This window comes from Schistocerca americana, chromosome 7 (genome assembly GCF_021461395.2).
Source record: "Schistocerca americana isolate TAMUIC-IGC-003095 chromosome 7, iqSchAmer2.1, whole genome shotgun sequence".
NCBI lineage: Eukaryota > Metazoa > Arthropoda > Insecta > Orthoptera > Acrididae > Schistocerca > Schistocerca americana.
In genome coordinates, this window is record NC_060125.1 from 519,364,322 (window position 1) to 519,898,413 (window position 534,092).

The 534,092-nt window shown below is 42.6% G+C and overlaps 2 protein-coding genes across 2 annotated transcripts; both read right to left on the bottom strand.

Moving 5' to 3' along the window:
- Positions 1-711: 711 nt before the first annotated feature.
- On the bottom strand, positions 712-29,269 carry LOC124622247. Its single transcript, XM_047147903.1, has 4 exons — positions 29,080-29,269; positions 21,680-21,832; positions 15,073-15,226; positions 712-4,221 (listed from the first exon to the last, which is right to left on the bottom strand). The coding sequence occupies exons 1-4, from the start codon at positions 29,129-29,131 to the stop codon at positions 4,092-4,094; spliced, it is 489 nt and encodes a 162-aa protein (XP_047003859.1). The 5' UTR covers positions 29,132-29,269; the 3' UTR covers positions 712-4,091.
- A 60,040-nt stretch (positions 29,270-89,309) lies between these two features.
- LOC124623057 (myosin light chain kinase, smooth muscle-like) lies at positions 89,310-451,988 on the bottom strand. Its single transcript, XM_047148850.1, has 9 exons — positions 451,891-451,988; positions 309,225-309,282; positions 195,640-195,730; positions 124,301-124,504; positions 121,623-121,764; positions 121,337-121,536; positions 109,528-109,680; positions 92,892-93,522; positions 89,310-92,850 (listed from the first exon to the last, which is right to left on the bottom strand). The coding sequence occupies exons 2-9, from the start codon at positions 309,256-309,258 to the stop codon at positions 92,320-92,322; spliced, it is 1,986 nt and encodes a 661-aa protein (XP_047004806.1). The 5' UTR covers positions 309,259-309,282; positions 451,891-451,988; the 3' UTR covers positions 89,310-92,319.
- Between the last annotated feature and the right edge of the window lie 82,104 nt (positions 451,989-534,092).

A 534,092-nucleotide genomic window follows, 5' to 3' on the forward strand; every position in this document is an offset into this window, starting at 1 on the left:
GACATCATTGACAAGGCTGAAGGCCCAAATTTCCAGAATCAGGCCACAGAAGAAGATGCATTTCCACTTGCAGCTCAATAATGCAAAACCTCACAATAGTTTTGTGACCATGGGATTCACTGCCAAATTTGGCTGGAATGTCTTTATCACATATAATGCTGATTTAGCACCATCACAAATCTCCTAGGACCTATGAGACACGGATTATGTTGCCAACATTTTCCAGACTCTGATAATGTTATAAAAGTGGAAAGACAGTAACTAGCCTTAGCTGGTTCAGGTTTTTGTAAGTGTGGTTTACAGACTCTTGTTCATTGCTGGCACAATGGCATAAGTGCATAATGAATGGTGGTGACTATCTGGAAAAAAATGATAGCATGTAGCTGAAATATTGCTCCATTTACCATGTCACTATGCTGTCTCATGAAAATAAATAGAACTTATTAATTTTGAATGACCCTTGTAGAGGGAACATACCACTTATCATTTAACATTCATTTCACTGAAAGCTCTATATTTTGTATTTACAATCAATCAGTTATTATCAAATATTGCACAAAAGTATGATATGGAATTTGTAACAACCTTGTACCAAAATGTGAAACTATAGGCTCACTGAATTTAGTCTGAAGTGCAGTAAATACTTACAACCATATAAAGACAAGAAAAACTTACATACAAGTAAGAGCAAAACAAATAAAAACAAAAGAATGTTGAAAACATAAGTTTTATTATTCGCAAAATGCCCAAAATGTGGACCAAAAGTTAATTTTTATGGACAGTGTTCCAGATAAGGCACTTCATTCCACAAGCAGAACATACATTTGCCTAATCACCAGGTACATATCTTGTAAAAATAATAAAAAAAATACTACAAAAGGTATTTCTACATATACCTGAGTAATCTGTAAACACAAATAATCTGGCTGTGAAAAACAAGTTACTAGTCACCAAGAATATATTTCTCCATACCTGTCTATTGTGAGACTGACTTCTGTGATGGATGTGATTACAAAATATGTAATTTGATAGTTCAAAATTTGACAGCTGCTTCAGTTTGTTAGCCTGTCACCTTACGTAATGATGACTTCTTTTTACTTCACACTTTTAAGTATAATTAAAAACTGTTTTGTTGACATGGTGCAAATATTTTACTTCAGCAGATTTTTTTTTTCAATAGATAATAATGTAATGTGGTAAATGTAATAAAAATAATAATAAACAAATAAATACAAGGAACAGGAGCCAAGGTGATCCCTAGTAGTCCACGGATTCTGCAATGAAAAAACAAATTTACAGCAGATGGCTGAAATAAGGGGTTGTGTGCAGGGAAAAAAACCAACCTCTTGGAAAGGAAACTTATCAAACAGCATTTCAATTAGGAGTTTCTAAACTGTTCATTTATTCAAAAGTGGCACAATGTGCAGGTGTTAAAAGTTATGTGCTTTGACAATACACAGAAGGAGGAACTATTAGACAGAAAAGATAAGAGAGAAAAGAAACAATATACCATTAGTATAAGGGAGGCTTTCACAACTGCATTACATGCCCTTTTTCTTGATGCATTCACTCTCTAGGTTTCAATTGATGGAAGACTCTTGGGCACCTAATCTTTACTACAATTCTGTAGAGCAGTAGTAACCACTAATCAATCATGTGTTTAGTTACTCTGTATTGCAACTGTTTGTGTTGTCAAATGAGTGCCTTTTTGTCACTTTCACCTTTGTAATAAGGTACCCTTTTATCTCACAACTACACTGCATGGGCTGAAGTTATTTCTTCACACAACTTCCAATGGAAGTTTGCATGTGGTGTGAAGCTTTCTCCTTCAGTTCTTCACAGTAGACTTTAAAATGGACCTAAAACTGTGTGTGCATTGCAGTCAGTTTTGATGGTCAGAATATTTCAAAGGTCAAAGAGCAAAAGCCAAAAAGGATTTTTGTATGTAACAAAGGCTACTGGTGGCACTATATGTAAAAGGCATGCAATGATTAATACTTGAGAGGAAGAAATGGAAGATAACATCATGAGTTGAAGGGCAATAGCAAAAAAATAAAAAAAGACAGCACGTAAAATCGAAGATAGTTCTAATAAATAAGCTTTTCTCAAAAATAATTTAGTGGTAGCCTACTATGAGAATTTGTGATGACTGTTCCAGTAACTGGTTTGTGAGTGGTGATTTTCACAGCCAGAAAAATACAAAACTAAATAATCAATTCTGTAAGTAAAATTTAAGACAACTGCATGGTCATACAAATTTCAAAAATGACAATACAAATAAATTATCAGTTCATTCACGTAGTAATTTCAACAGTTACTTTCTAACATGTTATCTGTATATTAATCACTACAGCACTCTACAAATTTTGTAATAGGCAAGTAACAACCTTTAATAACACAAAAAGTTTGCTACCTGGAGGATTACATACAATGTAATGATAACAAAATATAGAAGTATGCAAGTAGTCAGTTCATAAAATTTGTATTTATATATAATGGACGGAGACAAGTATAAAGTAGGGATCTAAATGCAAAGTCATACATTTTCAAAGTGTAGTTTAACATTAACAATGCCTGCAATTGTTCCCTTCATTGCACTATTTTTCTGAATGTACACAGCAACAACTTGATTTGACTTCAATTGCTGGAGGCCATTACACTAAAATGTCAACTTTGCAAACAATGTTTCACAGTTTCAACTATATGGTCAAAGGGAGTATCAAAAGCTGATATCAAATCCATTGTTCATAAAAAACCATGTCTCTGTAAAAATGGTAGTAATATTTTTACAATATGATGAAAAACACTAAAATCTTTGTAACAATAAAAATGATAACTTTTGTATAGAATCAAAATATGGCGATTAAGAACAAAGTCCTTAAAATTCAAATAAATTCAATTTTTTACATGTATATGCACATCATAATTTTACAACTCTGTTTGATTTCAACAAAATTTATAAATAAAACATGGAAACATGTTCCACAATAAACAATACTGATAACTCTGATCTTTAGCAGAAAAACACAAAAGAGACCACAAACTTGCAAACTGATATTCCACATCAAGGAGGACACTTATTTACTGAGAAAGAACTGATGTAAATTTAATTCTACTCTACTCTAAACTTTTAAAAACTGGCTACACTCCCTCTTATAATTTTGCCTGTCTTGGAGGACTGAACTATTTTAGAAGCTAAATAACTTGTATTTTCTTCTCAATAACACTGCTAACATTATTGTCAGTTGAATGTGATCCCTTCTGTTCACTAAATTTATCTCTATTCTAAGATAGAGAACCCTTTTTCCTTTCAAACTGTGCAAATATGTGATGCAAATTCAGTTACACTACCTATGCAGGCTGCAGTGCACTATGACAATATACTAAATCTGCCTCTGTTTCATGACAGTATATCAACTCTTACCTTTATTTTTTGCAATTTTTTATAGAGTACAAAACACTGCCCATACATCCATACATGTACATCATCATCTTATAAAAGGACAATAAATACGACCTGATTTGTATTATACAGAATTAAAAATGGACGGATACATACGCAATATTAATAATAATGTACATTATTCATTATCTAACTGTAATAAACATTTATGATGTACCACTTTTCTTACAAATACCTTAACCATTCATACTGGTCTCCTGAGCATTCATTTTCAGGCACAATATGCACTGATGCAACAAAGACTACACCTTCAACAATCGCATGTAATTCTTTTACATGTTTACTTCAGAATGTTATGTTTTGCAGTAATGTTGCAATATACTTTAATATTTTATTTCACTTCTCCATGTGGAAGGTACACATTGCAAATTCTGAGATTCTTTAATACCATATTTCACAATATCTTAACATTAGCCACTAAGAATACTTAGGGCGTTATCTTAGTTCTAAAAGCAATACAGAATGGTTTGTTATATTTCTAAAAATTATGTCTTTTCTTGAATATCTGATATTCATTTCTTCACACAATGCAGAACAATGCCAGATACATAATACTCTTAGGTATAGGAGCATGTACAATAAAAAATGTATAAAAGATGCTTTCAGAAAAGCATTAGAATTTATTGTGTCAGTGAAGCAGCCAAAAGATGAAAGCGCTGAGAAACAGGATTGTAGTGCACGAAGATGTAGCTGCTGGGGCCCCATTGCATCTGTTGTCAAAGTAACAGAAGCACCAAGTTGTCTCATCATAATAGTTCCTGTAAAACAACAAGATTCACAAATTCTTGCCCCATAAAATTGTATAACGTGTGCTGCAATCATACCAGACAATTTTTATTTCATCTACAAAGTGCTGTACTGTGTAAAAAGCACTATATTCCTAACGCCACATGTAAATGTGCAAGAGGAACCAGTATCCACACTAGCTTTCGAGCACTTACCATTTCTCTAGTAGAAAAGTACGCACATTCACATAAAACCACACAGACACCCAAATCTAACACCTAAGGCTGCAGCAAGACTGATTATCGATTATCAATTATCAAGAGTAGTTGCCTGAGCAGATGGAGGTAGGGAGGGGACTGGGAATGATGAGGGGCAAGGAAGGCATAGCAGGATAGTGTAAGGCAGGTTTTTCGACAGGTGACTCAATGTCTGCACAACAAGATTAGGAGACAGAGCATATAAGATACAGAGAGAGTGAGGAGGAGAGATCAAGGGGGAAGGAAAGGAGAAGAAGGCAGAAATGAAGGGGTAGATAGGGAAGGAAGAGAGAGAGGGAGTGGGGTGGGAAAGGGGAGGGAGGGCAGTGAGGAAAGGAGGAGGGGGAGGAAGGAAGAGACTGCCCATGTGAACTCGGGGAAGAAGAGTGGTAGGCAATGGTAGTTCATGATCTTCATGGGAAGGAGTGGTGTGGACATAAGAGGGAATGGAAAAGATCAGGGCAAGGCAGTGGGCAACAGGTTAGCAGAGGTTTAGGCCTGGAAGATTGCCGTAAGATATGCTTGAGAGATGATTGCCACCTGTGTAGCTCAGAGAAACTAGAGCTCAAAGGAAGAATCCAAATAGCTAGCATAGTGAAGCAGCTGTTGAAGTCATTTGTATTGTGGTGTGCGGCTTGTTTGGCGACTACATGGACAAGTTTTCGATTTGACACACTCCGGAAGCAGTTTTGCCTACCATAAGCATGAATGTTTGCATGTGTACTCCTACTACAAGAAGAGCAAGAGCTCGAAAGTTAGTGTTAGATGTTTCTATTACATGTTTCTGTGTGTCACACACCAATTCTCTATAGGCAAGTGGTTGTGCTCCCTTATTTTACATATTTTTCCCACCAGAAATATTATGATACATAACATGGTTAGGTTCACACATGGCCCTGCCTTTTATAGGGTGGGAAATGCCTGCAACTGGTCTGCTGTAGGAGGTGGTGGATGAATGTATGGGACAGGTCTTACATCTGTGTCAGCCACAAGGGAATAGCCCATGGGGTGTAGGATCGGAATAGTAATGGCCACGGATATTCTGTAGACTGGGTGGGCGGGAAATACTACTTTCGTTGATGTTCCATTACCACCAGATTCTTTGTTGGGCACTATGGCTGCGAAGCGCTTATGCACCAACATCTCTCATACCCATGGCCTTGTGGTCACGGCATGCTACCTTTCCCAACATCCTTCTGAGACCAAACCCATCACCTCTTTCCAGATCATCCTAGAGGACCACATTCTGACTGACAATTAACTTTTGAAGGCCAAATCTATAAACAAATATGTGGTACTGCTATGGGTATTCACATGACATCATTCTATGCTAACTTATTTATGGGCCATCTGGAGGAATCCTTCCTATCCAGTCAACACCTAGAACCCCTTGGCCGGGTCAGATTCATTGACAACACATCTACATCCACACAGATCCTCCAAAGGTCACTGTACAGTGCATGGCAGAGGGTACCCTGTACCACTACTTGTCATTTCATTTCCTGTTCCATTCACAAATAAAGCAAGGGAAAAAGACTGTCTGTATGTCTCCGTATGAGCCCTAATTTCTCGCACCTTATCTTTGTGGTCCTTACGTGCAACGTATGTTGGCGGAATTAGAATCATCTGGCAGTCAGCTTCAAATGCTGGTTTCCCAAATTTTCTTAATACTGTTTCTCAAAAAGAACTTCACATCCCCTCCACGGATTCCCATTTGAGTTCCCAAAGAATCTCCATAACACTTACGTGTTAATCAAACATACCGGTAACAAATCTAGCAGCCTGCCTCTAAATTGCTTCGATATCTTCCTACAGTCTGATCTGGTTTGGATCCCAAACACTCAAGCAATAATCAAGAAAAGGTTGCACCAGTGCCCTACATGCGATCACCTTCACAGGTGAATCACTCTTTCCTAAAATTCTCCCAATAAACTGAAGTCGACCCTTCACCTTCCCTACCACAGTTCTCACATGCTCGTTTCACATCATATCGCTTTGCAACGTCAAGCCCAGATCATTCGATTAACTTACATTTTTCCACATTTAGCGGTAGCTACTATTCATCACACCAACTGGAAATTTTGTCTATCTCATCTTGTATCTTCCTACAGTCACTCAATGTTGCCACCTTACCGCACACCAAGGCATCATCCATAAACAACTGCAGATTGCTGCTCACCCTGTCAGCCAAATCATTTATGTAGACAGAGAACAACAGTGGTCCTATCACACTTCCTTGGGGCACTCCTGACAATACCCTTGTCTCTGATGAACACTTGCCATCGTGGACAACATACTGGGTTCTATTAGTTAAGAAGTCTTCCAGCCACTCACATATCTGTAAACTTATTCCATATGTTTGTACCTTCAATAACAACCTGCAATGGGGTACCATGTCAAATACTTTCTGGGAATCGAGAAATATGGAATCTGCCTGTTGACTTTTATCCACAGTTCTCAGTATAAAAGGGTAAGCTGAGTTTCACAGGAGTGACAGTTTCTAAAACCATGCTGATTTCTACACATAAGCTTCTCAGTCTCACGAAAGTGTATTATATTCGAACTCACAATATGTTCAAGGATTCTGCAGCAAACAGAAGTTAGGGATGTTTGTCTGTAATTTTGTGGGGCTGTTCTTTTACTTTCCTTGTATACTGGAGTCACTTGTGCTTTTTTCCAGTTGCTTGGGACTTTGCACTGGGTGAGAGAGTCACAATAAATGCAAGCTAGGTAAGGGGCCAATGCTGTAGAGTACTCTTTGCAAAATCGACGTGGAGCCGGCCGAAGTGGCCGTGCGGTTAAAGGCGCTGCAGTCTGGAACCGCAAGACCGCTACGGTCGCAGGTTCGAATCCTGCCTCGGGCATGGATGTTTGTGATGTCCTTAGGTTAGTTAGGTTTAACTAGTTCTAAGTTCTAGGGGACTAATGGCCTCAGCAGTTGAGTCCCATAGTGCTCAGAGCCATTTGAACCAAAATCGACGTGGGATTCCATCTGGACCTGGTGACTTATTTGCTTTCAAATCCTACACGAGGTACACTTATTACTATGTCGTCCAAATGGGAGGTTGTCCTATGGTCAGATGACGGTATATTTATATGATACTCCTGTGCAAACGAATTCTTGAATGCGAAATTTAAAACTTTGGCTTTTGTTTTGCTATCTTCAACTGCCACACCAAACTGGTCAACGTGGGACTGAATGGAAGCCTTAATCCACTTAGTGATTTTATGTACAACCAGAATTTTCTCAGGTTCTCTGCCAAATCTTTTGCTAAGGTGTGATGGTGGCAGTTGTTGTATGCTTTGCACATAGATCTTTTCACAGATGCACAAAGCTCAATTAACCTTTGCTTGTTATTATTTACGCATTGCCTTTTGAACCGAGGGTGCAACTGCCTCTACTTCCTCAGCATCTGCTGAATTTTGTTATTAAGCCATGGTGCGTCTTTTCCATCCATATCCACTTATTACGCACATACAATTTAAAATCTGCTTAAACTCTGCCCATAATTCCTCTGTTGTTGTTGTTGTGGTCTTCAATCCTCAGACTGGTTTGATGCAGCTCTCCATGCTACTCTATCCTGTGCAAGCTTCTTCATCTCCCAGTACTTATGCAGCCTACATCCTTCTGAATCTGCTTAGTGTATTCATCTCTTGGTCACCCTCTATGATTTTTACCCTCCACGCTGCCCTCCAATACTAAATTGGTGATCCCTCGATGTCTCAGAACATGTCCTACCAACCGCTCCCTTCTTCTCGTCAAGTTGTGCCACAAGCTCCTCTTTTCCACAATTCTATTCAATAGCTCCTCATTAGCTATGTGATCTACCCATCTAATCTTCAGCAATCTTCTGTAGCACCATAGTTTGAAAGCTTCTATTCTCTACATCCATCTAATTGGAACTAAGTGACACCAATTCCTGTTTAAGTGAGATGTTAATAACTGCTTATCTGCTCTATCTAGCAGAAACACTCTCCTAGCCTTATTGATTGCTTTATTACCTTTTGTAAACATAGTTGCTATAATGACACTATTAGTGCTAATCCCCATTTCTATACTGACATTGTCGATAATGTCTGGCCTATTTGTAGCTACAAGGTCAAACATATTTCTATCGTGTGTGGGATGCTGAGCTAGCTGCTCAAGGCAGTTTTCAGAAAACATGTTCCAAGTTATTTCACATGACTGTCTCTGTACCCTATACACCCCCCCCCCCCCCCCCCCGCTGCAATGACTCCATAGACACCCCAGTCTATACATGGCAGGTTAAAGTCGCCTCCTATTAGTATGATCTGGGTATTTATGCACTACTGATCAAAGACTTTCTTTGAATGACTCTAGAACTGCCACAGCTGACTTTGGTGGTCGGTAAAAACATTCAACAATTAACATGGTTTTACCTACACCTGTTATATGTGAGCAGATGACTTCGCTGTCACAATCAACTTCGACCTCAAGAGAGACAATATTTTAGTCAACTGCAATGAATACTCCCCTTTCTATGTCCTCTAATCTGTCTTTTCGATATACGTTCCATGATTCATTAAATATCTCAGCTTTCCAGTTCGGGTATCATCCAGATCTCAGTCCCAAGAATAATCAGAGCGCAAGAACTTTCTTTGAAGGCAGTAAATTCGGTAACTTTTTTATGAATACTTTGAATGTTTAAGACAGACAGTCGAAGTGTCTTCATTCTGAACGATGTTTGACTTACGTTGCTGCACATCAACTGGCGAGTGTTCATCAGAACACTTCAAGCTATTGCCTAGCCTAAAAAACCCTCATGTGCACTCCATAAGTACTCTGCTATCCAAGTAGCTGCTTCCTTTGTGTAGTGCATCCCTGACCTATCAAGTGGAGTCCTTTAAATCCCCACATGATAAGGCAGGTCTATAAATCTGCAGCCAAGACCGTCACAGAGTCGATGAAGCCTTTGGTTGAGACCCTCCACTTAGCTCCAGCAGTCTTCACCACCTCTGTTAGCTGTCTATATGAACTGAGGATCACCTCAAAACCCATGCTACATACATCGCTGGTGCCAATGTGAGCCACAACATGCAGATGACGGCACCCCACATGCTCGATAGCTACAGGCAAGGCTGCTTCCACATCTCTGATGAGGACCCCCAGTAGACATACCGAGTGCATATCGGCTTTCTTTCCAGCCCTGGACGCTATCTGCATATGGGGCTCCATAACAGGCCTAACATTGGAACTCCCAATACTAGTAAACCCCTCACCCCATGTGCCTGCTCCGACCCTGTTGAAGAAGCAGCCAGTCCAGCCTGTCCAGTCACAGGATCTCATGGCAGAGGCAACTTTTGTTCTTTGCTCCATAACCCCAACACTTGCTCTGAAATCTGTTTCATGTGGTGCTTCTCAACACAACATGCCACCTTCCCAGACTTTGATCTCCACCTCTCAGATAGCTCCATAAATATGTTCGTCCATATCAAGTTCACCAACCACTAACAATACCTCCAATTTGACAGCTGTCAACTGTTCCATATCACAAAGTCTTTTCCTTACAGTCTCGTGAATAGGTGACACATCTGCAGCAGAAAGCAGGAGTTGTCAGCTTACCAGAACATTTACTGATAGATAGTATCTTATCCAGCTTATCCATAAACATATCTCCTGTGCCATCTGCTCCTCTTGACACCAGTAAAACTGTTAACCTGCCATCAATGAGCACATCTCCCATCACCCAGTATCACCCTGGCATTGGAACGTCAACCAAATCCTTCACCAGCACTGTGATTACCTATTGACATGGCCTGAGATGAGGGATATCTTATCCAAATACCTACATACAATATGTGATCAAAAGTATCCAGACACCCCCCAAAAAAATATAATTTTCACATTAGGTATGTTGTGCTGCCAGCGACCTCTGTTGCCATTAGACATTGTAAAAGAGCAGAATGGGGTGCTCCGCGAAACTGACAGACTTCAAACATGGTCAGGTGATTTGGTGTCACTTGTGTCATATGTCTGTACATGAGATATCCATACTCCTGAACATCCCTAGGTCCACTGTTCCAATGTGATAGTGAAGTGGAAATGTGAAGGAACACTTACAGAACAAAAGCGTACAGGCCGACCTTGTCTGCTGACTGACAGAGACCGCCGACAGTTGAAGAGACTCATAATGTGTAATTGGTAGACATCTATCCAGATCGTCACGCATGAATTTCAAACTGCATCAGGATTCACTGCAAGTATTATGACAGTTAGACAGGAGGTGAAAAACTTGGATTTCGTGGTTGAGTGGCTCTTCATAAGCCACACATCACGCTGGTAAATGCCAAATGATGCCTCACTTGGTGTACGAAGCATAAACATTGGACGATTGAACAGTGGAAAAATGTTGTGTGGAGTGACGAATCACGGTACACAATGTGGCGATCCGATGGCAGGGTGTGGGTATGGCAAATGCCCAGTCAACGCCATCTGCCAGCGTGTATAGGTCAACAGTAAAATTCGGAGACTTTGGTGTTATGGTATGGTAATGTTTTTCATGGAGGGGACTTGCATCCCTTGTTTTGTGTGGCACTATCACAGCACAGGCCTACATTGATGTTTTAAGCACCTTCTTGCTTCCCATTGTTGAAGAGTAATTCGGAAATGGCGATTGCATCTTTCAACATGATCAAGAACCTGTTCATAAAGCACGGTCTGTGGGGGAGTGGTTACACGCCAATAACATCCTGTAATGGACTGGCCTGTACAGATTTCTCACCTGAATCCTATAGAACACCTCTGGGATGTTTTGGGACGCCAAATTCATGCCAGGCCTCACCGACTGACATTGATACCTCACCTCAGTGCATTACTCCATGAAGAATGAGCTGGCATTCCCCAAGACACCTTCCAGCACCTGACTGAATGTATGCCTGCGAGAGTGGAAGCTGTCATCAAGGCTAAGGGTGAGAGCTGTCATCAAGGCTAAGGGTGGGCCAAACACCACATTGAATTCCAGTATACTGATGGAGGGCGCCACGAACTTGTAAATCATTTTCAGCCAGGTGACCAGATACTTTTGATCACATAGTGTACATCACCCAAAGTAGTGATCTGGGGTTTGCCCAACCTAAAGAATATCCTTGTTCATCACTATTTGAATCCTGCTCCTTGTGGGTCATTTCCTTGTGGTCTTCACTTATCCCGCCATCATGTTCTCCTCTTCAGTCTCCCTCTTTCTCTGTTCTATTTCACTCTCTCATTCCAAGACTCCATGTCACTGTTTGATGCACATATCTCCCCTGCCTGCAGCTAGAATGAGTTCACCAGTGCCATATACACAATCCATACAGCTGCTGCCTCTCCCTCCCTGCCATCAGCAACACCTCCCCAACCTTTCTTTCCACACTTGGTCTTTGTTTTACCTTCATGATACATACCCTCAATTCAATTGAACTGCAGTGCCGGCACTAATCATTCAGCTGGGACAATGTAGTCATAAAAGTGTACACGTGTGTACTCTGTAGCTCTAAGAAGAATTAATCTGAAAGCAGGACATTCTCAGTCTTGTTTAGGATCCTATCAATATCTCGGCATCTCAACTAACTGGTGAGTTGTTACCCCCACTCTTTAAATTATTTACAATGAAACAGCTACCCATACCTGCATAAACATTGAAAGAAAAACAACAGTCTCAGATGTGAACAAATGGCGATGCAGCTGTATACCAAAACTCAAGACAACTGGATGTGAAATGATCAACACTCTTTGAAAATACTTACTTCAAACTAACATTGTGAGTGTATCATCACTGCATCTTATGCAGTATTCAAATATTTGAGTAGCATGCTGGTGCTGGCAATCTGATTGGAGACACTGTTGCTGTAGTTAGTTACTGTCGCCAGCACGGATGCTGGGCAATCAGCTTGGGTCGGGAAAAGTGTGAGCAGTTGGACAGTGCCATAAATCATATTATGCAGAAACAGTTAATGTTTCTACTAATGTCTTATTGCAGTGAGGTTTCAGTATTGTGGAGAACTGATGAAAATATTTTTATAGAAAGTTACTGTATTTGCTAAAAAGTGGAAGTGTTGTTTACTCACAGTACACATAAACATGAATTATTATCAAGATATTTTTGGCTGTATCATTGAGATCCTTCCATAATATTACGAAAATGAGCAGTGCTTCCTGCGCATAAACCTAATTACCAACAATATGATATCAGTACTTACAAACTTTACTGTAGTACTGGGCAGCAAAGATATTCTGAACTTATGTGTGCAATAATGAACAATCAATAATTAATCCTAAACACATATGATTAACAGTTATCAAATGTAAAGTGCAATTGTTTATCTTCACTGAATGATCTACACAACATACCTGAATCACAAACACACACACACACACACACACACACACACACATTTCCTTTCATTAACCATTTTTTACTTTGCATTTATAACACTGGAAACTACAAGTGCTGCCTTCTGTGACGAAAACTCTACAATGGCCATCCAAGTATTAGAATTTTAAGCTGTAATAAAAAATTATAACATTTTCATGAAAGAATTGATGCATTCAATGGAGAGGAATAATGAAGAGTGGAAACTGAGATGGGCATCTTATGGAACAAATGTGGAGTTTATTAAGTTTGCTGTCATTAATCTGTGTGCCTCAATATATTTTTATTTGTAGCAAGATCATATAATCATCAACATGATTCAATAACTAGGAAAAGCTTCTTGTGTGTCACAGAAAGCTTACTGAACCAATGGGCAAGAAACTTAACATTCATCACAAGGTTTTTAAATAGTAATGAAAGAATCACCTAACTTGTCTGACAGCACAGAAAAGCATGGTGACAAGCGAATACGGGAAGCTGGCATGCCTATTGTGTGTTGTAGGTATGTCTTTATTTAATCTCCAATGCTGATTTCATAAGCCACAAATTTAATCACAGCTCTTCAGCAGTAAGATGCAGATAAACTAAGTGATTTTGTTGTGAATGGAGTGTCAAAAGTGCAAGCAGATAACAAATTTGTTTCACAATGTGGGCCTGTTAAGAAAACTACAAGATTTGCTAGATGCTATCGTAGCAACTCATACCATGAAAGGTAGAAAAATTGTAAAGACAGCTAGGTGGTTTGACTTGATTGAAACAACAGACTGTAAAATACTATCTACAATATAAAATGAAACTATTTCTTATATATGTGACACATGTGAAATAAATGAGGTCATAATGCTTGTGCTCAAAAGGTTTTGCACCATCTGCATACCTACAAACATGTGTGGGCTTAGATTATATAGGAGGGAAAATTGAGAAAGTAAACCTAATGGGAAAAAAAGAAAAAAAAGCTAACTAAAACAAAGGTACTCTGTTTAAAACTGTGCACCGTTGCATGTCTATGAAATCATAATCTGGTGGGTAACATTTAATACCATGTTGCTCCACCTTGTGCTCTGTACTGTGCTTGGATCCTTCTTGGCATCTTGCTCATAAGATGACTGAGGCATTGCTGCTTGAATCTGCCGCACTCTTTGATTGAGGCCTTCCTGAGGACATCCAATGTGAGAAGCATTCCTACACTGGCACTTTGCAAGTATCAACTAGTCCCAAGCATTCTTAAATGGGTTCTTGTCAGCAGATACTGAAGGTTATTCCATTTGGTTGATTAATGCCCCCTAGAGGAAGAGGTTCACATATTGAGCACAGTATGCTCAAGCATTATTGATTTGAAAGAGAAACCCACTGCCTAAATGCTGACTGTAGAGTTGGACAACAGGTTGGATGATATCGTCTCAATACTGCACAGCACTCAAATTAGGCTTGAGAGAGATGAGAGGCATCTGCCGACTGTACATAACACTGGCCCCTCTTCCTGGTGAAACCTGTGGAATACCTGAAAAGTGCAATGGTACCTGGTCATCTCCACTCTTTTCTATAACTACGTCCAGGTATCACAGTAATCCTGCACTCATTTGTCAAGTGAAACCTAACACCACTGATCCAAGTTCCATTCCAGGAAATCCCTTACAAACTTTTTTCGTAGATCACACGCTAGGGGGGTTTGGACATTGTACTGTCATTCGTAATGGATACCTAAAGACCAAAGAGGTTTGTTTGGAGATGGTTGGGTAATGTCTGGGTCAACACTTCCTTCCAAAAGACAATATGCAGTTCTCTTTGAGGTACTTCAATCTTTAGTGTCTCATGATGGTGCTTGATGTTCAACTGGTGTCACAGTGACACATGCCAATTCAGCAGACAACTTCCCTCATTGACAACTCTTCATGTCATATAGTGAGTTTGCGTGCATAGTCTAAGTTGCTACGACCTTCAAGACAGACCGAACATTGTGTACAAGCAGTAGTATCCCACTCGCTCGTAATGAGCTCTACTGAAGTTCAGTGAGAACCCATGTTTACTACTGCCTCCACTACACAGGCTGCTGTACATGGCAGCTTCCTGTGGTCAGAAGAGTATTGAGAAATATTTTTTTCTTACCTAAAACACACAAAGTATGCAAGTTATGTTAGTGGTCTAAAACTTTTATGTAAGATGTTTAATGTTTTCTAGTGCAAGAAAAATTAATGTGCCTGACTATTAACAGACAGTACAGTCACAACCAGAATTTGACAATGCAGCTACTTACCGTTTGACATCAAGTTCTTTTATGGAGTTGTTGACATAATTTGCCAAGCGGACATCCACTGTAGCTGGACGGCACCCTTCATAATGATCAGCAGGAATGTCAGTTCGAAAACTTCGCAGTGAGCTAAGACAATCTCTTGTGATTACAGTCTCGACTGTGAAAGCACAGATTTCAAATAAACATTATTGCTATTTTGCATTAAAAATAGAAACACAGATAGAAATGAAAACAGGTAGGGACTACTAACTGACAACATAAAAACATGTCACAATCTAAAGCAACATTGACAAAGCAGTGCCCACATACCAACTACAGACGGCCTGTGAACAACCACAAACTATAGTCACAGTAAGTGGCAAGCAGTGTTAGTAACAAACTTTTCTCTCTAATTTCTGGAGAATGGGAGCTGAGTGTTACAAAGAAAGTAAAAATGGAAGTTAAATTATTTTTTCATACTTAGCACCACTGCTATTTCCTGTCTTACAAGAGGTAGATACCACAATATGGTAAAATCCCACAAGGTGTGAATCTCACATTCACAAGATAGCCACACATACAATCAACTACCTGAGTATTATGGTAAATAAAAATTATTTAATTGAAATTATATCTCAATATGAGTGAGTGCCAGACGCTAGTAATTTCTGCTTATAAGAATAAGGAGTACTGTTCGCTGTACTCACAGCCACAAACTGGAGTTGAAAAATGTGAGCCATCACCACTCTTTATCTGCACTGTGGCTGCAAATCTTGACATTTAACATTTATGATGTTAGACCATATTACTACAATGTGAGATGAGCAGCAATATTGTCTCAGTCTGGGAATGTGGCATGTAGTTAATTATTCAGGGTGTAAAATGCAGTATGTGAAATTTTCAAACAATTAATCACACACACACACACACACACACACACACACACACACACACACACAGAGAGAGAGAGAGAGAGAGAGAGAGAGAGAGAATAATAAGCATGACATGTGGTATAAATTAATCAGAACGTCTGTACAAATAATAGTGCAATAATGTGTACTCCAGTGTTACAGAGTGACAGTGGTCTGTTGCATCCTATTGCTCCTATTGTGGTTAGAGCAATAGAACTCAAGAACGATTATCGCCTGAACTGTAGAAGTGTAAACAAATCGCCACTCAGATAAAAATAAAAAATGCAATTTTATTACTTAAACATAATGATAACAAACACAGCAAGGTAATCAAGCAGAGATTAAAAGAATCAAACTTGTATGGCTTGAAACTGAGGTATGACACATGTACAAGGAAGGTGAACACTGTTCTCACTGTTGAAGCACCCAGTGGGGCAGATAATAACAAGATTCTGGAAAACATTATAGTAAAGAAAATCTTAAAACATAAGCCACTGACAAAGTGCAACCCTTCTTCTTGTTGTCACAGAGGACAGGAGAATTGATAGTGACCTTAGAGGAGTAAAATCTGTTGTGAGCAATCAACAAAGATTAGTTTGAAAGGGAAAAAGACATATCTCCAAAACAAGTCAAAAGCCAAAGCCAACATTACATTACATATTGGAGACAAGCCCCATGAGGAGAATGGTAGTAAACAATAGGAGGGTGTATTAATCAGGAAGTCAAAATGGATTCCTGCAGTGTGAGTGTGAAAAGTGATCTTGAAAAGTGACCAGGGAAAATACTTTTGTGGGATGCTGCAACAAGTTGCTTTTAACATTTTACTGGCAATAAGTACAAAAAAGGTGTTATAGGTGATGGAATGTGCAAACAAATACTGGCAAGCAAAACTTAAAATCAATGGTATGCAAACTACAGAACAAGGAACATGAAATTGACCAATTTTATTATATTTTCATTTTCCTCATCTGTCAGAGTACTCTCCTGCAGTAGCCATCACACACTTTTTGGACTTGTTACATGGCTTTTGAAGCCCTCTAATGCCACAATAGTAAATGCTAGTATCTCAATGACAAATTGAAACTTGCCACAGGATCTAGGTGTTAGTGAATTTGGTGACCACTTCAGTTTTTTTCTGGAAGGAGGTCCTGTCAGCCTTAAGAGGCCAATTGAAAAGCTACTCTAATGTAAAAGCAGTGAAACTGACACACAAGTCTCTGAATTAGCATTGCCGAAAGGTTTGCACCAGGCAAAATGACATTCATTTATTAGCAGCAAAAGCAACAGCTGAGTGGAGTAGGATTCAAGTACCTACCCCAATGCAGAACAAGTAAAATTCACACAATATATATTTCACAGGTGATACAGCTAAATGAATTATTAGAAAGCAATTTCTGTGATACTATGAGCAATACAAAGAAAACAGCTTCTGCAAAAACTTCACCGCTATATTGTTGCACAGAACTGGACTTTACAGGTTAGCAAAGACACTCTGAGAGAAACTGTTCCATTATGATATTTGACTTCTTCTTCTTTAACCCTAATTGAATGACTTATTATATTTGGATGAGAAAACACACATTTTTTTTTTTTTTTACAAAACAATGAAGCATAATAATTAAACTAACCAGTGGTTTATTTATTTTTCATACAGAATGTGCTGTGAATAAATGTTTGCAAAGTGACATGTCTGATGAGTACCGTCAAACAGCAGCACCAGGTAACAATTCCTTGTTGTGAACGCAGAGTTTCGTTTCATGGTCACTTTTCATCTATGACTATAACAGGCAAACTTCAGACTATCATGTAGAAATATCCAAAATAAATAAATAAAACACACAAAGACAAGGAAAGCTGAACTACTGGCATTAATTAATGTGCACCAACCTTCTTCCATAAATCCTACAGTACTGATCTGAAATCATCCAAAGAATAAGATCCGCAGTCTTAATACATCAAGCACCTTACTCTCTAACTTGAAAAAATAAAAGCTGATGCTTTTGCCTTCAATAAATAAAGGTCATGTGTTTCCTTGCCTGGAGCAAGCCATTCAATGTAACATTACTTATGTGACTTGCACATCAATTTTGATATTTTTATTGTCTAGTGGCTTTTCAGTTGGCCTCGCAAGACTGAGTGGACTTCTTTCCACACAACTCCACCAGGAGAGAGAGAGAGAGAGAGAGAGAGAGAGAGAGAGAGAGAGAGAGATGTGGTTGCCTGTAATCAAATGCGGAACATCAGTGTTACGAGAGAGAGAGAGAGAGAGAGAGAGATATGTGGTTGCCTGGAATCAAATGCAGAACATCGGTGTTATTAGACATAAACACTAACCACTATACCAAATGGGCAACTTGATTCTTCAGATATGTTATTAGATTTTAGTACTGTGGCATTAGAAGGTTTTTCAAGCCACCTATTAAGATCAAAAAGCGTTTGAGGACCACTAGAGAAGAGAGACTGTGACGAGTGAGGAAACAGCATAGATTTCAACAAAGAATAAGCATTATCATCTGGTAATGAAACAGCAGGCAACAAATCAACAGTCACTGCTGTAGAAAATAACAACACCAAGGGGAATGGGGAAAGTAGTTTTACGAACACTGCCCGAGAAATATTGTGAACAGCTAATGTACAAAATATTAGCATGTTCTATTTCTGTTCTTGATCTACATGGCCACTTCATTCAGGGGCAGTTAAAAATGTGCAGCATGTCACAGCATTCCACTTACAAGAGCACTAGAGTTTACACTATTGTTATGCCAACACTGTCTGCCATGCACCTCATAGTGGTTTGCAGACTATATATGTAGATGTAGGTATAGAAGTGACATTAATGATGATGAAAGAAGGTGGGTTATCTGTAACCAGTGATGACAATAACTGGGAGGAGAGGACAGAGGGGGGGTTTCAGCAGTGGTAGAGTAGTGAAAATGCTGACTGATTATCATTATGAAATTCAATGGCTATAACACACCATGAAAAACAAGAAAACAATGTATGTAGCTCTACAAGATTTCATGACATAGTAAAAAAAAAAAAAAAAAATCATTCTGTTTGAACTTCTGTAGAAGATCCTGGCAATGGAGTAAAAATGCTGAAGAATAATAATTGGTAAATGATGTAATCTATTGCCATAGAAGATGTTATTTTTAATGATGAAAGAATTTCCTGCATCCACTGTGATGCTGATGAAACTTTTGTAGCTTACCACAAACTTGAAAATAAGTAACAATCAGTGATAAAGATAACAAGCCTTGAAGAAAATTCATATCTTGAATTTCAAACTGAGTAACTGTGGCCACAGTTTATTGGAAGAGAAAGGACCACTCCCTGTTCATCTTTTGTAATGAGGATGCACTATCACAGCTGATGCTTACTGTCAAACAATGTAAAATCTGTGAGCTATTTAAAATACATGGCATATACTGTGCATAGTGCACTGGCATGCCAAAGTTCTTTGGGATATTTTGGCAAATCTATCATATAATCCAGGGCTTGCGATGAGTGATTTACAGTTATAACAAAATTTGAAGATATTACTGGGTGGAAAGACTTTTGCAGGCAATGAATTCAAGAAGCATTCACTCTCAGCAAGCACTACGGGCTACTCCGATGATATTAAAATTAAAGGAACCTACAAGTACTTACGTTATTATTAAGGAAAACTTCATACTCAGACCCATAAATTAGAAAGTTAGTGACAATTATGTAGAAAAGATCCTTAAGTGTAGTCTAAACAGCACATATCTCAAATTAATTCAACAGTAACAGTGTTATAGAAATATGTATGATTAACTTATAAAATAATGGAGCACAGCAATCAGATCTCCTTTCCTTGCAGGCTTTATTAAATAAATCTAGATTCTGGTTAGTGCCTAGCAACTATCAATACACAATTTCATAGTTTCAATACATGTCCTAGTACATCAGTCCCCTGTTGTTTGGGCTTCTGTCACGATTGGTTGGTTGGTTCAATTAAAGGAGGGGGAAAGGGACCAAACTGCGAGGACATCAATCCCTTATCCTGAATAAAACAATGCCACAAGTGTGAGAATAAAACAAATGAGACTGACAACTCAAAATGGAATGAAAGGAAAAATCACAAGAATGATGAAGGGCAACAAACATGTAAATGGACAGAAGAGGACAAGAAAACCACGGAAATGCAAGAAACAGGATGAAGAGATTAAAAAAAAAAAAAACAAAGCAGATTACCACGGCCAGCTGACCACGAGAATAAAAAAGGAGAAGCCAGCCACTCTGCAACACATTAAAACCTCCACCCTACAAGCACTAGGATGGAGGACACAGAGGGACAAAGGACATGAGCTAAAACATAGATCAAATGATAAAACCCACCCTCACGAATAAAATGTAAAACAAAATCAGCCGATGAGGTGTTGTCAGATAAAATTAGTGGGAACGAATCCGGTAACCCAAGATTTCGTCGCTGGCCAGGTAACCCAAGATTTCGTCGCTGGCCAGCCAAAGTGGGACAGTGCACCAGAATATGAGCCCTGTCTACCGGGCGCCGCATCAACATTCAGGCAGGTCTTCACGGAGCAGCAGGTAACCGTGGGTCGCCCATGCGTGGCCAATACGGAGCCAGCAGAGGACAACTGATTCCCTGCAAGAGGCTCGCATGGAAGACTGTCACACATTCGTAGCCTCCTTAATGAAACACAGTTTGTTGTATGTACTGTTATGCCATGCCGTCTCCCAAAGCCAAAAAACCCTATGTCATAAGTCTGAATGCAGTGCAGGTTCAGAGATGTCCATCTCCAGAAGCGGTTTCCGCATAGCCTGTTTGGCCAGCCTGTCAGCAAGTTCATTGCCTGGGATGCCGACACCACTGAATGACGGGACTGGCCCTGGGCATAGGTGGGCTCCTGAATGGACGCTACCAAAGGATGGCGAGGGTAGCACTGGTCAATACCTTGTAGACTGCCCAAGGAGTCAGTACACAGAAGAAATGATTGCCTGGGGCATGAAAGGATATACTGAAGTACACAAGAGATGGCCACCAGCTCTGCAGTGAATACACTGCAACCATCGGGCAAGGAATATTGTTCAAAATGGCCTCTGTGGATGTAGGTGAAGCCAACATGACCATCAGTTATCGAGCCACCAGTGTAAACCACTTCAGAGCCCCCGAACACATAAAGAATTGAGAGGAAGTGACAGTGGAGAGCAGCAGGAGTAACTGAGTTCTTAGGGTCATGCGAAAGGTCCAGACGAATGTGTGGCCTTGGTGTACACCATGGAGGTGTATGCAGACAGACCTGGATGGGAGGTGGTAAAGGGAAGGACTCCAGTTCACACAGAAGGGATCGCACACGAATTGCGATCGTTAGCGCGCGCGCACAGGCGCAAGTTAAGCTTGGGTGAATGTGGTGTGCTTTCTACTTCAGAAGAAGGCCTCTTGGCCAACAGCTAAAATATATAGCACTTTTTTTGTTGTGGTTGTCTGTGACGCTCAACATCTCCTCTAATTGGAGATTAGCAATCCTCCCTTTTCATAATATTGTTGTTATTGCATCCTGGACTTTCAATGTTTAAACATACACAAAAAAATTTTGTGTTCAGATATTTTGAACTTTCCACACAAAAGTGAACCACACTGCAACAAATTTATACCTACGAGGCCATTGTAATGACAAACTACGTTTAAAGTACACTGCACATTACAAAATAAATAAATTATATTAATTACTAACCTCCTTTTCTTTCTATTAGCTTTACACACACATCATTAGGTTCTGGGCAAATTTCACCCCAGTACCATAACCAATTAAATTTGTCCCCACACCCTGGGTGAGTAGAAACACAACGATAACAATAGAGCTTGAAAGGATTCCAACCTCCACTACCTGCAAAAAGAATAAAAAAATCACAATAATTTAACATTATGTGTAATTCTAAATCATATTCAAAATAAAACTATGCAGTATGTAAGTCAGGAAAGAAGTCAGATTAGGCCTTGGTGTCCATCAATGATTAGAGATGGAACACAAGCTTGGATAGGGGAAGGAAATATTTTTTATAGGAACCTCCCCCACATTTGGGAAACCACAAAAAACCTAATGGTCAGATAGGGATTTGCACTGCTGTGCTCTGAATGCAAGTCCAGTATTGCAGTATGCAAACCAATCTCAATCAAGATACTTGATAATGGGATTTGGGACCTTTAAGAAATATGAAAGTGAGTGCACAATGTTGCAAAAGTTGATTGTTCCATCAAATTATGGGGCCCACAACTGCAACACTAACAACAGTAGGACATATGTCATTCCTAAAAAATCCAATTCCTATATGTATGACCAAGAGTGCATGGCTATCTGTCCCATTCCTCTCACTTCAAACAAACTGTGATCCATTTCTTCCAATTCGTTCATTTTAAACCCCATTGGTTTTATACGTAAGATTTTCATTGCGTTTGTTATTTGATCAGCTTCGTGATTTTCTGTTTTTAAATGGTTGAAGAATGTGGATTGATTTCTGTCACTAATTCTTGTGTGTTTTCTGTAGCTAATTTCAAAATTTCTGCCTGTCTTTCCAACTTAGAATTTATCACAGTTTTTATAATTTATTTTATATATGCCTGATTGTGTGTGTAGTGATGGTTTTGCTTTATCAGAATGGATTAATGTGTTGAGATTGTGTCTGGTTTTGTAAGTGAATTTAACTGCTGTCTTCTTTAGTACAGTGTTTAGTTCAGAGGACATGTGTCCTATGTAGCCTAAGTTTGTGGTATGTATTTGAACTTTTTTTGTGGGTATTTCTTTCATTAATTTCATGTTGTTGTGGATCTTAGGGGATTCAGGTTTAAGAATTTTCTCGTATAGTTTTCTCCTACGTTTGGATCAAAGTTATTTTGTTGAGCTACGTAAGTAAGGAAGAAATCAAAATCTATATACACTCATGGACAGTCCCTGATAAAATATTAAACTGTGATCCATTGTCAATGCACTGTATGACCACAAGGAACAAATAGTGAAACCGAATACTGTAGCATCTTACAGATTTAACCATGTAAAACAGTGAGCTTATTAATACCATCACAAGTGAAAATACCAATCTTCTGCCAATGGCCTTGTCAAAGAGGCTGGAGGAATGGAAGGAGGTTACGGGCTTCCTCTCCTCCTTGGAGTGGGAAATTGCATCTAAAAGCAGCAAGAATCACCAATGGTCAATGGCACGATGATGCACAACACATTGGAAACCATTGGATTGAAGAGACACAATGTGTACCCACAGGACATGTGGAATGTAACTGAAAAAAGTCATGATTACCTCTTCACTGGCAAATGATTTCACATAGTCCCCCGTTCCAACCTTGAGATAAAGATTCATTAACCAACAAAAGGGTAATAATATATGAGTCAGCATGTAATGTGGTAGGGAAATTAGAATGTCTGAAAATGGAAACTCAAAAGCCTAATACAGACATAGTGGTGGGTTGGTGAAGTGAAATGGAAAGAAGAGAAGGATTTCTGGTCAGCGAAATATAGGCTAACATCAACCGCAGCAGAAAATACTATAACAGGAGTAGGATTTGTTATGAGTAAAAAAGGCAGGTCAGAGAGAGAGAGAGAGAGAGAGAGAGAGAGAGAGAGAGAGAGAGAGAGAGAGAGTTACGTTGAACAATACTGCGATAGGATTACTCTCATCAGGACCAACAACAATAGTCCAGATACACATGCCAGTGTCACAAACAAAACACAGAGAAACAAAAAGTATATGAGGATACAGAACATATAATTCATTATGTAAAGGGAGGTGTAAATCTAAAAATCTTGGAGGACTGGAATGCTGTTGTAGGGGAAGGACAGGTAGAGATTCCAAAATCAGATATTGTACTGTATGGCATATCCAGGAGTAGACTCAGACTACAAACAGTAATGCTGAAGAGTAGGTTGAAGTTTAAGAGAATCGCTCAGAATAATTAATGTGAAGTACTGAGGGATGATGAGGTGCATTTGAAGTTTAACAAGGCTGTAGATAGTACAGCAAAATGAAATGAAATGTTGTGTAGCTAGGACCCCCTGTCAGGTAGATCGGTCACTAGCTGCAAGTCTTTTTAGTTGATGCCACTTCGGCAGTACTGAAGAAGACAGCAGTTAAATTCACTTACATGTCAATTGGGATGATATGATGATGAAGACAACACAACACCCAGTCCCTGAGTGGAGAAAATCTCCAACCCACCAGGGAATCAAACCCGGGCTCCTTCGTTTGGTGTTGCACCGCACTGATCACTCAGCTATCAAGGCAGACAATAGTAAAATGATGAATACCACAGCAGGTAGTACAGCTGAAGAAGAATGGGCATCTCTAAAACGGGCGATCAGAGAAGTTGGATGGAGCAATATACTTACAAAGAAATTAACAGCAAAGAAATCTTGGGTAACAGGAAAAAAATACTTCAACTGATTAAAAAAGGAAAAGTACAGAAACATTTAGGGAAATATAAGAATACAGCAATAAGTCCCTTAGGAATGAAATAAATAGGAACTGCTGGAAAGCCAAGATGAAATGGCAGCAGGGAAAATGTGAAGAAACTGAAAAATATATGGTTGCCGGAAGGACATGATTCAGCATGTAGGCAAGTCACAACAACCTTTGGTGAAGACAGAAGCAGACATATCAACATTAAAAGTGCAAGAGGAATTTCCATGTTAAATGCAAAGGAGAGAGTTGATAAGTGGAAAGGAATACACTGAAGGCTGCTACATGGTGAAGGAATGATCTAATGATAGAAGAATAAGTGGGAGTTGATATGGATGACATATTGGATGCAATATTAGAGTCAGAATCTGTAGTGTGATTAAATAATACAGAAGGCATAGATAACATTCCTTTGGAATTTCTAAAATAACTGTGGGGAAGAGGCAATCATACAACTGTTCAAGTTGGTTTGTTGAATCTACGAGTCTGGAGATGTATACCACCATGCCTTCAAAAACGTATATTCACAGGATCCTGAAGATAGCAGGGGCAGATAAATGCAATAACTATTATGCAATCTGCCTAGCATCTCATGCATCCAGTTTGCTGTCAAGAATAAAATATATACAGAAGAGTGGAAAAGACAACTGAGGATCTGTTTGACTATTAATTCAGCTTTATGGATAGTAAAAGCTCCAGAGAGGCAGTTCTGGTGTTCCCCTTGATAATGGAAGAAAGATCACAGAATTTGTAACATAGAAAAAGTGTTTTATAAAGTAAAATGGAGTAATATATTCGAAAACCTCTCAAAAATAGGTGTAAACTATAGGGAATGACAGGTTACAAACAACCAAAATGAAAGCTATGTGGAAAGTTATTAAAAAAGAAACTTGTAGTTCAACACCTAAAAAGGAAATCATTTCTCTAACACTTAATGACTCTAAGGTCACAGATCCATACACAGTTGTAAACAAGTTCAATGAATATTTCACCTCACTAGCAGAAGATCTCATTCAGGCAAACTGCAAGGTATCGTTCTTCAATTCCACCAATACCTCAAACAGCACTAATGCTACAATGTTTGTTTATGAAACAAACCCTGATGAAATTATGAACATAATAAAATTGTTACGCAATAAAATCTCTAGTGGCTATGATGAAGTACTTGACCTCATATTAAAGGTGTGTGCTCCCCATATAGTAAAGCCATTATCAACCATCTACAACCAATCATTAAAAACTGGCATTTTTCCAGATGCTCTCAAAATAGCTAAAGTCTCACCATTACTAAAGAAAGGTTCCCCTGATTTAGTATCCAATTATAGACCATTATCCATATTAAGCATCTTTTCAAAAATCCTGGAAAAACTTTTTTATGACAGGCTTATAAATTTCATAAAAAACCACGCACCAATCAGCATTCAACAACATGGTTTTAGTAAATCTTTATCCACCCAGACAGCAATTTTTGAACTGTTCGACCACATACTGAAATCAATTGACCAACATAATATAGCTGCAGGTATCTTCTTAGATCTCTCTAAAGCCTTTGACGTACTAGATCATAAAATACTGCTTGCTAAATTGGAAAGAAGAGGAATAAGAGGTGTGGCTCACAACTGGCTATGCTCTTACCTACAAAACCGCAGACAGAAGGTATCACTTCAATACGATATTAATGTACAGAATAAAATAAATAACACAGTTTTCCTCTCGGAGGAAAGAACAATAAGATATGGTGTTCCCCAGGGTTCTGTTCTAGGGCCATTACTTTTCCTCATTTACATAGATGATCTTGTTGAACGTATGAGCCCACAAAAAACTATCCTGTTTGCTGATGATACAAGCATAGTGTTGACTGGATCTAGCCCTGAATCCCTTCAGACAATATCTGATAACTCTATGGAAAAACTTTGAGTGGTTTAACAAAAATGGCCTAATTGTTAATAGTGGGAAAACTGTATGTATCAACTTCCATCTAATTCCCACATCCAGTCAAAAAACTATCCAAGTAAAGTTAAATAACGATAAAATTGAAAATGGGACACACATATAAACAACTTATCAAAGAAACTCTCATCATTGTGCTATGGACTAAGAATACTAAAATCTACTACAAGTAAATCCACACTAATGCAAGCATACCATGCGCAGTTCCACTCATTGCTCCGCTATGGAATCATCTTTTGGGGAAATTCAACTCACAGCACAAATATATTTAAACTACAAAAAAGAGCACTGAGGATAATCTGTGGCCTCAAAAAGCTGGAATCCTGTAAATGTCAATTTATAAAACTTAATGTTCTAAGCATCCCATCCCTATTCATTCAAGAAACAATCCTATTCACCAGGGAATACCTCTCAAGAACAGGCAAATTAATCCGAAACAATGATATACATGCTCATTATACCAGAGGGCAATCTAATTTCCATCAAACTTTTTCAAGGACATCATCATACCAAAAATATATCTCATCTGGGTGTCGTATTACACAATAAAATTCCAGAACAAATAAAAACTGCTCCAGATCCAATATTTAAAAATAAACTAAAGGCATTTCTGACAAAGCACTGTTTCTATTCAGTACAAGAATTCCTGGAAATGAAAAATTATAAAGTTCCTTTGTAAAATACTGTGATTAGAGTAAAACATTCTGTAGGCAAAATAATAACCTAATTTCTACTATACACAACTATGTTTCAGTTTCACTTCCCAAAATTTTTCAACTCGCTTTTGAATGTACAAGTAAACATTCTATTAGTATTAAAACTTAATTGTTTGTGAAATCTCAATGTTAATTTCAAGTTTAATGTAGTTTTTAAATGACATTGTCCTTCTGTTGTGTTTCCAGTTGACATTTTCACTATTCTGTAATCTCAGTGATTATTTGTGCAAATTTAAAGTAGCACTACATTGCCTACATGTTTCTTAGTTCCCCATGTAAATTGTTTGTATTCTCTGTATGTGAAGTTACTATATTCATCAACGAACAATTTTGTGTACATTTTTTTAAATGGCAGTCCATTGCCTATTTTTTTTCTCCAAACTACATATTTTTTAAGAAAAATGACTTGTCCTATATCATGTGTACTTTGTACAATATGTGATCCATAGGATAAATAAATAAATAAATATGTGTAAGAACCAGGATGGAACAATATGCATTGAAGACAAAGAGCAAAGCTCTTGGGTCAAATATGGTGTACAAAAGGGATGTAGTTTTTTTCCACAAATGTGCCTCAAAGAAGAATGATGGAAATAATTATTTGTTCAGGAGTGGGTTTAAATATAGGGTGAAATAATATCACGATAAGATTTGCTGATGACATTCTTATCCTCAGTGAAAGCAAGGAAGAATTACAGGACATCGCTGAATGGAATGAACAGTCTAATGAGCACATACTATGGATGGGAAAACAAAAGTTATGTGTATCAGAAACAAGAGCAGCAATAAACTCAACATTAAAATTGGTGACCACAAAGTGGAAGCAAAATAACACAATGGACATAGCAAGGAGAATATAAAAAGCAGACATCAGTAAAAGACTGGCCTTAATTTGGGGGAGAAATTCTATGAGAGTGTGTCTGGAGTGAAGCATTGTTTGGAAGTGAAGCATGGACTGTGGGAGAAGCTAAGAAGAAGAGAATCAAAATGCTTGAAATGTGGTGCACTAGAAGGATGCGGACTGATAACATATGAGATAAGGATGTTGTCCACATAAATGGTGCAGAAGGGACAAGTGGAAAATGTTGACAAGAAGCAGTGACAGTAAGAGAGAAATTGTGTTAAGACACCAAGGAATAACTTCCACGATACTTGAGGAAGCTGTAGAGGTTAAAAACTGTATAGGAAGGCAAAGATTGAAATATATTCAACAAATAATCAAGGACATTGGATGCAAGTCCTACTGTGAGATGATGATGCTACAGAAGAGGAATTCGTGGTGGGCCACACCAAACCAGTTAGAAGGCTTGAATGGGGAGGGGGGGGGGGGGGGGGGGGGGAAGAGGCTCGAGAAAAATATTTGCAAATAAGTCTGCCATTATTTGTAAATTATTTCCTACAACCCGATAAGTATAACAAGCAAAACTGCAAATAACTAAATCAGTTAAATGAAGTTGCATACTAAAATGTCATAACAGATAAAAGTCGTAAATGTTGCATTGTACAAAAACTATGACAATACAAAGTGGCCCATAAATTTTCCTGTAATGACTAGAATATGTAATTCTTACAATAAAAGTAAGTACACAGATTAAAGTGAAAAGGGAAAGCAGTAATCTTTTACTGCACAAAATAAATCACCATCTGAGGGTAGCCACATCTGTAACACTTTATGTTCGCAACCATTGAATGACCCTCAAACTTTTATCTGTTTACATTTTCAAATGCTATTATTTGTAAATAATACATAGATGAGATCAGAAATGTCTATGAGATAAGGTATATTTGTTTATCGCTCAGTCTTTTAATATCATAACACACAACTACATGTCATGCCAATAAAACATCGACTCTTTGAAATTTAATCACTCGCTTTATTAACATGTACTATTTTAAAGACTGTCATGCAGATTAACAAGAATACAAACGCTAGCGCCAAATACTACAAACACTTTAGTGACACACCACACCCATATAAAATCTGTTTACTTAACGTAACGCACCAACAGAGAATACTGTAGCCAAAACGGCGTAAAATATGTATAACTTGTGCATTTTTGTTAGTGGAATATCTCGTCAATTCGATCCTTCGAGTGATTATCCACCTAGTCTTTCCCTACCTACAAAACATAAACAAAACACATCTCCACCCTCCCGTTGTGACTCAACGAGACAAGCAACAAGCGTCCTCCAAAGTTATTGTACACGCTGCATCGAAATATTCAAATTATATCGACTTTAATCTGCAACTATCGAAACGGCAAAATCGTAAACCAAGTCGAGAATATCGATGAGAACGGATACAGCAACATTATGTTTTTCACGATGTCTTTATGATACTGTCGCTGATAGCTAAGGAAGTCTCAACCATAACATGGCAAATTGCATGACTAAGGCAAAGCAGTTGTTAAATATGTCGTTAATGCCTGACTTTTATCACTATCTATTTAAAGCCAATTCACACTGGCCTATACGGCACCATCACGTTAGGGTGTATTCACACTATATGTTATTTCAATTCAAGTCACTTAATCTCAACTCGCATGGAGTCCTCAACTGTTTTCAGTATACAAGGTGTTTCAAGCTGATTATGTGTGTTACAAGGCTTTGTAGTATTCCACGCAGTCAATTTACATTATAAATAAGACATCAGATGAAAGAGCAACTCAAACAGTTTTGTTTGTGTACCTCTGTGCAAAGAGGACAGTATGGAACGACGAAGAGCGACTGAAGATCGTGTTGAAGGAGCGGGAGTCTTTCACGTCTAGTAGTAGAAGCTTTATTCATCCGTGGATCTCTTTTTACAAGGATATAGGACATGTCAATATATTTACAAATTTAGATCAATTTAGAATAAGCTAATTCGTATACACGTATATTTACAGACTTCTAGTTAGAGACAATCATTAGATTTACTCCTGGTATACAATACTTTTTTTTACAAATAACTTATATACACACACACACACACACACACACACACACACACACACACACACACAATGGTGACCTCTGGGCCATTTTCTGTACTGCAACTTCGCATTTGCTATCCTGAAAAGCTGAGTCAGCATCCCTCCATAATGAGTGAGATGTTAGTGAGGTGTTAGTAATGTCCTATGTGTAGCTTGGGGGTCAGTATTTCTAGAGAGGAAAAAAAGAAGGAAAAGAACAAAGTGAAGGTGTTATGTGGAATGTTGGATATTTTATAATCATTATTATTATTATTATTATTAATATTATTGTTATTTATTTGTATGACAATTTTATCATACCCCTACTCTGTTTTAGCTAAGTACTTCTTCAATATATAAAATGTATTGCATAACAGATACTTTTTAGCTGCCTTTTTAAATAAGTGTATTTTTGCAATTTCTGTAATCTCTTTTGGTAATTATTGTACAGTTTTATTCCTTGGTAGAAAATGCTGTTTTGACTTTTATGTTTATTTTTTTCTTAGTAAATGTAAGTTGAGTCTATCTCTTGTTGTACGTTCATGGACAGAGCTGTTTGTGCAGTAATGCCAATGTTATTTTTGATGTGAACAACTGACTGTTAAATGTATTCACATGGAACAGTTAGAATCATCAGTGTTCTGAAGAGATCTTTACAATTATCTCGACTAGAATTTTTGGTTATTAGTCTTCTGGTTCTTTTCTGGAGTTTGAAAATTGTGTTCATATTTTGTGCATTTGTTCCCCAAAAAGAATGCCAATGCTAAGAACTGAGTATACGTATGAATAATATGCAACTAAAAGACACTGCATGTTACACACTGACGATAGTATTCTAAGGGCATAACATGCTGTAGATGTTCTGTCTGCAAGTACGTTTGTGTGTTCACACCACTTCAACTGAGAATCAATATTCATTCCTAGAAATTTTGCATTTGCTACACAGTCTATAGAGGTGCCATCTACATTTAATTTACCATTGTCATTTTTCTTCTTCAAATTGAAATTCATGGCATTAGTTTTCTTTATATTCAATGTCACTTTATTACTTATGACCAATCATAAACTTCCTTGAGAGTTTCATTTGCTTTCTCGTCAAGGAGTTCTCTTGTTTTCTCAGTGACTATAATATTGCTGTCATCAGCGAAGAGGATTTTTCCACAATGAGTAACACTACTGGGAGAGTCGTTGATATATGTCAGGAACAGTATTGGTCATAATATGCTACCTTGCGGAACCCCTATATTAATGTATTTTGGTTCTGATAAGTGTTTTACTAAATGTTTGGATATATATGAAGTGTGGGTTGTCTCTACTCTTTGTACCCTATCTATCAGCTATGATCGAAACCAGTAATTAACTACGCCTCTTATTCCTAATGCTTCTAATTTATTTAATAGAATGTTGTGGACGACTGTATCAAGCGTCGTAGAAAGATCCAAAAATATGCCTGTGACACATTCATGTTTATCAAGAGCATCAAGTACAACTTTTATGAATTCTACTATGGCTGACTCCATATTTTTGCCACTTCAGAAACCAAACTGTGATTCGCTTAAAATATTGTATTTATTCAGGTAATTCATTACTCTGTTTTTCATAATTGTTTCTATTATTTTTGAGAATGCTGACAGCAGGGAAATGGGCCGGTAATTTTATATTTCTTCTGTATTACCTTTCTTAAGCAAAGGTACAGCCCTTGCCTGTTTTAACTACTCTGGAAATGCCCCTGATGTGAAGGATTCATGTACTATATCTGTTAAGGGGCCTTGTATAATCCTTATGCATTGTTTCAGTGCACACATTCGTACTTCATCTAAGCATACTGACTTATTTTAAATTTTTTTATTGAATTGCTTTACTGACTTCATTCTCTGTGGTCGGAAGTAACATCATTGTATTTAGTGCAACATTATTTACAAGTGTTATATTTGTTTGGGGGAATTATTGCTGTAACTTCTCTGCAATATCTGAAAAATGCTCGTTTACATAGTTTGCTAAGTGCTGTGGATCATTTATTACTTTATCCACCTCCCTCAGAAGTATGTTATTCTGCATTTATTTGCCTCTCCTCATTTCCTTTTTTATAACATCCCAGACTGATTTGCTTTTATTCTCTGTAATATATATTGTTTTGTCATTAAAAGTCTTTTTTACTGCAATCAGCACCTTCCCATAGATCTTTTTGTATCTATGATATAAATTTAAGAATTCTGTATCATTGCAAATCTTTTTCGTGGAACTGACGTGTTTAAGTGTTTGGGAGGACTTCTTAACACCCGTTGTTATCCATCTGTTTTTGTGAGATGTTCATACATACTTTTGGAAATTCCTTTTCAAAGTTCAATTTAAACAATGTGGAGAATTTAGAGAATTTCATATTCACATTGATTACCTTATACACTTAATCCCAGCTAAGTTTTTCTAGTTCTTTTCAAAAATCTTTTATTTTGATTTCTCATAGATGTCGTTTGTAGGTTTGTAGTTTAGGGAATGATTCGATGCCAGACTTTACTGTTGTTATTTGACAGAGATGGTCTGATAGTCTGAGATCTTTTACAGCTACATCACATTTTTCCCAGTCCATATTTGTGGCCACATGGTCAATTACTGATAAAGTCATTGTGGTAAACCTTGTTGCAAAGTCACAGTGAGAACTGTGACTGACTCCCAAATAACAGGGAATTGATATGAATCGAGATTAGAAAATAGTGCATTGATAATGGCTAGGCTCTAGTCAATATCTGGATTTGCCAAATAAAACTTGCAAACAAAGAACGACTGATTGCTGAACTCTATAATTTATAAATAATATCACAGTCGCTGAGTGCACCAACTTTCCTAATGGAAGGTAACCTGATAAATGCTGTCAGTTTAATACCAATAAAACTGGTAAAAAATAAAATTACGATAAAATTCCTTTGATGAAAAACAGACTAAAACCAAAGCAAGTACTGAAAAAATTGACTTGTTTCACATCATTATTATTTATTGTGGAAATTACTATCTTCTGAGCATCCCTTTTACTGTACACAATAATACGCTATTTTTCATATGCTGATACAGAAAAAAAAATAAAAGCATCTTGTATAACAGTGTATGTGGACATATTTTAAAAACCAAATATATAGACCAAACAAATTAAAGTTTATATGATACAGGAAAGTAATGAAATAAAATAGCGAATTATATATATACATATATATATATATAGAGTCAGTAATGAATAGAAACCATAAATAGTTAATTATTTAATACTCTATACTAGCATTAATTAATTTTTATATGTACATAAAATGAGTAAATTACACTGAACATTTTATCACATCATAGATTCTCCCACTAAGTAATTACTTATTTAATGGACTATATTGGTGGATGAATTCATTTTTTACATGTACTTAAAAATGAGAAAATTACACTGAATACTTTATCACATCATCGACACTGCCTTAAGCAGCACTTGATAATAATATTGATAGTTATGAACAACCAACTTCTGTAGCAACTCAGTGTCTCATCCCAGTCAGTATTCACAGCGACACACACCTACATTGTTTTAAATTGTGAGATAGATGTACTGAAATACAGAAAATGCATGTACTCATTAACACTACAAAAACTTTCACTAATTGTCATTATTAAGCCCATTTTAAAAAAAATGTGCAACTATGTTATCCTTTCAGTTCCTGAGGGAAGAGCATTAATGAAAAATTTGGGATTAGAAATCACACTTTTGTGATGCTGGGCTTTCTTACCTACTTCTCTATGAAAATCATTTTTGTGTCTTGTTGAATAGTCATGGAACTCAGTGCTTAAAAAAAAGAGAACTGGAGATGAGATTTCAAAAAGTGGAAACTTTTGTAGATGTAAACAAATGGAAGAGTTGTAACTTTAAATTCCTTGAAAATTTTCTTACAAGGCCACCTAGGTGCAGCTGGTTTCATTATTATTATTGCTCGTTTTTGAATAGTAAATGGGCCTTTTGCCACTATACAATTACCCCAAAATAAGACACTGTAACACAGTACACTATGCATAATAAGCACACATTACTGTATGCTCACTGCAGCAATTTTTAAACCTTCTAATTAAATAGTAGCAGTTGCTAAACTTATTGAGCACTTCTATATATTGATCCTACTTTAAATGTTTATCCAAGCAAATTGCCAGATAGTTTATATTTGAAGTTTCTATTTTTTTCTATTTGCTTAACTTCACAATTATATTGAGTTTTGCATTATTTGATATGTGATAAAATTCATTCATTATCTTTTTCTCATTTGACTTAAAAATTTATCCATAAACTATTTACCTGGTTCTTCTGTTCTTGTCTCTACATTTTTGTGCAAGCCATCTCATTCTGACCTTTAATAAAAAGCCTTGTATAATTAGCAGACAGTATGGCATAAGCTTGTGTTAAATAACTTGGTAAGTCATTTGTATATATCAAGAACAACAGGGGTCTCAGAACTGAAACTTGGGTGTTCCATAACTAATTTTCTTATCTTCAGAAAAGTGAGAGTACACTCATGAGGTGTTTCTGCTTTCAGCTATCTGTCAGATAAGTATGGTGTAACCCACCTGTGAGCAGTACTTTGGACTCCATAACCCTCCAGCTTTTCGAGCAATAGTCTATGATCAATAATCCTGAAAGCCTCTGGTAAATCTAAAAACACCCCACAGTTTACTTCATTATGGTCCAAGGAATTTAGAACAATTTGTAGGAAATTACATACAGCTGTTTCAGTTGATCTATTTTTTCTAGAAGCATTTTGATCATTGACAAATATTCAACTTCTGTTCAGTAAAGCAGAGATTGTTTTATTTATTACTCTTTCAATAAGTTTTCAGAAACAGGGTAACATTGTAAAAGGTGTAAAGTTTTTTACATAATAAGGATCACCATTTTTATATACTAGTTTTGTTAGTGATAGCTTAAGTTCCTTACAGGAAGTTTTGGAGCTGAAAGAAACAAAAATTATATTTGCAAGCAGAAAAACAGTATATTTTCAGTGTTTAATTACTTCATCTGGAATACCATCAGTACTATATGACAATTAATTTTTGAATTTGGTGTTTGTATTCTCTAACTATTATACTATTAGAGAATAGTTGTAATTAATGTTTGTTTGACTTTGGGTTTTTATGACGCTTTATGCTACCCTTGTGTAATGGCAGTTGAATATATTGGGGATATGAGAAGGATCATTTATAGTTTTGTCGTGTTTTGGATAACAGTATCACTGTTTCTTACTTTACTTTTGTCTAAGTTTGTATTTAACTCTTTAAAAAATTATTTCATTTTCTGTTGCCTTGTTCTACTGACTGATTAACTTTTTTCTGCAGTAATTACTTCCTTGTAAAATTTCCTGTAACAGTTAATATACGGTACTGTTTCAGAGCTGGATTTGATATTTCTTGTTTACTTAACTTTATTAGTCACTCTCCAGATTTTCTCATTCGCTATGTTATCCATGTGTTAGTTCTCCTCTTTTACTTTCGTTTCTTAACGGGTAATGCAATTTCATTCTCATGTTTATAACAAGTTGAAAATGACTCACTCTTCATATCTACATTGTCATGTTTATCCAAATCCCAGTTTAAATTTTTTAGTGAAGAATTGAAACTCCTAATCTCTTCCTCATTAAGATATCTTCTATAAACGTATTTCTCATCTATTCTAGAGTTTATGTTGAGAACATTTTTACACTATGTTTTATTCATCGGTTATCTGAGAACACAGTGTCGGTCCCTTCTACAAAATGACCTAGTTCTTGCAAGTCAAAAAATAATTGATAGATCATCGTGTCAGACATCTTTCCCTGTCTAGTGCATTCATAGACAACTGGCACTAAATGATATTAATATATCAAATTGGTCAGTTTTGATACTTTTAGACAGTTGATTTTAAAGTTGATATTAAAGATCCAAGTACATTAATACTTTAAGTAAAATGACTTAACCAACTAAAAAGTTTTTCAACATTGTCAAAAAATGCCACAAGTTACCTAATGAGGAACAATATCACAATAATTACTTTTGGTTTTACAAGTTTACACACACACAATATTAGAACAGAAACTTCCTGGCAGATTCTGGAATATTAGAACACTTTTTCACTGCTTTTTATTTTATAGAACATGAAATTAACTAATTAGCTAACCACTTCAGGACCTTATATTTAACATGACTAAAAATTATCTCTTTTGGAATGGTACAGTAACAATTTAGGACAGTTGTCAATAAGAGCATTCTAATGCTACTTTGATAGATGCTAGAAGAAAGTCAAATGAAACAGTTGTAATAAGCTGGTGCAAAAAGAGCTATTGAAAATAAGTTCCTGCTTAAAACTATTCAAGAAAAATTGAAAAGCAGACCCTTAAGGGAAGCATAACAAATTGGCTTCTTGGAGAGAGAGGCGACAAGAGTGATGAACTTCAAAAAGATCAATCTTTGTTCTTTCATTACAACTTCTCAGTACTGTTATATGTGGAAATGGTTGAGACAGGGTTCTTATTGTTATGATAAACAAGGAATATGACATCGCAGTATATTAACAATGACCTATCATTGAAGATACGCAGCTTCTACTGTGTGTGTCAAAGCCTTTTTCATAGCCTACTGGTTTTACTCACAAAAATATGACACATAAGCATCTACAAAATTAGGAGAAAGCCTCTCATGAAAGGAATTATTTTTACTACAACTTAATAGTATTCAGCTGTTATTTATGTATTCTAAAATATTGTGAGTATATGGAATTCTGATGAATTATCGAAAGTGTTTTGCACTGTATGAAGAGAATGATTCATAACAAACACATTTTCTGTAGAGTTACCAGATCGGCAAATCCAAACTTAAAATTACAGACAATTTATAAAGAAAGAGGAACTAGTAAAATATGTATTGAAATTTGTTTTGTTTTTGTGGAATTCCTTAATTATTAATTTTGTGTCTCTGAGGTAAGTCAAGAAATTTATACTGCAATAAATATCGATCAAGGATTCACATGGTAATTATTTTATTTATTTTATTCTGATTCTGTACATTTCAGTTCTTTCTACTTTAACTTTTACTATTTATCATGATTGATACTAGAGAGGAAATGTAATGTAAAGTGAATTTCGGCATTTGAGGATCCTAAGTAGCTTTCAGTAATTGGCTTTTGAATTCTATAATTTTTTGATCAATTTTTACACAATAACTACAGCATTTACCTTCACTGTATTGCCTGCAGATTTTATTTGATGGGATAACCAGCTCTGGAGATATCTACCACAAGCTAACACTTTTGTATGGAGGCCTTCTTCTACATCTAAATTATACACAATAAATATTTTGGATGTCACATCAATGTGATGATTCCACTGTAATTTGATGTCTTCCTGGACACTAAAAAATGTGTTCGATGTAGTGTAGCGTGTTTAATAATTGTGTATAAAATGTATAATATTTGTGTGTTATTTATGGTTGTTCAAAGTAGAAATACTTACTATAGGTTAAATGAACATTTTAGAGACATTGACACATTGAACCACAATATTTGGAAGTGGCAGCAGTCGGAAAAGGAAAGCCCACACATGTGTGTCATAGGCCCCTTTCAGCCCAACGAGAGAGTAGTAGGACAAATTGCGTATCACTCCATTTTTCGTGTTGCCTGTGCATCAGGGGCAAGCATAAGGGGCAAACATGTTGCATAACCTAATGTCCGGCACTGTACTCTGGTTCTCTTAACCTAATGTTCGTCCCTTTTTTGGTACTTAACCTTTTGTTCTGTTAAATTGTTTTCCATGTCAGCATCATCCTCGTAAATTATTGTACTGCCTTTGATAGAAAAGTAAGTAGCTAGTTATGTCCTCCCACGATTTTCTGGTACACTTTTAGAATTTCACACCCTTTTGAACGCCATTTCTGGTGCACTCTTCTTTGTCACCCATCCCCTATTGTACCACATTTTGTATAAGAAGTCATGCAAATTAATTATGCAAATTAACCTAGTGTTCTGCACTTAACCTGCTGTTCTGCTCCATGTCACTCTCCCATCCACCCCCTCCCCTTAACTATTGTACCACTGACACCATGTTGCTATAAAAAATATGCAAATTACTTACACAAATTGAAAAAAATGGTAAGAAAAGGACTCAATCTGTGTCCAGCTGCTGGAAAGGAGGGAGTGTACTTTACTTATTTTCAGTGGGAAGTTGGAACAATTTATTTAGGGACGGATTTCACTTAGTTTATTTATTACACTGGTACAAAATACTCGCTCTGGCGTGATTGGGGTCACAGTAAACAGCCTACAGACCTGCACGCTACTCATAAATTACCGATGTACAGACACGAAAACAACTCGTAAATTGTCAAAATAATGCATGTATAATGCTTTGCAAACACGCTCATATAGGTAACAAAAGAGGGTCGTTATGCTTTCCACTACCTAGTTTCAACTGCTTTTGAAGGTCATCCAACCACTCACTTCCACAGCCAAAATATATGCACATAGGAAATGTCTTAGGATTTTTGTTAATTTATTGAATAAGACAAGTAAATATTCTTGTACAAAATATTTATTACCTTTTGCATATACATTTACACACAGAAAACAACTCTTTTCTTTTTTTGTTACGTGTAGTTTTAATAATGTCCAATTTAATTTTTAACTGATAGCTTGAATCCACATCTGATTCATATGTTTCTTTCAGTTGACAACATCCAGCTCGCCACACTTAGATAGAATATAACCGTCCTTTTTAAGCTGATGCAAATGGGAATAGAGCTTAATAAACACTTTTTTTTGGGTGTCCCTTAATGTAGCAAATATTCTCGTCAGGCAGTGCTCCAACACGTAACCAGTTTCCATTGCTGTTTACTGTAAATGCCAGTATTTTGTATTTCCCCTTCATAATCAGATTTTTCCATACAGTGCATTTAAATCCGTATGTAAACCTGGCCGGCACATCCACAATAGCTTCTTCCTTTTCCAATTGCAGCTTATATTCTTCCTTTATGGCAATTGTCTTCTCAATATACTCCAGTTTCCTTTTCTTTACTTCAAGGTCCTCCAATTCCAGTTTTCTTTCCAGCACAATACATACCACCCCTACGTTTGGGGTAGTACCAACACATTAGCTGGAATGTATAGTACAGTGCTGCACGTGTGCGCACTTCTGGATGGTATAGTACAGTGCAATATCCACACAATAGAGTATAGGGCCATACCTGAATTGGGTTTTGGATGGGGTAGTACAGCTCAGTATTTGTATAGTAGAGTATAACAGTGTACCTGGTTACAGTTTCAGTGGGATGGTACAGTGCAAAATCTGGGCATACTAGTGTACCATAGTATCCAAACATGTAGCGAGATTGTGCAGAGTGGGATAGGGTGGTACTCGCATGGGGCATTCACCGTTTCTCCCCCAGACGTCTTGCACTCAATATAGTGCAATTCAGCTAGGAGTTTACAGTTGGATTGCACATATAGTCAAATTTAAATGTCTGACTGGAAGGTCAGTGACCAGAAGTGTCAGGATCGTGGATATTTAGAGTATAAAATGAGGCATAAAGCCGCAACCGATCAGTCTTCCAAGGTAGTTGAAAGAGTCAACATGAATTCCTCCAAAGAGCTTATGGTGCCTGTGTTATTAGGGAGGAGAGCGAGGCCAACCGACAAATGTTTTGGGTTATGGTTACTACTGGAGAACCTGGGCAATCTTGTTTCTGACATTGGGAACATAAACTACACCGAAAATGGTACGCTCCTTAGCAAGAAGAATTTAAATGTGCTTACTACTCTTACACAACTGTTTTGCGATAACACTATGGCAGTTAAAATCTGTGACCAAGGGGACTGTCAGGAGCAATTAGAGAAGGGATGATCTGTAATGTTAAATGAGATGTGTTGCTCATTTAACTACTATCTACGTAGTAAATTCTCCAAGTTTGTCACTGCAAGAAGTGAGTAGTGGAGCAAAGTATGTGTGGCCTCACTCTCCATTGTTGCCAAATTTATTCAAGATGGCGGATCCGAGGTGGCCGATATAGATATGGAAATGTTGCAATGACGTCATGGTGGGAAGTTTAAATTTTGGTGGGGAAATAGGTCAATTGGGCTACCTCCACTAACCTAACCCCCTCTCCTCTCCCCTTCCCTACCCCCAGAAAATGGCGGAAAGTTAAAATTTTGGTAGGGAAAAAATGTGACTTGGGCTACCTCCACCAAGCTAAGAAAATGGTGGGAAAATAGATCACTTGGGCTACCTCCGCTAACCTAAGTCATATGACGGCCACCTCGTCCTAGGAATTGGAGGGAAAAGGACTCAGCCTGTCCTGGAAAAGATGGACGTAAGTATTCATTTTACATGCAGTGTTTATTTAAACAATTTGAGGCAGTAGCTCCATCCAGTGTGTTCACCATGAGGTCTGGAGTCCAACTGACCTGGTACACATTACTGCCACCAGAGGGCGCTGTCTTCCCTCCTGTCACATAATCCAAGATGGCGGTCTGGGGTGAGGAAAATGCCAGGAAAAGGACTCTGCCTGTTCTGGGCAGCTGGAGAGAGGAAGGAGTGTACTTTATTTATTTTTGGAACAGTTTATTTAGGGACGGATTTCATGTAGTTTATTTATTACACTGATACAAAACACTTGCCCTGGTGTGCTTGGGGTCACATTACACAACCTACAGACCTGCGAACTACTCGTAAATTACCCAAATAATGCAGTACACTGATGTGCAGACACGAAAACAACTCATAAATTGTCAAAACAATGCTGTATAACGCTCTGCCAACACGCTCACAACGTTTAAACAGCCGAAAATAATGCAGTGCACAAATACTCATTGCACATAAAAACTGCTTTCGAAGTATCATCAATATCGGCGACTGTCCCCAACAAAGGTTCCAACTAGTGCACTCGGCCGGCGTGAGCCAGCATGGTGTATGTATATGCAAACAACTCGTAAACCACATAAATAATGCATACATAACGCTCTGCCAACACGTTCACAATGCCTAAACAGTCGAAAATAGTGTAGGGCTCACTCATTCAGTGCATATAAAAAAAAAAGCTTTCGAACTATCATCACCCACAATGTATCAGAGACCACCGCCAGATGCAAGCCATCACCGGAGAATGAGCTATTGTTCTTGCGCCACTGCCAACGGCAGCCAGCAGGTGAAAATCATGTCTACAGTTAGAGTTCTTCAAATGTTATACTGGCGACACATGTCTATGTAAACAAGAGCGAAGTCGCCCTCTGGACGCACATGTGTTTACTGTAGCTGGAACGATACCTCTCTACCTGTGGATACTGATGTCACAAGTTGCGCTATAGAAATCTGTTCCAATACTTCCCAGGATAGCACAGGGTGCATTGTTCCTAGCAATCCTAATGGGACATGCAAGCTGCATCTAGCCATGCACTCATGTATACCTGTCCAGCATGACTGACGCATCTCCACAAAATGTTCAAGTGGTGAATCACCATCGCAAGCACATCTGAAAGGTTCTCAGTATTATACTGATGTCACATAGCTATGTAAATAAGAGCCAAGTCGACCTCTCGGAAATTTTATAGTGTCTTGTGAATGAATGGAGCATTATCTTGGCTCATACTAAATTTACCCCCCAAATTACTGATGCCGCCAGTGTAGAAGCACTGTCTGCTTTTTTTTCTTTCTGCAGATGAGAGTTTCAGTGGCAAAAAACTATTTTGTACAGATCGCCATATTGCACTGACAATTAAACCCTGCAAAGTGGCCTACACATTGTCAAATATGGAAAGACTCTTACTCAATGACACTGCTCTGCCACTGAGGATGGAAGGTTGAATATTAGAGCATGATACCGATCTGCAAGACGACAGTATATCACTGCGGACTGTGTCGATGTAGTAAACATAGAATTCGTATCCTGCACCATACAAAATTGCCTCTTTTACATCATGTCTGTAACTATCGACCTCCAGACACTCGTATATATCCCACCAAGACAGAGAGCATAAGCACATGCACCGTAGGTATACTTCTCGCTGCACTAGATATAGTCATCCACTCCCAACACATGACCAGAGCGTCCTCAGCATACGGAAGTCACTCTCAGAACTGTTGTACAAAGCTGGGATCAGCTACCCTCGGCACAAAGACATCACTGTTTCTGGTCTCGACCTGCTTGCTTGCCTTCTTCACCAATCTCCAGACTCTGAGATTACAAGAACACATGTTTTTCACATGTTTTGCCACAATACTATACCATTTACACGATACTTCTCAATATCACACACATAGCAATATCGGTTGCATAGCAGTATCGCTTGCCCAACATAATTCCGAAGATATAGACTGGAAATTATTTCTCTAGATACCCCAAACTTTAGCGAGGTTGAGCATGCTGTAAACCACTGAGTTGTTGTTGTTGTTGTGGTCTTCAGTCCTGAGACTGGTTTGATGCAGCTCTCCATGCTACTCTATCCTGTGCAAGCTTCTTCATCTCCCAGTACCTACTGCAACCTACATCCTTCTGAATCTGCTTAGTGTATTCATCTCTTGGTCTCCCCCTACGATTTTTACCCTCCACGCTGCCCTCCAATACTAAATTGGTGATCCCTTGATGCCTCAGAACATGTCCTACCAACCGATCCCTTCTTCTGGTCAAGTTGTGCCACAAACTTCTCTTCTCCCCAATCCTATTCAATACTTCATCATTAGTTATGTGATCTACCCATCTAATCTTCAGCATTCTTCTGTAGCATCACATTTCAAAAGCTTCTATTCTCTTCTTGTCCAAACTATTTACCGTCCATGTTTCACTTCCATACATGGCTACACTCCATACAAATACTTTCAGAAATAACTTCCTGACACTTAAATCTATACTCGATGTTAACAAATTTCTCTTCTTCAGAAACGCCTTCCTTGCCATTGCCAGTCTACATTTTATATCCTCTCTACTTCGTCCATCATCAGTTATTTTGCTCCCCAAATAGCAAAACTCCTTTACTACTTTAAGTGTCTCATTTCCTAATCTAATACCGTCAGCATCACCCGACTTAACTCGACTACATTCCATTATCCTCGTTTTGCTTTTGTTGATGTTCATCTTACATCCTCCCTTCAAGACACCATCCATTCCGTTCAACTGCTCTTCCAAGTCCTTTGCTGTCTCTGACAGAATTACAATGTCATCGGCGAACCTCAAGTTTTTATTTCTTCTCCATGGATTTTAATACCTACTCCAAATTTTTCTTTTGTTTCCTTTACTGCTTGCTCAATATAGAGATTGAATAACATCGGGGAGAGGCTACAACCCTGTCTTACTCCCTTCCCAACCACTGCTTCCCTTTCATGTCCCTCAACTCTTATAACTGCCATCTGGTTTCTGTACAAGTTGTAAATAGCCTTTCGCTCCCTGTATTTTACCCCTGCCACCTTTAGAATTTGAAAGAGAGTATTCCAGTCAACATTGTCAAAATCTTTCTCTAAGTCTACAAGTGCTAGAAACGTAGGTTTGCCTTTCCTTAATCTTTCTTCTAAGATAAGTCGTAAGGTCAGTATTGCCTCACGTGTTCCAGTATTTCTACGGAATCCAAACTGATCTTCCCGGAGGTCGGCTTCTACTAGTTTTTCCATTCGTCTGTAAAGAATTCGTGTTAGTACTTTGCAGCTGTGGCTTATTAAACTGATGGTTCGGTAATTTTCACATCTGTCAACACCTGCTTTCTTTGGGATTGGAATTATTATATTCTTCTTGAAGTCTGAGGGTATTTCGCCTGTTTCGTACATCTTGCTCACCAGATGGTAGAGTTTTGTAAGGACTGGCTCTCCCAAGGCCGTCAGTAGTTCCAATGGAATTTTGTCTACTCCGGGGGCCTTGTTTCGACTCTCAGTGCTCTGTCAAACTCTTCACGCAGTATCATATCTCCCATTTCATCTTCATCTACATTTGTAAGGACTGGCTCTCCCAAGGCCGTCAGTAGTTCCAATGGAATTTTGTCTACTCCGGGGGCCTTGTTTCGACTCTCAGTGCTCTGTCAAACTCTTCACGCAGTATCATATCTCCCATTTCATCTTCATCTACATCCTCTTCCATTTCCAAAATATTGTCCTCAAGTGCATCGCCCTTGTATAGACCCTCTATATACTCCTTCCACCTTTCTGCTTTTCCTTCTTTGCTTAGAACTGGGTTTCCATCTGAGCTCTTGATGTTCATACATGTGGTTCTCTTATCTCCAAAGGTCTCTTTAATTTTCCTGTAGGCAGTATCTATCTTACCCCTAGTGAGATAAGCCTCTACATCCTTACATTTGTCCTCTAGCCATCCCTGCTTAGCCATTTTGCACTTCCTGTCGATCTCATTTTTGAGACGTTTGTATTCCTTTTTGCCTGCTTCATTTACTGCATTTTTATATTTTCTCTTTTCATCAATTAAATTCAATATTTCTTCTGTTACCCAAGGATTTCTACTAACCCTCTTCTTTTTACGTACTTGATCGTCTGCTGCCTTCACTACTTCATCCCTCAGAGCTACCCATTCTTCTTCTACTGTATTTCCTTCCCCCATTCCTTTCAGTTGTTCCCTTATGCTCTCCCGGAAGCTCTGTACAACCTCTGGTTCTTTCAGTTTATCCAGGTCCCATCTCCTTAAATTCCCACCTTTTTGCAGTTTCTTCAGTTTTAATCTACAGGTCATAACCAACAGATTGTGGTCAGAGTCCACATCTGCCCCTGGAAATGTCTTACAATTTAAAACCTGGTTCCTAAATCTCTGTCTTACCATTATATAATCTATCTGATACCTTTTAGTATCTCCAGGGTTCTTCCATGTATACAACCTTCTATCATGATTCTTAAACCAAGTGTTAGCTATGATTAAGTTGTGCTCTGTGCAAAATTCTATCAGGCGGCTTCCTCTTTCATTTCTTAGCCCCAATCCATATTCACCTACTACGTTTCCTTCTCTCCCTTTTCCTACACTCGAATTCCAGTCACCCATGACTATTAAATTTTCGTCTCACTTCACTATCTGAATAATTTCTTTTATTTCATCATACATTTCTTCAATTTCTTTGTCATCTGCAGAGCTAGTTGGCATATAAACTTGTACTACTGTAGTAGGTGTGGGCTTCGTATCTATCTTGGCCACAATAATGCGTTCACTATGCTGTTTGTAGTAGCTCATGCGCACTCCTATTTTTTTATTCATTATTAAACCTACTCCTGCATTACCCATATTTGACTTTGTGTTTATAACCCTGTAGTCACCTGACCAGAAGTCTTGTTCCTCCTGCCACCGAACTTCACTAATTCCCACTATATCTAACTTTAACCTATCCATTTCCCTTTTTAAATTTTCTAACCTATCTGCCCGATTAAGGGATCTGACATTCCACGCTCCGATCCGTAGAACGCCAGTTTTCTTTCTCCTGATAACGACATCCTCTTGAGTAGTCCCCGCCCGGAGATCCGAATGGGGGACTATTTTACCTCCGGAATATTTTACCCAAGAGGACGCCATCATCATTTAATCATACAGTAAAGCTGCATGCCCTCGGGAAATATTACGGCTGTAGTTTCCCCTTGCTTTCAGCCGTTCGCAGTACCAGCACAGCAAGGCCGTTTTGGTTATTGTTACAAGGCCAGATCAGTCAATCATCCAGACTGTTGCCCTTGCAACTACTGAAAAGGCTGCTGCCCCTCTTCAGGAACCACACGTTTGTCTGGCCTCTCAACAGATACCCCTCCGTTGTGGTTGTACCTACGGTAGGGCTATCTGTATCGCTGAGTAACTAGAAGCATATCCCGTTTTTGGAGACCTCTATGTGGAAACTCGAAAAAAAATAGAGGAAACTTATATTTCCACTCGTGAATACCAATGTCGGTGATGTAACAGATTCCAAATCATCCCTATTATTTACAAAGTCAACTAAGGTGTTTCTCATGTCTAGAGAACCAGCAAACGTGTCTTCCACCTGTCTTTCAACTGCTAGATGCACACACCACAATCGATGTTCCTACAACTATAGTCTGATTTAAAGTAGTTGTCACTTGAGGGCTCCCGTCACCAATAAACCAATGGCAGCCGGCGCTGTCGGCTGCCACTGCGTTGCCACTTCGCTCTGCTGAGCTGACTAAGACATTGTGCCAGCCAGCCAGTCCCCAGCGAGCCGTTGTAGATGTGCGGGTGAGATATTTGAGTGACTTGTATCTTCGCGTGTTTACGATGTCTGATGAAAGCAGTCGCAAGAGAGGGAGGCTGAGGCTGCACAATCCTCGGAAACCTCCAAAAAGTGGCGGACATAGCGTCGTTATACGCAGTCAGGCGTGTGAACACGTGTGTTCCTTAAGGGAGTATTTTGAGAGAGAGAGGGATGCAGGAGGGCCTCTCGTTTCTTTGGATAAGGTGGTGGAGCGAACTGCAGCTGCTCTGCGAGTTAGCAAACGATCAGTAATAAGAATCTGCGAGGAGAAATTCACGAAAGAAGGCTCAAAGTGAATCATCTAAATTGGAGACACCTGGGAAAAAGAGGCGACTAGAGAAGAGGGTCACAAAACTTGACTCTTTTCAGGCAGATGCCATTCGTCGTCAAATATACGCATTTTATTCGAGGAAGGATTATTCAACACTCAAAAAACTACATGCTACTCTCACAGCGGCTGACCTGTTTCAAGGTAGTAAATTGTCTTTGTTACGAGTCGTGAAAATGTTACGATTCCGCTAATCCATCTCTGGCAGAAAGTTACTAATGGAACGCCAAGATATTGCAGCCTGGCGATGCCGCTTTCTTCGAGAATTAGTGGGGACAAATTTTGATGATATCGTTTGGCTTGATGAAACGTGGGTGAATGCAGGACACAGTTTAAAAAAAGGGTGGACAGACGGTACCATCAGCGGTAGTATGGCAGCTCCGATCGGCAGAGGAGAAAGGATAATTGTAGCACATGCCGGAATTTCAAAATGTTTCATTTCAAATTGTTTGCTTCTATTCAGTTCTAATAAGACTTCCGACTACCACGAAGAGATGAACCACAATACTTTTGTGAAATGGTTTGAAGACTGTGTGCTCCATAACTTAAACAAAAAACTCTATCATTGTTATGGATAACGCTCCTTATCACTCAGTAGTACAAGATAAAGCACCCAAAAAGGCAACGAGGAAAAACGACATTGTTAGCTGGTTACAGAAACATAAGGTACAGTTCGACAGTAATTTGACAAGGGCAGAATTATTAGAACTTGTATCGCAACACAAGCCTAAAAACCCGATTTACATTGTGGATGAAGTAGCAAAAAAATACGGCCATAAAGTGCTCAGATTGCCTCCTTACGATTGCCATTTCAACGCAATAGAGCTGATTTGGGTTCAGGTTAAACGGCATATTGCTGCAGAAAATAAATTAACATTAACCGAAGTGGAACGCCTTTTGAAAGAGGCAGTTGAAATTGTGACATCGGAAGACTGGCAGAAGGTAGTGCATCACGTGAAAGAAGTGATACAGGACGCATGGAAAAATGAAGGTATCTTAGAACAAAGTGTCGAAGACTTGATTATATCTATCAATATGAGCAGCGACACGGATAGTTCCACTGTCTCTGACTCTGAATTAAGCGGTGTTTCGCATTGTCTGATTAGTGTGTAGTGTACTTACTGCCATTAAATATTGTGTTTGTGAATTTATTTCAATTGATTCTTATTCTTGTCGTGAGACTAAGAAATACTGTTTGGCCAGCTCTCGTCATCTCCTTACGGTAAGTTAGATTGAGTTTTAATTCTATTTCATTTTGTATATACACCAAGATGTTATTCAGTGTGTGTAATAGTTTTCGAGATTTGCAATCTAAAGAAGAAAACTTTTCTGGACGTGAAAATTTCTCACACTTCAATAGTTAATGTAACAATGGCCCTAATTAAAATTAAGAAAAGATATCTGATATGCTTATAGATACCAATGAGACCGATACTGTACGTAAATTTCAAATTATTTATAGGAGATAGAGATTTTAAACGTCATACTTGTTTCGAGTTCAGTGCTGATAGGGTTGCTTAAAAACGCTGTTTTCGGAAATTTATATACAGGAAACGTAATGCACTACAAAAACTTTTAAGGATTTTTTGCTGAGTGCATTATTTTGGTAATGAATAGAAAAAAAATATTTTGCTGTGACACCAACAGTTTTTCAGTAATGACGTGATAAGCTAGAAGCTGTTTGCGAAATAGTGAATTTAAATGGTTTCAAACAAATTAACGTAACTCTTGTCCTAATTAAAATTAAGAATAGATATTTGACAGATTGAGAGACATTGTAGAGATATACGTCATATGTGGGTTTGAAATTTTTTACTTACTTTTTGTAGAAGATACAGGCTTTAAAACGATTTTCTATCGCCAGGGGTAGCGATGCGCTGAGACGGCTGCCTCCGGCCAGTGCTTGACGGGACAATGTCTCAACTTCGCAGCGCAAACGTCAAGTGACAACTATAAATAAAGATGCGAAATGTACAGAAGCAGTCAACCGGACAATTTACAAGCGAGGGAATAATGCCCAGCGCAAACACACCTCCATACTGAATCTCCTCAAATTTCGACGTGATCACGAAAGCTATCCAACACATACTAAGTGTTAGTTCGCTATTCGGCCGTCTAGAGGACGACACGATTAAGTCTGCTACATTCCTGCATCCCAACAGGCCTCTCCATCGGGACAGCTCCTACAATTAGCTGGAAACGTGAATCTTTCCCGCCACAGGCCACCGCCGTCGCGCCACGTACCCCTAGACAGAATTATCCTAGGAAACCAGTCACAAATATATTTTATCGCTATACTTCAAATTAAATTTTACGATCGTGGTCTCATTTGGACGAGACTCGACAACGAGCGAAGTATCGGAAATACATCCCACTGACGGCTGTGGCTCTGGAAATAGAAATATCTGTACCATTCTTATTACTTTACATACTTTCTCCTTAGCTATCACAGTATTCCACGTCAAATCCATACCTTCCTTACCACTGGATATAGTCATTTCCTTTGCACATGTCAGAACACGCACACATACTTTATAAGGCTGATGCTCAAGGCGAACCTATCATTCACCCCCTACTACTAAGTATAATACTCTGCCAATAACTGATTGCTGGCGATAAGAAATAATACTAAGAGAAAATCAGCGATGGGTGGACATGTCTCATGAGTTTTTCTTGCGAGTGCGACCAGTAGGCCTTAGAAAGATATACGTAATAGTCTTACTGACTGCTGTATGTTAAAAAGCACGACCATATTACTATCACAATCGGTCTTGGTTCTACAGGTGCATACAAGTTTTCATGTTAAAAGCTATACCTGCTTTATAATACGACTTATGGCATTATTTCCGAATGAATTGGTTTTTCCAGATGAATAGCGTGACACTGAATATAGACACTGATTGCTCGAGTGTATGTTATAAGATAAACAGTGCGGTTACACGTAGCCCACGATGGCTCCTCGTGATAAAATCAAGGAATTTTGAAAGTGATTCGGCTAAGGAATGTGGTATGAAACCAGTATTTGCAACTCCTTCATGCTGCCACTAGATATTTCTCCAGTATTTGTAACTTATTCTGTCTCGATGTCATGTCAGAGGTTCCTGAAGGTTGATGAAGAAGAATCACAAACTGTAGATGGTGTGCTGATTGAGGTCATAAGAAATTGACACAGGCTTTTCAGATCTCTAGTGTTACACTCTCCAGTAGAAATGCTGTCTGGGATTAGGAATCAAGTCTTTCCATTCAACCACATACCTGTGTTGGATCCTATGGAGAAGTCTTTTAATGATTACTGTCACTAGTGAATAGTATTTCTGGCTCTCTCACATCAGGAAATCAGTCACCTTTTTCGAACCTATCAGCTAAAGTAAAATTTTAGATAGTTCCTATGCCTCCTACAACTGCTGCCATTTCTGCAGCTTTGTACATTGGCCGCGTAGTGCACGTGCGCTGTCTGAGGTGTCTTGTCACAGTCCGTGCAGCTCCCCCCATCGGAATTTTGAGTCCTCCATCGGGCATGGGTATGTGTGTCGTCCTTAGAGTCAGTTAGTTTAAGTTAGATTAAGTTGTGTGTAAGCTTAGGGGCCGATGACCTCTGCAGTTTGGTCCCATAAGACCTTAAAGATAATTCTACACTCCTGGAAATTGAAATAAGAACACCGTGAATTCATTGTCCCAGGAAGGGGATACTTTATTGACACATTCCTGGGGTCAGATACATCACATGATCACACTGATAGAACCACAGGCACATAGACACAGGCAACAGAGCATGCACAATGTCGGCACTAGTACAGTGTATATCCACCTTTCGCAGCAATGCAGGCTGCTATTCTCCCATGGAGACGATCGTAGAGATGCTGGATGTAGTCCTGTGGAACGGCTTGCCATGCCATTTCCACCTGGCGCCTCAGTTGGACCAGCGTTCGTGCTGGACGTGCAGACCGCGTGAGACGACGCTTCATCCAGTCCCAAACATGCTCAATGGGGGACAGATCCGGAGATCTTGCTGGCCAGGGTAGTTGACTTACACCTTCTAGAGCACGTTGGGTGGCACGGGATACATGCGGACGTGCATTGTCCTGTTGGAACAGCAAGTTCCCTTGCCGGTCTAGGAATGGCAGAACGATGGGTTCGATGACGGTTTGGATGTACCGTGCACTATTCAGTGTCCCCTCGACGATCACCAGTGGTGTACGGCCAGTGTAGGAGATCGCTCCCCACACCATGATGCCGGGTGTTGGCCCTGTGTGCCTCGGTCGTATGCAGTCCTGATTGTGGCGCTCACCTGCACGGCGCCAAACACGCATACGACCATCATTGGCACCAAGGCAGAAGCGACTCTCATCGCTGAAGACGACACGTCTCCATTCGTCCCTCCATTCACGCCTGTCGCGACACCACTGGAGGCGGGCTGCACGATGTTGGGGCGTGAGCGGAAGACGGCCTAACGGTGTGCGGGACCGTAGCCCAGCTTCATGGAGACGGTTGCGAATGGTCCTCGCCGATACCCCAGGAGCAACAGTGTCCCTAATTTGCTGGGAAGTGGCGGTGCGGTCCCCTACGGCACTGCGTAGGATCCTACGGTCTTGGCGTGCATCCGTGCGTCGCTGCGGTCCGGTCCCAGGACGACGGGCACGTGCACCTTCCGCCGACCACTGGCGACAACATCGATGTACTGTGGAGACCTCACGCCCCACGTGTTGAGCAATTCGGTGGTACGTCCACCTGGCCTCCCGCATGCCCACTATACGCCCTCGCTCAAAGTCCGTCAACTGCACATACGGTTCACGTCCACGCTGTCGCGGCATGCTACCAGTGTTAAAGACTGCGATGGAGCTCCGTATGCCACGGCAAACTGGCTGACACTGACGGCGGCGGTGCACAAATGCTGCGCAGCTAGCGCCATTCGACGGCCAACACCGCGGTTCCTGGTGTGTCCGCTGTGCCGTGCGTGTGATCATTGCTTGTACAGCCCTCTCGCAGTGTCCGGAGCAAGTATGGTGGGTCTGACACACCGGTGTCAATGTGTTCTTTTTTCCATTTCCAGGAGTGTATATCCACCACCTTCTGTAACCCTTGTAGAAGCAGAGGGACCTGAGTTAATGCAACAGGTCCATGTTTTGACCATTCGGTGGAAATGGGAACATGTTGTCGTAGCTCCAACAACAATGTACGATGTGTAAGGTCGGCTCCAAATGAAGCCAGCTCCTGCAACACGATTTAGTATAAAAGACAGTTTGAGAAGTAGGAGGGGGGGGGGGGGGGAGGACGAGGATTTTGCTACTGCTTTGTGGTGCACCCCCAAACTACATACTAGTACTGCTGTCCGAAGCAGATACACATCCCTCAGGGTCTATTCACGTCTATCAGCCCAAAATGCTATCTTTGTTATTCTGTACCATCCAACAGAGAAAAATTATGAACTATAAAAGCTCCACTAACTTCATCCGGTAGAGAATTCGATAAGATTTTTATCGTATCTCTCTCCTCCCATTTATCGAAAACAAATACAGTCTGCATGCCAGCAGCGAGTATATGTGACGATACTATTAAACATACAGCTATTGATCCATTGTAAAGTTGCATCGCCTATACTGTAGGAGGATGACCGTATCCCCCAAACTATACCATTAAGTCGAAGAGACCCTCCCTGTGACCCTGTGTTGTTTGAAACATTGTTTTGTTGTTGTTTTTTTTCCTGCTGTAACACGATTTGTACACTGCCATACATTTTGTTTTTCCGCCATGACATCGAGGTCCGTGTCAGATTCTAAACTAACATTAACACCATCTAATACATTGCTTCTCGCACAGTTCAAGTCATGTTGTTACTGCTGCTACTATAACATACCACACACAATGGATGATTTTAAATAAAAGACAGTTACAATACGTATAAATTGAGGGAATATACACCGAAATGTGGGGAAATTGAGGAAGTACTTGCATGTCTTCCGGTTGGCACAGAACAATTTGTACATGGCAACAAGTATGCAACAGCAAGAGGAGTTGGAGAAAACGTCGTCACAGAAGTGAAGGCAACCAAGGAAACAGTCACTTTTTTCCGTTGAGGCAGCATTCAAAGGAATCTCAGTACCTATAGCATACTTAATTTTCCACGTAAAATCCCTCTCATACCTTTATGGCTATCGATGTGCTGAATCTATACTTCCCTCATCATAGGGCACAGAGTCATTTTCTTTGGACATACTGGCACGTAAGCCACAGTAACTTTACACTGCAACATATACACATTTCAGACAAACAGTGCAGTTATTGTTTATACGTGCACAGCACCCTGAAAAAAAATTATGGTATGCCCATGCTCACACCAGCTGTGTGTCATGATTCTCTTCACTTGCAGGAAATTATTTGACGTCTAAGTTTTCCAGTCAGCGCTTCCAGAGGATGCTGCATCCTGCCTAGACTCTCTCAAACAAGTGTTTATAAAGCACAGGCGTCTGGCACTATGTGATAATCAATAACGCTCCCGAGGACGAAAGGGTTCAAAGACATCACCGATGGGGGTTGGTGTACTATGATCAACGTCGGAGTTGATATTGCAAGAAGGCAAACGCGAAGACATGCTTAGGGCTGTCGATGGGGCGACTTTTTGTTACAGCCGTATTGCCGTCCTGTTTGTACACTGTAGCAGGTCCAGTAGAGCCTTTGCATTGCTATGTTGTGCAATTTTCGAAATGAATCTATCACGCCTTACGTTCGAATATACTCATCAATGCATTGAAATCACAATTCGACACGTCAGATCTGACCGTCTATTACGACTAGACATACGTAATTTTTTTGTGAACTGTAGTTTGATTACGTCCCACAAACGTCTGGTGATATGTCGGAACATAAGCCACAGTACCTTTATGTTGAAGCAGCAGCATAACATTTCTGACTATCAGTTATAGATGTATACCTTCACACTCGCACCAGCTGAGTGTCGTTTTCACACTGTAGAAAAGCGTCCCACAATCACATATTTGTCGGTGGATGAAAGTGAATTACAATTTTAAAAAGCCGTGGCGTCTTTTCGGTTTATCGATTTCACACTTCCACGAAACTTTGTCGTATTTTCGATACTTGTAAATCCAGCCAACACACAGTGGCGTCTTTTTTATATTCAGACCGCGAAGTGGGGGCTCGTGTCAGTTCGTTCCAAACATAGCGACCACTGCTCAGATCACACACGTTTCCCATGACTAAGAAATCATTGTGAGTGCAATATATACTAGAGTATGTCCATTCTGAGTTAATTTTCACGGGCCGAGCAATGGGGGCAGAAATCGCAAAACTGTTTTAGTCGAAGCACATTTTTTAGTTCCTCTTGCTAAGCCCCATACCTGTTTAACATTTTGGAGCAGGAAGAGGATTACCACGAGATGGGTCTGTTGTTGCAGCTGGAAAAATTGAATTTGTTACGAAAAACCAAAACAGCCTGTTAGAGCGGCATGCCTTAAAGATATACATGTGCGAGAAACGGTGACTTAATGATAGAGGCCTCTTTAGATCCTATAACATGTGTCTGTGGAAGCTAAATTTTCAAAAAGGAGTACCATGTTATGAAGAAACCTCCTATAGGCTTGAATGAAAAGAATGCTTTTTTCCTAGTGCACAATAGACTTCTGTTTGTCCCATCCAGCGCACCAGTCGTATGTAACTGAATAATCGCTATGAATCCATCGTCAAACAGTTATTCAACAACTGTGTGCAGGATGTCTGTGAATAAGGTAATGCCGTAATTCTGATAGTGAATTTGAGGAGTGGTAGTGGGTGTATTGTGCAAAGTATGGTCATGCTGTCGTTATAGTTATTAAAGGGGGATACTGACTGCACAATTCTATTTATTCATACAGGTAAGAAAAGGGAATCGCTACGCTTTCAACTACCTAGTTTCAGCTACTTTTCAAGGTCATCTTTATTTCGGATGGAGGAAGTGGGTGACTGGAAGTGGTGAAATCGACAAACCGAAAAGACGCTAGGGCTTTTTTTAAAACTTTAATTACACCCTTTATCCATTGACAAGTGTGTATGGTGGGAGGCTTTTCTACTGTGTGAAAAGACACCCAGCTGGTGCGAGTGTGGAGGTATCATAATTTTTTTTATACATCTATAATTGATTGTGAGAAATGTTATGCTGCTGCTTCAACATAAAGGTACTGTGGCTTATGTTCCGACATATCACCAGACGTTTGTGGGATGTAATCAAACTACTGTTTACTTAAAAAAAATTATGTATGTCTAGTCGTAATTGACAGGTGGAACTGACGTGTTGAATTGTGATTTCAAACCATTGAGGAGTATTTCGAACGTAAGGCGTGATAGATTCATTTCGCAAATTGCACAATATAGCAATGCAAAGGCTCTACTGGACCTGTTATAGTGTACAAATAGGTCAGGCAATACGGCTGTAACAAAACGTCGCCCTATCGAGAGCTTTAAGCATATCCTCGCGTTTTCCTTCTTGCAATATCGACTCCAACGTAGATGTCTTTGAACCCTTTCGTCCTCGGGAGCATTGTTGATTATCACATAGTGCGAGACGCCTGTGCTTTATAACACTTGTTTGAGAGAGTCTAGGCAGGATGCAGCATCCTCTGGAAGCGCTGGCTGGAAAACTTAAAAACCAAAGAATTTCCTGGAAGTGAAGAGAATCGTGACAAGTAGCTGGTGTAAGCGTGGGCATACCATACCTTTTTTTTTTTTTTTTTTTTTTTTGCAAGATGCTGAACACGTATAAACAATAACTGCACTGCTTGTCTTAAATGTGTGTATATTCCAGACACAGTTACTGCGGCTTATGTGCCGATATTTCCAGAGATAATGGTGAGGGACGTATATGTTCAGCACATCAATAGCCATAAGGGTATGAGAGAGATTTTAGTAAAAAATTAAGTGTGCTATAGATACTGAGGTTCATTCGAGAACCATGGGCATCAAGAGGAGACATTTCCAGTACATTGATCGGTGTGAGACTGCAGCTGCAACCCTATGTAATTGTTTGCATTGAGTCGCCTTTGGGACTGCATGTGTTGCATGTATACTCTGTGGAAATTTGAGGAGATTCAATACGAGTAGTGTTTGGGCTGGGGGTATTAACAGCATTCGAACTCCTACTACCCAGGTCCTCCTGAGGTGGGAGGTCGTCCAAGGCCGGATGGCCTCACCCTGGCTGACACATCATCCATGGCTGTTGTCATGGGCCATGTTTATGGTGGTAGTTTCCTCCGTTGGTGCTGCACTGTGGCACGGTGAGTATGTGGGATGTATTTGATGATATGTAGACCACTATTGTGGGGTTTAACTGCCAGTGCAATATGGGGATATGTACAAAGTAGTTTTGCCGCTGGAAGTCTCGTGTGCAGAAAAAAAGGCAGGCAGTGCTCCCACACAAAACAGCATCAGTAATTTGGTGGGTACATTAAGTAAGAGTCAATGAGAATGCTCCATTCATTCACAAGACATCCTCTGTGCCAGGACATAGGAGCCTCTACAGACTGGTTCAAACAAGATGGGGGCAAGTTATCTACAGAAAGTTCTGATGTCTTCTTTGTTCAAGTGTTCAAAGACAAGCTGAAGCAGACTATCCATCTCTGGCGAGATGCTGTTACTCATCCGCCATTGTGGCATTATGACATCTCCACAGTGCTTCGACTTCTGTTTACATAATTGTTCTGATTTTTTCATCTGTGCTTAGACAGTGCTCTCTTTCCAAACAACAAGAATGCTTTTATGTTTATGGTGTTTTTGCAAGTGTGCTCATACATTATGAAGGCTTTTAGCAGTGAGAACATTTACCATTTGTGAGACGTATGTTGAAAGCAGGAAGGGTAGCACAGGATGCCTCGTTAGGACCCTCAGGAAGAATGCATTCGGTGTTTCTCTGCTATTTTTGTAAACAGGTCCTGTTAGGGCAAGAATTTCCATGCAGACCACTGAGACATCACGAAAGCTACTACAACAACAAAAATGACTGTTAACTATTTCTGTGACACTTTACGATTCCCTGGAAGGAACTGATATGTAATGAACTGTCTGTCCTGTTAGGATCGCTAGGAAGAATGCATCCTGTGTTATTCTGGGAAAAATTACGAAAGATTTCTATAGAGCATCTAGAGGGATACTTGGCTGTTATTTACATAGACATGAGACATCAGTATAACACTGACAACCTTTTAACTGCACTCGTGGGGGTGAGTCGCTACATAAAGATCTCTCACTCGCCAATTAGGCCTGAACTGGACCCACTATGCATTAGCCACGGTGGCTAGGTAAACACGTGTTTCAACAGGAATTTCTCAGTTGTCAAGTATGAAAGGAATGCCGCCACCTCATACTTGCGGAACCAAAATGGAAACCTGCACGTGGCTCAGCAGCTGACGGTCGCGTCATGGCTTTTCTGTGGCTGCCGGTGAATCGCGACTCCTGGCAGATTGTGCGGTGGTATTCTGTGTGGTCCAGTGAATGACGCATAGTTTAAGATCAAAAGATTTTTACCAGTGTAATTATGTGTGATAGGTGTTATGATGGAATTCCTTTCGCGATCAGAATGAAAAATAGCGATCTACTTAATTGCGTCTTACAAGATCTGCATCCATCCAAACAGCAGAGAATGACGAGCAAGAGAAATGAAAGCCATGCAAACTGATTTTTTTTATAAATAAACAATATACCCTTGAATTTACCTTAGTGAGATCTTTCCTCTCCATCATACAGCCACCAATTTCCAGGTAGAGGACGGGAGGGGGAGGTGAGGGGGGTTTACCAGAGGGGGAGGGGTTAATTAATTGACCAATTTCATTAAATAGTCAATCTAATTGATGAGAGAGAGAGAGGAGGCTATTTGAAAAACTCAGACCTGAAAGTGTACCTGTATCAGCGAGGGGACGGGGTGGGTTGGAGGTTTCTTGAGGGTAGGGAGGGAGGGGGATGGAATAATAGCTTAAGAACCTGTCAATCAATAGGAATGATCCTTTTAGCAGAACACTTGTTTAATAACCTGTCAATCAAAGGAGAACAATAGGTTTAACCCTGAGTGCATGCATGCTCCTGATGCAGGCAGCCTGCACTAACAAAATGTGCTGATGCCCCTGTTGCCCTACTACTCATGAGAAGCATAGATCAACGACCAGTCAGTCGTTGTCCTACAAACTTAGCGACATTGGAAAAAACATCGAATCATCGAATAAATACCTTCGACAAATGGATGTGGAGGATCCTTTGAGGTGGTCCTTTGGAAGGTCCTTCGAGGGGAGAGAGAAGACATGAAGAAACGTCGCCTGGATGGACGGACCGATGGTTAGTCTGTGAACATCATACTTTGCTACAATGACTTAGCTGCTACGCCGCTTGACAGAAGAAGATGTTGGTACCACACCACTAGGTTAACGCAGAAAACGCCGTTCCAGATGTTACCAGAAAGGACTTCGTGTGGTACTTTCCCAGGTGGCACATTAGGACGAAGGGACTCCGATTTCACCAAATGCATCACTTGTGAACCCTGAGCTTGATGAACTCCGCCAAAAGATGCTGAACCTGAGGGTCGCTGGTTTGATTCTGGGATGGAGCATTCTGCACCACCTGGTAGCCCATTGTTAATATCGCACCAAGCGAATTGACTAGGAGAAGGCCTCGCCGCCGCCACAGTAAGTCATGGACACTGTACCGAATGGAAGAATACGCCGTCGGCGTGCCGCTGCAACACGGGCCGTCGCCGCATCTGCTTTCACCAGAATCTGCACGCTACAACTCCGCCGCCCCGCCGCCGAGAGGAATTGAGCGAGTTAAAGCACATTGTATTAGTCTGTATGTTTAAAGAGTCTTATGTCTCAATAAATGACTGTTAGTGGAACCACCAATTTTTCACTCGCACCTCACTCATTGAGCCAAGGAAAGAACCGACTCCTCCGCCCACAATATGTCGTTTCCTTCCCGCCATCCCTGAAAAAATAATGACTTTCGCTCCCCTCTGTCACAGACACTCAATATATAGTCACAAAACCCTGACTCGCTACATTTGGTGTCAGATAATCTTGGCTCTATTTTGAGGTGTATATGGTGGGGAATTTGAGGTATAAGAAATTCATGCGCCATCCCCAGCGATGGCCCGTGAACAACTCACAACCGGCAGAGGACAGCCTGCAACCATCGGACAGTATTTCAGTTCACCGGTGAATGAGAAGTGGTTCCAGATGTTTTCCCTTTTCAAGTAACGCTTTCGCGGTGTAAAAAACAAACGATGTAAAGCTCTCAGTTTCTCAAAGAAAGTTGACACTAGAAAATTTCTCTTTGGATGATGTTAGATGTTCTTGTTATTTTGATCCAAACTGTAATCAGATTACAAATGTTACTTGTTATATAGCTGAGTCTATGTTCTTGTGGCCATAGGAAGTATATTTGTGGGAATAACCATTTGTTAAACAGGAAAGTATTACAATGACAGATAGTAAGAAACAAAGAGTTTCTACCCACGAGGCTATTCATAGCCTGCTTAATCATGTAGCTTATGAGGTCTGACAATAATGAATTGTTGAATCGATTATGAGAGTATAGATCGACGTCTAGTGCAGTCCCTCCCACACTAAATTCATCAGCAACCACTCTTGTGACTCCCTTCTCTGGCAAGCCAAGTGAGGATATGGAAGCATTTTTTGCTGATTTGTTAGCAGCCTCTAAACTTGGTTCCTGGTCAAATGTTGCAAATGACAACATTACTGTTAATCAGGGAAGCTGCGCACATAAAAAAGAGTTTTGCATGAGCCCAGTTCCCAGGTCTCCTGAAGACAGACATTGACTGTGGATATTGTAGAACAGACACAGTCCTTTTACTGTTCAGAGATGTCACTAAACCCACCCAAAGATGTAAACAACTGTGCATGAGCAGCGCCTATTAGACGGAGGAGGTCTGACAGCCAATGAGTTCAAGTCATCCACCAGGAAGGACGTACATGGCTCGTGTTGTCTGTAGTTCAACAATGCCTAGACGATCAATACCTCGGTTCGATCGCATCTGTATTGTTACCTTCTGCCAGGAAGGGCACTCAACAAGGGAGTGTCCAGGTGTCTCAGAGTGAACCAAAGCGATGTTGTTCGGGCATGGAGGAGATACAGAGAGACAGGAACTGTCGATAACATGCCTCGATCAGGCCGCCCAAGGGCTACTACTGCAGTGGATGACCATTACCTACGGATTATGGCTCGGAGGAACCCTGGCACTAACGCGGCCATGTTGAATAATGTTTTTCGTACAGCCACAGGACGTCGTGTTACGACTCAAACTGCGCACAATAGGCTGCATGATGCGCTTCTTCACTCCCGAGGTCCATGGCAAGGTCCATCTTTGCAACCACGACACCATACAGCGCGGTACAGACGGGCCCAACAACATGCCGAATGGACCCCTTAGGATTGGCATCACTTTCTCTTCTCCGATGAGTGTCGCATATGCCTCCAACGAGACGATCTTCGGAGATGTGTTTGGAGGCAACCCAGTCAGACTGAACGCCTTAGACATACCGTCCAGCGAATGCAGCAAGGTGGAGGTTCCCTGCTGTTTTAGGGTGGCATTATGTGGGGATGACGTACGCCGCTGGTGGTCATGGAAGGCGCCGTAACGGTTGTACGATACGTGAACGCCATTCTCCGACCGTTAGTGCAACTATATCGGCGGCACATTGGCGAAGCATTCGTCTTCATGGACAATTCGCTCCCCGATCGTGTACACCTTGTAAATGACGTCCTTCAGGATGACATTGCTAGACTAGAGTGGCCAGCATTTTCTCCAGACATGAACCCTATCGAAAATGCCTGGGATGTATTGAAAAGGACTGTTTATTGACGATGTAACCCACCAACCACTCTGAGGGATCTATGACGAATCCCCCGTTGAGGAGTGGGACAATCTGGATCAACAGTCCCTTGATGGACTTGTGGATAGTATGCCACTACGAATGCAGGCATGCATCAATGCAAGAGGACGTGCTACTGGGTATTAGAGGTACTGGTGTGTACAACAATCTGAAGGTCTCGCTGTATGGCAGTACAACATGCAATGTGTGGTTTTCATGCGCAATAAAAAGGGCGGAAATGATGTTTATGTTGATCTCTATTTCAATTTTCTGTACAGGTTGTAATGGTACTTGAATTACGTAACCATTGTGGTACCTCACCTGAACCTCTCGATACCAGTAATATTCTACTGTATTTCTGTTAACAACATATTTCTGAGACAACATTCAGATTTGATTTCACTTTTGATACATCGATATGTTTATATTGCAATGATATTATTCTTATGTGTATTCTTTCTTTTGTCACTATGATATTTGACGTACTTGTAACTCTGATTTTTGGGCGCGTAAGAGATGATTAGTTAGTTGTTGAGTTGTTAGAGAGTCGGACCTTGAGAAAGTCAAGTCGTGGACGTCATGTTGGAAAGATGCATATTGTAGTTGCCTTATAAAATGTGAGGAAGATGTTTTCAAGTATGTTTTGAATTGTGAAGTGATGTTTTGTGTTTACGTGATATTGCAATTAAAAGGAAGTATAACTTAATTTCGGAGTGTTGATTATATTTTTACATCACCATTGTCCAGCAAAAGTGTAATCTCCAAGAATGGTTTGTGAAGAGTATCTACATAACTTTTGAATATAGCAGAATAAAACCTAGGCCTTTTTGCATCCGAGCTTGGAATCATAACCACCTAGATTTTCAACGATTGAGCCATGATTTTACGGCGAGATCAGCGTGGGAAACACAAAAAGATGAGTGCCTAGTTTTTCCATTATTACATGAAATGACTATTAACTCTGCTCCAATGACACCTGCCACACAATATGACTGTTGTTGCCCGAAAATGCAGTATTTAGCAGCGTGAGCAACACCACAATCGTTATTAAATGCTGACCTTTGTTGTGGTAGGGTTGTTAGAAGGTTGATGAAAAACTTCTTTTCATGTGTGTATATCACGATGAGTTACGAAATGCATTTAACTTTTGACGAATTCAAGCAAGGTTTACTCAAAAGGTTTAAAAAGAAAAACAGGTGCCGTTTTTATAGGGAGCAGTTGACCACCATGTTCCAAAGCCACAACAGAACAATAGAAGGCTTTGTGGATAGAATATGAAAAGTTAATAGTAACACTTACCGGTTGTCATCCAGTGGTGAAGCCAATGAGGATATTCTACAAAAAGTGGAGAATAGGGCCTTAGATATTTTTTTGCGAGGATCGACACCGAAAACATCGCTCCGTGTTAGGGCAGAATTTCCGAAGAATTTAACTGATGCAGTGAACATTGCTACAGCATTCTTGGAAATAGGCGCTGCGACTCGCGTAGAAAGAAAGAAAAAATCAAATTTATATGTAATATATTATATCTTCAGAATCTATAACTGTCTGTTATATGCCACACCATGAAACATTTTAAATATTTCATCTTTTGTGAATGTTACATTATGTCACGATACATTATATAGCCTTCTTACTGTTAACTGAATGATCATACCACATTATGGCTAACTTTGCACTTACTATTGATTTTAAAAAAGAGGTTTGTTGTCACAAATGAAAGGTTAGCAAAGGTTTTATATAGTCAGCATCATTGCACAAGTACCAGTCTCTGGAATCACAGTGCGTAGCAAAAGAATAGAATATGAATTTAATTTTTATGTTTCTGTACATTTCCATTTCTTTTATGTTTTTTCATTTGTGAGATTATACACTAAATGACTTATTATTTGGACTTCATAAACTTAGTCACATCAGACCTTTTGTGGTCTAACTGTCTGCCTGTTTGAAAAACAACTCATGTTTGTCCTTTTTACATTTAGATAGTTATGTTTATCTATCAGCTAATGTCGATATTTCACAAGCGGAACACATGAGTGAGCTAGTACATTACTATTAGACACTTTGTCAATGGAAAATACCTTTTATATACACCTATGTGAAGATTATATAAGAAGTGTGATTACCAGTCTGAACTGTACCTGAGGGATGTAATCCAAACTGCCTTGAAATGCTGGTGTTTGTGGTCTGTTGCCCAATAACTTACTAACCGTTTTTGCTATATACAACTTATTTTATATAACCATTGATGTAGAATGAGTTGCACTAAACTGTTGATCCAGAGGTTTATACAGAGATTGATGAAAGGAGGTAATTGAGACTTGTCTGGATAGCCTAAACTGTAACTGGTTACTGACATTAAATTCACAATCTGCACTGGCAAAATATGACTTCTTATGATTGAGAACATAATTTTTAACAACTTAATATCAACTGATACATAAAAAATTCCACTCCAAAATTTTATCTGTAATTCAAAGCTGTGTTTCCTGTATGTGTACATACACTTTGAGCTCTGTAGAGTAAACAAGACCGAAACAATGCTTTGACTCATACATACTGTATGTTCTATGAATAAAGATTTAACTATTCACATACAATGCAAGTAATATATTATTTCCATGTAGCTAGTTTTCTTTAAGTTTTAATTCAATCTCTTATAGCACATGGCGCATGGACAGATACATGAATAATGGGGAATGTATGTTTTCTAACTTATCAACTCAACTATACCATACATTTGAGGTACTGATGTCCAGACTTATTCAGAAGGTTTTCGACATTATTGCTTGATTCCTACTGGTGCAGTATGTAGTCTCATTTCAATGATGTTGTTATTTAACTAGGACTGTTATGTTGTATGATTGCTGATGAAGATATGTATATCTTTGTTTTGAAAAGGAGGGCCTGGTGGCATATCATTGATTTGGTATTGTACATGTCATTGCACCCAGTATGGCACTATATTTGCACAAGTTACTACATCCAATACGACACTGCATATTATGCATATCATTGCATCCAATATGATACTGAAAATTGTGAGAGAGAAGTGACATGGATGAAAAGATAACTGTATTTTTTCTTGTATGATGCGAATAACTGCTATATACGAGGACTTGAACTTTTACTAAATTTTATCAGGAGAAAAGGGAGAAAGCGATTATGTATTGCAAAGCTAAACAGTGTGTATTCTAATGTAACTAAGTAACTGTCTTTGTCATGCATCACAGTAGTAAGCAGCGATTTGCGGTCTAGTACCACACTTCATTTACAAGTCACAGATCTTACATATAACAAAATAGTTTAGAACATATTAGGTCTTACAAAGAGTATTATACAAATGTCCTGATGACTTCAATTCCAAACCCCCCCTCCCCCCCTCCCCCCTCCCCCCTCTCTGGTCAACCTACAGGGCAGAGACTACCTAACTGGATGTGCTGTCTGCTGTCCTTCTGGTGTGCACAGTATTATAATCTCTCCCCTGTATACATCTTTCTAGTTTCCCTTTCTTCCACATGTGTCTTGATCGTCCATTCTCTTGAATCAAAGCCAGATCAAAAGGTCGGAAGCCAACTTTGTGGAAGCTGCTAAGCTCCATGATATACTCCTTAGTCCATCTCTTCCAAAAGTTGCCTGTTAGTTTTTGCTGTAGTTTAAATTCTTTGATAAGATCGTGCATGATGGTGGGTTCTGGTCCAGTGGCCTCATTCAACAAGCGTTCACCAACCACAACATGTGCTGGTGTCAGAGGTTCTGCATCATCTCCTGGAGGGATTGGCCTTGAGTTCACTGCAGCTTCGATGCTGACCAAGATGGTATAGAGCTGCTCTGCAGTTAGACTGATCGTCCCAACGCCTACTGTAAGCATCGCTTGACAGTGTCCGCCATCCTCTCCCACAATTCCCCTCACCAAGACACCCATGGCGCAATGAAATCCAAGTGATTCCGTTTTTGGCGAGGAAACTATGGGTCTCTGAGGTGGTTAGTGAATTCCATAGTTCCGATAATTCTTGGTTAGCGGCGTGAAAGGTCTTTTCGTTGTCGACGTAGGTGTTGTGCGGCAGTCCACGTCTACTAGCAAATCTCTGTAAAGCCATCAAAAACGTATTGGTATTCATACTGGAGCAGAGCTCTAAAAGTACTGCAAGTGTTGTTGCGCAAGTGAAGAGTGTTATATAGGTCTTTTCCATGGCCATGCCTGTTTTGATGTAAAGAGGGCCAGAAAAGTCTATGCCGGTGACCGTAAAATGCTTAGATGATCTCATTGGATATATGAGTGGGAGAGCTTCAATTTGTTTTCCTCTTAGTCTTCATGATCTTGCGTGGCAAACATGTATGGAGGACTCTTTTAATGGTTTGACGACCTTTAAGGATCCAAAATTCTTGCCAAAAATTTGGACAATACAATTCGGACACGAAGATGATGAAGATCAATATGTGTTTGGAATATGACTAGTTTCGCGAAGTGATGTGAACCATATAGAAGTAATGGATGTCGTTCCTCACTGGTGAGGTCAGCAAACTGCAGTCTGCCTCCCAGACGAATGAATCCGCCTTCAATGACTGGATGAAAGGGTCCAACTTTAGAACCTTGCAGCATCGGTTTAGCGTTCTGGAGTGTGCGAAACTCCCACGTGAAGCACTGACGTTGGGCTGTTTGGATCCAGTAAGTGCCTGCATTTGCAATCTCCATTGCTGTCAGCTCTCCAGCAACTTTATCTTTGTGACGAATCTTACATATGAAGTGAAGGATCCAGCCGGCTGTACAAATTAGTCTCCAGTAGAAACTGAATTAGGAAATGTTTATCACGCTGGGAGGTATAGCAAGTGTCATACATGATTTACATTCCATCTTTCTTCTGGGAGGTCAGGACGTATGTTTGGAGTACCAGATGGCCAACATGCGGTCCTTCCCACCAAACACATGCAAATTGGAGCTGATTGCCAAGAAATCCCCGTATTAGGTGATCCGCTGGTTTGTCATTTCCAGGACAATGTATCCACTGAGTAGGGGACGTATACATATGAATTTCTGTCATTCTATTACAGCTCAAAGTCTTCCATCGATTCGCATCACTGCTTATCCAGCTTAAGATCTCTACAGCGTCCATCCACGACATAACATGAGTAATGTCGTACCCTGTAGCTGTACAGAAATATCTTAGTAATCGTGCTCGCACAAGTGCACCTAGAATTTCTAGACGTGGCAGTGTTATCCTTTTCACAAGTGCAAGTCTCTTCTTGTTATAAGTCAAGTGAGTCATTGCGTTGCTGTGTAAAACACTGTGGATGTACAGAGCTGCGTCATGCGCATTCCAAAGCATCACAAAATACGTGAATAGGGGTAAATTAGACACCCAAGTATTCCACTGTGTTGCCAGATTGTTGGGTAGCAATTCATTCTAGTCAATTCCCCTTTCCCCTATACCAGATTTCTTGTAATAATAGTTTTGCCATGATTGACACAGGAGAGAATAATCCTAGTGGATAGTAAAATTTGACTACAGTCTTTAATAGTTTCCTTTTTGTAGTAAGTTCATCAGATAATTTTTCTGTGACATCATTCGTGCTAATGTAAAAGCTGTCCGTTGCTGTGTTCCAATATGCACCTAAAACTTGAGTAGATGTAGTAATCTCTTGTCCTTCGGTTCTCCATATGTCCTGTATGTGATCTGGAGTTGTGGCCCATTTCACTAATTGAAAATGCAATGGTTTCATAATGGCCGTTAATTGGTAATACATAGCAATACCTTCATTGTCGTCATTTGCACCAAACGCGAAGTCATCCATGAAAACATTGTCAGCTGGTATCTGTGCGGCGCCAGGAAAAGCGGTCTTGTGTCTCGTGTTCTTTCAGGAATGGACTGCATGTCAAGCCGAGTTGAGATGTACTTCTTTCGTCGTATGGTAGATTCCGTGACTGTCTTGAAAAACACTGTGCCGTAAAAATCTTGTCAAGTCCCTGTCGCCTTCGTGTAACATAAGTTGCAGAAATGCTTATAATATCGTTAATAATAGCCTCGGGGTGTATTCAGAATCGTATCAGAACGGCAAGTATTTCTGGTAGAATATTTCCCGATCTAACGCCGTTAGGCATCTTTCCGTTTGGAACTTTAATGAAGGATACCGCTTACGTCACAAAGCCACGTACGCTGGATGACATGAAAGAGGCAATTGTGACTATTTGTGAATACATCCATTGCAATGACAACCATAACACGTGTGTCGATTTGTTCTGCAACGTTGCAGATACTGTATTGCTGGTGATGGAGCACATTTTGAACGTCTTCAATAGCAATCAGTAACGTCGTGACCATCTGTGTGACTAAAAATTCGTAGATTTTTTACGCGTGCTGCGTAACACATGATCGTCACTGAATGACATATTATATGAAGAATAATTCCAGTTGACTCGCTCAAAGGTTTATTGAATCTGTACTACAGGAACTGTAGGTGGCGTTATGCAAGCAAGCAGTTCCAGTTATTTACCGCAGCACGTAAAGGCATTGGGAGCTTGAGTCGCAAACACAGAGGCAGCTACGGCCTGCGTGGTTGTCACCGTAGTACGCCGATCGTTGACCGTCGTCGAGTTACCTGTGCGGACGTTACTGCAGCTCTGTTAAACGTAAGGATGAAAGGGAGTTTTACCATCGCTGAACTATGCGATATTCATTTCATTTATGGCGAGGCAAATTGTGATGCGAGGGCCGCTGTACGAATTTATAGAGAACGCTTCCCACAACGAAGACTTCCTGCACGATCGACATTTGTTACTGTTCACTAAAGGTTTGTATCATCATAATTCTCTTGATAGATACTGACTCTTTACTGCCCTGCGCAAAAGGCAGAGGCTCATAATGCGAAGAACGTACCATGGAAGCTGAGGAACAAATTCTGGACTGCATCCAGGAAAATCCTAGTCAAGAGTACTTAGAAGCGTCGCCCGTAAGCGAGTGCATTGCACACTGTCGTTCATCGTTCTTTGAAAGAGGAGCGTTTGTGACCTCGCCACATTCAACAGGTACAAGCAATGGGGGAGGCGGGCAAGAATTCTCAGATTAGTTTTTGTTACGAAGTGCACATCCAGATTTTGTAAACAAAATACTCGTCACAGATTAAGCCTGTTTCACTCGCGACGGAATAACTAAGTTCCGTAACACACACACGTGGAGTGTACACAATCCGCGCTGAGTAGCAGTAACACATTTTCAGAGCCCTTTTCCGTAAATGTATGGGCGGGTATAATCAATGATTACATTATTGGGCCTTATGTTTTATTTGTACGACTGACTGGTAACTATAACTGAACCTTTGTAGAGGAAACATTGCCACGAATTTATTAGAAGGTATTCCATTAGACATGGATCACAACATGTAGTTCCTCCACAATGGTGCTCCACACACAATTGGTCACAAAGTAGGAAGATTTTCGAACAGACGATTGCCAGGACGATGGATAGGACGTTTTGGCCTTCATCAATGGCCAGCACGCGGTCCTGATTTAAATCCCCTGGATTTTTACTTTTTGGGCCATATGAAGGAACATATGTATGCTCAGCAAGTAAATGACGTGGACGAAAATACACAGAGGATTTTCGGTGCTGCCCATACCATTTAGGCAAATGTGCATTTGTGTGAACGAGTGCGACGAAACTGGGTTCGCCGTAATGAACCAGCGTCGAATCGAATGGTGGGCATTTTGAACTCTTATTGTCATATTGGCCTAGTTGTTCTGGTGTCCAAAATTAAAGCAACAAACGGAAATTTACCAAGGCTGCGTTTATTTTGCTACAAAACCATATAAACAGGCGATAGTAAAGTAGAAACAATGTAAAGAATACAGAACATATACAACTGTAACATGCATAACGGTAGACAAAAAAGTTCTTCATTTTTTCCAAATTGACAGATTTGCACACACATTCAGACAACTGCTCTGTGTGCGCAATATGGGGTATGACCTCATCTGGCAATACGTGTCTAACAACAACGGAATATTCTGTGAGTGATGCCACCAATCTCATGTTGGGGCAATAACGCCTATTCTTCCTGCAGATCCGCTCGCAAGTCTTGGAGAGTGATTGGTGGATGCTGACATGATGCAATCCGTTTCCCTAGTACATCCCAGACGTGCTCTATGAGATTCAAATCGAGAGAGCGAGGAGGCCACGCCGTGTGTGCAATATCTTGCGTTTCCAAGAAAAATCAATCACCCGCGCGTCTATGAGGTCAAGCATTATCGTCCCCTCAATACGAAGCCTGGACGCCTGATGTGGCCGAGCGGTTCTAGGCGCTCCAGTCCGGAACCGCACTGTTGCTACGGTCGCAGGTTCGAATTCTGCCTCGGGCATAGATGTGTGTGATGTCCTTAGGTTAGTTAGGTTTAAGTAGTTCTAAGTCTAGTGGTCTGATGACCTCAGATGTTAAGTCCCATAGTGCTTTGGGCCATTTGAACCATTTGAATACGAAACCTGGACCCACAGCAACTCGCAACAAACGCACATGAGGTCTCAAGATTTCGTCACAATACCTGACAGCAGTTAAATCTTGCTGATTGACCTGTACAATTTCATGAAAGTGTGTTCAAGTGGTCAACATAATCCCTGCCCTCACCATTAGGGAGGGAGCCTCCTCAATATCGGCCTCTTTCCACAATGTTTGGGTAGTGAATTCCTATTCCACTCCAGATGCGAATCCAATCTCCACACCAAATCGGGACCCATCCGTGAAAAGAACATATGCCCACTGTTCGACAGTCCAGGTGGCATGTTGACGACTCCACTCTCAATGCTCCCTTCAGTGAAGACGCGCCAGATGTACACACACAGAGCAGGTCTCCGACACTAAAGACCACTCTGCTGAAGCCTCCAGTACACCGTTTGCCTCGATCAACACGTCCAAGTGATGCTGCGAGGTGAGATGTCAGTTGCCGCGCTGTACTCAGGTGGTATCGTCATGCCCTTACAGCCAAAATAATGGTCCTCACTTTGTGATGTCACACGTGGTCGGCCCTGCCCTGGTCTTCAGGCTACAGCTTCGATCTCTATAAACTGTCGCCATAACCGAGAAACAACAGAACGATTCACATTAAGGCATCGGGCCACATCAATTTGCGACTGTCCTGCTTCCATTCTTCCTATGGTCCGCCGCCGTAGAGAATACGGTAGGCGTCTTCTGTGTGCCATACTGCAAAGCCTGTAACTGTGTACACAGCGACTGTGGATGTGGGGCTACCCGGTAAAGGCCCCCCCCCCTTTTTTTTTTTTGATAGGTGCCCTGACGTCATCGTTGGCTTGGTTGTGCGTTGACCGGAACGCCATTTGCCGTGCGGAGTACGATAGTATGGACATCTGTTGACAACTTGTATGATTATATTATGAGTTAGACACAGGACGGGGAAACAGCGGTTTGTTGCTTTAATTTTGGACACCAGTGTAATGTAGGTTTAATTTTCGTTATGGTACTGCTAAACAAAAGGAAAATAATCTTAATTTTCATTATACCGGTGTTGTAAAAACAGGAAACAGTTAATTGTAATTAATGCACAGCGAATTACATGGTAACTGGTTGATTATGTACTAAGGGAAACACATTTTATTTGATGTCAGCTTTTCTTTACTACCACTAACTTCGTTATGGTAAAGTTGTAAAAGAGAATATGTCTGGTTTTAATTAAGTCATTGTTTGCTAAAGCAAATTACACTTTCTTGACAATCCAGTGACTGTTTACATTGCTCATTCGGGTAGCACCTGATCGCCACGTCACGTCATTGTACACGTTCATTACCTTTCTCTGACCGCTGCGTCGGTTCGGTAATACACAAGCAAGGAGATATACCGTCAGTTGACAATGTAAACAGTTAAACCTACAAATATCTGTCTTTTTTGGAATACAAACACAAAAAGTGATACAACGATATTTCATTACACCTTTTTTGCCAAGAACACCGAGATGTACCATTTATATAATTTTGGCAGCTTATCCCGTTTACACCATGGAGGTGAAACAACAAAGGAGATGACACTGTTGACTTACGCTGTACGTTGTTTTGAAGGCAGAGTGGGCTGGGTCTGCCGCCATCTTAAACAGCCCAAAACATAAATGGACTACTGTTGACAGTTGCATGTTGTTTATTATTTCTACCGTGTGCACACAACAGCTCTTTTAAATACAGTGTTTACATGAATAACATACTGTCAAGAAACAATTTAAAACGTTTGTGTGTTCTTGAAGTATATTTGCTCTAGTAATACGACACATTTGGCCTCATTAATGTAACATGTTTTTTTGCTATATTTCGAATAATCAAGAAGGGAAGGATGTGATGTGAAAAGGATGGTTCCGTAATCCATGTAATTTCATTTTTACTCTATTTGTATCGCTAGCAAAGGCAGCTGGAGTTACGAGACCCGAGCTTGTTTGCTTACTGTTATTGTTCGTTATACAGGGTGTATCAAAAAGAACCATCCGATTTTTAAAAAATCATAACTATTATGTTATTGACACAGGCGCTTGTACAGCATACTGTTGAAAACTCTCGAGTTTTACATGGTTCCCGCGAGGTAGCAGCAGTAGGCGCACACTTCAGTTCTAGTAAAAATGGTGTCGGGACAACAGAAAGCGTTTTATATTTTGCGCAGTGCGGCTGAGTAATAACTGTTCAGCGTGACTTTCTTACTAGGTATAGTGCGGGTACTCCTACAACAAAGAGCATTAGACGATGACATGAACAATTCCGGGAAATAAGATGTTTGTGTAAAGGCCAATCGCCGGGACCTCCCCAAGTGTCTGACAGACGTCAACGAACGCATCCGCTACAGTTTCACAGAGTCCGCAGAAATCCGTTCACCGTGCAGCTCGACAGCTCAACATGTCCCCGATGTCCATCGGGCGTTTGTTGCGTCGACGTTTAAACATGAAGCTATACAAAATTCAGCTACTGCTAGGTCTTTGTGAAGGTGACAAATAATAACGTGTGGAGTCCTGTAATTTCGTTCCTGACAAGGTGGAGGATGACAATTTTCTTCTACGCTTAATGTTTAATGACGAGCCAACATTCCATGTAAATGGAAAGGTGAACCATGGTAATGTGGGAATGAGGGGTACGGAACAACCACATGAATTTTTACAACATGAGAGGGACTCTGGAACATTTAATGTTTTTTGTGCTGCTTCACAAGAAAAAGAAGATTGACCCATGTTTTCTTTGTTAGACGATAAGAAAACCAACAACGAACGTCAACAAACAGAACGATTATTGAAATGTATACCCGTACATAACGCAAACTTGAATTTTTCATGAAACTGCTTCGTCTCCACACAATCAAAGCACCAGATGTTATTTGGGATACGACCACAAAAGTCGTTGGTTATTCCCAACGGTAGAAAACGAGCAATGGGCACGTCAGAAGACGTCACATGGAAGTATCACTGCGGTGAACCATGGAGGTATAAATGCAGTAAACCTACTGTTTTTTTTGGCTACATAATATGGCGGACTCCGTCTTCAAGTCTGTGACGTAATGACAACTCCTTTTATACCGCCGTGGTTTACACCCTGTATTTATCATAGGCGATGTTAGGTTATCGTCTGTAGTCAGTGATCTCACACAACCTGGACGTAGAAGTGTTGTCTCTGAGTATACAGCTGCAGTGTGTCCACAGATTCAAGTGCTTTGCGTCGTCCGCCGTATTGTAGTTGTAACAAACAAATTTCCCTCGGTCTGTACGTGACAAAGAATGGAAGACTGATTTATTGTTTTGAGCTTTATCTTACCATGTGGTGTAATAGGCTGATGTGGGAGCGGAATCGGAAAGTATTTTCGTTTTGTTTTCTAGTGACTCTCCTAGCAGCCATGTTGTAGTTCGCCAACCAACGAAATATGAGCGTCTATGGCTGGCAGAATCAGGTAACTGAAGTTCAACATCCAGGTAGTACAGAGAACACTGTCAATAGTCGTTATGTGTGCTATCTTTAGATTTTGATCCTATATAGTAAATCGTTTTAGAAGGCCAATACAATTTTTCTAGGTAATGTTTGTGGGTAATTTCCAAGAATGATTGCCTACCGAACGTGCGATCGTAAATCGATTATGCGACTCTGGTGGCGGGCGTTGTGATCAGTTATTTGTGATCGTCATTTTTATCTGTTTTCCGTCGTTCCCTTAGTTGTTCTAAATTACATACCTTCGCGAAATGTCTGTGAGTTGCTAGGGAATCCCGGGTCTAGTGCAGCAGGGGATACAACCCGTCGGCTTTGAACAATGACGTCTTTCCTTAGTCATAGATCGTAAAGACTTCACTTCGAGGCATAGATAATAAAGCAGTTCTGTGTTCTAATAAGCACTATCATTAAAATAATTGAATGTAAATCTAGAAGCTTTTGCTGTTATGTTTCAGTTTCGTTTCTTTACTGATTGCTTAATGAAGTAGGATCAGTTTATTCTATCTCGTGAGATTTTTTTTTAAAAAAAGCCAAAAAACTCTTATTAAGTACTGAAGGGAGCTAGAACACTAAGAAGAATCGCTTCTCGGCTTTTGACAAGATATTGCTTAATAAAGTAGGATCAGTTTATTCTATCTCGTGAGATTTTTTTTATAAAGTAAAAAACACTTATGCTTTTGACAAGATCAATGTTTATCTCTCTCGCATTCCTTTGTTTCTCAACATTCTCCTCAGCTCTTTCATCTCTGTAATACATGCTCTCTGGCGACTTGTGACGTCATTGTTCAAAGCCGACGGGTTGTATCCCCTGCTGCACTAGTCCCCCCTTCTTTCCTCGTCCGGCGGTATACCATATTTGCGACAAAAAGTCGAACAATTTTCTACGCTGGATAAACATGGAATTAGATGTTTCCATATGAGAGAATCCACCGAAGAAACGTCAAGAACACCAGACATTCCACTCACTAACGACATAAATCGTCTGGGATTCCGGGTCTAGTGCAGCAGGGGATACAACCCGTCGGCTTTGAACAATGACATCATTCCTTAGTCATAGATCGTAAAGACTTCACTTCGAGGCATAGATAATAAAGCAGTTCTGTGTTCTAATAAGCACTATCATTAAAATAATTGAATGTAAATCTAAAAGCTTTTGCTGTTATGTTTCAGTTTCGTTTCTTTACTGATTGCTTAATGAAGTAGGATCAGTTTATTCTATCTCGTGAGATTTTTTTTTAAAAAAAGCCAAAAAACTCTTATTACGTACTGAAGGGCGCTAGAACACTAAGAAGAATCGCTTCTCGGCACTAAGAAGAATCGCTTCTCGGCTTTTGACAAGATATTGCTTAATAAAGTAGGATCAGTTTATTCTATCTCGTGAGATTTTTTTTTTAAAAAGCCAAAAAACACTTATTAGGTACTGAAGGGAGCTGCTTAATAAAGTAGGATCAGTTTATTCTATCTCGTGAGATTTTTTTTAAAGCCAAAAAACACTTATTAGGTACTGAAGGGAGCTGCTTAATAAAGTAGGATCAGTTTATTCTATCTCGTGAGATTTTTTTTAAAAAGTCAAAAAACACTTATTACGTACTGAAGGGAGCTAGAACAATAAGAACAATCGCTTCTCGGCTTTTGACAAGATATTGCTTAATAAAGTAGGATCAGTTTATTCTATCTCGTGAGATTTTTTTTTTAAAAAGTCAAAAAACACTTATGCTTTTGACAAGATCAATGTTTATCTCTCTCGCATTCCTTTGTTTCTCAACATTCTCCTCAGCTCTTTCATCTCTGTAATACATGCTCTCTGGCGACTTGTGACGTCATTGTTCAAAGCCGACGGGTTGTATCCCCTGCTGCACTAGTCCCCGCGACTTCGACAGGAAATCATTCCTGGAAATTACCTGCTAATTTAACTGTAGCATTGTTTGATGTGGCATTTATTTTATTCGAAATTTTATCCATGTAGATGGCAGGTATGTATTTGGCTATCTGTTTTGTCGGACTTTTTCGCACGAGTGTTCCTTTTTAATTTTTTGATTGTTTTGTCGCCATAAAATTATTGTACTACGTTGAAGTAATTTTTAAATGCTGTGTATTTAAGTGTTGTTAATATACGCGCAAACTAAGCTTACACTCTGTGTGATGGCTGATGGGAGCGACTGTAAATGGGAAATGCCTTTACAGTCGCTCCCATCAGGTATTTCCTATTTAAAGTCGCTCCCATCATCCACCACACCGAGTGTCAACTTTGTCTGCGGGTATAGTAGTTCTTTTTGTGCGACTGTTTGTTCCAATGTTAAATGTATAATTCTGTTTGCTGCGTGGAGTGGCCGCACTGTTAGAGGCACCATGCTACAGTTTGTGTGGCCCCTCCTGCTGGAGGATGGAATCCTCCCCTGGGCAGGTGTGTGTTTTGTTCTTTGCATAAGTTAGTTTAAGTAGTGTGTAAGTCTAGGGACCGATGACCTCAACAGTTTGGTCCCTTACGAATTCACTCACACACATATTTGTTACAATTCTGTTTATCATCGGATGGAAAAAGGCATATTTTTAAGGCTTTGGATGGCTAGAGTCGTAATTTACCATAGTGTCAGATGTCGTTGGCTTTCTATATATTTCGATATGTGCCTGACATTAATGTTGAATGTTTTATGTTCAGGAAAGCAATGGGTTTATTCATTTCCATTTCTGTAGTAAATTGTATGTTTGGGTGTGATGTATTAAGCTTTCAGTGAATTAGTTGGGTGTCTAATTCTGTTCATTTTATCACAGTAACATGTCATCTATAGGTCTCTAATAATAGATGATTTCGTTTAAGAGTGGGTTTTCTGATTTGAAGAATATTTCTTCTGGCTTGTTTAAGAAGGTATCAGCTATTGTTCCAGCTCTTTTGCTGCCCATTGCTACTCCACAGACTTGTTTGTAGGTTTTTTTGGTTACTTAGTTTTGTGTTAATGTAAGTTTAGGAAGCTCTGTTATTTCTTTTATACCTGTAATAGGTAAAGTACTGTATTTTAGGAGATTTTGTTGTGTTATGTATATTGTGTCTTGTAAAGTGGTGGTGGTTTATAAGTTTGTAACGTCAAAGGATAGAAACATTGCATTTTTTGGTAATTTTATGTCCTTTGTGTTATTGCCAGTATTCTAATGAAATGAAATGATCGTATTGGTTTGTTGGCTGGGAGGCCCCATCCAGCGAAGTTCGACTGCTGTGTGCAAGTCTTATTGCAATCGACGTCGCACTAGGCGACTTGTGTGCCGGCGATGAGGATGAAATGATGATGAGGACAACACAACACCCAGTCCACGAGCGGAGAAAATATCCAACCCGGCCGGAATTGAATGTGGGCCTGCTGCATGGGAGACAAGCATGTTAGCACTCAGCTAAGCAGATGGACAGTGTGTTCTAATATTTTTGATTCTTAATTTCATTTCATATTTATTCATGTAGAGTTTTGTTAGCAGTTTGTTAAGTTGTATGGTTAAGTGATACTGTATACTGAGCTGTTTATGCTGCTTTCATTGGAGCATATACGACATAGTGTTGATGAACTTTTGGTTGACCTCTTAATGTTGGTGTCTATGGATTCATAACAATGTTAGATTTCTTTCCATATTCTGTTAATATAGTATGACAATTTTTTATTAATTTTCTGGTTTAAACTGCATATTTATCCATGAAACCCGTTTAAATTTGTGTAATGTTATTTGTTTCAAAGAGTTTACAACTTTATTCATGCAATAATACTTGTAACTATATTATTTCCACTGTTAGTGTTTACTGCTTTTGTGTTATTTTTTACAAGTTTTTGTTGATTTTATTGAGTATGTTATGTTCTAATTTTGCCTGTTGGTTATATGTGTCTCTGTTATGTATTTCTTTTTCTAATATGTTGTCAACTTTCACTGTAAGTTCATTTTGTTGTTTTGGTGTTATTTTTGCTGTATCAATGGCTATTTTTGCTGAGGCACTAATGTGCTTTATAGATTTGCTTTGTAATTTAGGTGGAATATGTAGTTGAGGCCCTTGTCTAGTAATCTGCTTTCTTCATTTGTGAATACTATGAAAGAAAGACTTTTTGTGCATGTGAAGAACTGAAATAGTGAATTTTATTTTTGTGTTTGCCTCACTGTTTGCTTTTGTGTATGTATTAAGTTGTCAATTTTCTTTCTGTGTGGTTCTCTTATTTGTCTACTTGTATGCTATATGTATTTGTCTATAAACTTATCTACATGCTCATATGTTTGAGATATAATACTATTACTCAGGCATCAGTGTGCCACGTACATTTCTTGATAGAGTTCTTTGTGGCGAATTTTGATCTTGATTCTTCTTTCATCCAATGCTGTATCCTGCTTTTACTTGGATTTATATGTATGCCATAGTAATTTTGTCCCTGAGACACTTTCTGTTGTATTGAATATCTTCAACTGTTTCTACCGTTTTTATTTTTGAGTTAACGAATCCCAGTACAGTTCTCTTGGTTTCTTATGACATTAATGTCCGTAATTTACACATCGTAGGGACTGCACCATAATATATGTCACAATATAACATTTAATATAAAGAATAATTCCAGTTAGCTGCTGAATGGCTTATTGATTCAGTACTGTAAGCTTATTTTGGTGTTAGTGCCATTTTCTAGTACAATCTGGAATTAATATGAACAATCTACATATTGTCTACTTTCTGGTTGTTTAAGTAAAATTTGTTTGACAGTTTTACTGGCATCTAGGTTTTCTTGATTTACATACATACTGTATCTTTTTGTTGTCATTGTTTGCTATCTGTATCCATTGTGAAATGTTACTTATTTAATGTAATTTTTACAGTAAGTTTGAAATTTAACAACTATTTAAGATACTTCAAAGATGCTATGTGTTTACATTTATTTGTATTTATTCTAGATAATGATTAGGTTGTCGTCCATAGTAGTTATGTGTGTAGGGTTTGGGTTTTGATTTTATATGGTTTATCGTTTTACAAGGTCAACAAAATTTTAAAATCCCAAAAGGGATCATGATGAATACTGCAGAAGAAACTGAAGTTTACTTTCACATGGAAAATCAACCGCAAAGTATTTTAAACGAACAAAGGACTTTAAACACAAGCAATACCTAGAACATTTTACTGATCTTCTGAAACAATGAACCACGTAGAATCAAAACCCAAAGATTACACACATAACAACTATAGATGAGAACCTAAATATAATGCAATATATAAATTAATATAAATAAATGTAAGCATATAGCATCTTTAAAGTATGTCAAATTGCTGTCAAACTTCAAACCAACTACCAAAATTACGTTTTTAGGTATATCTCATTGTGGTGTCTCAAGTGTATGAAAGGCGATCGTAAGCATAGCACAATGACTATTTATTTCTCTCGAATATCCAGTTTAACAACTTTATAATGGAATCGACACCAGAGAAAGGAAAAAACTAAACTAGCAAAGTATAACTGTACTAAGACTTGGCCAAAGCAAAATCAAAGAAGTTTTTCTAGTCACCATCTGTAGCAGGTGCTTCTCACACGTTAAATAAATAACGTTTACCATTCGTATTAACGGCAGGTTGTACTAGAAAATGGTACTATCTCCGAAATAGGCTTATTGCACAGAATCAATAAGCCCTTCAGCAGCTAACTGATCATTCTTCGTAGTTTTTGTTATTTTTTTGGGTTATTAAAGTTCAAACAGTGTAAACCCCTTTGTGGACGCCCTGTATATGTACTCCAACCTTCAGTCCTGTTTCCAGACATGAGTGTGCTTTTATATCCCAAACACACAGCAGGCATGATTTCGAAACGAAACTCAGCAGTTTTTTGAAGCCTTACACTAACCCTCTCACTTTAAAAAAAAACTGCAGAATTACCACATAAAATATGGCGGCTAATAGTATGTGCGCCACTGCAGGGAGTGCCAAATAACGTGCCACAACTTCTCTGTGTATGCTCTGTCTCTTTGCCAGTATGTTGTGTTCACTCAATTGACAACATGCCCATGTTTACACATGTATTGAGAGATATATTTCGCTTTCTCAAAGACGCTGATATATATCTGTTTCATCATGCTAGCAAACGAATTAAACAGCATTTTATCTTCATGTGGTATATTCATTGCAATTTCGGAAACAATGGCTGCCTTTTCTTTCTTTGAAAGTAAGAACCTACGCACTTCATACTTATGTATTACGAAAAGTACTTAACGAGAAGCTACCCAAATCGTAAATAAGTGTGGTAGTTGCGTGAAGTATGTTTTAATTTGTCCAAAAAAATTACAATTCATTGTGAGAAAAATAAACTTCTCCCTTTGCACTTGAAAGTGACTGAAACAATGAGAAAAAACAACTGCAGGACTATACCTGTACCAGTACCAGAATACGTTTCCTCTGCATGTGTACTTTAATTGAAGATGTTCATGTTTAGAAAAGAAGTCTCCTAAAATAGTTTGTAAACTTTCTGTTATATACTATAGGTGGCTGAGACTAAGTTGCAGTTTTTAAAATATGCCAATATTTTCTATCCTTTTAGAAGCAGTGATCAAAAAGTTTCCATACAAGGGCCGTACACTCCATAATCGGTATGTGAACCAGGCTAAATCGTAGTGAAAAATGAGGCAATTATCCCACCGATGCACCATGTTGAAGATACCCGTGTCCCACTGCGTGAAGAAGTCTATAACTGCCTGCTATACATCCTCGTCTGACAGAAATCGTCAACCCTTCAAGGCCTTTTTTAAGAGACCAAAGACATGATAATTGCATGAGGAGAGATGAGGGCTGTAGGGCAGGTACTCTAGTGTCTTCCACTTGAGCCACTTGAGTTGGCGCACGAAGTTTGCGGTATGGGGAAGTGCATCTTATGACAAATCGCTACCAGCGCGGAACTTTGCGCACCATTCCACAATGGTGCTTTTCGATAGACATACTGCCCCAGACACAACCTTCATTCTCTGATGGATGTCTATCAGCGTTTGCCCATCTGCAGCCAAGAAAAGAATAACAGCTCGTTGGACTTGTTTGGGCGCGTTTGTTAATAACGTCGCAGTACTTTACCTTTTAGCTTTTACTGCAAGCACGTCAGAAAGATACTAATGGCACACAGACCCCTTGCCTACATCGTGGTGCTTGTAAATCCGCATCGGAGGTTCTTTACATTGCGTACAAGCTGCAGCAATGCCCTCTAACAGAAACTATATGATCACCACTTATAATTCCAAATGGTAGTTCGTTTAACCAGATGACCAATTTGCTCTGAATATATACTCGCATTTGTGTGTTTCATGGTTAATTTGTAAATTATTGACAATGACAGCTCACTCCCAAGAGAGCTTTTATATGTACACATAATCAAATATATATTATATTAATGAGAAGGTTCCATAATTCTTTCAGAAACGTAAGGATGAACAAAAAGCGGAGATAGCAGAATGCGAACCAGCTGCTTTACATTTTGTAACTCAACTCCTCCATCCACTACGCCACGGTGAACAAGTGCAACTTGTGACCGTGTCCTTTGTCATACATCTCCCAACGGCTTTAAACGCTGATATGTCATTCAAAGAACGTCTCTGGAAGGAACGTGTATGTGGATAGTGTCGTCTTCACATGGGATGTAAATCTGGATGGAGATGGGGCTGTACAGATTTTGTGACATCGCTTTCTCTTATTTCACGTTGAGGAGGCACTGTAATGGACTAAACACAATTCTGCGATATTTCGTCAATGTGATACATAACACCGAACCAATAAGAGACAAGATTATCTTTAGGGCAGTGGCACGTTGAACTTTCATCAAAAACGCATTGCTCTTGGTATGAGTTGTTGTAATTACATGTCATTTAATAAAGTATCGGTGAAATTGTACCGCAAAAGACGCACTCATATATAGCATAAGTTCAGTATAGTGTAATGGATGGTTGTGCGGAGTTATGAAGTAAGTGCAGCTGTTTCGTGGCTTTCTATATTTTAAAAAAATGTATTCGTTTTCACGTTTTCTAAAAGGTTGTGGGACATTCTTATTAATGTAGTAGAAATGTTTTCTGTAATATCCAGCGTTACGTAAATGTAAGTGCACCCTCTTTCAGGAGTGAGTTTTTTCGGTTCTGTGAACATGCCAAGGAACTCTGACCAACGAATTGCAAGATTGCTGTCTACGTCATTGTTTGATTCGATCGCAAGTCAGTATTTATTCATCCACAGAAAAACATAATAGATTTTGGGATGCATAATTTTTTAATGCATATTATTTATGATTTTGCACACACACACACACACTCACACACACACACACACACACACACACACACACACACACACAAACACACACACACACACACACACACACAATTTTACGTGAAGTACAGAAAATGTAACGGTAATACTGCAATAAATACATGGTTTTTGGGCTTTATCTACAAGAAAGCTTGCACTGCATACAGTAGGATATTTGTATTTGCTTGTTTCACATGTTCGAAATATTCTGCTACTGAATAGAAACAGTGATCAAGTAAGAATGATATTATGGTTTTACTAAAAGGTGAGAATGATGGAATTATTTTTATCTTATGTGGAATCAAATTATATATGTGTATAGCACTACTTTTAATTGAAATTTTGTAAGATGACGGCCTTACTGACTAGACATGAAAGGTTGCTTTTTGTCTTATGGCATGTTCTTCGATACTATTTACACAAGATGTCCCTCACAAGTGTCGTCAGGTACATTTTCTCTGATGTTTCAGCAGATATTTGCAACTGAGTATTTGCATTGTGAAGCTGGAGTCAGCCTAAACAAATACTGCTCATCCCGTTTTTCATGCGACGCCCAGTATCGATGGAAAGCGTCGGTTTGTTTCCCGCCAAGAACGAAACTATTTTTTAAAGTGTAATTTTACGTGTCAGTTCGATAGAGCGGTCTGAGTTTAGTGTGACATCCGTTTTATCAGCAAAACACTAAGAATGACCAGTAATCTAGCAACGACAGCATTGCCCTGGCCCGTGCTACCGCGAAGTGTCCAGCGCTACTGACGAGTGAGATGCTAATGGACTGCTGTTTAATCTTCGCGTTTTACTGTCCCTGTTAATTCATATAGATAAAAGGAATATCGGACTAGAGTAATTTGGGGGCGCTCTATCGAATGGGAACATAAAATTTCTATTTAAAAATAATTTTGTTTGTAATAAGAGACAAGCCGACGCTTTGGGCGTCGCATTAATCCGCAACGATCCATGTTAATGTAGTCAGATTAACTGTCATCATTCCACCATCGTGCGACATTTGCATGGAATGGGGGGTTTAATAATCGGGTGTATGGGTACCGCATGCTCTAAGTCAAAATCACAAAAATCTGTGGGTGCTAACCATTCCTATCCTGTATCATTACGGGTGGCGAAAAATTGTGTCTATATGCTAACATAAGGAAAAGAAAAGAATGGTTGTGTCCGAACAAAGCAGTAAATCTCTTACGCAGACCCGCGCACATCCACAAAACACAGTGTCATGTATCTGGTGGACGGCGACAGTGTGGTATACTACAAATTGCTTCCTCGAGATGTAACAGTCACTACTGATATTTATTGGCAATAACTGAGACGTCTTGCAAACGCAGTCCAAGACCAACAACCAGGAAGACTGCATGAAGTGGTATTACTGAATGATAACGCCCGTCCACATTCTGCTGGACTGAAAAAAAAAAAACACTATTTGGTAGTCACCCATATTATACACCTGGTCTTGTGCCCTCAGATTTTCATCTTTTCCTTTCTCTGTGGAACAGTATTCACGGAACTTTCTTTCTGGATGAAAATGTGCTGCGATATGGCCCCCCGTGTTCTTCGCCTCAAATCCACGAGAGTTGTGTAGTCGCGGAATTGAAAAGTTACCACAGCGTTGGCAGATTGTTGTAAATAGTAAAGAAGAATATATTATTGATAACTAAACCTCCTGTAACGTGCATCCGTTGTGCTTGTTAAATTTATGGAAAAACACTACGAACTTATGCACCAACTCAGTAGTTTGCAAAGGTTTAATAAGTATGTGTAATGCGCTCCCAATATACACATAGACTGGATTATGTTTAAAAGTCAAAAGATTTTTGAACCATGTCAGTGGAGGAAGAACAGCGCAGAGGTTACCGATGTACAGGGTGCATAATAATTAACTGCATAAACGCTGCAGTTGAAGTACACGATTCTAGCGGCAAAAAAAGTCTCGTGAACATAGGTCCACATATGAACCGTTTGCAAGGTAATTGCGACTTTGTGGATACCAGCCACTGCTGACGTGATTTGGCGTGAACACCGCGTGCTGGTCAGTGGCGTAGTCTTTGTTTACATTTTTGAGTTGTGGAGTCGTAAACATAACGGATATGACAGTACAGTACACAATCAGAGCGTCTCTCATGTCAATTGTTTGCAGAGCGTCAGCTTTGTTATACGACTGTTGGTGGTAACATGGAACATTACTGCAATGGAGAGTATGCGGATATTCATTTCATGTGCGGCAGGCATAACGGCAGTGAACGGGAAGCTGCACGCTTGTATCAAGACGCATACCCTGCCTGAAGGCACCCTGAGAGTCCAACGTTTACAATGGTGCATCAACGCCTCCGAGAAACTGGGAGCTTTGGACATGCTGCAGGAGTGGGTAGGCCTGCAAAAATTACAACTGTAGTTGAAGATGTGGCACTGGGAAAGTGGAACGCTCTCCAGGAATCTCGATAAGGAGACAAATTCCTGGAATGGGCCACAGTAGTGTTTGTAGAATACTGCAGTGCAGTGCAGTATACCCCTACCGTTTCCAGTGAGTTCATTGCTCTAGATTGACGTTCTGTCGGTGGGTGCAACAACAAGCTATAGGCAACTCTACAATTGACAGTAACATTTTATTTCCAAATGAAGCACGGTTCATTCGTTATGGTATGTTTAATTATCATAATTCTCACGTTCTGAGCTTTCTAGGCTCCAACCAGAATGCTTTGCACGAGTCTCCACTTCAGCGACGTTTCTCATTGACTGTGTGGTTATGGATACTAGGTGATCGTCTTACATGTTACCAAATACATTCGATGGACGGAATCATCTTCGATTTCTGGGGTAAAGTCTTGCAACATCACTTGAGAATGTTCCGATAGAGCAACGCTAGAGGATGTGGTACACGTGTGATGGAATGCTGGCACATTTTGCTGCTACTGTAAGACGACATCTTTCACGCCTATATGGTCAAAGGTGGATTAGGTGAGGAGGACCTACACCGTGGCCTCCAGAGTCATATGTTCTGAACCCCACGGATTTGTGTGTTTGGGGCTGCTGTACACCACTCCGGTTAACACGGTTGAAGAATTGAAGCAGAGACTTGTCAGCGCTTGTCAAGAATTTCGAAATGATCGAGACGGGTTTGAAAGGGTTCGAATCTCATTGCGGGGAACAGGCCTGCATCCGGCTATAAGGACGACACTTTGAACACCTCCTCTAAGAAAGAGTACAGTCATGTAACTGTTGTCGTATTCATTCAAAGCACCTCCACTCTTACCAAAGTATCTCTAACAACTTTTCTTAATATTGTACAGTATAGTTACATTTTCCTAACTCGGATGATGTTTACACGGAATCAAGTCAGTAGTGGCTGGTAACCACAAGTTATCTCGCAAATGGTTCGTTCGCGGAGCTATATTTGCTGAGAGTTTTTTGCTTCTAATATCATGTATTTTCAACTTTATGCATTTACGTCATTAATTGTGATTCATTCTGTTTACAATCACTGTAAGATTACGTACTTAAGAAGACTGTGGTTTTAACAAAACAGTATTTAAATACTAATGGTTATTTCAAGGAATTGTATTTATTGTTAAAACCATTGAGTGTAGCAGTTGCCATAGACAAGATTTCACAGTTTTTGTTATATGTGTACGGATCTGACCTTTCACCGTGTACAATAATTAAAGTAAAATGTATTGAAGTCGTAAGCAGTCTGATACCGACACTTGTCTCAGTTAAAACAGGTTAAATGGATCATGCTTCATAATGTTATTTCGATACGTGCAAAATCTGACGCTCTTCGTTACATGATGGTATTAAGGATGAACAGAAACAGAACTATGTGTAGTGAGATGTTGGACTACCAGACACTCAAAACGGTTCCACATTTTAAAGTGCATAAGCAAAGAAAGGCTCTATGAGATCAATAATTATTTCGTTACATAAATTGATTGGTTGAAATTAACAGCGTTTGTCACAGGAACAATCAGTAATGATATTGTGGCATTAATATTATTGTTAATGAGCTGAAATTACGCGTGGCTTATAATAGTAAGTTGATCAGTTAAATCGTAGCAAAAGACGCAGACTATATTTACCAGACAAAATGCTATGAACATTAATTTGTCAATGCATAAATCAGACAAAGAAGGCACACAAAATATACAGTGAGGTTTTATATTAATCGTTTGAGTCTATCGTGCTGTGTCCAGGTTAGTTTTAGAATGTACGGGGTGTTTCAAAATGAATATACAGGTTTTAAGGTCTCGTAGCATTTGTTACATTCAACTTACAATTATAAATAATACATCAAATGAAACAGCGACTCAGACAGTTTCGTTTCTACAGCTGTGCGCAAGTGGAACGGTATGGAATGACCAAGAGTGACTGAAGAACGTGTTGAACAAGTGAGAGCATTTTACGCGTAGCCCCAAGAAATCAGTTCGGAAGGCTAGTCGTGAGTTAATCAGTTTCAGTAACGTCTGTGTGGAGACTTAAGGAGACGCTTACAACTAAGTCTTTGTCGTTTACAGTTGTTAAAAGCTCTACTGCCTACAGACTATGGTTTACGTGCCAACTTTGCAAATGAAATGTTGCTGCAAGACGATAAAAATTTTCTCGTATCGTCTTCAGTGATGAATCGGCATTCACCAAAGTTGAAATGTTTACACATATAATGTGAATTGAATGTTTTGAGTCCCAAATACTGGCGGAAAGTTTATGGGCCTTCCCTTTTGGGTGAAGCGACTGTAACTGGTGTTTCTTACCTCCTCAACTGGAAGAAGCTGATTATCAGAATTTTATTTGGTAGCTAAGATGGTGCGCCACCTCCCTCAGTATGCGATTGGTTAAACGACGTTGTGCCCGACTACTGCACTGGCTGTTCACATACGGTCTGACACCATGCAGTTTTTACTTTTAGGGGTTCATAAAGGATCGCATGTATGTGTCTCAGCTACCAGCTGATCTACGCGACTTTAGAAACAGCATGGTTGCAACAATTACTCCAGATACACTGACCAAGGTTTGGGAGGAAATCGCTTACGAACTCGATAGGTGACGAATGTGCTCACAATGAACAGTTCAAGAAAAACTGTTTGAGTTGGTTTTTCATTTGACGTATTATTTAAAACTATAAGTTGAATTTAACAAATGCTACAAGGCCTTAAAACTCGTATATTCATTTTGAAAAATTGTGTCTATATGTGATTATGCCTCATGGACTAATTTTTTTTATCATACAGGATGACCCCCTCCACCGACAAAATTTTCTCAGTAGTTTAATATGACACACCTATGGGTTCCTGTGCAGTGAGTAAGATACTGGACTCGTCTACACATCCAGATTTAGAGATCTGTGCTTAGTATAAAAAGCATCAGGTAGAAACTTCCTAGCCAATCCTCATCTCCTACCTTCCAAACTTGACACAAATTCTACTGCGGAACTTGTGGAAGTAGCAATCTTGGATGAAAAGAGAGCTTATCCTGTAAATAGAAGATAAAGTACTGGCGGAAGTGAATCTGTGAGGATGGATCGTGAGTCGTGCTCCGTAGCCCAGGTAGCAGAGCGAAAGGCAAAGGTCCTGTGTTTTAATCTGCTGGGAAGTTTCATATCAGAACACACTCTGCTGCAGTGTGAAAATTAATTCTGCTTGCTTCAGGGTATTTCAACCCCTTAGCTTATATACAAGGTCCCATATCTTTCCAACCTATAAAGGTGCTCTGTCTGTAATACTTTGGCATTGTTGGGGTTGTTATTTCCTACTCGTCCTTCCTTTTTTTTTACTTGTTGTGTCATGAGTTTTCGAAATATGAGAGTTGAACAAGAAATAAATTCGTGAACAGGCAGCACACAGCCACTTGCCGATCATATGCAGTTTTTGACTCCTGGCGGTCGTCGAAAGGAAACATGTCACGATGTTTTTATTTCTGCAACTCTTCTTGTTGTAAATTCTGTAACATTTGACTGAAGAATAATCACGAGCGATTACTACCATGTTGCTATACTGGGAACAAAGCATGAATAAAAGAAATAAGAACAGGCACAGTTATCATTACAAAGATAAAAATTTAACAAGAAAGCTTACAAATACCAAGTTTCTTTATTGTACATATATTTACAGAAAAGTAAAACTTAAAATAAGAAAACTAAACATGTTATTCCAACGCAAATTATATTGTTCTAAGAAACATCAATATTTTTTTAAAAATAGAGATGCATTTCAATATCACAGAAAAAATATAATTTTTTCCTGCTTAGTAAAATTCTACTGTCTGTGTATGTCTAAGCACTGGAAGAAAAATACTAGGCTAGAATTGCGACTAGAGTTTCATAATGTTCAGATACATACATTATAGAAAAAAGTATTGCTTACATTGTAGCACCCAAAAAAAGATCAAAGTAGTTCAGTAATCATAATTTACAACTGACCATACCACAATCGTAATCATCAGTGGTCACCATTTATTTAATTTAGAGTCACAAACACAGTAGCTGTGTACTTTGAATAAAACCATGACCAGTTTATCGAATACAAAGCTTTATTCTACAGCACATCTATGAAGTTCACAATGAAAGTTATATGCAGAATGTGACTGTATTTATGAAATAATGTTTTGCAAATAGTGTTTTACACCTGTGGTAACTATGAGGTGAGTTGTGCTCATTGTGGGAAGTGAATACACTTACCAATGCGCATGCACACAACCGCTGTGGCTATACAACTGCCACGTGAATGAAACATATGTTACCAGGTAATTACTTATTTACACAAACAGCTTTGTTCTTTAACTTTTGGTCACCATTTTGTTCCAGTATTCGTACTATGGACATAAAGAACACTAAAACTCGACTATTCAGAAAGGAAAATAAGAAATTTAAATATATTTATATTAAACACAACAATATGTATATATACTTTTAAAATTAATAACAACTTTGGTTCTAAAGCTTGAATGAAAGTAATGAGTTAAAATAAATTATATGACTAACTCAAATTATTTAAGAATAAATATCAATATGTGGAATGAAGGGAGCTGATACAATGCCTATTTAGGCCACACAGTAGATGCCGTTTTATAGTTTCATCACATCAACTGCCATGGCATCTGTCACTGGCCTGTTACAATTCTGAACTGATTGTCAGGAATCCGGCGTGTTGCAAAGAAGTATTTCAAAAAGTCTTCAACAGGTTTTTTGCTATAGTTTCAGAGTTCACATTTAGCTATAAGTGAGAGTCTATGAAAAAGGAAAGATGCTCCTTGCTGACATTATTTGGTGTCTTGATTCCCACAATGCGGTGGTGGCGTTCCATCTGTGTTGCCCAAATCTTGACTGTACTGAATCGTGCAGCACTAAAGTATACATGCACAAGAACTGAGGAAAATTAGTTTGCACTTCTTCTTCCAACTCTAGTGTGTTCCTTTCTACCTTAGTCCGATAGACAGCAAAACAAATTAGGACCACTGGTAGCTTTTAATACTGAAGGAAAAACAATGAAACTTTCTACAGGTCGACAATTTGATATATTAATAAAACTCTTTTCGTTGGCGCTGCTCTTTTCATCGAACAAGACTGATGAAAATGAGCAAATGTGGAAACTACTGCACTTTAATAATTCTTATTAGACAAAACCTCCCATAATTTAACGTCAAATACTTCAGAAAGGAAGACTATTATTAAAATAGATATAAATATACATTATCAAGCAGTTTTTTTCAACTAACTAAATCACTGAACCTCATCAACTATGTCCATCGACAAATAAAATTAACAGAGATGACTTTAAATGTAGGTCTTTCTGGTTGCATGATAATCCATTAAATAGACACAACTGACTATCTAAACCGAGCATATGATCCATATAAAGATGTTATTCTCAACAGTACGATAACCCACCATAAAAAACACAGCATGTTTCTTAAAAGACACTCGTGTCATTACTTAATGTAACTGGTGTGTCAAATGGATTGGAGGAAGCTTGTGTACATTTGAAGGAGTGGTCAAGTCGGGGAAAATGCACAGTGCAAATGATGGAGAACACAGTTACGGGCATTAGAGACGGCGCAGTTTTGTGCTGAGTATAATAAAGAAACCAGGGCAGTGGTCATAATTTTCGCAGTTACTTGTGGATGACGCTATAGTTGCTTGTCATTCACATGTTGCCACTTCCAGAAAATCTTTTCTCTGTGTAAAATTTACTTGGGAATTTAAAATGTTTACCAAACTAGGGAACAATGGAAGGATTTTAGAAGATATAGGGGAGTTAAGAAGCATATCTAGGAAAAACAATGAAACATACGTCGCATGCATAGATTTAGAGGATTTTGATACAGTGAAATACAATAAAATGTTTTCCATTACCAGGCAGTGTGATAGCAACTCTGGAGATACAAGGAGAGTCCATCTCTTTATGTGAGGCAAACTGGAGTAGTCATTATTGATGGAATAGTTCAAGAAACGAAAACCAAGGGAGGTATAAGTCTCAGCGTTAGTCATCGTCATTATTGATATTTATTATATATGTTGAAGGGGTAATGAAAAAAATAAACAACTACTTTCATGTGATAGTTGTTTTTCACTGATAGAAAATCAGTATGATTTGGTTCGCTGACGAGATAGCAATGGTCACTGAAACTGAATCTTATTTGATTCGGGAGCGTAATGAAATGGAGTTCGTGCAAGCTCACAAATGGACATGGTGTAAGGCAAAATGTAAGACTTTGACTGAAGACTGATGAAGAAATGGATGAATTTTCCTACCTCGGATGTAAAAAGTAAAAGAAGGAAGAAACGAGAAAACATAGCACAAAGGATTCCACTAGGCAGAAATGAACTTCTGAAAAAAAAGAGCAGATCCTGATGTCTCAAAATATAAACCTTGAGACCAACAGATTGCTGATAAACTGAATTTGGAGCACAGCTACGAGATTATTATTGTTTAAAGATTATCATCCGCCATCTTATATGGTTCCTAAAACTGGATAACATCATTTTGCGTTCTTAATGGCGAGTTCTCACACCTGATTTACTATCATCCAGCAGTCTGGATGATCGTAGACACGTTCGTCCTTAAATTCATTCCACATCGGAAAAGAAATGCTATTTATTTTTCATTTCCGTGTAGTCATCGTGTCTGTAATTGATGAATAACTATTGAAAGTAGTAGTTACAAACATGAAATACCTTCAACAACTATTTATTCTCTTCCTAATCCAATATCCAAACGTGTGTCTTTCGTATCCCAATATAAAGGCTAACGACTTCGAAATTACAAGGATCCATCTTCAGGTATACGAATGCTGAAACAGGTGGAGTGTCATAAGTCCATAAAGATCGCAGTTACATTGGAACACAATAAATATAGTTGTTTGGATACAGAAATAAAAAGAGAATAGGAAGTTTTTATTTTCCGCAATGAAAGCCTTGGTGGCAGACTTATCCATCATTGCCATCACTATGGATGCTAAAAGATCCCGAAATTCAGGCTGAACAGTGATTTTATAATGGTGATGAAGTGAGGAGTGATTTCCCCTCCGTCTTCCACAAGCATGGTACCTACGAAATCCCGAAGATTGGGTTTAACACAGTGTTTACAATTGCAGTGAGACTAAGAGTAACTCCCCACTATCTTCCATCGCTACAGAATCCACAAAATTCTGAAACTGTGGCCTAACACAGCATTCATAAAGATAATGGAATGAGGTTCTCACCATCGTTCAACACTTGAAACTCGAGCTTAATCCACTCTTTGCAAGCTCATTCAAGTGAGGAAAAACTATCCACTGTCAACCATCATTTTGGAACCTACAATTACGGAAATTCACGCTGAAGATTGCTTTACAAGGGTGATGGGATAGGGAGGGTTGCAAGGGTGATGGGATAGGGAGGGACTCCACACCACATTTCATCACTAGGGACCCTACAAAATCCGGAAATTCAGGCTTAATAGCGACTGTACAAATGAAATGGGGTGGAGAGGAACTCCTTGCCATCATTCATTTACAGTGAACGCAGGACTGGAGCTAGTCGTGGAGGGAGCTACTCATGTGATTGACGAGATAGTTTTGAGATTTCACAACAAGCTGGTGTAGGAACTAGTTAACATCGAATCTTTGGAAGGGGATGGGAGAGGGGCTGGAGAGCACCTGCCTTACACTGTCCCTCGCTGGATATACTATTGCCTTCCTACGCTACGGAATCTAGAAATCCGGAAACTGAGGCTTAACACGGGCTTTATAAGGGCGTTTGGTTGAAGAGGGACCTCCACCATTTTCTGTCGATGCGAAAGCTACGAGGGGCTTTCAATTAGCAACGCAACACACTTTCTTCTCGTCCAGTTTCGATTGAAAAAATGCGGAGTTTGTTGTGGGACATCGTGGAATATTCCAGCTTCAGCCCATATAGTTACATGAAGCTCCGACAGGTGGCAGCGCTATACGTACACCTCAAAATAGCTTTTGCAGTGGACGTACATACGAAGCAAAAGCTTTCATGGAGTTTCTTTTGGAGTAAAACCAGAGCATAGCAGATACCGTTAGGCGCATACAGAATGTCTATGGAGACGTGGCAGTGGACAAAGGAAGGTGAGTCGCTGGGCAAGGCGTCTGTCATCATCGCAACAAGGTAGCGCAAACCCATCCGATCTGCCGCATGTCGGCCGGCTGTTGATTTGAAGAAACGACTTCAGCATGTTCACCATCACAAAAATGCAAACGAAATTCTCCTTCTCGATGACAGCGCAAGTTCTCACAAAAGGCTGCACACCTGAAAGGAGTTCACAGCTTCATTGGTCTGTTCTTTCTCATTCTCCCTACAGCCCAGATCTCACAGTTTCCGACTTCCATCTGTTTGGCCCAAAGAAGGATGCACTGCACTGGAATCCGTACACGAATGATGGGGAGATTATTAATGCAGCAATCCGTTGGCTCCGACGTGGACCAGTCGAGTGGTATAACACGGGCATATAGGTCCTCACAGTAAGATAGAAATTTTGGTAAGTCCTATGGGACCGACGGGAGCAGCCGCGCGAACCGTGACAAGGCGGCCCCTAGACCACACGGCTACCCCACGCGGCCGTAAGATAGCACAAGGTCGCCACATCTAATGGAAATTATGTTTAAAAATAAGTTTCTGTAGTCAAAAGAGTGGGAAATATGGTGTTTTGGAAAAAATTAACTTGCTTTTAGAAAAAATGTGTGTTGTATTACTAATTGAGTGCCCTTCGCACAATACTAGAAATTCAAGCTTAACGTAGGCTATATAAAAGCGGTGAGGCAACGAGGGACTGTCTACCATTTTCCATCAGTATAGAAATTTAGGCTAATACCGGTTTAAATGGGCAACATGGTGAGAAATAGCTTCATGATATACTCTATCACTAGAGAATCCACAAGACTGTAGAATTCATGCTTAGCATATGCTTTAAAGGGAGATGAAGTGAGGAGTAACTCCACTGATCTTCCATCACTACAGAAATTACAGGAACGTGAAATTCATGCTTCAGACAAGTGCGACAGAATTAAGAGGAACTTTCCAAAATCTCCCATCACCATGGAAGTTAAAAGATCCTGAAGTTCGGGCTTAACAAAAGGGGTTGAGGTGAGGGCCGGCTTGTGACAGACGCTGCAGCAGTCGGAGTGAATTGCACACTGCTGAGGATGCGGCAGACCGGTCGTCAGGAGCCGAGAAGGCACCCGCTTCACGCGGCTCCGGCATCGTCGGGCTCCAGCTTGGCGCCCATCCTGCGCAGCGCGATGATGGTATTGACGGCCTTGATCCAGCGCTTCTTGATGACGTAGCGCTTGAGTTTAGCCGTGGACAGCTGAGTGACAGCGGCGACTCCCTGCAGCCACTTGTGGCGCAGCGCCTGGGCCGCCGTCATGCGCCTTCTGCGGAACAAGCAACAGCTGGGGCTCACTGGACTGGGAACTGGGGGCGCTGCCGCCTCTGCGTCGCGCAGCTGCCGGTGGTGCTGCTGCCGCTGGTGGTGGTGGTGGTGGTGCCGGCGGTCGAGGACTCGCGGCGCACCACGGTGCGCTCGTCGCTGCGCCACTCGGCCACCACCAGGTGCTGGAGCAGGTCCGGGGGGTTGTGCAGAGGGTCTGGCAGCGCGCGCGGCACGTCGCGGTTGAGGTTGGAGACGCGGTGCTTGCCGGCCTGGCGCCGCCACGCCGGGGGGCTGTCCGCCGGCTGCCGGGGGCCCTGCAGGAACGGGGGCGGCGGGGGCAGCTCGGCCGGAGCGGGCACGTTGTTGTTGGCCACGTCGGCCGCCGGCGGCAGCGTCGACGGCGGCGACAGCAGCGAGGCCATCTCGTACAGCTTGTCCGACAGCTTGCGGATCTCGTCCGCGAGGTTGACCGCCCCGGGCGCGGGCACCTGCGGCAGCTGGGGTCCGGAGTCGCGCCTCGCCGTCACTGCGCAGCCCTCGGAGGCGCGGCGCTCGAACGTCTGCAGGCGCTCCAGATGGTAGCGGCCCTGGCTGGGCACTGCCGGTTCGAAGTGGCGCACCCTGGAAGGAGGAGTGCCCACCACCGTGGGCGCCGACGGCCGGCGCTGCCCCAGCGCCACCTGGTGCTGCTGCTGCTCGAGCACCGAGTCGGGCGAGGACGACAGTGAGGAGGTGTAGGAGGAGTAGGAGGTGAGGGAGCCCGGCGGCGACGGCGACAGCCCCCCCAGCGACGTGTGCGACGCCACCGTCTGCAGCGAGCTGCTCGCCAGCGGCATGATCATCTGGCCGCAGCCGTCGAACAGGTACGGGCTGTTGGGGTGCTCGTTCCAGCGCTCCACGAACACGCGCAAGTTATCTTTGCTCAGGTCTAGCTCCTCTGGCGGTGGAGGAGGGGCGGGAGGCTTTCTCTTGAGCCAGGGGTGCGCTAGGCACTGGGAGGCCGACATGCGCCCCCTATGCAGGCAGACAAAGACCCCATTGTTAGAGGGGAAACACCGCACGGCACATGCACGCTCCGGATCGCCTGTCTCCACAAACAGAAACTCACTTCCTGAATTTTGTTAAGGGCGTGACTAATTTAAGGAAAAAGGAAGGAAAATCAGGCTTTTACATCCCATCAACATTACGGTCATTGAAATGAAATGATCGTTCGTAGTTATTGGCCGGGAGACCGCATCTGGGGGTGTTCGGCTGCCTAGTGTACATTCTTTTATTTGACATCACTTTGATAACTTGCGTGTCGATAATGAAATGGACAACAAAACATCCAGTCCCCGACTGTATAAAGTCTCTATCCTAGCCAAGAATTGAGCTCAGGCCCCCTGAGTGGCATTCAGCTGGCAATGACCTCTGAATTATGGAGGTGAACGTCAACGATGTTGGAGAAAACAGTCTACATCTACATGATTAATCTGATATTTGCCTTCATGTGTTTGGCTGAGGGTTCATTCTACAGGGTGTTGTAATAAGAGCGTAATATTTGGATTGCGCGCCATTTTTGTCTGTCATCATTTGGTAGGTCGATAAGTATGCGAGGTGTGTAGGAGACAGACAGGAGTTAGTAAACATGGAACACTATTTTTCTACACGATGCAACAACGCGCCCTTATTTTAAATATTGCTATCAAGTTGGTGAAAATTTGTTGCTACGATCCATAAAATGCGTCCAGTTTCAGCAAAAATACTGTTCGGTATTCATCAAATGTAAATTTGTGAATGATTTGTATGAAAAATAAGCATTCCCAACATGTCACTATTTTGTGTGCATTGTGCTCTGGAGGAATCATTCGACTATTGTTCTTAGAAGAAAAGGTAGGTATAGTGCTAACGGTATATGCCGAATGTTATCGTAACACGATAATCTAGTTCTTGGTGCCCCAATTGAAAGATACTGCACTTGAAGAAATGTGATATGGCTTCAGCAGAACGGTGTCACTTGCCATACGGCCTATGAACCACTGCTAGTCTTGCACCCGTCTTTAGCTGATCGTGTCATCGCTCGTTTGGTGACCACAATCGAACTCCACGATCTTGCCATTTAACAAATTTTATTCTGTGGGTTTTCTGAAGTCTCAGGCTTACGCCAACAAGCCTACGACCACCCAAGCTTTAAATGCTGAAGTTGATCGCTGTATCAACGAAATACCACGACATTAGCGCAAAATGTCTTATTCAGTACGCAGTTCCCAAAAGTCTACATCATAAATCGATAAATATTACAATATACTGCTACAGACTACCGTGTTTTATTTAAAATACAAATCTAGCGCTCTTATAAAACAACATACACACTTTCTGATCAAAAGTATCAAGAAATCACTGTGTAATGCGTAATTGATCAGTAAATGTCACGACAGACGGACCTGCCAATACCAAATGAAGTAGCAACCATTGTGTTGTCAGAAGAGAAGCAATGTGGAATGGGCTGGTCAGAAGGGCTCAGTAACTTTGAACGTGGAGTAGCCATTCGATTTCACGTGAGTAACAGATCTATTAGGGACATTTCAAATGTCCTAACACTGCCCAAGTCGAACGTTGGTGATGTGATTGTCAACTGGAAATGTGAAGGAACAACCTCAACTAAATGGTTCAAATGGCTCTAAGCACTATGGGACTTAACATCGCCGGGGGACTTAACATCACCGGCCGCTGTGGCCGAGCGGTTCTAGGCGCTTCAGTCCGGAACCGCGCTGCTGCTACAGTCGCAGGTTCGAATCCTGCCTCGGGCATGGATGTGTGTGATGTCCTTAGGTTAGTTAGGTTTAAGTAGTTCTAAGTCTAGGCGACTGATGACCTCAGATGTTAAGTCCCATAGTGGTCAGAGCCATTTGAACCATTTTTTGAACATCACACACATCCATGCCCGAGGCTGGATTCGAACCTGCGACCGTAGCAGCAGCGCGGTTCCGGACTGAAGCACCTAGAACGTCAACTAAACCAAAACCAGACAGACCTCATGTAACGACAGACAGCTATCGTCGAGCATTGCGAAGACGGTTGTAAAAAGTCGCTTTAAATTGGTAACCATCCCTTGAGATGGTGTAAAGAGGGACGATATTGGATAGTGAATGCTTGGAAACGAGTGATCTGGAGTGAGGAATCACGCTACAACCTATGGCAGTCCGATGGAAGGGGTTAGGTTTAGCGAATGCCTGGGGAACGTTATTTGCCATCAAGAGTAATGTCAACATTGAAGTATGGAGGCGGCGGTGCTACAGTACGGAGGTGTTTTTTGTGGCTAGGGTGTGGTTCTCTCATTGCACTTAAGAAAACTCTTAATCCTGAAGAATATGATCACATTTTACAGCGCTGTGTACTGCTTGCTGTAAGGGAACAAATGGAAAAAAATGGAAATGGGCGTTTGACGTCATTGGCCGGTAGGAGCCTTAGGGGACACGTCCGCCTGTCTTGGTGTAGGTCATATTACATTGGACGCCACATTGGGAGACCTTCGGACCGGATGGGGATGAGATGATGATGAAGACAATACAACACCCAGTCCCTGAGCGGAGAAAATCCCCGACGCAGCCGGGAATCGAACCGGGGCCCCTTAGGACGGCTGCCCGTCACGCTGACCATTCAGCTATCGGGTCGGACGGGGGAACAACTTGGAGATGACAAATGTTTGACAATACACTCTGTCATAAACCAGAAGTTGTAAGGCAATGGTTTGTGGACAATAAGATGTCTGAAATGGACGGGCCTGCCAGAGTCCGTGCATGAACGCAGTGACACACCATTGGGATAAGTTAGAACGTTGGCTTCGCTCCAAACATCAGCGTCCAACATCTTTACCCTCTCTGGTTTCGTCTCTTGAGAAAGAATGGGGTGCGATTCCTCCATGGACATTTAGACGTCTCACTGAGTAGAACTCAAGCCGATATAAAGGCGTACGGTGGATGCACGCCATGTTAATGTGGACTAGAAGATATCGAGATTTCTTTATGAGATAGCGTATTTCTGTATTATTCCGCCCTCGCATAGCACGTGGAGAATAGGGACGCTTGAATCTTTCCGTGAGTGCTCTGGTTTCTGTTATTTTATCACAACGGTCTTTTAGCCCTATGTAGACGGAAGTCACCAAAATATTTTGGCATTTAGAGGAGAAAGTTGGTGGCTGAAATTTCGTGATCTCGCTGCAACGAAAACCGACTTCGTTTTAACGTTTTTCACCATAATTCGCGTATACAAAACGAGCTGCCCTTGTATGACGTCCTGCATCGATCTTATATTGTAAGGATCCCACGCCGTGCAGCATTACTCCAGAGTAGGACGGACAAGCATTATCTTTAGTAACATCTGAGCATGTGAATTAAGCACAAGACAAAGAGGTCTTCAAATTACAGCAATTCAACAATGTAAGGTAGCGTAAGAAATGAATGAAGATTATTGCTCTATATCCAGTCAATAATGAAGGCATTGTAGACGGTAGACAATGGTGGTTAGGGGTAGGATAGCAAAGGAAATCGGCCATGTCCTTCCCATAAGAACCATCCCTACATTTGTCGTAAATAAAAAAGCGAGAGGCCTTCAGTATACAGGATTTAGTCAGTGTCAGATAACATAACGAAGGAAGGGAGGCTAAGGTTTAACGTCCCGTCGACGACGAGGTCATTAGAGACGGAGAAGACTCTCACACGGGGAAGAAAGGACGAAGGAAATCAGCCATATTCTTTTCAAAAGAACTATTCCAGAATTCACCTTAACGGATTTAGGGCCAGCATGGAACATTATTTTTGTGTTTTTGGTTTCAAGCCCGGTGTAAAATGGCATGCAGTTCAGTCAGTTTATGGAAAAACCGAAGTTGGGAAGGGGGACCACTCCTTTGTAAAAGCAAAAAATAGTCACTGACTTTTTCCAACTCCTCGAGTCAAGAAGTGCTGCGGTTACTCATCATCAGAAATGCAGATGTGGCCACATAATGATTTGAATCACCAATAGCACAAATGTGAGTTTGCTCTATTAACCACTGTAGAGATACAACAAGAGGCTGTGCGAGTACTAAGCGGTATAACTAGGGACAAAACCACTTGGACCAAACCTACATGTCTCATATCTCCCTAATCCAACATCCATATTTTTAAAGAAACTGGCGAATACATTCAAATTCTACTTAATTGTTGAAATGTGAGGCCTACTGTAAATTTAATTGGTATTCTCCTGAAATGGGAAAAATGTGTGAGAAACGGCTTTTGCGCTCGGGTTCCTTACAGAGCAAAGTTTGGATACAGGGCATGAATTGCGTGTGTGAGTGGGCTCACTCGACCAAAGCTAAGATTTTTTACATTGTTCCTAATTAAACTTCATCTACATACATGTGGAAACAACTGATTGAGAGAATACGCCGATGAAGTCGTAAAAAAAGTACATTGGTGAGAAGCACTCTTTTCAACAATTTCTTTACGGATAACATACAGCCCTCGGGTCACTGTGGTAGGTACCACACATGAAAGGCCAATTCAGGAAAGATCTATTTAGATGTGTCAAATAAATGCATATGTGTAAATATAGTACAACTATCGGAACATTAGCTTTCTCCGTTCGAAAGTGATAACGGTGATGAACAGTAAAATGATTTAATGTTTCATCAGTTTATTGCTTGGGAGCTGTTGCACATTATTTTACAACACCTAATATCATGAATAATGTTCTGTATATGAAGAAGAGCAGGGGGCGCAAATGTTCGTTGACTCCGGACCAAGAAAACTCAGGAATGAATGTTTTAGAAGCATGTTTGAAAAACTGAAGCGTAATCCGAAGATTTCTGATGGCGATATGTGACTGTAGACTGAACGTGTATCTACCATTACAAACTGAAGAATACTTCAGTCACATTAGTGGATCTGCGAACTCGAAAGCGCACAAAAATAGAAAGTAGAAACAATTTTGTCTTTTGGAAAAATGATGACAGATTCTTGGGATTCTAAATCTTGACTGACTGCTTGAAAAAGGGTGAAACACTGTTTAGTGTTGGCAGAAGAGCCAACACTGTTTTTCTAGAGGAGGCCGAAATGCACGCGTTTAATTACACGCTGACTGGTGTGAGGTCTGGAACAGGACAATATCTTGAGAATTGCAAATAAAGTACGTAGTTGATATAATACTTAACTTTAATCCACAATTGTAGAACATCGCTCTTGATGATACATGCTTCACATAATACATATCAATTGAATACGGCGTCTTGCTAGGTCGTAGCAAATGTAGCTGAAGGCTATGCTAACTGTCGTCTCGGCAAATGAGAGCATATTTGTCAGTGAACCATTGCTATGAACGTCGGCTGTACAACTGGGGCGAGTGCTAGTACGTCTCTCTAGACCTGCCGTGTGGTGGCGCTCGGTCTGCGATCACTGACAGTGGCGACACGCGGGTCCGACGTATACTAATGGACCGCGGCCGATTTAAAGGCTACCACCTAGCAAGTGTGGTGTCTGGCGGTGACACCACACACTGACTGCAGCCGTACCGTTGAAATGAGTGGGTTGATACAAACTGCTGTCGTTCGGAATGGTGATCTTGCCACGGTCTACGTACCAACTCATGCATGGTTCGCTGCGGTAGCAAAATGGCACCAATTGGGCTTTGAAAAATCGCCAACCAGCTAATGCTGCAGCTCTTTCCTCATGCTACGTTTTTATTTCCGGACATCAAAAAACAAACCACAGAGAAGAAATTTACCCTTAATGAGGAAGTTATCACTGGCACAAACGATTATTATGCAGTATTCTAACGAGTTCTTTTCTGAACGTATAATAAAATTACAATCTCGCAGAACTGAATGGATCATATGCACTGAGCGCGATGGAGATTATGTTGAAATATACACTGCTGAAAAAAAATGCAACACCTTCGAGGACTGCGTTTAGTGGGAGCAGTGTGCATACTAAGGAGTCGTAGTCTTACTGTCTCATTTGTCACGATCTTCAACATTCAGATGGTACTCAGAAGGCTTTTCTGTGCAGCCTCTGTTTTTTTTCTCTGCAGAATGTAAATGTGCTGAGTTTAGAATTGAACAGTTATTGCACCATTATTTTAGGGTACAACGATGCCTCACCAACGAGCACGTTCTCCTGTTGAACAGCTTGAGCCACGTGAATGGGGAGGCATTGTGAGCCTGCCTCGGACACACTGAGAGATTGCTGCACATGTTGAGCACAATGTATCGGTGATGTGTCGCTGCTTTAATTAGTGGCCTGTGGAACATTCCCATACCTGTAGACTAGGTTGTGAACGTACGCGTAGATCAGACGCTCGTTATGATCGACCACTTGTTCGAGCAGCAGTGGGCAACGTCACCCAGGGAGGAAACGTGGGCACGTGTTGCACCTGCTGCGTCATCAGGGACTGTTGGGAACAGTCTGCCCGCAGCAAGATTAAGACCATATGTGCCCTGGCCAGGCTACCACTGACACCACCAACCATGGCTACTCAGCGATCGTGAAAGAGTTGACTGGACATTGGAATGGTCTTCACTGGTGACACTAGGTTATGTCTTTCTGCGAGTGATGGACGTACACACGTACTGCGTAGACCTGGTGAGCTGCCTATTCCAGAGGGCAGCGCTCACGTCACAAAGGTCCCACCCCATGTCTCATGGTGTGGGGGGCCATCAGCTGCAACTCGCGGTCACGTTTTATGTTGCTGCATGGTGAGGCAACCGGTGCCCGCTCCATTGCACAGGTTGTTATATCTGTGCTGCTGCCATTTCTTCGACAGGGAACTGATTTGCATCTTCAGCAGGGCAATGCACGTCCACATATGGCTACCTCGACGCAGTGTGCTTTCCGTGGTGTACTACTGCCCCTGCCATCGTGAGCACCAACATCTCTCGCCAACTGAATACGTATGGGACACAGTGAAGTGGAAACTTACTCGATCCCCATAGTCTGCAAGAATAATTGCCGAATTGCAACAAAAGCTGTAAGAAGCTTGGAGAAGTCTATCGCAGGATGTCATTCGGCATCTTAATTATCATTAGTACGCAAGAATACACACCTGCGTTGTCGCCAAGAAGGGGGACGGGGGGGGGGGGAGGGGGGGGGGGAGAGGATGTACGCCATGTATTGAAGCGTCTCTTTGGACAGCCTTCACTGCTGTGAGATGAGTATATTATATGATCTAACTCTGTTACCATATACTTCTACAATGATAAAAGATAGTCACATCATTTGCTAACAAAATGACCTTGTCCTTCTGGGTTTTGAAAACGAGGATGACCTGTGCCCTTTCCCAATCAAATGGTTCAAATGGCTCTGAGCACTATGGGACTTAACATCTGAGGTCATCAGTCCCCTAGAACTTATAACTACCTAAACCTAACTAACCTAAGGACATCACACACATCCATGCCCGAGGCAGGATTTGAACCTGTGACCGTAGCGGTCGCGCAGTTCCAGACTGAAGCGCCTAGAACCGCTCGGCCACTTCGGCCGGCCCTTTTCCAATGCTTTGGAACGCTACGCTCTTCTAGAGACCTACGGTACACCGCTGCAAGAAGGGGGGCAAAGTCCTTCGCGTACTCTGTGTAAAATCGAACTGGTATCCCATCAGGTGCAGCGGCCTTTCCTCTTTTGAGCGATTTCAATTGTTTCTCTGTCCCTCTGTTGTCTATTTCGATATCTACCATTTTGTCATCTGTGCGACAATCTAGAGAAGGAACTACAGTGCAGTCTTCCTCTGTGAAACAGCTTCGGAAAAAGACACTTAGTACTTCGGCCTTTAGTCTGTTATCCTCTGTTTCAGTATCATTTTGGTCACAGAGTGCCTGGACATTTTGTTTTGATCGACCTACCGTTTTGACATAAGACCAGAATTTCTTAGGATTTTCTGCCAAGTCAGTTCATAGAACTTTGCTTTCGAATTCATTGAACGCCTCTCGCATAGCCCTCCTCACATTACATTTCGCTTCGCGTAATTTTTGTTTGTCTGCAAGGCTTTGGCTATTTTTATGTTTGCTGTGAAGTTCTCTTTGCTTCCGCAGCAGTTTTCAAACTTCTCAACACTACTGCAAACTTACAAGATAATTCTAGAATAGTTGCAAATCTGAGGTACACATGTCAATAATCAGCGTCTGATTCTGGAACTGCGATCTCAGCCTGCGTTATTGGATAGTGTAAAGTCATCAAGCGCAAGATTAATATGAATATAACGGAGCTTTTTTGGCATTTTAATAGCTGTAGAAATCCAGGTCTGTGCAATCATGACTATAAATTTTACATAGTACAGAGGTCCCGCAAGTTCGATAATTGTGTGCTAGTTAACGCCAGGCACTCAGCACATATCTGTTTACTCTTAGACAGAGCGAAAGTTTAAAATTTAACGTGGAAGTTTCTCGTAAAAGGCTATTAGCTTGGCATTAGAAATTTCATATTAAGTAGGAAATCGCAGTGGCCACAACCTCAAAATTGGATACCAATATTATAATACACCAATACTGTACGGTGACCGTGAATTTAACGTATCTGGCCCAGACATGTGAGGTACATCACGTCACATATCGAATCGGAGAGACATGTTTGATCTGGTACTTAGCTAATATTTTCTGCAATACCACGCCGCCTGAAATGTCACCAATATCAAGACATACTTAAAGAAATACATAACAGCTGCCTGCAAACGGCATACAACATTAAACGTGGCGAATATATCCTTCTCAACGTCTCCAATATTATCGTTTTCAATTTAAAGCCGTACTGGACGATGTTTGACGACGATCGTTTGTTAAGATTGATAAAAAAAAAAAAAAAATTTCAGAGACCGCTATGTCACAATTGTGAGTAGCGGCTGTTTCTGAAAACCTTGTTTATAAACCATAATCGTTACACAACTTAGTGTTGAAGCAACAATCGAAGTATATGTGCAAGGCAAATAATCAAAATAGAAAATGTTCAGTAATGACTAAACGGTAAAAAATAAATCTCAATTTTTAACTACTCTTAAACTGCTACAGCTTTCTATTTAAGGTTAGGGTTCATTACATTAGTTTAGGAATAACAGGTAATGTTCCACTTTTAAAGCAGGGTGTCAGAGAATGAAGAGGGAATATGTATATGCATCATTGTGTAAGTTCACGTATAACACACGTTCAAGGTCCAGAAATGATGTACAGAATACTTTGGCAAAGAAAAAATTTCCGAAGCAAGAAGTATGTGGAAAACCCTCTCCATGAGAAGAGAGAGGGGCAGAGTTGAAAATTTCAAATAGCTATAAGACATAAATTATCCCTCTGCTTGTCCATAGTGTTTTGCAATTTCAGAATAAAAATTCAGTCGAGTTTGAGTTTCTGTTGAGGAATTTAAAGTTTTCCAGGCGATCCATTGCGCTTTTAAGTAAACTGTATTACTTATTGTAAAATTAAACAAACAGGTAAATAATAACACACATATCAAACAAAATCAAACAAGAACAGATAGTGAAACGAAGAAAATAAAGATGAAAGAAAGAAAGAAAAGAATGATTAAAAGTAAGCTACGAGACCCAGTACACAAATAAAAGAAAGGTCATAGTGAGTTATTGTAAACAAAGGTGGAAAAAACAATAATTACAATTACTTCTAATCATTTCTTGCTTTATCAGACTTTTTCGTTTAATATATAGTATTTAAACACCATATTTCGTTTACATTCACATGTAAATCTAAAGTCTCAAATTGTAATATTCATAGCAAATATCAAGAATTCCAGTGGTTGGAAGATTGTTATAGGGATCCAGGATAACTGAACTTATTTTTCCAAATTGCATTAAAAACTAATGAAAAGTCTTTTTTTATCCCTACAGCTTTAACAGTACAAAAAATTCTCACAAACGTCAAACCTAGAACTCAGTGCATGTCGTATTTCCACAGATTATACTTAAAATCAGAAGTCCACAGTAATTAATATTATAAAGATGTTTATATTACCAATGTTAAAATAACCGATTGAGTATAATAGTATTCATTAGAATGCGTTATATTTTGCATTTATAACATAATTTGGCATATTATTTGGAAGAGTAAGAAGACACCGGAGGGTTGCGATTCACGTTCAGTTTCGGCGGATCACAAGACACATTTTGTTACCAGCAAACCACCCCCGAGTATTTAAAAATCGAACTCCCATATATAAAACAGCAAGGAAGGTTTGAAATAAACTAAGTTTATAGTTTCCTGAAAGTCGCTAAGTGCTCTCATTATGAAACAGCGGACGAGTGTTGTAGGAGTTATTTGCGCTTCATCTTAACAAAAGGAAGTTTTTCACGCACCTCAATGTTTACGACATCATATCTCCTAAACCAGGTGTCGTAAAATGATATAATTGTGCTGTTACAGTCAGCTTCCCTTCATTATTTTGTGGGGGATGTCAGCCACAAAAATTGCGAAATTTTACAAATTATGTGCAAAATTTATTGGAAGCCGCTATATGTTCTCATTCCCAAATATTGCACTGTCCAGCCAGATTAATGCGACCACCGCCTATGTTTGACGTCAACACGCAATAAACTGCCAGGTGGCGTTAGCAGTGGTAGATACATAAAGAGTGTCGGGGGGATGTGCGAAACACTGCAGTTGTTGTCATGCGAAAACGGAGCGATTTATTTGCCGTCCAAAAGAGTGCGATCGTTGGTTTTCGGGCCAAGGGTGGAAGCATTTACGAAATGGCTAAGTCTGTTAACCGTTTGCGTACTGCCGTGGTTAAAGTATACCGTGCATGGGAAAATGGCGCTGTCCCAAACCGGTGCCGAGGCAACCGTGATGCACCACGGGCCGTAGATGAAAGCGGTGAACGACGGCTGTGGATATGTGTACCGGCGAATAGATGTACAACTGTAGAGCAACTGATCGTCCAAATGAACCAAGGGACTGCCAACAATATCTCCTCAAAGACCGTTGAGCGAACGTTACTGCGAATGGGACTCCGCAGCAGGCACCTGGTTCGTGCACCCATGCTCACTGCTGTTCACCGGCTACGAAGGGTGGAATTAGCGCGCGACTGGACGTCCAATGAGTGATACCAGGTGGCCTTTTCAGATGAATCACGCTTTACGCTCCATTGGACAGATGACTGTTGGCGTGTGCGGAGTGAAACGTCTTAAAGCAAATACCTTGCAACAATCGTCGGATCGATCCAGGCCGGAGGGCATTCTCTAGCTATTTCGTCACTATGGAAGGCGCAATGGACCAACACAATTATGTTTCTATCCTCGGGGACAATGTCCATTCCTAAACGCAATTTGTGTTCTGTCGGCAGGATGGCATCTACCAGCAGCACAATACAACCATCACGCAGTTCCCAGTGTATGTGCGTGGTGCATCTACATCTGTGTGATTACTCTGCTATTCACAATACAGTGCCTGCAGAGGGTTCTATTAACCACCTTCAAGCTGTCTCTCAACCGTTACACTCTCGGGAAAAACGAGCACTTAAATTTTTCTGTGCGAACCCTGATCTCTCTTATTTTATCGTGATGATCATTTCTCCCTATGTAGATGGGTGCCAACAGAATGTTTTCGCAGTCGGAGGAGAAAACTGGTGATTGAAATTTCGTAAGAAGTTTCCGTCGCAACGAAAAACGCCTTTGTTTCAATGACTGCCACTCCAATCACGTATCATGTCTGTGGCACAATCTTCCCTACTTCGCGATGATACAAAATGAGCTGCCCTTCTTTGAACTTTTTCGATGTCATCCGCCAGTCCCCCTGATGCGATTCCCATATCGTACAGCAATACTCCAGGATAGGGCGGACAAGCATGGTGTAAGCAGTCTCTTTAGTAGACCTTTTACACATTGTAACTGTTCTGCCAATGAATCGCAGTCTTTGGTTTGCTCTACCCACAACTTTATCTATGTGATCATTCCAATTTAGGTTATTTGTAATTGTAATTCCTAAGTATTTAGTTGAATTTGCAGCCTTCAGATTTGTGTGACTTATCGCGTAATCGAAATTTAGCTGATTTCTTTTAGTACTCGTGTGAATAACTTCACAGTTTTCTTTATTCAGGATCAATTGCTATTTTTCGGACCATACAGATATCTTATCTAAATCATTTTGGAATTCTTTTTGGTCATCTGATGACTTTACAAAACGGTAAATGACAGCATGATCTGCAAACAATCTAAGAGGGCTACTCAGATTGTCTCCTATGTCATCAACACAAATCAGGAACAATACAGGGCCTATAACACTTTCTTGGGGAACGACGGATATTTCTTCTATTTTACTGGATGATTTCCCGTCTATTACTTCTAACTGTGACCTTTCTGACAGTAAATCACGAATACAGACGCACAACTGAGGCGATATTCCATAGGCACGCAGTTTCGTTAGAAGACGCTTGTGAGGAGCGGTGTCGAAAGCCTTCTGGAAATCTAAAAACATGGATTCAATTTGACATCCCTGTCGATAGCACTCATTATTTCATGAGTATAAAGAGCTAGTTGCTTTCCGCAAGAATGATATTTTCTGTATCCGTGCTGACTATGTGTCAATAAATCGTTTTCTTCTCGAATACAGTACATGTTCCAAAACACTACTGGAAATCGACGTTAGTGATATGGGCCTGTAATTTAGCGGATTACTTCTACTTTCCTTTTCGGGGGGTGTGACTCAAGCAATTTTCCAGTCTTTAGGTAGGGAAGTTTCTGTGAGCGAGAGGTTGTGTATAATTGCTAAACATGGAGCTATTGTATCAGCATTCTCTGAAAGGAACCTGACTGGTATACAGTCTGGACCGGAGACCTTGCCTGTATTAAGTGATTTAAGCTGCTTTGCTACACCGAGGACATCTACTTCTATGTTTCCCATCTTGTTAGTTGTTCTTGATTGGAATTCAGTAATATTTACTTCGCCTTTTTTGGTGAAGGAGTTTCGGAAAACCGTGTTTAATAACTCTGCTTTAGTGACACCGTCATCAGTGACTTCGCCGTTGTTATCGCGCAGTGAAGGTATTGATTGCGTCTTACCACTGGTGTGCTTAATGTATGACCAGAATCTGTTTTGGTTTTCTGCTAGATTCCGGAACAGAGTTTCGTTGTGGAAATTTCCCATCGAAGAATACAAGCATGAGTTAGGCCACCAAACTCCACGAATTTAAATCGAATCTACAATCTGTCGGACCATCTCATTCGGGCTGTACGCACCACGGCACTGGAGTCGGCATGGCTTCACATCCCTATGGGTATCTTCCAGAAAGTCTCTTCCTGCACATCACGCAGTGGTCCGCACTGCAAAAGGTGGTTATTCAGGCTTTTGACAGGTGGTCTCTTTAAAGTGACTGAACAGTGTAATTAACATCAGGAGTTACAGTACTCAATATTTTAAAGCTGTCTACAGTAGCAGTGGTAAAATAACCTACTTGGTGTTATGGCATTTATTAAAATGCCTTATATGTTCCATTTATGAGATAATTTCCCAAATTATTTGGAAGAGTAAGAAGATGCCAGAAGATTGCTATTTACGTTCAGATTCAGTGGACAACAAGGTATAGATCGTTGCCAGCTCCCCCTCCCCCCCCCCCCCCCATCTCTCCCTCCCCCAGTTCCTTAATTAGATTTCACGTCTATAAAACAGCAAGAAAAAGTTTACAGAAGTTTCGAAGTGTAGTTTAAGGTTTACTGGAAGTCGCATAGTACTCTCACTATTAGACTCTGGAAAATTATAGTCCGGGTAATATGCGCTTTGTCTTAAGGAAAGCTAGTCTTTCACGCATCTCAATGTTTGTTGTTGTTGTTGTGGCCTTCAGTCCTGAGACTGGTTTGATGCAGCTCTGCATGCTACTCTATCCTGTGCAAGCTTCTTCATCTCCCAGTACCTACTGCAACCTACATCCTTCTGAATCTGCTTAGTGTATTCATCTCTTGGTCTCCCTCTACGATTTTTACCCTCCACGCTGCCCTCCAATGCTAAATTTGTGATCCCTTGATGCCTCAAAACATGTCCTACCAACCGATCCCTTCTTCTAGTCAAGTTGTGCCACAAACTTCTCTTCTCCCCAATCCTATTCAATACCTCCTCATTAGTTATGTGATCTACCCACCTTATCTTCAGCATTCTTCTGTAGCAACACATTTCGAAAGCTTCTATTCTCTTCTTGTCCATACTAGTTATCGTCCATGTTTCACTTCCATACATGGCTACACTCCATACACATACTTTCAGAAACGACTTCCTGACACTTAAATCTATACTCGATGTTAACAAATTTCTCTTCTTCAGAAACGATTTCCTTGCCATTGCCACTCTACATTTTATATCCTCTCTACTTCGACCATCATCAGTTATTTTACTCCCTAAATAGCAAAACTCCTTTACTACTTTAAGTGTCTCATTTCCTAATCTAATTCCCTCAGCATCACCCGATTTAATTTGACTACATTCCATTATCCTCGTTTTGCTTTTGTTGATGTTCATCTTATATCCTCCTTTCAAGACACTGTCCATTCCGTTCAACTGCTCTTCCAAGTCCTTTGCTCTCTCTGACAGAATTACAATGTCATCGGCGAACCTCAAAGTTTTTACTTCTTCTCCATGAATTTTAATACCTACTCCGAATTTTTCTTTTGTTTCCTTTACTGCTTGCTCAATATACAGATTGAATAACGTCGGGGAGAGGCTACAACCCTGTCTCACTCCTTTCCCAACCACTGCTTCCCTTTCATGCCCCTCAATGTTTATTATATTACATTTCCTGAACTATTTGCCGTAAAATGATATAATTTTACAGGTACTTTCAATGGTATATTTGAGTATTGTCTGCAAAATGTATTGCGAATTAGAGTCAGTTATAAAGAAGTAATAAATCAAAACATTATGCCTGATGCTGAAATTTTACTGCAAGAACAGCCAAAAATGTAGTAAGCGATAAACTTTTTCCCTTTCATTATTTTGTGGGGGCTGTCACTGAGAGAAAGTGTAGAAGCAGTTTGAAATTATATGTAAAGTTTGTTGGAAGTTGCTATGTGCTCTGACTCTCAAATACTAGGTGAATACAATCTGGGTATTGTGAAGGCCGTGAGTTACGCTCCTTGAAGTTTCAAACGTTTTATACTTGACTTATTGTATTAAAACCTTTCGTGTAAGATTGTACCTCTTAATGAGTAGATTTTGACAGCATTTTAATTTTTTAAAGTTGGTCAGTAGTTATACGAAGTACTGAAAATTAAGTTTTCGCTGCCCTTGGAAGCCTTGGATAGGCAAACTGCAACCTAGCATAGCTCTAACCGCATAGTAATGTAGATTCTATCGTAATGACCTACACCGAACGAGTAAAATACAGTTTTTAAACGTAATTTAAATGAAGTGCTTCTGGTACGTCTTAGTCTCTTATTATTTTGTCTTCATTTTTACAAGTTCTGAAGTTTATAATTTTGTTTGCGAATTTGTCGAAGACAAATAGCAAGAGAAAAATCTTTCACGCAAAAAACGAGGTGTGTGTCGCTTAAAAATCTATGTATGTATCTGTTTCAAGTCCGGGTCGAGGAAATTAGAGGATACGACACAAAAAAGACGTTTCACACACTTATCGGCTGTGAGAAAGCAGGAGGCCTGACAAGCGGGCAAAGCTCATGCAGTTTTATAAGTGTCACGTGCACACGTTTTGGGCCTTTGTCATGCCTTTCATGTTTTCAAACACGGCAAATTACGCCGGTATAAAATATTCTGTAGGCAGCTACTCAAAAAAAGAGAGACGTAGAAAAATCGCCTGGAAATTTCACTAGAAAGCTGTTTTGTAAAAAAAATATTTTCACACAACAAGAAATAGCTCTCAGATTAGCGAACATGTGCAGCCAAGCGGTAGCCTTTGCTATGAGCCAAACGCAGCATTTAAAAAATAACAATCAAATGTAACACAGATACATTCACAGATATTATATGGAAAATGAGATCCGAGACACACGAGAATTCAGAAAAGATGAAACATAGATTGTCACATAAAACATTGTTTGTTAAAGAAGAGAAATCCATGCGTGTTGACTACGTACTCTATGTCCTTAACCAGCAGCTTTTCTATGAAGTCCTTTGCGTCATCGGAGATTTCATTGAAGGCTTCATCGTCGAAGTCATATTTGGCTATGGTCACGTTTGCCATCGTCTCCACGTCAGTGTCCCCCATAAACGGAGATAGGCCAGATAACCTGAAACACAAATTAAAAGTTGCTCAGCCTCCGTTTCTCAACTGGCCTAAAAGTTTTGCAGCACCAGCATATACGCGGATGTATGGGGCCTCAGATTCAACGGAAAAAGGGATGGAAGAATATATCGCACGAAACAAAAAATTAGCATTCATGTGAAATCAAAACAAAACCTAATTGGAAAGCTTTGCACATCTTTTCTTCTTCTACACTTCATTGTGCCTGTTCCAGCTTCACAAATTGTCCGTCCATCTCTTCTTAGGTCTTTCAACGTCTCTTATTTCCGCTGGTTTCTAAGCAAAGCCTCTTTTGGGAAGTTGTTTCCTGTCCATTCTCTCTATCTGTCCGCAACAAGTTTTTGCGGTGTTCGGTTATTCTGCTCTCGGCTCTACTTTTAGTTCTTGTCGCACTGTTTCATTTCATGGGTGGTCTCTTCGTAAGCAGCCTTTTGTTCTTCTTAGAAATTTCATTTCTGCATCTTGTATTGTACCTAGTGTTCTTTTTGTGAGAAACCAAGCATTCACTTCCCTGAAGAAATCAGTCATAGTTTTAGAATTTTTTACCGTCATGTCTTCTCTGGCCTTGTTTTTAAATAAACTGTGAATGCAGATAAAGAGATAAGAATGAGATGAAAAAGAATTCTCAAATTACAGGGATATAAACATTCTACATGCAGCTTATAAAGTATATTCATCTATCATTAAAAGAAAGCTCCAGCCAATAGCAGAAGTATTTTTACGAGAGGAACACTGCAGTATTCTAAAGGCAGGTCCTGCGTAGGCGCAACATTTCATCTAGCCATTCTTTATGGTCTTATTAGACTACGAGAAGGCATACGATATGATAGGTACGATGAAATATGAGAAAACTCACTGACTACTATGTACCCCTAAATTGATTGAATTCTGTTAGTCATAGAACACTAAAGGGGAAAAATGTTACATTGTCACTAAACCAATGGAAAGTTTACTATTCCACATTTTATTCAAAGGAAACAACGAAGATGTGGTCTCCCACCAATCCACTTTGATATACTGTATATGCCAACAAAGTTATAGAAGAATGATAGTATTAAAAACACCAAGAAGATGGATCTAGGAAGAATAAATTTATTAACCCCATTTTATGTGCAGACGACCAAGTATTTCTATCAGACCGTGAAAGTTCTTTACAAGAAATAAAATAAATGTAATGGCAATGGAAGGGAAACACATAAGGAGGGCAAAAATAATGACAGACTATAAAATAATAGAACAGTATAACTGACCTCTATTAATATTTGGCGTTATATTACAACAAAAGGGTAATGAAATCTTTATATTCTTGGGTTACAGCAATGTTTCGTGAGGATCAGTTATAAATTCTTTGTAACTGAGGACATGATTATCTGAGTTGAAATAATATCTTGAATCAAGCACTGAATTCTTAGCAAAGACTGGATCTAGGAAATTCTTTTTAACTCTTATTTTCATTTAATTCTTTTTTTATTGAACTGAATTTTTGCTCAAACCAAAGTTATTGAGTAGCTTCGGCTTGTGTGGTTGCGTTTGAAAAATCTGTTTACTAAAAATTAGTCTAAACTGCATGACTTGATAAGAACATCGACCTTCAAAGCAAGGAACTGCATGGAGGTTCTGATAAACGGTAGATAAAAGAAATTGTTATTAATAATGAAAGTAAGTTAACTGTCTTACGCTATCCACACTAGCTTCCACTAGTACACTCACAGTGGCCGTATATAATGCTTCAGGATAACGAAAAGGTGGACAATTACGTAAAGAACGTTGAATAACTCTTCAGTTAGTACAAGAAACTTACATTTATTAGTACAGGAGTGCTTTCAGATGCAGTCTCTATAGAACAAAGGCAGCAATGACCGTTCCATTGTAGTACACGGTAATATAACATGAAAAATGAAAAAACTAGGAGCGCTGACTCCTTATTGTGTTGTTACTCTTGGACGAACATTGAACTGTACATAAACCATATCACTTTAAGATACCTTAATTTTTATTATATACATGTATACAAGAGAAAGCTTTTGACAAAGTTGACTGGAATACTCCCTTTCAAATTCTAAAGGTGGCAGGGATAAAATACAGGGAGCGAAAGACTATTTACAATTTGTACAGAAACCAGATGGCAGTTATAAGAGTCGAGGGGCATGAAAGGGAAGCAGCGGTTGGGAAGGGAGTGAGGCAGGGTTGTAGCCTGTCCCCGATGTTATTCAATTTGTATATTGAGCAAGCAGTAAAGGAAACAAAAGAAAAATTCGGAGTAGGTATTAAAGTCCATGGAGAAGAAATAAAAACGTTGAGGTTCGTCGATGACATTGTAATTCTGTCAGAGACAGCAAACGACTTGGAAGAGCAGTTGAACGGAATGGACATCGTCTTGAAAGGAGGATATAAGATGAACATCAACAAAAGCAAAACGAGGATAATGGAATGTAGTCGAATTACGTCGGGTGATGCAGAGGGGAATTAGATTAGGAAATGAGACACTTAAAGTAGTAAAGGAGTTTTGCGATTTTGGGAGCAAAATAACTGATGATGGTCGAAGTAGAGAGGATATAAAATGTAGACTGGCAATGGCAAGGAAAGCGTTTCTGAAGAAGAGAAATTTGTTAACATCGAGTATAGATTTAAGTGTGAGGAAGTCGTTTCTGAAAGTATTTGTATGGAGTGTAGCCATGTATGGAAGTGAAACATGGACGATAAATAGTTTGGACAAGAAGAGAATAGAAGCTTTCGAAACGTGGTGCTACAGAAGAATGCTGAAGATTAGATGGGTAGATCACATAACTAATGAGGATGTATTGAATAGAATTGGGGAGGAATTTGTGGCACAACTTGACAAGAAGAAGGGACCGGTTGGTAGAACATGTTCTGAGGCATCAAGGGATCACAAATTTAGCATTGGAGGGCAGCGTAGAGGGTAAAAATCGTAGAGGGAGACCAAAAGATGAATACACTACGCAGATTCAGAAGGATGTAGGTTGCAGTAAGTAAGAAGCTTGCACAGGATAGAGTAGCATGGAGAGCTGCATCAAACCAGTCTCAGGACTGAAGACGACAACAAAAACATCTAAAATTCCTTTTAAAAATTTAAACTCTCTTAAAATACTTGGCGCTTCATAAAGAGGCGCACAACAGGTAAATTCGTGTAAATATCTCGGAACAAGGGTATCGATATACGAAAAAAATTCAGATGTGGTTCAAATATACAGGAACATAAATGGTTGTGTAGGGAGGTATCTTCGTAGAACTATGAGGAAAGAGATAACACTAAGATTACACAACGTGGTAGCTAAGCCTGCTCTTATGTGTGATAGAGAAAACTGAATCATAAAAAATGGGATCAAATGGCTCTGAGCACTATGGGACTCAACATCTTAGGTCATAAGTCCCCTAGAACTTAGAACTACTTAAACCTAACTAACCTAAGGACATCACACACACCCATGCCCGAGGCAGGATTCGAACCTGCGACCGTAGCAGTCCCGCGGTTCCGGACTGCAGCGCCAGAACCGCTAGACCACCGCGGCCGGCAACTGAATCATAAAAAGAGGAGATGAACGAAGAATTGAAGCAACTGGGATGAGCTTTTGAGGTCACTTCTTGGACAAACGCTAAGGGACAGAGTGCGGAGTAATAATAAAAGACAACTACTAGACATAAAAGCAAGAATGATAAAAGTTATTAAATGCTACAAAAATGGTATGACCATATCTTGTATTTTATGTTTTTATCTTTTAATACAACCAAGCATATAAAATGATGCCACCTGAGCACCTGTCATGGCAAGCGTTAAATTTCGATCTAACTGGAAAACAGGACATAGGACGGATGGAGGCATCAGTTTTGTTAAATTCCTTTGGTTCCGGAACGGACCAACGCCCTCCTTGAAGTGGAAGAGGAAAACGTTTGTGCGTGGTGCCAAATATGTTTCCAAATCTGTTTCAAAATCTTTGTACATCTGAAAAATCAAAATATGGTGCAGGGTAACAATGGGTACAATGTTATAGCACGCCATGCGGTGTAACACGTTATTTGTAAAGATCTCTCTTGACCACATAAATTGTACGATTCACAAGTACCAGTTTCGGCCACTACCATCTTCAGATCTGTTATAAATAGAAAAACCATGATATAAAAACCTAATTTATTTAGCTGAAGGAATTTCTACATCAGGCCTAGCGATACACAAGAAAAATAAAAAATACTAACATGATTATCAGCCATGTACGCTGAGGTGACAAGTGATGTTATGGAAATGGAAATGAAGTCCCTCCTAATGGAGGTGATTTGCTGTTGCCTTCCTCCGACCGTAATGGGGATGAGTGATGATGAAGGCGACACTACAACATCCAGTCATCTCGGGGCAGGTGAAAATACGTGATCCCGCCGGGAATCGAACCCGGGATATCGGTCTCGGAAAGCGAGAACGTTACCGCGGGACCACGAGCTGCGGACAAGTGATGTTATAGCGATGTGTAAATACACAGATGGCAGTAGTATCGCGTACACAAGGTATAAAAGGACAGCGCACTGATGGAGCTGCCATGTGTTGTCAGGTGATCCTTGTGAATAGGTTTCCGACGTGATTATGGCCACACTAGGGGAATTAACAGACTTTTGAACGCGGAGTGGTAGTTGGAGCTAGACGCTTGAAATATTCCATTTCGGAAATTGTTAGAGAATTCAATATTCCGAGATCCACAGTGTCAAGAGTGTGCCGAGAATACCAAATTTCTGACATTACCTCTCACCACGGATAACGCAGTGGCCGACGGCCTTCACTTCATGACCGAGACAAGCTGCGTTTGCGTAGAGTTGCCCATGCTAACAGACAGGCAACACTGCGTAAAATAACCGTAGAAATCAAAATAGGACGTACGACGAACGTATCCGTTTGGACAGTGCGGCGAAATCTGGCATTAATGAGCTGTGGCAGCAGACGACCGACGCGAGTGCCATTGCTAACAGGAAGACATCGCCTGCAGCGACTTTCCTGGGCTCGTGACTATATCGGTTGGACGCTAGACGACTGAAAAACCGTGGCCTGGTCAGACGAGTCCTGATTTCAGTTGGAATGAAAGGGTACAGTGCCGCCCGACATTGAAAATAGGTACAACATACTTCATTATTTTTGTCAGAAGAACACATTTTTTTTGTAAAATAACTCAATTTCAATTAATACAGCGAAGCCGGATACCAGTGTGGGAAAGAATGACAATTTATTTATTTAATTGATCATATGTGCACTCCCACAAAATAAATCCCTACATCCAATTTGGTGAGATCTGTGAAATGAATGAATGTATGGTCGTCTGCTAACCGCAGATAGTGAATGTGAATATATGATCATCTTTGAATCGATCCTTTGGCCACCTTTGGTGGGACCAAAGAGATGAAATTTACCAGAGCTTTGAGCGCCTGAAATGTGGCTGACCAATACGATAGCAAGGTGCTTCCCCCACCTCGACAGAGATGGGAGAGAACCTCAGGAACGGCCATGTTTCACCACTCTGCCGCTGGATCTTGTGCTGTTAAGACCTGTTTTAGTTGTGCTTCGTAATGATGAAAGAGTGGAGACATGGTATGCATGTGGAATATTTAAGAGTAGTTTGAAATAATAATTTCTCTATTTCAGGAACTTTTCTGGGGAGAATTAAATGTCAGGCAGGTAATATTAAAGGGATTGTAGTAATCTTCAGAAGTGACCAATGGTCACAATGAAACCACGTGTAGCAATAAGTTGAAATACTTCCGTGTGCTTAAGTTAAGCTGAATTACTAGCGTGTGTACAATAAGTTGAAGTATTTATGAAATAGCGTGTGTACCATAAGTTGAAATATTTAAGAAATGGCGTGTGCAGGACTTGAAATTAGAGACGAGTACTTCCATGTGGTGAGTACTGTGTGAGTCTCAATCTGTGTATGAGACAAAGGATAAAGAGAAGTACTCGTCCATGGTATCAGTTGAGGACTCGCGTGTGTGATGTTCTTAATGTTAAATTGTGTGATGTGATTCCGTGTGACGCTAGATTTAAACTCTGAGAGAGAATCAAGGTGAGTCGGCCGTCTATCCAGCAACGCCACTTGGCTTGCATTGCACAGGAAGACGTGCATATATCTCCAGAGTTCACAGTAGGAAAGTAGAATTACAAAGTGGGGCAGTGTCGTGTGAAACTGGGATAAATATTAATTGAAGTGGGAAAGCTGAAAGTGAAAATGTTGTAACCAATCTTTGTGTAGTATTTCATGTTGTAGTGTGGTGTATGTCATGTAATTTGGGTATGGGTGGTTTGCATGAGAGAGTAGCGAGGTAGTTTCAAAAGATTAGTGGGTTATGCTTGTTCCTTCGGTACCGCTCGGTCTGGAGGAAAGTTTAGTGATGATGATTGTGAGAGTCGAAGTGTGAGGTATAATAAAAGATCCACCATCCTATCCAGAAAGTGCACAGTAGCGTTAAAAGTAATTACGAGACCATAATATAGAGATTCACCATTGTAAAGCCATGCCCACTGGGCGGAATTTCTTATGTGTTATTGTTGTAGGTTGTAGAATTTGTGTGTTTAGGTTAGAGAATTTATCGGAATAAATAAGATAGTGAAAAGAAAAAGATTGGTAGACTATTCCTTCGAATTGTGTGTTGTCATAATGTCCCGAATTTATAATGTGTGCGCCATTCATATTCAGTGCGGTGGCCACGTGCTGACAAAAGCCGTTAAATAAAAGACAAAAAGAAAATGTGGTATTGCCAGTGCGTAGTGTACAGTCAGAGCTCTGTAAATTATTAATAGTCAGATGCATGTTTCCGTTGCGTATTAATCATATAGGAGGATAACTTGTAACTTAAATTGGAGTACGAGAGTTCATGTTACTCGATAAAATTAAGAATGAATCCACTCGCTTGGCAGACCACTCATCTTGCAGGCCTGACTGCTTGATGCCACAGTATGAGCAAGGCATGTGGGTGCCTCTCAGGAAGTGTTCGAATGCGGCGCAGGCCCCACGAAGCCATGGATCCAATCTGTCAAGAAGGCAGTGTGCAAGCTGGTGGTGGCTCCATAATAGTGTGGTCTGCGTTTACATGGAATGGACTGAGTCCTCAGGTCAGACTGACCCGCTCATTGTTGGGAATTGTTATGTTCGGCTACTTGGAGAACATCAGCGATGGAATTTTTATGGACGACAATGCGCCATGTCACTGGGCCACAAATGTTCGCTAATGTTTTGAAGAACATTTTGGACTATTCGAGCCAATGATTTGGCCACTCAGATTGTCCGACGCAATTCCCATCGGACATTTATGGGACATAGTCAAAAGGCTAGTTCGTGCAAAAAATGCTGCACCGGAAACACTTTCGTGATTATGGATGGCTATAGAGGTATCATGGCTCAGTATTTCTGCAGGGAACTTCTAACGACTTGCTGAGTCCATGCCACGTCGACTTGCTGCATTACGCCCAGCAAAAGGTAGTTCGACGCGATATTGGAAGGTATCCCACGACTTTTGTTCTCCTCGGTGTATACTAGCCATACGTGCCATAAAAATATTTTGATATAAGTATCAAAGCCAGTCTATACAGAAAGTGCCGGTAAATACCTGAGTGCATCCTTTATTTACACAAATAAATTATTACTAGGTCTTACTATGTACTTAGATATACAGACTGACGTTGATACTTACATCAGGATATTTTTATAGTATGTATGACTGTTATACATGGCTGGTACTCAAGTTAATATTTTCTTTTTTTTTCTTATGTACGTATCACTGGGTCTGTTGTAGAAATAGCTTCATACAATTAAACATATGTTTTTAGACCACTATTTGTCTCTTTGTAACATATCAGAAGATGGCAAAGGCTGAAACTGGTAACTGTTAATTGTATACTCTATGTGATCAAGAGTCCGCAGCTCGTGGTCGTGCGGTAGCGTTCTCGCTTCTCGCGCCCGGGTTCCCGGGTTCGATTCCCGGCGGGGTCAGGGATTTTCTCTGCCTCGTGATGACTGGGTGTTGTGTGATGTCCTTAGGTTAGTTAGGTTTAAGTAGTTCTAAGTTCTAGGGGACTAATGACCATAGATATTAAGTCCCATAGTGCTCAGAGTCATTTGAACCATTTTTTGTGATCAAGACGGACCTTTACAAATAAAGTGCCTTAATACGATCGCGGACTCATTTTCAGACTTTATGTCTCGAATTGATAAACACTGTGACATGCTTGGATCTTCCTTGGAATTCTGCTCACAAGATGGTCGATACATGGCTGAGAAACCTGTTCCACTTAGTGATCTATCATCCAGTGTATGAAAAGAGTTCCTGCGACGACGAACTGTAAGTTTCAGCTGGTCCCAAACACGCTCAACTAGGTTGATAACAGATACTGGAGTCCACTCCAACAGCCGGCCGCTGTGGCCGAGCGGTTCTGGGCGCTTCGGTCCGGAACCGTGCTGCTGCTACGGTCGCAGGTTCGAATCCTGCCTCGGGCATGGATGTGTGTGATGCCCTTAGGTTAGTTAGGTTTAAGTAGTTCTAAGCCTAGGGGACTGATGACTTCAGATGTTAAGTGCCATAGTGCTCAGAACCATTTGAACCATTTTTTGAGTCCACTCTAAGAGGGAGGTCATCACGAGATGGGTAAGGTCTGCTCGTTCATTATTGCTTTAAATGACGAAACTAACGCCAAAACGTTGATTGTAAGGCTGGTAAATAGGTGGGGGATTCTGCCCCGATACTGCACAGTCCTCAAATTACCCTTGGTAGTGATAAGAGCATCCGACGTCCACACAACACCCTGGCGCAAGAGGTGACTGGCTTAACCTCCTCTTCTGAACCAGTGGGACTTCATACCTGAGACGAGCATTGGTTCCTGGCCGTCTCCGTACTCTTCTACGAGAGTCACTCCAAAAAGAACGAAGAATGTTTTTTTTTAAACATCCAATCTATTTATCATGTCTTTTACATTTTCACAGAATATTGATACGTTCTTGAAAGACAAAAAATGTCATTTTTCCAAATAATCTCCGTCTCTTTCAATTGTCTTACGCCATCATGGAACTAAAGCCTGTATACCTGCACGGCAAGAAGTCAGGATAAGCACTTTTGAGCCCCTGTAGCAGCCTTCCCAACTGAGTCAACTTCGAACCTTCTTCTACGGAGGCATTCCTTCAGTTTGCTGAATCGGTGCCAGATCAGGGGTGTAAGGTTGGTGTTTTAATATTGTTCACCCAAGCTTTGCGGGTCCGGTGGTGGTTTTCTGACCGATATGTGGCTGGATAACAGCAAAACTTCGTGTTTTACCGATGTTGTAGAATGCAGTTATGAAGTTTCTTTAGAGTTACCACATACACATCAGATTTAATAGTGGTTCACTGTGGTCAGATATCCTTAAGCAACAGTTCTTCTGAATCAAAAAACACACTAACTATCACTTTTACCTTTGAAGGCATAATTTTCAATCTCTTCATCTTCGGGTGTGTTTTTGCATGGTGCCATTCCATTAACTGCCATCCGTCTCTGCTACAAAGTCATGCAACTAGGTTTCATCTCTCGTCACAATTCCTGTATGGAAGCCAGCTCCGGAAATCTCGCACTATTCCAAAAGTTAGCTGCACACTGGCTTCCGTGTTTCTTCGTGGACATTCATCAAATTTTCGGAACCCATGTGGCACAAACTTTTTTCGGCTTAAACTGTTAATATTCTGCACACACTCGCTTCTCCTACTCCTACTAGCATTGACAGTCAATTCACTGCTATGCGTTTGCCAACCAAAATCAGGTCGTAAACACTTTGCATTTTGTCAGGAGTCCGTGCAGTGTTCGGTCTCTCGCTGTGTGGGTGGTCCCGGGTACTGGCGTGCCAACTTTCGCCATACATCTTCTTCAGTCTTTTGTGAATGCTTATCACTGCCTCGTTCTCACAACAAAGGAATTCTGTAAGAGGACGATGCTTCAGGCGAAAATTACGTGCAGCACCTACCTTGATGGAGTGCTACGACAGCGCGAACTGCGGATACAAATTAAGTCAAATTGGAATACAAATGGGAAAAATGGCTCTATGACCTCCGTGAATGGGAAAGAAGTAGATCAAAGAGGGATTTTTGAAAAAAAACTTGGCTCCAGAGTCGCAGGACGCAGTTCTGCTCCATTCTTCTACGATCCATGGTTTGTATGCAGCCGCCATCAGCTGCCGTTGCTGACCGCGAAGACTACTACGAAGCAGATCTGTGTCCCACTATAGTGGCCGAATGTTCGAATGACATCGCTGTGATGTACACCGATTCGGCGGCTGACAAACTTTCTTGCTGTAAAATGACAATATACACATGGTCTAAAGAAGATATCCTCTTTGACAAATTTTATCTCTGGGAAAAAGCTTCATTGTCTCGTCCGGGTTCGGAGACATGCGACATTCTACCAAACTGCACTGAGAACCAGGTTTACTTTTACTTCCATCACACAGGCAATGCAGAGATTTCCTGTGTCAAGAGAGTATTGGGAAAGATGATCGATCGATCAACGGTGGTCAGCCAATCACTAACGTGTCTTCGATAAACTTACATACTCGAAGACGTGGAAAAGATCATTGATCCAAAGTAATTCAGCTGTTCCCAAAGATATTTGCAGCAGAGCACAATTTGACTTCGCGTGCCATAAAGTGGCAAAATGTTAGGACAGCCAATGGAGGACTGGCTGTTAGTTGATACTGAGAATTGATTTTGCATGTACCAAAGATTGTTCTGAATCATGTACACTATCTACGAAAGTTGCTGAGAAGTAATAGCACGTTTATTGAGTTTCAATAATATTCCACACGCGAAAGAATGGGCCGAAAGTAGTACAAAAATTTCTTATAGTCTCCATCCATTTCTGGAGCAGATTCTTTGCCACTTTTTCCCTCATGGTGAAACTGGAAGGGGTCTACATAATTTACAGGATGTGTTTGTGCAGCTACAGAGGAGGATGGTTCTTAAAAAAAAAACTTAGAAATACAGGATGTTAAAAATGTATCCCAGTTTTGAGAGGCTATATAATGGACCAAAATAAGACAAAACCGTCCAGTTAACATGAGCCCTAAAATGCATACCTTAAGAGCTACGAGCACTCCATCTTCGCTACTCTCAAACACTGAACAAGTGCTCATAACTCTGAAGGAATGCTTTTGGAGCCCATGTTTGCTTGAAATTTTTTTCTTATTTTGACCCCTGCTACAACCTCGCAGAATATGGAATGTAAAGAATAAGCAGTAGAAGAGATGTGTTTCACAATAGCTAAGATGAACAAATGCTCATAGTTCTTAAGGCATAGATATTGGAGTCCATGTTTACTGGACTTGTTTTCTTATTTCAGTCTGTACTCTACGTCTAAAAATACGGAATAATTCTTTTTAATATATAAGAAGCTAGAGTGCTCAGATAAGTGGTGAACATAAAAAATATGAGAAATAGTTGACGATGCAGAATTGCTGACTGCGCTAAAACAAAAATTATTCTGAAGAAACAGACACGCATCAAACTAAGTTATCTCTTGTTCAAAACAACCTTATTGTACCGCTTTGTACCTCCTAAACACCATTGCCAAATGTTTTTAAGATTCTGTTAATACGTAACTCCTTTTAAACTATAATAGATAAAAATTCTTCTACTTACAGTACGTAGCAAATAACTCCAATCGACCACATGTCAGTGCCGAATCCAATCTGGTCAAAATTCACAACTTCCGGAGCAACAAATTCTGGTGTCCCAAACAGAACTTGCAGTTTCTTGGTTGGGTCGAACTTTCTGGCTAGTCCGAAGTCAATTATTTTTATTCTGTTTCCAGTTTTTGTGAGGCACAATATGTTTTCTGGCTGAAATGTGAAAATAAACAATGAGAAGATAGAGCGTATGTTATGTAAAGTATTCTTGTAGGATAGGAAACTCATGTTTAGCTTACCTTCATGTCTAAATGCAGAATGTGTTTGGAGTGTATGAACTCCATGCCTTCGCATATTTGTCTCATAAAAACGGTGCAGGACTTCTCTGTGAGGATGAAATCATCATCGATGACTCTTTCAAAAAGTTCACCTCCTTCAATACTGCAAATAGAACATAAAATCAGTCATTTAAATCGCTGTCCGTGTCCTTCTGTTCAGCGGTAGGTACTAAGTGTTGTAGAATTTAAATTTCAGCGTAGCTAAGGAACTCTAGTACACAATTTTCGGTATTAGGACTGTTCCCCTTCCTAACCTATGTTAACGACTTTCCAGTGAATTTGAAGGATTGTTTAAAAACTGAGATTATTGCAAATTGATACTAGCATATTCAGCCACACCAGACACAGACGGGCCTACAAATGGTTCACAACAAATAGTTCAAGTCTTGATCTCATACAGGTTCATATTATGCAGTTTCAGGGGAATAAAAAGCACTACTAGTATATGAAACTGAAACTGATTGTCATACTGAATGAAACGTATGTTTAAAATTACTTTGGGTCCGAGTGCTTAACAAGCTAAAATAGGGCCGACATATAGATAATTTACAAGAAGCTTAATTTAGCATATACTGCACTCATAAGTCTGTCTCATTGCGTTAACTTGAAGACCGAGGTTCTGTCGATTTACATACGCTCACTGCCTTTTTTCTGAGGTAATTATGTTTGGGGCATGCCAGCTAAAGCAAACAAAATATTTTTACAGCAAAAGTGAGCTGTAGAAATAGTGTGTAAAGTTGCTATCTAGACATCACGCAGGTGCTTCTTTAAAAATCCTGAAGTTCTTACATTCCTTTCTCAGTACATTTACTCCTCAATTGTATTTGTTGCTACTAATAAAAATAAGTTTCTGTTTATTTCTTACTTTTATCCACAATACAGCAGGAAAAAACGACCACATGGACTTTGCGTCATTGTCTTAGTTCAAAGAATGATTCTGTATTTCAGGGTAAAGTCTTCAAAGATTAACAGTCTGAATCTGACACAGAGCAAGAAATTATTAATCATTACAAGTAAAAAAGAAAATTAAAACCTACTAAACACCGAGTCTACTACAAATTATCTTATTATTTAGGTCCAGGGGTAAAATTTCTGCTGAGTTAATGATAAATAGCTTAGAGAAGCCTATGTACTTACTGCATGTAGATAGCTGTTCCTCTATATATTACATGTTAAATATCAATGTGGTTATGTATACAGGGTGTCCCATGCATTCTGACCACGCAAAATAAAAAGGAAATGCCAAACAAATGTTGTTTAGCTGCCAGTGGACATTAATCAGCATGAGTGCGTTTCTTGTATCTTTGTTTGTTACGAAGATATGAATCCAAGATGTCTTATTTAATTAGCACCCAAACTTGTTATTCGGTAATATATTTCCTCTTCTCAAGACCTGTTCAAAAACGTTCAAGGCTGCACAGGAGATATTGAAGCATTTGATATTTATTTCAGGGTGATTCTTAAAGCGACACATTAGAAAACACGGGTGGTGTATGCAGTGGTTCCCGAAGAGCCCGCTAGGGCACAGCTTACATCGGTTAAGATGGTGGATATGAAATGGCTGACTGCTGAACAAAGAGCCAAGTTAGTGCTTTTACACGCAGAGTATGGTTATTACACAGAGCTGTTTTCGTTAACATTTTAACACACGGTGGACTCTCGCTAAGTAGAAAATCTACAGATTACACCAGAAATTTGAAAATAATAGGATGTGTTTCATATCAGATCACCTGAAAACGTGGAAGCTGTGAGACTGGCAATGCAAAGCACATCTTAAGTCAAAAAGAATAGCTTGGAATATCACGTTACCTGTTCAGCACATTCTTGATTTAGACATTTATTTATTCTCATATAAAATGACAATGCTCCGTACTCATCTGGGTCAGCAGAAAAAGAAGACAGGCGTAACTCTGCTGCTTGGGTAATGCAGAGGGAAGGGGAAGGATTCCTGAATTATCTCTGGTTTTCTGACGAGGCGAACATCCATGTTAATGGTGTGGTCAATAAAGAAATTATGAGCATTTTGGCTACTGAACGTCGAATGAGATTTCGTGAAAGGGGCATTTACAGTCAAAAAGTGTCTTTTTGGGCTGCCATATCAAACCACGGCCAAAGGCCTTGCCGCGGTGGTAACATCGGTTCCTGTCAGATCACCGAAGTTAAGCGCTGTCGAGCTGGGCTGGCGCTTGGATGGGTGACCATCCGGTCTGCCGACCGCTGTTGGCAAGCGGGATGCACTCAGCCCTTGTGAGGCAAATTGAGGAGCTACTTCATTGAGAAGTAGCTCCTCAATTCTCGTAAACTGACCTACGGCTGGGAGAGCGGTGTGCTGACCACATCCTCCTCCATATCCCCATCCAGTGACGCCTGTGGGCTCAGGATGACACGGCGGCCGTCGGTGTGCCGTTGGGCCTTCCAAGGCCTGTTCGGGCGGAGTTTAGTTTTTTAATGTCTTGTTTCCAAATTTTTGCCCATCCCCTGTAGCAGAGGGAGATTAAGCCTTGAGTGTTGAAATGTAGTGTTCAGGAGTTCTGCAGAGATTAGGAGACTTACACTGATAGCGTCGAGAGCTGCATCAGACCAGTCAGTGGTTAGGGTGTAAATGTGAGTGCAGAGGAAGAACAGAAGTGGATACTAACAGCTCTAGAACGACGCACATGGTCTTGCCGTTGTCGAAGGCGTCGTAGAGCTGTATGAGCCTGGGGTGCTGCAGCACGCGCATCACGTCCACCTCTCGCTCCACATTGCGGCGGTCTTCGCGCTTGGGTGTGGACACCATTTTGGCCGCCAGCCGGAGACCAGTACTTTTCTCGCGGCAGCGGTACACCGTGCCGAACTTACCCCTGAAAAAGAGAGCAAAGTTATTGGCTCACATTGCTGCGCTGAACCATAAGGGATCCATTGATCGTGACCGGGCCAAATGTCTCACGAAATAAGCGTCAAACGAAAAAACTACAAAGAACGAGACTTGTCTAGCTTGAAGGGGGAAACCAGATGGCGCTATGGCTGGCCCGCTAGATGGCGCTGCCATAGGTCAAACGGATATCAACTGCGTTTTTTGAAATAGGAACCCCCATTTTTTATTACATATTCGTGTAGTACGTAAAGAAATACGAATGTTTCAGTTGGACCACTTTTTTCGCTTTGTGATAGATAGCACTGTAATAGTCACAAACATATGGCTCACAATTTTAGACGAACAGTTGCTAACACCTAGGTTTTTTAAATTAAAATCCAGAAAGTAGGTACGTTTGAACATTTTATTTTGGTTGTTCCAATGTGATACATGTACCTTTGTGAACTTATAATTTCTGAGAACGCATGCTGTTACAGCGTGATTACCTGTAAATACCACATTAATGCAATAAATGCTCAAAACGGTGTCCGCCAACCTCAATGCATTTGGCAATACGTGTAACGACATTCCTCTCAAGAGCGAGTAGTTCGCCTTCCGTAATGTTCGCACATGCATTGACAATGCGCTGTCGCACGTTGTCAGGCGTTGTCGATGGATCACGATAGCAAATATCCTTCAACTTTCCCCACAGAAAGGAATCCGAAGACGTCAGATCCGGTGAACGTGCTTCAACGACCAATCCACGTGTCATGAAATATGTTATTCAATACCGCTTCAACCGCACGCGAGCTATGTGCCGGACATCCATCATGTTGGAAGTACATCGCCATTCTGTCATGCAGTGAAACATCTTGTAGTAACATCGGTAGAACATTACGTAGGAAATCAGCATACATTGCACCATTTAGATTGCCATCGATAAAATGGGGGCCAATTATCCTTCCTCCCATAACGCCGCACCACACATTAACCCGCCAAGGTCGCTGATGCTCCACTTGTCGCAGTCATCGTGGATTTTCAGTTGCCCAATAGTGCATATTATTTACGTTACCGCTGTTGGTGAATGACGCTTAGTCGCTAAGTAGAACGCGTGCAAAAAATCTGTCATCGTCCCGTAATTTCTCTTGTGCCCAGTGGGAGAACTGTAGACGACGTTCAAAGTCGTCGCCATGCAATTCTTGGTGCATAGAAATATGGTACGGGTGCAATCGATGTTGATGTAGCATTCTCAGCACCGACGTTTTTGAGATTCCCGATTCTCGCGCAATTTGTCTGACACTGATGTGCGGATTAGCCGCGACAGCAGCTAAAACACCTACTTCTGCATCATCATTTGTTGCCGGCCGTGGTTGACGTATCACATGTGGCTGAATACTACCTGTTTCCTTAAATAACGTAACTATCCGGCGAACGGTCCGGACACTTGCATGATGTCGTCCAGGATACCGAGCAGCATACATAGCACACGCCCGTTGGGCATTTTGGTCATAATAGCCATACATCAACACGATATCGACCTTTTCCGCAATTGGTAAACGGTCCATTTTAACACGAGTAATGTATCACGAAGCAAATACCGTCCGCACTGGCGGAATGTTACATGATTCCGCGTACTTATACGTTTGTGACTATTACAGCGCCATCTATCACAAAGCGAAAAAAGTGGTCCAACTAAAACATTCGTATTTCTTTACGTACTACAGGAATATGTAATAAAAATGGGGGTTCCTATTCAAAAAAACACAGTTGATATCCGTTTGACCTATGGCAGCGCCATCTAGCGGGCCAACCATAACGCCATCTGGTTTCTCTCTTCAAGCTAGACGAGTTTCGTTCCTTGTAGTTTTTTCGTTTGATGCTTGTTTCGTGAGATATTTGGCCCGGTCACTATCAATGGATCACCCTGTATACAGGATGTCACCTAACGCTACCGCTGGATATATTTCGTAAACCACATCAAATACTGGCGAACCGATTCCACAGACCGAACGTGAGGAGAGGGGCTAGTGTAATTGTTTAATACAAACCATACAAAAATGCACGGAAGTATGTTTTTTAACACAAACCTATGTTTTTGAAATGGAACCACGTCAGTTTTGTTAGCACATCTGAACATACAAACAAATACGTAATCAGTGCCGTTTGTTGCATTGTAAAATGTTAATTACATCCGGAGATATTGTAACCTAAAGCTGACGCTTGAGTACCACTCCTCCGCTGTTCGATCGTGTGTATCGGAGAGCACTGCAACATACATCGCGTTTCTACAGAATGATCTGCCAACGTTGCTCGAAAATGTCCCACTGGAAACGTGTAGACGTATGTGGTATCAGCATGATGGTGCACCTGCACATTCCGCAATTAACACTAGGCTGACCCTTGACAGGATGTTCGACGGGCGTTTCATAGGACGTGGAGGACGCATAAATTGGCCAGCCCGTTCTCCTTATCTTACACCTCTGGACTTCTTTCTGTGGTGTACGTTAAAGGAGAATGTGTACCGTGATGTGCCTACAACCCCAGAGGATATGAAACAACGTATTGTGGCAGCCTGCGGCGACATTACACCAGATGTACTGCGGCGTGTACGACATTCATTACGCCAGAGATTGCAATTGTGTGCAGCAAATGATGGCCACCACATTGAACATCTATTGGCCTGACATGTCGGGACACACTCTATTCCACTCCGCAATTGAAAATGGAAACCACGTGTGTACGTGTACCTCACCTCTCATGGTAATGTACATGTGCGCCAGTGAAAAAGACCAATAAAATGGTGTTAGCATGTGGACGTAATGTGCTGTTCCAGTATCTTCTGTACCTAAGGTCCATCACCGTTCCCTTTGAATCCCTACGTAATTCGGTGCTCTCCGATACACACGATCGAACAGCGGAGGAGTGGTACTCAAGCGTCAACTTTAGGTTACAATATCTCCGGATGTAATTAACATTTTACAATGCAACAAACGGCACTGATTACGTATTTGTTTATATGTTCAGATGTGCTAACAAAGCTAACGTGGTTCCATTTAAAAAACGTAGGTTTGTGTCAAAAAACATACTTCCGTGCATTTTTGTATGGTTTGTATTAAACAATTACACTAGCCCCTCTCCTCACGTTCGGTCTGTGGAATCGGTTCGCCAGTATTTGATGTGGTTTACGAAATATATCCAGCGGTAACGTTAGGTGACTCACCCTATATATATATATATATATATATATATATATATATATATATATATATATATATATGCCAGGTTCGCATAGGACTCGTGGACTAAAGGTTGCAGACAAACTTAACCCTTTCAGTGCTACAGACGTGTTCTTTGCATTCCGCTCTGGGACGGATTTTATTATGTCTGTACTGCTCGCCAAATGCTAGCGTTTGTGCTGAGAGACGGCGTTACGGCCGATATTAAATACTTATCATCCGATTTCTCAAAAAAGTGCTAGGTGCAATAATAGGATTTTTGCACATCTTACAGTCTTATACGAGGCGTATTCCGGAAGTAAGGTCCGATCGGTAGCGAAATAGAAACCACAGCGAAAATCAATAATATGTTATTTGCAATAGTTAGCCACACCTTTCAGCAACGTCTCTGCATAGTCGCCGCTCCGTCTGAGACATTTGTCGTAACGTTGAGAGGCCGGAGTGGCCGAGCGGTTCTAGACGCTACAGTCTGGAACCGCGCGACCGCTAAGTCGCAGGTTCGAATCCTGCCTCGGGCATGGATGTGTCTGATGTCCTTAGGTTAGTTAGGTTTAAGTAGTTCTAAGTTCTAGGGGACTGATGACCACAGAAGTTAAGTCCCGTAGTGCTCAGAGCCATTTGAACCATTTTTTTTTTCGTAGCGTTGTACCAACTTTCCAATACCCTCATCGTAGAAGGCAGCCGCCTACACTTTTCGCCGATTCTCTACGCTGACCTGCACTTCGTTGTCTGTGCCAAAACGTTGACTTCATAGTCAGCGGTTCATGTCAGCAGAGATGAAAATCGGAGTAAGCAGATTCCGGGCTGTATGGAGGGCGATCAAACACCTCCCATCGAAAACGCTGCAGGGGCTTCCTCATTGCCCCTGCAGAGTGCGGCCGAGAACTGTCATGAAGAAGGAAATGCTTGACAATTATGTCGTGTGGGCTGCATGAAATCAGGAGAAATTTCTCACGAGCTCTCATACTTGGCAGGAGACACCGTTCGCTAGGCACCTTTACGTACTCACTGTGCGCTCAGAACTGAAAAGACAGACTTGACGCGATCAATGAGCATAATAGAGACACTATCGAACATACCTATGCAAAGCTTTATCGTATTTTCATTGTGGTTTCCATTTCGCGACCGATCGGACCTTACTTTCGGAATACGCCTCGTATCTTCACTCGATGAAGAACTGAATTTCTTTTCATTTTCCATCATATTTACTACACTGCATCAAATTAAGTAAAATATTACACGAAATTTTAAAGAATCTGCTGAGATAAAAATGCATTGCATAAACTTTCCATATGCTTGATTTTAGCTCATGCATTGCAGGGAATGAAACGTAGATAAGCTATCAAAATTTTATTTTAAAATTCACATTAGAGCTATATCTCGTTCTAGAGATATTCATTTATAAATACGACTTGACTAGAAGAAGGGATCTGTTGGTAGGACATGTTCTGAGACATCGAGGGATCACCAATTTAGTATTGGAGGGCAGCGTGGAGGGTAAAAATCGTAGAGGGAGACCAAGAGATGAATACATTAAGCAGATTCAGAAGGATGTAGGCTGCAGTAGGTACTGGGAGATGAAGAAGCTTGCACAGGATAGAGTAGCATGGAGAGCTGCATCAAACCAGTCTCAGGACTGAAGACCCAACAACAACAACATGTCATAACAATCGTGATATCTCGTAAACGATTCAAGATATCCAAACGAGGTTTTTACAAATGATAATACGCAACGAGGAACGTATATTGTATGATAAATACTCGAAATTTTTTTATTCACCGAGGTATGGAAGTAACTCGGCGGCAGTAATGAGAGATCAGTGGTTCAGGGTGCGTATAGACGTCCATAGTACTGTAGGGAAACCCAAGTGAGGCGCGTACGTGTCCACAGCCCTTGGGGAACGCCGTGGCAGGACGCATACACACGTCGACAGCAGCGAGAGAGTTAATTATTTATACTGACAATTCATCCATTCTGGGAATCGAGAATCTTGACCCTTTTTGCTCGTTATCGACATTGAAACTGACAAGATCTCGGTCCCAGGGATTCCAAGATTTTAGAGGATGTCTTTATTTCAATAATATAAATGCGACACGAAGTCATTCAGGAGGCAGGCGACCATTACTATAATAATCACTAGATCTCCATTCAGGCTGACTGTGTAGCAGTGGCAAAACTCAGCTACACGTCATTTGTTTTAGACTTTTGTATATTATCTGGTTTATCGTTTTATTCTTACTTTACATTTCCTGTAGCCGGCCGGTGTGGCCGTGCGGTTCTAGGCGCTTCAGTCTGGAACCGCGTGACCGCTACGGTCGCAGGTTCGAATCCTGCCTCGGGCATGGATGTGTGTGATGTCCTTAGGTTAGTTAGGTTTAAGTAGTTCTAAGTTCTAGGGGACTGATGACCACAGATGTTAAGTCCCATAGTGCTCAGAGCCATTTGAACCATTTCCTGTATCGGGATTTCCAGCGTTCTACTTTTCCCACGTCTTTCTTTTAGCTAGGTGGGCTATTCTATAATAAGCATCTTATCTTCACTTGATCTTCGTCGCCTATCATATACTCATGCAACATCTGCTTTATGTGATTTATTTTACCTTGCCAGATTGAACGTCACTTTCACCACCTACACATATAATTTGTTTTATCTTTTATATCTCTCCGGTTTAACAATTTATTCTTATTCTATATTCGCTATATCTGGATGATGTTCCCCGTATTCTGCTCTGTTTTAAATCTGACCACCGATCGCTTGACTGTTGAACATTTTTATCACAATTGGATAAAGAATGTTTCATCCACTGGTTATAGTTTGAAATAAATTCTGAAATTAATGTGAGAAAATAATTTTTCCTATTAGCTTCGTGTATAAATCAACTACATTTTAACCGAAACAGGATCTTTATTTGTTTTACTGTCGTTTACATACAGACGCATCCCTGAAGATGTGGCTCTAACGCTGCGAAACTAGTTGGGTCTGGTCCCCCTAACCGCAATGTCCCTTACGTCACTCTACGTGTCAGAGTAACTGCCAGTCTTATTTATATACATCCAATCTTAAAGCTAGACACGTCATCAGGAGTGCACTAAAGAGCTGAAAAAATGACATACAACACTTGACAATACATTAAGCAGTTCGACCACAGATCTAATTTGAATAATTACATGTTTCAATTGCAGTGATCAATTTTCTGATTTCGTTCACTGCGCCTTGAAGAAGTACACACATGTTTCGCATGTCTGTCTTCATGGAAGTGTCCGGCTCTTTTCGCAGCTGCAATCTTAAATCACACTTGAACTGTGGGTGAAACCACGCAAAATTCTGAATAAATAATTAAAATTTTTAGTTAAACATATAAAACTTATGATGCAAAAGTTATATGTGACTGCCAACATATACTGCTATAATGACAGTATCTGTTTTAGTTTGTTAATGAAGCTGACTTTAATTAAGTGTCTGTTTGGATTGCTTTTCACAGTTTGGTTCAAAACGTGATCAAGCATGTAGATATCTCAGACAATGCGTATCGATGACCGCTTTATTCTGATGGGTCGATTTCTTTTGTGGATACATAATCAGCATTGGTATCAATTATTTAGTGAAAATTCGTTACAGAAACGTTATTGGTCCTACAACTAATTACTTCTACATATGCATGACTACTCTGCAGTTCACTTAAGTACCGGGCAGACGGTTCATCGAATCAGTTTTTCACATTATTTCTCTACCGTTCCGCTCTCTGTCAGCGCGCAGGAAAAACGAGCCCATCAATCTTTTTGGACGAGCTGTAATTTTTTCGACTTTATTATAATGATCATTTATCCCTACAAAGGTTGACGTCAGCAAAATATTTTGGCATTCAGAAGAGAAAGTTCGAGATTAAAACTTCGTGAAAAGATCTCGACGCAATGAAAAACGCCTTTGTTTTTATGATTGCCACCTCAAGTTGTGTATAAATATACGTGACATTCTCCCCCCTTATTTGGCGATAATACAACACGAGCTGCCCATCTCTGAACTTTTTCGTTGTCCTCTACTAATCCTATCTGGTAAGGATTTCTTATTGTACAGTGATACTCTAGCAGAGGACGGGCAAGCGTAGTGTACCCAGTCTATTTAATGGATTTTTTGCATCTTCTAAGTGCTCTGCCAATAAAACACAGTCCTTGATTTGCCTTCCTCACAACACTGCCATCATTTCAATTTAAGTTGTTCGCAGTTGTAATTTCTAGGTATTTGGTTTAATTAGCAACCTCCACATTTGTGTGATTTATCGTGTAGCCGAAATTTAATGCATTCCTCTTAGTTCTCATGTGGATGACTTCACACTTTTCATTATTTAGGGTCAATTGCCACTTTTTGAACCGTACATATATCTTACCTAAATCGTTTTGCAATTGGTCTTGATCTTCTGATGACTTTACCAGTCGGTGAATGAAAGCATCATCTGCAAACCAACTATGATGGAAGCTAAGATCGTCACCTAAATCATATATACAGTGTGTAGCGCATATAGGTGCAGATATTTTTATATCTGGTACCTTAATATGCACTCACACCAGTGTGCTGGTTCTTTCTTGTCTGTGTCAAATGGTCTTCCCACGAAGACATCACCTAATTTACTACCTGATGTTTTCTGAACAGTCGTAACTGCACCACTAACAAGTGGATGACGCCTGCAGTATAGGTTAACCGTTTTGCGTCCATGCGTCCACACTTCAACGCCTGATGCGCTGCCCAGGGGAAAATAAGCGTTAATGGCCCCTCCCGCCCGAGGTTCGAGTCCTCCATCGGGCATGGGTGTGTGTGTTGTTCTTAGCATAAGTTAGTTTAAGTAGTGTGTAAGTCTAGGGACCGATGACCTAAGCAGTTTGGTCCCTTAGGAATTCATATACATTTGAACTTTTTTTTTTTTTTTTGCTTGCTCTTGCTGCAGGTACTAACCAACCTAAAAACACACTACTCCTATTAGCTATGATTATTAGTCTGAAAGTGGAGTAAATGCTGATGTAATGTCTTTCAGCACATTGTCTTTAGTGACCCAATAAAAATAACTGCACTTACAGCCATTATACTTTGTATATACTAGAAGCAGAAGAGGGTGTACAAGTAAAATACTTCCTTGGAGACTTGAGTACGCCATGTACACTACTGGCCATTAAAATTGCTGCACCACGAAAATGACGTGCTACAGACGAGAAATTAAACCGACAGGAAGAAGATGCTGTGATATGCAAATGAATAGCTTTTCAGAGCATTCACACAAGGTTGGCGCCGGTGGCGACACATACAACGTGCTGACATGAGGAAAGTTTCCAACCGATTTCTCATACACAAACAGCAGTTAACCGGCGTTGCCTGGTGAAACGTTGTTGTGATGCCTCGTGTAACGAGGAAAAATGCCTACCATCACGTTTCTGGCTTTGATAAAGGTCGGATTGTAGCCTATCGAGATTGCGGTTCATCGTATCGCGACACTGCTGCTCGTGTTGGTCGAGATCCAATGACTGTTAGCAGAATATGGAATCGGTGGGTTCAGGAGGGTAATACGGAACGCCGTGCTGGATCCCAACGGCCTCGTATCACTAGCAGTCGAGATGACAGGCATCTTATCCGCATGGCTGTAACGGATCGTGCAGCCACGTCTCGATCCCTGAGTCAACATATGGGGACGTTTGCAAGACAACATTCTGCACGAACAGTTCGACGACGTTTGCAGTAGCAAGGAATATCAGCTCGGGGACCATGGCTGCGGTTACCCCCGACGCTGCATCACAGACAGGAGCGCCTACGATGGTGTACTCAACGACGAACCTGGGTGCACGAATGGCAAAACGTAATTTTTTCGGATGAACCAGGTTCTGTTTACAGCATCATGATGGTCGCATCCGTGTTTGGCGACATCGAGGTGAACCCACGTTGAAGCGTGTATTCGTCATCACCATACTGGCGTATCAACCGACGTGATGGTATGGGGTGCCGTTGCTTACACGTCTCGGTGACCTCTTGTTCGCATTGACGTCACTTTGAACAGTGGACGTTACATTTCAGATGTGCTACGACCCGTGGCTCTACCCTTCATTCAGTCCCTGCGAAATCCTTCATTTCAGCAGGATAATACACGACCGGATGTTGCAGTTCCTGTACGGGCCTTTCTGGATACAGAAAATGTTCGACTGCTGCCCTGGCCAGCACATTCTCCAGATCTCTCACCAACTGAAAACGTCTGGTCAATGGTGGCCGAGCAACTGGCTCGTCACAGCACGCTAGTCACTACTCTTGATGAACTGTGGTATCGTGTTGAAGCAGCATGGGCAGCTGTACCTATATACGCCATCCACGCTCTGTTTGACTCAATGCCCAGGTGTATCAAGGCCGTTATTACGGTCAGAGGTGGTTGTTCTGGGTACTGATTTCTCAGGATCTATGCACCCAAATTGCGTGAAAATGTAATCACATGTCAGTTCTAGTATAATATATTTCTCCAATAAATACCCATTTATCATGTGCATTTCTTCTTGGTGTAGCAATTTTAATGGCCAACAGTGTATCACTTCGGTTTTACTCGATGCCTTTCCGTCAGTTGCTATGAACACATCTACTGTATATACCAGCTGAATCGTTTCTCTCTCTTCTTTAAAATGGTGCATCGCGCTTCGATGTAAGTACTACGGTTTGCACTGCACGTGCACAAATGTAGATAAATCTATATAGTCCTTTGTGCGCGCTGCCAGGGCGGACATGACGTCACGTCCGGGCCCGTGCGAATATAGACAGATCCACAAGCTCTCCGTGCCTCGTGTTAGGGGGCCGCCGTGCCTTCCTGCGACCTGCCACTGTCCAGCCGGCTGGACTCCGCACTATGGCAAGCGTAAACCGAACGCCTTGCCCAATTAAAGCCAGACACCTCTAATCTCTTTATAGTAGGTCGTGTCATAATACAGAAGAATAACACTGATGTTCGAGTAACTTGGATGGGAATCTTTGGAAGAAAGGCACTGAAGATCTCGCGGAACCCTGTTGGCTAAATTTAGAGAACCTGTAATGTAGCAAGAGTGTGCGACTATTCTAACACCGACGTCGAATTTCTCATTTAGGGATCGTGGGATAAGATACGAGAGACTAAAGCACATACAGAGGTATACGTACGGGAAGTCATCGAGTAAAACAGAACTAATATCCGGCGTTCCCCAAGGAAGTGTTATAGGCCTTCTATTGTTCCTGATCTATATTAACAGCATAAGAGACAATCTGAGTAGCCGTCTTAGATTGTTTGCAGATGATGTTGTCATTTACCGTCTTGTAAAGTCATCAGATGATCAAAACAACTTGCAAAATGATTTAGATAAGGTATCTGTATGGTGCGAAAAGTAGCAATGGACCCTGAATAAACAAATGTGTAAAGTTATTCGCATGAGTACTAAAAGAAATCCGCTATATTTGGATAAGTCACAGAAATCTGAAGGCTTTAAATTCAGCTGAATACTTAGGGATTACAATTACAAGTTACCTAAATTGGAACGATCACATAGATAATATTGTGGGTAGAGCAAACCAAAGACTGCGATTCATTTGCAGAACACTTGAAGGTGCAACAGGTGTACTAAAGAGACTGCTTTCACCACGCTTGTCCGCCCTATTCTGGAGTATTGCTATGCGGTGTGGGATCCGCATCAGGTGGGAGTAACGGATGACATCGAAAAAGTACAAAGAAGGGCAGCTCATTTTGTATTATCGCGAAATAGGGGAGATAGTGTCACAGACATGATACGTGAATTGGAGTGGCAATCATTAAAACAAATGCGTTTTTCGTTGCGAAGGGATCTTCTCATGAAATTTCAATCACCAGTTTTCTCATCCGATTGCGAAAACATTCTGTTGGCACCCACCTACATAGGGAGAAATGATCATCACGATAAAATAAGAGAAATCAGGACTCGCACAGAAAAATTTAAGTGCTCGTTTCTCCCGCGCGCCGTTCGAGAGTGGAACGGTAGAGAAACTGCTTGAAGGTGGTTCATTGAACCCTCTGTTATTGAGAATAACAGAGTAATCAGGTACATGTAGATACGGGTAGTATTTTTCCCTTTTCAATACATGAACTGAATAGGACAGAATATCGATGATATTGGTACGAAATTCCCTCTGACATACCTTGTAAAGTAGTTTGGAAAGTAAACGGAGTGTTTCAGGAGGAATAGGAAATATTTTAGTAGTTTGTAGAGTATTCTAAATAGAAATACAAGTGTCCGGTTATTATTGGATACTGAGATACGCCTATTCGAATTTAAACCAATCAAATACTCAAAGAAGGTGTTAAGCAAAGAGAAATGACGTATATCTCTTCTGTGGTCGTCTTGGCAGTCATTTATGAGGGCATCACAATTCATAACCCTAACGATCAATTCATCTCTTGTGTTTACATTGAAAGTTGGCTGTTAAATTTACCCTTTCAATGTTTAGTTTTACCTTCTCTGTACTTTCTTTACTTCGGGAAATAGTTATCGCAGCACGGATGCAAAGATGATTCCGTACTAGTATCGATTACAGACTTCTGAAGCTTTTTCTTTATGAGGGTCTGCAGCTCGTGGTCTCGCGTCCCGAGCACGGGGTCCCGTGTTCGATTCCCGGCGGGGTCAGGAATTTTCACCTGCGTCGAAGTGACTGGGTGTTTGTGTGTCCTCATCATTTCATCATCATTCATGAAAGTGGCGAGATTGGAGTGAGCAAAGGTTGGGAATTTGTACGCGCAGTTGAGCGCCCCACAAACCAATCATCATCATCATCATCATCTTCGTGAGGATTCCACAAGCACGATCACACACGCTTGCGGGAGGTCCGTGCCAACGAGCACGTAGCCCACAACGCAAGCTTGCTGTTACGTAGCTTTGCAAACACTTCCTGCTTGTTCTCAGCGGCGCATGACTGACTGGTGTTGAATGCGGCTGTCGCTCGATTGCTGTTTGGAGAGACGGTTTTATTTATTGGGGTTATCCGAAGGCACTGCTTATCCGCAAACTTATTTCGTTAATCCAGGTCACGAAAACTGGCAACGGCCGGGAGAGCTGTGTGCTGATCCCACGCCCCTCCACACTGCATCTACCGACGGCATTGGCAGAGGACGACACAGCGGCCGGTCGTACCGATGGGCATGCCACGACCTGTGGACGGAGTTAACATTTACATTTTATTTAGTTAATCATTCGTGAGGTACTTGTCTTTCAAGGTCCAGTATCAGACTTTAGTCAATTACTTCGAATATTTATACTATCAATTCAATCACTCTTACCTTTTGTTTAACGTTTTAATACTCTGTATCGTGTAACGTTGTCAACTTAATCAGTGCGTATCTGTACTTTATCTACGTAGTACCTACGTGTTGTTGATGTGCACCAAGGAAGCATATATTTTATTCTCTTCAGTTGACTTACAAGTAAATTACATGACGTTATTCTCTTCAACTGATTTAACAAAGATTTTACGTAGGCTGCCGGCCGGAGTGGCCGTGCGGTTCTAGGCGCTAAATTCTGGAGCCGAGCGACCGCTACAGTCGCAGGTTCGAATCCTGCCTCGGGCATGGATGTGTGTGATGTCCTTAGGTTAGTTAGGTTTAATTAGTTCTAAGTTCTAGGTGACTGATGACCTCAGAAGTTAAGTTGCATAGTGCTCAGTCATTTTTACGTAGACTTCTAATGATTTGACAAACAAATTACTTGACGTATTATTCAAACATTATTTCTTACTGCGAATCCTTGGTGACTTATTTACTGTTTAACTGCATTAATTTAACTTATATTATGCACCCATTCTCTAACAGCACAATGCAATATGTATACTTGACTGTGTAAACTGATTCATTCTAATACATTCAGATGACTCTACATATCAAGATTAGGTCTAAATATTCTGAAAATTACGTATCCCGTTCTGTGCACAAACTTTTAGAGTAAAAAAAAGATAAACTCTGATACGACTTTGCAGAGACAGTATTTGATTCTATAGGAGAGTATATGTTCTGTGTTATACATTTGACTGTGATATTTACAAGTCGCGGTTTATGAGTACATACCTTTGTACCACGACCAACCACAAACTGAGTTGCTGAACCACATTCACTACTGCTGAAATCTTAGAAATAATTTGTGATGTTCATTTCATATTGCTATGGCCACTATTTACTGTTGCGCTGTTGGGATAAGTGTGAGCTGCTCAAGCAACTTTCATTTTGTGCTGCAGTCAAATTGCATTCGTTATTTAATTACAAGGGTCATAACTGTATAATTGAAACGATATTCCATAACCACGCAATTTGACTACAAGCCGCTTGTGAGGTACAGTGTCAAAAGCCTTCTGGAAATCTAGAAATACGGAATCAATTTGAAATCCCTTGTCAGTAGCACTCATCACTTCATGTGAGTAAAGAAATAGTTGTGTTTCACAAGAATGATGTTTTCTAAATCCTTGTTGACTGTGTGTCAATAGGCACGCGGTGTGGCCGCGTGATTTGAGACGCCGTGTCACGGTTCGCGCCCCCCCCCCCCCCCCCCCTCCTCCGCTCCGGAGTCCTCCCTCGGGGGCATGGGTGAGTGTGTTGTTCTTATCATAAGGTAGTTTAAGTAATGTGTAAGTCTAGGGACCGATGACCCCAGTAGTTTGGTCCCTTAGGAATTTACACACATTTGAACATTTTTGTATGTCAATAGACTATTCTCTTCGAGGTAACTGATAATGTTAGAACAATATATGTTCTAAAACCGTGCTGTCGCAACATATTCATTAACGGGTGTAATCTTACGTTAAAGGTTTGACACAATAAGACGAGCATTACAAACTGTGTACGCAGGGTGTCCCTAGGAGGAGTGGTCAGTATTCAAGGATATGACAAGAACGACCATTCGAAGCAAAAAAGTCTAGTAAACATCTGGTTTAAAATGCAAGGGCGCTGGTAACCTCGGCGTTGAGCGCAGGTAAGCTCCAAATACACACACACACACACACACACAAACACATACATACTCTCTCTCTCTCTATCTCTCTCTAAAATACATGCCTTAAGAGCTATGAGTACTTGACCAGTAGAAGACATATGTTTAACAGTAGCGAAGATGGACAAGTGTTCATAGCTCTTAAGGTATGTATTTTAGAGTACATGTTTACTTGATGTTTTGCTTCGAATGATCGTTCCTCTTATCTGCCAGAATATTGACCGTTCCTCGTCAGACGTCCAGTGCGCCTTGAGACAGACTAACTGACGGCACGCAAATCACCTAGACTGTATTCATCCAATGTTTGAAAACGTGAGCGCTTAGCGACTTACAACAAATTTTATATACAGTTTCATAACTTTCCGAAACTTTTTCCTGCTGACACCATCCACAAAATGAAGAAAGGAACAATGTATTTCTTTTACTACTTTCTGTTGTTCATGTAGTAAAACTTCAGCATCAGACATAATGTTTTAATTTATTACTCCTTTACTTCTAACTCTATAAGCAAATTGTTCCAGATGTAATAGGTGTAATCCACTAAATTACAGGCCCATATTGTTAACGTCGGCATGCAGCAGGATTTTGGAACATATATTGTGTTCAAACATTATGTATTACTTAGAAGAAAACTGTCCATTGAAACACAGTCAACACGGGTTTAGATGTCATCGTTCCTGTGAAACACAACTAGCTCTTTATTCATATGAAGTGTTGAGTGCTATTGACAATGCATTTCAGATCGATTCCGTATTTCTGGATTTCCGGAAGGCTTTCGACACTGTACCACACAAGCAGCTTGTAGTGAAATTGCGTGCTTATGGAATATCGTCTCAGTTATGTGACTGGATTTGTGGTTTCCTGTCAGAGAGGTCACAGTTCGTAGTAATTGACGGAAAGTCATCGAGTAAAACAGAAGTGATTTCTGACGTTCCCTACGGTAGTGTTATAGGCCCGTTGCTGTTCTTTATGTATATAAAAGATTTGGAAGACAATTTGAGCAGCCGTCTTAGGTTGTTTGCAGATGACGCTGTCGTTTATCGAATAATAAAGTCATCAGAAGATTAAAACAAATTGCAAAACGATTTAGAAAAGATATATGAATGGTGCGAAAGTTGGTAGTTGACCCTAAATAACGAAAAGTGTGAGGTCATCCACATGAGTGCTAAAAGGAATTCGTTAAACTTTGGTTACGCGATAAATCAGTCAAATTTAAAAGCCGTAAATTCAACTAAATACCTAGGTATTACAATTACGAAAAACTTAAATTGGAAGGAACACATAGAAAATGTTGTGGGGAAGGCTAACCAAAGACTGCGTTTTATTGGCAGGACACTAAGGAGACTGCCTACACGACGCTTGTCCGTCCTCTTTTAGAATACTGCTGTGCGGTGTGGGACCCTTACTAGATAGGACTGACGTACATCGCAAAAGTTCAAAGAAGGACAGCACGTTTTTTATTATTGCGAAATATGGGAGAGAGTGTCACAGAAATTAAACAGGATTTGAGCTGGACATCATTAAAGGAAGGAGTTTTTCATTGCGATGGATTCTTCTCACGAAATTCCAATCAACCACTTTCTCCTCAGAATGCGAAAATATTTTGTTGACACCGACCTACATAGGGAGAAACGATCACCACGATAAAGTAAGAGAATACAGAGCTCGTACGCAAAGATATAGGTGTTCGTTCTCTCCGCGCGCTATACGAGATTGGAATAATAGAGAATTGTTAAGGTGGTTCGATGAACCCTCTGCCAGGCACTTAAATATAATTTGCAGAGTATCGATGTAGATGTAGATACCACTGAATATCTCCTTAAAATTCTATCAATTTAAAATACATAGTTCACAAAATATGACGCCATAAACGTTGAGATCTGAGAAAAACTACTTTTTCCTAAAAAGGAGCGCAGGTTACTCAGACTTTACTCATTCAGCATTTGATAGTTAGTGAACTTAGCGACTTCCAACAAACTTTAAACATAATTTCAAAGATTTTAAACTGTTTCAGTAGCCTAGGGGTGAACAATGCTAATCTACTACACCAAAATCTTTAAGGTTTTACTTTTTCAACAATTGAAGAATTAAATCCTAACGTCAAATATTTCATGCATAGACGTTTGAATCAGTTTTATCTATGGGAGTTCGACAGTCTAAAGAATCTGCGGGCGGGGTTACTGGTTATTTCTGTACAATATTCAGTCTGCAATCGTAGAGTCGATGATATACTAATCGATTCCGAAACGGAATGCATTCTTCAGCGATTACAGCAGACGCTATTAAGAGTCGCGTTTCTGTGACAAAAGCTCTTATTCTGTCTGTGCGAATCGAGCGTGCCCGCTTTCTGGCAGCAGAACGTAAACGGAGAACGCGCCAGACCAGCTGCTTGGCTCCAAGAGTTGATCTTCCTCCGCAATAAACGAGGCAAGCTGTCGGCTACTGGGGCAGTTCGGCACACACACAACACAGTTAGCGAGCCGAGGCAGCGTCACTTATCGCTCTCGTTTATTATCTCTAGCTCTGACAGGCAGCTACGAGCGCACCGGAATAGCTCGCACCGAGTTTCTGCATAGCCTATTTCAGATTTTCGTCAGCAAAATGAAAACAGATATGGTCCAAAACATGAGGTTTTTCACAGTTTTTTTTAAAGGTTTCAGTTTTCAGCTGCTTGCATATTGCCCTCCATGTTGTGCAAATATTTTCATTTTTACGTAACTATTGTAAGCAACGTGTCCATTATAATTATCCGGGCTGTTATGCCGTGGTCGGTTGATGAATTTTGTCTCAATTCCCAACGTTTCGTCTCCGACTGCGGGAGACATCTTCAAGGGGGTCCATAGGTCGATGGAAGGTCCAACACACCCACTGGCTCGTTACTGACTGCCGCTAAATTCCGTGTCCGCACGCTCCCGCGGTGTGACGTCACGTGTTTTTAAAACGTCAGTGCAATTGGCCGCTGTCCGTCGCCGCCGATCGCCGTTGTCATCACCCAGCAGTGGACGGGTGGTACACATCTTCTTTAACACCGGTATCCATATACCGTTTAATTTCACGCCCTCCTCCTTTCGGTTGAAATTATTTGGGGGTTTAGCGATTTCGATTGCCTCCCTGTAGAGCCTTTCGTAGTATCCGGTTGTGGCCGCTAGTACTTGCGTCTCCTCGAAACGAATATTGTGGTTCCCTGGCTGAAAAGCATGCTCCGCAACAGCTGATCGTTCCGTTTCTCCTCTTCTACAATTTCCCTTGTGCTCTTCCAAACGTTTAGAAACAGTTCTTTTAGTAGTACCCACATACACATCACCACAGCTGCATGGGATCCTATACACTCCAGCTTTTTCCAAAGGTTTGCGAGCGTCCTTGGCAGGCTTAAGGTATTCCTGTATCTTCCTGGTGGGCTTGTAAATTACGGTAATATTCCGCTTCGTCAAGATCCTCCCTATTCTTTCCGTTACATTTTTAACAAACGGCAGGAAAACCTTAGATTTTGCAGTAGCCTGTACGTCAGTATGATTTCTGCGTGGCTGCCTCAACGCACGTTTTTTTGTAAGCAACACCCTCCATAGTCGGCTTTGCATATTCTAGCCTTTCATGTACCCACTACACACATCAAAAAAGCTTCGCATCACCTCGGTTTCTAGAGTTCCGGAACCTGTCCAGAAAATTTGAATAGAGATCAACATAAACATCATTTCCGCCCTTTTTATTGCTCATGAAAACCACACACTGCGTATTGTACAACCACACAGTGAGACTTTCAGACGTGGTGGTCCAGATTGCTGTACACACCGGTACCTCTAATACCCAGTAGCTCATCCTCTTGTATTGATGCATGCCTGCATTTGTCGTGGCATACTATCCGCAAGTTCATCAAGGTACTGTTGGTCCAGATTGTCCCACTCCTCAACGGCGATTCGGCGTAGATCCATCAGTGATTGGTGGGTCACATTGTCCATAAACAGCCCTTTTCAGTCCATCCCAGGCATGTTGGATAGGATTCATGTCTGGAGAACATGCTGGCCACTCTAGTCGAGCGATGTCGTTATCCTGAAGGAAGTCATTCACAAGATGTGCACGATGGGGGTGCCAATTGTCGCCCATGAAGACGATCGCCTCGCCAATATACTACCGATATGGTTGCACTATCGGTCGGAGTATTGCATTCACGAATCGTACAGCCGTTACGGCGCCTTCCATGACCACCAGGGGCCCCACATAATGCCACCTCAAAACAGCAGGGAACCTCCACCTTACTGCAGTCGCTGGACAGTGCGCCTAAGACGTTTAGCCTGACCGGGTTGCCTCCAAACGCGTCTCCGACGATTGTCTGTTTGAAGGCATATGCGACACTCATCGGTCAAGAGAACGTGATGCCAATCCTGAGCGGTCCATTCGGCATGCTGTTGGGCCCATCTGTACCGCGCTGCATGGTATCGTGGTTGCAAAGATGGACCTCGCCATGGACGTCGGGAGTGATGTTGCGCTTCATGCAGCCTATTGCGCACAGTTTGAGTCGTAACACGACGTCCTGTGGCTGCACGAAAAGCATTATTCAACATGGTGGCGTTGCTGTCAGGCTTCCTCCGAGCCATAATCCGTAGGTAGCGGTCATGCACTGCAGTAGTAGCCCTTGGGCGGCCTGAGCGAGGCATGTCATCGACATTCCTGTCTCTCTGTATCTCCCCCATGTCCAAACAATATCGCTTTGGTTCACTGCGAGACGCCTGGACACTTCCCTTGTTGAGAGCCATACCTGGCAGAAAGTCACAATGCGGACGTGATCGAACCGCGGTACTGACCGCCTAGGCATGGTTGAACTACAGACAACACGAGCCATGTACCTCCTTCCTGGTGAAATGACTGGAACTGATCGGCTGTCAGACCCCTCCGTCTAATAGGTGCTGCTCATGCATGGTTGTTTACATCTTTGGGCGGGCTTAGTTACATCTCTGAACGGTCAAAGGGACTGTGTCTGTGATTCAATACCCCCAGTCAACGTCTCTCTTCAAGAGTTCTGGGAAACGGGGTGATGCAAAACTTTTGTTGATGTGTGTATTTTTCTTCCTCTCTACTTCTTATTTCAGAGTCAGGTTAACTAGTACTGGAAGATGTACACTGATAAGCCAAAACATTATGACCATTGCCCACCGCGACGCTGGATGCCATCTTGTGGCGCTGGAGGCACGTGACGCAGTAACAACAGTATGTAAGCGGAGCACACACGGACAGGGGATCGCCCTAGCGAAGATAATTGGCTGCAAATGGGGAAACCTATTGAGATAAGTGACTCTGAGAAAGGGAAGATTATTCAGATTATTATTACTCAGAGCCTGTGAACGGGTATCCCGAAAACCGTGAAGGTGGTCGAATGTTCACGTGCTACTGTCGTGAGCATCTACGGAAAGAAGTAGGACAGTGGAACTACCACTAGGCGCTAAATGGTTGGACGTCCACGATTCTTCCCATGACGTGCAGTTCGAAGACTTGTCTGCTCCTTAAAGTAGGATAAATGATGATCTGTGGCATCTCTTCTGAAAGAGCACAATGCTGGCGCACGCACTGCGCACCGTTCGTCGTACATTGCTGAACACGGAGCTCCGCAGCAGACCACCCCTACGTGATCACATGTTGATCCATCGACATCGTCAATTACCATAGCAGTGAGCACGGGTCCATCGCGATTCGACCGTCGACCAATGGAAACGTGTCGGCTCTTCTTCTGAAACGTATTTTCATTACACTAGGTCGATGGTCGTCTCCACAAACCCGTCAGAAAGGTGAACGGCGGCTCAGAACATGCAGCGCACCACGGATTCAGGCTGATGGGAGCAGTGTTATGCCAAAGGAACATTCTACTGCGCTTGCATGGGACCTGTGGCGTTTATCGAAGGGACTCTGACAGCTGCGAACCACCTCCACCCCTTTATGCTTGATGTCTTCCCCAATGGCGATGTCATCTTTCAACAGTATAATCGTCTGTGTCTCGCAGCCAGATCCGCGCTAAGTGGTTTGAGGAGCATTGTAGTGGGCTCACGTTGATGTCTTGACGAACACAATCACCTGGTGTAAATCCCATGGAGCCCATCTGTGTCGCTATCGGGCGCCTTCACCGCGTATGTCTCCCCACACTCTTAAACGTACTTTAGAGATTATATTTGAAAACATTGTTTTAGGAAATCAGTGGTCAAAATCTGATATATGCAACTAATTATAAAAGAGTGTAGGTCGCAAGGCACATTTATGAAAACGTGACAGGTTTTGATCGTTATATGATCATCTTCAGACTTTCAACCATGTTGATGGACGATGGGTGTGCATGGAGCAGGAACCGCTGAATGACAATAGTCAATTGATCGAAACCGGTCACCTTTTAATAAACGTGCCTTGCGTTCTAGACTGTTTTACAACTAATTTCAAACACAATAGACAGGCGAGTTTGCGATGTTAATGGTGATATTGGAAGTAAGTTGGAAGACAACATAAGTGACTGTTCAGCAATGAGTCTGATTCTGGACGAGTCTATAGATATGCATGATAGATCTTAGTTTGCATATCAGTAAGATGTGTATCAAATGGCTTGGAGTTCTTAGACCTTGTTACAGTGAAGGATACTACCTGAGGTTGTAACATTAAAGGACCTGCATGGCGATTAGTGAAATACTGACTGCCTAGAAGTAGGACTGTCAGCATGCTACCGATAGTGCTCCGTCTGTGATAGGTAGAAACCAAGACCTTGTGGGGTTTTTATATGCTGACTCTTCGTGCTGTCCGCTGTATTATTATTCAAAGAGAATATTGAGCATCTAAGTATTCTCAATGTCCACATGTTATGCAGATGGTCCTAAAAATTATGAGCTGCATTAGCTGAAATGTATAACACGTGGACAGTTCAAAACCATCACAGAAGAAATCAACGACGACGACCTTGCTGAAGATTTGTCTTGGTGCTGATCCGTGAGGTGGCTATCAGTAGGTAGTGTTGGAGGCAGATTTTTCCTATTACTGAATCAAATCAAGTAACTTCTGCAAGAAAATGGAAAATTCTTTCTTCAGTTTGATGAGGCACAGTGGCCGTTAGATACGGTATTTTTTACTGACGTCATTCAGAATTTACAAACACTAAACTCATCTTTACAAGGAAGAGAGAAACTTATTTCTGCTGTGGCGCAGCCTATGTTCAGATGTCGTGTCAAATTAAGATTCTTCCGGAATGACCTTGAGACTAAACCATTTGCTCATTTCATATACCTGAAGAAAATTTTTGAAAGGCTCCCTTTAATTCAAATGCAAATACAAGATTATTTAAATAGCATATCTTCCCTGGCTGAACAAATAAATGTCAGATTTAGTCGGGAAAGCTTCATCTCCATTCCTGGAAAATCCTTTCCTCGTCGACGATGTGGCGATGGCTGTCCCACTTCTAAGTCCCATAGTGCTCAGAGCCAGCCAGCTGTCCCACTTCACCATCAGTTATTATGGACCACCTGAGAAACTCGGCATTGCCCAGGTATTCATTTTGCCAGATTTCTACTAGAAACGAAAACAAAAAATAAACTGTGCTTGTAATACTGAAAAAATTTCATTGCGTTATATTCGTGAAAAACATGTCTGAAATTATGAAACATTCGTACAAAGGGATATGCATAATGTATGTAAAAAAGTATTCAAACTAAGAAACGTAGCATGCAAAACAAAAATTCTGTGTAATGTCGATTTAACTCAGTGTTTATGATGTCATGTCTCTTGAACTATATGTCGCACAATGAGATATTTCTGTAAGTACATTCAGCGGCATATGTGGACATTGTCTGCGAAATATGTTGTGAAAAGAGTTAGTAGCAAAGAAGTAATAAATCAAAACGTCAATCATGATGCGACAATTTTTCATGCATCTCGTTGTTTATGGCGTCATATCTCCTTAACTCCACAGTGATTGTTACCGGATAGCAAGGGACATGTGTACCAAGTTTGGCTGAATTCGGTCCAGTGGTTTAGGAGTAGCGTGGTACGTGGAACATACACACATACACATTTTTGTAGTGTTTATGGATTCATCAGCTGTAGAGTTGGAGCTACTGGAACTTTAAGGGGACTAAGGGGCTGAAGCGTACTACTGATTTTTGGAAGAAGGTACCAGAAGAAAACTATCCACTAAAAAAGAGTGTGTGCCAAGAGACTGATTTCCATTTTTGAGACCATTTATATGTATGAATCACTGTACTCACCAGTCAAGTTTATCAAATCTAAATATCGGTCTATACTATGTGATGAACATTTTTGCGAAGTGCGCTCACCAATCATCAGCCAGAATTCAAACAGCTTATAGCAAAAGTAAATACTTGAAAAAGCCAGTCACAAACGTAATCTCCAGTTTCTTGTTGTATAATTAAATAATTAAATAATATTATTTTCAAAGAAGTGCTCCTTCATTGATATTAAGTATTAGTCTCAAAAAGTGTGGCCCACTTCGAAACAGCTGCATAAGTCTGTGGTAAGGTGAAGTAAGTAGCCACATCTGCAGTAAAATAATCTGCCTCAGCTTTGATGGGATGGAAGATACGGGAGTCAGTGGTCTTATTGGCATTTACGTAGAAAGGATCGTATCTTTTCGTTCCAAACTTAGTCTGGAAACTTTGTGACAATACAGTGGCATGATGCTAAGCTATGTTTACCTTTTTTGTTGTTCATAATTGATTATGTTTGAGGAACGAAAAAGGCTGGCTAGGTGTGGAGGAAGGTTTCATTTTGCTTTGGTGGAAAGCGAGTGGGCTGAGTGGCCGTGTAGTGGTTCCTGCGTGACCACAGGAGGTCTGTCAGGAAGGCTCTGGTGGTAGGAGGCTGGACTAATGGGATGCAGCTTTTCGCAGAGGCGTATCTTAGCCGTCCACTTAGGCTATGAGTGCGGTTTTCTCCTTTGAATATAGTTGCAATCTAGCGCCCACAGAGTTGCCCAGTATGACGATTTCACATTCCGGAACACTCAAGCAGACGAGAACGATGTGGTACCGCTAGTCGACCTTGGGAAAACTCGTTGCCTTCACTCCAAAATCTGGTTATCCAGTCATGTAAATCTTATCTCACGCCGCGCTTTGGAGCGGAGTACTCGACAAATGTATGTAACCTGGTTAGGAGTCAATATAAACCTTCTGCATGCTACACTGAAGAGGCTAAGAAACTGGTACGCCTGCCTAATATCGTGTAGAACCCCGGCGAGCACGCAGAATTCCCGCAACACGACATGGCATGGACTCCACTAATGTCTGAAGTAGTGCTGGAGGGAACTGACACCATGAATCCGGAAGGACTGTCCATAAATCCGTAAGAGTATGAGGGGCTGGAGATTTCTTCTGAACAGCACGTAGCAAGGCATCCCAGACATGCTGAGTAATGTTCATGTCTGGGGAGTTTAGTCGCCAGCGGAAGTGTTTAAACTCTGAAGAGTGTTCCTGGAGCCACTCTGTAGCAATTATGGACGGGTGGAGTGTCGCATTGTCCTGCTGGAATTGCCCAAGTCCGTCGAAATGAACAATGGACATGAATGAATGCAGGCGATCAGATAGGATGCTTACGTGTCACCTGTCAGAGTCGTATCTAGACGCATCAGAGGTCCCATATCACTTCAACTTCACACGCCCCACACCATTACGGAGCCTCCACCAACTTGAACAGTCCCCTGCTGACATGCAGGGTCCATGGATTCATGAGGTTGTCTCCATACCCGTATACGTCCATGCGCTCGACATAATTTGAAACGAGACTCGTCCGATCAGGCAACATGTTTAAAATCATCAACCGTCCAATATCAGTGTTGACGGGACCAGGTGAGGCGTAAAGCTTTGTGTCGTGCATTCATCAACGGCATACGAGTGGACCTTCGGCTCCGAAAGCCCATGTAGATGATGCTTCGTCGAATGGTTAGCACGCTGGTACTTATCGATGGCCCAACACTAAAATCTACAGCAGTTTGTGGAAGCGTTGCACTTCTGTCACGCTGAACGCTTCTCTTCAGACGTCGTTGGTCCCGTTCTTGCAGGATCTTTTTCCGGCCGCAGCGATGTCGGAGGTGTAATGTTTTACCGGATTCCTGATATTCACGGTATACTCGTGAAATGGTCGTACGGGTAAATCCCCATCTCAACGCTACCTCGGAGATGCTGTGTCCCATCTCTCGAGCGCTGACTATAACACCACGTCCACACTCACTTAAATCTTGATAATCTGCCACTATAGCGACAGTAACCGATCTAAGTACTGCGCCAGACACTTGTCTTGTATAGGCGTTGCCGACCGCAGCGCAATATTCTCCATGTTTACATATTTCTGTATTTGAATACGCATGCATATACCAGTTTCTTTGGCGCTTCACTGTAAAATGCCTTCAGTGAGCTGAGAATGGTAAATCCGTGCAGGGTTCCGCTGTGTTCTGTAGAAGAAAGCGAAATTCTCGCTGGTCACTGTGGCAATGCCTGGAGATCATCCAAATTGAATTTTTCGATAGGTACAGAGATGGGAGGAGACGATTTCGTTCCGCACCTGCGGTGAAGAGGACGTTTGGACCTGTCCCGACGTTCGTGGCAGCTATTTTCTGCCGCCACCTCAGCTTTTTCTATTCGGTGCTGACTTGTACGTTGGGTACATGTTCATTGGGTCCTAAGTAAGTTTCGCATTTCGCATTTAGTGCTGTCCGTTATCTGAGCAGCTCACAAAAATGGCTCTGAGCACAATGGGACTTAACAGCTGTGGTCATCAGTCCCCTAGAACTTAGAACTACTTAAACCTAACTAACCTAAGGACATCACACACATCCATGCCCGAGGCAGGATTCGAACCTGCGACCGTACCAGTCGCGCGGTTCCGGACTGCGCGCCTAGAACCGCGAGACTACCGCGGCCGGCAGCAGGATTTTCAGTGCAACTAAGGTTGCTTGATTGCTTGTCTCATTTCGCGAGTATTGAACTGGATAACTTTGCATTTGCGAGAAGTGCAGGTTAATAAAGTTTGCTGCGTTTCCCAAGCAGTCTTCCAGTTGGATTTGACGTATCCGCCAATGTGTTAGGGGTACAATAAAATACAAATAAGCTTCTAGTGAGCTACTGTTTGCCGTTAATTTCAGAGAAATGATTATCTCTTGATGGTAACTGCTTACTAATCATTTTCTTTGGCTTAGGTAGAACTTTGTTTACAATAAACCTACATTGTTCAGCGCATTCTTGCTTTTGAGTTATAAAACCGACTGTCCTGCAACTAAATCTAGCTAGGTGGCCAGGAAATAATAAACTTAGTTAGTTATAATAATGTACAGCGAGCATTGCACTCGGTCGTCTAGCATATCGATGTTGAAGTCGTAAGTGTGGTAGGCAGGCAGGACCCGCAACTAATGAGCCCTAGCACAATTTCGACATAACGTCTCATTGGGACGCGAACAGTTTAACACTGTAAAAAAGTTAAACTTCAACTTTCATGCTCTTCAACAAAGATAATCAAAAGGAATACATTTGAATGGTATGCCTTCCGTGGTTTCAAACCTGAACAACGTACGCTGTAACGAATGATAGTGACGGTGACGCATGTCCTCCGCGCTACATGTTCAGATGATTTGTTAACCTTGTACTGCTTTCGCGCGGATTCCCCAGAGGCAGCCGCCTTGGACGGACGGAGGGGACTGAAATAGCGGCCCACGTCAGTGCCATTGAAAAGCCCCCGGCTGTCGCCTGGCATCGACGACCGGAGGTGGACCAGGTATTTTGGCAACAGCCCCGCGCGAGGCGCGTGGCCCGAGGTAAAAACAAGATCTGGAGGACAAACACTAAAGTTATCACATCTACACCTACATCTCGCTCTGCAGGCAATAGTGCGCTGCATGGCAGAAGGGTACACATTGCACCTACGACACTTTCACCCCTATTTCACCCCTAGAGCTTCTGTCTGCAAATACACTGCCGGGCAATAATGTAACGTACTCGATGACTGTGTTAAGTGTCACCTGTGTGAAATACACTACTGACCATTAAAAGTGCTACACCACGACGATGACGTGCTACAGACGCGAAATTTAACCGACAGGAAGAAGATGCTGAGATATGCAAATAATTAGCTTTTCAGAGCATTCACACAAGGTTGGCGCCGGTGGCGACACCTACAACGTGCTGACATGAGGAAAGTTTCCAACCGATTACTCATACACAAAGAGCAGTTGACCGGCGTTGCCTGGTGAAACGTTGTTGTGATGCCTCGTCTAAGGAGGAGAAATGCGTACCATCACGTTTCCGACTTTGATAAAGGTCGGATTGTAACCTATCGCGATTGCGGTTTATCGTATCGCGACATTGCTGCTCGCACTGATCGAGATCCAATGACTGTTAGCAGAAAATGGAATCGGTGGGTTGAGGAGGGTAATACGGAACGCCGTGCTGGATCCCAACGGCCTCGTATCACTAGCAGTCGAGATGACAGGCATCTTATCCGCATGGCTGTAACGGATCGTGCAGCCACGTCTCGATACCTGAGTCAACAGATGGGGACTTTTCCAAGAGAACAACCATCTGTACGAACAGTTTTCGACGACGTTTGCAGCAGCATGGAGCGCCTGTGATGGTGTACTCAACGACGAACCTGGGAGCACGAATGACAAAACATCATTTTTTTCGGATGAATCCAGGTTCTGTTTACAGCATCATGATGGTCGCATCCGTGTTTGGCGACATCGCGGTGAACGCACATTGGAAGCGTGTATTCGTCATCGCCATACTGGCGTAACACCCGGCGTGATGGTATGGGGTGCCATTGGTTACACGTCTCGGTCACCTCTGTTCGCATTGACGGAACTTTGAACAGTGGACGTTACATTTCAGATGTGTTACGACCAGTGGCTCTACTCTTCATTCGATCCCTGCAAAACCCTACATTTCAGCAGGATAATGCACGACCGTATGTTGCAGATCCTGTACGGGCCTTTCTGGATACAGAAAATGTTCGTCTGCTGCCCTGGCCAGCACATTCTCCAGATCTATCACCAATTGAAAACATCTGGTCAATGGTGGCCGAGCAACTGGCTCGTCACAATACGCCAGTCACTACTCTTGGTGAACTGTGGTATCGTGTTGAAGCTGCATGGGTTAGCTGTACCTGAACACGCCATCCAAGCTCTGTTTGACTCAATGCCCAGGCGTGTCAAGGCCGTTGTTACGGCCGGAGATCGTTTTGTGGGTACTGATTTCTCGGGATCTATGCACCCAATTTGCGTGAAAATGTAATCACATGTCAGTTCTAATATAATATATTTGTCCAATGAATACACGTTTATCACTGCATTTCTTCTTGGTGTAGCAATTTTAATGGCCAGGAGTGTATGTGCATACTGAGGAGCTGTGGCGTAGCGACCTTTGACACAGTCATCGGCTATCAGATGGCGCTCAGGAGGCCTGTCTGCTCACCCTCTGTTTTAACTCTTTAGGCAATAGTTGTGCCGAGTTTACAGGTGAACAGTGTTTGTACTCCTGCTGAATAGCTGCAGCCAAGTGAACGGGTCGTATTGCGAGCCTACGGGAAGCTGGATGGACGCATCGATGGACTGCTGCACTCCATGGGCATAGCGCATGGGTGGCGTGTCGCTGCTTTTAACTGTGGTCTGTCGAACATTCCCACATCTGCAGAATAGGTTCTGGACGCCCGCGTAGTACTGATGTCCTCCAAGATTGACGCATTGTGCGCGCGGGGGTCGCTGACTGAACATCCTCCGGGGGCGAAATCTGGGGACATATTACACTTTATGTGTCATGAGGGGCCATTGGGAAGCGTCTGCTTGCAGCAAGATTACGATGACGTGTGCCTCTGGCCAGGCTACCACTGAGATCTACATCTACATCCACATGGATACCCTGCAAATCACATTAAATGCCTGGCAGAAGGTTCATCGAACCACCTTCACAATTATCTATTATTCCAATCTCGTATAGCGCGCGGAAAGAACGAACACCTATATCTTTCCCTTATTTTATCGTGCTGATCGTTTCGCCCTATGTAGGTCGGTGTCAACAAAATATTTCGCATTGGGAATAGAAAGTTGGTGATTAGAATTTCGCGAGAAGATTCCATCGCAACGAAAAACGCCTTTGTTTTAATGATGTCCGGCCCAAACCCTGTATCATTTCTGTGACACTCTCTCCCATATTTCGCGATAATACAAAACGTGCTGCTTTTCTTTGAAGTTTTTCGATGTACTCCGTCAGTCCTATCTGGTAAGGATCCCACACCGCTCAGCAGTATTCTAAAAGAGGACGGACAAGTGTAGTGTAGACAGTTTCCTTAGTAGTCTGTTACATTTTCTAAGTGTCCTGCCAATAAAACGCAGTCTTTGGTTAGCCTTCCCCACAACATTTTCTATGTGTTCCTTCCAATTTAAGTTGTTCGTAATTGTAATACGTAGGTATTTAGATGAATTTACGGCTTTTAAATTTGACCGATTTATCGTGTAACCGAGGTTTAACGAATTCCTTTTGGCACTCATGTGGATGACCTCACACTTTTCGTTATTTAGGGTCAACTGCCAATTTTGGCACCATTTAGATATCTTTTCTAAATCGTTTTGCAATTTTTTTTATCTTGTGATGACTTTATTAGTCTATAAACGATAGCGTCATCTGCAAACAACCGAAGACGGCTGCTCAGATTGTCGCGCAAATCGTTTATATAGAACAGCAAAGGGCCTATAACACTACCTTGGGGAACGCCAGAAATCACTTCTGGTGTACTCGATGATTTTCTGGCAATTACTACGAACTGTGACCTCTCTGACAGGAAGTCTCTAATGCAGTCACATAACTGAGACGATATTCCATAAGCAAGCAATTTCACTACGAGCCGCTTGTGTGGTACAGTGTCAAAAGGTTTACGGAAATCCAGAAATACGGAATCGATATGAAATCTCTTGTCAATAGCGCTCAGCACTTCATGTGAATAAAGAGCTAGTTGTGTTTCACGGGAACGATGTTTTCTAAACCCATGTTGACTTTTTTCAATACACAATTTTCTTCGAGGTAATTCATAATGTTTGAACACAATGTATGATCCAAAATCGTGCTGCATATCGACGTTAACGATATGGCCTTGTAACTTAGTTGATTACTCCTACTACCTTTCTTGAATAGTGGTGTGACCTGTGCAACTTTCCAGTCAAGATTGGGGACTCTGATGTCGTGAAACAGTTGACTGGAGAGTGGAATGGCGCTCTTTTGTCTTCAGTGGTGAGAGTAGGTTCTGTTTGTATTCAAGTGACGGTCGTGCACGTATAGGGCGTAGACATGGTGAGCTTACTATTTCGGAGTGCATTCCTCCCCACACAAAGACTTCACCCCAGACTTATGGTGTGGGTGACCATCAGTCACAGCTCGCGGTCGCATTCGGTACATTGCAAGGGCTGTTATCCCTGTGTTACAGTTATTTCTTTGACATGAAGGCGATATTCTTTTTCAGCAGGATAATGCACGTCCACATACAATAGCTGCGACGCAATCTGCTTTGCCGGCCGGTGTGGCCATGCGGTTCTAGGCGCTACAGTCTGGAACCGCGGGACCGCTACGGTCGTAGGTTCGAATCCTGCCTCGGGCATGGATATGTGTGGTGTCCTTAGGTTAGTTAGGTTTAAGTAGTTCTAAGTTTTAGGGGACTGATGACCTCAGAAGTTAAGTCCCATAGTGCTCAGAGCCATTTGAACCATTTTTGCAACCTGCTTTTCGTAGTGTACAACTACTGCAGTGTCCAGCAAGATCGCCAGATCTCTCACCATTTGGACAAGTATTGTGCATAATTATGTGGGCACTTACTTGTTCTCTATGCCCTCAAGAACCATTGCCAAATTGCTAACAAAAGGTGCAAGATCCTTGGGTTTGGCACGTTTATGATCTTTTGCGTGTGATAATACACGTTTGCGTTTCCACTGCAGGGGAACACTGTGTACTGCTGTGACTGCTTGGGAACACTATACTGTGGCATGAAGAATTTCATTTGGTCCGAATTTGGTATCCTATATTCCTACAATGAAGAATCACCTGTCACCTCACTTGTCAATAAAATGACCTCGTCCTTTACGGTGTTGCATTTTTGTATCCGGCTGTGCAATAAGCGAACTGAAGGACTCTCGATACGGCTTTTTATGAGCCTGAAATCCTCTTATTTTATCCTTGTAGTTATTATGTGAGATGTACGTGCGTAAATGTGAAGCTATCATCAACCCGAACGTTGGTTTGAGCACCACAGTGCTTTGCTGGACAAGGTCCTTTTAGAGGTGGTATGTCGTTGCCTTCCTCCAACTTTTGAACTGACTTACCAGCCAGTTATAGGAAGACCCGCCACTTCACATGGCTCCTCCCCACGGTGAAACTCGAAATTTTTCACATTGGATGAGGTTACCAGAGGTGAAATAAGTGTAAAATGCATATGTGTCGGAGTAAGGAATACGATTCTTGATTGGTATTAGTATGTGAGTTCCCAGAATTTTGGGAGTAAGACCGTCTTCGATACTCAGCACCTTTCTTGGAGAGTCTCCCACTGATATTCCTGTGACGAACTGAATGAAATGGACTGAAATGAAATGACTGGATAGATGAAGTCTATGAAGACGATCATTCAGAAATCCATTGTAATGAACATTATGTCAGCTCATACTTTGTCTTGTCATTCATAGCTATTACATTATATTTTCTCTTTGAGTTTTTCTCTTTACTAAATTATTAGTAACGCAGTGGAATAACTGTGAAATGTATGTGACTCTACTATAAATAAGATTCCAAACCTTTTTTGTTCAAATGGTTCTAATGCCTCTGAACACTATGGGACTCAACATCTGAGGTCATCAGTCCCCTAGAACTTAGAACTACTTAAACCTAACTAACCTAAGGACATCACACACATCAATGCCCGAGGCTGGATTCGAACCTGCGACCGTAGTGGTCGCGCGGTGCCAGCCTGTAGCGCCTAGAACCGCTCGGCCACAACTGCCGGCACCTTTTTTGTCTTTCAATAAGCATTGCTTAAGGATGGACTATCAGCTGATGCTTCTACCAGACGAAGAAGGCGCACTCTTTGAACCTTGCTATGAAACAGACTGTAGTCGATGATTATAAAAATCGAAAACAGAAACAGCCATGGAAAGCGGACCTTTTAAACAAAGAAAAGAAAACTGAAATGACTTTCACAGAGCAATGCAAGGCACAAAGTTTTAAGATAAAAAACTCAGTCTTGAGTGATGACGTTTTATTTTTAAATTTCAATGACGTCTTTCGCCTGCGGTAGGCATCTTCAGATTACAGAATTCGTCGCGGCGCACGCCGTCCATAAAAATGATTAAACGATGCGAATACATCGGTAAAATCCGATTATGATATCAAAAAGTTGAGAATGCCCAATTCCCGTCAAGTGGGGACTTTTTGATATCCTACTCGCATTTTGCCGACGTATTCGCATCGTGTATGTAATCATTTTTATGGACGGCTTTTTTTTCTTTATTGTATTTCGAATCCCCCTCCCCCGAGAGGGGACGGGTTGGCAGCAGCGTAATACGCCGCGCTGCAGCCAAGAGAGAAAGCTAAAAACCATAATGAGGAGACATAACAATAAAAAGAGGCGGTAAAACGGTGACTGTTTAAAACTGGTACATGGCGAAAAAGTTGTGGAGAAAACATAAAAAAACAGAGGTCAGTGATGCTGATTAAAAATGCTTAGGAAATAGACAGGCACAATTAAAAAACATGGCGACGGTCTGGTTTCTGTTTGCAGCACCTTAAAAAGGGGACACACAACACTGAACACTCACAGAAAACACTGCACTATAGAGAACGAAGGCATATGGATGTGGTGGGGGGGGGGGGAGGACCTGGAAGATGAGGGGGGTGGGGAAAAGGGGGAGCTGATGGAGGGAGAGGGCACAGAAAAAGGGGGGAACAGGGCAGACATGAGAAAGGACTGGGGAAGACCGTGGAGGGGAAAGAAAAAGGACTTGGGGCAGGGGGGATAAGGGAGTCAAGGAGTGGGTAGGTGGAGAAAAAACTGGATGGAAGGGGGAGGGAGGAGAGGGAGCCTGGGAAAAGGACAGAGAGAGGGAGGGAGGGAGATGTGAGGATCATAGTTGATAGGAGGGATAAATGGGGAGAGAAAGGGCATCACCGGAGAGGGAGTTGGTGGAAGCCACCTCAGGAAAGGAGATGAAGGGTGTAGAGATGGAGGGGCAGATGGGGGAAAGGAATCAAGTCATAGAGGATCTGTGTGGGGGATGGGTGGAGTATATGGAAGCCAAAGAGGAGTGCATGGCGCTCGAGGACCTGGAGGGACTTGTAGAATTGGGCGGGGAGGGGGGAGGGGAGTGGCATAACAGAGGATGGGACAGATTAAGGATTTGTAAGTCTGGAGGATGGTAGATGGACGGCTTGCGCCGTGACCAGTTTCTATAATCTGAAGATACCTACCACAGGCGAAACACGTCACTGAAATTTGAAAATAAAAACCTCCGCAACAAAGATTGTATTTTTATTTCAACTCTTACACCGGTTCCTGTATCAGTCGCTACAATGGAACAGAAGAAAGTTGTATATAAAAAAGATATAAATATGTATTAGTTAAAAAATAATCTTTCTTTGTTTGCCAAGCAAGAAGCGCACAACAAATACTGTGAGAGGCCTCCACCACACATGAACAACCACTCGCCTGGAGCGCCTCTGTTCCATGCAGCAGCCACAAGATGGAGCTCACAAATGTGGACTTCTTCCAGAATCTGCGCCACTTCCTCCAGCACATGGTGCAGGTCCACCAACAGCGTGGACACCAACAGGGAACGCTGTCAACTGCGGACTACTTTGCTTCCGTCTCATACTGGTGGACATTAGAATTCCTTCCACCAGCAGGCAGCCAAAACATGACGTGCCACAATAACTCAGTCACGAACCAGTAATCAGACAGTATCGACCAGTACGTGCAGTCGGCTCAGTCAGTATTTACAGAGCCCTACAAATAGTAACAGAGTGTCTGCAGACATTACTACCACTGATACAATATAATAGACTGCTAAGAGACAGCAAAGGCAGCTAGCTATCGTTGTATTAGGTTTAGGACATCAAGTGATGTTTGTTATTTCATATATAGTGGTGCTAATTTGTTACGATCTCTGCCACTGTTTTGACGAATGTTAACGTCTGTTGCTGGATAGATGTGATGAATACAGGTCACAGCAATGTGTTGTTAAATACATCATAGTGTGTCATCATGGTTATTCACTGTGCACAATATTACGTATCTCCTTTATGTACTCAAGTCCTATAATGCGACATCTGGTTTATAAAACCTGAAATGTTCGAAGATGACATATCACATTGACACATCAGATATATTGTAGCGTGTTTGTAATGATTTCAAATACGTTATGACTTCTTGTTCCTACGCCCTGCATTGAACGATATGTGCGCTTTATTAATATTCAGTTCTACGTGCACTTGTGTATGGTTATTAAGTCGAAACCCGACTGTGTGAAATAAATGAACAGTAATTTACAGTCAAATGGTGAAAATTTCTTTCAAAAAGTTCTCCCTGACTGTGTTCAAAAATAATTTCTTCTTGTGCCACTTTATTATATAAATGTGTATTCCGAATTAAGGAACCATAGTAGGAAAACAGTTTTATGATACCATGGATTTTTAGGCGGAATTAATTGTAGCACTCAGTTAGTATATGCGCAACACTTTCGAGTGTAAATTCAGAATGAGAAAAACTGTCACTGGTAACATTCGGTAAAAGAAAGTATTCTAGGTTTATCTTATTAATGCACAGTGAATCGCTTAAAAGTGATATTCCTACATCTACATCTACGTGATTCCTCTCCAGTTCATAATTAAGTGCCTGCCAGAGGCACACTATTTCTCCAACGTTCCATTCTCGGACAGCGTGCGGGAAAGACGAACACCTAAATCTCTTCTTGCGACCTCTGATTTCTCTTCTTTGGCTATGATGATAATTTCTCTCTATGTAGGTGAGCACCAACAAAATATTTTCACACTCTGAGGAGGAAGTCGGTTATTGAAATACTGTGAGAACATCCTGAAGCAACGAAAACGTCTTTGTTTTAATGATTGACACCCAAATTCACATATCGTATCTGTGGCACTCTCTCCCCTATTTAGCGATAATACGTAACGAGCTGTGTTTTCTCCAAGTTTTTCGATATCCTTCGTCAAGAGAGCGGACGAGTGCAGTGTAAGCTGTCTCTTTAGTAGACCTGTTGTATTTTCTAAGTGTTCTGCCAATAAACCGCAGGCTTTGGTTTGCTTTCCCCACAGCATTATCTATATCATCTTTCCCATTTAAGCTACTCGTAATTGTAATCTCTCAGCGTTTAGCTGGATTTACAACCTTTAGATTTCTAGTGTATATTAACATTCAATGATATGTGAATTTAATTTTTAATACAGGTCGATATAGCAATCAACATGTCAAGTAAACGTAAGTATTTCATACATTTCTCCTTCACCAATGGATTTTCAACACTAGGAATCTGGTAAATAATTGTAATGCTGGTCTACTAACAGCCAGATACAGTAAATACATTTGGGCTGTGATAGAAAATAATGAGTAGCCACTAGTGAGGCTGTGATTCCCTTACATCGTCTTTGCACTCAGAGACAATGTTGACTGAGAGCTACAATTAACTGCGACAGGGAGATTTGAGAAACCCGCTGAAAAGTGTCTACAGACAGTTCCAACACCGTTTTTCCCTAGCGACCACAGACAGGCTCGCTAAGTAACGACAAGAAATATTAATAATTTATCACATTAATAGGAACAGTTTTGCTCTTTAGGTTACCTGAGCATGCTTCCATACTTGACTCAAACTTTCTTTCACTGATTTTTACACCTACAATTTCCAAGCATTGCGGCCAGAGATCCTTCCACGGAGGTAACAATACCACCGGAATAACGGAATTAACAGCAGACTAAACACATTCGCTGATGAGCCAAAGCATTGTCACCACCTCCTTAATAGCGTGTTGGACCACCTTCGCAATCCATTTCCGTAGCGACTCTGCGCGGCATGATTCCTCAAGCTCTGAGCACTATGCGACTTAACATCTGAGGTCATCAGTCCCCTAAAACTTAGAACTACTTCAACCTAACTAACCTAAGGATATCACACACCTCCATGCCCGAGGCAGGATTCGAACCTGCGACCGTAGCGGTCGCGTGGTTCCAGACTGAAGCGCCTAGAACCGTTCGGCCACACCGGCCGGCGAGATTCCTCAAGCCATCGTAGGTTTCCGGAGGCACGTGGAACCAGATGTCTATGTGGCGCCAGATGTTTCCTTCCTATCTCTTTCTCATATAGTTTCCTTTCCATTCCTTTCAGCCCAATTATTCATTACCATCGACCTGTCATGGCAGGAAACGCGCTTCATCAGACCAGATGACACGTTTTCATTTATTCACAGTCCAGTCTCGTCGCACTCGTGCGCCATGTAATCGTAATTGATGTCGATGGGTCAACATAAGAAAACATAAGGTTGTACGCTGCGTAGCCCCATATCCAACAATGTTCTCAGAACAATGCGCCTGCACCAGCATTCCACTCCGTCGTCAGATCTTCCGAAGATCACTGCCTATCAACATTTGCAGAGCGGGCAAGCGTCTGCTCTCCAGGTTCCTCCACCACTTTCCATAGATGGCCTCGACAGTAGCACGTGAACAACCGATCCACTTCTCTGTTTCCGGGACGCACGTTAACATGCTCTCAGCTGTTAACAATCTGCCCTTTGTCAGAGTCAGTGGGTTTCCCTATTCGCAGCTCTTATAGAAGCTACAATGATTCCTCATTTTTAATTTTTTTTATTTCATTCCTTCATACGGGCCTGGCTGACAGCAACGACGTAATAGCTCTCTAGTCTGTCACCGAAGGTTGATGAAAGTTAATGAAAGACTGGTTTCGGGCTTCAAATCGAGGCCATTTTCAAGTGGATCTGAAACCAATATTGAAAATGCATAATATAATCTTTGTAAGTAAAGCTGCAGAGCAAGCAGTGAATTCTTCATAATCAATGAGAACGAAGAGCCAACTACAATTAGATTGTATTTGGGATTACCATGGTGTGCTACTAACAGATTATGCTCATAAGGAGCATACCGTCACATGAGCATGGTACTCAAATCTTCTGAAAAGGTTCTTGAACACATTCTGTGTTCAAATGTAATAAATTTCCTTGAGAGGGAAAAGCATCTTTGCAGAAATCAGCACGGATTTAGAAAGCATCGCTAACGCGGAACTCACGAAAAAAAAACTTGTTTTTAAGTGTAGCTGCATGAGCAGTAATTAAATGATAATTCTTTTGTTAATATTTACGGTAATCATGTATACATATCCTGTAAACTGACTCGTTCCGCATCATTTCGATAAAAAAATCGTTCAAATTGTCTATGGAACATGTAATTAACTAACTAGCTGTCTGATTCCTGGAAAGTGGTTGACACTGTGCACCATTGCAGACTTTTAATGAAGGTATAGGCTCCCAGATATATGCGTTTCTGGAAGACTTTTTATGTAACAGAAACCGCTACATTGTCCACGACGGATAGTGTTCATCACAGACAAGGGTACCGTCAGGAATGCTCCAGGTAACTGTGATAGTATCGTTCTTGTTCTCTGTGTACGTAAAATGACCTAACGGATAGGGTGAACAGCAATATGCGGCTGTTTGCTGGTGGCACTGTGGTGTACGGAAAGATGCCGTCTTTTTTGTAACTGTAAGAGGATACACGATGATTTAGATAACATCTGTAATTGGTGTGCTGATAGGAAGCCTGCTCTAAATGCGGAAAAAGTAAGTTATTGCAGATGAATACAAAATAAAATACCGTAATACAGCATTGTTACGGTGCTGTTTGACACGATCACATCGATTAAATATCAAGGCGTAACGTTGTAAATCGGTTTGAAATGGAACGATCACGTAAGGACAGTAATAGGGAAGGCGAATGATCGACTTTCGTTTACTGGGAGAAGTTTAGCAAAGTGTAGGTCATCCATAAAGGAGACCACTTGCAGAACAATCGTGTGACCTATTCTTGAGTGCTGCTCCAGTGTTTGGGATCCCCAACAAGTCGGATTAAATGAAGATATCGAAGCAATTCAGAGACGGGCTGCTAGATTTGTTACCGAACAGTACACAAGTGTTACGGAGATGCTTCGGGAACTCAAATGGGAATCCATGGTGGGAAGATGACGTTCTTTTTGCGGAACACTACTGAGAAATTGTGGAGAATCGGCATCTGAAGTTAACTGCAGAACAATGTTACTGCCGCCAACGAACATTTGCTTGAGGACCACGAAGATAAGAGAAAACAGGATTCGTATGGACGCGTACAGACAGTCGTTTTTCCTTCTCTTCATTTATGAGTGGAACAGGAAAGGAAATGACTGGCGGTGGTAGAAGATACCTATAATTTTAATTAATATTGTGTTTATACTGGTTGCTGGTGAGGAGGAAAGTTAATTATTAGAATTTTATTAATGATCTCATTCATAAACAGCCATATCACAGTCATCACAGTCGCTCAAGAAAGTTATAATTAAGCTCTACTTGTTTAATCAGAATCGGACGATGACTCTCCTTGTCCGCAGTCTCGATGATTCGAAGCGATCTGCAATCCTGTGTAAATGAAATGTCTTGGTTTTATTGCGTTGCGTAGTCAGTCGGGAAACCTCAGATCAAGCGGAAAGTTTGCTTTGATAGAGTTTAATTATCCGATGAAATAATGGAGCTCTTGGATCTAATAATTGCAGGTTCTTTTCCAATTCATCGGAAGTTCCCTTTTGATTACCAACGAAACGACACCTCCGTGCAAATTTCCAATTAGAGAATACATATATAATGAAATTCCTTACACACCTTTGATGTAAATGCTCAGTATAAATTTTATTGAGTAGCATACAATATATTTTCAATCTCTTTCTTCCAGTAACCTCGATAGCAAAATTACAATTATTCAATGCAACTATTCGGCACGGAGAAGATCCTAGAAGTCCCCTCAACACACCAGAGAGAATATTACAAAAAGTAATTATGCGCTCATGGAATAGTAATAGTAGTGTACTACTTTGCGCATCGATTCTGCGAGTATATAGATGGTCAAGTAGGAAACGTAATTCACTAATAGAATTGTGCAGGGATGATTAGTAGAATGTAAAGAGATGTTACATACCATCTGCCATGCACTATACAGTGACTTGTGGAGTATGCGTGTACATGCAGGTGTAGATGTTACGGGAAGGTATCTAGGCGATGCGTCTTGGGAAGGCGTCCAAGGTAGTGTTTTTGCTCCTCGACAACGTCCCATCTAATGCAACACAGCATACACACAAACGATTCTTTGAGGTATCAATTTTTGCCCTGCTCCCGCCTCCTGACACTGCAGCCAGTGATTTCTTACACTTTCCTCGGATGAAGAAACCATTGCGTGGCTGCCATATCCAGAACGACGGTGAGGTGATTCTCAAGGTTCAGTGTTTCCTGAACAGCCAAAATGCAGACTTATACAGCCAAGAGCTAGGTCACATCATCCGTAACTGGTAAAACTGCATCTTTGAAGGATGAACGTTTACAGAAGACTGATACCATCAACCAATTTCACAGCCGCTTCTTTATTTTTCTGAGGTGACAGTTAAAACTGGATGACTACTCCTCGTAAAAAATTACAACATTCAGATCTAGGCTGCGAGCAAGAGTCAGAGTTGACTTCTCATTTTCAACGATCGTCGCTGCTTGACACCGTCGGTTTTACTGAGGAGTGGCTCCGCCGACAGTTAGGGGCCAACAGTACGAGGTTCGCGTGTTGAAACGTGGGGTCCCGTGCCAAGGCGATTGCGCAGTGCGTGCTCTGGTAATTGGGCGTGCACGCCGAAGTACAATAAGGGCACTTCATGTAAAGACTGAGAGAACAAGTTGCACAGCACACGAGATAAATTCACAGCAAGGCTCTTACTAGGGAACATCGTCAACTACACCTCATATTTTAATGAGAAAGAAACACTCACAAGTTATCAGCCTGAACAATTGATCCCGCGTGAAAATTTGTGCCATAATTCTGACCAGCGGAACAATTCTCTTATCGGAGCACGAAAAAGGCGACTGTGCTCCTGTTTATTTAAAGATTCTCACTTTAATGTGGGGTACCAGCTGCCTTATTGCGCCTACCACAGCATCTTTCAAAATTATCTCAAAAATTTTGGCGTGCGAACATATTCGTGCTCTTTTTAACATGCAACTCATCTCTCACTCCCACAAACTTCCCTAACTGTAGCTCGCTCACACTCACTGGTCCATCGCTGTAACTCGCTCATTCCCATCCACTCCTACTTGCCCATTCTCACTCACTCATTCAGCCCAACTCATTATCGTTATCCCTTTGCGTCTCTGCGTCACTCTCCTTCGTTCTGCCATACTCTCTCACTGTCACTGCTTCCCTCTTGCTCTCTCCTGCTTCTACTATTCTATTTATTCCTTCCCACTGCTGCTATATCTTCTCACTGTCACTACCTTTCTATTTCTCGTTCTCATTGTCACAGACTCTTTTCTTCACTGTCGCTGGCTCTCTTCCGCTTCCACTTTCTGCTTCTCTTTATCCACTCCCACTGGGACTGTCTCTCTCTTCCTAGCTCTGTTCTGTCACTGTCAACTACGTTCCATTGCCAATGTGTCCCTCTTTTTCTTCACACTACCACTGTCTCCTTCTCTCTTTCTATGCTACAACCACTGTCTAATATCTACCAGAATTTATTACTTTTCCGTCTCTTTCCCACTGCCATTGTCTCCTTCTCAGCATAAAAAAAGCGTGAATACGTTCGCATGCCAAAATTTCTGGGGGATTTTTTTAAAGGTGCTGAGGGAAGTAGAATGAGTCAGCTGGTACCCCACTTTTTCCTCAGAGTCTTTTAATAAACAGGAGCATATTCGCCTTTTTTGTCCTTCGATGCAAGCATTTTTCCCTGTTTTTTTTCTTTTCTTTTTGCTACAGCAGGGCATATCACTTATATACGAGGGTTGTCCAGAAAGTAAGTTCCGATCGGTAGCGAAATGGAAACCACTGGGAAAATCCGGTAAAGCTTTGCACAGATGTGTTGGGCAGTGTCTCTAGTATGCCCGACGATCGTTTCGCGTCGCTCTTTTCAGTTTTGAGCGAACATTGAGCCTGTAAAGATGCGTAGGGAATAGCGTCTACCGCCAAGTATGAGGGCTTGGTTTGATATTTCACCTGTGTCACGTAGTCCACGTAACACAACTGTCAAGCAATTCCTTCTTCATGCCAATTCTCGGCCGCACACTACAGAGGCAATGAAGACGCTCCTGCAGCGTTTCCGATGAGAAGTGTTTGATCACCCACAATACAGTCCGCAGTTGGCTTCCCATGAGTCTCGTCTCTGCTCACAAGAACCGCTAGCTATGAAGACAAAATTTTTCCACAGAAAAAGAGCTGCAGACCAGTGCAGATAACTGGCCAACAGGCCAACAGGCCAACAGGCGGCTACTTTCTATGACGAGGATATTGGAAAGTTGCTACAATACTACGACAAAACTCGAAGTTGGAGCGGCGACTATGTAGAGAAGTAGGTGGAAGGTGTACCTAACTGTTGCAAATAAAACGTTTCCGGTTTTCACTGTAGTTTTCATTTCGCGACTGATCGAAACTTACTTTATGGCAATCCTCATAAAAATAACTTTATGGGCCAGTAAAATTTTCGTACTGTACTTATACGAAATTGAAATAACGTAGTACTATATAATTTTACACCTAAGACAAGATTTTAGGTGCACAAAAATTTTGCGTGTACTACAGTACTACAACGTGCTGTTTCCAGAACCGTTCTGATTTATAACGGAGCCACCTTACAGTGTATTTCTCCCTGCTACGTCACATTACAAACTACTTTTTCGCCTCACATCGGATTTTATGTACTTATTTTACGTGCACAACTACAGTAACCATGAAATTCTGTATCTCGGGAAAGGATAAGGATATCAAGGAAAAGTTCAAAGTTGTTCGATATCGGGATCCTAGAAATGTATTGTAAACATTTTAACCATTTGCTGTGCATAGCCGTCTTGGAATCCGCTGCTCGATTTTGATACCCTTTTGATAAGGAACCCATGCAAAAAAAACCTCTGGAAATAAAATTTCCAGTTCCACAGTACCCATACAAACTGAGCAGAGGGCGACATCAATACTCCCTGTGGTAATTTTGACATCATGTTCCGTTTTATTTCGAGCAAAACAAAGGTTGCACGAAATTAGTGCTTTCACATCTAGGAGGGCTGACTGGTGCTCCACAGACGCGCCGCACTTTCGACGTTGAAGAGTACGTCCTTCGTCATGTAGACGAGAACCCGACGTCGAGTAGTCGGGACATTTCCCGTGTCAAGGGATCATGTACAGCGCATTGGTGAGAGCCCCCTGTCTCCGCAGTGTGCGATCTTCAACTTATTTTACATCTAAACTACTAGTACACATTTACGGTGCGGGTTCTTTATCAAATCTTTATCAGCTAACAACAGGTCCTCTCTACAATGCCTAGATGCCTCTAATAACTCTTGTGAAGCACCCTATGTACTATACTGATGGCCAAAACATTCTGACCACCTCCCACAGTGAGACTGGATGCTCCCGGAGGCGCGGTAAGGAAAATAATATGCGGAGCAGGGATCAATGGGGAATCATTTATAAAAACGATAAGACCCAGAAACAGGAAACTACACCGGCAGAAGCGACATTTACATAGGGCAGATAAGTAAGGCCCAGCACAAAGGAACGAGCATCCAGGAAGTGAAAGGTGGAGCTGGTCGGCCGTTCACATGCTACTGTCGTGAGCATCCATGGAGAATATTGAAAGACGGCGAAAGCACGAGTAGGCGACAAGTTTTTGGGCGGTCACACTCTGTCAAGAGTGCAGGCAGCGATGTGTGACAGAGTACAATACCGGACATTCAAAAACGTTTCACTGTACATAATTGAATATGGAGCAAGTGACCCTTATGCGTACCCATGTTGACCCCACTACATCGTCAGTTACGATTACGGTGGGCATAGGGTCCATCGAAATTGGATCGAGCCTCAGTGGAAACGTGTCCCCTGATCGAATTAGCCACATTTCTTGTTGCACCCGGTCGATGGTCATGTCCAGACACGCCATCATCCAGGCGAATAACTGCTCGAAACATGCACTGCGCTATGGACTCAGGCTGGTGTGTGCAGTATTATCTTATGGGAGACACTCACCAGGGATTCCGCGGAACCTGTCTTATAAATCGAAGACACCATGATAGCTGTAGATTACGTAAACATTACCGCGGACCACCTGAATGCCTTCACACTTGAAGTTTTCCCCGACTTCTAAAGCATCTTCCGGTAGGATATCTATCGATGTTACAAGGCCAAAATCGCGGTACAGCGGACTGACCAACTTGGCAGTAAATACATGTTGATCGTTGGCTACTAAATTCGCCTGGACTCGATGGGACACACCTGGTACGCTATCGGGCTCCAGTTCTGCGCCCAGAAATCACCGCCACACAATTTAAGAAAATTACGTAACCTATGCGTAGCCATTTGGTGCTACATACCTCCGGAAACCTACCAAGGACTATAGAATCCATTCCACCCAGAATCACTGCTGTATAGTGTTAACCAACAAGCTGTTAAGAAAGAGGTCCAAGTCTTCATGAGACTCTTGTCCAAAATTAATATTTTAAGTTTTGCTTTGCTTCTCTCAGTCTCTTCGGACAGCTGCTAGAGTGGTTCCATTGGGAAGGACTGGGACGATTTTCTTCATCATCGTAATCTGTTCCGAGCTCGTTCTCCGTCTCTAATCATACTGTCATCGACGGAGTGTGAATCCGCGATCCTCCTCTATTACTTCTGGAGTTACAACCAAATATCCATTGTACTAGGTCTACAACTTTGCTTCCGCAGTTTTTTCTCGATGTTCGGTGTTTTATTGTGAAAAACTTACGAAAACATAATGATTCATGGTATTGGCCATCGCTGGCCACTACATTCTCCCATCTTTCGGATAGCATACGCATCCCGTGGAGGAGATCCCTAAATCGATTCAATTTTGCACTTGTTCATATGAGCGGAAGTGCTGATCAGCCAGACTGCATGCCATTGATCGAAAAAGGTGGTAGTCAGAGAGAGCAACGTATGGAGAATACGGCGGGAGGGATAGGATTTCTCATTTCAACGATTCCATGTATATTTTGACGGGTTTTGCGACATGGGTCGAGCACTGACCTGCTGCAAAATTAGCTTTACGTGTCTATCGTTGTGTTTTGGCCGTTTGTGTTTCAGTGCTGGGGTCGAACGCATCAATTGCTTTCGATAATGATCTCCCGTGACTGTCTTCGTCTGTTTCAGTTGCTACGAAAACGTTCTGTCTTCCACCGCCACGCCGGTCTTCGACATCAAAATCACCGTTCTTAAGGGGTTGAAAACATTCTCTGCACGTTCTTCCACTAATATTTCCCTCACCATTCGTCTTACTCAGCATTTGAAGAGCCACAGCCGCAGATTTCTACGTGTTAAAGCAGAAAATTAAAACTTCCCGCAAATGGCGAGAAACGGGTACATAAGTTGACGTACTGAATCGAGAATAATCTTATGATGCAATCACAAATTGACTAATACTTTTATGACATTATGTTTACAGATGCCTAAACTTATCGTATTACACCTATGACCAACCACCTGGACCCCACTTGCCGCTACCGCCGTCTATTGCAAAACGGCGGAATCAAAGTTGTAGACCTAATAAAAACGATATGTGCGATGGAAAACAAACGTGACCCTGGTACCAGGAGCACACTCCACAGCACACCGTGACGTGGCTTGCAGATTTAAATAAGAAATACAAATGAGGACTCGTTGGCGAAACGGGTTGCCGATACAGTGAAACGAACTTACTCTCTCATCATCCAAGACTATCAGATTTTCATCCCCTGTTGCATTTTATTTATTCCTCAGTACCCTTACATATTCTAACTCATCAGCTTCAGAAGCATGTGCAGAAATCTGCTGTATGGTAGTTGAGAAAGGATCCTTTTCAGTCCTGAGCATAAATTCTGTTTCTATACCGCTACTAGAAAATCATTCTATCTATGAAATTCAAATCCTAACTTCTGTTTCACCTTTCACTGTTATTACGCTATAGTTCCATGAGCAAAATTTTTGTATCACTTTAGTTACACTGACGTTAATAGTGGTTATGGGTGACCCTAATGCCTTGTGTTAGTAATCAAAGACGCTATTAGACCACCGCTACCAGTGTCATCGCTACTGACGTCACGAATCCGTATTCAGCTTTTGTTCACTGCAGGATGAATCGGAAAACACAAATCTCTCCAACTAAAAAAACTTCGTCTACAGGCCCTGACTAGCCCTTAGGTACCGACCTTGTCACCCTCCACCAATGTCTATTGCACTCTCAGTTCAAAAGAGAAAGCCAGCCGCTGTGGCCGAGCAGTTCTAGGCGCTTCAGTCTGGAACCGCGCGACCGCTACGGTCGAAGGTTCGAATCCTACCTCGGACATGGATGTGTGTGATGTCCTTAGGTTAGTTAGGTTTAAGTAGTTCTAAGTTCTAGGGGACTGATGACCACAGATGTTAAAGTCCCATAGTGCTCAGAGTCATTTGAATCATTTTTCAAAAGAGAACATGCAAATGGAGACAGGCAAAGTTGGTTGAGGTTCATGCATCTGTGAAAAGATCTATGCGCGAACATGCAACAGCTATCAGCGTCATACCTTAGCAGCAGATCTGGCCGAGAACTCGAAAAAACTCTGACCCTATGTAAAATCGCTAACTGGGACTAACGTTTCCATCCAGTCAGTCCTTGACCAGTCAGGTGTGGCAGTTGAAAACAGCAAAATGAGAGCCGAAGTTTTAAATTCCGCATTTAAGAAATCGTTCACTTAAGAAAATCGCACAAACATAGCACCGTTTGACCATTGCAAGAAGTCCATTATGTATGATACAGTAATAAGCATTCCTGGCGTAGAGAAACAACTGAAAGAGTTGAAAACAAATAAGTTGACAGGTCAGAATGAAGTCCCATTTCAATTTTACAGAGAGAGCTCTACGGCATTGGCCTCTTACCTATCTTGCATTTATCGCGTATCTCGTGTCCAGCGGAAAGTCCCAAGTGACTGGAAAAATGCGGAGCTGACATCTGTATATATAAGAAGGGTAAAAGAACGGATACACAGAATTACATGCCAATATCTTTAACATCGATTTAGTTCAGAATACTAGAAAATATTTTCAGTTCCAATATAATAAATTTCCTAGAGACCGAAAAGGATGTAAACAAATCCGCACGTTTTTGGAAAGCATCGCTCGTGTGAAACTCAGCTTGCCCTTTTCTCAGATAATACAGGGTGTTTGTAAATGAATATCGCGGTTTTAACGCTTTATAATATTTATTACATTAAACTTACAGCTGTAAATGATATGTCAAATGAAAGAGCAAGTCAAACAGTTTTACCAAGAATCTTATAAATGTTCAATGTGAGCACCATTTGTCACACGGCACACATCAAATCTATAGCCAAGTTCTTCCCGAACGTTGACAAGTGTGTCTTCAGTGGTTGTAGCAACAGCTGTCTCAATCCGGTTTCTTAGTTCAGGGAGGTCTGCTGGTAGCGGAGGCACGTACTCACGATCCTTGATGAAGCCCCAAAGGAAAAAATCGTATGTCGTTAGGTCCGGTGAACGTGGAGGACACGCGAAGAAAGCCCTGTCATTGGGGCCCCTTGCGGCATATCCAGCGCTTGGGCACAGTGTCTAGCGGATTGCGGGAGGAAACACTGCGCGCTGCGCTTGCGCACTGGTGCCAAACACAACTGTTTGAGTTGCTCTTTCATTTAACATTTTATTTATAACTGTAAGTTTAATGTAATAAATATTATAAAGCGTTAAAACCCCGAAATTCATTTATAAACACCCTGTATACTGCGAACTATGGATGAAGGGCAACAGATAGATTTCACATTCCTAGATTTCCGAAAAGCATTTGACACGGCACCCCACTACAGACTGTTAATGAAGGTGCGAGCATACGGCATATGTTCCCAGACATGTAAGTGGCTTGAAGACTTCTTAACTAATGGAACCCAATATGTCGTCCTCGACGGTGAGTGTCATCAGAGACAAGGGTATCGTCAGGCGTGCTTCAGGGAAGTGTGATAATATCGCTCTTACTCTCTAGATACGTAAAATGATGCAACGCGGGGTAGCCGCGCGGTCTAATGGCGCCTTGCCACGGTTCGCGCTACTCTCCCCCGTCGGAGGTTCGAGTCCTCTCTCGCGCATGGGTGTGTGTGTTGTCCTTAACATAAGTTAGTTTACGTTAGGTTAAATAGTGTGTAAGCATAGGGATCGATGACCTCAGCAGTTTGGTCCCATAAGACCTTACCACAAATTTCCAATTTCCGTAAAATGATTTGACGGATCGGGTGAGCAGTAATCTACGGCTGTTAATTGATGGCACTGTGGTGATCTGGAAGGTGTCGAAACTGAATGACTGTAGGAGGATAGGAGAAGACTTGGACAAAATTTGTAGTTGCTGTGATAAATGGCAACTGGTTCTAATGAAAATTAATGGTTCAAATGGTTCAAATGGCTCTAAGCACTATGGGACATCTTAGGTCATAAGTCCCCTAGACTTAGAACCACTTAAACCTAACTGACCTAAGTACATCACACACATCCATACCCGAGGTAGGATTCGAAACTGCGACCGTAGAAGCAGAGCAGTTCCGGACTGAAGCGCCTAGAACCGCTCGGCCACAACGGCCGGCTGAAAGTTAATGCGGATGAATAGGAAAAACAAACCAGTAATGTTAGGATATATCCTTAGTAGTGTCCTGCTTGACACAATCATGTCGTTCAAATATCTGCGCGTAACGTTGCAAAGCGATACGAAATACGAGGGCATTTCGAAAAGTAAAGATACAATGGCTCGCAGTCCTTAAAAATAGAACATTTATTTAGAAAACATCAGTTACATCTTATTAACTGGATTATTTGTTATTTTTCGACATAATCACCCCCGTTATCCAAACATTTGTTAAGTCGGTGCACAAGCTTTTGTATCCCACAGTAATAGAAGGTTGCCGCCTGTTGTCGGAACCACATTTCAACTTCATCTTTGACCTCTTCATCGTCGTGGAATGATTTTCCACCAAGGTGTGACTTCAGGTATTGGAAGACATGGAAGTTGGTGGGCGCAAGGTACGGGCTGTATGGCGGATGGTCCAATACGTCCCATTTGAATTGTTTGAGTAGTGCTTTGGTTACGAGCGCTGTGTGAGGCCGAGCGTTGTCATGAAGCAAGCGGACTCCACTTGTCAGCATTCCCCTGCGTTTGTTTTGAATTGCACTTCGAAGACGTTTCAAAGTCTGGCAACATGCAGCAGCATTAATTGTTGTTCCAGGAGGCATAAATTCCAACAGAAGAATGCCTTGTCTGTCCCAAAAAACAGAAGCCATGATTTTCTTGATTGTTGCTTGGATTCAGGTGTATGGTGATAAAATCACATCTTGTCACCTGTCACAATGTGATCAAGGAACACATCACCTGCCTCAGCATAGCTTGTGAGGAAGTCTAGTGCAAAGCCCATCCTTTTCTTTTTGTGTTCTTTCGTTAACAGTTTTGGAGCCTAGCGCGCACACAATTTCCTGTACCCTAACTTGACAGTCACAACGTCATAAAGAGTTGTCATTGACACGTCCGGTATGATCTGAAGCAATTCTTTCAATGTGAGACGTCTATTCGCACAAACTACTTCCTCCGTTCTCCGAAGAAGGGCATAAGAGATCACAGATGGCCGACCTGTTCTTTGTTCGTCATGAACATCGGTCCTACCTTCAGAGAAATGACGACACCATTTCGTTACATTTTGTCGATTCATAATGTTCCCATAAACAGAAACAATTTCTTTGTGAATATCCGCTGGTCGCTGACCTTTTGCATTTGGCGGGATTCTGAATCGGCCAGCCATTTTAAACACGACCTGCTCCAACTAGAAGCAACGTTCAAATGCCGAACGACGGCGAGGAGAAAGCTAACGGTTCAAGGTTAACACCAGTGTTGCCAACTTGCTTGCCAAAACTCTTCTGTTCCTCTGGCGTACGGTGTATCCTTACTTTCCGAAATACCCTCGTAAAACGAGCATGTGAGAACTGTGGTAGAGAAGGCTCATTGTCGACTTCGGTTTATTGGGAGAATTTTAGGAAAGTGTGGGCCATTTGCAAAGGAGACCGCATGCAGGACGCTAGTGTGACCTGCTCTTGGGTACTGCTCGAGTGTTTGGGATTCGGATTAAAGGAAGATACCGAAGCAATTCAAAGGCGGGCTGCTAGATTTGTTACCGGCAGGAATACGCAAGTGCTACGGACATACTTCGGGAACTCAAATGGGAATCCCTGGAGGAAAGGCTAAGTTCTTTCCCTGGAAATTACGGAGAATGTTTAGAGAACTGGCGTTTGAAGCCGATTACAGAACGATTCTACTATCGCCAACGCACAGTTCGCGTAAGGACTACGATGATAAGATGCGGATTTTAGGGTTAAAACGGAGGCATATAGACAGTCGTTTCTCTCTCGATGTGTCTGCAAGTGGGACAGGAAACGAAACGACTGTTAGTGGTAAAGGGAATAGATTTACACAAGCTACTTACACCTGCCATTCCCTTTGGTGAGGGTGCTAAAATGTTCCTTTGGAGAAGCCACCTCTGTCTTGCTGCCAGATGAATTGCCTGTCGGCAGAAACAAATGGATAACGACTGCCACGCACCGTGTACTGGCTTGCGGAAAATGTAAATGTACTCGCAGACTGGGTGCGGTATGAAGGGGCGTGAGGTCACCACACTGTTCTCCCGGCCGTTGTCAGTTTTGTGACCTGGAGTCGCTGCTACTCGGTCAAGTAGATCCTCAGTTGGTATCACGAGGCTGCGTGCACCGCGCTCCTGTTCTCCACCCGGGAATCGAACCAGTGTCCTTCACATGGAAGTCAGCCGTGCTGTCCACTTAGCTACGGAGGCAGACAATCTCTCCAGTTAGTACCAAATGTAACGATTCAGCAGAGAACAGATTTACACAAGCTACTTACACCTGCCATTCCCTTTGGTGAGGGTGCTAAAATGTTCCTTTGGACAACCCACCTCTGTCTTGCTGCCAGATGAATTGCCTGTCGGCAGAAACAAATGGATAACGACTTGGCTGTCGCCAGAGGTCCACTATAGCCAGTTCCGGACGAAGATCACAGCATTGTTTTACAGACAGCCTACAGTGGGCGTGCCGACTTTTGAACGCTAATAATAATAAGTGTACATTATTGATGCGAAATGTTGCTACGAATATCAGATAAAACAAAGCGTGAAAGTGGAATAAGAAGAAAACAAAGTTGGAATGTAGTTACTTAGAATTAACTTATATTGCTTGAATGCTTAGAAGCAATTTGGTACAATGGTCTTCGTTACACATTCACTGAGAGATCATGTCTAGGGTAATTAATACTAATAACTGTATGACTCTACGATTTCAGTACGATTACATTCTCAGGCAGCATCATGTTGTTGGATGCGGTATACATTGCGTTTCAGTAAAGCAAATTTTGGTAGTAACTGAGAAATTTAATGGATGTGGGAAACCCAAATTAAATGGACAGTGTTTATTAAACATATGGCAAACATTTTTCTAATGGTATTGACACTAAGTAAATTCATGATTACGGCTGTTACAAATTGTGTATATTTGTTACTGAGTAACCAATATTCCAGGAGGTTTAGAGTACCGAATCAGCATACTTTCGCCCAATTCATTGCCAGGGTGTTTTCTTTTTCTCACGAAATTCGTGCCCTGTTCGGACTGACTCGGTAGGTTTCGTATTCATTTCAATACTGTCTGACTCGTTTCGTTACTTCCGTGAATTTATTATCTCAGTCGCGTGTTTAGCCATTGAATATAGACGGCTTAATAAAGGCTACTGTATCTATTTGTTGTGGCAAATAAAACAGGCCAACGGTGGAAATTTTTTTGCTGAATACACCTTATTATTATGTTTTTTAGGGTGGGAAATCCAAATATGATACTTAAAAAACTTTATCACCCACCATTTCTTCACATTTTACAGTTAAATTTATTAAATTAAGCGATTTTTAAAGAATTCAGCAGCTTCTATATAGTTAAAATAATTTAAGGAGGAGGTGTAATGAATGTAGATGACGTTGGTAGCACTGCTGAAAAACATTTACTGGCAAAAAAGGTCGATTCTATTTTTGTGTTAACAGATGGTGTTTTATTTACTGTCAACCTAACCTCACTTCCCCGTTTCCTGCACATGTGCTCAGTACAATGTCTAATCGTGGTTGTAAAAACTCTGCTGACAGTTTTTGTTATATTTGTGATGAATTTGTGATTAAAAAATACCTAAGAAACATTACAGACTTTGTGAAAAAGGTTTATCTGTCATTCTTTGGATCTAGACTTGGTGATCAAGATAAATCTTGGGCGCTGCATAAGGTATGTTATACGTGTGCTGAAGATCTGAGAAAATGGTCCAAAAAGAAAAAAAAAAGCCTTTAGATTTGCTGTTTCTATGATATGGAGGAAGCCAAGGAATCACTCCGATGATTGCTACTTTTTCCGTGTTCATATTACTGTCATAATTCGAAAAACAAGAAGGTAATTATCTACCCTAACCTTCGGTCCGCCGTCCGACCAGTAGGGTGTGGTGTAGGTTTGGCAGTTCCTGAACCACCAGATGATTTAAATTCTGTTCAAACAGACGTATTTTCTGATGTACAATTTAATTTAGATGTATCAGGTGATGATTAATTCCACTGTACTATAGAAAGTCTAGAGCCCAAATTGTTTACTCAGACTGAGCTTAACGATTTGGTTAGGAATCTGGGCTTAACGAAAGAAAAAGCTGAATCGTTGGGCTCTAGATTAAATCAAAAGAACTTATTGACACTTGAAACCAGCATATACATGTATAGAAAGAGAGAGTGGCCATTTTCCAAGTTTTTTCAACAAGAAGGTGATTTAGTGTACTCCTCAGAAATTCCTGGTCTGATGGATGAGTTTGGTAGTGAATACAAAAAGGAAGACTGTAGGCTGTTTATTGACTCAAAGGCTGTTTTATCACACAGTGGTAACTTGTATGCATCTATACCTGTTGGACATTCTGGACATATGAAAGAAAGCTATGAAAACCTAGAAATCGCGCTAAATAAAATAGGCTATTCTGCTCATGGTTGGATAATATGTGGCGATCTAAAAGTAACATGCATGCTCCTTGGTCATCGAGGTGGCTATACCAAATATCCATGTTTCTTGTGTGAATGGGACAGTAGGGCTAGGGATCAACATTGGTGCAGAAAGAACTGGCCTGTGAGGGAGTCTTTAAAACCTGGTGAGAAGAACATTCTACGCAAAAACCTTGTAGATCCAAAAAACGTATTCCTACCACCTCTACATATAAAGTTAGGCCTAATGAAACATTGTACGACATAATGAAACAGTTTGTAAAGGCTATACCTAAAGATGGACCATGATTTAAGTATCTCAGCCAAAAGTTTCTACACATTTCAGAAGATGAACTAAAAGAAAGCATCTTTGTCGGACCTGACATTAGAAAATTGATTTTTGATGTTAACTTTTAAGCCATAATGACCTTAAATGAGAAAGAGGTATGGGTATCATTCACTCACGTAAATCGTTACAAAGTTCTTAGGACATGAAAAAGACTCAAAATATGTTTCTATTATAGCTACAAAGTTAAAGAAGTCTAAAACTGTAGGATGTTTAATGAGCCTAAAAATTCACTTTTTGAACAGTCACCCTGATTACTTTCCGGACAATATGGTAAATGTTACTGAGGAGCAAGGAGAGAGTTTTCACCAGGGCATTAAAGTGATGGAAAAACGCTACCAAGGCCTCTGGAACACCGACATGGTGGGGAACTACTGTTGGTCACTTCACCGAGAAGTTCAGCAAGCGACTCATCGTAGAAAAAGCTAAACAAGTAGCTTAAATGAAAACAGAGAAAGAAATTACAAACCAATTCCAGCGGAGAAGTGAGACCTCTATTAACATATATTATTGTTTTAAGTAGCTTACTGTAAATACAAAGCATGCTTATGTTGTAACAAAGCGTTTCATTAAATTCCTCGTTTACCGTATAGCATAGGATTTTTATACTATATAATAAAACACATATTGCTCGAAAACTATGGGTGATACAAAAAAACTAAAGCTAGATTTGGATTCAGCTCATAAAAATATATAAAGATCAGCTATCAAAGTAAAAAAAAGGTTTTTTTTTAATTTTTCTTTGGCCTGTCTAAATGTTATCGGATTGATCATAATTTCTTATATGTACCTTGCAAATCTCTACCTCTGTAAGAGATTCTCACGACACAAATAAGAAATGATATTTGGAACTAGAGAATGCGCTCTGTGATATGAAAAACAAGAATGCAGTAGATGAGAAAAAATATCAAATGTAATGCTGATACTAGAAGCAAAAGAGCTGTTAGAAACAAAAAAAGAGCCTAGTGTTTTGAGTCTGGGGGAGGGGGAGGATACTAAACATCTGGAAAAATTCGAAGTGGTAGAGAACGGAGAAAATATTGAGAATTTTTGTGTTGTGTGTCTAGTAGCACATTTTTACAAACTTACGGGAAAAGTCCTAAGCAACTAATTCAGTGAACAGCCAGTCTTCTATCAACTAGTTGAAGAAGCATGACTTCAAAAAGACTTCTCAGCTGTTGACAACATTAGACATTCGACTTCTCCTCGAAGAGACCACATAATACAACATCAGAATTCGTCTGGAATTCGTTGACTTTTGTGCAGTTTTTGATTCAGCGGAGATGTGTGACACTCGAAAGTTTATTTACGGATGAACCATGATGAAGGTCATAGCAGATGAAGACCACATAACCAAATATAGCCAATGTAATTCACCAGGGGGATATGATACCTGCAAAATACGAGGGTAACCCCAAAAGTAAGGTCTCCTATTTTTTTTATAAGTGCATAGACCTGATTGTTTCTACAATGGTTTACATCAGTTTACAGCTTCAACATTTAGCTATTTTTCGGCATAATCACTATTTCTGTCGATGCATTTTTGTAGACGCTGTAGCTATTATTGTATGCCCATGTCATACCAGCTCGCCGCCATGCTGCTCAGAAAGTTACGAACCTCTTCTTTCACCTCGTCGTCGGAGCTAAATCGCTGAGACCACAATTAACGTTGACAGGTACTTTGAGACTCTGAAAAAACTCAAACGGGAAATTCAGAACAGGAGAAGAGGAATGTTGAGCAAGGGCGTACACATTCTCCATGACAACGCTCGCCCACACATCGCTCGGCAAACCATTGCTCTCCTGCAACAGTTTCAGTGGAACATAATCACCCACCCACCCTATAGTCCTGACTTTGCGCCCAGTGACTATCACCTGCCCCCTAGGTCAAAAAAAACATTTGGCCGGAAGGTGATTCAGCTCCGACGGCGAGGTGAAAGAAGAGGTTCATAACTTTCTGAATAGCATGGCGGCGAGCTGGTATGACATGGGCATACAAAAACTGCCACAGCGTCTACAAAAATGCATCGACAGAAATAGTGATTATGTCGAAAAATAGCTGAATGTTGAAGCTGTAAACTGATGTAAACCATTGTTGAAATAAACAGGTCCATGTACTTATAAAAAATAGGAGACCTTAATTTTGGGATTACCCCCGTAGTTGCTCTAGGCATGAAAAATTACTTCTAAGGCTTGGACTGGGACAATAGAGCGAACCTCATCGATGTAAATCAGTGCTGCACGACACAGTTGGAATTTAAAATGGACTGTGTAGGTTAGTGTCAGCCAATACTCTTCTTGTTATATGCAAGAGTTTATCTGTTTTAAATATAAGATATGGGTCCTTAATTCGACTTTTGCCGTTGGTGGATACTGACACAGTGGCGAAACGAATAGGCAACTTGTGATGGAGGAAGTTTCATATCAGCACACACTCTACTGCAGAGTGAAATTTCACTCTGGAAACAACCCCCAGGGTGTGGCTAAGTCATGTTCTGCAATATCCATTCTTCCAGGATTGCTAGTTTTGCAAGGTTTGCAGGACAGCTTCTGTGAGGTTTCGAAAGTAGGAGACGAGGTACTGGCAGAATTTAAAGCTGTGAGGACGGGTCGTTAATCGTGCTTGGGTAGCTAGGATGGCAGAGGACTTGCCCGCGAAAGGCAAAGGTCCCGAGTTCGGGTCTCGGTCCGGAACTTTAAAATGGGCACTGTTGGAGAGCCAGACTTGCGACATGGGGTCATATGCTATTGGGTAGATGTAATGAGATACTTGCGCAGCTGATTACAAAAAGGCTGACAACTGACAAAAATAGCGACAGTCGCAAAATAACTGCCACCACTCGGAATCTAACCCGCGTCGTAGGAGGAAATCCTAATATGTAGACGTAATAAGATGCGTGTACAGTACTGAAAAATAACCATTGTAACAATAAACACTGAAGATATCAAACTGTCAAGAATTTCCAAACCAGATGTTGGCCGAGGACCACTGAGGCGCAACTCACCGTGTGAAAGAACTAACCAGAATATTAACTTCTGACAATTAAGGTAGTTTCGAATTCTCTTCACCACCCAAATTTGAATTTACCAGCGTCTCTCTCTCTCTCTTTCTATTTCTTTTTTTATTGCACAAGACAGTGCTTTGAATCACCCCCCAACGGGTAATGGACTTTATAAAGAACAAGTGGCTTCTTCGAATTTGTTGCCAGAATTTAAATTTTCCGCTAGGGGAGGCGTGACGTCCTCTCCGCTGTAGTACGAGTTGCTTATTCGCCTCACCTCTATCTACGTATTCAGTGGTCATCACACTGGAGTCGTATTTGGGTGAACGACAGTTCCATTTCCCGTACGACCATCCAGATTTAGGTTTTCCGTGATTTCCCGAAATCGCGTCAGGCAAATGGCGGGATGGTTTCGTAGAAAAGGGCACGGCCGGTTTCCTTCCCCATACTTTCGTAATTCGGGCTTATGCCCCGTCTCTAATGACCGCGATGTCGACGGGACATTAAACTCTAGTCTCTCTTCCTCCTTCTATCTCGGTAGTGGCAAGTTTACAGTCGCCTCGATTGTGATTGTGAAAAGGAAAACAGTCGCTAACAGTATGAGCGGGGTGAGTATTCATTTAAGTTGTTTCAAATGAACTACACTGAAGCGCCAGAGAAACTGGTATAGACATGCGTATTCAAATACAGGGATATATAAACAGGCAGAGTAGGGCTATGAGGTCGGCAACTCCTTATTAAGACAACAAGAGTCTGGCGCAGTTGTTAGATCGGTTACTGCTGCTACAATGGCAGGTTATCAAGATTTAAGCGAGTTTGAGTGTGGTGTTGTAGTCGCCGCGCGAGCAATGGGACACAGCATCCCCGAGGTAGCGATGAAGCGGCGATTTTCCCATACAACCACTTCACGAATGTACCATGAATATCAGGAATCCGGTAAAAAATTACATCTCCGACATCGCTGTGGCCGGAGAAAGATCCTGCAAGAACGGGACCAACGATGACTGAAGAGAAAAGTGCAACCCTTCCGCAAATTGCTCCGGATTTCAGTACTGAGCCATCAACAAGTGTCAGCGTGTGAACCATTCAACGAAACATCATCGATATGGGCTTTCGGAGCCGAAGGCCCACTCGTGTACCCTCGATGACTGCCCGACACAAAGCTTTACGCCTCACCTGGGCCCGTCAACATCAACATTGGACTGTTGATGATTGGAAACTTATTGCCTGGTCGGACGAGTCTCGTTTCAAATTGTAGCGAGCGGATGGACGTGTACGGGTATGGAGACAACCTCATGAATCCATGGACCAGCATGTCAGCAGGGGACTGTTCAAGCCGGTGGAGGCTCTGTAATGTGTCGAATTGCTAGCTCTTTATGAAGACTGATGGAAACGATTTCTTGTCAAACATTGCACAGGCGATGAAACATAGTTTCATTACTTTGAGCCTGAAACAGAATTTCAATTCATGGAGTGGCACCACATAGCGTTTCCTTCGAAGAAGACGTTCAAAACAGTACCGTCAGCTGGTAATATGATGGTTACAGTCTTCTGGGACACTGATGGGCTTATTCTGTTTGGTGTCCTTTCCCGTGATAAAATAGTCAACTCCGAAGTCTACTGTGAGACTCTCAGGAATATGATGAACAAGTTTCAGCGTGTTTAAGGCCCCAAAAATGCGAACGCTCTTCTCCTCCTCAACGATAACATAAGGCCACACGTAAGTTTTCACACCGAAGAGGAAATCACCAAACCTACGGTGGACTGTTCTTCTTCATCTGCCCTACATTCCGGATCTCGCACATTCTGACTCCCACCTCCTTGGCCTCTCAATGATGGACTCCACGAGACGAACTACAGCAATGATGTGGCGGACCAGTAAAGTGGTTCCATGCTGGTATACAAGCTCTCATATTAAGGTGGTGTAGGACCATAGAACTGAACAGAGGTTAGGTTGAAAAATAGCCACAGAATTAGGGGATAGTAAGGTGTATTTAAGTCTGAAAAAAACACACTGCTATGAGGTAAAAAGGTGTTGCATTAGTTATTGAACATTCCTTGTATACAGATAGATTCATATTTTATTTCGAACATTAGTACATTTCCGTGTAACGCCGGAAATGCATATCCTCCTATTTCCATCTATTGTACTATTATTTTTTTCCCTTGTTTTGTTACCTCAAGATATGACATTTCTGTCTCTTTATATATTGTAATTGTTTTACTTTTTGTATATATATATTTATGCACTTATGTCGATGTATAATTGGTTTGTTTCGTAAATATTATTTGTATTTTTACGCTGGGTCTTTCCTAGGGAAAACTGCTATCGAACGATTACATCGATGGGTCGTGTGAAGAATCAAAGTGTGTAGGATCTTTGGTAGTGTTAACTCTGCCGCGTGGAGCGCGGGCAGGGGGAGTCTGGCTGGAGTAGCGAGTGGAGCAGGTGTGTTGTGTGTAGCTCCCGCGAGTTGCCGCGCTTTTGGGGTTTGGCAGCATGTAATTGCGCTCGACTTGCGATAATAGTTTCTGACATGGTGTCGCGGACGGGAAGCATTAGCTGGCGCACATCAAGAGCCCGTTTCGTCTGGTGACCGTGTCGAGAAGAAGGCGCGCCAACATACAGCTTCTGCAACAGCGACGGCCGACAATGAGTGACTGTCGCCACCTCCTCGATCGACGGCTTCAAACCTTCAATCAACCAACAAGGAAGACTAAAAGCACGTAAAGTTTCAGAACTGTATGGCAGACCTCAGCTTTGCAAATTGTTCCATTTGCCTCGCAAAATTACAGCAACTTAGCATGAACCTTTGTTGCTCATTGTCCCAATTGCATTACCAAGCAGGGTCCCTTCCTTTTCCGAAATGAACCCGAGTGTCGTTGAAATTCAGACGCCAGCATTAAAGTACAATCATTCCATTTCAATGCTTTAATTTCAAAGTTCAGTTGAAGTATTCATACCTGGCTACAATACTTAGATTACACAAGCACAAATTAAGAGTGCTAGTTTTGTTACCATATTTTAGCTTACCTGTGACTGAAGCTCAGCTTGGTACGTACTAAATTTTACTATTGTTAATTGTTCAGAATCATTTAATTCAAGTTCAAAGTTAAATCTCTTATTTCTAAATTGCGTAGATTCAAGTAGCTTTTGAAATGATTGTTGAGGTAGTCCAAGACTAACCGTATTTTACTGAATTTCGATGTGCTTCAGAAAGAAAGTTCACTATTAACTTCAGTCACTAAATTAACTTTCAGTTTTCCGGTTTTATTAATTCTTTTGCTAAATTAAGTCAGAGTGCAGCGAAAGTTATTACTTCTGACAAACTTTCAGTTTTCACACTACACGTGTCAACCTTCAGTTGCCACGCTTCTAGTGCTAATTATAAGTGTAATTACCTTTCTTTTTCAGTTACTATAGTAACTGTCCTTAGGACTGGCGACCGTAATTTCCCCCAAATCTCAAATATCTAATTACCGCTAGTTAATTGTTAACGTAACGGCCGCACATTTACTTTCTTCATTAACTTTACCCCTTTTCAAAATTAATTTCCACCAATTTCATTTGCTTTTTTCCTTTCATTTAGATGTAACCCTTTCCTCCCTCTTTACCGACAGATCAACTTCGGTGACGATTGCTTTTCCCAAATTTCCATTAGGTACACGCGGTTTAATTTTTCACTGTCATTGAGGTCGATAAGTGAGGGGGAGGTTACAGCATCAAGACTGTATACGCCAGCGATATGGATTTAGGGAACCGCTACATCATCATAACCGATTCAGGAAGAAACAGGAAACAAAAGAACCCATCTTATGTAATATCTAACGATCTTGAAGAATGAAGTTGTAGCAATAGTAAAAGTGATTTACTGTGATCGCAGTTGGCACACGCGTCTGCGCCACTATCCTCGAGGGACCGTCTAAAATTAACCAAGACGCCGTGGTAGTAATCACAATTTCACGGCTCTAGGGGCTTGACCAGATATCATTCGCGTGTACGACAAATTTAGCTACGTGTCGCTTTCAGCTGCGTGTATCTAATCCCACCCTTACGTAACATGACTGTTATGACATTAAATCGCTAGTATTCGTCTAGCAACAGCGAACTGGGTTCGCGAAGGCGGGGTGTATCAGTTTCCGCACCTACTTGTACTAACTGCAGCACGGAAACTGTATGCGATGGTTGAGCTTGATGTTGATCCCATTCCTCCTGCGGATAGTAGATGTGTCAGTGTTTGTTGCGATCTGCATCACTGTTGGACAAACACACTGGTGTGTCACTGCCAGATAACACAGCTCGATGAAACATCTTGGAACACAGATAGAAAGAACTGCTACAGTGAAATAAAGAAGGTAAATGAAAGAAGTACGCAATGAGACGAACAGACATGAGAATTTTACTCAAAGGCAGAAATTACAACAAAGTCACAGCAATTTATGATGGTCCTCTGGACATTAAAAAAAAAAAAAAAAACCGGGGAATCGTTCTTAATAGGGACAGATCTCCACGGGCGACAATGCGTGATCTCCAACGTGCTCCCATGCTGGCCACAAAGTTGGTAAGGAGTTCTTGTTGTATTGGTCAAATGTCAGTATAACTTTGTACACGTACACACCATCAGAAGATATGTCAATAATTAGAGTTGGGAGTCTCTGCAATTGGTCGAATGGCTAACAATGTGGATTAACGTTGTTCGTTGTACATGGTGGCAGCCAGTAAAGGAATATTTTAGGGAATTTTGGTTTAAAAAATTTATTTCATGGGCCCAGTCAAATCTGTACAAGTTTTCTCCTCGAGTAACTTACGCCGTGCCTACGTGACACAAGTCGATTGTCTTTCAAAACCGAGGCAGTTCTGTCCAATTAAAGCTGCTGACAAGAGTCATCTTGAGCCCTCTGCTGAAACTGCTAGCAAATTCACGCCATTGGTTTTAGTCAGTAGCGTGCGCGCGATACCGATCACGTGAGTGGACACTGGAGTGTTCTGCGGAGCAGAACACACTTGCTTCTCTGTCTTGTAATCCACAACTCGAGCAGAACAGACGTCTTTTCGGAAGGCAGAGCCTCTGGCTCTGCTTTTCACAACCGGCCACCAACGTAAGCTAACATGAACCGCTTCCCCTTCCGTTGTCCATTTCAGGTAATTGTCCGACTTCCTAGACTGGCCTAAATCAGGTAACTTTCGACCCTTGGCGCGCCCCTTGTATACCGTACCCGGAAATATATTCTCGTTATTGTACCTAATTTCCTGTTTTATCATTTAACGGCAGCCGTGGATGCCCACTCTCTTATCCTGACCGCTCGACCTCCAGCACCCTGTCGTCACGAGGCATTTGTAACAACCGCCTCCCCCCTTTCCCAAACCCTGTATACATTTACATCATGTTTAGTAATGCTATCTTGCGTGGTAACGTACGTAAAGTGCGTGAAGAGCGTCAGATGCTGAACGATCAACGTGAAGAATAGGGACATGTCGTGTACTCCTGTGAGACAACGTTATCAGCACCTGAGACAGTTAAAAGAGGCCTCCTTGTGAATCCCCGACTGGCCAGTCGAAGTGTAGCGGGACTCTGAATTTCGCCGCGCTACACTCGTTCCCTCAGATATAAATTATACCGTCGTAGCTTATGAGTGCTCGACGGCAGAGAAAATATTTATAAGAAAATGAAGATACAAAAATTGTAACTCTTTTTGTTTTCTACCCGCTCTTGTCCCTTGAGAGTGGAAGCTTAACTTCACTTATTCGCTAGTCTTGGTTTGATTCAGCCGTAAAAACTTATTGTTCGTCTTGGTCTGATTAAGACGTAAAAACTTATTGATGTGCAGACATATTGTATTGTGGAAGCTTGTATGAAATTTGGAGGATGGAAGCAGCCGTAAAACACATTGCATTCAATATCAAGATGGTTTTAATTGGAAGACATTAGTAATTCCTGGACGATGAAATTTACTGCCAGATTTTGGAGCGGCTACGACTTTTTCATGCAGAAATGAAGCAGGGGATTGTTGGAGAACAAGACCTGGACGCCACACGAGAGAAGACATATTAACTTGCTAATGAATGAACTCTTATCTACGCCATTTCCCCCTGTTAATCACATTTTGTTACTCTCTGTTCTCTTTCAAATAATGTTTGTAGTAGAAATTGGTTTGACTTTTGCTCAGAAACGCCACAAGGACCACCCCAACAACAGCTTTTCCGAATCACGAAGTCCGATAGCTTTTCTCTAATACGAAGTCCGATTTGCATTTCATTCTTTCCCTTTTTCACGGTCATTAACGATTTTAAAACTCACTTTTTATTCACCATTTCTTCCCACATTTTCAACCTTTTCTTTTCTTCTCTTTTTTTTTTTTTTATTAACCACTACAACTGGCGACCGTGACAGGACAGATTGTCTGGCAACCACTACAGAAGGATATAATATTCTGATCTTACAATGGTCCAACAGTACGAGAACGTGAGGTAAGGCGCACTGGTCGTCTGACCCCTAGAAGGAAAGATCGCCGTATTGTGTACCATGCACGTCGTAACTCATTCGCATCTGAGCCAGCCATCCTAGAACAAGAAATAGACGCCCTGCAACACTCTTTGTAATCGAGAATCATTGATCGGAGACTAGCAGCAGCTGGACTAACGAATTACCCCCTTGCGCAGGCTGCTGTGAACACCACAACACGAACAGCTGTGTTACAGTGGTGTCGTGTTCTGGAAGCATGGACTACTGATGGAAGACGTCGCATTGTGTTCAGCGATGAATAGCGGTTCTCCACTACACCGGATGAACGTATTTGGCGCAGATCTGGGGAGGGGTTCCATTTTTCCAATGTTTTGGAGAAGCACAGCGGTTACTCCTGGAGTCATTATGTGGGGAGTAACCGGCAGTGACTTTAAATAACGGCTGGTAGCGACTGGGGAAACTCTGGCGGCACAGCGCTACGTCACGAACATCCCACGTCCTGTGTGTTACCTCTCATGCGACAATATCGTGATGCCTTTCTCAACAGGACATTGCTCGTTCATACATGACACGTCTCTCTCTGAACTGTCTGCTTGATGTTGAGTGCCCCCGTGCCTAACAAGATCCTGGTATCCGTCCCTGATAGAATATGTGTGGGACAAACTCGGATGTCAACTCCGTTCCAGTGGCAGTATCCAGAATACCAAGGGCCTTTTGTAACAGTAATTCCTGAGGAGAGTTTATAATGGCTTCATGATAACACTCCAACATTCCCAACCGAATGATTACAGGTCAGAGGGGGTGCAATGTCGTAATGATAAGTGGGGTCATACAGCCAAGTTCTTTGTACATTTGACTCGAGTTTGTAATCATTGAAATGACATTACATACACCAGCCAAAACATCATGACTACCTACTAATAGCCAGTATGTCCCTACATACTAATAGCCAGTCTTGCTAGGTCGCTGGAGGCAGTTGGCACCACATCTACCACACAAGACACCTAATTCCCTTTAATTCCAGGGAGGGGAATCATGAGCTATGATACCACGTTCAATCACATTCCAGATGTATTCGACTGGGTTCAGATCAGGCGATTTCTGAGGCCAGCACATAAATTCGATCTTGTCACTGTGTACCCCGAACCACTTCATCACACACCAGGAATTGTGACATAGCGCATTATCTTGATGAAAAACGCCACTGCCGTCGGGACACATGATTGTCACGAAGGGGTGTACGTGGTTTATTTATTTATTTATATCTGCAACGATACTCCTTACCCGTCATGGTGCCTTGCACGAGCTCCACTGGACCCGTGGACGCCGACGTGAATGTTCTGCAGAGCGTAATGAAGCCGCCACCATCTTGTCTTCGTCCCGAATTACATGTGTCAAAGAGCTCTTCCCTTGGAGGACGACGGATTCGCGGCTTCCTGTCGGCATGATGAAGAAGGTATGGAGGTTCATCAGACGAAGCAATGCCCTGCCACTGCGCCACCGTCCAGTGCCGATGGTCAAGAACCCATTTCAGTCGTAGTTGCCGATGTCGTGGTGTTAACATTGGCATATGCACGGATCGTCGGCTGCAGAGGCTCATTGTAAGGCGTGTTCGCTGCACTGTGTGTTCGGACACACTTGTACGCTGCCCAGCATTAAAGTCTGATGTTAGTTTCGCCACAGTTCGCCACCTGTTCTGTTTTACCAGTCGGCCCACCTTAAGCCGTCCAACATCTGTGATGAGGGGTGGCACCCAACCTCACGACATCTGGACGGGGTCTCACCTTGTTTTCATGATGTGCTGAAGACACTCACCACAGCACTACTCGAACACCCGACAAAGCCTCCTGGCCGTCGCCATCTGCCCTCGGTCAAATGCATACAGATCGCACACGTTCCCCATTCTACATGTGGACAGCACGCTCACTGATACTACATGCACCGCCCGTGCGTCTGACTAGCAGTCATTGCTCGCCAGATGACGCTGCTATCCCTTGGACGAATTTAGTAGTTCAGTGGTCACAATGTTCTGGTTGATCAGTGTACTCCACAACCTGTGAAGTTTCTTCTCTTTTCCTCCTTCCTTTGTGTATGCTTCAGTTTGTTTGTCAGGCAGTGTATTTCTAGATGTCATAGATGATATTCCGTTAACCTGACCATTCTGCTGGGGACGGTCTCCCATACACTTCTTTCCTCACCCAATAATGCATTTCGCATTTCATCTGCCCTTTTAATTTCTAACATCTTTCGATAGCACCACATTTTAGATGCTTCCAGCCACTTTTTCATCGGACTTAGGATGACCGTCGTTTCATTTCCATCGAGTACTGTCCTTTATACCTACACTTGCAGAAACTTCGTCCTCAAGTGCGTGTGAATATCTGATATCAGATACACTAATCTCTAAGCAACTACTTATTTCTCTTGTGCCAATCTTGTAGTCCCTTGCTTTGGTCATTGTCTGTAATCATACTCCATACATAGGAGAGAAATTTCTCTGCCTCCACCATTGTGTGGTTACCAATTTTGATGATGGTCACTTTGTTACTTCCTATTGTAATACTCTTCCTCACCTTCATCTTTGTTCTCTTTATCCTTATATTCCGTTCTTTCTCCATCTGATATACCCTTTAAGGAACACAACTGCCTGTAAAGATCTACATCTTGCAGTTTATACAGTAACTACCTTCGTCTCGCCTACAGATGTTTCATAACATCAACTGAAACGAATCTCTTGTGGACATTCTGAGCACTGGAGGGTAGAGGATTGATTTACTTGTTGCACGCTGCAGTAAATACTGGCGTATTTTCTGGACGTGTCAGTGCAAAGGAACCGCTTCCCCATCCCACAATATTGTTTACGACCCTCCCTAACTACTATCGGGTTGCCTTGGTACTAATTAAAGTTGTGCAGCGGCCCACTGTCGAAACAAACAGCTCTCGAGGCGCCTGTACTGTGTAGGACACTGGATGTTCCACTCGGCTGAGAGCCTACCACTAGGCAACCAGTACAACCGTATGTGTCACCTGCCATGCCGCACGGCCACTTGCTTGCACACAAACACAGCACTAACGGCGACTCAACTGGGTGCCGCTGGGACAAAATACGTAGAGACTTCGTCATCAACATTAATACTGTCGTCATTAAACACTCTGGCCCATTTTCTTAATTCTTCGTGCATCCTCCATTGCGATGAAAGTTATGGGAGATTAGGTGCTACACTTTTCGCAGCAGAACGTAAACATTTTTATTCCTTTTTTTTTATTCTTATGTCCAAACGACAACTTCATCTTCAACCACATATGATGAGGTTTAGTGAAATCCACTGAGACTCATTGACTATGTGGTTGAGTGTGTGTGTGTGTGTGTGTGTGTGTGTGTGTGTGTGTGTGAGTGAGGGAGAGAGAGAGACAGAGAGAGAGAGAGAGAGAGAGAGAGACAGAGAGTAAGAGATCAAGATATAGCGTTCTCTTGTAGTTTTTCTCTCATCGACACATTTAATTTCCTTTTCGTCTTTTTTATTGCTCTGTTGATATTTTCCTTACCGTCTTCTCTGCTTTGTCTATCACGTGTCTCGCGACGGCATGATTGTTCAGGTACGTTGCTATCTGCATATGCAAACTGTATTGTTTCTTTGTTTAGCTCAAATTTTTTTTTTGCACATCGTTACCTATTTTCTTTATGTAAACAAGATCTACGTGCCTCTAACTTGACAGTCACTACTCAACTTTACACAAATTTAATATGCTGCTAATTACATTTTTTGTTGAATTTCATATTGTGTCTTTTCCTGTGGAATCGGATGAGAGTCTTCTTGTATGTGTTCTAGGTCTGCGATGGAAATATTTGACAGGCAGGAATAACATAGTGAATACTTGCAGCCATTCATTTTCATTTGCTGCTTCAGTCACGTTTCTCATGTCGATAAGAACAAATGTTTTTCGCTCCAGTGGAAAATAGCGTCATCGAGTCCATTATTCCCGTAAAGCTTCTAAAAAGTTATGTGGTGATAGTTCGGTTTCTGTAACCATTATTCCTTGAACATTTTTTGGAGTAGTAGAGGCTGCTACACATCGCAGGCTATACTACGATCACTGTTCAACGTGTTTCACTTGGAATATAGTGACTTAATAGCTCAAAACTGTAGTACATAGTAAGTAAACAAAACGTTTAACATTTTACTCACGTTGTTGTTGTTGTGGTCTTCAGTCCTGAGACTGGTTTGATGCAGCTCTCCATGTTACTCTATCCTGTGCAAGCTGCTTCATCTCCCAGTACCTACTGCAACCTACATCCTTCTGAATCTGCTTAGTGTATTCATCTCTTGGTCTCCCTCTACGATTTTTACCCTCCACGCTGCCCTCCAATACTAAGTTGGCGATCCCTTGATGCCTCAGAACATGTCCTACCAACCGTTCCCTTCTTCTGGTCAAGTTGTGCCACAAACTTCTCCCCAATCCTATTCAATACTTCCTCATTAGTTATGTGATCTACCCATCTAATCTTCAGCATTCTTCTGTAGCACCACATTTCGAAAGCTTCTATTCTCTTCTTGTCCAAACTATTTATCGTCCATGCTTCACTTCCATACATGGCTACACTCCATACAAATACTTTCAGAAAAGACTTCCTGACACTTAAATCTATACTCGATGTTAACAAATTTCTCTTCTTCAGAAACGCTTTTTTTGCCATTGCCAGTCTACATTTTATATCCTCTCTACTTCGACCATCATCAGTTATTTTGCTCCCCAAATAGCAAAACTCCTTTACTACTTTAAGTGTCTCATTTCCTAATCTAATTCTCTCAGCATCACCCGACTTAATTCGACTACATTCCATTATCCTCGTTTTGCTTTTGTTGATGTTCATCTTATATACGCCTCTCAAGACACTGTCCATTCCATTCAACTGCACTTCCAAGTCCTTTGCTGTCTCTGACAGAATTACAATGTCATCGGCGAACCTCAAAGTTTTTATTTCTTCTCCATGGATTTTAATACCTACTCCGAATTTTTCTTTTGTTTCCTTTACTGCTTGCTCAATATACAGATTGAATAACATCGGGGAGAGGCTACAACCCTGTCTTACTCCCTTCCCAACCACTGCTTCCCTTTCATGCCCATCGACTCTTATAACTGCCATCTGGTTTCTGTAGAAATTGTAAATAGCCTTTCGCTCCCTGTATTTTACCCCTGCCACCTTTAGAATCTGAAAGAGAGAATTCCAGTCAACATTGTCAAAAGCTTTCTCTAAGTCTACAAATGCTAGAATCGTAGGTTTGCCTTTCCTTAATCTTTCTTCTAAGATAAGTCGTAAGGTCAGTATTGCCTCACGTGTTCCAGTATTTCTACGAAATCCAAACTGATCTTCCCCGAGGTCGGCTTCTACTAGTTTTTCCATTCGTCTGTAAAGAATTCGTGTTAGTATTTTGCAGCTGTGGCTTATTAAACTGATAGTACGGTAATTTTAACATCTGTCAACACCTGCTTTCTTTGGGATTGGAATTATTATATTCTTCTTGAAGTCTGAGGGTATTTCGCCTGTTTCATACATCTTGCTCACCAGATGGTAGAGTTTTGTCAGGACTGGCTCTCCCAAGGCCGTTAGTAGTTCCAATGGGGCCTTGTTTCGACTCAGGTCTTTCAGCGCTCTGTCAAACTCTTCACGCAGTATCGTATCTCCCATTTCATCTTCATCTACATCCTCTTCCATTTCCATAATATTGTCCTCAAGTACATCGCCCTTGTACAGATCCTCTATATACTACTTCCACCTTTCTGCTTTCCCTTCTTTGCTTAGAACTGTGTTTCCATCTGAGCTCTTGATGTTCATACAAGTGGTTCTCTTGTCTCCTAAGGTCTCTTTAATTTTCCTGTAGGCAGTATCTATCTTACCCCTAGTGAGATAAGCCTCTACATCCTTACATTTGTCCTCTAGCCATCCCTGCTTAGCCATTTTGCACTTCCTGTCGATCTCATTTTAGAGACGTTTGTATTCCTTTTTGCCTTCTTCATTTATTGCATTTTTATATTTTCTCCTTTCATCAATTAAATTCAATATTTCTTGTGTTACCCAAGGATTTCTACTAGCCCTCGCCTTTTTACCTACTTGATCCTCTGCTGCCTTCACTACTTCATCCCTCAAAGCTACCCATTCTTCTTCTACTGTATTTCTTTCCCCCATTCCTGTCAATTGTTCCCTTATGCTCTCCCTGAAACTCTGTACAACCTCTGGTTCTTTCAGTTTATCCAGGTCCCATCTCCTTAAATTCCCACCTTTTTGCAGTTTCTTCAGTTTTAATCTACATGTCATAACCAATAGATTGTGGTCAGAGTCCACATCTGCCCCTGGAAATGTCTTACAATTTAAAACCTGGTTCCTAAATCTCTGTCTTACCATTATATAATCTATCTGATACCTTTTAGTATCTCCAGGGTTCTTCCATGTATACAACTTTCTTCCATGATTCTTAAACCAAGTGTTAGCTATGATTAAGTTGTGCTCTGTGCAAAATTCTACCAGGCGGCTTCCTCTTTCATTTCTTAGCCCCACTCCATATCCACCTACTACGTTTCCTTCTCTCCCTTTTCCTACTGTCGAATTCCAGTCACCCATGACTATTAAATTTTCATCTCCCTTCACTATCTGAATAATTTCTTTTATTTCATCATACATTTCTTCAATTTCTTCGTCATCTGCAGAGCTAGTTGGCATATAAACTTGTACTACTGTAGTAGGTGTGGGCTTCGTATCTATCTTGGCCACAATAATGCGTTCACTATGCTGTTTGTAGTAGCTTACCCGCATTCCTATTTTCCTATTCATTATTAAACCTACTCCTGCATTACCCCTATTTGATTTTGTGTTTATAACCCTGTAGTCACCTGACCAGAAGGCTTGTTCCTCCTGCCACCGAACTTCACTAATTCCCACTATATCTAACTTTAACCTATCCATTTACAGTTTTAAATTTTCTAACCTACCTGCCCGATTAAGGGATCTGACATTCCCATACCCACAAGTATTTTAAAAATATAGCATACAAAAATATATTATTAATTTAGCTGTGAAGGAGACCGTACCATAAAATCTTTTTCCTCAAAACACGTCAAAATACGAACTAAAGCCAAATGGGGCATTATGCTAGCAGGTGTCTGCGATGCCTATAAGGTTAGCACACGTGTTTTAGGCACACACTGTACGCGAAAGCTATATAGAACAAAAAAAATCTACAAAAATAAAACAATAAATTACCCACAGTATAATGTTTCACTTAATATAATCCATTATGGAGTCGAGGTAGCAGTTGTCGTTATACTGGTTATCACTGTTAGAATTCAAACGCGATTCTTATACATATATGTTAACAACGCGTTTCAAGAGCATAATGTTTCACCGTTTTAGGCCCCTGGGCATACAATACGAAATAACATTGGCAATGGCGCCAATATTTCCTATGACATGCAGACATTGTGCAACTGTCAACACCACTAGACGGGAATAATGTTATGCCCCGCCCATATTTGCTGCAGGGAGCTTTTAATTGGCATGTTTTAAAAAAAAGGTGGCTTGGGTTATGAAGAAGCTGAGAAATGTGATTGGATGATCTGCTATGACAGTAAAGTACTGAGGTGTGACTAGGGAAGCTGAATACGTGTAACGCAATTGTCTTGAAAGCTCTCTGATTGACCATTTTCCAAGAAAGACATTGTGGCCTTAAGAAGAAGTTGTGAAATGTAATTGGACGGGCTTATATGTCTGTAAAATTTCGAGCTATTTTTGAGAAAGCTAAGTATGTGTAATGTAGGCTCTCTGATAAACCTATTTCCGAGAGAGGCTTAGGAAAGGGAAGGAAAGAGAAAAGGTTATGGCTTAGGGGGTGGAAGGAGAGGGGTTTAGAGGGGAGGGTAAATGAGGCGAGGGTAATGTGGCTTAGAAGAGGCGAGGGGCATGATGACGTCATGAATTTGCATCTGCATGTATGCAACCCGACGGTTAAAAATGAAATTAGGGCTAATGTTGCTATTGCATTTCTGCCATAAACACAAATTACAACGCCGAATGCTTCCGCTGTGGCTTCTGTTGGTGGCCAATAGACACAGGTACAGGTGCGCATCCAAACATCACTGACTACACCACTGCAGCGGCCATATTATAAAACAGGACTTTTAACAAAATAACTTTTCGTTACTTCGATTCATTCTGATTCATAAGCGTCTCCAACAAAGGTCTCGAAACAATGGACGGGTAACACAAATCCATCACAAAGTAGTTATTTTGTTTATCATTAGGACTACAACATTGCTTCCGCCATTTTGCAATAGATGGCAGTAGTGGCAAATGGTATTGCAGGTAGTAAGTCGTAAGTGTCATACATTAGACATTTGTTAACACAATCCCATCAACATACTGCCTGATTTGTGACTGTATCGTTAAGTTATTCTCGACTGAATATGTCAGTCTACGAGCCCAGTTCTCATAATTTATGGGAAGTTTTAATTGTCTCCTTTAACTTGAAGAAATCTGCGGCTGAGGCTCAGAAAATTCTGGATAAGACCTTTGATGGGGCATCTATTAGTGAAATAAAGTGCAGAGAGTGTCTTCAACGCTTCAGGAATGGTGATTTTGATGTCAAGGCCGGCATGGCGGCGGAAGAGAGAAGGTTTTCGAAACAACTGAAATCGACGGCAACAATCAGGAGATCGTTATCAAAAGCAACTGAAGCGTTTGAGCTGAGCACTGAAGGACAAACGACCACAATATAACAACAGACATTAAAAGGTGATTTTGCACGATGACAATACTCGATCCCTCCGGCCGTCGTATTCTCCGGACATTGCTCCCTCTGACTACCATCTTTTTAGACCAACGGCACGTGGTCTATCTGACCAACATCTTCTGTCGTATGAAGAAGTGAAAAACTGGATCGACTGATGGATTTCCTCAAAAGACGCGCAGCTATTTCGTGACGGGATTCGTACGCTGTCCGAAAGAAGAGAGAAAACAGTGGCCAGAGACGTACTTTGAATAGTGAATTTTGTGTAGGTTTACACAATAATGCCTTGAACTTCGAGAAAAAATGACAGAAGCAGAGATGTAGACCTAATATCTGTCTCTGAATTCTCACAGTGAGCAGCAATGTTTTTATAGTGTTCATGAAGCGCTGACGTTTTTAGTCATTTTTAAAGTGACTTTGAAGAACGTTATATATGTTACGTATTAACGGCTACTGTAAAGTTAACAGGTGCAAGAATTTCATTCATTGTGCATTTTAAGCTTTTATGCTAGGCTAGATCCCATCTACTGCATCGAACAATGCTTTTTCTTCAATTACTTTTGAATTATACACACTAGCTGCAACAGTAATGGCACTCTCTAAACGTTCGTTTTCGTTGTTGATTTTTCGTGGTGAAGGACATACCCGGTTCCATGATAAGAAATTGCATGATTAATCGTTTATGTTGGGAGGGGTGGTGTGTGTGTGTGTGTGTGTGTGTGTGTGTGTGCGTGTGTGTGTGTATTTGCATATGTTGTGCGTTGACATACTATATAAGTGTGATAAATCCAAAAGTCTTACGATGAACGATATCATGCCATCTACTGGGATAGTAGCTAGACTGGAATTACTGTGACCGTTACTGACGACAGTTTAACTGCTGATTATGAGACCATTGTTGGCACTCAGTCAACAGGAACGTATGCGAGTAAATGTGTGTGCCAGACCGCCACAGGAGGACAAACTGCTGCTTCCTGTAGAAGTGAGTGGAGCACTTTACCTGCCAATTTCTTCCTGAAGGTCGTAGAGATCCCGGATGTCGACGCCGCGACGGATCTGCACGTCGCGGTACGGGAAGCTCGGCTCCACCTCTGCAACATAAACACACAAGGAGGACGTTAATACTGGAGCTTTGATTGAAGATAGCAGACGCCGAATATTCTACTCTATCTCTGCTCCGTAGCAGGGTGGACTGAATTATTAAGTATTTTCTATTGCTTATTCCTTGCAAGAAACGGTTTTTACTTAAAGATAAGAGCAATTTTTAAATGTTCTCTTAAAAGTTTTTCGCTGACTACATTCCATCTTACAAGGAGAGGTCCCTAGCGGTGGGATCGACTTTTTGAAACCAAATTTACGGCGATGTAGAATAAGACCCTAGGAACCACACCCTGCAGCCATTCACCCTAGTGGACCCTTGTTCGCGAGTAATTGACGAAATAAAAAATCGGAATTTTGCATGATACCCAATAACATTAGAAAAGTCAACTCCACGTGTTGAAGCTGGTGGGCTCAAATATTGTCAGTTGCAGTAAATATTTTTTAGTTTTAAATCATTATCGAAATGATTTCTATCATCATTTTTATTCAATTAAATGATTTAACTGTATTTTTTTACATTCCTCTATCACATAATTTTAATCATCATCTTAACTTTTTTATTTATTTCATTTTTTTCTTTATATCACTTTTCTGCAATCGAAATTTTTGTGAATATGAATTTAATTACATTCATCTATTATAATATTCAATTATTTGAAAATTCTGATATATCAGTTAAAAACCAAAAGACGAAATAATCTATTTGTATTGACTGTGCAATGATGTGAACAATGTATTTTTCGTTACGAGATGTCCAATTATTTAAACGCAAATGAAGCTTTAAATGAAAGGAATGTTTACAAATAAGACGAAATTCAAGCTAAGTGAGAAATATGTGTACAATGAACGCAATAATGTGGACGAAAAAATTCTGTGATAAAAGAAATTAAATCGAAATGAATAAACAAAATTAATTAAAAACACGCGAACAAAGATTTCAAGTGAAAACTGAATGATAGAAAGAAAAATGAGAGCAAATGAAGACGTTTATATTATGTTTAAAATTATGTGACAAAGGAATGGAAATAAATTACATTTAAATCAATTAAATGAATAAAAATGATGATCGAATTGATTTCGACAAAGAATTAAAAATAAAAACAATCAATTTATCGCATCTAACAAGATCCGAACCCAGAACTCCTACTTCCGAAGCTATTATCCTATCTACTGTACCACGCAACCCGTCTATGTAATACGACTCTTTTAACATTATTGGGCATCACGCAAAATTCCGAATTTTTTTTGTCAGTTGCTCGCAAACGAGGGCGCTCTAGGGTGAATGGCTGAGGGTGTGATACCTGGGATCTTAACTTACATAACTGTATAGACGGTTTCAAAAAGTCGATCCCACCACTGGGATTTGATGCTCCAAGTACAAGACGATCTCTACTGCAATGTTTGTTGATTAATAACGCATTTAGAGATGTTAGCACGTCATCAGATTAACTTAAAAAGGCAGCAGAAGTCGCATTAGACAAAATTAAAAACCATGGTAGCAGTCACCTTAGTCCATATTAAAATCATGAAAAGAATGGTTGTATCAGAAATGCAAACTGCGGATAAAAAACCAAGCACCAGTAGCAAACGGCGTTCACAGGCGTGTGTGTCACAACTAAGCAAATACTGCCACCAATGAAATGTGTGCTGAGGCATGGAGGAGGCGGACTACTCGCTCGGACACAACCAGGAGTGATGATCTGTGATGTCATTTCACTTCATACCAGGACACCTTTGGTTGCCATCAGTGATACCTTTACATCACAGCGCCCCGTTTTGTTGCTCTTCACGGCAATCAAATCAGTCATAAGGCACTGAATTTTTGCGCAGCTCTGCGCCTGTGAGCTCCGAGCGACTGCAGAGAGAATTTTGTAGGTTTTATTCTGGCGGCATGTGCAGCGGATGTCCGTCCCGTGAATGGCGCTGGCTGGCGACATGCGTCACGCCCCTCCTCGCTACGCCACGCCACGCTGTGACGTCACGGGGCACAGGAATAGCGCGACGCCGCTGCAGCAGGCATTCCGCAGCCGAAGGCGCGCGAGACACGCCGTGACCTCGTCTCTGCCCGTGCAGGACCGAGGGCGGCGCCCGATACACAGCACCAGCTTAAACCTCCTTGTTTGTTCTTGCTCCTTACATGGGGCGTATCGTAATTCATAGCGAAAACCGTACAAACAAAAACGTTCCAGTAACATGGATCTACAAACAAGCCGTTTGCGTGATTATTATAAATACAGCATCTATAAAACTTATACTGAAATAGTATAAACATTCTTTTAATTTCAAGTAAGTATTTTTGGCAGTCAATTCCACAATATTCTTTACAATAGTAATATGAACATGTACACTTCTCGTAGAATGTGAAGTGAAAAAAAAAGCTCTCCGTCTTCAGGCCACAAGTGGCCCATCGGAACCATCCGACCGCCGTTTCATCCTCAGTTGAGGATGCGGATAGGAGGGGCATGTGGTCAGCACACCGCTCTCCCGGTCGTTATGATGGTTTTCTATGACCGGAGCCGCTACTATTCGGTCGACTAGCTCCTCAATTGGCATTACGAGGCTGAGTGCACCCCGAAAAATGGCAACAGCTCATGGCGGCTGGATGGTTACCCATCCAAGTGCCGGCCACGCCCGAGAGCGCTTAACTTCGGTGATCTCACGGGAACGGGTGTATCCACTGCGGCAAGGCGGTTGCCTGAAGTGAAAAAAGGTAACTATTAATTACTTCTCTGGAACAGCGAGACCGCTACGGTCGCAGGTTCGAATCCTGCCTCGGGCATGGATGTGTGTGATGTCCTTAGGTTAGTTAGGGGTGGCGGCAGGAAGGGCATCCGGCCACCCCTTACACTAACATTGCCACATCCGATTAACCATGCCGACCCTGCGTATCTGCGGGAAAACTGGCACAAGCAAAAGAAAGAAAGAATCTAATTTAATAAGGAACATCAGTTAGGTACAATTAAGGAACACAGTTTACAAAAATGGATTCAGTGTGAACTTTCTTTATAGCAGTAATTTTTATTATTTATTTATTTTGTACGCTGCAATGCCCGAAACTGCGTAACGTTTACAACATCTGTAATCTTCAGAATAGTGTCATATTGTAATATAAGATATAGGCCCTATATAAACACAGACATTCTAATAATCAGTGACGTTAATAGTTACATTCAGCTGTATGCTCAAATGTTTCATAACTCAATGTGCCGCTCTTCTTGAATGACCCATGCACACCTACCAGTAGCAACACAGAAGTGACACTGTTCTTGTCGTGGTGAATCATGAAGCCTACAACAAAACTGACAACTGCCCTCAAGCGTACAAATTTCACCATACAGAAGTGACATTTTTCGTGGATGTTGGGGTACTTCGCGCGTATTTTTCAGTGACATGAACTAACCGGTTTTTGACTTCGGCCGATTTTCTTGCAAAAGTGCGATATGTGGTTTGAGCTACTATCGACTACAGAATAAATGTGACTGTAGGCTTTCCCGGCGTAAACTATTGATGAAGGTTTCTCGGGTCTCCAGCCGGGTGGTAGCGTTGATATCTCACGACGTTTCTGGAAGTGTCATACTACCCATCTTCTGGCGAAGATGGGTGGTATGACACTTCACGAAACGTCGCGAGGTATCAACGCTACCACCCGGCTGGAGACCCGAGAAACCTCATCTACAGAATAAATGTCTCCTTTTTAATAACATACATCAACAAAAGTTTTCCATCGCCCCTTTATTTCGTAATTCATAGCATAGAAGATAATATTTGGCTCTAGGAATACGTATATACTCATTTAGAATGTGTCCAGATCACAAGATAATGGACAAAATCGTCTGTCTATTGCGGTATTTTTCACAGAACTTCCGAGCAACGTCAGTAGGTGGTGGAACGTCCCCTTGCTCGGATGGATGCTTGAATCCGTTGTGGCACATCACTGATGAGATCATCACGCCAGCCCTGGTCCAAATAGTCCTACTTTTCAATGGCGATTCTGGGGAAGGCGTGCAGAGAACGTGGTCGTTGTCGACGTCCAAAAATAGGTCGTTTAACTCTATCCCACACATGTTCGATTGGGTTCATGTTCGTGGTACCGGCAGATTACTTCATTATGGCGGTCCTAACATGCTGTTCAAGAGAACAGCATGTTGGACATACTTGTTATCACTCATCAAGATGAAATTCTCACCAAAATAGAGGCGGTACGGTCCCACTATTGTTTACAGAACCTCGTTCCTGTGCCGTACAGTCGTAAGGTTACCCTCAACAGCGACGAGAGGTGTACGGTGGCCCATGTAACGGAACCCCAGAACATTACTCCACCACAAGCGGAACACAGAGTTGTAGGCGTTCGATATAGCCATATTGTCTCCAAACACGTTCTCTGCGATTACCAGGATCCACAAAGATCTGACTTTTGTCCATAAACAATAACAGACACCAATCTTGGGAAATGCATTCTGCAGCATTTCTTGCCCATTTCTAACGGAGTCCGCGGTGTTGTGGGCTACAACGTGGTGCTCGTCATGGTTGTTGGCAATGAAGACTCGCATCATGCAATCGTCTCCTAAGAGTTTGACGCGATACACGTTATCCTGTAGCGTCTTCGAACGCAGTATTCGGTTCTGGAGCACTCTGTCCAGGATTCTTTTGACTCAAAAGTCGTAGGTATCGATCGTCCCGTGCACGCGTCGAACGTGGACAACCTCTGTGGTTAACGTCCTCAACGCTACCTGTCAACTGGAACGGATTTCATGTCCGCACCATATCGATTTGATTCCGGTGCACATATCGTGCAACTTCGCTGGTTGAAAAATCCTATGCGCGTAACGTGATAATGCGGGCTTAATTATTGATCGCTATTGTCCTTCGTGGCAAGATGGGTGCACACTCTGCCGTTCCATAGACCTCTCTAATGTGACCCTAACAGTGCTTTATTTCCAAGGAAATGTGAGGCGTGCGCGGCTCGTGTTCATGCCGTTTCTTGCTTTATAGCTTCTCTTTACGGAACTGTCGCCTCGTTTCTTATTCGATTTACTGGCGTCACTAAGTTGCTGGCTTCCCTGCCCGTGAGTGGCAGCAGCAGTGCCTATCGATAAGAGCACTGTCGTATTATCTTTGAAGCGAACGCTAGTATTTCCGGCTCGTCGTGTGTCGGTAGTTCAGTTGGGATGGAGCGCCAGTGAGCTGCTGCTGCTTTCATCTAATACTTTCCCCTCTTTGGGGAAGTGTGAGGGGGGAGTTTGTAGCCGTTTGGCTTTTACTCCCCTGTGTACATGTGTGTGTGATTTTTCTATATATTTTTGGTGTCTGTGATATGTGATGAATTGTTGTGAGTGTGTCTGGGACTTGCCTGAGGTAGGCGAGATGATTGGTGATGTATGGGAAAGAACTGGATGAGGGATTGGGTATTGGGATTTTCTCTTCGACTTAATCGTCGAAGATCGTCATAGGGCGCTTGTGTTTATCGCGGGACATCTCATACCGACCTAGGGAGTGGATGAGTGCATTTCCGGATCTGGAAGTACCTTCATAGAAGGCCCTTGCCAGATCCTGGAAACGCTCTCTCAGGAGTGGGATTTCGGCTGCGGCGTGCAGGTCGTCTGTGGGGAATCCGAGAGGTAGATGTAGTGCCCTTCTGAGGGCGCGGTTCTGCAGCCTCTGGAGTTTGTCCAGGTGCTGCTTTGCCGCGTATCCCCAGACAGGGCACGCATACTCCATTACTGGCCGGATCAGGGCCTGGTATACATTTACTGCTACTGGGCAGGGAAGGGAGCTGATTGTGTTCAGGTTACGCCAAGGTACTTGGCGGTTCTGCGCCAGGGTAAGCGCCAGTGAAGTCTGGACAACCAGTACTCACCGACCGCTGGCGACACGCATGTACTGTCCGACGGAAGGAGAGTGGAGCGGGGACGAGCGTTGGTTAGTCGTTCGGTCGGTCGTCTCATCGCGCGACGTGTATTTGGTCTTTTGACCGTTTCTGGGCCTCGTCAGTAGGTCATCTTGCCGGACGTGGATCGGTTCCTTCCTTGTGTAGAGGTGGCGGGTGGCCAATGGGCAAGTGTTCCCTCTGCTTGGTTGGTTCTCAGCCAGTGTGTCCAGGTCGTCCTGTCTCCGAGTTCCGAACGGACATCAAGGAGTCAGGAGGGAGCTGCAATGAGGTCCGGCCAGCCAGGACTCGCCCGACCGTTGCCGACACACATGACTTGAGTCCCGACCTTGGACGACGTGTATTTGGTCGCTGACCGCTTATGGGTTCTCTGTGTGTCCCGACTTGTGATTCGTCCTTGTTGTTCCACAGTGATTGCTTTTAGGATCGTTCGAGTTCTTGTGGAAGTGTTTTCGTGCAACTGTGTCTAGCTTGTGTGATTTCGACTGAGCAGTTATGTTAATGCTGAAACTTCCTGGCAGATTAAAACTGTGCGCCGGACCGACACTCGAACTCGGGACCATTGCCTTTCGCGGGCAAGTGCTCTACAAACTGAGCTACCCAAGCACGACTCACGCCCCGTTCTCACACCTTTAATTCCGCCAGTACCTCGTCTCCTCCTTGGGTAGCTCAGTTGGTAGAGCACTTGCCCGCGAAAGGCAAAGGTCCCGAGTTAGAGTCTCGGTCCGGCGCACAGTTTTAATCTGCCAGGAAGTTTCATATCAGCGCACACTCCGCTGTAGAGTGAAAATTTCATTCTATGTTAATGCTGTCTGCGCACTGGAGTTGTCTGTCGGCTGGTTGGGACAGAGTCGGGCACATCGTATAGTTCGGCAGCATTTGGTGTTGTTCGTATTTTTGAGTGGTTATTGCGCCTTGACTGCATTTAGACGCCAATATTTGAAGACGTAGTGTTGCTGGTATCTTCGTCCTCGCTGAAATTTTCCGTTTTCGTGCCGTTGGTCGGGCGGAAGGGAATTGATTAGGTGGTTGGTCGGTCCTTCAGCCGTCCTTGGATCGGGTTGCCATCCGATTATTTAATCTTACTTTGGCTGCCTGTCTCACCTAACTTTACGTTAGAGTTACCTCCTCAGGCCGACCCTTGGAACACTTCTGAGCACCATTGTTCTGTTGGTTTTAGATTGTGGTTTTCTTTTAGTATGAAGTACTGTGCAAGGCCTTCAGCTGTCTTTTAGTTTACTTTATTTTAATTGTAAAATAAGGCCGTCAAGATTGATTTGTTTAAAACTACTTTAAAAAAGAGATTTGGCTCCATTTGAAATCTTTGTTATCCAGGCCTTAAGCCTTGAGTTGTTCAATGTTCAGTATGTAGCCATAAGCCGAGCTTTTACGTGAAATGTTTTTAAGATAAGGCTTTCAGCCGTCTTAAATTAAAACTTTGAAGATTCTTGTTTAAACTAACTTTGTTTAAAAAAAGAAAGAGGAATTTTGCTCTATTGGAGAGGCCTTGCCCTGAGTTGTTCTATGTTCAGTATGTGGCCTTTAGCCGAGCTTTTAGGTCCAATATTTTTAAGTAAGGCCTTCAGCCGCGTGTATTCCTTAAAGCAATTTTAATAACTTGTGTTCGGGCTTTCAGTCATATTGTTTTGAGTCCTTTTAAGGGCATGTGCGAGTAAGTGTTTTTAGGAAAATAATGTTTGTGTGTTTTGTGCAACTGACAGTAACTGATTTTGGCCCCTTTCCACAACCATAACCTGATCCGCTCTGTCCTGCGAAAGCAGATTTCATGTTGCAAACCATTCGAATGCGGCGTTCCAACCGTAGTTAGCGCCCATAGCAACTGTGTGTATGTTTGCAAACAACTTTTCGACCGGAACAGAAACAGTCACAACGACAACACATATGCTCGACGTATCACGCTGATGCACACTTTTATTGATATGTGTATACTCCTCTTCCGAAATTTTCTTCTCGTCCTACACTAATTCTTCACGTATAAGTTGAACAACATTGAGAATGATAAGCTATACAGGTTGTGACGGATCACGTACAGCGGTCTAATTAAAAGGGCTCTTGTATGATATTACTGCTGAGAGGTCAGCGGGCTACTGGTATGGAGGCTTTCATGTATGGTTACATGTGTGAAAATGTTTCAGAACATTATCAGTTGCTCGAGCTACGCTGCCCTTGATGCCACCAGAGGACATGCAGTAGTCGGTCGTTGGCAGCGAATTCCTCGACTGCAATGCGACAATGGGACGACCGCCAAGGAGCGCCCGATTACGCTCGCTGAAGAACGAAATATGATTTAATCAAATAAAATAATATGGTTCCAGAGACCTTTTCAAGTATAAAACATCTATGATGTATGATTACAGACTTTATAACGAATACATGTCTGTGCCAGGCCAGAATTGTTTGATATGTTTCTGGATTGGAGTGTACTTACGCCGTTCATCCGAGCCTCACACCTCAGTAGTGTGTTTATATTTCGCGGCAAGGGGTTGCAGCTGTAGCGGTTATAAAGCTAACTACTGACAAAGTTATTTGTGCACTGTTATACAGTTATTAAATTTAATAGGTTTCAACGGTGTTTCGTGCTGCTTGTGGCGTAATAACGATTTAATTTACTTTCGGAAAAGTTCGCTCGCTGTGTTTTTTGAGTTTTCTGTGCCCTGAAGTCGTTTAGTAAATTTCGCGCTTTAGTTTTCAGTTGACGTTTGCTATTGTTTCTAGTGAAATACTAGAGTAAAATTTTCATTCACTGTTTTAACTTCGTTGAGTGTTCCAGTGGCCACTTGAATTTTTGGTTTCAGCTAATAATTTTGTGAAGTTTTGTTGGTATTAGTTGTGATTTAGTAGTAGAACTAAAAGTAGTTTCTTTCTTAGTAGAGAGAGAATTTCGAGACCGCTATTGTTAGTTCTATAAATAGTTCTACTGGTGTAAGTGAACTTAGGTAACGTAGACGATTAGTTTTTTTCGGTATCTGTAAAATTTCACCATGAGTGAGAAGTGTGGGCTCTGGCGTAGGTTTGTGAGTAGTGGGTTACGGTGTGGGATTTGTTCAAAGTATTTTCATTGGGGGAATTGCAGTGGGGAAGACTGTGGGCATTCTAGCGACATCCTCTCCTGTGAATGCAGAATCTGTAGTAGAAATAAGTGGATGGGGGAGCAGGAGCGTAAGATCTGTGCCCTTCAGGTGCGGTTACAATACGCAGAGGAGGAACTAGATAGGTTGAGGAGAGCAAAGGGTGCTGTGGAATGGGAACTGGCAGTTGGCAAGAAGACAGCTAGGAGGAGGAGGTATTCAGACAGTTTTACTTTGCATACATGCAATAGATACGACCAACTGTCAGAGTTGAGTGGAGAGGAACCTCTTGTAGCTTTATATGTAGGGAACATACAGCAATGCTCAGCAGTTGGGAAGCCAAGGTTAGTTGCAAAGTCAAACAGAAAGAAGAAGCAGTGAACACGTAGTGTGGTGGAGCGATCACTCTGTTGTAGAAATAATTCAAAAGCCAAGATCGCTTAAATACTGTTTACTGGATGACCGGTTTCAAATGGTTCAAATTTCTCTGAGCACTATGGGGCTCAACTTCTGAGGTCATTAGTCCCCTAAAACTCAGAACTGGTTAAATCTAACTAACCTAAGGACATCACACACATCCATGCCCGAGGCAGGATTCGAACCTGCGACCGGAGCGGTCTCGCGGTTCCAGACTGCACCGCCTAGAACCGCACGGCCACTTCGGCCGGCGATGACCGGTTTCAACATACTAAAGGTGCCATCATGGGATCTGTGAAGATATAACATGACAGGTTTGAGGGATGGCTTACATGAGTTACACTATATACATTACTATCAGTACAGTGACACATATCTGAATGTAGCTTAACATTTATAAACCATTTGGATATAACGATACATGAGGCAGACCAGCTGATACAAAATCATTGTAACAAAAATAAAAAACAACTGCTCTCGTAGTCATTCTTTTCCATCAGATATGTAAAACCGAAGTCACAAGATAAAGCTACTTGGTATATGCCTGCTGCTCGACTAACAACGGTCGGCATCACACTGCCCTATTCCACGCCGGTTTGCCTGCTGCGATTCCAGTGGTTCACAGCCGGCCACTAGATAGCGCTGTCCCAGCAGTGCACACACAGTTCCACTATATAACCACTCATTACTACTATAACACAACTTTACTATTACTGCTAATCAAATCCCATTCAAAGAACACTTTCGCATACACTTACTGCACATACTATACACGCTATGCATACTATATATACTATGAAGTACGTCAATTACAGAGTAAAAGCATCTGAAGCAAAGGTATTATCCATATTAGCGCCATACAAAACTACGTATTATAATTTACCCTTATTCATATATGGAGGTCAGGAACAAAAAAATGGTTCAAATGGCTCTGAGCACTATGGGACTTAACATCTGAAGTCATCAGTCCCCTAGAACTTAGAACTACTTAAACCTTCTAACGTAACGACATCACACACATCCATGCCCGAGGCAGGATCAGAACCTGCGATCATAGCGGTCGCGCAGTCCCAGACTGTAGCGCCTAGAACCGCTCGGCCTCTCCGGCCTCCGAAGTCAGAAACAGACACCACGCATTCACGTAATTGATTTGCCTCGATGGGCAATTAATGCACAACTTTCTGTGTCGATGCACATTTACGTTCGACCTCCAGAGAGATTTTAAAATTAGTGAGCATGGACGACAGGGACGGGGACTGTGGACCGGTGGCGCTAGGTGTGAGTCTGGGTCATCGGGGGAGCGTGTCGAGGAAGTCTGCCCGTTTGCAATAAACACTGTGTCCGGGTGTCCTAGTAAGCAGGAGGTCCTGGGTTCTAGTCCTTGACTGGCACATACGTCAACACTTCGTCGCTGATTCCGCATGATGTATTGACGCAACTGCTATCATTAATTCCTTCCCTTTCTTTTCCTTCCCCCCTCCCTCCTCCCCCCTCTCCAACTTCAATTTACATAATAAATATATACCAACCGATGGGGTGCACGAAGATACATTATGGTCCAGCCACGTCTTCTGGATGCTTCACTTTTTTGTCAGGTAGTATATTAAAGCATATTAAGACATTTGTTAGAATTTAATAGTACACTATGTGGTCAAAAGTATCCGACATCTGGCTGAAAATGACTTACACGTTCGTGGCGCCCACCATCGGTAATACTGGAATTCGATATGGTGTTGGCCCACCCTTAGCCTTGATGACAGCTTCCACTCTCGCAGGCCCACGTTCAATCAGGTCGGAAGGTTTCTTCGGGAATGGCAGCTCATTCTTCACGGAGTGCTGCATTGAGGAGAGGTATCAATGTTGGTCGGTGAGGTCTGGCACGAAGTCGGCGCTCCAAAACATCCCAGAGGTGTTCTATAGGATTTAGGTTAGGACTCTGTGCAGTCCAGTCCGTTACAGGGATGTTATTGTCGTGTAACCTCTCCACCACAGACCGTGCATTATGAACAAGTGCTCGATCGTGTTGAAAGATGAAATCGCCAACCCCGAATTGCTCTTCAACAGTGGGAAGCAAGAAGGTGCCTAAAACATCAATGTAGGCCTGTGCTGTGATAGCGCCACGCAAAACAACAACGGGCGCAAGCCCCCTCCATGAGAAAAACGACCACACCATAACACCACCGCCTCAGAATTTTACTGTTGGCACTACACCCACTGGCAGATGACGTTCACCGAGCATTCTCCATACTCACACCCTGCCATCGGATCGCCTCATTGTGTACCGCGATTCGTCAGTCCACACAACTTTTTTCCACTGTTCAATGGTCCAATGTTTACGCTCCTTACACCAAGCGAGGCATCGTTTGGCATTTACCTACGTGATGTATGGCTTATGAGCAGCCGCTCGACCACGAAATCAAAGTTTTCTTACCTCCCACCTAACTGTCATAGTACTTGCAGTGAATCCTGATGTAGTTTGGAATTCCTGTGTGATGGTCTGGATAGATGTCTGCCTATTACACATTACGACCCTCTTCAACTGTCGGCGGTCTCTTGTCAGTGAACAGACGAGGTCGGCCTGTACGCTTTTGTGCTGTACGTGTCCCTTCACGTTTCCACTTCATTATCATATCGGAAACAGTGGACCCAGGGATGTTTAGGAGTGTGGAAATCTCGCGTACAGACGTATGACACAAGTGACACCGAATCACCTGACCACGTTCGAAGTCCATAACTTCCGCGGAGCGCCCCATTCTGCTCTCTCGCAATGTCTAATGACTGCTGAGGTCGCTGATATGGAGTACCTGGCAATAGGTGACAGCACAATGCGCCTAATAAGAGAAACGTATGTTTTGGGGGGTGTCCGGATACTTTTGATGACATAGTGTATTTGTCGATTCCGGCAATAATCGAAGCTATATACCGCTGCACGCAGTCCTATTTTAATTCAAAGGGTTCTAAGGAAACATATAGGACCGCCTGTTGCACAAGTAACGAGTACCACATGGCTTTTCCCAAACAATGATGCGGATAAAAGTGCGTAACTGCGTTGCTGCGAAGTTTCACTGTGCGCCGATGACGTCGCTAGCTGCGTTAGGACGCCCTGCTCAGGAATAGACGCGTAAAAGGAAGGAAGCGACAGACGAGACTAGGCTCACGTGCGAAACACGTGCTGCAGGCTTCTGAGTGAGCAGTCTTCCGGCATGACGTGGCGGTGGATTCTTGACATGGACCACTTTGGCTCCTATGCAGTATATTCCCCATAAAATATATTTCATAGAACACGAAGCCGCAAAATCTGGAACCAATCCAAGAACTTCAGATTTCCTCTGAAGACTGCCAGAAAACCCAAAGCAACCACTACAACAATTCAAACAGAGCTAAGTGGCTTGGTGGTTAGCACACTGGACTCACATATGTGAGAACGACGGTCCAAATCGCCGTCCTGCCACCCAGATTTCTCTAAATAGCTTAACCCTTTATTTACTGCAATTATAAAAAATATAAAATCAGGAATCAAAATGTTTACTTTATTACTTGATGAACTGTTACTGAATTAGGCTAATATCAAATTATTTTATTTCAAATCTGATACAAAGTCATTAAAATGCGTACAGTTTTCATAGGATTTTTAAGTCCCGACATGATTATACAGGTGAAGTACATGAGGGACTAAAAATTCCCAACAGAATGATACAGGTAGGATTATTGCTTCTGATGATAGTTGTAAAAACAGTTATTTTTGCATTAACACACAAGGTTTTGAATTGGGGGTTCGGGTTCGGGTTATTTGGGGGGAGGAGACCAAACTGCGAGGTCATCGGTCTCATCGGATTAGGGAAGGATGAGGAAGGAAGTCGGCCGTGCCCTTTCGAAGGAACCATCCCGGCATTTGCCTGGAGCGCTTGAGGGAAATCACGGAAAACCTAAATCAGGATGGCCGGACGCGGGATTGAACCGTCATCCTCCCAAATATGAGTCCAGTGTGCTAGCCACTGCACCGCCTCGCTCGGTTTTGAATTGGGTGTACAGCCCATCTTTGTAGATTATCAAAGTTCCAGTTTCCCCCTGAACTGATAAATGTCGGCCAGTGAAGGCCTGTGTTCTGAAAGCACACGTCGTTTGGTACCAAAATGCTGTCTTCCTTCTCTTTGGAGTTGAAAGAAGAGAATTTTGATCCTTTTTGGGCCTTCCCCGATTTTTTGGACGTTTCCTTTCAAAGAGTGTGTAGACCAAGCACAATTCTAAGTTTGATATCTATCAGTAGAAGTGTCCCTTTTACGTCACAGTATGAAATTCAAGGATCATTTCCACGACGGCATAAAACAGCCTGTACCAATACCTTTTTTGACTTTCTGTCCATTTCATAAAGAGACCTACCCACGTCAGCTTTATCTACGGCACCCATGTGCTCATTACTGTCTTGTACAACTGTCACTGCTCCCACTTCAATCTTTGTTCCGTATTTTTCGCTTCTGGATATACTGCACGCTTTGAAAGGCAGTGAAGTCACTGTTCTTATATCATATTCTACGCTATAATTGAATATTGCAAGGGCACCGTATTGATACTTTGCCCATTTAACGTTAATATGTATAGGGGTAACTACATCAATATTATCACCTAACTGTCGCGCGGGTAGACGAGCGGTCTAGGGCGTCTTGTCACGGTCCGCGCGGCTCCCATCGTCGGAGGTTCGAGTCCTCCCTCGGGCATGAGTGTGTGTGTTGTCCTTAGTGTAAGTTAGTTTAAGTTAGATTAAATAGTCTATAAGATTAGGGACCGATGACCTCAGCAGTTTGATCCCAAAAGACCTTACCACAAATTTCCAAATTATCACCCAACTCATTTCACATGTAAACCTTACTTTTATTTTCGTAACTTTGAGGCGTTGTTTCAAAGACCAAACAGCCATTTGCAACACAGCTGTTTACATTCCACGCTGATGTATAGGCTTCGGAATGGCGTGCTGGCTGTGCTGGCGTGCTGCTTGGGGAGCACAAACGGTATGAAATGGGACTTTTCTGCCCCTACATTTCTAATTTCCTGTTGAGTTACACAATAACATGCAGAATTTGCCGGGACTCCTAAGCCCCGCCACTAAATAAAGGGTTAATCCAAAGGGCGAGAAGTTTCCTGTGAAAGGACATGACCGATATCCTTCTCCACTTCGTCTAATCAGAGCTAGTGCTCCGTCTCTAATAACCTCGTTGTCAACAGAACGTTAAGCTCCAAGCTTCCTTCCTTCCTTTGACAATAACTCTCAGCATATATTTTGCAGCGATCGAGCAAACTAAGTAGTCGGAAATTTAGCAGGCAAATATAAACTCATTCCTGGACTAGGTACGTAATTCTCAAATCAGCCACTCGTAATAATCAACTACGAGGCATATTTTTAATTAAATGTTGTCCTTGTGTGTGGCAAATTCGGTTGTACATAACGAGATTTCGCTCTGTAGCGTGTAAGGTTGCTGTTTTCACAGCTCGTTTGAATATCGATGTCTGTATTAGCCTACTGGGCAATAGCTTCGGTAAGTGATGAGAATAAATAAAATTACATCATTCTCTGGCCTCAACAATGGGTTTGCTTGACCTGTGTTTAGCATCGCGTACAATATATATATCAGAAGCAATAATCCTACCTGTATCATTCTGTTGGGAATTTTTAGTCGATATATATATATATATATATATATATATATATATATATATATATATATATATATATATATATATATATATACTAGTTTCATTCGGTTTTTTGATTCAATTAAAAAAACCGACTGAACAAGAAAACAATCGACTAGCTAATAAGTTGTTATAAGCAGTCGGTTACCCCATCACTAGTTTATTCCCTATGAGTCACGATATGGACATTCCAGATCGATTCCGTATTTATGGATTCCCGGAAGGCTTTTGACACTGTACCACACAAGCGGCTCGTAGTGAAATTGCGTGCTTATGGAATATCGTCTCAGTTATGTGACTGGATTTGCAATTTCCTGTCAGAGAGGTCACAGTTCGCAGTAACTGACGGAAGGTGATCGAGAAAAACAGAAATGATATCTGGCGTTCCCCAAGGTAGTGTTATAGGCTCTTTGCTGTTCATTATCTATATAAACGATTTGGGAGACAATCTGAGCAGCCGTCTTAGGTTGTTTGCAGATGACGCTGTCGTTTATCGACTAATAAAGTCATCAATAGATCAAAACAAACTGCAAAACGATTTAGAAAAATATCTGAATGGAGCGAAAAGTGGCAGTTGACCCCAAATAACAGAAAGTGTAAGGTCATCCACATGAGTGCTAAATGGAACTCGTTAAACTTCGGTTACACGATAAATCAGTCTAATCTAAAAGCCGTAAATTCAACTAAATACCTAGGTATTACAATTACCAACAACTTAAAATGGAAGGAACATACAGAAAATGTTGTGGGGAAGGCTAACCGAAGACTGCGTTTTATTGGCAGGACGCTGAGAAAATGTAACAGATCTACTAAGGAGACTGCCTACACTACGCTTGTCCGTCCTCTTTTAGAATACTGCTGCGCGGTGTGGGATCCTTACCAGATAGGACTGACAAAGTACATCGAAAAAGTTCAAAGAGGGGCAGAACGTTTTGTATTATCGCGAAATATGGGAGAGAATGTCACAGAAATGATACAGGATTTGGACTGGAAATCGTTAAAAGAAAGGCGTTTTTCATTGCGACGGAATTTTCTCACGAAATTCCAATCATCAACTTTCTTCTTCGAATGCGAAAGTATTTTGTTGACACCGATCTACATAGGGAGAAACGATCACCACGATAAAATAAGGGAAATTAGAGCTCGTACGGAAAGATATAGGTGTTCATTCTTTCCGCGCGCTATACGTGATTGGAAGAATAGAGAATTGTGGAGGTGGTTCGATGAACCCTGTGCTATGCACTTAAATGTGATTTGCAGAGTATGCATGTAGATGTAGATGTAGATGTAGATGTAGAAATGAAATCACTCTAACCTGGGGAGTAACTGAAAAACATTCATATAGTTGACGTGCCCGCAGAGACCAGTTTCATTCGGTTTTTTGATTCGACTGGAAAAAAAAACCGACTGAATGAGAAAACAATCGAGTAGCTAATAAGTTGTTAAAAGCAGTCGGTTACCACATCACTAGTTTACTATCTACACTCCTGGAAATGGAAAAAAGAACACATTGACACCGGTGTGTCAGACCCACCATACTTGCTCCTGACACTGCGAGAGGGCTGTACAAGCAATGATCACACGCACGGCACAGCGGACACACCAGGAACCGCGGTGTTGGCCGTCGAATGGCGCTAGCTGCGCAGCATTTGTGCACCGCCGCCGTCAGTGTCAGCCAGTTTGCCGTGGCATACGCAGCTCCATCGCAGTCTTTAACACTGGTAGCATGCCGCGACAGCGTGGACGTGAACCGTATGTGCAGTTGACGGACTTTGAGCGAGGGCGTATAGTGGGCATGCGGGAGGCCGGGTGGACGTACCGCCGAATTGCTCAACACGTGGGGCGTGAGGTCTCCACAGTACATCGATGTTGTCGCCAGTGGTCGGCGGAAGGTGCACGTGCCCGTCGACCTGGGACCGGACCGCAGCGACGCACGGATGCACGCCAAGACCGTAGGATCCTACGCAGTGCCGTAGGGGACCGCACCGCCACTTCCCAGCAAATTAGGGACACTGTTGCTCCTGGGGTATCGGCGAGGACCATTCGCAACCGTCTCCATGAAGCTGGGCTACGGTCCCGCACACCGTTAGGCCGTCTTCCGCTCACGCCTCAACATCGTGCAGCCCGCCTCCAGTGGTGTCGCGACAGGCGTGAATGGAGGGACGAATGGAGACGTGTCGCCTTCAACGATGAGAGTCGCTTCTGTCTTGGTGCCAATGATGGTCGTATGCGTGTTTGGCGCCGTGCCGGTGAGCGCCACAATCAGGACTGCATACGACCGAGGCACACAGGGCCAACACCCGGCATCATGGTGTGGGGAGCGATCTCCTACACTGGCCGTACACCACTGGTGATCGTCGAGGGGACACTGAATAGTGCACGGTACATCCAAACCGTCATCGAACCCATCGTTCTACCATTCCTAGACCGGCAAGGGAACTTGCTGTTCCAACAGGACAATGCACGTCCGCATGTATCCCGTGCCACCCAACGTGCTCTAGAAGGTGTAAGTCAACTACCCTGGCCAGCAAGATCTCCGGATCTGTCCCCCATTGAGCATGTTTGGGACTGGATGAAGCGTCGTCTCACGCTGTCTGCACGTCCAGCACGAACGCTGGTCCAACTGAGGCGCCAGGTGGAAATGGCATGGCAAGCCGTTCCACAGGACTACATCCAGCATCTCTACGATCGTCTCCATGGGAGAATAGCAGCCTGCATTGCTGCGAAAGGTGGATATACACTGTACTAGTGCCGACATTGTGCATGCTCTGTTGCCTGTGTCTATGAGCCTGTGGTTCTGTCAGTGTGATCATGTGATGTATCTGACCCCAGGAATGTGTCAATAAAGTTTCCTCTTCCTGGGACAATGAATTCACGGTGTTCTTATTTCAATTTCCAGGAGTGTATGAGTCACGATAGAAATGGTGCAACTTACACACTGGATGTTAAAGATTATTTTTCGAGTTCGTAATTTCGTGTAATCCTTCTTCAGACTCTTAGCACTTTTTACAAAAGAATCGGTCAAGGTGCTTGCTCTTAATAAAACGGAAAAGAGTAAATTCCTAAATGGCAGAGACCAATTAAGCGGATACCAACGTCGGTCGCTAACCCCTGAGCGCTGAAGGCGGATCTGTGTTGGTCTGGCGCACCTCCCTGTGAAGACGCCAACAACTTAATGAGCTCACCTCACCTCACCTCATCTACCCTTGAGGGTCAGGTGCGCTATTTAAGCATCTCAAGGTAAACAGCTGGAATGCTAAACAGTGAGTGTCCACGTATAGCAAATACTTGAGAAGACATTCAATAAATATATTCTTAGTTTACTTGCCTCTTCAAACGGCGATAAATTACGAGTACTGGTCAAATATCGCCATTGCTACCGTCCATGTAAGCAACCTGCTGTTAAAGACACGATCGGAAACTCATTTATGAGATAGGTCTTCGCTTGTCTGTCCCACACTACTCTGCAAAACTTAAGGACGAAACAGGTAAAGTAACATAACATGCTAACACTCGGAGGAAATGAATCAAACTGCGGGAGCAAGTTGCCAGAGGTGTCCCAATCGTGCCACAGAAAGCTGGCTGTGACATTTTGTAAGATCAGTGTGATTGTAGCGTCAAGTGGGGCTGGCCCGGCAGCGCGAGGCAGTTGAAGAAACTGAAAAAGGTAGTGTACGTCAACCAGCGAGCAGTTATAGTGCACTGTGGTGGCGTTCTTAGTTACAACATGGCTCGGACCTAACGACTGGTTGACTTCACACGAGAAAGAGTCATTGGAAAACTTGAAGAATGACGAAGTGTGGCAAGTGCCGCCCAGGAGTTTGGCATTGGTTCAAATGGCTCTGAGCACTATGGGACTTAACATCTGAAGTGATCAGTCCCCTAGAGCTTAGAACTGCTTAAACCTAACTAACCTAAGGACATCACACACATCCATACCCGAGGCAGGAATGCCGGCCGAAGTGGCCGTGCGGTTAAAGGCGCTGCAGTCTGGAACCGCAAGACCGCTACGGTCGCAGGTTCGAATCCTGCCTCGGGCATGAATGTTTGTGATGTCCTTAAGTTAGTTAGGTTTAACTAGTTCTAAGTTCTAGGGGACTAATGACCTCAGCAGTTGAGTCCCATAGTGCTCAGAGCCATTTGAACCATTTTGAGGCAGGAATCGAGCATGCGACCGTAGTGGTAGCGCGGTTCCAGACTGAAGCGCCTATAACGGCTCGGCCACACCGGCCGGCCAGTTTGGTATTGCTTACAGCATTGTTCCAAATGTATAAGGAGAGCAGTTGGTTGATCACGGTCAACTAAAGCAGCAGATGACAGCTATACTGTGCAGCAGGCAAGAAGGAGCCGATGCTAAACAGCGGGTGCATTTGTAAGCACATCTAACAGGACTGCAAGGCACTCAATCTCATGCTTCACAGTGGCACAGCTGCTACATACGGATAGTCACTTTGCTTGACGACCAGTACGTTGCGTTCTGCTGACAACTACACGTCGACCACACGGTTTTCTCTGGTGCCAAGATTAGAAGTAGTGGATCAACGAAGAGTGGGATCGCGTGCTCTTCTCGGATGAGAGCAGATGCAGTCTGAGTAGTGTTTGTTGAACATAACTGTTGAACATGATCGTTTCTATGGTGTAGTGAGCCACAAGGCTGCATGGACCTACTGACCTCCAAATACATGCACACGATAGAGTCACCGGTCAACGTTATTGTACACTGTACTTCTACCTAGTATGCGTCTTTTCAGGGGAACACTCGGTCCTGACTTCATCTTTATGGATGATAATGCCTGATCACAGAGCAGGTAGAGGAGCTCTTGGAACAAGAGAATATTCGGCGCACGAACTAGCCTCCCCGTTCCCCCGTCTTAAATCCCATCGAACATGTGTGGGATGCGTTGGCGAGTCGTTGTGCACCACGTCCACAGGCACGAACGGCCAGCCAACAGTCGACAATCGCGCTGGTGGAGGAATGAAACGCTCTACTTCAAGAACTCCTTACCAACCTTATGGCCAACTCGGGAGTACCTTGAAAAGAACTCATTTCCGTTCGCGGAGATCACACATGCGATTAAGAACCACGTCGAGCTTTTTGGCCATGTCCAGGTGACCATCATAAATCGCAGTTCCTACAGTGTAAATCTTGTATTTGAATAAAAGTGTCGTTCCTGTTCGCCTAATTGCGTATTTCTTTCAGTTACCCATTTTACTACACGGTTGCAGTTCTTTCTATGTATGGTCCAAGTTTCATCGAGCTATATTACTAGTGAGTGAGATATCATGCTAAAGTTACTTTCATCCTAAACTTTTGCACATCAGTGTGTTAGTTGGGACGGAAGGGGCAGCAAAGATAATGCTGGTGTCACAAGATGGCCGGCTGTTGTGGCCGAGCTGTTCTAGGCGCTTCAGTTTGGAACCACGTGACCGTTACGGTCGCAGGTTCGAATCCTGCCTCGGGCATGGATGTGTGTGATGTCCTTAGGTTAGTTAGGTTAAAGTAGTTCTAAGTTCTAGGGGACTGATGACCTCATATGTTAAGTCCTATAGTGCTCAGAGCCATTTGAACCATTTGTCACATGATGAGTATACAAATATACTTCCATAAACCACATTTACACACATTTTCCTCGATGAAAACTGATTAATTCAACTGAACCATCGTGTTGAAACGTTTACTGCAACACTCTCCCTCGTACAGGAGGTGATAAACTCTGAAAAACGATACCCCAGATAGCCGCAAGGGCTAACAAAAGATAAATTATTATGAGAGTTTATCTGCTTATTAAATTCAGCTGCTTTATGGTTTGAATTATGTCTGAATGTTGTTGTTGTTGTGGTCTTCAGTCCTGAGACTGGTTTGATGCAGCTCTCCATACCACTCTATCCTGTGCAAGCTGCTTCATCTCCCAGTACGTACTGCAGCCTACATCCTTCTGAATCTGCTTAGTGTATTCATCTCTTGGTCTCCCTCTATGATTTTTACCCTCCACGGTGCCCTCTAATACTAAATTGGTGATCCCTTGATGCCTCAGAACATGTACTACCAACCGATCCCTTCTTCTAGTCAAGTTGTGCCACAAACTCCTCTTCTCCCCAATTCTATTCAATGCCTCCTCATTAGTTATGTGATCTACCCATCTAATCTTCAGCATTCTTCTGTAGCACCACATTTCGAAAGCTTCTATTCTCTTCATGTCTAAACTATTTATCGTCCATGTTTCACTACCATACATGGCTTCACTCCATACAAATACTTTCAGAAACGACTTCCTGACACTTAAATCTATACTTGATGTTAACAAATTTCTCTTCTTCAGAAACGCTTTCCTTGCCATTGCCAGTCCACATTTTATATCCTCTCTACTTCGACCATCATCAGTTATTTTGCGCCCCAAATAGCAAAACTCCTTTACTACTTTAAGTGTCTCATTTCCTAATCTAATTCCCGCAGCATCACCCGACTTAATTCGACTACATTCCATTATCCTCGTTTTGCTTCTGTTGATGTTTATCTTATATCCTCCTTTCAAGACACTGTTCACTCTGTTCAACAGTGCTTCGAAGTCCTTTGCTGTCTCTGACAGATTTACAATGTCATCGGCGAACCTCAAAGTTATGTCTGAATAAGATCAGTTATTAAATTGGATTAGAAATCAGTGTGAAAAGATATCAATGATATGATTCTCTGATGACATTGCTATCCTCAGAGAAACTGCGGAAGAAGTACAGGATCTGTTGAATGGAACGAACTGTCTAAGGTGCACACACTATGGGTTGAGAGTGAGGAGTAGCAGAAATAAGAACAGCGATGAATTTAAAATCAAAATTGGGGAACACAAAGTAGATGAAGTAAAGGAATTCTGCTATCTTGGAAGCAAAATAACACGTAACGGACGAAGCAAAGAGAACATAAAAAGTAGACCAGCACAAGTAAAGAGGTAATTCATGCAGGAAACAAGTCTACTGTTACCAAACATGTCATAATTTGAAAAAGCTCTAAGATTGTGAAATTTGAAAAATGAAAAAACCGCAGGACATTTGGTTATGAAGCAACTGCCTTGCGTTTCTTCATTTTTCAAAATGTACTACTTGTACAATTGCGGCTGCCCCGTAAGAACAGGGGAAAACCAGAAAAAAGAAAAATCGAAGCATTTGAGATGTGTTGCCACACAATGATGCTGAAAATTAGGTGGACTGATAAGAAAAGGGATGAAATTCTCCACAGAATTGACGAAGAGAGAAACATGTGAAAAACACTGAGAAGAAGAAGAAGAAGGGACAGAATGACAGGACACTGCGAAAATATTAAGAAATAACTTTCATATTATCTGGGTGCTCTTTACAGGGTAAATGCTGTAGGGGAAGACAGAGTTTGGAATACATTCAACAAATAATAGAGGGTGTTGGGTGCAGGTGGTACTCTGAGATGAAGAGGTTGGTACAGGAGATGGATTTGTGACGAGCCGCACCAGCCAGCCAGCCACATGACTGGTGACAAAGCAAATCTCAAAGTTTTTAAGAAACTGAATTGTCCCCCATTTATTGGTCTATTGTTCGATGGTATTGGATTCATGACACTACTGTTTGTTCGTGAGTCATTTATTTTAATTTTAACCATTCAGCAGAAGGTCTTATGTGGGCCATCTCGATAGAACCCTTTGATCAGCCCTGTCGAGATTCTTGTCTGAAGGACAGAGAGTTGGTGACCACTTTCCATTTATTTCCATTTAGAAAAGATGAAGGCTTAGTTGGTAGTAGTACAATGTAATTTTTTCCATCGTGCGCAGGTTCCTACATGCTGAAGAGATTAAATTGACCGGCACTTTCTCCCGTACCACATTCTAGTTCTTCGACTGATTCTGGTAACACTCTGATTCAGGTACTTTGTGTAAAACTCAGGTGGCAGCTATGTTGATATCTGAAGGCTATTACGATCCGTGGTCTTAATTTCCACAGTCAAAATAAACTTTCTTTTTCTGCTGAAGTCTTGCTTGAACATTTTTACAGGTTTTGTGTTATCATCGCGGTATTTACAAGAGAAGAGGATGCCTTCTGTTTAGCGAAAATTTATTGACATAACGCCAAGAATATCCAAATAAGATGCTGTCTGTCACGTTTAGCAATCGTCCAATGTATCGGTCGCTCGATGTAACAACAGTTATTTTCTTACTGAGTCCGTGGGCAGTATGCAGATTAGTAAATTCAATATTGTCCTCCTTTATAACCAGGTGACGGCATGAGACATAATTCTTCAATCAAACTTTTTTGTTGTGGTTTAGTTTTCTTGTATGTCTGTGACATTGCTGTACTGTCTACGTATATCCATATTGGCAAATTCCGTATTTTACATGGAACCTTTTTGCTGTTGTAGTCACTAGAGATGCAGTGCTATATCTAATGAGCAATGATGTGAACCGAAATAAGCCTTAGACTTGTTGAATACCACCCAGGCATTATTCCAAAATAATTCAGCGAAATCGTAGAAGCCCGCATCTCATGGTCGTGCGGTAGCGTTCTCGCTTCCCACACCCGGGTTCTCGGGTTCGATTCCCGGCGGGGTCAGGGATTTTCTCTGCCTCGTGATGGCTGGGTGTTGTGTGCTGTCCTTAGGTTAGTTAGGTTTAAGTAGTTCTAAGTTCTAGGGGACTGATGACCATAGATGTTAAGTCCCATAGTGCTCAGAGCCATTTTTTGAAATCATAGAAAATCTGCCTCAGACTGGTATTTCAATCTTCCAACCGTATTCCTCCCAAATTCGGCAAAATAGGCGTTAGCAAATTTTTGTCTACTACGACGTAATAATGGTTGATATGTTCTTGTTATGAAATTTATGTTATAGCATACAACATGAAATTTAATACATAAGGCTTCCAAAGTGGTTTCCTTACGCAGCAATGAGCGTTTAGAGCTTGGAACTGAATTCCGTGATGACTTTCTGAAGAATATGTCTGCGTTACGGAGCGGTCGTGTTCCATCCTGCATGAACCAGTAGTTTCAGAGCATTTCGCGTCGTCGTGCTGCCGGTATAAATTCATGTTCCAGTACCTGACCGTATCTGACTTCTGTGAAAGGTCCCTCAATAAAAATGGATCCAATAATGTATTGTGCACACATTGCGCACCGAACGGCGACTTCTTGTGGATGAAGTGGAGCATCAGCTTGAACGTGTGGGTTCACAGTACCCCTGTTCCAAGGTTAGTGCTCCCATTCTGAAATGCGAACTGAGACATCAGTGAAGGAGCTACAACACAATACTTGCTCAGGGAGAATCATTTACGGCATATAATTAAACCACAATAGACAAACACTTTCTAACAAATATTTTGCATCTTATCCAACGAATCGTCTCACTTCCTACTTCAGTATATGCCGTTGCCAACGCTCAACAGTAGGCTGCGGGAAAAAAAAACTATTTAAGACTATGTGCTGACATCGTACACTCATAGATAAGATCATTGATCATTGGAGCAAATGTAATTCACACTATTAAAACTCTAGTCATTTTGGAGTCCTATAGATGGGGTACAACTGGTATCAGGAGCCGGCCAAAGTGGCCGTGCGGTTAAAGGCGCTGCAGTCTGGAACCGCAAGACCGCTATGGTCGCAGGTTCGAATCCTGCCTCGGGCATGGATGTTTGTGATGTCCTTAGGTTAGTTAGGTTTAACTAGTTCTAAGTTCTAGGGGACTAATGACCTCAGCAGTTGAGTCCCATAGTGCTCAGAGCCATTTGAACCATTTGGTATCAGGAGGTAAAGATGAAAAACTCCTTGCATGTAAAAATGTTTACCCTGATCAAAAAAGTTAATTAAGAGCTGGACACCCCTTTAAGACCCCATTCGTGATCTCCTCGGGAGGTATAAGTAGGGGGAAGCAATATATTCGATACCTCATTCACAAAACGGACCCTCTCGAAACTTGAGCAGCAAGCTACACCGCGATGCAGAGCGCCTCTCTTGCAGTGTCTGCCACTTGAGTTTGCTAAACATCTCCGTAGCGCTATCACGCTTACCAAATAACTCTGTGACGAAACGCGCCGCTCTTCTTTGGATCTTCTGTATCTCTTCTGTCAACCCGACCTGGTACGGATCCCACACTCATGAGCAATACTCAAGTATAGGTCGAACGAGTGTTTTGTAAGCCACCTCCTTTGTTGATGGACTACATTTTCTAAGGACTCTCCCAATGAATCTCAACCTGGCACCCGCCTTACCAACAATTAATTTTATATTATCATTCCACTTCGCTCCGTACGCATACACCCAGATATTTTACAGAAGCAACTGCAACCAGTGTTTGTTCCGCTATCATATAATCATACAATAAAGGATCCTTCTTTCTATATATTCGCTCCCTAATTCTATTCAGTATCTCCTCATTATTTATATGATCTACCCATCTAATCTTCAGCACTGTTCTCCAACATCACATTTCGAAAGTGTAATTATTGTCTTTGGATGAAACTGTCATTCCTGTTCCTCTCATAGCGTCTTTCTTTCAGTTACCTTTTGTGCTATACTTATGATGTATCATGCAGCGTAACTTGCTGTGACAGTGCGAGAGAGAGACAAAGATATTGTTTATTACTCTGTGGCGGTCAGCGCTCACATAATTATTCTTAGGATACAGAGTTTTTTTGTTCTGGTTAAGAGTAATTTTAGGAGAGGAGAGCCATTCTTGTGATGTAAAAAATCGACGCCATTGCGAGTTTTTGATTCACATTGTAAAATATAAATGTATATGGAAGGAAATCAGTTAATAGAACAATAAAATATTGTTCATTTCAAGAAGAAAAGAAGTCACTTCATGGATCATTCAAATCCACAATAGTAACTGGACATTTCTCAGAACTGAAAGCAATCTGATTGTTATGCAACAGAGCCCCGAAGAATATTTCTCCGTACTTTGGTTACCACTTTCAGCTCAACACGGTATCTGCAGCATCTGGAGCAGATTTCTACAACAGCGGAAGAGTGTAATCGCTATCAGTTTCACACGCCGCCCTGTGTACGCTGTATGTATTTACCCACAACAGTGAACATACAGTTACTCACACACATAGAAAGACAATAGTAGGTGGTGTGGGGAAACATTTCAGTATAAAGGCCCTGTAGAGCTAAACAGTAATTAGCCTAGTAAGAATGGAGTCTTTAAATATGTCTACCGTTAGACAGGACACGATCCTGATACAACACTCGTAGTGAACCTGCAATATAAATATGTTAGTAATTTAGTAATTAATGTTTCATTGTGTGTATATATGTCTAGTTTTATAGAGTAACTACATTATGGTCCTTTGTATGTTTCATACTAACTGAACGTGCGGGAGTATCTTGTGAAGAGAACGAGTGCGCCGTCCCAGCAGCCGAGCAGAAACTTCAAAAAGGCCAGAACATTTGAATTACTAGCTTTCTTGAGCATTTATGCATTGTAGTGACCTTTCATGAATTAATTTTCTAAGTATAAATAGTGTTGCTATATTACTTTTACTAGAATTCCAGTATTTCAATAGATATAGTAAGACAATATTTTATGTGTTATCTATGTACTGTTTTTGTGTCACATTGTAAAGTGTACATTAACAGCATTAGGACATTAACGTTTTTTGCGTGTGTAGAAGTTTAATAGTCACTTTTTGTAGGACTTATTTAGAGGAGAAACTGTCAATTGCTCATTTACATGGTGATAACTAGATCTATGTTCAAAGCCAATAAGCAAGCAGGCATCACAATGCCACAAAATGAATTAAATAGTGTGAATGCATCGTCAACTAGTGCCACAGAATTTAATACCGCCGTAGTTAGCGATATGTCGATTACGGCTGAGCAACCAGCAATAATTAATACGCTCACGCCGTCGACACAAACGGTTGCTAGTTCCGACATTCATATGTCGAAAGAAGTCCAGAGAAATATGCAGCAACCAACAAACAACATGAATTTCATCTCTGACACAGACGCGTGCGAAAACGAAATGACTGTACCGAAAATTGTGTCGTTACAATCCTCATTAAGCCCAGTGCAATCGCCAATTTCTGAGAATACCGATTTGTTATCCCAGCTGATGTCAAGTTTGACTGTCATAACACAAGGGATTAAAGTATTGGAAACCACGCAATCCACGTTTGCAAATGACATGAATCGTAGATTCCAGGCATTGGAAACCACGCAATCTAATCTTGCAACGGCACAATCCACGTTTGCAAATGACATGAATCGTAGATTCCAGGCATTGGAAACTACGCAATCCACTTTTGCAAATGACATGAATCGTAGATTCCAAGTATTGGAGAGTGCGCAATTTAATTTGGCTCAGGAGCAATCTAATAAACTAAAAGAAATAAATGATAAGATTACTGAAAAATTCCAGAGGTTGGAAACAAAGCAGAGTCACTTGATTGCCAGTCAGACACAACTCATAGTTACACAAGAACAACAGTATCAGGAATTAACAAACAAATACAAAGGCATTTTATGTCGTCAAGATACACTAAATCATCAAGTGCAAGAGGTTATTAATGTACAGAACAATATTGCGCAAGACGTGAATACAATTAAGCACGATAACGAGCAAGCTGTCATTGAGCTTACTCGGAGGATAGACACTCTCAGTCTCGAAGGCGAGAAACACATAGAGAAACTTTTCAATAAACATAAGATCGCATTCTCTAAGGACATTGAAGATTGGGCGAAATAGCAAACCGAGACAGTGCGAAATTATGTTGACAAAACTTTGAAAGAAACGGTTTCTAACGTGCAAGTTAACAACGAAGCTGCACAAGAACAACTCAAAGCAGAAGTTAAAGAGATTAAGGGGAATATAGGAGATGAATTTCCTGCTTGGAAAGCAAAGATAGAAAATACATTAAAAGCATGCCAGAAGGGTCTAGTTAATGCTAGAGGGGCATCAAAAGCAGACATTATTCATGATGAAACCAGTGAAACCGAATCCATGCAACAATATCCATGTATTGGTGCATATTTACGTAATCAACCAGAAACAAATTATCGAGATTATCATTCACCGCGAAGTAGCCACCAGAATACACCTGTGACTATGAATGAAGAAAAAATGCTTAAATATCGTCAATTCCAGATATTTATTCCCGAAAGGAAGTCGATGAATCCCGTGGTATTTATCAAGCAATTTAAAGGGATATTGCCGCGAATGTGGACTGAGCAACAAAAAATTATGTACGTTGCAGGATTCATACATGGAGATGGATCGTTGTGGGCGTCAGAAGCATCCGATTGGTGTCAATATTATGACCAATTTGAACGCGCTTTCCTGCACAAATACTGGAATAAGGAAGTACAAGAAAGACTACGTAAGGAAGTTCTTGACGCACAACCTTTTTCTTTCAAAAATGGATCTTTATGAAAGTATTTCGAGAAGTATATAAATAAAAGCAAATACTGGAATGAACCAATCCCGACGCAGGATATCATTTGAATATTAAAGGGCAAACTTCCACTTGAAGTTAAGGAAAAACTTCTACATGTGCCTGAACAACATGTGGAAGATTTTCTAGCCACATTGGATTCAATAGACATTCTGTTCGAAGAATCACGTGTGCGCTATAACCAACCAAGTTACCAACCTAACAAATACAATAGTGACAACAAACAGTATGGAAACAAACCTTTTGCACACAATTCGCCAAACCCACAGGTGAATTATTTCCAGAAAAACGTGAAATTTGGTAACGAAAATCCCGACCAGTGTAATCATGACCAACAATGTGAACAAACATATAAACGGAAATGGAGGACGAATAATAAGAAGAGGAAAGGATACTATCAAGAAGGGAATTATCAGCAAAAACGCCGATATTAGCAACCAACCCAAGAATATCACAACCAACCACAAACTTCAGGTTGGGTGCCAAATGATAATGCAAATGAATGGAGAAATCAACCACCAATAATAACCAACGTAACGGAGCAGACATCTACTAATAATGGAAAATCGTCAAACTAAACTCGACTGTCAGAAGCCCCGACGGTGCAGTCGAGGAAGTTTTCAGGGGCGAAAATTCAAGCGTCAATTTTTTTCGGTACAATGATGGCAGATTATTAATAGAAGAACTTCAGCAGGATATGATGCCTTGTCAAGAGGAACATATCACTGTACCTGTTGCGAAAATTCAGGCGGCAATTGAAGGCATTACTGTGCAAGTTACTTTAAATACAGGAGCAGCAGTAAATGTCGTTTCTGAGAAGTTATTTTAAAGAATACTTCAGAAGGCAAATCCACCGATTTTTCCTGTTCAATGTTGTAGAATTGTAGGTCCTACTGGTCATAAGTCTTCTCAGGTTAAAGTGCAGACTCAACTCCAGTTAGATCTAGGAAATGTAGCTATAAATTGCACGTTCCTTGTAATACAAAAATTGGTTGAGGACTATATCCTGGGTATAGATGAATTTAGAGAGAGAAATTGGCATATCGATTTTTCTCTAGGCCGTGCCAGTTTTACAATAATGGATCAGAAACATCAACTGAATCTTCTCAGGGAATATAGTACCCATGGAAAGTATTGTCAGGGACGAAAGCTGCAAATAAAGTGGATACATAGCAAACCTGTACGGTATTACCAAATTAATTACTTGCAACCAGTTTTAAACCCTGAAGATATGGTATATGAAAAGGTGCAAGAACCTGAATATTTGCAACAACACCAAAGAAAGCAATTATATGATCTTCTACGGGAATATCACGAAGTCTTTCAAGAAAGACCTGGTGTAATCAAGGGATACACATGCCATTTAGATGTGATACCACACCAAGTTTTCTGCCGTATTTTTTATCCAGTACCGTGGCACCAACGAAAGGCAGTTGATGCGAAAATCCACCAGATGCTTGAATGGGATCTGATCGAACCTTCGACGAGTCCATACTGTAGTCCGCTTCATGTTGTCTCGAAAAAGGGAGGAAAAGTTCGTCTCGTGCTAGACGCACGGCAGATAAATAAGATTATCGTGCCCGTGCGAACTCATCCGGAAAATATCGATGAGCTAATTCAAAAGTTCGAGGGGATGAAATACTTAACAAATATTGATTTGAGAAGTTCATTTTGGCAGGTGGCTCTAGACGAACCATCAAAAAAGTACACCGCATTTGTACATGCAGGTAGAAGCTATCAATTTAAGGTTTTACCTTTCGGGCTAAACGTGAGCTCAGGAATTTTTATAAATGCTCTAGATTCTGCATTGGGACCTGCACTTCGAAGCAATTTAACTTTGTTTGTGGACGACATGCTCATAGCTACGACCACATGGAAGGAGCACGTTGATTTATTGAGAAGAGTGTTAGAACGTTTCAAGGAAGCAGGCAAACCGCAAATCTGCAAAAATCCCATTTTGCTCGAGATAAAATCAAATTTTTGGGTCATCTTATAAATGGAAAAGGCATCTTACCGGACTCCGAGAAACTAAAGGCAATCAAAAACTTTGCAGTTCCAACAACAAAAAGGCAGTTAAAGGGCTTCCTCGGAGTTGTCTCTTTTTTCAGGCGTTTCATTCACGACCACTCTATTAATGCAGAACCGTTGTACAGCTTGTTGCGCAAAAATACTCCGTGGGTGTGGACGCAACAATGTCAGAATGCATTTGAAACAATAAAACATGCCTTAGTCAATTCACAAATATTATATCATCCAGATATGAGCCAAGAATTCGGTTTAATGGCAGATGCTTCGGAAATTGGAATAGGTTCATGCCTCTTCCAAGCAAAGATGATAGATAGAAAATCAACTTTCTGTCCAATAGCTTTTGCTAGCCGACTCTTAACTGCTTGTGAAAGAACATATACGACTACCGAAAGGGAAGCATTGGCCGTAGTCTGGTCATTTAAGAAATTTTACTATTACTTATATGGAGCGAAGACAACAGTATACTGTGACCACAAAGCGTTAAGTTTTTTGCAAATATGTAAATTATTACATCCAAGATTAGCAAGATGGACGCTCTCACTCCAAGAGTTTCGATTTGAAATTAAATACATAAGCGGACAGGAAAATTTCATCGCTGATGCACTGTCTAGAATGCCAGATGGAGATTTGTCAACTATCAACATCACGGACAATCCGTCTGAATTTAATGTTCTTATAATGACTGATAGAATATACAGGAAACATTTTCTTGACATGTGTAAGAACATGGAAAAACTACAGAATGAAGATCCTCGTTGGCATTCAATAAAGGAAACTTTAGCAAAGCCTGGAAATGATGATCTGAAGAGACTGTACAAAGTTGAGCACGACGTCTTATTTTTCAAAGGGCATCTTGATTCAGATAACTGGAAGGTGTGTATTCCCGAGAAGAATGAGAATGACTTAATTTTGCACACGCACATCACTTGGGGACATTTTGGAGTATTAAAGTGTGCTCGGAAGATTCAAGCATATTGCCACGAGAACCTTGTGAACAGGGACGAAGGCTATCAACTGAGCGCGGCCTGGAATCCAGCATTAGCCGCAATACGCCAGGAACGCAACAAGAACCGTCCAGCTCACGAGACGCAATCAGAATGCTCTGACGGAGACACGAACGGCGCACCCGCTTCCCCCTCCACCTCGCCCGCCGGCTCCTCTGGACCCAGCCTCCCGCGGCCAGGTGGTGGGGGGCACACCGCAGGTATAAAGGGACCGGCATCCGCAAAGTCTCGGCACTTCGCCAGAAGATGATGAGTATGTCACTCGTCGAAACGTCGCTGTTTGAAGACACCGCCACCCGGCTGGAAGCCCGAGAACTCTTCGCCAGCTGTATACGCCGGGAAAGCATACATTCACATATTGCTACTTCCCAAACATTCGCAGGAAAGTGCACAGACAGTTAAGGAAATGTAAAATTTGTCAGCTAGCCAAACCAGGAAATTTTTGTGTGAAAGATTTCCTACATCCTATTATACCCACTAAACCGCTGTCAATCATTTCGGTCGACGTCTGTGGTCCTCTACCATCATCAAGGGGAGGATGCAAATATACTGTAGCTTTTCTTGATATATTCACTAAGTATGTCAAACTTTATCCATTAAAATCAGCTACTGCTGCATCCATAGCCAAGAAGCTGGTCAAGGATTATATAGTCAAGGTAGGCAAACCAGAGGCTATTCTTTCTGACAATGGGTCAATGTTCACTGGATTTCGTTGGAGGCAAACATTAGCCAGTTGTGATATAAAACAAATTCTAACATCAGTGTACCACCCCTCGGCGAATCCCGTGGAACGAATTTTTCGTGAATTAAACCGGTTCATGAGAACATATTGCCACAACCAGCAACCCAAATGGATCGATTATCTTCACGATTTTCAGGAAATTGTAAACAATATGTCACATACTACGACAGAATACATCCCATACGAACTGATGTTTGGAAAACAGGAACAGAATGACTGGATTCGACCAATTCCTAAAGTAGCTACTAACAAAATAGACCTACAAAATAAAGTATGACAATCCTTACTCAATATAATGGACAAGGCAAGAAAAAAGAAAATATATTTTGACAATCGACCAGGAAAAACAAAAATATATAAAGTGAAAGACCAAGTTTTAGTAAAAACTCATCCTAAGGCTTCACTTGTACAGAGGAAGAACACAAAATGGAAATTATTGTATCAAGGACCATTTGTGATTACCAAAATACCCCATCCAGGAACATATGTTTTGAAGGATGTGAAGATTGGAAAGGCGAAAGGAATGTATCCTCATCACTTGTTAAAGCAATTTCATGATGACTGAAGATTCTGAAGATTGAAAATACTATCCTTATCAAATAATATTGATTAGAGAATTTTCATTAAACCTATGAATCATACTTAGGATAGTTTCTTTCTTTTTGCAATTTAGTAGTTAGTTTTCCTTTTCAGGCATAATGTACGAGAGATATGCAGACATTATGTATTTGCTTTCCACTGTAAAGATAAGTTTTCTTTTCACTATGGAGAGAATTTAGCAATAGTATGAATGATTTCTTTTAAAATTTTTTTTATTTAGTAGATAGTAACTTCAATCAGGTTTCACAATGCATAATGACCATGGGTTAGTGACTCAAATGAATCTGGTCTATGGCAAGATATTTTTTCTTATGTCAATTTAACAATGTCAGTGTATGTTTGTATTTGCTTTTATACTCGCTGAGCTGAAGGCATGCTGTTCGGAAGGGGTAAACCGTTCTCAGTTTTAAAAGGACGCCTATTACTCTGTTTCAATCTTTTGTGATGAACATTGTCTTTATAATTGTACTATTGTTGTAACATACCTGTGTATGTAAATTATGTTATGTCAATTGTTGCTCGTGAAGTTACCAACTGAGCGAATGCCTTTCAGTTATAAGCACATCAACAAGTGTTAAAGTCCATCTGAAAGATGATGAGCATAAGTTGACACGGCAGCACCAGTTGGATTTGTGTAAAGTGCATTCTAGGGTTGTTGATAGAAATGAAGAACACCTTACGACTTCCGAATATTTCGAATTCAGGACAGAGAATTAGAAAGAACTTTAGATTAGATTCTATTTCAGCTCAGCATAGATCAAACACCTTTTCCACGGAACTTACACTGACTCTTATTTTCATGTTAACCATATGCGGAAAACCATAATACCCACGAGGAGACGGTGAAATGGGAATAGAATTCAATCAGTTACCCGGAGATGACAGATAGAAGGGAATCGTAGATGGACGTAAACCAACGCGTCGACGGTTCACCTCAAGACACAGAAGATTAACAGTGTTGTGTTTCTTTTGTGAACAGTGTTTAAATTCATTCAAGAAAAATCCATATTGTAAATATTTTTTTTTATTTTCCATTGTAATTCAATTAATTTTCTTTGCAAATGAGAAATACGAGGATGGTAAATCTACCCCGAGGTTTTCCTTGGCTTTCCTTTGTGGGGCTTGGCCGAATGGCTAGATTATCCGTTTGAGACATCCCAAGGCGAGTGACAGAAGTTTTGAGTGATGATGAAAAAGGTTTCTGATCACATCTCATGCCATCCTCGACAAATGAATAAAAGCAAGCATGTAAGCTATGCATATATGCTGCATCAGGAATTCAGCACAGGCTTTGTCAGCAGTATAAGCACCCAAATCTATAATTGACAATCAGATAGTCATTCACTAATACCAAAATATCATAAGAAATACAGTGGACATTAATACTCTAGTGGACATTAATACAGCGTCATAAACAATCACCGATATAGTGTTGCGTGAACGCTCGCATTTGTTTTTGCCCAAAAACGTTCGTCCACAAGAGGGGCATATATGATGTATCATGCAGCGTAACTTGCTGTGACAGTGCGAGAGAGAGACAAAGATATTGTTTATTACTCTGTGGCGGTCAGCGCTCACATAATTATTCTTAGGATATAGAGTTTTCTTGTTCTGGTTAAGAGTAATTTTAGGAGAGGAGAGCCATTCTTGTGATGTAAAAAATCGACGCCATTGCGAGTTTTTGATTCACATTGTAAAATATAAGTGTATATGGAAGGAAATCAGTTAATAGAACAATAAAATATTGTTCATTTCAAGAAGAAAAGAAGTCACTTCATGGATCATTCAAATCCACAATAGTAACTGGACATTTCTCAGAACTGAAAGCAATCTGATTGTTATGCAACAGAGCCCCGAAGAATATTTCTCCGTACTTTGGTTACCACTTTCAGCTCAACACGGTATCTGCAGCATCTGGAGCAGATTTCTACAACAGCGGAAGCGTGTAATCGCTATCAGTTTCACACACCGCCCTGTGTACGCTGTATGTATTTACCCACAACAGTGAACATTCAGTTACTCACACACATAGAAAGACAATAGTAGGTGGTGTGGGGAAACATTTCAGTATAAAGGCCCTGTAGAGCTAAACAGTAATTAGCCTAGTAAGAAAGGAGTCTTTATATACTGTAGCAGTTCTTTCTTTGTATGGTCCGTGTTTTATGGGATTCTGTTACTTGGCGGTGACAGATCGTGCGAAACTTACTTTCGTTCTTAAGTTTTGCATACCAGTGTATTTTAGTCTTCGTCTGTGCCCTTCCGAGCCTTCAACTACGAGCCGTACCTGACCGTGGAATGTGCTAGCACAGTATGCATGGGTGGGGCTGTTGTTCCAGACAGCTCCCGAGCGCCAGGGCTACGTGCGCCCCGCGGCAGGAGGCGGGCAGAGCTATTTTGGCTGTCGCGGGGCCTACCGCACGCGCCGCTCTCGCCTCCCGCAACGCCCGGAGGGGAAATTTTGCCAGGACGCGGCCAGGGGTCACGACCCACTTTGAGCGCGCTCCACTGACTCACCGCCGGAAACGCTTTGTTGATATCCCCGGTGGCGCCACGCTCTTACGGCTGCCATCGTTTCGTAAGGAGGCGCCATCTTACAAGTCCATCCTACACGCCTCTTTCGCTACCTCTACCACTTTTCCCTCATCCTTGCTATACCGCTTTCCATGTACCTCGTGACGCTACTGTACGGTGTTATCAGTCCCTTCAAATCCTTAAGGGCCATGCACTCTGCCTCACGGTCTGCATCCATTTAACTCCCCCCCCCCCCCCCCCCACCATACGGATTCTTTACCCTCTCATCAAATTCTCAACCTCTCCTTGCTCACGTCCAACATCTCAAAACAACCTACACGATCCTCAAGCTCGAATTCAATAACCTACGTTTAAACAGCCTGACAAAACAAGTTGAAGCATCTAGAAGACACGATCATATGGGTGTACTGTATAAATGATTAAGGTTGGAATTGCCGGCCGTTGTGGCCGAGCGGTTCTGGGCGCTACAGTCTGGAACCGCACAACCGCTACGGTCGCAGGTTCGAATCCTGCCTCGGGTGTGGATGTGTGTGATGTCCTTAGGTTAGTTAGGTTTAAGTAGTTCTAGGGGACTGATGACCTCAGCAGTTAAGTCCCATAGTGCTCAGAGCCATTTGAACCATTTTTTTTTTTTTTTTTTTTTTTTGCTATACGACATAAATAAGGTTTCAGCTATGATTTTTGTATAGAGATCTATGGCATACGCCAGCTTCTGACGCATCAGATAAAGCTTAGGAACACTATTTAAAACTGTGTGTACATTTCCATGTTTTTGAAGAAACAACTGCAGTTTCGTCAGGCAGTTTTCCATTTTAACCCTCCCGGTTGCTGCTTACTTGTCAAAGTCGAAACAGAAACATCGGTCGTTCATACTTCAGACCGATAAACAGTCCTAGTCACGGAAGAAGATAAACTAGCTAATTCATTTGATTAAAAAATAATAATACATGACCTCTCTTTGCCTAGAGACGCCTGAATGAGTCTTAAAACACCTGCTATCAGACAAATGTGTCTCTAGATACTACTCTAAATTGTAATTAGTCGGAATACACTTTAAATAAAAATTTTATTTAGAATGACTGACAACACGTCACCCACAAAGTAAATTATTTTCTTTACGAAACGTAGTTTTACACTTTACTTAAGCATGTGCTCAAATTGTTTACCATCGACTGTAAGGTACATTCGAAATCGCCGTTCGAGAGATAGATGGACACTTGAAAGAACACTGGCTGATATGCCATTGCATGCTATGACGTTTCGACCTCGCATATCGCATGGCGTAGTTAGGGCTTCGTTATCGACTACGTCTTTTATTGCTTCCCATAGACAGAAATTATGAGGAATGAAAACAGGGGACCTGGCCGGCCATTGTACTGAAGCTCTGCGGTCAGGAAACTTTTCATTCAGTATTTGCATTCCATTACGGAAACAGTGAGCTTGGCTGCCATCTTGTTGGAACCACGTACACTGTCGCTTATGCTATGGGGTCTCTTCTAAAAGAACAGTATGTTCGTAAGAAAGTGTGCGTAAGTACGCCTCTGGGCTGAAATAAGGTCCCACAACGGAATTTTCTATGAAGCCGCACCATATATTTACGCTCCACGGTCTTTGGCGTTGTACCTGACGAAGCAAGCGTGTACGTTACGTTAATTTACACTACCGTGTTTCGTAAACGTTGCTTCGTCGGTAAAGAGCACACGTTCGAAAAAAAATTGTGTCGTCTTCCAGGCGCCGCAGAACAAATCGACATAATTCTATATGACGTTCGAAATCAAGTTCTCCGAGTGTCTGATGTAGTGATAGGTGATAAGGATGGAATTTATGTCGATAAAAGATGCGAATGATGCACGTCTGGCTGATCCCTCATTCCTTGGCAAGACGTTTGGTGCCACCGTACGGATTGATAAGTGTCATACTCAGAACAGATTCTTCACGTGCTCTGTCAGTCGCAGTCTTCGTCCACGTCCTCTCTCTGACATTTTACTTGCCTGTTCGCACTAGCGACCTCATAAATCGGGCAATTACCTGGTGCAACGCACAGCAACGACCAGGACAGACATTCCTATAATTCCATACAGTTTCGACAGCATTTCTTTGACATTCGTCATATAAAAGTAGCGTGTCTAGCTTGTCCTCTTTGGTGTACATGTCTGCATGCAATGAATTTTGAAGCAGAAGTGTCCTGCTGGTAGACGACATTGTTTCTGCAAGTTCTGCAGTATGTCCGCCCCGATAGCTGAGTGGTGCTGGCACGGTAGCTCAGCGTGTTCGGTCAGAGGGCTGCGTGCTCTCGGTAATAAAAAAAACTGAGTCATGGCATCAACGATCAACTTGAACGGATGTCTTGTGACGTCCGCCCAGACCAAACACAACGAACTACCGGGTCATCAAAAAGTCAGTATAAATTTGAAAACTTAATAAACCACGGAATAATGCAGATAGAGAGGTAAAAATTGACACACATGCTTGGAATGACACGGGGTTTTATTAGAACAAAAAAAAAAAACAAAGTTCACAAAATGTCCGACAGATGGCGCTGGACAGCAAAACGTCAGTGAATGCGCATGACAAACGTGTATAAAAGGAGCTGTAATGCGAGAGAGAATCAGTTATGCCAGCATCTCTTGGATTTCCGCCCCTCCCCGGTTCTATAACGCCCTCCAAATCCTCGAACTCCATGCACTCCGCCTCGCCTTCCGCATCCGCCTTCTGTCCCCCACGTGCATCCTCTATGACCTCATCCCCTTCCCCCACCTTCTCCTTTTCCTTGAACACATCCGCACACTATATATTGTCCGCCGCCTTGATCCCCCTCACCCCCTGGTGTCTCCCTTCCTCTCCACTCCCAACCAGTTGCCGCGCCTTTACCGTTGTGTCCCTCCCTCTCTCCATCTCCACACCCTCCATCTCCTTTCCCAACACAACTTCCACCATCTACCACTTCCGGATGATGAGCTTCGCCCTGACATCTACCCTTCCTACCAACTCTAACCCCCTCTTCCTGCCTCCTCCTCAGGGCTCCCTCTCCTCCCCCTCCCTCCTTCTGAGCGGATTTCCTCTCTTACTCCCCCTCCATCTCTTGTGCCTTCTTTCAGTGTCTCTGCACTCCCTCCTGCCCTGTCCTCCCTTTTCCTCTCCCGCCCCATGTGTCTCCTGCCTCTTCGTGAACCCACGGTTGCCCCTCCTCTCTTCATCCCGCCGCTTCCCCAGCTGCCCCATGCTCTCCCCTCCTTCTCCATCCTCTCTGACCTTTCCCTCGGCAGGTCCCACCTGGTAGTTTTATTCTTCGTCGTGTGTGCTCCGTGGGTTTTAAGTGTGTTGTTTCGGAGTGTTTTTAATACTGTGGGCAACTTTTAACCTGTGCATGTGCATCCAGTGTCTTCTCTGTGTTTTAAGAAACGCCAACTGTGTATTTTAACTTTCTGGTGACTTTTTTAACTGTCCCCCATGAACGTCTACATGTCAGTGTATTTTTACCTCCATTTTCTCCCCTTACTCTGTTTTATGTTCCCCTTTTTTACCTTCTTATGTACGTATTATTTTATTCTTGTTTTAGTTGTCATGTCACTCGGCTGAAGAGCGGCGGATTGTGCTGCTGCCAGCCCTCCCCTGCCCATATGGGGCAGGGGAATGAAATCACAATAACGGAAAAAAAAGAGAGAGAATCAGATGCGCCAGCACCGCAGCAGGTTGACGTTACCTGAAAAGGCGCTTTTAGTGAAGCTGTATTATCAGAATGGGGAATGTGCTAGTTCAGCATTACGATCCTATCGCCATTGGAAGGGGATTCGAACGGGTAAAGGTCCGTTGATAAATGCAGCTGTGGCGAGAATGATTTCGAAATTCGAAGCCATCGGTTGTTTAGACGATAGACCCTGTAGTGGCCGGCCGAGCACAAGGCGTAATGCTGCTGAGACAGTTCAGGAAGAAATAGAGACTGTAGCGGGTTCGTCTATACACGGGGAAGTCAGCGCTCGTTCAGTCGCACGTCGCACCGGCATTCCATAAACTACTGTTTGGCTGGCACTGAGGCGTACCCTCCGATGGTATCTGTAGAAAATCCATCGGCATCATGAACTGTTACCTGGCGATTTAATGAAGCGGAGGGCATTTGCGGAGTGGGCGTTTCAAAAGATAGCGGAAGATGACGAGTGGTTGAGTAATCTGTTGTGAACCGACGAAGTTCATATCACGCTCCGAGGGTCTGTCAACGCCCACAACTGCAGAATTTGGGCTACTGGAAATCCTAGAACTGTCGTGGAAACTCCATTGCACGACGAGAAAGTCACGGTATGGGTTGGACTTACCACATCTACCGCTATCGGGCCTTTTTTCTTCCAGAAAATGCGTGATTCTGGTTTTGTAACTGCTACCGTGACGGGTGAGAGGTACGCCGATATGTTACAGAATCGCGTCATCCCCAACCTGGCTGATAAACACCTGCTGGAACGTACGATGTTTATGCAGGATGGCGCTCCACCCCATATTGCTAGACGCATGAAAGATCTCTTACGCGCATCGTTTGGTGATGGTCGTGTGCTCAGCCGCCACTTTCGTCATGCTTGGCCTCCGAGGTTCCCAGACGTCAGTCCGTGCGATTATTGGCTTTGGGGTTACCTGAAGTCGCAAGTGTATCGTGATCGACCGACATCTCTAGGGATGCTGAAAGACAACATCCGACGCCAATGCCTCACCATAACTCCGGACATGCTTTACAGTGCTGTTCACAACACTATTCCTCGACTACAGCTATTCCTGTAAAGAACATCATCTTTGCTTTGTCTTACTTTGTTATGCTAATTATTGCTATTCTGATCAGATGAAGCGCCATCTGTCGGACATTTTTTGAACGTTTGTATTTTTTTGGTTCTAATAAAACCCCATGTCATTCCAAGCACGTGTGTCAATTTGTACCTCTCTATCTACATTATTCCGTGATTTATTCAGTTTTCAAATTTATACTGACTTTTTGATCATCCAGTATAGCGAACAAAATGAAAAAAAGGAAAAAAAAGTGGTCAGCGCAGCGTTCTGTCACGCCAAGGGGCCCGGGTTCGATTCCCGGCTGAGTCGGAGATTCTATCCGCTCAGGGACTGGGTGTTGTGTTGTCGTCATCATCATTTCATCCTCATCAGTGGAAGTCAACGGGAAACCACCACTGGAATCACTTCCCTAGACACTCGTGCGGTGGACCTCTCTGATGAGGTTTCCCCATGACAAGACCTGCCGTGAGGCAGAACACAAAGTTTTTTCTGCAGTGCAGACAAGTTAACAGTAGAAAAGTTTGGTACAACAACGTAGCCTTTCATGAGAGTGTTTTTATAGCAACAGCCTACTCCCACCACACCTTTCAATTTCAGACTATTTGTCGGATTATTTTTCGAAAAGTTTGAATCTCAAAGTTAACAAGCATTATATCACGGTACTCGTCTTTTCTATTGCTTTCGGATACCGTAAAAACTATATCGTTCCATTTTTAAAAATCATATCTACTCTTTGCCACACACCAAAGTACGTGCCCCTTAGCACCTGCCAGCGACGCAGACATGCAACGGACATCCTACATCGTCAATAGTTGAAGTTGGGATACAGGGGACACGACAGCATTCAAACTCTTCTGAATATCACCGACCTTTACGGCAAGAAAGGAAGAATGAATTGATTGTTGGTGTTAATAACGACCATCCTCCTTTACCTCCTCTGCATCACTGCAGATGACGTGTCACTGAGCACAATTGTTCTGTGCATGCAGTACACGTGAGGCGCCTAGTTGTTTCCACTGCACTGTGTGGAATACGAAGGTTCTGTTGTAGTTCACTAACCTGCTGTCTTCAAGTTGATGTCACCAGCGCAGAAAACAGCACGCAGGTCGTAGGTTCTGTATCTTGAGACTGAAACTGACTTTTAGCGAGGTTCTATTCTGAAATAATGTATCACTTCATTGTGATGCCACTCGCGTATTTTAATATAGCCACACGAGAAGACTACATGACCTTAATACAACACCTTGAGATACAGCAAAGTACATGATCAAACACAATGTTTACGAAAATGTATCTTTACACTATTTGTGGCACGCGTCTGTGCCTCATGGCTACCGGAGTAAATCTTTTAATACTGAATACTGGCAAACACATCCTACGACAGACAACATGTCTGTACATCTCGACTGCCTAATCCAGAGTGGCGAACAGAAATTTCAATAAAAATTGGAAGCACATCCTACGGCAAACAACATGTCTGTTCTTCTCGACTGCCTAATCCAGAGTGACGAACAGCCCGAACCACTTCGCGTGCCATACCAGAAAAGGCGTGACCCGAACGCTTCCGAAGTGCTTCGTCTGCAATTTAGTCAGCTTTTTGTTTTTGATTTAAATTGTTTTTAATAAATCTAAAATACCTGACTGATAGTCAGCTGTTGAGAGATATTTATATTAAAAAGTGAAGTCATTCCAATGAGTAGTTTAACTAATAATAATAACTGTACTTTAACGTTTTGGCGCCCTTGCACCGAACACAGCAGTCAATCACAGACCAGTAGCATTATGCAGGCTGTCTTTCTCACGGGAATGGTACCGAATCTAACATCTGTCATAGGTACCTCACACCACATTTCGTCATCTATATACTTATTGCATCTCCACTGCTCTGGGAACAGCTCCTTGGAGCGTAATATGATGGCTGACTGTTGTTGTTGTTGTGGTCTTCAGTCCTGAGACTGGTTTGATGCAGCTCTCCATGCTACTCTATCCTGTACAAGCTTCTTCATCTCCCAGTAACTACTGCAGCCTACATCCTTCTGAATCTGCTTAGTGTATTCATCTCTTGCTCTCCCTCTATGATTTTTACCCTCCACGGTGCCCTCTAATACTAAATTGGTGATCCCTTGATGCCTCAGAACATGTCCTACCAACCGATCCCTTCTTCTAGTCAAGTTGTGCCACAAACTCTTCTTCTCCCCAATTCTATTCAATACCTCCTCATTAGTTATGTGATCTACCCAGCTAATCTTCATCATTCTTCTGTAGCAACACATTTCGAAAGCTTCTATTCTCTTCTTGTCTAAACAATTTATCGGCCATGTTTCACTGCCATACGTGGCTACACTCCATACAAATACTTTCAGAAACGATTTCTGGCTGACTAAGCCAGAAATATTACACCTCAAAATAAGGAAACCTATGAGATTACTGGTACATAAGAACTATAATAATAAGAAGAGAGGATGAGTGTGAGGGTAGGGTATCTGACCAAAAGTATTTGGCCGTCCCTATGTAATGCGGAATGACTGCAAGGTGTTACGAGAGGCGGAACTGCCAGTATAAAAGAAGGCAGGGAGTACTGTGTTGTCAGGAGGGAAGCAATAACGGCAGAGTAGGTCGGACGGGAGAGCTTAGTGACTACTAACGTGACTAGCCAACTGGATGTCAATTAAAAAACGAACCCGTCAGGGACGTTTCAACATTTCTAAAGCAGCCAAAGTCGACTGCGGCGATGTGACTGTGAAGTAAAAACGCGAAGGAATAACCGCAACTAAACGGAGACTAACCAGACTTTATGTACTGGAAATGGAAATATCGTATGGCGTCAGTGGCCGTGAGTTCCCAGTCGGGAAGTTCGGCCGCCAAGTGCAAGTCTTATTGAGTGCGACGCCGCATTGGGCGACTAGCGCGTGGACAATGGGGATGAAATGATGATGAGGAAAGCACAATACCCAGTCGCTGAGGGGAGAAAATCTCCTGCCCCAGCCGGGAATCTAACCCGGGCACCCGTACGTGGCGTCCGCAGCTCGTGGTCGTGCGGTAGCGTTCTCGCTTCCCACGCCCGGGTTCCCGGGTTCGATTCCCGGCGGGGTCGGGGATTTTCTCTGCCTCGTGATGACTGGGTGTTGTGTGTTGTCCTTAGGTTAGTTAGGTTTAAGTAGTTCTAAGTTCTAGGGGACTGATGACCATAGATGTTAAGTCCCATAGTGCTCAGAGCCATTTGAACCATTTGAACCCGTACGTGGCATTCCAGCATTCCAACGCGCTGACCGTTGAGCTAATGGGGCGGACACTTCATGTAGTGACAGACAGGGAACGTCGACTATTGCAGAGGGTGCTTGTAAAAATATCGCATGAAATCAGAGGAAGGACTCGCTTGTGAGTTTCAAAGCGCTACCAGCAGTTTACCTAGCGCAATGACTGTGCATATGGAGCTAAAAAGAATGGGGTACAATTGTCGAACAGCTACTCATAAGAGACATTTCTCTGTATTCGATGCTAAGCTACGCTTGAGGTTGTGTTGAAATGATGCCAGAGGGCAATGAATTACTGGAAACAAGTGATTCGAAGTGACGAATCACGCTGTAGCCTGTGGCAATCCGATGGAAGGGTTTGGGTTCGGCGAATGCCTGGAGAAAGTTGCTTGCCGTCACGGGTAGCGCCATTAGTGAAGTGAAGTGGGGGTAGTGATACGGTATGGGGATGTTTTTCGTGGTTAGGATCTAGTCCTCTTATTTCGCTTAAGAAAACGATAAATGTGAGAAAGCCGTGGAGGAATTTTACAGCACTGTATACTTCGTACAATAGGGAAAATGTTCGGAGGCAGTGATTGTTTGTAACAGCATGATAGTGCACCATGTCGTAAGCCAGCATTTGTGAGGTAATTGCCGGCCGCTGTGGCCGAGCGGTTGTAGGCGCTTCAGTCTGGAACCGCACTGCTGCTACGGTCGCAGGTTCGAATCCTGCCTCGGGCATGGATGTGTGCGATGTCCTTACGTTGGTTAGGTTTAAGTAGTTCTAAGTCTAGGGGACTGATGACCTCAGATGTTAAGCCCCATAGTGCTTAGAGCCATTTTTGAGGTAATTGTCGACAGTAACATTACTGAGAATCCCGACTTAAACTCAATGGAACACTTTTGGGATGAGTTAGAAGGTCGACTTCGCTTCAGACCAAGCGTCCAACATCACTGCCTTTTCTACTTTCAGCTCTCGAAAAAGAAAGGGTTGTCATTCCTCTACAGATATTCATACTCGTACATCTTTATACGAGTCAGGTTCCTCTCAGAGTATGCTGACGAAATAGCTCCATATTTAGCAATTATATACAACCACTCGCTCACGGAAAGATCCGTACCTAAAGACTGGAAAATTGCTCAAGTCACACCAATACCCAAAAAGGGAAGTAGAAGTAATTCGCTCTTTATACTCATGTACTAATATGTGCTATCGACAGGGATGTCAAATTGATTCCATATTTTTAGATTTCCAGAAGGCTTTCGACACCGTTCCTCACAAGCGTCTTCTAATCAAACTGCGTACCTACGGAGTATCGCCTCAGTTGTGCGACTGTATTCGTGATTTCCTGTCAGAAAGGTCACAGTTCGTAGTAATAGACGGAAAGTCATCGAGTAGAACAGAAGTAATATCCGGCGTTCCCCAAGGAAGTGTTATAGGTCCTCTAATGTTCCTGATCTATATTAACGACATAGGAGACAATCTGAGAAGCCGGCTTGGTTTGTTTGCAGATGATGCTGTCATTTACCGTCTTGTAAAGTCATCAGATGATCAAAACAACTTCCAAAATGATTTAGACAAGATATCTGTATGGTGCGAAAAGTGGCAATTGACCCTGAATAAAGAAAAGGGTGAAGTTATTCACATGAGTACTAAAAGAAATCAGCTAAACTTCGATTACGCGATAAGACACACAAATATGAATGCTGTTAATTCAACTTAATAATTAGAGATTACAATTACAAATACCCTAAATTGGAGCGATCACATAGATAATGTTGTGGTTAGAGCCAACCAAAGACTGCGATTCATTGGCAGAACACTTACAAGGTGCAACAGGTCTACTAAAGAGACGGCTTACACCACGCTTGTTCGCCCTATTCTGGAGTATTTCTGTGTGGTGTGGGATCCGCATCAGGGGGACTGACGGATGACATCGAAGAAGTACAAAGAAGGGCAGCTCGTTTTGTACTATCGCGAAGTAGGGAAGATAGTGCCACAACATGATACGTGATTGGAGTGGCAGTCATTGAAACAAAGGCGTTTTTCGTTGCGACGGGATCTTCTCATTAAATTTCAATCACCAGTTTTCTCCTCCGATTGCGAAAACATTCTATTGGCACCCACCTACATAGGGAAAAATGATCATCACGATAAAATAAGAGAAATCAGGGCTCGTACAGAAAAATTTAAGTGCTCGTTTTTCCCGCGATCCTTTCGAGAGTGGAACGGTAGAGAGATAGCTTGAAGGTGGTTCATTGAACCTCTGCTAGGCACTTTATTGTGAATAGCAGAGCAATCACGTAGATGTAGATCTCATTGCAAGTGTTCCCAGCCGAGTTGAAGCCGTCATAAAGGCGAAGGGTGGACTTACCAGACGTCAGTGTTCACTAATACGTGGCTGGATGCTTTTGATTAGGTAGTGTATGCTTCTAGGAAAGAGTGTGGCCGCGGGATGAAAATTTTAGAAAATATAGCCTGCTATAAACAACAGAATTAACTGAATAATATGTGAGATTGATGTGTGATTGTCACAGGAATGCGAAACAATATTTTTTTATTTCGTACTTTATTGAGCTCGTACGATCTGACCAGTGGGTCGCTGAATTTAACATGTCTTCCTTCACGCCTCTTGAAACTTCCCCTTAGAAAAATTATGAATGACTGTGCTGGAAAACCTCTTACGTTATTTGATGCAAAGACAGCTGAGCACAGCTCAACGTACTCAAACAGTTTTCTCTTTACTTATTCTGATCAACACTAAACTGACGCACAATATTTTTAGCGCAACGCAGTCTGACTTTCAATAATCCCTACAAAAGAATGGCCCTGACTAACAATAACCTATACCTTTCATGAATCACTTACCTCACAAAAATCTTCTTTATTCGAACTACTGCAATACAGCGAGCGCTATAGGCTGTTTAGGTTTTTATGTTGGTAACGCCACGTAACTCTCTGTATGAAAATCACTGACTCTGCTGTGGGCAATCTGTGGCTGGTTGGCATTGTTGAAATATTCACTATTGTAGTGTTGGGCAGGTGGATTGTGAACAGCGCGTAGCGTTGCGTAGTTGGAGGTGAGCCGCCAGCAGTGATGGATGTGGAGAGAGAGATGGCAGAGTTTTGAGAGGTTGCTATAAGCGGACGATCTGGACGTGTGTCCACCAGAAAAAGGAAATTTGTAAAGATGGATGTCGTGAATTGATACATGATGACTTTTGAATATTATTAAGGGGCCGGCCGGTGTGGCCGAGCGGTTCTGGGCTCTTCAGTCTGGAACCGCGCGACCGCTACGATCGCAGGTTCGAATCCTGCCTCGGGCTTGGATGTGTGTGATGTCCTTAGGTTAGTTAGGTTTAAGTAGTTCTAAGTTCTAGGTGACTGATGACCTTGGATGTTAAGTCCCATAGTACTCAGAGCCATTTGAACCATTTTGAACCATTATTAAGATAAATACATTGTTTGTTCTATCAAAATCTTTCATTTGCTAACTATGCCTATCAGTAGTTAGAATCTTTTATTTAGATGGCAGTATTGGCACTCGCTGTATTGCAGTAGTCCGAATAATGAAGATTTTGTGAGGCAAGTGATTCATGAAAGGTATAGGTTATTGTTAGTTAGGGCCAGTCTTTTGTAGGGATTATTGAAAGTCAGATTGCGTTGCGCTAAAAATATTGTGTGTCAGTTTAGTGATGATCGGAATAAGTAAAGAGAAAACTGTTTGAGTACGTTGAGTTTTACTCAGCTGTCTTTGTATCAAATAACGTAAGAGGTTTTCCAGCACAGTCATTCATAATTTTTCTAAGGGGAAGTTTCACTCTTTGGTGGTTGCCGCAACCTGTTCTCTAGAATAGGACTATAACATTCTTGTATTTTACGCATCCTGTTTTATATCGATTGGAAGTATTCAATGCCTCGTAGTTTTTTAAAGTTTGCCTTATGTTTCAGAAATTTACTGTTAATTATGTAGTGTTAGGCTAGAGCATTCAATGTGGTGAACAGTAAAGACACACAACAGGCAGCGTTATTTAATCATTCTCGATGAAAGTGAGCGTTTAGTGGCAATGGTCTCTTCCATATCTCGTACAGACTATCTGTAAAAGTAGCCTGTGCGGCACAGATGAAAGTAAATGTGCTAATTCGCGGAAATATTTATTTCTCTATTTCTAATATTCGGATGGTATGGAAGATAACGGAGATATTGACATGTATGTTGTCAGGTATCTTCGAGATAAGTTAGTACGACACTTACGAAGAAATAAAGTTTGATACGCAGTTCATTTTCTAACGCAATCTACGTTATTACTGTCAAACCAATAACGTGGCACGTAGCTCACATCGGTCACAATACTTGTATCGCGAAAAAAGGGTTTCGAGAGTAATGATCATAGCTTGAACACTGCGAATTTAGCAAAGATTCTCTCGTCTGAAATCGAAATGGCAGTACCTTAGCAGAACTTTCCGTGCTCGTGTCCATCACAACCTATTTTGGCAGCTATATTAAGGAATCCCAAGTTTAAAAGCAAACAACCTACTGTCATAGCCGACTGGCCCTTCTTTACTTCTTTACAAGTATCGTGTGTACACAGAGTTAACAAGTCATGGGATAGCGATATGCACATATAAAGATGAGGGTAGTATCGTGTACACAAAGTATAAAATGGCAGTTCATTAGCGGAGCTGTCATTTGTACTCAGGTGATTCGTATGAAAAGATTTCCGGCGTGATTATGGTCGCAAAACGGGAATTAACAGACTTTGAACGCGGAATGGCAGTTGGAGCTAGACGCTTGGGACATTCCATTACGGAAATCGTTTGGGAATTCAACATGCCGAGATCCACAGTGTCAAGAATATGCCGAGAATATAAAATTTCAGGCATTACCTCTCACTATGGGCATCGCAGTGGCCGAAGGCTTTCGCTTAACGACCGACAGCAACGGTGTTAGCGTAGAGTTGTCACTGATAACAGGGAAGCAACCTTGCGTGGAATAACCAGAGAAATCAATGTGAGACGTACGACGAACGTATCCGTTAGGAGAGGGCGGCGAAATTTGGCGTTAATGGACTATGGCGGCAAACGAACGACGCGAGTGCCTTTGCTAATAGTGCCTCTTCTGGGCTATTGACCTTATCGGTTGGACCCTAGACGACAGCAAAACCGTGACCTGGTTGAATGAATCTCAATTTCAATTGGTAAGAGCTGATTGTAGGGTTCGAGTGTGGCGCAGACCTCACGAAGCCTCGGACCCAAGTTGTCAAAAGGCACTGTGCAAGCTGGTGGTGACTCCACAATGGTGTGGGCTGTGTTTACATGGAATGGACTGGGTCCTCTGGTCCAACTGAACCGATCATTGACTGGACAGGTTATTGGTTGGTTTGACAGTAATAACGTAGAGTACGTTAGAACATGAAGCGCACATCAAGCTTTATTTCTTTGTAACCATTTGCAGTTTTTCATCGACTTCATATTACCAAACAAACATGGAATTTTTGTGGGTGATAAAATACCATGTCACTAGACCACAACTGTTCGCGATTGGGTGGAGAATTTGAGTGAACGATTTGACCATGCAGATCTCCCGAAATGAGTCCCATCGACTATTTATGCGAGATAATCGAGAGGTCAGCTCGCGCCGAAAATCATTCACCGGCAACTCTTTCGCAATTATGGACGGCTATAAAGGCAGAATGTCTCAATATTTCTGCAGGGGACTTCCAACGACTCGTTGAGTCCATGCCATGTAGAGATGGTGCACAGCGCCGGGCAAAAGGACGTCCGACACGATATTAGGAGCTACGCCGTGACTTTTGTTACTTCAGTGTATGTCAATCTCCTCGTTGTCTCCCATTTCGAGTTGTGTAAGCAAGGAAAGATTAGGAGGTGACGATGGTTTCTGATCATTACCGTGCTTACCGTTGTACATCCTCTTGCAGTGTCCCATGGAGTGAAGGAATATGACACTGTTGATGGCGATGCGTGTGTCGGATGGGCACGTTAAAATCGACGGCTACGTTGTTACACTACTGGCCATTAAAATTGTTACACCAAGAAGAAATGCAGATGATAAACGGGTATTCATTGGACAAATATATTATACTAGAACTGACATTACATTTTCACGCATTTTGGGTGCGTAGATACTGAGAAATCAGTACCCAGAACAACCACCTCTCGCCGTAATAACGGCCTTGATACGCCTGGGCACTGAGTCAAACAGCGCTTGAATGGCGTGTACAGGTATAGCTGCCCATGCAGCTTCAACACGATACCACAGTTCATCAACAGTAGTGACTGACGTATTGTGACGAGCCAGTTGCTCTGCCACCATTTACCACACGTTTTCAATTGCTGAGAGATCTGGAGAATGTGCTGGCCAGGGTAGCAGCCGAACATTTTCTCTATCCAGAAAGGCCCGTATAGGACCTGCAACATGTGGTCATGCATTCTCCTGCCGAAATGTAGGGTTTCGCAGGGATCGAATGAAGGGTAGAGCAGCGGGTTGTAACACATCTGAAATGTAACGTCCACTGTTCAAAGTGCCGTCAATGCGAACAACAGGTGACCGAGGCGTGTAACCAATGGCACGCCATAACATCACGCCGGATGATACGCCAGTATGACGATGACGAATACATGCTTCCAATGTGCGCTCACTGCGATGTCGCCAAACGCGGATGCGACCATCACGATGCTATGAACAGAACCTGGATTCATCCGAAAAAATGACGTTTTGCCATTCGTGCACCCAGCTTCGTCATTGAGTACACCATCACAGGCGATCCTGTCTGTGTTGCAGCGTCAAGGGTAACCGCAGCCATGGTCTCCAAGCTAATAGTCAATGCTGCTGCAAACGTCGTCGAACTGTTCGTGCAGATGATCGTTGTCTTGCAAACGTCCCCATCTGTTGACTCAGGGATCGAGAAGCGGCTGCACGATCCGTTACAGCCATGCGGATAAGATGCCTGTCAACTCGACTGCTAGCGATACGAGGCCGTTGGAATCCAGCACGGCGTTCCGTATTACCCTCCTGAACCCACCGATTCCATATTCTGCTAACATTGTATCTCGAAAACGCGAGCAGCAATGTCGCGATACGATAAACGGCAATTGCGATAGGCTACAATCCGATCTTTATCAAAGTCAGAAACGTGAAGGTATGCATTTCTCATCCTTACACGAGGCATCACAACAACGTTTCACCAGGCAACGCTGGTCAACTGCTGTTTGTGTATGAGAAACTTTCCTCATGTCAGCACGTTGTATGTGTCACCACCGGCGCCAACCTTGTGTGAATGCTCTGAAAAGCTAATCACTTGCATATCACAGCATCTTCTTCCTGTCGGTTAAATTTAGCGTCTGTAGCACGTCATCTTCGTGGTGTAGCAATTTCAATGGCCAGAGTGTATTATTCGAATAGAAGGAAAATTGCTACCTAACGTTCCGTCGACTTCGTGGACATTAGCAAAATGGAGAGCAAACTCGTACTAGAAAAGAGTGGGAAAATATATCGACAGTATACTTTTTACAAGGAATTATTCATGCATTTACCTTCAACGGCTAAGGGAAGCTAAATAATACCTAAATCTAGTTTGTAGTCCAGATATTTGTACCGTTATCCTTCAGAATGCCAGTCAAGTGTCTTATTTGTTCCATACAGCTATTCCAGAGTTGACTGTGTGCTGTGACAAAGTTCTTTCGCACTCATGGTAATCAACAACACAAACACGACACTACAAGACGCACGAGCGCAGCAGTTACCTATACTGTATGACCAAAATCATCCGAACATCCCTGTGTAATGTGGAATTGACCACTTGATGTCTTCAGAGACGGACCCCCCAGTACAAGAGGAGACGAGGCGTATTGTGTTGTCAGTAGAGAGCAGGAACAGCATGATGGATCGGTCAAGAAGCGCAGTGACTTCGAAAGTGGTGTACTCGTTGGATGTCACCGAAGTAACAGATACAGCAGAGACATTGCAACCCTTGTAACGCGGCTCAGCTCGACTGTTGGTGATGTTACTGTGAACTAGAAACGTGAAGGAACAACCACTGCTAAACCATTTCCAAGTAGAAAAATTTGGAAACTTGTAGTAAGTTCCTATGGGACCAATGTGCTGAGGTCATCGCTTCCTAGGCTTACGCACTACTTAATCTGACTTAAACCAATTTACGCTAAGGACAACACACACACCAATGCGGACTCGAAACTCCGATGGGGGCAGCCGCGCGAACAGTAGCAAGACGACTCTGAGCGCTCGGCTACCCCTTCCGGCCTTCCAGGTAGACCTCATGTACGGATAGACAAGGAGCGTCGAACATTCTGGAGCGCGGTTCTAAAAAATCACATGAAATCAGCGGAAGGAACCATTCGTGAGTCTCAGACTGCCGCTAGTAGTCCAGCAGTGGAGCAGTGGGGCAATGGTCGAGCTGCTTCTCATAAGCTACACATTTCTGTAATCGGCGTCGCTTGAGGTGGTGCAACGAGCGGCACCACAGGAGGATAAAAAAATGGCTCTGAGTACTATGGGACTTAACATCTGAGGTCATCAGTCCCCTAGAACTTAGAACTACTTAAACCTAACTAACCTAAGGACATCACACACATCCATGCCCGAGGCAGGATTCGAACCTGCGACTGTACCAGGCGTGTGGTTTCAGACTGAAGCGCCTAGAACCCCTCGGCCACCGTGGCCGGCACAGGACAATACATTTGGCTTGCGAATACCTGGAGAACGTTACCTACCACCACGGGTGGTGCCAACAATGAACCAAGGAAGAGGCTCTGTTATTGTATAGGGGTGTTTTATGTGGTTAAAATGTGGTTCTTGTATTGTGCTTGGGAAATCATTAAATGCGGAAGGATATGAATACATTTTAAAGCATTGTTTATTGTGTACAGAGAAGTACCAGTTCCGACATGGTGACTGTTTCTGTCAGCATGACACTGCATCCTACCATAAAGCAGCATCAGAGAGGCAATGCTTTACTGACAGTAAAATTCCTGAAATGGGCTGAACTGCCCGGCGGCCCTACCCGTATCCAACGGAAAACCTCTGAGATGACGTTATAAGTCGCTCCAGGCTCCAGCATCTAAAATGACTACCTTGCTGGTTTCAGCTCCTGAGGGAGAATGGACTGCCATTTCTCAACAGAAATTTAGATACCTCACTGGAAGTGCCCCCAGCAGGGTTCAAGCCGTCAAAAAGGTGAACGGTTGACGCACTGCACATAAATGTCCACTAAAAAGTTTGCAGACGGTTTTGATCAGCTAGTGTATAATCAGAATTCACTTAAGACGCAACACTTACATTTCGAAAAGTAAAAATTCCAACGTGTACTAAGTAGAAAGAAAAAGAAATTCCGTCAGGCAGTTGAATGAGTTCTTTTGCTGTGTGGTGCTTCAGTTCCTCCACTTAACTTTTAATGGTCTTGTAAATAGAACTATTAGACAGATCAAGTTGACACTCGGTTTATGTGATAAGCAATAAGTACCAACATAAGAAAAAAATTACTGTAATAAAGTCCAAGTCTGTGGCAGAAAAAAGAAACAAGTCGTATACAATTTGAATATAAATGCAGATAATTGTGATAGTTCACTTATAAAGTATTTGTTTATTTCCCTTAACTGTTTTTTGCGTCTTTCCAAGCTCACCTTCAGATGTGTCATGTGAAATTTATATATTCATGTCTCACAGCAAAAATGTAGTGAATGAACACACAACACCTTTCAAGAACACACCCTTTACTGATTTAAGAGAACTTACATAGGACGCAGAACAGAAGTAAGATGCGAGCACAAACACGCGCAGTCACGCACGCACACACACACACACACACACACACACACACACACACACACAAAACTGCTCCCCCATTGCAAAATTTTCTCGCGGTATGCGATACATCTCGCGAACATGTCAACAGCAAGATGATGTAATGTTTTGAAATACTGCCAAGGCGATTAGTTACGATTTTCCGTGTTTGTACGGCTACAAAAAGCGGATCAAATACGCGAGTATGTGACATGATTACGTTACAACCTAGTTCCCATCAAAGCTGTAATCACAACAGTATCGCAAATTCCATTAGTAATAACACTGACGTTTCACATTTCGATATTTGTTGTTAACAACCGCTTCTGTCTTGCAATGACATGCCGTATGCCGAAAAAACGGCAGCAAATATAGAGGTTATGAAAAAATTCTAACGTAACAAGGTATTACGAAACTATTACGCAGAATACAGTATCTGGAACCTAACAGTACATATGTAATAACGTTTTTCGTAATGTTCTGTAGCGGTACTAATTTTTGCATGTTGTAGAATAAAAACCCCACGGATGATGGAGCTATTTCGCTGAAACTAGTCTGGGAAAGAGAATAAACAACTGTGTTTTGCATGTTGACGTGGCATTACGACCTAGCTCTGTAACGCAAAAGTGAAAGTGTTCCGCAAAATATCGAACCAGGAGGTATGACATGAGGCAAATCAGCTATTTGAAATATTTTTAGGGACTAATTTCTTTCTTTTTTTTTCTTTCTGACACAATACTTTTAATATTTGTCGTCCTTAGGGAAACAAAAATATTAATCACACTGGAAGGTGTAACCCCTGTCTTAAAATTCATTAGCTGCAGTATCATGGAACGACGGAAAACCAAGTTACAGAACAAGAGGAAATCGAATTCACGCTCTCTGGTCAATAAAGAAAATGTCTATAAGCATGCAAGACAAGTGAGGTAGATGCTTATTCCCTTCTCTGAACTTTTAAGTAATTGACTGTTGAAACTGTTTAAGTGCCATGTTTTCACCAAGTGCGTTTTGAGATCTGATGTGTTCTCGGGACTCTGCTGCATGTCCTTAGACTTGGTCCACGTACCAAATCGGGGTGAAGGTACTTCAAACGTGAGTTAGCACATGGCACATGGTCTATGTTCCAAGCGGTATACCCCTATGGAGTTCCAAGCGCCAGGTGCCAATGTCTCCTCCATTTAGGTTCGGATGATTTGAGGAGATTACACACAAGCACTCTGTGAGTGGGCACAGCTTTTTGAGCAGCTACAGCGATTTTGTAGTTATAGAGAAACGAAGAGAGATAACTAAAGCCCCTGTTCCGTAAGATTTACACAATATTGTTGAATCAGCTAAAGCCACGAGCTCATTCCCTGTAATTGCGAGGCATACAACTTACGTCTTTGCTTTTAAAGATGCTGCTGTAACATTGTTGTCGAAACAGGTGTGTAAAATCTTCAAATGCAGTGTGATCAATTTGTCTCATACTCACTCATTTCGAACAGCTAATAAAGAAACAGAAGACTGGAAACCTGTTTATGTATTAAAAAGAGGAAAGACCATGTCTGAAGTATGCCGTGCCGTTCTTCATCTAAAAGACGAAACATGTTTACCATTAGCAAAACAGAAAGGCCTGTTGGCGATGTTGCCACTTCTTCTCCGAAATCACAGGGTACTTTAGAGTAAACTTCGCAATATCTGGTCCCAAGCATGGTGTTTTGTACGAAATAGGTCAATACTAGGAGATTTTATCCTGTATTTAATACATTTAAAAGGTACAAGAAATATTTTTATTGACTACAGTTACACTAATTAAAAGATTGCTGTTGTATTTCTGTACGTGTATTATCACAAATAAAACCTTGTGCCTCTGTATCAATGTACCTTGAAACATAAACTGTCGTATCCGCACTTAGAATGAGTCAGTTTCGTAGTAGGGCTCCTATAACTTTTATAATAAGTTATTTATTTTCTAATTTGTCTCATTATTTTTTGCACTGATGAGGTGGGCAGCATAATTATGTGTTATTAGAATACCTTCTCAATGTTTTGGTACAAATACCTCATGCAGAAATGACAAATGTGAAATTTGACACTTAGGACCTTTGGACCTTTACAGTTTCCACTCTACAAATGTTATTTATCTGAGGGTGAAATTTGCTTCAAATGTATTCATTCAATGGATTAACTGGCAGCACATGCCCACACTACCGAATTAATACATCACTCATTTCATAAATTCTCCTATAAGAGCTTTCTTTTCTTTCTTCTTTCTTTTGCTACCGCCTTTATCCCGCATTGTGCACAGAGTCGGCAGGGTTAAGTACGGATTTGGCATGGTTAAGTCTAAGGGGTGGCCGGATGCCCTTCCTGCAGCCACCCCATACTCCCCCCCCCCCCCCCCCCCCCCCCCCCCCCCGCCACCCCGGGACGGAATTAGTGGACCCCAGCTGTCTGTGTCTAGTGAAATAGTGTGAATGTGTTCCAGATGTCTGCGAGTCTTGGAGTGTCCGATTCCAACCGTTAACTTTGAGCAATGAGATCATACTAACCCAAAGACACTGCATAGAGGCATTCTTTGAAAGCAGCTTATCATATCTATAAACAAACGAATGTAGCATACGATAAAATTACAGTCACAGTTCACATTATGCATTACTTAGACACGAAATATATCGAAAAGAACTGAAGGCATCTAAAATAAATAGGAACAGAAAAAGAGAAATATACAAGTCTGAAATAAATTATTATCCTATCTTATGGCAGTAAGAAAACCATAGAAAACGGTTGGATACATTACTGTACAGCGCATGGTGATGTAATATTGTAAAAAGCTTTAATTTTTAATAATAATTACTGAATGTAACTGGACTACCGCGGGAAAGTGGGGGTTTTGAGCGTGTAGCAACTAAAATGTAGCATAATAACGGGAAAACGAAATAAATAATGACATATATAAAACATAAAAAGAACAATAGCATGAAATGTGGAGAAAGAAATAAAGAAATCCTAAAAGAAAACCCAGTACACAAGAAACGAAAATTCAAAAAAGCAATAAATATTGAAATCGGTAACTAGAACTAAGCTATATAGGTCATTTCTAGTTAGCGATTCCAACGATTACTAGGTTCATTCTTTATATCGTTTGTCCAGCAGGTGTGTGCACTGAATTTCTGCGTTTGTAATTGCTCTCTGAACTACAGCGAAAAAGTAACAAATATTGAAAATCGGTAACTAGAACTGATCTCCGTAAGTTAGTTCTAGTTACCGATTGCAGCAATTTCACGGTTCGTTTTTACAGCAAATGTGTGCATTAAAGTATTATAGCATTTCTACATTTGGTATTACTCTCTTCGCTATTATGAAAAAGAAAAAAAAAAAAAAAAATAGCCGGCCGGAGTGGCCGTGCGGTTCTAGGCGCTACAGTCTGGAACCGCGAGACCGCTACGGTCGCAGGTTCGAATCCTGCCTCGGGCATGGATGTCTGTGATGTCCTTAGGTTAGTTAGGTTTAGGTAGTTCTAAGTTCTAGGGGACTGATGACCTCAGAAGTTGAGTCCCATAGTGCTCAGAGCCATTTGAACCATTTTTTTTTTTTTTAACTTGGAATCGGTACCTGCATTTGTTTCTTTTTCGCATTAGTACAGAGATCTATAACAACTCTAGAAATGTTAAAAAAAACCAAGTTCACACACTTACTCCAAACACGTCCAAATTTATGAACCATCGAACCGTTGGAATCGGTAACTAGAATTGACCTCCTACAAAGACGAATTCTAGTTATCGATTCCAGTATCTCTTTCAATAATTATTATTATAAATTAACACTGTTTTACATATTACGACTTCACTCGCTATACTGTAATCAGTTTTAAAGGTTTTCTGTGCTTTTCTTACTCGTCAAACGTACGACAATAATTTATTTCACATACATATTTTTTCTTTTGTTTTGTTCTTGTTTATTACCATTATCTTCAATTCGTTTCTATATAATTCGTGGCTAAGTACATAATAGCGTGAATTGCGACTGTAATTTTATTGTCTGCTACATTTCTTTGTTCATGAATATCATCCGCTGCTTTCAAAGATTACCTCTATGTAGCGTCCTTGCCTCTGATATGACGCCATTGCTCAAAGCCGACGAATGGAATCAGACATTAGAATAGGGTAAATAAGTGGAAAATTAAATTTACGGCCTTAACATAAAATGTAAACAACTCTCCCGTACTAACGCCACGTGAGTATTTCAATCTGATACGGTCAACGTTCGCTGTACGCTATGCTCAATCCATAGAAAATATTCTCTGTGTTAACTATTAGTAGCTGCTTTATTTGAGTGGATATTTCAGTATAGAGCTGTAGTCGCTTAGCATCGCGACACTGCGAGCACATCGCTGACCGTCGACCATTCAGAGAGCGTGCGCGTTTCAGGGAATGAAGTTGGTATTTGAAAATACATTCGTTTTTTTAAACTCTAAACAGAATAGCTGCACTTTTAACATTAGTTTATTTATACAAAGTTTCAGTTTATATCTACTTTCTAAAAATAGTAACATGTAAAGGATTATATCGCTACAGATGAAATAATTTGACTCGGTCAAGAGGAATTTGCTATGCTAAAGGTTGACTTTGGACGTTGACGTAACTGTGATGGCTGCTTTACGTCTCTTCTTGGTGCACATTTTGAATTGTATTTCTTTATAGCGCCATTTGTGGTCATAGTTTCGTTGATTTCGAGAGAAATTGTATTTTTAATCTCTTCTATGTGTGAGAAACAAATTACCACCACAGTGTATCAAGTACAGTCGCGACATTCAACTGCTGTGAAAATTGTTACTGTCTGTCATTTGGAACAACACTTGCGGCTAGAAAGTCAGTCATAAGATTAATGTTTGTTTTTCGTGATTTATCTATTTGATTAACTAAATAGTTATTATGTAAATTATTAAGAGACGTCAATGATAGTGAAATAAATGTAAAAACAGCCGAATCTCACTGATTCCGCAACTTAACCTACAAACTGTTCGTGAAGAAATATGTGTGTAATTACAGCTTACGACGCTGAATGCAAAAGAATATAAACACATATTTCATGCATGTGTTGTTGTCTATTCTTATTATGATAACAGCTTTCTTTGACGCGCGACAGTTTTGTATGGGGCCTAACGGTTCATACATTCTCACATAACACTCGACTTTCTAACACACAAATTATTTAGTAAGGACAATTAATTTTCCTTCTAATGCGAATATGTTAAATAGTTTTGCCATTTGTGATTCAGATGTGGCAACAATTGTGAAATTGTTGTGATTCTTGAGTTTCTACCGGCGTATTTGATAGTCAAAATATCCACGGGTGTACTGCCGGTCTACAGTGTCCAACGGGCACAATATTTCGGCGATCATACATGTCGCCATCATCAGGTGAACTGACGGATGTAATTGTGAAATTAATTTCTTCCGTGTAGGGGACCAATGTTATTGCGTTTTATCATCACGTTTGTGTGGTTTCCTCATCAGCTACAGTTTGGTGGTTTATTTGGTACGTTAAATAACGTAGGTATTGCATTCCATACACGTTTCCTACGTTTTACATTCACCGACTTGACTGGAAGTGTGATAAAGAAAATTTCTGCAGAAGGTCAGGTCACTGCTGTTATCAGCCATTTTTTGCTCTCAAAAGAAAACGTCATTCTTCAGTAAGTATCTACAGGTTACAAGAGAGTAGCAAATAATTTGTCTTTTAACGTACCGTTTCATACCTCCCAGGGTCCTTACGGAACTAAAGAAAGCAAATTTGGTATAATTTTTAGAGTTACCGCCGATTTCTATGATACTACATACACTGCCTACGGTAAAAACTATGTTAGAGACAGCGATACGCAGCTTCAAATAATGTAATTTTCCGTAGTAAATCGCAGAGTTTGGCACGAACAATTTCAACTGTTTGTCGGAAAGGAACCGAATCGAGTATCGTAAAAACAGCTCTACGGCTATAGCGGAGACAGCGATACACAGTTCGAACCAAAAAATATATTTAACTTGGATACATCCAAGCTAATATCGGAAAATATGAAAGGTGGCTACACTGAGCCACAGCGCCAGAGATTGCGCCAAAGAGTATTATTCAGCCGCCTCCACTGGCAGTTCTTGTCGAGAAGTCGTGGTGGAGAGTGCTTATTGTGAAGTAGCAGTAGGCAGTGTTTGTTGAGATGTAGTAGTGGAGAGTGCTTATCGAGAAGTCGTGGTGGCAGTGCTTGTTGAGATGTAGCAGTAGTCAGTCGTTGTTGAGATGTGGTGGTAGTTAGTGCTTTGGAGAGAGGACGTTGATACCTGTACTATTTGAGGCCATGTTGTGTGCAGATGTTTTGATGGGCTAGACACCAGATGCTGTTCGAATGGAGATATTGTAATGATCAGAGTACTTTTCGTCACTCCACCACGACTTCTCGATAAGAACTCTCCACCACGACTTCTCGATAAGAACTCTCCACTACTACATCTCAACAAACACTGCCTACTGCTACTTCACAATAAGCACTCTCCACCATGACTTCTCGACAAGAACTGCCAGTGGAGGCGGCTGAATAATACTCTTTGGCGCAATCTCTGGCGCTGTGGCTCAGTGTAGCCACCTTTCAAATATTCTTCAGCTATATAGCCAAAGTAGACTGCGATACACAGTTACTTATACAGGGTGTTTCAAAAATGACCGGTATATTTGAAACGGCAATAAAAACTAAACGAGCAGCGATAGAAATACATCGTTTGTTGCAATATGCTTGGGGCAACAGTACATTTTCAAGCGGACAAACTTTCGAAATTACAGTAGTTACAATTTTCAACAACAGATGGCGCTGCATGTGATGTGAAAGATATAGAAGACAACGCAGTCTGTGGGTGCGCCATTCTGTACGTCGTCTTTCTGCTGTAAGCGTGTGCTGTTCACAATGTGCAAGTGTGCTGTAGACAACATGGTTTATTCCTTAGAACAGAGGATTTTTCTGGTGTTGGAATTCCACCGCCTAGAACACAGTGTTGTTGCAACAAGACGAAGTTTTCAACGGAGGTTAAATGTATCCAAAGGACCGAAAAGCGATACAATAAAGGATCTGTTTGAAAAATTTCAACGGACTGTTAACGTGACGGATCAACGTGCTGGAAAGGTAGGGCGACCGCGTACGGCAACCACAGAGGGCAACACGCAGCTAGTGCAGCAGGTGATCCAACAGCGGCCTCGGGTTTCCGTTCGCCGTGTTGCAGCTGCGGTCCAAATGACGCCAACGCCCACGTATCGTCTCATGCGCCAGAGTTTACACCTCTATCCATACAAAATTCAAACGCGGCAACCCCTCAGCGCCGCTACCATTGCTGCACGAGAGACATTCGCTAACGATATAGTGCACAGGATTGATGACGGCGATATGCATGTAGGCAGCATTTGGTTTACTGACGAATCTTATTTTTACCTGGACGGCTTCGTCAATAAACAGAACTGGCGCGTATGGGGAACCGAAAAGCCCCATGTTGCAGTCCCATCGTCCCTGCATCCTCAAAAAGTACTGGTCTGGGCCGCCATTTCTTCCAAAGGAATCATTGACCCATTTTTCAGATCCGAAACGATTACTGCATCACGCTATCTGGACATTCTTCGTGAATTTGTGGCGGTACAAACTGCCTTAGACGACACTGCGAACACCTCGTGGTTTATGCAAGATGGTGCCCGGCCACATCGCACGGCCGACGTCTTTAATTTCCTGAACGAATATTTCGATGATCGTGTGATTGCTTTGGGCTATCCGAAACATACAGGAGGCGGCGTGGATTGGCCTCCCTATTCGCCAGACATGAACCCCTGTGACTTCTTTCTGTGGGGACACTTGAAAGACCAGGTGTACCTACAGAATCCAGAAACAATTGAACAGCTGAAGCAGTACATCTCATCTGCATGTGAAGCCATTCCGCCAGACACGTTGTCAAAGGTTTCGGGTAATTTCATTCAGAGACTACGCCATATTATTGCTACGCATGGTGGATATGTGGAAAATATCATACTATAGAGTTTCCCAGACCGCAGCGCCATCTGTTGTTGAAAATTGTAGCTACTGTAATTTCGAAAGTTTGTCTGCCTGAAAATGTACTGTTGTCCCAAGCATATTGCAACAAACGGTATATTTCTATCGCTGCTCGTTTAGTTTTTATTGCCGTTTCAAATATACCGGTCATTTTTGAAACACCCTGTATATGTGCGTATTAACAATAAATGAAGTTATCACACAAGAATTATTTATCGGAAAGGAGACGAATCGAAAACCGTAGAAAATGCCCTTCAGCTGTAGTGAGGAGAATAATAAACTGTACGAATAAAAAAATATTTATCGTAAAGGGAAAAATACTGATAAATCATCAGAAGAGACAGTACCATAGTCTAAGATATGCAGTCAGGACATTTCTGCTCACATCTGTTGTACAATGCGAGAGAAGCGCTCCAAGCGGAATTTAAGCTACACTTCTGAATATCTTATCGGATGGCTGCGAATAGTATCATTTATATTGAACTGCAACATAGTTTTACCATAGGCAGTTTATGTAGTGTCATGGAAATCTCCGGTAACTGTAAAATTATGCGGCTGTCCCGGCGGAGTTTCGAGTCCTCCCTCGGGCATGGGTGTGTGTGTTTGTCCTTAGGATAATTTAGGTTACGTAGTGTGTAAGCTTAGGGACTGATGACCTTAGCAGTTAAGTCCCATAAGATTTCACACACATTTGAACATTTGTGAAATTATACCAAATTTGCTTTCTTTAGTGTCCTAAGTATCCTGGTAGGGTTAAAGTGTATTACCCGATACTAACCAAGATTTAGTTAGAACAAAAAATAAGTACGGTGTGTAGTGATATCCATTAGATCTGTGGAACTTGTTGTTACGACACCCGATTCTTTTTCTTTCAAGAAATGTTAACCTTATTTATACGTGATCCATCCTAGTCGTGTTGTTACGATACTCCATTCTTTTTCTTTCAAGAAATATTTTCCTTATTTATACGTGATCCATCCTAGTCGGCCGGCCGAAGTGGCCGAGCGGTTCTAGGCGCTACAGTCTGGAACCGCGTGACCGCTACGGTCGCAGGTTCGAATCCTGCCTCGGGCATGGATGTGTGTGATGTCCTGAAGTTAGTTAGGTTTAGGTAGTTCTAAGTTCAAGGGGACTGATGACCTCAGAAGTTAAGTCCCATAGTGCTCAGAACCATTTTGAACCATCCTAGTCGTAAATTCGAATAACTTTTTTCCCGATGTAGTAAATTTTCGTAATCAAAACTGTCTCTATTGCTTACGTTCCAGAACATAGCCAATGATATGACGTTATAGTCGCCATGTCGTTTACATTGTTTGCCTCATGCTCACTAGTCAAAATCTACTACTAGTATCGCAGGTTCCTCTTACCCGTTTGTCTTGCCTGCAGAGTGCTGTTCAAGAGTGCACCGAACTTCACCTCAGCAGAATTTGGTCAGCAGCAGCAGCTGCATGTTCAGATTCGAAAAATTAGATAACCCAACGTCCACAGACGCATCAAGTGCCACAGTAGGTGAATAAAATGATAGACAGATTTCTTCATTAATATATGTACCTGTTTTATCACTATTCTCTTTTATTTTTTTTACACATGCACATGGTTGCTAGGCTATATCCGTGACTGTATATTTGAAATGTAAATAAAAGTACGACGGTAACAAGTTACTGAATTTTATGTTTTATATTTATGATGCATCAGGCGGCAGTTACAGTGTTTAGCTAAGGTACATCGCTTCACATCGGAACTGCCAACTCATGGTGGAGCAAAGCTTCCAAAACGCGTCGTAAATTTAAAAAAAAAGGTATACTTAAATGTTAGTGATTGAGTACGTTGTAATTTTGTTTATATTTTTAGGTTTTTAAATCTTTTAGCAGATAATAGCGATGATCGCTCTCGGTACACGGTTACTTGAAAATGACTTAAACATCGACACCGATCATAGAATCAAGAGTTTGCTATTGAGCTGTAAACAGAACTGATCAGATTGAGAAATCCGGTTCAGATGCAAATGATATTTTAACAATATGACTGGTTTCAGACGGTATTGCTCTGCTCCATCATCGGGTGCTACATAACATGTAGTTAAGGCCCCTGGGCGGCCTGAGCGAGGCGTCATCGACAGTTCCTGTCTCTCTGTACTCCATGTCCAAACAACATCGCTTTGGTTCGGCTCCGAGACGCCTAGACACTTCCCTTGGTGAGAGCCCTTTTTGGCACAAAGTAACAATGCGGGCGCGATCGAACAGCAGTATTGACCGTCTAGGTATAGTTGAACTACAGACAATACGAGTCGTGTACCTTCTTCCTGGTGGAATGACAGTAACTGATCGGCTGTCGGACCCTCTCCGTCTAATAGGCGCTGCTCATGCATGGTTGTTTGCATCTTTGGGCGAGTTTAGTGACATCTCTGAACAGTCAAAGGGACTGTGTCTGTGATACAATATCCACAGTCAACGTCTATCTTCAGGAGTTCTGGGAAACTGGGTGATGCAAAACGTATTTTGATGTGTGTAGAAAGAAGATAGACGATACGTATAATAATAATAAAAAATATATTATTTGTTCTTTGTGTGTTTGCTTTTTTGCATCTAGGAAGAAATCACGTGTAGGCGTGTCGCAAAAGTTTGAAACGTTCTTTAGTGAGCTCCAAGAGGAAAAAAAAAAAGGCTGAGGAACGCGGGCCTAGCAGGTAGAGTACTAATCGCCGATATTGGAGGTCTTGGATTCAATTTCAGATATGGGCGAGGATTTTTCTTCGTTCCAGTCCCTCCAGGAAGGCCAAAAGTCCACTCAGTGTGCTATAGAGTATGACTGGGATCTTCCCCATGCGGCGGGACAATATGACCGCCGCCCTCCTCTTCCTCGTGCCGCGGCCAAGAAAGCCTGTATTCTACCTGCAGGTAGTTCAATAGTCATGTTGCGGTGTTGCGTCACAGGCTTTATCATTTTCACTGTGGAATAACGAGCTGCCCGAGACCATCTACATCTATATGAATGCTCTGTAATTCACAAGTAAGTGCCTGGCAGAGGGTTTATCGAACTACCTTCAAGCTATTTCTCTATCGTTCCACTCTCGAACAAAAAAAAATTTTCAAATGTATGTGACTTACCTGCTAAGGTCATCAGTCCCTAAGCTTACATACTACTTAACCTAAATTACACATACCCATGCCCGAGGGAGGACTCGAACCTCCGCCGGGACCAGCCGCACAGTCTATGACTGGACCGCCTTAGACTCTCGAAGAGCACACGGGAAAAACGAGCACTTAAATCTTTTCGTGCGATCTCTGATTTCTCTTATTTTATGTTGATGATCATTTCTCCCTATGTAGGTGGATATTTTCACACTCTGAGGAGAAAGCTGGTGACTGAAATTTCATGAGAAGGTCCTGCCGCAGCGAAAAACGCTTTTTTTTCATGACTGCCACCCAATTTGTGATTCATACCAGTGGCACTCTCTGCCCTATTTCGCGATAGTACGTAACGAGTTGCTCTTCTTTGATCTTTTTCGATGTCCTCTGCCGATCCTATCTGATGCGGATCCCACACCGCACGGCAATATTTCAGAAGGGGACGTAAAACGTAGTGCAGGCAATCTCTTTAGTAGACCCATGCATTTTCTCTGTGTTCTGCCAATAAATCGTGCTCTTTGGTTTGGTTTTCCCACAGCATTATCTGTGTGATCATTCCAACTTAAGTTATTCGTAACCGTAATCCTTAAGTATTTAGTTGAATTTACAGTCTTTCGATCTGTGTGATTTATGGTATAGCCGAAATTTAGTGGATTTCTATTGGTACTCATGTGAATGACTTCACACTCTTCTTTATCACCATACAGATATCTTGTCTAAATGGTTTTGCAGTTTGTTTTGATCATCTGATGGCTTGATAAGACGGTAAATGACAGCATCGTCTGCAAACAATCTGAAAGTGCGACTCAGATTGTCTTCTAAATCGTTTATGTAGGCCAGCAACAGAAGAGGACTTATAACACTTTCTTGGGCAATACCAGATATTATTTCTGTTTTTCTGATGACTTTCCGTTGGTTATCTTTTCTGAAAGGAAATCCTAAATCTAGTTGCACAACTGAGACGATAGTACATAGCGACGCAATTTGATCAGAAGTCGCTTGTACAGCTTCAAAAGCCTTCTGGAAATATAAAAACATGGAATCAATTTGACATCTCCTGTCAATAGCACTCATTTCTTCGCGAGGATAAGGGACGAGTTGCGTTTCACAGGAACGATAGTTTCTGAATCCGTGTTGACTGTTTCTCAAACAATCATTTCTTCCAGATAACTGATAATATACAGAGACAGTATATGTTTCAAATTCCTACTGAAAATCGACTTTAGCGATATGGGTTCTTTAATTCAGCAGGTCATTCCTATTTACTTTCTTTGGTATTGGTTGACGATGTGTCTCTTGTATCAAGATACTCAGAAAATATCCCAGAAGAACATCTAAATTTTTTTCGGCGGGTTTCGGATTCACCTTGTTATTGAATTCCCAGTCTATAAATATTCGTCATTACACACCGCCTCTCTGAGTAATTGTTTTCAATCTAATGGAGAGAATGATGAATTATTTACAATGTTAAGGCAGGGGAGGCCATGGCATATGAATGGCTTCGAGCAAGTGCGTTACGACCCTTAAAGTGATTGAGAGCAATGTTTTACGGGCTCGTTGGTTGAGTGACAGTGTTTAAGCTGGGGAACAAGGAGGCGCTAGAGGCGCGACTGGAACTATTTGGTATCGTTTGGCAGGGTCGGCCACGCGCTTTGATCACCTGCCAGAGGCGAGGCCTCCAGGTATTTTTGTGTGGCCGGCCAGTTTCTAGCCGGCGAGGCGTCCGTGGTTTTCCGTTGTTCAGGTCGGGGTCGGCAGGATGGCGCAATCGCTGGCCCAACTATAGACATCAGAGTGCCATATGCAACGGCGTCAAACACTCAAAAGCAAACAGGTATATCAAAAACTGGGCAGATGATGATGATGATGATGATGTTTGGTTTGTGGTGCGCTCAATTGCGCGGTCATCAGTGCCCATACAATGACTCAATTTGTGCACAGTCCAATTTTAACACAATCTAGCCACTGTCACAAATGATGATGATGATGATGATGATGATGATAAAATGATGAGGACAACACAAACACCCAGTCCCTGGGCAGAGAAAATCCCCAACCCGGCCGGGAAACGAACCCAGGATCCCGTGATCCAGAGGCAGCCACTAGCGGACTTTAATCTTTTCTGCTGTAATGTTACTACAATATGCACTTCAACATGTCAGTTATAAAAATCACCCAGGTAAGAGAATGCAGGTACTTGAGCAGCTTTTAATCGTCTTATGGAAGACACAAGCGAAAGATAACGTCAAGAATTTTTCTAAAACTGATGAACTATTTTCACAAATATATGGCTGGCTAGAGGAATCTATACTGCTTAACGGCTAAAATCGAGCTCTGTGCAGAATCCCAGTTACACGTTGTCTATCTGTCTATAGTTAATTATTCAGCTCCTTTAAAGGTTACAATGTTGTCATAATTACTCATGAAGAGGCATAAATGTTAACACACACACACACACACACACACACACACACACACACATATATATATATATATATATATATATATATATATATATATATAGGGTGCTCCATTGATAGTGACCGGGCCAAATATCTGATGAAATAAGCGTCAAACGAAAAAACTACAAAGAACGAAACTTGTCTAGCTTGAAGGGGGAAACCAGATGGCGCTATGGTTGGCCTGTTAGATGGCACTGCCATAGGTCAAACGGATATCAACTGCGTTTTTTCAAATAGGAACCCCCATTTTTTATTACATATTCGTGTAGTACGTAAAGAAATATGAATGTTTTAGTTGGACCACTTTTTCCGCTTTGTGATAGATGGCGCTGTAATAGCCACAAACATATGGCTAACAATTTTGGACGAACAGTTGGTAACAGATAGGTTTTTTAAATTAAAATACAGAACGTAGGTACGTTTGAACATTTTATATCGGTTGTTATAATGTGAACTTACCATTTCTGAGAACGCATGCTGTTACAGCGTGATTACCTGTAAATACACTTGCCGGCCGGTGTGGCCGTGCGGTTCTAAGCGCGTCAGTTTGGAACCGCGTGACCGCTACGGTCGCAGGTTCGAATCCTGCCTCGGGCATGGATGTGTGTGATGTCCTTAGGTTAGTTAGGTTTAAGTGGTTCTAAGTTCTAGGGGACTGATGACCTCAGTAGTTAAGTCCCATAGTGCTCAGAGCCATTTGAACATTTTTGTAAATACACTTTCCCCACAGAAAGAAATCCGGGGACATCAGATCCGTTGAACGTGCGGGCTATGGTATGGTGCTTCGACGACCAATCCACATGTCATGAAATATGTTATTCAATACCGCTTCAACCGCACGCGAGCTATGTGCCGGACATCCATCATGTTGGAAGTACATCGCCATTCTGTCATGCAGTGAAACATCTTGTAGTAACATCGGTAGAACATTACGTAGGAAATCAGCATACATTGCACCATTTAGATTGCCATCGATAAAATGGGGGCAAATTATCCTTCCTCCCATAATGCCGCACCATACATTACCCCGCCAAGGTCGCTGATGTTCCACTTGTCGCAGCCATTGTGGATATTTCGTTGCCCAATAGTGCATATTATGCCGGTTTACGATACCGCTGTTGGTGAATGACGCTTCGTCGCTAAATAGAACGCGTGCAAAAGATCTGTCAACGTCCCGTAATTTTTTCTCTGGTGCCCCGCGGCAGAACTGTACATGACTTTCAAAGTCGTCGCCATGTAATTCTTGGTGCATAGAAATACGGTACGGGTCCAATCGATGTTGTTGTAGCATTCTCAACACCGACGTTTTTGAGATTCCCGATTCTCTCGCAATTTGTCTGCTACTGATGTGCGGATTAGCCGCGACAGCAGCTAAAACAGCTACATGGGCATCATCATTTGTTGCAGGTCGTGGCTGACGTTTCACATGTGGCTGAACACTTCCTGTTTCCTTAAATAACGTAACTATCCGGCGAACGGTCCGGACACTTGGATGATGTCATCCAGGATGCCGAGCAGCATACATAGCACACGCCCGTTGGGCGTTTTGATTGCAATAGCAATCAACACGATATCGACCTTTTCCGCAATTGGTAAACGGTCCATTTTAACACGGGTAATGTATCACGAAGCAAATACCGTCCGCACTGGCGGAATGTTAAGTGATACCACGTACTTATACGTTTGTGACTACACTCCTGGAAATGGAAAAAAGAACACATTGACACCGGTGTGTCAGATCCACCATACTTGCTCCGGATACTGCGAGAGGGCTGTACAAGCAATGATCACACGCACGGCACAGCGGACACACCAGGAACCGCGGTGTTGGCCGTCGAATGGCGCTAGCTGCGCAGCATTTGTGCACCGCCGCCGTCAGTGTCAGCCAGTTTGCCGTGGCATACGGAGCTCCGTCGCAGTCTTTAACACTGGTAGCATGCCGCGACAGCGTGGACGTGAACCGTATGTGCAGTTGACGGACTTTGAGCGAGGGCGTATAGTGGGCATGGGGCAGGCCGGGTGGACGTACCGCCGAATTGCTCAACACGTGGGGCATGAGGTCTCCACAGTACATCGATGTTGTCGCCAGTGGTCGGCGGAAGGTGCACGTGCCCGTCGACCTGGGACCGGACCGCAGCGACGCACGGATGCACGCCAAGACCGTAGGATCCTACGCAGTGCCGTAGGGGACCGCACCGCCACTTCCCAGCAAATTAGGGACACTGTTGCTCCTGGGGTATCGGCGAGGACCATTCGCAACCGTCTCCATGAAGCTGGGCTACGGTCCCGCACACCGTTAGGCCGTCTTCCGCTCACGCCCCAACATCGTGCAGCCCGCCTCCAGTGGTGTCGCGACAGGCGTGAATGGAGGGACGAATGGAGACGTGTCGTCTTCAGCGATGAGAGTCGCTTCTGCCTTGGTGCCAATGATGGTCGTATGCGTGTTTGGCGCCGTGCAGGTGAGCGCCACAATCAGGACTGCATACGACCGAGGCACACAAGGCCAACACCCGGCATCATGGTGTGGGGAGCGATCTCCTACACTGGCCGTACACCACTGGTGATCGTCGAGGGGACACTGAATAGTGCACGGTACATCCAAACCGTCATCGAACCCATCGTTCTACCATTCCTAGACCGGCAAGGGAACTTGCTGTTCCAACAGGACAATGCACGTCCGCATGTATCCCGTGCCACCCAACGTGCTCTAGAAGGTGTAAGTCAACTACCCTGGCCAGCAAGATCTCCGGATCTGTCCCCCATTGAGCAAAAAAATGGTTCAAATGGCTCTGAGCACTATGGGACTCAACTGCTGAGGTCATTAGTCCCCTAGAACTTAGAACTAGTTAAACCTAACTAACCTAAGGACATCACAAACATCCATGCCCGAGGCAGGATTCGAACCTGCGACCGTAGCGGTCTTGCGGTTCCAGACTGCAGCGCCTTTAACCGCACGGCCACTTCGGCCGGCCCCATTGAGCATGTTTGGGACTGGATGAAGCGTCGTCTCACGCGGTCTGCACGTCCAGCACGAACGCTGGTCCAACTGAGGCGCCAGGTGGAAATGGCATGGCAAGCCGTCCCATAGGACTACATCCAGCATCTCAACGATCGTCTCCATGGGAGAATAGCAGCCTGCATTGCTGCGAAAGGTGGATATACAGTGTACTAGTGCCGACATTGTGCATTCTCTGTTGCCTGTGTCTACGTGCCTGTGGTTCTGTCAGTGTGATCATGTGATGTATCTGACCCCAGGAATGTGTCAATAAAGTTTCCCCTTCCTGGGACAATGAATTCACGGTGTTCTTATTTCAATTTCCAGGAGTGTATTACAGCGCCATCTATCACAAAGCGAAAAAAGTGGTCCAACTAAAACATTCATATTTCTTTACGTACTACACGAATATGTAATAAAAAATGGGGGTTCCTATTTTAAAAAACGCAGTTGATATCCGTTTGACCTATGGCACCGCCATCTAGCAGGCCAACCATAGCGCCATGTGGTTTCCCCCTTCAAGCTAGACGATGTGGTTAAAATGGCTCTGAGCACTATGGGACTTAACTTCTGAGGTTATCAGTCGACTAGAACTTAGAACTACTTAAACCTAACTAACCGAAGGACATCACACACATCCATGCCCGAGGCAGGATTCGAACCTGCGACCGTAGCGGTCGCGCGGTTCCAGACTGAGGCGCCTAGAACCGCTCGGCTACTCCGGCCGGCTGCTAGACGAGTTTCGTTCTTTATAGTTTTTTCTTTTGATGCTTATTTCGTGAGATATTTGGTCCAGTCATGATCAATGGACCACCCTGTATATATGTCCCACATCTCTTCCTAAACCACTGGATAGATTTCAACAAAATTTAGTACTATTGTCCAGAAAGCAGTACTGTGGAGGTAAGTACCATCTAGCTCCCTTATAGGTGGGAGTGTGGAAAATATATAGTAAAACCTGACATCTGGGCTTCCCAGTGCAAATGGCATGCGGTGCAGATAGTATCAGAATACATTGTAGGGGGTATACAAGGAAACGGGCATGGCTGAACATAAAAATGAGGAGGAGAAGGACAGTGAGAAGGGGGAGTATGAGATGGGCAGAGAAAGGGAGGAGGGAGGAGATGGACAGATAGAGAAAGTAGGATATGGACAGACAGAAAGACAGACAGGGTGAGGAGCAGATAGGTAGAAAGAGAGATGGAGGAGGAAATGGACACACAGAGATGGACAGAGAGAGTGGAGGGAGGGGAGGATGCTGAGAGAGAAGGGGTGGAGGGCATGGATAGAGAGGGGGAGCAGCAGACAGTCAGAGAGAGATGGAGGAGGAGGTGATCAGATATGGGGGAGGAAGTGAATGTGTAGTACGTCCAGTATTTGGGAATCAGTGCACTTAGTAACTTTCAACAAACATTACACAGTAGTTTATACCTGTTAGAAATTTTTCTCGCTGACACCACCACGAAATAATGAAAAGAAAGAAGTTTATAACTTACTATATTTTCGGTAATCATGCAGTAAAACTTCGGCATCAGGCACGATATCTTAATTCATTGCTTCTTTGCTACTAACTCTATTCACAATGCATGTCGCAGACGATATACACACATATGAAGGGATGTAGCTGCAAAATTATGTCATTGTATGATACGTAGTTGAGGAGATAAGACGTAATAAACATTGAAATGCGTGAAAAACTAACTTTTGCTTAGACTAGAGCGCAAATTATCCAGACTATACTTGTCCAGTGTTATAATGAGTGTACTTCCAGCAAATGTTAAACATACTTTCAACACTTTTCCTCGCTACGTGTTTAACGTCGAGTATTTCACACATGCACTCATCTGTAAAACATTCAAAAGTTTGAAGTTTTTTTATACAGGGGGTTGGATTCTTTAAAGAATCGATTTTTCAGTAGTCAGTTAGTATCTGGAAAGAAAGACTTTGAGGTTAAGATCCACCCGCGTCCCATAAGAGTTGAAATGGAAAGGGGCTAACACTGAAGCATAACTCAAGAACACCAGGTGCAATTTCAACTAAATTTGCTAGGTACAGGACTTTTTACTTCTATAAAAATACTGTGGGAGTAAGAGTTCCCACTACCACTAAAGGTGGGGTGTGCATGAGAAGGGGTGACGTAAAAGTGTTCTAAAACGATTTGTTCGTATTTATCTCCTCTGTTACCTTTAAAGTGTAAAGTGCAATTTCTATCTTATTTATGCTGTTCAGTATGTCAACCAGGTCGCGAGAATGATTACTGCTAAGAGCCAAAAACTTTGGGAACGTATTCTGCACCGCTGAATAACTCGGATAAGTTAACAGCCACTGGAACTGAATGGTGTAGAAAGCAGAGAAACAGATATACTCTGTGTCTGATTAGTTCAAGATTAGTGGTAACCATCTTTATCACGTCAAATCGCATAAATATTTGGGTGTAATACTAAGAGGGATATGAAATGGGACGATTACGTGAAATCAGTGTTTGGGAAGGCAAATGGAAACCATATAATTTGTTGGAAGGTTTCTGGAAAAATGCAATGCTTCTTTAAATGAAATGGCGTAAAGCCACATATAGAGTATTATCTCAGTGCTAACAGTCCTTATCGAGCAGCCACGCAAACACGTATCGAAGGATCGAAACAGATGTTTACAGCCCTTCGAAACTGTGGTAGAAAGTCTCATGGTACTTAAGTGGGAATCTTTGGAAGAAAGACGACGTAATTTTCGCGAAACACTGTTGAGTAAAACTAGAAAATCTGTATTTGACTACGACTGTGCGATCATTATGTTGCTGCCAACGTATGCCTCGCTTACGGATGATGAGAATAGAATTAGAGAGATCAGCACACGTACAGAAGCATTAAGATAGACATTTTTCCTTCGCTCAGTACGCGAACAGAATAGGAAGAAAAACAATAATATTTGTAAGACGTACGCTCCGTCACGCACCGTACTATGCTGACATTTATTACGACGTCTGCTTGATTATCCGTCCAGCTGTAGTTATGGTAGCTCATTTGGTAGGTTAAATAATGTAGATATTACATTCTATACAAGATTCCTAGCTTCCACATTGACTGATTTTACTGGAAGTGTAGTGAAGAAAACTTCAAGTTGCTAAGAAGATATACGTCTTTCTGCAAAAGTCAGGTCTTCTTCTGTTTTTTTTTAGCTTTTTTCTTTCTCTTTGAAAGAAATCGACATTCTTCAGCAAATATCTGTAGCCTACAAGATAATCGTAAATAAACTGTCCTCTTATATACGTTACAGGTCAGTGGCACGGGCAAACTGAAAAAATAAAAAGACTAAATTCGAGACTTTTGATTTGTGGAGCTGGTGGCGAGATCTACGAATACCGTAGACCGACAGAGTGGTGAATAAAGCAGTGGTGGAAAGGATGAAGGTGAAAGGGAACTCTGTGAAGAAAGAAAGAAAAGAAAGTAGTGTCACTGACCATCTTCTGCGCCATACACATGGTGCATCAATACTATTCAGGTGAAAGTTGAAGGAAAAAGAGCAAGGAGCAGTCCAAATATCAGCTTATGTATGCCGTAAGGAAGGTGATCACGTCACAATCATACTGACCACCAACCTTACGACTGAAGAGAAGACTGCAACATGCATATTTTAGGCAGACTGAGAAGTCTGCTACTCTTACTATAAGCACTGTGTTTGCAGAAGTACGTTAGAATGTTACTCAGTTTTTTGCCTTTGGACAATCATGGAACCACTGCTCAAGACTTTCATTGTCTCAGAACTTAAAAAGTAGCTATCTAAAGGGTGAAACGCATTTGTTATGCAATCGAGTCGTCCCCTCGCCGCCCCCGCCACCCCCCTCCACACAAACATACACACATAAACACACACCACCACCACCATAGCATTAACCTATTCAGGGAACCATCCTGGTATTTATGAGTGCATCAAGGCTTGGACACAGGGGGCCGGTGCGTCCCTCAAAGCCCCTCCCCATCCCCAACGCCTGCCTACCGCTCTGGAAAGAAAAACAGACGATCTTTGCAAACGGAAGTCGAATAGTGCCTACCACACAGGTAGACTTGTCAGTTCAGTGTTACACGATCTCACTGACTTCAAATTAACGTTTATGAAATAATTTTACTGCTTGGACACCTTTTAATAAGATTTAATTAGCACGACGCACTTCGACTGCATGGTACTATCATCAGATGTATTACAGTTATATGTACATTACATTAACCTGAATTGTGATGAGATTCATTTACGGGATATACTGGTGAAGTTATGTATCGAAAATTAACCATTTTGCTGGGAGTTTAGATGTTTGGCACACATAGCATAGTAAGGAACACATCTCAGTTTAGTACTTGCTGATTGAGATGTTTAGATTATTCCAGAGACGCTTAACTAATTGTTTTCTTGTGATGTGTTTGTTACTGTGTCATGATAGTTAAATATTAGTAAAAAGTGACTGACGCAGTAAAAGTGTTTCATAAATTTACAGTAGTCATAGCCCTCAAACATTTTCATATAACATGTATAAATTCAAGTCAAACTAATGTTGGTGTTATTCTTGTTTTCCGTCCGAAGACTGGTTCGATGCAGCTCTCCATGCTAATCTTTCCTCTGCAAGCCTCTTCACCACTGCGTAAGTACCGGCAACCTACATCCATTTGAAACTTTTTACTGAATTCGAGAGTTGGTATCCCTCTATAATTTTAAAAATTTGTAATCCCAGACGTCCATCCATTACCAAATTGATATTTCCTTCATGCCTCAGGATGTGTTCTATCAACGAAGTCCTTCTTTTAGTCAAGTTGGGCCACAAATTTCTTTTTTCTCCAGTTCGATTCAGTACCTTCCCATTTGCTTCTCGATCTACCCGTGTAATCTCCAACATTCTTCTATAGTACCACATTTCAAAAACTTCTGTTATCTCCGTGTCTTAACTGCTTATTGTCCACGCTTCAGTTCCGTACGAAGATACGGTCGATACAAATTCCTACAGAAAATCGTTCCTAGCACTTAAATTTAAGTCAGATGTTAACACGGTCCTATTTCTCACAATTGCTTTCCGTGTTACACACTGTCCTCTCTACTTCGACCACTATCTGTCGTTTTTCTTCCCAAATACCAAAACACATCTACAACTTCTAATTCAGTAATGCCTGACATCAGGAATGGAGAAAGCAACCTTCCGTAATTTGTTAAAAAATGGCTCAAATCGCTCTAAGCACTATGAGACTTTACATCTGAGGTCATCACTCCCATAGACTTAGAACTACTTAACCTAACTAACCTAAGGACATTACACACTTCCATGCCCGAAGCAGGAATCGAACCGGCAACCGTAGTAGCAGCGCGGTTCTGGACTGAAGCGCCTAGAACCACTCGGCCACCGTAATTTGCAATTTTTTTAAAAAAAATATTAAAAATCTTCTAGTGCCTAGATCGCATTTATAGGAAAACAAAATATGATGAGTAGGTCATTTCAGTCTTAAATCTTTTTTATTTTCCAATCTAACTCCCTCAGCACTGCCTGATTTAATTCCACTACACTCCCATTATCTATGTTTTACTTTTACTGATGTTCATCTCTTAATCTCTTCTCTCAGTTGTTCTTCCAAATCTTTTGCAGTTTCTGACACAATTTCAGTGTCATCGGCAAACCTTAATGTTTTTTTTCTTCTCCATTAACTTTAATTTCCTTTAGAAATTTCTCCTTTGTTTCTTTTACTGCTTGTTCAATGTACAGATTGAATAACATGGAAGGTAGGCTAAGCTCTGTCTCAACTACTGTTTCTAAAACATGGTTCAAATGGCTCTAAGCACTATGGGACTTAACATCTGATGTCATCAGTCCCCTAGACTTAGAACTACTTAAACCTAACTTAACCAAAGGACATCACACACAACCATGCCCGAGGCAGGATTAGAACCTGCGACCGCAGCAGCAGCAACAGCGTGATTACGGACTGAAGCGCCTAGAACCGCTCGGCCACAACGGCCGGCATTACTGTTTATCTTTAACACCCCCCCCCCCCCCTAAATCTGGTTTCTGTAAAGATTGTAAATAAGCTATCGCTCCCTGTATTTTATCCACGGTATCTTCAAAATTTCAAAGAATGTAATCGAGTCAACATTGTCGAAAGCTCTCTCTAAATCTAAACGTTATAAACCTAGGTTTGCCTTTCTGCAGACGAATAGACCCACTGAATTAATACATGAATCTGTGGGGCAGGGGCAGGTCGGAATGCGAGTCTGGTTTGCGAAGATCACAAAATTTTTTAAAGGGCAGTGGGAATCCATGGCGGGGGAGGGGGTGGGGAGGAGGCCGGGAAAAGCCAGTTGATTTGCTCTGCACCTCGCTATGTATGCTATAGAAAGAAAGGTCCCTTATCATTTAGCTACAATATAGCAGGTCAGCAGCTGGAATCAGTTAATTCCATAAATTATATGGGAGTACGCATTAGGAGTGATTTAAAATGGAATGATCATATAAAGTTGATCGTCGGTAAAGCAGATGCCAGACTGAGATTCATTGGAAGAATCCTAAGGAAATGCAATCCGAAAACAAAGGAAGTAGGTTACAGTATGCTTGTTCGCCCACTGCTTGAATACTGCTCAGCAGTGTGTGATCCGTACCAGATAGGGTTGATAGAAGAGATAGAGAAGATCCAACGGAGAGCAGCGCGCTTCGTTACAGGATCATTTAGTAATCGCGAAAGCGTTACGGAGATGATAGATAAACACCAGTGGAAGACTCTGCAGGAGAGACGCTCAGTAGCTCGGTACGGGATTTTGTTGAAGTTTCGAGAAGATACCTTCACCGAAGAGTCAAGCAGTATATTGCTCCCTCCTACGTATATCTCGCGAAGAGACCATGAGGATAAAATCAGAGAGATTAGAGCCCACACAGAGGCATACCGACAATCCTCCTTTCCACGAACAATACCAGACTGGAATAGAAGGGAGAACCGATAGAGGTACTCAAGGTACTCTCCGCCACACACCGTCAGGTGGCTTGCGGAGTATGGATGTAGATGTAGATGTATGCTCTTGGCTCTAAACCATTTTCTTACTGTCAAACTGTTCGTAGTGTGTTGTCCATAAACTTTATTATCCTTGTGAGGTATATCGATTGCTTTCACGTCTTTTAAACATGGGTAATCACAGAGCGTACCGCTCACTCTACAAGACTTTCGATTAACTGAGACGTTTTAAATAAGCGCAAAAAACGAAAACAAAGACGAGTGCTTCCGCAATAGCGTCTGTAGACAGGACATAATAGCAAGAACTCATCGTGCGAGGGCATCGACGTCCCGCTGTGCTGTAACAGTGCCACGGATAACAATCAAAGGGGTCCTGCTATGAAAAGAAATGGGAGCCCAGACCACCACTCCTGGTTGTCGGGCCGCATGGAGGGTGACAGTCAGTTTGGTATCCCACCGATGTCCAGGGCATCTCTAGACACATCTTCGCTGCTCGTCAGGGTCATTTCGAAGCGGGACTCAACAATGAAGACAATTTATTCCAGTCAGTGAGATTCCAGGTCGAAGGATTGTCTGTGCCGCCTCGGATAGTGGTGGTATATCAACGTGACTTCCACTTGCCTTTGGCCCGAGAACGAGTAGATGATGGCTCTAAGCACTATGGGACTCAACTGCTGAGGTCATTAGTCCCCTAGAACTTAGAACTAGTTAAACCTAACTAACCTAAGGACATCACAAACATCCATGCCCGAGGCAGGATTCGAACCTGCGACCGTAGCGGTCTTGCGGTTCCAGACTGCAGCGCCTTTAACCGCACGGCCACTTCGGCCGGCCGAGAACGAGTAGTGATGGTGTGAGGTGCCATTTCTTTTCATTGCAGGACCCATTTAGTTGTCACCCACGGCACTCTTACAGCATAACAACGATATTTTACGTCCTGCTTTGTTGTCCTTTATGACAATCCACCTTGAGCTTACATTCCAGCAATGAGATTTTCACTCTGCAGCGGAGTGTGCGCTGATATGAAACTTCCTGGCAGATTAAAACTGTGTGCCGGACCGAGACTCGATCTCCGGACCTTTGCCTTTCGCGGGCAAGTGCTCTACCAACTGAGCTACCCAAGCACAACTCAAGCCCCGTCCTCGCAGCACTTCCGCCAGTACAGTAGGTTCGCAGGAGCGCCTCTGTAAAGTTTGGAAAGTAGGAGACGAGGTACTGGCGGAAGTAAAGCTGCGAGGACGGGGCGTGAGTTGTGCTTGGGTAGCTCAGTTGGTAGAGCACTTGCCCGCTAAAGGCAAAGGTCCAGAGTTCGAGTCACGGTCCGGCACACAGTTTTAATCTGCCAGGAAGTTTCAAGATAATAACCATCCGCACGAGGCTAGAGTTTATACTGCTTATCTTCGTGCTCGCCAGTCCCTACCTTGGTCAAAAAGGTCGCCGGATTCGTCTCAGTTGTGCACCTAAATTCTTAATTTTCTATCAGAGACGTCACAGCTCGTAGTAACTGACGGAAAGGTATCGAGTCACGCAGAAGAAATGTCGGGCGTTCCTCTGTTGTTCCTCATCAACATAAACGAGGCAAACTGAGCAGCCATCCTAGATTGTTTGCAGATGGTGCTTTCACGTACCATCTAGTAAAGTCATCAGAAGCTCGAAACCAACTGAAAGATGGTTTAGACAAGTTATCTGTACAGTGCGAAAAGTGCCAATGGACTCTAAATAATGAAAAGGTTGAAACCATCGACATGAGTATTAAATTGCAGTTACCGGTATAGGATAAATCACACAAATCTAAAGACTGTCAATTCAACTACATAACCAGGAACTAAAGTGACTAATAACTCAAATTGTGATGATCACATAGATATTGTTGAAGGCAAACCAAAACTGTCTTTTATCGGGAAAACACTTCGAAAATGTAACAGGTCTACTAAAGAGATTACCTACACAGTGCTTGTCTGTCCTCTGCTAGAGAGCTGTTGTGTGGTATTGGACCCTTACCAGACAGAATTGATGGAAGACGTATAAAAATGCAAAGAAGTGCAGTTCGTTTTGTATTATCGCGAAGTCTAGGACAGAGTGTCGCAAATATGATAAGCGAGTTTGGGTGGCGATCATTAAAACAAAGGCTTTTTTCGTTGCGGTGAGGACTTTTCAGGAAGTTTCAGTCCCAAAGCTTCTCATCTGGATGCGTAAATATTTTAACGACGCCAACCTATATACAAAGAAAAGATCGTTGCAATAAAATAAGAGAAATCAGATCCCGCACAGAAAGATTTAGGTGTACGTAATTGTCATACGGTGTTAGGGAGTGGAACAGTAAAGAAACAGTCTGCCAGGCACTTTTAAGAGACTCACGAGAATCATATACGCATTTGCGAATGTAGCTAAACTTTAGCTGTACTGCCACTCAGTACATAAACGAGAATTATAGGGTAGTCACGTTGATGTAAATGTAGAAACACACATTTAAAAGAATTCAAATTTAAGAGAACTGCTGGAACGGCAGTTACTCTGCTGTCATAAACAATGAGAGAAAATACGATGTTGCAGTGCCTGTGTTGCTCAGAAGTACGGTGCAAAGTTCCATAGGACATGCATGCATGTCCGAAGGAACAGGCACAGTGGTGACTACAGCCGTCGTGAAATACAAGAAATGTTTCGCTGTTGTGAATATGGACAACCATCAGCAGTGGAATGGAATGAGAACAGTGAAATTTGTAGTGGAGCAGGGATTCAACCCGGATTTCCAGCTTATCGTGACGGGTAATCTTACCATTATACTATTCCAGCACGCTTCACGGCTAGACCCAACCTTCCCTTCATCGTCAACCATGTGTCTACGACCAGCACTCGTACATCCATTGTGTACACTACTGGCCATTAAAAGTGCTACACCACGAAGATGACGTGCTACAGACGCGAAATTTAACAGACAGGAATAAGATGCTGTCATATGCAAATGATTAGCTTTTCAGAGCATTCACATAAGGTTGGCGCCGGTGGCGACACCTACAACGTGATGACATGACGAAAGTGTCCAACCGATTTCTCATACACAAAGAGCAGTTCAAACGTTGTTGTGATTCCTCGTTTAAAGAGGAGAAATGCGTACCCTCACGTTTCCGACTTTGATAAAGGTCGGATTGTAGCCTATCGCGATTGCGGTAGGCTGCTCGCGTTGGTCGAGATCCAATGACTGTTAGCAGAATACGGAATCGGTGGGTTCAGGAGGGTAATACGGAACGCCTTGCTGGATCCCAACGGCCTCGTATCACTAGCAGTCGAGATGACAGGCATCTTATCCGCATGGCTGTAACGGATCGTGCAGCCACGTCTCCATCCCTGAGTCAACAGATGGGAAGTTTGCAGGACAACAACCATCTACACGAACAGTTCGACGACGTTTGCAGCAGCATGGATGATCAGCTCGGAGACCATGGCTGCAGTTACCCTTGACGCTGCATCGCAGACAGGAGCGCCTGCGATGGTGTACTCAACGACGAACGTGGGTGCACGAATGGTAAAACGTAATTTTTTTCGGATGAATCCAGGTTCTGTTTACAGCATCATGATGGTCGCATCCGTGTTTGGTGACATCGCAGTGAACGCACATTGGAAGCGTGTATTCGTCGTCGCCATACTGGCGTATCACCCGGCGTGATGGTATGGGGTGCCATTGGTTACACGTCTCGGTCACCTCTTGTTCGCATTGACGGCACTTTGAACAGTGGGCGTTACATTTCAGATGTGTTACGACCCGTTGCTCTACCCTTCATTCAATCCCTACTAAACGCTACATTTCAGCAGGATAATGCACGACAGCATGTTGCAGGTCCTGTATGGGCCTTTCTGGGCACAGAAAATGTTCGACTGCTGCCCTGGACAGCACATTCTCCAGATCTCTCACCAACTGGAAACGTCTGATCAATGGTGCCGAGCAACTGGCTCGTCACAGTACGCCAGTCACTACTCTTGATTAACTGTGGTATCGTGTTGAAGCTGCATGGGGAGCTGCACCTGTACACGCCATCCAAGCTCTGTTTGACTCAATGCCCAGGCGCATCAAGGCCGTTATTACGGCCAGAGGTGGTTGTTCTGGGTACTGATTTCTCAGGATCTATGCCCCCACATTACGTGAAAATGTGATCACATGTGAGTTCTAGTATAATACAGGGTTATTACAAATGATTGAAGCGATTTCACAGCTCTACAATAACTTTATTATTTGAGATATTTTCACAATGCTTTGCACACACATACAAAAACTCAAAAAGTTTTTTTAGGCATTCACAAATGTTCGATATGTGCCCCTTTAGTGATTCGGCAGACATCAAGCCGATAATCAAGTTCCTCCCACACTCGGCGCAGCATGTCCCCATCAATGAGTTCGAAAGCATCGTTGATGCGAGGTCGCAGTTCTGGCACATTTCTTGGTAGAGGAGGTTTAAACACTGAATCTTTCACAAAACTCCACAGAAAGAAATCGCATGGGGTTAAGTCGGGAGAGCGTGGAGGCCATGACATGAATTGCTGATCATGATCTCCACCACGACCGATCCATCGGTTTTCCAATCTCCTGTTTAAGAAATGCCGAACATCATGATGGAAGTGCGGTGGAGCACTATCCTGTTGGAAGATGAAGTCGGCGCTGTCGGTCTCCAGTTGTGGCATGAGCCAATTTTCCAGCATGTCCAGATACACGTGTCCTGTAACGTTTTTTTTGCAGAAGAAAAAGGGGCCGTAAACTTTAAACCGTGAGATTGCACAAAACACGTTAACTTTTGGTGAATTGCGAATTTGCTGCACGAATGCGTGAGGATTCTCTACCGCCCAGATTCGCACATTGTGTCTGTTCACTTCACCATTAAGAAAAAATGTTGCTTCATCACTGAAGACAAGTTTCGCACTGAACGCATCCTCTTCCATCAGCTGTTGCAACCGCGCCGAAAATTCAAAGCGTTTGACTTTCTCATCGGGTGTCAGGGCTTGTAGCAATTGTAAACGGTAAGGCTTCTGCTTTAGCCTTTTCCGTAAGATTTTCCAAACCGTCGGCTGTGGTACGTTTAGCTCCCTGCTTGCTTTATTCGCCGACTTCCGCGGGCTACGCGTGAAACTTGCCCGCACGCGTTCAACCGTTTCTTCGCTCACTGCAGGCCGACCCGTTGATTTCCCCTTACAGAGGCATCCAGAAGCTTTAAACTGCGCATACCATCGCCGAATGGAGTTAGCAGTTGGTGGATCTTTGTTGAACTTCGTCCTGAAGTGTCGTTGCACTGTTATGACTGACTGATGTGAGTGCATTTCAAGCACGACATACGCTTTCTCGGCTCCTGTTGCCATTTTGTCTCACTGCGCTCTCGAGCGCTCTGGCGGCAGAAACCTGAAGTGCGGCTTCAGCCGAACAAAACTTTATGAGTTTTTCTAAGTATCTGTAGTGTGTCGTGACCATATGTCAATGAAAGGAGCTACAGTGAATTTATGAAATCGCTTCAATCATTTGTAATAGCCCTGTATATTTTGTCCAATGAATACCCATTTGTCATCTGCATTTCTTATTGGTGTAGCAATTTTAATGATCAGTGGTGTAGTTTTGATCCTATAGTAATGGTGTCGTGTTTGTTTTGGCCGCTACAGTGACACCACTGTTGCAGGTTGGCCACTTCTGCCCCAGAATGGCGTCTATCGGGAGGCGGTGGCGATGGGATCTTTGAGAGTGTAGCGAGCACAGGGTCAAGAATGCTGGCACAATGAAAAGTACATACTATTCGACGTTTCTCAGTAGGTCGACGGTTGTGGTTCACGTGCTAACCGTGGCTAACAGCACTGAGTCTGTTGAGACAGCGGAATGCTGAGTCAGCCTAACAGTGCCTGGCTGTGACAGTTACCTTGCTGATGCAGGACACGTGTCCACTCCACAGTGTAGTGTGCCTGCGGCTGGATTGGCGGCTTCTGCTGTGGCCCAAGGCAGCTGACAGGGCCGTGAGCACGCCCTAAGTCAAAATCAGTACTCCCAAAGGCTGGCTGGAGTATCAGGCAATGGCACCTACGGAGGTTCCTCGTCTTAGTGCTACCTGTTTGAAGTGTGGAACCATCAAGGCCATCTGATGGCTTGTAGACCACTGGTGTCTCCTACCTGGTAGCGAAGCCTGAAGAAGCTGTAGCTGTCTGGTTGCATATCCGACTGACGACTGCCGTAGAGAATGCACAGGACAAATGCATGGTACCAGTGGAATGGGGGCATTTATACTTTCCTTGGTCAGAAGTGTTGTGACAAGAACTTGGTCCCCATCACGTAGATGTCTGTGAAGTGATGCTTTAAGCTGCAGCATGTAGCAAACCAGACCACTGCTATGGTAGAGCGATACATTGCAAAATGCTACACCAGTATTACTAAAGTTCCCAACTGCAAAACTGCATACACCCCTGTCTGAATGCTGTGGCCTGCCACAATACTAGAGTTCAATTCCGTCAGTGATTATCCAGTGTCTACAGAACTGAACTTCTTAAAGTTCAAATTCATGAATGTTATTGGAATGTGTGCTGAATAACGTGACTGGTAGATGTGCGGTTGGTAGGGCAACCATGGAGAGAGCGGTATTGGTGGGGGTCGTGGGAAGTCCGTCAGCGTGCTATAAGGGAAATTCCGAACACTGGAGGACAAGTACCATTACAAACTGATGTACATTCTCATTTTTTATAAATATTAAGTGGAGCTTCTCCATATCCACACTTCAATAGTGACCACACTAAAAGATCACCTCCAATTTGGTTAGTACACTATGTGATCAAAAGTAACCGGACAGATGGCTGAAAATGACTTACAAGTTAGTTCGTGGAGCCCTCCATCGGTACTGCTGGAATTCACTATGGCGCTGGCACACCCTTATCCTTGATGACAGCTTCCACTCTCGCAGGCATACGTTCAATTAGGTGCTGGCAATCCATTCTGCACAGAGTGCTGCACTGAGGAGATGTACCGATGTCGGTCGGTGAGGTCTGGCACGAAGTCGGCGTTCCAAAACATCCCAAAGATGTTCTGTAGGATTCAGGTAAGTACCCTGTGCAGGCTAGTCAATTACAGGGATGTTAGTGTCGTGTAACCACTCCGACACAGGCCACGCATTACGAACAGATGCTCGATCGTGTTGAAATACGCAATCGCCATCCCCGAATTGCTTTTCAACAGTGGGAAGCAAGAAGGTGCTTACAACATCAATGTAGTCCTGTGCTGTGATAGTGCCATGCAAAACAACAAGGGGTGCAAGCCCCCTCCATGAAAAGCACGACCACACTATAACGCCACCGCCTCCGAATTTTACTGTTGGCACTACACATGCTGGCAGATGATGTTCACCAGGCATTCGCCATACCCACACCCTGCCATCGGATTGCCACATTGCGTACCGTGATTCGTCACTCCACACACCACCGTTTTTGCACTGTTCAATCGTCCAATGTTTACGGTCCTTACACCAAGCGAGGAATCGTTTGGCATTTACCGGCGTAATGTGTGGCTCATGAGCAGCCCCTCGACCATGAAATCCATGGAACCTGCAGTGGATCCTGATGCAGTTTGGAATTCCTGTGTGGTGGTCTGGATAGATATCTGCCTATTACGCATTACGACCCCTCTTCAACTGTCGGCGGTCTCTGTCAGTCAACAGACAAGGCCAGCCTGCACGCTTTTGTGCTCTATGTGTCCCTTCACGTTTCCACTTCACTACCACATCGGAAACAATGGACCCAGGGATGTTTAGGAGTGTGGAAATCTCAAGTACAGACGTATGAAGCAAGTGACATCCAATCACCTGACCACGTTCGAAGTCCGTAAGTTCCGTGGAGCGCCCCATTCTGCTCTCTCGCGATGTCTAATCACTAGTGAGTTCTCTGATATGGAGTGCTTGGCAGTAGGTGGCAGCACAATGAACCTAATATGAAAATCGTGTTTTGGGGGGTTTCTGGATACTTTTGATCACATAGTGTGTCTAAAAAGATTTCCACTGAAAATCTAACTATGACAGCAATTTATTTTCGCCTTACTTGTTAACAGTTAGTAACTTTCAGAAATGCATCATGAGCGGTGAATTTTGATTAAAATCTATATTTCTCATGTTGCTATGTTGAAATTGGCTTTTTTTGCGAAAACACACATGTTGTGCAGATGCAGTTGCGAGAGAATTCTGAAACAGTGGTTTAGTAAATGAGGAACTGAGGGCAAGTAACGTCAATAGCTTATGAAAAAGCAACTCCTTGGTACAAAAATAAACGTGTAATGTCTTCATTTATGTTGTTCCTAAACCCACAGCATTTCACCAGCTATCAATGGCCCTTACAAATTACATTCTGCCGGCCGAAGTGGCCGTGCGTTTCTAGGCGCTGCAGTCTGGAACCGCGGGACCGCTACGGTCGCAGGTTCGAATCCTGCCTCGGGCATGGATGTGTGTGTTGTCCTTAGGTTAGTTAGGTTTAAGTAGTTCTAAGTTCTAGGGGACTAATGACCTCAGCAGTTGAGTCCCATAGTGCTCAGAGCCATTTTTTGAATTACATTCTTTCTTCGTAAATGTCCATAGTTAGAGGATTAATACGCTAGATAATGAAGTTTCGCATGATAACCATGTGGCAAAATACTCTCCTCTTTGTTTGCTGTCATTTTATAAAATTTCGTTTCGATATTTCAAACCATTCGTGGAATGTGAGGCTTTTTCAGAGGCTTGTACGATTACAAATTAATGTGCTACGTAAGGTCAGTTTTCTCTAGGTTAGTGGCAGATAGAGACCTACACCCAAGCATAAAGAAAAATTCAGTATGTTAGCGAAACATAATACACTGCAACATGTTATGTAATATGCACCAAATGGAAAATCATAGCTACCCCCCCCCCCCCCCCCCCCCCAGATTTCACTTCAAAAGTTTTCGAATTTCGCGCATTGCGTCACTTAATTGCAAGTATCACAAAAACTAAAAACTATGACAATTAACGAGATAATGGGCTTATCATCATGAAGCTGACACATAAAGCGATAAGTATCGCAAAACTGAATTTTTATCGCATAATTTCTGTATAATCTTATGAGAAATGCTTCACCACAATCTGGACAGCCGGACGCGGATTTGAACTATCGTCCTCCCAAATGAGAGTGCAGCGTGCTAGCCACTGCACCACTTCACTCTGTGTATGTTCATTTGAAATGTGCTCCCACAGTAGTTGGCGATGGTACATGCTGACCGCGAGAAAATGTCACGTCATTACCATGATGTACTATGTCGTTTCGATGCCAATGTCCATGGGCACCAAAACAACAGATACACTCATCATTGGATTGGAAGGATAGGTCCTGTTCCATTACCAGCACGATCGCAGTATTTAACTCTTACGAAGCTACAAGCAGAAACTGAAGACGAACCGATTCGTAACATTCTAGTTGACTGTCTCGTTGTCCAAAGTCAACAAAGATGTTTTAGAGAGAGTGGGAAAATTTTGTGCACCATTGTAATTCTTAAATTGAGACTAGCAGTCATCTCATTGAACAGTCGCTATGACTATGATTCTTTCTGTCACGTGATATGTGTAATTTACACAACTAAACGACTAAAAGTCTAAAACGGTAACCAAACATCAGTTGTAGCTTGTCTACCTAACGGCTTCCAGGGGCAGCTAAAATATGATTTTCAGTATTTCATATAATTATTGACGAGATTTAAAAATGTAAAATAAACACTTCGGCTTCTTTGGTTACGGAAGTACCAATCACATGAGCACCAACAATTTGCCAACTTTCGAATTCTCTCAGCTCCTATAGAATGGGACACTGTTCTGATCACGGATGACAGTTGCAAACTATTGAGAGCATGCAGAGGTGCCGTTCGTGGTCATATACAATATCGCAACCTGCAAGCTTACCCAGTACCTGTATTTATATTCAAGCACGCATCTCTTGTGGTGTTTCCATTCTTTCGTGTAACCCCTTTACTTTTTCTATTCAAGGCAATTTCTGAGAGCTTTGAAAGCTTCGAGTGAAAAGTTTATTAGTTATTATATACGAGGCCTGTTAATTTTTCTACTGTTACCTTTTACTTGTTGTGCATGGTCTCCTTCGAAATACTCCCCTCCACGATTGATACACTGCTCACAACGCCGTTTCCACTTCCAGAAGCAGTCTTGGTACGCCTCTTGCTGGATCGTGCGAAGCGCCATCTGCGAATTTTCTTTTATGTCGTCTATCGTTGCAAATCTTCCTCAACTCAACGGAAATTTCGACTTTGGAAATAAAAAAAAGTCCACAGGGCCCAGGTAGCACAATGATTGCCTTTTTTCTGCAACAGTCACCCAACAACGGATGAATGTGCGGGTGCGTTAGTGTGATGAAAGGATTATGAATTGTCTCGCTACATTTCAGGCCATCTCCTTCTCACATTTTCTCTTAGGCGTTGCAGCACGTCCCGATAGTAACACTGATTACCAGTTTGTCCGTGTGGCCCTTATTCATGATGAAGTAATCCTTCGACTCCAAAGAAAACTATCAGCATGGCTTTGACATTTGACCTGACCCGATGAGCTTTTTTTTTGGGTCTTGGAGAACCCTTCCCGACTCATTGTGAAGCTTGAACATTGGACTCAACATCATAACCGTAGGCCAACATCTCATCACCAGTTTTGATTCTCTTACGGAAAATCTCATTCGCGCGATCCAAAAGCTCTTAGGGGGGGGGGGGGGGGGGGGGGGGGTAGGACGTCAAACGGGCCGACTTGGAACAAGAGAGGCACCACAGAACATTTTATTTTCTACTGTCTATACTTTTACAAATAAATTCATAAAACTTTGTCAGCATGACCAGGAAGGATTCAGGATTCACACTCATAGCAGTGGAAGTTCAAAAACATAACAAAATAAATTTTTTACTTGTGAAATTTCATCATGTTTTTGCTTACTATTGGCTGCATTTGTTGCTATAGGTACATTTTTCTTCGCAAGTAAGAGAGATTATTTGATGAATTTTGCACAGCATACAAACCATACTTACAGGTGTATAAAACTCTAGAATTTTCCAAATCTATTAAAAACTGTGGTAAAAATTGAGATAATTAACTACAAAATTTGATTTTTTTCTAAACATAAAGTTTAAAACGTAACAGCTCATTCATTTTTTCATAAATTAAATAGATTCTAGAGTTTCAGACACCTGTAAGTATGATTTGTATGCTGTGCAAAATTCATCGAACAGTCTCTCTTACTTATGAAGAAAAGTGTACCTATAGCAACAAATGCAGCCAATAGTAAGTGAAAAGATGATGAAATTTCACATGTAAAAATTTTATTTTGTTGTTTTTGAACTTCCGCTGTTACGAGTGTGAATTCTGAATCCTTCCTGATCATGCTGACAAAGTTTTATGAATTTACTTGTAAAAGTGTAGACAGTGGAAATTAAAATGTCCTGTGGTGCCTCTCCTGCTCCAAGTCGGCCCGTTTGACGTCCTACCCCCTTTAACAGAGTGCGAGGCGAAGGTCTCTCTGGTCTTGACTCACGAGCGTGAGATGAACAAGGCAGCAACACGATACATTCCAAGATGCTGTGTCAGGATTTCATGACATCATCCAACTGAAATGCAACATTCTTCTGCAATGTCTCGGAAAGTCAGTCTTCGATTGGCAAGCACAATTTCGTTCACCTCTCTGACATGAGAGTCGTCAGTAGACGTCGAACGGCGTCCTGAACGAGCACCACTTTTAAACGGTGTGAACCATTTGCAACACCGAGTATGGCTTAAGTACTCATCATCGTAGGCTTCCTGCATCGTCTGGTATGTCTCTGTAAAGGTTTCCTTGAGCTTCTCGCAACATTAAATGCAGACGCGTTGTTCCTCTAACGTTGCCATCTCGAAATTCACAAGCTGTGCGATACAACGTTCTACTCAATATAGTATTAAGCAATAACTAAAAGGCATACAAAAATGAAACATCCAGTAGTTATACATTAAACACAAAGGTGTGCAGGGATGCCAACAGCATTTCACTCCAACAAATTATTGGCGCGAAATTACGAATGTTCTGGAATTATTTGAACAGACCCCGTGCACCAAGTGGATAACAATTAGGAGCGAAATCTGACACGGTGTAGCCTTAAGAGGACAGAAGGAAAACGTTCCTTAAACATGGGTCCGCAAACAAGCTGTTTACGAAGCAACTGCGAAAGTATGGTTTCAAGCCACCGCTGTCTTGAGTGAGGAAGTATTGTTTTAGTCAGCACTAAAGCATTTGAAATGTAAACTTTTCAACTAAGTTGCTATCTTAGTGGTCTCAAATTTCACGCATGGCCAATCTTATCTTCCGTATTATTGAGGAATGTGGCAAGTACTGAATGGAACGCCAATATTTTGAACATGGCTGCACTTCAGGAACGGCTACAAAGTAGCAAGCGAATAAGATAGGCAATCAGTTACAATAAACGGTACTTTTCATTTAACCTTAACCATGGTTTCAACGAATTTAATTCCGTCTTCTTCAGAAGGACAAAGAACAAACTTCACGTCAGGTAATAATAAGTAAAGCGATCTAACATCTTCACATGACATGTGTCGGCTACGATCTATAAAAGTTAAGGCCCCTAAAATCAAGGGCTTGTCACATCAGTAAAATCAATCACATAAAATGCTAGATCTTGTTAAGAGCTACATGCCGACTAGTGCATGTAGTAGCTCTGGCATTTTATGTGATTGGTTTTACTTACGTGGCAAGCTCTTGATCTTAGGGCCCTTAACTTTTACAAATGGATATATTGCCAAAATATACAATGTACATGTTAATTTTCAATAATACCTCCTTATGCTTCTTCTCGTATGTTTGCCATAATGAACATGTTACATAGAAGTCCGCTGTTACTCATTGTTAGTGAAAAATAATCGTCTCGGACAGAGCGTCTCGAAAAACCCCAGTTCACTCTTTATGTTAAACAGGATATTGATTCACAGTCAGGGTTCAAAAATGGTTCAAATGGCTCTGAGCACTATGGGACTTAACATCTGAGGTCATCAGTCCCCTAGAACTTAGAACTACTTAAACCTAACTAACCTAAGGACATCACACACATCCATGCCCGAGGCAGGATTCGAACCTGCGACCGTAGCAGTCACGCGGTTCCGGACTGAAGCGCCCTAACCGCACGGCCACACCGGCCGGCACAGTCAGGGTCACAATACATTTTTTTTTGCTATTACCGGCTTTGTTTGTTTAACAAACTCCCTTCAAAACAGAGTATTTCTTCTATGATTGCAGCAGTAATACGGCTATTCGATGTGCAAGTCAAACTCACAGCACCCCATCTGAAGAGTGATCACTATATACGTAAATTTTTTCCACCGTGTACAAACTCTAGGGATCGAACGATAAGAGGACACGGATCAAAAAAGTACTGATGAACTTATGTCCGGAAAGGCATGGTTTCCATGCTAGGGACCTTTTACTCAATCATACTTTGTTACAGAGACCGCGGTCTAATACGCGCTGTACAATTCAACCACAGTTACAGTATGCATGGTTTCCTGCTAGAGGGTGGTGCTGTTCCTCATACGTCATGCCCTCTCCTGCCTGACTCACCTTGTAGTGGATGTGATACAGCGTTGCACACAATAGGTCCGTATTCGAATCCAGAGCTTGCCGATATGATGTTTACTTACGGAAAGGCAAATGGCAACGGATGGCTGGCAGCAAGGTTGTATCAGGAGACCTATCCCCGCTGACAACAATCACAGCATTCAGTGTCTGCGACAGTGTTTTGCTGTTTGCCTGAGACAGTCGTTTCAGGAAGCAGGAAATCATGAAGGACGTACCCGCAATGTTCGGATACCAGACCTGGAGGGAAATGTGATTCACGGTGGAAGGCGACCGCCGTGTCAGTACCAGGTAGTTGGCCCACCAGTACAGGGTAAGCCAGACCACCATGTGGAACATTCTGCATGACAGTTATTACTACCCTTATTAACAGCGTGTGCAGGGCTTACTAGCGACAGACTTTCCACATTGGGAGCAGTTTTGTCACTGGTTTCTTCACCAGGCAATCACGATTCCGGTATTTGTATCATCCATCGTATTCACAGATGAAACCACTTTTACGTGGAGTGTTGTCTTCAACTTTGATAACAGTCATCTGTGGGACAGTATATAAAACCCCCATGGTATGGTGACAGCGAATCATCAGCATCGGTGCAGTCTGAATGTGTGGGTCGGGGACCAGTATTCCTTCCATGGTGCCTAACAGGCCGGAACTATCGGCGTTACTTACGGCCGACTTTGCCTCCCCTGCTTGATGATTCGAACGGTTATGTGGCTGCTACATGATGATGCTGCAGCCCACTTCACCGTTAATGTCGGGACGCCTCTCAGTCGTGTCTTCCCCGGTCATGGATTGGCCGAGAGGGTCCAGTTGCATGGCCTGCTCGTTCACCGGATCTCAACCCGTGCGATTTCTGGTTATGGAGCCATCTCAAAAGTATCGTGTATGCAGAGCTCGTTCCAGACGTGGAGGCATTGGAGCAGCGTATTCACGCTGCCATTTACACTGCTTGGATGCAGCGCGACCGATGAGAACTGTGAGACATGCTACGGCGCCTACACGCATGCATTGAGACACCTGAAAAGCATTTTCAGCACATTCTGTAACTGTGACTCTATGGTACTGTGCGTATTAGACCGCAGTCTCTGTAAGAAAGTATGACTGAATAAATGGTTTCTAGCGTAAGTTCAGTAGACGTTTATTTATTTTATTTTTTTTTTGTTCCGCATCTTCTCACTGTTCAGTCCCTAAAGTTTGTACACCCTGGGAAAAAATCACCCTGTATAATGGAAACCAGTAATCACCAAAAGCTGTATCGTTACCCTGCCGCGCGGAGTGGCCTCGCGGTTTGAGGCGTCATGCCACGGACTGCATGGCCCCTCCCGCCGGACGTTCGAGTCCTCCCTCGGGCAGGGGTGTGTGTGTTGTTCTTAGCATAAGTTAGTTTAAGTAGTGTGTAAGTCTAGGGACAGATGACCTCAGCAGTTTCGTCCCTTAGGATTTCACACACATTAGAACATTTTATTGTGATCCTGATTGTAATAAATAATCTGCTAAAAGAAAAAAAAATTCTAATTCTCTCTTTGAACTATAGATTCAGTGATACTCTTTATCGAACTAGGAATAATGTCAAGCGAGATTAAAAGACAGTCATACATCGAATGGGTTAAGGAGGGAAACATTTACTCTGTGAATACGCAGCTGAAAACAGATGTGTAACTGGAGCTATAGCCTACATGTTATAAAAACAGTCTTTCCATGATTACAAAAATTTATTTCTAACGAAGTATGCTAGATACAGCTATGTGGTTTATTGCAAACGGTAACTTAACTCGTAAAGTCTTCTATGGATATATTCCCATATGTCTATGTGGGTTTTTTGCAAATGCTAGTTTAACTTATTCTTTATTTACGGCTACACTTCTACATGTGCTCTGACAGCATTTGATTTCTGAATATCAACCATGGGTGACGTTTCAGCACGACGGTGCACGGCCAAAATAGGGTTATTTGTTCGCCAGTTCTAGGATAAAATATTGCCAGAAAGATGGATGGATCGGAGGAGATAGTCCAACACCGTGACCGCCCCGTTCACTAGACACAGTTTCTCTAGGTTTTTTTGTGGAATTACGTTAAAGACAAAGTGATCATTTCATCAGTTCCTGATTGTACAAACGCTTTACGGCACGATTACGAAATGCTGTAGAGGTTGTGACAGAAAAGCTGTTGGCAAAGTGTGGCATTTATGCCCCGCCTCGACCTGTATTTTACTTGATTGCCTCACACACTGTAGAAAGGCTACGCTCCTATACGCCAGCAAGCAGGATCGGTAGCAATCCAGATCCCATAAAGCGGCAGATGGTCACGAAACGTGAGTACGGAAGCGATAGTAAGAGCCGTGTCGTATTGGAACAGACAGAGAATACCGTGATTCAGAATGTGAGGCTCGGCGGGAAACTTTGTTTATGAGTATTAAGTATTTATATGTTTATTCACGACTAAAACTGGACTTCCGGTATTGTCCACACTGACAGCTTCCTAACCATGATTTCAGTAACTTCAAAATCAAGCTCATCTTTTAATCAAGATTTTGTGTAACATTGTCAGTCATTGGAAGATTAAACTGACCAATCAGAAACGCGCCCTGTGCAGGCAGACCCAAAACGCTGAAGCTAGCTCACGGAGCACTTTATAGCCACCTTTCAAGCTTCGCACAGACAGTCGACTGACTACCATTCAGGCTAACAATAAGTACACACAATTTTTATATTGTTTAATTTAAGTAAAAACATTAGCCTCGTTCGGGAAACGTTTAGTGGACAATCTCGGTCTAGTTTCTGTAGAGGTACCACGTATGCGCTGTGGGCTCAACACGTTTTCGCGTAAAAGTGATTTAGTGAGTTAAAAGCGCCTCGGAAAATGTTTATGCGCGAATTCACGAGTGAGCAACTTCAAACTGTCGTTAAATTCGTGTGGATATAATTTTATGAACTGGAAATCGTGTTTCATATTGATGACTAGAATTCGCGAACTTGCATTCACGTATTACGATTAAACTGTCTGTAAAGACTGACTTTTCCTTGATTTTTCTATTAAAAAACAAGGTGGCATCTCATTATTTCGAGAACATCATTAGAGTGGCGTAGAGATTTTCCCGCATGCCATTCCAATATTCACGGCTGATTGCATGCTCGTGTGGAGCCACCAGTAGAGAAGAAGACCAATAGGGACGTCCAGACAACTTTACAAGATACGAGGTAAGCACATCCGCAGATGGCGAGTTAGAGAAGTTGCCGATTACCTGGATCTTCTCGTTACGACTTGGTCAACGTAGCCCTCCACATGCAATAATAATTGTAATTAACGAGCAAGTTTGAGTCGTTAGTATGCCCGACTTAATAATGTGTCACGGTAGTCACACTTCTAATCCCATTATAATTAATTCATTGTTAGGTAGGGGTAGAAACCGCAAAATAAAAGTTGTGGGGAGAAATTGAGTATCGCCAAGGTAATCCGCGGGCAACAAACGAAACACATGTTGAAGTGTATTAAAAAAATCTTTATCAGTTAAGCCACTATTTGCAAGAAACCGTATCGCCGTATCTAGCATAGTTGCTTAGAAATAAATTTTTGTAATGTGGGAAGATTTTATGGTCACCCTCTACATTTAAATACATCTGCGAAATTATGTATTGTCTTGCAGTATTCCTTCGGGTTTTTTTTTTCTTCGAGAGAAGAAAGTAAGGTGTTCAACTTGGGATGAACATTCGAGAGCACGATGACACATTGCATACGTGCGCGAGCACCTACGGGGCTGACCTAATTCGAGAAGATGCAGGAGCGAGTTCGAGGCGACCACGTGTCGTAATACACAGTGGTTCCTGAGAAGTGGGATATTCTTGTCTGGAGGGCTTTTGCAACGGGACGCCAGTACTAATAAGAGGCTTGGCATCGGGCGTTGGCGGGTGCCTTTCTCCTACATGTCACACGGGCGCCGCGCCGCCCCCGCGTCACTCCCGAGGAATGGGTTCTGCATTTCCGGTTCTCATCTACACTCTAAAGTTGTAAAGCCACTGGAGCAGGTAATAAGGCCCTCTTCAACAACGTTTACTCATACTGTCGATTAAGAGGCGCCCGGAGAGACATTGTGATTTGCTGTTTGGAAAACAAGCTTTAGCTTCGAGCGACAGTGATTCACGAAGCACCCTTCACCACACTCAGTAAGATGGTTTTTGGCGTGCAGATGCAGATTTAGATGTAAACAGAATAACAGCATGTTCCTCAGATACGACTATACTGAAATTTCAAAGGAAATAACAGAAAATATACACTACTGGCCATTAAAATTGCTACACCAAGATGAAATGCTGATGATAAACGAGTATTCATTGGACAAATATATTATACTAGAACTGACATGTGTTGCATTTTCACGCGATTTGGATGCATAGATCCTGAGAAATCAGTACCCAGAACAACCACCTCTGGCCGTAATAACGGCCTTGATACGCCTGGGCATTGAGTCAAACGGAGCTTGGATGGCGTGTACAGGTACAGCTGCCCATGTAGCTTCAACACGATACCACAATTCAGCAAGAGTAGTGACTGGCGTATTGTGAAGAGCCAGTTGCTCGGACACCATTGACCAGACGATTCCGATTGGCGAGAGATCTGGAGAATGTGCTGGCCAGGGCAGCAGTCAAACATTTTCTGTATCGAGGAAGGCCCGTACAGGACCTGCAACATGCAGTCGTGCATTATCCTGCTGAAATGTAGGGTTTCGCAGGGATCGAATGAAGGGTAGAGCCACGGGTCGTAACACATCTGAAATGTAACGTCCACTGTTCAAAGTGCCGTCGATGCGAACAAGAGGTGACCGAGACGTGTAACCAATGGCACCCCATACCATCACGTCGGGTGATACGCCAGTATGGCGACGACGAATACACGCTTCCAATGTGCGTTCACAGCGATGTCGCCAAGCACGGATGCGACCCTCATGATGCTGTAAACAGAACCTGGATTCATTCGAAAAAATGACGTTTTGCCATTCGAGCACCCAGATTCGTCGTTGGGTACACCATCGCAGGCGCTCATGTCTGTGATGCAGCGTCAAGGGTAACTACAGCCATGGTCTCCGGACTGATAGTCCATGCTGCTGCAAACGTCGTCGAACTGTTCGTGCAGATGGTTGTTGTCTTGTAAACGTCCCCATCTGCTGACTCAGGGATCGAGATGTGGCTGCACGATCCGTTACACCAATGCGGATAAGATGCCTGTCATCTCGACTGCTAGTGATACGAGGCCGTTGGGATTCAGCACGGCGTTCCGTATTACCCTCCTGAACCCACCGATTCCGTATTCTGCTAACAGTCATTGGATCTCGACCAACGCGAGCAGCAATGTCCGATACGATAAACCGCAATCGCGATAGACTACAATCCGACCTTTATCAAAGTCGGAAACGTGATAGTACGCATTTTTCCTCCTTACACGAGGCATCACAACAACGTTTCACCAGGCAAGGCCGGTCAACTGCTGTTTGTGTTTGAGAAATCGGTTGGAAACTTTCCTCATGTCAGCACGTTGTAGGTGTCGCCACCGGCGCCAACCTTGTGTCAATGCTCTGAAAAGCTAATCATTTGCATATCACAGCATCGTATTCCTGTCGGTTAAATTTCGCGTCTTTAGCACGTCATCTTCGTGGTGTAGCAATTTTAGTGGCCAGTAGTGTATTATTTACGCTAGCTACAAGACCTAGGAAGCAGTAGATACCGGCGCCCAGGTTGATGCAGAAAATATTTTTCTTACGCTACCTACAAGACCCATATAGCGGTAGATACCGTGGCCCAGTTTGTTGCAATGTTATTAGGTAGGTACATGAGTTCGTAGCGTTTTCTCACAAGTTAAATAAACATAACAGAGAATTTAGTCATCAATAATATATTCTCCTTCAATACTTACAACAATTTCCCAACGCTGGGATAATTTTCTGGTTCAGCGACTGTAGAAATCACCTGGTTTTGAGGCGAAGAGCTCTTCGAGTCATGTTCGGAGCGCATTTTTATCCGGAAAGGAAGTTCACTGAAGGTTGCTCGATAGAGAGCGGAAAGGTAAAACTCTGAGGGGGCAAGATCAGGCGAATAAGGTTGGTGCGGAATGACTTCCCAACCCAGCTCCTGCAGTGTTTTCTGTCAGACTAGCGGAATACGAGCAGGAGTTGTAGTGAATAGCATCGCTTCAGGCAATCTTCTTGGCGGTTGTTCTTGGATTGCGTCTGTCAGACATCTCGTATGTCGACAATAAAAGTCAGCAGTCGTGGTTACATCTCAGGGATGCAATTTTTAGCACACCACACCGTTGTTGTTCCACCAGATGCCGAACACTATCTTCCGTGAGGGCACTCAGGTCTTTGTATGGCGAGTTGCTCCTGTGTGTGGGCTCAACCTTTCCTTTCTCTTCCTTATGTTATCATGAAGACGTCATTTCTCATTACCAGTAACGAAACAGGATAGGAATGGTCGGTGTTATTCACGAGTCAATTAATGACGAGCAACATACGGCTAGCCGCTGATTTTGGTTTAGAGCATGCCGTACTCATACACCCGACTCTTTGACCCTTGCCTATTGCATACAAATGCGCACGATGGTGGAATGATGACAGTTCATCAAATGGTCCACTTCTAGAATGCAGTGACGTGGATCATTGTGAAGTAATGCCTTTAAACGATCTTCATCTAACCTCGAATGTCTTCCTGAACTGCCGGCCGCGGTGGCCGAGCAGCTCTAGGCGCTTCAGTCCGGAACCGCGCGACTGCTACGGTCGCAGGTTCGAATACTGCCTCGGGCATGGATGTGTGTGATGTCCTTACGTTAGTTAGGTTTAAGTAGTTCTAACAAGGGGAGGCCGCCAATTGTGAAATTCAGATTCGATTCATACTGCGCATAATAGAAGCTCATGGCCAGAGGTGTAATGTGGCGAAGCACCAAGATGCACTTCTCAGCCGTTGTCGAGAAAATCGACACTTAAAATAAACCGTTGCGGTGAAATACTCTCTACGATTAATAAATGTCTACAGTGTCGTGGCGCAGCGGTAAGCGCTCGGGTTCATAATCCGAAGGTCGCCGGATCGAATCTCGCGCCCTGCAACTTTTTTATTATTAGTTTTTTGTAATTCAAATGTATATATATTAATGAATTGTTTATGCGTGTTGGTGAAGGCGGATCGCTCTCCAATTGTACCGCCTCCATTTTTCCGTTTGTTTAACAGGGTGTACCAAAGCTCTCACGCCGGCACTAATTTTCGACGATGTTATAAGTTGCGCTAGGGGCCGCATCTACCTTCTTTCGAAGTTAGCAGGCAACTACGCTGTTATGCGGCGGCTTGTTTCGGCCCATTCAACATCTGTCCTTCAAGTGTAACGAGCGAGTAACGGAGTTAATATTTCATACCTGCCACAGCAAATTTGAGCTCGTGGGGTTTCTATTCTAATTCGAACGTTTGACTTACGCTATACGTATTCGTTTCGGAATATCGTTTCTACGTCTTCCGTTAACTGTACGTGGTTAACATTATGAAGACAATTAATAACATTTGTGAAATACAACTTTGTTTGCAGAAAACATAATGATGTTCGATGCCGCCAGTTTTTCCACGACAAACGACTTTCAACAACTTATTATATGCATAACTGTTGCAACTGATTGCCAGGAATTATATAATGTGTGTGTGTATACACACATTTGAATTCATTTGAATTACAAAAAACAAATACTAAAAGAAGGTTGCATGGCGTGAGATTCGATCCGGCGACCTTCGGATTACGAACCCGAGGGCTTACCGCTGCGCAACAACGCTGTAGAAAATCATTAATCGTAGAGAGTATTGCACGGGAACGGTTTCTTTTAACTGTCGATTTTCTCGAAAACGGCTGAGAAGTGCATCTTGGTGCTTTGCGACATTACACCTCTGGCCATGAGCTTTTATTATGCGCAGTATGAATCGAATCTGAATTTCACAATTGGCGGCCTCCCCTTGTAAGGTAGGGGACTGATGACCTCAGATGTTAAGTCCCGTAGTGGTCAGAGCCATTTGAACCATTTCTACCTGAACTTGAAGAGTCACTAACGTTTAAAAGGTCCTCCCTAAAACGAGAAAACCATTTTCTTGCCGTGCTCTGTCCAACGGCATTACCCCCAAACAGGGCGCAAACGTTTCTGGCTGCCCTTGTTGCTGTCATCCCTCTATTGTACTCAAACAGAAGAATACGATTTTTCCACTTGGGCTGGCCGCGGTGGTCTAGCGGTTCTAGGCGCGCAGTCCGGAACCGCGCGACTGCTACGGTCGCAGGTTCGAATCCTGCCTCGGGCATGGATGTGTGTGATGTCCTTAGGTTAGTTAGGTTTAAGTAGTTCTAAGTTCTAGGGGACTGATGACCACAGTAGTTAAGTCCCATAGTGCTCAGAGCCATTTGAACCATTTTTTTCCCCTTGGCACTCCATCTTCTAGCGTCCAAACTCCACCAACAATCTCCAAATGACAAAAGGACAATATCCAAACTCAAACAGCAACGTTATATTTGTTTATGTTAACTGCCAGTCCCTGCACGAAACATCGATCCTCTGCATGTCTTCCTGCATCACGCTACAATTTTTTACCATCGTGACTTTTCAACATATAATAGCATCATCCGCGAACAGCCTTATGGACCTTCCAACGTTATCCTACATAGCGAAAAGTAATGATCCTCTAACACTCCCTTGGGGTACACGCGAAGTTAATTTTACGTCTGAAGACATCTCTCCGTGGAGAATGACGTGCTGTAATGTATTTTCCAGTAAGTCTTCAATCCAATCACACAGCTGATCTATTCTTTACGCTCGTATTTTGTTCATAAGGCGGCAGTGTGCAAAGCTGTATCGGAAGTCAACTATTAGGTTGGTGTATAAGTTCTTAGCAATAAATAATGACAATCGGTAAATAAACCCACAACAAACGGAATAACAACAAACAAAACAGAAACGCTAAGAACTTATGCACCAACCTTATACTTGACTTCCGATACAGCTTTGCACTGCCGCCTTATGAACAAAATACGAGCGTAAAGATTGGATTGAAACGTTACTGGAAAACACTCTACAGCACGTCATTCTTCACTGAGTGATGTCTACAGACGTAAAATTAACTTCGTGTGTACCCCAGGAGAGTGTTAGAGGACCATTACTTTTCACTATATAGGATAACGTTGGAGGTTCCATAAGGCTTTTCGCGGATGATACTATCATATGTTGAGAAGTCGCGACGCTAAAAAATTGTAGCGTGATGCAGGAAGACCTGCAGAGGATTGATGCTTCGTGCAGGGACTGACAGTTAACCCTCAACATAAACAAACATAACGTACTGCGCATAAATAGGCAGAAAGACCCATTGTTGTATGATTACACGATCCCAGAAAAATAACTGGAAGTAGCTGCTTCTGTAAAATATCTATGAATATGAGTACGGAAAGATTCAAAGTGGATCGACGACATAAAACTGCTGTTAAGTCAGATTCAAGATTGAGATTCATTGGAAGAATGCTCTGGAAATGTAGTCCACTCAGAATGGAGGTACCCTTTAGCTTACAAAACCCTCGCTCCACAGTACTTGAATACTGCACGCCAGTGCAGGATCCATAGCAGATAGGACTGCTAGGGTAAATAGAGAAGGGACAAAGATAAGCAGTGCGTTTGGTTACCGGTTATGTTAGTAAGCACGAAAACGTCAGGCAGCTGCTCAGCCGACTAAAGTGGCAGACGCGGAAAGAGAGGCGTTTTGCACCACGTTATGTGTACCGTTAAAATTTCGAGACTATACATTCTTAGACGAGTCAACCAATACACAGAGTGTACCAAAAAGAGTCATCCGATGTAAAAAATCAAAACTATTAGTTTATTTGGGATATGTGCGTGAACAAGGTACTGCTGGAAAGAGAAAACTCTGGAGTTTTACATGGTTCCCCCTAGGTAGCCACACTTGCATCTGGAAGTGGGGGGATTTTTAAATCAAAGGGTTACTGAACGATGGATCGGTCGGACTGTACCAAATGATTCAGCCTTACATTACACGCCTTAAACGTCACCGGACCTGGCTGTAAGTGATTATTTCTTGTGGGGGTTCATAAAAGACTCTGTTTATGTGCCTCCGTTACCAACAACAGTGAATGAACTGAGTCACCGCATAACAACAGCTGTGGAAGCCGTAACTCAAGACATGCACGCTGCAGTGTGAGAACAATTTGAATAACGAGTTGACATATGCCATGCATCTCAAGGGCGGCAATTGAACACCTATGAAAAGGTACGAAAAAAACTTATTGAGTTTCCCGCTCATCAAAAAACAAAACTCATTGTATGTGTTTAATAGTTTCAGAAATACAGATGTGCCAATTCGGATGATTCTTATTGATACACCCTGTAATTCTTCTTCTCAGGCATATCTCACGAAAAGTTCGTGACGGTAAAAATTAGAGACCTCATCCTTAGGCTTACCAGCTGTCGTTCTTTCTGCGAACCATTCGCGACTGGAATAGAAAAAGGGAAGTGACTGTGTACAAAAAAATGGTTCAAATGGCTCTGAGCACTATGGGACTTAACAGCTGTGGTCATCAGTCCCCTAGAACTTAGAACTACTTAAACCTAACTAACCTAAGGACATCACACACATCCATGCCCGAGGCAGGATTCGAACCTGCGACCGTAGCAGTCGCACGGTTCCGGACTGCGCGCCTAGAACCGCGAGACCACCGCGGCCGGCGACTGTGTACACAAAGTATCTCCGCTACAGAGCGTAAGGTGGCTTACGAAGCACAAACGTAGACGTACTCTTAATTCTGATACATGATGTTCTTAAAATTAATATAAAAAATGAGAGGGCTGGTATACTGGGTCATAACAGCAACTTTCACGTAGCAAAAAATTTCCGCATTCGTTAGCGTTCGGCACTAATCGTTATTTATCAGCGTCGCGCACCGCCGGGAAGGTAGACATACAGCCCGCCGTCCGAGTTGAAATGGTAGCAGTTATTCCGGGAGGAACAACGCCAAGGAGTTTCTTCCGGCATTTGGTGCGACATGGGTGTGTTGCGTTTTTCAGTGCAAATGCCTGTTTGAAACAGTATCGCACAGAGGGTAGCATCTGTGCACGATGAATAGTCGGTTAATCCTGCGTCGTCGGTGTTTCAACAAACGGGGACACACTTGTGTTTGGGCCTGTGCACACCGGCCAGGAAATGGAGCGTTTTTCTTTAGAGATAAGGGCAGACATGCGACGGAAATGCTCTCGTTGCTCAACGATTGTAAGCTCAGAGTTTTCAGAATCGTCGACTGGCAGATGAGCGTCCACTGCCATCCACAGGTCCCTAAGAGAGACAGGTGAGTTGTCTTCTGACAGGATATCATAATGGTCTTGGAGCATTTAAGGCCTACATTGAAATCCGATATATTCATTTTGTAATACAGGTGCCACTGCCGGAAAGACGCGGTCGTCACCGCACAGTGCCTACACCAGAGTTTGAAGAGGAGGCGTTAACACCGCTGCAAAACACGCCCTCAACAATCTCGCGGAGCGTTGCTCGAGAAATGGGTGTAAGCCATTACACGGTCTGGCATTTGTGGAATAAAAATGATTTGCACCGTTACCGCCTTCAGAAAGTTCAAGCTATTAACTCAGAAGATTTTCCACGTTGCACTGACTTCCACCAGTGGTTTCTGCAGAAGTGTGATATTCAGCGTTTGTACTGTTTGTGCGTGAGACACCCTTTACAAGAGAAGACGTGTTCAATAGCAACAATCAACACGAGTGAGCGCGGGAAAATCCGCAAGCCTTCTTTGTTCGTGTTCAACAAGAGCGCATCGCCGTCAACGTTAGGGAACATGGTGGTGAATCTGCGCACTTCGCTCATGCAATCCGAAATCTACATCTACATCTACACTCTGCAAATCACATTTAAGTGCCTGGCAGAGGGTTTATCGAACCACCTTCACAATTCTCTATTATTCCAATCTCGTCTAGCGAGCGCAAACAACGAACACCTATGTCTCACCGTAGGAGCTTTGATTTCACTTATTTTACCATGGTGATCGTTTCTCCCTTTGTAGGTCGGTGTCAGCAAAATATTTTCGCATTCGTAGGAGAAATTGGTGATTGGAATTTCGTGAGAATATTCCGCCGCAACGAAAACAAGCCTTCGTTTTAATGATGTCCTCCCCAAATCCTGTATCATTTCAGTGACACTATCACCTCTATTTCGCGATAATACAAAACGTGCTGCCCTTCTTTGTACTTTTTCGATGTTCTCGGTCAATACTATCTAATAAGGATCCCACACAGTGCAGCAGTATTCTAAAAGAGGACAGACAAGCATAGTGTAGGGAGTCTCCTTAGTAGAACTATTACATTTTCTAAGTGTCCTGCCAATAAAACGCAGTCTTTGGTTAGCCTTCACCACAACAGTTTCTATGTGTTCCTTCTAATTTAAGTTATTCGTAATTGTAATTCCTAGGGTATTTAGTTGAATTTATGGCCTTTATAATTGACTGATTTGTCGTGAAACCGAAGTTTAACGGATTTGTTTTGTCACTCATGTGGATGACCTCAGACTTTTCGTTATTGTGGGTCAATTGCCAATTTTCGTACCATACAGATATCTTTTCTAAGATCGTTTTGCAATTTGTTTTGAGCTTCTAATGACTTCACTAGTTGATAAACGACAGCGTTATCTGCAAACAACCTAACACGGTTGCTCAGATTGTCTCCCAAATCGTTTATATATATAAGGAACAGCAAAGGGCCTATAACACTACCTTTGGCAACGCCAGAAATCACTTCTGTTTTAATCGAAGACTTTCCGTCAGTTACTAGGAACTGTGGCCTCTCTGACAGGAGATCAAGAATCCAGACACATAACTGAGACGATATTCCATAAGCACGCAATTTCATTACAAGCTGCTTGTGTGGTACAACGTCAAAAGCCTTCCAGATATCCAGAAATACGGAATCAATCTGAAATCTCCTGTCAATAGCACTTAGCACTTTACGCAAGTAAAGAGCTAGTTGTGTTTCACAAGAACAGTGTGTTCTAAATCCATGTTGACTGTGTGTCAATAGACGAGACCTTTGATGAGAACAGGATAGGGCGTGGTGGGCCGGTGGCATGGCCTGCACATTCCCCCAACTCGACAACTTTTGATTTTTTCGTCTGGGGACACTTGAAATCTGTTGTTTATGAAACGCCTATCGAGACGAAGGAAGAGCTGATAGCGCGAATTATGGCCGCTTCTAATTCATTTCACTCTTTGCCAGGGGTGTTTGAAAGGGTGCCTCATTCATTCAGGTAACGTTACACGGCATGTATTCAAGATGGAGGGCGAAATTTCGAGCATTTTTTATAACTTTTTGCAAATAAAGGTCATTAAATTTCAGCCGCACCTAACTTTTAAAATGGCTCTGAGCACTATGGGACTCAACTTCTGAGGTCATCAGTCCCCTAGAACTTAGAACTACTTAAACCTAACCAACCTAAGGGCATCACACACTTCCATGCCCGAGGAACGATTCGAACCTGCGATCGTAGCGGTCGCGCGGTTCCAGACTGTAGCGCCTAACACCGCTCGGCCACCCTGGCCGGCCCTAACTTTTAAATTGATGTAACAAAGAAATCGGAAAAGTCGCCCTGAAGTCCCGTTACCACGTCTACTCGGATTAACACTCATTATACACGCAATCAAATATAAAAGATATAAGATTCAATTACATATGTGGCTAAACGAAAATGTTCATGAATCTGGTCCGATTTCATGCAAAACTCAGCAGTTACAGAAATAAAAGTCTTTTTGGATACAGTGTTACGTCAAGATAGTGATAATAAGAGTACTTGTGCACTGTGGCTCTGCATTAAATCATTTGATGGAAGTCAGTAACCAAGAACTTTCTTGAACTTCGTTTACGCCAAGACGTGTTTCATCTTATACCAGGTAAGGCTCCTTCCCCTTTGTTCTGGTTTTCTCTCTTCTCTTCACCGGGTCGGCGTGTTAAGCCTCTAAATCGGTATTTGGCAATGTTTGTAGGTTGCAGTAGGTACTGGGAGATGAAGAAGCTTGCACAGGATAGAGTAGCATGGAGAGCTGCATAAAACCAGTCTCAGGACTGAAGACCACAACAACAACAGTGGTAGAGTGTGGCCGGATGCCCTTCCATACGCCGCTCTCTGATGGAGTTTGTGTACCTCATCCGTCTGTATCTAGTGTTATCCCAAAGGCAAGTATGAGAACATTTTCTAAATGTTGTGAATCATGTAACCGAGGCAGGACGTGTTCACCAACCTGATAATTACATAGTCGCATGTGCAAAACCGTCTAAAAACCGTATCCAGGCTGAGACTTCCAATAGGCGCGTATTCTAGTTGGCGAGTATTCTTGTAGGAGGCTCAAGGAGATGCCCACTCCTACTACATTGTGACGCAGCCATCGGTCAAGACGTAATACAGTCTACTAATAAACAGGTCATATAACAAATCAAATTCACTGCCTAGCAAAAAATATGAAACAGCCAGAAAGAGTAGGGAAGTGAAACTTCTCGGGTTGAGAAGACGATATCAATTGTGTGTGGCTGAGCAGTAGATGTCCGCGTTGAGATCAATACGTGTTCCACGTGGAGCACGTGTTGGTCTCACCGCGGACTTCTAGTACTCAGCCACACGCAATTGATATCATCAAGGTGTGCAGGCCTGAAGATGACGTTGAGGCAACGCCGAAACTAGTAGCCAAATAAATAAGAAATCTTAAATACAGCTGGAGGAGTTTCATTAAAAAAAAATACCAGCTGATGTCCCACCATCGTCCAATTTAAATATGGATGTACGAAGACTGATACAAAAGGTTCACGCCGCCCGGGATTAGCCGAGCGGTCAGAGGCGCTGCAGTCATGGACTGTGCGGCTGATACCGGCGGAGGTTCGAGTCCTCCCTCGGGCATGGGTGTGTGTGTTCGTCCTTAGGATAATTTAGGTGAAGTATTGTGTAAGCTTAGGGACTGATGACCTTAGCAGTTAAGTCCCATAAGATTTCACACACATTTGAACAAAAGGTTCACACTGAAGGTAATAAACTCAAAAATCTGTATGTTAGAAGTAACAGTACAGAAAAGTGTCTCTTCAATGAAAACCTACATGAAGCACTCAAAGATTGCAGCTTGCATGATCCATTAAATTTCGGGAATGAAGCCGCATGAAACTCTATTTTTTCTTTTTCTAATATTTCGGCCATTTGTCTTTCGACCATCTTTTCAGACTGAATCGACAGACTTAATCTGCAGTATTCGTTCCGTCGTTGTAAACCACAGATACGCAAGCGCCAGAGATGTTGATCGGTAGCAAAGAGTATGCATAAATTGAATCTGTGGATACGCGTTGATTTATACTGGGATATAAATGTATCATCACAGTCAAACATAACAATCACGACACTCCGCCTCGTTTTTGTTACCCACTGCGTTAGCAGAGCGCCAAGCGGCCAGCAGCCTTCACTTCTGAATGCGATATTCGATGAGTGCGAATAGTTTCGTTCGATTTGATCTGTTTCCTAAGGTCGTGGGAGGTATGAAACGATACATAACAGGACAGATTACTTACGATCCTTTCGTAACATAAAGGAATTTACTGAAGAATGTCTTTTCTTCTAAGAAAAAAATTGATAGAAGACACCATAAGACCCAACATTTTGCGGAAAAACGTCGTTTACCTACCCAACAATGCAAAGTTTTGTTCGCTACACTGCCAGTCAAATTAGTGATCGTGGAACGTAGGAAGCTTATATGAAAAGTAATACTTACACTATTTTAAGTACCAAATAAGCCACCATACCTGTGGCGGAAGGGAAGACCACACGGACGTGATAATGAAATATGGGAAGGAATAAACCTGTTTCCCAACACTGAAGAAACCAAGTCCACAATCGTTGCTACACCTGAACCACAAACAGTAAGGATCTTCGACACAGTCGCCTTTTAAGCAAAAGTAATCACATTTTTACAAAAATATTCGAATATTTGAAAGTCGAGTGCACTGGAAGAATGTACGAATCATTAGATTACATACAAAAGTTTTTACGTGTCAAGGAAAGTGCCTATCTTAATTAGAACAAACAACGACAGATATACACGATTCTCATGCATAATTTATGTGTTTGTACTCTCCTGCTTTCAGAGGAGTAAGCTGCAGTTAGGCACATATTACACTACTGGCCATTAAAATTGCTACACCACGAAGATGATGTGCTACAGACGCGAAATTTAACCGTCAGGAAAGAAGATGCTGTGATATGCAAATGATTAACTTTTAAGAGCATTCACACAAGGTTGCCGCCGGTGGCGACACCTAAAACGTGTTGACGCGAGGAACGTTTCCAACCGATTTCTCATACACAAACAGCAGTTCACCGGCGTAGCCTGGTGAAACGTAGTTGTGATGCCTCGTGTAAGGAGGAGAAATGCGTACCATCACGTTTCCGACTTTGATAACGGTCGGATTGTAGCCTATCGCGATTGCGGTTTAGCGTATCGCGACATTGCTGCTCGCGTTGGACGAGGTCCAATGAATGTTAGAATATGGAATCGGTGGGTTCAGGAGGGTAATACGGAACGCCGTGCTGGATCCCAACGGCCTCATATCACTAGCAGTCGAGATGACAGGCATCTTATTCGCATGGCTATAACGGATCGTGCAGCCACGTCTCAATACCTGAGTCAACAGATGGGGACGTTAGCAAGAAAACAACCATCTGCACGAACATTTCGACGACGTTTGCAGCAGCATGGACTATCAGCTCGGAGACCATGGCTGCGGTTACCCTTGACGCTGCATCACAGACAGGAGCGCCTGCGATGGTGTACTCAACGATGAACCTGGGTGCACGAATGGCAAAACGTCATTTTTTTCGGACGAATCCAGGTTCTGTTTACAGCATCATGGTGGTCGCATCCGTATTTGGCGACATCGCGGTGAACGCACATCGGAAGCGTGTATTCGTCATCGCCACACTGGCGTACCACGCAGAGTGATGGTACGGGGTGCCATTGGTTACACGTCTCGGTCACCTCTTGTTCGCATTGACAGCACTTTTAACAGTGGACGTTACATTTCAGATGTGTTACGACTCGTGGCTCTACCCTTCATTTGATCCCTGCGAAACCCTACATTTCAGCAGGATAATACCCGACCGCATGTTGCAGGTCCTGTACGGGCCTTTCTGGATACAGAAAATGTTCGACTGCTGCCCAGGCCAGCACATTCTCCAGATCTCTCACCAATTGAAAACGTCTAGTCAATGGCGGCCGAGTAACTGGCTCGTCACAATACGCCAGTCACTACTCTTGATGAACTGTGGTATCGTGTTGAAGTTGCATGGGCAGCTGTACCTGTACATGACCTCCAAGCTCTGTTTGACTCAATGCCCAGGCGTATCAAGGCCGTTATTGCGGCCAGAATTAGTTGTTCTGGGTACTGTTTTCTCAGGATCTATGCACCCAAATTGCGTGAAAATGTAATCACATGTCAGTTCTAGGATAATACATATATCCAATGAATACCCGTTTATCATCTGCATTTCTTCTAGGTGTATCAATTTTAATGGCCAGTAGTGTAAAAAGTATTCCTTCATGAATAAATTGCAGCTTAGGGAATGAAACAGTGAGATACAGCCTTATTTACATTTATTTTACGATAATTCATGTCTCTTGGTAATTTACTAATGCACGGAACCCAAAGACGCTCATGTTCAGAAGAAACAGAGCACTTTGAACAACTAGAGACAGGACGTTCACGTCCACAGGACATGTACATCAGTATGTTCTGTAGAAATTATTAACATTTGAGCCATATTGGCCCTCGGAATCAAGGTCAACATCGATATCGCGGCGCAAAACCACCTACCGGTAAAATGAGTCTGCTGCTATAAAACGAAGGTAATGGATTAGTGTGACTTGAGAAGACGTGCAGGATGCCTCGCACACGTATGTGTGAACAGTACCGTCAAATCAGTGGGGTTGAAAGAGGCGCGTTATTGGCATGAGAGACTGTGATGCATCCATCCACGAAATCGCTGCTCGTGTGGGACGAAATGTTTCGGCAATGCAACGGGTGTGTGCAGGATGGTTCACGGAAGGCCGTAAAAATCGACGAGATGGTCAGGGCGCACCTCCCGAGAAGATCGACACCTCATCCGAATGGCGTTGCAGGACAGATCTGCGTCCTCGACTCTGGGCCACAATGAAACACACCGTTCACTATCAGGGGTGACAGTCCGTCGCTGTTTATTACGCATGGGTTACGTGTGCGTCGTGCATTTCTACGCCTACCTTTGACGAATGTGAAGAAATATTCTAGATGGCAATAGTGCATGGAACGACGTCACTAAAAAAAGAAATGGCATCAGATAGTGTTTTCGGACGAAACCAGGTTCTGTTTGTTTGAAACTGATTACCACACTTTGGTTCGCCGCAGACAGGGGGGAGGGGCATTACAGTGACTACATTCGCACAAGAGATTGCGGGCTTTCAAATAATAAATGAAATGATGTGGCCCTCAACTACGTACCCTCCGACTCAGTGTCGAAATATTGGAAGTTTTGGCTGGTTTCGTTGTCCATGGGCTGGGATATGTAGCTGCTGCATTACAAGCGAAATACTGCCGAGTCTACAGTATACGATATGAATATACACAAGAATCGTATTGTCGAAGATTCCTATCACTCGGCAATTGCGAATTTTGGACGTAACATAAACTTTTATACATGAAAGATTGCAATTAAATAAAATCTGGAGGTACTATTTTAACGACTTTAAATGATGAATACGATAGCAGAAGTACCTTTAAGAATGCCCTTTATTACTGTAAAACACTTATTGGTGTCGATGGTCCAGCAATTATATTAAATATAAGTTGAATAACAGGGATACAATAGATTCCTACTTCCCGTAATTAGTTATAAGCAACGACATAGCTCGCGAGATATTCACTTCTAAACGCACACTACGTCTTCACTGCAGAATGCGGTAGCGTTCTCGCTTCCCGCGCCCGGGTTCCCGGGTTCGATTCCCGGCGGGGTCAGGCATTTTCTCTGCTTCGTGATGACTGGGTGTTGTGTGATGACCTTAGGTTAGTTAGGTTTCAGTAGTTCTAAGTTCTAGGGGACTGATGACCATAGATGTTAAGTCCCATAGTGCTCAGAGCCATTTGAGCCATTTTTTTTTTCACTGCAGAAGCCACGGAATTTTCACAGGTGCAAAAGTCTCTCGCGACCACGCGCAAACTGCTCCACTCTCCAAGTCTTTCTCGCGACCGTCTGTCCGTCGCGCCATATTGTCCAGCACTCTCTCCATGTCCTGTGCGACTCTCCCTCGCGCCGCACTGTTCAGAACTCCCCAACCTCCATACATCTCTCCACGTGTCGTTTTTGGAAACGATCGCTGTGATTGGCTAGAGCGCTCCCGCCATGTCTCCAAGCCAATGCACACTCAGAAACATAATGAATCGCATTCGAAATAGTGGATTTACATCTAAATAACTTGAAATTAAATAAATATTCCTACAGCTGGACCATAAACACGCTCTAACACACATTATTAAATACATTAACAAATCAAACAAACATATATCAAAGGAATAGAAACAAAAGGTAGGCCAATAGCCTAATGTCTCTGTGCTTTCTAAACACAGTAAATATTTAACCAATTCCTTCATGAATAGTATATATCGCATATAGACAAAGACATAGATGAGTAAATATATTTATAAGCATGCTGCTACCGTTTCTTTGTGTTAACTGTGGAGTACTTACGGCCTGACGCGATCGATAGTAGTCGGCCACTTTGACCTCCAATAACTCATGTACTATTTAAGTTACATGCCTGCAATTTATACCAATTTAGGTTCACACTAATAGCTTTCTAAAGACATGTCGATCGACATAATCGCATGAACTCTTTAGATTTTGGAAATTCGTTGCTGGGTATTACTTGTATAATTTATCGTCAGATACTAAACTTTAAACTAATAAAGGTATCGAAAATCCGATTACAGCATCAGATTCGTCGTGCAAATAATGGTAAGGTACATGTTTCTTTTTGAGGTATCATGATTCATCTGGCTACTATTAATTTCTATACGAATTGTGAAATGGGTGCTATTAAGGTTTCAGAAAGTCCACCATCTTTGTCACTGCCAGCATGTCTCCTTCATTGACACAGCGTGAGCATGGGATTCCCAGCCACGCGGTCCCTGGACCCCGGCTAACGTTCGGCACTATGCAGCCGCCGACGAGTCGCGGCCCACCGAGAGGCCCCAGCGCGGCCACGCCAACTCCGAACTTAAAGTATTTTCAGGGCGCCACAACTCGCCCGTTACCTCACAACGTACAGCGCCAACTCAGGGCCTAATGGTGTGGGATGCTATTGGGTACAACCACAAATCACAGTTGGTGTGTGTGTGTCCAGGGCACTGTAACCAGTGTGACCTACGTGAATGACATCCTGAGAGCTGCAGCCAAACCCTTTCTGCACACCACACCAGACGCCATTTTTTCAGCAAGACAATGCACGACCACATATTGCTGCCCAAACACGTGCCTTCTTGGTGTCACAGGATGTCAGCCTTTTGCCCTGCCTCGCCAGATCATCAGACTTGTCGCCAATCGAAAATATGTAGGATATGGTGAAACGACGGGGCCAGCGCTTTGACGCAACGCCAATCACCACATATGAACTTTGAAATCAGGTGAATGCAGCATGGATGGCTGTACCACAGGACGCCATTGGCGCCTTAGACGCGTTGATGCCATCACGCATGGAACAAGTTGTCAGGGCCAATGACGGACCCTCTGCCTACCAGACAAAAGGACACATGCTGAACCATTGTGATTGGAATGCTAATCATTTCAGCTGAACATACTAATGTACACGTCTTGTGAATATGAACGTTTTAGTCGTTCAAGGTGTTTTGTTTTTTCTGGACGTGAGTGTATAATAACTATTTCGTTAAACGAGTAGAAAAATTATTAAAAAACAGACATTATCCTTACGATGCATGTGAATGTCTGATTTCTCACCGCTGGGAGCGCTGGTGTCCTTCCAGATGTCAAGAGGTAACAAATTTCGCAGCAGAGAGTGTTACGACTGTAATGTGTTAGACTGTAGTATTATTCATTGTAGCGACGTCTTTGCGAGATTACTAAAGAAAGCGCCGGAATCCATGTTTTGTCCAGGTTGAAACCCTATTTCTATCAATCAAATTCTTTGCCAGACGAGTTTCAACTGCTTCTTTCACCGCTGAGTTCCGAAAAAACGAAGTCGACGATAGAATTTCGACATTTTAATACTGCGTAGAGTGATTCGTGTTGATAAAATGTTCTGCCGTAGCCGATTTAATGGGCTGTAAAAGCCAACTGTATCTATGGGGCTTCATGCACCTTTCAGGGCTTGTACAAGTCGTCTACCCGATGTACGAAAGGCCACATTCCTGTGGGATCTTGTAAACCTAGGCCTTATGGAGAAAATGACAACTTTGACGGAACCAAAAAGTGCTGCTGTCTTCAGTGGAGGATGGAAAATGACTAACTCTGTGTCTGGTGAGAGTGTGATCTACTTTTAACGATAGGTTCCCCACTCATGGCAAGAAAACCATGGATTTAGATCTCTGTATCCCTTCTTCTTCGTTCTTTATGTCCACCTTATCTTTTATTCGTAACGGCTTGTATATCTGTTATGGGACACACACACTTGCTTCGGAAATTCTCTTTTAAGTGTAGAAGCTCATCTGTAGATCACGTCAGCTACATTCTGTTCACGCCAGCTATATTCTGTGAACCAAGTTTTAGAAGACACTCATCACCTGGGAAGGATGGTGACAATTATCTGCATGTCAATATAAGACTCTACGAGACAACTTCCGATACACAGCGAGTACTAAGGTGACATCATCATTGGAACGAACCGAAACATCAAAAAAATAGAAGGCATCTCTCTTTTTAATTTCCATAGTAAACTGAATTTTTTCGTGAATGGAATTTAAATGCTATAAAAATTTTTGTAAACTACAATTTTTGTAAAATATTGTGGCCACACTATAAACGAATCGTCAATAATATTTCCAAAATACTATGCGTTTCAAACAAATTGCAGTGTCTTTTCTTCAAAGTCCTCCATAAACAAACTGACCACTGAAGGCAATAAGGAACTAACTTCGGTGACACAATCACTCTGTTCAAAATATTCGTCATCAGCACTGTTCAAGAAACTGATCGGCCGCTTTCCACGGAATCAGCAGATGAAATGAGACATGAAACGTGCCCTTGTGTTATGAGAGCTCACCCGCTAAAGAGTAATATGTCTATGGCAGAGAGGGCTGCAGTATATAACTTCGTCAGGGTGCTCAGACGGTGGTTCTACCAGCTGTTAAAGGTAATGGTACTGTTTCAAGGTCTCGTGACGACTATCTTGATAAAATATATAGTTTATTAAGATATAACTGCGAAAACATGAAGACACACATGTAGCATATGCAAGGTGATTCAGCTGCCCCTACCTATTTATTTTAGGTAACCTGCAACGCCTTGAAAAACCACACGCGAAATTTTCATATTGTCTCGCTTGTTCTGCGCAAATTAATCGTCCTACAGAAAATGTAAACAGAACCTTTTTGTGGGGAATTTAATGTAGTTAAATTTTGTCCTGAGATAGGCTTTCGCTAAAGACCGTGGTTTTAGAATAATTCAAGAAAAATGAATAATAGTGACCTTCAAACTCGTTTTTTTTTTTTAATGAATCGAAAACTGTGGCCTGCAGCACAAAATTTAACTTCATTAAGCATCCTACAAAAAGGTCATGTTCAGTCTAATAGTTTGTACGTAGCGAGCTAGAGACTATGAAAATCTCACGAACACTTTTTGAAGGAAGCAAATAAGCCGATACGTAGGGCCAGCTGAATCACCCTAAATTTTTATTTTATCTTTTAAAAACGTCTGAAGAATTTTGAATGCTGCGTTCTGTGATCAACCAAGAACTTTTTCAAGTCATGTCACTCACCTCCTATGGGATCCTCCTCGTCCACTTTGATCATTGTGGTTGTGCGTTCTTCTGTTTCCTGAAAGAAAATCATTAACTTTTAATATTTTATTATAATTTATACAGGAAAGAACTGAAAATAACAAAACGTGGATTAGGTTAACACCATAGAGACAATACAAAGAAATCATTATGAGAGATATTTCTCTATTAAATTTACTGATTAGCTACAGAAATTCGTCAAATTCCATGTTTTCTGGGTTCCAGGAAAGTATCCTTAAACAAAGTGTAGCGGTCAGCTATAACGCTGTATTATAAGTTTTCGCAAAACTACGTGAATCTGGGTCGTAGACTTTTGGGATCCTGACAATTCAAATTTACGGTTTTTCACAGTTTTACTAAATCGCTTAGGGAAATGACGGGACGGTTCCTTTGTGAAACTCATGGCCGATTTCCTTCCCCGTCCTCGTTCATTAGGTTGCCCCAAGGGACTGCCTTTTGCGTTGGTGCTAAAAGAATCGTAGCTCCTGCATTTATCAGACAGACAAGCAGCTCTGAAATCTCTGTCAACCTCTGGAACGAGATGAAAGACCGTTGCGAAATGTCATGAAGTACTTGGGAGAAAAGGGGAAAGCAACAGGGCAAATCTGCACTGTGTCCGTGGTCGCTCAGGAATTAATGTTAAAGAACAAGCTGATTGCTGTGGTCACACACTTTGGACAGCGTAGCGCCTACTGCATCGGCATCCCACTTCAAATCAAACGATCATGGGATGCCTGCTTATCAGGGTGTATATTTACCAGGAAAACCTACGTCGTCTGTGTTGTCAAAACAAGGACTTCCCGGCGGCCACAACACAACACACCACCAGGTCTCCACCAACGGCCGCCAGGGACCGCTACCCCGTTCGCGGAGCATGCAGAACAGCTTCACCAGAGGCCGCAGCTAGCCCAGGAACTACTTTGATAAGTCAGGCACGTGATCGCAAATAGTTTCGGCAGATACATCCGCCAATGGGCTTTATAAAGCGGCAAAATGTCAATGTAGGCCTGTGCTGTGACAGGCCACGCAAAACAAGGGGTGTAAGCCCCCTCCATGAAAAACACGACTACACCATAACACAGCCGCCTCCGAATTTTACTGTTGGCAGTACACACACTAGCAGACGTCGTTCACCCGGCATTCGCCATACCCACACCCTGCCATCGGATCGCCACATCGTTTACCGTGATTCGTCACTCCTCACAACGTTTTTCCACTGTTCAGCTGTCCAATGTTTACGCTCCTTACACAAAGTGAGGCGTCGTTTGGCATTTACCGGCGTGTTGTGTAGCTTATGAACAGCCGCTCGACCATGAAATCCAAGTTTTTTCACCTCCCACCTAACTGCCATAGTACTTGCAGTGGATCCTGATGCAGTTTGCAATTCCTGCGTGACGGTCTAGATAGATGTCAGCCTATTACACATTACCATCCTGTTCAACTGTCGGTGGTCTCTGTCAGTCAACAGACGAGGTCGGCCTGTACGCTTTTGTGCTGCAAGTATCCCTTCACGTTTCCACTTCATCACATCGGAAACTGTGGACCTAGGGATGTGTAGGAGTGCGGAAACTTCGCGTACACACGTATGACACAAATGACACCCAATCACCTGACCACGTTCGAAGTCCGTGAGTTCCGCGGAGCGCCCCGTTCTGTCTCTCACGATGTCTAATGACTACTGAGGTCGCTGATATGGAGTACCTGGCAGTAGGTGGCAGCGAAATGCACCTAATATGAAAAACGTATGTTTTTGTGGGTGTCCGGATACTTTTGATCACATAGGGTACATAGAGCCGCTTGGACATTGTTTCAATTTAGTAAGTTTCCTTCCTGAGTACACAGTACTTGTGAAAGAAAGCTTCCATACACAGATACTGCTCTCATCGATTTAGGAACAGAAAATATTGATCACTTCCGTTCACCTCTGTCCGCTCCAGTGTCACTTTAAGTGTCGCTAGCTTGGATTACCTTGGAACGTACTTACGGTTTTCGATAGCTACTTCCAGGTGACGGAACTTAAACTGCCTACTGCGTACGAACTTGTGAATAAACAGAGTTAAGAAAAACATGAAACCCTAAAATGCATTACTGCTTTATTACAATCAACTAAAGAAAGTAAAACGCGCTACTGAGTTCTTAAAAACTATGCAGGGACTTAAAGTTTTAGGTTGGTGCATAAGTTTGTTTTGTTTTTGTTTTATATGCTTGTATATCGATTGCTAAGGGTTTCTTTATAGATTTTTATTTTTACTTGTAGTTCTCTGTTGGTATTTGAGTTTACATGTGGTCATTTTGTCATTTCGAGGTAGTGAGAGGAGCTGTGGAAGCTAGAAGATAGAGTGCCAAGTAGAGAAATCGGAAAGTTTCCGACTTATTCTTCTGTTTGAGTTCATAAGTGGAATGACAGCAGCAGAGACTGCCGGAAACAGTTGCGTCGTGTATGGAGATAATGCTATTGGACAGAGCATGGCAGAAATTGGTTTTCTCGTTTTAAATAGGATCGTTTTGATATTAGTGACTCTCCACAATCAGGAACAACTTCGGAGTTCGATGAAGATTGTTTAAACGTATTGATCCACCACGCCAGTGTGCTCAGAAATGGCAAATGTGATCATTCCATCACCTTGCGACATTTGCATGCAATAGGCAAAGTTGAAAAATCGGGTGTATGAATGCTATAAGAGCCGGCCGCGGTGGTCTCGTGGTTCTAGGCGCGCAGTCCGGAACCGTGCGCCTGCTACGGTCGCAGGTTCGAATCCTGCCTCGGGCATGGATGTGTGTGATGTCCTTAGGTTAGTTAGGTTTAAGTAGTTCTAAGTTCTAGGGGACTGATGACAACAGCAGTTGAGTCCCATAGTGCTCAGAGCCATTTGAGCCAATGCTCTAAGCCAAAATCACAAAAATCAGCGGTTGGCCATTTGCGCATCTTGCTTGCTCATCATCAATTGTCTCGTGAACAAACCCGACCATTCCAGTCCTGTATCGTTACTGGTGACATCATGCAGACATAAGGAAAATAAAGGAATGGTTGAGCACAAACAAAGCAGCAACTCCCCGTACACAAACCTGCTCGCGTCCACAAAAGATGTTACGAATATGGTGGAACAGCGAGGCTGTGGTGCAGTACAAATTACTTCCCGGAGGTGCAACCATCACTGGTGACGTTTATTGTCAACAACTGAGCCGTCTGGCAGACGCAGTCCAACAGCAACGACCAGGGAGGCTGCATGAAGTGATGCCACTCCACGATAACAGCCGCCTGCGTTCTGCTAGACCGATAAAAAGCAGTATACAGGAGTTGTGTTGGGAAGTCATCCCGCACCCACCTTATTCACAACCTTCAAGCAACGTTCTTTCAGGATGAAAATGCGCTCCGAACATGGCTTGGCGATTTCTTGGCCTCAAAACGATTTGATTACTACAGTCGCGGAATCTAAAAGTTACCCCAGCTTCGGCAGACTATTGTAAATAGTGAAGCAGAATATATTATTGGTGCCCGAACTCTTTGTTATGTGTGTCTATTGTGTTTATTTAACTTACGCAAAAACACCAAATCAAAGTCGACTAAAAGAAATGTGCAGTGATACGTGAATGAACGAAAGCAATGGGACAAAACTGTGATAAATGTTTAACAACCAATGAATAAATGTAGTTCATGAAACTCGACCCAAACAGATGATCCGAAGGGGCAAGTGAAGAAAGAAATCGTGCGAGACAAACGAGTTACCCTAGATGATTTACAGTTTTGTTTCATAAATATTTATCTTCCCTTGCTTGACAAAATTGCATATTCAGCACCAACAACAACCTAAGTAGGAAGCTTATCCACAATATAAAACATCCAGATACAGATCTTCGTTGCATCTGGCATTTACAAAATTACTTAATTTCAGAATTCGATTTAAAGAACATTTAGTCAGTTGCGCACTGGATAAATGTAACTAATCATCAGCAGCAACACACATTAGGGACACAGACCACTATTTTAAAATCAAAGATAATCTCGATATTTCGCACAAAATCGAAAAAACGAAACGAATCGTAGAAGCGACATGAATTTTCATTCATTATAAAAAATATGGAGATAATATTCTTAATCAAGTAACCGAATTCAAGAACTCAAAAATTTCCCAGTAGTCCTAAGCCAGGTGTAATGCAGTAGATGTAAGAGATGCCAATGTGAAACAGACGACTACGAGACTGTCAGCATCGCGAATATCGATGTAAAATGAGATAGTCGATTCCTACTGACGTCATATTGTATTAAGTGTATATTGTCTATATGTACGTAAAAAAAATTGAGCAGTGAATTACGTCGAATAACAGTGCAAAAACAAATAATGAAATAGTGTAATATCTCACAACGGATCCGACAATGTGCCAAAGACGCAAACGAAGCTTCCTGGCACCAAAATCGAAAGAGAACGACCGCCAAATAAAAAAGTGGATAACACGATTTTCACAGCATAACAACTGATGTAAAACTATCTGCATCCTACACAGGCTATAGTGTCAGTCATAATAAACAACTAGACACAGCTCTACACCAACTGAAGATACCATTGAACATCAATTTCTGGCCAACCACTGCACCCCCTCCCCCCCCCCCCCCCCCCCCGTCTCCCTCCAAATGCCCCAACAGGCACACCAGCAGGGAATAATAAACAAAAAGTCCTACGTTAATTTAGTTTAAGACATTTATTTTTCAAGTAACAATATCCTGTATGTATAAATGCCTGAGGATGAGCAGAACATGCCCGAAAAGCGTTGCAGTATGTTATGTTAAACATAAAGGAAATAAAGGTGACTGGTAGCAGAAAATACAAAAAAGTAATTAACCGGATTCTTATTGGATCAGTTTCGATGGGAAAATATCGATTGCCCACCTCATACTCCAGACCTCTCTAAGCGATTTTCATATTTTCACGAAGGTGTAAGAGTAGCTGGGAGGGAAACAATATGAAGGTAATGCAAGAGTTGGAAAATGCAGTGAATAATTGGTGTAATGAACTGGTGGCAGGTGACTAATACACGGGAATTCTAAGACTCGTAGACAGATATGACAAAAGCTTAAATAATAGAGATAATTACATACAGAAATCAAGTGAGCTTCAATTTTGTACGAGGGATAGTTATAATGCTTTAATTACCGCCTCGAAAAAATAAAGTTACGTAACTAGTTTTTTGTTTATTGCATGACTGCAGACCTGACACACAATGAAATCTTCGCACCACAGTACCGTAGCATATCACTGGAGTAGCCAAAACATAATTGTGCAGTTTACTGATAAAATGGGAGTATCTCGTGGTTTCTGTACTTAACGGGAAACAACGCTACAGCAATCAATGCTAGGTTGGCAGAAATGTGCGCCAACAATTCGCCATCATGGACCAGTTTTCAACATCTTGAACGACTGCTCACACTCATTCAAAAAGCCCATCGAACTGAAGAAGCAGCGGAAGCGTTCCAGATGACTTCTTTAGGCACCTAATCACCATGATTGAATGCTTGCCGTATCACTCTGATTCCGAAACAAAGACTCCAAACGGGCTGTGTGAACATGTGGATTCAGCAACGCCGAAAAAAGCGGAATAACTAACTATCATCACGTAAGGTGATGCTGAGGGTATTTTGGAATTGCTGTGGTGTGATGCTAACAGATCATGCTCATAAAACGAAAACCGTCGCAGTGTAGCGTACTACCGAAATCTCCTGACGAGATTACGGTCGGCTGCCGACGAAGCGTCGAAGGGGGACTTTTCTCGCGTCATTCTGCACATGCTGATTCTTTGAGATACTAAATTTTTCTTCTCCCTCCTCCCCCCCCCCCCCCCCCCCCCGAACCCATTTACTCTGCTGATATGGAACCCAGAGACTTCTTCCTCTTTCCTCCGGTGACTGAACCATTGCGTGGTAGGCATTTCTAGAATTGTTTCCGAGGTGGGACGTCTCCTGAATGTCCTAAACGAAAGTTCTGCAAGCAAGGTCTCCGCCGATCATTGGGAAATCTATGGCGTGTAGTGTGTATATGTGGAGAATTACTGGTAACATAAACAAGTCTCATGGTCGCAGATTGATGTTTCCGAGGTGATAACTAAAACTTTATGACTTTTTCGGAATTTGCATCCCACGTTTATTTCATGTACAACAATGATTATATGTAAAGGTTTTTTAAATTACCGCTACTAGTCACAAACATTGTTAACTGTTGCATTATTTATTTATTTTGCTACATTTTTCGAGGGAATACCTGATCTTCAGGCTAAGTGGCCTTACAAAAACAATTTAATGATAAGATTACGCTGATGTTACATAGTCTTTTCATAAATGCTGTGGTTATCCTGTGGAAGAAGAGGAAACTTGGTAAGATGTGATGTCACTTTGGAAGCTGGACTGATGTTTGTTCCAAAGTGACATCGCCTCTTACTAAGTTTCCTCTTCTGCATAACGCGAAGTAAACATGGTTCTGTGGGGCTCCGCTGAAGATGACCAGTGTAAATGTGGGGAAACACAGTCGACTGAACATTTGCTCATGTCCCCCCCCCCCCCCCCCCCAAAAAAAAAGTTCAAATGGCTCTGAGCACTATGGATCTTAACTTCTGAGTTCATCAGTCCCCTAGAACTTAGAACTACTTACACCTAACTAACCTAAGGACATCACACACATCCATGCCCGAGGCACGAGTCGAACCTGCGACCGTAGCGGTCGCGCGATTCCAGACTGTAGCGCCTAGCGCCTAGAACCGCTGGGCCACTCCAGCCGGCTGGTTCGATTCGTTGCCACCTTACTACAGCTATGTATCCGAAGCCGTCTCATAGAGTCTTATATTGACATGCAAATAACTGTCACCATCCTTACCAGATGATGAGTGTCTTCAAAACCGACCATGTCCCCCACGGATGGAGTTTCTTTGCACAGCGGAAGATGTCTTTTTGTGCAATGACAAGGCCATTAAAGCTGCGCAGTTTTAGAAGGAGAGAGTCTTGTGTTCTCGATCGGACACGGAAAGTAAGACGGCCGGTGTGGCCGAGCGGTTCTAGTCGCTTCAGTCCGGAACCGTGCTGCTGCTACGGTCGCAGGTTCGAATCCTGCCTCGGTCATGGATGTGTGTGATGTCCTTAGGTTAGTTAGGTTTAAGTAGTTCTAAGTTCTAGGAGACTGATGACCTCAGATGTTAAGTCCCATAGTGCTCAGAGCCATTTGAACCATTTTTTGAAGAGAAAGTAAAGTAAGTATAGTGTTTCAGATCTGAAGACTAAATCTGAAAAACTGTGTTTGCAAATTTTTTGTTTTCGTAAAATAACTCTACCTGCGGACCAAATATTACTTGCTTTCTCATGTCTTTCAGTATAATCAAACGCTGCACAAGATTTCACGATTGTCATGAAAGAAAATTGATTGAAAATGCTACACTTAAGATAAAGATAAACCGAACAGTATCTGAGAATGGATGCTGCCACTAGTCAGCTAATGGAGATATTGGGTTCAAGATAATTACGTCACGCGGAATTTATATCACCTCTTGTCTGAGGATGCCAATCCATTCTTCGTTGATCGTGTTTGTAACCTCATTCTCAAGCGTCCGCTCAACAGGGGAACTGGTCCGACTTTGATAAAGACATTCGTAACTGGTATCGCTATTTCGGAGACAGATACCTGTGCAAAGCTGAAGCCCAGGTGGACCTTGCTCTCCTGAAGACAAAGTGTAGAACATTCAACAAGGTTTCGATCGGAGACAACTGTAGCAAGCAGATAACCTGCAGTTCCTCACAAAGGTATCTGGTATCGTATAACCTACAAACGATACCGACGAAAAGCAGTTATAGCTCTTCTCTTAAAGGATACGAAAGGCGGTACAAACGTTACCTTTCAATGCAGAATTTGTTAATATGAGCAGTAAAGTTAAGTGGCATAGCACGCACTTACGGTTGCACCAGAACCGTCGGAAAATCGTTCAAATACACTGTCTGACAAAAAATTAAACATTCGGGAGGGGAGGTGGAATTAAATTGAAACTTCACGAATTCAGACAGTGTGTGACGTTATTGCAGTGATTACAATTCGAGTCAAGTTTACAAAGAATTTAATTGTATGAATCCACATATCAGGACGACCTTACACCCCTTACGGAGTGGATGCGTGCGCTGATTAGGTTGGGAAGCGTGTAATAAAAAGTGCTCAGTTTTCTACCTATGTCACAGAACCATACATTGTCCAAATTTCAAGTAAACTGAGCAATATATTGAACAACACGAACAAGCGATGAAGGCCTAACGGGTCCGACCGGCCGCCGTGTCATCCTCAGCCCACAGGCGTCACTGGAAGCGGAGATGGAGGGAATGTGGTCAGCACAGCTTACGAGACCGCTGCCGCTACTTCTCAATCAAGTAGCTCGTCAGTTTGCTTCACAAGGAGTGAGCGCACCCCGCTTGCCAACAGCGGTCGGCAGACCGCATGGTCACCCATACAATTGCTAGCCAAACCCGACAGTGCTTAACTTCGGTGATCTGACGGGAATCAGTGTTACCACAGCGTCAAGGCCGTTGGCTCAATAATCATCTGAAAACAAAACTTCAATCATGAAAATCTGAAATACCTAATTTCTCATATCCAGGAATTTCTCGAATTTGTTGCGAGGATTACATCAAATTCCACATCGGACAAACAGGTAGAATTTTCAGAATAAGGTTCTAGGATCGCCCCCGTGACTGTGAAGTCCATCACTCTACATTTGAAATACTACTACGAAACCAAAAAGACAAAGGAGAAATAGAAAATCCAATAAAAATTCTACTTAGGACACCCAAAGGACATACACTGAATATCCTGGAAGAATCGCAAATTTGCACCTTTACAAATGCATATCCAAACGACATTCTTAATGAACAAACGTAGCTGAAACATACAAAATCTAGAAAACATTATTGATATCCTGAAAGAAAAAGGATAAATTTTCATCATTTCACGAGATGAAAACAGTAGAATACTCAAAAGAAATATCTTTGTAGGAGGAACGAAAAATTAGAGCAATATTGTCTTTGTAATGTACTTATTATCACTGATTTTCCGCAGAGTAAAATTCATTGTAAACATATAACCATCACTGGAGAAATCTGTCAAACATATGTAAGTGCTACTATAAATAAAATCACATCAGTAGCAAAAAAAACTGAGAGAGAATCAAAAAGACACTCCAAGATGAAATATTGTAATTATGTTGTAATATCTGAGATGTAAAGAAGCTACTACTAACATATCCGTAAACAAAATATTTCTGTGTTACATTATATTATACATAAACTAAATTACCATTAACACAGATATAAACCATGAACTCTTGTAGCATAATATATTGTGGCGTATGTTGTAGAGCAACGAACTACTAACATAGACGTAAGCATTATACTTTTATCTTATCATATTGCAAAAAATTGCACTGCCATTCCAGGATCACTTGAAAATGGCAAAAACTGCGGGAAAGAACTCTTCGTGGTGTATAACGAATTAATAATGTATCAGTTGCAAAAAAAGCTTGGAAGGGTGTATGTAATATGTCATTCTTCGACCTAAAACGCGCTGCGAGACCATCAGAGAGAAAAGAAATATTTCATTTGCAATATTTCATATAATTATTTACCAAATTTATAAATTTTAAATTGCTGCCATATTTTACTCATTAAGAGGTATTCTCTTATTTTAAAGGCTTAACACAATAAGGAGAGTATTAAAGTTGCAGAATGTGCGTGTGTCTTGGCGTCCAAATTATCCAGATTATATTCATCCAGTTTTTGAGAATGAGAGCGATTGGCCACTTCAAACAAGCTTTGCACATAATTTCTAACCTACTTGAAATGTTTTCTCGCTGACACCCGGTCAAAATAATGGAAGAAAAAAAGTTTATCTCTTACTACATTTTCGCAGTTAATGCAATATAACTTCAGTATCGGACATGAAGTTTCAATTTAATATTTTTTTTGCCACTAACTCTATACGCAACAAATTTCGCAGACAGACTTCTCATATAATCACTGAATGTATCAGAAAATCATATAGTCATACGACATATAATTCGGTAGATACGACGTTTTATACACTGAAATCTATTCATTAAACAACAGATGGTGGGTTTATTCGTCTTATGTAAAGTGTATGATGAACTCTGTTTTCGTCTTGATACTGCCCGTAGAGCTAGTAGTGGACTCAAAGAGCATTTACAATGATATAGCAAAAATATTAGAGTTTCGTTAACATTTTCCAGTTTGGTCCCGTTTTATAACACGTTAGTATTAATGAATATAAATTGTTAAAATCAGTTCATTGTTTTGAAACAAACTGTAGATGTAAAGTGACAAGCAATGAGCAGAAAAATGCATGAACATGGGTAGTTACAAGGAGGAATATGTTGCAATGAAGACAGCGTCATGAGTGGAAATAGCTACTAGAGAGGAAATACCACAATATCGACAGAGGCAACAGGTTGAATTTACGTAGTTGCGTATTTATGCAAAGTTAGGCCCCACAGACAAGCGTCCTGTGTATGTTACACTGAATTACGTAATCGTGACCATACTTATGAATAAACATGACTGGTAAATCACTATTTCGTATGCCTGGGTGCGTTTCTGCACACCTGTTCAAGATCGCCCAGAGCACGAATTCCCGCGGACAACCCGGATTCCGATGCGTGCTGCACAAACATATGCAAAGCGTTCCCCTTCTGCAGAGAATGTGTACTCACTGATTCTTACACCTTCTCATTCACCGCACTGCGCTGTTTTAATCAGTTCGATAGAACTAAGTGTGTTGACAATGCTCCTAGTTCCTCACAAGTGATTTTCTATTCATTTCATTATTGTTGTTTTTGTGGTCTCCAGTCCGAAGACTGGTTTGATGCAGCTCTCCATGGTGGTCTGACTTGAGCAAGCCTCTTCATCTCTGTGTAACTGCTGCACCCTACGTCCATTTGAGCTTGCTAACTGTAATCGAGCCTTGGCCTCTCTCTCTCTCTACACACACACACACACACACACACACACACACACACACAAACATTGTGTGCAACCCACTGCCAGAGATGTGGAAGTCGTAGGACACACTCAGCAGTGCCACTGACATTTCGACTGGAGCACTTTACCGCCCCATGAATCTCTGTAACAGTTCTGAGGCGAATGTAATGACGAGATTCATCTACATACATACCGCACAAGCATGTCGGGGGGTACCATGTACTGCTATTACACACATCAAAAAAAGTTTTGCATCATCCCGGTTCCCACAACTCCTGAAGATAGCCGTTGGCTGTGGATATTGTGTCATAGACAACGTCTCTTTAACTGTTCAGAGATGTCACTAAACCAGTCCAGAGATGTAATCAACCATGCATTAGACGCAGGGGGTCCGACAGCCGATCAGTTCCAGTCATTCCACCAGGAAGGAGGTACACGGCTCGTGTAGTATGTAGTTCAACCATGCCTAGACGGTCAATACCGCGGTTCGATCGCGTCCGCATTGTTACTTTGTGCCAGGAAGGGCTCCCAACAAGGAAGTGTCCAGGCGTCTCAGATTGAACCAAAGCGATGTTGTTCGGACATGGGGGAGATACAAAGAGACAGGAACTGTCGATAACATGCCTCGCTCAGGCCTCCCAAGGGCTACTACGGCAGTGGATGACCACTACCTACGGATTGTGGCTCGGAGAAACCCTGACAGCAACGCCATCATGTTGAATAATGCTTTTCGTGCACCCACAGGACTTTACGTGTTACGACTCAAACTGTGCGCAACAGGCTGCATGATGCGCAACTTCACTCCCGACGTCCATGGAAAGGTCCATCTTTGCAACCACGACACCATGCAGTGCAGTACAGATGGGCCCAACAACATGCCCAATGAACCACTCAGGACTGGCCTCACGTTCTCTTCACCGATGAGTGCCGCATATGCCTTGAACCAGACAATCGTCGGAGACGTGTTTGGAGGCAACCCGGTCAGGCTAAACGCCTTAGACCGAGTGGATCGTTGAACCTTCGTGTGAACTTCTTTGTCGTTTTGTGGTTGGAACATACTGATTACACACTGTCTCGTCACTCGTGATGACCTGTGCTTCGTTTTAGAATACACTGAAGAGTCGCCTATTGGCCATAAAGTGAACTCCATGCATTCGTATAGTGGAGCGTGGATGTGCGAGGTCAGATCGTTGTACGATTTAACTGGCACACCAAGCGACTGCAGCTAGTCGTTTGATGCGATTGGGTTAAAACTGCCTCCTCACAACCGACTGGTCGAATGCACATCTGTTGTTTACAGTTGCTACTTCAAGCAGCCAGCATTGTTACTGCGCTGACGTCGTTTGTACGCCAGGAATAAAATCAGTCACGGAACTTTTTAGACGGACGGTGTATGTATGTGTTCTATGAGGTGCTGTAGGCGAGCAAACGGATGATACGGATGATCGGGAAGTACATTCCTCTACCTTTCGCCGGTGAGGAAAGATGATAAAAATCATGTTGCGCCACGTAAACATATTCCACATAAGAATACTCCCTCCACTGCTAGAATGCTGCTCTGTTGACAAGTGCTTTTCGACGCACTTCCAACGTAGCATCCACGTGTACTAACTTCTATGCCGGCTTGTCAATCCACGCAAGAAGTTTCCATGCTTAGAGCATCCAACCCATCTATTATACATTATCTTTTTCCACGCAATTATATTTCTTTACGTCACATTGATCTGTTACTGATTTCAAAGTCAAATGACCCTTTCGAGGTGCCTCCCAAGGATGCATGGATTGATCTAAACACGAAAACTACTCGTTTGGCACTTGAAATCGGAAAACCATCAAATAACGCAATCTTTATTATTGTACGTGGGGGAGTTGGAAAATAAGTTGCCCCTATCGACTGTGGTCAGAATTGTGTGTAAGAGGAAAAATAAAAGAGAATGAGACATTAAAGATAAGACATATCTTTATTTTTCTACACGATTTCCAAGTGCATTGAGACGTTTGTCAAATCGCTTTATAAGCTTCAAAAAGCCTTCCAGGGAAAAATCAGGGCGTTGCATACGGAAGAAGCGTTGAACGGCTTGTTTGACGTCAACATTGCTGTCAAAGTGCCTTCCGCCGAGAGTCTTCTTCAAAGCAGGACACAGATGGAAGTCACTTGGTGCGAGATCCGGACTGTAAGGCGAATGGTGTAGGCGCTCGCAATCAAGAGTTGCAATATGGTTTTGCGTAGCCGTTGCCGTGTGTGGTCTTTCATTGTCATCCAACACCAGAACGCCAGATCTGAGAAGGCCAGGCCGCTTTTTCCGAATTACCTCTTTCAATTCCGACAGACTGGCACAGTACCGCGCAAGCACTGATGGTTGCATCCTCCAGAAAAACTCCTTTGTGCTTTTGAACTTCTTTCGGACAGTTGATGACGTATGTTTCCACTCCATGGATGCGGCCTTCGATTCGGGCGTGTAATGGTGGACCCACGTTTCGTCCCCCGTCACAATCCTCTGGGATCACCGATTTTGTCCAAGTTGAAGTAAAACAAAGGTTGTCCATAAAGTACCTCTATCACATCAGAAATAATAACTTGGAGATAGGGAAACGTGGTTTGTTGTAAAACGTTTAACATCTCTCAACTTTTTCTCCTATCTGGTTTCTGGCAGATTTGACTTGGGGTGCATCAAAATGGTGAGAGTCCAGTAGCAGGCGCAACGCATTATCTGGCAAGCAGAAGCCAAATCCGTGAAATAGGTACTGCGGAATAGTTGACGTCAGTATGGGAGGGAACCACTGGCAAAAACAAATGCAATGGGGTGGTTCGAAAACTTTAAAAAGACAGGCAGTGTCAAAGGCCTTCTTCGAAGTCGGCGTCCCCCTGCGTCTCAAGGACGTGTTGACAGTGAGCATATTGCATTTCAACACAGCCTTCAGGGGTCAATTTCTCGGACATCACGCGAATTACAGGAAGCAAGATCAACTGTCAGTGAAGTGTTACATAAGTTGTTAAACCTTTTTGCGTAAAAAGTATAAATGGTCCAGGTATTGCAGGAAAACGATCATCGATATACGGACTCACACTGACAATGACTACCCGAAAATGTACCTATCTTCAGAGGAAGCAACGTTCCACATTCCTGGAATAACCTCACCATTAGGATTTGGGGCTCCAAAGGCCCACATAATACACGTGAACACATCTGTGACAGCGTGAAGCTTAATGTTTGATGTGACCTAATCCAAGGTAGGCTCATTTTTCTTCGCAGAGAAAATCATAACGGGAAATGTTTACCTGGACATGTCAGAGTAGTTCCAGCTATCACAGACAGAAGACCTGTAGCTGTCCATAATCATGATGGTGCACATCTACATTTCCACAATTGAATGACAGAGTTCCCGTGGGGTGGACGTATCGTGATCGTCACAACTCATGGCCCTCGCTCTCTCATGACTTCACTCAATCAGTCTTCTATTTTGGAAGTTACGTTAAGGATTGTGTGTGCATAACATCAGTGAATAACACTGCTACCCTTCGTCCATGTACAAAGGCAGCAACGAGAGCAGTTGGCACCGCAATGCTGACCTATATAGGGGCAGAACTCGAATATCGCCTTGAGGTTCCGCGAGCGACAAGTGGATCACACACTGAAGTTCTAGCAGAACAGAAAAATACTTTGAGAGGTGCTAAACGTTTTACAGCAAACCGCGATGCTCTGTCTCTAATAGTATCCAAATGATGATTTTTTGAAGTGATAGCAGGACTTTATGGACATTCGTAGACTGTCGAGACAAGGGAACGTTCCCAAGTGTCGATAAACGATCTTAATGAAACTTGGCGGCTGTGTAGAAAAGACAAAATAATGCAATACGTATGTTTTTGTTTGTGCCCAGCTTCATTTTTGAGGGGTAAAACACGCCCCGAAACGTAATTTGGTGTATTAGACTTGCAGGGAAGATCGTCTAAACGATGATATACGAAAAATGCTCCTAATATAAAAGTTGTCAAATGATTAATGGTCTTGAGAACTGTGTAAGCAACTTATTTAATAATTTTAAACTTTGAAAAGTACCACACCATTATTAATTTATTTTGGAAAACGAATATTTTTGTTGCAACATAAATTAAAGAAGCTTTCAAGGCACATACATCCATGTGCAATAAAATTGGTTTCTCAAATAACATTTTTCAAAATTAACTAATGGTGGTGGTGTATTTTGCAAAATTTCAGTCTATTACAATATTCGATTATACAGTTTTCAAGAACATTAAGTACATATCAACTTTTGTATCAGCAACATTTTTTATACATCATCGTTTAGAAGATATTACCTCCGAATCTAATATGCCAGACTACCTTTTCGGGTGTGTTTTACCAGTTAAAAGTGAAATTAGGTAAAAAAATTACGCATTGCATTATTTCCCCCCTCCGCACACCAACCACGTCTCATCAATATCGTTGATTGATACTTGGGAATGTTGCCTTGTTAGACACTCGGAAATTCCAGTGTCTGCTCTACGTTCAAGATGGAGTTCCCATGTTTCGGTCACGTGTGATCTTGCTGTGACGAAATGAGATGATATAGCTCTCTTGCTCATCCTGCGCTCGACTATCAGACGACCAGTGCAGAGTCTGACAAGACCCCAGTCACCTCTTTCTGACATTTGTTCGAGAAACGTCGCGAATATTCTACTGTTTTCTTCTACAGAGAGCCTTCGATACGTAGCGCTAGAAATACGGTCCATTTGCCGAATAGGAAGCAAGTTTACATTCAGAAGCAGAAATATTAAGACTGAAGAACGAATAAGTAAAAAGTATTAGTTGTAGCAAGTGTGAAGATTAGTCAAGAGTGAGAGTGATTATTTTTTATTACGGTAAAAGTAAAGGTAGTTGAAGATATCTTTAGCGTCCCCTCCTTGAGGCTTTTCTGTATCCACCACTGCCTTGAGCCTTATTTTTTATTAGTACAAACGAAACCGTGCTTCGCTTCAACTGAATGGGTAAATCGGTTGTAATCAATGGTGTACTGGGTACGGCAGACACCTCTCCAATTAGAGATCAGTGAGGATAGCAGCTTCAGTGACATTATTTCAGGTGGCTTCAGTCTGCAGACGGTCAAGTTTCAGACGATTGAGATTGTGTAGTAGTATTCTAATTATAAGACAAAAAGCCATAAATACAACTATTCTGCCATACGGTTTTTCAGTTAAAACGGAATGCAAGGAAGAAAAAAAAGAGCACACTGTCGCCTACACTAGTTCTGTAAAAAATATATGTACAGAAAAACAATATATATGGGACAAATATTCGTCTAATGGTTTTAATGCCTTGCTATACCAGTTGAAAACGATTGCGAGCAATGTAAAAAAGAGAAATCGTAGACTTTCGCAGCACGCCAATTTCTTTTTCGAATTTCTTTACAACAGAAAACCTGTAAAATATTGTTAAAAAATACATAGCGCACGTCGTCGCGAATGTTTGTTAGAGCACTGTGTAAAAATTTTAAGTAAATTGGCCACGCTCGTATTGATAAACAAAAATTGGTAAGCATGTTTCTACATGTGAAGGATAGAGTCTGTTCAGATTTCGCGCCAGTCACCTAAGGATGACACTAGTAGCGCCACTGTGATGATGTAAATCAGGTTCGCTTTAAATACACGCTGTAACAGTTGTGAGCGTCCGTTACGTTTATTTAAAATGGAATGATCATATAAAGTTGATCGTCGGTAAAGCAGATGCCAGACTGAGATTCATTGGAAGAATCCTAAGGAAATGCAATCTGAAAACAAACAAAGTAGGTTACAGTACACTTGTTCGCCCACTGCTCGAATACTGCTCACCAGTGTGGGATCCGTACCAAATAGGGTTGAAAGAAGAGATAGAGAAGATCCAACAGAGAGCAGCGCGCTTCGTTACGGGATCATTTAGTAATCGCGAAAGCGTTACGGAGATGATAGATAAACACCAGTGGAATATTCTGTAGGAGAGACGCTCAGTAGCTCGGTACGGGCTTTTGTTGAAGTTTCGAGAACATACCTTCACCGAAGAGTCAAACAGTATATGGCTCCCTCCTACTTATATCTCGCCAAGAGACCATGAGGATAAAATCACAGAGATTAGAGCCCACACAGAGGCATACCGACGATCTTTCTTTCCACGAACAATACGAGACTGGAATAGAAGGGAGAACCGATAAAGGTACTCAAAGTACCCTCCGCCACACACCGTCAAGTAGCTTGCGGAATATGGATGTAGATGCAGATGTAGATTGCACGTGGGGAGGCGATGTTGGTGAAGAATACCTTCAAGGCGACAAAGACGCCATTATCAACACCTCACTGAGTTTGCACGAGGTCATGTAATAGGGCTATGATAAGCTACATGTTCCTTCTGCGATATTGCAGAAATACTTGGCAGGAATGTAGCAACTGTACATGACTGCTGGCAGTGGTGGTTACGAGAATGCGCGGTCGCAAGAAAACCGGGCTCCGTACGGCCACGTGGCACTACCGGCAAGGCAGGCCACAATGTTCGGCATATGGCTCTGGGGCATCGTACTGCATCTGTAGCAGCAATCTGAATGGCAGTTAGCACCACCGTGACACAGTGAACTATAAAAAATCGGTTACTTCAAGGATAGGTCAACGCCAGACGCCCTGTAGTGTGCTTTCCACTGACCCCAAACCACTGCAACTTGCGAATTCGATGGTGTCAAGCGAGAGCTCATCGGAGGGCAGGGTGGAGGTTCAAATGGTTCAAATGGCTCTAAGCACTGTGGGACTTAACATCTGAGGTCATCAGTCCCCTAGAATTAGAACTACTTAAACATAACTAACCTAAAGACACCACACACATCCACGCCCGAGGCAGGATTCGAACCTGCGACCGTAGCAGCAACCCGGGTCCGGACTGAAGCGCCTAGAACCGCTCGGCCACAACGGCCGGCTCAGGATGGAGGTCTGTTGTCTTTTCTGATGAAAGCTGTTTCTGCCTTGGTGCCGGCGATAGCCATGTGCTGGTTCGAAGGAAAGCAGTTGAGAGCAGGAATCATCCTGTCATAGTGCTACACACACTAGACCTACACCTGGAGCTATGCTCTGCGTTGCGAATCCGTGTGACAGAAGGAGCATGGTTATCCGACGCAACCTGCAAAATTTGTACGTCAGTCTGTTGATTAGACCTGTTGTGCCGCCATTCATGAACAGCAATCCGGGGATGTTTTCCAACAGGATAACGCTTGCCGACATACCGCTGTTGTAAACATACGTGACCGAGCGAGGTGGCGCAGTGGTTAGACACTGGACTCGCATTCGGGACGGCGACGGTTCAATCCCACGTCCGGCCATCCTGATTTAGGTTTTCCGTGATTTCCCTAAATCACTCCAGGCAAATGCCGGGATGGTTCCTCTGAAAGGGCACGGCCGACTTCCTTCCCCATCCTTCCCTAATCCTATGAGACCGATGACCACGCTGTCTGGTCTCCTTCCCCAAACAACCAACCAACCTAAACATACGTGTTCTGCAGAGTGTCGACATTTTGCCCTGGCCTGTTCGATCACCAGATCTGTCTCGAACCGAGCACGTATGGGGCATCATCCGACGACAAGTCCAGCGTCATACACAAACAGCGTTAACCGACCCTGTACTGACCGACCAAGTGCATCAGACATGGAACTCGATCCCACAAACTGACTCCGGCGCCTGTGAAATAAAATGCATGCCGGTTTTCACGCTTGCATTCAACATTATGGGGGCTACACCGGTTATTAATGTACCAGCGTTTCACATCTGCAATGGCTTATATCTAGCTTACATTAACCTTTGATCGTGCAATATTAATCACTTACATATGTCACCTAGACAAATGTATTTCCGAAATTTCATTACTCTACATTAATAACTTTTCGATGTTGCGATTTTCTCTCCATCAGTATACACTCCTGGCCACTAAAATTCCTACACCACGAAAATGACGTGCTACAGACGCGAAATTTAACCGACAGGAAGAAGATGCTGTGATATGCAAATGATTAGCTTTTCGGAGCACTCACACAAGGTTGGCGCCGGTGGCGACACCTACAGCGTGCTGACATGAGGAAAGTTTCCAACCGATTTCTCATACACAAAGAGCAGTTTACCGGCGTTGCCTGGTGAAACGTTGTTGTGATGCCTCGTGTAAGGAGCAGAAATGCAAACCTTCACGTTTCCGACTTTGATAAAGATCGGATTGTAGCCTATCGCAATTGCCGTTTATCGTATCGCGACATTGCTGCTCGCGTTGTCGAGATACAATGACTGTTAGCAGAATATGGAATCGGTGGGTTCAGGACGGTAATACGGAACGCAGTGCTGGATCCCAACGGCCTCGTATCGCTAGCAGTCGAGTTGACAGGCATCTTATCCGCATGGCTGTAACGGATCGTGCAGCCGCTTCTCGATTCCTGAATCAACAGATGGGGACGTTTGCAAGACAACGATCATCTGCACGAACAGTTCGACGACGTTTGCAGCAGCATGGACTATCAGCTCGGAGACCACGGCTGCGGTTACCCTTCACGCTGCATCACAGGAGCGCCTGCGATGGTGTACTCAACGACGAACCTGGGTGCACGAATGGCAAAATGTCATTTTTTCGGATGAATCCAGGTTCTGTTTACAGCTTGGTCGCATCCGTGTTAGGCGACATCGCAGTGAACGCACATTGGAAGTGTGTACTCGTCATCGCCATACTGGCGTATCACCCGGCGTGATGGTATGGGGTGCCATTGGTTACACGTCTCGATCACCTCTTGTTCGCATTGACAGCACTTTGAACACTGGACGTTACATTTCAGATGTGTTACGACCCGTGGCTCTACCCTTTATTCGATCCCTGCGAAAATCTACATTTCAGCAAGATAATGCACGACCGCATGTTGCAGGTCCTGAACAGGCCTTTCTGTATACAGAAAATGTTCGACTGCTGGCCAGTACATTGCCGAGATCTCTCACCAATTGAAAACGTCTGGTCAATGGTGGTCGAGCAACTAGCTCGTCACAATACGCCATTCACTACTCTTAATGAACTGTGGTATCGTGTTGCACCTGCATGGGCAGCTGTACCTGTACATGCCATCCAAGCTCTGTTTGACTCAATGCCCAGGCGTATCAAGGCCATTATTACGGCCAGAGGTGGTTGTTCTGGGTACTGATTTCTCAGGATCTATGCACCCAAATTGCGTGAATATGTAATCACATGCCAGTTGTAGTATAATATATCTGTCCAATGAATACGCGTTTATCATTTGCATTTCTTCTTGGTGTAGCAATTTTAATGGCCAGTAGTGTATTTTTCTTTCACAGAACGCCACACATGACTGCTATTCATAATTGGCGTTTGGACAGGGACATTATTGTTCGATAAACCGCACTAGTGAGCGCCTGTGAAGAGTACCCCACGCGAGCGCAGTAAAATGTGAAGAGTTCAGCAACGATATGTTTGCAGACGCCTGAATCTCGCGGGCCGGGGTGATGAGCGAAGGGAGCAGCGCGTCCCCCTGCTTGGCAGTACGCCAGCCTCACTTGTCCGAAAATAATAGAAGCCGGCGAGCTGGCGGCTGCGCCTGCACGCACCCACGCCGCCCGTCTGCAGCAGCACTGGCCGTGGCCGCCGGCGCCACAGACGCAATGGCACTCCCACCCACCACTAAACACCAAGGTCGCCGCGCAATGAGCAATGTGTCCCACACGGACAAGGGAGCTGCTGCCTCATACGATGCTACACAATTGCATCTCGTACCCCGTACCACTTATATCTTACAGTACAGAACGAAGAACGGCATACCTGCATACACTGATGATCAGAAGCTAAGGACAAAAGTTACTTTTGCATATGTGTCACTGTCAAATTCATCTACATCTACATACATACTCTGCAATCCACCATACGGTGCGTGGCGGAGGGTACCTCGTACCACAACTAGCATCTTCACTCCCTGTTCCACTCCCAAACAGAACGAGGGAAAAATGGCTGCCTATATGCCTCTGTACGAGCCTTTTCTCTCTTATCTTATCTTTGTGGTCTTTCCACGAAATATAAGTTGGCGGAAGTAAAATTGTACTGCAGTCAGCCTCAAATGCTGGTTCTCTAAATTTCCTCAGTAGCGGTTCACGAAAAGAACGCCTCCTTTCCTCTAGAGACTCCCACCTGAGTTCCTGAAACATTTCCGTAACATTCGCGTGATGATCAAACCTACCAGTAATAAATCTAGCAGCCCGCCTCTGAATTGCTTCTACGTCCTCCCTCAATCTGACCTGATAGGGATCCCAAACGCTCGAACAGTACTCAAGAATAGGTCGTATTAGTGTTTTATAAGCGGTCTCCTTTGCAGATGAACCACATCGTCCCAAAATTCTACCAATGAACCGAAGACGACTATCCGCCTTCCCCACAACTGCCATTACATGTTTGTCTCACTTCATATCGCTTTGCAATGTTACACCCAATATTTAATCGACGTGACTGTGTCAAGCGCTACGCTACTAATGGAGTATTCAAACATTACGTGATTCTTTTTGCTATTCATCTGCATTAATTTACATTTATCTATATTTAGAGTTAGCTGCCATTCTATACACCAATCACAAATCCTGTCCAAGTCATCTTGTATCCTCCTACAGTCACTCAACGACGACACCTGCCCGTACACCACAGCATCATCAGCAAACAGCCGCACATTGCTATCCGCCCTATCCAAAAGATCATTTATGTAGATAGAAAACAACAGCGGACCTACCGAACTTCCCTGGGGCACTCCAGATGATACCCTCACCTCCGATAAACACTCACCAATATAGGACAACGTACTGGGTTCTATTACTTACGAAGTCTTCGAGCCAGTCACATACTTGGGAACCAATCCCATATGCTCGTACCTTAGTTAGGAGTCTGCAGTGAGGCACCGAGTCAAAGGCTTTACGGAAGTAAAGGAATATGGCATCCGTCTGATACCCTTCATCCATGGTTCGCAAGATATCATGTGAAAAAAGGGCGAGTTGCGTTTCGCAGGAGCGATGCTTTCTAAAGCCGTGCTGATGCTTGGACAGCAACTTATTTGTCTCAAGGAAATTCATTATATTCGAACTGAGAATATGTTCGAGAATCCCGCAACAAACCGATGTTAAGGATATTAGTCTGTAATTTTGAGGATCCGTCCTTCTACCCTTCTGATATACAGGCGTCACCTGCGCTTTTTTCCAGTCGCTCGGGACTTTACGTTGGGTAAGAGATTCGCGATAAATCCAAGCTAAGTAATTAGCCAATGCAGTAGAGTACTCTCTGTAAAACCGAATTGGAATCCATCAGGACCTGGCGATTTATTTATTTTCAACCCATTCAGCTGCTTCACAACCCCAGGGATGTCTATCACATCTCGATGAAACTTGGAGTATGGGGACGGTTCGGAAAGGAAGGTCCGAACGGTCGTGAAAGGAAAAACAACAGTAAAAATCACGCATATCAAAACCTTTAGCTGGAAGGCTTAGCTACACCTTCCAGCTAATTCTCTAATTAATCGCCACTCCGACTGAAACATTTGTCATATAGTTATACCAACTTTCCAACACCCTCGCCATAGAAGCAATCACATGGCTTTCCGCCAGTTCTCTATGCTGATCTGGAGATCCTTGTCTAAGACAGAATGTTGTCTTCGTAGCCAGCGGTTCATGTGAGCAGAAATGAAACTCAGAACGAGAGAATTACGGGCTGTATTGTGGGTGTTCAAACACTTCCCAGCGAAAACTCTGCAGGAGCATCTTCATTGCCCCTGCAGAGTCCGGCCGAGAATTTTCGAGACGAAGGAAACGCATGACAGTTATGTTATGTGGGCTGCATGACATCAGACGAAATCTTTCACAAGGCCTTCATACTTGGCGGGAGACACTATTTATCTAGGCATCTCTGCTCACTGTGAGCTGAGAGTTGAAAAGAGCGACGTGACGCAATCGACGGGCATACTAAGGACACAGCCCAACACATCTGTGAAAAACTTCATTGGATTTTCACTGTGATTTCCATTTCGCGTTTGATCGGACCTTACTTTTCGAATAGCCCTCTTGTAATACCGGTTAGTTATAACTAAACTTTCCTTATTTAACCCTTTATAACATGGAAACTAATTACCATACCAGGACCAAACTTGATGGTATTAATATCAAGTGCATGGGGAAAAGAAATAAGGCCGAATCAGTTCAATCGAAACACTTTTAATGTGCTGCTACGGTACATCATACCATTACATACCCATACCATTGCTACAAAATTGGCTCAGTATGGCGCCCATCAGGGGCCAGAAGGGTAGAAAGCACAGGGCTGCATTCTGCAAGGCAGAACGAAGTGAAGCATGTCCGTAGGAATTCTGGCTACCTCTTTGACATGCTGCGCTTGATATCAGCGCAGGTGTGAATGTTGCCCTGGTAAACCCTGTCCTTCAAGTAGCCCCACAACCAGAAATAACAGGTGATCGTGCTGGCCGAGCATTTGGAAACGATCGACTGATAATTCCAAATGTGTTTCAGAGAAGCAGGTGGACTTCAAGAGTGATGTGCGATGGTGCTCCATCTTGCATGAAAACTGTTGAGTACAATGCATCTCTCTCCTGTAGGGCGGCTGTGACATGCTGGCGAAGCATATCGCAGTTACGCTGCACGTCTTTGGTTCTTGAGTGCCAACATGTTCAAAAAAGAATGGGCCAATGATGAACGTAGCCGTGAATCAACATCATACAGTGACACGTCTACCGTACAGAGGAACTTCATGCACAGTAACTGGAGGAGAAGATCCCCACACTCAGCAATTCTATGTGTTCACCTCACCTGTCAGAGAAAAATGAGCTTCGTCTCTACATAGGATGGTACAAGGCCAGCCCTTGTCAACTTCGATCCTTGCGAAAAGAGGCGAGCGAAGTCAACACGTCGCTGCGCGTCATGTGGTGCAAGTTGCTGTATGATATGGGTCTTGTACGGATACCATTTGACAATGGTTCGAAGCACCTTCCGTACAGCGGACCACGGGACGTTCAACTGTCGTGACACAGCACTCGCACTGCCTGACGATCAGGAATTGAGCTCATCGTTGTCTGCCACAGCAACAGCGATTTCATAAACTGGTCGTCGGGCTCTTCCCGGAGTGACGCCCAGTTCTTCAGTTGATTCGAACTTGTTCATCATGCTTCGCATAACAGGGGGATAGAGAGGACCCTTCGATGATCCTTTCAGTCCGCGATACTCTCGAAGCGCAGCAGCAGCATTACCGTTGTTTTGATAACAGATCTTCAACAATAATGCCCTACTCTTTTTGTCCAATCTCATGTTGACCCGTCAACAAGTGCACTGCGACTGATCGGGTGAGTGAGACTATGAATCACGATGACTGATCACGACGCCTGGTGGCCATAGTTGGAACTGGACGGTGGCGCTGTGACGCAAGGAAATCATACATCCCACACTCTGGACATTTAAGTAGGGAAAGCTATAATTCCAGTAGAAAGAACTGCTACATTGCAGTACAGAAGGTAACTGAACGATATACGCATAGAAACATGTGGGAATGACGTTGAAGTCACCACGATTTATGATGGTTCTCTGAACATAACAAAAGGCAGGGCATAGATCTTAATAGGACCCATGATCACCACAGACGGCAATCCACGCTATGCGACGTAGTACCATGTTCGCCACAATGTTGGTACGGAGTTCCTCTAGTAGGGCGTTCCATTCCTCGACCAATGCTGTTGACAACTGTTGGATGGTTGTTGGTGCATGAGGAAGTGCTTCACATTCCACACGTGTTCGATGGAATTTAAGTTGAGGGAACGTGCAGGCCAGTCCATTCGCTGAATATCGTCTAGTTTCAAGAACTCCTCTACCTGCGATGTTCTATGCGGTCGCACGCTGTCACTCATAAAAATGAAGTCAGGACCGAATGCACCCCTAAAAAGACGCACATGGGAAAGGAGTACGGAGTGGCAATATCGTTGACGTGGTCAGTGTACCATGTTCAAAGATTTGGAGGTCAGTATGCCCTTGCCACTATGCTTCCCCACATCACAACACATGGAGCATCAAAATCATTGTGTTCGACTGTGCTGGATGTGCCCTCATATGGCGAGAGGTGAGAGCATCTATGCAGTATTGTGCTGGGGGTGACCGTGAAAAGACGCAGTACGTAAAAATACTTGATAACGACCGATATTACTATCAAATCCGAATTTTTAGGGATCACTAGATTTGCTGATGATAGTCAGGTTGACGTTTTACTCATTAAGATGGGAACGGGGGCGAGAGAGTGGGGTGCAAAAATAGTGATATATCAATGTATCTCTCTGACACCTGTAGGAATTTCTCTCGAAATTGACGCACGTATCACATGCTATCTGCAAAAATTTACTGTGATATTGAGACATTCCTAGCACCCCTATGACTGAGAGTTTGGTGTGACATAAAAGCACAACTCAGGAGCGTCTGACGATTATTCAGCCAAATTTAGCATACACACGACTCATTATTTGTATAAACCGTGGGAGTAAGATAACGCTACTACCAACAGGGTTAAGTGCGACAATGAGAAACGGGTACATGGATAAAAGTTACACAACAGCTTGTTGGTATTTCATTCCTGTAATTAGTTGACTTGGAATACTTTTAAAGTATGTTGATGAATCTATTTGCGTTGCTCAATGATCAGCCAGATCTTCAGAATGAGCGATGCACCGAGTTAATAATTTTGACATCGTGCTTCGAAGCCAAGGCTCATGTTACACAATTAAATAGCACAAATACATTTAACGTCCTCTCTACTGTTGAGTCGCTTCGTTTAAAACAGCGGAGAAACAGTCTCCCTCAGTGCTTTTTCCACAAACGACGAGCTGTTACTGGCAGAACTACAAGTTCCCTCAGAATTCAGAAGAATCTCCAGTGGGGAATTCGCTAGAAATACGGATGAAACATGTGTACAAATATGTCTTAAATATGTTAAGCGTATGTGAAATAAATATATGTGCAAATATATGTGACATATGTGTACGAGGGCGAAGCCGCGAGCAAAAATCTAGTAATACTTATTTCTAGAGGCGGTTGTAAGGACAATTTCCAGTTAAAACGTTCACGTTACATTTTCTCAAATATTTAGCTTACTAAAGGAGATACGAGCAATTCAAACGCATGAATCAAAGAAGGCTGGAATTACAAGCTGTTTATCTGCAGTAATGCTATTCTTTTTAAAACAATTGCGCACCTGTTTACACATATTACATATAGCTACATGATAATTACTTATGTGTTTTGCAATAGAAGTTCTACCACTGTTCGTAAAGAACACTATAAGAAATTTTCTCACTACATAGTACTTCATTACATTGGTACAGTTTCTTAAGCACTCGTTTCCTCTGCACATGCTACTGTAGAAAACTGTGGACGAATTGCATCTGATAAAATCTATTCCTACCACAAGTGCAGTCTATATCAATTTAAAAGCTTCCCACGCTAAACTTGTGCAGCTGATAGTATGGTGATGTTGTTCTGAATATTGCGTCAGCCGTGTGCCTGACTTCAATCTAATACAATGTGTGTGCCAGCTTTGAATGCCTACGTTGGTAATGGATGACAACAAGTGTCAGATCAGATTTAAAGCAGCGAGCAACATTTGTGCAGCGTAAATGGAATTTCCGAGGGAATAGTGAGGGGGTGAATTAGTTGAACTACATCACGATTGCTCCTAAAATGACCGCAAATACCATTCCCTGAGGATGCAATCGTTGCAATGAAGAGCCCAGATTGTGAATTTTTTTATTCTTCTTGGTGGTTTAAACTCTGAAGGCGTTTTTTCAAGAGTTGATATAAATTGCGCAAGTGACTATTTAGTTTCTCGATGATTATCTCTACGCAGACTTTCTTCTGATGTAAGTGAACTGTTTTTATGTGACGGAACAGCCCAAGGTCTGTCAAGGCTCGGAGAATCTGAACTCTATAATTTTCATAAGGGCATGGGGTACTTATTCTGCAGTGCCATACGGTATAAGCGAGGACAGAGAGAAGGTTCATTGTCGGGAGGTGGCTGTAAGGTGAACGGGTAACAGCACAAGGCCATATAATCTAAGATCCCTACTTAAATCGACCTTCTTTCTTTGAATTTCCTAACAAAACGTGTTTTTATACAGTGTAATGCTTAAATAAGCAAAAAGTTCCACGGTTGCCATCCTACATCCCTGCACAGCTATTTTCAATTAAAATTATTTGAAAATTACAATGTCTGTGTTCAAAAATGGTTCAAATGGCTCTGAGCATTAAGGGGCTTAACATCTGAGGTCATCAGTCCCCTGGAACTTAGAACTACTTAAACCTGACTAACCTAAGGACATCACACACATCCATGCCGGAGGCAGGATTCGAACCTGCGACCGTAGCGGTCGCGCGGTTCCAGACTGAACCACTTGGCCACATCGGCCGGCTGCTGTTATGCACTTCCTTGAAAAATTTTGCGTCTGGTCCCGGCGGAGGTTCGAGTCCTCCCTCGAGCATGGGTGTGTGTGTTTGTCCTTAGGATAATTTAGGTTAAGTAGTGTGTAAGCTTAGGGACTGATGACCTTAGCAGTTAAGTCCCATAAGATTTTACAAACATTTGAACATTTTTGAAAAATTTTGCTTCAGTCAAGAGCAAAACATACAAATAAAGTGCCTGAGTAAGCTGCCTACATTTTTTGAGGCTATAAGGAAAGGTTGCTAGGTGGAAACAGATAACCGTGTAAGAGGAAATTAACCTCATCAAGTTTCCTCACACAATTACATGCAAAATGTGGATAATTTTATGGGAACGCATTGGTGTGGAGTTGCCTTACGAATGTTCGCAAATCTTCGAAGTGTCACAATGAAATTGTCTACACTTCATGTGGAAACTTGAAGACGGTAATTTAATCAAACACGCTCCCTGTTTCCACCTGGTGACTTTTAATTGTTTCCTGGAAATAGGTAGGCAACATTACTTTGGCGTTAAATTTACATCTTTTACTATTGATTGGTGGAATTTTTCTTAAGAAACTGAATAACAGTAACTCCAAAAATAATTCAGTAAAAAAATTAATTAAAAATAGCTGTGCAGTGATATAGGACGGCAAATCTGCCATTCATTGTTTATTTATACATTACATTGTATGTAATATACAATTTATTAGGAAACTCGAAGAAGGAAGGTTGATTTAAAACGGGATCTTATACTACTAGGGTAGCTACAGTTTCTGGATCTTGGTACCTGGTTTGTACATTCCATGTTGTATTTATATAACTGTATTTTTTCAGTTATTGCTTTTTTCGTTTTAATGTCACTGGAATTCACAAGTGTTTTACACAAGCCGCGTTTCGTTTTTATTTAAAAAGCCTCTTCAGTAGGCACTCTGTGAAGACACCACACATATTAAGTTCCATCATTTTTTATGGATGTTTCGCCACTTCATGGTAGGACAGTTTCATATTTAAGGTTCCATATCACTCCAACTGCCCACGCCCCACATCATTATCGAGCCTCCACCAGCTTAAACAGTTCATGTATTCATGAGGTTGTCTCCACACTCGTACACGTCCACCCGCTCGATACAATTTGAAATGACACTCGTCCGACCAGGCAAAATGTTTCCATTCATCAACACCCCAGTGTCGGTGTCGACGAGCCCAGGAGAGGCGTAAAGCCTTGTGTCGTGCAGTCACCAAGGGTACACGAATGGGCCTTCAGCTCCGAAAGTTCACATCGATAATGTTTCGTTGAATGTTTCGCACGCTGACACTTGTTTATGGCCCGACATTGAAATCTACAGCAGTTTGAGGAAGGGCTGCACTTCTGTCACACTGGACGATTCTCTTCAGTCGTCGTTGGTTCCGTTCTTGCAGGACCTTTTTCCGTCCGCAGCGATGTCGGAGATTTGATGTTTTACCGGATTCCTGGTATTTACAGTACACTTGTGAAACGTTCGTACGGGGACATCCTTACTTCATCACTACCTCGGAGATGCTGTGTCCCATTGCTCGCACCGCGACTATAACACCACGTTCAGGCTGACTTAAATGTTGATAACCTGCCATTGTAGCAGCAGTAATAGATCTTACAACTGCACCAGACACTTGTTCTCTTACATAGGCGTTGCCGACCACAGAGCCGTATTCTGCCCATTTACATACCTCTGTATTTGAATACACCTGCCTATACCAGTTTCTTTGGCGCTTCAGTGTATAATAGTGCGTCTGGCATTCAAGAACAAGAACAACAACAGTAATAAATATATAATAAATCAGTCACGCCGAAGGAGTATGGGAGACACAATGATAACAGTAATAATAATATAGCCGCGCGGGATTAGCCGAGCGGTCTCGGGCACTGCAGTCATGGACTGTGCGGCTGGTCCCGGCGGAGGTTCAAGTCCTCAAAAATGGCTCTGAGCACTATGGGACTTAATATCTGAGCTCATTAGTCCCCTAGAACTTAGAACTACTTGAACGTAACTAACCTAAGGAGATCATACACATCCAAGCCCGAGGCAGGATTCGAACCTGCGACCGTAGCAGCAGCGTGGTTCAGGACTGAAGCGCCTAGAACCGCTCGGCCACACCGGCCGGCTTCAAGTCCTCCCTCGAGCGTGGGTGTTTGTCCTTAGGATAATTTAGGTTAAGTAGTGTGTAATCTTATGGACTGATGACCTTAGCAGTTAAGTCCTATAAGATTTCACACACATTTGAACATTTGAATAATAATATACAGAGGACAGACACACTTACAAAACAAATAGTCGGTTTTTGGAGAACAGGAGTAAAAGGAGAATAGTCACGTTGAAATAGGTTGGCGAGATCAAAACTGATCTGAGACAGGAATTATGATATCCAAAACCGCGAAATTTTTAGGTGCGAAAATTACAAGTGGCAAGTCGACTAAGACGAAAAACCAAAGAAGTTTGGAACAACGTGATCTGAAGAGAGGAAGGAAGCCCACAGGAAGAGAATGAAAGAAATGGGGGCACAAAGGAAAGTTCCTCTAAGTACTTTTACTTTGTCCTAACTGGCTTATTCACAAATAATAATAATAACCACTATAATAATATATATGTCTTATTGCTTATGTTGGGATCTGCCTATACTAATCTAATGACAACTCGTATCTGTAAACCGAACTATACACGTCGGTACTAAGTCGTTATTTGACCGCTGTGGCCATGATCAATGAACGACAATGAATGCCAAGGTTACCAGAAGCAGTGACTAGCCGAACGTGCAAAAATGCCGACTGTTAGCGGCGCGAGTCTTCTCGCGTTCTGGGGACACAATAGGCGGTGCGTCTGTGATATGCTAATCCTCCCTGCAAGCTCCTTCCAATCTCGATCCATGCAAGGCGACAACTCGCAGACGTTAATGAAAACCACTTGCGGAGTCGTCGCTCGTTTACGCAGGCATTCCTCCCCAGAACGCTGACGTGGCGGAGGCTTGCACGTGACCGAACACCTTGCCTCATTAATGGAGAAGCATTCTAAAGCGGACGTCTCCTGATGGTCGAACATTAGCCCGCCAATCGACACAAGCCTTAGAAGCAATGTTATGCTTTCTGCACAAAAGTAAAAGTAAGAGCGTTACATAAATTAACACGAGGGCGTGCTGTAACATAAAACCTCCGAATCTGTTGTGTGGAAACAATCGAAGCTTCCAGAATGAGATTTTCACTCTGCAGCGGAGTGTGCGCTGATATGAAACTTCCTGGCAGATTAAAACTGTGTGCCCGACCGAGACTCGAACTCGGGACCTTCGCCTATCGTGGGCAAGTTGTCTACCATCTGAGCTACCGAAGCACGACTCAAGCCCGGTCCTCACAGAAGTAAAGCTGTGAGGACCGGGCGTGAGTCGTGCTTCGGTAGCTCAGGGGAATGCCGGCACGGTAGCTCAGCGTGTTCGGTCAGAGAGCTGGTTGGCCTCTGTAATAAAAAAACTGAGTGAAGGGAACAACAACGAACTAGAAAGGATGTCGTGTGACGTCCGCAACGATCAACAAGGAACAAAAAAAAAAAAAAAAAAAAAAAAAAGTGATAGAGCACTTGCCCACGAAAGGCAAAGGTCCCGAGTTCGAGTCTCGGTCGGGCACACAGTTTTAATCTTCCAGGAAGTTTCAATCGAAGCTTTTTAAATAAAACTTTGTGAACATTCTATATATTTAGTCTTCAACTATACATATTTATTTCTCGACATAGTCTCAACTATACATATTTATTTCTCGACATAGTCACCGCTGGTGAAGAACACATTTCTCCTAATGAGATACCAGTTTGTTGATGCCATCAGTGTAATATGTTTGATTTTGTTGTCGGAGCCACAACCTCATCTCTTCTTGTTCCGCTTCATCACTATCGAAGTGAAGTCCTCGAAGGTGTTCTTTAATTTTGGAGACAGATGGAAAAAAATGTAAATGAGCGTTTGGCGTCATTGGCCGGGAGGCCCCTTACGGGGCATGTCCGACCGCCTTGGGGCAGCTCTTATTACATTCGACGCCACATTGGGCAACCTGCGCGCCGGATGGGGATGAAATAATGATGAAGACAATATAACCTCGCACCCTTCACTTCGCAATACAAGAGCTGAGTATAAATCGGAGGGTTGGGTGCGTGAGCCGTTTGCACTAAGTGTTCAGCGAATGTCGAACCACGCGTGCCATCTCCAACTTTAGTAGTTGGATATTTTGGAAGAAATGCAAATTTTTAAACACTTACTATATGACAAAAATAACCTTCTTAACGACCAGCTGCAGCTGCGAAACAAACTTTTTTGAAGGTTCTCAACCGTTATTCCATCCGCCATAATTTTAGGGGGTAATCATTATACCATTTCGAACATGTTTTTAGCACTCCCGTTTGCTGAATAGCTGGGATTACCTGGTATTTCAAACCCATAGTTATCCTCATGCGGTCAAGCATTCTAGGTTGGCTTAAAATAATAAACGCATTGCTCCCTTCACTTTTGACGTCCAACAAATTATTACAGATTTTAAGACAGTCGATATATCTTTGTCCTTACAGGATAACGTATACGTCAATTTCGTCAGCCGTACCTGGTCATTCATAAAATTTTAAGTTTAGGAGTACATGTTGGTACCAGTGTTAACGAGCACGCATGACACACTATTGCGCATGCATTCTCGAGGCTATAGCCAGTTCCAGTACAACATCCGTTGCTGCCGTACTGCGGTCGTGAAGTGGGGCCGAGGCTGTTTCCCAGATAAGTTATTGCAACATGACGATGTATTACTATATTACAGTTTTTAGTTTTTGACGTTGTCCATTATGGACAAATCGTACTTCCCTTTATTCTGAAGAAGGTTGGGTTATCCCAACTGAAACCTAGGTAAATCTAGGTAAACATTGCAACTGAGGCTATTGTTAATTTAAAATTAATATTTATACAGTTGCTGACAGGGCCGCGAAATGTTGAAAAAATTAGAACGAGATGTTCCTTAACAGAACCATAGCTGGTGATGAGACGTGGGTCTACGGTTATGATGTTGAGACCAAGTTTCGGTACTCACAATGAATCAGGAAAGATTGTCCAAGACCAAAGAAGCTCGTCAGCTCAGGTCAAATACCAACGCCATGCTTTGAAGGATTGGTTCATCATGAGTTGGTGCCACATGAGCAAGCTGTTAATCGATGGTACTATCGGGAGGCGTTGCGATGCCTGCGAAAAAATATGAGAAGGAAACGGCCTGAAACGTGGCAAGGCAATTCATGGCTCTTGCGTCATGATAACGCATTCGCCCATTCATCCCCGATGCTGCGTGAATGTAGCACAAGAAACGAAATCACTGTGCTGCCTCCTCCTCCGTACTCTCCAGACCTGACCCCTGCGGACTTTTTTTATTTCCAAAGTTGAAAACCCCGTTGAAAGGACGACGATTTGCAACGATCGACGAGATGAAAGAAAAATTCGCAGACGACGCTTCGTGTGATCCAGCAAGAAGAGTACCAAGACTGCCTCCGGAAGGGGAAACAGCGTTGGCAGCGGTGTATCAACTGTGGAAGAGAGTATTTCGAAGGAGACCGTGCACAATGAGTAACAGGTAAGTGTAGAAAAATTTTGCAGACAAAGTTCCAGAATTGTTTGAACAGACCACGTATGTACCGCAGGATGCAGGTGGGGCTTGTTCACCCCATACGGCTCCTCACTCCGCAGCGGTCAATGTGGGGGTGGAATCGCTCCCTCCGCCCTGCACAATGCCCTCTGGCAATCGACCAACTTGCCGCCAACACGCAATATATGACTTTCACTTTCCGTACACATCGAAAATTCACCTTGCCAAATCGACAGTACCCTCAGTAATTAACGTACTTGGGGAAAACTGTGGTGGCAGTTTTGCGGATGAAAATACCTGTTAGCTGGCGCAGGATGTGTAAGACCGCTTGGACGTAGGAACGGGCGGTGACGTACGTGTCGCACGGTTTTGTTCGGCGTGTCAGCGCCAGAGCCAAGGGCTAACGAGCAACCTGTCGCGTGCGCTTGACACTCCCACTAAACACAGACTGCGACCGGCGTAGTGGCAGCGGTGAGTGAGGCGGCTATTCATTCACTGCGCCGCTCACACGAGACACGCTTCGCGCGCAATTGCACCTCTCGAACCCCCATCGCACCCCCTTCAAATTTAGTTGTAAGATGGCCAGTGGATACCCCGTCAAAAAGTGAACACGAATCAAGTATGAAAACAGCTAGAAGTGTAATGGACTGTGAAAGAGAAGCAAACTAGAAACAGTGAACGGTCCACGCTCAGGATGTGAAACATCGAGAAAATTGCCAAAATCACGGCGTCGTTGTTATGTGGTCAGGATGTTTGACTGCGAAGGGAGAGAACCGTGTTCAAATCTCCCTCGTGCCCCTCTTTTTTTCACAAAATTGTGAGCTGTCCGTATGGCCATTACTATGTCTGTTCGCTTTATTAAACAATAAATAAACAGGTGTCAACTACGTTACAACAGAGGAATTGAAGAGTTAAAACTTCGCAACGGCGCGCAGCGTCATAACACGTGGTACCTGTGTGGAACAAATAGGAAGTATGTACGTCTGGAGATCCCTTCTTTACACCTCGCTGTTGCAGACGTACGTTACACAGCAACACAGGGTGTTTATTTCAACATTCTCGGTTGCCCTTTATTACATCTTCATGATGTGTGTGCTGTGGCCACTCCTGTCTTCCAAGATGACAACACCTATTTTCACAAATCTCCACCCATACGTTCCTGGTTTGATGAACACTCAGTCATCCTGTCGCGCCTCAACTGTTCCGCTAAATCATCTGATCTTAATCCACAGGATATGTCTGAGACTATTTGCAGCTGCCACTGAAACGTAGCAGTCAACACTGCCACTATTTGGCACGTCTGCAGGAGCTAATCATGAATGAATGGCTTCAGCTGGATATGGCATATCTGGAGAAACTTGTGGACCCTCTTTCTTGACAGGTTGGGTCTATAATCAAGGCAAGAGAGGATGTCACATGGTAATAGCTGTATCATTCCTATGAGTGCCCGCCCCGATAACTGAGTGGTCAGCGTGATGAATTGCCGTCCTACGGACCCGGATTCGATTTCCGGCTGGGTCGGGGATTTTCTCCGCTCAGGGACTGGGTGTTGTGCTGTATTCATAATCCGGCGCGCAGGTCTCCCAATGTGGCGTCGAATGTAATAAGACCTGCACCAAGGTGGGCGGACCTGCCCCGCAATGGCCTCTCAACCAATGACGTCAAACGCTCATTTCCATTTCCATTCCTATAAGTAACTAACTTTTTCTCCACTATTCTTATCATCGCTCTACAACGTAATTCGAAGGAGAGATGCTTAGATTACAACATTCCGTCGACGATTATGACAACAGGACTGGCAAAGAACGGAGGATGAAAAACTATTCTGGACGCTATGAATGTCAATGCCAATGTCACATCGTCAACCAAAGAAAGAACGTTGTTAAGTCTGTGATTGGATTAAACATTACTGACAGCCAAAACGAGGCACATTAACCTGAATGGAAAGTCATTCACAGACACACTGGTAGCGGCATGCAGCAGGGGTGATTAAAAGGATTACTAAAGCCCTTGCTACATTCCATCACCGACCCTAAAAGTTTCGTATTAGGTTTTAATGAAACATCAGCCTAGTGTCTTTATGTGCAACTAGCTCTTAATTTAAAGTTCGAGTTTTACGAAATGTTTAATTGTTTTAGATATTGATTTAGCGAGTCACAATCAAAATAAACCATTAAAAGTCACTGCCCAATTCCCTGGCCATCCTTCCCCAATTCGAGCTTCTGCTCCGTGACTAGTAACCTCATCGTACAAGGGACATTACACTGAGGTAATAAAAGTCACGGGATAGGAATAAGCACTTATACAGACGGCGGTACTATCGCGTACGCAACGTATAAAAGGGCAGTGCTTTGGCGGAGCAGTCATTTCTACTCAGGAGATTCCTGTGAAATGCCTTCCGACGTGATTGTGGCCACACGACAGGAATTAACAGTTAACAGACTTTGAACGCGCAATGGTAGTTGGAGCTAGACGCATGGAACATTCCATTTCGGAAATCGATAGAGAATTCAGTATTCCGAGATCCACAGAAACAAAAGCGTGCGAGAACACCAAATTTTATGCATTACGACCGACAGCAGTGGTGTTTGCGTAGAGTTGTCAGTGATAACAGACAAGAAACAGTGCGTGAAATTGTCGCAGATATCAATGTGGGACATAAAAGGAACGTTTCCGTTTGGACAGTGCGGCGAAATCTGGCGTTAATAGGCTACCGCAGCAGACGACCGACGCGACTGCCTTTGCTAACAGCACGACATCGCTTGCAGCGCCAGTCTTGAGCTCGTGATCATATTGGTTGACGCTACACTACTGGAAAACCGTAGTCTGGTCACATGGGTCCCGATTTCAATTGGTAAAGGTTGATGATACGGTTCCAGTGTGGCCCAGACCCCAGTTGACGACAATGCTCTGTGCAAGTTAGTTATGCGCCCATGATGGAGTGGGCCATTTTTAAATGGAATGGACTGGATCCTCGGGCCCAACTGAACCGATCATTGACTGGAAATGAGTATGTTCGGCTACTTAGAGACCACTCGTAGCCATTCAAGGACTTCATGCTGCCAAACAACAATATCATGTTACCGAGTCACAACTGTTCGCAATTGGTTCAAATGGTTCTGAGCACTAGGGGACTTAACTTCTGAGGTCATCAGTCCCCTAGAACTTAGAACTACTTAAACCTAACTAACCTAAGGACATCACACACATCCACGCCCGAGGCAGGATTCGAACCTGCGACCGTAGCGGTCGCGCGGCTCCAGACTGCAGCGCCTAGAACCGCTCGGGCACCTCGGCTGGCTTCACAATTGGTTTGAAGAACATTCTGAACAACTAGAGTGAATGATTTGACCACGAGATCTCCCGACGTGAATCCCATCGAGAGGTCAGTTCCTGCACAAATCCTGCACCGCCAATACTTATGCAATTATAAACGGTTACAGAGGCAGCATAGCTCAATGTTTCTACAGGGGACTTCGAAAGACTTGTTGAATCCATGCCACGTCGAGCTGCCGAACTAGGCCTGGCAAAAGGAGGTCCGACACGATATTACGGGGTGTTCAAAAAGTCTCTCCGCAGCGCCGTGTGATTGTTAGCAGTGCGTGCCGTACGATTGTTCGCCTGCCTGGGTTACTTCAAGTGGACTCTCCCAGCATTCTACTGTTTCGTTTATCTCAGCCAGCGTAAGTAGTATCGTTGGTGTGTGTCATTACGTGTTGATGTGAACGTTAAAGTTTTGTTCCTTTGTTGGTTTGTTTCGTTTTTCTCACTGTTAAAATGCTAACCATTGAAGAACGTGTGTTTTTAGTCGAACAAGTGTTCAAAGCTGACGGTAAATACGCAGTTTCGGTTCGTGAAACATTTACTTCAGTTTTCCCGGAGACAACATTCCCACATCGCGATTTTTGCGAGATTTGATTAACAAATTTCGAAGTACAGGTTCGGTGACAGATGCACCGAGAAGTGATCGTCCTAGCGTTTTGTTTGAGGATAAACTACTCGACATTTCCGATACAATGTCCATGAGTCCGAACAAGTCAGTAAGAAAACTCGCCCAGGAAAACGATGTTAGTGTCGGAACGGCCCACACAGCTCTAAGACAAAAATTAGAACTTTTCCCATACAAAGTGACAGTCGCGCAAGAACAGAAAAATACTGATCATGGCAAGAAACTGCATTATTGTCAGTGGTTCAACAATTTCGTTCAACACAATGGAAGGGATATTGTTAATGAAACGTGAGGCTTGATTTCATCCATCCAGGTGCATGAGCTCGCAAAATTCTCATTATGGAGTACTGAAAATCCATTGTGTATTCACGAAGAACCACTTCATTCTGTGAAAATAGAAATTTGGACTGCAATTTCTAAACGTCGGATTGTGGGTCCCATATTTTTCAACGAAACAATTAACGCACAACGATACTGCAGTGATATTCTGTACCCACTCATAGGAGAACTTGTGTTAAGTGAAATACTCAACGGTTATTTTCAAGCAAGATGGTGCAACAGCGAATACAGCTCGCGTTTCAATGTCACTGTTTGCTGACGTTTTCGGTGATCGCATAATTTCACAGGGACGTCGGCCTCCACGATCGCCTGACCTAATACCACCTGATTTTTCTTCTCGGGTGCAGCGAAAGCAACTAAAAACCGTCCAGAATCCATCAATGAATTGAAAACTGCAATATCCACTTTTACTCCTTCTGTTACAGAAGAAATGTTACAACTTGTGTTTGGAAACGATTAGGCGAGTTGAATTGTGTATTCAACAACAGGGGGACGCTTTCAACATTTAATGTGAGAAATTGGAAGTAAAAATGAATATTCAATAAATTAATAACTTGTATTTCACTGAGTTTCATTTCGGTATATTCACTGAGGCATACGGCACGCGCGGCTAACAATGACACGCCAGTGCGGAGAGACTTTTTCAACAGCCCGTATGAGGTATCCTATGTCTTTTTTCACCTCAGTGTACACGCCAATCTTATTGTTTTACTCCTTCAAACACTAAAATGCGGCACGATAAACTTGTTGGTGACTCGCAGAGTACATCCACACATTAAATGGATGTGACTGCTTCCAGCGATTGTTCTGTAATTGTGTAATCATAACAATAATGAGTCCCTCTGGCTACTTCCGCTTAATACGTTATACTTGTTTCGTTGTGGATCAACTGCAAGTCTCTGTACCAAGTTTTAATCCTCTGCAGGTCTTCTTGCATTTCGCTATAATTTTGTAGCGTTGTGACTTCTCTGTATACAGCAGCACCGTCTGCGAAAAGCCTCGTAGAATGTCCGACGTTATCCCCTAGGTCACTTACATATATTGTGAAAAGTAATGGTTCCATAACAAAATATTTCAGTCTTTAGGTAGGAATCTTTCGTCGAGTGAGCGGTCGTGCTTGACTGATATGAGTGTAGTTACTTCATCGGCACAAAGGAAACGGCATACAGTCAGGACCGGAAAACTTTTGGCTTCATCGAGTGCATCAAAAGTGCATTATGCGCAGTAAAGGAGCGTATTGAACAGATTGTTCCAGAACTGTGGTAAAACTAAGTGGAAGGTGCGACATAAAATTATTATATAAACCGTAAAGCGCAATGAAACTTTCCTTTTACATGAGTGGCAAACAAGTTTTAAATTTAGTGGGGATATATAAGTGGCAACGTGGAACAACGGTCCACAGTCATCAGTTAAAAGAACATGCACATGTGTTACTCATATTTACAAGCTCTCGCTACTGATCAACAAGGGAAGACAAGTGTAATGTGCTGCGAATACATAGAATGAAAGATCCTTTAACATTTAGCTACTACATAGCAGGTCAGCAATTGGAAGCAGTTAATTCCATAAATTATCTGGGAGTAGTCATTAGGAGTGATTTAAAATGGAATGATAATATAAAGTTGATCGTCGGTAAAGCAGATGCCAGACTGAGAGTCATTGGAAGAATCCTAAGGAAATGCAATCCGAAAACAAAGGAAGTAGGTTACAGTACACTTATTCGCCCACTGCTTGAATATTGCTCAGCAGTGTGGGATCCGTACCAGATAGGGTTGATAGAAGAGATAGAGAAGATCCAACGGAGAGCAGCGCGCTTCGTTACAGGATCATTTAGTAATCGCGAAAGCGTTACGGAGATGATAGATAAACTCCAGTGGAAGACTTTGCAGGAGAGACGCTCAGTAGCTCGGTACGGGCTTTTGTTGAAGTTTGAGAACATACCTTCACCGAGGAGTCAAGCAGTATATTGCTCCCTCCTACGTATATCTCGCGAAGAGACCATGAGGATAAAATCAGAGAGATTGGAGCCCACACAGAGGCATACCGACAATCTTTCTTTCCACGAACAGTACGAGACTGGAATAGAAGGGAGAACCGATAGAGGTACTCAAAGTACCCTCCGTCACACACCGTCAGGTGGCCTGCGGAGTATGGATGTAGATGTAGATGTAGAAGTAGCGAAACCTTACAGTCTATATTGTCAGTAAGTATTATGCCAATTAATAGCAAGGACACATTAAAAGTGGGGTCACTTTGAAACTGCTAACCAACAATCGACAACTAATCGAGGCTTACATTAGATAAGACCTGAGACGCACTTTACATCATGGAAGACAGGTAAATTTTTAATTAATGAGGGCACAGATAATTCCATAGTACTATAATGCGCCATAGTCGTAGGATAAAATGAAAACTTGCAACTTTTATTAAGAGAGGACAATTTTACAGCTATGTAAAATGAACTGGGTGTACCTTGCGGACCTCACTATAGGAAACAGGCATATGCCGTACATTCGTTAAGCCTATTGAAGGCCACAAAAACACTGACCCGATAAAAAATGGTATACAAATATGGCGCGCAGTAATCAGGGACCAGAAAGAGAAGGAAATGAGCCTGGACGCTGCTTCAGAAAAGAAACGTTATTCTGCATGACAGCGTAAGTGTCGTGATATCATTTGTGTATATTCCCTACCCTGGCAGTCGTCCATAGTACCGTCTGGTGCCACTTGCGCATTGACGTAGGTTTCACAGCACCTAGCCCGACCGGCGGTTTCGAAATGTTTTTTAAAAGTTTTTAAAACTTTTTAGAAAAAAATTGTTTTTTGTTTTGTTTTTATGTGTGTTGCGGCGTGTGAAAATTATCTCCCGTCTTTTGCTATTTTCAGTACGACACCTGAGGATGGGCTTATAACAATCCGAAACCGGTCATGCGAAAATAAAGTAATTTAAAACTGAAGCCGTATTTTCAACCTTTGCTATGATGCTCAGTTACGGATGTTCTTCCGACAGGATTGTTTGTTTACCAAGTGACTTACGTTGCTTCGCTACATTGAGTGTATGTACTTTTAATTTGTCATCTTGGCAGATATTCTTGATTCGAATTGTGGTAAATTTACTGCATCTTCTTCACTGAAGGAGATTCACGAAATAGCGTTTGGAAACTCCGCTTGAGCTGCGCTATCATTGCTCAATGAATGACTGATTGTGTCTTGTCACTGGTACACGATCAAAATATCTTCGGATTTTCTGCTAGATTTCGAGACAGAGTTTCGTTGTGGAACTATTACAAGTATATAAATTAAAATCTGCTCTAAGTTTAGAGATTCTGTAAACCACCGCCAATCTTGGAGAGTTACGTTCTTTTAAATCTGGCATTCTTTTTTCGCTGCTTCTGCGACAGTATCCTGACCTGTTTTGTGTACCATGAGGTATATGTTCCGTTCCTTATTTATTTGGTATAAAACTCTCAACTGTTATGAACACTATTTCTTTGAACAAGCACGGTTTTCAAATACGACTAGCACAACTTCAACTGGTTGTTGAACATCAGAGATTCTATCCCAGTGGGTCAACGACTTTCTCAGGAGGCACGTGTCTGACAATCAGGCCTCAATACAAGTATTCCAGCTTCCAGAGATTGTGCTAACTTATTTTAAATATGATACAAGCCCAGATTTACTTCGCGCCGCAGTACTCATGGTGTGGGAAGGAGCAGGCGCGCAGACAAACGAGAACAACTGCTCGCTCGTTGGAGTGCTAACATAAATACAGCCCTTGTGGTCGCGGTGTTCCAATCTGCTGGCAACATCTGCCCAGCTGTTGGCAGCATTCCTGTCCTCGTACATAACTCGGCAGTTCGTATGTTATGGAAATTAAAGACGCGCGGGATCAAAACTTAGAATGCCACAGCTGAAAAACAATTGAATTTCAGTCTTGCTGAAACAAAAAATGCTACTTAAAAGCAGGTAGTAATTGGGAAGTTCCACTATCAACTGTAGTATATATTTTAACAGATAGAATTTTTAATGATTATACTGCCTGAGAGGAAAGTGGAGGACGAATGGAAAACAAACTTCACGGATTTAGAGAATATGTAATGATGTTCCTGTGATTACAAAATCGAGTCAGATTTACGAGGCACGTTCAATAAGCAATGCAACACATCTTTTTCTGAAAACAGGTTGGTTGTATTCAGGTTTCCAATACACCATATTATTCCCCACTCTTTGGCTTCAAAACCCTGTTTTTCAACATAATCACCATTCAATGTGACAGCCTTATGTCACATTAATGGGATGAACTGTATGCTCGAATTGTACCATTCTACGTTGGAGCCAACCTCTTGCTGCATCAATATCCACCTCATCGTCCACATACTGCTTCCCGCGGAGTTATCCTACATTCCTCTTTATGGTCTTCTGTTAGGCTGGGCACACACCTTTGAGTACCCAACTGATGGACGATGGTGTCAACACAGTTAACAGAGACGTCCAGTTATGCAGCGAAGTGTTTAATTATGATCCGTCGATCATCTCGAATGAGAGTGTCCGCACGTTCCAGCATTGCAGGAGCCTCAGCAGTGTGCGGAATGCCGGCACCCAGGAGATCGGACAGGTTTGCTTGACCTTGTCGCTATGATGACAGACTTGTTACCCAACGGCTCACAGTACTTTTGTTCACTGCCAGGTCTCCATTCTGCAAACGGCTGTGAATATTTGCAATGCTCTGGTTTCTTGGCAAAGGAAACAGCTCTCTGCTTGAAACACACCTCCTTCACAGATGCCATTTTGAATGCTACGCATAGCGCCGTCACCTATCGGAAATTCGTGGAACTATAGGGGCCTCAGCAGGAAGATTCCACGACGTCCAACAGAAAATTCCGCATTTTTTTGAACTAACGTCGGCCGAGAAAAAAAACAGTTGCATTACTTATTGAATGCCTCTCATACAAAGAACTTGGCGGAATAAACCCATTCTCAGTCTGACATTGCACTCTCTCTGACCTGAACGCATGCATTCACTCGGTTGAGAAGGGTGCCATGAAGTCTTTATATAGTCTCCTGAGGCAAGCTGTCCCCCAGGTCGATAGCCACCCCCTCACCTACCACCACCCCGATGATGTCACCCATGCCGCCTCCTTTCTCCAGCAGACCTTGCCTGAGGCCGCGGAGGCCCACGTCCCTACTGTCGCCATCCACCCCCACCGACCTACCTTACCCCCACAGGCCGTCCTCCTCCTCCGTGAATCCCGCCGTCTCTACTGTGCCTTCCTCCGCACGCGTGACCCGGACACGCTACGACGCCACCGGCAAATCCAGCGACACATTCGTAATTTGCTCGCGGCTAAGAAACGCCGGGACTGGCGACAGACATGCACCCGTTTAACTGCTACCCTACCTATCAACTCGTCCCAGTTCTGGTCAGCCTTCCATCGCCTTACTGGAACTAAACCCTCCCCCTACTATCCCCTTCTCCATGATGATCACCCTTTCCCTGACACCCTTAGTAAGGCCAATCACTTTGCCTCCTACCTCTCCGATGTATTTTCCATCCCCGATGATCCCCAGTTCGATTACTCCCTCTTCCCAGATATCCGCGATCGAACTGACACCTCTGTCCCTCCCCTCGCTCCTGGTTTCCAGTACTTGGACAACATTGCACACACGGAACTCAATGCCCCTCTCACTACACAGGATCTCATTGCTACACTCTGCACAAAACGCAACACCGCTCCTGGTCACGAACGTGTCACCTACCGTCACCTTCGTGAAGCTCCTGTCTCTTTCTCTCCACCCTGGCCAGTCTCTACAATGTAGTCCTGTCCACTGGTTACTACCCCGACCTGTGGAAAACCTCTCGTATCCTCATGTTCCTTAAACCTGGCAAACCACCGTCCGACGTCTCCTCCTACCGTCCCATCAGCCTTACCTCGGTCTTCAGCAAGGTCCTGGAATCTATCCTCACCCGACGCATCCACCAGCATCTCCGCCAGCACCGCCTCCTTCCCGTTACCCAGTGTGGCTTTCGGCCGTCCTTCTCTTCCGACGACCTTCTCCTTCACCTGACTCATCTCCTTTCTGAACAGCTTAATTCCCATCGCTCCGCCATCTTCCTCTCCCTGGACCTCGAACGTGCTTATGACCGCGTCTGGCATTCCGGTTTCCTCTTCAAGCTCCAAACCTTCGCCCTTCCCATTAACTACGTCCGTCTGATCGGCTCCTTTCTCTCCCGCTGTCCTTCCTATGTCACCATCCATAACACAGATTCCTACACCTTTTTCCCCTCTGCCGGTGTGCCCCAAGGCTCCATCCTCTCCCGCCTTCTATACCTTTTGTACACGGCGGACATGCCGCCGCCGTCACCCCCCGTCCACCTTCTCCAGTTTGCCGATGACACCGCCTTCCTTGCCCTTGCCCCCACCCTGCAGCGCTCCCAACACCTTCTCCAATCCCATCTTGACCGGTTCACTGCTTGGTGCAACCAGTGGTTGCTCAAGGTCAATCCCTCCAAAACCCAGGCGATCATTGTAGGCAAAACCACCCCTTCCTTCCACCTCCTTGATTTCTATCTCACCATCTATGGCCGTCCTATCGCCCTCACTCCCACCCTTAAGTAACTTGGCGTCACCCTTGACCGTCGTCTCTCCTGGACTCCCCACCTCCGGACAATCCAAGCCAATGCACGCTCCCGACAGTCTCCTCAAGCTCCTCTCCGGCCATACGTGGGGTCTGGACCCCTCCACCATCCTCCACACCTATAAATCCCTCATCCGCCCTATCCTTTGTTATGCCCATCCGGCTTGGATCTCTGCCCCCCCCCCCAACCTTTTATAAATCCCTCCAAATCCTTGAACGTCATGCTCTCTGCCTCGCCTATCGCATCCGTCTCCCCTCCCCCACGCGGATCCTGTACGATCTCATCCCCTTCCCCCACCTCAACCTTTTCCTTGAAAGGATACGGATCCTGTACACCTCCTGTAAACTCGATCCTCCTCACCCACTCGTCTCACCGATCCTCTCCCACCCCCGCCCGCTGCCGCGCCTGTATTCCCACGTCCCACCTGGTCTCCATCTCTCAACCCTCCTTACCCTCTCCCAAGGTGGCTTCCACCAGCTCCCCCTCCCTGATGATTTCCTCCTCCCCTCCATCTACCCCTCCTATCAACTTTGACCCTGCCCCCCCCACATCTGGTGTCCTTTCCTTTAGGCACCCTCCCCCCTTCTTTCCCTTCCCTTCTCTTAGCTTTTCCCCCCATCCCCTCCCTCCACCCCTCTTCCCCCGGGCCGCATCTCGTGGTCGTGCGGTAGCATTCTCGCTTCCCACGCCCGGGTTCCCGGGTTCGATTCCCGGCGGGGTCAGGGATTTTCTCTGCCTCGTGATGGCTGGGTGTTGTGTGATGTCCTTAGGTTAGTTAGGTTTAAGTAGTTCTAAGTTCTAGGGGACTGATGACCATAGATGTTAAGTCCCATAGTGCTAAGAGCCATTTTCTTCCCCCGGGCTTCCCCTCCCCATTCCTCCCTCCCCCTATCTCCCCTGCCTGTGGTATCTCTGCTCCCCCCTCTCGCTCTCCCACTCCCCTTCCTCCTCCTCCTCTCTTGGCAGGTCCCCGGACTCGCACACGCACAGTGAACATTCGCGCGCCGGAGGTCATCGCCATTAGTCTCTCGTGTGTGTGCCTTCGTTTGTGTTTAGTGTTTGTTCGCCGAAACGCCGCCACTGTTCACGTGTACCATCGCCATCATCCCTGTTTTGTGCGCCGTGTCAACTGGTGTCAGTGATGTTTTCTCGTCAGGTGTGAATGGCTCCGTGTTTTTTGTTTTTTGTGTCTACATTGTTTTGCCCACCATTTTGATTGTATTCTCTGTGCCCCCTCTATTTATTACTTATTGTAAATCTCAAGGCTGAAGAGCGGCGCCGGCCGCGGTGGTCTAGCGGTTCTGGCGCTGCAGTCTGGAACCGCGGGACTGCTACGGTCGCAGGTTCGAATCCTGCCTCGGGCATGGGTGTGTGTGATGTCCTTAGGTTAGTTAGGTTTAAGTAGTTCTAAGTTCTAGGGGACTTGTGACCTAAGATGTTGAGTCCCATAGTGCTCAGAGCCATTTGAACCATTTTTTTGAAGAGCGGCGTACTCAGCTGCTGACAGCCCGCCTTGTGTAAGGTGATAAAAATCACAATACAGAAGAAAAAAAAACAAGCTGTCCCATTCTATAAATCCCTCTAAATCCTCGAACGCCATGCACTCCGCCTCGCCTTCCACATCTGCCTTCCGTCCCACACATGCATCCTCTACGATCTCATCCCCTTCCCCCACCTTCTTCTTTTCCTTGAACACATCTGCACACTATATTGTCCGCCGCCTCGATCCCCCTCACTCCCTGGTGTCTCCCTTCCTCTCCACCCCCAACCAGTTGCTGCGCCTTTACCGTTGTGTCCCACCCTCTCTCCATCTCAACACCCTCCACCTCCTTTCCCAATGCAACTTCCACCATCTACCCCTCCCAGATCCAAATGATGAGCTTCGCCCTGACATCTACCCTTCCTACCAATTCTAACCCCATCTTCCTGCTGCCTCCTCCTCAGGGCTCCCTCTCCTCCCTCTCCCTTCTCCTGGGTGGCTTTCTCCTCCTACTCCCCCTCCCTCTCTTCTGCTCCCCTTCAGTGTCCCTGCACCCCTCCTGCCTTGACTTCCCTCTTCCTCTCCTACCCCATCTGTCGCCTGCCTTTTGGTGTATCCACTGACGCCCCTGCTAGTTTCATCCCGCCCCCTCCCCTGCTGCACCTTGCTTTCTCCTCCTTTTCCCTCCTCTCCTGCCTCTCCCTCGGCAGGTCCCACCTGGCAGTTTTATTCTTCAACGTGTGTGCTCCAAGTGGGTTTAAAGTGGGTTTTTAATACTGAGGCCATCTTTTAACCTGTGCGTGTGACTTCAGTGTATTTTTTGTGTCCTACGACTCGCCAACTGTGTTTTTTAACTTTTGTAATTGTCCCCCATGAACTTCTCCATGTCAGTGTATTTTACCTCCATTATCTCACCTTACTCTGTTTTATGTCCCCCTTTTTTATCGCCTTAAATGTAACATTTTATTCTTGTATTTGTTGTCATGTCACTCGGCTGAAGAGCGGCGGATAATGCCGCTGACAGCCCTCTCCTGCCCATATGGGGCAGGGGAGTGAAAATACAATAAAGAAAAAAAACAAGCTGTCTCAAAACTGTTGTAACGGTTCCTTGATATCATTGATACTCGCACTGGAACATAGTTGATGTCCGGGCTGGTCCCACACATGTTCCAGGGGACAGATAGAGGCGTCTTGCCGGCCATGGCAGTAACTCACCATCACGCTGACAGTTCACAGCGATAAGTGCACGTGTGAACGAGCATTGTCCTGTTGAAAAATGGCACCACGATGATGTGTGAGAGGTAACACACGAAAACACTGGATGACCATGACGTAGGCATTGTGCCCTCAGAGTTTCCTTAATTACTACTGTGACCTGAAGTGGTACTCGAAGGCTCCTCACATCATGACGCCGGAAGTAACCTCTTGTGCCTCCCCAGAAGTGGAAGAATGGGGACTCTCTCCAGGACGCTGCAATATTTGCCGACGATGATCGAACGGGGAAGTGCACAAACGCATTTTTTCGTTGGACAGACTGTGACGACTTTCATCAGCAGTCCATGCTTCCCGTTCAAATCATCCCTGCGAAAGCAGTCCTATGCGTGCTGGTGTTAACGGCAGGTAATTTCCTAGTCCAGCTGCTGCTGGTCTCCTATCAATTCTGCGAGATCACGCAAAATGGTACAGGGAGTCGATTACTTGCTCTCGGATGACTGGCTTAGATTTGGAAGGGTTGCAATGTGGTTTGTGAAAAAGACAGTGGTCCTCCCTTGTGATCGTCAGACCTGATCGACCAAAACTTTGTCACGAATATGCCTGTCCGCACATTCCCAAGCAGTCCCACATCTGGCCATTGTCACGTATGAATGCGCCAAATATCTGCATATTGCTCAATTTACGGACAAACAGAGACCCATAATAGAGCCCCTTTTAAATTCTGCCAGCTGCTGATAACGCTGTCTCAGACGAATACGCGGCATCTCCGTGGTCTTGAAGGTGATCTCAACATATGACGATGTTCACGTCCCGTTATACACCTTACCACACTTCGTAACTACGGTCAGCACTAATATACTCAGGTGACCATTCTACCACTCACAGAGATATGCAGCTGTACTCGTTTACATACCCGCCTATATTGTGTACATAAACGAAATTGTATTATCATTCTACCATGTTTCCGGGGTGGTTCACTTTTTGGACACACACTGTAGTTAAGTATAAATCAATGTATTTGGAACGGAAAAAAATAAAGCTTAAGACAATCACGTAAATGGCCATCATCTTACAGTATTTGCACTAAAAATGTGTACTACAATTATACATGTAGTTCGTTTCACATAGAAGTAAGATATCATAATTATGATACATACAAGGTTCCGGTTAAAATGAAGTTCGTTGGGCACGGAATAATAACGTGCATAATGATTTCAGTTCGTGTTTGAAAGTAATAGAGTTACGTATTAAATTCTTCACCTCACTGGGTTGGTGGTCATAGATTTTCATGGCTCATTACTCACTCATTTCTGTGCCACAATAACTGTGACTGAAAAAAATGTAAGTCATTCCTCTTCCTAGTATCATATTTATGAATGTTACTGTTGTTTTTGAACTGCAATGACTGTCAAAAACAAACTTAGAAACGCGGTATAATGTACTGTGAGCCTGTTGTCGTTATGCGAAACTGTTTAAAGAGCTCTGTGCATGAAGTTCTAGTGGATACCACACATTATTCTTAATACTCATCTCTTTTCAATAAACACTTTCTTTCTCAATGATCAGTTAACTCAGAAAATTATCTCATAAGGCGTTAGTGAATTAAAAAAGAAAAAAATAACTTTTTTACATTCTCAATCTAAAACCTGATGCTATTAGTAACGCAAATGTTGTCTTCCTTCAACGATGATCATCACGACCGCTGAAGACTTGTTTTGGTCCGCTATTGCTCCTCCTTGTTTTCGTTTTGCCAAGAGTCGTATGTGGAGTCAACACATTACAATTGTTCTCGTTACACTTACCACGGCCGCAGTTGTCAGTGTGCTTGGACTTACTTAAGGACCTCCAACGATCCGTCCTCATCGAAAGTCAGAGAGGTCTTCCGTTTTGCTTCACCTACGCCTTAACAGTTGCGCAGGAGAATGCATAATGCACCACACAGTATAAGGCATACTAACTTCCTCCACAGCTGTCACAAATGACAGTGTTGCCCCATGAATTACCACAGAAATTGCTTGTTACGGAACAATTACAATTACATTAGTTTTATAGCCTTCTTGTCTAATCAGTAGCAGGCAATGTTTCCGGATTCACCTGTAGCGAATTTGAATTTACTTACGTTGGAAGAAGCCAAACTCTGGTTGCTGAGGCATTGCGTTACAGAAACTCACTATTAACTTTGGTTTCGTGCATCCACGACAGCGAACTAGGCGCCTATGAAAGAAACATTGCGTCGGTAAAGAAATGGGCACAAGGTGTATGGCGATATTCGGAGACAAAATGTGTTGGCCAACTGCAACGCAACGTCGAACTTTTGTTTCACAACGCCGCTTAGATAATATTACAGAGGCTTGGAAGGAACAATTTTTATCGTTGTGGAGAGTGATGTAACAACCCCATTGTTATAAATGTCAAGAGCGGATCAGCATTTCGTAGATCCAGTATTCACGATTTTGCGCTTAAAACACTGCATTTCCACAAGTAAGACGAAGAGTACTTCAACAAAAGAAGATCGTGTGACAAGACGTAAGCATATAAATTCGGCACGTTTCTACCGAAGATTGTAGCTCATCTGTGATTATTTCTCACTTGTTTTTGTAGTCTTGAGTCCGAATACTGGTTTGATGTAGTTCTCAAAAAATGTTCAAATGTGTGTGAAATCTTATGGGACTCAACTGCTAAGGTCATCAGTCCCTAAGCTTACACATTGCTTAACCTAAATTATCCTAAGGACAAACACACATACCCATGCCGAGGGCGGACTCGAACCTCCGCCGGGACCAGCCGCACAGTCCATGACTGCAGCGCCCGAGACCACTCGGCTAATCCTGCGCGGCTGATGTAGCTCTCCATGTGAATCGTGAGCAAACCTCTTCAAGTCTGTAGAAATACCGCAACCTATATCCATTAGTACCTGCTTAGTGAACTATAACATTCGTCTCTCTCTCTCTCTCTCTCTCTCTCTCTCTATCTATTTTTCTCTCTCTCCTTTTCTCTTTCTCTCTCTACTATTTTTATACCACCCCATCAACCTTATTAACTAATCCGTAATGCCTCAAATTGCATCCCAACAACCTGTCCTTTACCTTAGTCAAGTTTGGAAAAAAACTCTTTGCTTCCAAACACAATTCATTATCTCTTCAATAGTTAACCGACCTAATCACCTAACCTGAAGCATCAAAAGTAACTATATTCTTATTTTTCTGTCTTTTTGTCTCGTTGAGCTATGTTTGTATCTTGGAAGGTAAACATGGTACTGTAGCAAGATGTTGCGTTGCTACGGAATGCATCCTCTGCGAACCGCCTCATTAATCTTCCGATATTATCCATTATATAATTTCTATATACTGTGAACAGTAACGGCAGCGTCATACTCCCTTGGACTATTCTTCTAATTACCTTTGTTAAGAACTTCGTACTGAGCTTTATCTCTGTATCTGCAAGGAAGTCCTGCATCTACTCATAAATCAGTCCGATACTAGGTTCATTGAACGCCAGTGCGGAACTGTATCGAATGAAATTCGAAATTTGTGGGAAGGTCTTATGGGACCAAACTGCTGAGGTCATCGGTCCTTAAGCTTACGCACTACTTAATCTAACTTAAACTAACTTACGCTAAGGACAATACACACACACACACACACACACACACACACACACACACACACACACACACACACGCATGCTCGAGGGAGGACTCGAACCTCCGACGGGGAGAGCCGCGCGATCCGTGACAATACGCCCTAGACAGCACCTAGATCGCACGGCTACCCCGCGCGATTCTATCGAATGCCTTCCTACAGTCAAGAAAAACTTCAACCAGGACACCGTGTTCTACGGCGTTCTATATCTTATAGACAAATGGAGCGAGGTTAATTTTTCGAGTATCTCTGTTTGCGAAATCCATGCTGATTTTTTTGTTTATTTACTTTATTTTGCAGGTCCATCTTGATCAGACAATGTTTTACACTTAACTTTTACTGGTTTCGGCTACTACCATCCTCAGTTCATAAAATATTCTGATGTAGGTATCAACGTCAAATTATACAAGTAGGTACATAGTAAGTGCACTTACTATGTAGATACATATATAATTTGACGTTGATACCTATATCAGAATATTTTATGATCTGAAATTGGCAGTAGGCGAAACCGATGATAGTGAGGTGTACAAGTTTGTATGATCAAGCCACAATATGATCACGGACTCATTTTCAGACTTCATGATTTTAATAGGTATATTTTTGTTGATTCGCAATTTTGAAGTTCTTTTGACTTTACGAATGCTGTCGAGCCATTGTGTTGCATTCTTAGTGCGTATGTATGAGTTTTTAGAGAGATTTTATTGATTTCCCTAAAAGTGGACGAGTTTGTCTTCAAATAGTGTACTGTTCCCACATATTTTTTACGTTATTTCAGCCGCACGGGATTAGCCGCGCGGTCTTAGGCGCTGCAGTCATGGGATGTGCAGCTGGTCCCGACGGAGGTTCGAGTCCTCCCTCGGGCATGGGTGTGTGTGTGTGTCCTTAGGATAATTTAGCTTAAGTAGTGTGTAAGCTTAGGGACTGATGACCTTAGCAGTTAAGTCCCATAAGATTTCACACACTTTTTTTTCGTTATTTCAGTACAACTTCCTTCAAAAACTATAACTTCCATACTGGTCAAGCTTTATTCTGTCATTTTCAACATGACTCTTGACACGTTTTAAACAATCGAGAGAGATATTGTAGGCTCGCAGAAGACTGTGGAACTTTCCAAGAGCAAATGTTAGTGCAGCGATCGGTCTTTTCGCGAGGTCCCACACACATTACTTGATACGCCTAAGGAGCTGGCAGCTAGCACTGTAGGTCAGAAGTCTGGCAATGCAAAGTGACCCACTGCACGTTTGTCGGGAAGCGCGCTTGGCACGGGGAAGAGAGCAAAGCGTCCGCGAATTCTCTGGCTAAAGTCGAACCCACTGGCCAATTGATAGCCGTGACATCACCCATTGTTCCTCCCGCAATGCGGGCCAGCCCTAGACGAAGGGGTGGCCGAAATTCCCTTCTAGTGTCTTATGCATAGTTCCATTAACTCCTGTGTTACAATGGTAATAATTAGGCGAATTGTTCTCATGAAGGCTTCTGCATCGCATCTGGATATTTCTAGCATGATGATGTGTAACTGATACCAATTTTATGAGTCATCTACAAAGTAGACTACTGACCGCTAAAATTGTAATATCAGGAATGCAGTATGTATGATATGTTAGACTGCCTTCATTTTCCGTCTAGTAAAGTCATCAAAAGATCAAAACCAACTGCAAAATGATTTATACAATATATCTGTATCGTGCGAAAAGTGACAGTTGACCATGAATTATGAAAAGTTTGAAGCCATCCACACGAACACTACAGAATAAATCGCACAAATCTAAACGTCAATTCAACCAAAAACCTAAGAACTACAATTACGAACATAAACTGGATGGATCACATAAATAATTTTGTGGGAATGGCGAACCAAACACTGCGTTTTATTAGCAGAACACATGAAAGATGCAACAAATCGACAAAAGAGACGGCCTGCACTACATTTGACCGTCCTCTGATACAAAATCGCTATGCGGTGTAGAATACACACCAGCAAGTATTGACGGTGGACATCGAAAAAGTTCAAAGAAAGGCAGCTCGTTTAGTACTATCGCGAAATAGAGGAGAGAGTGTCACGGATATGATGCAGGATTTGGAGTGACGCTCATGAAAACAAATATCTTTTCGCCAAGTTTCAATCACCAACTTTCTCCTACAACAATTAAAATATTTTGTTGATGCCCACCTACATAGAAAAAAAATGGTCATCGTAATTAAAAAAAAGAGAAATCAGTGCCTGCACGGAAAGATTTAAGTGTTCATTTTTCCCGTAGGCTGTTCGAGAGTGGAACGGTAGAAAAATAATGCGAAAGTGGTTCGATCTGCGTGGGACTAAAGTATGAACTGCAAGGTACTCATGTAGACGTAGATGTAATTGCTTTGGATACGCAAATGATAAACTTTTCAGCGCAACCGCAGAAAGTAGGTAGGAGTAACACAGTCTACATTCCGCACGTAAGGAATGATTACGAAGCGGGTTTATCATTTAAAAATCGCATATGATGTTGTTTGCTTATGAGAGGACCGTGTTATGCCTCGTGGGAGAAGGGGAAACGTCAACCAAAACGAGTCGGAATTCGATAGCGGTAGGAAATGGGAAATTTGGAAATTTGTGGTAAGTTCCTATGGGACCAAACTGCTGAGGTCATCGGTCCCTAGGCTTACGCACTACTTTAACTTAAACTAACTTACGCTAAGGACAACACAAACACCCATGTCCGAGGGAGGACTCGAACATCTGACAGGGGGAGCCTCGCCAACCGTGACAAGGCGCGGCAGCGGTAGCATCGTGGTCTTTCAACATTGCGGTTTATCGTTCAGCTATATTGCAGCTCAAGTTAGTCGGGTCCCACGACAGTCATGCGAATATGGAATAGATGGGTGCAAGAGGCAGCCAAAGCCATGTAAAAGCTCAACGAGCCCACGCGACTAGCGCTGGAGAGGACAGTCATACTTCTAGTTCATATGTGCAGAACCGTACAGCCAAGTCACATTCGTTGAGCTATTTTCGGCGAGACAAGTAGCCATAACGACAATGCAGTGATGTCAAGAACGTCACAGACTGTCAGCACGGCGACCTGAAGTGAGAGAAAAGAGAGGCGTGACGACTGTGTTACGCTCAATAACACTCGACGTAGAAGTGGCAGCATGTCGTCAGTTCACAACCGCCTCGGTTCTGTATACAGCATCAAGATGGACGTATACACTTAGGTGCCAGAAGTCATGGGATAGGGAAACGCACATACGCTGATGGCAGTAGTATTGGGTACACAAGGTATAAAAGGACAATGCATTGGCAGAGTCATTTGTACTCAGATGATTCATGTGAAAAGGTTTCCGACGTTATTATGGCCGCACGACGGGGATGAATAGACTTTGAAGGCAGATTGGTAGTCGGAGCTAGAAGCACAGGACATTCCATTTCGGAAATCGTTAGGGAATTCAATATGCCGAGATCCAAAGTGTCAAGAGTGTACCTGAGAATACTTTTTAACACGAACAACAGAGTGACAGTCGGCCTTCACTTAATGACCGAGACCAGCGGCGTTTGCACAGTGTTGTCAGTGCTAATAAATAAGCAACACTGTGTCAAATAATCGCAGAAATCAATGTGAGGTGAATGACGAACGTATCCGTTTGGACAGTGCAGCGAAATTTGGCGTTAAAGGGCTATGGCAGTAGATTACCGACGTGAGTGCCTTTGCTAGCAGTACAACATTAACTGCAGCGCCTCTCTTGGGCTCGTGACCATATCGATTAGGGCGTTGACGACTGGAAAAGCGTGAACTGATCAGATGAGTCCCGAGTTTGGCGCAGACCCCACGGAAGTCCCATCGGTCGCTTCTGGAACAGGAGCGAGAGGTCGGTTCGTGCAAGAATCCTGCTCCTGAAACACTTCCACAATTATGGAGGGCTACAGAGGCAGCAAGGCTCAATATTTCTGCAGGGAACTTCTAACGATTTGTTGAATGGATGCCACGTCGAGTTGCTGCACCACGCCGGGCAAAAGGAAGTCCGACACGATATTAGGAGGTTCCAAAAAATGGTTCAAATGGCTCTGAGCACTATGGGACTTAACATCTGAGGTTATCAGTCCCTTAGACTTAGTACTACTTAAACCTAACTAACCTAAGGACATCACACATATCCATGCCCAAGGCAGGATTTGAACCTGCGACCGTAGCAGCAGCGCAGTTCCGGACTGAAGCACCTAGAACCGCTCGGCCACAGCGGCCGGCTATTAGGAGATACCCCATTACTTTTGTCACCTCAGTGTACCATACGTATGTGGAGGCTCCGAAGAGAGCGAACGTTGCCAGTTGCATTCGTCATCATCATACGAGCCAAGAATCTGGCGTGAACCTGTGGGACGCCATGGAGCACACAAGATCACTTCTACTTCAGATAGAGGCACAACTTGGGACTGTGACAGTTCTAGCAACCAGGTCAGTGGAGATTTAGTTTGGAGTCTCGTCAACTAGACTCTTCACACGACTCTAGAAGACTGTACATCAACATGGCTCCTAGCGCCAAGCGCGAAGTGTATTGTCATCACTTCCGTCTTTTTGTAGTCGCGTAATCTCACTAATTTTTAGGTAATTTGGGTAAAACGATGACGGAAGTCAGTAGCGATCACACACCCTTCTCACCAAAGTAAACCACAAAGGCTGAATAATAATGTCTGGTGACTGCCGTGGCCAGAGGAGACGAAACAACTCATCCTTGTGGCTACAAAACCATTCCTGATCAATGCGAGCCGTGTGAACAGCGGCACTGCCGTCTTGAAACACAGCATCTCTTCTGGGTAAGTCGGCCGCGGTGGCTATGCGGTTCTAGGCGCTGTAGTCCGGAACCGCGCGACTGCTACGGTCGCAGGTTCGAATCCTGCCTCGGGCATGGATGTGTGTGATGTCCTTAGGTTAGTTAGGTTTAAGTAGTTCTAAGTTCTAGGGGACTGATGACCTCAGATGTTAAGTCCCATAGTGCTCAGAGCCATTTGAACCAATTTTCTTTTGGGTAACAAACATTGCACCATTAAATGGACCTGATCAGCCGAAATTTTCACGTAATCCGTGGCACCAATGTGATCTTACAGAGTACGCATGGGACCCATGGAGTAGCCCTAATCATCAGCGAAGCCCCTCCATGTTTCACTCTCGGAAGGTAATCTCGGCCAGCAATTGTAAACGGTGCGAAACAAGGCTCATCCTACCAAATGACTTTCTTCCATTACGCGACAGTCCAAGTTTTTATGGCTTCGGCACCAATTTTCCTGTTACGGGTACTTTTATCACTGATGAGCGGTTTTGGAATACCAGCTCGCATTGCGATTTCCAGCTTATGGAGCTCCTTTCGTGTTGTTTTGGTGTCGGCAGTGTTCGCGTGTGCAACATTCAGTTCTGCAATGACTTTTTCAGCTGTCGTCCTCTTCTTTTTTTTTTTTTTCGTCACAAACCTCTTCATGACTGTCTGCCGTTATCATTCGACACACACTTTTGTCCGCGTTGTACCGAGCGAGTTGGCGCAGTGGTCAGCACACTGGACTCCCGTTCCGGACGGCGGTTCAAACCCGAATCCAGCCATCTTGATTTAGGTTTTCTGTGATTTCCATAAACCGCTTTAGGCAAATGCTGGGATGGTTCCATTAAAAGGGCATGGCCGATTTCCCTCCCTAATCCAAAGGGACCGATGACCTCGCTGATTGATCCCCCCAACAAACCAACCAACCAACCAATCTTCCGCGTTGTGACTTAGCGGATGATGTTTTTCCGCTTTCCCCAAATGTGGTATAAACGATTTCCATGATTTCCCTAAATCGCTTTAGGCAAATACCAGGATAGTTCCTTTGAAAGGGCACTGCCGATTTCCTTCCCTAATCCAATGGGACCGATGACCTCACTGTTTTATCCCCTCCAACAAACCAACCAACCAACCAAACGTCTGCGTTGTGACTTAGCGGATAATGTTTTTCCACTTTCCCCGTATGTGGTATAAATGATTTCCGCGATTTCCCTAAATCGCTTTTGGCAAATGCCAGGATAGTTCCTTTGAAAGGGCACTGCCGATTTCCCTCCCTAATCCAAAAGGACGGATGACCTCGCTGTTTGATTCCTCCAACAAACCAACCAACCAACCAATCTTCCGCGTTGTGACTTAGCGGATGATGTTTTTCCGCTTTCCCCAAATGTGGTATAAACGATTTCCATGATTTCCCTAAATCGCTTTAGGCAAATACCAGGATAGTTCCTTTGAAAGGGCACTGCCGATTTCCTTCCCTAATCCAATGGGACCGATGACCTCACTGTTTTATCCCCTCCAACAAACCAACCAACCAACCAAACGTCTGCGTTGTGACTTAGCGGATAATGTTTTTCCGCTTTCCCCGTATGTGGTATAAATGATTTCCGCGATTTCCCTAAATCGCTTTTGGCAAATGCCAGGATAGTTCCTTTGAAAGGGCACTGCCGATTTCCCTCCCTAATCCAAAAGGACGGATGACCTCGCTGTTTGATTCCTCCAACAAACCAACCAACCAATCGTCTGCGTTATGACATCGCGGATGATGTTTTTCCGCTTTTCCCATATGTGATATAAATGATTTCTGTGATTTCCCTAAACCACTGTAGGCAAATGCAGGGATGGTTCCTTTGAAAGGGCATGGCCGATTTCCTCCCCTAAACCAATGGGACCGATCACCTCGCTGTTTGATCCCTCCAACAAACCAACCAACCAATAGTCCGCGTTGTGACTTAGCGGATGATGTTTTTCCGCTTTCCCCGTATGTGGTATAAATGATTTCTGTGATTTCCCTAAATCGCTGTAGGCAAATGCAGGGATGGTTCCTTTGAAAGGGCATGGCCGATTTCCTCCCCTAAACCAATGGGACCGATCACCTCACTGTTTGATCCCTCCAACAAACCAACCAACCAGCCAATAGTCCGCGTTGTGACTTAGCGGATGATGTTTTTCCGCTTTCACCATATGCGATATAAATGATTTCCATGATTTCCCTAAATCGCTTTAGGCAAATACCAGGATAGTTCCTTTGAAAGGGCACTGCCAATTTCTTTCCCTAATCCAATGGGACCGATGACCTCAGTGTTTGATCCCCTCCAACAAACCAACCAACCAGCCAATAGTCCGCGTTGTGACTTAGCGGATGATGTTTTTCCGCTTTCCCCGTATGCGGTATATATGAGTCTTCGATATGGCGTTTCTTGAGACTCTTGAGACATCAAATACGCTATCTTGGTTAAAGAACCACACACCATACGAGCGCCAACAAATTGCCCACTTTCGAATTCAGGTAGCTCTGACATGATGCACTCACTACTACACAGAACATTGTTTTGGCCATGACTGACACTTGCAACGTGTTGAGGACATTCACAGGTGTCGTGCGTGGTCACATACAACAGCGCGACCGGCGGGCTTGGTTAGCGTCTGCACTTTTGATCCAGCATGCATTTCTCGCGGGGTCTCCACATATTTTTTCCCAATCTCTTTAAATGTGGTTAAACTCAAGATAATGCCTACATCAAAGAGAAAGAAACCAATATCACATTACAAGATCAGTTGCAAATATCCTGTAAAAATCAGATTACGCGTTAAACCAAGAAACGGTAGGAAATTTTACGTGTACTTTACATCAGTAGTAGGGAATGAGAACACAATATACAGGCTGGAACGGTCCTGTGAAAGCACAAAGTATTTGTAAAGGAGACTGCACGAAAGGCGCAAGTGTGAAGATTTCTACATAGCAGTGAAAATCACTATAAAGGTAAGTCATATACAGTGTCTGAAGCATACATGTTTGGATTCGTTATGAAAGCAACAAATACATGGGAGACATAAACAGTCATGACCGAGTTACAGAGTTTCCTTCATAACACGAGTAACAAAATAAAGCTACTGAATTTCCTGGGTGCAAACTGGTATAAAGGCACTCATTTTTCTGTTGTGTTATTGCATTCTTAGTGAACAAGTTACCTTGTGATACGACTTTGAGATGATAGAACACAGCAATCAGTCGTCCTTTTCTTTCAGGTTTTATTAGACAAATCTAGATTTCAGCTAGAGCCTAGCCACTATCATTGCACTATTTCATAGTCCCAGTGCATGTGCTAGTACGTCAGTCCCCTATTGTTCGGGCTTCTGTCACAGTTCGTTCCAGACTCCTGTACTGAAAGAACTGTGACAGAAGCCCGAACAATAGCGGACTGACGTACTAGCACATGCACTGGGACTATGAAATAGTGCATTGATAGTGGCTAGGCTCTATATGAAATCTAGATTTGCCTAATAAAACCAGAAAGGAAAGGACGACTGATTGCTGTTTTCTGTCATTTGAAAGCGCTCTTAGTAATTTGTCCAACCTCCATTGTTCGTAATTACCTCAAAAACTCTTTTCGGCATTGATTTCTTTAGGGTTTGTAGTCCTTGCAGTGAATTTGTCGCCCATTCTTTTCGTATCGCTCTTTTCAGCTCACATATGTCCTCAAATTGCCTTCCATTGCAATAAACACGCCTTGCAAGTATTCCCCCAAGGTTTACCACGGAGTTCAAATCCAGGCTACGTCCAGGCCAGGGCAACACCTCTTTATCATCAGATCGCTTTTCGTTCTAGCAGAAACATGCACAGATGCATTATCTTCTTGAAACATTAGGCTTTCGTCTCCTAGATGCCCATGCATTTAATTAATTCTGTCTATAGCATCTCAGGGTACACACTAAGGTCCATTTTACTGCGTCACCCAAGTAATGTGTGATTTACGTTTAGCGCAGAAAGGACCGAAATCATAAATCTTCCACCACTAAAATCTCTGCTCATTATTACATGCTGCTCTATCCCCAGACCACGCTAATCATATTGAACTCCACCCAGGACACCTAAATTGAACTTCTTCTCTTCACTGAAGATCACTTAATCCCATTCGCAGGCCCATGGCATATGTTTTCCAGCTAATTCCAGTCCAGCCTGTTTATGTGTTAAAGCAGATTCTGCAGCTGTTTCCCGAATTCAAGACGTTTGTAGTTTGACAAAATTTGTCGTTCTCCTCTGGCAATTATTGGCAACTGTAAATCAGCCACAAGCTGAGAACAAAAACTGTTTTGGCTCTTGCAATACACAAAAGTACCATTTCGACGCCACAGATAATGTTCTACTACGCTCATATTTTCCGTCTTGCCCTTATCACGTGCCAAATCTAACGAAACTATAAATCATTGTGCCTGAATGGTTCTATTTCTTGGCGATTTGACGAGTATATAGTCCCATTTCCTTCTAAGCGCCGATTTTTGTTTCTTCATCACACGATAACTATTTTCCGCGTGGCGTTGTAACTATCATGGCTTATGTACACAATACGCATTGTCACTAATAGTTTCTCTTTCTGTCTGCCGGAGAGGCACATACGCACACACTACCACTTCCTATAGCCGACTGCCTATATACCTCGAATTCCACCCTCTACCACCCGAATCGTTGATGCCTTGTTATATACTGTACTATTGACGCAAATGCGGTACCATTTTACTACATTTGTGAGTATGGTGGATCTCATACTATACCATATACACTGTGCATAACTATTGCAACCGACAATGTTAATTTCCCTACAAATATCCATGCCTTTACACTGATTTCTTCTACTGTAATATTTCGCCAGAGTTTGGAGTCCTCATGATGTAGGTATGACAACAGATAATGAACAAATTAACAGGTACGCTGTTAGGATCGTTGCAGGTTGGTATAGCAGATAACAAAGTGTGGCAAAGATATTCATCTTGTGGTTGCAGCTCGCATTCCATCTGTGTTTGCTACCTAATACATAATTATGAAAATACGGTTCTATCTTGGGCAAGAAAATTCTTCTTATTTAACAACCAGACATGTTTCGACGAAGTTTCACTGTCATCAGAGGGTTCATTATTTTCTGTCAAATAAGATGTGAAAATTTTTTTTATGATAATAAATAAAGTTTCGCGATTATGGTATTTATAAAATTATTAACAAGAAAAGTATACAACTTAGTATGATATGCTGACTTTTATGTGGCTGTCCTATCAGCTCGTATTTTATCTATTAATAATTTTATACATGTAAATGCCATTATCTGCATGTATAATCACGCAAAATTTATTCTACTTAACAGAAAATAAATGAACCCAGTGACTGGGTTGAAACTTCACGGTAATATGTTTATGTGTTCAACAAAAAGAATTTGTGTTTGCTCAAGACGGAACTGTATTTCCATAATTATGTAACAAAGACGCTCGGAAATCTTTGGAGGAAAGGCGACGTTATCCTCGCCAAGTCCTGTTGGGTAAATTTCGACAAATGTCATTCGAGGAGGATTGTACGATCGTTCCGCTGCCACCAGCGTACTGTTTGAACAGGTAGCAGGAAACAGCTGGTCTCGCTGTGACACTCAGCGTGAGAAGTGATCAGCAAGCTTTTAGCGCTGACCTTTCTATCGAGTGTAATGCACCGTTATACAGATCTACTGCAAAATGTTTCAGTAATACGATAATATTAGAATCCGAAGAAATGAATTCGATTTTCGTCAGAATGAAAGTGAGAGGAAAGGTTCTTACACGTTTCATCTTAGAGTATCTTAATGTGATTCTCTGTTACGTTATATTATAGCTTACGTCATGATTTTCGATGAAAGGGCTGATAGTGGAAATTAGTTTCTCAACGGCAGCTTGGGACAGCCAGCCATACCAAAACTCTTCCATCCGGTGAGCGAAATGTACGAGACAGGCCATATACCCTCACATTTCAAGAAGAATATAATAATTCCAATTCCAAAGAAAGCAGGTGCTGACAGGTGTAAAAATTACCGAACTATCAGTTTAATAAATCACAGCTGCAAAATACTGACACGAATCCTTGACAGAAGAATGGGAAAACTCGTAGAAGCCGACGCCGAGGAAGATGAGTTTGTATTCCGTAGAAATGTAAGAATACTTGAGGCAATACTGACCCTACGACGTATCTTAAAAGATAGATTAAGGAAAGGCAAACATACTTTTCTAGCATTTTCAGACTTAAAGAAAGCTTTTGACAATGTTGACTGGAATATTCTCTTTCAAATTCTGAAGGTGGCAGGGGTAAAGTACAGGGACCGAAAGGCTATTTACAATTTCTACAGAAACCAGATGGCAGTTATAAGAGTCGAGGGGCATGAAAGGGAAGCAGTGGTTGGGAAGGGAGTGAGACAGGGTTGTAGCCTCTCCTCGATGTTAGTCAATCTGTATATTGAGCAAGCAGTAAAGGAAACAAAAGGAAAATTCGGAGTAGGTAATAAAATCCATGGACATTGTAATTCTGTCAGTGACAGCAAAGGACTTGGAAGAGCAGTTCAACGGAATGGAGCGTGTCTTGAAAGGAAGATATAAGATGAACATCAACAAAAGCAAAACGAGGATAATGGAATGTAGTCGAATTAAGTCGCGTGATGCTGAGGGAATTAGATTAGAAAATGAGACACTTAAAGTAGTAAAGGAGTTTTGCTATTTGGGGAGCAAAATAACTGATGATGGTCGAAGTAGAGACGATATAAAATGTAGACTTGCAATGGCAAGGAAAGCGTTTCTGAAGAAGAGAAATTTGTTAACATCGAGTATAGATTTAAGTGTCAGGAAGTCGTTTCTGAAAGTATTTGTATGGAGTGTAACCATGTATGGAAATGAAACATGGACAATAAACAGCTTAAACAAGAAGAGAATAGAACTTTTGAAATGTGGTGCTACAGAGAAATGCTGAAGATTAGGTGAGTAGATCACGTAACTACTGAGAAGGTACTGAATAGAATCGGGGAGAAGAAAAATTCGAGGTACAACCTGACCGCCGCGCGGGATTAGCCGATCGGTCTAAGGAGCTGCAGTCATGAACTGTGCGGCTGGTCCCGGCGGAGGTTCGAGTCCTCCCTCGAGCATGGGTGTGTGTGTTTGTCCTTAGGAGAATTTAGTTTAAGTAGTATGCAAGCGTAGGGACTGATGACCGTAGCAGTTAAGTCCCATAAGATTTCACACACATCTGAACATTTTTGAACAACCTGACCAAAAGAAGGAATCGGTTGGTAGGACACATTCTGAGGCATCAAGGTATCACCAATTTAGTACTGGAGGCAAGCGTATGGGGGATAAAAGTCATAGAGTGAGACCAAGAGATGAATATAGTAAGCAGATTCAGAGAGATGTAGGTTGCAATAGTTACTCGGAGTTGAAGAAGCTTGCACAGGAGAGAGTAGCGTGAAGAGCTGCACTCACCAGTCTTTGGATTGAAGACCACAACAACACCACCACCACCACCAACAACAACAGCTGATGATAAGATTTATCCACGGTGGAAAATCAATCCAAAATTAAGTTCAGAGCATGGTAGTGGACGTCACATCGAACAATTTTTTTTCCCCAAGTAATCAACTGTCAGAAATGCACAGTTTTGTGTCGCAGTTTCACAACAGTTCCGAAGTGTGCTTGCTTGGAAAATTTTGCTCAATTCGACATTCACTCTTATGTTGTGATTTTATTATCAGGTTTTTCTTCTCCCCTTTGTTTAAACCGAGTAGTATTTTCAGGTGTAGCGACACAAATATTTGGAACATGCACAAATTGATTACCGTATTAGAATTTACACCGAAAACAAAGACAAGACAAAACTCACCTTAAATACCGAACTGTCGTAAAGATGACACGAACTTACGTAGAACAGAATCACACGATCCGTAAACTCTCGGTGCTATAGACAGAAAGGCAGAGGAGGGACTGTGTGGTTTGAATGTGCGAGGTGAAGAAGGCAGTACAGTGGGAGCTCAGGTTCTGTGGAGTAGGTCTGGAGAGTGACCACACTGAACGCCGCAGTAAAACTGACAAGTCAGGGTCACAATGCGGGATTGACGTGCCGCCCGTTCCTACGAAATGACCCTCGTAGAAGAGGGGAGGCTTGCCGAACGTGGAGTGACGTTCTCGTTTTGTCATTTGCAAACAGCAAGCGTTCGACAGTCGTGCCGGTCATGGTTCAAAGAATAATGCGAGCAAGTGTTAGGGAAATCACCTGCAGGTATTTGATGTGTATCTGCAGTGCGCATTAGCAAAAAGGAGTGGATCTGCATGTGATTTGTAGGCACGCTGCCGCCTTCCGCCATGCCGACAAACGGCCGGAATCCGCACCTGCCGCCTGGATTACGCAGTCTGCGCGTGCGCGAACAAATCGCAGTCTGCGCATGCGCGGCCGAGTCGCCGTCACCCTGACACAATGGCGAGCCGCGGCAATCTGTTTAGGATTTACCGCGCCCGCCCCTAACTACGCTTGCCTAGTGTATCGCTAATTCCCCGCGGACGCTTATCCCATTACAAGGCGTGTTGGCTGCTCAGACTGCCTGTCTCCAAGTCCCTGCCACTGCGAGGGCATCTCTTTCGCCTTGATGAGTCGAACACTTTAGGAACTCTGACCACTTCAACTGTCTTCATCCCCGTATCAAATTCACTAAGGAGGTTGAAAATGATGGGATGCTTCCATTTTTAGACGTAATGGCTTATAAAAAACCAGATGGAACTTTGGAACACAGTGTTCACCGAAAGCCGACACACGCAGATTGGTATCTGCATCCTAAGAGTTGTCATCCACCACGCGAACGTATTGGCGTCCTTAGGACTTTGGTACGGAGAGCATATGCCATTTCCGACGCAGACAGCTGAACCCAAGAACTTGAGCATTTGATGACTGTTTTTAAGGAAAACGGATACACCGAGAAGCAGATTCGTCGGGCTACGGAGTTTGGACCATCTCCGGAGGTGTACGAAGAGGAACATAGATCTGTGGCCTTTCTTCCTTATGCTGGAGGCTTATCGTTTAAGATTGGATGAATTTTAAGGAATTTTAACATTAAGAGTGTGTTCTGTCCACTTTCTAAGATTAAGGCTCTGCTCGGCTTTGTGAAGGATGATTTGGGGCTTAGGAAACCCGGGGTGTACAAAAAATTCCATGTCAATGTGGGAAAGCTTAGGATGGCCGTTCTATTCGCACAGTGCATGACAGGTGTGTGGAACATCGCCGTCATACAAGGCTACAACAGCCGGAAAAAACGGCGGTAGCAGCACACTGCCTAAATGAAATTTGAGGAAACTGTTGTGGTTGCCAACATTTCCGGTTTTTGGAACAGTGTCTATAAAGAGGCGATTGAAATTAGGTTGGCTGATAATTTAATCAACAGAGACTATGGGTTTCCTCTTAGCAAGACGTGGAATCCTGTATTATCTCGCATCAAAACTGAACGTTCTTCGGTGCGGCCTTGATTGCGATATATCGTTGCCAGCAGTGTTTCACTAAGTCGGCGCCACCTCCCTGTTTTGGAAGGCAGAAACCGTGATGGGCGGCGCATGCGCCGTGTACTGAACGGTGGCCTATATAGGACGTCGATTTGCAACCTGGCGCCAGTCCTCAGCGGGACTCATCAGAAGAAGCAGCATTTTCCTGAAGATGGCGACGTTGGATCGCCGAAATATCGAGTCAAGTTGATTTTAGGATCCGGCAGCAAACCCAAAGAGACTTTCAAGACTTATTACGCCGGGAAAGCCTACGTAATCACAACTTTGACATGAAAATTGCGTGCCACACCGTGGCTTGAACCCGGAACATTGGTTCTAGCGGGTAACGGTCATACCGACTGAGCTACCCAAGCACGACTTAGGATCATCCTCATAGTTTCAATTTTTGTCAGTGCCTCACTCTTACGAGAGTCTTTCCGAAACTAATGCTTCCCATTCATTTTCATGTAAACTACAACACTCAGAGAAAGCACAATAATACTTTCATTAGTAGACCAGATGTCCGCCACCGGTAGCTGAATGGTCAGCGCGAGAGAATGTCAATCCTAAGGGCCCGGGTTCGATTCCCGGTTCGGTCGGAGATTTTCTCCGCTCAGGGACTGGGTGTTGTGTTGACCTAATCATCACCATTTCATCCCCATCGACGCGCAAGTCGCCGAAGTGGCGTCAAATCGAAAGACTTGCACCAGGCGAGCGGTCTACCCGACGGGAGGCCCTCGCCACACGACAATTATGTATTTAATAGACCACATTAATGCCGCACCTGGGAGTGAGAGCACTTCGGTTGGCTTATGACGAGTTTTTGTTATGAAATTCCACGAGGTCATGTTGAATCATTTGGTACTATGTGCGCAAGTGTTGAAATCATTTTCAGTGCAATGCGCTTTCCTTAGGCACCGCTGTACTTATTGATTGTAACGTCATCGCTCGTTTTCGATAATGGCCACGGGAAGCCTAGTGCAGTAATATTGTGGTCTGATGGTACATAGAGAAAGATTTCGGCTGCATATTGCCGTTTTGTACATGGTCACCAACATTCGTTATGCATATTTGCCAGTGCTGAGTAAGGACCAACCTCGCAAAAACCTGAGTCAGCTGAGCCTAGCCACTGATTTGCGCTTTGATGACAGTATCTGAGTCTAGAACTTGGTGGCCACCTAGTCTTTCTTTCATTTGCCTAAAGAGATGGGAGTGGAGAGATGCTAAATTGGCACTGCACAATGGGTGAGCTGTCCCAAGTCAATTTGGCAGTGGGTTTGATAGTAATCATATTGTGGCGCCTGGCATTATGGTGAAGCAGTCGGAAGTATGTCTTCTTTTCTAGCTTAAATCTGGTTCAAAAATGGCTCTCAGCACTATGGGACTTAACTTCTGAGGTCATCAGTCCCCTAGAACTTAGAACTACTTAATCCTAACTAACCTCAGCACATCACACACATCCATGCCCGAGGCAGGATTCGAACCTGCGACCGTAGCAGTCACGCGGTTCCGGACTGACGCGCCTAGAACCGCACGGCCACCGCGGCCGGCTTGAATCTGGGAATGTGGGCTTTCAGCCTAGTCAGTGTCGTCTTGTAGCATTCTGAATTGACACTTGCTTTAGACTCTAAGACCAACGACCCATCGCATGGGTTCGTTAGATCATAGAAGTTAAGCGCTGTCGGGCTTGGCTAGCATTTGGATTGGTGACAGTGCGGGCTGCTGAGAGCTGTTGGCTAGCGAGTTGCACTCAGCCCATGTGAGGCAAATTGAGGCGCTACTTGGCTGAGAAGTAGCGGCTCCGGTGACGAAGAGTGACACTGGCCGGAAGAGCGTGTGCTGACCACACTCCTCTCCATATCCGCATCCAGCGACGCCTATAGACTGAGGATGACGTGGCGGTCGGTCAGTACCGTTGGGTCTTCCGAGACCTGTTCGGACGGAGTTTAGAGAGTTTTTTAGGTTCCAAGACATCCAAAAGACTCACACACTGTCTATCCCAGATGACTATGCACATCACTTGGCCTGCAAATGACTGTATCTTCCGACAAATTTCCAATTGATGATTGTTTCGGTCTGTATCGAAGTCGACGATCTTACTTAAGGATGTTTCGCTAGCTTCATGACGGAACTCTGGGCAGGCCGGTTCATTTCAGGAATGTTATACTCCACAAATCATTGCCTCACTGGTGTTGCTCTACGACAAGGTGCCTTGTCATGGTGATACAGGCAAAAGTCGTCTACGAATTGTTCCTCTACTATATTCAGTACACAGTGCTGTAAATTCGGTTCATATTGTTACGCATTTAGTGTTTTTTTAGGCGCTGTAGAAGATCACAACCTATGCAGGAAAAACGCCCCCATTACGTAACTGACCGGCCGAAGTGGCCGTGGGGTTAAAGGCGCTGCAGTCTGGAACCGCAAGACCGCTACGGTCGCAGGTTCGAATCCTGCCTCGGGCATGAATGTTTGTGATGTCCTTAGGTTAGTTAGGTTTAACTAGTTCTAAGTTCTAGGGGACTAATGACCTCAGCAGTTGAGTCCCATAGTGCTCAGAGCCATTTGAACCATTACGTAACTCCCTATGGTAATGATTCAATTATTTTCTTCAAAACGAGCCCGAACTCAAACTAGGCCAGCTATTTTCGAATGACGTCATATTCCCTACCTACTGTACTACGTATTACAATTTCCTCGAATACAATTTCGACCTTAGATCATTTTCGATTGGTTACTGGTGACAACCTCTCCCTTACTTCACTGATGTCACTGCTCATGATCGCAGGGGGCAATCTTAGGAATTCGTGAACCCAAAACCATTATGTCGTGTTGCCACAGGGTACAGAGGGATTCAACACTCCAAATCAGACGTTTCCGTACACCAACTGTCCAACGGAATTGCTCTTTACACCACCTCAACCGTAGCTTAGCTTAAATCCCTACGCACAGCCTTTGTGCTAGGTAGCGCATTGGAACTCACAATTGATTCCTCCACAATGCTCGACGTTTTCTGTCCGTCAGTACGTAAGATCTGCCTGACCTTGGTTCCTTATCGTTTCCACTTCACAGTCACATAACCAACAGTCGACTTGGGCAGGTTGAATAGGCAGCTTGAAATGTTTGTGACGGATTTGTTATCAGATGACATCCAATGACTAGTCCACTTGCGATGTCACTGATCAGTCCTGATCGACCTATTCGATGAACCCTCTGCCAGGCACTTAAATCTGATTTGCAGAGTATCCATGTAGATGCTGTTACTACTTCTCTACTGACAACACAATAGTCCCCACGTCCTTACGTCCTTTTATAGTGGCCGGTTCACCTCTCTTGACATCTAGTGGTCAATTCTGCGTTACACAGGGGTGCCCGGGTACTTTTGGTCGGGTAGTGTACATCCTTACAATGCCTATTCTCAAAAGATTCACAGCTCTCATACGCCGCACGGAAGGACGCCATTTTACGTGGAATTTCAATTATTTCCTATTGGACTGGTACACCTGCCTCTCAGGGCCTCCCATCCAGCAATGTCTTACAAAATTTCCCTTTCTTTACATGCTGGCCTGAAGCGATATTCGTCCGAAAAAGCCGAAAACATTACACTACTGGCCATTAAAATTGCTACACCACGTAGATGACGTGCTACAGACGCGAAATTTAACCGACAGGAAGAAGTTGCTCTGATATGCAAATGATTAGCTTTTCAGAGCATTCAAACAAGGTTGGCGCTGGTGGCGACACCTACAACGTGCTGACATGAGGAAAGGTTCCAACCGATTTCTCATACACAAACAGCAGGTGACCGGTGTTGCCTGGTGAAACGTTGTTATGATGCCTCGTGTAAGGAGGAGGAATGCGTACCATCACGTTTCCGACTTTGATAAACGTCGGATTGTAGCCTATCGCGATTGCGGTTTATCGTATCGCGAACATTTCATTTCATTTCATTTCATTTTGCTGCTCGCGTTGGTCGAGATCCAATGACTGTTAGCAGAATATGGAATCGGTGGGTTCAGGAGGGTAATACGGAACGCAGTGCTGGATCCCAACGGCCTCGTATCGCTAGCAGTCGAGATGACAGGCATCTTATTTGCATGGCTGTACCGGATCGTGCAGCCACGTCTCGATCCCTGAGTCAACACATGGGGACGTTTGCAAGACAAAAACCATCTGCACGATCAGTTCGACGACGTTTGCAGCAGCATCGACTATCAGCTCGGAGATCATGGCTGCGGTTACCCTTGACGCTGCATCACAGACAGGAGCGCCTGCGATGGTGTACTCAACGACGAACCTGGGTGCACGAATAGCAAAACGTCATTTTTTCGGATAAATCCAGGTACTGTTTACAGCATCATGATGGTCACTTCCGTCTTTGGCGACATCGTGGTGAACGCATATTGGAAGCGTGTATTCGTCATCGCCATAATGGCGTATCACCCGGTGTGATGGTATGGGGTGTCATTGGTTACACGTCTCGATCACCTGTTGTTGGCATTGACGGCACTTTGAACAATGGACGTTACATTTCAGATGTGTTACGACCCGTAGCTCTACCCTTCATTCCATCCCTGCGAAACCCTACTTTCAGCAAGATAATGCACGACCGCATGTTGCAGGTCCTGTACGGGCTTTTCTGGATACAGAAGATATTCGACTGCTGCCCTGACCAGCACATTCTCCAGATCTATTCCCAATTGAAAACGTCTTTTCAATGGTGACCGAGCAACTGGCTCGTCACAATACGCCAGTCACTCCTCTTGATGAACTGTGGTATCGTGTTGAAGCTGCATGGGCAGCTGTACCTGTACACGCCATCCAAGCTCTGACTCAATGCCCAGGCGTATCAAGGCCGTCATTACGGCCAGAGGTGGTTGTTCTGGGTACAGATTTCTCAGGATCTATGCACTCAAATTGCATGAAAATGTAATCACATGTCAGTTCTAGTATAATATACTTGTCCAATGAATACGCGTTTATCATCTGCATTTCTTCTTGGTGTAGCAATTTTAATGGCCAGTAGTATAAATACGGCCACTCATACTGCTTCTACGTGATCAGTGACGGTGGCTACGTTACTGATCCCTCCATGTTACTTCGATTTCTGTTGAGGATACCTCATCTAGTATGACGTACTGGTTTTGAGATATTTCCTGTTGGCTTTAGTGTCGGGGTCTTAACAGACGTTTTGTAACTATGTTTTTACGTTTCACCAGTCCGAGTGACTCGCATTTTCAAAGAGCATCTTCCAGTCCGTCACAAGTATCGGAGAGTGACCCTTCGACAGTGCCAGCCATTCGTAATCGTGAAGCGTCCGCAAAACGATAAAAAATGTCGGACGAAGATCCCGACACAAAATGCAACAGGATATTCGTCAACAAGTATGCTTCAACAATACTTTTTCTGGGTTCTATTAGTAAAACATTATTTTGGAAATCAACGAACACGTAGCTAGTTGTACCCTAATTGTACGGAAACGATCTCTTGCTAAGAAGTGCGCGAAATCTCCGGAACACTGTCAGTCAGTTGACATATCGTGAAACGCAGGATTCATGAACTGTTTCGTCGGTTCTCTATACCTATTCGCTGCCAACTACAGACAGCAGGACACTCATGTCATCGTCATGAACATTCGCAGCTTCATACTTAATCGTCACCAATTACGCACAACGCCTTCCCCAATGACATTCGGTCGGTATGGAACACAAATTTCACGGTGAACTTCAACAGCCGTGAGATCTTTTTGCCACTGAAAACCGCATTAAAGAACGTATTACCTCTCTGCGGAGATTTTCAATTGTGAAGGTTAATTTCAACTGCTACCGTAGGCTAACGAAAGACTGTGTGGCGATCTCATTATCACAGCAACTGCGTGAGTCATCGTAGCGGTTGTTGCAACATCTACTCCCTTCCCCAGCCCAGCCCTACTATGCGCAATATGAAGATCTCGATTGTAAACTATGGTAAGTTGATTGTTTTGAGAAATTGGACACTTAAGTTTCAACAAAATCTCAAAAATAAGATACTTGACGTATATCCTTTAAGATTTTTTTGAATTTAGTTAACTCTTTGTTTAGAAATGATTCCAGTGTAACGACACCGCACTTAACATGAGTTAACACTAACTTACTACTGTTTCCCAAACTCACAAATGGTTTGAGTTTATGATACTAAGATTTACGTTACCCGTTTCTGAAATGAGGAAGTCTAACAATCTCAATAACTAATCTACGATACAGCACAACATAAAATTAACTTCATTGTCGTACGTAAAAAATGTTAAGGATGGCCCTTCACCTAACTACGTGCCATCACTTTGTCACGCAAACCACGTAAACAATGGTAATGGACACAAGTTAAATTGTTTACTTGCTTAAAGGCTTAACCAAATTTACCTGATTAGCAACAGGTTTTGAAGTGCATTTCCTACACGAACGTAATCGGGATCTTTACTTGAGTCGTAGCTATCCAAATCATCTTTGGATTTTTACATGTCATCCCTTAAAGCATTTTCTGCCATGAACACCGCACAAGTTACTATGCCATGCCATGCTCATGTACTGACATAGTTGCCATTAGTGAGAATATCAAATTAGTTGGTTCAAATGGCTCTGAGCACTATGGGACTCAACTGCTGTGGTCATCAGTCCCCTAGAACTTAGAACTACTTAAACCTAACTAATCTAAGGACATCACATACACCCATGCCCCAGGCAGGATTCGAACCTGCGACCGTAGCAACAGCGCGGCTCCCGACTGGAGCGCCTAGAACCGCACGGCCACCACGGCCGGCCTATCAAATCAGTACGCCAAAGATCCGCCTCAGTTGCGAAAAGTTACTGGTCTTTACCCAGGTTTCAGCTAGAGTAATCTAGCCTTCTTCAGAAGCATAAAATAAAATAATACATGCCAGAATAAGGCACGGTCAAACATAAACTACGTTAGAGCGGTCGGTTAGCCCCGGAGCTGCGTTGGAACTCAGCGTCCGCGGCTACGTTCTGTACTACACTGTTGCAACTCTTTCTACGCATCGTCCAAGTATCACCAAGTTATGCTTGTTCGCAGTGACACATCATACGAAGGTTACTTTCGTCCTTACATTTTGCATACCAGTATGTATGTTTAAATTAACTATTACACTACTGGCCACTAAAATTGCTACACCACGAAGATGACGTGCTACAGGCGCGAAATTTAATCGGCAGGAAGAAGATGCTGTGATATGCAAATGATTAGCTTTTCAGAGCATTGACACAAGGTCGGCACGTAAGCATCATGTCTGATCACATGGATCCATCGATGTCCATTATCCATTCCGACGGAATTGGGTAATTGCATCAGGACAATGTGACGGCCACGAATGTCTTTCTTCAGGGCTCCATAAATATGCAAATCGCATGGGGTGAGATCGGGACCGTATGGACGATGTGTAAGGGCTTCCCAGCGAAACAACTTCTCCAGTGTTCTTTAAACAACCTAGGCAACAGATGTCCAAGCATTTTGTTGGCATATTATGACGACTACGCTGCAGAAATTTCGCTGGGAAGCCGTTACACATTAAATATGCTCCATAGAATCCCGATTTCTCCACATGCAGTTACCATATTTTTGCAGCCCTGCAAAAAGACATTCGTAGCCGTCGATTTTCTTCGGACGATGAGGTGCACGCCTGGGTATAATCATGGTTCCGCAGGCAACGGCAGATATTTTTCCTTAAAGGCACTGCAGTCTTTTCTCAAATTAGGCTAAATATATTAACACTTATGGCGATTATTTCTGAAATACACTACTGGCCATTAAAATTGCTACACCACGAAGATGACGTGCTACAGACGCGAAATTTAACTGACAGGAAGAAGATGCTGTGATAGGCAAATGATTAGCTTTTCAGAGCATTCACACAAGGTTGGCGCCGGTGGCGACACCTACAACGTGCTGACATGAGGAAATTTTCCAACCGATTTCTCATACACAAACAGCAGTTGACCAGCGTTGCCTGGTGAAACGTTGTTGTGATGCCTTGTGTAAGAAGGAGAAATGCGTACCATCACGTTTCCGACTTTCATAAAGGTCGGATTGTAGCCTATCGCGATTGCGGTTTAATCGTATCGCGACATTGCTGCTGGTGTTGGCGACATCCAATGACTGTTAGCAGAATATGGAATCGGTGGGCTCAGGAGGGTAATACGGAACACCGTACTGGATCCCAACGGCTTCGTATCACTAGCAGTCGAGATTAGAGGCATCTTATCCGCATGGCTGTACCGGATCGTGCAGCCACGTCTCGATCCCTGAGATGGGGACGTTTCCAAGACAACAACCATCTGCACGAACAATTCGACGACGTTTGCAGCAGCATGGACTGATCTCGGAGACCATGGCTGCGGTTACCCTTGACGCTGCGTCACAGACAGGAGCGCTTGCGATGGTGTACTCAACGACGAGCCTGGGTCCACGAATGGCAAAACGTCGTTTTTTCGGATGAACCCAGGTTCTGTTTACAGCATCATGATGGTCGCGTAAGTGTTTGGCGACGTTGCGGTGAACGCACTTTGGAAGCGTGTATTTGTCATCGCCATACTGGTGTATCACCCGGCGTGATGGTATTGGGTGCCATGGGTTACACGTCTCGGTTACCTCTTCTTCGTATTGACGGCACTTTGAACAGTGGACGTTACATTTCAGATGTGTTACGACCCTTGGCTCTACCCTTCATTCGATCCCTGCGAAACCCTACATTTCAGCAGGATGTTGCAGGTCCTGTACGGGTCTTTCTGGAGACAGAAAATGTTCGACTGCTGCCCTGGTCAGCACATTCTCCAGATCTCTCACCAACTGAAAACGTTTGGTCAATGGTGGCCGAGCAACTGGCTGGTCACAATACGCCAGTCACTACTCTTGATGAACTGTGGTACCGTGTTGAAGCTGCGTGGGCTGCCATCCAAGCTCAGTTTGACTCAATGCCCAGGCATATCAAGGCCGTTATTTCGGCCAGAGATGGTTGTTCTGGGTACTGATTTCTCAGGATCTATGCACCGAAATTGCGTGAAAATGTAATCAGATGTCAGGTCTAGTATAATATATTTGTCCAATGAATACCCGTTTATCATCTGCATTTCTTTTTGGTGTAGCAATTTAATGGCCAGTAGTGTAGTATCATGGTGATTTTTTCGTAATTTATGAAAATAAGAGTAAATCTTACAGCTTTATTACATAGACAATAAATTTCGTTATCAAGGAATGCAGAGCAACATTGTCTTAGATTGACGGACAGAAGCTGTTTGTGCGGGACGTAACGGCGCTACACGCTTGGCATGTTTCCTGTCCTCGCGCGTGGGTTTAATTTTACGGTGGTCCTCGCCACTATCGTTAACTACCCGCATTTGTTAATAAAGGGAAAAGAAATAGAGAAAGAGAAAAACAATGACGCCACTGGGTTTCTGGCAGCAGCGTGCGAGCTGATGGCCAAGACATCTGTCGGTGGACCGTTAAGTTTGAGTACGGTCGATCTCGGACCGTTTACATTATACGTAAGCGGCTGTGTTTATCTTTCCGAAAACCGTCAGCAGTGTGAAGGCGTAAATAATTTTGGCGGCCGCTGTTGTATTCTGAGCCAAGAACACAGAGAGAGGGAACGTGCAGAGTAGCTGGTGCACAGAGATTTCTGCAGATAGAAGAAACGGCGAACCTCGTCACCTTCCGTATTGTCCCATGCCAAGAACATTAGAGCAGCTTATCATTAGCCGTGACATTTTACATCACTCTGTGAAAGGTATTTGCTCCGTGTCGCGTACCCAAACATCGGCAGCCGCCCGAGGTGGCCGAGCAGTTCTAGGCGCTGCAGTCTGGTACCGCGCGACCGCTACGGTCGCAGGTTCGAATCCTGCCTCGGGCATGGATGTGTGTGATGTCCTTAGGTTGGTTAGGTTTAAGTAGTTCCAAGTTCTAGGGGACTGATGACCTCAGATGTTAAGTCCCATAGTGCTCAGAGCCATTTGAACCAAACATCGGCATGTCATTCCGTTGTTACTAAATTTAGAAAGCTTTTCTCGAGTTTTCATTTCCAGGTTTCGTATACACTGTCTGATCAAAAGTATCCGGACACTTATTAGTGGACATTAATATGGGGTGTGTCCACCCTTCTCTTGAACTCTACTTCGGACACTTTCAGTGAGGTGTCTGTATGTCTGTGGAAGAATGGCAGATCAATCCCACTCCAGAGACGAAACCAGAGAAGGTAGTAATGCTGGGAGCTGGGGTCTGGAGGGAAGTCGACATTATTATTAATGGCAAATGAGGTTCATTCGATTTAGTTTGATACTCTGGGAAGGCGAGTCCATTTCAGAACTGTTAATCTCCAGAAACCATTGCCTCACAGGTATTTTAACAGGATTACTTGTCATGCTGATATAAGCAGCCATTGCCTTCAACAGTTCCTCTGCTGGATGTAGTACACAGTGCCGCAAAATATGTTCGTATACTTCCACATTAAGCGCAATAAGGGGACCACACACCAACCATGATGTACACTCGTACAACCTCCTCTGGGCTTCACTATTAGCATTACACATGATAGCAAGTAAGTCTTTCCAGTCATTTGCCAAACCCGATCCCTTTCGCCGGGTTGCCACACGGTATAGCGTGATTCATCGCTCCAAATAACTCGTTTCCATTCATCCACTGTCCATTGGCGTCGCTATTTACACCGCCTCAAGCATCGTTTAGTCTCACTACCGAAATGGTTTATGAGGAGCTGCTCCACCGTTGTACACTATTTCTTTTAACTCCCTACACATAGTTATTTTGCTAGCTGGACTGCTGGTAATAACATGGAACTCACGAGTGACTCCTTCCACTGATTTCATGCGATGTTTTACAACCACCCTCCGAAATGCTTGACCGGTACCTGTCTGTCAGTTCAGCAGGTCTGCCTGGTCTTGGTTTGGTTGTAGTTGTTCCTTCGCGTTTTCGCTTCACAATTCCATCAACAGCAGTCGACCCACGGAGCTTTAGAATGGTTGGAATGTGCCTAACGGACTTCGTATTCGGATCACATCCAACGACCAGTCCAAGTTCGACGTCTCTGAAATCTCCTGACTGACCAAACTTGCTTCTGTAATGGCAATATAATACTCCTCAACTCTTTTAATTTTGGCGGGTTGGCCTCTCATGGAATCCAGTGCTCAATTCTGCGTTACACTGGGGTGTTCGGATACTTTTGGTCAGATAATGTAGATTTGAAACATTGCCAGGATTATGTTTCGTCACGCGTAGCACTTACTTATTAATTAAAATATTTCGGTTTGTTTACCGAAAATGCTTCTGAGCATTAAAAATTGGAACAGCAGGTAGACAGCATGCAGGTAGACAGCATCAAATTGGCTTGAAGTCTACTGCATGCTAGACTACGCAAATGAAGAGCATTACAGCAAAACCACATCAAGTAGGTGGGCGTAATGCCATCTCCATTCTGTATATCAGGGACGAGTTTCTCATTCAGAAATCCCCTAAGTATGTTGACGGTACTTACGCTTTAAGTAACAAAAGGAAATGTCTATCAGCAGATTTTGTAATTCGACAGCAGCAGGATCTTGGACTATGGAGACCACAATTTGTCTTTCCGTGATACTGTTCTCCACGTTGTCTGGGATCCCACGACTGTCACGCCAATATGGAATTGGTTGATTCAGGAGGACCACGCACAACGCCAAACAGGTTCTCAGCCGGCCGCTGTGGCTGAGCGGTTCTAGGCGTTTCATTCCGGAACCGCGTTGCTGCTATGGTCGCAGGTTCGAATCCTACCTTGGGCATGGATGTATGATGTCCTTAGGTTAGTTAGGTTTAAGTAGTTCTAAGTCTAGGGGACTGATGACCTCAGATATTAAGTCCCATAGTGCTTATAGCCACTTGAACAATTTGAACAGGCTCTCAATGGTTCCAAGCTACTAGTGCCCGAGAGGATACACACATTACTAGCTTCAACATTTAGGATCATCTGGACGCATCGTGTACAATTTATCTGGAAATGTGCCCGTTTGTGCAAAGAGCGAATATCCACATGGAGAGTGCGATGGCATCTGGAGGAGGACTGACTAACAACACAGAGACCACTGTCTGCCTCTCCTTGACGCAGTAACAGAGAGGCGAGCCGAGAGTGATGTACCCAACATCAAGGATGTACACAGAAGAGGCGCTACGTCATTTGTACAGCATCACCTTGAACGTGACTATCTTTGGAGGGTCTGAGGAGAATTAACATTACCCGATTGCGTTTGCTGTCCTCTCATGGACCAAGCACCTGGAGTAATGGAATGCATTCTCATTGGTTTACACAAAACGATCGGACACCTCTGGTTCATGTAACTTTTAATTTGGGCAGCAGCCGTTACAATTCTGACATGTTAAGTTCGGTGGCTGTACCATGTCTTTGGGGTCTCTGTCACGTTATCTTTCAAGAACCTACCGCAAGACCAAATATTTCCCCTGTTGTCTTGGCGTATCTTGACAAAAAGGGCTTTTCGACAGTCAGCCTACTATCGATATAAGCCCACCCAGGCGATAGCAGCGTCACATGGCGAGGAATGACAGCTACTCAGACACACACAAGGTGCATGTAGTATCAGTGAGCGTGCTGTCCGTGTGTAGAATGGGGAAGGCGCGCTATCTATCTGAGTTCGATCGAGGACAGATTGTGTTGGCCCAGAGCTCAGCACCAGCATTTCGGAAACTGGACGATTTGTCGGGTGGTTGATGAGCGGCATGGTGAGTGCCTTCAACACGTGGCGAAACCAAGGCGAAACCACGTCCAGACTCGTGGGGTTGCGTGGCAAACCCTCATTCCAGATGTCGGACGTCGTAGGCTGGTAAAACAGGACAGGTGGCGAACTGAGGCGGAAATAACATCAGACTACAAGTGTGTCTGAACACACGGTGCATCGAACAATCCTAACGAAGGGCCTCTGCAGGCGACGACCCGTAGATGTGCTTATGTTAACACCACAACATCGGCAACTACGACTGAAATGGGCGCGTGATCATCGGCACTGGACGTTGGCGCAGTGGCAGGGCGTTGCATGATTTGATGGATGCCTTCTTCATCATAACGATGGGAGGGTGTGAATTCGTCGTCTTCCAGGGGAACAGCTCTTTAACAGCTGCACTATGGATCGGAAACAAGCTGGCGGCGGCTTCATTATGTTCTGAGAAACACTCACGTGGGTATGCATGGATCCAGTGGAACTCGTGCAAAGCACCGTGACGTCCAAGGAGTATCCTACACTGGTTGCAGACCACGTGCACCCCTTCATGACGATCATGTTTCAAGACGGCAGTGGCATCAAGATAATGCACCATGTCACAAGGCCAGGAGTGAGATGGATTGGTTAGAGTAACACAGTGGCGCGTTCTATTTGTTGCTGTCCCCCCCCCCCCCCCAAGTCGCCAGATCTGAACACGATCAAACATATCTGGGATGTGATTGAACGTGGAGTCAGAGCTCATCACCCTCTCCCCGAATTTTTGGGAATTAGGTGATTGGTGTGTGCAGATGTGGTGCCAACTCCCTCCAGCAGCCTACCAATGCCTCACTGCTTCCATGTCACTATGCGTCGCCGCCGTTATCCGTACCAAAGGTAGACATACCGGCAATTAGGTAGGTGGTCATAATATTCTGGCTGATCAGCGTACCTAGTCATGGGTTGTCGAGAGGCTACAATTGATGAACATGCGAGGGGACCGCATGAACTTCTCCTCACCAATTTGATTCGTATTCACAAGGTGCGTAGGGCACGACTAGGACTTCACCATATGTAAACATGACGAGACACAACTCTCAACCGTTCTCGAGAAGATCGAGTTTGGTAATATGAGGCCTGTTAATATGTTTTGTATGGTGCTAGCACTCAAGGAGTCCACACCCGAGAGTACAAACGCTTAGTTTCATAAGCGTGAGGCCCTTAGGTCGAATCTGACAACCAGAACTTAACTTTTTCATTTTCACGTTATTCTTTCAATTAACAGTACGATGGTGAGTCAAATGAAAACCTTAAATTTTTAGTAACAATTTGAAATTTCGCGCCGTTATCCTATAAGTTGGTAAGCGTGCTACAAACAGCGCGCAGAATTGCCTGTAGGTGGCAGCATAGTGCAGATGCACACATACCGTCGCAGTATCAGTATAAAGATGGCCGCCCCACTTGCGACTTGCACCAGGGCAGAAGGTGTGAAACCTATTGAAATTCATCGACGAATGAATGGTGATGAATGTCTGTCACAGCAGCAAGTCTACAAATGGAGTAGGAAGTTTGCAAATGGTGTGACTTCAGTGGAAGATGCTTCTCGTCCAGGTCAGGCACAACGAGTTGTGACTCCACAGAACATTGCAGCAGTTGAAGCAATAGTGAAGGAAAACCGCCGAGTGACACTGAATGACATTGAAGCATGTTTACAGATTAGTCATGGGTCAGCACACCACATTGTGCATGATGTGCTCCAGTTTCACAAACTGTCTGCAAGATGTATGCCACAGCAGCTGACTCCTGAAATGAGAGAACGACGTGTTGATGCTTGTGAAGAACTTCTTCGGCGCTTTGAATGAGAAGGTGATGGCTTCCTTGCAAGAATCGTTACTGGGGACGAAACCTGGGTTCACTTCCACCAATCGGAAACGAAGAGAGCGAGCAAGGAATGGCGCCATTCCTCATCACCAAACTCAAAGAAGTTTCGAACAGAACCATCAGCAGGGATGGTTATGCTGACCCTCTTTTGGGACGAAAAAGGCGTCATTTTGAAGCATTACATGCCTAGAGGGACCACAGTCACCAGTGCACCGTACACAGATCTCCTAAAAAATCATCTGCGGCCTGCAATCAAATCAAAGCGACGAGGATTGCTGTCAGCAGGTGTCCTTTTCCAACATGACAATGCAACTCCCCACACTGCCCGTACAACAGTTGCAACAATCACAGACCTGCATTTTGAGTGTCTTCCTCATCCACCATACTCACCAGACCTTGCCCCGAGTGATTTCCATACGTTTGGACCACTCAAAGACGCGATGGGAGGAAAGAAGTTCCGTTCTGATGAAGAGGTACGCCATGTGGTGCATGAGTGGTTGTGCGGACTACCAAAAGAATTTTTTTCTAAAGGAATTTATGCACTTTGTAAGCGCTGGAGGACTTAAATTGAGCGTGGGGGAGATTATGTTGAAAAGTGATACAGCTTTGTACCACTTCTGCACAATAAATAATATTTTAAAAAATATTTATGGTTTTCATTTGACTCACCCTCGTATTAAATTAGTCCACCCCAAATGTACTCCGCTGATGGGGCGTTGCGACGTCTACATGCAAACGAAGAACCTTATAAAGCGACTACAAATTTGTGTGTACATCATGGCACAGAATAGAGGGATAAAATGGTTCAAATGGCTCTGAGCACTATGGGACTTAACTACTGTGGTCATCAGTCCCCTAGAACTTAGAACTACTTAAACCTAACTAACCTAAGGACATCACACACATCCATGCCCGAGGCAGGATTCGAACCTGCGATCGTAGCAGTCGCGCGGTTCCGGACTGCGCGCCTAGAACCGCTAGAATAGAGGGATAGCTTCTAGAGGACACTGTGTAATAATCCAATCAGTCGTAAGCCATCAGGCGTCTGCACCGACACACGGAGATATACTTCGATATGCGTGGTACGCCAGTACTCTGTGTAATGACCAAATTCGTTTTGCAACAGACGCATTGAAAAGTCACGCACATGCAGAAGTCCGCCGTGTTTCTATGATCAGTAGCATCGTGACTCGTGCAGTGCTTCACAGCTTACATATAATACTTGTCATAAAGGTACGTACGGTAATATATACGAAATGATTATACTGATTTGATGGAAAGTTCTCATGTATCCTTTTTTATTTCCGGTCTTCTTATCAAAAGGATTTTTCCTCCTTTTCTTCAGACTAACTTTTATGTAAATAATAAATGATTAATTAAATACTGATAAATTACAGTAGCTCCAGTAAATGGTTGTAACAAGTGTTCAAAATAGTGTCCGTAATTGATGTGCGTTTCATGCAAACAGCAATTACTGAATTTCTTTCTGTGGATAACCAGATCATCACAAATATTCACAGACAGAATCTCTACGGACACAGGGCAGTGGGTAATAGCACGATAAGTCACTGGGCGAAGGATCTGTCTTCTGGAGAACAATGAGAAGGGGATCCGTCTCATCGCCCACGCGTAGGCCGGCGGCACACAGCTGTGACGAGTGCCATGTTGCAGCGTGCGGAGACTCTTATTCGACCTGGCCGACGAATAACAATCAAGCAACGCAGCGCTCAACGTGACATCTCTATTGGTAGTGCTGACAATCTCGTTCACTAGTTAGCTGAAGAGACTAATTGAGGAGCATAAAGAGGGAGGAAGGAACATCTCTGCTGAAATGCTCTTTATGACACTAATGGTGACGATTATTTGTCAAACATTGTCTCAGCCGACGAAAAATGTATTCATTACTTTGAGTCTGAAACAAAACGACAGTTCATGTGGTGGATCACATAACGTCTCCTTCGAAGAAGCAATTTAAAACAGTACCCTCAGCTGGAAAATTCAAGACTACAGTCTTCTGCAATTCTGAATGGGTTGTTCTGTGGTCAGCCCTCATGCCCTCATAATCTCAATCAGTCACTTGACTCTTCAATACCTTTTTAGTCTAGTTTGTTTGTAGTACCTTGCCTACGTAATGCTTTGTTTTTCTGGTCATTTTTGTTTCTTCTCGGATTTGTTCGTCACTTATCAAGCAATTATTATACAATCTATCTTACTGGGTGATTTTCAACGCGCAGTAGCTCCCTCATGATCAAACGATCAACTTCGAAGTCTACTCCGAGACTCTTAGGAAACTGAAGAAACGATAACAGCGTCTTCGTTGTCACAAAAATGCGAAGGCATTTCATCTTCTCAAGGAGTACGCAAGGCCACACGGAAGGCTACGCACCCGTGAGATAACAAAACTTGGGTGAATTGTTCTTCCACATCCTCCCTACAGCCCGGATCCCGCACCTTCTGACTTCCATCTCTTTGGTCCACTGATGGGCAGACTCCGCGGGAAGCACTACAGCAACGATGGAGAAGTTATTAATGCAGCGACATCTTGTCTGAGACACAAACAGAAAAGTGGAACCATGACGAAGTACAGTCTCTTACATAAATTTAAGGTCCACAATTGAACGGAGACTACTTGAAAAAAAAAAAAAAGGGAGAGAGAGAGAGAGAGAGTCTTATAGCCAGAGAATTTGAGAAACAAGATGGTGTATTTAAACAATGAATAAAACCTTATTAATTTAAGAAAAAATGCGTTGGGTCACTAATCGGATGACCCTCGTATATTCATCGAAACTAGCAGTAACTGTGTGGGTTTAAACCAGTTGTCGTTGACAAGGAGTGAAATTCGTACCTGGTTCCTGCTTTCCAGGCTAACTGTACGGTATCGCTCGGCTCGGAGTAGCCGGTTTAAATGCCAAAGTCGAAAGAAATCGTTATCATTCTAGATCACCAGATATCATTACTACGTCGTGAACTAAATTTCAAAGTTCGGCTTTGGCTGACGGGGTGAGAGCATGAGACACTGATGGAAATAGAGACGTTGAGGTTGTCACCCGTCATGACGCTGTAGAAGAGGTGCAGACAGTTTTGGATTATCCACACGGCCTAGTAGGCCCCATGGCCTATGCATACTACAGAGTGCCTCACTCACTACGATGAAAATTTTGGCTGCAAATGCATACTCTGTTGGACATAGTCGCTAAAGACGTACGCGAGTGTGATATGTGCATACTATGCCTCTTATATTGATGACGGAGAAGATAGTTAAGAAATTATACACACTGCATTGTTTTATTCAAAACAGCGCAGCAGGGGAAATTTTGGTAGCGCCCTGGAGCAGGAGGAGTAATCCACTAAATTACACGTCCATATCATTAAGGTCGATATGCAGCAGGATTTTGAAACATAAATTGTGTTCGAACTTTATGAATTACCTCGAACAGAATGGTCTATTGACACATAGCGAACACGGATTTAGAAAACAGCGTTGCTGTGGAACACAACTAACTCTTCACTTGCATGAAGTGTTGAGTGCAACTGACAAGGAATTTCAAATTGACTCCGTATTTCTACATTTCCAGAAGGGTTTTGATATTGTACCTCACAAGTGGCTTGTAATCAGATTGCGTGCTTATGGAATATCGACTCAGTTATGTGACTGGATTCGTGGTTTTCTGTTAGAGAAGTCACAGTTCGTAGGAACTGACGGAAAGTCATCGAGTAAAACAGAAGCGATTTCTGGCGCTTCCCAAGATAGTGCTATAGGCTGTCTGCTGTTCTTTATTACATAAATGATTTAGGAGAAAATCTGAGCAGCTCTGCTAGGTTGTTTGCAGATGATGCTGTCGTTTATCGTCTAGTTCAAATGGCTCTAAGCATTATGGGACTTAACATCTGAGGTCATCAGTCCCCTAGACTTAGGACTACTTAAACCTGACCAACCTAAGGACATCACACACATCCATGCCCGAGGCAGGATTCGAACCTGCGACCATAACAGCAGCGCGGTTCCGGACTGAAGCGCCTAGAACGTCCGGCCGGCTATCGCCCGTTTAGCCGATCGTTCTAACGCACGGCTTTCCGGAGCGGGAAGGAGCGCCTGGTCCCCGGCACGAATCCGCCCGGCGTACTTGTGTCGAGGTCCGGTGAGCCGACTAGTCTCATGGTTTTTAGGCGGTTTTCCATCTGCCTCGGCGAATGCGGACTGGTTCCCCTTATTCCGCCTCAGCTACACTATGTCGGCGATTACTGCGCAAACAAGTTCTCCACGTAAACGTACATCACCATTATTCTACCACGCAAATATAGGCGTTACACTCGTCTGGTTGAGACGTTCTCTGGGGGGGGGGGGGGGGGGGGGTTCCACCGGGGGCCCAAACCGCACAACAACCCTGGGTTCGGTGTGGGGCGGCGGAGGGGTGAAGTGGACTGCAGTAGTCGTCGTGGGGTTGAGGACCACTGCGGCTGCGGCGGGGGCGGAGCCTCTCCGTCGTTTCTAGGTCCACGGTTAACATACAACATACCCTAGCGAAGACATGGGGATAAGCGACTTGACAAAGGGCAAATTATTATTACGTACAGCCTGTGAATGAGTATCTCGAAAACGGTGAAGCTGGTCGAATTTTCACGTGGTGCTGAGCATCTACGGAAAGAAGTAGAAGGACAGTGAAACAACCACTAGGCGCTAAATGGTTGGGCGTCCACGACTCTTCACAGATAGTGGGGTTCGGAAGCTTGCCTGCTCTGTAAAGTAGTATAGATGGTGATCTGTAGCTTCCCTGCCGAAAGAGCACAATGCTGGTGCATGCACAAGTCTTTCGGAGCACATCGTTTATCGATCATTGTTGAATTTGGAGCTCCGCAGCAGACCATCCATACATGTTCACATGTTGACCCGAAGACATCGTCACGTGGACACGAGACCATCGGAATTCGACCGTCGATCAATGGAAACGTGACGGTTCTTCGGATGAATCACATTTTTGCTACACTACGTCGATTGTCGTCTCCACGAACGCCGTCATCGAGGTGAACGGAGGTTCGAAGCGCGCCACTGACGCTGGCTGGTAGGAGCAGTATTATGGTTCAAATGGCTCTGAGCACTATGGGACTTAACTGCTGAGGTCATCAGTCCCCTAGAACTTAGAACTACTTAAACCTAAATAACCTAAGGACATCACACACATCCACGCCCGAGGCAGGACTCGAACCTGCGACCGTAGCGGTCGCGCGGTTCCAGACTGTAGCGCCTAGAACCGCTCGGCAACAGTATTATGCAATGAGACACATTCTCCTGCGCTTGCATGGGACGTGTGCTACATAATCGAAGATACTCTGACAGGTGCGAACCACCTGCATCCCTTCACGCTTGATGTTTTCCCCATCTTGTAGCAGTATAATTGACCGTGTCTCGGAGCCAGAACCGTGCTAAAGTGATTTGAGCAGCATTACAGTGAACTCAAGTTTATGTCTCGGCGATCAACTGATGTAAATCCTATGGAACCTATATGGATCGCTATCGGGCACCATCGCCGTATACGCAAATCAGCTGCCGTTATTTACTCGAATTACGTGACCTGGGAGTAGACCTCTAAGCCACACACGTCCACAAACCTACCAGCAAACTTTTGGATCCCTGATACACAGAATCAGTTATGTATTTCGTTCCAAAAACGGACAGACTAGGTATTAAGCAGGTGATCATAATGTTTTGGCTCGTCAGTGTATAATTGATATTACACACAATAGAAACATTTGAAGGATGAATCGGTTCGCTACCTATCTTGTCGTTCAGAGTTTTTCTAGTGACTACTTGTAGCGTACACAAATTTCTAATTAATCATTAAATCCAGTTGATGTGATTTTTGCAAGTGATGTAGCATATTAAGATATTCTTGTGTGTTTCTCAGTGCGTGTCTAGTGATTCTTATATGCATGGCCATGGCAAGTTTTATCAGTTGTTTATGCATACAACAGGTAATTTGAATAGTGTATCTAGTGTGATAAATCCTGTCGCTCTGAACTATGTAGTTGCTTTAGCAAGTTTTACTTTTGAATTTGTATGTTGCTGGATATAAGAGTTCATCTGTTTCATTCATTAAGGCATGAACGATGATCGATAACAATGAATGAAATGTAATATTTAACGGCATTTGAGCTGGTTTTTCTCTCAAACACCTACATATTTTTCTCAATTTCTATCTCTCGAGGCGTAGCGAGGAATAGGATGATACTCGGAAAAGTGGGTAAGACTTATGTCTGTCTACCTTCCTGTATTTTCTGTTGTGTGCAGTTCGAACCATAGAGAAATATTGGGAGAAAAGGTATGCTCAGTATCAACCTCACAGTTCAGTGATAGCTCTAGATTACTGATGCACGTAATGACGCAGCTGCTAAAACCTGACGCATTCACTTCTCTTCTGATGGTAAGCTAAGCCGAAAAAGAGAAAGAAGCTGGAAAGAAAGGTAAATGGAGGACGAGAAGACTGAGAATACAACTCAGGCTTAACGTCTGGGATAAGGCAGAGGCTCCACGAGCCGCCAGACTACACTCCAAGGCATTTGTTTACCCGACAGCTGGTCTTCGCTATTTTTAGGGCCTTTTAAAGGTGACAGTCGCCCGTGTGCTACAGCTTACGTAAGAATTCAGCCGCAGCTCTAAAACATTGGCCGTAACATCGGCGCCATTGTCAGAGCTGCCGGGAGCCGCTTCACCGCACCGGAAGTGTTGCCAGGATGTAGACTGTAACACTAACGACTAGCAGCATCTGCCATACTGCTAGGCAGAAACCAGACTCCTGTCTCCTAAGCTACCACGATGAATAGGAGACACTGAGATTCTGACATGTCTTTCATGTGTTCCTTTAGAGGCCGCTATCGTCTTATGGAAAAATCACGCTCGAAAACACATGTTTACAAGCTGTAAGAAAATTTTCATTCTGTACCGTATCTGGGATGGGGGCTTGGGCATGTGCCCAAGGCGGGTTTCCTACAGGTGAATTTTTTGTAACAGGCGAAAAAATGAGGAAAGAAAAAGGTAAGAGGAATGACTGAGGAGGAGGTAAGAGAGGGATGGAGAAGGCAAACAAGGAAAAGGAGAAAAAGATGAAGAAGAATGAGAAGAGGATGATAATAATAATGAAGAAAAACAAGAAGAAAGAGTAGAAAGAGGAGAAGGAGATGAGCAAGAACGATAAGAAAGTGAGACAAACTAGAATAAGGAGAAGAAGATGAACAACAAGAAGCAGAAAGAGAAGATGGAGACGAACAAGGAGGAGTATGACAGAGATGGAGAAGAAGAAGAATAAGAAAAAAAAGAGGAGTAGAAAAAGAAGATGGAAAACAAAGAGAAGCTGAAAAGGAGAAGAAGAAGACAGAAAAGGAGAAGGCTAGGATGAACAAGGAGAAAGCAAAGATGTACAAGGAGAAAGAGAAAGAAAACGAGAAGGAGAAGATGATAAAGGAGAATATGAGCACAGAGAAGGGAAAGAGGAAAATGTAGAAGACAAAACTGGAGGAGGGGGAGAAGGAGGAGGAGGAGGAGAGCGAGGAGGGGATGGAGGAGGAAATGGAGGAGAAGGTGGAGGGGGAGAAGGAAATGAAGATGGAGGAGAAGGTGGAGGGGCAGAAGGAAATGAAGATGGTGGAGAAGGTGAAGGAGGGAAGGAAATGAAGATGTGGAAGGAGAAGAAGTGGATGGAGATGGACATGGAAATGGAGATGAAGGAGAAGGAGATGGGGATGGAGGAGGAGAAGGAGACAGAAATGGACATGAAGGAGAAGGAGATGGAAATGGGGAAGAAGGAGAAGCAGAGATCACACTGAAGTTGGAACAGGGAATCGTGAGGAGATTAGACTCTATTGAGCAACTGTTCGATAAGGCCTATCTCTCGCTGGCTACTATATAGAGGCACTTCCGTTATGTCAACCAACGCAACGAAAGTGTAAAGAGTATTATGGACTGATGAATTAAAACATTACGAATACCTGCTTAACAGCGTGTTGGTCCACCTTTGGAATGCAACACAGCAGCAATTCTGCTTGACACGGATTCGACAAGTCCTTGGTAGGTTTGCGGAAGTATGTGGCCTGCTGTCTACCCAAATGTCACGCAGTTTCACTCAATTACGGGCCAATGGTTAGTGGGGGCGAATCTGGCGCCTGATAGCCTCCCGGTTGTCCTCTACCAGGTCCATATCAGGCGAATTTCGTGGCCAAGGCATCAACGTCAGTTCACCATCATGCTCCTCAAATCAATGTAGTATGATTCTGGCCTTGGGGTAAGGAAAGTTGTCTTGCTGGAAGATACCATCGCCGTCCGAAAATACATCAAAAATTAAGGGAAACACTTATTCCGCAACAATTATCACATCCCATGAAATGAATGTTCCACAAACGCCCCTACCGATTAATGTCCGTGGTGTGGTTTATTTTTATCTCGTGGACTATGGCAACCGGACTGGACCATCGACCTGATGTAACAAGAAACGTGATTAATTTAACCATGCATCACGTTTCCAATTCACCACGGTACAATATCGACGATCCTGTGTCCACCGTGATCGGAACTGACAATGTCGTGGTCACCGTGGGAACATTAGTAGGGGTATTCTACTGCGGAGCTCCATGTTCATCAATGTGCGCTGAACTGTGCAGAACCGTACCGAAGGACTACTGTGCCTCTGACAAAACTAAAACCCCCTCACTGGCCTACTGCTCCCACTACCCGAAAAATCACCTCACTGCATTTTTTCTACGCATATTACAAATTTTTGTTTTGTAACTAGGTCTGATAAAATTTAAGAACTACGAAACTGATCTTCAAGTACTGGGTGGTTATAATTAAAGTGTAGCTACCCAGGGAGGTCCAGTGTGGCCTGTAATTATCGTATGGCAGTGAAACTTGGCAGATATGCTCATGCATTAATGCGGAACCGATCTACACTAGAAAAAATTGGTTATCATCTTGGCCACCAGTTTAGTTGGGTGCTGAAGCTGGTCATAATGTGGCGGAGGGTGGGGGGGTGGGGGAGAGGGGCAACAGATGGCAGGGGAGGGGAGGAGGGCGGGCATACTAGCCAAAGTCCTAATGTCTCCGCTTCTATTGTACTCTGCATCAAATACGACACAGATCACCGCCGAACTTGCCTTACAGAACTGCAAACTTCCGACCTGATGAGGCACTTACGTTCAACACCTTATCACCAAGTCGGAGTTTCATCGTAGCTATGAATTATGAATTACCTCGAAGCAAACAGTCTATTGACACACAGTCAACATTGGTTTAGAAAACATCCTTCTTGTGAAACACAACTAGCTCTTTATTCGTATGAAGTGTTGAGTGCTATTGACAAGGGATTTCAGATCGGTTCCGTATTTCTGGATTTCCGGAAGGCTTTTGACACTGTACCACACAAGCAGCTCGTAGTGAAATTGCGTGCTTATGGAATATTGTCTCAGTTATGTGACTGTATTTGTGATTTCCTGTCAGATATGTCACAGTTCGTAGTAACTGACGGAAAGTCATCGAGTAAAACAGAAGTGATTTCTGGCGTTCCCCAAGGTAGTGTTATAGGACCTTTGCTGTTCCTTATCTATATAAACGATTTGGGAGACTATCTGAGCAGCCACCTTAGGTTGTTTGCAGTTGACGCTCTCATTTATCGACTAATAAAGTTGCAAAACGGTTAAGAAAAGATTCTGATTGGTGCGGAAATTGGCAGTTGACCCTAAATAACGAGGATGGTGAGGTCATCCACATGAGTGCTAAAAGAAATTCGTTAAACGTCGGTTACATGATAAATCAGTTAAATATAAAGGCCGTAAATTCAACTAAATACCTAGGAATTACAGTTACCAACAACATAAATTGGAAGGAACACATAGAAAATGTTGTGGGGAAGGCTAACCAAAGACTGCGTTTTATTGACAGGGCACTAAGAAAATGTGACAGACCTACTAAGGAGACTGCCTACACTACGCTTATCCGTCCTCTTTTAGAATACTGCTGCGCGCTGTGGGATCCTTACCAGATAGGACTGACGGAGTACATCGAAAAAGGTCAAAGAGGGGCAGAACGTTTTGTAATATCACGAAATAAGGGAGAGAGTGTCACTGAAATGATACAGGATTTTGGCTGGACATCATTTAAAAAAAGGCGGTTTTCATTGCGACGGAATCTTCTCACGAAATTCCAATCACCAACTTTCTCCTCCGAATGCAAAAATATTTTGTTGACACCGACCTACATAGGGAGAAACGATCACCACGATAAAATAAGGGAAACCAGAGCTCGTACCGAAAGATATAGATGTTCGTTCTTTCCACGCGCTATACAAGATTGGAATAACAGAGAATTGCGAAGGTGGTTCGATGAACCCTCTGCCAGGCACTTACATGTGATTTGCAGAGTATCCATGTAGATGTAGAGGTAGCTCAACCATATTCCATAGATTCTCACAACAGCAGCACGCGAACTGCCGACTAGGTTCGCGGTTTATGAGTTTCTAATTCCCAGGCACCGGCAATAAAAATTTACTCTTTGTCAAACTCACATATGCCAGTGGCTTTCGCATTTTCGCCGTATAGTTGCAAGAATTATTTCCCATTCGTCTCTGGTCCGTTTATACAGGGTGGTCAGAAAGAGTATGAAAAACCCGTAAGGATGTTGCAGGGTTCGTTGTGCTGAGAAGTAGTTGTTGAGGCATGAAGTCGATACGTTGCGCTGTTTCTGAATTAATTATCATTAAAGTTAGCCAATCATGCCGATGCACGTGCAGATTCAAGCTGCCCGACAGATACAGTCTGTGTAGATTGCTCTCACAGCGAAGATGACAGTGCACGAGACAGCTCCGCCGTTGGCTCCAGTTCGATCCGTGCTACCGTCCCATGTCCAATTTTTGTATCACTCCTTTAACTTCAATGCTAATTAACTCAGAATCGTCGCAACGTATCAATTTTTTTCTTGAAAATTATTTCTGAGGACAACCTATCTGCCTTCAAACACCCACACAAGCTCTTCACACTGTTTCTGAGCATCCCGCACACTTCCCTCACAGCATCACGTACCACATTGTCTCGCGGTAGGCAGTGATCACGAACTTTTTCTCATCGATGCATTCTAAGCTTGTTCCTTTTTTACGGCTTTCTATTGATCAGCACTGAAACAATGAAAAAGGAATCGCGCTATTCTTTCAAGTAATACAACTCTGGAATGTGTTTTTTCATATTCTTAATTATGAAATACAATAAAGAGTTACTTAAATAAGAACTTTTTATTGTTTGTGAAGTCGTGTTGCTTTCACTAAATCAATGAACGTGAAATAAGACATGTCAGCAGAGCTGAAGGAGATGGCGATGGCGGGGTGATAGGGTGGGGGGGGGGGGGGGGGGGAGTGAGTGCAAAGTCGCAGTTTTCCCTGGATGCCAGCCGCCCAAGTTACACCATTGACTGTGTTCTCCACGTAAAGAGGCAACAATCTCCTATGGGGAAGTCATCACCATTGCGAAACCAGTGAAATATGGCAATATTGCACTCGACGCTGTGTGGTGACATCAATCGATTTCCTAAGTAGACTAAAGGATTCAAAAAACCAAAATCGAACAAAAATATGTAATTATAGACATTATTAAAGATGCAGCTGCAGATAAGCAAGCAGGAGTAGTAATTAATTTTTTTGTGGATTAGGGCAAAGTGCCATCTTTTAGAATGACACAGAGAACAGTTTAGTCTAAAGAACAATGAACTAGACTTTGGCGAAATCCTAAAAGCTAGATATTTTTCCCGGCAATGCTGAGCTCAACCAGTAAAAAAGGGATATCCGATTAGTATTCGCAGTAGGATCGCATCAGTATCTCAATAAAGTGTGCACTATGGTCAGCTGCAACCTAAAGAAGCATTATCTCCATGGTTCACTAACTAGAACAGAAGTAGACGATTTGTAACAATGATTGCCCGCGTATGCTTAAATCATGGTCAATTTCCAAACAACACGTTTCGAATATGATTGAAGGAATCTCCAATATGCGATTTATGCAAAGAAGAATGAGACATGAACAGTACAGTTTTGTGCATCAAATACAACAGAGACAACAAAAGACCTTTATCGGAGTAATGGTTAAGACAGAGGTCCGCTTTCCAGTGTCCGAGGCTCGTGGTCCAGTGGCTACCGTTGCTGCCTCTGGATCACGGGGGTCCGTGTTCGAATCCCGGCCGGGATGGGGATTTTCTCTGCCTGGGGACTGGGTGTTTGTGTTGTCCTCATCATTTCATGGTCATCATCATTCGTGACAGTGGTTAGATTGGACAGTGAAAGCTATTGGACTGTGTAAAAATTGTGACTTTGTCTGAGCGCCCCACAAACCTAATATCATCATCATCATCATCACCCCTTTCCAACATCTGTTGAAGTCTTGTTGTCATCCCAAAAGAGTGGGCTTCTGTTAAATGTGATTTTTAAACATTTAAACGGCGAGCCTGATGGTCTAGCGGTTTCTAGTTCCGGCCGAACCACGAAAATGTTCACACCATCCTAAATGTAACCTTCATCTTTTAACGGTAGGAGGAGTCTGCAGGAATGACACGTGATTTCGATTACACGTTAAAGTGTAGGTTCCCTTTCGCCAGTTGGGTAACTGGTATAGATCAGAAGCACGTAAGTGGCCGCAGAGTCCAACTGAAAGATAAGCACCTAGCCGTTGAACCACAGGCAATTTCCATTACCACATAAATATGTGTGATTAAACTCTTTAGAATTACCATTTACGTGGTGTGGAAATATGACGAACTATAATATAAGGGGCGATCAGAACGCTTCCGTTTGAGGCCGTTGCTGCAGCATATACTCAACGCAGCGCCACTCCATGTGGGTATATAAGCACCTAAATGCAGTGCGAGGGAGTGGCATTCGTATCTTTACGACGTGCGTGTGGTAAATAAGGAAACGTGAATTATGGCAACATTATTACCAAATGCGTCCCAACAGGACTAACGTGCTGTTATTATTTTCTTGGCTGTCACAGGACGAACACCGATAGGAATCCATGGGGGAACGAATGATGTGTGTGGGACAGCAAGCATGCGAAATCCATCATTATGGAATGACGCGCCAAGTTAAGTGATGGTAGCGATTCGACACAAGACGCCCACAAATCGCACGACAGGAATTACGCCAACTCAAATGGGTGACACTCGAACACCTGCCCTATAGTTCTGATCCCACCCCATGCAATTATCACGCCTTTGGTCCCTTAAAAAAGGCCTTTAAGGGTCGACGATTCCTGCCGGACGCGGACGTGCAGCAGGCAGTTACAGACCTCTTAACGCAGCAAGACACGGTGTTTTACAAAACGGATATCTTCAGCCAGTGCATCGCTGGGATGATTGCCTCAATGCTCACTGTGATTTTGCCTGGTTGGTATACCGCTTCTGGATATAGCCTTCTAACGGGAACCTTTTGATCGCCTCTTATACAATTACGAGATGCAAAGTATTCTAGTTGTCTCGTAGCTGCGTTCTCCAGATGATATGGAACAGTCATACACAGAGGAGCTCCGAGCTGCCTAGTTATCAGGGGCAACTGAGTTAAAACTAGCAGAGGGCGCATGAGGAAAGACCTATTTTATGCTTCCACCTTTCGTTACACAAATAGTTTCCAAGGGGACGTCCATCCGCAAAATATGGATATAAGCAGACACACAGCTCCACTCAGAAGTTAGCATTGCACCTTATCAACAGTTCCTCAGGTCAGCATCAGGGTCGTGTCTATAGTTGTCGCCAAGAAGAGCCAAACTGGACCTTCTACAAGTGATTGTAGTTATTGTTCACTGGATCCAGGACAAGACCAGTCAGAGATCCATCAGTGCAAGTGAACAATCAACTATTCCAAATCACTAGCTTCAGACTACAGGTAACTGCATGTGCAGTTTGCATTAATAAATTATTGGAAATTATTGCTAATCTGTGTTGCCATCATTTTCGCGACAGTGTGGCCTAACACTTTTTGGCCCCATGACGAGGCTGTGTAATTGCTGCATGCAAACAGCCACTTCAGTATAACAACTACTGTTAGTGGTGAGGATTCTCTTCTTGCCACACATTTGTCTACACCATGAGTATTCGGTGAATACAGCCCTTATGTTTCAATAATTTGGTCAGATTTTCATTTTTTAATGCCAGTTATCGATATGCGTCGTAGAAAACTCAATAAGAATATGATGGGCTGTTGTTTGGAGATATCCACAAAGAAAAAAAAGTATAAAAATGCTTCACATAAAAACAAAAAAATTTGACATCTGTTACTGACTAAATTTCTGGACAAACAAATCAATGGAAGAAGGATTTTTGTCACCATATCACACTATACTTTCTATAGACGAAATTTCTGTATGCATTGTTTATCTAAACTGTGACAAAATTTCGAAAGTTGGGTATATATGTAATATAATGGGTATAAGTGCAGATATTTACATTAGTAACTAAGGAAGGTGTACTGAAGAAGACTACATCAGTATTTACATCATTTGCAGACTAATAATTATAACTATTATAAGTTATATGTTTTTAGGTTGGTTAGTACCTCGAAGTTCACGTAGCAGGAGCAAGCCATTAGTGTTTATTTTCCCCTGGACAGCAGGTCACATGTTGAAGTGTGGACATGTGAACGCTAAACGGGTAGTCTATACTGCCATGGGTAATCCACTTGGTGGTGCAGTTACAGCCATGTAGAAACCATCAGGTCGTAAAGTTCGTGAGACTTTCACAGAGAGAAAAAACAACCAAAATACTAATGTGTGTACATACTAAGGTACCATATATAAAAATATATCCACTCATGCCAGTTATACCCTGTAAATATGGCACTAGGGCTCAATGATATTTGGTGGCTCATTGCAGAGTAATTCCATTTCGTTTGACTTATTACAGTCATTTATATTCATATCTCTAGTTCATTGAAAATTCCTGCACAATAGTGCACATGGTGAAGGTATGTGCTGTTTCTCTGGTTTGGAAATAAGCTCGTTCTATTGTCATGGTACTTGCTGTTGACGAGAGAAATGCCCACTCTACTCTCCATCCTCAGACTTGGATTTGTAATGCTACTTTCTGCCAGGCGTTAGTTTTTTCCTGCCGTTTTTGTTGTATATTAACAATGTAGGCCCTACATTGTATATTACGCAGTATATTAGATAGGTTTACTGATGAAGACTTGGTCGATATGGACGTTGTGCGTGGGTTCTGGCATGTTCTGTTCACAGACTACATAGAAGAGCACCGAGATGCCTAAGATTCAGGCGCAACATGGTTAAAGTTAAGCTCCAAAAGACGGACACACGACATGGACGATGTTATGCATCTGACTGACGTCACGCAAATAGTTCTCAAGTGGATATCCATCCGCCAAATGCGGATATAAGCAAACGAACAGCTCCATTCACCAGTTAGAGTATCTCAACATATTACCTCAGAACTCATCCACGGTCGCCGCTGAGCAGAGCCAAATTGAATATTATGTAATTGATGTTCACTGGGTCTAGGACTATGCCAGCATTTAAAGACAGATCACTGGAACTGAAAGTTGATCTACACTCCTGGAAATTGAAATAAGAACACCGTGAATTCATTGTCCCAGGAAGGGGAAACTTTATTGACACATTCCTGGGGTCAGATACATCACATGATCACACTGACAGAACCACAGGCACATAGACACAGGCAACAGAGCATGCACAATGTCGGCACTAGTACAGTGTATATCCACCTTTCGCAGCTATGCAGGCTGCTATTCTCCCATGGAGACGATCGCAGAGATGCTGGATGTAGTCCTGTGGAACGGCTTGCCATGCCATTTCCACCTGGCGCCTCAGTTGGACCAGCGTTCGTGCTGGACGTGCAGACCGCGTGAGACGACGCTTCATCCGGTCCCAAACATGCTCAATGGGGGACAGATCCGGAGATCTTGCTGGCCAGGGTAGTTGACTTACACCTTCTAGAGCACGTTGGGTGGCACGGGATACATGCGGACGTGCATTGTCCTGTTGGAACAGCAAGTTCCCTTGCCGGTCTAGGAATGGTAGAACGATGGGTTCGATGACGGTTTGGATGTACCGTGCACTATTCAGTGTCCCCTCGACGATCACCAGTGGTGTACGGCCAGTGTAGGAGATCGCTCCCCACACCATGATGCCGGGTGTTGGCCCTGTGTGCCTCGGTCGTATGCAGTCCTGATTGTGGTGCTCTCCTGCACGGCGCCAAACACGCATACGACCTTCATTGGCACCAAGGCAGAAGCGACTCTCATCGCTGAAGACGACACGTCTCCATTCGTCCCTCCATTCACGCCTGTCGCGACACCACTGGAGGCGGGCTGCACGATGTTGGGGCGTGAGCGGGAGACGGCCTAACGGTGTGCGGGACCGTAGCCCAGCTTCATGAAGACGGTTGCGAATGGTCCTCGCCGATACCCCAGGAGCAACAGTGTCCCTAATTTGCTGGGAAGTGGCGGTGCGGTCCCCTACGGCACTGCGTAGGATCCTACGGTCTTGGCGTGCATCCGTGCGTCGCTGCGGTCCGGTCCCAGGTCGACGGGCACGTGCACCTTCCGCCGACCACTGGCGACAACATCGATGTACTGTGGAGACCTCACGCCCCACGTGTTGAGCAATTCGGCGGTACGTCCACCCGGCCTCCCGCATGCCCACTATACGCCCTCGCTCAAAGTCCGTCAACTGCACATACGGTTCACGTCCACGCTGTCGCGGCATGCTACCAGTGTTAAAGACTGCGATGGAGCTCCGTATGCCACGGCAAACTGGCTGACACTGACGGCGGCGGTGCACAAATGCTGCGCAGCTAGCGCCATTCGACGGCCAACACCGCGGTTCCTGGTGTGTCCGCTGTGCCGTGCGTGTGATCATTGCTTGTACAGCCCTCTCTCAGTGTCCGGAGCAAGTATGGTGGGTCTGACACACCGGTGTCAATGTGTTCTTTTTCCCATTTCCAGGAGTGTATATCTCTGTTAAGTATGGTATAACTACTTTCAATAAATCATTGCAAATGGTTGCTAATCTCTGTTACCATCTAGTTTTGCCATGGCTGTTATATAACCCTATTTCGCCCTGAGACCGAGCTGAATATATGCTGCGTGCAAGCCACCTCTTGACCGAAACTACTTTCGGTAGTAGGGCCTTCTGTTCCTATTACATCTACACGGGTTGGACAAAAATATGGATTCTCCTTGAGAAATGCATGCTTGAAAATTAATGCAGATGCCTTACATCAAAAAGAAAAGTGGTTCAAATGGCTCTGAGCATTGTGCATGTAAATGCAGTAATCGCGTCAGACGAGCAATACAGTCATTCTTTGCCTTATGTTTGACTTTTCCCATTGCGATCCCGTCAACCTGAATGGAGAACTACTGATTGTTTTAATTTGTTTGGCGTTGGATAACAAATGACAAAAAACTATTTTTTCGTGTGATATAATTACAAATTTACAAAAATGGCTGTGAGCACTATGGGACTTAACATCTGAGGTCATCAGTCCCCTAGAACTTAGAACTACTTAAACCTAACTAACCTAAAGACATCACACACATCCATGCCCGAGGCAGGATTCGAACCTGCGACCGTAGCGGTCACGCGGTTCCAGACTGTAGCGGCTAGAACCGCTCGGTCACCCTGGCCGGCAGATGCTCCACAGATCTGCATGTCGTGCTGATGTATTTGAAGACGCACGTCACCTGTGCTCTGACCCCAGTACGTTTCAAGTGTCACTCGTGGTCCGAACAGCATTCTGTACAGTTGTGAATGTATTAGGTCGCAGACAAGTGAATTTAAATATCAGGAAATCGTTGGTGCTCGAATGGCGGATGCTTTCGTGACCGAGTGAGCTGAAGTGTTTGGTGTTTCAAGTGGCACTCTATCGAAGATTTATGCCGCATGTACGGAAAGCGAAACAACATCATCCGATAAGCTACAGCGCAAACATAAGTTTGTGTTGAGTAATTGGGGGCTCAGTGCTGATTTGGGAAGACATAGCGTGGTATTAGATGGGTAACCTGATTACACTACAAGGTCGCGTTACTGTCAAGGATTATGTCACCATTGGCTGATCAGGTCCATCCCGTGCTACAGTGTCTACTCCTCAATGGTGACGCTGTATTCTAAGACAACAGGCCCCTGTTCATACAGCTCGCATCGTCCAGGGAGTATGGGGACTTGTACCCACCACAGTCACCAGGTCTCATTATTATCGAGCCTTGTGGTCTACTATGAAGAGAATGGTGCGTGATCACCATCCAGCTTCATCATCGTTACCTTAACTTGCCACTATTCTACATCTACATGATTACTCTGCAATTCACATTTAAGTGCTTGGCAGAGGGTTCACCGAACCACAATCATACTATCTCTCTACCATTCCACTCCCGAACAGCGCGCAGGAAAAATGAACAACTAAACCTCTCTGTTCGAGCTCTGATTTCTCTTATTTTATTTTGATGATCATTCCTACCTATGTAGGTTGGACTCAACAAAATATTTTCGCAATCAGAAGAGAAAGTTGGTGACTGAAATTTCGTAAATAGATCTCGCCGCGACGAAAAACGTCTTTGCTGTAATGACTTCCATCCCAATTCGCGTATCATATCTGCCACACTCTCTCCCCTACTATGTGATAATACAAAACGAGCTGCCCTTTTTTGCACCCTTTAGATGTCCTCCGTCAGTCCCACCTGGTAAGGACCCCACACCGCGCAGCAATATTCTAACAGAGGACGAACGAGTGTAGTGTAAGCTGTCTCTTTAGTGGACTTGTTGCATCTTCTAAGTGTCCTGAAAATGAAACGCAACCTTTGGCTCGCCTTCCCCACAGTATTATCTATGTGGTCTTTCCAACTAAAGTTGTTCGTAATTTTAACACCCAGGTACTTAGTTGAATTGACAGCCTTGAGAATTGTACTATTTATCGAGTAATCGAATTCCAACGGATTTCTTTTGGAACTCATGTGGATCACCTCACACTTTTCGTTATTTAGCGTCAATTGCCACCTGCCACACTATACAGCAATATTTTCTAAATAGCTTTGCAACTTCGGATGACCTTACTAGACGGTAAATTACAGCATCATCTGCGAACAACCTAAGAGAACTGCTCAGATTGTCACCCAGGTCATTTATATAGATCAGGAAAAGCAGAGGTCCCAGGACGCTTTCCTGGGGAACACCTGATATCACTTCAGTTTTACTCGATGATTTGCCGTCTATTACTTTTGCAGGAAGGATGGTACAAGATTCTCTTGAAAACCATACAGAACCTGTATTTATCCATTCCGAGACTATTAGAAGCTGTTTTGATTGCCAACGCGTTACCTAATCCGTATTTGGTTTTTCCATATGTTTGTCTAGCCCCTGTATATGTTTGACGCCTAGAGGATCTGATGAATACAACAGATTTACTGACTGCAGTGGGAGAGCGGCCCAACGACGCTATGTTGAGCTTTCCCCACTGCTAAGGCAGCCATACGAGATAACTTTTGAACCTGAGAGTTCTCGCGGAAATGGTAAAGACTGCCAGTCTTGCTTCCGAGGTTAAGGTGGAGCTCACCATCTGCAGCATCGTCGATAGAACCGACTGTGGTCCTTTGGTGCAGAGCCGAGTGGAGGGTCTGAATCAGAGGCTCAGGCAGTTCTGTGACCGTGTAGGCTGCAGATTCCTTGACTTGCGCCGTCTGGTGGTGGGTTTCCGGGTTCCGCTTAATAGGTCAGGAGTCCACTACACACAGGAGGCGGCTACACGGGTAGCGGGGGCTGTGTGGAAGGGACTGGGCGGTTTTTTAGGTTAGAGGGTCTCAGGAAACCACAGGAAGCGCGTCCGTCTAAAAGGGGGCAGGTAGAACACAGTAAGGTAGTTGTAGAAACGATCGGTATAATAGTTGTAAATTGTCGTAGCTGTGTTGGGAAAGAACCAGAGCTCCAAGCCCTAATAGAAAGCACTGAAGCTCAAATAGTTATAGGTACAAAAAGCTGGCTAAAGCCGGAAATAAGTACAGTCGAATTTTTTTCAAACGATCTAACAGTGTTCAGAAAAGATAGATTAAATACAGTTGGTGGTGGACTATTTATTGCTGTCAGAGGTAGTTTGCCTTGTAGAGAAATTGAAGTAGATAGTTCGTGTGAAATAGTATGGGTAGAGGCTATACCTGACAATCGCAACAAACTATTAATTGGATCGTTTTACCTACCCCTCGACTCAAAGAAAACTTGAGTCTCATTTCAAATAAGTACCCCGCTCATACAATTATAGTCGATGGTGACTTTAAAAAAAATATACGTTTAAAGCCGGCGGCAAGCATAAAACGTCATCCGAAACTGTACTGAATGCTTCCTAAGAAAATTATTTTGAACAATTAATTCATGAGATCACTCGAAGCATAAATGGTTGTGAAAGCATACTTGACCATTTAGCAACAAATAATCCTAGACAAATAGTGAGTATTGTGACGAATACAGGGATTAGCTACCACAAGGCAGTTACTGCAACGCTGAATACCAGAACACCTACAACCATCAAAAAGAAACGCAAAGTATATCTATTTTAAAAAGCTGATAAAAATGCTCTTAACTCCTTTTTAAGAGACAGTCTTCACTCCTTCCGATCTGATCATGTAAGTGTAGAAAACTTGTGGAATGTTTTCAAGGAGATAGTATCGACAGTAACTGAGAGATGAATACCACATAAATTAGTAAGAGATGGTACTGATCCCCTATGGTACACAAAACGGGTCAGATCGTTGTTGCAGAAGCAACGAAAAAAGCATGTCAAATTTAAAAGAACGCAAAATCCCCAAGATTGACAAAGTTTTACATAAGTTTGAAATATGGCTTTTAATAATTTCCACAACGAAAATCTGTCTCGAAATCTGACAGAAAACCCAAAGAAACTTTGGTCATACATAAAGCACACCAGTGGCAAGACGCAATCAATACATTCACTGCGTGATAACAACGGTGAAGTCACTGTTGACACTACCACTAAAGCAGTTATTAAACACGGTTTTCCGAAACTCCACCAAAGAAGACGAAGTAAAAATTCCTGAATTCCAATCAAGAACATCTGCCAAGATGAGAAACATAGAAGTAGATATCCTCGGAGTAACGAAGCAGCTTAAATCACTTAATAAAGGCAAGGCCTCCGGTCCAGATTGCATACCAGTCAGGTTCCTCTCGGAGTATGCTGATAAAATAGCTCCATATTTAGCACATTATGAAGTACCTCGAAGAAAACGATTTATTGACAAATAGTCAACACGGTTTCAGAAAACATCGTTCTTGTGAAACACAACTAGTTCTTTATAGTCATGAAGTAATAAGTGCTATCGACAGGGGATGTCAAATTGATTCCATATTTTTAGATTTCCAGAAGGCTTTCGACACCGTTCCTCACAGGCGTCTTTTAACCAAACTGTTTGCCTACGGAGTATCGCCTCAGTTTTGCGACTGGATTCGTGATTTCCTGTCATAAAGGTCACAGTTCGTAGTAATAGACGGAAAGTCATCGAGTAAAACAGAAGTAATATCCGGCGATCCCCAAGGAAGTTTTATAGGCGCTCTATTGTTCCTGATCTATATTAACGACATAGGAGACAATCTGAATACCCGTCTTAGATTGTTTGCAGATGATGCTGTGATTTACAGTCTTGTAAAGTCATCAACGACTTGCAAAATGATTTAGATAAGATACCTGTATGGTGCTAAAAGTGGAAATTGACGCTGAATAAAGAAAAGTGTGGAGTTATTCACGTGAGTACTAAAAGAAATCAGCTAAATTTCGATTACGCGATAAGTCACACAACTCTGAAGGCTGTACATTCAACTAAATACATAGGGATTACAATTAAAAATAACCTGAATTGGAACGATCATATAGATAGTATTGTAGATAGATCAAACCAAAGACTGCGATTCATTGGCAGAACACTTAGAACGTGCAACAGGTCTACTAAAGAGACTGCTTACACCACGCTTGTCCGGCCTATTCTGGTGTATTGCTGTGCGGTGTGGGATCCGCATCAGGTGGGAATGACGGATGACATCGAAAAAGTTCAAAGAAGGACAGCTCGTTTTGTATTATCGCGAAATTGGGGAGATAGTATCACAGACATGATACGTGAAATGGAATGGCAATCATTAAAACAAAGGCGTTTTTCGTTGCGACGGGATCTTCTCATGAAATTTCAATCACCAGTTTTCTCCTGCGATTGCGAAAACATTCTGTTGGCACCCACCTACATAAGGAAAAATGATCATCACGATAAAATAAGAGAAATCAGGGCTCGCACAGAAAAATTTAAGTGCTCGTTTTTCCCGCGTGCCGTTCGAGAGTGGAACGGTAGAGAGACAGCATGAAGATGGTTCATTGAACCCTGTGCCAGGCACTTTATTGTGAACAGCAGAGTAATCACGTAGATGTGGATGCAGATGTACATGTAGAACTTTTGAATCTGAGAGTTCTCGCATTATCCTGTGTTTACGTTGCGCGTTTTGATGATGGCGTATGACTGGAGTGAAGATATTATCAGAGAAACAAAGAAAATTGTGATAACAAACCGAAGACTCGTAATTGCATTATCATCCTGGAACGTGCCTATGAAGACCACAGGTCATTAACAGCAAAATACTGAGAATATATGCCTGAAAAACTCCTACTACGGATTCACTCTGCGGAAGAAGAAAAACCTGTAGGCGTCTGTAGCACCTATATTTTTTTAGACAGAGAAAATTGCCGACATTCTCTGGAAGGACCTTACTACTGGGGATACTGTTATGGATCCCGCCCAGCTCCATGAAAGAGAAGCACAAAGGACGCTTCTGTAGGCATCGCCGCTACAGTCACTGCCAGATGAGCTCCGCGCCAAAAATGTCTGCAGCGCAGAAAACGAAATGTGGGCTGCGTTTCATAACGGGACGGCCGATGAATGGAGTATTTTCGTCCGTCACCACGCAGCTTACGCAGCACAGTGGCCTAGACGCCGTATATCACTCCACAGTTGTGCCCCCCAACACCGTTTCTAGCTGCGTTCCGTCGTTGATCCAACTGGCTCACCGAGAGTTAATGAAGCGACCAACGCAGATATAGAGTTGAAAAAAAGTGCTCCATGTTATGAGCGGTGGTAATATGGATGAAAATGAGAAAAAAATGTCCAGTAGACGTGGGCTCTGAAATGCTTACCTTAAGAGGTATACGCACTTCGTCACTGTGAAACGCATCTGTTTTGCTGCAAGCTCTTTGCTATTAAGAGCGACCAGTAGATTGCTATAAACAAATGAGTAGATAAATAAGAAAACATTATTGTGAGTTGTGGATATTTTCTACCGTATAGGGCACGAGTTGAGCGGTCGGTTCCATTTGCCAGAGCACAACAGAAGATGCCATATACGCTGTGGGAATAACAGGTTTCCATTATGATGGAAAGTGCAAAGATATAACTACAACGTGCAAGCATTTCACAACCATCTGAAAAAACAGGCTGCTTCCATTAGAACTAATACACTGGTAAGCCAAAACATTATGATCAGCTACTTAGTAGCTTGTTTGTCCGTCTTTCTGCTTATCAGGAAACCGACAGTTTGTTGGTAGGTTTGAGGAGGTGTGTGGCGTTAGAAGTCTATGCCCAGGTCATGTAATTAGCGTGAATAATGGCCCGCTGATTTGCATACGCGGTTTTTGTTGTTGTTGTGGTCTTCAGTCCTGAGACTGGTTTGATGCAGCTCTACTTCATCTCCCCGTTCTTACTGCAACCTACATCCTTCTGAATCTGCTTGGTGTATTCATCCCTTGGTCTCCCTCTACGATTTTTACCCTCCACGCTGCCCTCCAATACTAAATTGGTGATCCCTTGATGCCTCAGAACATATCCTACCAACCGATCCCTTCTTCTGGTCAAGTTGTGCCACAAGCTTCTCTTCTCCCCAATTCTATTCAATATCTCCTCATTAGTTATGTGATCTACCCATCTAATCTTCAGCATTCTTCTGTAGCACCACATTTCGAAAGCTTCTATTCTCTTCTTGTCCAAACTATTTATCGTCCATGTTTCACTTCCATACATGGCTACACTCCATACAAATACTTTCAGAAATGACTTCCTGACACTTAAATCTATACTCGATGTTAACAAATTTCTCTTCTTCAGAAACGCTTTCCTTGCCATTGCCAGTCTACATTTTATATCCTCTCTACTTCGACCATCATCAGTTATTTTGCTCCCCAAATAGCAAAACTCCTTTACTACTTTAAGTGTCTCATTTCCTAATCTAATTCCCTCAGCATCACCCGACTTAATTCGACTACATTCCATTATCCTCGTTTTGCTTTTGTTGATGTTCATCTTATATCCTCCATTCAAGACGCTATCCATTCCATTCAACTGCTCTTCCAAGTCCTTTGCTGTCTCTGACAGAATTACAATGTCATCGGCGAACCTCAAAGGTTTTATTTCTTCTCCATGGATTTTGATGCCTACTCCGAACTTTTCTTTTGTTTCTTTTACTGCTTGCTCAATATACAGACTGAATGGCATCGGGGAGAGAGTACAACCCTGTCTCACTCCCTTCCCAACCACTGCTTCCCTTTCATGTCCTTCGACTCTTATAACTGCCATCTGGTTTCTGTACAAATTGTAAACAGCCTTTCGCTCCCTGTATTTTACCCCTGCCACCTTTAGAATTTGAAAGAGAGTATTCCAGTCAACATTGTCAAAAGCTTTCTCTAAGTCTACAAATGCTAGAAACGTAGGTTTGCCTTTCCTTAATCTAGCTTCTAAGATAAGTCGTAGGGTCAGTATTGCCTCACACCCGCGGCTATGGCACCCAATAGCGATCCATATTGGTTCCATATGATTTACATCAGGCGCATTTAGTCGCCGAGACATCAATTTGAGTTCACTGTAACGCTCCACAGACCACTGTAGCACGGCTCTGGCTCCAAGAAACGGACAGAAGATGGCACTGCCGTCGGGGAAGACGTCAAGCATGAGGGGATGCAGGTGGTTTGCAATTGTCAGCGTGTCTTCGATTACTACCACAAGTCCCATTCAAGCTTAGGAGGAGGCCTCCCATAGCATAATACTGCTCCCATCAGCCTGTGTCCGTGGCGCGCTGTATCTTTCGAGCTACCGTTCATCCCTGTGACACGTTTGCGGAGACGAAAATTAACCTAGTCTAGCAAAAATGGGATTCACTCGAAGAGCATACACGTTTCCATCGATAGACGATCGACTCCTGGATGTCCCGTGCCGTAATTCATGATGTCGTTGGGTCAACATGTGAAGACGTAGAGGTGGTCTGCTGCAGAGCTCCATGTTCAACGATGTACGATGAACAGTGTGCTCCGAAACACTTATGCGTGCACCATCACTGTGCTCTTTCGGCAAGGATGCCATAGATCACCATCTATCATACTTTACAGAGCAGCAAGCCTCCGTTCCCATTTTCTGTGAAGAGTCGTGGGCGTCCAACCATTTAGCGCCTGGCGGTGGTTTCAGCGTCCTTGTATCTCTTTCCGTAGATACTCACGACTAGCACGTGAACATTCCACCAGCTTCGCCGTTTTCGAGATACTCGTTCACTAGGTCTGCGTGATAATAATCTGTCATTACTCAAAGTTGATTATCTCAGTGGATTTACCCATTTGCACTCCATATCTTTGCTAGAGTGATTCCCCGTCCGTGTCTGCTTCGCTAACATACCTTTGTTACTGCCTCATGTGCCGACATCGTCACCAGGCAGCATCCAACTTCGCAGTGGGCAGAGGTCATAATATGCTGGCTCATCAGTGTATATGCGCTGCACATGAATTGTGAGTATGGTTTACAGCAACAACACTAACAGAGGCTTACTAGATGCTGCATCCATAGATAATAACAGAGGAATGTGTCCTCATTTGTTTACCGCCTTCTGTGGGTCGTTCGTAAAAGCAAAGAGCTTACAGTTGATGAGACGTGTTTCACAGTAGTGAAGATATACAGGTGCTCATAGTTCTTAAGGTACGCATTTAAGAGCACAAGTTCGCTGGAAATTTTTGTCTTGTTCTGGTTCGAACAACCATCTCTCAAAACATGGAATACTTCCTTTTGTTTCTTTAAAGTCAGTACCGCCATTAGACTGTTGTTTATTTACAATGTTACATTTACACTTACACAGTCATGATTTCGGCTTGAAAGTGCCATTATGAAATGTTTTCTGAAAGCAAGTTAGACACTAACAGTGAAATACATAACAAGTGGTATAACCGTTTAACAATCCATATTTGTAATGCTTACTTATTTTCCTCTACCTATTTTGTGAATAATAATAGCATTAATTTCTTGGACCTAAGAATATTTACTATTAACAATAGATGTACATTTGAAATATACCGTAAACCTACGATAACAGACTATTATTAACAATAATTCCTGCCATTCACCTAGCCAAAAAAGAGCTCATTTTAATTCCATCGTGCACCGACTGGTTAGCCTACCTTTGGACAATAAAGAGACCAAGAACGAACTAAGTATCTTACAGGAAATTGCTACTAGAAATGGGTTTAAACCAGATTTAATAACAAAACTGTATGAGAAAAAGAAAAAGAACCTTATAGACATCAGCACAATTGAGATCACCCTGGAGAGAGAAAGAAAGGTTATAAAAAAAGGTACCATGTCACACAGAATTGCTAAAACATTTGAAAAAAACTGAGGTTCAGATAGGCTTCCATACAAATTGTGGTGTCACCGCCAGACTCCACACTTGCTAGGTGGTAGCTTAAATCGGCCGCGATCCATTTAGTACATGTCGGACCCGCGTGTCGCCACTGTGTGATCGCAGACCGAGCGCCACCACAAGGCAGGTCTCGAGATACGATATAGCACTCGCCCCAGTTGTACGGACGACATTGCTAGCGACAATACGGACGAAGCCTTCCTCTCATTTGCCGAGAGACAGTTAGAATAGCCTTCTGCTAAGTCCATGGCTACGACCTAGCAAGGCGCCATTAGCCTTACCTAGTATGAGAGTTATCGTATAAATGTCTAAAGAAGAACGTTGTACACCAACAAAGAATAAAGTTGAGTATATTCCAAAGCTACGTATTTTCTTGATAGCAGTCATAACGTATCCTGTTCCAGACTTGACGCCAGTCGGCGTGTGTGTACGCGTGCCTTTCGGCTCTCTTCTCAGTGTGGCGTAACTAGCTTGTTACGCCACAACACAAATAATAAATTAGGTAACATCCTTAGACATAACATTAGTAAAAGTAACCACATGAATAGATCAGGAATAACAAAGCAGTAAGCTCTTCCAGAAATATCGACTCTTAGACAATGCGTCTAATAGTGTATGCCATCTTAGGCAATTTATAACACTTGTAAGTAAGCATTACAAATATGGATTGTTATACGGTTTTATCACTTGTTATATATTTCACTGTTATTGTCTAACCTGCTTTCATAAAACACTTCATAATGGCACTTTGAAGCCGAAATCATGATTGTGTAAGTGTAAATGTAACACTGTACTGACTTTAAAGAAATATGTTAAGACTGTGGCCCCGCATTATGAAAAAAATTATTAAACTTTCTTTTGTCACCGTGTATACACTGCTGGCCATTAAATATGCAACAAGAAGGATAGAAAATGATGCTGTTTTACACATAGTATATATACAGTTAGTAGACAGAGTTCAGAGTTGAATTTGTAAGTCATTTAGGAGTATAGAGGACAGAAACTTTTTTCCAAAGATCTGCCGCTCCTGGCAGCAACGACAAGTGTAACCCGGACGTGTATCAAATCGAATTGAGTTGCGATGACAGATAGGGGTACGACGTTCGAAGCTACTCCATTTCTATGCCAGTTGATGATATTCTACGCCCGTTTGTTGCCTTCATGCAAGCCATCCTGGGCTAACGTTTCAGCAAGGTAATGTCCGCCGCACACTGCTTGTCTTCGCGCTTGCCAAATCCTGCATCAGCCAGCAAGGTCGCCGGATAGAATTTGGCACGATATCGCTCGGAACGAGATCCAACACCTTTATCAATCAGTGCCAAGCCAATTAATTGCTTGCATAAGGGCCAGAGGTAGATTAACGCAGTATTTATTTGCTCAATTTGTGAAGCTCTTTGTCTTGAGTAAATCATCCAATTTTTATGACACTGCAATCATTTGAATGCTGTACATGTACGTCACTTTTCCGATTTTTGTCCCATTTGTAAAAGTCCTCCGGTTTTTTTTCTCTTTTTTCCTTTAGTGCGTTTTGTTGATTCTCATGTACATAAGGAGAAACGGGCATCGTAATAAAATCAAAGATATCAGAGTTGGCACGGGAAGATCTAGGTTTTCCCAACGTGCCACTCGGGAGAGGATCGGTCCAGAGATAATCTGAAAGTGATTCTTCGCAGCCTCTGCTGACCACTTACGTGTGAATTGCAAGCTAATCATATAGACATAGATTTTCTAGAAATATGTCACGGAGACCTCGAATATACGGCACAATCACTAGCTTTCAAACATTAGAAATGTAACGGTTGCTGTCCAAATACTCGCTATGCGTACATCGTTTCGTGTACCCACTGGTTCACTATAACGTATTCCCTGGTGCGGGATGTTTATAGTGATGACGAATTATATCAGCTAAAGTTCATACTCCTCACAGCCTCCACACGCTTATACGTCACTTATGGAGCTATACACAGAAATGGGCTCATCTGAAAAAACGACTATTCTATTCGGTGAAAGTCACCAAAGTCAAAGCCAAAGGTTGGCTAAAGCGGATTGTAACAGCGAACATATGGGCCACAGAACAGCAACTCGCACGATCACAGGGAGTAAGCTTTCGCTGCCGATGTTTGTAATATTGCCGATATTTGTATCATCGGCATATCATATGATTTACCGTATTGACGATCTTTGTATTATGGGCATTAGGCCGTGGTCCGAGGCATAATTCTCTGTCTAACATTTCGTATTCCAATACTGGAGACATCGTCAGAGGCTTTAACGACTCAGAAAGCTGTTACAGAATCAAACAAGCTGAGCAAACCGAACTGTTTTTACACTACGTGATCAAAAGTATCCGGACACCCCCCAAAACATATGTTTTTCATATCAGGTGCATTGTGCTGCCACCTGCTGCCAGATACTCCATATCAGCGACCTCAATAGTCATTAGAAATCTTGAGACAGCAGAATGGAACTCAAGGACTTCGAACGTGGTCAGGTGATCGGGTGTCACTTATGTCATACGTCTGTACGCGAGATTTCCACACTCCTAAACATCCCTAGGTCCACTGTTTCCGGTGTGTTAGTGAAGTGGAAACGTGAAGAGACACGTACAGCACAAAAGCGTATAGGCCGACGTCGTCTGTTGACTGACACAGACCGCCAACAACTGAAGAGGATCGTAATGTGTAATAGGCAGACATATATCAAGACCAGCACACAGGAATTCCTGACTGTCTCAGGATCCACTGCAAGTACTACGATAGAGGCGAGGTGAGAAAACTTGGATTTCATGGTGGAGCGGCTGTTAATATGCCATACATCACGCCGGTAAATGACAATCGACGCCTCGCTTGGTGTAAGAAGCGTAAACATTGAACAGTGGAACAGCATTGTGTGGAGTGGCGAACCACGGTACACAATGTGGCGATCCGATTGCAGGATGTGGGTATGGCGAAAGCCCGGTGAACGTCATCTGTTAGCGTGTGTAGTGCCAACAGTAAAATTCGGAGGCGGTGGTACTATGGTGTGATCGTGTTTTGCACCCCTTGTTGTTTTGCGTGGCACTATCACAGCAGAGGCCTACACTGATGTTTTAAGCACCTTCTTGTTTCCCACCTTTGAAGAGCAATTCGGGGACGGTGACTGCATCTTTCAACACGATCGAGCACCTGTTCATAATGGACGGCCTGTGGCGGAATGGTTACAAGACAGTAACATACCTGCAATGGACTGGCCTGCACTGAGTCCTGACCTGAATCCTGTAGAACACCTCTGGGATGTTTTGGAACGCCGACTAAGTGCCAGACGTCACCGACCGACATCGATACCTTTCCTCAGTGCAGCACTCCGTGAAGAATGGGCTGCCATTCCCCAAGAAACCTTCCAGCACCTGATTGAACGTATGCCTGCGAGAGTGGAAGCTGTCATCAAGGCTAAGGGTTGGCCAACACCATATTGAATTCCAGCATTAACGATGGAGGGCGCCACGAACTTGTAAGTCATTTTCAGCCAGGTGTCCGGATACTTTCGATCACATAGTGTATAAGTCCATGCAACGGTCGGTTCCTGACATCATCAGACAGCTGTTTAAAATCCTGAAGTCGCGCCGCCGAATTTTAATGGAGCTTGTTGTGAGGAAGAGTTGGCGCTGTTTGTTTTTAAACCACTAGGGCACACAACTTGTTAACTGGGTAAGGCGAATAAATCAACAGTAGTAACCTTGCTCTAGGACCAGAAAACCACCAAATTAGTTTCCATGACACTGTGGTTTACCCAATAACTAAAAAACGCTAAGCGAGAGTGTACAGACAGACCATAGAACTTCGAAAGCACAAAAACAATTTTAGCAGTAAAGAAGTAGCATAAAATTAGACCAGTTGCGGGCGTTAACTCTAAATAAAACAAATAACACCAACTCTTCCTCACTGCAACCTCCACAGCCTACGTAGATGCAACTCTGCACCTTAGGCAGCAGTCTGTTGACGTCACGAACAGGCGGTCGCGTGGATACATACACTCACGTTCAAGAAGAAAATAGCACCCTTAGCGACTAGAGGTAGGACGTTCACATTCATAGGACATGTACATTACTATGTTCTCCAGAAATGATAAGCATTGCAGTCGCCTCGGTTCAGCATGTGTACCGTTGCCCAGTAGGTATGGGGTCCGCCGTGGAATCTGATAACTTGTTTCACGTGTGCTGGCATCGACGCTTATAAGGCGCTAATGGCGTCTTTGGTATAGCAATTTATGCCGCAGTCGCCTGATTTCAAAGTTCATCCGTGGTGTTGGCATTGATCGCAGCACTGCATCCATCGTTTCACCATATCCCACACATTTTCGATTGGCGACAAGTCTGATGGTGTGGCGGGACAGGGCAAAAGGCTGACACCTTGTGACGCCAAGTCAGGTGTTCGTGCAGCGACGTGTGGTCGTGCATTGTCATGCTGGAATGCTGTGCAAAAAGAGTATAACTATTCCGTAACACATTTTTGTTAAATTTACATTTTCAATGACGTTTTTTGTATTGAAGATATCTGTATATGCGGTAAAGGTATATTGAGATCTTAATGCTATTATTAAATTTAAGCTAAACGACGTCAGTACTTTCATAAGAAAATTTTATCCTCTTGTGTTTCCATAATTATATCTGGAAATGAGTGGAAGAATTCTTAGCGAAGTTTTATGGGTTATACCAAATAGCAGCAACTGAGTTATTAAGAAGTATGCGCATGTATGTCCGAATAAACATTGCATCGTACTTCTTAATAACACAGGCATTGCTATTTCGTACTTATCCAACAATACCAGGCCCCCGACTCTCAATAAATATGTCCTTCCTGGACGGGAATGTACGTAACGTACGAGCAAGGCTGTGACACATGGACCACGACATATGGAAGTTTGAGTATGGCCGAGATTTGTGGTCGGATGGCAGAAGCGCTTAAACTGACCGCTCGGACAAAGCGGGGGATCCGGGTTCGAGTCCTGGTCCGGCACAGACCTCCATTGTCGTCATTCCAACATATATCAGAAGATGGTTCATATTCTCAACTGCGAATGCATTTCCTGTATCTATGGATTATGTTGATTCAAATACGAGGTCGTACTGAAAAGTAATGCCTCCCATTTATTTCATGAGGAAAATCTTAAGGGGGGTAGGACGTCAAACTGGCCGACTTGGAGCAGGAAAGTCACTACAGGACATTTTAATTTCTACTGTCTATACTTTTACAAATAAATTCATAAAACTTTAACAGCATGACCAGGAAGGATTGACGACTCACACTCGTCGCAGTGGAAGTTCAAAAACGTAGCAAAATACCTTTTTTTTACATATGAAATTTCATCATTTTTTCACTTATTACTGGCTGCATTTGTTGCTATAGGTACACTTTTCTTCCTAAGTAAGAGAGATTCTTCGATGAATTTTCCATAGCATACAAACAGTAGTTACAGGTGTATGAAACTCTAGAATTTTCCAAATCTATTAAAAAACTGTGGAAAAAATTGAGATAATTAACCATAAAACTTGAATTTTTTCTAAACATGAAGTTTAAAATGTAACAGTTCATTCATATTTTCATAAATTAAATAACTTCTAGAGTTTCATACACCTGTAACTATGATTTGTGGCCTGCCAGAATGGCCGTGCGGTTCTAGGCGCTACAGTCTGGAACCGGGCGACCGCTACGGTCACAGGTTCGAACCCTGCCTCGGGCATGGTTGTGTGTGATGTCCTTAGGTTAGTTACGTTTAATTAGTTCTAAGTTCTAGGCGACTGATGACCTCAGAAGTTAAGTCGCATAGTGCTCAGAGCGTATGGTTTGTAAGCTGCGCAAAAGTCATCGAAGAATCTCTCTTACTTAGGAAGAAAAGTGTACCTATAGCAACAAATGCAGCCAGTAGTAAGTGAAAAAAGGATGAAATTTCAAATGTAAAAAAAATGTGTTTTGTTGCGTTTTTGAGCTTCCACTGCCATGAGTATGAATCCTGAATCCTTCCAGGTCATGCTGTTAAAGTTTTATGAATTTATTTGTAAAAGTATAGACAGTGGAAATTAAAATGTACTGTGGTGCCTCTCCTTCTCCAAGTCGGTCCGTTTGACGTCCTATCCCCCTTAAAAGATTTTGCATAATACAAGCATTGTTAACATTATATATCTTTATTCCTGATGTTTAAATATTTATTTTCCAACATAGTCATTCTGGTGACGAACATATTTCTCCCAACGAGAGACCAGTTTGTTGATACCATCACTGTAGAATGTTTAACTTTGTTGACGGATTCACAACTTCATCTCTGCTTGCATCGTCTCATCACTATTAGAATGACGTCCTCGAAGTGTTCTTTAAGTCTTGGAATCAGATGAAAATTCTATTAGAGAAAGTGGAGATTGTATGAAGGATGACCTATGACAGTGAACCCGTGTGCTTGGCATTGTCGTGTTGAATTAAACGGTGCTCCATGTGTGGACGAACTCTTCGAATTTGAAAGTCGATTACAGCCCGCTGTTTCTGACGCACCGGTACAGCTACGTTACACACAGCCATGTTACATGCTACAATTCTGGCCCCTCTAGCGGAAGAGGGCTGCAGATATGTAGATATGAAGAATAAAGATGTAGAATACACTACTAGCCATTAAAAGTGCTACACCAAGAAGAAAGGCAGATGATAAACGGGTTCATTGGACAAATAAAATATAATAGAACTGACATGTGATTACATTTTCACGCAATTTGGGTGCATAGATACTGAGAAATCAGTACCCAGAACAACCACCTCTGGCCGTAATAACGGCCTTCATACGCTTGGGTGTTGAGTCAAACAGAGCCTGGATGACTTGTACAGGTACAGCTGCCCATGCAGCTTCAACACGATACCACAGTTCATCAAGAGTAGCGACTGGCGTATTGTGACGAGCCAGTTGCTCGGCCACCATTGAGCAGACGTTTTCAATTGGTGAGAGATCTGGAGAATGTGCTGGACAGGGCAGCAGTCGAACATTTTCTGTATCCAGAAAGGCCCGTACAGGATCTGCAACATGCGGTCGTGCATTATCCTGCTGAAATGTAGGGTTTCGCAGGGATCGAATGAAGGGTAGAGTCACAGGTCGTAACAAATCTGAAATGTAACGTCCACTGTTCAAAGTGCCGTCAATGCGAGAAAGAGGTGACCGAGACGTGTAACCAATGGCACCCCATACCATCATACCGGGTGATACGCCAGTATGGTGATGACGAATACACGCTTCCATTGTGCGTTCACCGCGATGTCACCAAACACGGATGCGACCATCATGATGCTGTACACAGAAAATGGATTCATCCGAAAACATGACGTTTTGCCATTCGTGCACCCAGGTTCGTCGTTGAGTACACCATCGCAGGCGCTCCTGCCTGTGATGCAGCGTCAAGGGTAACCGCAGCCACGGTCTCCGAGCTGATAGTCCGTGCTACTGCGAACGTTGTCGAACTGTTCGTGCAGATGGTTGTTGTCTTGCAAACGTCCCCATCTGTTGACTCAGGGATCGAGACGTGGATGCACGATCCGTTGCAGCCATGCGGATAAGATGCCTGTCATTTCGACTGCTATCGATACGAGGCCGCTGGGATCCAGCTCGGCGTTTCGTATTATCCTCCTGAACTCACCGATTCCATATTCTGCGAACAGTCATTGAATTTCGACCTACACGAGCAGCAATGTCGCTATACGATAAACCACAATCGAGATAGGCTACAATCCGACCTTTATCAAAGTCGGAAACGTGATGGTACGCATTCCTCCTTAGACGAGGCACCACAACAACGTTTCACTAGGCAACGCCGGTCAACTGCTGTTTGTGTATGAGAAATCGGTTGGAAACTTTCCTCATGTCAGCACGTTGTAGGTGTCGCCACCGGCGGCAGCCTTGTGTGAATGCTCTGAAAAGCTAATCATTTGCATAACACAGCATCTTCTTCCTGTCGGTTAAATTTCGCGTCTGTAGCACGTCATATTCGTGGTGTAGCAATTTTAGTGGCCAGTAGTATATTAATAAAGTTTCCTTTATTTAAAAAACCTTAAGAGTTTTCAGATGAAAATTTCGAAGCCTTGTTTTCAGAACACCCGCGTACGAATGACGCACGGTCCAACACTATTTTGTTCACACTTTTTAATGCAAAGCTATTTTTTGTATAACAAGTGAACGACTGACAAGTATGCCTAAATTCGAAGCTAGAAACAGGCTGAAGGACATATACATCTGACTATCGAAAATGACGAATAGTTGTCCTCGTCCTGTTTTCGAGTGCTGCCGACACGAGTCAAAAATGGTTCAAATGGCTCTGAGCACTATGGGACTTAACTTCTAAGGTCATCAGTCCCCTAGAACTTAGAACTACTTAAATCTAACTAACCTAAGGACATCACACACATCCGTGCCCGAGGCAGGATTCGAACCTGCGACCGTAGCGGTCACGCGGTTCCAAACTGAAGCGCTTAGAACCGCACGGCCACACCGGCCGGCCGACACGAGTCGATCCGCAGTATAAAACGGGTGTGGTATTCGAATACGTGACGCCATTTCTCGGTGGTGGAAGAAAATCTCTCAGTTCTCGGTTCTCGGATTGCCGAACCTTTATTGAAAGCCAAGGAAATTATTGTCACCCAGCAGGAATTTGACAGAGGAAATCAGCTTCAATGGACAAATAAATTGAGCGGCGAAAAGTCACAGGAGAGATAACTCCGTCTGAAAACAAGCCGTGCCTTACTCCCGAATGATGTGACGTTCGAAACGAATGCAGCCACGATGCCTGAGAAGTCTGTCGAGGAGAGGTGGGTGGTGAACATGGAAAGCACGACGCCAGTTAAACGACTTTGAACGTGGGACGAGGTCGGTGCAAACCGCATGAGTCATTTCATTTTGGAGATTACAGAGGAATTCGGTTTTTCGAGGTCTAGGGCGGACCTTCAGTATCGCAAAGATAATGTTTCCACACGCGTAAAGTAACGTACAGGACAGGACGACCAGAAGTGTTTAACGAACGGATGTCACCTCGCATTCGTAGGGCGTTATGGGTTGGTCTACTGCGAGCCAAATCGCCACCTACCCTGCCTGACGAAAAACTCTGAAGCACCTGGCAGACATGCGAGGATGTCAATGTAACTTCGTACACGTATACACCCTATAGTATGTAAATGATGAGAGTTCCTATTCTCTGTGACAAATAGAACATGCACCAGAGTACAGGGCTATTACAAATGATTGAAGCGATTTCATAAATTCACTGTAGCTCCATTCATTGACATATGGTCACGACACACTACAGATACGTAGAAAAACTCATAAAGTTTTGTTCGGCTGAAGCCGCACTTCAGGTTAAGGCCGCCAGAGAGCTCGAGAGCGCAGTGAGACAAAATGGCGACAGGAGCCGAGAAAGCGTATGTCGTGCTTGAAATGCACTCACATTAGTCAGTCATAACAGTGCAACGACACTTCAGGACGAAGTTCGACAAAGATCCACCAACTGCTAGCTCCATTCGGCGATGGTATGTGATGTGTTGGCAAATGTGCCAACACCTTGTAGATAGAGGAGGCCTAAATGCACGCTATCTAACGCAGACGGGCGTGAATTCTGGAACAGGATAAGTAGTGAATTCTCATAAGAAAAGTATGCAGCTCCTCGAATACTTATCTTTTATTCTTTGATGTGAATACAGCATTCTTGATGAGACATTTCATACGATAACTATCAAACTATGTAAGGCTAATGGCGCCTTGCTAGGTCGTAGCCATGGACTTAGCTGAAGGCTATTCTAACTGTCTCTCGGCAAATGAGAGAAAGGCTTCGTCAGTGTAGTCGCTAACAAAGTCGTCGTACAACTGGGGCGAGTGCTCTTCCGTATCTCGAGACCTGCCTTGTGGTGGCGCTCGGTCACACAGTGGCGACACGCGGGTCCGACATGTACTAAATGGACCGCGGCCGATTTAAGCTACCACCTAGCAAGTGTGGTGTCTGGCGGTGACACCACAGTATGCGCACTTTAAAGCTTCTGGATGCCTCTGTAAGGGGAAATCAACGGGTCGGCCTGCAGTGAGCGAAGAAACGGTTGAACGCGTGCGGGCAAGTTTCACGCGTGGCCCGCGGAAGTCGACGAATAAAGCGAGCAGGGAGCTAAACGTACCACAGCCGACGGTTTGGAAAATCTTACGGAAAAGGCTAAAGCAGAAGCCTTACCGTTTACAATTGCTACAAGCCCTGACACCCGATGACAAAGTCAAACGCTTTGAATTTTCGGCGCGGTTGCAACAGCTCATGGAAGAGGATACTTTCAGTGGGAAACTTGTTTTCAGTGATGAAGCAACATTTTTTTCTTAATGGTGAAGTGAACAGACACAATGTGCGAATCTGGGTGGTAGAGAATCCTCACGCATTCGTGCAGCAAATTCGCAATTCACCAAAAGTTAACGTGTTTTGTGCAATCTCACGGTTTAAAGTTTATGGCCCCTTTTTCTTCTGCGAAAAAAACTTTACAGGACACGTGTATCTGGACATGCTGGAAAATTGGCTCATGCCACAACTGGAGACCGACAGCGCCGACTTCATCTTTCAACAGGATGGTGCTCCACCGCACTTCCATCATGATGTTCGGTATTTCTTAAACAGGAGATTGGAAAACCGATGGATCGGTCGTGGTGGAGATCATGATCAGCAATTCATGTCATGACCTCCACGCTCTCCCAACTTAACCCCATGCGATTTATTTCTGTGAGGTTATGTGAAAGATTCAGTGTTTAAACCTCCTCTACCAAGAAACGTGCCGGAACTGCGAGCTCGCATCAACGATGCTTCCGAACTCATTGATGGGGACATGCTGCGCCGAGTGTGGGAGGAACTTGATTATCGGCTTGATGTCTGCCGAATCACTAAAGGGGCACATATCGAACATTTGTGAATGCCTAAAAAAACTTTTTGAGTTTTTGTATGTGTGCGCAAAGCATTGTGAAAATATCTCAAATAATAAAGTTATTGTAGAGCTGTGAAATCGCTTCAATCATTTGTAATAACCCTGTATATTTGTATTGTTTGTGTTTACTGTAGTTAGCAAGCCTGGGAGAGCATAAAAGTGGTGTGAACAGCGCCAGATATTGTGATCACTGTGAAGGACACGGAGTTGCTGTGTACTTCCGTGAGACAGCGGTATCAGCATCTGAAGACATCTTTATCTACATCTACATGGATACTCTGCAAATCACATTTAAGTGCGTGGCAGAGGGTTCATCGAACCACCTTCACAATTCTATGCTATTCCAAACTCGTACAGCGCGCGGGAGGAACGAACACCTGTATCTTTCCGTACCAGCTCTGATTTCCCTTATTTTATCGTGGTGATCGTTTCCCCCTATTTAGGTCGGTGTCAACAAAATATTTTCGCATTCGGAGGAGAAAGTTGGTGATTGGAATTTCGTGAGAAGTTTCTGTCGCAACGAAAAATGGCTTTCTTTTAATGATGTCCAGCCCAAATCCTGTATCATTTTTGTGACACTCTCTCCCATATTTCGCGACAATACAACATGTGCTGCCCTTCTTTGAACTTTTTCGGTGTACTCCGTCAGTCCTATCTGGTAAGGATCCCACACAGCGCAGCACTTTTCTAAAAGAGGACGGACAAGTGTAGTGTATGCAGTCTCCTTAGTAGATTTGTTACATTTTCTAAGTGTCCTGCCAATAAAACGCAGTCTTTGGTTAGCCTTCCCCACAACATTTTCTATGTGTCCCTTCCAATGTAAGTTGTTCATAATTTTAATACCTAGGTATTTAGTTGAATTTACGGCCTTTAGATTAGACTGATTTATCGTGTAGCTGAAGTTTAACGGATTCCTTTTAGCACTCATGTGGATGACCTCATACTTTTCGTCATTTAGGGTCAACTGCCAATTTTCACACCATTCAGATATCTTTTCTTAATCGTTTTGCAACTTTATTAGTCGATAAATGACAGCGTCAGCTGCAATCAACCTAAGGCGGCTGCTCAGATTGTCTCCCAAATCGTTTATATTGATAAGGAACAGCAAAGGGCCTTGGGGAACGCCAGATATCATTTCTGTTTTACTCGATGACTTTCCGTCAATTACTATGAACTGTGACCTCTCTGACAGGAAATCACAAATCCAGTCACATAACTGTCGCGATATTCCATAAGCACGCAATTTCACTACAAGCCGCTTGTGTGGTACAGTGTCAAAAGCCTTAACAGAAATCGATCTGAAATCCCTTGTCAATAGCACTTAGCACTTCATGTGACTAAAGAGCTAGTTGTGTTTCACTGGAACGATGTTTTCTAAGTCCATGTTGACTGTGTGTCAATAGACAGTTTTCTTCACCGTAATTGATAATGTTTGAACACAATATATGTTGCAAAATCCTGCTGCATATCGACGTTAACGATATGGGTTGTAATTTAGTGGATTACTCGTACTACTTTTCTTGAGTATTAGTGTGACCTGTGAAACTTCCCAGTCTTTGGGTACGGATCTTTCGTCGAGCGAACGGTTGTATATGATGGTTAAGTATGGAGCTAATGCATCAGCATACTCCACGTCTGAACACAAGGGTGGATCCCCGTATTGTGCAACAAGCACACTGAAACCCTTTCATGTCCGCGCCAGCCGTCCCTGATCAAGAAATGGACTCCCTACAGCTGGACTAGGGAATCACATTACCATCTACATCTACATCTACATTTATACTCCGCAAGCCACCCAACGGTGTGTGGCGGAGGGCACTTTACGTGCCACTGTCATTACCTCCCTTTCCTGTTCCAGTCGCGTATGGTTCGCGGGAAGAACGACTATCTGAAAGCCTCCGTGCGCGCTCTAATCTCTCTAATTTTACATTCGTGATCTCCTCGGGAGGTATAAGTAGGGGGAAGCAATATATTCGATACCTCATCTAGAAACGCACCCTCTCGAAACCTGGCGAGCAATCTACACCGCGATGCAGAGCGCCTCTCTTGCAGAGTCTGCCACTTGAGTTTATTAAACATCTCCGTAACGCTATCACGGTTACCAAATAACCCTGTGACGAAACGCGCCGCTCTTCTTTGGATCTTCTCTATCTCCTCCGTCAAACCGATCTGGTACGGATCCCACACTGATGAGCAATACTCAAGTATACTCAAGTATACCATGCGTAGTACCATGCGTAGGCTACCATTAACACCACAACATAAACGGTTGCGTTCAGTGTTTGTCTTGGCCAGAAAACATGGACTGTTGATGAATGGCGTATTACAATATTGGGACAACCGCAGATGACCATCGTCGGCGAGAATGGCGGCGACTTGGGTAAAGATAGAATGCTTCCATTGTTTTGGAAAGTACAGTAGTGTTACATCAGGTGTCAGGGCGTGGAGAGCCATCGTGTACGACTTCAGGTCACAGGTGGAAGTGACTGCGGGGAACTCTGTCGGTTCAGCGGCATACTGCGTCGTTATGCGTTACCTCTCTTGCGCAGTATCGTGGTCTCACTTTTCAACAGGACAATGCTCGTTCACAGATGGAACATGTCTCTACGAATTGTCTGTAAGCTGTAGAGATACTCCCGTGACTAGCAAGGCCCACAGGTCTGTCCCCAATAGAATTACCATGTGACCAGCTCGAACTCTGTACCAGTGGCAGTACTCCATGCATCAAGGACCAATTTCAAAAGTTGTGGGCTGCTGGTCTCCGGAGAGGACACAACTGCTTTATGAAACCGTTCTCAACCGAATCAGTGCATCCATCCAGACCAAAGTGGGTGCAACGTCATGCTGATAAGTGAGCTCATACTGCCAAATTCCTTATAAATTTGTCTCGATGTTGTGTCCATTAAAATTGCATCACATGCTCTCTCTCAACCCGTAAAGTTTTATTAGTTTCCTCCCTCCTTTCGTTTTTGCTTCGTTTTTTCACACAGTAAATTTGAATGCCGCATACAACGGGACCCATTTCTGCCACGATTCTACGGAGACAGCAGTCCGCGACCAACTTGTGACATATTTTATATTAACTGGGCACAGAGCTCTGGGGCTGGCATCGCTCCGAAAATATCGTCATTGGACCATGGATCAGGGGCGGCGTTTAGCGCAGTTTAATGAATCCCAGTTCCAGTTGCATCGAGCTGATGGGCGCGTGGAGTGCAGCGTATGGTCCATAAAGCTATGGATCCTGTGGAAATGGAAATGAGCGTTTCACGTCATTGGCCGGAAGGCCCCTTGCGGGGCAACTCCCGCCGCTTTGGTGAAGATCTTATTACAGTCGACGCCACAATGAGCGACCTGCGCGCCGGATGGGGATGAAATGATGATGAAGACAACACCCAGTCCATGAGCGGATAAAACCTCCGACCCAGCCGGGAAACGAACCTGGGCCCATAGGACGGCAATCCGTCACGCTGACTACTCAGCTATTGGGGCGGACATGGATCCTGTCTGTCAACAAGATTGTGTGCAAGCAACACGTGACACAATGTTATGGTCTCGGTTATGTTCGCATCGTCACAGTTAGCGCCATTGTCCGAACGGAGGACAATGACAGGTGCACGTTACTTGTACATCCTTTCACAACGTTTGCTTTCTTTCTGACATAGAGCACCCATGTGGAGGTGTTGCAACACGACTGGGCGATGTGCCGCCGTTATCTGGTTGCACGCGGCTCTCGTAATTCACAACCTAGGCTTGTCCCCCTGATCACCAGATCGTAGTGCAAACTACCATCTCTGACTGAAAGGCGGTCAGCATCTGTCCAAGTTGGACTAATGCTTGTACAAGCCTGAGTTAGATTGGAATATCTGCCATTATAATTATAGGGCTATTACAAATGATTGAAGCGATTTCATAAATTCACTGTAGCTCCATTCATTGACACATGGTCACGACACACTACAGATACGTAGAAAAACTCATAAAGTTTTGTTGCCCGCATCTCGTGGTCGTGCGGTAGCGTTCTCGCTTCCCACGCCCGGGTTCCCGGGTTCGATTCCCGGCGGGGTCAGGGATTTTCTCTGCCTCGTGATGGCTGGGTGTTATGTGCTGTCCTTAGGTTAGTTAGGTTTAAGTAGTTCTAAGTTCTAGGGGACTGATGACCGTAGCAGTTAAGTCCCATAGTGCTCAGAGCCATTTGAACCATAAAGTTTTGTTCGGCTGAAACCGCACTTCAGGTTTCTGCCGCCAGAGAGCTCGAGAGCGCAGTGAGACAAAATGGCGACAGGAGCCGAGAAAGCGTATGTCATGCTTGAAATGCACTCACATCAGTCAGTCATAACAGTGCAACGACACTTCAGGACGAAGTTCAACAAAGATCCACCAACTGCTAACTCCATTCGGCGATGGTATGCGCACTTTAAAGCGTCTGGATGCCTCTGTAAGGGGAAATCAACGGGTCGGCCTGCAGTGAGCGAAGAAACGGTCGAACGCGTGCGGGCAAGTTTCACGCGTAGCCCGCGGAAGTCGACGAATATAGCAAGCAGGGAGCTAAACGTACCACAGCCGACGGTTTGGAAAATCTTACAGAAAAGGCTAAAGCAGAAGCCTTACCGTTTACAATTGCTACAAGCCCTGACACCCGATGACAAAGTCAAACGCTTTGAATTTTCGGCGCGGTTGCAACAGCTCATGGAAGAGGATGCGTTCAGTGCGAAACTTGTTTTCAGTAATGAAGCAACATTTTTTCTTAATGGTGAAGTGAACAGACACAATGTGCGAATCTGGGCGGTAGAGAATCCTCACGCATTCGTGCAGCAAATTCGCAATTCACCAAAAGTTAACGTGTTTTGTGCAATCTCACGGTTTAAAGTTTATGGCCCCTTTTTCTTCTGCGAAAAAAAACGTTACAGGACACGTGTATCTGGACATGCTGGAAAATTGGCTCATGCCACAACTGGAGACCGACAGCGCCGACTTCATCTTTCAACAGGATGGTGCTCCACCGCACTTCCATCATGATGTTCGGCATTTCTTAAACAGGAGATTGGAAAACCGATGGATCAGTCGTGGTGGAGATCATGACCAGCAATTCATGTCATGGTTCCACGCTCTCCCGACTTAACCCCATGCGATTTATTTCTGTGGGGTTATGTGAAAGATTCAGTGTTTAAACCTCCTCTACCAAGAAACGTGCCAGAACTGCGAGCTCGCTTCAACGATGCTTTCGAGCTCATTGATGGGGACATGCTGCGCCGAGTGTGGGAGGAACTTGATTATCGACTTGATGTCTGCCGAATCACTAAAGGGGCACATATCGAACATTTGTGAATGCCTAAAAAACTTTTTGAGTTTTTGTATGTGTGTGCAAAGCAGTGTGAAAATATCTCAAATAATAAAGTTATTGTAGAGCTGTGAAATCGCTTCAATCATTTGTAATAACCCTGTACGTTCAGTTACATGACTACATGTGATGCGCTCATGATAGCTGCTCTGTCGGTTGAAATCTAGATCTGCAATGCAATAAGAAAGACAGGTGACATTACTACATATGCTGACCTTCTGACTGTCCTGGATAACATCACGGTCGTCGGGCGCAATCATTCCCATGGAATCGAACATGATACCGTCTATGAGATACTATCGATTGCCGTGTTCTCTCAATGAACTCAGCACCAACTATGCAAGAAACAGTTGTGGGTAGAGCGGTAAGATGTCTGGACCAATATCTCTCCAGAACGATTGCAACACCTCGGAGGATCCATCCCTCGACGTGCTGCAGTTTTGAGGCTTGCGAAGAAGCGACTCGCTATTAGATCACCTCTGACGGTCCCAGAGTCTCACTTTTGCACTGGTGCCGTCTCTAAATGGTTAACATTATTACAAAACGAATCATTCACGAGGACAGAATCACCTTCATCGTTATTGTCGGAATAAATTGAAAACGCTACCCCCTCATGCTTCTTTACAAGTCACTAAATCGTCCTTAGAAAGATAAAAAAATCACTCAGTCACCAGGATCCTCATTTTCTCTAGGAATATCTGAATAACCAATGTCAGACACCGTCGGAAGTATTTCAGGTTCGTTTATTTCTTACCGTTTTCTGAATAGGGTCAACTCTAAAAGCAGGAGGCACTTCAAGATGAACACAGCAACTACTTGAAATATCAAGATATAGTCCAAATGCTAAAGAAGCACATACGTACGTGAAACAACCAAATGGTTCAAATGGCTCTGAGCACATGGAACTTAATATCTGTAGTCATCAGTCCCCTAGAACTTAGAACTACTTAAACCTAACTAACCTAAGGACATCACACACATCCATGCCCGAGGCAAGATTCGAACCTGCGACCGTAGCGGTCGCGCGGTTCCAGACTGAAGCGCCTAGAACCACTCTGCCACAGCGGCCGGCGTGAAACAACCACATTTGACAAATTGATTACTGGTGTAAACACCTAAATAGACGAAGTAGTTAAAATATATATCACACTGGATGGCCTCTGCAGAGAGCGTGTAGAAAACAGAGTTCTCGAGATCCGTCCGTAACAGATGGCGCGTGAAACACGAGTCAACTCTTGATCCGTCCGCAATGTTTTAACTTTACGACCAGCGCCTTCTCATGACTTTTGCCCACTCGATGTATATTAACAATAAAGAAGTTATTGATACCAAATTAGACTAAATATGCCATTTGTCTCCCATTTTGAGTCATTAGAGTCCAAGCCAAGTAACAACACTGATGTTGATAAAAAAACATAACGCTTGAGACTGGAGATATGACTTTCATATTCACAGGACATGTACGTTAGTGGTCCCCCACTCGCAGTCTTGCGTTAGCGTGCTCGCTTCCCGCGCATGGGGTCCCAGGTTCGATTCCCGGCGAGGTCAAGGATTTTCTCTGCCTCGAGATGACTGAGTATTCTGTGTCCTTCATCATCATTGACTCGCAAGTCGCCGAACTGGCGTCAACAACAACAACAAAAGGACTTGCGGCCGAGCTCCCCGCATGCGGCCTCCCGGCCAACAATGCCATACGATCATTTCATGTACATTAGTATGTTCTGCAGCAGTGATTAGCATTTCAGTCACCTCGGTGCAGTCTGTGCCCTTTTGTCAAGTAGGCACAGGGTCCGCCACGGGCCCCGACGACGCGTATCAGGCGCGAATGACGTCCTGTGGCATAGCCGTCCATGCTGCATTCACCAGCTTCTGAAGTTCATCTGTAATGGTTGGCACTGGGTCACAACACCTGTCGTTTCACCGTATCCCACACAGTTTCGATTGGCTACAAGTCTGGTGATCTGGCGGGCATGGGCAAAAGGCTGACATCGTGTGATACCAAGAAGGGACATGTTCGTGCAGCAACATATGATGGTGCATTGCCTTGCTGAAAAATGGCAGCTGGGGTATTGTGCAGAAAGACGGTGGTTACGGGTCACAGAATGTCACTCTCGTAGGTCACACTAGTTACAGTGCCCTGGACCCGCACCAACTGAGATTTGTGGTTGTACCCAATAGCATCCCGCACCATAAGGGCTTGAGATGCCGCTCTATGTCTTGTGCTAACGCAGTCACCGTGATGCTGCTCCCCTTGTCTGTGGCGAACCAAAATGTGACCATCATTTTCAAACAAATAGAATCTGGGTTCGCCCGAAAACACTATCTAACGCCATTCCTGCCCCCACTGACGTCGTTCCATACGCAGTTGCCGTCTACCATGTTTCTGCATATTCGTCAAAGGTAGGCGGGGGATTTGACGACGCGCACGTAAACCATGGTCCGCAGCTCGTGGTCGTGCGGTAGCGTTCTCGCTTCCCACGCCCGGGTTCCCGGGTTCAATTCCCGGCGGGGTCGGGGATTTTCTCTGCCTCGTGATGACTGGGTGTTGTGTGCTGTCCTTAGGTTAGTTAGGTTTAAGTAGTTCTAAGTTCTAGGGGACTGATGACCATAGATGTTAAGTCTCAGAGCCATTTGAACCATTTTGAACGTAAACCATGCCGTAGCAAAGAGCGGCTGACTGTCATCTCTGATAATGTTACACTGTTGTACCGCTGCACCAGAGCCGATGAAGACGCAGAGCTGTTCTGGAGTGCCATTCGGAGGAGGTGTCGATGCTTAAGGAGGGTGGTCTGGGTGATGCGACCTGACCCATCTCGTCGAGCTCTACGGCCTTTCGTGAACGATTCTGCACACTCCCGAAGCACTGGCTAAACACTTTGTCGCACACTAACAGAAGTATGGATGCACCACATTCTCTCATGCCAATAATGCGTCTTCTTTCAAACTCACTGATGTGACAGTACGGTATGCACATACGCCTGCGAGGTGTCCCGCATGTCTTCTCAGGTCATTCCGATCCTTTACTTCGATTTATGGCGACAACAAGAGCCGCAGGCACATTTTACCGGTAGGTGGTGTTGCGGCGCGACATCAGTGTTGACCTTGAACCCGCGGACCGACGTGATTCAAACGCTAATCATTTCTGCAGAACACCGCACCCCAGATCATAACTCCAGGTTTAGGTCCAATATGTCTAGCACGCAGACAGGTTGGTTGCAGGACCTCAACCGGTCTCCTTCTAACCGACTCACGGCCATCACTGGCACCGAAGCAGTTGTTGACAGATGTGAAAATTACCGAACTCTCAGTTTAATAAGCCATGGCTGCAAAATACTAACAGGAATTCTTTACAGATGAATGGAAAAACTGGTAGAAGCCGACCTCTGGGAAGATCAGTTTGGATTCCGTAGAAATGTTGGAACACGTGAGGCAATACTGACCTTACAACTTATCTTAGAAGAAAGATTAAGGAAAGGCAAACCTACGTTTCTAGCATTTGTAGACTTAGAGAAAGCTTTTGACAATGTTGACTGGAATACTCTCTTTCAAATTCTGAAGGTGGCAGGGGTAAAATACACGGAGCGAAAGGCTATTTACAATTTGTACAGAAACCAGATGGCAGTTATAAGAGTCGAGGGGCATGAAAGGGAAGCAGTGGTCGGGAAGGGAGTGAGACAGGGTTGTAGCCACTCCCCGATGTTATTCAATCTGTATATTGAGCAGGCAGTAAGGGAAACAAAAGAAAAAATCGGAGTAGGAATTAAAATCCATGGAGAAGAAATAAAAACTTTGAGGTTCGCCGATGACATTGTAATTCTGTCAGAGACAGCAAAGGACCTGGAAGAGCAGCTGAAGGAATGGACAGTGTCTTGAAAGGGGGATATAAGATGAACATCAACAAATGCAAAACGAGAATAATGGAACGTAGTCGAATTAAGTCGGGTGATGCTGAGGGAATTAGATTAGGAAATGAGACACTTAAAGTAGTAAAGGAGTTTTGCTATTTGGGGAGCAAAATAACTGATGATGGTCGAAGTAGAGAGGATATAAAATGTAGACTGGCAATGGCACGGAAAGCGTTTCTGAAGAAGAGAAATTTGTTAACATCGAGTGTAGATTTAAGTGTCAGGAAATCGTTTCTCAAAAGTATTTGTATGGAGTGTAGCCATGTATCGAAGTGAAACGTGGACCATAAACAGTTTGGACAAGAATAGAATAGAAGCTTTCGAAATGTGGTGCTACAGAAGAATGCTGAAGATTAGATGGGTAGATCACATAACTAATGAGGAGGTATTGAATAGAATTGGGGAGAAGAGAAATTTGTGGCACAAATTGACTAGAAGAAGAGATCGTTTGGTAGGACATATTCTGAGGCATCAAGGGATCGCCAATTTAGTATTGGAGGGCAAGAATCATAGAGGAAGACCAAGAGATGAATACACTAAACAGATTCAGAAGGATGTAGGCTGCAGTAGGTACTGGGAGATGAAGAAGCTTGCACAGGATAGAGCAGCATGGAGAACTGCATCAAACCAGTCTCTGGACTGAAGACCACAACAACAACAATGTCTGGCACGCTACAGGTTGGTTGCATGCCCTCAACCGGTCTCCTTCTGACCGACTCACGGCCATCACTGGCACCGGGAGAGAACCAGTTTTCTTCAGAAAACACAACAGACCTCCAACCTGCTCTCCAATGAGCTCTCGCTTGACACCGCTGAAGTCGCAAATGGTGGTGGTTTGGGGTCAGTGGAACGCACGCTGTAGGGCGTCTGCTCGGAGTTGCACTTGAAGTAACCGATTTGCAATAGTTTCCTGTGTCATTGTGGTGTCTACTGCTGTTCAAATTGCTGCTGTAGATGCAGTATGGTGCGCCGGAGCCATATAACGAAAACGACAGTCCTCCCTCTCGGTAGTTCCACGCGCACGTCTGGACCCGCTTTTCTTGCGACCATACGTTCTCGTGACCACAGCTGCCATAATGATGTACAATGGCTACATTCATGCCAAGTCTTTCTGCAATATCGCAGAAGGAACATACAGCTGCTCGTAGCCATACTACACGACCTCGTTCAAACTTAGTGAGGTGTTGATAACGGCGTCTTTGTCTCCTTAAACGCATTGTTGACTAATATCAACTCACCACGTCCAATTTCAAGGGTAACTAACGTTCACGACTGCTCATTTAAAGTAAACCTGATTTATATCATTATTTTGGCGGTACTAGCGCCACTCTTATGCGACTGGCGCGAAATATGAATATACATCATCTTGCAGAGGTAGAAACACCCTACCGACTTTCGGCGTTGCGTTTTTTTTCGTTATTGTACAAAAAGCAGTATTAGTTCTTTTTTTTGGGCGACACTCTTATTGTAATCAATCGAAACATACATACAGCAACAGAAGAAATAGTAAATAATGTTCTTGAAAGTGCTCGTGTTTTTGAGTGGTTTACTGCGAATAGTCTCGCTCTCAATTTCAAAAATACACGACATATTCAGTTCCGCACATCTAGAGGCACTACACCAATGATAATTGTAATACATGGTGATAAAATAAGAAGTAGGGTGGCAATTTCAAAATTTAGGTGTTCGTATTGTCGCAGAAGAAGCTGAGTAGCGCATCACCGTGGTGTAGTGGTTATGATTACTAGACTGTTGCATGGAGGGTCCTGAGTTCAAAACTCACCTGAATTCTAAAATTTTAATTTCTGTATTCGGTTAGAGTATATTCTAAAAGTATCCACAAATGTCATGAATCATTGCACTGGAATATTCTGTAACTGTATAAATACTATATGTGTTCTGGCCAGAGGCAGTTAGCTCCGCACTCTTGTATGTGCAAGTGCTGAACAAACCTTCGTTAACTGAAGTTAGTGTTCGTCATTCATCTAATTACACCTTCTTCTAAGTGACAATATTGGTGGGAAATTAAACAGGAAAACACAGCATTTGGAGCACCTAAAGAATCTTCGATCAGCCATATTTGCGCTTCGAATCACTTCAAATCTTAGGGAGAAACAAGTCAGCAAATTGACATATTTTGCAGATTTTGATTCAATAATGACATATGGAATAATGTTATAGAGTAAGTCATCTTTGAGAAAAGATACACAAAGTGAAGTTTTGCGAAGTCTGTGAAAAAATGCTGTAAGAATAATATTTATTGCTCACAAACGACCATCTTTTAGACATATGTCTATGGAATTAGGCATTCTGACTACTGCTTTACAGTACATTTATTCTCTCATGAAGTTTGTTGTAAATAATCCACTGCGGTTCTTCACAGTACCAGAAGAAAAGGTGACATTCACTAGGCCCATTAAGGTTGTCTTTAGCGCAGAAAGAGATGCTTAATACTGCCACCAATTTTTTTTATCGCTCACCCAATGTCACAAACGGTCTGACAGAGAGCAAAGTTAAATTTGAAAACAAACCAATAAAGCTTCTCTCTGGCAACTCCTTCTGTTCCATAGAATAACTTCTGCTTTTGCAGTTTGTAACAGAGTGTGGGTATTATAATGGAACTGGCCAGTGCACCTTTTTTTCTTGTCACATAATGTAGAATACTATACAGATAAATTTACAACATGATCCAAGAGAATACAAATTAAAATAATGCGTTTTTGTTGTTTTAGCAACATAACCAAGGTAACCTCATAACGTTACAAAAATAAACCATGAATTTATCATAAAAAATCGTTATTCTTCAGAAAAAATTACTTTTATGTATTCGATGCGTTTCCAAATTTTCATTGTATTTGAAGTTATTTACATTTATAATTATTAGGATTTACTCGATGCTTCCGTAACTGTTTTGAAAAATAATTTGAATGACTTTTTATTTTCCATGACCAGTTAATCACTTGTAAGTTTTCTGAATGTGGGACATGCAGAGGTGCTGTAGAGTTGTAAAACTGCGATGTTATGGCGCTAAGAATTGGTCAGTATTATACACGCTGAAACAGGGAAAAAGTGTATTTTTTAATGCACATTAAAAAGTGGAGTTAACACAAAGTCGCTTCCAGTATCTATATTAGTTCGCCGTATATATTTTAAAATCAAGACCCAACTGTCTCTCGCAAGACGATGAGATGTACTAAAACGAGCCAGACAACAATTCATCTAACTGCAAGTTAAATACAACACATTACCTTTGTTTATTTTTACCTGCACTTGATCATTTTTCAGTACGCGAAGACACGGAAAGTGAGGTTTTGAGAAGTCTGTAATTTTTTTTTACTGTTGCTAATATTGTAGTCAACAGAACAAGAAGGCAGGTTAGGATATGAATTACTAATTCGCAGTGTATTAAAGAATAAACAAAGTAAAAAAAACTACTTGTAAATGGTCACCTTGTAGTCATACCCACATATTAATGTGTAACGTTAATATAACATGACTCACTTTACGTCATTACGATGAAGTATACAAATGATACATAGAACATTGAACTAAAAAGGGAACCTCCCCATAGCACCCCCCTCAGATATAGTTATGAGTTGGCACAGTGGATAGGCCTTGAAAAACTGAACACAGATAAATCTAGAAAACAGGAAGAAATTGTGTGGAACTATGAAAAAATAAGCAAAATATACAAACTGAGTAGTCCATGCGCAAGATAGGCAACATCAAGGAGAATTTGAGCTCAGTGGTGTCGTGGTCCCATGGTTAGCGTGAGCAGCCACCGAACGAGAGGTCCTCGCTTCAAGTCTTCCCTCGAGTGAAAAGTTTATATTCTTTATTTTCGCAAAGTTATGATCTGTCCGTTCGTTCATTGACGTCTCTGATCACTGTAATAAGTTTAGTGTCTGTGTTTTGCGACCGCACCGCAAAACCGTGTGATTAGAAAGGACGTGCCTCTCCAATGGGAACCGAAAACATTTGATCGCAAGGTCAACCGATTCCTCCACAGGTAAACACGTGTGATATATTCTATACGACACTGGTGACGGCATGTGCGTCACATGACAGGAATATCTTGACCCACCTAACTTGTACACTTGGCGAAGGGGTAGAAAGATTCTTCTACCTTGCCCGATTTAGGTTTTCTTGTGGATGTGATAATCACTCCCAAAAAAGTGATGAAAACATAAGAGTTTGTCACATAAACTGAAAATAAAAAAATTAAAATTTCCATTCGAGGGAAGAATTGAACCAAGGACCTCTCGTTCGGCAGCTGCTCACGCTAACCACGGGACCACGGCACAACTGAGTTTATATTTTCCATGATGTTGCATATATTGCGAATGGACTACTCAGTTTGTATATTTTGCTTATTTTTTCATAGTTCCACACAACTTCTTCCTGTTTTCTCGATTAATCTATGTTCAGTTTTTCAAGGCCTATCCACTGTGCCCTTTTACATCTAAATCTGAGGGGGGTGCGATGGGGAGGTTCCCTTGTAAGTACTTCCCATGAACTTTACTTTTGAATGCGTCTGTGTTGGAGCTGCCTTTTGGGTCTTACTATCAGTCAGTCGATGAAACGAGAAATAAAAACCGCCGCAGAAAGAGAATAGAAGTCCTGCTGTGAGAGAACTACGAGCAGCAGCAGCAAGCAGCAGTAGGTGCGGGATTACGCTGTGGACTCTTCCCTCGTCACGCAGGGCTGTCAAGGCAGCGCGCCAGAGCCGTATTCCACGCCGCTTCATTAGACTCACAATGCGGTCATTTAAATGTTCGCGCAAAACCTCTCCAGTGCGCCATTATGTCCCCTCCCTAAATTCCTCTCGTGATGTAGGTACTCCACTTACTATAAAATAAATTAGAGCTCCATTTCGCCGCAGCCATATTTATCCCTTCGAACGACCTGCACAGCATCAATGACAGTTTTACAACACTTTTAATTATTTTTCCCGTTATACCCACAAATCGAAGCAACTAGTTCATCTACATTTACAACCACTACTCCGCAAACCACTATGAACCGTATGCACAGGTTTCCTCGCACTGTACCACGTATTAGAGTTTCTTCCCGTTCAATTTGAGTACGGAGCACCAGAAGAATGAATGCTTAACTTTTGATCTACTGAGCTAAAATATTTTCAACTTTTATGAGTGGTTACATTGTATACCCTGTACATTTTTTTTAAAGTTTCAGCCGTATTTCATATTGTAAATTATAATGTAAACTTTATTATGATTGCAAGATACATTCTATCATAGTTTCGGATATTAGTTACCGAGTAAAGTACTGAAATATATATTAAGTTACGTTTTTATTCAGGCTTACTTCAAGTACAGTATTTTAAAATCAAAACTAATGGAAATGTTACAATGTTATGTAGATCTATTTCTTTTATTGCCAAAGAGACAATTTAGTTGAAAACAGCATCAGTTGTAACAATTTTTGCAAACTACATGATTACCTTAACACAATGATTATATTCGTTACACTTCCTGTCTTTTCTTGATTCACATCGGCAGTATATTCCACCTCGCTTTCCTTGATTTTTTTCTACTGTTCGGGCTTCCTGAGTTTCCGATACACTCATCATATTCCTCGTACTGAGGACATGTTTGCTCAAGTTCTTCCAATTTTTTGCTCTTTGTTCGATATGAGGTCTCACCATCTCTTCTCCCAAAGCAGGCAGGAACAGACGCCGGTGATTTTTCTTCTTTTGCTGCCAGATTGGATTTTTCGCCGTTCAGAGAACTAAAGTATTCACACATCAATCATATTGAAAAAGAATTTCATGCAACATCTTCTGATGGTTCTTGAGCATGTATATTGCATCATTAACTTTTCCAGCGCGTTGGTACCACTTTTAGTAGCATTGTAATGCAATGTAATTTCCTCTTGAAGTCACTTGCTTCGTTACCGCATAAAGCATGATGATGTTGGAATGAGAGAAGCATTGCCGTTCTATTCTTTGCTGGCCTATAAGAAACCAACAGCCGGCCGAAGTGGCCGTGCGGTTAAAGGCGCTGCAGTCTGGAACCGCAAGACCGCTACGGTCGCAGGTTCGAATCCTGCCTCGGGCATGGATGTTTGTGATGTCCTTAGGTTAGTTAGGTTTAACTAGTTCTAAGTTCTAGGGGACTAATGACCACAGCAGTTGAGTCCCATAGTGCTCAGAGCCATTTGAACCATTTGAAACCAACATTAGTTCATCGGTAAAACCAAAGATGGAAGAGCATATCGCCCTTCACTTATTTTTCAAAACTAATCCTGGACTCTTTATCTAATTATGCCCCATTGTGCCTACCAAACCCATATTCTTTGTTACAGGGAACTCTGCTAGCTCAAAGCCAGTAAAAAAATAAAGAAGTGACACCCCTCCCTGTCGCATACAAGTTACTGTACAGCTCCTTGACTACACGGAGACCCTGTTTCTTTGTTCTTCCCCTGTCACTTTTTCCAGTATATACTTGCATATTGTGCCCATAGGAAGTTTGGGCGTCTACTGCAATCCAAACTTTTATTCCATATTTTCCAGGTTTTGTTTTCATTAACACAAGAAATGGGAATCTTCCCCTAAATGCAAACAATTATTTGTGTACAGTCACATAATGATTTGGTGTAGAAGCCATTTGAAATCTGCTGCTTACACTGTCAAAAAAGTTTTCTTCTTGGAGATAATTTGTCTGACATGTGGTCCTGGGGCTTTACGATCAAAACGAAAGACACACAAAATTTGAACAAGTCTGTCTCTTCCCACTGGTGCAGTAAATGTTGGCCTTGAAAATGCAGGGTTTTTGGACCACAGATTTACTACTGATTCTTTATTCAATCTCAGGATGCTCGCAAGAATACATATTCCAATAAATGCCAGCAGTTCTTCTATAGTAATATCGTTGCATGAATTTGAGATCTGAGAAGTGCTCTCAGAATTAGTGTGCAGGAAAATTTCATTCAGTATCTCGTCAGTAAAAAAAGTTTCATAGTGTCTCATAATTCTGAAATGTTTCCACTGTAAGATGTCAACCCGTGGTTACCTGTAATTATGTTATGCTGTCTGCGGCGACTTTGAGGAAAAGGTAACCTTTTCCATAATTTACCATTTTTCCTGTGTAATTTTCGCCCATTTCGTTTTCACCAGATTCTGCATTTTCGTTATCTATGTCAAAATTGTCTTCATTTTCAGAGGCATGATTGATTTATTTTGATCTAAATGTTCATTCGATACATCGTTATCATTATCACAACCAATGATATCCTTATCACTATCATCATCCGAATTTGCATCAACTGAACGTAACATATATTTTTTAAACCATTAGGTTTGCCAGCAAAGCAATCAGAATAAGCAAAATTTACAATAAAAACTAACTGGAATAAACACTGATTAGATACATATCGATCCACTGTTGTTTTATCGTTACATATATATATGTAAATATAAGTTTGATCATATATACATAGTAGTAACAACTTAAATCAAAAATACATAAATTGCTTAAAAGTTTCTTCCAGAGAATCGAAAATGATTAGAATCAATTATCACAAGCAGCGACATAATCGTGGTTTAAGACAGTGAATCAGGAATTATAAAATAAACTTCATTCATTTCCGTCCTGAGACTACCGGTTTCAGTCAGAAATGCTCTTCTTCAGATCTGCAGCAAAACATGGGAAAATGAAGCACAACAGTCTACATTGTAAAACAATAAAATCTGCCATAATGAAAAGGATTACTTCCATAGATGAGGAAACATCCGCTTGAAGTATGATGAGGAATAGCTGTTTTAAAATATGTCCTAATCCACTGTAACCGTCGCACCAATTTAAGCTATGCTGTAGATAGACCACTGTGCCGGCAGAGTCATGATAATAATTAAGAAAATATATGAGCTGGATAGAATGTATCCCCATTTTGTAAATCAAATGTTAAACTTTTTGTGCGCTCCGTTCACTCTCGTCGCGGCAGTATCTGCGGGCGCGTCTTACGGTCATAGATTCCACTCTTAGTACTGATTCTTGGATTTTCGTAAACAGGATTTTGCAGGATCGATGGCGTCTATCTTCAAGCGTCTCGAAGGTCAGTTGTTTCAGTGTCCCAGTAACTCTCTCCAGTGAGCCAAAAGCCATTGTTCAATCGTGTTGCACTTCTTTATATACATTCAGTATCCCCCATTAGTCCTATCTGGTATGGGTCCCACAGACGTGAGCAAATAATCTACGATGAGTCGCATCAGTGTGTTGTTAGCCGTTTCCTTTGTAGAATGATAGCATTTTCCCAGTACCACCTGTTTCACCTCCTTCTCAGCGAAAGTGATCATTCCTTTTCATAGATATACAAATTGCTACACCCAGTTATTTGTGACTCGCAGAAACTGTAGTTATACGAAACTACATTTCCTTGTTTTTCGAAGTGTAGATTTTATAGTTTTTGAACATTCTAAGCAAGTTGCCAATATTCATGTGGATTTTTTCAAATAGTACTGCACTGTAGATAATGCTTCATCCGCAAAAAGTGTGAGGTCACATTTAAGATGTCTGCCTTGTTATTGATGTACAAAATGAACGGCAATTCTCCTAACACACTTCACTGGGGAATTCCTGAAGTTACTTCTACATTTGTCGATGACAAATCGCGTTTGATACTCCATGTGATCGTACCTCCGTTGATAAGCGTTGGTTCGACAATGAATTAAATGCCTTCCAGAAGTCAAGAAAAACTGCATCTGCCTGTCTGCCCCAACCCATGGCTTCCAGGATGTGATATGAGAAAAGTGCGAGTTGGGTTCCGCTTAACCGGTAATTTCGGAAGCCGTACTAGTTAGGATGGGGGAGGTCGAGATACCGCAAGTCTTTCCTGATGAATCAAACAAGTACAAAAACGGAAGAAACGAAATCTTAATCTGGGGAGTATCTTTCAATTAGGACTTTTTGCACTTGTCTATAATGTTACTAATGCACCAGAAATCACCCAATGAAAACATTATTTCCGTTAGTTACATTGATAGTTTTCACAGATACTTGTATTAATGGTGGTCAGGCCGCCTTGCGGATTACTAAACATAAGTAATTTTCATATAAACCCAACTCATCTATAGCTGAGTGGATATAATCTGCAAAATACTTGCGTTTGGTGCAAATAGTGTGTTATTGTTTGCACCAAACGTGTTACAACTCAGGAGAAAAACCGGTCTGTGAAATATAACGATTTGCTCGGAAAAATTGTTTACAGTTTACTATTGAAGTCAACTTCCGTATAGGTTGTACATCAGAGGCTGAACGCTTCAATATAATTATATCTGTCGTAGCATAACTTCTCGACTGATGCTTTCAGTTAACTTGAGCGGAAACTAAGTAATGTAATTTTATATTAATCCTAGAACTTCAGCGAAGAATCTCTATTCTCTTTTTATACTGCGACGGATTATTACTGCTATACGTCTTTATAGAATGAAAACTTTACATCTTGGGAGTAATTGACATTCTATTAAACGTTAGTCAGTTGTAATAGGCAAAATACACGCACTTATGTGTTTGTAACAAACCGTCACATTGACATTAAATATAAAAACTACTCAATTCACTTGTTTAAGAAGCTCCATGAGGTATGTGTATGCGAACATTTTCATACTTTTTCATTTTGATGTACACGTTATCATTTTAGGAGACTTGACTAATTGTAAACGCCTGTTCGTGTACTCTGTCATTGGGACAACTATCAAGGACTAAATGTATCTAACACAAACAAAAATGCATCTCGTTTCTTCTAAACTTCAATACCGTTCTTTGCGGAAAACCATCTAATAATTCTTATATGGTACTTTGTGATAGCATACTGTTACTGTTACGAAATTCCTGATACGTTCAATTGTGATACTTGCGTTATCTGCAGAATTGACTAATTTGACTTCTGTGCGTCAGATGAAGAATAATGGCTCCTCAGACCAGACTTTGGAACTGCGCTAAGGAATTCTCTTCAACTCAGATTTGTCACCGATTTCTAATGTTTAAATTATTTAATACAATTCAGAACGTGTAAATGCAGTACACAGTTGAAAAAGTCGTTGCACGTTGAAGTTACAGTTTATTAAGTAGATTCGTATTACTGCGGTATGACGCAATGCAAGAACGCAATATATCTCAAAAGGCAACTGTCAATATTGGAACATGTTGTTAATTACATCATGTTTATCTGACAGGAAAGTGCTTGTACTACTGATACGTGACATGTCTGAGTGGAAACATTAGGTACTATATGAGAGCAACTGGTGCGTAATATATTAAAAATACAGGCAATATCCTATACTTATGGTAAGAAATGATGATCATGCTACAATTTTGTAAGACGTCGCAACTAGATTCTGATCTCAACTTTTTACATAACATTGTCGTCATCGACATTATAAATTTGAAATATTATCATCGTCATTAGGATATAGCGATAGCTACATCGTTAGTATGATTAAAAATTTTATTTTCATCTCGAGCTAGAGAATTTTTATGATTAGTTTCAATTACATCTGCGCCATCATCAGATATGAAATGATTGCATACTAATAACACGTCAGTGTGAACTACAGTATCATAAGCAATTGCTTGTGTTAGTAAATAGATACAGACGCAAACCATTTTTATATATTACTGAGATTGTAAACGTTAAGAACAAAACATAAGTGCCTTTCCTTCCGTTAAACACTCCACGATTTTAGGTTTGTGCCACTTGCTAAAATACTTGAATTTCATCCCACAAGTCTAATAAAAGGAATACATCGAGTCAAGAGTTCACTAGTAACAGTGCTTCCCGTCAATTGTCTGGAAAATTGCTTGATTAAAAGCGCATCAGAAATCTGCAACGCATTCCCGAAACGTGTGTTCATTGTTGTCGTAAAGTTGCTACTGCCCTTTAGCAGACGAGCATAGCGGTATAGACGCACATAACCAGTAACTTATATTTTACACTACAGTAAATAGGATTTACGTACCATACGGAGAATCCTGTTGTGGAAACAAATCAAAGTGCAAAACGGGCTGATGGTTAAATTAATTAACCTTTGACTTGTGAGTAAATAATCAAACACTTTATGTCCAGATCAGACAACGTGATGTAGGTTCGAAAAAGTTGCGAACTTGGTGTCGGCAACCTCACAAAATTCATCTCCAAAGCAAATAATATAATTAACATTCAAAAAAGTTCGTGTCCTGGCCTCAAGACAAATTCATTTACATTCCATACCGTTACATCATACGAATAAATTATTTATTATTTTTCAATTCGTATCCGAATATTTGTTACTTACTCGGAATTAAACCTAACATTCTTATCAATATACCGAAATAATTTTGTAACTAACTATTTGCAGTGTATTTAGTTGTTATTTTTTATCGGAAGCTAAAAATTACTGTTTACTGTGCGTAGAGTACACCTCTCTTGTTTTGGGCAGAAAGATTTTCAGTGTAGTGTATTGGTATAAGAGTTTCACTTTGAACGAATTAACAATCTAAAGACGATAGTGTATCGTGCGTATTCACTGACGATTCATCAATGATGAACGTAGGTAGGGACGACGGGTATAATCTAGTCAGTTTGAAATAATGGACTAAAGCGATCACGGGATGGGGGAGCGGAAGCAACGTTATCACTAAATAGGAGACCTTTGTTTTAGAATATCCTATCGTCAGCCTACAGCTCCGTCAGTCCGCTGAGATCTGGAAAGGAAGTTTAGTTTGTAGGTCAACACAGTTTACCGTATGACAGGGTATTTTAATGTTATGAGATTACTGGGTGATAATGGCGCAAAATTTTAAATGTGGACAAACTCACGCTTTATTTTTAAATTAGTAATTAACAATTCCTGCGAAATGCAGTGAAGAGCCAATCAGCGTTCATTTAAACATTTCTTTGAAACTTATTTGAAAGACCATTGTCGACAATTTGTGAAGGAAAATAACACAGACAACGGCGCCACAATGAAATGGAAAAGAAAATCTGAAATTATTCCAATCAAAGGGACGAACACTAAACGGAACAAACAATATTCAGAAGAGGAAAACAGAAGTGCGATAATTTAAGTTTAAGGTGAAAACTGTAATAAACTGTATCAAAAATATATCACAATAACGAGATATGCAACAAACATTTCTAAAATTTTTCCCGTGAAACGAATAACCATATGCGTAACTACATTGCTCTCATTTACAGAGTTTGTAGACCTATGTTTACATCCTTAGTTCTAAGAGCTGTACCAATAGTAATGATTGGACACAACGATATTATACTGTGAAAATTATGACGTCAAAGTTATTCGAGTTTGTTGATGTTATTTGAAGTTCTTAAATAACTTGTATGCCACATCTACTTTTCAAATTTCCAGGCAAAGCTTTTCGAATACTGTATATCTCTGAATCACAGCTCATTCGAAGTTATGCTCATTGTGATGATTATATTAAAATATTTTATATAGAAGCTGTTTTAATTTAAGTAAAATGTATAGGGAACACAATCTGAACATCCTTATAACAAACACAAAGTCAATGGCATTCTTAGATCACCAGCCCATCTGAGTTAAGATCGAAACTGACAAGCAGATGATAGAGAGAGTTAATACATTTAAATATTTAGGATGCAATATTACATATGGAGTAAATAATGAAATAAGTTAGATGTATTTGACTATTTCTGTGGAGCTATATGCACAATTTCGTTGGAAGAAAGTTCACAGAGATACTGCACTGAAGTTCTACAAAGTTACTGCTATGCCCGCACTGTTCTATTGATACGAAAACTGGACACTTAAGAAGAGAGATGAAAAGAGAGTAGAAGCTAGTGGAACAAACTTCCTTAAATATGGGGCTTTCCTCTAGTAGCTTTAAATAAAAGACTGAAGAGAATATGACAAACTTCTCAGACACGATATTACACTGCCTGTGTTACTCTGAATTACGATGCAAAGTTCGTTTGGACAGGCTTAGGTGTACCCATTGATGAGAGGTTAAACTGGAAGCAACACAATGATGGTCTGCTGAAACGTCTGAGTTCAGCTACGTATGCTATTAAAGTTATTGCAAATTTTGGTGATAAGAATCTCAGTAAATTAGCTTACTATGCCTACTTTCATTCACTGCTTTATATGGCATCATATTCTGGGGTAATTCATCGTTGAGTAAAAAAGTATTCATTGCTCAAAAACGTGTAATCAGAATAATTGCTGGAGCCCACCCGCGGTCATCCTGTAGACATCTATTTAAGGATCTAGGGATCCTCACAGTAAATATATTCACTTATGAAATTTGTTGTTAATAATCCAACCCAGTTCAAAAGTAATAGCAGTGTGCATAGCAATAACACCAGGAGAAAGGATGATCTTCACTATGCAGGGCTAAATCTGACTTTGGCACAGAAAGGGGTAAATCATGCTGCCACAAAAGTCTTTGGTCACCTACCAAACAGCATCAAAAGCCTGACAGATAGCCAACTAACATTTAAAAATAAATTAAAAGAATTTCTAGATGACAACTCCTTCTACTCATTGGCTGAATTTTTAGATAAAAATTAAGGAAAAAAAACTTAAACATTAGTGTCATGCAATATTTTGTGTAATGTAATATCTTGTAAAGACATCTTTTATTAACCTGACACGTTCCACATCATTACGAAGTGTCGTATTCATGATCTATGGAACAAGTATTAATCTAATCTAATCTAATCAAAGGAACAGGCAATGCGGCGACTACAACCATTATGTTGATGGTTGTTCATATTCGGAATTGCGAATACATTTCATTTAAATATCTCAGAGGAACAAAGTCGCTTTAGGGCTGGTAGATCACGTTTAGACAACTCCACTGTCTTAGATTAGCAGTTGAAAAGAACAGAGCTAGTAACAGGGAAATGCACATGACTCTTGTGGATATAGAATAAGGTTACGATAACATCCCAAGATCTGAGATTGCAGCTGCCATGAAGAGACCAAAGGTATATGATAAATGAATTAATTTGGTTATGAAAAGGTATAAGGAGACCAAATGTAAGCATCGTTGCGGTCTATTCCCTTTACTTTCTTATATATACATAGGACAAGCATTGGAGGCATGGTGCAAAAGTTGTTCTGGAATGGGTATGTTAACTGAATAGGACAGAATGCATTCACTACTTTTCGCAGATGACCAGAAAATTTTCGCAAACACTGGACAAGACGCAGAACATATGTTGGGTAAATTCAAGAAGGAATACCCAAGATGGGGTCTCAAACGTAACTTCGACAAGACAGAGTGCATATTTATTGGCAAACAAGAAACGGAAGAATTAATTCTAGAAGAGTAGAAGATTAGTAAATGTGATAATTTTAAATATTTAGGTTGTATTACATCCAGTGGCGAAACCTGCGACGGAGATATAGAGACCAAAGTAACTATGAAGTCCCTGCATGGACTGATTGGGAACAATAGTATAATTCAACAAACTAAGAAACGGATATTCCTTAGTCTCATCGAGAATATAGTTACTTTCTCTGCAGAAATGTGGCCGCTTACGGATAAAAGAAGGTACAAGATCAGGACAGCGGATTTAGATTTTATGAGAAGGTATCTACTGATCAACCGTCAAGATAAAATCAAAACACTTAAAATATTGGAACAAATGGAAGCTGCACAGTCCATAAAGAGTAGATGCTGGAACCAAAGTATGCAGTGGTGGGCATGTTAAAAGAATGGGCAATGACAGGTGGCTTAAGAAGGTGTTAATGTGGTACCCGAGAATAACTAAAACAGCTTTCGATTTGAGTAACGGAGACCAGTGGAAGGAGAAAACGACTAACCTGTAGTGAGAAAAGTGAGAGAAGAACAATTTATTATGAGGGTATTAAAACATTTTATACGAATATTTTATTATTATTACTATTATTATTATTACTACTACTACTACTACTGCTTCTGACACAGGGTGCGGCTGACGTAATATTACGGTGCTTGTCGGAAATGGTAACGTGCAGAGGACGTAATATTACGTCACGCTATTTTCGACGATTTTATGCGGTGTTGAACGTATTTTTACGGCTCCCGGAATCATGCGTGATGCGTGCAGGCTTCGTAGGTGACAGTAGCGGTATCATTTGAACAATTCATCGTTTTTGAAACTTTGTTATTTTCTTTTGCTTGGTAGGCATTAGGTGTCTCAATTTCGTACGCTTTGCGTGCTTTTAGCCTGGTTTTGTGTTCAAAATGTGCAACGAAGAGGAGAAGGAGAAACGTTTGGAGAACATGATTTACAAAATCCTTGACGAATTCACAGATGATGGAAACGAAATATTTCATGACGATTCAGATTACACGGTATTTGAAAATTGTAGTAATTGTGGACTTTTTTTGAAAATTATGTGCTACGTACGTTTGTCGTACGGGCTGTGCTATTATAAAGATTTTCTTTGACGTAGCTCAGGAAATAAATATGGGCATAAGAGTCCACTGAATGTAATGTTTCAGTTTGCATCGCAACTCCACTCCTCTAGGAATGCAAAATTTTGCTTTGACCTTGTATTCTGTGTGTTTCTTCAGATTAAATTGGTTGTGAAAGGAATATAAACACAAAGATTACGAGCTTGCTTACATATTTCAAAACTAGAATTCCTTTTCAATTTTTTTCTGTGACGATTGCTGTTAAATTTAGGTTCTATCCACATATTCAAGATTTAACACTACAAATGCCAAAAATGTGCATTTAAAGTAGGAAGTCAAATTAACCTATATATGTTTTGAAATTCCAACTACGTATATGTACATGCGAATTATAACTTATAAAAGAAAACAGATATTTTAGTTAGTCCACAGATAATGACAGCTATATGCGAGACTATCACCATAAATCTCAAAATTGTTGACGTCTCTGCTACGTTAAAAATGATCGCGACGGCAAATTATACTTGGGGGAGAGGAGAGACAGTAACAAAGCGTGAACCTCCCACCTCAGAACCGAACCATGAATTCGCACCTGATTACCACTCATCATTCCGATGATTACCTCCGTAGGTTTAGTCCTAGCGAAGAGGCTGAAAGTAATCCTGTAGCGATTCACAACTGACGCTGCTAGACGTCCACAAGCTTTCCTTTTTTTGCCTTCTTTCCACGTGTCTAAAGTTTCTGACGTCGATTCCCTTGGCACATTCCACAGTCTATTTGCGGCTGCGGATAACACTTCCAGCTTCCTCCCATTCCCATCCGCCACAATCCTGATCGAAACTGGTTATCGTATCGTCAACACCAACAACAACGACGACCTCTTCCACTCACTCGTTCTACGTGACCGCTCGGGGACAGGAACACGTATGGCAGTCTCGGCCTCTTATCGGCAGGAAGGGCGCCAGAAGCGGGAACTGCAGCAGTGGAGCGGCCGGTGCGTTGCCGCGAGAGCGACACTCACTTGTTTGGCAGCGACGCGGCGGCGGTCGCAGCTGCGCGTTGCCTGTCCTGTGGCTGAGGCGGTAGCTGGAGACGGTGACACCGGGAAGCCGCCGACTGACGCTGCTACGGATCTAGAGGAGGCGGCGGCGGTACCAACCCCCGCCGCGGCGCTGCTCGCAACATGGCCGGCCTGCCGCGGACTATTAATACCGCCTGGCGCCGCGCACACACCTGCCTGCCCAGGAGCCGCGGGCCACGAGACTTCACCTTCATACACCGACCACTCACGCCAGCGTGACCACCTCAGCCGTTTCTCAATCGAGCCATTTTCCGGAAGAAGGGCGACAGGCATACGTGTGCTTTTTCGGGAGATTGTTTAAAATTAATCGTTGGCTCATGTATAATACTCTACCGAAGTTTCGTGTCATTATCTCAGTTCTAGAGGTCAGACAAGCGTTTTCTTGATGCGCGTGCGAGTAGCACTTCTCGGTTTTATGTAGCGAGTGCTTTTATGTGCAAATCAGCTTACCTGGAGCGTCAGCGGTTGCTTCAGTGCTAGACTGACCAACATACGCTGAAGAGGCAAAGGAACTGGTACACCTGCCTAATACAGGGTGTTACAAAAAGGTACGACCAAACTTTCAGGAAACATTCCTCACACACAAAGAAAGAAAATATGTTATGTGGACATGTGTCCGGAAACGCTTACTTTCCACGTTAGAGCTCATTTTATTACTTCTCTTCAAATCACATTAATCATGGAATGGAAACACACAGCAACAGAACGTACCAGCGTGACTTCAAACACTTTGTTACAGGAAATGTTCAAAATGCCCTCCGTTAGCGAGGATACGTGCATCCACCCTCCGTCGCATGGATTCCCTGATGCGCCAATGCAGCCCTGGAGAATGGCGTATTGTATCACAGCCGTCCACAATACGAGCACGAAGAGTCTCTACACTTGGTACCGGGGTTGCGCAGACAAGAGCTTTCAAATGCCCCCCTAAATGAAAGTCAAGAGGGTTGAGGTCAGGAGAGCGTGGAGGCCATGGAATTGGTCCGCCTCTACCAATCCATCGGTAACCGAATCTGTTGTTAAGAAGCGTACGAACACTTCGACTGAAATGTGCAGGAGCTCCATCGTGCATGAACCACATGTTGTGTCGTACTTGTAAAGGCACATGTTCTAGCAGCACAGGTAGAGTATCCCGTATGAAATCATGATAACTTGCTCCATTGAGCGTAGGTGGACGAAACTAAAATGAGCTCTAACATGGAACTTAAGCGTTTCCGGACACGTGTCCACATAACATCTTTTATTTATTTGTGTGTGAGGAATGTTTCCTGAAAGCTTGGCCGTACCTTTTTGTAACACCCTGTATAGTATAGGGCTCCCTCGAGCACGCAGAATTGCCGCAACATGACGTGGCATGGACTTGAATAATGTCTGAAGCAGTGCTGGAGGGAACTGACGTCACGAATCCTGCAGGGCTGTCCGTAAATGCGAGGGGGTGGAGTTCTCTTTTGAACAGCACGTTGCATGGCATCCCAGGAATGCTCAATAACGTTCATGTTTGAGGAGTTAGGTGGCGGTGGAAGTGTTTAAACGCAGAAGAGTGTTGCTGTGGCCACTCTGTAGCAACTGCTGAAGCTGTGGGGTGCTGCATTGCTCTGCAGAAATTGTCCAAGTCAATCGGAATGCAGAATGCGCATGAATGGATGCTTACGTACGTGTCACCTGTCAGAGTCGTATCTTAACGTATCAGGGGCCCCATATGACTCCAGCTGCACACACCCCACACCATTACAGAGCCTCCACCAGCTTAAACAATTCCCTGCTGACATCCAGAGTCCATGGATTCATGAAGTTGTCTCCATACCCGTACACGTCCATCCGCTCAATACAATTTGAAACGAGACTCGTCCGACCAGGCAACATGATTCCAGTCATCAACAGTCCGATGTCGGTGTTGACGGGCCCAGGCGAAGCGTAAAGCTTTGTGTAGTGCAGTCATGAAGGGTACGCGAATGGTCCTTCCGCCCCGAAAGCCCATATCAACGATGTTTCACTTCAGATATAGTACCGGCTGTGTCATCCAGAAGATACGGTCACTGCCTACAGAGAAGAGCGTCGAACTGCCTACAATTCAGGCGCAACATACACTCCTGGAAATTGAAATAAGAACACCGTGAATTCATTGTCCCAGGAAGGGGAAACTTTATTGACACATTCCTGGGGTCAGATACATCACATGATCACACTGACAGAACCACAGGCACATAGACACAGGCAACAGAGCATGCACAATGTCGGCACTAGTACAGTGTATACCCACCTTTCGCAGCAATGCAGGCTGCTATTCTCCCATGGAGACGATCGTAGAGATGCTGGATGTAGTCCTGTGGAACGGCTTGCCATGCCATTTCCACCTGGCGCCTCAGTTGGACCAGCGTTCGTGCTGGACGTGCAGACCGCGTGAGACGACGATTCATCCAGTCCCAAACATGCTCAATGGGGGACAGATCCGGAGATCTTGCTGGCCAGGGTAGTTGACTTACACCTTCTAGAGCACGTTGGGTGGCACCAGATACATGCGGACGTGCATTGTCCTGTTGGAACAGCAAGTTCCCTTGCCGGTCTAGGAATGGTAGAACGATGGGTTCGATGACGGTTTGGATGTACCGTGCACTATTCAGTGTCCCCTCGACGATCACCAGTGGTGTACGGCCAGTGTAGGAGATCGCTCCCCACACCATGATGCCGGGTGTTGGCCCTGTGTGCCTCGGTCGTATGCAGTCCTGATTGTGGCGCTCACCTGCACGGCGCCAAACACGCATACGACCATCGTTGGCACCAAGGCAGAAGCGACTCTCATCGCTGAAGACGACACGTCTCCATTCGTCCCTCCATTCACGCCTGTCGCGACACCACTGGAGGCGGGCTGCACGATGTTGGGGCGTGAGCGGAAGACGGCCTAACGGTGTGCGGGACCGTAGCCCAGCTTCATGGAGACGGTTGCGAATGGTCCTCGCCGATACTCCAGGAGCAACAGTGTCCCTAATTTGCTGGGAAGTGGCGGTGCGGTCCCCTACGGCACTGCGTAGGATCCTACGGTCTTGGCGTGCATCCGTGCGTCGCTGCGGTCCGGTCCCAGGTCGACGGGCACGTGCACCTTCCGCCGACCACTGGCGACAACATTGATGTACTGTGGAGACCTCACGCCCCACGTGTTGAGCAATTCGGCGGTACGTCCACCCGGCCTCCCGCATGCCCACTATACGTCCTCGCTCAAAGTCCGTCAACTGCACATACGGTTCACGTCCACGCTGTCGCGGCATGCTACCAGTGTTAAAGACTGCGATGGAGCTCCGTACCCCACGGCAAACTGGCTGACACTGACGGTGGCGGTGCACAAATGCTGCGCAGCTAGCGCCATTCGACGGCCAACACCGCGGTTCCTGGTGTGTCCGCTGTGCCGTGCGTGTGATCATTGCTTGTACAGCCCTCTCGCAGTGTCCGGAGCAAGTATGGTGGGTCTGACACACCGGTGTCAATGTGTTCTTTTTTCCATTTCCAGGAGTGTATTTCATGTCAGTTTCCAGAGAGCGTGCACGAGGCAAGAACTATGTTACGCACATGCCTTACATCATACAAATATTTGCCAAGTGGACATCCATCCATCTCCAACCTCAAGAAAATATCAGGACAGTGTTTCAGTTAGTGTCTCACGACTTGTCTACAGTCGCCGCCAGGAAGATCCAAAATGGACATTACACAAGTGATGTTGGTCATCTTTCACTGGATTTAGTAGGACTATATCAAAGAACGTTCCTGGATCCACTCTGTAGCAATTTAGGACGTGTGGGTTGTCGCATTGTCCTACTGGAATTGCCCAAGTCCGCCGGAATGCAGAATGGATATGACTGGATGCAGGTGATTAGGCAGGATGCTTACGTAAGTGTCACCTGTCAGAGTCGTATCAGGGTCCCATACCACTCCAACTGCACACTCCCCACTCTGTTACAGAGCCTCCACACCTTTAACAGTCCCCTGCTAAAAATGCATGGTCCACGGATTTATGAGGTTTTCTCCATACCCGTACACATCCATCCGCTCGATACAATTTGAAACGTACATGTCATCTGTCAGAGTCGTATCAGGGTCCCGATCACTCCAACTGCACACGCCTCACACTATTACAGAGCCTCCACCACCTTGAACCGTCCCCTGCTCAAATGCAGGGTCCATGGATTTTTGAGATTGTTTCCATACCCGTACACGTCCATCCGCTCGATGCAATTTGAAACGAGACTCATCCGACCAGGCAACAGGTTTGCAGTCATCAGCAGTCTGGACTGCCGGTGTTGACGGGCCCAGGCTAGGCGTAAAGCTTTGTCTCGTGCAGTCATACGCGTGGTCCTTTGTCTCCGAAAGCCCGTATCGATGAATGTATCGTTGAATGGTTCGCCCGCTGACACTTGTTGATAGTCCCTCATTGAAATTTGCAGCAGTTTGCGGAAGGATTGATCTTCCATCATGTTGAACGATTCTCTTAAGTCGTTAATCCCGTTCTTGCAGGATCTTTTTCCGGACGAAGTGATATCGGAGATTCGATGTTTTACCAGATTCCTAATATTCACGGTACACTCGGGCAATGGTCGTACGGGAAAATCCCCACTTCATCGCTACCTCGGAGATGCTGTGCCCCATCGCTCGTGCACCGACTATAATACCACGTTCAAACTCACTTACATCTTGATAACACACCATTTTAGCAGCAGTAACCGATCTAATAACTACACCAGACGCTTGTTGTCATATACAGGGTGTTACAAAAAGGTACGGCCAAACTTTCAGGAAACAGTCCTCACACACAAATAAAAAAAAGATGTTCTGTGGACATGTGTCCGGAAATGCTTAAGTTCCATGTTAGAGCTCATTTTAGTTTCGTTCTTCCACCTACGCTCAATGGAGCACGTTATCATGATTTCATACGGGATACTCTACCTGTGTTGCTAGAACATGTGCCTTTACATGTACGACACAACATGTGGTTCATGCACGATGGAGCTCCTGCACATTTCAGTCGAAGTGTTCGTACGCTTCTCAACAACAGATTCGGTGACCGATGGATTGGTAGATGCGGACCAATTCCATGGCCTCCACGCTCTCCTGACCTCAACCCTCTTGACTTTCATTTATGGGGGCATTTGAAAGCTCTTGTCTACGCAACCCTGGTACCAAGTGTAGAGACTCTTCGTGCTCGTATTGTGAACGGCTGTGATACAATACGCCATTCTCCAGGGCTGCATCAGCGCATCAGGGATTCCATGCGACGGAGGGTGGATGCATGTATCCTCGCTAACGGAGGACATTTTGAACATTTCCTGTAACAAAGTGTTTGAAGTCACGCTGGTACGTTCTGTTGCTGTGTTTCCATTCCATGATAAATGTGATTTGAAGAGAAGTAATAAAATGAGCTCTAACATGGAAAGTAAGCATTTCCGGACACATGTCCACATAACATATTTTCTTTCTTTGTGTGTGAGGAATGTTACCTGAAAGTTTGGCCGTACCTTTTTGTAACACCCTGTATAGGGGTTTCCGACAGCAGCGCCGTATTCTGCCCATTTACATATGTCTGTATTTGAGTACGCATGCCTATACCATTTCCTTTAGCGCTTCAGTCTATATAGTGAATTACGTGTAATTTTTATTTTAGGTGTACTGTACCCCCACATTACTCAAAATAAAAGGTCAAAAAATTTTGTTCTTTTAATTATAAACTTTTTGAAACAGTAAACCGGGTAATAATGGATGAAGTAATAACACGTAAATATGCAAAAACGCTGATTAGGGAAGCTCAAACTAAAGATTTGCATGTCATTTTCTTCTCAGTGGTAACATGACACAATATTAAAGCTCCACAATATTGTTGATTCTGAGTGTCTTTTCCATCTTCTTTAGTTTTATTTCTTTCCTTTGTCATTCTGAACTCCTTTGTCATGCTTTCAGCAGTGTTTTCAGCTTCAGCGGCACATTGCCTGTCCACTCGTAGCAACCCACTTTCCATGTTGTCCCGTTTGCATGTCTAGTCTGCTCACAGTTTTTAATCTGTTTGTTACTCCATCATTAAAATATATTGTGGTGCCCATCACACCAATCTGAAAAGTTGACATACCAACAAGCGTTCCTAAATGCAACTATTGATGCTTTCTTTCGGATATCGACAGAAAGATAGATTAGAATAACTCCATGCTCATAATACGCTAGATAATTTCTTCAAGCGTATTGTACAAAGGAGTTGCTACGGAAATAGCAGGACCAAAATTAAATAACGAGGCACTGTAGATGAGGTTTTGTGTTTGACAGTAGTGTGACAGCTAGGCATTGACACGCCGCATCTGCTAGGGAAAGGCATTTAAACACGAAATGATGAGGTACTATACATAGAGTATATATTGTTAGAAACGGGAAGGATCAGAGAATTTTATTGAATAAAAAAATTTCCATTGTTTGACCCCTCATGACGTCCATTTCCCCTCAAGGGCGATCTCTGTTGTACTGAGGAAGCTTTTCAAATAGCCGACTTCAGTCACATCATTCTGGCACGTAATAAGCACAGCCGGGAGCGTCAGTAATTATACACTGGTGTGCAAAAACTTAAGCACGAAAGTAACTTTTCCATGATGTGTCACTTCTAAGTCACGTAGCTCGATGGAACTTGGACTATACATAGAAGGAAATGCTACTTTATAATACAAAAGGTAACTGAAACAATTGCGCAATGAGACGAAAAGAAATAACACTTTTATTCAAAGACAGTAATTGCACTGAAATCTTCGCTATTTATGCTGATCCCCCGGATGATACAAAAGGCGGGACATGGTTTTTAATAGGGTATGTTATCACTGCCGCAGACAATGCAAGCTCTGCAACCTGCTTCCACCATGGCCAAAAGGTTGGTAAGGACTTCTTGTGGTGGGCTTCCATTCCTCCAGCAGCGCAGTGGCAATTGCTGGATGGTCGTTGGTGGATGCAGACGTGCTGAAATACGTCTCCCCACAGCGTGCACACGTTATCGATGGGATTTAAGTCGTCGGAAGGGGCAGACCACTCTATCCACCAAATATCCTCTCTTTCCAAGACCTCCTTCACCTGTGCTATTAGATGAGATCGCGAACTGTCATCCATAAAAATGAAGTGAGGGTGAAATATACCCCTGAAAAGAACTCCAAGGGGAAGGAGTATGGTATCACAATAACGTTGACTAATGAGTGTACTTGTTTAAAGATTTGGGCCTCAGTACGTCCATGCTAAGCTATGCCTCCCCGCACCATAACTTGTCCCACCAAAACGACCATGTTCGATAATGTTCCAGGGTGCGTTATGTGTTCTAATCTCTCGCCATACTGTGCTACGTCCAGCAATTGTATTAATCGTTTGTTCTAGGAAGACTTTCAGTGAGGTGGTTTACGGGAATAGCTGCTTCGATAAAAGTCGGAAGACGGTGCCTGACTTCGAACAGATATTCGCCTGTTTCCGCTCGCTATCAAACCAAGCTTTATATACTGTGTGCAAAGAATATATGCATTCAACACATACATAAGTTTAAATCATTGGAAACTTAGTTACATATAACAGTTCCCTGATCTTTAACTCCGCGTGTACATACTTCTTTCATTTACAAGTATATACACGCACTGAATACAATGTCGTCTGCCAGCTGAGTAGATCGCCTGCGCCGGGAAAGTTGTCGGTATCGACCGAAGCCATTCGATTTCTGCCGATGCGGCTACCTCAATCCCTCACCATGGCAAGAGTGTCTTTAGAGTGAATAATTAGCAAAATTCCGATTTAGTACGTTTGCTGATAATCATTGCTAGAAATGTACGAGAATTTTCGTTTATATCAACATGAACATCCTGCAATTCACACTGAAGTTCTTGGCAGAGGGTTCATTGAACCACTTTCAAACTATTTCTCTACCACTCTCCACTCGAATAGGATGTGAGAAAAGTGAAGACCTAAACCTTTCCGTGCGGCTTCCAACTTCTCTAGTTTTATCATCACGGTCATTTCTTACTGTATAGGTGGGAGTCGTCAAAAAATTGCGACGTGCAGAGTACACAGTTTGTGACGGAAATTTCGTGATAAGATCTGGCTGCAATGAGAAACGCCTTTGTTTCCTATGTAGGTGAGGGCCAACAAAATATTTCGGCATGCGGAGAACACGGTTCGGGTCGAAAATTTCGTGATAAGATCTTGCCGCAATAAGAAATTATTGCCACTCCAATTCACGTATTATATTCGTGACATTCTGTCCCTTGTTTCACGATAATGCAAAAGCAGCTGCCCTTTGAACTTATTCTTTGTCTTCCATCAGCCTTGTATGTTATGGGCCCAATTCCGCGCTGCAGTACTTCAGAAGAGGACGGACAATCGTATTGAGGGCAAACTCTTTAGTAGATTTATTGCATCATCTAAATGACCTGCCAATAAAGCGCAGTCTTTTGTTCAACATTCCCGTAACATTTTCTATGTCATATTTCCAATTTAAGTTATTCGTTGCTGTAATCTCAAGGTATTTACGTGCGTCGAGGAACATCAGATTTGTTTGATTTATCGTGCAACCGAAATTGACCTGATTCCTTCTAGTAATCATGTGGAGAACTTCACACATTTTATTGTTTAGAGCCAGTTGCACCATCTTGTCTAAACCATTTTGCAGTTGCGTTTGACGTTCTGATAACTGTACTTGACGATAAACGTCAGCATCAACTGCAAACAACCTAAGAGGGCTGTTCAGATTGTTTCCTAAGTCGTTCATACCGGGTGTCTGTCCTACGGGTCGTCAGGCACATTTTCTCTAGTGTTTCGTTTCGTCAGATATTTGCAATTTCTTGGAGGCGTCCGAAATCCTGATAATCACGTCTCTCATAAGGCGTCCAGCACCGACGAAAAGTGCCGGTTTTTTTCCCATTAGAAACTAAATGATTTTTTAAGCAGACTTTTATATGCCAGTTCGATAGATCGGTCCCAGATTAGCCTAGTGCGATATCTGTCTTATCGATACCTGTAAACAGGAAGAATAAAAATCGTAGAATAATCAGTATTCCAGCAGCGACAGCACCTCCCTGCCCCGGACTGGCTGCTACCGCCAAGCATTCAGCGCTACTGACATGTGAGTCGCTGCTTGACTGCTGTCTATCCTTCGTATTTTACTGTCCTTGTTAATACTCATCGATAAAACGAATATCGGGCTAGATTAATTTGGGAACGCTCTATCGCAGGGCTCCCCAACCTTTGGTCCGCGGACCCCTTAGGGGTCCGCCGGCTCTTTCTAGAGGGTCCGCGGCCACCTTTCACCAAATCGTCTAAAATAATGAGTAAAATTATTGAATAAACATGTGAAAATCAAATTGATCACTACTTTATTTCGTGTGAAAAACATGTGTACTTTTACTTCAGGTCGTATCTCCAAGCAGCCTTTGCGGCTCCTAAGTGAGAACGTATACACAGTTTAGTGCCGGAGAACGCGGCTTCTCTGATCGACTGTTTCGCAACAATACGGGGGTCTTTTGTGCCCCGGCTAACGGTGCTAGATGCGCTGAAACCTTTTACGCATGCGCGGAGCGAGCTTTGTCGACCAATCACAGCGCTCGTTGGCACGTATGCGGCCCCAGGCATCATTAAATGTTAAACTTGCTTTGTCAGTGCACTACCTATTTCATAAGTCGATTTTTGACCAGTTTACTACTTCTAACATGGATCGGTGGCTGAAGTCAGAATCACTGAAGAAGGCTGCAGTTTCTCCATCGCCTTCACAACAAGGGAAGTTTCCAGTTGAAATGAATTAGGAGGGAGGACGACCAAAGGAAGACTTTACATACATTTAAACATTTTTCTTCGGATTTCACGAAAAACTACACACACACACACACACACACGACTGTTACGAAATATGCATGCACCTTACACAGCAGTAGCCAAATAGTGGAAGTGAACAGACCATAAGCGGCAGCTCGTCAACAGCGAACAGTTTGGACGTGACGTTGATTGCTCTTGGAGGAAGACAGCTCCATCGTGCGAAATTTCAATTACCAAGTAATTTTAATCAGGCTATAGCGGTTTGAACAAAGAGAGTAAATCCACTAGTAAGTGTCTGGATACAGTGGGAATTCGAATTGTATCGTTAATTTCAAGTTGTTTTCAATCATCTCTAAACCAAAGACTATTGATACTTCTGGGGGGGGGGGGGGGGGGATCATTGGGAACATGGCACTTGCATTAAGAAGCTTTCAGTTCCCATGGGTTTCGCTCTGAAATTTAAAGTTACGGTGCTCTTGACTGACCAGGTGTCCGCCATGGATTTTCGACTGAAGGAGGGGTCCGCCAGCTGAAAAGGTTGGGAAGCCCTGCTCTATCGAATGAGTACATAAAATTCCGATTTACTAATTGTTTGGCGGGAGGGGGGGGACAAACCGACGCTTCCTGTTGGACACTGCGCGTCACATCAAAGACTCGATGGGCAATAATTGTCTGGGCTGCCTCCAGCTACACAATGAAAAAACGGAATCGATAATGTACATCTTCATCTTTTCGCGGCGCAAAGACTGATCCATAAATCGAAAATATCTGCCGGAACATCAGAGAAAATGCGTCTGATTCCACTTAGAAGAGACTCCCTCTATAGATAAGGAACAGCAGAAGCCTTGTAACACTTCCTTGAGAAACGCCAGATATCAATTTTGTTTCTCTCGATGACTTTCCGTCAACTGCTACGATCTGTGACCTTTCTGACAGGAAGTTCAGCGACACAACTTGAGACGAAACTCCATAGGCACGCAATCAGATTAGAAGTCGCTTGTGACGAACACTAACAAAAACCTTCTGAAAATCTAGAAATATCGAATCAATATGAGATACCTTGTCGATAACATTCAGTACTTCGAATGAAGAAAGCACATTGTGTTTCACAAGGACGATATTTTCTGAACTTAGTAATACATTGAAGTGACAAAGTCATAGGATAGCGATATGCACATATACAGATGGCAGTAGCGTCGCGTACACAAGGTATAAAAGCGCAGTGCATTGGCAAAGCTGTCATTTGTACTCGTGTGATTCATGTGAAATAGTTTTCGACGTGATTATGGTCGCAAGATTGGAGTTAACAGACTCTGAACGCGGAAGAGTAGTTGGAGCTAGACGCATAGGACGTTTCATTTCGGAAATCGTTAGCGAATTCATTATTACGAGAAACACAGTGTCAAGAGCGTGCCGAGAATACCAGATCTGAGACTTTACTTGTCACCACGGACAAAGCAGTGGCCGACGGCCTTCACTTAGCGACCGACAGCAGCGGCGTTTGCCTAGAGTTGTCAGTGCTAACAGACAAACAACAGAGTGAAATTACCGCAGAAATTAATGTGAGACATACGACGAACGTGTCCGTTAGAACAGTGCGGCGAAATTTGGTGTTAATGGGCTGTGGCAGAAGACGACCGGCGCGAGTGCCTTTGCTAACAGCACCGCATCGCCTGCAGCGCCTCTCCTGGGCTTCTGACCAAATCGGTTGGATCCTAGAAGACTGGAAAATCGTTACCTGGTCAGATGATTCCAGATTTCAGTTGGTAAGAACTGATGGTAGGGCTGGAGTGTGGCGCAGGCCCCACGATGCCATGGACCCAACTTGTCACCGGCCGCCGTGGCAGAGCGGTTCTAGGCGTTTCAGCCCGGAACAGCGCTGCTGCTTCGGTCACAGGTTCGAATCCTGCCTCGGACATGGATGTGTGTGATGTCCTTAGGTTAGTTAGGCTTAAGTAGTTCTAAGTGTAGGGGACTGATGAGCTCTGATGTTAAGTCCCATAGTGCTTAGAGACATTTGAACCTTTTTTTTAGCGTAAGTTGTCAACAAGGCACTGTGCAAGCTGGTGGTGGGTCCATACTGGTGTGGACTGTGGTTACATAGATCATTGACTGGAAATGGTTAAGTTCGGCTACTTGGAGACCATTTGCACCCATTCATGGATTCCATGTTCCCAAAAAAAAACGATGGAATTTTTATGGATGACAATGCTTTATGTCACTGGGTGTAATATTTCTGGCTTATTCAGCCATGATATTAGGCTCCAGGAAGCTATTCCCAGGGCAGTGGAGATGCAAGAAGCGTAGAGATGACGCAATGTGGGATGAGGTACCGGTGAAAGATGTTATATTCGGTACCATTACCGTGAGAAAGACCGCCTGCATCATGCTGCTGCTCTGTGATTGGCTGCTGTGTTCGGCGGTAGGGCGCCAAAACGTTAAAATTTAGTTGCTATTATTAATTAAACCTGTCATCCAAATTACTTCATTTTTTAAATAAACGTCTTTCAACAGCCAGCTATCAATCAGTCATTTCAAAATTATTAAAATTAAAGTATTACTAAAACAAAAGACTGACGATATTACTGCCGATGCACTTCGGTGGCGTTCGGGTCTCGCCTTGCTGGCTTGGCGCGCGAAGTGTCTCGGGCAGTCCGGCTCTCCAGTTCTGTTATAGCAGTATTTGTTTCATGCAATTTTATTTACTTCAGTTCCGACCGTCGCTAGGTCCAGACATGTTGTCTGTAATAGTAGTGTTTGATTCATGTAATTTTATTCTCCAGTTCTGACGGTTCCTGCAGACAGACATGTTGTCTGTGGCAGGATGTATTTCATGTTATTTTAGCCAGATGTAATGACTGTGGAAAGATATGTTCAATACGTTGTGATCAAGAATAGTTTCTCGTGTCTGTATCAATAAAAACGCGAGTGGCATCCCGAATGAGTTATAGTTTATTCGTAGCAGCAGTTCCTTGCGAAGTTAATTTCAGCCTCAAGAAAAAGAATCCACGACCTGCGTGCTGTTTTCTGCGCTGGGGACATCATCATCATCATGAAGACAGCAGGTTAGTGAAGTGTGCAAGAACTTACGTATTCCACACAGGGCAGTGGAAACAATTAGGCACCTAACGTGTACTGCATGCACAGTACTAATGTGCTCAGTGACACGTCATCTGCAGTAATGCAGAGGAGGTAAAGAAGGATAAAAGTATTAACACTGTCTCACTTTTATTCCTTTTTCTTGCCGTAAGGGCAACAGTTGTTCGCAACTGCGTTAGAGAACATTCTCAACAAGTCGAGCGAATGATGTTGCCATCCAGATAGCCCAGCATGAATTCCATCGGAGATTTATGGAACATAATCGAGAGGTTAGGGACGGCTGTAAAGGCAGCATGGCTCAATATTTCTGCAGGGGACTTGCAATGAGTTGTTGAGTCCATACCACCTCGAGTTGCTGCAGTACGGCGGCCAAGAGGAGGTTCAAATGGTTCAAATGGCTCTGAGCACTATGGGACTCAAATGCTGTGGTCATCAGTCCCCTAGAACTTAGAACTACTTAAACCTAACTAACCAAAGGACATCACACACACCCATGCCCGAGGCAGGAATCGACCCTACGACCGTAGCAGCAGCGCGGCTCCGGACTGGAGCGCCTAGAACCGCACGGCCACTGCGGCCGGTCAAGAGGAGGTCCGCGGCGATATTAGTAAGTATGCTACATATCTCACCTCGGTGAAAAGTCCATCCCAAGATTTCTTGGCCACCTTTGCGAACGACTATGGTTGCAAACGCTGTGTACTTACGTGAAAGGAGTTCCGAGTGTTTGTCTGTCTGCTGTATGGCGGATGTCTCTCGCAAGACGGGCCCGTTCCTCGGACGGTGCAGTCACTGCTACCGGTGTAGCCAAGACTGTTGGCGGCAGCCCACTGCCCCACGGCAGTCGGGATTGAGGGTCCCTCGGGTCTGGCAGGAACGCGCAAGGTCCCGCCGATCCGTGTCAAGGGCCTGCCGGGACGCCAGGTGTGGAAACGGGCCGAGCCGGCCGCGCACCCGATCACTGGCCCGAGAAGGGCTGCGCGAAGGAGGGGGCGAGTCGGCGGCCACGCGGCCTGGCCGCGCCCTTTGTCTTGCGGTTGTTACCAGAATTACTCCACGATGCGCTGAACTGCACCCCATAAACGGCCCAGCGCCTACTACACTACTGGCCATTAAAATTGCTACAAATGGTTCAATTGGCTCTGAGCACTATGGGACTTAACATCTGAGGTCATCAGTCCCCTAGAACTTAGAACCACTTAAACCTAACTAACCTAAGGACATCACACACATCCATGCCCGAGGCAGGATTCGAACCTGCGACCGTAGCAGTCGCGCGGTTCCGTACTGAAGCGCCTAGAACGGCTCGGCCACCGCGGCCGGTAAAATTGCTACACCAAGAAGAAACGCAGATAATAAACGTGTATTCATTGGACAAATATATTATACTAGAACTGACATGTGATTACATTACAATTTGGGTGCATAGATCCTGAGAAATCAGTACCCAAATCAACCATCTCTGGCCGTAATAACGGCCTTGATATACCTGAGCGTTGAGTCAAGAGCTTGGCTGGCGTGTACAGGTACAGCTGCCCATGCAGCTTCAACACGATACCACAATTCATCAAGAGTAGTGACTGGGTATTGTGACGAGCCAGTTGCTCGACCACCATTGACCACACGTTTTCAGTTGGTGAGAGATCTGGATAATGTGCTGGCCAGGGCAGCAGTCGAACATTTTCTGTATCCAGAAAGACCCGTACAGGACCTGTAACATGCGGTCGTGCATTATCCTGCTGAAATGTAGGGTTCCGCTGAGATCGAATGAAGGGTAGAGCCACGGGTCGTAACACATCGGAAATGTAACTTCCACTGTTCAACGTGCCGTCAGTGTGAACAAGAGGTGAGCGAGACGTGTAACCAATGGCACTTCATACCATCACGCCGGGTGATACGCCTGTATGGCGGTGACGAATACACGCTTCCAATGTGCGTTCACCGCGATGTCGCCAAACACGAATGCGACCATCATGACGCTGTAAACAGAACCTGGATTCATCCGAAAAAATGACGTTTTGCCATTCGTGCACCCAGGTTCGTCGTTGAGAACACCATCGCAGGTGCTCCTGTCTGTGATGCAGCGTCAAGGGTAACCGCAGCCATGGTCTCCGAGCTGATAGTCCATGCTGTTGCAAACGTCGTCGAACTGTTCGTGCAGTTGGTTGTGGTCTTGCAAATGTCCCCATCTGTTGACTCAGGGATCGAGACGTGGCAGCACGATCCGTTACAGCCATGCGGATAAGATGCCTGTCATCTCGACTGCTAGTGATACGAGATCGTTGGGATCCAGCACGGTGTTCCGTATTACCCTCCTGAACCCACCGATTCCATATCCTGCTAACAGTCTTTGGATCTCGACCAACGCGAGCAGCAATGTCGCGATACGATAAACCGCAGTCGCGATAGGCTACAATCCGACCTTTATCAAAGTCGGAAACGTGATGGTACGCATATCTCCTCGTTACATGAGGCATCACAACATTTCACCAGGCAACGCCGGTCAACTGCTGTTTGTGTATGAGGAATCGGTTGGAAACTTTCCTCATGTCAGCACGTTGTAGGTGTCGCCACCGGCGTCAACCTTGTGTGAATGCTCTGAAAAGCTAATAATTTGCATATCACAGCATGTTCTTCCTGTCGGTTAAACTTCGCGTTGTAGCACGTCATCTTCGTGGTGTAGCAATTTTAATGGCCAGTAGTGTAATTTGGTGTATTGAAATCCTGAATAAAACCAACCTGCTTTCAGAAAAAAAATGTATTGCATTGCTTATTTAACGTCTCTTGTGTTGTTATTGGTGAAAAAGATAAATCATATTATTCTCTTCGAGGACAGTATTCACGTCTAGCGTTGCTCTATTTGACATAATGACCTAATGATTGCATACGTAAGTGACTAGCGAGTTGAACGAACCAGCAGTTAGCGAAGATGCTGAAGCATCTTGAACAGTCAAACGAGAACAGGATCCGTGGTCGCTCGATTCTCGGCATCGACTACTGTCTTCCACATGTCCGATTCATTTTACGCAGACTAGAAAGTTCTGGTGCAGTCCTTTAACCTCGGCACATTTTTTGAGGGTTCTGCAGTGTTGATAACTTCTGCAGTAAACACTCTTATCATCACTGCACTGAGTTTAACGTCATATCGATCTCTCCTGTAATTCTTATGAAAGAGTCATTTTCTAGTTTACATCTTATTTTATTCGTAAGTGCATAACTGATACAGATTTATTCTGGTAGAAAGGAATTCTACGGTTGAAAACGTAAGGGAAAGAAATTATATTAATGCACAATAACAAAACCGATGGCTGCTGCTCTTATTACGTCTCAGAATACGATATGTAGACGGCACGCATTACTTTTCGTAAAAGATTCGAGCATGTTAGAATGTTATCATGTGAGATCTGGAGAATTTGCTCCGTGGTTTAAAAAGGTAGAAGAAAATTTGAGTAACGTCTTAACCAAGCCAAACAAAGTAGTAAAGCAGTAAAATTCCCTTACATTTGACCAAAATTGTTGTACGCAGTTGTTTACTTCAAATTAACGCTTATTAAAATTAAGATTTGAGTACTTACGCCTTCCATTGTGGTGAGCTCCAGATGATACTGGGCGTCTTAAAGACCAATGCAGTTTTCAGTGTGGAAGCAGCCTATATCTTATCAGTGAACGTTATCGAGTTGAATGGACAGTAGTCTCGCACTGAGATAAAGCAGACAACGCCGTAAATACACCAGTCAGCAGTAACTTCTACGGATGAGAAGAACAAATCCGTGCTTTTCTGAGATTCTGAGAGATGGTAAACCAAGAGCCTCTTAAATGAATTCTTGACATATAACAGCTGGCACTATATCTATGGCGAGGTGAACGACTGCTTAAATGCCTCTATGCGCACTAATCTTGTCTTCGTGGTCCCTAGAGGATGTCCCTGTAGGGGTACGGAAAAATATAGACACTCTCTGGTTGTCAATACTAATGGAACAAAATTACATAACGTTACAATTCTTACATGAGGGGAAGGTTATTTTAAGTGTTCATAGTGATCCCATTAGCAGCCAAACAACGTCGATGCCGCTGAACTGTTGGCCGAACTATGGCTGTCACTGTTGAAGGTGTGATACCCGCACAGCACGCCTCGATGGTTTCTCCTAGCTCGTTTAGGTAGACCTAGCTGGTTTCCGTTGATCAATTTAATTTTGCAAGGACCCCCATAAGTAAATTACCGAACTATCAGTTTAATACGAGGCCTGTTCAGAAAGTAAGCTCCGATTGATTGCCAAATTGAAACCACAGTGAACATCAGAAATGTTTTACTTGTAACAATTAGCTACACCTTTCAGCTACTTCTCTACGTAGTCGCCGTTCTGACTTAGACTTTTGTCATAGCGTTGTACCAACTTTTCAATAGCCTCATCATAGAAGGCAGCCGCCAGTGCTTTCCGCCAATTCTCCACGCTGGCCTACACCTCGTTGTCTGTGTCAAAATGTTGTCTTCAAAGACAGCGGTTCATGTGACCAGAGATGAAACTCAGGGGGAGACAATTGCGGACTGTATTGTGGGTAATCTCACATTTCCATTTGAAAACGATGCAGGAGTATCTTCATTGCCCCTGCAGAATGCGGCTGAGAATTGTCTTGAAGAAGAAACAGCACGACAGTTATGTAATGTTAGCTGCATAGCTTCAGGCGAAATTTCTCACCAGGCCCTCGTACTTGGCGGCAGACACTATTTTCTAGACATCTTTACGCACTCACTGCGAGCTCAGAAATGAGAAGAGCGACGTGATGCTAACTGGGGTTATACTAGAGACACTACCCAACACATCTGTGCAAAGCTTTCTCGGATTTTCATAGTCGTTTCCATTTCGCGACCGATCGGAGCTTACTTTCTGAACGCCCCTCGTACGTCACAGCTGCAAAATACTAACGCGAATTCTTTACAGACGAATGGAAAAACTGGTAGAAGCGGACCTCGGGGAACATCAGTTTGGATTCCGTAGAAATGTTGGAACACGTGAGGCAATACTAACCTTACGACTTATCTTAGCAGAAAGATTAAGAAAAGGCAAACCTACGTTTCTAGCATTTGTAGACTTAGAGAAAGCTTTTGACAACGTTAACTGGAATACTCTCTTTCAAATTCTGAAGGTGGCAGGGGTAAAATACAGGGAGCGAAAGGCTATTTACAATTTGTACAGAAACCAGATGGCAGTTATAAGAGTCGAGGAGCATGAAAGGGAAGCAGTGGTTGGGAAAGGAGTGAGACAGGGTTGTAGCCTCTCCCCGATGTTATTCAATCTGTATATTGAGCAAGCAGTAAAGGAAACAAAAGAAAAATTCGGAGTAGGTATTAAAATTCATGGAGAAGACGTAAAATGAGGTTCGCCGATGACATTGTAATTCTGTCAGAGACAGCAAAGGACTTGGAAGAGCAGTTGAACGGAATGGACAGTGTCTTGAAAGGAGGATATAAGATGAACATCAACAAAAGCAAAACGAGGATAATGGAATGTAGTCAAATTAAATCAGGTGATGCTGAGGGGATTAGATTAGGAAATGAGGCACTTAAAGTAGTAAAGGAGTTTTGCTATTTAGGGAGTAAAATAACTGATGATGGTCGAAGTAGAGAGGATATAAAATGTAGACTGGCAATGGCAAGGAAATCGTTTCTGAAGAAGAGAAATTTGTTAACATCGAGTATAGATTTAAGTGTCAGGAAGTCGTTTCTGAAAGTATTTGTATGGAGTGTAGCCATGTATGGAAGTGAAACATGGACGATAACCAGTTTGGACAAGAAGAGAATAGAAGCTTTCGAAATGTGGTGCTACAGAAGAATGCTGAAGATAAGGTGGGTAGATCACGTAACTAATGAGGAGGTATTGAATAGGATTGGGGAGAAGAGAAGTTTGTGGCACAACTTGACTAGAAGAAGGGATCGGTTGGTAGGACATGTTTTGAGGCATCAAGGGATCACAAATTTAGCATTGGAGGGCAGCGTGGAGGGTAAAAGTCGTAGAGGGAGACCAAGAGATCAATACACTAAGCAAATTCTGAAGGATGTAGGTTGCAGTAGGTACTGGGAGATGAAGAAGCTTGCACAGGATAGAGTAGCATGGAGAGCTGCATCAAACCAGTCTCAGGACTGAAGACCACAAGAACAACAACAACAACCCCATAAGTAGAAGTCAAGACGAGTAAGGTCTGGAGACCGTGGTGGGTGTTCAACAGCTCCTCTTCGACCTACGCATCGTCCAGGTAGATTTTCATCCAAGTAGGCTCTGACATCTCAGTGGTAGTGAGACGGAGCGACGTGTTGTAGGTAAAATCTTTCATTTCCAGATACTTCTCGGATGGCAGGTAAAATCGATGTCTATAGCCTCAGCAGTTGCGGTACCTTCATAGAAGGGGTTTATAAGTGACCTGAACAAATACAACTACAAGCGGACCATTGAGCATTTCATTCAGTTTGATTTTAATAGTTTTAACGCTTGTATTTTAAAAAACTGTTCACTGTATGAATTGTCAAGCAATCTTATATAAAGAAACGACGCGATGACAGATCACACCACACATCAACAACCGGTTGATTACGATGTTTGTCCACGTGGACGTGAGGATTTTCAGGAGCCCAGTACGCACAGTTGTGGAGAATTACAGTACCATTCAGTTTGGATTACCCCTCGTCAGACCAGATAACCATACCTGCATACTGCGAAGCATGCCTTCAAACCACTCACAGCATTCCATCCTTCAATCCGGATTGTCCTCGTTCATAGTGTGTAGCGATCTTGGACTGTACACTTTCCACTTTGCAGTCTTAAGATTTCGTCTTACGCTTGATCGACTTAGCCCGCTTTTTACGTGCACAATGTTTCACAGATTTTTGAGGTGACCTAGTAAAATGTTGCAACACGACAGCGCTGGAAGCTGTACTTGTTGATCTTTTTGGTCAGCCAGACCATTTCCTTATGCACATCCTGAACAATATTGTCGGCTTCAAACTTATCCTGAACACGATAAATTATTGTATATATTGGTGGCTGGGTTCCGTGCACATTACGCCATTGGCGTTGTACCTCCATCATGCTTTTGTATCTCCAGTGCCACTTCAACTGCTCAAACGACAACCTTACTTCATTCACTGCTGCACTGCCATCTGCTGGAAAACGAGCGCCAAGATCTGTTGAGAAAACAATGGGATGCGCTACCGCGCAAAATTGCAATGATATATCCTGTTGTTCCAAAGATATTAACTATCAAAGAGTGCCTACCAAGGAGCTAAAAAAAGGTAGGGAGTAGTCATTACGTCACAACCTTGAAACCAATGTCCGCCAACTACACTAGCCCAAAACATTACGTTCGCCGCATTCGTACCTCCATAGTTCACCGCGGTGATACTTCCTCATGACGTGACTCTGACGTGCCCATGTCAAGTTTCAACAGTGTTAGGTGCTTTGTTTGTGTGAAGACGTAGTTGTTTCATCAAAAACACCACCTTGCGTTGTTTGCGGGCGTATTAATCAATCCGATCGTAATCTAAAGTTTAAAGGAACTACATTTCATTCGTAAGTGGAACAATTCAAGCAATATTTTCTTTATATACACGAATTATTGTTGCACTGTTTACTTTTATTGTAATGGTGTAATTTCTGTCATTTGAGTTTAGATTTGCCTTACTATACTCAGTGCCCGTTCTTCCGTAAGCGGAGCAATTCAGGCAATGTTTTCTTTTGTATACACGAATTATTGTTGCACGTTTACTATTATTGTAATGGTTTTATTTCTGTCACTTGAGTTTATATTTGCCTTACTTAATTCAGTGTCCGTTCTTCCTCTACTTTATTGTGTTTTTCATTGCCTTCCAAGTCGCAAACGCTCCGACATCCGAGCCACACTGCATCGACGGCCTCGTCCCCGCACAACATAACGGCTACGTAACCGCGCTAATTGTAGGGGCAGTATCTCATGTCCTAAATTCCTCTCGCCGATCATTTTTATTCGTTGTTCACATTTCCTCCCCCTTTAAGAAAGATTCTGGCTAGAACAGCCGAAGACAGCGGTCACGTGTGCGTGAATTTTGTGTGTATGTTTGTAAGAATGTGTATGTATGCTGTGCTTCCTTTCTGAAGAAGGCTTTGGCTAAAAGTTTTTCGTTGTGCCTGCTTTGTGTTCGGCGTGTGAGTAGCAATCTATCCGTTCCACAGTAGAGTTATTCCGTCATGAAGTTTATAATAAGTAATCTACTGCACTTAAACAGGAACGTCCGCAGCTCGTGGTCGTGCGGTAGCGTTCTCGCTTCCCACGCCCGGGTTCCCGGGTTCGATTCCCGGCGGGGTCAGGGATTTTCTCTGCCTCGTGATGACTGGGTGTTGTGTGATGTCCTTAGGTTAGTTACGTTTAAGTAGTTCTAAATTCTAGAGGACTGATGACCGTAGGTGGTAAGTCCCATAGTGCTTAGAGCCATTTGAACCATTTAAACAGGAACAATGGTATACATAATTACAATACCAGAAGAAAAAATTACATTCATTACGCCACATTAAGGTTGTCTGTAGCACGAACAGAGGTTCACAAAGCTGCAACCAAAAGTTTTGATCACTTACTCATTGATAAAAATGCCTGACGCACAGCAAAGTAAAATTTGAAACCAAAATCAAAACGTGTCTCTTTGATAACTACTCCCATTCCGCGGAAGATTATCCATTACCGTAATGTGTAAATAGAGAATTACTGACTGAGATATGTCTGTTTTTAATTTAAAAACGTAAAAACGTATAAATGATCAGCATGGAGTCATATTTACAAAAAAATTTCATGTCAATGTATAATGACTCGTGATTATGATTTACCGTGCAAAGGATGTATGGAACATGAAACTAAGTAAGTAACTACTGGTACATCACAAAGCTTGGTATACACTTACATACCCTGAAAACCTCAAAATGAAATTCAAAAGAAATATAAGGCAGATGATCAAAGTAAACGTACATTCCAATTGTGCTACGTTTAGTTATTCCTGAAAAACTGACAGAGTTACTGGGGAGAAATATTCCGGGAGAATACGTAAATAGGTTACTGTTGGAAAGTTAGGCCTACATCTTACATGTTTAAAAATTATATCGCTTTCTTACCCTGTAAGTTATTATTATTGACCAAACACCGGCCGGACGGTGTGGCCGAGCGGTTCTAGACGCTTCAGTTTGGCACCGCGCGACCGCTACGGCCGTATGGATGTGTGTGATGTCCTTAGGTTAGTTAGGTTTAAGCCGTTCTAAGTTCTAGGAGACTGATGACCTCCGATGTTAAGTCCCATAGTACTCAGAGCCATTTGAACCATTTGAACCAAGCACTGAATGGCGCATCACAGGTAAGATTTCAAAGTGAGAAGATGGGTAAACTACAATAAGACTAATCCACTGACAATCTAATGAAACTCAAAGAAGTCTATTCTTCATGGACTATACCTCTATGCAGTTCTGCTTCTTTGACATTTCAGTAATCATTCACTTTGTTGACATGCATGAGATACGACAGCATGCCTTGCTTCTTTCCTCGTTGCAGACATCTGTGGGCTAGCAAAAAACTTGTAGGTAAATTTTTTGCAAACATGAACAGTAAAAATGTTGTGCATACGAGTTGAAAGCTGAAAATGTACCAAACAGGAAGTAGTACCGATACCAGGAAGCAAAAAGCGTTGGTTTCGGAAATCCAGTTTCATTTGCTATCGATACAGATACAGTAAAAGTTGATTTGAGTGAATTACGAAAGCATGCATTTCACATCACTTCCTTCTGTGTCTGGTTGCCCTAAATATAGCAGCAAAAAGCAAGTTACGTTAACGAGGCCAAATGTGTCGTATTACTAGATCAAACACACACTCAGGAACAGAAAAACATACGAAATTGCCTTTCTTACACTATGTTGTTCATTTAAGCACTATAAAATCAAATGTGTGTGAAATCTTATGGGACTTAACTGCTAAGGTCATCAGTCCATAAGCTTACACACTACTTAACCTAAATTATTCTAAGGACAAGCCCACACACCCATGCCCGAAGGAGGACTCGAACCTCCGCCGGGATCAGCCGCACAGTCCATGACTGCAGCTCCTCAGACTGCTCGGCTAAGCACTACAATTTTAGTATTTAAAACAGCTGTTACGTGGACACGACCGAAATAATAAACAAGACACAATCGTAAACAGTAGTCTGCTAGTGTTTTGGGCTACTTAAAATAGCGGCATGCCCCACCCACTTGAGCTTAAAAACAATTTTCACCGTAAGTCTGTGGTGTCACTTCACTTCCCTTCTTTTTTTACCTCCATGGTGTATACATTTTTCTGAATCCCTCTGTATACCAAGATTCCTCGCTTCCTATGTTCACGGAACCTTGTAAATAGCTTTCGCGGAATAATTGGCACCTATCTTCAAGAATCTACTTTTCAAAACTAACGGGACAAAGGAACATGAGAAGAATAGTGCTGCCCTTCATCCCGTTAAACCTATTTGGTGTGGGATCCAACACTATAATCACTAGGCGCGTTCAGTAAGAATTGCATTATTTTCATTTCTGAAAGCAGGTTGATTTTGTTCAGGATTCTAATACACCATATTATTCCCCACTCGCCTGGCTGCAAACTCCTATTTTTCAACATAATTTACGATCAATACTACGGCCATACGCCACCTGTATGCCCGCATTATATCACTCTACTAGTCGACGACGGACCCAACGCCTTGCTGTGTCAATAACCTTCCCATCATCCATCTACTGCATTCCGTGAAGTGCATCCTTCATTGAACCAAACAGATGGATGTCTGCAGGTGTGAGATCCTGACTGTAGAGTAGATGAGGAAGAACAGTCCAATGGCGCTTTGAGAGCACTACCAACAAAAACGTCCTGTTAATCAGCGAGGTGTTTGTGATCTGTTGACCACGTCGAATAAGAGTGTCCGCACGTTCCAGCATTTCAGGAGTCACAATGTGCGGCCGCCCGACAAACGAGAGATCGAACAGGGTTTTGTGACCTTGTTGCAATGATGGTAGATACCTTCCCAACGACTCACCGTGCTTTTGTTCACTGTCAGGTCTCCGTAGACATTCTGCAAGCGTCTGTGAATATCTGTGATGCTCTGGTTTCCCGCCAAAAAAAAAAAAACGGTGACAACTCAGTGACAGCTATCTGCTTGGAACGAACCTCCGTTACAGACGCTATTTTGAAGACTACGTATAGTGCCGCCACCATCGGAACTTATGAAACTGTAGGGGCTGAAGAGGGAATATTCCGCAATCTCCCACAACTTCCGAATTTTTTCAACCGAAATAGGCAAGAAAAAAGTGTTGTATTATTTGTTGAACGCCTCTCGTATAATGGACCACAAGCGTGTTTTGGGGGTTGTTTGGGGAAGAGACAAAAGGTCTCATCGGATTAGAGAAGGATAAGAAAGGAAGTCGGCCGTGCGCTTTCAAAGGAACCATCCCGGCATTTACCTGGAGCGATTTAGGGGAATCACGGAAAACCTAAATCAGGATGGCCGGACTCGGAATTGAACCGTCGTCGTCCCGAATACGAGGCCAGTGTGCTAACCACTGCGCCACCACGCTCGGAGTATTTTGTAAACATCTCCCCTGTACGCTGATTATCTTTTCGCATTATCCTATACTGCCATATACTCCATCTTCGAATAAGCCTATGTGATCATTCCATTTCATATCCTCACATCCAGGTATCTGTACAAGTTGATCGCAGTTGTTATCACTGATTTGTTGTCATAAGATAGTACGTTTTTGCGTTTTGTGCAGTCCACAATTTAGCATTTGTGATTTAAAGCAAGTTGCCAATCTTTGCTCCTCTTTGAAACCTCATCAAGACTTCCAAGAACTTTTGTGCAGCTTTTATCAGCTAGTACTTTATTATCTATAACTGCATCATCTGCAAAACATTCTGAGGTTGCCATTGTTGCCTGCCAGATCATTAATACACACGTGAAAGCAAAACAAAAAACAACGCTCCACCGAGGAATTATTAGAATTAGACGGGAATAGGTAGATGTGATGTACATATTCAGACAAACAAATGTTTACAGTTTCAGGAAAAATGGATGATTCGTTCAAGAGAAAGAGCTTCAGAAACTAAGCAAGTTAGTAACACGTTGGTCCACCTCTGGCCCTTACGCAAGCAATTATTCGGCTTGGCATTGATTGAAAAAGTTGTCGGATGTCTTCCTGAGGGATATTGTGCCAAATCCTGTCCAATTGGCTCCTTAGATCGTCAAACTCCCTAGCTGGTCTTAGGGGCTGCCTATAATGCTCCAAACGATCTCAATTGGGGAGAGATGTGGCGACCTCGCTGGCCAAGGAGGGGTTTGCCAAGCACGAAGACAAGCATTGGACACTCTAGCGTGTGCAGGCGGGCATTTTCTTGCTGAAAAGTAAGCCCAGAATGGCTTGCCATGAGGGGAAATAAAGGGGGCACAAAATATCGTCGACGTACGTCTGTGCTGTAAAGGTGGCACGGGTGACAACCAAAGGGGCCCTGCTTCGAAATAAAATGACGCCCCAGAGCTTCACTCCTGGCTGTCGGACCGTATGGCAGGCGACCGTCCAGAGCGTCTCCAGACACATCTCGGGGCTCGGTTCGAAGCGGGACTCACGACTGAAGACAATTCTACTCCAATGAATGAGATTCCAGGCTGACGTGTCTGGAGTCGCCCCAGACAGCGGTAGGAAACCAACCTGACGGTCCCCCGCAGTACGGCCCAACCAGGAGCGACCGTCTGGGATGGCATTTCTTTAAATAGTAGTACCCTTGCAGCACAGCAGTGCGTCGACGAGATTTCACGCTCCGTTTTGTTGCCCTCCATGACAAGCCATTTTGCGCTTGCATTTCGGCAAGATAATGCCCCCCCCCCCCTCCCCCCGCAAACTTTGAGTGTTTCTACTTCTTGTCTTCATGTTTGCTAAACTCTGCTTTAGCCAGCAAAGTCGACGGATTTCTCCCCAAATGAGAATATTCGGATCATTACGGGCAGGTCCCTCCAACCAGCTAAGGATTTTGACGATTTAACGCCCCAGTTGTACAGAATTTGGGACAATATCCCTTAGCAGAACATCCAACAACTCTATCAATCAATGTGAAGTTGAATAATTGCTTGCGTAAGGGCCAGAAATGGACCAACGCATTCTTGATTTGCTCAATCTGTGAAGCTGTTTCTCTTGAATATCTCATCCAATTTTCCTGAAATCGTGATCATTTGGGTCAAATGGCTCTGAGCACTACGGGACTTAACATCTGAGGTCATCAGTCCCCTAGGACTTAGAACTACTTAAACCTAACTAACCTAAGGACATCACACACATCCATGCCCGAGGCAGGATTCCAACCTGCGACCGTAACGGTCGCGCAGTTTCAGACTGAAGCGCCTAGAACCGCTCGGCCACAGCGACCGGCCGTGATCAATTGTTTGTCTGCACATGTACACCAACTACTACCGAATTCCGTCCCATTCACACGATTCATAATTCATTCCTGCTGCGTCTATGTATAAAAGTGAGGTCCCAACGCACTTTTCTTGGACGCACCTGAAGTTCCTTTTCCACTTGAAGGGTTATCATGCTAAAGGAGTTAAGCGCTAGTTTTGTATAAACTGTATCTGCTATTTCGTTAAGTGGTATGGGAAGAGGCCTTTCATATACTGAAAGAACTACCTCCAATTATGGCTGATGTAGGTGCTTCGATGGCCAGTAGATGGCATGAAAGCTAGCTCCTAAGACTTGTACACGCTAAATAGGACAATTGCAGAATGTCTTACACAACGTGGCTTTACCGGATGGAGAGATCATACACTTCCACTTTCTCCTGTCGATTTGTAGCCTCTCAGTGGCGTCTCTTCATCGGCGGAACAATGGGCAGTGGAAATAGCGTGAATAATTCAGCAAAAGGAAGCAACAGAAAAACTGGTAACTCTAAAAGAAAGCCTGAGCAAAGATGTGGAAGCATTTTGTCACTGATGGTACAGCGAACATCATAGCAACAGCTCGCAATAAGCAACAATTTAAAGTTGTTGGCCGGCCGCTGTACTCGAGCGGTTCTAGGCGCTTCCGTCCGGAACCGCGTGGCTGCTACGGTCGCAGGTTCGAATCCTGCCGCAGGCATGGATGTGTGTGATTTCCTTAGGTTGTTAGGTTTACGTAGTTCTAAGTCTAGGGGACTGATGACCTCCGATATTAAGTCCCATAGTGCTTAGAGCCATTTGAACCATTTGAAAGTTGTTGAGATGAAAGTCAGTTATATTACGGATTTTCAGCAAGCAGCTGAAGTGGCTTATGAATTAAAATAAGTACGCCTGGGATAAGTCAGATAAAAAAACATTTGGTGAAATAGAGGGATGGAAAAGGACAAAAGGGTTGGAGAAAGGATGGCGGAGTAAAGATTTCGAAACGATCACATTCAATTAAGTCACTGGTGCAAAAAAATTGTATTCGGAGAAGAAAAGATACCTTACAAGTGTAGTGGAATACCCACCAGAGGTGCTCAAACAGTTTTACTGTGAGTTATGCCAAGACTGAACAGTAAAATGGTTAGTACAGATAGAAATATTACAAAACTCGTTTGCTTGCTTAGCCCGTTTAGCATTTCAGCAAACATTTATGTAGAAAAGCTACTGTTTATTTGTTATTTTCGACTCATGACAAGTGATAACCTGATTTGCTAAAGTGAATGAGTAACTGTTAATGTGGAGTTATTGCATGTTTATGTTCATATTTTTGAATAAAGTTTATTCTGAATAACCTATGAAGTACATTTTGTTACTTAGTCCCTTTAGCATGATAACCCTTCATTTGTCGATGACTTCCCATTCAAGGTAATATATTTTAGCACTGAAAGGAAAAACAGTTTAACAACTATATAAGGAGATTACTGTTTTGAACAACAGACTCCAGACCACGGTCGAGCACAAGAGTTGCCATCTTGCCGCTAGTTTTCGCAAGGTGCAGTAACAGTTACAACCAACGCTTGCAACTGTATTAACATACCATATTACTATTATTGTTTAACGCGTTACGATACCATTCGGCCGGCCAGAGTGGCCGAGCGGTTCTAGGCGCTTCAGTCGGGAACCGCGCGCCCGCTACGGTCGCAAGTTCGAATCCCGCCTCGGGTAAGGATGTGTGTGACGTCCTTAGGTTAGTTAGGTTTAAGTAGTTCTAGGGGACTGATGACCACAGATGTTGAGACCATTGTGCTCAGAGCCATTTGAACCATTTTTTTTTATACCATTCGAAAAACAGACGTTAAAGTAACCTCTGGCGTGCCACAGGGGAGTGTTATGGGACCATTGCTTTTCACAATATATATAAATGACTTAGTAGATAGTGTCGGAAGTTCCATGCGGCTTTTCGCGGATGATGCTGTAGTATACAGAGAAGTTGCTGCATTAGAAAATTGTAGCGAAATACAGGAAGATCTGCAGCGGATAGGCACTTGGTGCAGGGAGTGGCAACTGACCCTTAACATAGACAAATGTAATGTATTGCGAATACATAGAAAGAAGGATCCCTTATTGTATGATTATATGATAGCGGAACAAACACTGGTAGCAGTTACTTCTGTAAAATATCTGGGAGTATGCGTACGGAACGATTTGAAGTGGAATGATCATATAAAACTAATTGTTGGTAAGGCGGGTACCAGGTTGAGATTCATTGGGAGAGTGCTTAGAAAATGTAGTCCATCAACAAAGGAGGTGGCTTACAAAACACTCGTTCGACCTATACTTGAGTATTGCTCATCAGTGTGGGATCCGTACCAGGTCGGGTTGACGGAGGAGATAGAGAAGATCCAAAGAAGAGCGGCGCGTTTCGTCACTGGGTTATTTGGTAACCGTGATAGCGTTACGGAGATGTTTAATAAACTCAAGTGGCAGACTCTGCAAGAGAGGCGCTCTGCATCGCGGTGTAGCTTGCTCGCCAGGTTTCGAGAGGGTGCGTTTCTGGATGAGGTATCGAATATATTGCTTCCCCCTACTTATACTTCCCGAGGAGATCACGAATGTAAAATTAGAGAGATTAGAGCGCGCACGGAGGCTTTCAGACAGTCGTTGTTCCCGCGAACCATACGCGACTGGAACAGGAAAGGGAGGTAATGACAGTGGCACGTAAAGTGCCCTCCGCCACACACCGTTGGGTGGCTTGCGGAGTATCGATGTAGATGTAGATGTAGAAAAGATGGATCCACGCTTACTCATCTCATTGATTGCAAAATTATCTACAATGGTTTTAAATAAAGTCCAGGGAGACACTTCTTGTAGGAGCAGTATTACGTAAAGCAGACAGTGTATTGTCTCCTATGCCTATGAATCAAAGATTTCAGGGAAAAAATAGAAGGGACAGTCAAATGAAAACGACACAGGTGGGGAGGAAATTACGTAAACTGTTTATTATTTCACAACAATCTTCATCACTGTTAATACATTTGTCGCACTGTGAAACAAGACGGATCTGTAACGAATTTACAGCGAAACTTTTGCAGCGTCCCGAAACAACTTAGGCAATAAGTCAGCGACACGTTGCAGGAGCCCTTACAAATCCACTATAAAATCCCGATCTCTCTCCGCATCCCATTTCCATATTTTTTGTGGCCCTGAAGAAAGACTTTAGAGGCCGTTGGTTTCCCTCGGACGAAGAGGTGCATGCCTGGGTGCAGTCATAATTTCGTAGGCAACCGCAAACTTTTTGCCAGCAGGTCAATAACCGTCTTGTCATACAGTGCGATAAATGTATTAACAGCTACAGCGATTGCTTTTGAAATAAGAAACTTGTTTCCATCTGTCCCGTTTGCATTTCACTACCCTTTATAAAAGTGGGATACAGAGTAATCTCTGCACAGTTGTACTTGGTACGCTCAAAATGTTTTCTCGTATCTGGCACGTTGCTAGTTAAGGAGAGTAACAGTATGGGTCAGTTGGCAATCACAATAGAATTGGACTGAGGCAAGGAAAAGACATCATACTTTGAAATGGATCCTGTGAGAATTACGATGCTTGATATTGAAATAAAAACACCAGAAAGGATAGAAAATAACTGAATTTGACTCATTGTGCATATACAGTACAGCAGAAAGAGCACTTCCTTAAATTTGTGTGGTAATTCTGTGGTTTAAAGGGCGCCACCACTGGCAGCATCAGTGGCTCTAATCCGGCAGGTTATCGAGTCGAACTGTGCTTAGATGACAGATGCGGTCCGTCAGTCCATACTGCATCATCTCTATGCCAGAATCCGACAGTTGTAGTGGATGAAGAGTGGGCACGTGCCACACTCGCAGCTACTCATGGCCAGATTTTTTCAGTGTGTGTGAGATGTGGAGGTCGTGCTGGCAAGGGAGACTGTCGAATACTCTTTGTACCGAGGTAGGTCAGGATAGCACGGGCCGCATGCAGTCTTGCGTTATTTTGTTGAAAGATAGCGTCACTGTTATCTCGAAGCTATGGTGCAGTTAGCGGCTTTAATACGTCAGAAATGAAGCGCTTGCTGTTCAAAGTACTGGCTACCCTGGTGCTGCTCACAATTCACTACATGTTCCACCTTGCTTTAAAATTGTACGATCTATTGAGACGTAGTACGAGTTCAGAAATATTGTTCTTGTAAAACACAACTGGCTCTTTAATCACACGAAATAGTGGGAGCTATCGACAGGAGGTCTCAAATTAACTTCATATTTTAAGATTTCCATTATGTTTTTGAGATCGTTGCTCACAAGCGACTTCTAATCAAATTACGTCTCCGCTGTGCGACTGATCTCATGATTTCCTGTCAGAAATGTTACATTTCGTAGTAACTGACCAGAGGTTATCGTATGAAACTGAAGTGACATCTGGCATTCGCCAAGGAAATTTTATACGTCCGCTGCTGTTCCTAATCTATGTGAACGATTTAGGGGACAATTCGAGCTGCTCTCTCAGGTTGCTTGCATACGATGCTGACATTTCTCACCATCTATAAAGTCATCATAAGATCAAAAACAGTTGGAAAATGATTTAGACAAGATACCTGTATGGTGCGAAAAGTGGCACTCGACCTTAAATAATGAAAAGTGAGCGGTCATCCACATGAGTACTAAAAGGAATCCGTTAACTTTCGTTTACAAGACAAATGACACAAACATAAAGGCTGTAAATTCAACTAAATACATAGAGATTACTATTACGAACAACTTAAATACTGATGTGGGTGATGCGAACAAAAGACTAAGTGTTAATGGCAAAAGACTTAGAAGGTATAACAGGTCAACTAAAGAGACTGCTTACACTACGCTTGTCCGTCCTCTGCTAGAGTATTACAGTGCTGTAAGGGATCCTTAACAGATAGAAATGACGTAGGACATCGAAAAAGACGAAGGGAGCGAAGCATGTTTTTTTATTGTCGCGAAATAAGGGAAAGAGTGTCACGGATATGATGGGCGAGCTGAGATCATGATCATTAAAACAAATGCGTTTATCGTTGCAGCGAAATCTCTTCACGAGATGTCAATCACCAACTTTCTCCTCAGAGTGTGAAAATATTCTGTTGAATTCATCTGCGTAGGGAGGAACGATCACCGTATTAAAATAAGAGAAATCAGAGCTCGCCCTGAAAGATTTAAGTGCTCTTTTTTCCGGCACTCTGTTCAAGAGTTGAGCGTAGAGAAATTCACTGAGGTGACAAAAGTCATGGGATAGCGATATGAACATATACATAGTATCGCGTGCACGAGGTACAAAACGGCAGTGCATTGGCGAAGCTGTCATTTGTTCTCAGGTGATTCATGTGAAAAGGTTTCCAACGTGATTCCGGCCGCACGACAGGAATTAAACTTTGAACGCTGAATGGTAGTTGGTGCTAGTTGCATGGGACATTCCATTTCGGAAATCGTTAGGCAATTCAATATTCCGAGACCCACAGAGTGAAGAACGTACCGAGAATACCTAATTTCAGGCATTACCTCTTACAACGGGCAACGCAGCAGCGCTTGCGTAGAGTTGTAAGTACTAACAGACAAGCAACACTGGGTGAAGTAACCACAGAAATCAATGTGGGACATCTACATCTACATCTACATTGATACTCCGCAAGCCACCCAACGGTGTGTGGCGGAGGGCACTTAACGTGCCACTGTCATTACCTCCCTTTCCTGTTCCAGTCGCGTATGGTTCGCGGGAAGAACGACTGTCTGAAAGCCTCCGTGCGCGCTCTAATCTCTCTAATTTTACATTCGTGATCTCCTCGGGAGGTATAAGTAGGGGGAAGCAATATATTCGATACCTCATCCAGAAACGCACCCTCTCGAAACCTGGCGAGCAAGCTACACCGCGATGCAGAGCGCCTCTCTTGCAGAGTCTGCCACTTGAGTTTATTAAACATCTCCGTAACGCTATCACGGTTACCAAATGACCCGGTGACGAAACGCGCCGCTCTTCTTTGGATCTTCTCTATCTCCTCCGTCAACCCGACCTGGTACGGATCCCACACTGATGAGCAACGTTAGGACAGTGAGGCAAAATCCGTCGTTAATGGGCTGTGGCAGCCGACGACCGACACGAGTGTCTTTGTTAGCAACACGACATCGCCTGCAGTTCCTCTTCTGGGCTCGTGACCATATCCGTTGGACCCTAGACGACCGGAAAACCGTGCTCTGGTGGGATAGTCCCGATTTTATTTATTAAGAGGTGATGGTAGGCCTCGAGTGTGGCGCAGACCCTACAAAGCCGTGGTCAAAAACGCAGTCTGTAAGCTGGTGGTTGGTGGCTCCTTATTTGTGCAGGTTATGTTGATATGGAATGGACTGGGTCATTCGGATGCTCGGCTACTTGAAGACTTTTTGCAGCCACTCATGGACTTCATGTTCCCAAACAACGACAGAATTTTTACGCATGACCATGCGCCATATCACTGGGCCAGAATCGTTCGCGATTGGTTTGAAAATTTTGGACAGTTCGAGCGCGAATGGTATGGCCACCCAGATCACCCGACATGAATCCCTCCGAACATTTGTGGGACGTAATCGAGGCGTCAGTTGGTGCACAAAATCCTGCACTGGCAATACTTTCACAATTATGGACGGTTTTAGAGGCAGCATGGATCAATATTTCTGCAGGGAACTCCTAATGACTTGTTAAGTCCATGACACGTCCAGCTGCTGCAGTACGCCGGATATACGACACGATATTAGAAAGTACCCCATGACTGTTGTCACCTCAGTGTTGTGTGAAAGTAGTCCGATAAACCCTATGCCAGGCGCTTGAGTGTGAACTGGAGGGTTTGTATTGTGCCACAAAAGGCCACAGCAGTCCACCCGCCCCAACGCCGCCCCACACCGAACCCAGGGTTATTGTGCCGTTCGGCCCCCTGGTGGCCAACCCACCCCCCTGGGAACGGCTCATACCAGACGAGTGTAGCCCCAAATGCTTGTGTGGTAGAGTAATTATGGTGTACGCGTACGTGGAGACAGTGTTTGCACAACAATCACCGACATAGTGTAACTGAGGCGGAATAAGGGGAGCCAGCCTGCATTCGCCGAGACAGATGGAAAACCGCCTAAAAACAAACCACAGGCTGGCCAGCACACCGGACCTTCACATTAATCCGTCAGGCGGATTCGTGCCGGGGACCGGCGCGCCTTCATGCGCTGGAAGTAGCGCATTGGATCGCGCGGTTAGCTGCGCTGGCTAAACTGGAAGGCAGTCATGCCGATGCCACGGCCAAAGCCCACTGCACTTTTTCTTTTGGGGTCACATAAAAAAATGTCGTGTACAGTGAAAAGATCAGAGACATCAATCATTTACGGGAAAGAATCGTCGCAGCGGTTGGGATAGTTACACCTGCAATGTTGGTGAATACGTGGCGAGAAGTGGAATATCGTCTCGACGTTTGTAGGGCAACAAATGGATCCCACGTCCGCCCCTGGTAGCTGAGTGGTCAGTGCGAAGGAATGTCATACCTAACGGCCCGAGTTCGATTTCCGGATGGGTCGAAGATTTTCTCCGCTCAGGGACTGGGTGTTATCATCATCATTTCATCCCCATCGACGCGCAAGTCGCCGACGTGGCGTCAACTCGAAAGACTTGCACTAGGGGAACGGTCTACCCGACAGGAGGCCCTAGCCACATGGCATTTCCATCTCCAATGGATCCCACGTTGAAGTCTACTAACATTAAGCAAAATTTGAAGGAATTCTCTTTCATGATATGTTCTCAGTGATTTAATTTTTCATTAATTTCCCCATTTAATTTATACTTGAAGCTAGGGACTTCTTTTACAAACACCCTGTATATCTAACACTATCCTTTGACTATGGTAATTACTGTAAACACAACCCACTGTGTGATTGTCAAGTGTTTGGCTAAGACGTGCATCAGCATGCCATACGATATTGAGAGCTTCAGATATTCGTGAAGAAAACTGAAAACTATCAATATCAGCAATATTTTAGTTATCAGTACTGTTTTCCAACAATGATCTTCACAAGGCTATAGGAAATAGTCCAGCTTCGGCCATAGAGGAAATTGCATTAATTTGTGGGCTACAAAAACAAGGCTGAAAGTGCTACAATGGATTGTGAAGTAGTCTCTTAGAGTGCATTCCTGTCTGGATCAAATTATGGTAACAGATGTGCAGAGTCACGAACGATATTTCCATCGCCTTACCAGCGTTGCAAAGAACTAATCTCTACGATATTATAAAGGAGTCAGTTCTGTATCATAACAGAAGTAATCCAATAAATACTGTATATGCCTCATTAGTGAACCTTCTTCAGCAACATCTAGAGCAGAACTGTATACTAAGATTCTGATATTATTAAATATCGGAGTAATACACTCATAAGTAATCAAACACAAGATAAAATGCTTAGCAGTGCCTTCTATTGACGAAGCTTTGACAGATTGTAGGCACAACAGCCATGGATCCGTTAAACCCACACAACTGTAACTCACATACTCTAACTAATTGGCGGTATCCATACACCCTTATGTAATTGGGAACTGACCACAAGATGTCACGAGAGATGGATCCGCCAGTATAAAAGGAGGCAGGGAGTATTGTGTTGTCAGTAGAGAAGCAGTGACGGTAGAATGTGTCGGTCAGGAGAGCTCATTGAATTTGAATATGGACTAGTCTTTGGATGTCACCTGAGTAACAGGTCCATTGAACCATTCTAAAACACCCAAGCCGACTATTGGTGATGTATGATATGGAAACGTGAAGCCACCTCCACAGCAAAGCCCGCATCTCGTGGTCGTGCGGTAGCGTTCTCGCTTCCCACGCCCGGGTTCCCGGGTTCGATTCCCGGCGGGGTCAGGGATTTTCTCTGCCTCGTGATGGCTGGGTGTTGTGTGATGTCCTTAGGTTAGTTAGGTTTAAGTAGTTGTAAGTTCTAGGGGACTGATGACCATAGATGTTAAGTCCCATAGTGCTCAGAGCCATTTGAACCATTTTTTCCACAGCAAAGCCAAGACCATCAAGCATTGCGGACGCTGGAACGACGAGTGTAAAGGAGAGGACAGAGAGAGACGAATGAAATATACACTATGTGATCAAAAGTATCCGAACACCCCCAAAAACATACGTTTTTCATATTAGGTGCATTGTGCTGCCATCTACTGCCAGGTACTTCATATCAGCGAACTCAATAGTCATTAGACATCGTGAGAGAGCAGAATGGGGTGCTCCACAGAACTCACGGACTTCGAACGTGGTCAGGTGATTGAGTGTCACCTGTGTCATGCGTTTGTATGCAAGATTTCCACACTCCTAAACATCCCTAGGTCCACTGCTTCTTTCTATGTGATAGTGACATGGAAACGTTAAGCGACATGTACAGCACAAAAGCGTACAGGCCGACCTCGTCTGCTGACTGACCGCCGACAGTTGAAGAAGGTCGTAATGAGTAAATAGGCGGACATCTATCCATATCATCACACAGGAATTTCAAACTGCATCAGGATCTACTGCAAGTACTATGACAGTTAGGTGGGATGTGAGAAAACTTGGATTTCATGGTCGAGCGGCTGCTCATAAGCCACACATCATGCTGGTAAATGCCAAACGACGCCTCGCTTGGTGTAAGGAGCGTAAGCATTGGACGATTGAACAGTGGAAAAACGTTGTGTGGAGTGACGAATCACGGTACATAATGCGGCGATCCGATGGCAGGGTGTGGGTATGGCGAATGCCCGATGAACGCCATCTGCCAGCGTGTGTAGTGCCAACAGTAAAATTCGGAGGCGGTGGTGTTACGATGTGGTCGTGTTTTTCACGGAGGGGGCTTGCACCCCTTGTTGTTTTGCGTGGCACTATCACAGCACAGGTCTACATTGATGTTTTAAGCACCTTCTTGCTTCGCACTGTTGAAGACCAATTCGGAGATGGTGATTCCATCTTTCAACAGGATCGACCACCTGTTCATAATGCACGGCCTGTGGCGGAGTGGTTACTCGACAATAACGTCCCTGTGATGGACTGCCATGCACAGAGTCCTGACCTGAATCCTATAGAACACCTTTGGGATGTTTTGAAACGCCAACTTCGTGCCAGGCCTCACCGACCGACATCGATACGTCTCCTCAGTGCAGCACTCCGTGAAGAATGGGCTCCCATTCCCCAAGAAACCTTCCAGCAGCTGATTGAACGTATGCCTGCGAGAGTGGAAGCTGTCATCAAGGCTAAGGATGTGCCAACACCATATTGTATTCCAGCATTACCTATGGAGGGCGCCACAAACTTGTAAGTCATTTTCAGTCAGGTATCGGAATACTTTTGATTACATAGTGTACACGCGTATGAAAAACGCTTTCCCTCGAAAATTTCTCTCCTTCACACCTCTTCTGTGTTACCACAGACGACGTGTAACTGATGTCATTTGTACTAAGATCGCAGTACATTTGAGGTATCTACTTGCTTTCACTACACTGACTGGAATGCGTAAGTTCTAATCAATGTTCACCAACCTGCACTCTTCTGTAGTTGTCGTCGCATGCGCAAAAAACAGCACATAGGTCGTGAATCCGTTATCTTGAGGCTGTAATAAACTCTTAGCGAGGAACTGATATTGTATAAATAATTAAATCTTCAGTTAGTTTGTTTATAGGGGACGCCACTTGCTCTTTATTTGCATATTACGAGAAACTGCACAATTATAATCCACTTTACATATCACAAATAATGTCAATTCTTCACAGTTTCATAGAAAATAAAAAAATAAAAAATTAACGAACAGCATATTTGCGTAGCTCTATTAAATTGTTCTCAACTATATTGCCACATAACCAGACATTGCTAATAAAGTCTTAACTGACACCGGCCGCGGCAGACAACATGTCTGTTCTCCGAGACTGCCGAATCAGCTTTGGTCTTACAGTGGAACTACTTTGTCCCCCGTCCAAGTTAGGCGCGATCCTAAGGTCTCTGAAGTGCTTCGTCTGCCTTTTCGTTTAGCAATAGTTTATGAATTTGTTGGTCATTACACTTTTGAAATACTGGAATGATAGCTTGCTATTCAGAGATGCTTTTACACAAAATACAAGTAAATTCACTGTTTAGTTTTTCTAATATTAATAGCAGAAGTTTATCATTTTGTCGCGCTACTTCCGAAAGCAGCAGCCAATCGCAGAGGAGGACCACAATTTAGACGGTCTTTCTCATGATACCCACACCAAACAAACCGTCTGTCATCGGTACCTTATACCACAGTACATCACCTTCCCACTGCTGCCTTCTCAACTGCTCTAAGAAGAGCTTCTAGTAGCTGAACATGATGGCTACAAAGCCAGAAATATTAAAGAGGTTGTAAAAAGACGCATGAAAACAACGGAAGGAATCACTTGTTAGTTCCAAAGTACTACAACTGACAATGACTATGTGTAGTGAGTTAAAAAGAATGAGGTTCAATGATCGCGCAGTTCCCCACAAGCCGCACGTATCTGTGGTCATCGCTCACAAGGGAACCTCCCCATCGCACCCCCCTCAGATTTAGTTATAAGTTGGCACAGTGGATAGGCCTTGAAAAACTGAACACAGATCAATTGAGAATACAGGAAGAAGTTGTGTGGAACTGTGAAAAAATAAGCAAAATATACAAACTGTGTAGTTCAAGGGAAGATAGCAACATCATGGTCATTCCGAGATCAGGAGCGCCGTGGTCTCGTGGTAACGTGAGCAGGTGCGGAATGGAAGGTCCTTGGTTCAAATCTTCCATCGAGTGAAAACTTTAATTTTTTTATTTTCAGTTTATGTGACAAACTCTTATGTTTTCATCACTTTTTTGGGAGTGATTATCACATCCACAAGAAAACCTAAATCGGGCAAGGTAGAAGAATCTTTTTACCCATTCGCCAAGTGTACAAGTTAGGTGGGTCGACAACATATTCCTGTCATATGACGCACATGCCGTCACCAGTGTCGTATAGAATATATCAGATGTGTTTTCCTGTGGAGGAATCGGTTGACCTATGACCTTGCGATCAAATGTTTTCGGTTCCGACTGGAGAGGCACGTCCTTTCGTCTACTAATCGCACGGTTTTGCAATGCGGTCGCAAAACACAGACACTAAACTTATTACAGTGAACAGAGACGTCAATGAACGAACGGACAGATAATAACTATGCAAAAATAAAGAAAGTAAAATTTTCACTTGTTGGAAGACTTGAATCAAGGACCTCTCCTTCTGCAGCTGCTCACTCTACCGCGGGACCACGGCACTCCTAAGCTCACGTTCTCCTTTATGTTGCCTATATCGCCAAGACTGATGACCAGTTTGTATATTTTGCTTATTTTTTCACAGTTCCACACAACTTCTTCCTGTTTTCTCAATTGATCTGTGTTCAGTTTATCAAGGCCTATCCACTGTGCCAAGTTATAACTAAATCTGAGGGGGGTGCGATGGGGAGGTTCCCTTGTCAGTGACACTTGAAGTGGTGTTAAAGACCGATGCCACTGGATGGTGGATGACTGGAAGCAAGTGTCTTGGAATGAGGTATGTACCTCTGGCGATTATCGGACTGAAGATTTTGCATTTGGCGAATTCCTGGAGAACGTCGCCTACCATCATGTGTAGTCTCAACACTGAATTACGAAGGAGCTGGAGTTACAGTATGGGCACGTTTTTAGTGGTTGGGTATAACCTCCTTATTGTGTTGAAGAAAACGCTAAATGAGGAAGGATATATACACATTTTACAGCATTGTGTACTGCGTTCAGAACAGGAACTGTTTGGATACATGATCGTTTTTATCAGCACAACAATGCACCTTGGCAAGCAGCATCATCTGTGAGGTAATGGCGGGTCCGCAGCTCGTGGTCGTGCGGTAGCGTTCTCGCTTCTCACTCCAGGGTTCCCGGGTTCGATTCCCGGCGGGGTCAGGGATTTTCTCTGCCTCGTGATGACTCGGTGTTGTGTGATGTCCTTAGGTTAGTTAGGTTTAAGTAGTTCTAAGTTCTAGGGGACTGATGACCATAGATGTTAAGTCCCATAGTGCTCAGAGCCATTTGAACCATTTGAGGTAATGCCTAGCAGACAAAAACATTCCTATAATGGACTGGCCTACCCAGAGTGCCGACCTTAACCCAATGGAACACCTTGGGAATGACGTCGACTTCACTCCAGACCTCAGCGTCAGATATCACTACATTCTCTGGTTTCGGCTCTTGACGAATAATGGGCTGTCATTCGTACACAGACATTCAGTCACCTTACTGAAGGTATCCGCAGCTAGGCTGAAGCCTTCATAAAGGCAACGGATGGACATCCCCCATATTAATGTCCACTAATAGGTGTCAGGATACATTTGAGCAGATAGTGTACTACAATATTAACATGTAAAAAATTATTTAATTTCTTTGGATGAGTTTATTATAATTTCAGAGAAAATATGTCACTGCAAAACTATGTAAAGGAAAAGTATCTAATGAAAGAAGCATTTGAAACTCTTTTGAGGCATATTCATCTTGTATTGCAATTAGTCATTTCACGTTATAATGAAATAGTGTAAATCTACTACTCATTCATTCAATGTCTTTTGTAGATTGAATTTTGAAAGGTAATCTTTAGGAATGTGAATAAGGTCAAGGTACATATCAACAAAGTGAAACAGCTCATAAATTTATTAATAACTAATTGTTATTAAGCTGCTATGAACTATTGATGCCTGCACCAGCTAATATGCACACTTTGATGACATTGAATAAACAGAACAGCCATTATTTTGAAAAGGTTCGCTCTTTCTTCAGTTACAGTGTATTAAATACCTGCTGTTTATCTCTAATAGCCTGACCACATTGACATTTTCTATAGAACAAAAGTTATCTATGAATCGTAAAAAATGATAACTGTGTGCAATGAATGTCGTCAAATCATACAATGTTTACTTATTTTAGCTTCAGTGCATCAAAAGATATGAGGACATGAGATAAGAGGATGTAAGATAACAGGAAACAAAAGTAAACAAAAAGAGCTACCAACCTGGTCTGTAAGTTAACTCATTGAGAGATACTTCCAGGCGCAAAACATGCGTAAATGAAATTCTTGATTATGGTGGCTTATCTAAACAAGTTTACTACATTTTTAATTTCATCCTTCTAGCTTCTAGGCACCACAAAAGTTTACCACACACCCGTAGGCATTCGCAAGAGTGAGAAGTGCGGTCGGTGGGAAGGGGGGGGGGGGGGGGGGAGAGGGGTGCGGCGCTTCACTTGCCTGCCACCGCCACCCTCCCCCTGGAATCTGGTATCAGAGCTTTTACCCATTACAGACTTCTCATATATATATATATATATATATATATATATATATATATATATATATATATATATATATATATATATAGAATCCGCTAGGTCTCTTGTTTAGCTACAGATAACATTTGTGTCAGATTACAGTGAGACAATACTATTGGTTTAGCAATGCCTGTGTCATTTATTTAAAAAATGGCACTTCTAAAATCTTTTCCCTCCCCTCATCGCACTGCCATCCCCTGTGGATAAATTTCTCCACTTAATGTGAGATAGCAAATGACTATTTCTGGTTCCAGCATATCATAATAATTTTTGTAAACAAAAAAATTAGCATCATTGGTCGCAAAAAGACATTTATTACAGCAAATCGATTTCAGTCACTGTGGGGCCATCTTCAGTGCAAATATTAAAGTCTTGAAGATTCATGTAATAAAAGCACATATTACGTCTTCAATATGGCATCAACATAAAAGAACATAGCAGCTACCGAACAAATTTTGAACCAACTCCAGTGGCAAACGCTGCAAGAGAGGCGTCATGCATCATGGTGTGGAATATTGTTAAAATTCCCAGAGAGTACATCTCCAGAAGAGTCATGTGCTCCTGCACTGATGCCATTTTGAAGTTATAATACGTGCTTGCAGTACATGAGTATTCAAGATTTTAATAGTTGCTCTGAAGATGATAACTCATGGACTGAAATCGATTTGGTGCAATAAATGATTTCAAACCTTTTACCACTGATGCTGCCAATATTCTTGTTAACAATATTGCAGTCATTGAGCACATAGTTCAAAATGGAATCAAACCTCATAATGATTTTTTTTTTTTTTTTTTTTTTTTTTTTTTTTTTGCAAATACATTATTGAATCATTGTAACACAAAAACAAACTGAGTAGTGTGAGTCAGTTATAGGCCTATTCAGTTCTCATCTGCATCTACATATACGCTTCGCAAACCAACTTGCTTTTTTGAATTTATTTTATTTTTTTAATCCATGGTGGTTCCTACAGAGGAGATTTTCGCCCTCCAGAAATGTCATAATACGCAAGCATGAAACTTGTTCCAAAATTCTGCAACCGAGCGATGTCAGAGGTATAGGCCTATAGTTTTTTACGTTTGTTCGACGGACTTTCTTGATAACAGGAATGACCTATGCTTTTTTTCCAATCATCAGGAACACTTCGCTCCTCCAAAGACCTGCTGCTAGAAGAGGGGCCCGTTCTTTCACATGCTCTATGTAGATTCGTACTGGTATCCCACCAGGTGTGGGGGACATCCCTCGTTGAGCGATTTCAGTCGCATTTTCTAATAATAATAATAATAATAATATTTATTCAAGATCAGATAATCAAATACAATCCCTAAAAGTAATACAGTTTCAGGACATCATACAGATTATTCTTCTGAATACGTCAGTTTATATATTACAAACTAAAGATTTGTTTGTATTAATAAATTTTACATTTTGATGCATTTTACATTTGGTAATATACAATCACAATATTTCAAATATTGTTGTTATCAACATTATATTAGTTGTAGGTTACTTAAAACTATGAGCTTGACGTACTTATGAAGCACTTTTCATACAGATATAATACTCGTCTAGGGAATAAAAAGGGGTTTCAATTAGAATTATTTTTAGCTGATCTTTTAATTTGTTAGTGGGAAGGGTTGTGAGACTTTTTGGTAGGGCTGCCCAGCATGAAGTGCATTTTTTTCATATGAAGCTATTCTGTGGCTATTTACATAGTATCTCAACTTTTGCCTTGTATCCTACTGGTGCAGGTCACAGTTGAAATTTGGATTTATTGTTTTCACAAGCAATATAACTTTCAATATGTATACACCTATAATGGTAAGCACACCTAATTTGGGAACAGATTCCGACATGATTCTCAATTCATAATGTGCTTACGTTGGCTTGAGTTGTTGCACCCCATATTTCTACAGCATATTTAAATTTGATGAGAATAGGGCATGATAAGCAGTTTTTAGTACACACATGTCCTTACAATATTTGCTAATCATATTTATAGCAAACACATTCTTCGACAGCTTACGTGCTAAGGAATCGATATACATGTCCCATTTGAGGCTGTCCTGGATTGTAATTCCCAAGAACTTTGTCCATTTTTCCTTTTTTACAATGTCATTTCCTATGGATAATTTCATGTCAAATTCTATTTGTTTCCTTGAGTTAAATTCCATCATTGCAGTCTTTGAAGCACTTACATTTTGCCCGCATCTCGTGGCCGTGCAGTAGCGTTCTCGCTTCCCACGCCCGGGTTCCCGGGTTCGATTCCCGGCGGGGTCAGGGATTTTCTCTACCTCGTGATGGCTGGGTGTTGTGTGCTGTCCTTAGGTTAGTTAGGTTTAAGTAGTTCTAAGTTCTAGGGGACTTATGACCACAGCAGTTGAGTCCCATAGTGCTCAGAGCCATTTCATTTTCCACTTACATTTTGATGGCTTTCATTAAAATACTTGACTATTTCATTAGTTACACTGTTGCACAACACCTCCAGACTCTCAGAGCCTTTGTGTTTACACACTATTGATGTGACATCTGCATACAATATTTTTGTACAGTTGGGAGAACAATACTGCATATCATTAACATAAATCAAGAAAAGAAGGGGTCCCAAGACAGAACCTTGAGGCATTCCACATTTGATATCAGTAATTTTAGATTTGTGAGACCCACTGTTTGTTTTAAGCAAGACAAATTGTTTTCTATTGCTCATATAAGATTTTATTAGCTCATAGCCAGTTCCTATGATAGCCATGTCCCACAGCTTGTCAAGTAATATGGTGATGTTGACACATTCAAAAGCTTTTTCTAGATCCCTTGGTCACTTATTTCGATATCAACCGTTTTGTCATTCATGCAATGATCTAAAGTAGGTGCTACAGTGTGATCTTCCTCTGTGAAACAGTTTTGGAAAAAGATGTTTAGTATTTCAGATTTTTCTGTGTCGTCCTCCAGCTCAGTATCAATATTGGTCACAGACATTCTGGGCAGATGGCTTCGAACCGTCTACTGATTTAGCATGTCTGTCATGTTGGTAAACGGAATTTTAGCTCTGAATTAACAGAGCGCTTCCCACATGACTCTTACTGTGCTAATTTTGACTTTGTTTAATTTTTATTTGTCTGTGAGACTTAAGCTACGTATAAATTTACAGTGAAACTCCTTATGCTTCCGTAGAAGCTTTCTAACATGGTTGTCGAATCACGGCTGGTTTTTCCACCCCTCACAACTTTGTTCGGCACATACCTGTCTAAAATGTACAGTACAATGCTCTTGAACTTCATCCATTGGCTACTCAACGTTGTTAGTGTCGAAGACGAAATTTTCGTGCTGACTGCTCACCAGCATGTGTAAAATGTTACCTTCACGATTATGTTCTCCGCATTGTGGCTAGTGCAGGTGAATTCGGGCATCTGAATACCAGACGTTTATCAATAAGTAACATTAAAGTTTTAGGACAATACTTTGAACTTCTGACAGTTCTGACGTGTAGGCTGCAGGTTTGTTGTCTTGTGGAATAGGGTAGAGAGGCTGTCATGATTCACTTAATAGATCAGGGGTCCACTAACACATGCCGGCATCTAAACACTTAATCTGTATGTAGTGGACTGAATGGGTTTTGGGTAGGTTAGAGGGTCTCAGAAAAGTTTGAACAGGGATACACTCTCAAAGCGAATGGGTCAGACAGAGAGGATAAGTCTAGATAAAATCGATTTTATAGTTGTAAATTGTAATGGTTGTGTTTAGAGCTGTCTGCAGAAATTTATCCATAAGAGGAAGAGAGAGGATGAGGGGAGAGAAGGACTCCAAGCTGCCATTTTTTTATATGGCTCTTTTGTGAAAGAACCAGAGCTCTACATAGAAAGCCCTGAAGGAGAAACTCTTAAGGTTGTTCATGGGACAGTGTTGTTCCTAGAGGATAGTGTACATAGGAACACATAATATATCCTGGTAGTACTTCATTCAGCTCTCATGGAGACATTTGGACGTTTATTTTTCCTGTGTTCTTCCTGAGACTGGAATGATAGAGAAATGCTTCTAAAGTGGCTCTGTGAACCCTCTGTCAAACACTTCAGTCTGAATTGTAGAGTAATCATGTATGTGTAGGAACTTATATGAAAATGTGTTTACAGATTAAGATCAGGAGTGTATCCACTGACAAGACACATGGAACTCAACACTTACTGGTTCTTTCCCTCTTCCCTGGCACCTCCATAGCACAGCGGTAGCATTACCACCTACCATGCAATAAGGCCCGGATTTGATTTCTGGCAGGGGACTAGGTGTCATGTGTCCATCATCACTTTCATTGTCATTGACATGAAGTCCCAAAAGCGGCATCAACTAAAAAAACTTGCAATACAGCAGCCGAACCCCGAAGGGGTTATCCCAGCCAATAAATGCCATACAATCATTTCATTTCATTTTTCCTTCTTCCCTGTTCTCTTCTCCCGAGTTTTGGTCTTGTGGTGCAGTTGATAGTGTGACCTCTCTGCATTAAGGATATGATATTTTAGATTCTAAAGTATAATTTTATAACCCATACATTCAAAAGCCTCATAAATAGTGTTAAATAAACCATTTAATTGTAATTTAATCATTTTGTTAATCAATGATATATTCAGAAGAACGTACTATATTATTGTACTATATATAAAGAATTGTAATCTTTTTGTACATTTACAATGAATCATCTAGTCCTGAATAAATATTATTATTATTTCTTTTCTTTCTCAGACATTATGTCTGGTTAAAAATCGAAAGTGACGCAGATCTTGATCAAGCGTGACTTCCTTTTAACTGTACGGTATATGTTACATTGTATTTAGGAACTTTTGGGTAATTGAACATGTATCAATCATTACAGATTTCTGTAGTTGTATATGTAAGTATGGATGTAGCTGTATTGTGTTGATGTACTGGTGGATATTGTGTGGTATGACTCCTGTAGTTGATAGTATAATCGGTATAATGTCAACTTTATCCTGATGCCACATGTCCTTGACTTCCTCAGCCAGTTGGATGTATTTTTCAATTTTTTCTCCTGTTTTCTTCTGTATATTTGCTGTATTGTGTATGGATATTTCAGTTAGTTGTGTTAATTTCTTCTTTTTATTGGTGAGTATGATGTCAGGTTTGTTATGTGGTGTTGTTTTATCTGTTATAATGGTTCTGTTCCAGTATAATTTGTATTCATCAGTCTCCAGTACATTTTGTGGCGCATACTTGTATGTGGGAATGAGTTGTTTTATTAGTTTATGCTGTATGGCAAGTTGTTGATGTATTATTTTTGCTACATTGTCATGTCTTCTGGGGTATTCTGTATTTGCTAGTATTGTACATCCACTTGTGATGTGATCTTCTGTTTCTGTTTGTTGTTTGAAAAGTCTGCATTTATCTGTTGTGGTATTGGGATTTTTAATAATATCCTTGCCGTAATATCTGGTGTTTATTGTTTGATCCTGTATTGCAATTATGAATCCTTCTGTCTCACTGTATATATTACCTTTTCTTAGCCACGTGTTGGATGCGTCTTGATCGATGTGTGGCTGTGTTAGATGATACGGGTGCTTGCCATATAGTGTTTCCTTTTTACAATTTACTTTCTTCGTATCTGTTGATGTTACATGATCTAAAGGGTTGTAGAAGTGGTTATGAAATTGCAATGGTGTAGCCGATGTATTTATATGAGTGATTGCTTTGTGTATTTTGCTAGTTTCTGCTCGTTCTAGAAAGAATTTTCTTAAATTGTCTACCTGTCCATAATGTAGGTATTTTATGTCGATAAATCCCCTTCCTCCTTCCTTTCTGCTTAATGTGAATCTTTCTAATGCTGAATGTATGTGATGTATTCTATATTTGTGGCATTGTGATCGTGTAAGTGTATTGAGTGCTTCTAGGTCTGTGTTACTCCATTTCACTACTCCGAATTAGTAGGTCAATATTGGTATAGCATAGGTATTTGTAGCTTTTGTCTTGTTTCTTGCTGTCAATTCTGTTTTCAGTATTTTTGATAGTCTTTGTCTATGTTTTTCTTTTAGTTCTTCTTTAATATTTGTATTATCTATTCCTATTTTTTGTCTATATCCTAGATATTTATAGGCATATGTTTTCTCCACCACTTCTATGCAGTCGCTGTGGTTATCCAATATGTAATCTTCTTGTTTAGTGTGTTTTCCCTTGACTATGCTATTTTTCTTACATTTGTCTGTTTCAAAAGCCATATTTATATCATTGCTGAATACTTCTGTTATCTTTAGTAATTGGTTGAGTTGTTGATTTGTTGCTGCCAGTAGTTGTAGATCATCCATGTATAGCAAATGCGTGATTTTGTGTTGGTATGTTCCAGTAATATTGTATCCATAGTTTGTATTATTTAGCATTTTGGATAGTGGGTTCAGAGCAAGGCAGAACCAGAAAGGACTTAATGAGTCTCCTTGGTATATTCCACGCTTAATTTGTATTGACTGTGATGTGATATTATTTGAATTTGTTTGGATATTAAGAGTGGTTTTCCAATTTTTCATTACTATGTTTAGGAACTGTATCAATTTAGAATCTACATTGTATATTTCCAATATTTGTAGTAACCGTGAGTGGGGTACACTATCAAAAGCTTTTTGGTAATCAATGTATGCGTAATGTAGCGACCTTTGTTTAGTTTTAGCTTGGTATGTCACCTCTGCATCTATTATCAGTTGTTCTTTACACCCTCGTACTCCTTTGCAACAGTCTTTTTGTTCTTCATTTATAATTTTGTTCTGTGTTGTATGTGTCATTAATTTCTGTGTAATGACTGAAGTTAATATTTTGTATATTGTTGATAGGCATGCTATGGGGTGATATTTAACTGGGTCTGCTGTGTCTGCTTGATCTTTAGGTTTCAGATAAGTTATTCCATGTGTAAGTGTTACACATGGAATAATCTTTATTTTACAATTAATGTTGCGTCCCCGTTCGAATCGCCTGCCACAGGCTACCCAGCCAATCAGAAGTCGCGCGGCAGCAGCTGCAGTGGCGAAGTCCGCTTCAAGGTCGCCCGCCTAGCGAGCAACCAGCAGCGGCATGGCCACCAAGTTATAAGTAAATATTGTTTTCAATTAAAAAAAAAAAAAAAAAAAAAATCTTACGGGATAGATAAGGATTGTTCTCGGGTAGGACAAACTTTATTGTCTGTAATGTAACATACAGTCACCATTAATCTTTATTTTACAATTTCCATTCCCCACTTTGGCTCATATAAACAGGTACTCATCAGCATTTAATTTCTTCTTCTTTCTAGTACTCAACACAATTGGCATACTAGGAATAAGTGTACCATATGGAACTTTAGCTAAGAGTCCTGTTGTCTCAGCTATACTCCAAGTCTTCCAAGCCAAAATGTTAGCATCTGGAAATGCTTCAAGGCCACCATAATCACAATGATTACCTCACACTACAGCTATTGTCAACCATGTACTACCGACAAACAGAGCTTGTACATCACATGTGAAGTTCAGGCAGAGTCCTTGGAACACATTTGGACCTCCAAACAGTTGTTGTTTACTAAACTGTCCAGCCAAATCAATATCAATTGCCTTCAAAGCATGATACACAGGAACGCTGCGCCACCAGCGACGTCGCCATGCACGTCGCCGAGGCATTGCTGTGGCACGTTAACACAGAGTCTTGCGCAACAGACCAGAAGTGAATTCTTCTGCAACACGGGCCTAGTAATACTAGGGCCCATGTTCGAATCGCCCGCCACAGGCTACCCAGCCAATCAGAAGCCGCTCGGGGGGCGCAACACAGGCGCAACGGGCGCGACGTTAACACAGGTGAACGTAGCAAGCCAACGCCCAGCGAGACATCCAGAGCTATGCGTCCGCACTCCTTGACGTTCGCAGAGCGAATGACGCTCAGTGCTGTGGGGCAGCTGCAGCAGCGGCCTTATCGTGACGTCAACGTCCGGTCCCAGCACGCCAGCTCGGCGCCAGCGCGCCTTATCAGAGTCTTGTGCAACAGACCGGAAGTGAATTCTTCTGCAACACGGGCCTAGTAATACTAGGGCCCGTGTTGCACCCCCCATTCGAATCGCCCGCACAGGCTACCCAGCCAATCAGAAGCTGCGAAATTTTACAATTTCCATTCCCCACTTTGGCCCATATAAACAGGTACTCATCAGCATTTAATTTCTTCTTCTTTCTAGTACTCAACACAAATGGCACACTAGGAATAAGTGTACCATATGGAACTTTAGCTAAGAGTCCTGTTGTCTCAGCTATACTCCAAGTCTTCCAAGCCAAAATGTTAGCATCTGGAAATGCTTCAAGGCCACCATAATCACAATGATTACCTCACACTACAGCTATTGTCAACCATGTACTACCTCCAAACAGAGCTTGTACATCACATGTGAAGTTCAGGCGGAGTCCTCAAAACACATTTGGACCTCCAATCAGTTGTTGTTTATTAAACTGTCCAGCCAAATCAATATCAATTGCCTTCAAAGCACGATACACAGGAAGGCTGCGCCGCCAGCGACGTCGCCATGAACGTCACCGAGGCATTGCTTTCAATGAACATTTAGAGTCAGGTACCTTACAAAACCCCATTACTGACAGATGTACATAAATCTCAGTGCCACAGAAACTGGACAACAGCTGACTGGAGATATGTAGTGTATTCCAAAGCATCTTGATTTTGCATCTTTCAATTTATGCTAGGCACTGAGTGTACTGATGGCCCAGTGAGGCATTTATCCAATAGTGTATGGAGTGTGCTGGTGAACCCAAAGATGGTTCTGTGATGTTCGGGAGGTTTTTTATTTTTTGTATTATGACTTGGGCCCACTTGTTTAGGCTAACATGAACCAAGATGTTCATTTCAACATTCTTGGAGACCAGCTGTTGCCCTTTCTTTTACATCTTCATGAGAGGTACACTGTGGACTCTCCCATGTTTCAAGATGACAATAGCCTTATTCACTAAGCTGTATGCAGACATTCCTGGTTTAAAGAACACTCAAGCACCCGATTCCACAATGACTGGTGTACTGATTCATGCAATCTTCATTCCATAAAAAATGTGTGGGATTATTTTGAACAGCAGGTGAAAAGCAGCAATCAACATCTCCACAGTTTGGTAGCTCTATAGGGTCTAATCATCAACAACAGACATCACCTGGATATGCTATACCTGGAGAAACTTGTGGACTCTTTTCTGCACCAAACTGAGGGTATTTGAAGCCTAGAGACTGTGCTATATGGTGTTAGCATCATGTCTCCTGGAAACAACCAACTTTTGACAGAGTGTACTTAGATAACTAAATAATTTGTATGAGCAGCTAATAGGACATGATGTAATTTTGTTTGGAAAATACAGCTGAAGACTGCATTTGGTGAAAAAGGGCTGAGGTTTGATTCTTCACACCTCCTCAGATTCTGTCTGATTTAGGGAGCTCTGGCATAGGGTCCGCTCAAACCTTGTTAGGCCAAATGAAGAGCTGCTTGAATAAAGAAGCTGTGGTGTCATCAAGATTCACAACTGGCATTAATGGCTGGAGGGATTGGTGATGTGCTTATCACATGTCTCATAAACATAGACTACACATGTCCCATCACCAAATACTGTTCCTCATACTGCCTTGTAGGCAGCAGTTCGCCAGTTGGAACAGGCCTAAGGCCTAATCCATGATTCGTACTTACTTCACTTACTTTACTTAACTACAGATGAAACTAAATGTTACACCCTGAACTCTCTTGGGTCATGGTTCATGATGTTAGGTCCCTGAGTACTTAGTGCTGCCAGTAGCTGCCACACTCAACACGTCAGTCACATGACTTTCAAAGTTTGCCAATTCACCTGAAAGGCAAAGTAATACTCCAGCAAGGGAGAGGACATTACTTGCACCATTAAACTCAAATGTTATGTCATTATGACATTTATGTGCTCTGGCTTTTCTTTCTCTGAAAATGAGAAACTGCCAACTTTACGAAGAGGACTTGACAATAGATTTACAAACAGTAAATTCACATCCTTGTATGTATGTTATCATGGCTTACAAAAATAAATAAATAAAAGTCCAAAACAAACAATGGAAAGTTCAAGTTGAAATATCAACAACATTATCAAAAGGATACATTGCTATTCCGTGTAAAGATGACACACTCAGCTGCAAAAAGGCATGATGAAAAGACTGCTACACAAAGCTTTTGGCCAAAGCCTACTTCAGAAAAGAGAAACACAAACACTTTCACACAAGTAAGCACACCTCGGACACACATGACTGCTACCTCCAGTCAATCCAACCAGACTGTAGTCTTTTCATCATGCCCCTCTGAAACTCAATGTGCCATATTTATGGTGTGTAACAATTTATCCTTTTCATAAAAAAGCAGACCGGGTTGTTACATGCTCTTATTTGGAGGGTGGAGTTCTGTGTTCAAACCTACTGGCCATAATATTTGTCTTTATTTGAAAAATGCTGCAGTGTTGCAGCATAGGATGGAGTCCCCATTAAACTCTATGAGGTGAAACTGTAGTTATCCAGTGATTATGTGCACTAGCATATTTTGAGATGTTCAATATACAAAAACAGTGCAGTGTCATGATATATCAGTTTTCACCAAAAAATAGAAATAAAAGGAGCTGGATGCTAATGCAAATATTCATTACAGTGGCCTTTCAAACACTGCAGAGCACATGTTGCACAAAAATATTTACTTATTGACTGAAAGGGTTAAATTACTGGAATGTCCAAGTTCTTTTCATTGAAACCATGTAAAGTTTGTGCTGATGTACATACTGTGTTATTTTTAAGATAGTTATTAATATTTATGTATCTTTAAATTACACTGAAAAGAAATCAAATTTCTGTCACTTTAAGCTGTGAGATGGATTGAGCAATTTTACATTTTTTTGTTATTATCTGCATTTCTGTATTATGTAAATAGTTTGGATTTTCCTAAAAATTTAGGCCATGACTAATGACAAGACATGTAAACAAAATGTTGACTGTTGAGTTAAAAAAATGAAGATATTAAACTACTTGGAAAAATAAACTATGGTATGCTATTCATTTCCACTTCTAAGAGTAGTACATTATGTTTTGTGTGCCAGTGCAAACTACTGCACTTTCTTTTCCATATCTGGGGGTAAAGGAAACGCCCCCCCACCCCCCTCCCACCATCCAACCCCCACCCACAGCCTAGCTCTCAAGGAAAGAAAAATTGTAGTGTAGCCAGGTGTTTCCCTTTCAAGAAAATGGTTTAAAAGTTTGTATTATGCAACTTTTTAACCACGTTGAAACTAGAAAAATATTGGAAGTAATACATATCCCCAGTCTAAGTCCCCCCCCCCCCACTACTACAAACTATTTTATGGGTGCCATGGCCACATACGTAAAGCACAAGGGAACCCCTGCCTTATATTGTCTAGTGCTAATTATGTTGTTAATTCAAATTCATAGCTATGTAGTCCCTGTGTTTATCCATTAAAAACAGACACATCTATCTGTCTTCAAGAATTCACTCTTGGCCTTATTTACTATAATTAACACAAAATTCATCAAGAGATGAATCCTTTCCATTTCAAAATCAGATACTTAATTTCTTATTTTGTCCAATATATCCTGAAAAGGAATTTTGTCTGCCTATCTGTAGCTATTGTGGCACTTACTCTTTCAGTTAGCCTAGTGTATCATAAGTCATTGTCATGACTAATGTACACCAAAACAAATGTTACCTGGCATGGGCCACCTGCAGTCTGAGTAACATTAATTTGTGCTTAGCACACTACAACATTTCTTTTGCTTCCTTGCAATTTCAAATGTGCAATACCCTTACTTTTCAAAATGGAGTGATATGAGCAATGTAAAATATAATAATGCCTCACAGTACCATCAACAGCCATTTTAGGAGTCACATTTTGTTTAACAGAGACTGCCTTTTTATCTCCTCAGTATCTTTTTCCACTGTTCAGGATCAGAAAATGATAACCGCAAATTTTCTGTATTAATCTGAACATCATACATCATGTCTAGATGGTCTAAATAGCAATTTTTTGACAATGCTTCAAAATTACACAGATAGCACTTTATTGTCTTCCTCCCAACTGAGTTACATGAGGTCTCCTTATGATAATCTCACTAGTGATATGTGAAGTGGAACTCATAACTGAAATTTTCATCACAGGCTTTACACTGATAGATTATTGGTAACTCTTTTGGAGAGGTGCAGTTACATTCAGTTTCTTAGGGTGAAATTCAAAGCATGTTCTCTCCCATGTTTGTTAAATTTATACTGCTTTCCACGTGTTGAAATGCTTACACTCATTCATGTCAACAGAGAAACTAACTTTTGTTTCACTAATACAAAACATGCCAAGAAAAGCTTTCCTGCCCCAAGGCATGGAGTCATGTGACTGAGACCAACTCACTGAGTGTGATGTCTACTACCAGTACTAGGTATCTGGTAGCCTGATGTCGTAAAGTTATGCAACCATATATCTCTGGAGTAAAATACTTCTCTTGTAGATAGTTTGGATAAGGTTGATTCTGCTGGCAGTCAAAACAGTCACAGTATGTCATAATTATTTTTGGTCAGTGATAATGTGTCACAAAGTTGTCTGAAGAATTGCAAATAACATATTGCTCATAATGCATTCCCTGCTCATACCAATTTCCCTGAAAAATAAATCATTGGAGACATCCATACTTCACATCAAGTTTCAACAGTCCTCCAAATGCGCTTATCAAATAGCAAATTAGAATTATTTAAGAAAAATCGTTTTCTCCATTCACATAATATTGGATTGACACATGATTTTATGTCTACTATTCACTCATTACAGTTATATGATGAGACTTCCTGATGTCTGAGAATGGAAACTAAAGGAAGTAACACACTGGAGATAAATATAAATACACTGAAAGATAGGACACAAGGCTAGCTGCAACAGAAATGTCAGTATTCAGTGGGAGAGTTAATGGAGTATGAGCTGCTAGTTCTAGGGGCATTTATCATTAGCCTTACAGAACCATGAAAAATAAGAGAAAGTGCATGTATATACAAAAGTTGGTCTCAGATTTGAGACTCAGAAGGTTAATGAATATCGTGTTGAGCATTCTAGGAATTCTGTGCCGTAACATTATATCACTGGGCACATAACCTATAATACTGTCAGTTTGCAAGCCTCCTTCAAACCAATTTTTTTCAGGAAGCCATTATAGACAATGTTAATGATACTTTGCAGACTTTGCACTTTCTCATTCAATTGCTCATCATGTTCTGCGGATACCACAAGAGACAGAACCTCAAGGGATGTGGGACATGTTCAGGTTTGCATTAACCAAACAGAATATACTATGGTAATTAATAGTGCGTATGTTCATGATCCTCTGCTGAAATCAGTTTCCCAACAAATATATATAGTGGAAACACTGACACACTGAAATTACTGGCTACCAATTTCAATGAAAAGTTCCTCAGAGGGGCAGCAAACATTGCAGTTACTCAATGAAATAACTATGGATTCATTAGATTTACTAAAGCATACACTGTTTACAATGACAAATACCTTTAGTTACAACACACAACCAATGAGGAGATTATACACAGTGTTGGATAGCTAAATAGTTGCAGTTTCTATGGCTCAAATACCATTTCTAACAGATTATTAAAATATTGTGCTGTCATAATAGAACCACTCATTAACTACAGTATCTTTGTAATAAATCTATGTTCAGATTTAATTAAACATACATACACCAAAAAAAGTTTTGCATCACCTCAGTTCCGAGTGTTTCAGAACCTGTACAGAAAATTGGAATAGAGACCAACATAAATATCATTCATGCCCTTTTTATTGCTCACGAAAACCATACGTTGCATGTTGTACCACCATACAGTGAGACCTACAGAGGTGGTGGTCCAGATTTCTGTACACACTGGTACCTCTAATACCAAGTAGCACATCCTCTTACATTGATGCATGCCTGTATTCATCATGGCATACTATCCACAAGTTCATCAAGGCACTTTTGGTCCAGATTGTTTCACTCCTCAATGGCGATTCAGCATAGATCCCTCAGAGTGGCTGGTGGGTCACATCGCCCATAAACATCCCTATTCAATTTACCCCAGGCATGTTCGATAGGGTTCATGTCTGGAGAACATGCTGGCCACTCTAGACGAGTGATGTCGTTATCCTAAAGAAAGTCATTCACAAGATGTGCATGAAGGGGTTGTGAATTGTCATCCATGGGGATGAATGCCTTGCCAATATGCTGCCAATATGGTTGCACTATCAGTCGGAGGATGCCACCCCAAAACAGCAGGGAACCTCCACCTTTCTGCACTCCCTGGACAGTGTGTTTAAGGCAATCAGCCTGACCGGGTTGCCTCCAAACATGTCTCCAATGATTGTCTGGTTGAAAGCATGTGTGACACTCATCAGTGAAGAGAACGTGATGTCAGTTCTGAGTGGTCCAGTCGGCATGTTGTTGGGCCCATCTGTACTGCACTGCATGGTGTTGTGGTTGCAAAGATGGATCTCACCATGGATGTCAGGAATGAAGTTGCGCATCATGCAGCCTATTGCGCACAGTTTGAGTCATACAAGACATCCTGTGGATGCACAAAAAGCATTATTCAACATGGTGGCATTGCTGTCAGGGTTCCTCCAAGCCACAACCCATAGGTAGTGGTCATCCATTGCAGTAGTAGCCCTTGGATGGCCTGAGTGAAGCATGTCATCACAGTTCCTGTCTCTCTGTATCACCTCCATGTCCAAGCAATGTTGCTTTGGTTCACTCTGAGATGCCTGGACACTTCCCTTGTTGAGAGCATAAAGTAACAATGCGGTCATGATTGAACTGTCGTATTGACTGTCTAGGCATGGCTGATGCAAAACATTTTTTTTATGTGTGTAGTTACACCTAGTTACAGAAACAGACAAATGGTTCAAATGGCTCTGAGCACTATGGGACTCAACTGCTGAGGTCATTAGTCCCCTAGAACTTAGAACTAGTTAAACCTAACTAACCTAAGGACATCACAAACATCCATGCCCGAGGCAGGATTCGAACCTGCGACCGTAGCGGTCTTGCGGTTCCAGACTGCAGCGCCTTTAACCGCACGGCCACTTCGGCCGGCAGAAACAGACATAATCATCTCACATTACAATTGTATTTCACTCCATTCTTCTTAAAAAGTTAAGATAATGAATTAGAACAGAATAATGACTTATTTTCACATAATAACTTACATATTGCCTCTTGGTTTGGCTTCCATTTGTACAGAGAAGCTACATTGATTGTACACAGAAAGTGGCCTTTCTGTGGGTGCAAGATGAGTACTGTTAAAAACTGTAATATTTATTGTAGTTATCAATATACTGTCCATGTGCCCAAACTCAAGCACAACAGCGTCAGAGTAGATAATATCTGAATAGGTGTACAGCTGACTGGTTTACAAAAAACAGTTTGTGTTTGAACCTCATATCTCCAAAATATCTTTATAAGAACTAAACTTTTATGTTCCTTCACAAGGTAAGGTACATGACACTCAGATATCAATTTGAAAAAGATCTACCTGTTGAGAGGACAAGAGAAGATAAATTTGAGGAGGAAGATGTTACAGAGAGAAGGATGTCAAAGATAAAAAATGATGAAAAGGACAGAGTGTGAACTAAAGAATGATCAAAGTGGAATAGAAAAGTAGAATACATAACACTATTAAGAACTAGGAGGAATGCAGAAAGTGAAAAGGCAAAAACTAAAAAGAGAGTGTAAAAGAACCATACTACCGTTATGAAAAAGGGTTCAGGGCAAACAAAACAACAGTCCACTTTGTGGACACCCAGTATCCAGTTTCTGAGCATGTCAGTCAATAGATCTGAGTGCCAGCTAGACCAAGGGTCAACATGAGAACATTTTTCCACACAAGCAGCTTATCATTTGCCATCCCCAACTCTTCTCCTTTTCCCTTGAAGACATTCATGCATGTCAGGTTTTGCTACTGTTATAACTTCAAGTTGAACAAATATACTTCAAGGAAGAAGCAATACATGAAAGCCACAGATCAAGTAAACAGAGTAAGACGTGTGTACACTTTAACAGTCAAATCATAACTGAGTCCGAGTCTAGCGGCCGCTGGCTGGCTGGCCGCTTAGGTGGCACTGCTGCTGCCTGGCTGACAGACAGCGCCGCATGTAGGAGACGCGCGTAACTGTGCAACGGCACTTTGAAAGATCGGCGAGTCACAACACTTTTACCCTCTTTGAAGTTTTTTCACAGGTCTTGATGGAGGTGGCCTGTAGATTGCCAACATTCAAAGGTGTTGTTTGACTGGCCGTAAAGTCTCGAGGAGGAGGCTTACCATACGGACGGAAGTGTCCCCGATGATAACGGGTCAAGATGACAGGAGACGAGGGGGTCGAATCTGCTGGGGCCCCGTGCACCAATCTGCCCGTTGTGGCAAGTCTGGTTGTTATAACAGGAGACATGGGTGATGTGTCCACATCCGTAGGAGAAGGAGGCGAGTAGAGTTTCTCCGACAGATGATGGTAATCTGGTTCCTGCATGGGCACGTCTCCTGGTGGCGTCAGTTCTTGTGCTGGCACCGATATGATGGTGAGAGGACTGCGTTGTGAGTAATGAGAGATTCCAGTATCCCGAGCGTCAGGTAGTGCCAAAGGTGGTGTAGCGGCATCCGGAACAGGCGTTGCCGGCACACAAGGCCGAAGCTGGTCTGAATGACGCACTGCAACACCCGTGTCTGTCTGGATTTCATACAGGCATTGGCCACGGTTTCATAAGATGTGGGCAGGACTCCATTTTGGCCGCCTGCCATATCCCCGTACCCATACGAGGTTGTCAGCGGTGAACCGGCCAAGTGAAGGCACCCGCGGCCGTGAGGTGGGAGGCCGCAGAAGATGAAGTAGCATGTAGGGCTGTCGGCCATATAAGAGCTCAGCCAGGCTGTGGTCGCCCATGGCGGTGAAACGGTAAGAAGCCAGAAATTGGAGAAGTGCATCATCAGCAGCAGAAGAAGTCAGGAGTTTCCTAATCTGAGCCTTAAATGTGCGGACCAGTCGTTCAGCCTCACCATTTGACTGTGGTCGGAACAGAGGGGTCGTGACATGCATGACATCGTGATGGACACAAAAATCCGCAAAATCAGAAGAGGCAAATTGCGGACCATTATCAGTAACAAGAGTAGAGAGAAGGCCTTCCAAAGAGAAAATGCGATCTAGAGCATTGGTGGATGCTGCGGTGGTAGGCGACATGCAACGGACAATGAAAGGAAAGTTAGAGTAGGCGTCAATAACGAGAAGCCAATAAGTACCTAAAAAGGTCCTGCGAAGTCAGCATAAGGACACTCCCAGGGCTTCTCAGGCAAAGGCCACAGTGACAAAGATGACTTCGGGGCGGTGACCTGTGACACCCAAGGGCCGCAGGCAGTGACCATGTGTGCGATTTCAGAGTCGATGTCAGGCCAGTACACATGACGGAGCGCCAGAGATTTTGTGCAAGAGACACCCCAGTGCCCTTGGTGAAGGAGGCACAAGACCGAAGCGTGCAAAGACACAGGTACCACAACATGCGGTGAAGCATCTTTGGTGGAAAGGTGGATAACACCATCCCTAGCCATGAGGCGGTAACACAAAGCGTAGTAGTTCTGCAACGGATCAGAAGTCTTAGCGGATGGACGATCTGGCCAACCCTTCTGAATACAGCATAAAATCCGGGAGAGGGTAGGGTCAGAACTCGTAGCAGCCACCAGCCAGTCCCCGGTGATGGGGAACCCTTCCACAACCAGCTGCTCGGCAACATCCAGGTGGAAACACAAAAGTTCATCCCTATTGAATGCCAGATCAGGACCCATGGGAAGGCGAGACAGTGCATCAGCATTTGCATGTTGAACAGTCGGCCGGAAATGAATCTCATAATTGAAACAAGACAAGTAAAGAGCCCAACGCTGGAGGCGGTGCGCAGCCTTGTTGGGAAGTGATGTTGATGGATGAAACAAGGAAACAAGTGGTTTCTGCTCCGTAACAAGACGAAATTTGGATCCATAGAGAAAAACACCAAACTTATGAAGAGTATAAATAATGGCCAAAGCTTCTTTTCCAATTTGATAATACTTTTGTTGGGCATCCGTGAGCGTTTTGGAGGCATAAGCAATGGGTTGTTAAGAACCATCAGAAAAACAGTGCGCAAAGACTGCACCAACCCCGGATTGAGAGGTGTCCATGGCAAGAACAAGATGATGGCCAGGTCGATAAGTAGCCAGGCACGAGGCGTGTTTCAGCATATCTTCAATTTCTGGAAAGCCACATCGCATGATGTGGACCAGTGAAAAGGCATGTTATTATGCAACAGGCAATGCAACGGCTGAGCCACCGAAGCAGCAGACGGTAAAAACTTGTGATAGTATGCTATTTTCCCCAAGAAGGCCTGCAGTTCCTTAACAGATGTAGGGCGAGGAAGAGCATCAATCACAGCGACAGTTTGCTGAAGCGGACGAATACCATCCTGAGAGAGTTGAAACCCCAAGTACATGACAGATGCCTGAAAAAATTTTGATTTCTGAAGATTACACTTAAGACCGGCAGTCTGTAAGATATGAAAAAGTGTGCGGAGATTTTGAAGACGTTCATCGGTGGTGGAGCCAGTGACAACAATGTCATCCTGGTAATTTATACACCCAGGGGCAGTGAGCAATAATTGTTCCAAGAATCGCTGAAAGAGAACAGGGGCGCTGGCAACCCCAAATGGCAATTGTTCGTATTGATAGAGGCTTAAAGGCGTGTTAAGGACCAGAAACTGCCGGGAAGCAGCGTCAAGAGGAAGTTGGTGATAAGCTTCTGACAGGTCAAGTTTAGAAAAATACTGGCCTCCAGCAAGTTTAGTGAACAATCTTCAGGTCAAGGCATAGGGTAAGTGTCGATAAGGCATTGAGCATTTACAGTGGCTTTGAAATCACCACAGAGACGAATATCACCATTTGGCTTAGCAACGACAATGATAGGAGAGGACCACTCACTGGAAGTGACAGGAAGCAAGACCCCTGAAGCAGTGAGATGATCCAGCTCCCATTTGTCCTGATCATGAAGGGCCACAGGAATGGGCCGAGCCCAAAAAAACTTAGGCCGAGCATTGGTTTTGAGCATGATATGAGCTTCAAAGTCATTTGCACGGCCTAACCCAGGAGAAAAAAGGGACAAAAATGTCATCAACAAGGAGTCCAGATGAGCATAAGGAATAGCATCAGAGACGATATTGACAGAGTCATCTATGGAGAACCCAAAAACGCGAAAGGCATTGAAACCAAAAAGATTCTCCACGTTACTGTGGTCGACCACAAATATGGGAACAGTGCGAATGACAGATTTGTAAGATACCTCAGCATCAAATTGTCCCAAGAGAAAAATCTTCTGTTTATTGTAAGTCCGTAATTGCCTAGTGACAGGTGACAGGATTGGAGAACCCAACTGAAGATACATCTGAGAACTGATGATAGTGGCAGCAGAACCAGTATCCACCTGCATGCGAACATCTTGACCAAGTATTTGGACAGTGAGGAATAACTTCCCTGAAAGGGAAGAAGTACAATTGACAGACAATACAGACTGAAAATCAGCATCATGTTCATGAACATCATGTATGTGGTCAGATTTGCAAACGGATGACATATTACCCTTTTTTTTTTTTTTTGCATTTGTGACACACGGCCTAACGTTGTGGACAATCTTCTCTTGAATGTTTCGTAAAACACCGCAGACGTGAAGGAAGTTGCCGTGGGTTTTGCTGCAGTTTCTTATTGTTTATGGTTAGGCCAAGACTGCACTTGGGTGTGTACTGTGGCCACGTCAGCCGGCGGGGACATGCCACACACTTTGTCAACATCGCACAGAGGTTGTATTTCCCCAACGTCGCCCCATGCCTCTATTTGCACTCCAGTGGCGCAAGAAATTTCAAAAGACTGAGCGATGTATAGGACTTCATCTAGAGTCGGATTTGCCAACTGAAGGGCATGTTGCCCTTTGTTGGGCACCGATCGGATAATAGCATCCCATACCATGGAATCGGTATAGGATTCTTTGTGAACTTCAGTGACAAATTGACACTTTCTACTGAGGCCATGAAGTTCAGCAGCCCAAGTGTGATAGGATTGATTCAGTTGTTTTTGACAATGATAAAAGGCAACACGAGAGGCTACCACATGCGTTTGCTTTTGAAAATAGATGGACAGAAGTGAGCACATTTCAGCAAAGGACAAAGATGCAGGATCTTTCAAAGGAGCCAATTGCGACAACAACCAATACATTTGAGATGAAATCCGTGAAAGGAACAGAGACTTACATGTTTGTTCATCCGCGATATGAAATGCAAAGAAGTGCTGTCGAAGACATTTTTTGTAATCAGACCAGTCTTCTGCCATCTCGTCATAAGAAGGAAAAGGAGGTAGAGACAATGATGAGAGATGCCCAGCATTTGATGCCGTGACGAAATCACGAATTGCATTTGTGAGAAGCGTTTGCTGTTCTATGAGACCTTCCAATAGTTGCTCTAAAGTAGCCATGGAAACATGTGGGTCAATGATGGGAAAGAAAAATCACTACCTCGTCGCCAATTGTTATAACTTCAAGCTGAACAACTATATTTCAAGGAAGACGCAACACATGAAAGTCACAGATCAAGTAAACAGAGTAAGACGTGTGTACACTTTAACAGTCAAATCATAACTGAGTCCGAGTCTAGCGGCCGCCGGCTGGCTGGCCGCTTAGGTGGCGCTGCTGCTGCGTGGCTGGCAGACAGCGCCGCATGTAGAGGACACGCGTAACTGCGTGGCGGCACTTTGAAAGATCGGCGTTTGTTGAGTCACAACAGCTACTAATTTTGATACACACTGAACACACATCTTGCACATGTGCTCCCTTGGCACATCCCTCAACTTTGTGCTCCAAGTAGCCACTACTAATTGTGATATGTCCCATATAGAAAACTTATAGTCTGCAATGCCTCTGTGCCCCTCTTAGCTCGGTACCCAATCGAGGAAGTCTAGCAATCTGTCATACATTATTCTTTCAATTATTAAATGTCATATTCTACATTACTATTACTATTATTATTATTACTATTACTATTATTACTTCTTTACTTTCTCAGACATTAAGTCTGGTTAAAAATGGAAAGTGACGCGGACCTTGATCAAGCATCACTTCCTTTTAACTGTACGGTATATGTTATACTGCATTTAGGAACTTTAGGGTAATTGAACATGTATCAATAATTACGGATTTCTGTAGTTGTATATATGAGTTTGGATGTAGCTGTATTGTGTTGATGTACTGGTGGATATTGTGTGGTATGACTCCTGTAGTTGATAGTATATTGGTATAATGTCAACTTTATCCTGATGCCACATGTCCTAGACTTCCTCAGCCAGTTGGACGTATTTTTCAATTTTTTCTCCTGTTTTCTTTTGTACATTTGTTGTATTGGGTATGGATATTTCGATTAGTTGTGTTAATTTCTTCTTTTTATTGGTGAGTATGATGTCAGGTTTGTTATGTGGTGTTGCTTTATCTGTTATAATGGTTCTGTTCCAGTATAATTTGTATTCATCATTCTCCAGTAGATTTTGTGGTGCATACTTGTATGTGGGAACGCGCTGTTTATTAGTTTATGCTGTATGGCAAGTTGTTGATGTATTATTTTTGCTACATTGTCATGTCTTCTGGGGTATTCTGTATTTGCTAGTATTGTACATCCACTTGTGATGTGATCTTCTGTTTCTATTTGTTGTTTGAAAAGTCTGCATTTATCTGTTGTGGTATTGGGATTTTTAATAATATCCTTGCCGTAATATCTGGTGTTTATTGTTTGATCCTGTATTGCAATCATGAATCCTTCTGTCTCACTGTATATATTGCCTTTTCTTAGCCATGTGTTGGATGCATCTTGATCGATGTGTGGCTGTGTTAGATGATATGGGTGCTTGCCATATAGTGTTTCCTTTTTCCAATTTACTTTCTTCGTATCTGTTGATTTTATGTGATCTAAAGGGTGGTAGAAGTGGTTATGAAGTTGCAGTGGTGTAGCCGATGTATTTATATGAGTGATTGCTTTGTGTATTTTGCTAGTTTCTGCTCGTTCTAGAAAGAATTTTCTGAAATTGTCTACCTGTCCATAATGTAGGTTTTTTATGTTGATGAATCCCCTTCCTCCTCCCTTTCTGCTTAATGTGAATCTTTCTGTTGCTGAATGTATGTGATGTATTCTATATTTGTGGCATTGTGAACGTGTAAGTGTATTGAGTGCTTCTAGGTCTGTGTTACTCCATTTCACTACTCCAAATGAGTAGGTCAATATCGGTATAGCATAAGTATTTATAGCTTTTGCCTTGTTTCTTGCTGTCAATTCTGTTTTCAGTATTTTTGTTAGTCTTTGTCTATGTTTTTCTTTTAGTTCTTCTTTAATATTTGTGTTATCTATTCCTATTTTTTGTCTGTATCCTAGATATTTATAGGCATCTGTTTTTTCCATTGCTTCTATGCAGTCGCTGTGGTTATCCAGTATGTAATCTTCTTGTTTAGCGTGTTTTCCCTTGACTATGCTATTTTTCTTACATTTGTCTGTTCCAAAAGCCATATTTATATCATTGCTGAATACTTCTGTTATCTTTAGTAATTGGTTGAGTTGTTGATTTGTTGCTGCCAGTAGTTTTAGATCATCCATGTATAGCAAATGTGTGATTTTGTGTGGATATGTTCCAGTAATATTGTATCCAAAATTTGTATTATTTAGCATTTTGGATAGTGGGTTCAGTGCAAGACAGAACCAGAAAGGACTTAATGAGTCTCCTTGGTATATTCCACGCTTAATACGTGTTGGCTGTGATGTGATATTATTTGAATTTGTTTGGATATTAAGTGTGGTTTTCCAATTTTTCATTACTATATTTAGGAACTGTATCAATTTAGGATCTACTTTGTATATTTCCAATATTTGTAGTAACCATGAGTGGGGTACATTATCAAAAGCTTTTTGGTAATCAATGTATGCGTAGTGTAGCGACCTTTGTTTGGTTTTAGCTTGATATGTCACCTCTGCATCTATTATCAGTAGCTCTTTACACCCTCATGCTCCTTTGCAACAGCTTTTTGTTCTTCATTTATAATTTTGTTGTGTGCTGTATGTGTCATTAATTTCTGTGTAATGACTGAAGTTAATATTTTGTATATTGTTGGTAGGCATGTTATTGGGCGATATTTAGCTGGGTTTGCTGTGTCTGCTCGATCTTTAGGTTTCAGATAAGTTATTCCATGTGTAAGTGTATCAGGGTATCTGGTAATAAATGTTGTGTATACTTGTGATCGGTATCCAGTTGTGTTGGTTCCTAGGTTTGTTGCTTGGTAATAACAGAACATGAGGTGTTGATTAATTTCATTTGACCATCTTTGTTTTCCTTCTAGGGTGGCTGCAGGAAGCATATCCTGCAAAACACCTCTATTTGGATTTAAATCATTTTCCAGTTGGCTAGCAGTGTCGTTACCATTGAGGGCGGGCATAGGGTTCAAGCGTCGTCCCCGACCATGACGGCACTTGTCCGAGTCTTCTTTGGTTCTGTCCTGAACCAACTAATCACACTAAAAGGGGGGTTAGCCCTATTAGTGGTTTGTTCTTTTCGTCGCCTTTTACAACTCGCAGAACATACCGGAGGCCCATTCTTTTCCCGGGCCTCCATGGGGTCCGTTATTACTAGTATTATTGTTATTATTATTATTATTATTATTATTATATGAAAATTGAATTCCACTTGATGACTCTGTTCACAAATTTAACATCTCCATGGGCCATGTATTGAGAATTGCTCATTACAGAGCCCAGTACTATAAGAACTGTTACATGATGAACACACAAGAAAGCCGCAGTCAGTCATAAGACTACTGGAATGTCATTGTGTCTTGAACACTTTTTGAAGTTTCACAAGGAAGTAATATTATTCCTGCACTGCAATGCAACAGGAGTTGAAACTAGCATACATCATGTGTCACTTGAGATGAAGTGCATGTGATATAAAAACATTCGTTACCCCTAAAATTTAAGGAATTAAAAACAACATTCACTAACAAACCTATGGTAGAAATCTGTTTGAATAAAAAAAAAAAAAAAAAAAAAAAAAAAAAAGAAGCAAGGACATGATCATTATTCTCACCAAGAAAGTGATTTAAGAGATTCAGAAGCTCCATGATATTGTACACAGTTTAGTGCAGATTTGTTTTATCTGTCTTTGATGTACTAAAGGAAAAAATGTTAAAGTATTCCAGATAACTATGCTGAAAAATAATCATAATCAAAGCCATACTGAAGTGCAATTAGTTTGTCTGTGGCAGGTCGTCCCACCTTGCATTGTGGATTAGTCTTGTAGTATCATAAAAGACAGTTGTCAACTTCAGCAGGATTATTCCATGTTCTCAGATTTTTTTTGGAGTCATATACCTCAATATTGGATTCTGAAGAAAACACATACTTTCTGTTGTAACCACAACCAACAGCGGGAACGCCTTGGGCCATGGATCGGAGCCGCCAGGCAGGGAAGCCGCCGGCGGTGGAGCACGCACCACCGAGTAAACACAGGACGAGTCGGACGACAGACCAACGACAACTGACAACAACCGACCACGACCGACTATGAGTGACACAACAAGGAATAGATAAACAACAGAAGCTTGTGGAAACCACAACACCAAACACCAACGTAAATCCACTCGGAACCAGAGTCAGGCAAATGTCAATGAGCAATGATCAGAACGCAGTACCGCCGAGATAGAAACGAAATCCAGAGCGAGTACCAGACTGGCTGGACTAGGGCAGAGCGGGTCCCTATATACGAAACTGGAGGGAGTGGCTATTGGCCACTGTCTGCATGTGGCTTAGCGGTGGCGCCCTCGCTGCGCGAGAGCCGCTGTGCGGAATAGCCGCCGCAGAGGCGGAGCCCTCTATGGGCTGACCACATCCATTTGTTCTGCCGCGTGTTTGACTTCCACGGCGGAAGGTACTAGACTTTCCAATGTATTTTTATCCTAAACAGAAAGATAAATGGATACTCTCCATGTTATGCATTAATGGCTTAGGTATTTGCACTACAGTTACATGGATTGGAGATACTACTATCAATTATGAAGTGTTGTTGTTGATAAATTTTACATAGGTAATGATAAAATTGAAGTGGAGTGTAGAAAAGAAAATTATCATAAATGTGTAAAAATTTAGAATTCCAATGATTAAGAAACTGTAGCAATTTTTGCTGTGATACTAAAATTACAAGAAGAACCAACATGTTAGAAGTAAATTATGGGTAAAAATGAATTCATCAACCAGCAAACTGAAAATTCCATTGTCCATCCATAAAATAATGAGATAGATCTGTCTTGTCTGTATACTGAATGTCTGCAAAGTATTTAAATGACTTATCCCAGAACACCGCTAATCTGTGTCAGATGAGGTCTCCACTAGTATACAGCAAAAGGGTGTGCTGAATATGAACAGAGAAAATCTACAGAGTTTTATCTTGTAAAAAGCTAGTCACAAATTTTTGTGAAGGAAATGAAACTCTGATATGCAATGTGAATGTAATACAGATTTCCAGGTATGAAATCAAATGTATCAATCTGAGATAGAGAACACTGGCAAATGATTGAGTCAAAAATTGTAAGTCAAAGAAAAAGGGACAGATTATCTGTTAGAAAGATGTTTATGATAAAAGTCCAAGTAGATACATTTCATAATAATTTGATCTGCACAAGGCATTTAATTCACAACATTTGTTTAAAGGAGCGGAAAGGGGGGGGGGGGGGGGGGGTAGCTAGCTAGGAGATCATCTACAGTCTCAACAATGTCTCACACACAATACATTAGGTATCTACTTAACACAATAGTTTTGCTGGTCTCTTAGGTTTATTAAATACTTCGCTTATTTTAGTCGTATTACTCCATTTAATAAGACAACAGGACATGAAAGTATACAAAACCTATTAACAAACCTTGCCTTCAAGTCAGCACAATGAGGAATATCTGTGATTCTTTATTGTAATAATTTACTCCTTATTAACTTTTTATTGAAGTGAACAGCAGGGAATTAGTGTTCCATTTAATGTATGAATATAAATGATTATTTCTGATTGAAACAAGGTTTTTTTTTTAGATTGGGCAGTTCACCATCCAGCCCAGATAATAATAATAGCTGTAGGAAACCTAGAAGTATCAGGGTAAGATCGAAAGAAATGCCTCCCACAGGTGAGAGTACTAAAATCCTAATGGTTAACTGCTGAAGCATTCACAACAAAATGCCAGAGTTTGAAGCACACCTGAAAAACAGTGAAGCTCACATTATACTAGGTACAGAAGGCTTGTTGACACCTGAAATTGATAATAGTGAAATTTTTGGGAAAAATTAAATGTAAATCAAAAGGATAGGCAAATGGGAAAGGCAGGTGGTGTATTCGTCACAGTCAACAAGAAACTCGAATCCACCAAGACTAGAAATTGAAGATGCATATGAGATTGTTTGGGTAAGACTCAGTATCAGGGGTGTACATAAAATGATAATTGGATCCTTCTATTGCTCACCAGACACATCTCCTGATGTAACCGAAAACTTTAGAGAAAACCTCACTTCACTTGTACACAGATACCCCAATCATACTGTAATCATTGGTGGGGACTTCAATCATTCAACAATTGATGGGGGAAATTACAGCTTTATTAGTGGTGGGAACAATAAAACGTCCTGTGAAATATTACTGAATGCCTTCTCTGAAAACTACCTAGAACAGATAATAAGGAACTCTACTTACGATGGAAATATATTAGATCTAATGGCAACAAATAGACCTGACCTCTTTGAGGATGTTCACATCAAAACTGGTATCAGTGAACATGATGCAGTTGTGGTGAGAATGATTACAAAAATACAAAGGGCAACTAAAACAAGCAGAAAAATATATATGTTCAGCAAACTAGTTAAAAAAAAAGTTTCCTACTGCAATAAGGAACTTGAAACTTTCAGTACAAGACAAAGAAAAACACAGGAGAATCCAATTTAATCCTCTTACTACTGGAAAGATGAATGAGATAAGTATTAGCATCAGTAATGTTGAGACACAGCTGCAATCATGAAAATTGAACAAAGCTCCAGAGCCTGATGGAACCCCTATCAGATAATATACTGAATTTGAAGCTGAGTTAGCCCCTATTCTAACTATAATCTATCACAGATTCCTTGAACAAAAATCCATGCTCAGTTCTTGGAAAAAAATACAGGTCACACCCATCTACAAGAAAGGTAGTAGAAGTGGTTCATAAAACTATTGTCCAATATCCTTGACATTCATTTCTTGCAGAATCTTAGTACATATTCTGAGCTGAAACATAATGAGGTATCTAGAACAGAATTACCTCCTCTATGCCAACTAGCATAGATTTCGAAAATGTTGATCATGTGAAACCCGGCTTGCACTTTTCTCATATGGCATACTGAAAGCTTTTGATCAAGGCAATCAGATAGGTGCAGCATTTCTTGATTTCCAAAAACATATGACTCAGAACCACACTTATGCTTATTGTCAAAAGTGAAATTTGTGACTGGACTGAGGACTTTGTTTTAGAGAGAACACACCATGCTACCATGGATTGGGAGTCATCATCTGATATAGAAGTAAGTACAGGTGAGCCCCAGGGAAATGTAATGGGACCCTTGCTGTTCATGTTGTATATTAATGACATTGCTGACAATATTAATAGTAACCTCAGACATTTTGCGGATGATTCATTTATCTATGATGAAGTACTATCTGAAAGAATTTGTATAAATATTCAGTCTGCTTGTGATAAGATTTCAAAGTGGTGAAAAGATTGGCAACTTGCTTTAAATGTTCAGAAATGTAAAATTGTGTACTTCACAAAATGAAAAAAAAAAGTAGTATACTATGACTTATCAGTGAGTCACGACTGGAATCAGCCAACTCATAAAAGTACTTGGATTTAACAGTTTGTAGGGATATGAAACGGAATGATGACACAGGCTCAGTCATGGGTAAAGAAGGTGGTAGTCTTCAGTTTGTTGGTAGAATACTGGAGAAGTGCAATCAGTCTACAAAGAAGATTGCTTACACATCACTCATATGACTAGTTCCAGAATATTGCTCAAGTATGTGGGACCCATACCAAATAGGACTAACAGGGGATATTGAACATATATGGAGAAGGGCAGCACGAATGGTCACGGGTTTGGCTGATCCATGACAGAGTGTCAGAGAGATACTGAAGCAAATGAACAGAAAGACTCTTGAAGATAGATGTAAACTATCCCAAAAACTCTACTAACAAAATTTCATGAATCACCTTTAAATGATGACTCTAGGGATATATTACAAGACTCTACATATTGATCACCTAGGAATCATGAAGATAAGGTTAGAATAATTACTGCATGTGCAGAGGTGTTCAAACAATCATTCTTCCCTTGCTCTATATATGAATGGAATGGGAAAACACCCTAATAACTGGTACAATGGGATGTATTCTCTGCTGTGCATCTCACCATTGTTTGCCGAGTGTAGATGTAGATATAGATGTAGCTGTAGCTGTAGAAGCAGGTTATATTCATATGTATAAACCTTAATTATATGAATATTTCTTTTATGAAAAGGGAAGTTCAACTGATAAATTTGGTAACAGAAACACACAAAATGGAGTAGGGGAGAGGGGACATTTAATGGAGATTAATTCCAGGAAAGGTGCGGGCTGTGAGGGTATGTAGGAGACCAAGTTCCTATTTCCAGAGTTCATTGTTACTCTTACTGGGTGGAAGTAGTTTGGTGTTTCCAGGGCCATTTTAAGGCCCAAGCAGCAATGATCTGACCATTTGAGAAGGATTAAAAATTAAATTCAGATTTTGCAGCCACATGATAACAAATAGTGAATTCCATTTGTAAGTTATTACAGTTATTATCTGATGAGTCTCCTGTATATCAAATCAAATAATTAACTTGTAGATTATGAGACAAAAAATTTGATTCTGATGTCATATGGTGAGGTCCAAACAGTAAAAATGTCAGTTGTATTATTTATTTATTTATTTATTATTCTGCTTACGTACATACTGGTACAGATAGAAGAAAAGCTTGTGAAACCCCTTGATAGATTTTACTAAAACTATTAAATACAAGTACTTTAGTTAACTAGGCATAGTAACATAAAGCACAAAAGCTAGGTGCATGATTACATACATACATGGATGAAAGAAGTTTGGTTTTATCTAAGTATGGTTGATAATTATAAATTTTTGTTTAGAGAGTAATGAAGTAGATACACAGATTTGAGCAAAATTCCAGGTATTCGTTAATGATGTAGAAGCTGTTGTTTATCGTCCTATCTCTCTTGTAACAGCATTTTCTAAAGTCTTTGAAAAATTAATATACATCAGGATTGTCAGTCACCTTGAAAAATTTGCACGAATTAGTAAACAACAATTTGGTTTCAGATCAGGCATATCTACAACTGAAGCAATTTATGCACTTACAAATAATGTTTTAGAATGCCTTGACAAGAAAAAATTACCCGTTGGCATATTTTGTGACCTGACTAAGGCTTTCAACTGCGTCGATCACACAATACCTTTAGGAAAAGCAGCCCAATATGGAATCCATGGACAAATGGGTAACTGGCTCAGATCATATCTAGAAGACAGACAACAAAAAATAGTATTAGGTGTTAACAATCTACAAGTAGGAGAGGTAGAGTCTGACTGGGGAACAGTACATCATGGAGTTCCACAAGGGTCAGTCCTTGGTCCCCTCCTATTTATTATATATATTAATGACCTACCCCTGTCCTCAAATAGTGCTAGCAACATCACAATGTTTGCCGATGACACAAGTATAGTGACAGCCAGCAAAACCTCCACTGACGTAGAGTTAAATGCCAACCAAGCACTTGCAAATGCTCTGAACTGGTTTATGGCAAATTCTCTAGCAATAAACCTCAGCAAAACAAATTACATGCAGTTCCAATCCAGTTACATAAGCCCAGAAGAGATTAACATTGCACAGGAGAGCCAACAGCTGCAGAGCGTTCAGTGCACAAAGTTCCTAGGCATTCACATAGATAACCGGCTCAACTGGGATTTCCACATAGAGCAAACACTAAAAAAGCTTAGCTCAGCAACATTTGTCATCCGAATAATCTCCAAAATTGGAGACATCAATGTATCAAAGTCTGCGTATTTTGGCTACTTTCATTCAGTGATGTGCTATGGAATAATCTTTTGGGGCAACTCACCACTTTCAAAAAAAATTTTTGTAAGCCAGAAAAAAGTAGTCCGAATTATTTGTAATGTCCCTCCAAGAACCTCATGTCGAAATCTCCTCTCACTCATGGCTTTCACTCTTCTCAATTCCCCTGAATATGAAACAAATGAGGCACACCATCATTATAACACAAGGCAGAAAGGTGATATGCACTGTGAACGGAAAAATCTCTCTCTGGTGCAAAAAGGGGTAAAGTACACAAGTACTAAAATCTTTAACACACTCCCGAGTAATACAAAGTGTCTTAAAGAAAATAAAATGCTATTCAAAAAAAAGCTAAAGGAATTTCTATTGGAGAAATGTTTCTACTCTTTAGATGAATTCTTCAACTGATATCAGTAATTTGAGTAGTAATTCAGATTATTTCCTTTGTCATTGTTATCTGTATTGTTTTTTATCACTATTGTATTTTTGTATTGTATTGTATATTATATTGATTATATTATTGTATTGTACCAATTCTGAATCATTCATTTACCATGTGTAATATATCAGTGGGTTTAGTATTGTATGATATCTATATTGTATCTGCTTTGACTCGTTCCACATCCAAGCATAATCATGCCATACTGGATCTATGCAATATGTATCTCAAATAAATAAAATAAATATCAGTAGATTTTTTAGTTCTTTTTTGAAGGTATTAGTGTTTGGTATTCTTTTGATACTATCTGGCAATGCACTGTACAGAATTTTCTGTTTGTAAACAGCACTGTCCTGATATATTGATTTTCTGTGCAAATCCCTATGATAGCCACCCCTGTTCCTCGTTTGATAATGGTGGACCTCACTATTCAAAGGTGAAACTTGATGGCTTTTAATGAAGCATATGCTTTCAAATATAAATATATATGGTAAAGTCATGATTCTTAAATCCTTAAAGATACCTCTACATGGTGCTCTGTAGCAACATCACTTAATAATCTTAAAGCTGTCTTTTGGAGCTTAAAAGACTGCTTTGCAAAAGAGGTATTACCCCAGAACACTGTTCCATACTTCAGTCGACTATGCTTTTAATTCTAGCTAGTGATTGGTACTGTCTGATGATGATTTGTTTGAGCTTATTGAGTGGAAATAATACAAAAATTCTTTGGTACCATAATTTCCTTTAAAACTAATAAACACATTTCAGTGGAAATGCAGTATTGAAGTGGTGGAGAAATGTTTCATGGAAGGAATTAAATATGTAGTTTACATCATTTTCTTTATAGACCTCTGCGCAGTTTTCAGCCCTTAACAGATAGTTAAAAAGCCTTATATCATCATCATTAAATTGCCTTCGCATTTTAGTTATTGTGGGATATTGTCCTATGTAATTTAAATTCGCCATTAGTATTTGGGCTTCATGGTCACTGTAATCTGTGCTGATGACTTCAACTGAACGGTGTAGTTTGTCTACGTTTATGAAAATCTGATCTAGAGCTGTTTTTGAATTTTTTGTGATCCTGGTTAGTGTGTTTACGGTTGGGGATAAGTTGAATGAATTTGTAATACTCAACAATTCATCTTTGTTTTTCCGAGGTGTGAGGAAGTCAATATTAAAATCTCCACTTATTAATAGATTTTTGTCTAGTGAGTGAATTTTTGTGAGTAGTGCTTCGAGGGAGTGATTGAAGGTTTGTATGTTCCTATCAGGGGCTCTATATACATTCAGTATCAATAGGTTATAGTTATTGGTCTGTGCGGATGCGGATATTCGCGGATATCCGCGGTATTTGTTACTTGGCGGATAAAATCGCGACCGGCGCGGATATCCGCGGGTCATTTGCGGATAATGAGCAAGGCATCTGCCCAGTACATATGTTGCAATGTTAGTTGAAAACTTCAAGTCTGTTGACATTCTTGGAATCTTGCAGGGCCCGGGTAGAGCGAATGTCTATTGTCCTCAGCCCCTGGCTACGACCACAGACAAAGTTACTCTGTGCTACAACCGATGTAGCTGTACCCAAGAGACCTGTGCCTAATCCGTTTTCATGACCGTGTCTTTTGTGTGGCCTGTGTAGTGCTCTCTGGGTGGCAAACCTGCCCACTGTCTACCAGACAGGTGCCCGTTGCAATTTTCTGCTGACTTCAGTTAGCGCTTTGTAGTGACCGAGTGACAACGTGCATCGTAGCAAATATCAGTGAGAGTTCTTTCTTCAAATGAACACCATATCAATGGATACAATTTCATGTAAGGTGAAAAAAGGTGATTTTACATTAGTGAAGGAAAACAAATTGAAATTGCCAATTTGGAAAAAATTCGCAGATGTATTTGATGGCAATGAAAAGATAATAGACATAGTGGCTTGTTTTGCATGTAAAAAAGTATATTCCTACACTGGACACAAAAGTGGAACTTCAAATTTGCTGAAACATTCATGTGAGGCTCGACAAAGTAGCATAATTACTTATTTAAATACCAAGAGAGACGTGAAAGTTCCTGAAGTTCTGCCAAATTTGAAGACAGCCATGACAGAAAAACTTATCAATCTTGTCAGCAAAGACATTTTACTATTTGAAGTTGCATGTGGATCTGGGTTTCTCGAGACAGCACAGTTTCTTATTGATGTGGGGGCCAAGTACGGTGTAGTGAGTGATAAGGAACTGCTACCTCATCCAACCACTCCTAATTTCTATAACCACTGATTTTGTTGTCACTCTTCAGAAGATGAGTTATTTCTTCCAGACAACGTCAATTATTGCTGGCAGTTTAACTTTCTCACAGGTGTGCCAGCGTTTTGCAGTGTAGGCCTAATACTGTAAATATTTTCACCTGGAAATGATGAGGACTGAACACATAAGCTATAATATAATCATCAGCTGACATGAATGGCTTCAAAATTTGACACATCCAAGCAGTGAGTACAAAAAAACTGTTGGTAAATGATGCAATGTGCTAGTAACAGTTTAAAACCATCATCATTTTCTACTGCCTTGGCACAAGAGCAGCCAAATATAATTGTTTCTATACATGTATTTTCATCATTTAATACTATTCCATTGAATTTTATTTTTTTAAATAGCGTTTCCAATCTCACGAGATCCGAGTCGCTACTGTGTGTGTTCCGGAGTGCCAATGCTTTCCTGTTTGGAATGGTCTGCTTTAGAGTAGGTATAGAGCATTTCCTGTGATTTAAGAAGTCAAAAGTAGTTAAGTTGTCACAGAAATGGCACCCTAACAATAACTATGTCATTACATACCATAATTCTAAGTACTACTGTCTATTACTATTAATTACTCATTCAAAACTTAAATATATGTGGATGCGGATAAGGAACTTGCGGATGTGGATTAATTGCTGCGGATGCGGATACAGTTGTGGATTAGGACCTTGCGGATGCAGTGTAGATGCGGATTGCACTTTTCTTATCCGCACAGACCTCTAGTTATAGTCTGTTAAGGTAATTAAGGAGAATTCAAAGTCTGTTCCTAGTTGCATATTATTGTACTTTATGAGGCTTTTGTAGCTTAAATTTTTTTTTTTGACATAGGTTGCTGTACCACCTCCCTTACTTTTGTCCCGACAACAATAACCAGCTAGAGTAAATTCGCCAAGTGGAATTTTTTAAATTTTGTCTTTTGTTTACCAGTGTTCAGTAATACAGAGAACATCTAAGTGTGACTTTGTTTTTTGGAACAGATCTATTTCTAGTAACTTATTAAACATTGACTGCACATAATGGTGTAATATTTTAAAGGATAATAGTGACTGTTTTCCAATGGAATGATTTTTGACACCACTCACCAGGTTTTCATTAGTCCTTGGAATTTTACCTCCTGGGTGTAAGTACAGGCCAGCCATTCTATCAGCCTGTAGTTTTACAGTTTGTAAGTGAATTTTCCACATGGTGCAGACATACTAATATCATGCACTCTGATAATTCAGCACAAATTTAGTGAGCAAAAATGTTGGTTTAGAGAAGATCAGTGAAAGATCTTTTTCAAAAGAATATGATGCTGGAGTTTCAAATGTGCTAGTTAACTTTAGCTGGGAGGCAGTTCATACTGAAAGTGCCATATATTCAAAATTCTATTACTTTTCTATACTTTTTAAACTGAATTTTGAGCAGTCATTACCAAAATTATTCAAATCAGTAGCACTGTCAGCAGTAGATATTAGAAAGGCTTCCCAAACCTTTAACTACCTCAGTACTGTGAAAGAGATGAAATGACCCAGTCTTGTTAAACTTCTCTATCAGTGTAATAAAATAGAGTGGGTGGAAAGTAATTGCCGGTTGGAGACCACTAATATTTTCCAAATTAACGGATTTATTTTATTGAAACAAGTTTCATTAGGACCAGCAGAATATCTTACCTACTTTAGCTGCATTATCCACCTATCCTCCAGAAAATGATTTCAAAAAACATCATAATGTGAAACTACCCAAAACAAACTAACATTTTTGTCTTAAAGTTACAGATGAGCAATACAGAGCAGCTATAATTAAACTTTTACTACTTGAGAGAGCCCCCACAAAAAAATGAGGAAGGCAGGACAATGAAACATTATGGAAACATTTGTAATGACATGCAGAGGAGAAATAAAGAATGAATAAACCATTGAAAGAAACCAATTTTAATTTACACATGAGAGAGTAACATTTGTTACTTGCATACAACATTTATGTTTCAGGCTATAAATATTGCTCAATGTGATGACCATCTGCATCCACAACAGCCTGGTTGGTTGGTTGGGTTAAAAGAGGGGGAAAGGGACCAAACTGTCATCATCAGTCCCTTGTTCTGAATAAAACAGTGCCACAAGTGTGAGAATAAAACAAACGAGACTGACAACTCAAAAGAGAATGAAAGGAAAAATCACAAGAATGATGAAGGGCGACAAACATGTAAATGGACAAAAGGGGACAAGAAAACCACAGCAATGCAAGAAATGGGATGAAGAGAGTAAAACAAGAAAGCAGATTACCATGGCTGGCTGACCATGAGAATAAAATAGGAGAAGCCAGCCACTCTGCTACACATTAAAACCTCCACCCTTGAAGCATTAGAGTGGAGAACACATAGGGACAAAGGACATGCACTAAAACTTAGATCAAACGATAAAACCCATGCTCATGAATAAAACATAAAACTAAATCAGCCAATGAGTCATTGTCAGATAAAATTAGCGGTAAAAAGTCCGGTAACCCAAGATTTTGTTGCTGGGCAGTCAAAGTGGGACAGTGCACCAGAACATGGGCCACTGTCAACCAGGCGCTGCACTGGCACTCGCGGCACAGGAGGTAACCGTAGGTCGCCCAAGTGTGGCCAATGTGGAGCCGGCAGAGGACAACTAATTCCCTACGAGAATCCCGCATGGAAGTCTTCCACACATTCGTAGTCTCCTTAATGACACACAGTTTGTTGTGTGTACTGTTATGCCATTCTGTCTCCCAAAGCCAAAAAAACCTTATGGCATAAGTCAGGTCAGGTTCAGAGATGCCCATCTCCAGAAGCGGTTTCCGCATAGCCTGTTTGCCAGCCAGTCGGCAAGTTTGTTGCCTAGGATGCTGACATGTCTTTGGGTCCACACAAACACCACTGAACGACAGGACTGGTCCAGGGCATAAATGGACTCTTGGATGGATGCTACCAAAGGATGGCAAGGGTGGCACTGGTTGATACCTTGTAGGCTGCTCAAGGAGTGAGTACACAGAAGAAATGATTCCCCGGGGCATGAACAGATATGCTGAAGTGCACGAGAGATGGCCACCATCTCTGCAGTGAACACACTGCAGCCACTGGGCAAGGAATGCTGTTCAAAATGGCCTCTGTGGATGTAGGTGAAGCCAACATGACCATCAGCCATCGAGCTATCGTGTAAACCACTTCATAGGCCCAGAATACATCAAGAATCGAGAGGAAGTGACAGCAGAGAATGGCAGGAGTAACTGCATCCTTAGGGTCATGTGAAAGGTCCAGCTGAATCTGTGGCCTAGGTGTACACTATGGAGGTGTATGCAGATGGACCTGGATGGGAGTAGTAAAGGGGAGGACTCCAGTTCAGACAAAGGGCTCACATGTGAACCACAATCATTAGCCCTGACCTGGGCCGCTGATGCAGGAGATTAACTGCCATGGGTGGAAAAAGGAGACAGTAATTCGGATGCTCAGGAGAACTATGAATGTGTGCAACGTAACTGGTGAGCAGTTGTGCACATTGGATCTGTAGTGGAGGGACTCCGGCCTGCACCAGGACACTGGTCACTGGACTCGTTCTAAAAGCTGCCATCACTAGGCAACGCCGCAGTGGTGCACTGGGTCAAGTACATGCAATGCTGAGGGCACTGTCAAACCATAAACCAGACTCCCACAGTCAAGGCAGGATTTAACAAAGGCTTTATAGAGCTGCAGCAGAGTAGAGTGATCTGCTTTAGGCAAATGTGTTGCTCAGGCAGCGGAGGGCATTGACGTGCTGCCAGCACTTCACCTTAAGCTGATGAAGGTGAGGTAGCCAAGTCAATTGGGCATTGGCATTGAAAACCAGTCCTAAGTCATGATTAAGCTAAAGTTCTGGTTCTAGATGAATGGTATGACACCAACACAAGTGCATAACCCATGACATAGCAGCCGAAAACTGGAAGACGTGGGCAAGAGCCCATGACTGTGCCTTGTGGATGGCCCCCTGTAGATGCCACTCAGCAACACCAGTACTAGTGGAACAGTACAAAATGCAGAAGTCGTCTGCATACAGAGAGGGTGAGACAGATGGCCCTACAGCTGCTGCTAGACTGTTAATGACCACTAAAAATAGTGATGCACTCAATACTGAGCTCTGCAGGACCCCATTCTCCTGGATATGGGGGGAACTATGGGAGGCACCAACTTGAACATGGAAAGTACGGAGCAACAGGAAATTCTGGATAAAAATCGGGAGAGGGCCTTTGAGACCTCACCCATATAATGTGACAAGGATATGATGTTGCCAGGTGGTGTCATATGCTTTGCGTGGATCAAAAAAGATGGCAACAAGGTATTGGCATCTGTAAAAGGCTGTTCGGATGGCAGACTTGAGTGACACAAGAATATCAGTGGTAGAGCACCCCTGGCGGAAGCTGCCCTGACATGGAACCAGTAGGCCACATGACTCCAGGACCAAATCCAGCTACCAACACACCATACATTCCAGCAGCTTACAAACATTGTTGGTGAGACTGATGGGCCTATAGCTGTCCACATCAAGCAGGTATTTACCGGGTTTGAGCACTGAAACGATGGTGCTCTCTTGCCATTGCGAAGGAAAGACGCCATCACACCAGAACTCTCCTGTGGGTCATATCTCCTCTACAGGAAGTATGGAATCTATCACTACTCCTTCCCTCCTCTCACATCAACCCACTCTTGATCACATCATACATCTGAATGCTTCTGGTAAAATGCTACTTTCACAGCTGATTACCAGGAGTATCTGGTCTAGACCTGAGCAGTATCTATCCTAGTCCAATGATTTCCATTGTCTAAACTTGGGCTTTTTAGGGGAAATTCACCCAAAAGGCCGAGCTGTAGAACAAATATATTTATAGTTCAAAGAGGTACTAGTACAACAAAATACTGCAGATTGGTTGAATCCAAGAATGTTAAAGAAAATGTGTTTATTGTCTTCCACCAAAACAACAGAAGACCTACACACAAAAAAGATGAACTTCTCATACCCATTCAGGAAAAGAAAAATGTACGTGGAATTTCAACAAATGTGTTGTGCACATCAGAACGTCAAGCAGAAATCACAGAAATTGAACAGATTCATTTTGATGGATATAAGCTAATATCATGCTGCAGAGGGACCACAAATAAAAAGAAAATGTGATATGCAAAAAGTGAGTTAAGTCCAGTATCCTTCAGGTTAATGACCATTGCACTGAACAGTTCTTTGAATCTCATGTCCCAATAGTTGATCGGTAAACACACAAGCTAGTAATACTGATTGTTTTCAGACTACTGGCAGGAAGTATATCAAGCTTCATAAATTGCTAGAAACAGTTTTAATAACATTAAGTAGATTTAACTGGAAAATAATTGTTTTTGTGGAAACTTTTAACATTCAGATCTTGTTTACTGAGGATAACAAGAGTTGTTGATGTCCAGCTTTGGATTATTTTTCACATTAAAATTCTGTATGAGGATTGAAGGACCTAGTACAAACAGCTATTGACACTCTTCTTTTATATCAAAATCTCAGAGTCGAATTAACTTTAAAACCAATAGTCAGTGGGTTATCTGACCATGATGGTTAAATGTTTATAAAGAAGACAGTGTTAATCGTAAATTTAACTCTTTCTTAAACATGTTCTAACAGCATTTGGAGTCTTGTTTCCTCCTGAAACAAAAAGGGGGCGAAATTGAACAAAAGGTAACTACTGGGAAAGTTTCTTGTGCTGTGAAGAGAGAGTGCTACATAATTCAGAGAACAAGCAATATTCAAAATTGGAAACTCTCTTACCACTCATATTGTAGAGCCCTCCACTCTATCTTCAAAAAAGCAAATTATATGCTATGGTCAAAAACTGAAAGAGTCTAAGACTAGGGAAAACTGGTGAACTATTAAATAAGAAACAAACAGAAGTAATCATCTGAATGACACTGAACCACCAGTAAACAAATCTGGAAAAAATGGTAATACTTTTGCAATATTGACCAACAAAATCAGATCAGCATGTTTTTCACTTGTGAGTACAGGGTGGTTATAATTAAACTTTCACTACTTGACCAAGTGTAGACAGAAAACTATTTACTGTATAGGTGCCCAAGTTTATAGACCTGGTGTCCAGACCATATACTGCAGGGTCTGTGTTGTTAGAAGAGTTAGTGTCATGATTTGCCATTGGGTACTGGTAGTGTACAGTGACATAGTACAAGCATCAGTGTACATTGTAGTTGCAGACAGGGAACAGGGATCTGGACAAGGGAGCAGGCTTTTCTCATAGAGCTGTTTTGTCAAAACGACAGCAATAGTGCTGCTGCTCTTCACATTAAAGGAATAAGGAGAAGTTGGGGTTGGGTTGATCTGGGGCAAGAGCCCAGACAGCGAGGTCATCAGTCTCATCAGATTATGGAAGGATAGGGAAGGAAGTTGGACATCCCCTTTCAAAGGAACCATCCCAGCATTTGCCTGGAGCGATTTAGGGAAATCACGGAAAACCTAAATCAGTAAGTCTGGACGTGGGATTGAACCGTCGTCCTCCTGAATGTGAGTCCAGTGTGCTAACCATTGCGCCACCTCACTTGGTACAGAGAAGTCCTCTTTATGTAACAGGATTGAAGAACAGAATTTGGGGGTTTTAATTAACTAGCAGTTTGGGAATTGCTCCTGCATGAGGCTGATGGCCAATTGTTTCACAAATTGTTGAAGAAGTTACTGTTGCCATGGCTGAGAATACTGGATGCAGTCTGCAATCTACAAGCAATGCATGAGCTGTGTCACAAAAGTAAAACATTCCATTGCCCATCATTCAAAAACTGTAGTGAACAACTAAGAAATAGTATCTCAGCTGTGGTTCAGGCTGTTGCCACCCTGAGGGTCTGGGGGTTAGAAAAGGCCCAAGGTATTCCTGCCTGTCATAAGAGGCAACTAAAATGAGTCTCACACATTTCAGCCTTTAGGTGATGGTCCTCTGTAGGGTTTGACGTCCTATTTGTCAAAGTGAGCCAATTGGGGAAGGGTGCCTTACATGGTGCATCGCGTCCATCATGCATTGAGATCTTTAGCCCATTATCTGAGTTACCTTTGATATCTGTGGTAACAACAGTCAGCCTCACTCCCACAAAATGCTGTACAGGTGATGAGTGATAACATTATTTATACCAAAGAGGTGAGGAACCTTCCCTCATGGCAACATACAATGGGAGACGAGCACACTTCAGATAGTCCCATGATGGTCTCAGAAATCCATCATACGAGACTGGACACCTATACCCGCTTGCTCTGGGAAGGAGGAGGATCCTATCCATAAACCCCACAGTTTTTGGAACAGACAGTTCTCCTGATGTCAGTCATAAGTGTGCCTAACTCGTGACATTCAGTTTCCAACCATTGATGTCATTTTCATGTCTCACCTCTCTGCCAGTGTACCAAAAAGACAAGAAACCCTGGCTAATGGCAACATACAAAGGGAGATCAGCACTCTTCAGATAGTCCCATAATTTTCTCAGAAATCCATCACATGGGACTGTCAGTACTACAACTCTCATAAGACTTGATTTTTATATGCAGTTCCTTTGCACCATCTATATACATATGTAGTATCTTATGCTCAAAGACAGAAAAAACTACTGAACCTCAGTGATGGTTCCTGAGATTTCCCTCTTTCTGAAGGTTTCCTCAATTAGCTGAGGCCAATATAGGTGTCCATTCCATAGGACACATATTCGTCTCAGTTTTCAGCATTGATATTACAGTAGATAGATGTTGACCATTTACAATGCCAAAAGGTGAACACAGATCTCTTGGAGCACAAAAGAGGCAGAGAGCATGTTTCAGATTAAGGATGAAACCATAGCATACAGGCTCTGACTTTGTCATTTTGGCAGTTGATACCATGTTAGTAGTCAAAGCTAATGGGTTTTCACATTGATATGGATTTTTATTTAGATACCAACTCTATAAAATAGTTCTAGATTATGGAATACATCACCAGTTCTGTTTAACAACATGATCTGCTCCACCCATTACTTTTTATTCCATTGAGGTGATTGGTTGCACCAATAACCACATCCATTTAGCAATAGTTCGTTAAGTAACCTTAACACCTAAAAGGATCACAAAGAACTGAACTGATCATGGCAGAACAGCCAAAGATAATGCTTAGAGTCCAAAGGTGAATGCATATCAATGGTGTGCCCGCAGTATGGAGTACTCTTGAGTGGCCGGGGGGCGGAGGGGGGGGGGGGGGGGTGACTGGGTGACTATATCGTCGGCAGGGATGGTCTGCGGGAGCCGGACCACGGCCATCTCGACAGCATCATCGGGGAGCTGTGTGGGTAGATGTCGTGAAGGAAGGTTCAGCCACTGAACCTGGAAGTTGTTGAAGTGAGCCGGGCGTCGTACTGGGCATGCTGGTCGTGTGGAAACAGGTAGGCCAGTGGTTTGTGGGTGGAACAGAGCGATGACAACAATATCTC

Excerpts from the sequence above, each read along its gene's own strand:
- LOC124622247 (XM_047147903.1), bottom strand. The coding sequence starts at position 29,131 with ATGCACAAGTTATACATATTTTACGCCGTTTTGGCTACAGTATTCTCT. Across the intron at positions 15,227-21,679 it reads GCTAATAGAAAGAAAAGGAG|TCGAGACTGTAATCACAAGA; the intron begins GTTAGTAATTAA and ends GTGCTTTCACAG. Across the intron at positions 4,222-15,072 it reads AAAGAACTTGATGTCAAACG|GAACTATTATGATGAGACAA; the intron begins GTAAGTAGCTGC and ends GTTGTTTTACAG.
- LOC124623057 (XM_047148850.1), bottom strand. The coding sequence starts at position 309,258 with ATGATCAAAGTGGACGAGGAGGATCCCATAGGAG. Across the intron at positions 124,505-195,639 it reads CTTCAGGAAGAAATTGGCAG|GGGTAAGTTCGGCACGGTGT; the intron begins GTAAAGTGCTCC and ends TCTCTTTTTCAG. Across the intron at positions 92,851-92,891 it reads CGCCGTCGACGCTGCCGCCG|GCTGCCCCCGCCGCCCCCGT; the intron begins GCGGCCGACGTG and ends CGCTCCGGCCGA.